This window comes from Scyliorhinus canicula, chromosome 9, assembly GCF_902713615.1.
Source record: "Scyliorhinus canicula chromosome 9, sScyCan1.1, whole genome shotgun sequence".
Lineage (NCBI taxonomy): Eukaryota > Metazoa > Chordata > Chondrichthyes > Carcharhiniformes > Scyliorhinidae > Scyliorhinus > Scyliorhinus canicula.
This window is the reverse complement of record NC_052154.1, coordinates 3,038,024-3,483,761: the sequence shown is the minus strand read 5'-3', so window position 1 is coordinate 3,483,761 and position 445,738 is coordinate 3,038,024. Positions and strand designations below refer to the sequence as shown.

The window sequence follows — 445,738 nt, the reverse complement described above, 5'->3', positions numbered from 1 at the left end:
TCCTCTTCCCCCTCCCTCTTCCCCCCTCCCTCTTCCCCCTCCCTCTTCCCCCCTCCCTCTTCCCCCTCCCTCTTCCCCCTCCCCTCTTCCCCCTCCCTCTTCCCCCTCCCTCTTCCCCCTCCATCTTCCCCAGTGGCATGCAGAGGGGGGGGCCGACGGTGCATTGGCCCCGGGCATCCATTGGATGGGGGCATCCAATCAGAAAACACTTTTAAATTTAAATTACCCAATTATTTTTTTTCAATTAAGGGGCAATTTAGCGTGGTCAATCCACCTACTCTGCACATTTTTTGGGTTGTGGGGGCGAAACCAACGTAGACACGGGGAGAATGTGCAAACTCCACACAGACAGTGACCCAGAGCCGGGATCGAACCTGGGACCTCAGTTCCGTGAGGCGGTTGTGCTAACCACTAGGCCACCGTGCTGCCCCAGAGAAGGAAATAAGATAGTAATTTTAAAATTTCAGCGGTGATAAATCAATTTTTGGAGGCTCAGCACACTGCAGAGGCAGTTGTTAGCCCTTTATTCCTTTAACATGGTGTACCCTTTCTGTCTAGAGAAAATGGTCCTTCTCCCCATCCCCCCACACGCATGCGGATGATGTACGTGGTGCAACCATCAAAAGCAACAAGCAGACGTGGCTGTTCGTTCCTGCGTTTCTTCGAGTCATAACTCGTCTTTTCTTCAGCTTTTTGTGCATCTAGATTAGTTCTTTTACCTACCCAGGTCAGTGAATAGCTCTAGAACAGGTGCAACTACGGTTTTTATAGGTTTTTTAGCGATATTTAATGAAATATTTACGTGGGATGTAGTAAGAGTGAAGCCTGGATGATCAGAGGACTGCTATGGCATTTAATCTCGGAATAGGAGACATTTATTCCTTAACATGCTAATATTCGAATACAGATACCACTAATTTGCAAGTCTATGATATAAATTGCACAAAATTATCAGTGGAGAATCAGTGTGAAATAATTTGATACGAAGGAACAAAGAAATGAAATATGGTTTATCCGTCTGCAACTGACCGATTGTTTACCATTTTCTTCCCATTTTCTCATGCGTCTTACGGTTTTTGAGATAGAAAATGAAATGTTACAAGTATTTCGTGTACAACCGAGTGGAGCACAGAACAGGAAAAAAAAGAGGGCCAGAGTCGAAGAAGAGTCCCATCAAAGAGGGGCATTAGATGCATGGATAAAAAGAAGTAAAGAAGAAGTAGGAGAACCTGGAGAAGTAAAAGATGATGTGGGTGCAGAGAAGGATTTTTCTGATACGCATTCAGCTCGGTCAGAACATAATACTCTCTCTCCTCAGTCTCGTTGTCAGGATGATGATCCATGTGAAGAAAATAAAGAAGATATTTGCATATTTTTGCAAAGAAGCGATTTTGGCTGTTTGAAGAAACCGATTCCAGATCATTTGAAGATGACAATATTACAACATGGCCCTGAAAGATATCAGAATAAAAGTGGTCCATTTGCTGAGAAGGATGGGAGATCATTTTCCAAACAGTGGTTTGATAAAGTTTCCACAAACGGAGAAATTGTGGAGAGAAAATGGTTGTTATACTCTCCATATCGGAAAGCATGCTACTGTTTTGTTTGCTTTTTGTTTTCAAAGGAGCATTTGTCGTCTGTGTCAAACTTTGGAAAGGAAGACGGTTTCTCCACTTGGAGAAAATTAAATCCAACAATACCTGACCGTGAGAAAAGCCCTTCTCATAGAGCTCACATGAGGGAATACCTGAACCTTGTAGTTCGACTCCATCATTCAACTACGATAGATGCTGAACTTCAACAGCAAATGTCTGCTGAAAAGAAAAGATGGAAAGCTATAACTGAACGGATTGTCGTGGTTATATCCTTTCTGGCAAAACAGAATCTGGCCTATCGTGGACATCGAGGAGAAGGAATATCTGGGTTATCAGAGCCAGGGGAGACAGTCAGTGAAAATACAGGAAACTTTCTAGCAACAATCAGACTTTTGGCCAAATATGATGACATCTTAGCAAAACACTTGCAGAGAGGGAAAGAGAAACCAAAAAGTGTCACCTACTTGTCCAACAGAATTTAAAACGAAATAATCAATCTTCTTGGTGAAACTGTCAAGAAAAATATAATTTCCGAAATTAAGGACGCAAAATATTTTAGCATAATGCTGGATTCAACTCCAGATATTGCCCATGAAGATCAGGTTTCTGAAATTCTGCGTTACGTTCATATTGATGAAAACAGAAAAGTAGAAATAAAGGAGACATTTCTGGGATTTTTTCAAGTCAACAAGAAAGATGCAGTCAGCCTGGTAAATAAAATTCAGGAAAAATTGGAAGAAGACAAAATTTCCATGAATGACTGTCATGGTCAAGCATATGATAACGCAGCAGTTATGGCTGGAGTGAGAGGAGGTGTTCAACAAAAAATTCTTGAAGTTAACCCAAAAGCTGTGTTTGTGAACTGCGAGAACCACAGCCTCAATTTGTCCTGTGTCCATGCAAGTGAGGTGCAACCTGTTGTTGTTACATTTTTTGGCATTCTAGAAAAACTCTTTACTTTTTTTTCTTCATCTACTTCTCGTTGGGAAGTGTTAAAATCATTTGTCACTCGGACTGTGAAAAGACAGTGTGACACAAGATGGAGTTCCAGCCATGATGCTGTGCAAGTAATCCACGAAGAGTGTGACAACGTTATTGCAAGCCTTCAACACCTGCTGGAAGGAGAATTTTCAAGGGAAACTAAATCTGATGCAGGATCGCTACTGAACTCTATTCAACAGTTCCCGTTTATAGCTTTATTAAATTTTTGGTACTCAGTTTTATCATCAGTGGATAAAGTCTCAAAACGTTTACAGGATCCGAAAATGGGGTTCCATGAAGCTTCTTGTGATCTGAGAGGACTTATTCATATCTTGAATTTGAAGAATGACGAAATTATCCACAATGCAATAGATTTAGCCAATGAATATTGTCAAAATTGGGGAATACCAATTGCATGAACAAGGAGAAGAAGAATAATGCCTGGAGAGTCAGCAAGAGATAGTGGACTGACGGCACAAGAAGAAATGAATAGAGTAATGGTAGAGATTGTGAACAGATTAAAAACTGAAATTGAAGACCGCAGTGTCCGTCTTCAAAGACTCAGTGACCGATTTTCTTTTCTTCTGAACTTGAATTCAGGAGTGATTGAAGATGAACAAGAAAGAGAGAAATTAAAAAAGGAATGTTCAGACTTTGCAAATTATTATGACAATGATGTGGTTGCAATTCAGTTATATGACAAAATTATTGATTTTGTGATGCTCCTTCGAGCTGGAGGGAATAGAGTTCCCCCTGATCCTAAAGATGCTCTGGAGTCTTTACTGCAGTATGGGAGGGATGTCTTTCCGACGCTGTGTGTTTCATACAGATTACTGCTTACAATCGCATTTTCAGTCGCAAGCTGTGAAAGGTCATTTTCAAAACTGAAATTAATAAAAACATATCTGAGGTCTTCTATGTCACAGGAGCGACTGACCAACCTGGCTTTAATAAGCATTGAAAAAGAATTTCTCACAGCTGATGTAAAAAGTGAAGTAGTTCAGGTGTTTTGTGACAGGAGGTATCATTTGGGGAAAAGAACTTAATAAATTTGATTGCTTTATATTAAAATCGAATAAAGCGTTTATTTCATGTTTCATCTGTGTTTATATATTCAAAATGTTTTCCTTTCTCATAATATTTCTCAGTATATTAGGCCTTATACTTGAGTCTTTGGGGCATACAATCAAGATTTTCCCCGGGCATCACCAGACCTCTGCACGCCACTGCTCTTCCCCCTCCCTCTTCCCCCTCCCTCTTCCCCCTCCCCCTTTGTGTCTGCACCAGCCCTTGGAAAGAGCACCCTACTCAAGCTCACACCTCCACCCTATCCCAGTAACCCCACCTCACCTTTTTTGGACGCTAAGGGCAATTTATCACGGCCAATCCACCTAACCCGCACATCTTTGGACTGTGGGAGGAAACCGGAGCACCCGGAGGAAACCCACGCAGACACGGGGAGAACGTGCAGACTCCACACAGACAGTGACCCAAGCCGGGAATCGAACCTGGGACTCTGGAGCTGTGAAGAAATAGTGCTAACCACAATGCTACCAGTCACTGGAAAACATGCAGTTGTTGCCCATCCATCATTGCCCTTGAACTGAGTGTCTCGCTCGGCCATTTCAGAGGGTAGTTAAAAGTCAACCACATCGCTGTGGGTCTGGAGTCATGTTGGTCGGATTAAGTAGGGATGATACACTTCCTTCAGGACATTAGTGAACAAGATAGGTTTTATGACCATCGTTGATAGTTTCATGGTTACCATTACTGAGACTGACTTTCCATTCCAGATGTTATTAATTGAATTTGAATTCCAGCAGCCGTGGTGGTGGGATTTGTACCGATGTACTCAGAGCATTCATCAGCCTGAGCCTCTGGATTACTTTCTGCTGTAGAGGGTGGCTGCTGTGTGGACAGATGACCGGGTCTGTAGGTGGATTGGCCAGAGGCAAGTGGCCATTATAGTATTCGGGCTGTGTTTTTCAAACTTCTTTTCCAGGGACCCATTTTTACCAACCGGCCGACCTTTGCGACCCACGCCGGCCGACCTTCGTGACCCACGCCGGCCGACCTTCGTGACCCACGCTGGCCGACCTGCGCGACCCACGCCGGCCAACCTGCGCGACCCACCATTTTCTCTTACCTTGTTTGTTGCTGACAAAAATGGAGGAAATGGTTGGTTTTGGGTCCTTTTGGCCCCAATGGTCCCTTTACCCCTTTGGCCCCCCCGAACTTGGAAAAAAAAAGGCTGCGACCATATAAAAACAAATGCGGCCGCACTGCGCATGCGCACCGATGATCGGGCACGCATGCGCAGTGCGGCCCAAATTGTTTTATCTGTCCCTGGCCATTTTGAAGGCCGCACGCAGCCGGCATTATTAAAAGCGCGATCGGGAGTGCCATGATGGACGGCTCCGTGACCCTCCCGACAACCGCCCGCGACCCACCCGCAGGTCGCGCCCCCGAGTTTGACAATGCCTGTATTAGGGTGTTTCTGATTGGCTGGGTTAATGTGGGATTTGGAAAACAGTACCATCCACATTATGATGTAGTTGAGGATAGCACCTCGTCAGCACTGTATCCTGTATATATGTATATGGTTATGTGCTATTAATGAACAATTATTGTTCAATATACAAGCCAGTACATTTCTTCAAGAGGCACCTTACATCATGGTGGCAGGAGGTGAAGCACCTCAAAATCCACAAGAATGAAGAAGTAAAGAAATTGCAGTCTGACCTGAGAGAAGTGTGGCGAACTTTAAAAACCTCAAATATTGGAGATTGTCTAAAAAGCCCCATTGCAGGTGCAGAGGCTGAAAGGCAGATGGAAATTCCACTGTGCAGCATAAAATAACTCCACACGAGCATGTGGAGATCCATTGTGAGACCCGATCAGAAGCAGAGTCAAAGGATCTAACCGGATTGCAAAACGGTGAGCAAACTCCAAACAAAAGGCTGAAATAAGCTTTTAAATTTGGTGCAACGTGAACAGACCAACAAGGAACAGGCCATTCAACCTTTAATCCTTACACGGGGAGCCCACACCAAGTAAGATGAAAGAACTTTGGTTTATTTTCAGTTACATTTATATAACACCTGGTACATCCCTCAGCGAGGGAACTTCTCGTCCATGGGAACCACGGGGAAGATGATCATTCCCACCCCGTAATTCCCGTACGGGATATGACACAGCCCCTCGAGCCTGAAACCCCATTCAATTAGATTGTGTCTGATCTGATCGCTTCTCAGCCTTTTGTCTAAGATCAAGCCCAAGATGAGGTGAAATGCCTTTTCTTGTCAGCTTGGGTCCTGTATGTCTCTCTTGTGGAGACCATGTACTGGCTTCAATTTGAATTTGAATTGGTTTTTAGAACAAGCAATGAGATGGTTTAAGGGTTTGCCCTGTCCACTCTGCGCATTGGCTTTGTAACTTTAAGGATGGGATAAAGGATTCTTACATCAGACTCCTTTATTGACGACAACTCCGCCTTCAACACCATAATCCCAGCCAAGCTCATATCAAAGCTCCAAAACCTAGGACTTGGCTCCTCCCTCTGCAACTGGATCCTCGATTTTCTGACCAACAGACCACAATCAGTAAGAATAAACAACAACACTGTGGAGAATGTGATTCACACTATATATAGTTGCCAATATCACTCCATGTATATATGTTCGTTATCTACCCATTGTAAGTGCAGTTGCACTCTCCGACCACCAGGGGGAGTCGCTCTGGGAGTACGCGATAGTTTGTACTGGGCTCCTCCCTTGGCTCCGCCCAGGACTCCTCCCCCTGGGACCAATGTATAAAGATCAGTGCCTTAGAGCCAGCCTGCCAGTTCACCTGAATTTCAACGACGAATAGGCTGGCTCTATTGTAAGTGTATTAAAGCCTCTGTTCAGATCCAACTATACGTGTTCGCTGAATTGATGGTTCCATCAATTTAATACACTTAAGAAGCTGCCGAAGTAAAGCATGGAATCCGCTCTAAAACCAGGACGTCTAGAACTCGATCCGCAGGATGCAGAGGCGAAAGAAACCTTCTGCCACTGGCTGAAATGGTTTAAGGCCTACCTGGCCGAGATCAGCACCGCTGAAACTACGGAGGAACAAAAGCTCAGCCTACTGCATGCGAGGGTAAGCCACAGAATTTCTACACAATTAAATCCAGCCGGTTCCTACACCGCTGCGCTAGCGATTTGGGACAAAATGTATATTCGGCCCATGAACGAGGTCTTTGCCCGCCATGTGTTCACGACTCGCTGACAACGGGCTACTGAAACTTTAGCTGAATTTGCACTCGAGTTGAACAATCTCTCAAATGACTGCAATTACCAGGCCGTAACCGCGGCCGAACATAGGGAGCTTGCTGTGCGGGATGTTTTTGTAGCGGGCCTTCGATCTAGCTATGTACGTCAGAGACTATTAGAAAATGGGGCCCAGGGCTTAGAGACTACCGTAGAGGCTGCTATCACGATGGAAGTTTCCTTCCGAAGCCTCAACTCGTTTCCCGCGGACCCCGCTAACCCCGCATGGGCCCCCGACCTGAGGACACCCCAAGCCTGTGCCGCAAGGCCCTCCAGCTATCGCGCTGCCACAGCCGGTCCTACTGTCCCAGTCAACTACTCAAACTATCCAGCTGCTCCAGCTAATTACTCAGCTCCCCCAGCCAGCTACTCAGCTCGCCAAGCCAGTTATTCAACTGCTCCAGCCTGCCACTTCTGTGGACAAAGCCAGCACCCGCGGCAGCACTGCTCAGCCCGATCTGCGACCTGCAGCAGCTGCGGGAAGAAAGGCCACTATGCTAGAGTGTGCCTCGGCAGAAGGGCCCCAGCCCTCAACAACCCAACAGTCCAAACACATCGCCCCCAGCACCAGCAGGCCCACGGGGCCCGAAACGCTGCGGCCTACGCTCAGGCTCCGCCCCCTCCCGCCTCGTGCGATCCATGGGGGCCGCCATCTTGGCAAACCTCCACCATGCGGCCGGCTACGTGCGATTCATGGGGGCCGCCATCTTGGATGCCATCTTCATCACCACCCTCCATGTGTGATCCACCAGCCCTAGCTGCATCCCCAGACTCAAACAGCTCATCGGAGGAGTACGACCTCCCCGGGCAGTCACCACATGGCCCGCAACTCAGCGCAATGTTCCTGCATCAAGCTCGCCAGAACGCAGCGGCATCTACTCGACAGGACGCCCAATCGGAAGAATTCGACTCCCCCGGGCACCCACCACGCGGCCCGCAACTCAACATGGTCACCCTCGACCAATCTCGCCCCAAGCATCTGAGAAATTCGATGACGGAGGTCCAGATCAACGGGTACAACACGTCGTGCCTCTTCGAGTCCGGGTGCACAGAGAGCTTCATACACCCAGAGCTGGTAAGATGCTGTTCCCTCCCTATTTATCCCGTCAACCAAACTATCGCCCTCGCTTCGGGCTCCCATTCCATCCAAATTCAAGGCCGCACTACAGCAACGCTAACGATTCGAGGCGCTAGCTATTCCAAATTTACACTGTATGTCTTGCCCGACCTCTGCGCGCCACTCCTCTTAGGCTTGGATTTCCAATGTAACCTCAAGAGTCTCACCCTCAGCTTCGGCGGGCCCCTGCCCCCACTCACTATCTGCAGCCTTGCCACGCTGCGCATCGCCCCCCTCTCCTCTCTTCACCAACCTCACCCCGGATTGCAAACCTGTAGCCACCCGCAGCAGGCGGTACAGCCTGCAGGTTAGGGTATTTATCAGAACGGAGGTCCGAAGGCTGTTCAGTGAGGGGATCATAGAGGCCAGTAACAGACCCTGGAGAACTCAGGTGGTGGTCGTCAAGACCAGGGAAAAATTCCACATGGTCGTCGATTATAGCCAGACCATCAATCGCTTTACGCTCCTAGACGCGTATCCCCTCCCCAGAATAGCAGACATGGTAAACCAGATCGCCCAATATCGGGTATTTTTCACGGTGGATCTCAAGTCTGCATACCAGCAGCTCCCAATCCGCCCGGAGGACCGCCACTACACGGCATTCGAGGCCGATGGCCGCCTCTTCCATTTCCTCCGGGTTCCCTTCAGCGTCACTAACGGGGTTTCGGTGTTCCAACGAGCAATGGACCGAATGGTAGACCAGTACGGGCTGCGGGCCACGTTTCCGTATCTGGATAATGTTACCATCTGCGGCTATGACCAGCAGGACCACGACGCCAACCTCCACCGTTTTCTCCAAACGGTACAGAAATTAAACCTTACATATAACAAGGAGAAATGCGTGTTCCGCACAAACAGACTAGCCATCCTCGGCTACGTCGTGGAGAACGGAGTCCTGGGCCCAGATCTGGACCCCCTCCCCCATGGCCCCAAGGCCCTCAAACGGTGCTTGGGGCTCTTTTCGTACTACGCCCAGTGGGTCCCCCAATATGCGGAGAAAGCCCGCCCACTCTTCAAGGCCACACAATTTCCCCTGTCAGCTGAAGCACGCCAGGCCTTCAACTGCATCAGGGACGACATCGCCAAAGCAGCCATGCGGGCGGTGGATGAATCCACCCCATTTCAGGTTGAGAGCGACGCCTCAGAGGTAGCTCTAGCAGCCACTTTAAATCAGGCAGGGATGCCCGTTGCATTTTTCTCCCGTACCCTCTCCGCTTCAGAACTCCGACACTCCTCAGTCGAGAAGGAAGCACAAGCCATCGTGGAGGCTGTCCGACACTGGAGGCACTACCTCGCAGGTAGGAGGTTCACCCTCATCACCGACCAACGGTCGGTTGCCTTCATGTTCAACAACTTGCAAAGGGGCAAAATTAAAAATGACAAAATTCTTCGGTGGAGGATTGAACTGTCCACCTACAATTACGATATCAAATATCGACCGGGGAAGCTCAACGAGCCCTCGGATGCCCTATCCCGCAGGACATGCGCCAGCGCGCAAATCAGCCGCCTGAAAGCCATCCACGATGACCTCTGCCACCCAGGGGTCACCCGGCTCGTCCACCACATCAGAGCCCGAAACCTGCCTTTCTCCAACGAGGAGGTAAAAGCGGTCACCAGGGACTGCCCGATCTGTGCAGAGTGCAAACCGCACTTCTATAGACCAGACAGGGCCCACCTGGTCAAGGCTTCTCGGCCCTTTGAACGCCTTGCGATCGATTTCAAAGGGCCACTCCCCTCCACTAACAAAAATATTTACTGCCTTAACATTATTGACGAGTTCTCTCGATTCCCTTCACCATCCCATGCCCCGATATGACCTCCCACACAGTCATTAGGGCCCTGCATAGTGTCTTCACCCTGTTCGGTTTCCCCAGCTACGTGCACAGCGACCGGGGTGCATCCTTTATGAGTGACGAGCTGCGTCAGTACCTGCTCGACAAGGGCATCACCTCGAGCAGGACTACCAGCTACAACCCCAGGGGGAACGGGCAGGTGGAGAGGGAGAACGCGACGGTCTGGAAGACCATCCTACTGACCCTCCGGTCTAGAAAACTCCAAGTCTCCCAATGGCAGGAAGTCCTCCATGACGCGCTCCACGCAATTAGATCCCTCCTGTGTACAGCTACCAACCAAACCCCCCACGAGCGGCTCTTCATTTTTTCCAGGGGCACTACCACGGGGGTCTCACTTCCGGCGTGGCTGAAGACGCCAGGCCCGGTTCTCCTAAGGAAGCACGTCAGAGCGCACAAGACCGACCCCATTGTTGAAAAGGTGCGCCTGCTTCATTCCAACCCACAGTACGCATTTGTTGAGTTCCCGGACGGTCGCCAGGACACAGTATCCCTCCCGGACCTGGCACCCGCTGGATCCAGCCCCCCATCTACCCCCACCGAGGAACTCCTTTCCCCGTTCCCTATGCGGCCGCCCCCTTGCGCCCCCGATTCTGCGAGCTCACCCCACCAGTCCCGAGCGCCAGCACCAGCCCGCTCCCCGTGCCCCCAGTCTCCATTCAACCAGGAGGTGTATGAGGCTCGGACAAGACTCGCCCCGGAGCCGGCAACCGTACCCCAGACCTCGACGCCCGCCCAGCCACCGCAAGAGGCTGCAACCCTGGTGCTCCACAGATCAAAACGGACAATTCGTCCACCGGACAGACCGACTCTTTGAGCCATCACCCCCGCCGGATTTGATTTTTTTAACAGGGGGTGAATGTGGTGAATGTGATTCACACTATATATAGTTGCCAATATCACTCCATGTATATATGTTCGTTATCTACCCATTGTACGTGCAGTTGCACTATCCGACCACCAGGGGGAGTCGCTCTAGGAGTACGCGAGAGTTTGTACTGGGCTCCTCCCTTGGCTTCGCCCAGGACTCCTCCCCCTGGGACCGATGTATAAAGATCAGTGCCTTAGAGCCAGCCTGCCAGTTCACCTGAAGTTCAACGACGAATAGGCTGGCTCTATTGTAAGTGTATTAAAGCCTCTGTTCAGATCCAACTACACGTGTTCGCTGAATTGATGGTTCCATCAAACACCTTCTCCACAATAGTCCTCAATACCGGTGCCCCGCAAGGCTGCGTACTTAGCCCCCTAATCTACTCCCTGTACACACACGACTGCGTGGCAAAACTTGGTTCCAACTCCATCTACAAGTTTGCTGACGATACGACCATAGTGGGCCGGATCTCGAATAACGACGAGTCAGAATACAGGAGGGAGATAGAGAACCTAGTGGAGTGGTGTAACGACAACAATCTCTCCCTCAATGCCAGCAAAACTAAAGAGCTGGTCATTGACTTCAGGAAACAAAGTACTGTACACACCCCTGTCAGCATCAACGGGGCCGAGGTGGAGATGGTTAGCAGTTTCAAATTCCTAAGGGTGCACATCACCAAAAATCTATCCTGGTCCTCCCATGTCGATGCTAACACCAAGAAAGCACAACAGCGCCTATACTTCCTCAGGAAAGTAAGAAAATTTGGAATGTCCACATTAACGCTTACCAACTTTTACAGATGCAACATAGAAAGCATCCTATCGGGCTGCATCACAGCCTGGTATGGCAACTGCTCGGCCCAGGACCGCAAGAAACCTCAGAGAGTCGTGAACAGAGAGCCCAGTCCATCACACAAACCTGTCTCCCATCCATTGATTCCATCTACACCTCCCGCTGCCGGGAGAAAGCGGGCAGCAGAATCAAAGGCCCCTCCCACCTGACTTACTCACTCTTCCAACTTCTTCCATCAGGCAGGAGATACAGAAGTCTGAGAACACACACGAACAGACTCAAAAACAGCTTCTTCCCCGCTGTTACTCGACCCCTGAACTGACCTCATTAACACGACACCCCTGTCTGCTTCACCTAATGCCAGTCTTTATGTAGTTACATTGTGTACCTTGTGTTGCCCTATTATGTATTTTCTTTTATTCCCTTTTCTTCCCATGTACTTAATGATCTGTTGAGCTGCTCGGAGAAAAATACTTTTCACTATACCTCGGTACACGTGACAATAAATCAATCCAATCCAATCTGATAGTAACCTCAAATCTGCATCCCATCTATCCCCAATAACCTGTCACCCCCTTGCTTACCAAGAATCTATCCACCTCTGCCGTAACAATATTTAAGGACTCTGCTTCCACCACCTTTTCGGAAAGAGAATTCCAAAGACTCACGCTCGTCTGAGTGAAAACATTTAGTCTCATCTCTGTTTTAAATGAGCGACAACTTATTTTTAAATAATGGCCCCTAGTTCTAGATTCTCCCACAATAGGGATCATCATTTCCACACCCACCCTGTCAATACCCCTCAGGATCTTAGACGTTTCAATTAAGTCACCTCTTATTCTTCTGAACTCCAGCAGATACAAGCCTAGCCTTTTACTCATAAGACAACCTTCCATTCCTGGTATTATTCTAGGAAACCTTCTCGGAACTGCTTCCAACACATTTTACATCCTTTGCTAAATCAGGATAATAATCAGACATCACTGGCAGACCAATTGCTTTAATGAGCATGGCTTGAAGAATGCCGCTGCTCGATCCAGAGTTGGCACCAGAACACATGACAACTGCACATAAACAAAACCCTTTTTTTTCAAGAGCAATCAGAGCAAAAGCCTGGCTTCAATTCAAATGTCCAAGCTCAGGAAAGCAATCGGCTGACTAAAGTGATCCGTTCAAAAGGTTTTCTGCAGAACTGATTGAGTTAAAATGGCTCCATAACTGCAACAGGTAACTTAGGTGAATTGGACATTCTGAATACTCCCTCTGTGTACCCGAACAGGCGGCGGAATGTGGGGACTAGGGGCTTTTCACAGTAACTTCATTGCAGTGTTAATGTAAGCCTACTTGTGACAATAAAAATTATTATTATTATAACAGAAACCTGCCAAGTCCCAACAAAAAGAAAACAAGAAATGATTACCTCAGCGTCATTTAAAAAAATAATAAAGTTACACTTCCCTATCCTGAAGACAGCCTTGGATATTAAAAACACTGCCAGACCACTTAGGGCAAATGGAAAGGTCAGACCAGGGGCAAAATTAGGCATTGTGGAGAAGCAAATTCTTAAAATACACGGTAGCATCAGACTTCAATAAGAAAACAGAGGCTGAACAAGTGAATGCACTGTTACATTCGGCAGGTCTAATAGCCAATGGCATAATAACCAGGCAAGGAATAAATGAATCTTCCGATAACTTTGAAGAGGCTTGGGCAGCACGGTGGCGCAGCGAGTAGCACTGCGGCCTCACGGCGCCAAGGTCCCAGGTTCGATCCCGGCTCTGGGTCACTGTCTGTGTGGAGTTTGCACATTCTCCCCGTGTCTGCGTGGGTTCCGCCCCCACAACCCAAAGATGTGCGGGATAGGTGGATTGGCCACGCTAAATTGTCCCTTAATTGGAAAAAATGAATTGGGTATTCTAAATTTATAAAAAAAAAACTTTGAAGAGGCTTGCTTCAAAATTTAACAAAAGCCCAGGGAAACTGTGGACTCTTTCATGAGTAATACAGATTGGCTGAAGGTGGTGATGATGGTGGTTTTAAGTCGGAGCTCAATAGAGAATGGAGAGCAGTGGGAGGGGCTGACGGTACTATCTTGGATTCCAATCTAAAGAAGACCGGACTTTGGATTGAGCCATCCAAATCGTCAATCAGATGTCCGCCAGCAAAACCGATCCATTTTGTGTGGTGATGTTGACCCGTGGTCCAGAGCAACCCCAATGTACCAGCTCATAAAGCAACAAATACCCAAGCAAAACACAAGATGGTGGCAGACCATGTCAGCAGTGTGACGCTGAAAGACCTCACAGGCAAGAGCAGTGTTCGGGAATCATGGTGCAGCGCTTTCATTGCAACCCCAGGACACTTTGGAAAGATATCCAAGTCCAAACCGTGCAAAGTGTTCCGAGCAAGTTGGGGGCAGCACGGTAGCATGGTGGTTAGCATAAATGCTTCACAGCTCCAGGGTCCCAGGTTCGATTCCCGGCTGGGTCACTGTCTGTGCGGAGTCTGCACGTCCTCCCCGTGTGTGCGTGGGTTTCCTCCGGGTGCTCCGGTTTCCTCCCACAGTCCAAAGATGTGCGGGTTAGGTGGATTGGCCAGGCTAAATTGCCCGTAGTGTCCTAAAAAGTAAGGTTAAGGGGGGGTTGTTGGGTTACGGGTATAGGGTCGATACGTGGGTTTGAGTAGGGTGATCATGGCTCGGCACAACATCGAGGGCCGAAGGGCCTGTTCTGTGCTGTACTGTTCTATGTTCTATGTTCTAAGTCCTTGAGATTGACGAGCCATATCAAGAAAAAGTCCAACAATACCTCTTGGGAGAAATTACGGATCCAAAATTCATTTTTGGAATGTTTACATTTCTGTAAATGGTCACCTCACGACTGTCAAGTTTGACACAGGAGCCAGTGCGAAGGCCCTGTTGGATCAGGGACCCTGGCTAAAGAACCACTAGCTATGGATGACAGACTTACCACTATATATTCCCAGAGGAATCCAACTACTGGAAATAGGCTTGATTTGAGACCTACAGTAAGGCAACAAGAAAATAATTAAAATTGTGTCCATCATCTGTAATCAACCCTTCCTCTCCTGAGCCGATACTGTGTTGCTAAAACCTCCTTAAAACAACAGAAGACAGGGCCGCACGATGGCACAGTAGTTAGCACTGCTGTCTCACGGTGCCAAGGTCCCAGGTTCGATCCCGGCTCTGGGTCACTGTCCGTGTGGAGTTTGCACATTCTCCCCGTGTTTGTGTGGGTTTCACCCCCACAACCCAAAGATGTGCAGGGCAGGTGGATTGGCCGCGCTAAATTGCCCGTAATTGGAAAAAATGAGTCGGAAATTCTAAATTTATTAAAAAACAAACGACAGAAGACATCAAAACAACCACTGTTATCAACTATACTGAATTTGCCACTCTCAGGAGGTCACCAGTGCTGATGATCATGTTTGGGAGTTTAGTTTGGAATTGTCCTCGCGTTTGACAGAGGGAATATGCCGCAGGTATTGAAGAACCTCTTTAGCAGCTTGCTGGTGACTTTATTGTACTGTTGACTGTTTAATCTCTGGAAGCTGTGTGTTTACTCGCTGCTGCCAATTTTGCTTCTGTGGCCTGGAGCAAGGAAAGGGAGGAAGTCAGATGAATCACAAGCAGTGGTGGGGAAGGGAAGGGAAGGGCTGCTCTTTTCCTCTTCTGACATGCTCTGCGTCAGTGTGACTTTCTGGTGTACTGTTATGCTGGCCCCAAGCAACTTTCCATTGATGCCAGTCTACTGCTGGGAGCTTCGAGATAGGGAGAGAGTTATTGAATTGATGATTGTTTAATGTTTCATGTCTGGAGCTCGTGTTGGAGCCTCTGCTGCCCCCCCCCCCCCCCCCCCCCCCCCCCCCCCTCCCCGTGCACCACGATTTGCTTCTGTGGCTTGGAACGAGGGAAAGTGAGGCCGTAGGATGAGCTACTACCAGCATTGGAGAGTGGGAAAGGGTGCTCCTTCTCTCTTCTGATGTGCTCTGCATTGGTGTAACTTTCTGGTGTATTGTTACACTATCCGCGATTAACTTTCCACTGATACAAGTCTACTGTTGGGAGCTGGAGGAGGGGGAGAGAGTTATTGTAATGTTGATTGTGTACTGTTTAATGCTTGGAGGCTGTGTGTTTCCCTGCTGCAACCCTTTTTATTTCTGTAGCCTGGAGCAAGGAACCTACTGCCAGTGTTGGAGAGGGGGAAGGGGTGCTCTCTCGCTCTTCTGCTGTGCATCTGTGTGGCTTTCCAGTGTATTGTTACGCTCCCACTGATGAGAGTTTCCACTGATGCGAGTCAGTTGGGAGCTGCGGAAGGGGGAGAGAGTGGAGGGTTGATTCGGATCCTGGTGACTTCATCGTACTGCTGACTGTTTAATGTTTAACGTGTATTGGTCTGCTTTGTGTCAATGCACTGTTGTAGCTTTGTGTTTGTACCGATATTCTGTAATGAAAAGGTGCCTGTGTGCGTACGGTGTGGTGCCTTTTTCTTGTCGGTTAATGTGACATATGGACTGTTAAGTGGTTTATTTTTATCTTTTTGCATAAAGGTATTGTTAACTGTTTAATACACAAAATATACTCAAGCGGGGCTGCAGGGTGTGTCTGCTTGTGGCCGAAAATGCCTGAAGGCCATGTGCTTGTTTGCTGCTGCTTCTTCTGCTTCTGTGGCCTGGAGTAAGGGTAGGGAGAATATAAGCAGGCCTGCCAACAGTGTTTGGGAGGGGAAGGGGTGCCGTGCTCTATGTTAGTGTGACTGCCCGGTGTGATTATTCCCACCTTTGAGGGTCTACAGCTGGGAGCTCCAGGAGGGGGAGAAAGACAGATGCAAGGAAAGGGCGGAAGTATGATGACCAACTGCATCATGACCAACTGTGAGATAGGGGCAGAGAGGCAGAGTGGCCCGAATGCTGCTATAGCTGCCTGCTGTACTGTTCACTATTTACAGCACGGTTGGTTTTCTCTGTATAAATGCACTGTTGTAATTTTGTGTCTGTACCGACAGTCTGTCGTGTAGGCGGCACGGAACCTTTTCCTTCTTGTTTGATGGTTAATGTGATATGTGGACTGGAACGTGGTTTGTTTTTATCTTTTGTATAAAGGTATTGGCTGTTCAATAAACAAAATATTCTCAAGTGGCTTCTCGTGGTTACAAGTGGCATGTCTCAGTCAATGATTATTGCATCACACGATTCAAACTTGGAAGTCTGAACAGTTTGCCTGACCTCTAGAGGTGTCAGAACCACAGAGGAAGCAGCCAACAATCACTCAGAGATGGGCTTCAGCACTGAGGATATCCTCATCAACCAAAGGGTGAGTGTGTGGCCCAAGGGAGAGCAGAGTGAGCACCGTCTCCCTCATGTTCCCAGTAGGGGTGTGGGGTTTAGGGTCTCCTGCCATGGCCGGGGGTAAGTATGCAGAGCGAGGTTTTCCAGCACAGCTGGCTTGCTGGATGGCACACAGAGAGGGTAGGACACATCAGGATGGGGAAGTCCTGGGGGATTTGAGGGTTCCGGGGTGGATCTAACTCAATGTCGGTCTCTCTCCTTCTCCAATCCCTTTCAGATATAACAATATGGCTGGTGCTGTAGGTCCCATAGAGGTTGCCCTCGCAGTGTTGGTGGCAGCCCAGACACCGGAGAAGGCACCTGTGCCACCTCCTTGTGGATGCAGCTCTCTGTGGAGGAGGAGGAGGACACCCACTCCTGGTGGGGGGCATCAGGAAATGCCGTTCATTACAGGAAGGAGTTCCACTCGCTTGCGACCACTGCCTCTGGATCATGAACGTGTTTGCAGTCTATCATGCATGATAGCTACATCCCGGAAACTCGGAGAACTCCGGCACCTTCGAGAACCACCACAGAATGACAGGTTGGCTCTTGGGGGAGGGGGGGAGGGAGGGAGAGGAGGGAGGGAGGGGAGGGGGAGAGGAGGGAGGGAGGGAGGGGGGGGAAGAGGTTCCTGCTGATGGCCTTGCTGATGATGCCAGTGCGTTGCGGTGGCCGGTGACCGAGGCGGAGACCCGATATAACAAGGTCCATGTTGCCACTGGTGCATTGGAATTGCTCAAAATGCGGTTCCGATGCCTGGTCCGCTCTGCTGGCGCACTGCCATACTCTCCCCAGAAGGTCTCCCACTTTGTGGTGGCCCTCCACACCCTTGCACAGCAACAGGGCAACATGTTGGAGGAGGAGGAGAAGGGACATGCGGCCTTGTCTGAGGGTAAGAAGGAGGTGGACCAGGAGCGGAGGAGGACCCACAGGAGGAGCCGGAGGATGAAGGACAGGGGCAGGCAAGGGTCCAGCACGCCCGGAGGATTACAGAGTTCCTCATCCTTGCCCGATTTCCATAGGACGAGGCTTTGGCTGCCAGCTCACTCCTGCCCCATCCCTCCTCCTCTCTCCTTTCCCAGTAGCCCCCATTCCTCTACTTCCCCACTGCCCTTAATTCTCCTCCTTCCCCCTCCTCCAGCCACGCCATTCTCCTCCTTCCCCCTCCTCCAGCCACGCCATTCCCCTCCTTCCCCCTCCTCCAGACACGCCATTCTCCTCCTTCCCCCTCCTCCAGCCACACCATTCTCCTCCTTCCCCCTCCTCCAGCCACGCCATTCCCCTCCTCCAGCCACACCATTCCCCTCCTTCCCCCTCCTCCAGCCACACCATTCCCCTCCTTCCCCCTCCTCCAGCCACGCCGTTCCCCTCCTCCAGCCACACCATTCCCCTCCTTCCCCCTCCTCCAGCCACACCATTCCCCTCCTTCCCCCTCCTCCAGCCACACCATTCCCCTCCTTCCCCCTCCTCCAGCCACGCCATTCCCCTCCTTCCCCTCCTCCAGCCACGCCATTCCCCTCTGTGGTGAATGAGATTCATACGGTATTATAAGTTACCAATGTCACTCTGTTCCCATTGTATAAATGTACCGATATTGTAAGTGCAGTTGCACTACCTGACCACCAGGGGGAGTAGCTCTGGGAGTACTCGAGAGTTTGTACTGGGCTCCCCCTTGGCTCTGCCCAGAACTCCTCCCCCTGGAGCTGCTGTATAAAGATCCGTGCCACAGAGCCAGCCGACCAGTTCATCGAAAGTTCAAAGGCGAACATGCTGGCTCTGTTGTAAGTACATTAAAACCGCTATTCTAATCCGACAAGCACGTGTCCATAGAATTGATGGATCCATCAATTTAATATACTTACGAAACAGTTGAAGTAAATCATGGAAGTAGCCCTCAAGCCCGGACGCCTAGAACTCGACCCGCAGGATGCAGAGGCTAAAGAAATTTTCTCCCACTGGCTGAGATGTTTTAAGGCCTACCTGGCAGAAGCCAGCTCCACCGGAACAACGGAGGAACAAAAGCTCAGCCTAATGCACGCAAGGGTAAGCCACAGAATCTCCACACAGCTAAATCCGGCCGGTTCTTACACCGCAGCGCTGGCAATATTGGACAAAATGTACGTTAGGCCCATTAACGAGGTTTATGCACGCCACGTGTTTACGACTCGCCGTCACCGGCCTACAGAAACGCTAGCCGAGTTTGTACGGGAACTGAACAATCTCTCTAATGACTGTAATTATCAATCCGTTACCGCGGCGGAACATTAGGAGCTTGCTGTGCGGGACGTTTTCGTGGCGGGCCTTAGGTCTAACTATGTGCGCCAAAGACTGCTAGAAAAGGGGGCCCAGGACTTAGATACTACTGTGGAGGCTGCTACCACTATGGACGTCTCCTTCCGCAGCCTCACCTCGTTTCCCGCAGACCCCGCGACCTCATCGTGGGCCCCCAACCAACAACTCCCCCCAAGCCTGTGCCGCACGGCCCCCCAGCTACCGCGCTGCCAAAGCCAGTTACTCTGCTGCCCCAGCCAGTTACTCAGCTGCTCCAACCAGCTACTCGGCTGCCCCAGCCAGTTACTCTGCTGCCCCAGCCAGTCACTCTGCTGCCCCAGCCAGCTACTTGGCTGCCCCAGCCTGCCATTTCTGTGGCCAAAGCCAGCACCCGCGGCAGCACTGCCCAGCCCGATTCGCGACCTGCAGCAGCTGCGGGAAGAAAGGCCACTATGCCAGAGTGTGCCTCGCGAAAAGGGCCCTAGTTTCTAACTCCCCAATAGAGAGAACAAATCGCTCCCAGCACCAGCGCGCCCGCGGGGCCTGAAACGGTGCGGCCTACACCCCGACTCTGCCCCCTCCCGCCACGTGCGATCCATGGGGGCTGCCATCTTGGCAAACCCCCACCATGCCTCACCCTCAGCTTCGGCGGGCCCCTGCCCCCACTCACTATCTGCAGCCTCGCTACGCTGCGCATCTCCCCCCCTCCTCTCTTCGCAAATCTCACTCCAGATTGCAAGCCAGTAGCTACTCGCAGCAGGCGATACAGCCTACAGGATAGGGTCTTTATCCGATCGGAGGTCCGACGGCTGCTCAGTGAGGGGATCATAGAGGCCAGTAATAGTCCCTGGAGAGCTCAGGTGGTGGTCGTCAAGACCGGGGAAAAATTTTGCATGGTCGTCGACTATAGTCAGACCATAAATCACTTTACGCTCCTAGACGTGTATCCCCTCCCCAGAATTGTAGACATGGTTAATCAGATCGCCCAGTATCGGCTATTTTCCACGGTGGATCTGAAGTCTGCATCCCACCAGCTCCCAATCCGCCCGGAGGACCGCCACTACATGGCATTCGAGGCCGATGGCCGCCTCTTCCATTTCCTCCGGGTTCCCTTCAGCGTCACTAACGGGGTGTCGGTGTTCCAACGAGCAATGGACCGAATGGTAGACCAGTACGGGCTGCGGGCCACGTTTCCGTATCTGGACAATGTCTTTTTTTTTTAAATTTAGATTACCCAATTATTTTTTCCAATTAAGGGGCAATTTAGTGTGGCCAATCCACCTAACCTGCACATCTTTGGGTTGTGGGGGCGAAACCCACGCAGACACGGGGAGAATGTGCAAACTCCGCACGGACAGTGACCCAGGGCCGGGATTCGAACCCGGGTCCTCAGCGCCGTAGGCAGCAATGCTAACCACTGTGCCACCGTGCTGCCCTATCTGGACAATGTCACCATCTGCGGCTATGACCAGCAGGGCCACGACGTCAACCTCCACCTTTTCTCCAAACGGCACAGAAATTAAACCTCACTTATAACAAGGAGAAATGCGTTTTCCGCACAAACAGACTGGCCATCCTCGGCTTCGTCGTGGAGAACGGAGTCCTGGGCCCAGACCCGGACCGTAGAACTCCCCCTCCCCCATGGCCCCAAGGCCCTCATACGGTGCTTGGGGTTCTTCTCCTACTACGCCCAGTAGGTCCCTCAATATGTGGACAAAGCCCGGCCACTCTTTAAGGCCACACGATTTCCCCTGACAGCTGAGGCCGCCAGGCCTTCAGCCGCATCAAGGAGGACATCGCCAAAGCGGCCATGCGGGCGGTGGATGAATCCACTCCCTTTCAGGTTGAGAGCGACGCCTCAGAGGTAGCTCTAGCAGCCACTTTAAATCAGGCAGGGAGGCCCGTTGCATTTTTCTCCCGTACCCTATCCGCTTCAGAACTCCGACACTCCTCAGTCGAGAAGGAAGCATAAGCCATCGTGGAGGCTGTTCGTCACTGGAGGCACTACCTCGCAGGTAGGAGGTTCACCCTCATCACCGACCAAAAATCGGTTGCCTTTATGTTTGACAACTCGCAAAGGGGCAAAATAAAAAACAATAAAATCCTTCGGTGGAGGATCGAACTCTCCACCTGTAGTTACGATATTAAATATCGACCGGGGAAGCTCAACGAGCCCTCGGATGCCCTATCCCGCGGGACATGCGCCAGCGCGCAGATCAGCCGTCTGAAATCCATCCACGATGACCTCTGCCATCCAGGGGTCACCCGGCTCGCCCACTACATCAGAGCCCGAAACCTGCCTTTCTCCAACGAGGAGGTAAAAGCGGTCACCAGGGACTGCCCGATCTGTGCAGAGTGCAAACCGCACTTCTATAGACCAGACAGGGCCCACCTGGTCAAGGCTTCTAGGCCCTTTGAACGCTTTGCGATCGATTTCAAAGGGCCGCTCCCCTCCACTAACAAGAACATTTATTTCCTCAACACCATAGATGAGTTCTCTCGATTCCCGTTTGCCATTCCGTGCCCCGACATGACCTCCCACACAGTCATTAGGGCCCTGCATAGCATCTTCACCCTGTTCGGTTTCCCCAGCTACGTGCACAGCGACCGGGGTTCGTCCTTTATGAGCGACGAGCTGCGTCAGTACCTGCTTGACAAGGGCATCGCCTCGAGCAGGACTACCAGCTACAACCCCAGGGGGAACGGGCAGCTGGAGAGGGAGAACACGACGGTCTGGAAGACCGTCCTACTGACCCTCCGGTCCAGGAAGCTCCAGGTCTCCCAATGGCAAGAAGTCCTCCCAGACGCGCTCCACGCAATTAGATCCCTCCTCTGTACAGCGACCAATCAAACCCCGCACGAGAGGCTCTTCATTTTTTCCAGGGGCACTACCACCGGGGTCTCACTTCCGGCGTGGCTGAGGGCACCAGGCCCGGTTCTCCTGAGGAAGCACGTCAGGGGGCACAAAACCAACCCCCTTGTTGAAATGGTGCGCCTCCTCCATTCCAACCCCCAGTACGCATTCATGGAGTTCCCGGACGGTCGCCAGGACACAGTATCCCTTTGGGACCTGGCACCCGCTGGATCCAGCCCCCCCCCATCTACCCCCACTGAGGAACCCCTTACCCTGTTCCCTATGCTGCCGCCCCCTCGCGCCCCTGATTCCGCAAGCTCGCCCCACCTGTTCCACGCGGCAGCACCAGCCCGCCCCCAGCGCCCCCAGTCCCTGGTCGAGCCAGAGGTGTATGAAGTTTGGACGAGACCCGCCCCGGAGTCTGCCATCGTACCCCAGCTCTCAACACCCACCGCAAGAGGCTGCAACCCCGGTGCTCCGCAGATCGAAACAAACAATTAGTCCACCGGACAGACTAACTCTGTGAGCCACCACCCCCGCTGGACTCGTTTTTTTCACAGGGGGTGAATGTGGTGAATGAGATTCATACGGTATTATAAGTTACCAATGTCACTCTGTTCCCATTGTATATATGTACCGATATTGTAAGTGAAGTTGCACTACCTGACCACCAGGGGGAGTAGCTCTGGGAGTACTCGAGAGTTTGTACTGGGCTCCCGCCTTGGCTCCGCCCAGAACTCCTCCCCCTGGAGCTGCTGTATAAAGATCCGTGCCACAGAGCCAGCCGACCATTTCATCGAAAGTTCAACGGCGAACAGGCTGACTCTGTTGTAAGTATATTAAAACCGCTATTCTAATCCTACAAGCAAGTGTCCGTAGAATTGATGGTTCCATCACCCTCCTTCCCCTCCTCCAGCCACGCCATTCCCCTCCTCCAGCCACTCCATTCCCCTCCTCCAGCCACACCATTGGGCCTCACGGTAGCATGGTGGTTAGCATCAATGCTTCACAGCTCCAGGGTCCCAGGTTTGATTCCCGGCTGGGTCACTGTCTGTGTGGAGTCTGCACGTCCTCCCCGTGTGTGCGTGGGTTTCCTCCGGGTGCTCCGGTTTCCTCCCACAGTCCAAAGATGTGCGGGTTAGGTGGATTGGCCGTGATAAATTGCCCGTAGTGTAAGCTTAATGGGGGGGATTGTTGGGTTACGGGTATATGGGTTACGTGGGTTTGAGTAGGGTGATCATTGCTCGGCACAACATCGAGGGCCGAAGGGCCTGTTCTGTGCTGTACTGTTCTATTCTATTCTATTCCCCTCCTTCCCCTCCTTCAGCCATACCATTCCCCTCCTCCAGCCACACCATTCCCCTCCTTCCCCCTCCTCCAGCCACACCATTCCCCTCCTTCCCCCTCCTCCAGCCACACCATTCCCCTCCTCCAGCCACACCATTCCCCTCCTTCCCCCTCCTCCAGCCACACCATTCCCCTCCTTCCCCCTCCTCCAGCCATACCATTCCCCTCCTCCAGCCACACCATTCCCCTCCTTCCCCCTCCTCCAGCCTCGCCGTTCTCCTCCTTCCCCCTAATCCCCTTTGCCTCCTTTCCAGATATTTCCCTTCTTAGCCTCCCCCGACCACCCCACAGCCCGACTACCCTGTTGCAGCCTCCCAGGGTCTGTGTAACATCGCCCCAGGGTGATGGGCCTGTGTGGGCACTGTCAGCGGGTCACTGTGCAGGAGAGTGATCACAGTAAGAGGTCTTACAACACCAGGTTAAAGTCCAACAGGTTTGTTTCAAACACGAGCTTTCGGAGCGCAGCTCCTTCCTCAGGTGAATGGCGAGGTATGTTCCAGAAACATTTACATAGACAAAGTCAGAGATGCTGGACAATGCTTGGGGAGGGGCTTGGCGCTGGTCTGCGCGCTGTCGAGCCGGGGGAGGGGCTTGGCGCTGTCGAGCCGGGGGAGGGGCTTGGCGCTGCGCGCTGTCGAGCCGGGGGAGGGGCTTGGCGCTGCTCTGCGCGCTGTCGAGCCGGGGGGGGGGCTTGGCGCTGTCGAGCCGGGGGAGGGGCTTGGCGCTGCGCGCTGTCGAGCCGGGGGAGGGGCTTGGCGCTGCTCTGCGCGCTGTCGAGCCGGGGGAGGGGCTTGGCGCTGTCGAGCCGGGGGAGGGGCTTGGCGCTGCTCTGCGCTGTCCAGCCGGGGGAGGGGCTTGGCGCTGCTCTGCGCTGTCGAGCCGGGGGAGGGGCTTGGCGCCGCTCTGCGCTGTCGAGCCGGGGGAGGGGCTTGGCGCTGTCGAGCCGGGGGAGGGGCTTGGCGCTGTCGAGCCGGGGGAGGGGCTTGGCGCTGCTCTGCGCTGTCGAGCCGGGGGAGGGGCTTGGCGCTGTCGAACGGGGGAGGGGCTTGGCGCTGCTCTGCGCGGTCGAGCCGGGGGAGGGGCTTGGCGCTGCTCTGCCCTGTCAAGCCGGGGGAGGGGCTCGGCTTTGCGCTGTCGAGCCGGGGGAGGGGCTTGGCGCTGCTCTGCACTGTCGAGCCGGGGGAGGGGCTTGGCGCTGCTCTGCGCGCTGTCGAGCCGGGGACGGGCTTGGCGCTGCTCTGCCCTGTCGAGCCGGGGGAGGGGCTCGGCTTTGCGCTGTCGAGCCGGGGGAGGGGCTCGGCTTTGCGCTGTCGAGCCGGGGGAGGGGCTTGGCGCTGCTCTGCGCGGTTGAGCCGGGGGAGGGGCTTGGCGCTGCTCTGCGCGGTTGAGCCGGGGGAGGGGCTTGGCGCTGCTCTGCGCGGTTGAGCCGGGGGAGGGGCTTGGCGCTGCTCTGCGCTGTCGAGCCGGGGGAGGGGCTTGGCGCTGTCGAACGGGGGGGGGGCTTGGCGCTGCGCGCTGTCGAGCCGGGGGAGGGGCTTGGGGCTGCTCTGCGCTGTCGAGCCGGGGGAGGGGCTTGGCGCTGTCGAGCCGGGGGAGGGGCTTGGCGCTGCTCTGTCGAGCCGGGGGAGGGGCTTGGCGCTGTCGAGCCGGGGGAGGGGCTTGGCGCTGTCGAACGGGGGAGGGGCTTGGCGCTGTCGAGCCGGGGGAGGGGCTTGGTGCTGCTCTGTCGAGCCGGGGGAGGGGCTTGGCGCTGCGCGCTGTCGAGCTGGGGGAGGGGCTTGGTGCTGCTCTGCGCTGTCGAGCCGGGGGAGGGGCTTGGCGCTGTCGAACGGGGGAGGGGCTTGGCGCTGCGCGCTGTCGAGCCGGGGGAGGGGCTTGGCGCTGTCGAGCCAGGGGAGGGGCTTGGCGCTGCGCGCTGTCGAGCCGGGGGAGGGGCTTGGCGCTGCTCTGCGCGCTGTCGAGCCGGGGGAGGGGCTTGGCGCTGTCGAGCCGGGGGAGGGGCTTGGCGCTGCGCGCTGTCGAGCCGGGGGAGGGGCTTGGCGCTGCTCTGCGCGCTGTCGAGCCGGGGGAGGGGCTTGGCGTTGTCGAGCCGGGGGAGGGGCTTGGCGCTGCTCTGCGCTGTCCAGCCGGGGGAGGGGCTTGGCACTGCTCTGCGCTGTCGAGCCGGGGGAGGGGCTTGGCGCCGCTCTGCGCTGTCGAGCCGGGGGAGGGGCTTGGCGCTGTCGAGCCGGGGGAGGGGCTTGGCGCTGTCGAGCCGGGGGAGGGGCTTGGCGCTGCTCTGCGCTGTCGAGCCGGGGAGGGGCTTGGCGCTGTCGAACGGGGGAGGGGCTTGGCGCTGCTCTGCGCGGTCGAGCCGGGGGAGGGGCTTGGCGCTGTCGAACGGGGGGAGGGGCTTGGCGCTGCTCTGCGCGGTCGAGCCGGGGGAGGGGCGTGGCGCTGCTCTGCACTGTCGAGCCGGGGGAGGGGCTTGGCGCTGCTCTGCACTGTCGAGCCGGGGGAGGGGCTTGGCGCTGCTCTGCCCTGTCGAGCCGGGGGAGGGGCTCGGCTTTGCGCTGTCGAGCCGGGGGGGGGGCTCGGCTTTGCGCTGTCGAGCCGGGGGAGGGGCTTGGCGCTGCTCTGCGCGGTTGAGCCGGGGGAGGGGCTTGGCGCCGCTCTGCGCGGTTGAGCCGGGGGAGGGGCTTGGCGCTGCTCTGCGCGGTTGAGCCGGGGGAGGGGCTTGGCGCTGCTCTGCGCTGTCGAGCCGGGGGAGGGGCTTGGCGCTGTCGAACGGGGGAGGGGCTTGGCGCTGCGCGCTGTCGAGCCGGGGGAGGGGCTTGGTGCTGCTCTGCGCTGTCGAGCCGGGGGAGGGGCATGGCGCTGTCGAGCCGGGGGAGGGGCTTGGCGCTGCTCTGTCGAGCCGGGGGAGGGGCTTGGTGCTGCTCTGTCGAGCTTGGGAGGGGCTTGGCGCTGCGCGCTGTCGAGCCGGGGGAGGGGCTTGGTGCTGCTCTGCGCTGTCGAGCCGGGGGAGGGGCTTGGCGCTGTCGAACGGGGGAGGGGCTTGGCGCTGTCGAACGGGGGAGGGGCTTGGCGCTGCGCGCTGTCGAGCCGGGGGAGGGGCTTGGTGCTGCTCTGCGCTGTCGAGCCGGGGGAGGGGCTTGGCGCTGTCGAACGGGGGAGGGGCTTGGCACGGCACTGCGCGCTGGGGGAGGGGCTCGGTGCTGCTCACGCACGGATGGTTGGGTGGAGAAAAGCAAATTACTGAGGATGCTGGAATCTGAAACGAAAGGGAAAATGGTCTAAAATCTCAGCGGGGCCGGCAGCATCTGTAGGGAGAGAAAGGAGCTAAAGGTCCCAGTCCGCTGACTCTTTGTCAAAGCTGGGAGGCGCTTGGCGCTGCGCACGCGTGGACGTGCCGGTGGGAGGGGCTTGGGGATGCGCATGCGCAGGTGTGAGGGGCTTGGGGATGCGCACGTGCGGGTGGGCGGGGCTTGGTGATGCGCACGCGCGGACGTGCCGGTGGGAGGGGCTTGGGTTGCGCCCACGCGGACGTGCCGGTGGGAGGGGCTGGGGGATGCGCACGCGCGGTAGGGCTCCGGAGGAAGATGGCGGCGGGCCCGGATCCGCTGGAGGAGCTGCTCCTGTCAGAGGTGGACGAGAAGGCGGTCAGCGACCTGGTGGGCTCGCTGGAGTCGCAGCTGGCGGGCCGGGCAGCCCCGCAGGGAGAGGGGGGCCCGGCGGACGGAGAGCCGCGAGCCGGCGGCATGGCACCATCGCCGCCCGGGGACCAAGCCGCTGCTGCCGCTCCTGCCGCTCCGACCCCCGGCTCCGGGCAGGAGGCAGTTGCCGGGCCCGGCCTCAGGCAGCCAGCAGCCTCCGCCGGCGAGTCACCGCCATCTCCCGCCAACAGCTTCCTCTCCTCGGCCGGAGCCCGGCCTCCAGCTCCCGCCACCCCCGGGACCCGCCGCCTCTCTCAGTCCGAGTGGCCGCCGCCTCCTTCCCCCTCGCCCGGCCTCAGCTCTGTACCGCTGGCTGCCCCCAACCCAGGGGGGAGTGTGCCCCCCCTGGGCCTGGTGACCACAAACCAGACCCCGGCATCAAACCACCTGCCCACAGCTGGCAAGGCACCCCGACCCCCGCCTCCTGTTGCCAATGGGGTGGTGACCAGCTCTCACTCCCCTGGGGTAACTACTGCTCTGCATCTCTCCACTGGAACCCCCTCTGGGACCTGTAAACACCTCCCCACCTCTGGGGCTGCCGGCACCATTGGCCTCAGTTCCCTGACTGTGCCCCCCACCACCAGCATCAACTCACCATGTAACCCATCTCAGAACGGCACCCTTAACCCTCACTCTGTGTGTCAAGCTAGCATCCTGATGGATAATGTCAGCACCCCTACCACCACCCTGCAAAGACCGCCAATGCACACTGTAATAGCCAGTAATACTGTGGGCACCACACTGCCACTGAATGGACATTCCAAAGTGAATGCACCTGGACCGTTGCAAGTTGGGGAAAGGACAGGCATCCGTCAAAGTGCAACAGTGACACAATTGGTCAATCAGATTGCTGCTGTCAGTAATCCAATTTCCACCCCCATATCCACCAATACAAATTCCACGTCACAGACAAAGCTTGTTCTGCACACTCAGTCTCAGCCTGTTCCACTCAGTCTATTGAACAACCCAGCTGCTTCTGTCACTATGGCCAACACCTCAAGCAATCAGCTACAATGTACAGTTACCAGCTCTCTGCCTTTAGCCAGCCTGCCGGTCAGCATCAATGCTGTGGCAAAGTCTGCAGTCAACATGATCGCACGCCCCCATGTTGGAATCACAAAAGTCGTCACATCTGCCCCTGGTATCATCCATGCATCAGCCACTCAAGCACAGCCTCCTCGTCCTGGGATAGGTCCATCCCACCGTATTGTCGCCCCACAGTTTATCATCCACCCACCACAACAACCGACAGTGCAACTTGCTTCTGGGTTCACCATCCCACCAGGTGAGTGCTGTTGAAAGCACAGGACCAATGAGTATTAATCCTGAGTACCCCATGAGTGAAGATTTCATCAAATACCCATGCAAAAAAAGTTATTTTTAGCATTGCTCTAGTCTCTCTGTATCTAAGCTACTAGCCACATATGTTACTGGTTAAGTAAATATAAAATATATATATATATTGCAGGGGCTGGTTTAGCACACTGGGATAAATGGCTGGCTTTTAAAGCAGACCAAGGCAGGCCAGCAGCACGGTTCAATTCCCATACCAGCCTCCCCGAACAGGCGCCGGAATGTGGCGACTAGGGGCTTTTCGCAGTATTGAAGCCGACTTGTGACAATAAGTGATTATATTTATATTATATGCTTTTGCTGGGCAACTGACTTCAATATTCATGTTTACACATCAATAACTTGAGTTTATATCGTGCGTTTAACTTGGTAAAACCATTAGTTGTTTACTTGAACCTTTTTGTTAAAATGCCTTTTGATGGCGCAGTAATTTACTTGGTTACTGAATAGTTGTTGATGTTTAATAAATATACACAGAAGGAATACTGCCAGGAATTTACTGTTAACCTTCATGCATGTGGCAAAGTGATGTTGCTTCAGCTACTTTTGTGACCAGCAATTAAAAATATTTTTAGAATACCCAGTTCTTTTTTTCCATTTAAAGGGCAATTTAGCATGGCCAATCAATCTACTCTGCACATCTTTTTGGGTTGTGGGGGTGAGACCCACACACACACGTGGAGAATGTGCAAACTCCACACGAGCAGTGACCCGGGGCCGGGATTGAACCCGGGTCCTCAGCACCGTGAGGCAGCAGTGCTAACCTCCGCATGACTTGCAATTTCTGTTGGAGAACATGTTTTGTCTGATCTGTTCACATGCAGTTTCTGCAAAATGTTCCAGCAATAAGATTTGAGTGTGCAATATTACAATGTTTAGTGCCCCATTTAATCCTGGCTGTTTGTGATATTGGACATGAAGACAAAATACAAGTGAAGCCCCACAACACCACCCAACTCTCACCCCTGGCCTCAAAGGAGAAAACCATGCAGGCCCTGCCTGTCTTTTAGCAAGATCTTCGGGCTTGGAACTTGGCTTCCTCCAGGAGAAGCTCTCCTCTGTCAGGCAGCGACTCTGCTGGCAAAGCCATTACTGAGTAATCAACACGTCAAGTGGTTGACTGGTGGAGCACAGAGCCCAGGTTACAATGTGAACTTTTGTAAGGGACGTGCTGGATGTTACCAGCAGCAATGACACACCCACTCAGTTCACTCAGTTAAATCGCTGGCTTTTAAAGCAGACCCAAGCAGGCCAGCAACACGGTTCGACTCCCGTACCAGCCTCCCCGGACAGGCGCCGGAATGTGGCGACTAGGGGCTTTTCACAGTAACTTCATTTGAAGCCTACTCGTGACAATAAGCGATTTTCATTTTTAATTTCATTTTTCACCCTGACATTTTTTTTTGTGGCCAAAGTGATTTGAGCATTAAATTTGAGCATTACTTGGTCCTGACTCCTGGTGTATAAAGTGTGGACTAATCCTATTTGATCTTAGCCTTTTTCCAGCTGATTTCCTCATCAGTGTGGGGCTCCAAATTCCTCCCTCAGGAATCCGTATATCACAACTTGAACTGTCTCTTGGATACTCCCTCTGTGCCTTCCATTTTGTAGAGAGAGTTCATCAATTGGCTGTTACTACAGTCTCTCCTCTCCTTTTCCCTTCTGCCTTGTCAAGCCCCTGGTGTTCTGTCTCCTTCCACTGAGCCAACTTCCATCCATGGGTCTACTCACTCATTTGTTTTGTCATATGGACCCGCCCAACCCAGATGCTGCGTTTCTGTCCAATGGAGGTCTCTATGCAGGAGTTCTTCCCAGCACCAATTCGGATCTGGGATGGGGAGATTTCCACAGAGCAGTTGTACTCTGCAGATTTTGGGGCACTTTTCCCGTCTCCAAGGCTGCATTTCTGTGGTTGAGGTATAAATTGCGGGAGGTTACTCCCCTTCTTGACCCCTGAAAGGGTTTCTCCTGTACCGTTGCCTGTAGCTTTTAATCCTTGCTGCTGATGTCCTACTGCTTTGGGGGTGGGGTTGTGTGGGAGTGTGTGTGTTGGGGGGAGGGGGGTGGTCATGTAAGTTGGAGGACCATCTCACGTACTTACTGCCGGACTTGTCCGAATGGTGGGCAGTGCTCATGGGGCTGTTGCTCTGGCAGCTTATCTTTCTTCTGCAACACTGCCCTTACCCAGGTGCATTGGGGAGGGAGTATCTTGTGTCGACCAATATCCTTGAGACTTCCTGCCATCAGTGGGCACTACATGGTAGCTGCTGGTCACTAAATTAATTGGTGTGATGTTTTCTGTTGCTTATTGAGCATTGTTTTGTTTATTATTACCGTTGAACGAAGACATTTGCCATATTGTTTTCATGTTTTATTTGGTGACACGTGGGTGTCACTAGGTGTCACTATGAAAATCAAACAAACCGTGCAGATTAAGAGAACCACTAATAAATAAGGAGTACCCCAGTCAAACTGAAAATGCTTGTGTGTTATGTGCAGTAATACTTTGGGTTGGATAGTCTATAAGATGGGTAATGTCTGTGAAGTTCACTGGTTGTAGAGTGTGCATGGTTTGGAACAGCAGTAAGCAGTTGAAGAAAACTCTTGGTGAACCTACTTGTCCTGGACTTCTGCTGACAGCACAATGCAGCAATTCCTCCCATCTGCTGGCCCCTTTGCATGCCAAGGGTGATCGCTGACAGAGTACTCACTGTTGTCATGTAGGCCGCACGGTAGCACAGTGGTTAACACTGCTGCTTCACAGTGCCAGGGACCCGTGTTTGATTCCCAGTTTGGGTCACTGTCTGTGCGGAGTCTGCATGTTTCCCCCGTGTCTGCGTGGGTTCCCTCCGGGCGCTCCGGTTTCCTCCCACAAGTCCCGAAAGACGTGCTGTTAGGTGAATTGGACATTCTGAATTCTCCCTCTGTGTACCCGAACAGGCGCTGGAGTGTGGCGACTAGGGATTTTCACAGTAACTTCATTGCAGTGTTAATGTAAGCCGACTTGTGACAATAAAGATTATTATTATTATGAATATGGCACCCAGTTTGCACGCAGCAAGATTTGACAAACAGCGATTTGAGAATGATGAGATGTCAGTTGAAGAATAACTATTGGCCGGTGATGCAGAGAATGCTTCTGCTCAGCTTCAAAATAGTGCTGTGGAATACTTGATATCCATCGAGAGGTCAGACATCTCAACTGAAAGGTGACATCTCTTAAAGTACTCTATTGGGAGTGTCAGCCGAGATTTTCTGCTCAAATTTATGGATTGGGATTGATCCCAATACTACTGAGCCATGCATCAGGCTGTTACACCCTTGTGTACTTTTGAACGTTGGGATCAAAGGCTATGGGGAGAAAGCAGGATTAGGCTATTGAGTTGGATGATCAGGCATGATCGTGATAAATGGTGGAGCAGGCTCGAAGGGCCAAAAGGCCTCCTCCTGCTCCTCTCTTCTATGTTCCACACTTGGTCATAAATCAGTAAACAATGGTTATGATAACTAATCCTTTAATCCCTGGGCAGCACGGTAGCACAGTGGTTAGCACTGTTGCTTCACAGCACCAGAGATCCAGGTTCGATTCCCAGCTTGGGTCACTGTAGTCTGTGTGGAGTCTGCACATTCTCCCCGTGTCTGCGTGGGTTTCCTCCGGGTGCTTCAGTTTCCTCCCACAAGCCCTGAAATGCATGCTTTTAGGTGAATTGGATATTCTGAATTTTCCCTCTGTGTACCCGAACAGGTGCCGGAATGTGGCAACTAGGGGCTTTTCACAGTAACTTCATTGCAGTGTTAATGTAAGCCTACTTGTGACATTAATAAAGATTATTATTATAGCGAGCCAGGTAAAAGCACCATCCAGTGATCCAGGCCAGAAAGGTTAGTTTCCATTCCTGGTTTAGGTGGTGGGGAAACATTTTATGCAGCTTGCTGTTCACAGGGAGATTATCCTGTTTTTAGAATGTATTTAATATTTTGGCATAAATGGATCCAAATTGGCAATGTATAGTTTAGTTGGCACTGGGCCTATTCCTACTGTAGCAGACAAGAAAAGGAGGTTTCAGTAGAGTTGTGAAAGTGTGAGTAGTGTTATGGGCCAGGCATTAGAGAACCCCAAAGTGTATCATGGAGTTCACCTGACCCACAACTTTTAATAGGTTGTGGTATGGGGAGCACACGGCCCACTCTACAGGTGTGGTACAGCAGAAATGGAAAAGTATTTTTTAAAGCAAAACAATTTTTATTCTATGAACTCAAGTTAACTTTTTTAAAACACAGTAAACATCCTAGCAACCATTAATTCAAATACAACCCCCAAAGAATACAACATTTAAAATAATACTTAAAATTTCCTTTTAACATCCATAAGACTTAAAAAAATCTTTGAACAGAAGCACATCTGGTTTAAATTCACTACTGAGAACAGTTATCACTCTGAGTTCACCAAATGATCAAGAGATAGTCTTTACATGGCAGAGAGAACAACATTACACCTTCTGTGGCTGACTGCAGCTCCAACACTGAAACAAAACCAAAGAAACATAGACACACCCAAGCGTTTCTCAAAGTGAAACTGAAAGCTGACAGACAGCCCAGCTCCACCCACACACTGACATCACTGCAGTAATAAACACCCATTTCTTAAAGGTACACCCACTACAGTTATTCTATAAAAAACACCCATTTCTTAAAGGTACTCTCACATGACAGTCGGGGAAGACTATTTCTTTGTTGGGGTATCAATGATGGTTGTTAATTTACAAATTGTCACTCAAAGGTTATGTTGCAATTGTATAAGGTGTTAGTGAGGCCACACCTGGAGTATTGTGTTCAGTTTTGGTCTCCTTACTTGAGAAAGGACATACTGGCACTGGAGGGTGTGCAGAGGAGATTCATTAGGTTAATCCCAGAGCTGAAGGGGTTGGATCATGAGGAGAGGTTGAGTAGACTGGGACTGTACTCGTTGGAATTTAGAAGGATGAGGGGGGATCTTATAGAAACATTTAAAATTATGAAGGGAATAGATAGGATAGATGCGGGCAGGTTGTTTCCACTGGCGAGTGAAAGCAGAACTAGGGGGCATAGCCGCAAAATAAGGGGAAGTAGATTTAGGACTGAGTTTAGGAGGAACTTCTTCACCCAAAGGGTTGTGAATCTATGGAATTCCTTACCCAGTGAAGCAGTTGAGGCTCCTTCATTACATGTTTTTAAGATAAATATAGATAGTTTTTTGAAGAATAAAGGGATTAAGGGTTATGGTGTTCGGGCGGGAAAGTGGAGCTGAGTCCACAAAAGATCAGCCATGATCTCGTTGAGTGGCGGAGCAGGCTCGAGGGGCCAGATGGCCTACTCCTGCTCCTAGTTCTTATGTTCTTAAAGGAACATGGTAAAGAGAAATTTACCTGTGCAAGATTGTTGGGGCATGAAATACTTTGTCATCTGGAGTAGTTAAGCAGACTTCATTGCATTTTATAATGGAAAAACCTGTAATGAATTAAAGGAAGATACGGGGCTGTTGCGGGGGGCTGTGGGTGGGGGTTGGTCGTTGGACAGATTGGTTTTGGGTTGCACGAGCAAACAGGTGGTGCAGTGATGATGGGCAAAATGGCCACTGAACTGCGACCTTCCATAGTTTTTTTAGGAAACTTTCTCAGTCTTCCTGACCTGGGAAAGGATCAGCCTCTCATCCTTATCCATTGTGAATGCCAAGAAGTGTTCTTGGCTCTAATCCCCCTGTGAGTGGAGAGCCTGCTGATCTGTTGCAGTGAAAACTGGCACAGGAGAAGGACTACCACTTGTTGAGGTGTTGGAAGGCTCCTGCTATTGTGAGTGGAGGAATGACCTGTCATGAGGCAGTCTGTATCTCACTTTAATGATATCTGGGAGATGGTGCTGGCGTAACTCCTGTTGGTGCCGAACGCAGAATGAGAAAAAAGGTCCACCCCCCACGTTTAATATAACTGAAAATCAGTGATCACATCCTGCAATCAATTTCACAATAAACCGCATGAAGTACTTTGAGATAATTTACACTTGTTGGTTAAATTGTTTCTTCGTACACTCCTGGCCCTCTGTGATATGTACAAAACATAGTGGAAATGTAGGGTCTGCACAAAGCAAACACCTTTGTGTATCTGTGCTTTCAGGGTTGTAACAGTTGTGTTCCTTTCTGCCAAGTTCAGTTTGCCATTCGGCTCAGTAAAGCTGTCTGTTAGAAAAAAATCAGTACAAAGACTGTGTGGAATTAATGGTTGCAAGTTACAATCTGAAATGTAATCTCTCTTGTTTTTAAAACTTTAAGAGCAGTTTCTGAGCCACTTGAGGAACTCTGTGAACTGGATTGTATGTTTATTTTCAAAAATGGTTTCTGTGATTCATGTTTATAAATGAAGGCAAATTGCAGCTGTACCCAGAACAAACACAATGTCAGCTTGACTCAGTGGCAGCTACCTTATCTCTGAGACAGAAGGTTTTGGATTTGAACCCCACTCCATGGGAGCATGTAATCCAGGCTGACGTGCCAGGCAATGCTGATGTGGACCATCATGTTTGCCGACAAAACAACTAATTGGCTGTGAAGCGCTGTGGGATTGTGAATAAGCGACTAGATGTTTTATTACTTCAGTTTCACTAAGAGATGTATTGCAGTACAACATCGTATTTCAAAAGTTTAAAAAAAATTTTTTTTTAAATAAATTTAGAGTACCCAATTCATTTTTTCCAATTAAGGGGCAATTCAGCGTGTTCAATCCACCTACCCTGCACATCTTTGTGTTGTGGGGCGAAACCCACGCAAACACGGGGAGAATGTGCAAACTCCACACGGACAGTGACCCAGAGCCAGGATCGAACCTGGGACCTCAGCGCCGTGAGACTGCAGTGCTACCACTGTGCCACCGTGTTGCCCCGTATTTCAAAAGTTGAGGGTCACAGACCTGAGTTGTGAGAATTCAAGCCATCGGTAAATGTTGCCTGAAAGTGTATTCTGGTCAGTTGATCTTGATGGATAAGCAGCAGCAACAACACAGCTTTAATATGGGGACTGTATCCAGAAAATTTGAATAGTTTTGGAATAATCATTGTCCAATTCATGAATCTCATATGGTGTAATTTGAAACAGCAGGGCGCTGAAGGCTGGTGGGTGAGGCTCTTGTGAACTGATGGGGCTTGGTGGTTTGATGAGTACTGAGATGGTGTGGAGTCTGGGGTGGGATGTGGTCAAAATTGCTCTGCTATAGGGCAGCGCAGTGGTTAGCACTGCTGCATCACGCGCTGAGGACCTGGGTTTGATCCCGGCCCCATGTCACTGTCCCTGTGGAGTTTGCCCATTCTCTCTGTGGGTCTCACCCCCACATCCTAAAAGATGTGCAGGGTAGATGAATAGGCCACGCTAAATTGCCCCTTCATACAAAATAAAACATTTGCACCCACTCAAACCATGGGAGGAAGGTGGCAATGTTGCCTCCTTTCCATGAAAGAGGGACAGCTGAAAGAAAGATCGAGAGTGCAGAGACCACAGAGAAAATTAATATTGTTTGTGTTGGTCCAGAATCAAAGTCCAATGAGGTGTATCTTAATGGAGGTTAAAAGAATTATACAAGACAAGGTCGCCGCCTCCTCATGTGTGACTATTCCCAATAAGTTAACTTGTGCCCAAGTTGTTAGTATTTTCATGTTGGAAATGGAGAATGGGACATTTATTTATAATAAATTAACAAAAGCATCTGATTTATGAAATGAGTTATTGGAAACTGAATGCCAGGATTTGGCTCACATATTGCAAGCTGAAAGGTTTGATACATACGCAGCCTTTGGGATTTGTGCTCTCCTGTCTATCGAAACAAGGAAATACTTGAAAGAAAATCAGCACCAATTCAGAAGTTAATGTAATGTTATTACCCGATTTCGTCACCTGATGAAGGAGAGAGTTGAGAATGAAAAAGGAGCTCCTAAAAACCAAAAGGTAGCCCCCAAAATTAAAATGAAGCCGTTGTGAAAATCTCAAAAAGTGGGGAGTAAATTGATCCCTGAAGAGTGGTGCATAAAGGAAATTATTGTTGATTTATGCATGTAACAGATTGCTGTCAGGCAGAGCAGGGAAACTTTATAAAAATAATTTCCAAACTCTGGCCTACTCTCTGCGCTCACACAAACACAGACCCAATGTCCAGACGAACTTGAACACTTTCTGATATTTTATTCAAGCGGCCACTCTGCAGTGCTATTCCTCTACGGGTGTGTTGGGAGTACTGGGTAGTGAATCAGAACAGTGACCACTGGTAATTTTTCCCTCTCTAATCATGGGGCACTAACGCCAATTGTGCCAACTGTTTCCCTGGTTGAGAGCATTGACGTGTGTGAATTTCCGATGTTGTATTATCTGTATTGGGTGCAGTCAGGGTTAAAAGTCTGGGTTAGTGTGTGACTGCTGCTGTCATGCTTTAAAAAATCCTGGTTTGCAAGACAGCTTGGCTTTTTGGGAGTCAGAGGTGCAATTAAAGTTTGGACCCATGGATTTGTGTTTACATTCAGGGGATTCCCTGTGGAGCAGCCAATTCGAGACATTGTGTTTAGTTTCATGAGATGGTGTAGTTAATGGCAGGAGCCAGGGATTGAAGCAGTCAGGCATTGAGGTTCAGTTGTTTAGTGTGAGTTTGGAAGGGGTGCTGAGAAGGTTTCTGAGGAAATATAACCAGAGATTCTGCATTATTCTGACGGGGTGGCAGGTCTCTTTCTTTAAAGCAGTCTCAAAATATCTCTCTTTCTCAAAGTGGAGTATTCAAGACATTGCTGTACAGCAAGTATTGCTGAGTGCTAACTGTATTTAAAAGGGGATTGGGATCGGAGGTGGTTTTGTTGTTTGAGTGGGAATAAAGACAGCAGTTAAGGGTTATTGTGTCACTGTATTGATTATCATTGTTTAAGGGTAATTGTAAACTACTTTCTTGTGTGATGTTAAATGTTTTAATTCTGTGTTAGTAATAAAGTTTGTTTTAATAAACCAGGGCTGGTTTCGCTCAATGAGCTAGACAGCTGGTTTGTGATGCAGAACAAGGTCAGCAGTGTGGTTTCAATTCCCGTACCAGTTTATGCGAACGGGCACCGGAATGTGGCAATTTGGGGCTTTTCGCAGTAGCTTCACACTTGTGACAATAAAAGGTTGTTATTGTATCCCTATTTTGGGTGTAATCATTCCTGGAGCAAGCAATCCTTTCCTCACAGTCTTCCAAACTTAAAATACAATATTGGGCTTTCTGTCCAGTATCTTAGACATTGTTGGCATCTTGTATGGGATTGTAATACATGGGATTAAATCTGGGATTGTGCTGAATTGAGTTAGACCTGCCTTATTCAATGGACCTATTGTAGGGTATCGCCATTCAGATATTGCATGCATTTATTACAATTTGTCTTATGTGTGACAGCATTGGAGGGATTACTTGCCTGAGGTTAACAAATAGAACACCTTGTAAAAATGTCATATTGCTATTGAGGACCTGCAGCGTGGTGCAGCAGCTGTGAGCTTCTGTGTGAAGCGAGCAGAAAGGGTGACATTAACTCTGTGCAAACAAGCTTTCCCGGTGACCTGTTGTGCAATTGCTGCACAGAGCACAAGGTCCCAAATTCACTTCCTGGCCCTTGTTGCTTATTTGATTGCCCCTGGACTCCAATGGGTTCAGCACCTTTGGGGGAGAAAAGGGCAGAGCTGCTTAGGTTCCTGGCCCAGATCGTGATCTGAAAACTGCTGTGGCAGGTTGTGTGTGTTTGAGTCAGCCCAAGAGGAAAAGGATTTCATTTTCTTCTGTGGGTCCTCTCATGACTGAAGAGTCCAACGCAGGATTGTATGGACATCCATGGATTGGCAGATCATATTGCTGTTGGTGCTTGAGCAAACTTTAGCTGTGCCACCTCTGGCCTTCTCTGGGCACCTTGTGAGTTTGGCAAGCTGAACCAAATTTCAGTGCTCACCCCCATGTTTTTCTGCAATGATGACGTTTGGAAGTCTCTTATTTAAGGTGTCCTTATATCGTTTGCACTGAAATTGCATATGATTATTCTGTGTCTCATACTCTGTTTCACTGCATATTGGGCTGGTTTAGCACACTGGGCTAATTAGCTGGCTTTTGAAGCAGACCAAGGGAGGCCAGGAGCACGGTTCAATTCCCGCACCAGCCTCTCCGAACAGGCGCCGGAATGTGGCGACTAGGGGCTTTTCACAGTAACTTCATTGAAGCCTACTTATGACAATAAGCGATTTTCATTTCATTTCATATTTCTATCCACCTTCCTTCTACTATGAGATGGTCTGTAAATGACCACTGTGATTGATTATTTATTATCCTGAATCTCTGTCAGTATCGATTCTATTTTTGTTTTGCTGAAAACTGCATCTCTTTTTCCTGCTGCCATTGTTATCCCGAATATTCACCTCTCCACCTCTCCTTTCCTCACCTTTCCTAAATATGTTACATACTGTAATGTTTAATTTCCAGCCCCGATGTTTCTGTCGCTATGTCTCAGTAATCCCTGTTATGTCTGGTTCGTCCCAATGCACGATTGTCTTCAGCTTCCCCCTTTTCTGTTGCAGGCACTGTGTGCATTGTTGCAGGAAATTTTAACAACCAAATAGCATTTCCTCTCACTATAGAATCTTCAAATCTACAGTGCAGAAAGAGGCCTTTTGGTCCATTGAATCTGCACCGGCCCTTGGAAAGAGCACCCTACTTAAGCCCACGCCTCCACCCTATCCCCGTAACCCAGTACCTCCATCTAATCTTTTGGACAATTAGGGGCAATTTAGCATGGCCAATCCACCTAACCTGTGGATGGAAACGGGAGCACCTGGAGGAAATCCATGCTGACATGGGGAGAATGTGCAAACTCCACACAGACAGTCACCCAAGACCGGAATTGAACCCAGGCCGCTTGTAGGTTGAGTTCTCTTTTTAGCGTCCCATTTTAAAACAAAAACAATTTAAGCACTATACGCGCAGATGGCACCAGTCACTTTCTCTGTTTTGGTGGTGTTGGATGAGGGATGAACCTTGGGTGTTACACCATCTTTTATGTTCATCTGAATGGACAGCCACAGACTCCGCTTTAAGGTAATAGCTGAAAGGATTGCAGCTCCTGACAGTGCCACAGTCCCTCTGTCATGCACTGAACTGGTAGCTCAAGCTAAACCCGGGCATTTATGACTCAGACAAGGTTTCCTCATCCACGTGGCAATTTATTTAACCCTCTGTGTGTGCAAACATGTGAAATGAAATGAAAATCGCTTATTGTCACAAGTAGGCTTCAATGAAGTTACTGTGAAAAGCCCCCTAGTCGCCACATTCCGGTGCCTGTTCGGGGAGGCTGGTACGGGAATTGAACAGTGCTGCTGGCCTGCCTTGGTCTGCTTTAAAAGCCACCTATTTAGCACAGTGTGCTAAACCAGCCCCTAAATGTGCATGAAGGAGGTCTCCTGAACTGTTCTCTTCACTCTCCTGTTAATATTCTGCACTGGCATCCTCTGCTGAAGTTTTTTTAAAATTTAGAGTACCCGTTTCTTTTTTTCCCAATTAAGGGGCAATTTAGCATGGCCAATCCACCTACCCTGCACATGCGACACCCACGCAGACACGGGGAGAATGTGCTGAAGTTCTTTAGCTTATCTTTCTACCCAAGAACACTGATCACAAATTGAAGTTTTATGCATCAGCTAACATAGCAAGTTGTACTGACCTGGAAATGAAACTGTTCAAACTTGTGCAGAACACAGGATGCAGCCTGTGCTCGAAGACGGTAAATTCAAAATGAATCTGTATTTGTGTTACTTCAGTGAGAGTATGGTAACTCGGTGGGAGCTGGTGAAATTAGATAGTATGACTTATTCAAATGTAAATGAGTTAGAACTCTGGTAAAAATTATTGTTGGATGCAGCATACAGATATTTTGAGAAAAGCCATGCTAAGTGTGACATACGTGGAGGAAATTAGTGACTTTGGACCATGGTTCCCAAAGCTTCCTTGCTGAGGATTTTCCTCGCTGCTTGTCTGTTCGGGACAAAATTATGGAATTTTTTTACTCCTCACGGTTAATTATGTAATTGTTGGGAAGTGGAACTCTTTTTCTAATTTTCCCACCCAGTATTGGTATCAAATTCCCTCATCGCCTGCTGGTGAATCCTGCTCGGCTGCTGATCAGCAGCACCACCCACAGCTACAGACTGGCTGGCAGACCTGTCGGAATTTCCCCACCTGGATAAGATCAAATACACCATCCGAGGGTCAGAGGAGGCTTCCACAAAACGTGGAGGCCATTCACTAACTTGTTCCAAGACTTGTTCGAAGCCAGCAACCAATAGAGTGGAGAGGGCATGGGAGCCAACAGGATCACCGGGAACATACAGAAATTGGAGTGCGGTGAGAGGGGGGGGGGAGAGAGACCAGGCGAAACAACAAGGGGGAAATCCAGAAAACAGCTGATACAGACAGAATCACAGAATACTACAGTGCAGAAGAGGCCCTTTGGCCCATCGAGCCTTCACCGGCGCATGATAGGCCCTGACCTGCCCAGCTAATCCCATTTACCAGCACTTGAGCCATAGTCTTGAATGTTAAGATGTGCCAAGTAAAAGGATGTGAGGCAAACCACCTCTATCACCCTCCCTGGCAGTGCATTCCAGACCATAACCACTCTCTGGGGGGGGGGGGGGGGGGGGGGGGGGAAAGGCTTTTCCTCAAATCCTCCCTAAACCTCTCACCCCTCACTTTGAACTTTTGTCCCCTTGTTGCTCCCTATCCACCCTGTCCATGCCCCTCATAATCTTGTACACCTCGAACAGGTCACCTCTCAGTCTACTCTGCTCCAGAGAAAACAACCCAGAGGGCCCAACATAAGGCCACAAGAAAGAAACACCAGACAACTACCCACGGTAAAGTAAAGGGCCAAGGAAAGGGCCCTGAAACAGCAAAAGAAGGGTGTCGGGGTGGGGGGCGGGATACCAAAAAATAACAACTTGTAAATTGTATTTGTTGCATCTATCTTCAACGAGTGTATAGTGTGTAAAGTGTAAACATTTTAATAAAAATATTTAGCAAAAAAAGTATTGGTATCAAATGCTGCAAGATTGGGAGCAGCATGAATTGATGGAGAGTGTGAACCCCCCAGCCTCAGAACAGAGTTGCTGTTGAACCATTGTGACATTGACATTTATATATCTGTTCTCCTTCAGAATCAGTTGAGAGTCAGTGGGTGACATTTTCACCTCTGAGTTAGAAGATGATGGGTTCAAGTCTCACTGCAGAGATTTGAGACCATAATCTATACTCTCACTGGTGCATTATTTTTTTAATATAAATTTAGAATACCCACTTAATTTTTTCCAATTAAGGGGCAATTTAGCGTGGCCAATCCACTTACCCTGCACATCTTTGGGTTGTGGGAGCAAAACCCACGCAGACACGGGGAGAATGTGCAAACTCCACACTGACAGTGACCCAGGGCCGAGATCGAACCTGGGACCTCGGCGCCGTGAGGCAGCAGGGCTATCACTGGTGCATTATTGAGAGAGGGCCACTGTTAGAGGTGTACTGTCTTTTGCATAAGATGTTATAGTGAGGTATTGTTTGTCATCTCAGGTGGCTGTAAAAGATCCCACTATTTGGGAAGCAGCAAGCGAGTTCTACCTAGCCAGTATTTGCTCCTGAACCAACATTGATAAAAAAGGCGATCCTCTCATTGCCACATTGCTGACAATGAGAGGATGCAAATTGGCTGCAGCATTTCCTACAGTACAGCAGTGGCTTCACTTCGAAAAGTACGGTGTTGTTAAGTGCTTTGGGATCGCCATGAAAGCTGCAATTTCAGTGCGAGCCTTGCACCATCCCATCTTTCTCTTTCCTTTTCTTCCTCAGTTATTTGGTCAGTCATCAAAGCAGATGGCCAGCAAACCGCTGACTGCTTTCCTAGATATGCCTGGCAGTGAATATCGTTAGGGTATTCTAAATTTCTGAAGGTCTCATTGTCTGGCTTGTACTTTGTTTTCCAATTTCTCTTTTCTTAATTCAGAGTACCCAATTATTTTTTTTCCCCAATTACGGGGCAATTTAGAGTGGTCAATTTATCCCTGCCCTGCACATTTTTGGGTTGTGGGGGTGAGACCCACACAAACATGGGGAGAATGTGCAAACTCCATACGCACAGTAACCTGGGGGCCGGGATCAATAATAATAATAATCTTTATGGTCACAAGTAGGCTTACATTAGCACTGCAATGCGGTTACTGTGAAAAGCCCTAGTCGCCACATTCCGGCACCTGTTCGGGTAAAACCCGCTCCTCGGCACCGTGAGGCAGCAGTGCTAACCACTGTGCCACCTGTTTTCAAATTTCTGTAGCAGCATTAAGAACATTGGGCTGGCTGCTTTGTTATTGATTGCGTTTTTAAATTTATCCTTTTTCCTTTTGCATAATTACTTGATCACATTGTTGGCCTGCACTCTAACTCTGGGTAACTCTTGTCTCAACTCAGTTGAAATCCTGTGCCGCACCCAAACTAGCAGTGCTGTGGGGCTGAGGAGCTTGGGCACATTGGGGAATCGACTGTCTTGAGCAGGTGCTCTGTTGCTTCCTTCTGCCTGCGTGTGAGATTGTCAACATGCTGGGTTTCTATTGTACGGCAATAATAAGAGGGTTATCCGTTCTTGGTATGGTTTCTTTCTTCAGCTGCAACACCTGTTGAGAGTATCACAGCAATGAGGGAAGCGTGCACCATTTCCAGTTTGTTGCTTTGCAATTGGCAGGCTGTTGTCAAGATCACAGCCAACTTTCAATCAGTAAATCTTTAGAGTTGGCAGGGTTCCTGGTGCAAGCATTGAGGGATAAATTTGTCTGTCTCTTTCGGCTGTCTGCCGCGGTCTGTTTACCTGTATATTTCCTCCTCCTCCTCGATTGCTGATGTTATTAATGATATTTGGGCCCAGGCCAGCTTTTGTCATGGATTTCGCTCTGCGTGTTTGCTTTCAGAGTGATGGTTGTGATTGAGGACAGTTCTCAATAATTCTGAAATACTCTTCAAACTTTACAACAGAAGTTTGAAGTTTTGTTCCCCATCTCACCTGAGCAGGTGTGCAGATGTTTAAACTAAGAACAGTCTCCGTGCCCCAGCTCACTGGCTACTTCTGAAATTGGAAACTCACCAATGAATAATGGTGATGAACATGATAATTAGTATGAACTGGTTTAGCTCAGTGGGCTAGACAGCTGGCTTGTAATGCCGAACAAGGCCAGCAGTGCGGGTTCAATTCCCGTACCAGCTTACATGAACAGGCGCTGGGTGATTGTGTATCAGTGTAGATTCAATACAACTGAGCAAGCACTAGAGGGAGCACGGGAGAGCTATAAATACACAGGGACAGGAAGTGAGGACACACTTCACGGAAGGCAGAACTGGTAGCAGGACACAGACACACAGGCAGGCAGCATTTGAGGTAGCCGTAAGTTAAGCTCTGAAGACAGAACAAATTCACAATAAAGCATCTTCTCCAACTTTGAGACTACGAGCTTTATTAAGACACAAGGAACAACACATCGTACCAGGAGTGGCTTCAGACGCTTACTGTGGCGACTAGGGGCTTTTCACAGTAACTTCATGCTTGTGACAATAAAATATTATTATTATTAGTTTACCTGCAGTTTGTCCTTGTCTAACAATTACTCATTTGTTACTTTCCAACCGCTGCAGATAATCATTGAATAGCCATCATTTTAAAAATAAATTTAGTGTACCCAATTCATTTTTTCCAATTAAGGGGCAATTTAGCATGGCCAATCCACCTAGCCTGCACATCTTTGGGTTGTGGAGGCGAAACCCACGCAACACACGGATAATGTGCAAACTCATCACAGACAGTGACCCAGAGCTGGAATTGAACCGTGGACCTTGGCGTCGTGAGGCCGGAGTGCTAACCACTACGCCGCTGTGCTGTACCCTGAATAGCCATTTTAGGAAGTAGCTCTGGCTGTCTTCCCATCCCCACCCAGGACTCTGTCCGTATTCCTAGTCCACACTTTATACCAGTGAACAATTTCAGTTCCATTCTATCATCATTGGCTTCCTCCATATTGCTCCCTGAAATTCCCAATGATCAGAATCCCAACAGTGCAGAAGGTGGCCATTTGGCCCATCTAGTCTGCTCAAACCCTCTGAAAGAACGCTCCTCCTAGGCCTACTCCCCCGTCCTATCCCCAAAGCCTCATAACCCCAGTTAACTTGCACATCTTTGGACACTAAGTTCCGCACACATGAGTACGGCCTCAACCGGGACCTTGGATTCATGTTGCATTACATTCACCCCCACCATCTGGCCTGGGCTTGCAAAATCCTACCAACTGCCCTGGTTTGAGACAATTCACACCTCTTTAACCTGGGATTACCTCTCTCTCTGGATCTGTAAAGACTTGATTACCTACAAATGCTCGCATTCAAAGCATTGTCTTGCATCTTTGACTTTGTCTATATATATGTTTCTGGAACCTACCTCTTCACCTGAGGAAGGAGCAGTGCTCCGAAAGCTCGTGTTTGAATCAAACCTGTTGGACTTTAACCTGGTGTTGTCAGACTTCTTACTGTGCTCACCCCAGTCCAACGCCGGCATCTCCTCATCATTTGTAAGATTGGGTTGCAGGTCTGTCATTGTTTAAATATTGGGCTACAGGTGGGCGGCACGGTGGCGCAGTGGTTAGCACTGCTGCATCACGGCTTTGAGGACCCGGGTTTGAGTTTGCACGTTCTCCCGTGTCTGCATGAGTCTCACCTCCACAAACCCAAAGATGTGCAGTGTAGGTGGATTGGCCACTCTAAATTGTCCCTTAATTTAAAAAAATGAGTTGGGCATTCTAAATTTATATTTAAAGAATCTTAACAATTTCTCGGTTATATGGCTTATCTTCCAGCCAAGCTGACAGCTGCTCACCCTCAAGTTTCCTGTCACTAACTGCTATGAATTCAGCTAACGCAATCACGAAAAGCCTTGTTACCTTAAAGGTGCCTTGATTGGTCAGCAACCACTCATTATTTTTCCAACCTCTTCACGCCGTAAACTCTCTATGCACAATGGAAATGCAGTTTGTGTTGTAACCAAAAATTCCCATACATTCAAACTCCTTTATCGAACATGACTCTAACTGTAGGTTTATCCTTCCTTAAACAGAAACACTAATTTAAATCCAATTAAACCTGTGCCGTATTACGGTAGCACAGTGGTTAGCACTGTTGCTTCACAGCTCCAGGGTCCCAGGTTCTAATCCCGGCTTGGGCCACTGTCTGTGCGGAGTCTGCACGTTCTCCCCGTGTCTGCGTGGGTTTCCTCTGGGTGCTCCGGTTTCCTCCCACAAGTCCCGAAAGATGTGCTGTTGGGCAAATTGGACATTCTGAATTCTCCCTCCGTGTACCCGAACAGGCACCCGAGTGTGGCGACTAGGGGGCTTTTCATAGTAACTTCATTGCAGTGTTAATGTAAACCTACTTGTGACAATAATAAAGATTATTATTAATAACTAACAATACAAATATGGTTTACTTTTTTTTGGAAACCGTTGAGTACTGAGATGATGAGGATTTGTTTCACTGAGAGGGTGGTGGGTCTTTGGAATTTTCTGCCTCCAAGGCCAATTGAGACTCATTCACTGAGTATGTTCAAGAAAGAGATTGTTGGACTTTCAGATATTAAAGACATAAAGGTGTATGGGGATAGTGCATGAAAATGGTATTGAGGTAGAAGACCAGCATGATCTAGTTGAATGGTGAAGCAGGCTGGAGGGGCCAAATGGCCTCCTTCTATTTCCTATCTTTTTATTTGTCAGGAATTTTGGGTAAATCCCATTGACACTCCTGCTTTGCCTGACGTGTTTGCCAGAGACACTTTGTCTCTCATGTAAGGGCTTGAAAAGCTTGGTGCCCCTGGGGCATCTTGAAAGACTGCATCAAGTCTTTTTTTTACCACAAGCTGATCTTCCCTGCTGGCTAGAATCCTTTGAGTTAATTTGGAGCTGTGAAGCGACGACATTGGTGTTGATTCGGGGCTGCTGATGTGGTTGTTGCGCAGTTGCTCCCAGGCAGCGGAGGAGGTTCCGCACCTTTCAGCTCGAGTGCCTGAGCCTCCTCCATTGGAGGAGGGTCTCTTCATCAGGAATGCGGAGTGCTGGAACAACGTCAATTCATTCACTTTTTTCCTGTGTTCTTCCAGGAGTTTCTGCGATCCAGCTGGGGATGAAGCTCCGGGGAATAAGTCCGGTGGCTGCCAGTTTTGAGAAATTGAGGGGTGCTGTCATAATATACATCCATGTATATGATGGAGTGCAGACAGGCAGTGATTGACGCACAGGATGACCAGTGAGCACACAGAACACAGCAGCCAATCACCAGACAGGACACGACCACTATAAAGCCAGAGGGCACCAGTTTTCCCGCTCTCTCGGGATCCAGTCTCTGAGACAGTCAGAGCTCGTGAGCAGCAGCCAGTGCAAACACCATGTGGTAGTCAGTTAGTCTGGTCAGGCTAGCCTCAGGTCTCCAGTCAAGTCAGCATAGAATCAACCCACAGTTAAGCATGTAATATAGTTAGATGTTCAATAAAATCGTGTTGCATTTCATCAAGTGTTGGAAGCCTGTCTCTCTCCACACTGCATCAAACACAGTCCACATAGACCCAGCCTGCCCAACACATCATGGTTCCAGTGAGTAATGCTGAAGTTTGACGGACCTACCTTGAGATAATCTGCCTTTGACCAGCGATCAGCCATCCGGTAACATGGACAGCGTCCCCCCTCCCCCGCAGCTCCGCATCGCCGGCAACCTCGGTGCCAACTGGAAGATTTTCAAACAGAAGTTCCAGCTTTATCTTGAAGCCACCGACCTCGAGGCCGCGTCAGATGCCAGGAAGGTCACACTCTTCCTTTCTATAGCCGGGGACCACGCTATCCACATCTACAACTCCCTCACATTCGCTGAAGGCGAAGACAAGACGAAGTTTAAAACAGTCCTGCTGAAGTTCGACAGCCACTGCGACATTGAGGTCAATGAGAGCTTTGAACAGTACGTTTTCCAGCAGAGGCTTCAGGGTAAGGATGAACCTTTTCTGTCCTTTTTAACCCATCTCCGCATCCTCGCGCCGTCATGCAACTATGACAACTGATTCCATGATCCGGGATCAGATCGTTTTTGGGGTCCACTCCGATCCCCTTCGCCAGCAGCTCCTGAAAGTTAAGCAGCTCACCCTTACCATCGCTATCGAAACCTGCGTTCTCCACGGGCACGTCAACAACCGGTACTCCCACATCAGGGCGGCAGAAACGGCAAGGCTAAACCCCCACGAGGCAGAACGGGTGCAGGCCATCAAACAAATGCAGGGCCTGAGTCTTAATGAGAGTGGCCATTCCGCGCGCTTTTCCCAGGCTCCAGCGCATGAGGGGATGGCGAGACCGACGACCAGCACTGCGCAGGTGCACACGTTGTTCAAACCGCACTGCGCATGCGTGTTGGCGCATGAAACGCTCAGACGTCGGCGTCATGACGTGTCCGAATTGTGGCTCCGCCCATTTAAAGCGGCAATGTGCGGCAAAATCACGACGCTGTCTCCAGTATGGCAAGACCTCCAGGACCAGGGCGTCATTTCAAAGGTCACGGAACCCACGGACTGGGTTAGCGCCATGGTTTGCGTCAAGAAGCCGTCTGGGGAACCGTCTGTATCGACCCCAAAGATTTGAACCGCAACATCATGAGGGAACACTACCCAATAGCTAAACGAGAAGAGCTAACCAGCGAGATGGCTCATGCCAAATTCTTCACGAAGCTGGACGCCTCCAAGGGGTTCTGGCAAATACAGCTGGGCGCGTCCAGTTGCAAGCTGTGCACATTCAATACCCCGTTTGGTCGCTACTGCTACAACCAAATGTCTTTTGGCATCATCTCTGCCTCAGAGGTGTTCCACCGCATAATGGACCAAATGATGAAGGGCATCGAGGGGGTGCGAGTGTACGTCGACGACGTCATAATCTGGTCCACAACTCCTCAAGAACACATCGATCGCTTCAAATGGGTGTTCCACAGGATCCACGAGCATGGCCTCTAACTCAATAGAGCCAAATGCTCATTCAGAAATCAAATTCCTTGGCGACCACATTTCGCAGCAAGGCGTGCAGCCGGATGCTGACAAGGTTTCGGCGATAAACACCATGAAGACCCCGGAGGTCAAGAAGGCGGTCCTCCGCTTTCTGGGGATGGTCAACTTCCTTGGGAAATTCATTCCCAACTTGGCGTCACACACCACAGCCCTCCGCCATCTTGTTGGAAAAACAACGGATTTCCAGTGGCTACCCACTCATGAGCAAGAATGGCATGAGCTGGGGGCAAAACTCACCAAGGCCCCGGAGCTGCCGTTTTTCAACCCCGCCAAGGAAGCAAAAATATCCACCGACGCGAGCCAGGCTGGCAGTTGGGCAGTGCTCGTCCAACTGGATGACTCCTCCTCCTGGGCCCCAGTTGCATATGCCTATCGAGCCATGACGCCCACTGAGCAACGATACGCTCAGATTGAGAAAGAATGCTTGGGCCTCCTTACAGGGATCGACAAGTTCCATGATTGTGTGTATGGCCTCCCCAAATTCATGATTGAGACGGACAACAGTCCACATCGACCCAGCCTGCCCAACACATCAGGCGCGTTTGTAGTTTTTGGGGTGGGGTAGCACCCATTTGAAATGGTGGTTTCTAAGAATGTTCAGTCGGTCTCCCACAGAATCCGGCTTGGGTTCTTGCATTGCGTTTATTGGACAGCAGTTTGAGAGTGATGCAAGTGAGTTTTGGACGATATTGGGAGTGGGAGAAGATGAAGAGGACATACTGAGAGCACATCAGGGAGCGGTAGTGAAACCAAGGTCTGGTGATTAGCTCTTTTTTTCACTTGATGCATCTGAATGTGCCAGGAGACGGGTCTGCACCAGCCTGCTCAGTCTGACCATTCTCCCGTGTTGTCGAGGTGCCTTTTGAAGTCACCGATGTAGATGATTAATTTGGTGGCCTGCAGGCTGCACAGCAATGCCAGTCCACAGGTCATTTGTTAGGTTATAGATATTTGTGATGGTCAGCTTAACTACTTTAATGGAGATGGAGTTCAGGGGGTGTGGGTATCTGACTTTAAGGTCCACTATGGCCTTTGTTGAGTCTTTCCTTGATGTGATGGTGGCCAAGTCATACTGTTTATTATGCCTGCTTGCAGTGACTTGGTACCTTGGTTCACTGGTGTTGTCATCGAGGTGTCTTCCTTGCAGGGTGCCTGTCCACATTCCAGTCAGTTTTTTGTTGCAAGCAGCTGATGGGGACAGCAGTCTGAGAACCCGGATGAATCAAAGGTCCTCCTGTTAAAGTAAGTTTTCCAACTTGGAAGCCCAGTCAACTAATGGTATCAAGAAGGTGGTTGAACCCCGGCTTGGAAAATTGGGGATCCTCCTTTGAACTCTGATGCCAAACACTATTACAGAGTTACACTGTCAAATGGCAGGCAGAAAATGACTACAATTGGTGACCTCAAAAGGCACCTCAACAACCCGGGAGAACACTCTGATCTGACTTGGATGAACTGACCACTTTTACTGAGCAGATTCTCTGGAGAAACCTGACCTGCTGGTCCGAGGAGACAGAAGAGCTCTTACGTGACTGCTTAGAGACAGTGGACTGGTCCATGTTTAAGAACTCAGCGACTAACTTAAATGAGTGTGCCACCACCGTCACAGACTTCATCAGCAAATGTGTGGCCGACTGCGTGCCAAAGAAAGCAGTACGTACGTTCCCCAACCGGAAACCATGGCTCAACCGCGAGATTGACTCCCGACTGAAGGGCAGATCTGAGCCGTTCAAGGCAGATGACCCTGACCTATACAAGAAATCCAGGTACGACCTCCGCAAAGCCATCCGAGATGCCAAGAGAGAATATCAGACCAAGCTAGAGTCACAGACTCTCAGCGGTTGTGGCAAGGACTAAACAACATAACGGGCTACAAAGCGAAGCCGAGCAGTATCTCTGGCAGCAGTGCACCCCTCCCCGATGAACTCGATGCATTCTATGCTCGGTTCGAGCAGGTAACCAACAATCCGCTGTCGAATGCCCCAGCAGCCCATAATTCACCCATACCCACCATCACAGCTTCCGAAGTCAGATCGGCCTTCCTGAAAGTGAACCCTCAGAAGGCGACGGGTCCGGACGGGATCACTGGTCGTGCACTCAGAGTCTGCGCGGACCAGGTGGCAGAGGTGTTCACAGACATCTTTAACCTGTCCCTACTCCACTCCGAGGTCCCCACCTGCTTCAAGAAGACCACCATCATACCGGTACCAATGAAGAACCAGGCAACGTGCCTCAATGACTACCGCCCGGTGGCCCTGACTTCAGTCGTAATGAAGTGCTTTGAGAGGTTGATCATGAAGCGCATCACCTCCATACTCCCAGAACGCCTTGATCCACTTCAATTCGCATACCGTCACAACCGGTCCACATCAGACGCCATTTCCCTGGCCCTACACTCATCCCTACAGCATCTCGAAAATAGGGACTCCTACATCAGACTCCTATTTATTGACTACAGCTCCACCTTCAACACCATAATCCCAGCCAAGCTCATATCAAAGCATGATGGCATCCTCCAGCAAGATCTGGACAGGTTGGGCGAGTGGGCAAACCAATGGCAGATACAGTATAATTTGGATAAGTGTGAGGTTATTCATTTTGGAAGCAAAAACAGGAAGACAGATTACTACCCGAATGGTTTTAAATTGGGAGAGGGGAGTGTGCAGCGGGACCTGGGTGTCCTTGTGCACCATTCGCTGAAGGTAAGCGTGCAGGTGCAGCAGGCGGTAAAGAAGGCTAATGGTATGTTGGCCTTTATTGCGAGAGGTTTTGAGTATAGAAGCAGGGATGTGTTGCTGCAATTAAACAGGGCCTTGGTGAGGCCACACCTGGAGTATTGTGTGCAGTTTTGGTCTCCTTCTCTGAGGAAGGATGTTCTTGCTCTCGAGGGAGTGCAGCGAAGGTTTACCAGACTGATTCCAGGGATGGCGGGACTGTCATATGAGGAGAGATTGACTAGGTTGGGATTGTTCTCACTGGAGTTCAGAAGCATGAGGGGGGGGGGATCTCATAGGGACATAAAATTCTAACAGCACGAGACTGGGTAGATGCAGGGAAGATGTTACCAATGGTAGATGTGTCCAGAACCAGGGGTCACAGTCTGAGGATTCAGGGTAAACCATTTTGGACAGAGATAAGGAGACATTTCTATACAAAGAGTGGTGAGCCTATGGAATTCATTACCACAGGAAGTAGTTGATGCTAAAACTTTGAATATATTCAAGAGACGGCTGGATGTAGCACTTGGGGAGAATGGGATAAAGGCTATGGGGAGAAAGCAGATTAGGCTATTGAGTTAGATGATCAGCCATGATCGTGATGAATGGCGGAGCAGGCTCGAAGGGCCAAAAGGCCTCCTGCTCCTATCTTCTATATATATATATGTATTACCCCTGAGCTGGAGTGGGATTTACCGAGATGTTTGTCATCTACACATTTCTTGCAGTTTAAAACAAATTCTCTGTCTGTGGTGGAGAGCATGAATTTGAACAAATGCCTTTGTGATCAGATGCCCACCATAGATCACAGAACATACAGTGCAGAAGGAGGCCATTCGGCCCATTGAGTCTGCACCGGCCCTTACAACCAGCACCCTACTCAAGCCCACGTATCTACCCTATCCCCGTAACCCCTATAATAAAGGATATATGGACAGCAATGAGAAGATCATGAAATAGAATTTGTATGGGCAGAAATTAGAAACAGCAAGAGTCAGAAAACACTGCTGGGAGTAGTTTATAGGCCCCTGACTAATAGTTACACTGGGAAGGCACCTCATGGCACAGCTCCTTTGTGGAGATTCCACCCTCGTCAGATTATCTGCTTGTATTCTTCTGCAAATTGAAGACGAGGTTGAGAATGTCAAATGGAAAAATCTCTCCAAATAAATTGTGGTCTGACATGAGGAGTTAAGTTTGTTCTTTGCCCTCGAGTTTCTATTGTGACTGGTTCGTAACACGTTGTGTGCAGCTCCCTCTCGTGGTGTCTGGGATTATTGTTTGTGAATTTCATTCTTCGTTATACACTTGTCTGGGAGTAATTATGTTACTCCAAAATTGTTTCCTGTATGTCGTGTTTATATGCAGCGGTTAGATTTTATACTCAAATGCAATATTGCTGAAATCATCTGAATACTTATTTATTTATTTATTTTTATTTTTTAAATTTAGAGTACCCAATTCATTTTTTCCAATTAAGAGGCAATTTAGCATGGCCAATCCACCTACCCTGCACATCTTTGGGTTGTGGGGGTGAAACCCACGCAGACACGGGGAGAATGTGCAAACTCCACACGGACAGTGACCCAGAGCCGGGATCGAACCTGGGACTCGGCGCCACCGTGCTGTCCAGAATTTTATTTAATGATCGAAAAAGAGTTTTGAGTTATTTTGATGGTTGTGCCAGCTCACATTCTCGCTGATGAGTCGGATGGTTGTGGATGAATGTTCCACTCCAGAGCGTTGAGCACCAAGATGAGTGTAGGGGTCCTTTCTGTTGATAAACTTATTTCCCATTTCTTTTACTTTGTGATTATTATTTTATCGATGGATATTTCATGAATATATGCCTTCAAGTAGAGTAGAGGAAATGAGGAACTCTAAAGTTGAAAGATGGTACACTGTGCTATGTAAGCTTAGCTTCGGGACAGAAAAACCCAGACTTTTTGGCACCCAGAGGGGATCGGAGGCATCGGTTCGATTGGTTGGCTTGGCAAAAGGCTTTTCTCTGCCTGGCGTCAGCTGGTGATTAGGCCCTAGTCTAGTGGGATGGTTTTCAGAGGATACAGAGCAGACAGTGAGAGTGGATTGGACACTGCTCTCTCTCACCTCGATCCTCCTGCCACCCACCGGTCCCCTGGCGCGCGCGCCCCGCCCCCGGTCCCCTGCAATCGCACCACGGCTCCTCCCTCCCGCCGCACCACGGCCCCGCCCTCCTGCCGGTCCCCCCCCCCGGGTCCCCTGGTACCGGCCCCCCCGGTCCCCTGCCGCCGCACCCCACCCCTCCCTCCTGCTGCACCCCAGTCACATCCTGCCGCACCCCGGCCCCTCCCTCCTGCTGCACCCCAGTCACCTCCTGCCGCACCCCGGCCCCTCCCTCCCGCCGCACCCCGGCCCCTCCCTCCTGCCGCACCCCGGCCCCTCCCTCCTGCCGCACCCCGGCCCCTCCCTCCCGCCGCACCCCGGCCCCTCCCTCCCGCCGCACCCCGGCCCCTCCCTCCCGCCGCACCCCGGCCCCTCCCTCCCGCAGCACCCCGGCCCCTCCCTCCCGCCGCATCCCGGCCCCTCCCTCCCGCCGCACCCCGGCCCCTCCCTCCCGCCGCATCCCGGCCCCTCCCTCTGCCCACCGGAATCCCGGCCCCTCCCTCCCGCCGCACCCCGGCCCCTCCCTCCCGCCGCACCCCGGCCCCTCCCTCCCGCCGCACCCCGGCCCCTCCCTCCCGCAGCACCCCGGCCCCTCCCTCCCGCCGCACCCCGGCCCCTCCCTCCCGCCGCACCCCGGCCCCTCCCTCCCGCCGCATCCCGGCCCCTCCCACCCGCCGCACCCCGGCCCCTCCCTCCCGCAGCACCCCGGCCCCTCCCTCCCGCAGCACCCTGGCCCCTCCCTCCTGCCGCACCCTGGCCCCTCCCTCCTGCCGCACCCCGGCCCCTCCCTCCCGCCGCACCCCGGCCCCTCCCTCCCGCCGCACCCCGGCCCCTCCCTCCTGCCGCACCCCGGCCCCTCCCTCCTGCCGCACCCCGGTCCCTCCCTCCTGCCGCACCCCGGTCCCTCCCTCCTGCCGCACCCCGGCCCCTCCCTCCTTCCGCACCCCGGCCCCTCCCTCCCGCCGCACCCCGGCCCCTCCCTCCCGCCGCACCCCGGCCCCTCCCTCCCGCCGCACCCCGGCCCCTCCCTCCCGCCGCACCCCGGCCCCTCCCTCCCGCCGCACCCCGGCCCCTCCCTCCCGCCGCACCCCGACCCCTCCCTCCCGCCGCACCCCGACCCCTCCCTCCCGCCGCACCCCGACCCCTCCCTCCCGCCGCACCCGGCCCCTCCCTCCCCCCCCGGCCCCTCCCTCCCCCCGGCCCCTCCCTCCCCCCCCGGCCCCTCCCTCCCCCCCCGCCCCTCCCTCCCGCCGCACCCTGGTCCCCTCCCTCCTGCCGCACCCTGGCCCCTCCCTCCTGCCGCACCCCTGGCCCCTCCCTCCTGCGGCACTCTGGCCCCTCCCTCCCGCCGCACCCTGGCCCCTCCCTCCTGCCGCACCCTGGCCCCTCCCTCCTGCCGCACCCTGGCCCCTCCCTCCTGCTGCACCCTGGCCCCTCCCTCCTGCCGCACCCTGGCCCCTCCCTCCTGCCGCACCCCCTTCCCCTCCCGCTGCCCCCTTCCCCTCCCACTGCCCCCCCTTCCCCTCCCGCCGCCCCCTGGTCCCCTCCCGCCGCACCCCGGGCCCTCCCTCCTGCCGCACCCTGGCCCCTCCCTCCTGCCGCACCCTGGCCCCTCCCTCCTGCCGCACCCTGGCCCCTCCCTCCTGCCGCACCCTGGCCCCTCCCTCCTGCCGCACCCTGGCCCCTCCCTCTTGCCGCACCCCGGCCCCTCCCTCCCGCCGCACCCCGGTCCCCTCCTGCGGCCCCCCCCTTCCCCTCCCGCTGCCCCTTCCCCTCCCGCTGCCCCCTTCCCCTCCCGCTGCCCCCTTCCCCTCCTTCTGCCCCCCTTCCCCTCCCGCTGCCCCCAGGTCCCCTCCCTCCTGCCGCACCCTGGCCCCTCCAACCCGCCGCACCCCGGCCCCTCTCTCCTGCCGCACCCCGGCCCCTCCCTCCTGCCGCACCCCGGCCCCTCCCTCCCGCCGCACCCCGGCCCCTCCCTCCCGCCGCACCCCCGGCCCTCCCTCCCGCCGCACCCCGGCCCCTCCCTCCCGCCGCACCCCGGCCCCTCCCTCCCGCCGCACCCCGGCCCCTCCCTCCCGCCGCACCCCGGCCCCTACCTCCCGCCGCACCCCGGCCCCTACCTCCCGCCGCACCCCGGCCCCTCCCTCCCGCCGCACCCCGGCCCCTCCCTCCCGCCGCACCCCGGCCCCTCCCTCCCGCCGCACCCCGGCCCCCCCCTCCCGCCGCCCCCGGCCCCTCCCTCCCGCCGCACCCCGGCCCCTCCCTCCCGCCGCACCCCGGCCCCTCCCTCCCGCCGCACCCTGGCCCCTCCCTCCTGCCGCACCCTGGCCCCTCCCTCTTGCCGCACCCCGGCCCCTCCCTCTCGCAGCACCCCGGCCCCTCCCTCCCGCCGCACCCCGGTCCCCTCCTGCGGCCCCCCCTTCCCCTCCCGCTGCCCCCTTCCCCTCCCGCTGCCCCCTTCCCCTCCCGCTGCCCCCCTTCCCCTCCCGCTGCCCCCTGGTCCCCTCGCGCCGCACCCCGGCCCCCACCCCTCCCCGCCGCACCCCCGGCCCCTCCCTCCCGCCGCAACCCCGGCCTCTCCCCTCCCGCCGCACCCCGGCCCCTACCTCCCGCCGCACCCCGGCCCCTCCCTCCCGCCCGCAACCCCGGCCCCTCCCTCCCGCCGCACCCCGGCCCCTCCCTCCCGCCGCACCCGGCCCCCCCGCACCCGCCGCCCCGCCCCTCCCCGCCCCCGCACCCCGGCCCCTCCTTCCCGCCGCACCCCGGCCCCTCCTCCCTGCCGCACCCCGGCCCCTCCCTCCCGCCGCACCCCGGCCCCTCCTCCCGCCGCACCCCGCCCCTCCCTCCCCGCCGCACCCCGGCCCCTCCCTCCCGCCGCACCCCGGCCCCTCCCCTCCGCCGCACCCCCCCTCCCTCCGCCGCACCCCGGCCCCTCCTCCCGCCGCAACCCCGGCCCCTCCCTCTCCCGCCGCACCCCGGCCCTCCCTCCCGCCGCACCCCGCCCCCACCCACCAGCCGCACGCCCGCCCCTCCCTCCTGCCGCACCCCGCCCCTCCCTCCTCTGCACCCTGGCCCTCCCTCCTGCCGCACCCTGGCCCCTCCCTCCCGCCGCACCCCGGCCCCTCCCTCCTGCCGCACCCCGGCCCCTCCCTCCCGCCCCCCCCGGCCCCTCCCTCCCCCCCCCGGCCCCTCCCTCCCCCCCCCGCCCCTCCCTCCCCCCAGGCCCCTCCCTCCCGCCGCACCCTGGTCCCCTCCCTCCCGCCGCACCCTGGTCCCCTCGCGCCGCACCCCGGCCCCTCCCTCCCCGCCGCACCCCGGCCCCTCCCTCCCGCCGCACCCTGGCCCCTCCCTCCCGCCGCACCCTGGCCCCTCCCTCCCGCCGCACCCTGGCCCCTCCCTCCTGCCCCCTTCCCCTCCCACTGCCCCCCTTCCCCTCCCGCCGCCCCCTGGTCCCCTTCTGCCGCACCCTGGCCCCTCCCTCTTGCCGCACCCCGGCCCCTCCCTCTCGCAGCACCCCGGCCCCTCCCTCCCGCCGCACCCCGGTCCCCTCCTGCGGCCCCCCCTTCCCCTCCCGCTGCCCCCTTCCCCTCCCGCTGCCCCCTTCCCCTCCCGCTTCCCCCTTCCCCTCCCGCTGCCCCCCTTCCCCTCCCGCTGCCCCCTGGTCCCCTCGCGCCGCACCCCGGCCCCACCCTCCCGCCGCACCCCGGCCCCTCCCTCCCGCCGCACCCCGGCCTCTCCCTCCCGCCGCACCCCGGCCCCTACCTCCCGCCGCACCCCGGCCCTCCCTCCCGCCGCACCCCGGCCCCTCCCTCCCGCCCACACCGGCCCCTCCCTCCCGCCGCACCCCGGCCCCTCCCTCCCGCCGCACCCCGGCCCCTCCCTCCCGCCGCACCCCGGCCCCTCCCTCCGCCGCACCCCGGCCCCTCCCTCCCCCGCACCCCGGCCCCCTCCTCCCCGCACCCCGCCCCTCCCTCCCGCCGCACCCCGGCCCCTCCCTCCCGCCGCACCCCGGCCCCTCCCTCCCGCCGCCCCCGGCCCCTCCCTCCCGCCGCCCCCCCCTCCCTCCCGCCGCACCCCGGCCCCTCCCCCCCGCCGCACCCCGCCCCTCCCTCCCGCCGCACCCCGGCCCCTCCCTCCCGCCGCACCCCGGCCCCCCCTCCCGCCGCACCCCGGCCCCTCCCTCCCCCCCCGCACCCGCCCCTCCCCCGCCGCACCCTGGCCCCTCCCTCCTGCTGCACCCCGGCCCCTCCCTCCCGCCGCACCCTGGCCCCTCCCTCCCCCGGCCCCTCCCTCCAGCCGCACCCCGGCCCATCCCTCCCGTCGCACCCCGGCCCATCCCTCCTGCCGCACCCTGGCCCCTCCCTCCTGCCGCACCCTGTCCCCTCCCTCCTGCCGCACCCTGGCCCCTCCCTCCTGCCGCACCCTGGCCCCTCCCTCCTGCCGCACCCTGGCCCCTCCCTCCTGTCGTACCCCGGCCCCTCCCTCTCGCAGCACCCCGGCCCCTCCCTCCCGCCGCACCCCGGCCCCTCCCTCCCGCCGCACCCCGGCCCCTCCCTCCTGCCGCACCCCGGCCCCTCCCTCCTGCCGCACCCCGGCCCCTCCCTCCTGCCGCACCCCGGCCCCTCCCTCCTGCCGCACCCCGGCCCCTCCCTCCTGCCGCACCCCGGCCCCTCCCTCCTGCCGCACCCCGGCCCCCCCCTCCTGCCGCACCCCGGCCCCTCCCTCCTGCCGCACCCCGGCCCCTGCCTCCTGCCGCACCCCGGCCCCTCCCTCCTGCCGCACCCTGGCCCCTCCCTCCTGCCGCACACTGGCCCCTCCCTCCTGCCGCACCCCGGCCCCTCCCTCTCGCAGCACCCCGGCCCCTCCCTCCTGCCGCACCCCGGCCCCTCCCTCCTGCTGCATCCCGGTCCCTCCCTCCCGCCGCACCCCGGCCCCTCCCTCCTGCCGCACCCCGGTCCCGTCCCGCTGCCCCCCCTTCCCCTCCTGCCGCACCCCTGTCCCCTCCCCCCTCCACACCCCGGTTCTCTCCCCCCCCCACCCTAGCGCCGCCCCACGCCCTCCCCTCCCCCCCCCCTCCCGCTGCATCCATGTAGTCTCCTTTGATTGGATAGAGAAAAATGTTGCCAAGGTCGTTGACTTTGAACCGATTCTTTCTGTGCCACCATGGTTTTCTTCACTACGTCTGGATCCGTTGTGACTTAATTGATGGAGATTAATCGCGATGTTTAGTCAACAATCCTTTGTTGTGTTATTTCACCAGTGTGGTAGATAACAAACTCAACCTTTTTGTCTCGAAATTTCTGTGGTCCTATTTGCTTTTAATGTGTGTTTTATATATGAAATTAAAATACCTGTCTGCAAACTTCACTGACTTCCTCCCTCCCTCCTTTTCTAGGAATGATTTTGGTCCGGACGGAGGGCGGGCAGTTCGTCCTGGTTCCTCAGCAAGCCTTGGCCCAAGCTCATGCACAGATTCAAGCCCAGGGCCAAAGGCCAGGAAGCATCTCTCCCAAGCCGCCTGCTCCGACAAGTGGTGCCACATTCTGCCTCACATCAGCTCAGGTATGAAGTGACGGAATTCTCTTGCTTGGTCAGATGGTTAATCAGTTAGTTCGGGAGAATGGGTCATGTTGGCAGACACATTCTGGGCACTCCTTTGCAGTGCAAAGTTTCACAATTTCTATTCTATCCATACCATTGTGTTTGTACGCTCTTAATTGCTCAGAAATGTTATGCAAAATCCTGTCGTGTTGAAGGTTATCAAGATGCTTTATTTTAAATTTGTTGACGGGATGTGGGCATCGCTGGCTGGGCCAGCATTTTTTCCCATCCCTAATTGCCCTTGAGAAGGTGGTGGTGAGCTGCCTTCTTGAACCGCTTCAGTCTCTGAGGTGTAGGTACACCCACCGTGCTGTTAGGGACGGAGTTCCAGGATTTTGACTGTGCGACAGTGAAGGAACGGCCGATATATTTCCAAGTCAGAGTGGTGAGTGACTTGGAGGGGAACCTCCAGGTGGTGGGGTTCCCAGGTATCTGCTACACCTTCTAGATGGTGGTGGTCATGGGTTTGGAAGGTGCGGCCTAAGGAACCTTGGTGAGTTACTGCAGTGCATCTTGTAGATGGTACACATGGCTGCCACTGTTCGTCGGTGCGGAGGGAGTGAATATTTGTGGAAGGGGGGAGCAATCGAATGGCACTTTGCCCTGGATGGTGTTGAGCTTCTTGAATGTTGTTGGAGCTGCACTCATCCAGGCTGCCTTGATATAAAGTAATATAAAGATGGTGGCACACTCTCATTGTTCAGTTACTTAGGAGTACAGCAACAGGGTGTGGGCATCGCAGTTCACTTCATTGAATTTCTGATCTTGGCATGTTAGTGCAGGGAGCTGAGTGAGCTAATCTTCAAGACATCTGCCAAAACCTCACCTTGAAAAGGGCGTCAAAATGAAAACTATTCACCTCTGACTGCTAACTGGTTTAAGTGGAGCATGGCAGAGGCTTATAATTGTGCTTCGTAATAACAGTGTGAAGTGTCCGGGTCAGAAACGCACCAATGCGCTGGAAGGAAAATATAAGCTGGTTATACTTGGGCAGCGATTGAGTGATGGCTCCCTTACATCACTCTGCTAAATCTAACCCCCTTAATTTGACAGCAATTTTATTGACTCAAGTGAAAAAAAAGTCTGTGTGTTTTCCACTTCTGCCAACCCTCACTCTCCACCTTTGCCTCTCCCCGCCCTCAGGCCATTCTACTTCTCCTGACCCCTTTTCGTTGGGAGGAATCATGCCCCTGTCATATATCACCCCCCTCCCAGCTGAGGAAGGAATTTATCATTAGAAACTTCTCCTTGTTCCATTTTCTGGCTGAATGTCTGCTTCAGAGAAGTTTTTAAGGGTGAAAGACGAGCTTCAGCTTCAATACTTTCTCAATCTGCTTCCCTATAGAAAGTGATGGTGTTCGAGTCCTTGGAGCATGTTGGTTATTTATGAATGGAATCCAGGAGTCAGCCTTGGCTCAAGGGTGAGACTCTCGCCTTTGGGTCAGAAATTAATGGATTCAATCTCCACGCTGGGGATTTGAGCAGCAAAGGAAGGCTGCCACTCCCAACATGATGCAGTCAGGGGTGTTGTCTGATGTTGAGATATTTAAACAGAGTCTCAGTGATGCCCGAGTTGGATGTAAAACATCCCATGGCACTATTTCAAAGTTGAGTTCTCGTTTGTGTCCTGTCCAACATTTGTTCCTCAACCAATGTGACTGAGGCTGAATAGTTGGTGACTGTCATTGGTAGTTGTGGGAGCTTGCAGTGCACAAACCGCTTCTCATGTTTCCAACATGAAAACAGTGATTTTACTTCAAAAGTATTTCAATGGCTGCATCGCGCTTTTGGGGCCACTGAAGGTCACAATCTTTCTTTCTAAGGTGAACATTGGATCTTTGAGTGGGGAAGGGGGGGGGGGGGGGGGGGGGGGGAGAAATCAAAACTCAGTTGTCTTTATCCTCTGGTCTTGCCTCTTCCCCAATCCCACCCCAGCCCCAAATAAGGAGAAAAGAACATTGGAATCAACCCAAGTCTGTCATTTCACTTGGGACATGGTTAGAAGCTTGGGAACAGAGGAGGGACTGATACACGAAGGGCTGGAGGGTAGTGGAGGAATATCTATAAGGGGAGGGGAGGAAAGGAAACCCTTTAGAGTTACTGCAAGGAAAGCTGGATGGAGCGGATAACTCCTGTTTAGCACAGAGCAGATTGTTTTCTGGTTTGTATTGAAGAGTTCTCTGAAGAACGGCCTGTCTGCTTCTGAGCATCTCTCTTGCATTCTAACTAGTGGGGAAAGCTGATTTACAGAAGTTACTGAAAAGATATCTGAAAAACAATTCAGTTCTTTATTTTCAACAGATGCATCCATTGGGCCAATCAGAAATATCATCCATCAGGTAGGAAAACTTACAATTTGCCCGCAAACAAAATACACATTTCACCAACACAAACTCCTCTCCCACTTCATCTCCCTCCAGCTTTATGGATTGTTCAACAAGAGATAGACGAAAGCCATAGGGATCAGAATGCCCCAGGTTTGATTGAGGTCCATGTTAAGGTAGTTGACCTCAGCTTAATACAGATGGGGCAGATAGAAAAGCCATCGAAAGTTTTTTCAAATGTAGATCCACACATTAATACTCATTCTACTGTGTATGCCCAACAGGCACCTGTGGCAGAACAATTGGTCTGAGATGATAAAAGATAAATTGGTGTCTCTCTGGATGGTTTTCCCCTGTTGGGAATTGCACAGGATTGGGAAGTGGAGACACAGCTGTGATACTCTTCATGGTGAAAGAAAACAACTTGCCACTCCTAATTGGGGCTGTCAGTTGCAGCATGTTCAATTGGATGGCAGAGGAGAGGGCATCAGATGCCTGTAGCTTGGGTAGCATGAGTCCTTGAGAAAGGATTGTGATGGCACGGAAATCTGACCGAGAGTCTGACAAAGGGTTGCAGTGGGTGGAGTAGGCGAGAACTGTTCGGGGAACTTTCCTGGAGCCTTCACTCTCTGTGATAACTGAGGGATTGGGAGAATGTGTGATTGCACAGAAGGAACTTGGAAGGTGAACTGCAGGAAACCAGGCATTCACTTCAGATTTTACCAAGGCAAATGTAGTCAAATGTGAGGCACACTCTTTGTGCCACAGAGTACCGATTGGATGATTGTTTTTGTTTTATTTTTTTTTGTGTCTCTTTTTTATTTTAAGAGTGACAATTTGGTTGATGAAGTGATATTTTCTTCGCGGGGACTAAATTCTTCCAAAAAGTTGGCATCAGTATTTATATATTTCTCATTTCATGTATATTGCTGCCTGTAAATTTTAATAAATAACGTTGTTAACCTTTGTGTTTGTTTGAGTGATGTTTTATTCCTGTATGTTTGAGAGGAGACAAGTTCTCCAGACTGTGTCAGATACCATCTCCCTTTTCAGCTGTAAGGGCTCACCAAGCCAAATCTCATCACTCAGTAGTGTAGCTTCCTTGACATCTTAGTGTCTGCTACCTCACTTGATGTGGTACTGAGTCATAGAATCCAGCAAGGACCCAGATTTGATCCTTGGCCTGTGGTGAGCTGGCCGGGGAAATGGTAAGCAAGGTTTGTTTGGCCTCAGTTTGGGGAGGGGAAGAAATCCCCCCCACACCCACCCACCCACCCACCCACCATTGATGTTCAGCAAACTCTGTTCGAAAGTAATAGTTGAATGTAGAACACTGCACCATACACCCCCCTGTCCCACTGTATAATCTCAGCAACCCCAATCTTTCTCAAGCAGCTACCTACAACAGCAACTAGCATGTTAACAGTGCCTTTAATGCACTAGCACGTATTAAAGCTTGGGAGAAGCGATTGTCAAACAAAATTAGACACAAAGCCACAAGGGTTGTAAATAGGACAGACGACTAAAGGCTCATTCACAGAGCTAAGTTTTAAAGACATCTAAAAGATGGTGAGAGATGTAACTTGGCTGGTAATTCCTAATTCAACTAAATTTTAACTCTACTTTTAACTGCATGCGTGTGGTAAAAATTCCACTTTCTAACCATCTTCTGAGAAGGGATATTTCATCTAATCACCTCTTGGAATGTTGTTGTTGATGTCCTGAAATATGTACTCCCTTGTTATCACTGAAATCCTTGTAACTCCTCATAACCACGAAGATCAGCCTCCCGTACCAGCCTCCCCGAACAGGCGCCGGAATGTGGCGACTAGGGACTTTTCACAGTAACTTTATTTGAAGCCTACTTGTGACAATAAGCAATTTTCATTTCATTTCATTTCAAGATCACTTCCTGGTCACCTCTTAAATTTTCCCAACTTTGTTGAAAAAAAATTCTTCCCTCATAACTGACCCCTTATCCCCAATAACATTCTTTTTTTCTTTTATTTTTCCCCCCAGTTAAGGAGCAATTTAGCGTGACCACTCCACCTGACCTGCACATCTTTGGGTTGTGGGAGTGAGACCCACGCAGACACGGGGAGAATGTGCAAACTCCACACGGACAGTGACCCGAGGCTGGGATTGCTCCCAGATCCTCGGTACCGCGAGGCAGCAGTGCTAACCACTGCCCCCCCCCCCAAATAGCGGTCTTGTGAATTGTTAGTGGATCGTCTCCTGTTGTTTATGTATCCTTCCTGTGAAGGATCACAGAATGTACAGTGCAGAAGGAGGCCATTCGGCCCATCGAGTCTGCAGTATCTCTTGGAAAGAGCACCCGACCTAAGCCCACACCTCCACCCTATCCCCGTCATCCAGTAACCCCACCTAACCTTTTGGACATTAACAGGCAATTTGGCATGGCCAATCCACCTAACCTGCATATCTTTGGACTGTGGGAGGAAACCGGAGCACCCGGAGGAAACCCACGCAGATACGGGGAGAACGTGCAGACTCCGCACAGACAGTCACCCAAAACAGTGCACAAAATCCACTGCAGACCCAATATGTCTCTGTACAATAAATCTTGCTTCTATGCTTTACATTCTTGCTTTACATTTACAAGAAACTGGTTTAGCACACTGGGCTAAATCGCTGGTTTTGAAAGCAGACCAAGGCAGGCCAGCAGCACGGTTTGATTCCTGTAACAGCCTCCCCGAACAGGTGCCGGAATGTGGCGACTAGGGGCTTTTAACAGTAACTTCATTGAAGCTTACTCGTGACAATAAGCGATTTTCATTTTTAAAATTTCATTACATTCTATGCTTCTTGGGACAAAACCAAGGATTCTCTTCACCTTTTATGGTGACTGTAAAGTGACATTGAATATAGAGCATAAAAATAGGTCTTTTGGCCTTGCTCCCGATTAAATGCCTCTACATGATTTGTCCCAACCACTCCCTGTGGTCGCAAATTCCACATTCTCCCATTATTTAGTTGAAGAGGTTTTTCTGAATTTGTTTTCACAAAGCAGTTCGATACAGAACTTGGGGCGAAGGGGATCAAAGAATATGGGGCGGGATTAGGCTATTGAGTTGGATGATGAGCCATGATCATAATAAATGGCAGAGCAGGCTTGAAGGGCAGAATGGCCTCCTGCTCCTATTTTCTATGTACCTTTCATGTTTTGTTACTTGACCGGTAGTTATATGGATAGTCTCTTGTTTTGCTCTTCCCAAACATTGGAAGCATGCTGTGTCCACTCCATCAAAATCTTTGATAATTTAGAAGACGTCGATGAGCTCAGTCCCAAACCTAACCATTTCAAGCAAAGTTATGCCTATCACGATGGCAGGGGTGCCATTTAAGTTGGCGAGGGAGTGGTTTTGGTAATGCATGTGTGGACCACATTGCATCAGAGGAACCTGACGGGCAACTTAAAAGGTGGGATGCACTGTACCTGGCATTGGCATGGAGGGTGCAAGTGGTGAAGATGAATGTGCTGCCAAGATTTCGGTTTGTGTTTCAGCACCTCCCGATTCTCTCTCTCTCTCTCTCTCTCTCTCTCTCTTCTCTCTCTCTCTCTCTCTCTCTCTCTCTCTCTGTCTCCCGCCCCCCCCCCCCCCCCCCCCCCCCCCCCCCCCCCCCGGCGGGTAGACGTGTTAATTCCGGAATTTGTCTGGGCAGAGAATTGTCGAGGGTGAAGAGGGCTTTATTGCAAAGGCAGAGGCGTAAAGGGGGATTGGCACTCCCAAACGTGTTGCAATATTATTGGACAGCGAATGTGGAGAAGGTGCAATGGTCGGAGTGGGGTGGGGGGGGAATCTAGGAGTTCTGTACGGGTAGGAGCCTAGGGCTCTGGTGACGGCCCCCTGGCCGCCCACTTCAAGGAAGTATACGGGGAGACTGGTGGCGGAGTTGTCTATAAAAATCTAGAACCAGCTGATGTGGCACTTTAAACTGGGTTACATTTCAGTGTAAGACCATAAGACATAGGAGCAGAATTAGGCCACTCGGCCCATTGAGGTGGGGGGGGGGGGGGATGGGATGGATGGATGGATGGGATGTTTCGGCGGTGGAAGGAGAAGGTGCTGGGGCGGGTCAGGGACATGTTTCCGGAGAGGAAGTTTGCCAGGCTAGAGCAGCTGTGAGAGAAGTTTGAGTTACCAAGTGGGAATGAATTTAGGTACCGGCAGGTGTGGGACTTGGCACTCAAGGAGCTGCCCTCATTCCCTCAGGCACCAGAGAATGTGCTTCTGGAGAAATTGCTGCTCGCAGATGAGGGGATGGCAGAATTGGTGATATATTGGTGGTTGGGAGAGCAGGGCAAGACAGTAGTGAAAAGGATCAAGAAGAGATGGGCGGAGGAGTTAATAACAAAGAAAAAAGAATAATACAGCACAGGAAGCCCTCCAAGCCTATACTGGTCATGATACCAACCTTGGCCAAAACCCTCAGCGCTTCCTTGTGCCGTATCCCTCTATACCCATCCTATCCATGTGTTTGTCAAGATGCCTTTTGAATGTCATTAATGTATTTGCTTCCACAACCTCCCCTAGCAACACGTTCCAGGCACCCACCATCCTCTGTGTAAAAAAAACCTGCCTCACCCATCTCCCTTTATACTTGCCCCCAGGTGACTGACCCCGCCACCCTGGGAAAGAGTGCCTGCCCTTCCAGTCGATCCCTCATAATGTTGTAGACCTCTATCAGGTCACCCCTCAAACTCCATTGTTCTAATGAAAACAGTCCGAGTCTATTCAGCCTCTCCGCATAGCAAACACTCTCCAGTCCAGGCAACATCCTGGTAAACCTCCTCTGCACCCTCTCCAAAGCCTCCACATCCTTCTGGTAGTGTGGCGACCGGAATTGTGCGCAATATTCCAAGTGTGGCCATACCAAGATTATATACAACTGCAGCATGGCTTGTCAGTTTTTGTACTCGGTGCCCCGGTCAATGAAGACAAGCATTCCGTATGCTTTCTTGACTATCTTGTCCACTTGTGTTGCCACTTTCAAATCTGTGGACCTGCACGCCCAGATCTCTCTGACTGTCTATATTCCTCAGAGTTTTGCCATTTACGGTATATTTCCCCTCTCTGTAGACCTACCAAAATGCATTATCTCACATTTGTTTGGATTAAACTCCATTTGCCATTTCTCTGCCCAAGTCTCCAACCTATCTATGTCCTGCTGTATCCTCTGACAATCCTCAACACTATCTGCCACTCCACCAACCTTGGTGTCATCCACAAATTTACTAATCAGACCAGCTACATTTTGCTCCAAATCGTTTATGTATACTACAAACAACAGAGGCCCCAACACCGATCCCTGTGGAACACATTAGTCACAACCTTCCATTCAGATAAATACCCTTCTTTTCCTACCTTTCCTTCTGTGACTGAGTCAGTTCTGTATCCATCTTAACACCTCACCTCTGATCCCGTGTGACTTCACTTTTTGTACCAGTCTGTCATGAGGCACCTTGTCAAAAGCTTTACTGAAGTCCATGTAAACAACATCCACCGTCCACAGGGAGATAGGATGGGGATGTTGGTGTGAGGTAATGCGGTGAATGAACTTTAAAAAAAATAAATTTAGAGTACTCAATTATTTGTTTTCCAATTAAGGGGCAATTTAGCGTGGCCAATTCACCTACCCTGCACATCTTTGGGTTGTGGGCGTGAGAGCCATGCAGACACGGGGCGAATGTGCAAACTCCACACAGACAGTGATCCAGGGCCGGGATTCGGTCCCAGTGCTAACCACTATGCCACTGTGCTGCCCTTGGTGAGTGAGCTTAACCTCCTCCTGTGCAAGAATGAGTTTGATACAATTTAAGGTCGTGCACATGGTCCACATGACTCAACTCAGATGAGTGTTTTTTTCCCGGGGGTAGTGTGTTTGAATCCCGCCACAACAGATGGTGGAATCGAAATTCATTAAAACATCTGGAATTATAAGTCCAATGAACATGAAACCATTGTCGACTGTCGTAAAAACCCACCTGGTTCACTGCTGCCATTTAGGAAAGAGAACATGCCGTTCTTACCTGGTCTGGCCTATTTGTTACTCAAAAAATGCCCTCTGAAATGGCCGAGCAATCCAACTGTTTACAAGAAAATTTTCAGTGGTTTAAGAAGACAGCTCAAGGACAACTGGAGATGGCACTAAAGCTGACCAAACCACAGCATTCACATCCGTAAGTGAAATAATAAAAAAGAAAATCACACTCAGTTGAACCCCACCAAACAGCATTGAGAAAGGTGACCAGTTCTATTTTTGGTACTGTCGGTTGAGGGGTGAATGTCGGCAAGAACACGAACACGGGGACGACATGCCTCATGTCCTTGAACATTGCCTTGGAATCTTCAAAATTAATTGCACAGGCAGCTCGTGCCCGTGGCTCCCCGGGCCCTCGGCTCCCCGGGCCCTCGGCTCCCCGGGCCCTCGGCTCCCCCGGGCCCTCGGCTCCCCCGGGCCCTCGGCTCCCCGGGCCCTCGGCTCCGCGGGCCCTCGGCTCCCCGGGCCCTCGGCTCATGGGCCCTCGGCTCATTGGGCCCTCGGCTCCCCGGGCCCTCGGCTCCCGGGCCCTCGGCTCCCCGGGCCCTCGGCTCCCCGGGCCCTCGGCTCCCCGGGCCCTCGGCTCCCCGGGCCCTCGGCTCCCCGGGCCCTCGGCTCCCCGGGCCCTCGGCTCCCCGGGCCCTCGGCTCATTGGGCCCTCGGCTCATTGGGCCCTCGGCTCATTGGGCCCTCGGCTCATTGGGCCCTCGGCTCCCCGGGCCCTCGGCTCCCCGGGCCCTCGGCTCCCCGGGCCCTCGGCTCCCCGGGCCCTCGGCTCCCCGGGCCCCCGGCTCCCCGGGCCCTCGGCTCCCCGGGCCCTCGGCTCCCCGGGCCCTCGGCCCCCCGGGCCCTCGGCTCCCCGGGCCCTCGGCTCCCCGGGCCCTCGGCTCCCCGGGCCCTCGGCTCCCCGGGCCCTCGGCTCCCCGGGCCCTCGGCTCCCCGGGCCCTCGGCTCCCCGGGCCCTCGGCTCATTGGGTCCCCGGGCCCTCGGCTCATTGGGTCCCCGGGCCCTCGGCTCCCCGGGCCCTCGGCTCCCCGGGCCCTCGGCTCCCCGGGCCCTCGGCTCCCCGGGCCCTCGGCTCCCCGGCCCTCGGCTCCCCGGGCCCTCGGCTCATTGGGTCCCCGGGCCCTCGGCTCATTGGGTCCCCGGGCCCTCGGCTCCCCGGGCCCTCGGCTCATTGGGTCCCCGGGCCCTCGGCTCCCCGGTCCCTCGGCTCATTGGGCCCTCGGCTCCCCGGGCCCTCGGCTCCCCGGGCCCTCGGCTCCCCGGGCCCTCGGCTCCCCGGGCCCTCGGCTCCCCGGGCCCTCGGCTCATTGGGCCCTCGGCTCATTGGGCCCTCGGCTCCCTGGGCCCTCGGCCCCCCGGCCCCTCGGCTCCCCGGCCCCTCGGCTCTGGAATTCCCTTCCAAAACACTGCCGCTTCCACTTTCCTACTTTCAGATGCTCCACCAAACTATCACTTTGACCAAGCTTTTGATCATAATCTATTTTCTCACAAGTAGGCTGACATTAGCACTGCAACGAAGTTACTGTGAAAATCCCCTAGTCGCCACACTCCGCGCCTGTTCGGGTACACTGGCATAATGTCACCTTGTATGGTTTGTCAATTTAAAAACAATGCATATTTTTACAATTAATGCAACGAACACTCAAAACTGGTCCAGTGCAGCATAAAAAACTAGGGGGAGGCCATTCAGCCCCTCGAGCCTACTCTGTCATTCAATACGATCATGGCTGATTATCTCTCGGCCTCCACTCCACTTTCCTCCCCATTCTCCATAACCGTTAAAAATCTGTCGGGCAGCACGGTGGAGCAGTGATTAGCGCTGCTGCCTCACGGCGCCGAGGTCCCAGGTTCGATCCTGGCCCTGGGTCACTGTCCGGATGGAGTTTGCACAATCTCCTCGTGTTTGCGAGGGTTTGGCCCTCCACAACCCAAAGATGGGCAGGGTAGGAGAATTGGCTACGCTAAATTGCCCCTGAATTGGAGAAAATTAATTGGGTACTCTAAATTTATAAAAAGAAAATATATCAATTTTCTCCTTAAATTTACTCAATGTCTCGCCATCCACCGCACTCTGGGGGAGTAAATTCCACAGGTTCACAGCCCATTGAGAGAAGTAATTTCTCCTCATCTCTGTTTTCAATCTGCCACCCATTATCCTCAGACCTCTTGTTTTGGAATGCCCCACAAGGGGAAGCATCTGCTCCACGTCTACTTTGTCAATATCTTTTATACCTCAATCAGCCTCCTCTCATTATTTCTAAACTCCAGAGAGTATCGGCCTTAACTGCTCAATCTGTTTTAAGACAAACCCCTAATCTCTGGAATCAATCTGGTGAACCTCCTCTGAACTGCCTCTAATGCAACTACATCCCTTCTCAAATACGGGCACCAAAACTGTACCCAGTTCCCCAGTGCGGCCTCACCAATGTCTTGTACAGTTGCAGCAACACTTCTCTATCTCTATCCCTCCAAAATTCCATTTGCCTTCCTTTTTACCTGTGTACTAGTTTCCTGCGATTCATGCACTAGGACACCCAGATCCCTCTGCAGCAGAGCACTCTGACGTTTCTCCCCATTTAGATAATAACTTGCCTTTCCTTTTTTTGACCAAAATGTATCACCGTGCACTTATCCACGTTAAACTCCAACTGCCAAATTTGGGCCACTCACCTAACCTACCTATATCTATTTGTTAATTCCTTATTTCCTCATTGCAACTGACTATCCCACCTATTTTTTTTTTTATAAATTTAGATTAGCCAATTATTTTTTTCCAATTAAGGGGCAATTTAGCGTGGCCAATCCACCTACTTTGCACATTTTTGGGTTGTGGGGGCGAAACCCACGCAGACACGGGGAGAACGTGCAAACTCCACACGGACAGTGACCCAGAGCCGGGATCGAACCTGGGACCTCAGCGCCGTGAGGCGGTTGTGCTAACCACTGCCCCACCGTGCTGCCCTTTATCCCACCTATTTTGATGTCAACTGCAAATTTGGCTATAGAACCTTCTATCCCTCTTGTCATAATGTAAGGCTCGCATCCAGTTCAAACTGGACACCGGCGCATTGGCGAACCTCATCTCGAAATCCGATCTCGACACCATCTGCGTCAGACGGCAGCACGGTAGCATGGTGGTTAGCATAAATGCTTCACAGCTCCAGGGTCCCAGGTTCGGTTCCCGGCTGGGTCACTGTCTGTGCGGAGTCTGCACGTCCTCCCAGTGTGTGCGTGGGTTTCCTCCGGGTGCTCCGGTTTCCTCCCACAGTCCAAAGATGTGCGGGTTAGGTGGTTTGGCCATGATAAATTGCCCGTAGTGTCCTAAAAAATAAGGTTAAGGGAGGGGTTGTTGGGTTGCGGGTATAGGGTGGATACGTGGGTTTGAGTAGGGTGATCATTGCTCGGCACAACATCGAGGGCCGAAGGGCCTGTTCTGTGCTGTACTGTTCTATGTAGACCAAGCATTCTTCTACCGGCCTGCCAGCTCCTTGACTACAATGGCAATGTCATAGCTGCCAGTGGCTCATGGCAACTCGGAGTGTCCAATAAATCATTTAAAGCGACACTGCGATTTGCGATCGTAGGACCTGACAGCATCCCTGTTCGGTGATCGGGCCTGCAAACTCCTGAACCTGGTTCAGCGAGTCCACACCATGTCATCCTCACAGGCGACGGCCTCACCTGATGAAAACTTCCAGGCACACTCCCATACCGATACAAAATCCTGCTCAAACCAAACGCCACCCCTGTGGTTCACGCACCAAGTCGGGTGCCAGCACCCCTCAAGGACCGCCTCAAGCAGCAATTACAGGACCTCCAGGACCAGGGCATCATATCAAAGGTCACAGAACCTACGGACTGGGTCAGCTCCATGGTCTGCATAAAGAAGCCGTCAGGGGAGCTTCGAATCTGCATCGACCCCAAGGATCTAAACCGCAACATCATGAGGGAACATTACCCGATACCAAAACGTGAAGAGTTGACCAGCGAGATGGGTCCTGCCAAATTCTTTACGAAGCTGGACACCTCCAAGGGGTTCTGGAAAATACAGCTGGACGCATCCAGTCGCAAGCTGTGCACATTCAATACCCCGTTCAGTCGCTACTGCTACAACCGGATGCCTTTTGGCATCATCTCTGCCTCAGAGTTATTTCACCGCATCATGGAACAGATGATGGAGGGCATCGAGGGGGTGCACGTGTACGTTGACGATGTCATAATCTGGTCCACAACTCCTCAAGAACACATCGATCGCCTCAAGCAGGTATTCCACAGAATCTACGAGCATGGCCTCCAACTCAACAGGGCCAAGTGCTCGTTCGGTCAACCAGAATTCGTCGCCCGCCACAGAGACTAAACTTATAGACTGAACTCTTGCACAATTTGTTACCTCATCGTTTTGACCTCTGTAAATATTGTTTTTACCATTTCATCTGCCCTATATCTGCACTAGCGACACCTTCCTATGTATATAAGTTCATTTTAGCTCATTCTGTATATGGTTACGCACATATACACATCCACACGCACATGCACCTTAATATTTATTATCTGAACACAAACAATATAGAAAAAAAAAAGGGGGGGAAGATGTCATAATACACATCTATGTATATGATGGAGTGCAGACAGGCAGTGATTGACACACAGGATGACCAGTAAGCACACAGAACACAGCAGCCAATCACCAGACAGGACACGACCACTATAAAGCCAGAGGGCACCAGTTTTCCCGCTCTCTCGGGACCCAGCCTCAGACAGTCAAGAGTTCGTGAGCAGCAGCCAGTGCAAACACCATGTGGTAGCTAGTAAGTCTGGCCAGGCTAGTATCAAGTCTCCAGTCAAGTCAGCATAGTGTCAACCCACAGTTAAACATGTATAATAGTTTGGATGTTAAATAAAATCGCGTTGCATCTCATCAAGTGTTGGAAGTCTGTCTCTTGCTACACCGCATTAAGTGCAGTCCACGTAGACCCAGCCTTCCCTCAGCTAAACCTCAGTAGTATAACATGAGGGCTGGGCAGTATTTACCTGTTTACCTGTGCACCTGTACATATTTCCCCCCAACTCCAACAACACCAGACGTGACAACTGGAGGGAAAAAGGAATCAATTTTTTTTCCAGGATACACAATCTGTGTACCATCATAGGAGACAAGGCTTCCATAATCCCAAAATAACAAAAAATGCTAACGAAAAGCACAACACCAATAGTTCTAATGGGGGGTTTCCTCACCCACAATGAGCACTTATAAGGTCATCCCAACACCACAATGCCAAACCATCTACCTGTCACCCTGCTGTGTCGCTCCTCATCTTCTCTAAAAAGGGAAGGGTGCCTGAGAAAAATGTGTTCCCTCATTGTAAAAGCAAGGGTCACAGAGTTTAAAAGAACAGGTAAATACTGCCCAGCCCTCATGTTATACTACTGAGGTTTAGCTCAGTCGGCTGGACAGCTGGTTCGTCATGCAGAGCAAAGCTAACAGTGCAGGTCAATTCCCGTACCGGCTGAGGCTATTCGTGAATACCCCGTTGTCTCAATCATGCCCTTCACCTGAGGTGTGGTGGTCCATCGGTTAAACGACCACCAGTCAGCTCTCCCTCAAAGGAGAAAGCAGCCTATGGTTATTTGGGACTGTGGCGACTTAACTTTGCTTACTTTACTCCCAATTCAGCATGATTTTCGATGTATAAGAGGTGACAAACGCCCATGTGCTCAGAAATCATACACCCGTGTCAGGATGAAGGCCATAACACAGAATCTGGGGTCTAATCACAGGGAACAAAGTTCAGGATTAATGATGAACTGTAGGATAATGTAACCTCCCACAGAGCTTTGAAAGGCCAAAGCCATGACAGGACTGTCGAGCAACACCCAGGATCCATCCAGAATTTCACTGAACCCGTTGCACCTCTGCCATGTTGTCGTCCAGAAGCCCTGGTAAAGAGAAACCCAGTGGGTGGCAAATACCCGTTGAGTTTTTTTGTAGTGGCACTGTCCCTAACCCCCAGGTCACTGGCATCTGTGGCTATTTTAATGAGCTGGAAAAGTCCCTGCCAGCACTGGTTCAGTTATTAAGATGGCCCTAAACTTCTCAAACGCCGCTTGGCAGTCTGCAGACTGCACCATTTTCATTCGCTTCCCCAGCACATTGAATAACGGTACCCGGTATCGCGATAGTACGGAGGTTCGGTACGAATTTCCTACACAATCCGCACATACCCGGTACGGGAATTGAACCCGCGCATTTCCTGTTTTTGTTTTTGGAATGAGAAAGTACATCAATGGCTCTACTTTGGCCGTTCTGGGCACCACTTATCCTGTCTCATGGCATAGCCTAAATAGGTGACTTTTGCCTTGGCAAACACACTGTTAGCCAAATTGATTGCTAGCCTGGCCAACTCCAGTTCTCTGAGTAGCTCCTCCAATTGCTCCATATGTTCTTTCCAAGTTTCACAATACACGACCACACAGTAAAGCCATGACTTGGGACGTAAACCGTTGGAATGTCGCTGGTGAAAACGGCATCACGCTGCATTGAAAAAAACCTTGGGGGCATTTCAAAAGCGGGTATCACCCCCGGTGTTACTGGACCTGCCAATATCCTTTCAACAGATCAATCTTTGACAGGAAGGAGGCACTACCTAATAGTTTCTTTTTTTACTGCATTCCATTTCGTACTCCATTCTCTTTATAAACTAAAGACAAGTCATCTGCCTGAAGAGAAATCTTCGCTTCAGGGCCATATTGCTACAAACCTGGGGCGCAATTCTCCGCAAATGCGGCGAGTCGTAAAGGCTGCCGTGAAACTGGCCGTGTTTCACGGCAGCCTCCGCGCCCCCTCCCGGGACCCGATTCTCCCCCCCGGGCGGGGCTAGCAGCGGGGCCCCGTGAAGCACGGCATCGCGGGCTTAGCGACCGTCGCTAAGTCCGCGCGCCAAGCGTCACGGTGGCTGACGTGCACGATGACGTCAGCCGCGCATGCGCGGATTGGACGGCTCCAACCCGCGCATGCGCGGATGATGTCATCACGCAGATGCGTCAAACCCGCGCATGCGTGGGCCGTCATGCCCCTCAGCCGCCCCGCGGACTGATCCTGCGGGGCGGCGGAGGAATAAATAGTGCGCAGGTATCGGACCCGCTATCGGTGGGTATCGGTGCCCACCGATCGCAGGCCCATGCCACCCTGCCATGCCATGGTTGTCCGGGACGGCACTTTGCGGCCGTTTTCACGAACGGTGAGAGCAGGTGTGATTGCATTCGTGAAAACGGCCGTAAAGGCCTGGGAACTCGGCCCATCGGCCTGGGGAGAATCGCTGTTCGCCGTAAAAAACAGCGAGCAGCGATTCGTGTCGTGGGGCTGCCGTTGAGGGGGGGGAGAGAATAGCGGGAGGGAGGGAAAAATGTCGGGAAGGCCCTCCCGCTATTCCCCGACCCGTCGTGGGCAGCGGAGAATCGCGTCCCTGGTGTCTCTTTTTAATTCATACAGTAACCCAAATGTTGCCGTCTACTGTTCCAAAGATCCCGGACGAGCCCCCAAATGATGTTATGATCCCCTGGGCTAGTGCACGGTTAATTCCAGTCCCACTTGACCCTGAGTAACAACACAATTGAAATTCATAAATAATTCTTAGTTTTATGGGCCAGGGTTCAGGAAACTCCAAAGTATATCATGGAGTTCACCTGACCCACAACTGTTTATTGATTTACGATGAGCATAAAGGCCTGCCTTTCAGGTGTTATTGAACAGAGGCTTTAAGCATTTTAATCAAAAACAAAGTTAATTCTACGAATTTAGTTAACATTTTAACAAACATACACATCAGCATTTTTATCAACTACCAACATAAAAAACCCACACTGCTACAGTACTCTATGTATAACCCTGAATATCTTTCCCCCTTTAGCTGTTCTAATTTAATATCATCCCATAAACAAGAAAACCCTTTCCAAAGGTGTGGCCCAGCACACAGCACTCAAGACCTGGTATTTTTAAGACTGTGGTATGGATAGACTTGTGTCCTTTCCAAAACAGCAGGTTTAAATTCCTTCCTGAAAACTCTTATTTCTTTTCAAGTTATCAAGCAGCCTGGAAACAGCTTTGAAAATGCAGATAGAGAAAAAAAACCGTCTTTCAGCCTTTGCAGAACAAAACCAGTTCAAACTCAAAGCGAAAGTAAAACTCAGAGACACAGCCCAGCTCCAATTCAAAAATGAAAGTAAAAACCCAGCCCAACCCCACCCACACAATGACATCACTTAAGCCATGTGATAAGACATTAAATGAAAATTGCTTATTGTCACAAGTAGGTTTCAAATGAAGTTACTGTGAAAGCCCCTTGTCGCCACATTCCGGTGCCTGTTCGGGGAGGCTGAAACATTCTTGAAGGGACACTCCCATGACATTAGAAAACGGCCACAGACTTTGGCCCTCGGCTGCCCAATAACTACAGTCACCAGGTTTGGAAATTTAAACACAATTAATTTTATAATAACAATAACTATAGTTAAATATGCAGCAAATACAACAGGGTAACTTATCTAATTCCCCCACTTAAACACGTCCCACACTCTATGTGCGCACACGCGCACACATACACATGACAGACAAACACAGGGGAGAAGAGGAGGGTAAAATAAATTAAAGGGATAAAAGTCTTTGATTCAGATGGTTGTCTTACAGCACACCTTCCTCAAATTTAGGCTTTCAGTTTGAGATTTTGGTTTCCGGTCTGTAATGGCTGTCACTGTAGATTTATTCAGGTCTCTGTGCAGCTATGCAGCTTTGCTGGAGAAATCACGGGGGAGGGAAAGAGAAGCTTCTTTCCTCTGAGCACCCGGGACTCCCAACTATTTCCCCACACCCTCTGAAAATCATCCCACTCAGGCGGAATCCCATCACTGCCTGGTACCGAGCAGAATGTGATCTTTTGGCCGATTCACTGGCCACCAGACAACCGATTGAACCGAGTCCCACCGATCTCTCGGGTGCCATAAAGTCTTGACGTTTGCTGTCCGAAGTCTGTAAGAATGTTCTGTTGTAACTTTTAAATTCCTCACTCCATATGTCCATTAAGCATCCATGGATCAAAATGAGAACAGCAAAAGTAAAGAAAGGGGAACTAGGAAATCCACAGGGATACTCTTACAGCCACTGCCAGCTGGTCCCCACCCCAGTCACCTCTGACTGCCTCAATCAAACAAGGATTTCCGTGATCCTACTCGGTTCCCCACCGCCAAATTTGAACCAGGGCATTCCAGAAATATAGCACAGGTTATACACACCAGGATCAAATAATTAAGGTAACAGCACATTACTGCGGATGCTGAATCTGAAACAAAAGTAAAAAAATGCTGGACAATCTCAGTAGGACTAACGGCATCTGTGGAGCGAGAACGGGGCGAACGCTTCGAGTCTGGATGACTTTGTCAAAGAGTTCTCCATTCTCTCAAATAATTATGGGTTGTGCACCAGGATTAAAAAAAGGATTAAAGGTTTATTAGTGCCAAAGCTCGTGAAAACACAGCTGCTCCCATGTGACCCCTCTCGTCAGATGTTGTTTGATAAGGCTCCTGTCAAACACTGAGGAATGTTTTATTAGGTTAAAGGTTCTACATAAATTGAAGTTGTTGATTTAGCATTCAACTAATGCTAAATCAGACAAGGACAATACTGTAGAATGTTGTTTCTTTTTTGAAGAGTACCCAATTCTTTTTTTTTCCAGTTAAGGGGCAATTTAGCGTGGCCAATCCACCTACCCTGCACATCTTTGGCTTGTGGGCGTGAAACCCACGCAGACAGGGGGAGAATGTGCAAACTCCACACGGACAGTGAACCGAGGTTGGGATTGAACCTGGGTCCTTGGCGCCGTGAGACAGCAATGCTAACCACTGAACCACTGCGCCACACTGCCACCCCAGTGCAATACACTCTTTATTGCATCTGTTTAAAACAAAAGTTCATTATTCTGTCCTCCAGCAGGTTATTTTTAAACTCTGCTTCTCTCCCTTTGCGGAGGTTGCAGTTTCAAATGTCAGATCCAAAGCTCACTCTAGCATTAATAAATAAGTAAAATTGCCAGTCCCAGCTGACCATTGGCTACTTTCCCCTTTGAGGTCAGGGAGCTGACTGGTGGTGATTTAACCTGAGGATCACTGTTCCTTAGGCGAGGGACAAAGGTGAGAATGAATAACCTCAGCCGGTACGGGAATTGAACCCGCGCTGTTAGCCTCGCTCTGCATTACAAACCAGCTGCCCAGCCAACTGAGCTAACATGCATCACACAGAGGCCTGCAGTTCTTCTCGGTTCCTGTTGGTGGTGCTCCAGGGATGTCCAGGAATTCCTCTGGTGAACTGTGGGGCCGACCTGAAGCTTGTGTTACCGCAGCTCTTTTTCCAAAGCACGTTTAACGGTGAATTGGGTCACCTTTCTGTGAGTTGTGAAGGGTGGTTTATTTGGTGAAAATGTTGGGCATCTGAGTTGCACAACCCAGAAGTTGCAGATTCAGTTCCTGATGTGCTTGCTTTAATATCGAACCATCCACCGCCTTTTATGTGCAGCTTCAATAGCATTCAACAAGTTTAACATTATCCAGGACAAAGCTGTTTCGCACCCAGTACTCCACCTGAGACACTCACTCACTACACCACAGACACTCAGTGGCAGCCGTGTGTACAATCTACAAGATGCACTGCAGGAGCTCACCAAAACCCCTTCGAAATTTAGGCTTGGGCTGACGAGTAGCAAATAACATTTTTGCCACTCGAATGTCTAGCAATGATCATCTCCAACAAACGATAACCAAATAATCTTCAGCGGTAGCATTGCCATGGCTCAATCCCCCACCAACCGCAACCTGAGGTTATCATTGATCAGGAACTGAACTGAACTCGCCACATAAATACCGTGGCTGTAATACAGGTCAAAAGGCGGGTTGGCAGCGCAGTGGTTAGCATTGCTACCTCACGCCGCTGAGGAGCCGGGTTCAATCCCGGGTCACTGCGTGAGACACGTTCTCCCCGTGTCTGCGTGGGCTTCCTCCGGGTGCTCCGGTTTCCTCCCACAGTCCAAAGATGTGCAGGTTAGGTGGATTGGCCATGATAAATTACCCCTTAGTGCCCAAAATGGTTAGGTCGGGTTGCATTTAGGGTGGCCAATCCACCTACCCTACACATCTTTGGGTTGTGGGGGGTGAGACTCACGCAGGCGGGGAGAATGTGTAAACTCATCAAGGACAGTGACCCGAGGCTGGGATTGAACTCAGGTCCTCAGCGCTGTGAGGCAGCAGTGCTAACCACCGCATCACAAAAAGGTACTGATTTGATGAAGAGATTTAATAATTGAAAAATTAACTATATGTGCTTCTATACAAGACGCCAGAGATTGGGAGGAAGAAAAGGCTAGGTGTAAAGTATGTTTCAAGTTGGGAAAAGGTATGACAAGGTTAAAGGCCTTCTGGAACATGATTTGAATACACAAGGACAGCAACAGTGTCAGGCAGGAGAAGATCTTCAATCCATTGTGCCCACCCATCTGCAGGCCTTCTGTGTCAGCCATGGGTCAGTGAGGGGTACACTTGGCCCTGAGTCAGTTTGTGGATTCATTCTCGTCACTTATTCAGTCGCATATAGGCCAGACCAGGTAAGAATGAACAAACCCAGGTGTTTTGAAATAATCTGGAAGTTAAATAATCACTAACAGCTTTTTTATTCTAGATTCATTAAATGAACTGAAAATAAATTTCCAGCTACTGTGGTGGGGTTGATTTAAAGCCTTGCTTCTGGATTGGGCATCCAGGCCTCTGGATTACTAGCCCAGTATGACAATGCCACCAATCCTGAGATTTGAACCGGTCATCTAACCTGAGATTCCAGTTCTGAACTGAAGGAGCCCTGTACTGTCAGAGGTGTCGTCCTTTACGAGCCCTGTACTGTCAGAGGTGCCATCCTTTAGGTGAAACGCTAGACTTTTTGCCCTCGCCGTTGATGCAGAAGCTCCTATTCCCTCAAATCTCAGGAAGGATGTATTGACCTCTGAATAGCTGCAACAAGAGATTCAGGAGAATGATACTGGGGCGTAACAGGTTAAATAATGAGGACAGGTTGCATTGCATTGTCTTGAATTTAGAAGGCTGGGGAACAATATAATCAAGGCCTTGAACATGTTAGCACAGTTTGATAAATACAGGTTGGTAACTGAAAGGTGAGTCATGGTCTGTTCCTCCAGGGGTTTGGCAGCAGCCCTCAGGGTAACCTCGCTGGATTTGCGTTGAGGTACAACACTGGCAAAACACACGGACAAACTAGTCCAGCAGGTTTGCTCTGTGTTGAGACCCAGCACAACAGCAGTTGTGGCTGGGATTCTGTTTGTTAATTTACAAGCTGGTCAATACTGAAGGCTTTGAGCCCTTGTTGTTTGTGTCTGTCCGTCACAAGCCTTTTCCTTCTCATTTTCTCTGATTCATTCGGACTTGCATCAAACCTCAGGCTTCGCACTTTGAACCCAGGTGGTGAAAAACCCCTTGACGCAAGGTTTTGAAAAATCTTAAGCTTTCTGAGCACATCAGCTTTGTTTAGTTGTCAGTTGTTGTTCCTGCAAAGCTGATTGACATTTGGTTAAGGAGCTCCCTCTTCAGTTGCCTTTTCTATTTGTATCTAGTGCCCAAGGTGCAAAATCGCCTCCAGACAAATGGATTGTTCTGGAGATGGTTACCGGAGCAACACTGTTCAGACCCATTTTTCGAATGACTGTATAATCCCTGTTGGAGGCAACTCATCCCCACCTTACTAAAATGTGTCAGTTGGGGAAAAAAGGGAAAAACAGTTTGAATTTAAACCGTGTCTGAGAAAAATGTGTGTTTTACAGGCATTGCAGACAACTGGGCCTGCCTACATTGCGCCTGCCAACTGGAGCGAGTGTATGTTGCACTGAGGAGGATGTGTCTGCTGCAAAACACAAATGGGCAATAGATCAAAAGGCTGTGGGATGGAGTAATTTGGGATGGAGTACAGTATGCAAGTTGGAGAGGGTGTGTCTGTGTGTGTCTGCGTGTCCTGCAGCACGTGGGAAGGATGGAGTGAGTGAAAATTCAACGTGTGGATAGTTTTTCACTTTGGTGCAGCAATTTTGGTTAGAGGAGGCTTGCGTTGTGGACGAGAATGGAAAGGTGTATGATTGACCAGACCTTCTATTTGCCGGAGGGTTGTAGCCCCGAGGTAGCCCCCAAGAGGCACTGAAAATCCCCATGCAAGGACATATGGGAATTGCCTGGGAAACCTCAACATCTGGACCCTATGAAAATCTGATTTTAACTTTGGCTGGTTATGACTCACTTAGCAGAATACTTACATCGGATAAATTAAAACCAGTTCTGACTCCAAGATCACTAAACTACCAACCATCCGCTGCCAACTCCCCACTGGACCATCTGACGATACACTGCCCCCCCCCCATCTCTTTCACCCCCTGATCAGACCCCTCCACCCCTGACTAACACAGTGGTTAGCACTGATGCTTCATAGCGGCAGGCCCCGGGTTCAATTCCTGGCTTGGGTCGCTGTCTGTTCGGAGTCTGCACGTTCGCCTCGTGTCTGCATGGGTTTCATCCGGGTGCTCCGGTTTCCTCCCACAAGTCCCGAAGGATGTGCTTGTTTGGTGAATTGGACATTCTGAATTCTCCCTCTGTGTCCCCGAACAGGCGCCGGAATGTGGCGACTAGGGGCTTTTCACAGTAACTTACTTGCAGTGTTAATGTACCTCTAATTGTGACAACAATAAAGATTATTGTTATTATTAACCCCAACCGCCTGATTACCCACTGAAGGCCTCCAGGAGCAACTACACTGCAGATTGCTCAGCTGGCCTGGCTTGGAAGTTTCCCAATAAATGTGGAGCTCTCGACTAACGTAGGAAAACAGGAGAGGAGCGACAATCACAATTGCCATTCCGTGGAAGATAATATCATGATAATCTTTATTGTCACAAGTAAGCTTACATTAACACTGCAATGAAGTTACTGTGAAAATCCCCTAGTCGCCACATTCCGGCGTCTGTTCGGGTACACAGAGGGAGAATTCAGAATATCAAATTCACCTAACAAGGACGTCTTTCGGGGCTTGTGGGAGGAAACCGGAGCACCCGGAGGAAACCCATGCAGACACGGGGAGAATGTGCAGACTCCACACAGACAGTGGCCCAAACCGGGAATCGAACCTGGGACCCTGGAGCTGTGAAGCAACAGTGATACCCACTGTGCTACCGTGTTGCCTTTACATTCGGTGTTGGTGCAATGTGCTTGTTTGGGGTCTGTTGTGCAGAGTGGAACAGCAGAGTTCGAAACACTTGGCGTAATGAGAGAGAGTGGATTTTCCTGTTGCCACCGTGTTTGGGTAATTGTGAAGTTTATAAGTTGGGCGCTTGATCGTGTGAGGTGAAAGTACTGCAAGTCTGAATCCATTATTCATGAAGCAGTAGCAGGACATCTCGAAAATCAGAATACAATCGAGCAGAATCAACCTGGTTGTACCAAAGGAAAGGCAAATTTACCCTAATTCTTTGAGGATGTAACAAGTAGAAGTATTGAATTTAAATTTTCAAAAGCCATTCGACGATGCTACTTGAAGGTTACTGCGCAGGATGAGAATTGGTGTATTATATCGACACGGGATTGGCTAACCTGTAGTCAGACCTATTGCACCATTTTCCGTGTCAGCAAACTGTAACTATGGGAGGGCTGGGCAAGGAAAGCTGCTCTGGAATTTGAGGGTAGAATCTTAACCTGTTGGACACAATCATAAACGCAAGTTATTAAACGGAGAGTGATGGTAAATTGTTCATACTTTACTAATTTCCCCTGATAGCTCAGACAGAAGAATCATGGTGATGCCAAGAGGAATCTGAATACTTTTTAAGGTGACAGTGTAATTGTTCCAATTGGACAGTCAGGGTCGGAGCAAAACCCTGGCTTGATAGATTATAACTTCTATGTTTCATTTAGAGATGTGGATGAACAGAGTTACAGGACTGCCGATTAACTTTAAATTTAAAAAAACATCAATTAAACATAAAGAGATTAACTATAATAAACTGCTCCTTCACCACACCCATCTCTTCACAGATGTACACAGACCTATAAGGGTAACACAGCATTACAAAAAAATATCTTGTACTCTAATGTTCAGGAAGTACTCAGTCCCTGTAAACCAATAGGCCAATTGTGGTCAGACACACCAAACCCTGAAACCAAGTCACAGATTCCATCCAAAACAACTTCTGTGGCTTTCTCATCAGATCTCGCCAGACGCTTGTCACTGACCCAACTGGCCTCTCACTTCCACAAAAGTATTTCCAAACTCCTCTCTTGAAAAACACACTTTCCGGAGTCTTCTCTCGGACTACGCTTTCTCTCAAATGCTTTCACCAAGGATTCACTTCCAGGGTTTCAATCTCTCCTTTCAGTATTCCTCTACCTTGGATTGCCACATGCAATCAAGCTTCTACATAATCGCTCGTGTACGCAGCCCTGTCAACAGAACGTTACTGCTCCACAGTCAGGGTTAATGTGTCACCAAACTTTTGATTCCCCTCAGATGTTTGGTTTATCACTTTAAAATCTGGTTACTGCAGTTCTCCAATTGACAGCACTTTCTCTGCTTTTCACTTTAACTTTACCCAACAAGTCCTTGTTCAACCTGTTTAAAAAAAAAATACATTTAGAGTACCCAATTTTTTTTTTCCAATTAAGGGGCAATTTCGCGTGGCCAATCCACCTACCCTGCACATCTTTTTGGGTTGTGGGGGTGTAACCCACGCAGACAGGGAGAACATGCAAACTCCACATAGACAGTGACCCGGGGCCAGGATCGAACCTGGGTTCTCAGCGCCGTAAGGCAGCAGTGCGAACCACTGTGCCGCCGTGCCGCCTTAACTTGTTGTTATTTGTTCCTTTAATTTAACTGTCTCCCTGAGACATACTTTTTCCCAATTCCCTGGTTTCAGGACTTTGCTTTGTTCTTTTGGGAAGTCAGCCGTGGTCCTTGGTCCTGTCCAGGTTCTCCTGGGTCCAACTTAAAACTAAACTCAAAAGTTCTTCCTAACCGTGGCCCATTGTTGCTTAGCAACAACCTAGTTTTCCTTTCTACTCTGTTTGCTTTCAGGTCGTAAACCCTGAATGTCATACAGGCATCTGAAACCAAACTGAAGTCATTAACCTTCTCAAATTCAAAATCACAAAATTAAACTTATTTACAGCTGTGCCTTATTTCTAAAACCCACAAATGCAATGATAGATTATTTGGAACTACCTTTGTTCCCTGACGTTCAAGCAAGCAATTTTAATTCCGGTGTTTTCTTGGTATTCTGGAAATTTCATGCCCTTCCCGTTATCCTGGTTTGGAAGTGGCATCCCATCCTTTTGCAGCCCCTCTGGCAGCTCATTGTGCTGCTTTGTGGCAGGGCTACCACTTAAAACCAGGGATGTTGACGGACACAGAACCAAATAGCCTGTAGTAAGACAAAAGGTAGTGACCGTGGGCGGATGTAACAAAAGGTTTCATTCGGAGACCAGGGTAAAGAGTCTGGGAATTCAAAATTGTGAAGAGTAAAAGAGATGAGATTTACAAGGAAGTTGTGGTTCAATGCACCAGAGAAATGTATTCATGGGTTCTGGTGCCTGTGTTTCCCAATGGTTTGGGGTCTTGTGCTTCATTCTATTAACTGGCATCTGTGGTTTCAGCCGGCCGTGACCATCTCTTCAAGCAGACCAGGATACTCAGTACAAGCCAAAGTAGTTCAACCTGCAGCCACTCCGGTAACCACAGCATCAGTCACTGCCTCACAGCCTGCTTACACGGCAGCTCCCACCCTGGTAAGCTCAATGCCAGCATGCATGATGGATATTATTAAGGGTGATTTCCCCCCCCCCCCCCCCCCCCCCCGACAGCTCTCATTTCCTTCACATTAGTCACACAACATAGCTGCAGGAAGAAGCCATTTAGTTCAACCAGGGCTGATCTGTATCTCAACCCCATCTATTTACCGTGATTCTCTCTCCTATGAAGCGCTTCCCCACCAAAAATCTATTGATCAGTGTGACAGTTTTATTGCAAGTTTCCATTAAAATTGTAATGAAAATATAAGAATAAGGGCAGTAAGTGTGATTTCAAACTGGAGGATGAATCATAACACGTGCTTTGTCCCAATGACCCTTCGCCTTCTAACTCTTCTTCCTCTGAAGATGAGACTTGATTCTGATCTCTTGTGTGCAACTCCAAGGGAGATGGCAAGGACTTAAAGTGCCTAAACAATCTAGCAAGGACAAAGCTCCATTTTTGTCAACTTTTCAGGGATTTTACTTGAATACTGTTTGGTACGGCAAAGTTTAATCTTTGGTTCCTGATTTGTGTGTAGTTGTTTTATTACAGGGCTATTAATCCAGAGAGCAAGGTTTCAAATCCCACTCGGACAGTTCGAGAATTTTATTTTGGGTTTAAAAAATCAGCAAATGAGAAAAACTAGTCTCATTAAAAGTGACGAGGAAGGGCAACACGGTGGCGCAGTGGTTATGCACAGCTGCCTCATGGCACCAAGGTCCCAGGTTCGATCCTGGCCTTGGGTCACTGTCCGTGTGGAGTTTGCACATTCTCCCCATGTTTGGGTGGGTTTCGTCCCCACAACCCAAAGATGTGCAGGGTAGGTGGATTGGCCACGCTAAATTGCCCCTTAATTAGAAAAAATGAATTGGGTACTCTAAATTTATTTTTAAAAAAGTGACGAGGAAGATGTTAGATTGCTGTGAAAAATCCAACTGATTCACGAAGGTCCTTTGGGAAGTAAATCTGCTGAATTTAACTTGTCTTATTATATGTGGATCGGTCCCACAACAATACGGTTGACTCTTAACAGCACCTTAAAGTGGCCTCGCAAGACATTAACCTGCCACACAAAGATTAGCTACCACATGTTCTCAACTTAATGTATAATTGCCAATGATGCCTACATCCTGAAAACGAAGATGAGCCAGAAGTAGAGCACAGGAACAGAAGAAATCAGAGCAGGAGTAGACCTTTCTGTCCTTCAAACCTGCTTGGTTATTCAATAAAATTATGGCTGATGTAACACGACTCCAGTCTCCTGCTCCATCTTCACATCCCTTAATTCCCTTCAAACCCCCCAAATCTATCAGTTTCTCTCTTGAATATGATCAACAATCAAGCATGCATAGATCTATGGGGTAGACAATTCCAAAGATTTGTAACCTCCTGACTATCTCAGCCCTAACTGGTCGCCATCTTATTCTGGAACTGTGATACTGTGTTCAAAACTTCCCAGCCAGGGAACATAAGAACTAGGAGCAGGAGTAGGCCATTCGGCCCCCAGGTCCACTCCGCCATTCAATACAATCACCTGATTTTCTCTCTGCCTTTCCTGCCCGTTCTCCAGAACCCTTCAACCCGTAAAAATCTGTCTATCTCTTCCTGAAGTTTACTCGCCATCCATCGCTCTCTGGGGGAGTAAATTCCACAGATTCACAGCCCTTTGAGAGAAGTAATTTCTCTACCGTTTTGTTTTAAATCTGCTCCCCCTTATCCTAAACTATGATCTCTTGAGTGCCCCATAAGCAGCAACATCCGCTCGTGTCTACTTGTCAATACTTTTTTAATCATCTTAAATACATATAATAATAATCGTTATTGTCACAAGTAGGCTGACATTAACACTGTAATGAAGTTACCGTGAAAATCCCCTAGTCGCCACACTCCGGTGCCTGTTCGGGTACACAGAGGGAGAATTCAGAATGCCCAAATTACCCAACAGCACGTCTTTCGGGACTTGTGGGAGGAAACCGGAGCGCCCGGAGGAAACCCACGCAGACACGGGGAGAACGTGCAGACTCCGCACAGACAGTGACCCAGCGGGGAATCGAACCTGGGTCCCTGGCGTGTGAAGCAACAGTGCTAACCACTGTTACCATGCCGCCCCTTACTTCGATTAGATCTCCTCTCATTCTTCAAAACTCGAGGGAGTATTGGTCTAGACTGCTCAATCTCTCGTCATAAGATCAGCCCCTCACCTCTGGAATCAGTCTAGTGAGCCTCCTCTGAACTGCCTCGAATGCAACTATATTCCTCCTCAAATAAGGGGATCAAAACTTTACACAATACTCCAGGTGCGGTCTCACCAATGCCTTGTATTGATGCAGCAACACTTTCCTACTTTTATACTCTATTCCTTTAGCTATAAAGGCCAAAATTCCATTTGCCTTCCTTACTACCTGCTGTACCCGTTGACTAGTTTCTTGTGATTCACCCAGATCCCTCTGCACCTTAGCACCCTGAGGTTTATCTCCATTTAGATAAGTTGCCTTTCCATTTCTCTCACCAAAGTGGATAACCTCACACTTATCCACGTTAAACTTCAGCTGCCAAATTTTGACCCACTCACCGAACATATCTATATAATTTTGTAAATTTCTTACTTCCTCATTGCAACTTACTGTCCACCTATTTTAGTGTCATCTGCAAATTTGGCGATAGAACCTTCCATATCATAGCAGCAAACAAGACCCTGTTCGCTCCCTTAAACTGGTGAGTTGGCAGCTTGAATGATACAATTCTGCTCTGATCAGTTCTGACAAAGAGATTATCAATCTGAAATCTGTTTCTCCCTCCATCGATGTTGCTAGACTTAGAACATAGAACAGTACAGCACAGTACAGGCCCTTCAGCCCACGATGTTGCTAGGTTTAATGAGTGCTTATAGTATTTTCCGTTTTTATTTTGGCTGAGAATACTTTTGTTGTTTCTTGCAGGTATCTGGCCGTACCAGTGCTCCCCAGACTGTGTACACAACGACTGTATCTGGTGCAGGCAGCCATCCCACTGTCCTGTCTCGAGCCCCAACGCAGATCCCCGCTTCACCTCAGCCCCAGTCTGCAACCAAGACACAAGTGCAAGTCCACCCTCCGGTTATATCCAGTTCCCCCCTGTCAGGAACACCCACAGTTGCTCAGGTCATTGGGGTCACAGTGTTTTCTTTGAGAAACACGCTTTTTAAAAATTGACATTAGCAATTTTCTTCAAGAGATTCAAGATGAGGTGATGAATGTGATAAATGGTATTTGTGTTTTTCTTGTCTCCTCCCCGACTCTAGGTCTCCATGGCGCCACGTTCTACACCCCTGGCAAGAGCTGGACAGGTAATCTCACCTCAGTTGCCACTCTTCAGGCTGCTGCCATGCATGTGGCAGAGATCTCAACTAGCAGTGACTTTTAAAAATGTTTGTTCACGGGATGTGGGCATCGCTGGCAAGGTCAGCATTTATTACCCATTCCTAATTGTCCTTGAGAAGGTGGTGATGAGCTGCCGCCTTGAACTGAGGCAGTTCATGTGGTGTAGGTACACCCACAGTGCTGTTAGGGAGAGTGTTCCAAGATTTTCACCCAGCGACAATGGGACATTCGAGCCTGCTCCGCCATTCAGCCCATTCTTCTCAAACGTCAACCCTTTCATCCCCGGAATCAATCTGGTGAACCTCCTCTGAACTGCCTCCAATGCCCCCCCATCCTTCCTCAAATAAGGAGACCAAAACTGGACACAATATTCCAGATGTGGTCTCACCAACACCCTATACAATTCCAACAACACTTCTCTACTTTTATACTCCAGTTCTTTTGCAATTAACGCTAAAATTCCATTTGCCTTTTTAATTACATGTTGCGATTACCTGCATACTGACTTGCTTCGTTTCATGAACAAAGAAACCCAGATCCCTCTGCCCTGACGCATTTTGAACCTGCTTTCCTTTTAGATAATTTGCCGTTCTATTTTTTTTGAAGGACAACAAAATGAAAAATGAAATGAAATGAAAATGAAATGAAAATCGCTTATTGTCACGAGTAGGCTTCAATGAAGTTACTGTGAAAAGCCCCTAGTCGCCACATTCCGGCGCCTGTCCGGGGAGGCTGGTACGGGAATAGTACGATATAGTTCTACGTCAGGATGATGTGTAGCTTGGAGGGTAACTTGCTGGTGGTGGTGTTCTCAGGTGACTGCTGCCCTTGTCCTTCGAAAGGGTAGCAGTCATGGGTTTGGAAGGTGCTGCCTGAGGACTCTTGGTGAGTTCCTGCAGTGCATACGTCCGAACATACATACAGGAGGAGGCCACTCGGCCCCTCGAGCCTGTTCCGCCATTCAATAAGATCATGGCTGATCTGATTGTCACCCCAACCCCACATTCCTGCTTAGCCCCGATAACCTTTCACCCCCTTGTTAACCTATCTAGCTCAGCCTTAAAAATATTCAAAGTCTTTTGAGGAGAAGAGTTCCAGGAACTCTCAACATTTTGAGAGAAAAGATTTCTCCTCATTTCTGTCTTAAACGAGCAACCCCTGATTTTTAATAAGTGACCCCCAGTTCTAGATTCTCCCAAAAGAGGAAACATCCTCCCCACACCCACCTGTCAACACCCCTCAAGATCTTGTATGTTTCAATCAAGTCGCCTCTCACTCTTCTGAACTCCAGTGGATAAAAACGGAACCTCTCCAGTCTTTCCTCAGAAGTCAATACGCCCAATCTTGGTTTCCGGTTACTCAACCGTCTCAGAATTGCTAACGCATCAACACCCCGTCTCTGAATTGCTAACGCATCAACACCTTTCCTTCAATAAGGAGATGATACTTCCCTACTTTTGTAATCAATTCCCCTCAGGATCATAATCGCTTATTGTCACAAGTAGGCTTCAATTAAGTTATTGTGAAAAGGATAAACAATAACATTCTATTAGCTTCCTAATTACTAGCTGTAGCCTTTTGTTTTAGCACAGGACTAAATCGCTGGCTTTTAAAGCAGACCAAGGCAGGCCAGCAGCACGGTTCAATTCCCGTACCAGCCTCCCCGAACAGGTGCCGGAATGTGGCGACTAGGGGGCTTTTCACAGTAACTTCACTGAAGCCTACTTGTGACAATAAGCAATTTTTATTTCATTTCATTTTCATATGGTGACTAGGGGCTTTTCACAGTAACTTAATTTGAAGCCTACTTGTGACAATAAGCGATTTTCATTTCATTTTTCATTTCATGCACTGGGACACCCAGATCCCTCTGCACCTCAGAACTCTGCAATAGCTCACTGTTTAGATATTAATTTGTTGTTTATTCTTCCTGCCAAAATGGAAAATTTCCTACATTATACTCGATTTGCCAGATTTTTGTCCACTCACTTAAACCTAATTTTTTATTTTTATTTGTTCATGAGACGTGGGAGTCGCAGGCTGTGCCAGCATTTATTCCTCATGTCTAACAGCCTTGAAGAGGCAGTTAAGAGTCCATCATATTGAAATAAAATGAAAATCGCTTATTGTCACAAGTAGGCTTCAAATGAAGTTACTGTGAAAAGCCCCTAGTCGCCACATTCCGGCGCCTGTCCGGGGAGGCTGGTACGGGAATTGAACCGTGCTGCTGGCCTGCCTTGGTCTGCTTTCAAAGCCAGCTATTTAGCCCTGTGCTAAACTAGCCCCATTGTGCTCAACCAGCCCCATAAATCTGGAGTCATATGTAGGCCAGACCGGGTAAGGACGGCAGATTTCCTCCCCGAAAGGACATTAGTGAACCAGATGAGTTTTTATGACAATCGACAATGGTCATCATTAGACTTTTATTCCAGATTTTTATTGAATTCAAATTTCACCATCTGCAGTGGTGGGATTTGAACCCGGGTCCCCAAAGCATTACTCTGGGTCTCTGGTTAACTAGCCTAGTGACAATATCACTACGCCACTGCCTTGTGTCCCTCTGTAATCTCCTTACCGATCCCTCCTCCGACTGCACTTTGGAAAATTGTCCATAAGACGGTGCTCCTTCTCCCAGCGTGCAAGCAGAAACTTAAACGGGAGAATCTGGTTAAGAAGGCCATGCAAGAGGCGGCATTTGGCGCAGTGGTTAGCACTGGGACTGCGGCGCTGAGGACTCGGGTTCGAATGCTGACCCTGGGTAACTGTCCGTGTGGAGTTTGCACATTCTCCCCATATCTGCGCGGGTTTCACCCCCACAACCCAAAGATGTGCTGGTGAGGTGGATTGGCCACATTAAATTGCCCCTAGAGTGGAAAAGAAAAATAATTGGCTACTATAAATTTATTTAAAAAAAGGTTGTGCAGAGGGCAGCATCGTGGCCCAGTGGTTAGCACTACTGCCTCACGGCGCCACGGTCCCAGGTTCGATCCGGCTCTGGGTCACTGTCCGTGTGGAATTTGCAATCTCCCTGTGTTTGTGTGGGTTTCGCCCCCTCAATCCAAAGATATGCTGGGACGGTGGATTGACCATGCTAAATTGCCCCTAAATTGAAAAAAATTAATTTAATTAAATTTAAAAAAAAGAAGGTCGTGCAGTGCTTGTCTGAGACAACAGAAGAGCTCCCATGTGACTGCTTAGAGTCAGTGGACTGGTCCATGTTTAAGAACTCAGCAACCAACCTAAGCGAATATGCCACCACTGTCACTGACTTATTAGCAAGTGTGTAAAAAACTGTGTGCCAAAGAAAGAAGTACGTGTGTTCACCAACTGGAAACCATGGTTTAATGAGGAGATTGACTCCCTACTGAAGGCCAAGACTGAAGCGTTCAAGTCAGGTGACCCCGACCTACAGAAGAAATTCAGATACGACCTTCGCAAAGCCATAAGGCGTGCCAAGAGACAATATCAGACCAAACTAGAGTCACAGACTAACGTCACGGACTCTCGTCACTTGTAGCAAGGTCTAAACAACATAGCAGGCTGCAAAGCGAAGCCGAGCAGAATCTTCGGCAGCAGCGCACCCTTCCCCAATGAACTCAATGCATTCTATGCTCGATTCGAGCAGGAAACTTTCAAACCGTTGTCAACTGCCCCAGCAGCCTCGGACACACCGATACCCACCGTCACAGCTTCCAAATTCTGATTGGCCTTCTTGAAAGTGAATCCTCGGAAGGTGACAGGTTCTGATGGGCTCCCTGGTCGTGCACGCAGATCCTACGCAGATAAGCTGGCAGATGTGTTCTCAGACATCTTCAACCTCTCCCTACTCCGTTCCAAGGTCCCCACCTGCTTCAAGAAGACCACCATCATACTGGTGACAAAGAAGAACCAGGCAATATGCCTCAATAACTATCGTCCGGTGGCCCTGACTTCAGTCGTATGAAGTGCTTCGAGAGGTTGGTCATGAGGCACATCAGCTCCATATTCCCAGAATGCCTTGATCCACTGGAATTTGCATACCGCCACAACCGGTCAACAGCAGACGGCATCTCCCTGGCCCTACACGGCTTTGACCAGTAGGATTGTGCAAAGTTTTGCTTTCCTGACCGATAAAAGGAGGAAACTGAATTTGGGTTTCTGATTGATTTGGGCGGCAAGATTGCGCAGTGGTTAGCACGGTTGCTTCACAGCTCCAGGGTCCCAGGTTCGATTCTCGGCTTGGGTCACTGTCTGTGTGGAGTCTGCACGTTCTCCCCGTGTCTGCGTGGGTTTCCTCTGGGTGCTCCGGTTTCCTCCCACAGCCCAAAGATGTACAGGTTAGGTGGATTGGTCATGCTAAATTGCCCTTAGGGTCCAAAAGGGTTAGGTGGGGTTACTGGATTACGGGGATGGGGTGGAGGTGTGGGGTTAAGTAGGGTGATCTTTCCAAGGGCCGGTGCAGACTTGATGGGTCGAATGGCTTCCTTTTGGATTGTAAATTCTATGATATCTGGAAATCCTTGATTTAGGCACTTCCTTCAGATATTTCTTCATGTGAAAGGTGCTATTTAAATGCAAGTTGTCATTGTGCATATGTGTGGGCCTCATGCAAGATTGGCATTGGACTTGCTGTAATCCCTGATTAGCTAAACGTTGCTTGTAAAGCTGCAGCCACTCAACTCAGATGGGGCTATTCTGGCTGTCATGTTTCTGCGCTCCCTCCTTACCCCGCATCCTTCGCTGAGATGGATATTTATTTGATTTTCCTGCAAAGATTGCCACGATTCCAGCCTCAGTTGCTCCCTTTAGCAAAACGATTGATGCTCCAATTATCCTCTATCTAGAGATTTTTGTCCCTCTCTCTCTACTTCCTTAGTGGTGGTGCTAAATTGCCAAAACCTTGTCACTGACACTCCAATCAGAGAAAATTGTTTTTGCCTATTTACCATATTAAGACCCACGGTAATTTTATATACTGCTGTTACAGCTTTGGCTTGCAAGCCTGTCGCAATTTGGGAGCTACCTAGAACTGAGTAGAAAGTGTCTCAACCCTTAGTTTCTGAGCGACACCATCGGGTTTTATTAGTGAGCATGCCTGATTGCTCAATGATTGACATCAAAGATACCAAGTTGCCAAATCTACCACAGGTTATCTTGGTTCCAAACTCATGCCATGAAGTATGTCACCTCATTGCTATCTGAACGTTAGAGAGCTGCCTCCATGACCCTCACCCCTTTTTACTTTTCACCTGGCTGAGGAGATCATCTTTGTTAAGCTTTTTTGTTTTTATAAATTTAGAGTACCCAATTCTTTTTTTCCAGTTAAGGGGCAATTTAGCGTGGCCAATCCACCTACCCTGCACATCTTTTGGGTTTATAAGTTCATAAGTTATAGGAGCAGAATTAGGCCATTCGGCCCATTGAGTCTGCTCTGCCATTCTTTCATGACCGATATGTTCCTCATCAGCTACGTACAATGTTACAGACCAAGAGCTGGATTGTGAAATCAGCCAGAGGGGGTGAGACCCAGGCTGACACGGGGAGAATGTGCAAACTCCACACGGACAGTGACCTGGGGCCAGGATCGAACCCGGGTCCTCAACACAATGAGGCAGCAGTGCTAACCACATGCTCCACCATGCCACCCTCTTTGTTTAGTTTCTGATTGGTCATTGGACAATGTTGCAGGGGAAATATTAGAAATGAGGAGTACCTCGCAAGCAGCATAGTGAGAGATACAACTCACCATAACCTATGTGGAGGCTATGTTTCCATCCTTCTGAGCAGAGAATATTGACACATCAGATCTTCAGGAGGTCATGGAAGAAAGCTAGGGAAAGAAGGAGAAGAGGGCAATAAATACTTGTGGTTAATGCTCATTCTTCTTTTACATCTAGGAAATACAGGAAAATGTGAAGAAATGCAAGAACTTTCTCACAACCTTGATTAAACTTGCATCGCACAGTGGACAGTCTGCGGACACTTCCCGCAATGTGAAGAGCCTTGTTCAAGATCTGTTGGCAAGTGACAGAGTTTGCCTCTAACTGGTTTTACCGTAACAATTGTAGTTCCATGAAATATAAGACTCTGCCAGTGTGGGGGAGGGTGATGGGAACCTATGCAAAGAGTCAGAGGAGAGGGAAACACGGACATCAACAAAAGACAGAAAGGGAATAATAACCTTCATCTTTTAACTTTTCATCTTAAAATGTAAGTAGGTTTACATTAACACTGCAATGAAAGTTACTGTGAAAATCCCCTAGTCTCCACACTCTGGCGCCTGTGCGGGTGCACAGAGGGAGAATTCAGAATGTCGAACTCGCCTAATAGCGTGTCTTTCGGGACTGGAGTGTAGAAGGCTTAGGGGTGATCTTATAGAGGTCTATAAAATAATGAGGAGCATAGATAAGGTAGATAGTCAACATCTTTTCCCAAAGGTAGAGGAGTCTAGAACTAGAGGGCATAGGTTTAAGGTGAGAGGGGAGAGATACAAAAGAGACCAGAGGGGAAATTTCTTCACACAGAGGGTGGTGAGCATCTGGACTGAGCTGGCAGAGGCAGTGGGAGAGGTGGGTACAATTTTGCCTTTAAAAAGCAGTTAGACAGTTACATGGGCAGGGTGGGTATAGAGGGATATGGGCCAAATGCGGGCACGTGGGACTAGCTCAGTGATAGAAACTGGGCGGCATGGACAAGCTGGGCTGAAGGGCCTGTTTCGATGCTGTAAACATCTATGTCTCTATGATTTGTGGGAGGAAACCGGAGCACCCGGAAGAAACCCACGCAGACACTGGGGGAACGTGCAGACTCTGCACAGATAGTGGCCCAAGCTGGGAATTGAATTTGGGACCCTGGCGTTGTAAAGCAACAGTGCTAACCACTGTGTTACCATGCTGCCCCCATAAGAAAAGTGATAGGTGGAGAAATCAAGCGCCAGAATCAAACAAGGCCACGGTGAAAAATAGATAATGGGAACAGGACAAGGAAAGTTAAAAAGACAGACGGCACGGTGTCACGGTGATTAGCACTGCTGTCTACAGCGCTGAGGACCTGGGTTCAATCCCGGCTCTGGGTCACTGTCCGTGTGGAGTTTGCACATTCTCCCCGTGTCTGCGTAGGTTTCACCCCCACAACCCAAAGATGGGGCTAGTTTAGCACAGCGGGCTAATCAGCTGGCTTGTAATGCAGAACAAGGCCAGCAGCGCGGGTTCAATTCCCAGACAAGCCTGCCCGAACAGGTGCCGGAATGTGGCTACTAGGGGCTTTTCACAGTAAATTAATTGAAACCTACTTGTGACAATAAGTTATTATTATTATATTATTATAAAATGTGCAGATTAGGTGGATTGGCCACATTAAATTGCCCATTAATTAAAAAAAAAAATAATTGGATTCTCTAAATTTATGAAAGAAAAGGAATGTTAAAAAACAACCCTTAAGACGCAGAGAATTCCCAATAAAGGGATTAATTTAATCCTGCAAATAGATGTAAACGGGTATGATATAGTCAGGATTGCAGAAACATGGCTGCAGGGTGACCAGGAATGGGAACTGAACATCCAGGGTTTGCAGTATTTAGAAGGGGGAACAAAAAGGAAAAGGCATTGGAATGGCATAGCTGGTTGAAGAGAAAATTAACGCAAAAGTGAGCAAGGATATTAGCTCTGCCAATGTGGAATCTGTGTGGGTCGAGCTGAGAAACACCAAGGGGCAAAAAACATTGGTGGGGGTTGTATATAGACCCCAAAATGTAATGGTGATGTTGGGAATGGCATTAAACAGGAAATTAGTGATGGATGCAATAAAGCAACATCTGTAATTATGGGTGACTTTAATCTGCATATGGATTGGGTAAATCAAATTAGTAACAGTACTGTAGAGGAGGAATTCCTGGAATGTATAAGGAATGGTTTTCTGGACCAACACATTGAGAAATCAGCTGGAGAGCCGACTATCCCAGACTGGGTAGTGTATAATGAGAAAGAAATAATTGGCAATCTAGCTGTGTGACACCCCTAGGGGATGAGCGGCCATTATATAATAGAATTCTTCATCAAGGTGGAGAGTGACGTAGTTGATTCTGAGACTAGGGTCCTGAATCTAAGTAAAGGAAACCACGATGACATGAAGCATGAATTGGCTATGATGGATTGGGGAACATTATTTAAAGGGATGCTGGATAGGAAATGGCAAATATTCATGGAATGCCTGGGCGAATTACAATTGTTTATTCCTGTCTAGCACAACAGTAAAATGGGAAATGTGGCCAATCCATGGCTTACAAGGGAAATTAGAGATAGTATTTGATCCAATTAAGGAGCATACAAATTGGCCAAGAAAAACAACAGGTCCGAGGATTGGGAGCACTTTAGAATTCAGCAAAGAAGGACCAAGGGATTGATTAAAGGGGAAATAGAGTTTGAGAGTAAGCTTGCAGGGAACATAAAAACAGACTGTAAAGGTTTCTGCAGGTGTGTGAAGAGAAAAAGATTGGTGAAGACAAATGTAGGTCCCTTGCAGACAGAAAGAGGGGGATTTATAATGGGGAACGAAGAAATGGCTGAGCAACTAAATCGATACTTTGGTTCTGTCTTCACAAAGGAGGACACAAATAACATACCAGAAATGTTGGTGAACACAAGATTTAATGAGAGGGAGGAACTGAAGGAAATCAGTATTAGCAGGAAAATGGTGTCAGGGAAACTGATGGGGTTGAAGGCCAATAAATCCCCAGGGCCTTATAATCTGCATCCCAGAGTATTTGAAGAAGTGGCCCTGGAAATAGTGAATGGTGGAGATCTTTCAAGGTTTTCTAGACTTTCGAGACTCTGGAACAGTTCCTTTAGCTCAGAGCATAGCTGATGTAATTTAAAAAGGGTGGTAGAGTGAAAACAGAGAATTATAGACCAGTCAGCCTGCTGTCGATAGTGGGGAAAATCATAGAATCATAGAATTTACAGTGCAGAAAATGCCAGTGTTCATTATAAAAGATTTAATAGCAGAGTACCTGGCAGGATTGGACAGTCAGCATGGATTTCTGAAAGAGAAATCATGCTTGACAAATCTTCTGGAATTCTTCGAGGATGTAGCTGGTAGAGTTGACGAGAAAGAGACAGTGGATGTGTTTATTTGAACTTTAAGAAGGCTTTTGACAAAGTCCCACATAAGAGATTAACATGTAAAATTAAAACGCATGGGATTGGGGGAAGTGTATTGAGATAGATAGAAAATTGGTTGGCAGACAGAAAAGAGTAGGAATAATTGGGTCTTTTTCCAAATGGAAGGCAGTGACTAGTGGGGTACCGCAGGGGTTTGTGCTCAGACCCCAGCTATTCACAATATATATTAATGATCTAGATTCAGGAACTAAATGTAATATCTCCAAATTTTCAGATGACACAAAGCTGGGTGGGAGGGCGAGCTGTGAGGAGGATGCAGAGATCCTTCAGTGGGATTTGGGCAAGTTTAGCGAGTGGGAAGAATGCATGGCAGATGCAGTTCAATGCGGATAAATGTGAGGTTATCCACTTTGATCGCAAAAACAGGAAGGCAGATTATTATCTCAATGGCTACAGATTGAGAGAGGGGAATGCACAACGAGACCTGGGTGTCCTTGTACATCATTCACTGAAGGTAAGCATGCAGGTACAGCAGGCGATAAAGAAATCAAATGGTATGTTGGCCTTCATAGCAAGAGGATTTGAGTATAGGAGCAGGGATGTGTTGCTGCAATTGTACAGGGCCTTGGTGAGGCCACACATGGAGTATTGGGTGCAGTTGGGGGTCTCCTTATCTGAGGAAGGATGTTCTTGCTCTAGAGGTTAGCCTGAATGTGGATTGAATTTTCCGGATTTGCTGATGGCTGCTGCCTATTTTAAATGGACTATAAAGGTTATTATGTCTGTGTTTCTGAAAAGGCAAATAATGTACTTGCACTATGTAAGGGACAAAGTCTGTGTCTGAGCAAATCATTCCAGCATTAAATATGAATATAATCAGATTGTTGCATTATAATCCTCCAATGCATGCATGCACGAGTGGTAGTTAGTAAGAGGTCCCAGTACTGTGCTGCCTGTCACTGTGTAATCTACTGAAGTATTTGAGTTTCAAAAAGCACCTGATAGCGTGCTTGTTTACGAAACTATTGAGTGCAAAGCACAGAGTGGGAATTATTACAATCCCAGGCCAGACCCCAACAGTGGCTAGGATACTGGACCAAAACCCCAATATTTTCGTTTATTTTAAGACAGTGCGGAAAGAATGACTCGCTGCAGGAGTGATTGCATGAAAAGAAAGGGCTTTGGTATTTCTAAAACAAAACTTTATCACGAATACACTTTAAACTTTTAACTTCACAACTGAAAAGAACAGCTTACATTTACCCCTTGACAAAATGATACAATTTCCCATTAAAGAAAAATAAAATAAATTTAATCCATCTTAAAATTAGGAGGGCATGGAGTAATACTTGCTTTATAGAACAGATTTGGCTCTGGTTGGAACCCCTTCAGACTCTGGCTGAATATCTTCAAATAGCTGCTTCAACTGGATTGTTTCAGCCTCTTCCTTGTCTTCAGACACGACTACTCTGTTTTAGAATATTATTACTCTTTTTGAAACTATCCTGCTAGGAAAGACTTGTGAGTCAGAGTCAGGCAGATCAGAATTCAGCTACCTCTCTCAAAGCTTCTCCAAATTCACTGCTTCTCTGCTTTCTTAGGCTTCATCCAGCAATGACCTCATCTCCTCAAGCTGGAAAACAATTTCAGTGGAATGCTCTGTATTGACCACCTCAAAGAGGTGTAGGTTGCACTAAGTGCATTCCAATTACATGTGATGTGATTTCACTGCACTTGCCTCTCTTTACTTTGAGGTCCCTCTATTACAGGGGTCCCTGTGTGGAGGGGGTTTACCCCAAGTACAGGAGTCCGTGGGGGGGGGGGGGGGGAGTTGGGCCACGCCTATAAGTGTGGCTAGGGTGCACCCAGACAATCCGAGGGTGGGAGGGGATTTTTGGGGGTCGGGACCGATTTGCGCGCGGGGGTGCTGGCCACGAAACTCCACTATTGAGCTGATGGCCCGATATTGGAATTCCTGTAGGAATACCATTGTATTCTATGCCATGCATTGATTTTACATGGAACGAAACACACTTGCATCCTGCTTTATGACCACAAGTGGATTGTAAAATGAGTGCAATTCAGTTCTGATGGGAGAACATAGCCTTCCAATCGGAGAATCCTGGGCATTATCTCAGCAGGCTGCAAAAGCACATTAACTCCCCAGGGACTCCCCAGTCAATTCACATTCTTCTGGTCAATTTCACCTGCTGTTTCCTCGAAGCAAAACAAAATTCTTTTAAAACCGTGATCACTGCAGTCAAACACACTATACCCCCAGGCTTTTAAATCTTGCGTTGCCCCCACATTTAAAAACCAAATTCCTAAAACCCTCCATTTGTCACAGAACGAATAATTTTTCTCACAAGAGGGAGCTGGTGATGAGACCCAGAGACATGCACTTGGCTTTGTACTCCTCTGCTCAGAAAACATCTGGACGTGGGGGGGTGGAATGAATTACATTTGTCGCTGCTGTTGAATTCTTGAACAGTTAAACATGAATAAAGGTAAAGTGATAGGTTTGTTTGAAAATAAAAATAGAAATATAATCAAGTTGGCAATAAAAGAACTGAGTGCAGGTATGCTCCAAGCAATATTGGAGCCATGGAGGAGATACAGCATGGATTCCTGAAGATTAAATGGACTGTTAATGCAGACTCCACACTTGAAGCTGAAATGGTTGAGGGGATCTATATGATTAGCACAAGAGACATTGGAACACAAGATGACCATTCAGCCTGTCAAGCCTGTTCTGTCATTCTGTTGGATCATTACTGATCTGTACCATAACACCATTCTCCCCACTGAGCTAGCCCCATGTTCCTTGGTAGGCTTGTCCAGTAAGATTTGCTTGAACTCTGTCTTGGAAGCTCGAATTGATTCCCAATCTTCACAGTCTTTGTGGCTAAGTGGGGACACTGGGTGGTACTCAGTGTGGGAGGGGGAATGTTTCCAGTTTATGCTACCCTTTGAGTGAGAATTAAATACTTGAACCGCATGGCAATCCAATCCGAAGAGAAATGGATAAAATAGCCTGTAATTAGACATGTTGCTGACGATGAAAAATCCTAACTGTTTTTCTCTTTTGAAGGACTCTAAGATTGAACCAGAAGAGTTCACAAACCGACTTCAGTCAGAGCTTAAATCGTCCCCACAGCCATACCTGGTGCCTTTTCTCAAGGTGTGGTACGAGTAGAAACAGGATGTATATTTTTAACGGCGATCGGTGTGCGCTTTATGTACATCTACAGGTCCGATAAGAATTGGACACTCTGCAGCTTCTTTCATAGTAAGAAAACCCTGCTGGATGCAGAGTAAATCTCCCATTGCACTCTCCCAGGGCAGATTAGCGAAGGCGTGAAGCTGAGTTCAGCCATATAGTTTAAGCCAATTCTCAGAAGAGTGACATTTTGATTTCTCACCGTAGTCACGGGCGGAAGGTTACTGAATTAGTGTGGGTAAAGGCTGAGGATGGGCTCCACATTGTGGGTGAAGTATGAGAGCCTGTCTGCACAGGGATCTGAGAGTCTGTCTGCACAGGGATCTGAGAGTCTGTCTGCACAGGGATCTGAGAGTCTGTCTGCACAGGGATCTGAGAGTCTGTCTGCACAGGGATCTGAGAGTCTGTCTGCACAGGGATCTGAGAGCCTGTCTGCAGAGGGATCTGAGAGTCTGTTCTGCACAGGGATCTGAGAGTCTGTCTGCACAGGGATCTGAGAGTCTGTCTGCACAGGGGATCTGAGAGTCTGTCTGCACAGGGATCTGAGAGTCTGTCTGCACAGGGATCTGAGAGCCTGTCTGCAGAGGGATCTGAGAGTCTGTCTGCACAGGGATCTGAGAGTCTGTCTGCACAGGGATCTGAGAGTCTGTCTGCACAGGGATCTGAGATGCTCTGCACAGGGATCTGAGAGTCTGTCTGCACAGGGATCTGAGAGTCTGTCTGCACAGGGATTCTGAGAGTCTGTCGCACAGGGATCGAGAGTCTGTCTGCACAGGGATCTGAGAGTCTGTCTGCACAGGATCTGAGAGTCTGTCTGCACAGGGGATCTGAGAGTCTCTGCAAGGGATCTGAGAGCCTGTCTGCACAGGGATCTGAGAGTCTGTCTGCACAGGGATCTGAGAGTCTGTCTGCACAGGGATCTGAGAGTCTGTCTGCACAGGGATCTGAGAGTCTGTCTGCACAGGGATCTGAGAGTCTGTCTGCACAGGGATCTGAGAGCCTGTCTGCACAGGGATCTGAGAGTCTGTCTGCACAGGGATCTGAGAGTCTGTCTGCACAGGGATCTGAGAGTCTGTCTGCACAGGGATCTGAGAGTCTGTCTGCACAGGGATCTGAGGTCTGTCTGCACAGGGATCTGTGAGTCTGTCTGCACAGGGATCTGAGAGTCTGTCTGCACGGGATCTGAGAGTCTGTCTGCACAGGGATCTGAGAGTCTGTCTGCACAGGGATCTGAGAGTCTGTCTGCACAGGGATCTGAGAGTCTGTCTGCACAGGGATCTGAGAGTCTGTCTGCACAGGGATCTGAGAGCCTGTCTGCACAGGGATCTGAGAGCCTGTCTGCACAGGGATCTGAGAGTCTGTCTGCACAGGGATCTGAGAGCCTGTCTGCACAGGGATCTGAGAGTCTGCACAGGGATCTGAGAGTCTGTCTGCACAGGGATCTGAGAGCCTGTCTGCACAGGGATCTGAGAGTCTGTCTGCACAGGGATCTGAGAGTCTGTCTGCACAGGGATCTGAGAGTCTGTCTGCACAGGGATCTGAGAGTCTGTCTGCACAGGGATCTGAGAGTCTGCACAGGGATCTGAGAGTCTGTCTGCACAGGGATCTGAGAGTCTGCACAGGGATCTGAGAGTCTGTCTGCACAGGGATCTGAGAGTCTGTCTGCACAGGGATCTGAGAGTCTGTCTGCACAGGGATCTGAGAGTCTGTCTGCACAGGGATCTGAGAGTCTGTCTGCACAGGGATCTGAGAGTCTGTCTGCACAGGGATCTGAGAGTCTGTCTGCACAGGGATCTGAGAGTCTGTCTGCACAGGGATCTGAGAGGTCTGTCTGCACAGGGATCTGAGAGTCCTGTCTGCACAGGGATCTGAGAGCCTGTCTGCACAGGGATCTGAGAGCCTGTCTGCACAGGGATCTGAGAGTCCTGTCTGCACAGGGATCTGAGAGTCTGCACAGGGATCTGAGAGTCTGCACAGGGCACAGGGATCTGAGAGTCTTGCACAGGGATCTGAGAGTCTGTCTGCACAGGGATCTGAGAGTCTGTCTGCACAGGGATCTGAGAGTCTGTCTGCACAGGGATCTGAGAGTCTGTCTGCACAGGGATCTGAGAGTCTGCACAGGGATCTGAGAGCCTGTCTGCACAAGGATCTGGGAGCCTGTCTGCACAGGGATCTGAGAGTCTGTCTGCACAGGGATCTGGGAGCCTGTCTGCACAGGGATCTGAGAGTCTGCACAGGGATCTGAGAGTCTGTCTGCACAGGGATCTGAGAGTCTGTCTGCACAGGGATCTGAGAGTCTGCACAGGGATCTGAGAGTCTGTCTGCACAGGGATCTGAGAGTCTGTCTGCACAGGGATCTGAGAGTCTGTCTGCACAGGGATCTGAGAGTCTGCACAGGGATCTGAGAGTCTGTCTGCACACAGGGATCTGAGAGTCTGTCTGCACACAGGGATCTGAGAGTCTGTCTGCACAGGGATCTGAGAGTCTGTCTGCACAGGGATCTGAGAGTCTGTCTGCACAGGGATCTGAGAGTCTGTCTGCACAGGGATCTGAGAGTCTGTCTGCACAGGGATCTGAGAGTCTGTCTGCACAGGGATCTGGGAGCCTGTCTGCACAGGGATCTGAGAGTCTGTCTGCACAGGGATCTGGGAGTCTGTCTGTACAGGGATCTGAGAGTCTGTCTGCACAGGGATCTGGGAGTCTGTCTGCACAGGGATCTGAGGAGGGAGTGACTTTCCAATCTGAAATCCAGCTGGCATCACATCGACTAAAATTATGGGTGACATACCTACACTTGGGATGGTGTTGAGGTTGTGAACTTGCGCTTTTTTATTTTGAGCAGCTGTCATATCTTGGGGGGTGGTAGGGAGCTGAAGAGGGTGGAAGAGATTGATGCTTCTGAAACTTGTAGCTGAGCTTGAACGGCAAATTCCCAGTTTCAGTCCTGGTTCTGTCCTCAATTTATTATTGGTAATTGGGTGGCACAGTAGCACAGTGGTTAGCACTGTTGCATCACAGCTTCAGGGTCCCAGGTTCGATTCCCGGCTTGGGTCACTGTCTGTGCGGTGTCTGCATGTTCTCCCCGTGTCTGCGTGGGTTTCCTCCGGGTGCTCCGGCTTCCTCCCACAGTCCAAAGATGTGCAGGTTCGGTGGATTGGCCATGATAAATTGCCCTTAGTGTCCAAAAAGGTTAGGTGGGGTTAATGGGGATAGGATGGAGATGTGGGCTTAAGTAGGGTGCTCTGGGCCGCTCAGTGTTGCAGTGGTTAGCACTGCTGCCTCATGACGCTGAGGTCCCAGGTTCGATCCCAGCTCTGGGTCACTGTCCATGTGGAGTCTGTACATCCTCCCCGTGTCTGCGTGGGTTTCACCCCCACGACCCAAAAGATTTGCAGGGTCAGTGGATTGGACGCACTAAATTGCCCCTTAATTGTAAAAAAATAATTGGGCACTCTAAATTTTTTTTAAATAAGAAAAGAGTAGGGTGCTCTTTCCAAGGGCCGATGCACACTCGATGGGCCGAATGGCCTCCTTCACTGTAAGTTCTATGATTTTATGAGAGCAGTGGGGGATGCCGCCGAAGAAGATGAAGGAGAGTTCCAGTTGCTGACGACTGCCTGCTGGAAAGTGGATGTGTTAACATTCGGAGAAGAGAGGATCAAGTGGGGTGTATTTCTCTCAGCTCTGAGATTTGCAAACTGCAGGCATTCCCCTGGATTCACATGAATAATAGGGAGGAGACTGGGTCTCCACTTACCCTTTGCAAGGATTAAAGCAGTTCTGGACGCCTTTTCCTCGCTGGTCAGAAATCTTTGTCTGCCGCTGTGACTGAGATTGGGAATTTATACATTTGTTGGAGATTTGGTCTGGGACAGAGATTCCAGACAGCCCCCTAAATCTTCAGGAAGAGTTTAGAATGTTCAATGTTTATTGAGCCTTTGTCCTTTTCCCTGTGTCAAATGTTCTTGTGTATGGTTCAAGTAGTTTTAACAACAGCTTGTTTAAAAATAAAAATTTGCCAGTTGAATTATCATTTAAGCAGGGCCTGCTTGTTGTCTTCCCACAGAAGAGTTTGCCAGCCTTGAGGCAGTCCCTGGTCCACAATCAGCAGTGCATCCTGCAGGTAAATCAGCAACCTCAGCAGCCACAGGTAGCGGCCCCTGCACAGACCACATCTGCAGCACAGTTGACAGCGACTGTCAACGCGGTTGTGACCGGACCATCTGTACGAATACGACAACCAATCAGCAATAACGCAGTCTCAGGGACAAATGCAGTGTCAGAGGCACAGATCAACGCAGCACAGCAAGGGCGGAGCACACATCTGGTACGTGGTGACCTGGGGGTAGCACAGACAGGGCAGCAAACAAAGGGAAGAGCCTGGGACAGTGTGGGGGGGTTAAAAGGTTAAACGTACTCCTGGAAATCTGAAATAAAAACAGAACACTGGAAATCCAAACAAGATGCATTGGCATAGAGAAGAGAGAAGGCAACTTAAAAACTCCATGGTTAGATTTTGGCTGGCATGACCTGCTAAAACACACGGGGAGTAGGGAAAAGCAATAGGTGTGGGGGGAAAACGGTACCGCAGTTGGAAAGGAGAAGCCAATTGTTTTAACAGCCTGTGAATAGAGGTTAAAAAGCTGGAAAAAGTGGTGGCACGGTGGCGCAGTGGCTAGCACTACTGCCTCACGAAGCTGAGGACCTGTGTTCGATCCCGGCCCCGGGTCACTGTCCGTGTGGAGTTTGCACATTCTCCCCGTGTCTGCGTGGGTTTCACCCCCACAACCCAAAGATGTGCAGGGTAGGTGGGTTGGCCACGCTAAATTGCCCCTTAATTGGAAAGATTGAAAAAAAAGCAGAAGAAAAAGCTGAAAAAGGGGTAAAAGTTCACTTCTGAATGCAAAAGTCATCATGATTTGGCCTTGAAAGGCCTCAGACTGAAAGGCAGTCAAAAACTAAAATGAAAAGGAGCAGGCATTGGAGTTTTATCTTTAATTGGGGAGTTTGGATTGGATTGGATTGGATTGGATTTGTTTATTGTCACGTGTACCGAGGTACAGTGAAAAGTATTTTCCTGCAAGCAGCTCAACAGATCATTCAGTACATGGGAAGAAAAGGGAATTAAACAGAATTCAAGAAAATACATGAGAATACATAATAGGGCAACACAAGATATACAATGTAACTACATAAGCATTGGCATCGGGTGAAGCATACAGGGTGTAGTGTTAATGAGGTCAGTCCATAAGAGGGTCATTTAGGAGTCTGGTGACAGTGGGGAAGAAGCTGTTTTTGAGTCTGTTCGTGCGTGTTCTCAGACTTATGAGCAAGGGAATGAGTGTGTGGGCTTTTGATGTACATTTTATCCAAAGAGTAATTGACATCCTTCGTTGGACAAGATTTTACCCCTGTGGAATTTCCTCTTGCATCCGTTATGTACAGAGTAACTCTCACAACAGAGTATTACCTGTCCACCGCACGCAGTGCTTACTCTCGACAGGGAAAGGATATTTCTGAAATGTGATTCTGACGTGACCTTTCAGAGGCATTGTAATAACAGTGTATTAATGAGGAAACCATAGCTGATGTATGGAACTAGGTGTATCACAGACTGCTTTTGGATCCAAGTGGAATTGACCACCCTCTGCTAAATAGTATTTTAGTCACTGCTGAATATTATGGGATGCTCCTCACTTCAAGTGCGAGAGGGGCGCGCTATGAGAGATACACAAGTGTGTTAGAGCACAGGGTGCTTTCGCAGGGGTTCTGGGGCATTGCTCCAACCCTGTTGCTCGATCGATTGAGAATCCCGTCGCCTTAAAAAAGCAAAATGGAAGTGAGAAATGGAGCAGGTTGCACTCGGGCATGTGCTCCAGTCTTCTGCAGCAAACTTCCAATTCTATCTGAAACCAGAAAGCTTTAAGAAGGTGTCGGCTGCATTTAAATTTGAAACCAAGTCAGAACGAATTTACGATTAACTCGAACATCTTTTATTGTCCAGCTGAGTGACATCCTTTCCTTCAGGATTATTTCAATGATCTTATAATTTTCAGCATTGTTTGTTTCTTAATCAACATTTTTATTGAAGAAGTTTTTCATTCTAATGAAATAAGCAAACTAAACAACAAATACATAAAGGTGCAACGCATGAATAACATAATCAATAATTAACAACCTTACTGAACCCAATCATTCAACATATAACTAAAACCTAAGCCCCACCCCAACAGCTGACAGTGACTAACTCTCTGAAAAAGGAACCGAATAGCTGCCATCCAGATTTGAACCCTTCTACCGACCCTTGGTGTCCTTGACCTTTTCTAGATATAGAAACCCCATTTGGTTGCTCAACCAGGCTGAGAAACTGGGTGAAGTAGAAGATCTCCAACCCAGCAGAAGTTACCTTCGTGCTATCAACGAGGCAAAGACGCGGACATCCACCTTCCCCACCCCACCCCCCGGTCTGCGGCACCGGCAAGCCAAAACACCGAAAATGGCCACCAGTGGGACAAGCCTCCAGCTTCTAATATCAAGAATCCCTGACATCGTGCCAAAGAAGGAGACTCCGAGGTTTTCAAGTTTAGGACACAACGCGAATGCAAGGCTATGATTCAAAAGCAGAAACTACTGGACCTTCAGCATCTGTGGAGAGAAAAGGGAGCTAACGTTTCGAGGCTGGATGATTCTTTCTCAAAGGTAAGTATGATTCGCCCCAAGAACAACGTTCACAATTCTCACCCACCCCCGAGAGGAAAAACACTCATCCTTGTCTTGGCCAGGCGCGTCCTGTGCACCACCATGACCTGAATCAAACTGAGCCTCACACAGGAGGAGGTTGAATTGACGCTGTGAACAGCCTCAATCCAACCCCCCCCCCCCCGACCCAGCTCAACCTCCCCCTTCTCACGTCATTCAACGGAAAGCCTGTTCCACCGACAGGATCGGGACGTAAACGTCCAAAATCTTCAGTATCCCAACTCGACCAGAGATAAGATCCTATTCAAGAGGGAGGGCGAAGGTGCCAAGGGAAATGAAGAGATCTCCTTCAGCAAGAAACGCAAACCTGGGATTACCTGAATAAATTAGACCTCGGGAGTTGGAATTTGCCCAGCAGCTCATCAAAACCAACACACCTACCCTCCACGAACAGGTTGCCAAACCCCTCCAGCCCCTCCCCTCCCCTCCCCATGGCCTGAACTCCGACTGGCACAAAGAGATTATTCCTATAAATAGGGGCCAACAACGACATGGAGCCGAGCTTAAAATGTTGCCTAACTGTCTCCAACCCATCCTCAGCGTGGACACCACTACTGGACCCGAGGTAGATTTTGCTGGGGAATGTTTAACGGCGAGGCAGTTACCAAGTCCCAAAAGCTTAGACCACGACAACAGCGAGCCTCCATCTTTTCCCTTATGGAATTTGGATCCTTGAGCCATCCCAGTACTTCAGCAATATTAGCTGCCCGGTAATAACACAAATTAGGTGAAGCTAAGCCACCTGCCTGTCTCTCTCTCTCTCTCTCTCTCCTCTCTGAAGAAACACCCTACGAGACCTTGGTGCCTTGTCTGCCAAAAGGAAGGAAGCTACCACCTTGTTGACTTAAGGAAAGAATGATTTGGTGAGAAAAATAGGGAGACACTCTAAAAGAAATAAAAACCTGAGGAGGACATTCATTTTAATAATCTGAACCTTGCCCGCCAGGGACGGGGGAGGTTATTCCACTTCTACAAGTCAGATTTAACCCCATTCACCAGACTAACATATTTTAATTTATGAAGCGAGGCCCAATCGTGGGCCACCCGGATTCCCAGACGATGAAAGCTGGTGTAAAGTATTTGCTCTTATTGAAATTCAACTTGTACCCAGAGATGAAGCCGAAACTCCTAATTAGTTTCATTGTCTCATTCGTGGTGGAGATTGAGCCCTTGATGTAAAGAAGCAGATCAACTGCGTAAGGCATACCTTATGCTCCCTCCCTTCCTGCTTTATCCTGTTCCAGTCAGTGGAAGATCTTAACGCTATGGCCGGTGGTTCGATTGCCAAAACTAGCAGAAGCAGAGACACTGGACAACCCTGCCTCGTAACCCCATTCAACTGAAAGTAACCCAAGCTCGAGACTTTTGTGAGAACACTTGCGGTGGGAGCCCTATAAAACAGACAATCCAAGATATAAACTTTAGCCCAAAACCAAATCTCCCAAGAATCTCAAATAGGTACCTCTACACCACCCTTTCGAGTGCGTTTTCGGTGTCCAATGAGACAGTCACCTCTGGTTCGGGTGCTGGAGAGGGGGAAAGGACGCTATTTAAAAATTGGCATATATTGCCCGACAGCAGCCGACCCCTGATGAAACCTGTCTGTTCTTCCGAGATCACCCCTGGAAGGCAGGGCTCCAACCGCAGTGCCAGAACTTTAGCCAGCAAATTAACATCTGCATTCAGCAACGAGATAGGCCTATACCACCCACATTCTGGAGGGTCGTTGTCCTTCTTCAAAATCAGGGAAATGGAGGCCTGCTCCAATGTAGTCGGCAATACCCCAGGAACAGGGAATCATTAAACATGTCCAATATCAGTGGGATCAACTACCCCGTACATTTTTTATAGAACTCAATGGGAAATCCATCTGGGCCCGGAGCTTTAATCGACTGGATAAACCAACGCATTTCATAATCTCCTCGGGGGCCCAACATGGATTCAACTCCTCCCTTCTCTCCATCTCCACCACCAGGAAGGACGACACCTCCAAAAACTGCATCATGGGCAACCTTTCCCTGGGGCTCCGATCTGTACAGACTTCGATAAAACTGCCAAACGCTGCATTAACCTTCATTGGGACAGAAACTAATCTGGCACCTGAGTCCCTTACCTGGACTATCTCCCAGGTGGGAACCTGCCGCCTCAGCTGGTGTGCTAACAGGCGTCTGGCCTTCACCCCGTTTGGAAAATGTCTTCCCTGAACATTGCAGCTAGCTCACTGCCTTACCCATTGAGAGCAGCTCAAATTGCAGCTCCAACTTTTTGCGACTCGCCAGTAACTCCAGTGTGGGGCAAGCGAGTACTGGCGGCCCACCTCAAGGATGGAATCCACCAGCCGCATCTACTCCACCTTCCCAATCCTTTCCTTGTGTGACTTGTGGGAAATTATCTCCCCCCTAATTACCGCCTTAAGGGCCTCCCACAACATAGAAGACTCAAATGGGGCATTAACTTTATCTGGGGTGGAAACCAAGCTATCACCCGAGTCCCTAACTGAAATAGTCTTCTAGGAGGCTGCCTCAGCGGATGAGTTCACAGACGGCTGGTCTTATCCCAATACTGTATGTGCAAATGACCTCCCTTGAACAGCGCGACTGTCTCACCGCCTTTACAGTATACAACTGATCAAACTGTGTCTGGAGACTTGCGAAGCTCAATTCATGAAGTTGAACCCAGTCATAGGCTATCTGGACAGCGTATGTACTGGGGAGAAGAACGAGACTAAACCTCCACGAATCTGCCCTCCGGCATCTGTTCCATAAGCGCTAACAGTGTCTTCGCCACCCACAAGAGCACCAACCGTTTCGGCCTACAACGGTCCAACTTCGGATCTCGCACGCAATCTAAATCACCTCCAAAAACCACCTCAGAAATGGGCAGCACGGTAGCACAGTGGCTAGCACGGTTGCTTCACAGCACCAGGGTTCCAGGATCGATTCCTTATCACTGCTTTACTATCACCGGCCAAACTCGGCACCTCAGCCTCCAAGGAGACAATCTGATCGTTTGACTTCAAGAGAGCCGCCTCCGCACCCGGTAACGCTGCGCCATGCGTCTTTACCGTCTCCTTGGTCTTCGCCAACTCGACCGAATGGGAGCTGGGGCCTCGTCTATTGATTTGTGGAGTTCCGCGGAGACAACCAGCCACTGTTTCTGAAATTCCGCCACCAAATTGCCTGGAAACACCTCGGCTGTCAGTGGAGTGGCCGGAGCCGGGGCTGCGGCTTTCTGCCATTTTCTCAGCTGACGAGCCTCGCGAGGCTTCCGAATCTGCTGACCACTCTTTACTTGCTGGCTTCCTTCCTCTGGACTTTCTAGGTGTTTTCCTTGTGTGGGAACCTTATCCCATTGAATTAGTGAAGTTTGAAGCCAAACACCCCCCCCCCAAAAACCGGGCGAAAGGGTGTGCGACTACTCCTTCCATATCACCACCGGAAGTCCCAGCTTTGTTCATCTAAATCCTTTGATCTTTCAGTTTTCAGCATGGTAGACAGTTCCCATGCTCGGGCTGTCATCCCATAAATGGGGAGCAAGAAAACTCCTATACTGTGCAGAAGATCCCACAGGAGAGTGGTGGTGGGTGGTGGGGGGGGAGGAGGGGGAGGGTGTGTGTGTGGTGGGTGGGGGGGGGGGGGCGTGGTGCTTCCCGCCCGTGGTGCTCCCCGTTTCACCAGGGCAGTGGGAGTGGGGTGATGGGGTGATGCTGTTTCACGGTGAGTTGGGAGCGAGGTGGTTGGAATTTTTTTTTGGGGGCGGGGGGGGGGTAGAGGCCAGAGGTGGGATTCTCTGACTTTATGGTGAGGTTGTGAGATGCAGGATGTCCAACTGAATGGGAGGCCCCTGTTTCATGGGTGGTTGGCTTTGTCTTTTTCTTGCCGCTACCTCAGGAGGTGTGGCACCTACTGTAGGTCTGCGGAACGTTTAGAAGCTCATAAATGTGCTTGGTGTTAACTGAACGATGAATGATGTTGAGAAACAACCTCTTGTTTAATTTTGCTGCCTTGGTGAAAAGTGAACCTTTGCCCTTGGCTGAGAGTTAACCTGCAGGCTTCTGAAGGAATTTTCATTTGGAGGAAGTGTAGAATTTTACTTCACTGAAAAGCTATGCATTTAAACTGCAGCATGTGGGGTTTTGTTGGTTTTATGTGGTGAAGAAGGGGCTTGTTTTTCAGGTGTGCATCATATTTGGCGAATTACTGTGCTTGTCTGAGATGTAGAAACATCCAATCCTCCAGTACACTGACCCTTGCTCAATAATCAGGACTCGGATGCAGGGCCAAGGTATGGATGTAGGAGGCTGCACAAAAAGTCACCCAAGATCTACTCTTGCATGGTGTGTACAGGGGGTCAAGTAGAAGACAGACACAAGTGGATGGCACAGTAGCACAGTGGCTAGCACTGTTGCTTCCCAGCTCCAGGGTCCCAGGTTCGATTCTCGGCTTGGGTCACTGTCTGTGCGGAGTCTGCACATCCTCCCCGTGTGTGCGTGGGTTTCCTCCGGGTGCTCCGGTTTCCTCCCACAGTCCAAAGATGTGCAGGTTAGGTGGATTGGCCATGCAAAATTCCCCTCAGTGCCCAAAAAGATTTGGGTGGGGTTTTTGGGTTGTGGGTGGAGGTGTGGCCTTAAGTGGGATGCTCTTTCCAAGGGCCGGTGCAGACTCGATGGGCTGAATGGCCTCCTTTGCTGTAAATTCTGTGTTCTATGAAGTGGACTGTGAGGCCCTCAGCCATTAAGGATAAAGAATAAAATGAGTAAAATTATTCTGTACAATCTCTCATGTCACCTGTTTTTTGACAGATCGTGGAGTCCCCAGTACAGACAGTGAAAAGACAACCTGGTCCAGCAGCTGAAGTGAGATTGCCAGTGGTTATTACCCCATCGATAAGAGCAGGTATGATCAGCGATGGCCTGCGTTTGGTGATTGATAACAGCCCATCAATGTCAGCCCTATTCGGTGACTAGTCCCCATCTCTCACCAGAGTGAAATACTCTGGATGTTGGAAATCGGAAATAAAAATAATGCTGAGAATACTCAGCAGATCTGGGAGCATCTAATTTTATACTTTGATGGGATGTAGGCATCGCTCGCCAAACCAGCGTTCAATGCCCATTCCTTTTTAAAATAAATTTAGTGTACCCAATTCATTTTTTCCAATTAGGGGGCAATTCAGCGTGGCCAATCTACCTAGCCTGCACATCGTTGGGTTGTGGGGGTGAAACCCACGCAAACACGGGGAGATTGTACAAACTCCACATAGACAGTGACCGAGAACCGGTATCACTGTGAGACAGCAGTGATAACCACTGCGCCACCATGCTGCCCTATTGCCCATTCCTAATTGCCCTTGAACGGAGTGACTTGTCAGGCTATTTCCGAGAATGGTTAGCCGTCAGTCACATTGCTGGAGTCACATGTAGGCCTGACCGGGTAAGGGATTTCTTTCCCTAAAGGGGAACCAGATGAAGTGTTACAAGAATCGAGGGTTTCATGGTCACCGTCACTGAGAGTAACTTTCAATTGTGGACTTTAATAATCTAATCTAAATTCCAACAGCTGGCATGGTGAAGTTTGAATCTGAGTCTGCAGAGCCTGGTTACTGGCCCAGTGATGTTACAACGATACCAGCATCTCCTCCGTCTCTGTGGGGAGAGAAACAGCGTCATTGTTTCAGGTCCATGGCCTATTATCTCTGTCGCATTCTCTGACCATCTCTTGCTCCTTTTTCGTTTTTTAATTTTCATATCTTTTCACCCCTTTTCTTTCTTAGTTGATATCTTGGAATCAAAACATGAAATCTTTGGCAACTGTAGGGTGAAATGGGGTGGAAGACTGGGTAGGGCAAGCACATGGTAATATAAGGTAAGAGCATTAGGAGTAGGTGTAGACCTTCAAGTCTGCGCACTATTCAGCAAGATCATGGCTGATCTATTGAGATTTGTTCACTGTCCTCCAGGGTAGAGAGTTGGAAAGCAACCATGGTACCTTGTTTCGGGATGTTATAGATATGCATCACATGACACAAATTTAAGGAGCGTCTTAATGAGGCAAGAAGGGTAGAGAAGAGGAGAGGTTCAGGGAGGGAAGTCTAAAGCTTCGGCCCGTTGCATATTAAGGCCAAAAGTGGTGACTTATTTAACTTGAAGTACAGTGAGCCTTTCTAGTATCACCTCTTGATCAATTTTTAGCCCATTCAGTAACTCATTACCACCTCCTTCAATATGATTTTGACAGCATATGCTTCCTCAGTAAAGACAGATTTTTTTTTGAACAGTACAGCACAGAACAGGCCCTTCAGCCCTCGATGTTGTGCCGAGCAATGATCACCCTACTCAAACCCACGTATCCACCCTATACCCGTAACCCAACAACCCCCCCTTAACCTTACTTTTTAGGACACTACGGGCAATTTAGCATGGCCAATCCACCTAACCTGCACATCTTTGGACTGTGGGAGGAAACCGGAGCACCCGGAGGAAACCCACGCACACACGGGGAGGACGTGCAGACTCCACACAGACAGTGACCCAGCCGGGAATCGAACCTAGGACCCTGGAGCTGTGAAGCATTTATGCTAACCACCATGCTACCGTGCTGCAGATTGAAAGGACTGATTTCATTCCTCGACCATGCTCTCTGACTCGATGCGTAAATGTCTTTTCTTTTGATCCGTAGTCGGCCCCACCCCTCCTCTAACTACCCTTATACTATTTACATCAAATACTCTTGAATTCCCCTTTACTAGTCTCTCTTTACTCTCCATTGTTTGTTTCACTGTTTCTCTGAACTTTCTATAATCAACCTGTTGGCTCAGTGGTTAGCACTGCTGCCTCACGGCGCCAAGGACCCGGGTTCGATCCCGGCCCTGGGTCAGTGTCCGTCTGGCGTTGCACATTCTCCCCGTGTCTGCGTGGGTCTCATTCCACAACCCAAAAAGATGTGCAGGGTACGTGGATTGGCCGTGCTAAATTTCCACTTAATTGGAAAAAAATAATTGGGGTACTCTAAATTTATATGAAAAAGAAATCAACCTTGTTCTCACTTAATATTAACTTGATAGCTTTCATATCCCACTTTTCCTCCATCTTACTCTCTATTTCTTGTGTCATCAAGGGATGCTTTGGCTTTGTTTGGCTTACTTGTTCCCCTTGTTTGAATGTACTTTGTACCTGAGCGCTTTTCTCTTTAAAGACGGTTCATTGTGCTGTTTACGTTTTGCCCCTGATCTTTGTTTCTAATGAACTAGATTAATTTTAACTTTTTAAATTTTAACCAGATTCATTTTAACCCCATTAGAATTGGCTGCCACCACTCTGGCTGTTGTGTGGCCTATAGTAAACCCCCAACTTTGTGACTACACCCTGCCTATTCCTGAGCTTGACCCATATTGCCTCGCTGTATGAGCCCTCCGAGGTGTCCTCCCGCAGTATTATTATTGTGGGGTTGTGCGGGTAAGACCCACGTGGACATGTGGAGAATGTGCAAACTCCACACAGACAGTGACCCGGGGCCGAATGAATCCCGGGGCCGGCATCAAACTCGGGTGCTTGGCTCCGTGAGGCATCAGTGCTAACCATTGTGCCGCCGTGCTATCACTGTAGTGTAATTTGTTTTTCAGTTTAGAGTGCTTTATTCATTTTTTGCAATTAAGGGGCAACTTAGCGTGTTCAATCCACCTACACTGCACATCTTTGGGTTGTGGGGGCGAAACCCACGCAGACACGGGGAGAATGTGCAAACTCCACACTGACAGTGACCCAGAGCCGGGATCGAACCTGGGACCTCGGCGCCGTGAGACTGCAGTGCTAACCACTGCGCCACCTTGCTGCCCTGTTATTCTTAATGTATGTGCTTGGGCAGTAAGTTTTGACACCAGCCTTTGTGGTGGAACTGATCCATAGGAAGAGTTCAGGGAAAATATGCTTCGAGTGGTTGTCCCAGTCATTCTTCCAGCACAGCTGTAGTGACCTGTAAATTCAATGTACGCAGCCTCTTTAGTTAGGAAATATGGTGAGCACGTTGGAGGGTTTGTGCCAGAACCATTAGATCCAGCTGTGCACTAGATATTCATCCTTACAGCTAGGTTCCACAGTGAGACTCCAAGTGGTGCCAATTAGACGGACTTGTCAATCAATGTCATAAAAACCTCTGGGCAGTTGGTGTTGTGCTTGTAATGTATTATATATATTATATATTATATATATATATATATGTACATAATATATGCTCGGGATAACTTGGGGGCATACGAAAATCACTGTACCAGGTTCTCCTCCCCCTTTTGGAATCTTTAAATCCAGCACTGGGCAGTCTTCTAAATCTCCGAAGTAACCTGTGAACTGCACACGGCAGGCCTGGGACAAGAAACTGCTGTCATTATTTCTGTAAGAATTTTGAATCAATTTTAAGGCCTGCAATTAACTGCCAAACTGCTGTCAGATATTCTCTACCACACTGCAATGGATTGTGGGCTCCTGATTTCAGAACACCAGCGTTATTTCTTGTGAACCCGTGTTTTATACACATCTCCCTCAACTCCGGCAGCGCCAGAGGCACTAATGACACACCGCTACCTCCTCTCCGACCAAACCCATCGGCACCTATGCAGGAACCAATCAGGAATTCTTTTGACCCACCCTTAAAAAAAAACATACAACATACAACGAAAATACGAAAAAACGAAAATGTAACATAAAGGGATGTTACATATATATCACACAATGCAACATAGACCCAGTCTCAGATTCAGTACAGGTCCAGCAGTAACATGTACAGATTATGACCAAAGCCATCAATCCTCAAGAAAAACAGAAAGAAACCAGAATTACCAGGAGTGGATCACAGGACCCCACCCTGCCAAGCCATCACCCATGAATGAAGAAAACAAGCTGCTCATTCAGACAAGAATGTTTCCCGACCATTATGGGGGGGGGGGGGGGGGGGGGGGCCTGGATATCAACCAATGTACATGACTCTGCTCAACCCCAGACCCCATGCACAGAAGAAACAAAACCCAGCCTCTCGGGAGGTTTCCGATAAGTGCCTTCAAGAAGTGGCCATCCCAAGCTCCAGGGGGCAACAGGATACTGACCAGAGCACCGGACTGGCCTAGTCCAGCACATTATGACCCAGAGGATTAAATACCCTCAGGACCTCCAGCACACCCCACAACCTACATCTCAGCCGATCCTGCACCTCACCAAGCCCACCCAACGCTGAGCACCACCCCATTCACATTTCACAAAATTATTAGGTCAGCCACTCCAGGGAGAACCCCTCACTGAAGAGAAGAAAAAGTTTCAAGGCACCTAATAACTGGGTGCTCTGGGAGGAGAATTCATCCCCCATGGGACCAGAAGGGTGACCTCCCATAGATGGCCGGGCCAGGATTTATAACAGCACACTGCACCCAGATGAAGAGAAATAGAAAAAAAAACATATGGGAAGAATGCCCGATCTGATTTAGGAATATGAGCCACCGCCACGCAATGCATGCTTTTGTAAGAAGGATATTAAGGGAAATAACAGCGCTGCCTCCTCAGAAACACAAGCACTGCATCCACGTGGAAAACCCAACCTACACTCACACGATGGAAGGGCTCCAACTATGCAGAGGGATGACAAACAGTCTCTCTTCAACAAATCAGTCAAGGATTGACCAAATCTGCTTCGCCGTGTACCGCAATTCAAATCCTCCTATTCCAATAGCTCTAAAAAAACACACTTCAACCTCAAGGAAAAGCCAGAAGGTATCCAGTCCTCTCCAGGAAAGAAGTACGAGCTTTTGTGCTCACACCCACACACCCTTGCAGGAGAAAAGACAACATGAGATAATTGACAACATCATCCCAAGGGCATAGCGTTCAGGATTATTGAAGGATTGTATGCTGAATGGAAGAAATTGGTCTATATATTGTATTTTATATCTGTTGCAGTAATATTGTTAAAGAATCTCAGTTAAGGTATCCAGACTCTGGATGCAAAAGATGCAATTAAGATGTCTTAAAAGTGATGTTTATTCATTCCAACCATGTACGTGTTTACAAAGAGAGGCCCAATGGAACATTGTTATGATTGCTGGAGAGTAGATAATTTGAGACATTGTGTTTGGCCTTGGGGAAGCAGGTCAGGGGTTGTGAGTGGGATAAATATTATGTAATTAATGGGAGGAGCCAGGTCTGTAGTAGGCAGTTTAGCTTTTAGTTCTTCAAGGAAGGCTAAGATGAGCAGCAGCGTTTGCCAAAGATTGCCAGGTTAATCCGGAGTCTGACACAGACAGAAGGTTCTGCAGGCTGTTTCCAGAAAGGATCTTGATGGGCTTTGCTTAATTGGAGATAGAGAAGGTGTAAGTTAGTAGTAAAAATGGTTTCCTTTTATTTTAAGAATTGTTTAACTTAATTAAAAAGCTATTTTCAGTGATAATGTGTTTAATCCTGTGTTAGGAATAAAGTTTGTTTTAGTATGAAAGACGCCTATTTGTCGGTGGAATCACTCTTGGTGCGCCCCTCACGGTTTAAACTTTTTCAATATGTGTTTGGGATTCTTGTTTGGTCCCCTCACCAATGTCATACTAGAATGAACTAGTTTGTTCTGCCAAGGGTTAAGCGACCGTGGACCTGCTGTCTTCTTGTTCGATAGGTAGCGTGGTTTCTTAGAATGCCCCCCTCCCCCCCATTACCCACCAAGGACGTAGAGGTGTGGTGCCTCCCCGACGAGAGATACATAATTTAATACACATTTTAAAAAAGAGAGTGAGTTCTTACTGCCGGTTAACATAACCCCAGGTGTTTCCCCCTCCATTTTATGGGAGATGTGTTAGGCTTATAGAACATAGAACATAGAACAGTACAGCACAGAACAGGCCCTTCGGCCCTCAATGTTGTGCCGAGCCATGATCACCCTACTCAAACCCACGTATCCACCCTATACCCGTAACCCAACAACCCCCCCCTTAACCTTACTTTAATTAGGACACTACGGGCAATTTAGCATGGCCAATCCACCTAACCCGCACATCTTTGGACTGTGGGAGGAAACCGGAGCACCCGGAGGAAACCCACGCACACAGGGGGAGGACGTGCAGACTCCACACAGACAGTGACCCAGCCGGGAATTGAACCTGGGACCCCTGGAGCTGTGAAGCATTTATGCTAACCACCATGCTACCCTGCTGCCCCATTATGCTGGGGGTCTGATTATTTCTTATCCAGCTAATAGAAGGTGCAAGTTGCTGGAGAGCCAGCTGAGGCTGGAGGTTTGTCTGGTCAATGTGGCGGAGAATTATAAGAAGACTCCCGATAGGCAATTATTGAAGGTAATTGGTGTGGCAAGGGTGGACCCGGGCTCCCTATTGTTTCAGCAAGCTGAGAAATGCTTAAAGTTTGCGAGGCAGCAGTTGTATGGATTTGAGAATAAACCAAATACTTCGCCTGCTTGACAAAGAGAAAGGCCAATTCTAGGGCGGTCTCCTCTGTGTGGAGACTGGGCCTGTGTTCACTAGAATTTAGAAGGATGAGAGGAGATCTGGTTGAAAGGTTTAAAATTCCAACAGGTTTGGACAGTTTAGATGCCGGGAGGATGATGTCCGTGGTTGGAGAATCTGGGACCAGGGGACGCAGTCTCAGAATACAGGGTAGACCATTTCGGACCGAGTTGAGATTAGTAAATCTGTGGAATTCTGTCCCACAGATGGCTGTGGAGGCCATTCCACGGAATATATTGAAGAAGGAGATAGATTATCTTTTGGATTTTAATGACACCAAGTGGTGTGGGGAGAAAATGGGAATATTGGCCGGGATCCTCCCCTACCTGGCGGGGCGGGGGGTCCCGGCGTAGCGGAGTGGCGCCAACCACTCCGGCATCGGGCCTTCCCAAAGGTGCGGAATTCTTTGCACCTTTAGGGGCTAGGCCCGCGCCGGAGTGGTTGGCGCCACGCCGCTGACGTCACCACCGGCGCATGCGCGGTAGGGGGGTCTCTTCTGCCTCCGCCATGGTGGAGGCCGTGGCGGCGGCGGAAGAAAAAGAGTGCCTCCATGGCACTGGCCCACCCGCCGATCGGTGGGCCCCGATCGCGGGCCAGGCCACTCCCCAGGACCCCGGGGGCTCGCTCGCGCCGCCAATCCCGTCGGCACCAGAGGTGCTCCAATTCCCGCCGACGGGAGAGGCCTGTCAGCGGCGGGACTTTGGCCCATCGCGGGCTGGAGAATCGCCGCGGGGGGCACGCCGATCGGCGCGGCATGATTCCCTCCCCCGCCGATTCCCGGGTGGCGGAGAATTCCGGCCACGGCGGGGGCGGGGGTTTACGCTGGCCCCGGGCGATTCCCCGACCCTGCGGGGGGTCGGAGAATTCGACCCATGGTGTTGAGATCGATGATCAATCTCTTCGTGGGTCTCACCCCCACGACCCAAACAGATGTGCAAGCTAGGTGGATTGGCCACGCTAAATTACCCCTTGATTGGAAAAAATAATTGGGTACTGGTTTATAAGAAAAAAGAGATCGAGGATAAGTCATGATCGGACTCGATGGCGGAGCAGGCTTGAAGTGTCGAATGGGCTACTCCTAATTTTTATGTTTGGCAACCCAACTTTGGAGGACGGCACGGTAGCACAGTAGGTAGCACTGTTCACTGCACCAGGGTCCCAGGTTTGAATCCTGGCTTGGGTCACTGTATGTGCGGAGTCTGCATGTTCTCCCTGTGTCTGCGTGGGTTTCCTCCGGGTGCTCTGGTTTCCTCCCACAAGTCCTGAAAGACGTGCTGTTAGGTGAATTGGACATTCTGAATTCTCCCTCAGTGTACCCGAACAGTTGCCGGATATGGCGACTAGGGGCTTTTCACAGTAACTTCATTGCAGTGTTAATGTAAGCCTACTTGTGATGCTAATGAAGATTATTATTGTTAGATTATTATTGAGTGCTCATGTAGAGCACTCAAAAAATTAAAATAATGTTGTATGGAGATAGGTCAAAGAAATTTTGTGAATTACAATACTGTAGACTGTGTTTGTGGTTGGATACAATTCATCAGTTGGTCGTGTTTTCATCTCAGAATCAGAGGACTCTAGGTTCAAACCCCAAAGTAGCAGTAAATCTAACCGGAGACTCGAGTGCAATTCCGCAAAGGTGCATTATTGAGGTTCCTGCCCTATCTATCTGATCCTGCTGTTTACCAGATCAGGTTGTGTGCAAACATATTCCCCCTTCATAATGGCCAACAACTGATGCAATTCTTCTTTTTTGTATAAACTTAGAATATCCAATTAACTTTTCCCAATTAAGGGGCAATTTACCATGGCCAATCCACCTACCCTGCACATCTTTTGGGTTGTGGGGGCGAAACCCACGCAAACATGGGGAGAATGTGCAAACTCCACACGGACAGTGACCCAGAGCCAGGATCAAACCTGGGACCTCGGCACCGTGAGGCAACCGTGCTAACCACTGAGCCACCGTGCTGCCCCAACTGATGCAATTCTCAACCCATTGCACTGGCTTGAAGAACTTTACTATGTTGGGGCGTGGGGGGGGGGGGGGGGGGGGGTTCGTGTGACGCGTTGCTTCATCAACGGAAATCTTGCTTTCTTTCCTTAGTGGGGAAGGCGTCATTGCTGCAGGTCTCCGTCAATTCAAAAAACAAGCTTAACGACTCCGGAGGTGGCTCTTTCAGGTAAGAGAGGCTGTGATTTTACATTTCACGTAAAGACCAAACTGGGAGGGAAGCCTTGTCATTGAACACAAGAGGGCAGCATCCAGTGTGGCGAACTTGCTCCACAACTGTTCAATTATAGCAAGTTCTCGCAAGGAATAGATTAACCTGAAGGAGCTTACTCTGGTATTAATGTCCTCAATTGGGGAAATGCGTTTCAAACCTTGACTGATAAATCAATAAATCTTTTAAGTTTGGTAATTAATCTGTCACAAATGTAACTTCTTGAGCTGGACTCTTTAGCTTCTGTTGTTTTTAATGGCTACGCTTAAGTTTTTGATATTTTATTGCATTGAAGATGAATGGAAGAGAAGTGCCACTATAAATGTTGAAGTAATTGCAAAGTTTTGATTTGGTGGGGAGGAGGAAACAAACATTAAACCTCCTGCAGTTGGAATGTTTCTGACAAAGAAACAGCCTGGACATAATTTGCATTTGAACCTTTAACCTCTCCTACAGCCAAAGCAGCGTCTGTGAGTTGGGCCTGGAGGCATTCAGCCAGCAACCTGTATTAATCCTCTGAACACTGACTGGTTCAGGCCCTTCGCAGCATGTGTGCAGAATTTGTTGGTGGCTTCGAGGCAAATTGCTGCTGCAGCAGTGGGGAAATTCAACAAAAAACCCAAAGCCATTAATGTTTTTGTTATTAAGTTGTCCTTAATGTTATATTGCTGCAAAGGTTTGGGTATTTTTTCCCACTCCCTGGTTGTTACAGATGGCTCTGTTCTGTTGCACCAGTGCAGGTTGTAATGTGTGAGGTTTTTACCCTGTGAGGACTGACAGGGGGAGGGGGCAGGGGAATTGCACAGAGCCCCATTTTTACTTACAGAAGGATTCCCAACTGGGAGATGCATTAACCTTGGATTGAAGTGGGGTTTGCTCAGGTGCCCATTTTCCTTCTCCTCCGCCCCAAAGGCCTGACTCTTTCAGCCCGATGCTTGAGACAGATTAACGTGTTATAATGGCAAAGAACTTGGTGACATTAGGACAAGCTCCCATTCTGCCCCTTCCTTCTGTCAATCACCTTGTGTTGCTGGAGGACCAGCGTGAGATCCCAAAAGCCAGGTCGCTGTCTCATTTTCAGCTGGTTCGTGAGACAACAGATCCAAGAAAGAGGAAATGTGTTTGAGGAGGCAGAGCAAAGCTCCTGCTACACTGGCCCATCAAATCTCCCACGTTTGGGACAGCACGATGTACCAGGTACCCAGCTTTTTGCTAAGATCCAGTGAGGTACCAGTAATGTTTTATTTAAAGTGGACAAAGTAGCAAGATTCCACAGGTCTTATTTTCCGCAATAACCTTTGAGGTGGCACCTTATCAAATGTCTTCTGAAAATCTAAACTCAGGACATACACTTGGTTCCCCTTTATCTACAGCACTTGTTCAGGCAGCACGGTGGCGTAATGGGTTAGCACTGCTGCCTCACGGCACCGAGGACCCGGGTTAGATCCCGGCCCTGGGCCACTGTCCGTGTGGAGTTTGCACATTCTCCCCCTGTCAGCGTGAGTCTCGCCCCCACAACCCAAAGGTGTGCAGAGTAGGTGGATTGGCCACGCTAAATTGCCCCTTAATTGGAAAAACATAATTGGATACTCTAAATTTAGAATTTATAAAAAATATTTTACAGCGCTTGTTGCTTCTTCAAATAACTCCCTTGAATTGGCGTCAAAATGCATAGTTTGTGGGCAGCACGGTGGCGCAGAGGGTTAGCACTGCTGCCTCACGGCACCGAGGTCCCAGGTTCAATTCCGGCTCTGGGTCACTGTCCCAGACACAAACACTGTGACTGCGTGGGTTTCGCCCCCACAACCCAAAAGATGTGCAGGATAGGTGGATTGGCCACGCTAAATTGCCCCTTAATTGGAAAAAATGAATTGGATACTCTAAATTTATGAAATAAAATGGCACCAAGTTTTTGACTTCCCTCTGAAGTCTGCCCTCCCACTTCAAATCTGGTTGCTTCCATTGACTCAGAACACATTGTTTACTCTTCCGTGAATTCTTCTGAAAAAAACTTTGGTTTCTGCTCTCGTAACATCAGCTGTCTTAAAACATTCTATCCCAGTTCCCTGGTTATCTGGACAGTAACTGGTTCTGTCGGACACCTGCTTCATTGTAGCTCCCTTGTCCTGTCCAGCTTCTCCTGGCAGAATTGAGAGATCTTCATTCCCGGTGTCCTGTCTGCAACTGCAATATATCCAGCTAAAATTGAAACTTTAAAGCTTTTCTACCTCACAAGGCGCCTAGTCAGTTTCCTCTTCATGCCGTAGCCCTCTCTAAGCACAGTAAAAACACAGTTGGAACTGAATGAACCCCTGCACAGCCAAACACCTTTGTCCAGTATTAATCCAGGCACAGAAACATTAAATTAAATACACTTAAGTCTATACTTTAGTTCTAATGTTTTACCCATACAAATATAAATCCCTTAAAACTACTTTTGTTTTGGTCGGCACAGTGGGGCGGTGGTTCGCACTGCTACCTCACGGCGCTGAGGACCCAGGTTCGATCCCGGCCCCAGGTCAATGTCTGTGTGGAGTTTGCGCATTCTCCCTGTGTCTGCGTGGGTCTCGCCCCCATAACCCAAAGATGTGCAGGGTAGGTGGAAATATTAAATTGTTGCTTAATTGGAAAAAAATAATTGGGTACTCTAAATTTATTTTCAAAATCTATCTTTGTTTTCCTCACAATCCTGACTTGGAAATGTATCTCCGTTGCTTCATGCCACTGGTCAAAATCCTGGAACTCCGTCGCTGACAGCACTGTGGGTGTATGTATACCATTTGGACTGCAGCAGTTCAAGAAGACAGCTCAGCACCACATTCATGAGAGCCATTAGGGATTGGCAATAAATGCTGGGCCAGCCAGCGACGCACACATCTTATTCTTGAATTAAAAAAAGACGTGCTCACCAGTTCATTCCATTCCACGTGAAAGTTATTATGACCTACATTACTCTGCTTTTGCTACTTGTTTGTCTAATTTCAACATTTATGCAACCGACCAATTTATAGCTACTACCAGGGGCCGAAACACAATTCCCACTGCACCTTAATTTCTTTTCTGCTCCTTAATTCCACTCACAAAGCCACCATTGCCTGCTCCCTTATCATTGAGGGGATTTCATCCTTAATCCCGAAGACTACTCCTCCCCATCAAACGTTTTCCTCATTTTTGCTGTTGACCTTACAAGCTGGTACTTTTAGTTCCCAATCCTGACGATCTTGTCTCTATTGTAGCTATCATGCCATGCCCTTCCACCTTATTCTCCGAGTTTGTAGAAAGAACATATTTATTTGGGTTGCATGCTTCTGCTAAATGCTGTTCTCACATTTCTTTCTCTCTCCTGGTTTAATTACATATTTTAGTTTTCCCTTTGCCTGTCTTGCCTAAAGCACAATTTCTTTCGTTTTCAAAATACTGTTTATATTATTATGTTAAACTCTCCTCTCCCCTTAATAGGTTAAGGCTCTTGTGACCGCCCTATTTTTTCAATATAAATTTAGAGTACCCTATTAAATTTTTTCCAATTAAGGGGCAATTTAGCATGGCCAATCCACCTAATCTGCACTTTCTTTTTTGGATTGTGGGGGTGAAACCCACGCAAACACGGGGAGAATGTGCAAACTCCACACAGACAGTGACCCAGAGCCAGGATCGAACCTGGGACCTCGGCGTCGTGAGGCAGCAGTGCTAGCCACTGCGCTGCCATGCTGCCCTCGTGACCGCCCTTTCCAATCAGAGTCTGGTCTCAGCCCAGTCCGGCTGGAGCCTGTACCAAAAGTACAGATCCATCCTGTCCAGTGTCCCAGGAAATGGAAATCCTTTTTCCCGACAGCATTCCTTCAGCAACGTGTTCCCATCCCTAACCTTGGGCGAAATTCTCCGACCCCAACCTATGCTGTTGCTGTTATTGCACAGCACACGCTAGCCACAAAGGCGCTTGAGCTGAAAAGACCCTTCATCGCTTGCCTACTTTTTACTTTGCCGGCCCCAACATGGGCCACAATGCCCAGAACGGCCCCAACATTCTCAAACATTCTTTCATGTCTCTTTAAAACGTCCCTCACCCAGATGGGCAACAAGCCATGTGGGGTTCTAGATGGAACAGGGAAAGTATGCTCTCTCTTCCCTAATTACTAAATTGTCTAGAACTGCATTAGGCTTTTTCTCCTCCGAGGTTAACAGGCACCCCATCCAACACCTTAAACATTCACTCCCACAATTTACAAAGCTAAAGTCAGGAGTCTTTTAAAAATTTATTTACATTAATTTTGCCACCCAGTTGATAGGGTTGTTAAGAAGGCGTATGGTGTGTTGGCTTTCATTAACAGGGGGATTGAGTTTAAGAGCCGTGAGGTTTTGCTGCAGCTTTATAAAACTCTAGTTAGACCACACTTGGAATATTGTGTCCAGTTCTGGTCGCCTCATTATAGGAAGGATGTGTATGCTTTGCAGAGGAGATTTACCAGGATGCTGCCTGGACTGGACGGCATGTCTTATGAAGAAAGGTTGAGGGAGCTAGGGCTTTTCTCACTGGAGCGAAGAAGGCAGAGAGGTGACTTGATAGAGGTGTACAAGGTGATTTGAGGCATGGATAGAGTGGATAGCCAGAGACTTTTCCCCAGGGTGGAAATGGCTGTCACGAGGGGGCATAATTTTAAGGTGATTGGAGGAAGATATAGGGGAGATGTCAGAGGTAGGTTCTTTACACAGAGAGTGGTGGGTGTGTGGAATGCACTGCCAGCAAAGGTGGTGGAGTCAAAGTCATTAGGGACATTTAAGCGACTCTTGGACAGGCACATGGACAGCAGTAAATTGAAGGGGTGTAGGTTAGGTTGATCTTAGATTAGGATAAATGGTCGGCACAACATCGTGGGCCGAAGGGCCTGTCCTACATAGAACTTAGAGAAATACAGCACAGAACAGGCCCTTCGGCCCACGATGTTGTGCCGAACTTTTGTCCTCGGTTAATCATAGATTATCATAGAATTTTGGACACTAAGGGCAATTTATCATGGCCAATCCACTCAACCTGCACATCTTTGGACTGTGGGAGGAAACCAGAGCACCCGGAGGAAACCCACGCACACACGGGGAGGATGTGCAGACTCCACACAGACAGTGACCCAAGCTGGAATCGAACCTGGGACCTTGCAGCTGTGAAGCAATTGTGCTATCCACAATGCTACTGTGCTACCCTTAAGAACAAATTAATCTACACTCCATTATTCTACCATAATCCATGTACCTATCCAATAGCCGCTTGAAGGTCCCTAATGTTTCTGACTCAACTACTTCCACAGGCAGTGCATTCCATGCCCCCACTACTCTCTGGGTAAAGAACCTACCTCTGACATCCCCCCTATATCTTCCACCATTCACCTTAAATTTATGTCCCCTTGTAATGGTTTGTTCCACCCGGGGAAAAAGTCTCTGACTGTCTACTCTATCTATTCCCCTGATCATCTTATAAACCTCGATCAAGTCGCCCCTCATCCTTCTCCGTTCTAATGAGAAAAGGCCTAGCACCCTCAACCTCTCCTCGTATGACCTACTCTCCATTCCAGGCAACATCCTGGTAAATCTCCTTTGCACCTTTTCCAAAGCTTCCACATCCTTCCTAAAATGAGGCATTCATATTTGTCCTTCCAAAATGGACAACCTCACACTTGTCAGGGTTAAACAACATCTGCCACTTCTCAGCCCAGCTCTGCATCCTATCTATGTCTCTTTGCAGCCGACAACATCCCTCCTCACTATCCACAACTCCACCAATCTTCGTATCATCTGCAAATTTACTGACCCACCCTTCAACTCCCTCATCCAAATCATGAATGAAAATCACAAACAGCAGAGGACCCAGAACTGATCCCTGCGGTACTTCACTGGTAACTGGGCTCCAGGCTGAATATTTGCCATCCACCACCACTCTCTGACTTCTATCGGTTAGCTAGTTTGTTATCCAACTGGCCAAATTTCCCACTATCCCATGCCTCCTTACTTTCTGCATAAGCCTACCATGCGGAACCTTATCAAATGCCTTACTAAAATCCATGTACACTACATCCACTGCTTTACCTTCATCCAGATGCTTGATCACCTCCTCAAAGAAGTCAATAAGACTTGTAAGGCAAGACCTACCCCTCATAAATTCGTGCTGACTATCCCTAATCAAACAGTGTCTTTCCAGATGCTCAGAAATCCTATCCCTCAGTACCCTTTCCATTACTTTGCCTACCACCGAAGTAAGACTAACTGACCTGTAATTCCCAGGGTTATCCCTACTCCCTTTTTTGAACAGGGGCACGACATTCGCTACTCTCCAATCCCCTGGTACCACCCCTGTTGACAGTGAGGACGAAAAGATCATTGCCAACGGCTCTGCAATTTCATTTCTTGCTTCCCATAGAATCCTTGGATATATCCCGTCAGGCCGGGGGGACTTGTCTATCCTCAAGTTTTTCAAAACGGCCAACACATCTTCCTTCCTATCAAGTATCTCCTCGAGCTTACCAGTCTGTTTCACACTGTCCTCTCCAACAATATGGCCCCTCTCGTTTGTAAATACTGAAGGAAAGTACTCGTTCAAGACCTCTCCTATCTCTTCAGACTCAATACACAATCTCCCGCTACTGCCCTTGATCGGACCTACCCTCGCTCTAGTCATTCTCATATTTCTCACAGTCCTGTGCTGTACTGTCCTATGTTCTATGACGTGGGTATCACTGGCTTGGCCACCATTTATTTCGCAACAGTAATTGCCCTCGCGAAGGTGGTAGTGAGCTGCCTTCTTGAACAGCTGCAGCCCATGTGGTGTAGGTACACCCACTGTGCTGTTGGAGGAAGTTCCAGGATTTTAGTCTCATAGAATACCCTCCACTTGCCTGGGTGAGTGCAACTCCAACAACACGCGAGAAACCTGGCACCATCCAGGATAAAACAGCCTGCTTGATTGGCACCCCGTCCATCACCTTAAACATTCACTCCCTGCACACCGATGTACTACCTTAAGATGCAGTGCAGCAAGTCACCGAGGCTCCTTCGACAGCAACCTGCGACCATTGCCACACAGGAGATCAAGAGCAGAAGGTACCTGGAAACACCACCACCTGGAAATTCCTCTCTAACTCACTCACCATCCTGACTTGAAAATTCATCACCATTCCTTCACTACCACACAGCAAGACCCTGGCACTCCCTCACTAACAACACTGTGGGTGTACCTAACCACATGGACTGCAGCGGTTGAAGAGGCCGCTCACCACCACCTTCTCAAGGGCAACTAGGGATGGACAATAAACGCTGATCTAGCCAGCGGTACCCACACCCGGTGAAAATAAAAACAAATTCCTCCTCACCCTTTTGGACCGATGGCATCATCCAGTGACTAGAAAATACTACTCGTGTAGCCCCTGCACAGGAGCAGTATGAAAGGATTTGCTCAACCTGTTGTTCAAATTTTTGAGATATCACTTTCCACAGTAATTTACTGTTTAGTCAGATTAGTAAGTGGCAGCTTTTGGCCCATTTGTGAATCTGTCTGTAGCTCTCTCCATGGTAACACTTCAGCTAATCCTGATCACCTTGACATCCAATCAGCAACCTTTTTGCCTGTATTCTAAGTTGTGATTGTTTGAAATTTGCCATTTTTCTGTTTGGTCTGATCAGTGCAAAATTAAAAGCTTTGGAACATGTCTCTCTTTTTAGCATTATTCCTGTTTTGTAGCAGTTCTCCATAAAATCTTCCTGGCGTTTATATTCTATGCCTCGGTTTATAAAACCAAGCATCTTGGGTGTCTTTTTAATCACGTTCTCAACCTGCCTTGCCACGTTTTGTTTCAAGATTTCTATACATGCAGCGCTTTTAGAATTGTGTCCATTTCTCACTTCTCTGCTTTAAATTTGATCCCCTCGTTGTCTGCCTATTCCTGGGTCTGTGACCTCTTGACGCCTATCACTATCCTTCTCACAGTTCACAGTATTTTGAAGTTTTGTGTCATCTACAAATTTTGAAATTGGGCCCTGCACATTTAAGCCTTGGTCATTGACACAGACGAATCGAATCAGCACTGAGCCTGGGAGAGACTCGCTACATACTTCCTTTAATCCAAAATTGACCATTCACCAGTGCTCTCTGTTTCCTGTCACTCAGCCAACTCCATATTGGACAATCTGAATTCTCCCTCTGTGTACCCGAACAGCCGCCGGAATGTGGCGACTAGGGGATTTTCACAGTAACTTCACTGCACTGTTAATGTAAGCCTACTTGTGACAATAAAAATAATAATAATTATATCCATACTGCAACTGTACCGTTTCATTTATTGTACAGTTTAACACTTTGCTGAGCAGCCTATCATGTGGCACTTTATCAAACGCCATTTGACAGCCCACGTACCCCACCTCAATCTCATTGCCCCCGTCGACCATCTCTGTTTCTCCATCAAAAAGCTCAACCAGTGAAGTTAAGCACAAATTTGCCTTTCACAGATTTATGCTGGCTTTCCCTAATTAATCTGCATTTGGCTCAGTGGCTTGTGTATTGTGATCTGGAGCATTGGCTCAAAAAGCTTTCCTGTCACTGAGGTAAAACTGACTGGAACGTGATACTGTATTTATCCTTGCACCTTTTTTGAATAAGGGTTAGAATAAGGAATTTGGTACTTAAGCCATATCCCGAATAGGTCCCACCCTTTGATTTATTACCCTTGAATATTTCTAATCCTCAGCAGGTTTTTAGGTTCCCTTTCATGTTGGCTGCCACTCTCCTCTCAGTTTCTCTCTGCCTGTCTGGTTTTCTTTTTCACTTCCCCTCTGAACTTTCCGTATTCAGCTTGGTTCTCAGTTGTATTATCAACCTGATGCCTGTTGTAAACACACTTGTTCTGCTTCATCTCACTCTCAATCTCTTTCATCATTCCGGAACCTCTGACTTTACTTTCCCCTTCGCAGGAATACACCCAAACTATTTCCTCTTTGAAGGCAGCCCGTTGCCCTGTTACAGTTTCACCTGCCAATCTTTTGTTCCCCTGTACCAGGAATAGATCTGATTTCACACTACTAAAATTGGCCCCGTTCCAATCTAGTATTCAAGTATCAAATCGCTCCTGGTCCTTTTCAATGGCTAACCAAAACATTGCAATATTATGATTAATATTCCCTAAAGGTTCTATGACTGACGATCAATCCACTTGGCACATCTCATTCCCCAGAACCGTATTCCCTCTTTTCCTTGTTGTATGGCTTGGTGCCAAACGTTGTTCATTAGCACTCTGGTGAACATCATAACCTGGGAAATAAAACAGGTCGGTGAGCTCCTTAAGCCTGACCTGTCCTGAATGAGATCTTGACTGATCTGTGTCCATATCTTAGGCTCCATATTCTTTTATGCCCTTGCCGAAGGAAAGTCTGTTCACCTAAGACTTCAAATTATTAACTAAGCTAGCATCTCTTGCTTTTTTCGGAGCAAGTTCGAGACCTGGCTCTGATTTTAAGGTGACGTTCCCTTGTCATCAGCAGAGAAAGGTTCCCTTCATGTACCTGAATAATTCCTTTCATAATTCTAACCGTGCCTCAGCGTCCATGTGCCAGGAAATACAGGGCGAGTTTAGATAATCTCTTCACATTATCTTGCCATGGGAGCCCTAAAAACATTGTGGTGAAGCTGCGCTACACTCTTTCCTTCTCGAGGGCTATTCGGGCTGGGTAATAAATGCTGGCTTTGCCAACAATCCCCACACCCTATCAACAGATAAAAACAAAACTCTTCTCCATGGTGCATTGCCCAGAACTGTCTGCAGTATCCAGATGCGACCTTGCCAGAGCTTTTCTAACTGTATCGAAACTTCCTCTTCTTTCTATTCTAACTGTCTACTGTAAAATCTGACATTCCAACAGCCGGTTTGATTATACTGGATGCCTCATTTAGTCCTCTGAATACATGGTCCCCGAAAACTTTCTGGGCCTCTGTTGCGAAGTGTCGTGGAATGTTTTACTTTGTTAAAAATACCATTTAAGTCAGAATTATTTGTATTGACACGGGATCCTGAACAACTACATGAACCTCTTGGAGCATGGAAAGGGCACCTTGCTTTGACTTCCTTCCAAAGGATGGCATCTCTGACACTGCAGCACACTGTCTCAGTGTCATCTCAGATTATCCGAGAGTGGTGCTTGAACTCTCAACTTTCTGAGACAAGTGAAAAAGAGAAGTGCAGCCGGATAGAAAATCTCTTCACTAATACCGAGGTGAATGAGCTGAGACTGGGGGCACGAGTCCATGAATGGAAGACTTCGAGCGCCTGTGTAAAACATCACTGAAACAAAGTCTTGTGATTTGCATGCTTTTCATCTGCCGTCTATCTGGCACCTTCCAGTCCACTTAGTGTCAGATACATATCAAAGTCTGATTTGGGTAAGCCTCAGACAGTTCCCTGTGCATTGATTCAAGTGAGCGCTTGTAAAAAAATTCATGGGAGGTCGAGCGTATCAAATCAATGTTGTTAACCCTTGGCAACCTCCAAGAGAAATGCAGCCTGTCTGGAAAAAATGAGGAGCTGTTGGTAATGAACGAACATTTTATCTTTCATTCCTTCCCCGGCTTTGAGCAAAATGGTAGTTCAGGAAAAAGCTGAGATTTAATGGGCTCCATCTTCACACAAACCTTTCTTGTCAGAATCAACGCTCCGGGAACTGTACTTATAAATGCTCGTCATGGCCCCCCTATTGGAATGCGCAGCCCTTTAAATGAAACCCTTAATTCATTATCCTGGAAATGAAAGAGGCTGGGTGGATACAATCAACTCCACTGGTGCTGGAAGCTTCCCTGTGTGAACAGTAGATTCTGTGTATCAAGTTGGCTTCGTACAGGGGCTGACTGGTCCTCTGGCACTGGGTTTCAAATCTAACTTGGACTGATTGGAGGGATATGTTGCTGTTCTGCTGGCTGCATGACTTTTGGGTGAGAGGACCCGGTAATAATAATGCAAAATGGACCCAAAGCACCAAAGGGCCCTTCATATTCGGGATATTCAACAGAGTATATGTTGTGGAAAAATGTCACACTGTTGCAGAAAGTGAGACTACTCTGAGACTGACAATCTATCTAACCCCATGCTGTACCTGTCCTGGAAGTGTTTGATAGGGACAGTTTAGAGGGAGCTTTACTCTGTATCTAACCCCGTGCTGTATCTGTCCTGGGAGTGTTTGATGGGGACAGTTTAGAGGGAGCTTCACTCTGTATCTAACCCCGTGCTGTATCTGTCCTGGGAGTGTTTGATGGGGACAGTTTAGAGGGAGCTTCACTCTGTATCTAACCCCGTGCTGTATCTGTCCTGGGAGTGTTTGATGGGGACAGTTTAGAGGGAGCTTTACTCTGTATCTAACCCTGTGCTGTTCCTGTCCTGGGAGTGTTTGATGGGGACAGTGTAGAGGGAGCTTTACTCTGTATCTAACCCCGTGCTGTACCTGTCCCGGGAGTGTTTGATGGGGACAGTGTAGAGGGAGCTTTACTCTGTATCTAACCCCGTGCTGTATCTGTCCTGGGAGTGTTTGATGGGGACAGTGCAGAGGGAGCTTTACTCTGTATCTAACCCCATGCTGTACCTGTCCTGGAAGTGTTTGATAGGGACAGTTTAGAGGGAGCGTTACTCTGTATCTAACCCCGTGGTGTACCTGTCCTGGGAGTGTTTGATGGGGACAGTGCAGAGGGAGCTTTACTCTGTATCTAACCCCGTGCTGTATCTGTCCTGGGAGTGTTTGATGGGGACAGTGCAGAGGGAGCTTTACTCTGTATCTAACCCCGTGCTGTATCTGTCCTGGGAGTGTTTGATGGGGACAGTGCAGAGGGAGCTTTACTCTGTATCTAACCCCGTGCTGTATCTGTCCTGGGAGTGTTTGATGGAGACAGTGTAGAGGAGCTTTACTCTGTGTCTAATACCGTGCTGTATCTGTCCTGGGAGTGTTTATGAGGACAGTGTAGAGGGTGTTTTAATCTGTATCTAACCCCGTGCTGTATCTGTCCTGGGAGTGTTTGATGGAGACAGTGGAGAGGAGCTTTACTCTGTGTCTAATACCGTGCTGTATCTGTCCTGGGAGTGTTTATGAGGACAGTGTAGAGGGTGTTTTAATCTGTATCTAACCCTGTGCTATACTTCCTTTAGTCTGTGGCTAATACATGTTGGTATTTAAACTGTATGGGAGTGGTTGACTCTGGGTTCCTGAACAGCGAACGCTCTTTGCCATATTGCTCAAAATAAATTGAGAGAACATTTAAAATGACCATTCAGCCCATCTGCCAAGTCTTTGCATGGATCAAATAGAATCCATTCACTCAGATTTTTAAAATTATTTCACGAGATATGGCCGTTGCTGGCTAGTTTAACATTTATTGTCCGTCCCTCGTTGCCTTTGAGAAGGTGGTGGTGAGTTGCCGCCTTGATCCGCTGCAGTTCCTGTTGTGTAGGTAGATCCACAGTGCTGTTAGGGAGGGAGTTCCAGGATTTTGATCTAGCGACAATGAAAGAACAGCAAAATATTTCCAAGTCAGGAAGGTGAGTGGCTTGGAGTGAAATGTCCAGCTGGTGGTGTTCCCGGGTATCTGCTGCCCTTGTCCTTTCCAGGTGGCAGGAGTTGGTTAGGAGGCGTTGGTGTAGTGCCATTGTCACTGGATTTATAATCCAGAGACCCAGGTTCAAATCCCATCACAGATCTGGAATTCCATGAAACTATTATCGTAAAAAGCCACCATTTTGAGCACTCAGTGAAGCACTGAGGGCACAGCATGGACTCTGTGTGGGAGATTTCAGTGTCCCTTACCGAGAGTGGCTTGGTATCACCGCCACACACCGAGCTGGCCAAGTCCTGAAGGACATAGCTGCTAGGCTGGGTCTTCAGGTGGCGAGGGAACCAAAATACTTGACCTCATGCTCACTAACTTGTTCGGTGCAGATGCACCTGTCCATGACAGTATCAATCAGAGTGAACACTGCACAATCCTCTGGAGACCAAGTCCATTCTTCACATTGACAAAATCCTGCATCGTGTTGTGTGGCAGTTCCAGAACACTAAACAGGACAGACTTTGAACAGATCTGGCAACTCAAGGCTGGGCATCCATGAGGCGCTGTGGGCTATCAACCACATTCTGCAACCTCATGTCTCAGCATATCCCCACTGGCAAGTGGCAAGTAACATTCTCACCACACAAGTGCCAGGCAATGACCATCTCCAAAAAGAGAGAATTTAATCATTGCCCCTTGACATCGAATGGCATTACCATCGCTGAATCCCCACTATCCACTGTGGAGGGAGTGGATGTTGAAGTTGGTGGGTTGGGTTCCAATCAAGTGGAGCTGCTTTGTCCTGGATGGTGTTGAGCTTCTTGAGTGTTGTTGGAGCTGCGCTCACCCAGGCAAGTGGAGAGTATTTCATTCCACTCCTGACTTGTGCCTTGCAGATGATGGACAAGCTTTGAGGGGCCAGGAGGTGAGCTACTCACTGCAGGATTCCTGACCCCTGACCTGTCCTGGTAGCCACAGTATTGATATGTCTCGTCCAGTTCAGTTTATGGTCAATGGTAACCCCCATGATGTTGATAGTGGGGCATTCAGTGATGATAATGCCATTGGAGATAGTCATTCCTGGCACTTGTGTGGGGAGAATATCACTTGTTGCCACTGATCACCCCAAGCTTGAATATTGCCCAGATCGTGCTGCATTTAGACACTAACTGTCTGGTGCTGAACATTGTGCAGTCATCAACAAACATTCCCACTTCTGACCTTATGATGGAAGAAAGATCATTGATGAAGCAGCTGAAGATGGTTGGGCTGAAGACACTACCCGAGGAACTCCTGCAGTGATTCCATGAGCTGAGATGATTGACCTCCAACCACCACAACCATCTTCCTTTGTGCCAGGTATGGCTCCAACCAGTAGATATGAACTGATTTCCCTTCTTTAACAAAGCTTTGTACAAATAAGGCAGTATTCTAATCTGGGCCCCTGCTTCGTCTTCACTGTACATATACATTGCGCTAATGATAGTCTGAACTATCTATTGCCTGCACTTCCATTTTCAAAAAGGCTTTATCTGTTCTTATCCTCACTTGATATAAATCCGTCCTTGATGGTGTCTAATGCTGTGTAATCGTAGATATGATATAAATCAGATTCATGCCTGTGGTGTCTTCGTTAGTTCTTGGATTGTAGAAGGGCAGTTCACACAGAATGCCTGAATCCCGTCCGTCCGTCAAAAGATTTCAAGGCCCGAATCATAAAAAATAGGGGAGTTCACTCTGGGTCCAATATTTTTCCTTTAATCGAGTTTGTCAAAACAGATTATTTTGTCATGATGCCATTGCTGTGTGTGGGATTATTGAGCAAAGACACGTTGCCTTGTTTCCTTCGGAAGGAGTCACAAGTACTTTATCAGCTGTTATGCACTTTGGAATGATGTCCTGAGGTGCTGAATATACGATAAAAATGTAACTTCTTTCTTAAAAGTAAAATACTGTAGGTGCTTGAATCTGAAACAAAGACGGAAAATGTTGGTCCTGGCAGTACCCGTGGAGAGAGAAACAGGGTTCACGTTTTGAGTATATATAACATTTCATCACAACTTCTTTCTTTCTCCTTTCCCTTTTTGGTTTGTGTGTTGGTGAGGACAGAATTGAGATATCCACGGAAGCTTCCTAACGCCCCCTGCTTCTCTATTCTTCCCTGCCTTCTTCCTGCCCCTCTCCCTGCTCCCACTCCCCCTCCTCCTCCCCTGTTCTCCCTTCCTCTCCCCCTCCCCTACTCTCACTCCCCTACTCCTCCTTCCCCTACCCCCTCCCCAAATCCCCCTCCCCATCACCTCCCTCCTCATCTCATCTCCCACGCCGCCATCCCATCTCCCCTCCCCCATCCCATCTCCCCCTCCTCTCCCCTACTTCCCTCCCTCTCCCCTTCCCTATTCTCACTCCCCTACTCCTCCCTCCCCTACCCCCCTCCCATTACCTCCCCATCTCATCTCCCAAGCCGCCACCCAATCTCCCCATCCCCACCCCATTTCCCCCCATCTCCCCCCTTCCCCACCCCATCTACCCCTTCCCCACCCCATCTCCCCCTTCCCCACCCATCCGCCCCATCCCTCTTCCCCCCTTCCCTTCTGCTCATTCCCCTCCATGCCTCCCACCTTCCCTCAACTCCTCCTTCCTCCCCTCCATTCCTCATGTCTCCCCTCCCCATCTCCTGCCTTCCCTCCTCTCCTCCTGCCTCTCCTCTTCGCCTCCTGCCTCTCCTCCTCGCCTCCTGTCTCCCCTCCTCTTCTCCTGTCTCCCCTCCTCTTCTCCTGCCTCCCCTCCTCTCTTCCCGCCTCGCCTCCCCTCCCCCTGCCTCCCCTCCTCCCGCCTCCCCTCTGCCCACCTCCCTTCCTCTTGCCTCCCTTCCTCTCGCCTCCCCATCTCCCGTCTCCCCTCCTCCCACCTCCCCTCCTCCCACCTCCGTTTCTCCTGCCTCCCCTCCCCTCCCCTCCCCCTGCCTCCCCATTTCCCTCCTCCCCTCCTCCTGCCTCCTCTCCCACCTCCCCTCCTCCCACCTGTTTCTCCTGCATCCCCTCCCGTCTCCCCTGCCTCCCCCTGCTCCCCATTTCCCTCCTCCCCTCCTCCTGCCTCCTCTCCTACCTCCCCATCTCCCACCTCTTCCCTCCTCCCTCTTCCCTTTCCCCGGCCTCCCCTCCTCCCACCTCCCCTCTTCCCTCCTCCCGCCTCCCCTCTTCTCTCATCCCGCCTCCCCTCTTCCCTCCTCCCGCCTCCCCTCTTCTCTCATCCCGCCTCCCCTCTTCCCTCCTCCCGTCTCCCCTTCTCCCCTCCCCCTCTGTCGGGCAAACCAGCAATGAGACCAAGCAATGTGCTATGGTGCAACGTGCAGCAAATTGGACATATACGGGCCATGTGACCTCACATTGCTCCTATTTCATATGCTTTCCTGTCTCATTGCGCCTGCTGTTCTTTTATTTTTAACTGAACGCCAGAGCTTTTACAGCAATCTCATGATTTCCCCTCTCGTTGCAGAGACGATGATGATATTAACGATGTTACCTCAATGGCAGGAGTTAATCTGAGCGAGGAAAGTGCCAACATTTTGGCAACCAACTCCAGTTTGGTTGGAACGCACATTCGCTCATGTAAAGATGAAGCCTTTCTGTCCAGCAGCCCTCTGCACAAACGCGTCCTCGAAATAGGTAAGTGGGATCGCTATCTCAATTCAGCTAATTTAGACCAACTCTCATGTCCAATCACCCAAACGGTTACACATCAAAACATAAACAAAATTCCATTGCCCTTGGATCAGACAAGGATCAGCATCACAGAACTGTTGGGCAAAAATGTCAGCTTTATATTGACTGCCATCCACGAGATGAATTGTCTTCCTGTTGATTCTGTTTGATAAAGAGGAAGTAATGGAATGGTTCTTTGCACTTCAATTCACCAGGCGTGGGGGAGATGCATCCGAGGATACTGAAGAAAGTAAGAGTGGAAATTGTAGAGGCACTGACCATAATCTTCGAATCTTCCTTAGATAAAGGGGCAGGTTCGATCCCGGCTCTGGGTCACTGTCCGTGTGGAGTTTGCACATTCTTCCCGTGTCTGCGTGGGTTTCGCCCCCACAACCCAAAAAGATGTGCAGGTTGGGTGGATTGGCCACGCTAAATTGCCCCTTAATTGGAAAAAATGAATTGGGTGCACAAAATTTATTTAAAAAAATAAATGAAGGGTTTGGTGCCAGAGGCTGGAGAATAGCAAATGTTCAAAAAAGGTGTGAGGATCAATCCAGCAAGTTCAGGCCAGTCAGCTCAACCTTGCTGATGGGGCAGCTTTTCAAAGCGGAAACTTGTAACTAAATCAACCGTCACCGGCACAAATGTGGGTGAGGCAGATCGTGTTTGACGAATTTGCTTGAGACTTTAAATTAAGTAACAAAGAATGTTGATGAGGGTAATGTGGTTAATGTTGTGTACATTGGCATCTGCAAGATGTTTGATAAAAATGCTGCACAATTGAGTTATCAGGAAAGATGAAACACATGGGATAGAAGGGGTGGTGGAAACGTGGATGCAAAGGCTGGGTTCCTCCAGGAATAAGTACTAGGATTGCTTTTCTCGATCTGTCTTAAAGACAAACACACCACTGCTGCCTCACGGTGCTGAGGACCCGGGTTCGATCCCGGCCCCGGGTCACTGTCCGTGTGGAGTTTGAGCATTCTCCCCGTGTCTGCTTGGGTCTCACCCCCACAACCCAAAAAAAGATATGCCGGATAGATGGGATGGCCATGCTAAATTGACCCTTAATTGGAAAAAAAAATTAATTGGGTACTCTAAATTATAAAAAAAAATGATGTGGAGATGCTGGCGTTGGACTGGGGTGAGCACAGTAAGAAGTCTGACAACACCAGGTTAAAGTCCAACAGGTTTGTTTCCAATCACTAGCTTTCGGAGCGCAGCTCCTTCCTCAGGTGAATGAAGAGGTAGGTTCCAGAAACACACACATAGACAAAGTCAAAGATGCAAGACGATAGGGAACTTGGCTATAAGTTTCTGCTCCGCACACATGAGTACGGCCTCAACTCGGGCCTGGGATTCATGTTGCATTACGTTGACCCCCCACCATCTGACCTGGACTTGTATAATCCTACCAACTGTCCTGGCTTGAGACAATTCACACATCCTTAACCTGTGATTATCCCTCTCTCCAGTTGCTCCGTCAGGACATTTAAGACTTAATTACCTGCAAAGACTCGCATTCAAAGTATCGTCTGGCACCTTTGACTTTGTCTATATATGTGTTTCTGGAACCTACCTCTTATTTCACCTGAGGAAGGAGCAGTGCTCCGAAAACTAGTGATTCGAAACAAACCTGTTGGACTTTTAACCTGGTGTTGTAAGACTTCTTACAAAAAAGACCGACGCGCAGGGCCCAATTTCAAAATTTGCAGATGACACTGCACTTGGAAGTCTTGTGAATTGTGTGGAAAATAGTGACAGACTTCAAGTGGACAAAGGCTGGTGCATGGACTGATGGCAGATAGCATTTTGTGGCGAGACGTGTGAATTTGTACATTTTGGTGGAATGGGGAGAGACAATATAAAACCAGGGAGACAATTGTGAAGGGGGAACAGGAGCAGAGAGGCCTGAGGATATCTTTGCATAAATCATTGAAGGTGACAGGCCAAGTTGAGAAAGGCAGAGGGATTCTGGACTTTATAAATAGAGACATGGAATACAAAACACGGAAGTTACAGTGAACCTGAGTTGCCTTCAGTCCGAGTAATGTGTACAATGCTGGGCACCACACTTCAGGAAGAATGTGGAGATATTAAAGATGGCATAGAAAGGATTTAAAGAATGATTTCGGGGATGAAGAACGTCTGTGGATCGATTGGGGAAACCCTGGTTGATCTCCTTAGGGAGAAGTGAAGGTCGGACAGAAATTTGATTGAGGTGTTCAAAATCATGAGGGGTCTGAACAGAGGAGGCGAAGGGAAAGGATCCAGAACCAGAGGAGAGGATACCGATGTAAACCAAAGATGGGGCAGCACGGTAGCATGGTGGTTAGCATCAATGCTTCACAGCTCCAGGGTCCCAGGTTCGATTCCCGGCTGGGTCACGGTCTGTGCGGAGTCTGCACGTTCTCCCCGTGTGTGCGTGGGTTTCCTCCGGGTGCTCCGGTTTCCTCCCACAGTCCAAAGATGTGCGGGTTAGGTGGATTGGCCATGCTAAATTGCCCGTAGTGTTCTAAAAAGTAAGGTTAAGGGGGAGTTGTTGGGTTACGGGTATAGGGTGGATACGTGGGTTTGAGTAGGGTGATCATTGCTCGGCACAACATCGAGGGCCGAAGGGCCTGTTCTGTGCTGTACTGTTCTAAATCTAAATCATGACAAGGGGAGAAGCTTTTAACATGCAACGTGTCGCTAGGATCTGGAATACACTCACTGATAGTATGGCGGAGGTAGATTCAGTTGTGACTCCCAAAACAGAATTTGGTAAATATCTGAAGTAACAATTGCTGGGCTACGTGGAAAGAACAGGGGAGTGACAAGAGCTGAGTTGCTCTTGTAGTGAGCTGTCTGGGCTGAATGACTTCATTCTGTGTTGTAACCAATCGATGATTTTAACTAAAATATTGCCTTGATGGCTTTGCTCCCCCAGTGCTAAGATCATTCAATAACATTAGCCTTGTCAGTTTCAGTATTCAATCTTGCTGATCAGTTCCGACCTCCTAACCTTGTTATGTATCCGATTGGATTACCTCCACCCGTCCACTGGGAGCGAGGACAGAAATTGAGGGTCTGGGGGAAGAGACGGCACTTGGTCTGTTTAATGCACATTGCACCTGACCTGAGTGATGGGAAAGTGCAGAGACAGCTTTATAAAAGATAGCCTTTTGGAGGTATTTTGTAATGTATACAGAAACATAAAGACTCAAAGAGCCATAACATATGAACCATTATGTAGTAATATATGTAACAATATAATAATATAACATAGCAAACCCTACATATTTACAGTCTCACCTACCCCCCCCCATAAATTTTTGTTCAGTATAATCCTTGACCCCCTCCCCCCATCACCCCCAAAAAAGGACGAGACCCTCCTCCCTCCTCCTGCTGATGTTTTAGTGCATTTTGAAATTTTGAAGAAATGAATGAACAGTTTCCACCTCATGGAGAATCCCTCATTCATACCTCTAATGGCAAACTTAATCTTTTCTAAGTGGAGGAATTTGCATTGAAAGGTAAGCGAACATGGCATGTGTCGCGAAGGTCGGGTGGCGTGGGTCGTGAAGGTCGGGTGGCGTGGGTCGTGAAGGTCGGGTGGCGTGGGTCGTGAAGGTCGGGTGGCGTGGGTCGGGTGGCGTGGGTCGCGAAGGTCAGGTGGCATGTGTCGTGAAGGTCGGGTGGCGTGGGTCGGGTGGCGCGGGTCGTGAAGGTCGGGTGGCATGGGTCGGGTGGCGTGGGTCGCGAAGGTCAGGTGGCATGTGTCGTGAAGGTCGGGTTGCGTGGGTCGGGTGGCGCTGGTCGTGAAGGTCGGGTGGCATGGGTCGGGTGGCGTGGGTCGCGAAGGTCAGGTGACATGTGTCGTGAAGGTCGGGTGGCGTGGGTCGTGAAAGTTGGCCGGTTGCTAAAAGTGGGTCCCTGGAAAAAAAAGTTTGAAAAACACTGCCCTGGAGGAGCAGAAAGACATCGCTAATGGCTCGATCGCAAGGGTGAAGAGCAATGGAGAGAGCGGGCAACCCTGCCTCGTCTCACACTGCAAAGTAAAGTACTTAGAGCTGACTCCATTAGGCAGGACGCTCATCGTCAGGGCTTTAAATAATAATCTGACCAATCTATACACCTCTGTCCAAACCCAAACCATTCCAGTAAATCAAGTAAATACAGCCATTCCACCCGGTCAAACACCTTCTCTGCATCCATTGACACAACCACTTCCACCTCTCTCCCCACTGTAGGTGTCATGATCACACCCAATAGCCTCCACATTTGTCGATAGCTGCCTGCCCTTAACAAACCCCACCTGGTCTTCCCCAATCACATCCGGCACACAACCTTCTATTCATGCCTCCAGAAAGTTTGCCACAGGTTTCGCATCAACATTCAATAGAGAGACCGGTCGGTATGACCCACACTGTTCGGGGTCTTTGTGCTGCTTTAGGATGAGTGTGATAGACGCCTGTGACAACGTCAGGAGGGGCTCACCCATTTCCAGCGCTTTGTGAAACATCTGCAGCACCAAGGGACCCAACAGAAACCCAACTCGTTATAGAATTTGGCAGGAAATCCATTCTGGGCATGGGGCTTTCCCGGACTGCATCGACGCCACGCACTCTATCACCTCTCGCAACCCTTCTGGGGCCCCCAGCCCTGGCACTCTTGTCTGTTCTACCCTTGGAAACCCCAACCAAGCCAGAGAACATCATCTTCCCTCATCCCCTGGTGGAGGTTCTGACCGGTATAATTTCTGGTGAAAGACCTCAAAGATTCCATTAATCCCCTCCGGTTCTGTTACTACCTCCCTTGTCCCTCAGCCTGCCGATGTCCTTCGCTGCCACCTGTTTCCTCAGTTGGTGATCAAGCATCCTGCTGGCTTTCTCCATGTATTATTTGTCACCTCTCTAGCTTTACGTTGCCTGCCTGCCTTTTCAGTGCAGACCAGACTAAACTCCTTCCGCAGCCTCCATAGTTCCTTGAGCAGAGCCTCCTCGGGAACTCTGGGTATTTTCGGTCAACTGTCAAACTGTCAACTGTCAAAATTGCCTCCATCAGCCTTGACTACTCTGCCCGTTCCACCATCACACTCTGCGCATGGATTGCGATGAACTCTCCCCTAATCACCATTTTCAGTGCCTGCTACATCAGACCAGCAGAGACCTTACCCGTGTGGTTCTGGTCCACAGAATTTCTACCCTCTCACAAATCCCTTTATCTGGGGCCTCTGGGTGGGGTCCCTCTCTCTGCGCGTAGATTCCTCCATTTATTTTGTAGCGATGCTCCCTGGGATTTGAGCCTTTGCTCCATCCTCTCCACACCCACCCAAAGGGGATCCTTTACCCTGGCGAGCTCCTGCCAGGTTTCAATCCTTTGTTTTTTGAACTGAAGTGGAAGAAAGTTGACCAGTTGGTTGGTCAACCACAGGAGTCCGTCGTTATCGCGCCTTCAACCGCTCTCACAAAGACCTGGTCCGCTTGCTGCCGCTTTTCCTTTGAGCTCATCTTAGTGGGTGAGCAATGGACATACCACGATGAAAACCTCTCTGTTTTCACTGTTTTATCCTCCTTTGTTTGGCCACCTAATCGTGTGTATTGGGTCAAATAGAGCTAAGGTGCACTGGAGCCACCAAATACAACACTGTCTACAACATAGTCACCACCGGAAGTCAGGCAGCTTTACACTGTATCTAATCCATGCTGTATCTACCATGGGAATGTTGGATAGGGCCAGTATGGAGGCAACTTCACAGTGTGTCTGAAAGTGGAAAGTCATTGTAGTCCCAGAGGACCAGAGGCTACTCCCCTTTTGTGAGAGATCTGACTGGTGGTGATTTAACCTGAGGGTCACCACACCTCAGGCGAGGGGTAAAGTTAAGAAAATGGTACAAGAATTGAACCTGCGTTGTTGGTGTGGCTCCGCATCACAAACCAGCCGTCCAGCCAACTGAGCCAACCGACCCCCAACACTGTATCTAACCCCGTGCTGTCCCTGTCCTGGGAGTGTTTGATAGGGGACAGCGTAGAGGGAGCTTTACTCTGTATCTAACCCCGTGCTGTATCTGTCCTGGGAGTGTTTGATGGGGACGGTATAGAGGGAGCTTTACTCTGTATCTAACCCCGTGCTGTACCTGTCCTGGGAGTGTTTGATGGGGACAGCGTAGAGGGAGCTTTACTCTGTATCTAACCCCGTGCTGTATCTGTCCTGGGAGTGTTTGATAGGGGACAGCGTAGAGGGGGCTTTACTCTGTATCTAACCCCGTGCTGTATCTGTCCTGGGAGTGTTTGATAGGGGACAGCGTAGAGGGAGCTTTACTCTGTATCTAACCCCGTGCTGTACCTGTCCTGGGAGTGTTTGATGGGGACAGTGTAGAGGGAGCTTTACTCTGTATCTAACCCCGTGCTGTCCCTGTCCTGGGAGTGTTTGATGGGGACGGTATAGAGGGAGCTTTACTCTGTATCTAACCCCGTGCTGTACCTGTCCTGGGAGTGTTTGATGGGGACAGTGTAGAGGGAGCTTTACTCTGTATCTAACCCCGTGCTGTCCCTGTCCTGGGAGTGTTTGATGGGGACAGTGTAGAAGGGAGCTTTACTCTGTATCTAACCCCGTGCTGTACCTGTCCTGGGAGTGTTTGATGGGGACAGTGTAGAGGGAGCTTTACTCTGTATCTAACCCCGTGCTGTACCTTTCCTGGGAGTGTTTGATGGGGACAGTGTAGAGGGGGCTTTACTCTGTATCTAACCCCGTGCTGTACCTGCCCTGGGAGTGTTTGATGGGGACAGTGTAGAGGGAGCTTTACTCCGAATCTAACCCCATGCTGTACCTGTCCTGGGAGTGTTTGATCGGATAGTATCAATATCGGGAGGTGTTTTATGAGTGCATATCTGAAATAACTGGTATCCCATTTCTCAGCAATAGAATCCTTGAGTAAAAACATCACCTAAAAAAAGGTTTAATATAAAAGTTGAGCAAGAATAAGTGTACTCTTCAAGTAAATCATGTTTTCCTCAGGCTATGTATTTTAATCTTCAGATGACTTGCTACAAATACAGCTATAATTTGGCTGCTAAAATGTTCCTTTAATTTACCTCAGTCTATTTCTGCGGTACAAATGCATTTTAATTTTATTTTGATCTAATTGAGGTGTTTGAACCCTTTGGTGGGTGGAAACAGTGTTCACTAATAACCAGACACAAGACTGTTAGTTCTGTCATTGTTTTCTCCAGCGTAGGTCAGAATGTGGAACACGTCCCTGGGAACTCTGTTGGTGGTATTGCTCTGTCACATTTCACATGAATGATGAGGACAGCCCAGCACTGGCTCCCCTCCAGCTCACTGAACCTTCCACTGGAACATAGGACTTAGGAGCAGAAGTAGGTAATTTGGCCCTTAAGCCTGCTCCACCTTTCGTTCAGGTCATGATGTGATTGTGGTCTCAACTCCACTTTCCTGTTTGTCCTCAATAACCCGTGACTCCCTGGTCTGTCAAAAATCTCTCCACTCAACCTGAAAGAAATTCAATGTCTCTGCCTCCTCTACTTTCTGGGGAAGGTCATTCCACAGACTCTGAGAAACAAATGCTCCTCATCTTCAAAGGGAGACCTCGTATTTTTAAACTGTCTCCTAGTTCTAGTCTCCTCACAAGAGGCATCATCGTGCTGTTATCCACCCTGTTAAGTTCACTCAGGATTCTATCTGTTTCAATATGATCACCTCTCATTCTTCGCAACTTCAATAGGTATTGGCCCTTCCTATTCAATCTTTCTTCATAAGACAAGTCCTTCCTCCAGGAATCAGTCAAGTGAACCTTCCCTGAATTGCTTCTAATGCAATTATATCCTTTTTCAAATATGGAGGACAAAACGGTCCACGGTATTCCAGAAGTGGTCTCACCAAGGTCCTCTGTAGCTGCAGCAAAACACCTCTACTTTTTAAATTCCATTCCCCTTGCAATAAAAGTCAACATTCCATTTGCTAAACTAATCACTCGCTGTGTTTGCATCCTAACTTTTCATGTCCTAGGACACCCAGATCCCTCCACCACCAGGTTTTGCAATCTATCTTCCCATTTAAATATTTTTCTGCTTTTCTTTTCTATTCTTCCAAAGTGGATAAATTCACATTTTCCCACATTATACTCCAGCTGCCAATTTTTTGCCCACTCACTTAACCTGCCTATATCCCTTTGAAGACTCTTTACCTGTTCTTGAATGCATACTCTCCTTCCTGGTGCAATTGGCAAATTTCATGACCACGCATTCAGTCCCCTCATCCAAGTTATTGATGTAGATTGTAAATGGTTGTGGTCCCAGCCCTGATTCCTGTGGCACTTCACTGGCTACAGCTTGCCAGCCCAACAATGACCATTGGAAATCCACAAGTACACCACATCAGCAGGTTCCCCTTTATTCATGTTGCTAGTTACTTCCTCAAAAATCCCTTTGGAAAACACCGTTTCCGTTTCACAAAAGCATATTGGCTCTGCCTGACCCCATTATGATTTTTTAAGGATCCTGCTAAATCTGCTTCAGAAAGGATTGGTGGCAGCCACGTTGTGACTGGCCGCACACAGGGTGGCTCCTGCTTGGAGGCATCGTTTGTACCTTTTTACCTGGTATTCGGGATATTTTGGCTGAAAGGTTGTGAGGAGAGTGGAGGGTGATTAGTTCTACCCCGAACTGGCAAGTCTACGGGGTATCGAACCCGATTAAAGTCAGTATGAGCCTTGGCCCAAGAGTTGGAGGAGACTTGTGGACAGCACAAGCTGGAAAAATAGCAGCGGGGGGGAAGGATTGCCGTCGACAGTGAAACTGCCAATGGAGCAGTTGGTGAGCTTCATCAAAGAAGAAGCAGCAGCGGAAACAGATGCAGGTAGACTGGTCGAAGGTGATTGAGGCACAGTCGCACCACTTCACCGGACATTGGATCGGGCGGAGAAGAGCTTGGAGGCTCAAAGGGGCGACGATCCAAGAGATGGAGAGGGTAGTGTGAGACCAAAGTGACTGGATTGTGTCACTGGAAGGGGAGATGGCGATCCTGGGAGATGTGTGCAAGAGAACATAGAACATACAGTGCAGAAGGAGGCCATTCGGCCCATCGAGTCTGCACCGACCCACTTAAGCCCTCACTTCCACCCTATCCACGTAACCCAATAACCCCTCCTAACGTTTTTGGTCACTAAGGGCAATTTATCATGGCCAATCCACCTACTCCGCACGTCTTTGGGCTGTGTGAGGAAACCGGAGCACCCGGAGGAAACCCATGCAGAGGCTGCATGCGAGGATGGAAGAGTAGGAGGACATGTCTCGGCGGTCGAATCTCCGCATTGTGGGCCTGCCGGAAGGAGTGGAAGGAACAAGTGTATGTCACGAGGATGCTTTCGAAGTTGGTGGAGGAGAAGGTTCTCGACAAGACCCCGGAGGTGGATTGTGCTCACAGGTCCTCGAGGTAGAAGCCAAGAGCAGGGGAGCCACCACGGGCGGTGATTGTGCGTATGCACAAGTTCAAGGACAAGGAAAAGATCTTGAGGTGGGCCAGGGAAAGTCAGGATTGCAGCTGGGAAGAACCCAAATCCGGATGTACCAGGGCATTGGCGGGGTTCAACAAGGCCAAGGCAGCGTTGTACAGGTGCAGGGTTTGGTTTTACTTTGCGACGGAGGAGGAGATGAATGATTATTAAGAAGCGTGGGTTGGGGAGGGCTGAAAGAGGGATGCTGATGCAGCTCTGTAATTTTTCACTTTTTCACTTGTTCTGTTTTGCCTGTTGAAGAAATTGGTATTTGGTTTGTTGGTTGTACCTCTCTGTATTGGATTTAACTTACTGTTTTAGTTTTAATTGGGGTCTTTAGGTTTTTGAATATTTAATTGTATTGCACCCCTTTTACATTATTTGTACAATTCATGATGGGTCATGTGTGTGTGTATGCGGGGCAGTGGCGAGTTTGGGCATTGTACTGTGGGGGCTATTTTGGCATGTTGCTTTTTTGCTATTATGGGTAGGGGGCACTGTGACATGGTTGATATGGAGGACAAGCTTGGGCATGGACAGAGGGGGTGGTCATCTTGGTTGGGCCCGGTTTGGAAAGGGGAAGGGTGGATGGACAAAGTCTGAGTTAGGTGATGATAGGGGATCCTAGGGGAGTGGGGAAGGTGCCGATAGCACTTTGGCTTCTGTTGAGTGGTGGGGGAGAACAAGGAGCATCTGGTGTCCTTGTATGCCGATGGCCTATTGCTGTTCATGATGGACCCTCTGGAAAGCATGGGAATTATGGATTTGTTGGGGAAATTTGGGGCCTTCTCCAGGTACAAATTGAATGCCGGGAAAAGTGAGATTTTTCCAGATAGGGTGGGGGGTTGGAGAATGGATGAATGGGCTGTCTAGGCAATTGGCGGGAAGAAGGGTTAGTGCGGGTCAAGGACAAATTTGTTGAGGGCAAATTTGCGGATCTGGAGGAATTGCGGGAGAAATTTGAACAATCGAGGGGGTGTGAGTTTAGGTATTGGCAGGTGCGGACTTCCGGTTGCAGCTATGCCTGGGTAGGTTGCACGTTCGGCAGCTCCCGCCATGAACAGACTTTTGGGCCCTTCTAAGGAGCCCCAGTGGCACTTGGTCGATGATTCCCGGTGTGGGAAGGCAGCAATGAGGTTCCCCCAGCACTGTATGGAGTGGACCAGGAGCGGCGCGGTCAAAAAAGTGGCATTAGAGAAGAGAGGGGAACTGGCGCTGAAAAGCAAGATGGCGGCGGGCGGAGACCAGGCAGCGTGGGCTCAATGGTCGCGGGAGCAGCAGGAGTTTTTGAGAAGCTGCTTTGCGGAATTGAAGGTGGAGATATTGGCCCCTATGAAGGCGTCGATGGAAAGGCTGGTGGAGACCCAGAGGATGCAGGGGACAGCGATTAAAGAGGTGCAGCAGAAGGCCTCTGATAACGAGGATGAGATCCTGGGCCTGGCGGTGAAGGTGGAGACGCACGAGACGCTGCACAAAAAGTGGCAGGAGAAATTCGAGGATCTGGAGAACAGGTCGAGGAGGAAGAATCTGCGGATTCTGCGTCTCCCTGAAGGAGTGGAGAGGTTGGATGCTGGGGTATGTGTGGCTTCGATGCTGGGTACGCTGATGGGCACGGGAGCCTTCCCGAGGCCCCTGGAGCTGGATGGAGCACACAGTCCTGGCGAGGAGGCCGAGGGCGAATGAGCCGCCGAGAGCTGTGGTGGTGAGGTTTCACCGTTTCACCAACAGGGAGTGTGTCGTGAGATGGGCGAAGAAGGAGCGGAGCAGCAGGTGGGAGAATGCTGAAATCCGCATCTACCAGGCCTGGAGTGCAGAGCTGGCCAAGAAGAGGGCAAGATTCAACCGGGCCAAGGCGGTTCTCCACGGAAAGGGGATGAAGTTCAGGCTGTTGCAGCCCGCCTGACTGTGGGTCACATATCAGGACCGACACCACTACTTTGATACGCGGACGAGACGTGGACCTTTATCAAAAATGAGAAGCTGGACTCAAATTAGTGGTTTGTAGCATGCTTTGGGGGATGTTGGGGAGTGGGAGGGGGCGATATTTGTGTTTTTTCTGTATGTGTGCTGGTTTGGGAGGGGTTGCTCCCCGCGTTCGATGGGGGGAGAGTGGGCAGGAAACCCTGGGCCTCTGGGGATTGGGGTGAGGCTGCAGGAGAAAGGAGCTGCGCCATAGGGGCGGGGTCGGCCCAGACAGGGAGCGCGGGTTTTCTTTTCCCGCGGAAAGGGGGGGGGCAGGGCCTGGTGCGGGGGGCGGTACTGGACTGAAGTCCACATCGGGTTGTATGGGGAGTGGAGGGGGGGACTTGGATCACCCCACTTTGGTGGGGAGAGGGCCGGGGACTTTGAGGGGGTATCCAAGGGGGGGGGGGGGATCGGTGGCAGAGGCAGGAGCGACCGGGGTCAGCAGGAGTCAGCTGACTTACGGGAGTGCAATGGGGGCAGCAGGGGGGTTAAGCAATTGCTTGGTGGGGGGGGGGGGGGGGGGGGGACTGGGTTGCTGCTGTACTGACTGCGGGGAGCTTGAGATCAGAGGGAGAGTCGGGGCGGGGAGCCTCCATCTGGGGGGTTGGAGGGTGCGAGAGGCGTGTGCACGTGTCTGGCCTAAAAAAGGAGATGGCTAGTTGGCGGGTGGTGGGGGGGTAGTCCCCCGATCTGGCTGATCACGTGGAATACGAGAGGCCTGAATGGCCGTTCAAGAAGGCCCGGGTGTTTGCGCACTTGAAGGGACTAACGGCAGACGTAGCCATGTTACAGGAGACGCACCAGAAGGTTGTGGATCAGACCAGGCTGAGGAAGGGACAGGGAGGGACAAGGAAGTAATGCATTGTGTCAACGCGTTAACGTCCTCCTACACAAGGATGAACATTACACAATTTAAGGTTGTGCACAGGGTCCACATGACTTGGCCCCAGATGAGTGGATTTTCCCAGGGAGTGGCGGGCGAATGCGAGAGGTGTGGGAGGGGGCCGGCAAACCATGCTCAAATGTTCTGGGGTTGTGCAGAATTGGAGAGCTTTTGGGAGGCGGTGTTTGGAAGTCTGCCGAGGATTGTGAGTGTCAAGATGATGCCGGACCTGATGGTGGCGATCTTTGGGGTGCCGGGCTGCAGGAGCGGAAGGATATTGTGACCTTTGCTTCTCTGGTTGCCCGGCGATGGATACGTCTGAATTGGAGGTCGGCCGCTCTGTGGGGCAGCAGTGTGGTTGGGGGACATGTACAAGTTTCTCAGGTTGGCGAACAAGTTTGCCCTGAGGGGGTCGGAGGAGGGGCTCGTGGCACTCTGGAGGCTGTTGATGTCTATATTTGAGGAACTGTTTGTTGTGGGGGGGTGGAATAGAAGAGGAAAAAATGTACAAACGTGTGTGGTTGAAGCTATGTTGAAGTATGTTTGGAATAAAATATTATTTAATTAAAAAGAATGGATTCTAGCAATTTCACTGTGACAGTTGTTAGGCTAACTGGCCTATAGTGTTCTTGAACAAAGTAGCTCTATTTGTAATTTTCCAATCTTCTGGGGTCACTCGGTTCTTGGGTCTTGCCAGCCTTTAGATCTACTAGTTTCCCAGTACCCTTGGCCTAGTAATGGGGATTGTTTTAAGTTCCTCCTCCCTTACACTTCTCTATTTTCAGAGATCTTTCGGAAGTTTTTTGAAGCCTCCCACATTGAAAAGAGACACAAAATACCTGCTCAGTGCTTCTGCCATCCTATAGCAGAGCACTTGGAAAACAGTGGCAGGAATGGACAGAGCCAGCATGGATTTATGAAAGGGAAATCATGCTTGACAAATCAACTGGAATTCCTTGAGGATGTAACTAGTAGGGTTGACGAGGGGGAGCCAGTGGATGTGGTATATTTGGATTTACAGAAGGCCTTTGACAAAGTCTTGCGTAAGAGATTAACGTGTAAAATTAAAGCGCATGGGATTAGGGTTAGCATATTGAGATGGATAGAAAACTGGTTGGCAGACAAGAAACAAAGAGTAGGATATGAACATAGAACATACAGTGCAGAAGGAGGCCATTCGGCCCAATGAGTCTGCACCGAAACGTAAGCCTTCACTTCCACCCTATCCCTGTAACCCAATAACCCCATCTAACCTCTTTGGTCACTAAGGGCAATTTAACATGGCCAATCCACCTAACCTGCACATCTTTGGACTGTGGGAGGAAACCTGAGTACCCGGAGGAAACCCACGCAGACACAGGGAGAACCGGGCAGATTCCACACAGACAGTGACCCAGTGGGGAATCGAACCTGGGCCCCTGGCGCTGTGAAGCCACAGTGCTATCGACTTGTGCTACCTTGCTGCCCGTAAATATAACAGGTCTTTTTCAAATTGGCAGGCAGTGACTAGTGGGGTACCGTTGGGATCGGTGCTAGGACCCCAGCTATTCACAATATATATTAATGATTTAGACAAGGGAACCAAACGTAACATCTCCAAATTTGCAGATGTCACAAAGCTGGATGGGAGGGTGAGCTGTGAGGAGGATGCAGAGATGCTTCAGTGGGATTTGGACAAGTTGAGCGAGTGGGCAAATGAATGGCAGATGCAGTATAATGTGGATAAATGTGAGGTTATCCAATTTGGTAGCAAAAACAGATCATTTGAATGGCCATAAGTTAGGGGAAGCGAAAGTGCAGCGAGACCTGGGTGTCCTCATACACCGGTCACTGAAGGTAAGCATGCAGGTACAGCAGGTGGTAAAGAAGGCAAATGGTATATTGGCCCTCATAGTGAGAGGATTCGACTACAGGAGCAGGGATGCATTGCTGCAATTATACAGGGGCTTGGTGAGCCCACACCTAGAATATTGTGGGCAGTTTTGGTCTCCTTATCTAAGGAAAGATATTCTTGGTCTCGAGGGGGAGCAGCAAAGGTTTGCCAGGGATGGCGGGACTGAAATATGAGGAGAGATTGAATCGGTTAGGATTATATTCGCTGGAATTCAGAAGAGTGGCGGTGGTCGATCTCATAGAAACCTATAAAATTCTGCCTCACGGGGCTGAGGACCCGGGTTCGATCCCGGCCCCGGGTCACTGTCCGTGTGGAGTTTGCACATTCTCCCCGTGTCTGCGTGGGTCTTACCTCCACAACCCAAAAGGTGGAACAATTAAAAAAAGAATGAATGACGGAGCAGGCTTGAAGGGCCGAATGGCCTCTGCTGCTCCTATTTTCTATGTTTCCTTATTTTCCGTTATTAATTCCCCTGACAAACTCTCCAGAGGACTCACTCACTTTAGTTACTCTTTTCCTGTTTAAATATTGTAGACGCTCATAGTATCGGTATTTATACTTTTGCTACTTTTCTCCCTTATGACAATTGTTTCCTCTTTGTTATTTTTTCATCTTTCTTTGCTGGTTCTTTCAATCTGTCCAGTCATCTAACCGACCACTGACATTTGCAGAATTACACAGCGTTTTATTCAATTTGGTGCTATCTTTATTTCCGTATTTAGCCATTGATGATGCATCCTCCTTCGAGCTTTTTGTTCCTCACTGGCATAAATCCTTGCTTTAGAGTTATTAAATATCTGCTTAAAATTCTGCTACTGCATCTCTACTGTCCTACCTTTTTTTATTCTATTTTCCCATCTTATTTTAACTATCTCTGACTTCATATCCTTATAATGACTTTTATTTACATTTAAAACATTGCTCTGACCCACATTTGTGACATTCAAACTGAATGTGAAATTCTCTGATTGCTGTTGCCTGGGGGTCCTTTACTATGATTTGTTACATTACTTGTCCCACATTCAGTATTGGATGAACACAAATTTCTTCCAATTGAATATTGGGAAGACCAAAGTCAATGGGCGCAATTTTACAGCAGCTTCACGCTTGAGCAAGAGCGCGACGCGGCCGTCAGGTTGCGGGAGAAGCCAAAATCAGGAACTGGATCGGGCGCTGATCGGTTTGCCATCTACCAGCCTCCCCGAACAGGCGCCGGAATGTGGTGACTAGGGGCTTGTCACAGCAAATTCATTTGAAGCCTACTTGTAACAATAAGCGATTTTCATTTCATTTCAGAACCGGCCCGCTCCCGTTCTTGTGACGAGAAACCTTAATCACCACTTAAAGCCAATGTCCAAACAATTAACAGGAACGAGCCTCTAACAGCCGCCTGTGATCTAACCGCCTCCCGAGCAAGTGGTCACACGGCCACCAATTAGTTCACCTTTTTCAAAATGTGAAGCTGGTGGAATGGCTGTAGTGGGGATCCGAGGAGGTGAGTAGCCATCTTCGTGCTCGGGGGCACTGGGGTTGCTGCCTCAGTGCTTGTAGTTGGAGATAGCGCCTACGGGCCCGCCATTCCACCCCTCTGGATCATGTGTACCCACAACAGCAGCAACCCCAGCCCCTGTCTGTCTGTCCCACCGACCACACTTTAGTCCCACTGACCTTGGAGGCACCTGCTGCATGGCTCAAGGCTATTGCTAAAAGGAAACTGACAATCCGAATGAAGTGAGCACTTCACAACACCCAAGTAGATTCCCGTGGATAGGCGCCATGTAGCATGTGGGAGTTATTGCCTGTCATCCCAATCAGACTGTGAGGCCAGGACACTGCAGGAAGCAACACCACAGACGCAGCAGCCAACATCCGAACACCCAGGGCTTGGGCCCCAGCACCGGGGGGGGGGGGGGGGGGGGGGGTCTGCTGTGCCCTCCACAACCTGGCGCAGCATCAGGGTGACGTGCTGAAGGTGGAGGGGGAGGAAAATTCAGCCAGCTCCGAGGAGGAGGACGAGGAGGAACTGGGCCGAGAGGAGGTGGAGGGCGAGCCTGGGGAGGTCCTGCAGAGCCAGCCGGAGGATGGAGGACAGGTGGTAGCGGCAGGCCATGGAGGCCATCATCCTCGCCAACTTCACATAGGACGTGGCATTGTCCCAAACCCCCATCCCCACAACCCCCACCTTCTCTCTACCCTAACCCCCTGCACCCCCCACCACCACTTGTTTCACCCCTTCCAGGGTCAGGTGACCCCAAGGTGTCGGTGCTGTTAACGGGTCACTGTCCATGGCTGGGGGCGATGGAAATCCGCTGAGAGCTGGTGCTCTTCAATCTATGCCATAGTCTGACTCCTGCCTGTCGGCTGAATGTGTGTCCACACCCATCACTGCACATGGTATGCCTGGGAGGGGGGGGGACCTCTATGGGCAGCATGGTAGCATAGCGGTTAGCACAATTGCTTCACAGCTCCAGGGTCACAGGTTCGATTCCTGGCTTGGGTCACTGTGCGGAATCTGCACATCCTCCCTCTGTCTGCGTGGGTGTCCTCCGGGTGCTCCGGTTTCCTCCCACAGTCCAAAGATGTGCAGGTTAGGTGATTGGCCATGCTAAATTGCCCTTGGTGTTAAGTGGGTTTAATGGGTTACGGGGATAGGGTGGAGGTGTGGGCTTGGGTAGGGTGCTCTTTCCAAGGGCCGGTGCAGACTCGATGGGCCGAATGACCCCCCCCCCCCCCCCCCCCCCCCCCCCCCCCCCCCCCCCGGTGACATCTCACGACCCTCGACCTGCTGAGCCTTCTGTGCTTTACTGTCCCCAGGATCCTCATCAGAGGTGGAGGCTGCCTGTTGCTAACCGCGCCCCATGGCCTCCGATGCCCCTGACAGGTGTCCTCTCGGGGTGCTCAGGCCGGAGGGCACCGACACACTTGCCGATGGCACATGCCGTGCTGTGCCACCCTGTTCTGGAGGCTGACTCCGAGACATGCTATTGTCAGGCGGGTGGAACCTGGAGCTGGTGGCAGCCATCGTCATTCCGTAGGGTGGCTCTGGGTTGGCACCCAGCGCCCTCTTCACCCGGTTGGTGCCCATAGGGCCCTGGAGATCACCTCAAGACAGAGGGGCAGCTGGACTGAGCCCCGGCTACCCTGCGCGATCTGGCTCTGCCAGGCCTGGCAGCTCAGCAATGTCTGCAGCATGGTGTAGACACCCTCAGCAATGCTCATCAGTGACTGGGACATGCTCTGGAGCACCTTGACAATGCCCACCTGCGACTGGGTCATGCTCCACAGTGCCACATAACGATCCACGAGGGACATCCTGTTGCGGTGTTCAACCATGGCTGTCACTGACTGAGCCATGCCTTGGATACCCCCACTCGTGCTGAGGTCATGCACCAGGCTCTCCACTGAGGTTGCTACCCAAGCATTGTTGGCCTTGGTGCTAGAAGCCTCTGGGACTCCTCCAATCGGCTGTAGTCCTGCTGGAGTGCCGCTACATCCTCCTTTGAACCTCACGGCTCCTGGTAAACCTCAGCCCGATGCTCAGCACCTGACTGGGACCCAGCTGGGTCCTTGGATCCAGCAGACCTTCGACTGCCGTCTCGGTGCCAGGGGGCTGGTGCCAACCCACCGGTGCGGCCCGGTGGAGGCCATTGATCTTCTTATGGCACTGGGTGCCGGTCCTCATCATGCCACTCCCCGAGCTGACGGCCGCTGCCACCCCTGCCCAGGCGACATTGACTGCTCTGTGGCTGACCCTTCGAACCCCTCGGGGAACAGGGCATCCCGCCAGGACTTGACCGTGTCCAACAATCTGGCTCGGTCGGCATCCTTGAATCTTGGGTTGGTGGTCTCAGTGGCATGGGTGTGTGCTGTGTGGTGTTTGCTCTGTGGGATCAGTTTGAAGTGCTGCTTCCCCTTGTTGGCGCGATCACGGGGAATCAGCCGGCGGGACCACCATTTGCAGCATGATGCCTTCTTACGTGGACCAATTAATGTTTGATACTGGTGACAGAGTAACGGGGTCGGGCGTCGGGAAGCTCGTGGCAGTTCCCGCTCGCTACCACACTTTGAAACTTTTCCATTAAGTTGCGTCCATTGTCTTCAGCCCCTGCACAACCTCCTTTCCTCGGCCACCAATTCCTTCCCTCTCCCCATGGCAATTGTCTGAGGTTCAATCAAGGCATTTGCAATATTTATGTTATATCTGACTCCACATAATCACACCTCAGTTAAATGGGTCCATTCTTCCCTTGCCTCATCGTGCCGGCTGAAACCTTCATCCATGTCTTGGTTACATCTCAACGTGACTTTTCAAATGCTCCTCTTGCCTGTCTCCCGTATTCCATTCTGCATGAAATGAAGTTTATTCAAAACTCTGCTCTCCTTTTACTGACATGCATTAGTTCCATTCACCTATCACCCTATTCTCCCTGACCTGCAGCGGCTCCCAGTCCAGCAGCTTGGAAATTCTCATCCTTGTTTGTGAATCCCCCATTTTCTTGCCTTTCCCAATCTTTGTAATCCTCCTTCAGCCCTATTCTGGATTTTTGCATCCTCTATTTTAATCATTCCACCCTTGGTGGTGATGCCTTCAGTTGCCTTGGCTCAAAGCCAGGGTATTCCCTCGCTCAGTCTCTCTGCCTTTCCCTCCTTTTGGCTCATTTGTTCTGTTAGATCCTTTGGTGTTTTTGTGTCAATTATTGATAGCACTCTTTGTGAAGCTTGGGACATGCTACTCTGTTAAAGCCACTCCATAAATGATGTGGAGATGCCAGCATTGGACTGGGGTGAGCACAGTAAGAAGTCTTACAACACCAGGTTAAAGTCCAACAGGTTTGTTTCAAACACTAGCTTTCGGAGCACTGCTCCTTCCTCAGGTGAATGAAGAGGTATGTTCCAGAAACATAGATATAGACAAAGTCAAAGATGCCAGACAATGCTTAGAATGCGAGCATTTGCAGGTAATTAAGTCTTTACAGATCCAGAGAGAAGGGTAACCCCAGGTTAAAGAGATGTGAAGTGTCTCAAACCAGGACAGTTGGTAGGATTTTGCAAGCCCAGGCCAGATGGTGGGGGCTGAATGTAATGCGACATGAATCCAAGATCCCCGGTTGAGGCCGGACTCGTGTGCAGAACTTGGATATAAGTTTCTGCTTGGCGATTCTGCGTTGTCGCGTGACCCTCCATATACACAGGATCTGCTCAGACGAGGTGGAGCGTAACAGACATCTACAGACGCTGAAAGATGCCCTCGTACGAACGGGATATGACGCTCGACTCATCGATCGACAGTTCCAACGCGCCACAGCAAAGAAACGCACCAACCTCCTCAGAACACAAACACGGGACACAACCGACAGGGTACCCTTCGTCGTCCAGTTTTTCCCCGGAGCGGAGAAACTACATCTTCTTCGCAGCCTTCAACACGTCATTGATGAAGATGAACATCTTGCCAAGGTCATCCCCACACCCCCATTACTTGCCTTCAAACAACCGCGCAACCTCAAACAAACCATTGTTTGAAGCAAACTACCCAGCCTTCAGAACAGCGACCACGGCACCACACAACCCTGCCAGGGCAATCTCTGCAAGACATGCCAGATCATCGACATGGGTAACACCATTATACGTGAGAATACCACCCACCAGGTACGCGGCACATACTCGTGCGACTCAGCTAACGTTGTCTCCCTCATACGCTGCAGGAAAGGATGCCCCGAAGCGTGGTACGTTGAAGAGACCATGCAGACTCCGCGACAATGGATGAACGGGCATCGCGTGACAATCACCCGGCAGGAATGTTCCCTTCCAGTTGCGGAACACTTCAGCAGTCAAGGGCATTCAGCCTCTGATCTCCGGGTAAGCGTTCTCCAAGGCGGCCTTCAGGGCGCCCGACAACGCAAAATCGCCGAGCAGAAATGTATTGGCAAGTTCTACACACATGAGTACGGCCTCAACCGGGGCCTTGGATTCATGTCACATTTCATTCATCCCCCACCATCTGGCCTGGGCTTGCAAAACCCTACCAACTGTCCTAGCTTGAGCCAATTCACGCCTCTTTAACCTGAGGTTACCCCTCTCTCTGGATCTGTAAAGACTTAATTACCTGCAAATGCTCGCATTCTGAGCATTGACTGGCATCTTTGACTTTGTCTCTATCTATATGTTTCTGGAACCCACCTCTTCATTCACCTGAGGAAGGAGCAGTGCTCTGAAAGCTAGCGATTTGAAACAAACCTGTTGGACTTTAACCTGTGTTGTCAGACTTCTTACTATAAATATAAGACATTGATGTCTGTACCAGATGGATCTGCCAAGGAGGAGATTTTCCGCATTGATCAGGGTGTGTGGTGAGCAGAGACTGAACAACAAAGATGGGATTGCTGGGTAGACAATATTGTCGAATAGAAATTGCTGACTAGGTTATGGAAACACCTTTTTAGTGCCACAGGCTCAATTTGGCAGAAAACACCTTAAACACAATTCAGATGAATGTGCTTCACACTGGACACAATGTGCCGACTTGCTTTCTTCTGTGTTGTCATGACTATGTAATTAATGTCTATCATAGTTTAGTCACCAAGGAAGTAAAGCAGTAAGTGCTCGAAAAACACTCTTACTTTGCATTTCGTCCCAGCATGTTACCTGTTGTTTGAATCTGCTACAATTTCAGGAAGTGCATTCCTGTTTGCAACAAGCCACTGTGAAGGAGTGTTAGATAATAATAATCTTTATTGTCACAAGTAGGCTTACATTAACACTGCAATGAAGTTACTGTGAAAAGCCCCTAGTCGCCACATTCCGGCCACCTGTTCGGGTACACAGAGGGAGAATTCAGAATGTCCAATTCACCGAACAACACACAGCGAATACGTAAACGGTCAACCTGCTTTTGAAAACTCCCAGCTGATAGTTTGTACACCAATCTTGTGCTCGAAAAGCGAGCAATTCAGCTTCATTGCAGAAGTGCATTAATTAATGGATTATCTGTGACCCGAATTATGCAACCTTATCCCACACAATTCTGGATGTTTGATTATCTTGTAAAGCAGAATTGTTCTGCCTTTCTTCAGGACCATGGCTCAGCCCCACTGTTAACATACCGCTGACTGATCCCTGTGCTGCTCTTCTCATGTTTGAATTCCTTTCTGAGTCACATATCGAATGAGACAGAGCCACCCAATGCTGCTTCTGGTCTCTTTCCCCTCTGCTATTTTGAGTTCCAGGCTGCGTTCTGACACCCCAGAGTGCCAGATTCCTCCCTCCCTTTGCATGCATATTATTGTCACATCATTCGTTCTGCTGTAAAGAGCCTTGTTTTTGCTTACCTTGAACGAAGCAAAAGGGGAAACATGATGGGGCCTGAAATTCAATTTAATGCCCAGATTTAAATTGGGTTCACCTATTTTTTTCAGGTAAACCTGTAGATCACTCCTCGATTGGTGAGAATTTGAATTTGTTGCCACATGGAGTGGATGAGACAATTCGATATGTTTGAAGGAAGCTGGATATATGCAAGAGGAAGGAAAGAATTGTGCTGATAGGGTGCTGTGAAATAAGGTGGGAAGTAGGTTTGTGTGGAGCATAAGCACCAGCATAGACCACTTGTCCTGACACTGCTGCAGAGTTGAATGAGCTGGCCGCCATGCATTTCAATTCAGTTGGCAATCTCTCCAGTGTCTCCCTTCTGCCCAGGTGGAAGCGTCTTTCCTTATCAGTAGTGCATGTTGTGTTTACTGTGGAAAATTGTCTGGTCTCCGTGCTTGAGGCAATAGGATGAGGAGTGGCTGTCGGTTCCTTCCTTGCACCAGCGGTGCACCATGGCTCCGGTCCAGTGTCAAGCACATCCCCGGCAAGAGAGAAGGAAAGGGTGAGTTGTGAGGAAACCATGGTGGTGACGAGTAAATCTTTTTGACCGTTTCAATTTGGTTGAAAAAAAAGTCCAATGTTTAAAAAAAAAAATGTGAGAATATATGTCAAACAAAATGTTTTGCAGCTAAAAGATTTGGAATTACGGACGCTCCCATTGACATAGTAACCACGATTTCACTCGCAACGCAGGAGCGGTTAAAAATGGTCATCGGAAAACTGGCATCAATAGCACAACACAGAATGGAAACTCACAAGGTATGTGGAGCCAGGTGTCCTGTGCCCCAGGAGGGTGTTGCTCCCTGCTTGACTTAACTTAAACTGGTGCGCATGATGCTGAGCTGCTGCTGTGCCGTTTGTTCCGGGTTTGAAGTAATCCATTCAGAGTTTGAGAGTGCCAGCCGTGGCTCAGCCTGGCGCAATATCACTCTGAGTAATATGGCTTGAAAGAATTTTGCACATTACTTTGGCTGATGTTCCCAGTGTAGCACTGTTGGAGGTGACGTCTTTGCGACTAAGACTAAACCCAAAGATTAAATCCAATTTTCCCTCTCAGATTAAAGATGCGGTGGCGCGATGTCAAATAAAGCAAGGAAACTCTCCCTGGTGTGCTGGCCCATCTATACAGCATCACTTGTTCATTACTTAATTGCAGATGATATCATACGGGAGTTTGTGCAGGCCAGTGCGATCCCAGACAATCACATTTGCACTCTGTCTGCATCTCAAGGGACTTAAAACAGGTTGTTAAGCTTGATTCTGAGGTGCAGACGTGGCACCAGGGATGTGGAGACAGTGTTCCAGGAGGCACTGTCAGCGCTTGTGTTACAAAGTGGTTTAGGTCTGGTTGGAAGTCAAGGAAAGGAGAGGTGTGGCTATGTGAAAGGTGGGCAGGGAACAGAAGCCTTTTGGTAATGTTACTGGCTCGTAATCTTACAGGCCTGGACTCGTGCACTGGAGATATGAATTCAAATCCTATTGTGGCAGCTAAGAACATTCATATTTAATAAATTTGGAATATAATGCTCGTCTCATTGTCAGATTGTTGTAAAAACCATCTGCTTCATTGATGTCTGACAGGGAGGAAATCTCCTGTCCGAACCTGGTCTGGCCTACATGTGACTCCAGACCCACAGGAATGCACTTCACCCTTAACTGTCTTCTGAAATGGCCGACTGAGATACAGTACAGGAGTACATGCATGTGAAGCAGCCTGCGATAGGCCGAGCTGAGCAATCTCAAAGCCAATGGATCAGATCAAAGTTCTGCAGTCCTGCCACATTCAGTCCTGGAAAATCAAACAATGGGGAGAGGGAGCTCGACAAACATTCCCATCCTCCATGATGGTGGAGTCCAGCATGCCAGTACAAAAGGCAAGGTCGAAACAGGTGTAACTGTCTTCAGCCGTAAGTGCCAGGTGGGTGATCCATCCCGGTTTCTTTTGAGGACCCAGCATCATAGATGCTGCAGTCTTCAGCCAATTCGATTTATTCCATTTGATATCAAGAAATGGCCAAAGACACTGGATACAGCAAAGGCACCTGGCCCTCACAACATCCTGGCTGTATCACTGAAGACTTGTGCCAAGCTGTTTCAGCACAACTACAACACCGGCATTGAGGCAGCAATGTGAAACATTGCCCGGTTAGTCCTGTCCACAAAGATCAGCACAAATCCAATCCAACCAATTCCTTCCTCCTCAGCCTGCTCTCAATTACCAGCAAAGTGACGGAAAGTGTGGGTGACAGTGCTGCCAAGCGGTGCTTATTCACCAAAATCTGTTTGTTCATGCTCAGTTAGCGCCCAGTCCCTCAGCTCCAGACCTCCTGAACAAAAGGCGAGGTGAGAGTGACTGCCCTTGACATCAAGGCAGATACCAAACGTGGTATCAAGGAGCCCGAGACAAATGGTGTCATACTCAAAGGCAGGTAGCAGTGATTTTAGGAGGCCGATCATTTCAGGTCCAGGACATTTATTACAGGAGAACCCAGGGTAGTATTTCAGGTATGACTATTTCCAACAGTTTCATCAATTACCTTCATCTTAAAGTCAGAATATAGGATATTCACTGATTATTGCAGTGTTGGTTACCATTCGCAGATAAGCGACAAGTAACATTCGCGCGATGCAAGTGCCAGACACTGACCAACAAGAGAGAATCTAACCCATGGCTTCTTGACAATTAATGGCATTTCATCGCTGAATCCCCTGCCTTCAATGTTCTGGGGGAGAACATTGACCAGCTTAACTGGATCAGCCCTGAATATTTATGATGTATATCTAAAATACTGTGGCCATAAGAGCAATTCAAGAGCTAAGACTCCAGTGGTGAGGAACTCCTGATCTGACACCCCAAAGCTTACCCACCGTCCACAAGGAATGTGATGGAATGTTCTCCACTTGTCTGGATGGGTGCAACTCCAACAACACCGGGGAAGCATGTCACCTTCCAGAACTAAGCAGCCAGGTTAACAGGCACTCATCCAGCATCTTAAACATTCACTCCCGCAGCATGTAGCGACTACAACAACCCACTGTAGCACTGCAGCAACCCAAGAAGGCTCCTTCCACAGCACTGTACAAGCTCTGAACCTTTCCCTCCAAGAAGAACAAGGACAGTTGGTCCATGGTAATATCATCACCTGCATGTTTCCCTCCAAGCCACACACGTTACTAACTTGGGAATATATCGCTGTACCTTCACTGTTGCTGGGGCAAAATCCTGGAATTTCCTCCCTAACAGCGCTGTGGGTGTACCTACACCTCATGGACTGCAGTGGTTCAAGAAGGTGACTCGCCACAACTACCATGAAGACAATTAGGGATAGGCAGTAAATGCTGGTGTAGCCAGTGACACCCACATCTCAGAAAACAAAAGGAAAGGTAAGAGGACCCGAGGTACACGGCTGGAGGAGCCCCAGAAGGTCTGCAAGGTGCATTGACAAACCCAGCATGGTATAGGGGAACATTCAAGTGGGTGGAGTGGAAGTAATTTAGTCATGTTGGGGAACAGTATAGTCAGAGGAATAAGTACTATTCTCTGCAGACGTAGGAGCCGAAGTTGGCCATTCGGCCCATCGAATCTGCTCTGCCACTCAATGAGATAATGGTTGATCTGATAAAATCCTCAACTCCGCTTTCCCACCTTATTCCCATAAACCTTGATTCCTTACTGATTGAAAATTTGTCTATCTCAGCCTTGAGCGTACTTAACGACCCAGCCTTTACAGCTCTATGTGGGAAAGCATTCCACAGATTCACTCTCTTCCGAGAGAATAAATTCCCCTTAATCTCTCTCTTAAAAGGGTGACTTGTTATTCAGATTATGCCCTTTAGTCCTAGACTCTCCCACAAGATGACACATCCACTCAGCATCTACCCCTTCAAGCCCCTGAGAATCCTATATGTTACAATAAGGTCGCCCCTCATTTTTCTGAATCCCAATGAGTACAGGCCCAAATCTCCTCATAAGAAAATCCCTCCTTACCCGGGATCAACCTAGTGAACCTTCCCTGGACTGCCTCCAATGGGAGTATATCTTCTTTTAGAAAAGGGGACCAATCTGTAATCAGTATTCCAGGTGTGGCCTTGTATAGTTTGAACAGGACTTCTCCATTTTTTATACTCCACTCCCTTTGAAATAAAAGTCAACATTCCATTTTACTTCCTTATTACCTGCTGAACTTGCATGCTAGCTTTTTGTGATTCATGCATAAGGACACCCAAATCCCTCTATGGTGCAACTTTCTGCAGCCTTTTTCCATTTAAATAACAGGGGCTTTTCACAGTAACTTCATTAAAGCCTACTTGTGACAATAAGCGATTATTATTCTTAACATTCAGCTCCTTTATTCTTCCTACTAAAGTGCAACCATTCACATTTTCCTACATTATATTCCACCTGTCAAGTTTTTGCCCACTCACCTAAACTGCCTATATCCCTCTGTGTCATCATTACCAGTTGCCTTCACAATTGTTTTTGCGTCTTTCACAAACTCGGTAATAGTGCATTCACTTCCTGCGTCCAAGCCAATATATATTGTAAATAATTGTGTCCCCAGAGCTGATCCCTGTGGCACTCCACCATTACAGTTGCCGAATGAAAATGCTCCTCTTATCCGAACTCTCTTTCGTTAGCCAATCGTCTACCCATGCTAATATACTACCCCAAAGATCATGCGCACTTATCTACTGGTTCTTCTCCATTTACCCTGCTCGTTTCCACCTCAAAGAATTCTGTCTTTGGACAAATTGAGAGAAGTGGTAATAAAGTAGACCTTTGTGTTGCCAACATGCATTTGAACATTGACGCTGTGTTTTAGATGCTGTTGCCAAGGGACAGCCCTCAGGTGAGAAACTGAAGGGTCCCAAGGCGGCACAACGGTTAGCACTACTGTCTCACAGCTCCAGGGACCAGGGTTCAATTCTGGCTTTGGTCACTGTCTGTGTGGAGTTTGCACATTCTCTCCATGTCTGCATGGGTTTCCTCTGGGTGCTCCGTTTTCTCCCACAGTCCAAAGTGTGGGATGGGGGGATTGGCCATGCTAAAATTTCCTCTTCGTGTCCAAAGGTTAGGTGGGGTTAAGGGGTTATGGGGATAGGGCCTAGGTAGAGTGCTCTTTTGGAGGGCCGCTGCAGACACGATGGGCCAAATGGCCTCCTTCTGCACTGTAGGGATTCTATGATCCTTGGGAGATATCAGACGTAATAGTGCAGGGGTTTCATGAGAATCCATTGCCAGTGATATTCTGACTGTGATTAGGTAGATCAGAATGGAATCATGGGAGTGCAGTCCAACACAGATGTTCAACGACATTGCAAAAGAGAATAATAAATCTGCATGGTGGTGCAGTGGGTTAGCCCTGCTGCCTCACGGCACCGAGGTCCCAGATTCAATCCCGGCTCTGGGTCACTGTCTATGTGGAGTTTGCACATTCTCCCCATGTTTGGGTGGGTTTCACCCCCACAACCCAAAGATGTGCAGGGTAGGTGGATTGGCCAGGCTAAATTGCCTCTTCATTGGAAAAAAAATGAATTGGGTACTCAAAATTTATAAAAAAAAGAATAGTAAATCTGAGCATTGGGACAGTTTTCAACATCAGCAAAGTTACCCAAAATATTGATAAACAGAGAAAATAGAATAGGAGAATTAAAAAAAATTCTTTCTCTAATGCCTTCACTGAATAAATCGGGAGAAACGGTTCGCACTTGTGAAAACATGAGAGCGAGAGGGCACAGATTTAAACTAATTAGTAATATAAATGAGTAAAAGCAATACGCAGCAAGTGGTTAGGGCCTGGAATGTACTGTCTGTGAGTGTGGTGGAGGCAGATTCACACAGCGAGTGGTTAGGGTCTGGAATGTACTGTCTGTGAGTGTGGTGGAGACAGATTCACACAGTGAGTGGTTAGGATCTGGAATGTACTGTCTGTGAGTGTGGTGGAGACAGATTCACACAGCGAGTGGTTAGGGTCTGGAATGTACTGTCTGACAGTGTGGTGGAGGCAGATTCACACAGCGAGTGGTTAGGGTCTGGAATGTACTGTCTGACAGTGTGGTGGAGGCAGATTCACACAGCGAGTGGTTAGGGTCTGGAATGTACTGTCTGTGAATGTGGTGGAGACAGATTCACACAGCGAGTGGTTAGGATCCGGAATGTACTGTCTGTGAGTGTGGTGGAGGCAGATTCACACAGCGAGTGGTTAGGGTGTGGAATGTACTGTCTGTGAGTGTGGTGGAGGCAGATTCACACAGCGAGTGGTTAGGGTCTGGAATGTACTGTCTGTGAGTGTGGTGGAGACAGATTCACACAGAGAGTGGTTAGGGTCTGGAATGCACTGTATGTGAGTGTGGTGGAGACAGATTCACACAGCGAGTGGTTAGGGTCTGGAATGTACTGTCTGTGAGTGTGGTGGAGGCAGATTCACACAGTGAGTGGTTAGGGTCTGGAATGTACTGTCAGAGTGTGGTGGAGACAGATTCACACAGCGAGTGGTTAGGGTGTGGAATGTACTGTCTGTGAGTGTGGTGGAGGCAGATTCACACAGCGAGTGGTTAGGGTCTGGAATGTACTGTCTGTGAGTGTGGTGGAGACAGATTCACACAGAGAGTGGTTAGGGTCTGGAATGCACTGTATGTGAGTGTGGTGGAGACAGATTCACACAGCGAGTGGTTAGGGTCTGGAATGTACTGTCTGTGAGTGTGGTGGAGACAGATTCACACAGCGAGTGGTTAGGGTCTGGAATGTACTGTATGTGAGTGTGGTGGAGGCAGATTCACACAGCGAGTGGTTAGGATCCGGGATGTACTGTATGTGAGTGTGGTGGAGGCAGATTCACACAGCGAGTGGTTAGGATGTGGAATGTTCTGTCTGTGAGTGTGGTGGAGGCAGATTCACACAGCGAGTGGTTAGGGTGTGGACTGTACTGTCAGAGTGTGGTGGAGACAGATTCACACATAGAACATAGAACGATACAGCGCAGTACAGGCCCTTCGGCCCACGATGTTGCACCGACATGGGAAGTCAAAAACTAAAGGCCATCTAACCTACACTATGCCATTATCATCCATATGCTTATCCAATAAACTTTTAACTGCCCTCAATGTTGATGAGTTCACTACTGTTGCAGGTAGGGCATTCCACGGCCTCACCACTCTTTGTGTAAAAAACCTACCTCTGACGTCTGTCCTATATCTATTACCCCTCAATTTAAGGCTATGTCCCCTCGTGCTAGCCACCTCCATCCGCGGGAGAAGGCTCTCACTGTCCACCCTATCTAACCCTCTGATCATTTTGTATGCCTCTATTAAGTCACCTCTTAACCTTCTTCTCTCTAACGAAAACAACCTCAAGTCCATCAGCCTTTCCTCATAAGATTTTCCCTCCATACCAGGCAACATCCTGGTAAATCTCCTCTGCACCCGTTCCAAAGCTTCCACGTCCTTCCTATAATGAGGCGACCAGAACTGTACGCAATACTCCAAATGCGGCCGTACCAGAGTTTTGTACAGCTGCAACATGACCTCATGGCTCCGGAACTCAATCCCTCTACCAATAAAGGCCAACACACCATAGGCCTTCTTCACAACCCTATCAACCTGGGTGGCAACTTTCAGGGATCTATGTACATGGACACCGAGATCCCTCTGCTCATCCACACTGCTAAGAATTTTACCATTAGCCAAATATTCCGCATTCCTGTTATTCTTTCCAAAGTGAATCACCTCACACTTCTCTACATTAAACTCCATTTGCCACCCCTCAGCCCAGCTCTGCAGCTTATCTATGTCCCTCTGTAACCTGAACATCCTTCCACACTGTCTACAATTCCACCGATTTTAGTGTCGTCTGCAAATTTACTCACCCAACCTTCTGTGCCCTCCTCTAGGTCATTTATAAAAATGACAAACAGCAACGGCCCCAGAACAGATCCTTGTGGTACGCCACTCGTAACTGAACTCCATTCTGAACATTTGCCATCAACCACCACCCTCTGTCTTCTTTCAACTAGCCAATTTCTGATCCACATCTCTAAATCACCCTCAATCCCCAGCCTCTGTATTTTCTGCAATAGACGACCGTGGGGAACCTTATCAAACGCTTTACTGAAATCCATATACACCACATCAACTGCTCTACTCTTGTCTACCTGTTCAGTCACCTTCTCAAAGAACTCGATAAGGTTTGTGAGGCATGACCTACCCTTCACAAAACCAATCTGACTATCCCTAATCATATTATTCCTATCTAGATGATTATAAATCGTATCTCTTATAATCCTCTCCAAGACTTTACCCACAACAGACGTGAGGCTCAGCGGCCTATAGTTACCGGGCTTATCTCTACTCCCCTTCTTGAACAAAGGGACCACATTTGCTATCCTCCAGTCCTCTGGCACTATTCCTGTAGCCAATGATGACATAAAAATCAAAGCCAAAGGCTCAGCAATCTCTTCCCTGGCTTCCCAGACTCACCTTGTCCAGAATTGCCAACACTTCTTCCCTACGCACCTCAATGCCATCTATTCTAATAGCCTGGGTCTCAGCATTCTCCTCCACACAGTGAGTGGTTAGGATCTGGAATGTACTGTCTGTGAGTGTGGTGGAGGCAGATTCACACAGCGAGTGGTTAGGATCTGGAATGTACTGTCTGTGAGTGTGGTGGAGACAGAATCACACAGCGAGTGGTTGGGGTCTGGAATGTACTGTCTGTGAGTGTGGTGGAGACAGATTCACACAGCGAGTGGTTAGGGTCAGGAATGTACTGTCAGAGTGTGGTGGAGGCAGATTCACACAGCGAGTGGTTAGGATCTGGAATGTACTGTCTGTAAGTGTGGTGGAGACATATTCACACAGCGAGTGGTTAGGATCCGGAATGTACTGTCTGTGAGTGTGGTGGAGACAGATTCACACAGCAAGTGGTTAGGATCTGGAATGTACTGTCTGTAAGTGTGGTGGAGACAGATTCACACAGCAAGTGGTTAGGATCTGGAATGTACTGTCTGTAAGTGTGGTGGAGACATATTCACACAGCGAGTGGTTAGGATCCGGAATGTACTGTCTGTGAGTGTGGTGGAGACAGATTCACACAGCGAGTGGTTAGGATCTGGAATGTACTGTCAGTGTGGTGGAGACAGATTCACACAGCGAGTGGTTAGGATCTGGAATGTACTGTCTGTGAGTGTGGTGGAGACAGATTCACACAGCGAGTGGTTAGGATCCGGAATGTACTGTCTGTGAGTGTGGTGGAGGCAGATTCACAGGGAGTGGTTAGGATCTGGAATGTACTGTCTGTGAGTGTGGTGGAGGCAGATTCACACAGCGAGTGGTTAGGATCCGGAATGTACTGTCTGTGAGTGTGGTGGAGGCAGATTCACACAGCGAGTGGTTAGGATCTGGAATGTACTGTCTGTGAGTGTGGTGGAGACAGATTCACACAGCGAGTGGTTAGGATCCGGAATGTACTGTCTGTGAGTGTGGTGGAGGCAGATTCACAGAGAGTGGTTAGGATCTGGAATGTACTGTCTGTGAGTGTGGTGGAGGCAGATTCACACAGCGAGTGGTTAGGATCCGGAATGTACTGTCTGTGAGTGTGGTGGAGGCAGATTCACACAGCGAGTGGTTAGGGTCTGGAATGTACTGTCTGTGAGTGGAGACAGATTCAATCAACGCATTCCAGGGGCAGGTAGATGATTTGAGAAGAAATAATGTGTAGAGGGAGAAGGGTAGGAGGTTAGATGGTCATTTGGAGAGCTGGTGCAGACACGATGGGCTGAATGACCGATGTTCAAGCGAGGCACATAACTAGGGAAGTAGCAGGGATCAAATTTTGGGAGATGGTAAACCAAAGGGTAGAGACAAGGCAAGAGAGAACGGTATTATTATTGGAAACTATGAACAGAACATGACAGGAAGGAATAGACATTCCAAATCTAAAGGTAGATCACCAGGTTAAAGTCCAACATGTTTGTTTCAAACACTAATAAAATGAATGAAATGAAAATTGCTTATTGTCACGAGTAGGCTTCAATGAAGTTACTGTGAAAAGCCCCTAGTCGCCACATTCCAGCGCCTGTTCGGGGAGGCTGGTACGGGAATTGAACCGCGCTGCTGGCCTGCCTTGGTCTGCTTTCAAAGCCAGCGATTTAGCCCAGTGTGCTAAACCAGCCCCAGGTGAATGAGGAAGGAGCTGCGCTCCGAAAGCTAGTGTTTGAAACAAACCTGTTGGACTTTAACCTGGTGTTGTAAGACTTCTTAATGTGCCCACCCCAGTCCGACGCCGGCATCTCCACATTAAAGGTAGATCAGTAGTCAAAAGTTAGTGGTTACAAAAATAATAAAAGGACAAAACATAAGGTTCTGTATCTGAATGCACGTAACATTCAAAACAAAACATGAACTGTCTGTGCAAATAGAAATAAATAAGTACGTTCTGACAACTATTCCAGAGACAGGGTAGATGCAGGGAAGATGTTACCAATGATGGGTGTGTCCAGAACCAGGGGTCACAGTTTGAGGATTCAGGGTAAACCATGTCGGACAGAGATAAGGAGACATCCCTTCACACAGAGTGGTGAGCTTGTGGAATTCATTACCGCAGGAAGTAGTTGATGCTAAAACTTTGAATATATTCAAGAGACAGCACTTGGGGAGAATGGGATCAAAGGCTATGGGGAGAAAGCAGATTAGGCTATTGAGTTGGATGGTCAGCCATGATGGTGATGAATGGCGGAGCTGCCTCGAAGGGCCAAAAGGCTACCTGCTCCTATCTTCTCTGTATCTATGGTGGGAAGACACCGTTGTGCCCTGAATATTGACACAGGTTGGGCCCTGAATATTGACACAGGTTGGGCCCTGAATATTGACACAGGTTGGGCCCTGAATATTGACACAGGTTGGGCCCTGAATATTGACACAGGTTGGGCCCTGAATATTGACACAGGTTGGGCCCTGAATATTGACACAGGTTGGGCCCTGAATATTGACACAGGTTGGCCTTGAATATTGAAGAGCACATGGCTTTTTGGAAGGACAGGAAGATAGAAACATCGAAGGCATTCATCCCTTTGAGTCTGGAGCACCATTCACTATGATCGAAACTCATTCTCCAGCTCAGCAACCTACCCCCGTTTACCCCCATATCCCTGGATCCCTTTAGCCCCAAGAGCTATATCTAACTCCTTCATAAAAACATACAGGACGTGATCCTCCGGTCATGCTGTGTTGGAAAAGCATCTCGCTACGGCGCAGCGTGGCCGTTGAAAGCCGGGAGACCCCGCTCCTAGGATCTACCCGGCTCACAACGCCTCGTGAGATTCTACACGATCTCGCGAGATGTTTGCAAGGTTTTGCGCGGGGTCACTTTTTATCAAATCTGCATATTTGAGCAAAGTAGCTAGCCCCACTCTAATGTACAGATTCCCAAGGTACCTGAGTCTTTGGGATTCAATCCCTTTGCCTCAGGGACTCAGGCGAGCGCCGCATGGTACTGGTCCCCACAAAAGTGTACCAGACAGAATGGCATTCATGGGGGTCTTCAAGGGGACTGGAGACCCCCAGCTACATGCCCAGTAGGCAGGATGTGCCCTTACAGTCAGAAAAAGGGGGATTTATAATGGGGACAAAGAAATGGCTGAACAACTAAATACATACTTTGGTTCTATCTTCACAAAGGAAGACACAAATAGCATACCAGAAATGTTGGGGAATACAGGATATAGTGAGGTGGAGGAAATGAAGGAAATCAGTGTTAGTAGAGAAATTATAGTAGGGAAATTGATGGTCTTGAAGGCTGATAAATCCCCAGGACCAGATAATCTGCATCCCAGAGTTCTTAAGGAAGTGGCCCTAGAAAAAAGTGGATGAATTGATGGTCATCTTTCAACATTCTACAGATTGATGGTTAGCAAATGTAACTCCACTATTTATAAAGAAAGGTAAAGAGAGAACAGGGAATTATAGACCAGTCAACATAGCGTCAGTGGTGGGGAAGGTTCCAGAATGCATTATCAAAGATTTTATAGCATCGCACTTTGAAAACAGTCAGCACGGATTTGCAAAAAGGAAATCATGCTTGACAAATCGACTGTAATTCTTTGAGGATGTAACTAATAAGAGTTTATGAGGAGGAGACAGTGGATGTGGTTTATTTGGACTTTCAGAAGGCTTTCGACAAAGCTCCACACAAGAGGTTAGCATGTAAAATTATTTGAATGAGGTTTGGGGGTAGTCTATCTCAAAGGATAGAAAACGGTTTTCTGACACAACTGAATGTATAAGTTTCTATAGGTACGTTTGTCTTCACCAATCTTTTTCTCTTCACATACCTATAGAAACTTATACATTCAGTTGTTATGTTCCCTGCAAGCCTGCGCTCATACTCTCTTCCCCTTGATTCTTTTTTGCTGAATTCTAAACTACTCCGAATCCTTGGGTCTGTTGTTTTTTCTGGTCAATCTGTATGCCTCTTCCTTGGATCAAATACTATCTCTAATTTCCCTTGTGAGCCATGGTTTTGTCATCTTTCCCATTGTACTTTTGCGCCAGACAGGTTTAAACAATTGCTGCAGTTCACCCATGCACCCTTTAATAAATAATAATAATAAATAATCTTAATTATTGTCACGAATAGGCTTGCATTACACTGCAATGAAGTTACTGTGAAAAGCCCCTAGACGCCACATTCCGGCGCCTGTTCGGGTACGCTGAGGGAGAATTCAGAATGTCCAATTCACCTAACAGCACGTCTTTCGGGACTTGTGGGAGGAAACCGGAGCACCCGGAGGAAACCCACACAGACATGGGGAGAACGTGCAGACTCCGCACAGACAGTGACCCAAGCCGGGAATCGAACCTGGGACCCTGGTGCTGTGAAGCAACAATGCTAACCACTGTGCTACCGTGCCGCCCTATAAATGTTTGCCATTGCCTGTCCACCATCATCCCTTTAAGTAACGTTTCCCAGTCCATCATAGCCAACTATATTCAGGAACCTAGTCTCAGAATCAATAATATCACTCTCCATTTGATGAATAATTCTATCATGTTATGGTCACTCATCCCCAAGGGGCCTTGCACAACTATATTGCCAGTGATTCATTTCTCATTACACAATACCCAGTCTGGGATGGCCTGCTGTCTAGTTGGTTCCTCAATGTTTTGGTCCAGTAAACCACTGTATACACTCCAGGAATTCCTCCTTTACTGTATTGTGACTAATTTATTTTGTCTAATCTATATGCAGATTAGTCACCCATAATTAGAGATCTTCCTTTATTGCCTGTGTCTCTAATTTTCTGTTTAATGCCATTCCCAACATCACCACAGCTTGGGGTCTATATACAACCCCAATTAACCCTTCGTGTTTCTCAGGTCAACCCATACAAATTCCACATCGTCGGAGCTAATACCTTGCCTCACTATTGCGTTAATTTCCTATTTAACCACTGCCGTTTCCTTTTTGTCTGACCTTACTAGATGCTGAATACCCCTGGATGTTCCCATCCCTGATCACCCTGCAGCCACGTCTCCCTGATCACGATTGTATCATAGCCGTTTACATCTGTTTGCGCGACTAATTTGCATACTTTATTGTGAATGCTCCTTGCATTACAGCACAAAGCCTTAAGGCTTGTCTTTTCAACATTACTTGTCCCATTCCCACTATTTTCACTGTGGCCCTGATTGATTCTGAAAAGGTGGAGGGGTGGCTATGCTTATTAATGATAGCCTTAAAACAGTCGAGAGGGATGACCGAAGTTCAGGAAACCAGGAAGTAGAAACAGTTTGGATGAAGATGAGAAAAAATAAAGGCAAGGAGTCATTCTTGGGACTGGTGTACAGGCCCCCGAATTGGAACTACACAAGACAGAATGAATGTAAAGGAACAGATAATGGGATCTTTTCAGAAAGGTATGGGGCTAATCATGGGGGATTTTAATCTACATATAGCCTGGAAAAATCAGATGGACAAAGGTGGCCTAATATAATAATAATAATCTTTATTAGTGTCGCAAGTAGGCTTACATTAATACTGCAATGAAGTTACTATGAAAATCCCCCAGTCGCCACACTCCGGCGCCTGTTCGGGGGGGACACAGAATTCAGAATGTCCAATTCACCTAACAGCACGTCTCCGGGAGCACCCGGAGGAAACCCACGCAGACTCGGGGAGAACGTGCAGACTCCGCACAGACAGTGATCCAAGCTGGGAATCGAACCTGGGACACTGGAGCTGTAAAGCAAGAATGCTAACCACGGTGCAACCGAGCTGCTCACGGGATTGACATAAAAGCAAATTTACTGCAGCTGCTGGAAATCTGAAATACAAAGAGAAAGTGGTGAAAATATTCAGCAGGTCTGGCAGCATCTGTAGAGAAAGACAGAGATAACATTTAAGTTCTGTGACCTGTCGTTAGAACCTGAGTACCCTGATGTAATTTCTGTTTTTATTCAGCAGATTGCGAACTCGGATGAGAGGGCTCTCTTATGAAAAAGTTTAGGTGAAATGGGCCTCTCGTCTGGAGTTAAAAATAATGATAGGAGATTCCCTTGTAACAGCTTTGGCATGGTAGATGCTAAGAGATTGCTTCCTCTTGCTGGAGAATCTTGAACTCGAGTTTATTAAGTCAGGATGAGGGGGCTGCAATTAAAGAGAGCTGGGGAAAACTTTCTTCTGGGAGCATTACCAATCTTCAGAATTCATTCCCCCAAGAGAACTGTGGATTGACAGACTTTTGAAGGGGATTGAGTGGGAGAGTTAACACTGAAGATCAGCCAGCCATGTTCTTCTTCAATTGTAGAGCAGGCTGGAGGCCACATGGCCCAATCTTGCTCCTGCTGCTTATGTTCTTGTGGCGTTTTTGGGAGCTTGCTGTTTGCAAATTGGCCGTGTTTCCTCCATGAAACTGACTAGGCTTGAAAAGCACTCAATTGGCTGTGAAGTGTTTTGAGTGAAATGTAAGTTTGTCTTCAAATTTACCTCCTCTTCTGAAGGCTTGCTCATGCTACCAGTCTTCTGAAGGTACCGGTCAGGCGAAAGACAATTTACTGTCACCCTGGGTGATGTGTTTAAATCAATGTAATTTGTTTTATTTGTTCAAGGGAAGTGTGCTTTGTACAAATCTACTGCAAATAGCTTTCATTATGTTTGAAGGGCACAAACAGGCATAAAAAAGACAACGCTCAAACTCAATTTTGTAGCAACTCCTTAAAAAAATATGAATGTATCTCTGTGTCTTTGGGAGCCTGTGATTGGTGCAATTATTCACTCAGTGTGAGATTGAGGCCAGTTTTGTTGTGGTAATGTAATATTTTCTGTGCGGTTACCATTTGAGTAACCTCTCGCACTGAGTACTGAGTACCTTTAAGCAACATTTAAGTGCCAACAACTTAAAATAATATTTATCTTGCTGTACTGCTGTGTCTCGTGAACTCAGAATCACAGAATCAGAATCACAGAATAGTCTGCACCGACGCATCAAAGAACAAAGAAAAGTACAGCACAGGAACAGGCTCTTTGGCCCTCCAAGCCTGTGCCGACCATGTTGCCCGTCAAAACTAAAATCTTCGACACTTCCGGAGTCCGTATCCCTCTATTCCCATCCTATTCATGTATTTGTCAAGATGCCCCTTAAATGTCACTATCGTCCCTGCTTCCACCACCTCCTCCGGCAGCGAGTTCCAGACACCCACTATCCTCTGTGTAAAAAAACTTGCCTCATCCATCTCCTCTAAACCTATGCCCCCTAGTAATTGACCCCTCTACCGTGGGAAAAAGTAAGAAGTCTTACAACACCAGGTTAAAGTCCAACATGTTCGTTTCAAACACGAGCTTTCTGAGCACTGCTCCTTCCTCAGGTGAATGGAGAGGTAAGAGGAAGGAGCAGTGCTCTGAAAGCTAGTGTTTGAAACAAACATGTTGGACTTTAACCTGGTGTTGTAAGACCTCTTCCTGTGCTCACCCCAGTCCAACGCCGGCATCGCCACATCGTGGGAAAAAGCCTCTGACTATCCACTCTGTCTATGCCCCATATAATTTTGTAGACCTCTATCAGATCGCCCCTCAACCTCCGTCGTTCCAGTGAGAACAAACCAAGTTTATTCAACCTCTCCTCATAGCTAATGCCCTCCATACCAGGCAACATCTTGATAAATCTCTTCTGCACCCTCTCTAAATCCTCCACATCCTTCTGGTAGTGTGGACACAGAATTGAACACTATACTCCAAGTGTGGCCTAACTAAGGTTCTATAATGCTGCAAAATGACTTGGCAATTTCTATACTCAATGCCCCGGCCAATGAAGGCAAGCATGCCGTATGCCTTCTTGACCACTTTCTCCACCTATGTTGCCCCTTTCAGTGACCTGTGGACCTGTACACCTAGATCTCTTTACTGTCAATACTCTTGAGGGTTCTACCATTCACTGTATATTCCCTACCTGCATTAGACCTTCCAAAATGCATTACCTCACATTTGTCCGGATTAAACTCCATCTGCCATCTCTCCGCCCAAGTCTCCAAACAATCTAAATCCTGCTGTATCCTATGACAGTCCTCATCGCTATCCGCAATTCCATCAACCTTTGTGTCGTCTGCAAACTTACTAATCAGACCAGTTATATTTTCCTCCAACTCATTTATATATACTACGAACAGCAAAGGTCCAGCACTGATCCCTACGGAACACCACTAGTCACAGCCCTCCAATCAGAAAAGCACCCTTCCATTGTTACTCTCTTGCCTTCTATGACCTAGCCAGTTCTGTATCCATCTTGCCAGCTTACCTCTGATCCCATGTGACTTCACCTTTTGTACCAGTTTGCCATGAGGGACCTTGTCAAAGGCCTTACTGAAGTCCATATAGACAACATCCACTGCCCTGCCTGCATCAATCATCTTTGCGACCTCCTTGAAAAACTCTATCAAGTTAGTGAGACACAACCTCCCCTTCACAAAACCATGCTGCCTCTTGCTAATACGTCCGCTTGCTTCCAACTGGGAGTAGATCCTGTCTCGAAGAATTGTCTCCAGTAATTTCCCTACCACTGACGTAAGGCTCACCGGCCTGTAGCTCCCTGGATTATCCTTGCTACCCTTCGTAAACAAAGGAACAGCATTGGCTATTTTCCAGTCCTCCGGGACATCACCTGAAGACAGTGAGGATTCAAAGATTTCTGTCAAGGCATTAGTAATTTCCTCTCTTGCCTCCTTCAGTATTCTGGGGTAGATCCCATCAGGCCCTGGGGATTTTTCAAGACGCCCAACACCTCTTCTTTTTGGATCTCAATGTGACCCAGCTATCTACACACCCTTCTCCAGACTCAACATCCACCAATTCCTTCTCTTTGGTGAATACTGATGCAAAGTATTCATTTAGTACCTCGCCTATTTCCTCTGGCTCCACATATAGATTCCCTCCCCTGTCCTTCAGTGGGCTAACCCTTTCCCTGGCCACCCTCTTGCTTTTTATGTACGTGTAAAACGCCTTGGGATTTTCCTTAACCCTATTTGCCAATGACTTTTCCTGACCCCTTTAGCTCTCTTGATGCCTTACTTAAGTTCCTTCCTACTTTCCTTATATTCCACACTGGCTTTGTCTGTTCCCAGCCTTCTAGCCCTGACAAATACCTCCTTTTTCTTTTTGACGTGGCCTACAATATCTCTCGTTATCCAAGGTCCCTGAAATTTGCCATATTTATCCTTCTTCCTCACAGGAACATGCCAGTCCTGAATTCCTTTCAACTGACGTTTGAAAGCCTCCCACATGTCAGATGTTGCTTTATCCTCAAACATCCGCCCCCAATCTAGGTTCTTCAGTTCCCGTCTAATATTGTTATAATTAGCCTTCCCCCAATTTAGCACATTCACCCTAGGACCACTCTTATCCTTGTCCACCAGCACTTTGAAACTGACTGAATTGTGTTCACTGTTCCCGAAATGCTCCCCTACTGAAACTTCTACCACCTGGCCGGGCTCATTCCCCAATACCAGGTCCAGTACAACCCCTTCCCTAGTTGGTCTATCCACATATTGTTTTAGGAATCCCTCCTGGATGCTCCTTACAAACTCTGCCCCATCCAAGCCCTAAGTGAGTCCCAGTCAATATTGGGGAAGTTAAAGTTTCCCATCACAACAACCCTATTACTTTTACTCCTTTCTAAAATCTGTCTACCTATAAGAACATAAAAACATAAGAACTAGGAGCAGGAGTAGGCCATCTGGCCCCTCGAGCCTGCTCCGCCATTCAATGAGATCATGGCTGATCTTTTGTGGACTCAGCTCCACTTTCCGGCCTGAACACCATAACCCTTAATCCCTTTTTTCTTCAAAAAACTATCTGTTCCTCTATCTCCTGCTGGCTGTTGGGAGGCCTGTAGTAAACCCCCAACATTGTGACTGCACCCTTCTTATTCCTGATCTCTACCCATATAGCCTTGCTGCCCTCTGAGGTGTCCTCCCGCAGTACAGCTGTGATATTCTCCCTAAACAGCAGCGCAACTCCTCCGCCCCTTTTAATTCTCCCTCTATCTGACCTAATCCCATTTGCCAGCACTTGGCACATAGCTTTGATTGTTAAAACTTGCCAAGTGCTCATCCAGGTACTTTTTGAAGGATGTGAGGCAACCCGCCTCTACCCCCCTCCCAGGGAGTGCGCTCCAGACCACCACCACCCTCTGGTTAAAAGTGTTATTCCTCAAATCCCCCCTAAACCTCCTGCCCCACAACTTAAACTTGTGTCCCGTCGTAACTGACCCTTCAAATAAGGGAAACAGCTGCTCCCTATCCACCCTGTCCATGCTCCGTCATGATCTTGCACACCTCAATCAGGTCAGCCTTTGCTCCAGAGAAAACAACCCAAGCCTATCCAACCTCTCTTTATAACTGAAATGTTCCATCCCAGGCAACATCCTGGTGAATCTCCTCTGCATCCCCTCCAGTACAATCACATCCTTCCTATAATGTGGTGACCAGAATTACACCCAGTGCTCCAGCTGTGGCCTCACCAAAGGTCTATACAGCTCCATCATGACCTCCCTGCTTTTGTAATCTATGCCTCGGTTGATAAAAGCGAGTGTCCTATGTGCCTTTTTCACCACCCTATTAACCTGCCCTTCTGCCTTCAGAGATCTATTTACAAACACGCCAAGGTCCCTTTGTTCCCCGGAACTTCCCAGTCTCAGGCCATTCATTGAGCACTTCCTTGTTAAATTTCTTCTTCCAGTTTGTACCACATCACACTTTTCAGGGTTAAATTTCATCTGCCACGTTTCTGCCCATTTGACCATCCCGTTGATATCTTCCTGTAACTCAGGACACTCAACCTCACTGTTAATGAACCGGCCAACCTTTCTGTCATCGGCAAACTTACTGATCCTACCCCCCACATAGTCATCTAGAACATAGAACACTACAGCGCAGTACGGGCCCTTCGGCCCTCGATGTTGCGCCGACCTGTGAAACCATCTGAAGCCTATCTGACCTACACTATTCCATTTTCATCCATATGTCTATCCAGTGACCACTTAAATGCCCTTAAAGTTGGCGAGTCTACTACTGTTGCAGGCAGGGCGTTCCACACCCCTACTACTCTCTGAGTAAAGAAACTGCCTCTGACATCTGTCCTATATCTATCACCCCTCAATTTAAAGCTATGTCCCCTCGTGTTGGTCATTACCATCCGAGGAAAAAGACTCTCACTGTCCACCCTATCTAACCCTCTGACTATCTTATATGTCTCTATTAAGTCACCTCTCAGCCTTCTCTCTAACGAAAACAACCCCAAGTCCCTGAGCCTTTCCTCATAAGACCTTCCCTCCATACCAGACAACATCCTAGTAAATCTCCTCTGAACCCTTTCCAAAGCTTCCACATCCTTCCTATAATGTGGTGACCAGAACTGCACGCAGTACTCCAGGTGCGGCCGCACCAGAGTTTTGTACAGCTGCAGCATGACCTTGTGGTTCCGAAACTCAATCCCCCTACTGATGAAATGAAATGAAGATGAAAATGAAATGAAAATCGCTTATTGTCACAGTAGGCTTCAATTAAGTTACTGTGAAAAGCCCCTAGTCGCCACATTCCGGCGCCTGTCCGGGGAGGCTGGTACGGGAATCGAACCGTGCTGCTGGCCTGCTTGGTGTGCTTTATAAGCCAGCGATTTAGCCTTGTGAGCTAAACCAGCCCTGATAAAGGCTAGCACACCATATGCCTTCTTAACAGCCCTATTAACCTGGGTGGCAACCTTCAGGGATTTATGTACCTGGATGCCGAGATCTCTCTGTTCATCTACACTACGAAGAATCTTGCCATTAGCCCAGTACTCTGCATTCCTGTTATTCCTTCCAAAGTGAACCACCTCACACTTTTCCGCATTAAACTCCATCTGCCACCTCTCAGCCCAGCTCTGCAGCTTATCTATGTCCCTCTGTAACCTATAACATCCTTCAGCACTATCTACAACTCCACCGACCTTCGTGTCATCTGCAAATTTACTAACCCATCCTTCTACACCCTCTTCCAGGTCATTTATAAAAATGACAAACAGCAATGGCCCCAAAACAGTCCTTGCGGTACATCACTAGTAACTGAACTCCAGGATGAACATTTGCCACCAACCACCACCCTCTGTCTTCTTTCAGCTAGCCAATTACTCATCCAAACCGCTAAATCACCTTCAATCCCATACTTCCTTATTTTCTGCAATAGCCTACCGTGGGGAACCTTATCTATGTTGTTTATATAACTGACAAATAATAGGAGACCAATCACAGATCCCTGTGGTAGGCCACTGGACACTGGCTTCCAGTCACGAAAGCAGCCGTCTGTCATCACCCAATGTCTCCTACAGCTAAGCCAGCTTTGAATCCACCTTATCGAGTTCCCCTGTATCCCATATGCATTTGTCTTCTTTATAAGTCTCCCATGTGGGACTTTGTCAAAGACTTTGCTAAAATTCATGTGACCTACATCAACTGCACTACCCTCATCTACACATTGGGTCACATGCTCAAAAGATTCACTCAAATGTGTTAGGCATGACCTCCCTTTGACAAAGCCATGCCGATTATTCCTGATCAAACACTGCCTCTCCAAGTGGAGATTGATTCTCTCCTTCAGAATTTTCTCCAGTATTTTCCCTACCACTAACAGGAGACTCATTAGATCAGTGGACGTGGAAAAGATGTTTCCACTTGTAGGAAAAGCTAGAAGCAGAGGACACCATCTCAGACTAGAGGGATGATCCTTTAAAACAAAGATGAGGAGGAATTTGTTCAGCCAGAGGGTGGTGAATCTGTGGAACTCTTTGCCGCAGAAGGCTGTGGGGGCCAATTCACTGAGTGTCTTTAAGATATAGATAGATAGGTTCTTGATTAATAAGGGGATCAGGGGTTATGTGGGGAAGGCAGGAGAATGGGGATGAGAAACATATCAGCCATGATTAAATGGCGGAGCTGACTTGATGGGCCGAGTGGTCTAATTCTGCTCCTATGTCTTATGGTCTTATGTTGCTCCTTGCCTTATCACTACCGCCTTTCTTAAATAATGGGACCACATTAGCTTTTCCTCAGTCCTCTGGCACCTCCTCAGAGGCCAAAGAGGAATTACAAATTTGGATCAGAGCCCCTGTAATCTCCACCCTCCCCTCTCAAAGGAACCTGGAATGCAATTCATCTGGACCTGGAGATTTGTCCACTTTTAAGCCTACAAACACCTCCAATACCTTGTCACGCCCAATGAAAATGTGTTCAAGAACCTCACAGTCTCTTTCCCTGAGTGCTCAAGATGGGGCCGGAGCGAGGTGACTTCATGCAAGCTGTGCCCAGTGTACCCGCTAAATCTATCTTTTACTGTGCTTCTAAAACTTTATTCTAAGTCTTTTTTCATCTTCTAATTCCAGATATTTATTGGATTCAGTTTCCATCACCTGCCTGGATCCTGTGCCTCACTGAATTCTGTTCCCTTTGCACTCCAATCCTTGGCTCGTTGACTCATATTGGCCTGCCATCCCCTAATACATGACATTTTAAAACTCGCAGCTTTTCCTCAAATCTTTTCATGATCTTGCGCAACCATATTTCTGCAATCTTACAGAACTTTCTTCCTGCCTTGAACACTTCTCCGCTCTGACTCTGAACTTTGCCCGTTCCTTCAGCCCAGCAGCGGTGACAGAACCTTTGTTGGTTGGGTTCTGCTCTTTGGGACTACCTCCCAAAGAAACCTCACCCAAACCAAAACTCTGAGACCACAGCAATGAATCTTCCCTTTCGCACTCGGCCTTCATTTCCTTCCTGTAAATTAAAAAAAATGTTAATGTACGTTATTCTTGCTCGAAATGATTTGTTCTTGTAGTATCAATTGATAGTATGGTGCTTGATTTGTTGAACATGGGATAGCCACATTTGGACGCACTACATGATCACAGTGGTTAACGCCAGGGTCCCAGGTTCAATTCCCGGCTTGGGTCACAGCCTGTGTGGAGTCTGCACGTTCTCCCCGTGTCTGTGTGGGTTTCCTCCGGGTGCTCCGGTTTCCTCCCACAAGTCCCGAAAGATGTGCTTGTTAGGTGAATTGGACATTCTGAATTCTCCCTCAGTGTACCTGAACAGGCGCCGGAATGTGGCGACTTGGGGATTTTCACAGTAACTTCATTGCAGTGTTAGTGTAAGCCTACTTGTGACAATAATAAAGTTTATTATTGTTGCTTGTAATTAAGTTTGAGTGGGTTAATATTGGTGTAAAATACATTTATTGGCAGTACACAAGATATTTTTTTCAAGCTATTTTTCTCTTTAAATGATTTGTAGGACCATGAATGGTGCGAACAAGCAACAGATGTTCGGACGCAGCTAAAATTCTTTGAACATCTGGAGCGGCTTGAAAAACAAAGGAAGGACGATCAGGAGAGAGAAATTCTATTAAAAGCAGCAAAGGTATGTCCTAATTCCGTGTTGGAGCCAAATTGTCAGATGGCATCAGTTTGAACTACAGTGGATTTCTGTAGATCTGGAGAGGATGGGGCTGGAACTCAAACTGCCACCCCTCAAAAAATAGGCCAAGTATGTGAGAAAAGGCTTGCATGAGTAACCCATTCTGTTCTAGAATTTGGCTCAGAGAGGCAAGGTTACAAATTGTTTTATTGGACTAGTCTCAATTTTCATTTAACGAAAGCATACTGATTAGCCACTGGGGTGCAGTGCTACAATGAGCAGTGTATTGTTCATTGTAAAATATTCTTCATAAAATTTAGTTTGTTAGCCATACTCATTGAGTGTGTCTTTACCAACAAGTCCAAACTACTTGATGAAGTAAGTTAGGGGCCAGACCAGCGACACCAGCATTGGGACAGTTGGCACGTTTCCTTTTAATCCAGTTTCCCCCTGCCCATTTCGGAAACACCGCATTGATTCACACTTTCAACAGCTTTGTAACTGAAGCACGAATGTGCTATTCCTGTCGCTGCTGAATCTAACACTGTTCATCATCCTTTGCTCGTCTGTTGTTTGTCCTCTGTGGCCTCCCCATGTGGCTTGTTTGGTTCACATGCAGTCTTTAACTTCCTGGGGTGGCTTCCTCAGTGCCTGCTCGTGATTGTGCCTGATGTGCTTTGAGGTTCTGCCCTCCGTTCCTCGCCAATGCACTGCCCCTTATTGGCGAACATCTTGAAGCAACTTCCATTCTTCGGCTCATGCCCAGCTTCAACTTTCTGCCACGGCCGTTGACACAGTAGCCGCCACTGTGCTGTCCAGCTCCTTCACCAATATCACATTGCAGATCTGCAAGAGCTTATTCCAGTTTAATGTCTGGAATATTAAACTGAAACCATCCTTTTCTGGTTCCTACCAAGAATGCCACTCCTGTCCCTGCCTCCCCCAACTTTCCACCCAGTCCTTGTGGCACCCTTCATTCAGTCACCCCCCCCCCCCCCCCCCCCTCTCACCAGTCTCCCACCACTCCTTGATGTTTGGTTTTTTAAATTGAATCACAGGATGTGGACTTCACTGGCAAAACCAGTGTTTATCGCCCATCTCTCGTTACCCTTGAAGTGATGGCAGGCCTCCTTCTGAATTGCTGGAGTCTGTGTGGTGGAGGTACTCTCCACAATGATATCAGGGAAGAGTCTTGCCTCTGATACATTTTCAGGTCACTGGTGAAGCAGCTGAGAATGTTTGGGCCGAGGACACTACCCTGAGGAACTCCTGCAGTGATGTCCTGGAGTTGAGATGATTGATCTCTAACCACCACAACCATCTTTCCTTTGTCCCAGGTATGACTCCAACCACTTCGGAGATCTCAGGCAAGCACCGTTCAGTGCTGGTCTCCACAAACAGGGACCAGATGGAACCGCATTTGTGTGTGTGTGTGTGTGTGTGTGTGTGTGTGTGTGGGGGGGGGGGGGGGGGGGGGGGGGGCGCGGTCTCAGGGGATCGGAGGCCCCCAGGTGCTTTCCCTCTGGGGAGCGTGGCAGCCTGGCACTGCTGGTGCTACCTGGGTGCCCTGACACTCCCGGCCTGGCAGCTTGCCAGCTTGGCAAACTGTCGCTAAAGTGCCAGGCTGGCATTTTTCCTGCTCCAGGGATTGGGCTCGGAGGTGCCCTGCTTGGATGCTGGGGAGGGGGGGGCCGAGGCCCGAGGACCTCCTTATATGTGAATTGGGGCTTGGGGGGGAGGGCGTGATTGGGCTGCCATTTAAAAATGGCAGGAAACAGAACAGAGTGCAGCCTCGTTGGGGAGTCCCCACTTGCTGCTGCAGAGTACCAAACTGTAGTGAATTGGAATAAGCAGCAGAGAAACTGTGTCCGACGCATTTGTTGCCCGGACTTTCACGCGGGCTGACTGAGCTCTCTGCCCTGTCAGAGCTGCTATAGAGCTCGGAATCTGTGGCTTCAGGGACTTGGACAAGGCAGAGAGAAGCAACAAAATGTGCCCTGGAACAGAAGCTGTAAATCTGAAATAAGCACAGAAACTGCTCAGCAGGTCTGGCAGTGGCTATGGAGAAAGGAGCAGAGTGAACTGCTGAAAAATAAACTCTGCTTTTCTCCCCGCAGCTGCTGTCAGAACTGTTAAAACATTCTGACCATCTTATATTTATATTTGATATGTTTTGAAAGTTAAGTTTGTTTGCTCGATGTAGCTCCAGATGACCATTCTCATTTGACGATATGCCCAGCTTTCATATTTTATAGAATTATAAAATTTGAGGTAAATTAAGTAATCAAACCTTTTTTTCCCCCCCTAATATTTTAAAACAGCTGCAGCTGGAGAGACGAGCAGGCGTGAAGCAGCACCTGTGTGTCAGTGTGCTCAACACCTTGTATTTTGTTCTTTGTTAGTTCTTGCTCTCTCTGACAGACAAACCGTTTGTTTTCAGAACCAGCTTGAGCGTCTGATTTCTTTCTCTTCCTCTCTCTAACTGCCTAGAGTCGCTCCAGGCAAGAGGACCCCGAGCAGGCAAGGCTAAAGCAGAAAGCGAAGGAGGTAAGGAAAACTGGTGATGGCTACACTTGATTCTTCAAGGCTTCGCTGATTAATTTTTCATGTTCTTGCACTCGTGTCACGCTAATAACAATCCGACCTGTGAAAAATTGCCTTTGTTTTCCCTCCCTGCGGCACCCCCCTCACACCAAAAACGCAACCCACGAAAGTTCCAGTCGTGTTTGAAGCCGCTCTTGGGAAGAGAGCACAAACTGGTAACTTTATGGTGTAATCGGAGGCGATTATTTCCAGATTGTTCTATTCTGCAGTTTATAGTTTTGGAAGAAGAATTAATTCATTTTTATATAAATACATTAAGAATTTCTTTCAGGGGCAGCACGGTGGTGCAGTGGATAGCACTGCTGCCTCATGGTGCTGAGGACCCAGGTTCGATCCCGGCTCCGGGTCACACAGACGGTGACCCAAGCCGGGAATCAAACCTGGAACCCTTTTACGGCAAACAGCGATTCTCTCCAGGCCGATGGCCCGAGTTCCCAGGCCTCTACGGCCGTTTTCACGAATGCAAACACACCTGCTCTCACCGTTCGTGAAAACGGCCGCAAAGTGCCATTCCGGACAACCATGGCACCGATTGGCACGGCCGCACAACGGCCGTGCCAAGGGTGGCATGGGCCCGCGATTGGTGGGCACCGATCGCGGGCAGCGGGTCCGAAACCCGTGCACTCTTTGTTCCTCCGCCTCCCCGCAGGATCAGTCCGCGGGGCGGCTGAGGGGCATGACGGCCCGCGCATGCACGGGTTTGACGCATATGCGTGATGACGTCATCCACGCATGCGCGGGTTGGAGCCGTCCAATCCGCGCATGCGCGGCTGATGTCATCGTGCACGTCAGCCGCCGTGACCCTTGGCGCGCGGGTTTGGCGATGGTCGCTAAGGCCGCGATGCCATGCTTCACGGGGCCGCGCTGCTAGCCCCGCCGGGGAGGGGAGAATCGGGTCCCGGGAGGGGGCGCAGAGGCTGCCGTGAAACACGGCCAGTTTCACGGCAGCCTTTCCGACTCTCCGCATTTGTGGAGAATCGCGCCCTTTGGATCAGAAAGCAACCAGTTGACGGTTGGGCACCAGTGGGTGACTGTCTCCACATTGGAGCTTGCCGAATCTCTTCCTGAATTGTCTTCTTTCCTGTGTCCTTTAATCCTCGTGTTTCAGTTGATCGTTGGTTCTCTCTCACAAGTCACGGTTGATTCAGCTTCAATAGTCACTTGTGGTAAACGTGTTCCAGCTTTGAGTAACACTTAGCCTGAAAATAATCTTCATCGGCTTTTAAAAGATGAATTTATTGCAGGTGGTTGTAGCTCAGAAGAGTTTGTGTATTCCCAAAATCCACAAAGTGTTTCCAGAGTTTCCAGATTCTTTTAAACAACTTGATACGAAAAACATTTATCTGACAAAAGCCTGTCGAACTAATTGAAGGCAGGAAATGTGACGGAGTGGACTGCTGCAGTGACAGCTGCTGCTGGATACCGCCTGAATCTTTCACTTTGTTCAATTGGTTTGAAGACTAGAGTTCCACATCTGAAAGGGGATATCTCTTTCTTTAAAACAGAGACAGATATGTTCTTGGTTAATAAGGGGATCAAGGGTTATGGGGAGAAAGCAGGAGAATGGGGATGAGAAACATATCAGCCATGATTGAATGGCAGAGCAGACTCGATGGGCTGAGTGGCCTAATTCTGCTCCAATGTTTTATGGTCTTATGAGTTTTTTAATTCACTTTCTGCGTCACCTTTCAGGCCTGACTTTTGGCTTAGTTCCAGTTTGGCAGGCATCAGGCCGTGAGTGAGCACCGCCATTCAATTGATTATGGCTGATCTGTAGCTCTGTTCCATTTACCAACTTGTTACCATAACCCTTAATTTCATTGGCTAACAATCCAACAAATTAGGTTTTGAAATTTGACCCCTGACCTCAACCGTGGTTTTGGCAAAATGTAACTGCTCTCCACACCCTTTGTGAAGCACTGCTTCCTGCTGTCCCTACTGGGCAGCCGAGCTCTGAGTTTAAGATCAGGTCTTGATGTTCTGGGCTCTCCCACCACAGGAAATAGTTTCCATTTTGTAAATTCATTTCTGGGATGTGAGCATCACTGGCAAAGCCCCAGCATTTATTGACAACCCCTAAAAAATCCATATCGCACCCTGTAATCATCTGATACTACTCAATTCAGCCCCCCTGTAACCTTCTGTATTGTTGGGTGCAGGGGTCTCGACTAAGCAATCTGTGCGCATAACTTAACACTTTTAACACTTTTCATCAGCGCTATCAAGCAGCACTGGGTCAGCAATAACCAGCTCTTGGATGCTCTTAATTTTTTCCAATTAAGGGGCAATTTAGCATGGCCAATCCACCTACCCTGCACACCTTTGGGCTGTGGGGCCATAGTGGGTGTTCAGGATCCAATAGTAGGATGGCTGTGTTACTGGACTAGTAATCTGGAGTCCTGGATCAATGATCCAGAGATGTCAGTTCAAATCACACCACGGCAGCTTGGAAACTTCAATTTAATTAGTTTAATGAATCTGGGATGAAATGCTAGCCTCTGTAACAATGACCATGAAGCTACTGGGTTGTTGTAAAAGCCCATCTGGTTCATGAATGCCCTTGAGGGAAGGAAACCTGCTGGCCTGTCGGTCTGCCATCTGCTTGAGTCCAGAATCAAAGCAACATAATTGGTTCTTAACTGCCCTCTGAAATGGCTCGGCAAGCCACTACTTTGGATCAGAGTGCTGCAGAGAGCACAGCTCCAGGGTCCCAGGTTCGATTCCCGGCTGGGTCACTGTCTGTGCGGAGTCTGCACGTTCTCCCCGTGTGTGCGTGGGTTTCCTCCCGGGTGCTCCGGTTTCCTCCCACAGTCCAAAGATGTGCAGGTTAGGTGGATTGGCCGTGATAAATTGCCATTAGTGTCCAAAATTGCCCTTAGTGTTGGGTGGGGTTACTGGGTTATGGGGAGAGGGTGGAGGTGTTGACCTTGGGTTGGGTGCTCTTTCCAAGAGCCAGTGCAGACTCGATGGGCCGAATGGCCTCCTTCTGCACTGTAAATTCTATGAAAAAGGTCCAAAAAAATGACACTAGCCAGATAATCCTGCATTGATCTAGGTACAGGACAAACCAGAGTCTTCATCATCAGTGGGTCAAAATCCTGGAACTCCCTACCTGAGAGCAATGCTGGGATGATATTCACCACAGGGACAACAGCTTGAGATGCCTTACCGCAAAGTTCTCGGGGACAATTCAGGATAGGCGGCAAATGTTTTTTTAAAATTTAGAGTACCCAATTATTTTTTCCAATTAAGGGGCAATTTAGCGTGGCCAATCCACCTACCCTGCACATCTTTGAGTTGTGGGGGCGAAACCCACACAGACACGGAGAGAATGTGCAAACTCCACAAGGACAGAGACCCAGGGCCGGGATTCGAACCCGGGTCCTCAGCGCCGTAGGCAGCAGTGCTGACCACTGCGCCACCGTGCCGCCCTAGGCGGCAAATGTTGGCTTTGCCAATGATTCCCACATCCCCTGAATTAAAAAAAAAGTCTGATTGGGGAGTCTCTGGGAGTTTTGTTTCACTACAATTCAAAATGAACAATAATGCTGTGACGGGTCACTGTGACACTGCCATTAACACCTGTGGCCTTTCTGATGGACATAGAGATGCGTTGTGCAGAAATTTGCACTTGTTTGGATCAAAAGCACCAATGGGGGAAATATTACTTTGGGGAAAGCGGTTCTAATTTTCTTGCCCTTTATCCAGTTCGTAACCCACTTTTGAAGAGAACATGACGATATTGTGTGTAAATTACTCATCAATTCTCATGCAACTTGTATTTTCTTTTTTTTTTAAATTTAGAATACTCAATTTATTTTTTCCAATTAAGGGGCAATTTAGCATGGCCAATCCAACTAACCTGCACATCTTTGGGTTGTGGGGGCGAAAACCACGCAGACAGGGAGAGAATGTGCAAACTCCACACGGACAGTGACCCAGAGCCGGGATCGAACCTGGGACCTTGGCGCCAATAGGCAACAGGGCTAACCCACTGCGCCACCCTGCTGCTTCTGCAACTTGTCTTTTCAGTGTTGTCTCCTTCCTTTCCATGCGATTTAAAAAAAAAAGTCCTCTTCACTACCTTGTTGGATGCTTTCTGTTTCCCATGCAGCGTCAGGCCAGTAAATTCAAATGCTAGCAGGGGTCCTTGTAAGAGATTACCGTCAGCTCGTACAGACTGAAAACGTGTCCTACATTTGCATGCTGGTGCTAATAATGTTCTATGAGAACAATATGTTACTTTCGAACAATGCCACAATTAAATTCATCAGCTACAATCTCAGCAAAGTGCCCCCTCATTGTACAGGTATGACACTGGATGTCCTTGGGTCAGTTAATACTGTGCTGTGAGCTGAAGTCCAATTGGAACTTCAGTGAGGTTTTAAAATTGTTGTCAGGTTTGAAGACAATTGCTCCAGAGTTCAAATACAAGGCTGGCTACAAGCATTAAGCGTTGAACATTTGTTTGGTCACGAAGGTGCAGGGTTCCTATTAAAAGTGTCCGTTCATTGACTGCAAAGTTGAACCCTCATCTAAATATCCAGTTCCTGATGGAAGGGCTTTGGCCCCTATGTGGATTGGCCATGCTAAATTGCCCCTTTGTGTCCAAAAGGTTAGGTGGGGTTACAGGGATAGGGTGGAGGTGTGGACTTAAGTAAGGTGCTCTTTCCAAGGGCCAGTGCAGACACAATGGACCGAATGGCCTCCTGCACTGTAGAGATTCTATGATGACTCTTGTCTGCAGCATCTCGGTCTTTAGGAGCATTGCACTTCACCTCAGAGCACCTACGTAGTAAGACTAGAGCGCTGGATTCCCCATCCAGGAACAGTCGATCCTCTTTGGAAAGAGGCACATAATGAACACACAGGCAGCCTAGCCTGCTCACTCACCAGGAAGGTATTGTGTCTCAATGCTTGGATGAAAAGAACTGGAAGAAACTAACTTCCAAAATGTAATTAGACGCAAAGAGAACACTTGTCTGTGGACCCCATATGAATTTCATGTGTCAAACGTAGAAATTGGAATGCCACTCGAACCTGCTATTAAAATAAAGTGTGAAAAATTTCTCTTCCTTCACTACTGGAGTGAAGAACTATTAATGCCCAGTCCAACATGATCGAATGATATTGACCGTAGTACAATAAAGCATTTTAAAATGTAGTCTATAGATCATAATGGAGAATGTCCTGCTGGAATGAAGCCCCCTGTTGTTCAACCATATCGAGCACATTGATGATTTATTTAAATCACAGCCGATCGGAACGTCAGTGATTTGTCACATCTTAAAAAGAATGGTCTCATTGGAGTGGCCCAGCAGCAACTGTGTTTTTTTGAAGTTCTCTTTTTCTTTCTTTACTCTTTCTTTTGAAGCCTTGTTTGAGAGGATTAGGTGGAATAGCATATTGACGCCAAGGGGATTGTGTTGTGCAGTATATTGTGTTACTCATTGCTCACCAATGGCTTGCTGGTATCCAGATGTGGCTAATTGCATTTCTGATTAGCAAATAAATGTGTAATAGACACAGTTGTTGGACATGTGACGATGATACTTATAATTGCACATGGTATGCACAACAATTTAAAACTTTGTAAGTTTCTTCCTAAAATATTAAGGAAAGCACTACATATGAGTGTTTTTGATTGTTGACATTTTTACTTGGTGTTGCCACAGAATGGTCGCCGATGTTTGTTTAGTAAATATACACACCAAGGTTATGTGTAAGATGTGAAATGAGTGCATGGGTCTGAAATGGTGTTACCATAGTGTCACCCTGTATCTAGCCATGTCCATTGGTTGGCATTGCCAGAGGAAGATCACACACAAGCCAATTGCCATTCAATGTGTGATCCACTCTTATGCTCTTCATTTATGACCTGAAATTATTTCCACCTGTTCAGTACAGCAAGCCTATATTATATAGGGAAGGCAGTAGCATAGTGGTATTTTCGCTAGACGAGTAATCCAGAGACCCACAATAAGATCTAAGGACCCGCTTTCAAATCCCACCACAGTAGGTGATGGAATATAAACTCAATAAAATATCTAATTAAAAGTCTGATGATGACCATGAAACCACTGTGGATTGTCGTAAAAACCCATCTAGTTCAGTAGTTTGCAGTGTCAATGTAAGCCTACTTGTGACAATAAATATTATTATTATTAACGTCCTTTACGAAAGGAAATCCGCCATCCTTACCCGGTCTGGCCTATGTGTGACTCCAGACCCACAGCAATGTGGTTGACTCTTAACTGCCCCCTCCAGGGCAATTGAGGATGGGCAATAAATGGCACAGCCTGCGACACCCACATCCCATGAACGAATTAAAAACAAATATATAGCATTAATACAATAAAGGTGGAATGTTTCAGAAAATTCCACAGGGAGGTGGGTAGATACTTGGCAGTGGAAGTGTTAAAGTGGTTTAAGGAATCTGTGTACGATCGCACTTATTGAAGTTTGATATCAACCAGACGATCACAATGGTTCTTTCTAGTCTTGTCCATTTTTAATCCGGACAAAATCCAGGTTTGCAGGATTTCTGGTTGCTTCTTCGCAATCAACAGGACAAAGTATCAGAAATTCACACGCTAACTTTATAGTGCAACAAAATCCCAATCAAAAACTGTTATGATGTGTCCTCTTAAGAATTTGCCACCTGGTATTTGGCATCAATGAGTGTCGACAATCCCTGCCTTTACCCTTCATCTTTCCTTCAGCTTGGTGGATTTACTGGCGCTTCTGCCTCTGAGGCAAAAGAATGCATCTTCAAGCCCTAGTCGCGGATTTGAATAAATAACGTAGGCTCCCACTTCATTGAAGTAGTGAAAGAGTGCTGCAATTAGGGTGCAAATAGGCATATTCTCTCAACAACCCGATGTGTTTTCAGAAGTTGACCAGCTTTAAAGCTCTGTTATGAGCTCATTGGGTATGTGTCTCCGGGAAACCAGCCGCTGAATGTTCTTGAATTGGCTTTGTTGGCAAGTCAGTGATGGTGGAAGTAGAATCTAGTCACCTCATGTTGTCCAGTTTTGAGCTGTGGAAAATTACAGGACTTCAGATCAATAGCAGGAACTTTGGCCGAAATTCTCCGACTCCCTGCAGGGTCGGAGAATCGCCCGGGGCCGGCGAAAATCCCGCCCCCGCCGTGGCAGAATTTCTCCGCCACCTGGGAATTGGCGGGGGCGAGAATCACGCCCCGCCGATCGGCATGCCCCCTGCGGCGATTCTCCGGCCCGCGATGGGCCGAAGTCCCAGGCGGGATTGGTGGCGCGAGCGGGCCTCCGGGGCCCGGGGGGGGGGGGGGGCGCGCGGGGCGATCGCACCCCAGGGGGTGCCCCCACGGTGGCCAGGCCCACGATCGGGGCCCACCGATCGGCGGGCGGGCCAGTGCCGTGTGGGCACTCTTTTTCTTCCGCCGCCGCCACGGCCTCCACCAAGGCGGAGGCAGAAGAGAGCCCCTCCACCGCGCATATGCCGGTGGTGACGTCAGCGGCAGCTGACGCACCGGCGCATGCGCGAACCGGCGAAGGCCTTTCAGCCAGCCTGGGCGGCGGGCGTCAAAGGCCGCCGCCGCCGGTTTTGGGGAGGCCAGACACCGGAGTAGTTGGCGCCACTCCGCTACGCCGGGACCCCCCGCCCCGCCGAGTAGGGGAGAATCCCGGCCCTTGTTTCAGGAGTCTGTGTTATTAATGGAGAGATTTATTGGGCATCAGGAGTTGACCAGTTGAGAAGTTTCTGCAATCTTTCAGCACGGCAAGAATTATCTGTGTGACTCTCTACTTTGACGCATGCTTCTCTTGTGTCCTGACAACCAGAAATGGACACAGAAGTCATGATGTAGTCAGAACTGTGCCCTGTCTGGGCTTTTTGCTGATTTAACTTCCATAAAGAACCAGTATGAAAATTCTGTGAAGTAACAGTAGCACAGTGGTTACCCCTGTTGCTTCACAACTCCAGGGTCCCAGGTTCGATTCCCAGCTTGGGTCACTGTCTGTGCGGCGTCTGCACATTCTCCCCGTGTGTGCGTGGGTTTCCTCCGGGTGCTCCGGTTTCCTCACACAGTCCAAAGATGTGCAGGTTAGGTGGAGTGGCCATGCTAAATTGCCCTTAGTGTCCAAAAAGCTTCGGTGGGGTTACGGGGATAGGGTGGAGGTGTGGGTTTAAGTGGCGTGCTCTTTCCAAGGACCGGTGCAGCCTCGATGAGCCGAACGGTCTTCTTCTGCACTGTACATTCTATGATTCTATGATAAAGTTGAATTTGAGCACAGATGCTATGACAGGATTCCATGCAATTTTACCTGAAGTTTTAATCATTAATGTAAATGTGTTGTGGTCAAAATTTTGACTTGTAATTTCTCCTTCTGGGTGTATTTTCCCCCGGAATATTTGCAGTTAGTCTGGTTGAATGTTGACTGGATCAATTTGAAAGATGCAGTGTTATGGGAGCGGTGTTTTCAGAACCCCAAAATGTATCATGGAGTTCAACCAACCTCTCCCTTTAATGTATTGTTGCTTTTGAAGCACACGGCTTGGTCTCCAGGTGTCGTATTACAATTATGGACACGTGGGTTTTTAAACACAAAACACTGTTTATTCCATGAATTCAACTTAACCTTTTCAAATAAACATTGGATCTCTTAACACCCCGTACTTCAAAGATAACCCCGAAAATAATCCAACACTAAATAATCCCTCAAAATGTTCCTTCAAACCTCCAAAAGACTTAACACCTTTAACAACAGAAACACATCAGGTTAAAGACATTACTATTATGAGTTTAAATCACCCAAATGATTCAGAGATAGTCTTTCATGGCAGAGATCACAGCAGATCCAGCTCACTGCAAACACAGACACACCCAAGCTCTTTTTCTTCATGCAGCTCTCAGTAAACCAGCCAGGCACTTTTCAGCTGTTCTCTCTCTCAAACTGAAACTAAAAGCAGAAGTGAGCTCAACTCAGCTACCCCCACCCTCTGACATCACTTCAGTAATATGAGCTGCTGCATTTATTAAAGGTACATTTCTTAAACATCCATTTCTTAAAGATACTCTCACATGACAGCAGTCTGGAAACTGGCTAAAACTTCTGAACCTGGCTCAGTGTGATGTTCCAAACCTCAATAATTTGATTATGTTTCTCATTGGGTACTGCATTTATAATGAGCTCTTAAACAAGTTCAACAAAATGGTGTATGAAGGCTGTCCCATGCCAGCCTCCTTGGCTGATCTCTGTCTGCGTGTCTGTGAACTGGGAAATGAGTAGCAATGTTCCTGCTGCAGGAAACATGCCAAGGCTCAACAGTTAAAAGTGCACTTGAAGATCAATGTGGATAATTTAAAGAATGAGCTGAGAAGTAACAGCTGCAAGGCTATTGTAGGCGTCGGTAACTCTTCCTTAGAATTAATTTATCCGGTGTTTTGTTTCTGCCGTTGGAAAATAAAAACCACCATTTAGTCAGCGTTGGATGTACATTGGAAGGGAGGCCTGCATTTTTTTTTAGAAATCCCTACATATCAAACATCTCTCAAATGAATCACACGTAAAAGCAGAACAAACTCAGTCCAGCCACTTCCCAACCCATCAGTCCATTTTCAATATTTAAATGAATGGAAAGTATTGGAAGCCATGCGAACAGGCAGCGCTCCTTCATCCATAACCTGTGAACCCACGCTCAGTTTGGGCTCCAGCAGGTTCACTTAGTCCAAAGGTGGACAATGGAGCTGAATTGCAGAGATCATAGAATTATAGAATTTACAGTGCAGAAGGAGCAGTCGGGTAAATGTCCCCCATGTTTTGTGGAAGCCCTCTTCCGACCCAAGGATGGTGAATTTGATTTTCTCCATTTGGAGAAACTCTGATAGATCGGAAAGCCAGTCTGCAGCTTTAGGTGGTGTTGCTGATCGCCAAACGAGCAGGATTCAACAGCGGGCGATCAGGGAGGCAAAGGCAAGGGCGTCTGCCCTCCTCCCCATGAAGACATCTGGCTGGTCTGATACCCCTAAGACCGCCACTATCGGGCATGGCTCCACCCTCATCCCCACCACTTTGGACATTGCCTCGAAGAAGGCTGTCCAGAACCCCGCAAGTCTGGAGCAAGAGCAGAACATGTGGGCGTGGTTGGCCGGGCCTCCTTGGCACCGTTCACATCTATCCTCCACCTCCAGGAAGAAACTGCTCATTCGGGCTCTGGTCAAGTGGGTTCTGTGTACCTCTTTTAGCTGCGTTAGGTTGTGCCGTGCGCATGTGAAGGTAAAGTTGACCCTGTGCAGGGCTTTGCTCCAGAATCCCCACCAATTTCAAGCCTCTAGTCTTCCTCCTATTTCCTCCTTGTCGTGTCCTGTTCGGTGTCGGCCCTCTCTAGCAGTTGATCGTACATGTCACGGCAGTTGCCTATGCCTAGGATGTCTGCATCCAGTAGCTGTTCTAATAGTGTCTGTCGTGGTGGTCGCGGGTATGTCCTTGTCTCCTTCCGTAGGAAGTTTCTGAGCAACAGGTATGAGTTCATTGCCTTTAGCTAGTTGGAATCTCTGCGTCAGTTCTTCCAGTGTTGTGACCCTATCGTCAGTGTATAGGTCCCTAGCTGTCAATGTCCCCCTGTCGTGTCTCCACCTTTTGAAGGTGGCGTCGCTGAGTGCTGGTGTGAACCTGTGGTTATTGCAGATGGGGGCTTTGTCGAACATTTTGGTCAGTCTGAATTGCTGCCGTAGCTGGTTCCATGCCTGGATGGTGGCTATCACCACTGGACTGCTGGAGTGTTTCTTGGGTGGGGATGGGTTGCCGCTGTGGCGAGAGCCCGGAGGGAGGTCCCCATGCAGGAGGCCTCCTCCGCACGCACCCACTCGGCTTCTGGCTCCTTTGCCCATCCCATCATTCTGTCGCTGTCCAGTGGTAGAATTTTAGGTTTGGGAGGGCTAGCCCTCCCCTGGATTTTGTTTTCTGTAGGACCTTCTTTGTGATCCTAGCATTCTTTCCCCCCCCATACAAATGCCATGATTAATTTGTCCAGTAAGTTGAAAAAGGCCTTGGAATATAGATCGGGATGGATCTTAGTAGGAAGAGGTATCTGGCAGTATGTTCATTTTGATTGTCTGTACTCTCCCTGCCAGGGAGAGAGGGTGTGTGTTGCACCTCTGCAGGTCCTTTTTGACTTCCTCTGTCAGCCTGGTCAGGTTCCATTTGTGGATCCCCATCCAGTGATGAGCGATTTGGATCCCCAGGTAGTGGAATTTATGCTGGGCCTGTTTAAACGGCAGTCCCACCAGCGCTGCGCCTCCCCCTTGCAGGTTCACCATGAAAATCTCACTTTTGCTCATGTTGAGTTTGTAGCCCAAGAAGGCACCAAACTTTCAGGAGCGCGATGATTCCTTGCATGCTGCTTTGTGGGTCCGAGATGTAGAGGAGCAAGTCATCCTCGTAGAGTGCGACTGTATGCTCTTTGCCACCTCTTTGGATCCCCTTCCAGTTCTTTGCTGTTCTGAGAGCGATCGCTAATGGTTCGATCGCAAGGGCGAACAGCAGCGGCGTCAGTGGGCATCCCTGCCTGGTGCCCCTGTGCAGCTGGAAGTACTGGGAGCTGGTGTTGTTTGTCCGTACACTCGCCATGGGAACGCTGTACAGGGTTTTCACCCATGAGGTGAATCCTTTTCTGAGCTCGAACCGCTCCAGCACCTCTATAAGATACTTCCACTCAACTCTGTCGAAGGCCTTTTCTGCATCCAGGTGCACCTCAGCACCTCAGGTGCTCTGACCCCAGATGGGGTCATGATCACGTTCAGCAGGCGCCTGATGTTCAATGTTAGCTGTCTACCATTGACAAAGCCCATTTGCTCCTCTGCGACCACCGTTGGAATGCAGTTCTCCAACCTTTTGGCTAGGATCGTGGCCAGTATTTTATAACCCAGGTTCAAATCCCACCACAGCAGGTGGTGGAATTTAAATTTAATAAAATATCTGGAGTTAAAAGTCTAATGAAGACCATGAAACCATTATTGATTGTCGTAAAATCCCATCTGGTTCACTGATGTCCTTTAGGGAAGGAAATCTGCCGTCCTTACCCGGTCTGGCCTACACGTGACTCCAGACCCACAGCAATGTGGTTGACTCTTAAATGCCCCCTGAAATGGCCTAACAAGCCTCTCAGTTGGACTCAACCGCTACAAAAACACGAAAAGGAAATGACACAGGGTGAACCACCTCGCACTGGAAACATCAACGGCAAACCCAGCCGTGTCTACCCTGCAAAGTCCTCCTGATGAACACAGATGTCAGTCTTCAGCCAATACGATTCATTCAACGTGATATCAAGAAATGGCTGAAGGTACTGGATTTGATTTGATTTGATTTATTGTCACATGTACCGAAGTACAGTGAAAAGTATTTTTCTGCGACCAAGGGAACGTATTCACTACGTACATAGTAGACAAAAGAATAATCGACAGAGTACATTGACGAATGGTACATCGACAAACAGTGATTGGTTATAGTGCGGAACACAGGCCAAACAAATACATGAGCAAGAGCAGCACAGGGCATCATGAATGGTGTTCTTACAGGGAACAGATCAATCCGAGGGGGGAGTCGTTGAGGAGTCTTGTAGCTGTGGGGAAGAACCTGCTCCTATGTCTGGATTTGCGACTTCTGTACCTTCTGCCTGATTGAAGGGTCTGGAAGAAGGCAAAGCCTGGATGTGAGGGGTCTTTGATAATGCTGTTTGCCTTCTGAGGCAGCAGGAGGTGTAGACAGAATCAATGTGTGGGTGGCAAGCTTGTGTGATGCGAAGGGCTGAGTTAACCACACTCTGTAGTTTCTTGCGATCATAGGCCGAGCAGTTGCCATACCAAGCTGTGATGCAGCTGGATAGGAAATGAAATGAAAATCGCTTATTGTCACGAGTAGGCTTCAAATGAAGTTACTGTGAAAAGCCCCTAGTCGCCACATTCCAGCGCCTGTCCGGGGAGGCTGGTACGGGAATTTAACCGTGCTGCTGGCCTGCCTGGTCGCTTTAAAAGCCAGCGATTTAGTTCAGTGAGCTAAACCAGCCCCTGATGTTAATGTAAGCCTACTTGTGACAATAATAAAGATTGTTATTAATATTATTATTAGAGCTACACCACCTCCCTTACCATCCACTCTGTCCTTCCGAATAGTTTGATACCCTCGGATATTTAACTCCCAGTCGTGACCATCCTTTAACCATGTTTCAGTAATGGCCACTAAATCATAGTTATTCACGATGATTTGCACCATCAACTCATTTACTTTATTCCGAATACTACGAGCATTCAAGTAAAGTATACTTATGTTGGTTTTTTTACCTCTGTTTTGAATCTTAACATCTCCAGTTTTATTCCTTTTAGTATTACTGGGCCTATTCACTGAGCTCCCCTCAGTCACTGTACCTTGTACTGTCGCCCTTTTTGATTTTGACTATGTCTTCTCTGCCTTGCACTTTCCCCCTTACTTCCTATTGCTTCTGTCCCTGTTTTACTAACTTCCAACTTCCTGCATCAGTTCCCATCCCCCTGCCACATTAGTTTAAACCCTCCCCAACAGCTCTAGCAAACACCCCCCTAGGACATCGGTTCCAGTCCTGCCCAGGTGCAGACCGTCCGGTTTGTACTGGTCCCACCTCCCCCAGAACCGGTCCCAATGCCCCAGGAATTTGAATCCCTCCCTCCTATCTCCCACTCTGCACCGAATTACCTCCCTGCACCAAATTACCAAGTTGCAATTCCCACTCTGGATGTGCCTTACATCCGCAAACTAAGAGATTGAGTTGGAGTTAAATCTTGCCACACAGTCGTGTGTATAGGGAGTACAGTCGAGGACTGAGCACACATCCTTGCGTGGCCCCGGTGTTGAGGACTATTGCGGAGGAAGTGCTGTTGCCTATCCTGACAGATGCTGCAAAGGCTATGGGTCCTGACAATATTCGAGCAATAGTACTGAAGACTTGTGCTCCAGAACTTGCTGCACCCCTAGCCAAGCTGTTCCAGTACAGCTACAGCACTGGCATGTTTCTGAATATGGAAAGTTGCCCAGGTGTGTCTTGTACACAAGAAACAGGACAAATCCAACCCAGCCAATTACCTCCCGATCAGTCTACTCTCCATATCAGCAAAGTGATGGAAGGAGTCATCAACAGTGCGATCAAGCGGCACTTACTCAGCAATAACCTGCTCACGGATGCTCAGTTTGGGTTCCTCCAGGGTCATTAAACATGGACAATAAAGCTGAATGCCAGAGGTGAGGTGAGAGTGACTGCCCTTGACATCAAGATAGCATTGAACCGAGTGTGGCATCAAGGAGCCCGAGCTAAACTGGAGGCAATGGGAATCATACCTGGCACAAAGGAAATTGGTTGTGGTGGTTGGAGGTCAATCATTTCCACTCCAGGACATCACTGCAGGAGTTCTCAGGGTAGTATCCTAGGCCCAACAATCCTCAGCTGCTTCATCAATGACCTCCCAGGCGGCGAGTTACATTTGCAGCACACAAGTGCCAAGCAATGAATATCTCCAACAAGAGACAATCTAACCACCGCCCCTTGACATTCAATGGCTTTACCATCGCATAATCCCACACAATCAACATCCTGGGCTTCCCATTGATCAGAAACTGAACTGGGTTAGCCACATTAATACTGTGGTTACCAGAGCAGGTCGAAGGCTAGGAATCCGATGGAGCGTAACTCACTTCCTGACCCCCCCCCAAGTATGCCATCACCGACAAGACACAATTCAGGAGTGTAATGGAATACTCTCCATTTGCCTGGATGAGTGCAGCTCAACACCATCCAGGACAAAGCAGCCCGGCTTGATTGCTCCCCCTTCCACAAACATTTACTCCCTTCACCACCGACGAACAGTGGCAGCCGTGTGTACCATCTACAAGATGCACTGCAGTAACTCACCAAGGCTCCTTAGGCAGCACCTTCCAAATCCACGACCATAACCATCTAGAAGGACAAGAGCAGCAGATACCTGGAAACATCACCACCTAGAGGTTCCCCTCCAAGTCACTCAGTATTCCGACTTGGAAATATATCGGCCGTCCCTTCACTGTCACTGGGTCAAAATCCTGGAACTCCCTCCCGAACAGCACAGTGGGTGTACCTACACCTCACTACCACCTTCAGAAGGGCAACTGGGGTTGGGCAACAAATCTGGCCTAACCAGCGACGCCCACATCCCGTAAATGAACTTGTAAAAACTGAATTGTTACTGCTATTCTCCACCTTCCTTGAATGAAAACTAGACAGTAGTGTTGCGATAAGGAGTAATGTGAAATACTGCATATTGGCTCTCGAGGTAGGAAGCAAACGGCAGCACGGTAGCATGGTGGTTAGCACAAATGCTTCACAGCTCCAGGATCCCAAGTTTGATTCTGGCTTGGGTCACTGTCTGTGTGGAGTCTGCACATCCTCCCCGTGTGTGCGTGGGTTTCCTCCGGGTGCTCCGGTTTCCTCCCACAGTCCAAAGATGTGCAGGTTAGGTGGATTGGCCATGATCAATTGCCCTTAGCGTCCAAAATTGCCCTTAGTGTTGGGTGGGGTTACTGGGTTATGGGGATAGGGTGGAGGTGTTGACCTTGGGTAGGGTGCTCTTTCCAAGGGCCGGTGCAGACTCGATGGGCCGAATGGCCTCCTTCTCCACTGTAAATTCTATGATCTATGATCAAACATGTCAAATGGGTTTGAATTAACTCTTGCCAACATTTGAAGGAATCAAAGTAAAAGTAGGCTCAGAACTCTGCATCCCCGTGGGGACGCAATTAATAAATCCTACAAATTGTTGAATTGGTTAAAAGTTGTAGAGGTCCACAGCACAATTTGGTGCATTGTGTCTGTGCTTGTCAAAAACAACCACCTCAGTAATCCTACTTTCCAGCACTTGGCCCATAGCCTTGTATACCTTGGCATCAGCACTTTTACTCAACTCACCTTTTGTTTCCATAACATTAAAACAAATGAATTTAAATACTCAAACTTCCATGGATTTGAACTCTCATTCTTTGGATTATTAATCCAGAATCCTGAGCAAATAGTCCAGTAACACAGCTGGCTACACAGCTTTACCCAAGGTAACATTTTGGGTGGAGAGATTTTAGTGGGGAGGAAGTAGCAGTTCTCTGTATTGAGTGAAAATATTTCCACTTTGTCCTGTGCCTTTCAAATGCATTTTACACGCAGTCTTTTCCAATTGCAGTCATTGCTTTATCAGTAAAGTGCAGGTTGATCTATGACAGCACGGCCCCACAAATACCAATGAGATGAATGACTTCCAATATCACGCAGCCCGTTTCTAATGTTTAGGTTCACACGTGAAGAATAGCAACTTGTGTGAACTACCGAAGAGGGTCCATGGCCTGAAGAACTGGAGCCTGCAAGGGCCCGAGCTTCAGCAACAAACAGGTGTCCAAAAACTTGGTCAAATAAGTGGGTTTTAAGCCTCAACTTAAAAGGTCGAATGGTTTAAAGTTTTGGTATCCGGTCAAATGTCTAACATAGAGGGGAAATATACCCTAAATGGCAAAACTCTGAGGAATATAGAAAGTCAGCGAGATCTGGGCGTGCAGGTCCACAGATCTTTGAAAGTGCAAACACAAGTGGATAAGGTAGTCAAGAAAGCAGACGGAACGCTTGGCCTTCATTGAACGGGGCATCGAGTGTAAAAACTGGCAAGTCATGCTACAGTTGTATAGAAACTTGGTAAGGCCGCTTTTGGAATATTGCACTCAATTCTAGTCGCCACACTACCAGAAGGATGTGGAGGCTTTGGAGAGGGTTCCAAGGAGGTTTACCAGGATGTAGCCTGGTCTGGAGGGTGTTAGCCATGTGGAGAGGCTGAATAGACTCAGACTGTTTTAATTAGAACGATGGAGGTTGGGGGGTGACTTGATAGAGGTCTACAGAATTATGAGGGGCATGGATAGAGTAGATGGGCAGGCACTCTTTCCCAGGGTAGAAGGCTCAGTGACCAGGGGGCATAGGTTTAAGGTCCTTGGGGCAAAGTTTAGAGGAGATGTGTGAGGTAGAGTGGTGAGTGCCTGGAACGTGTTGCCAGGGGAGGCTGTGGAAGCAGATACATTAACGCCGTTCAAAAGGCATCTTGACAAACACATGGATAGGGTGGGTATAGAGGGCACAAGGAAGTACTGAGGGATTTGGCCAAGGGTGGTATCGTGGTACAGATTTGGAGGGCCGGAGGGCCTGTTCCTTTTTGAAGACCATTGAGGGAGTATAACAACGGTTCACGAAACTAATGCCAAGGATGGTGGGATTGTGGCCTGAGGAAAGATTGAGAGATTGGGTCTCTATTCTCTGGAGTTTGGTGATCACATTGTAACTGGACAGACTTTCTTGCAGGGCTCAACAGGAGTGATTCAGGAAGGATGTTTCCCCGGGCTGGTGAGTCTAGAACCAGAGGACAGTCTGAGACTAAGTGGTAGGCCAGTTGGGACCGGGATGAGGAGGAATTTCTTCAGTCAGAGGGTGGTGAATCTTTGGAATTCTCCACCCCAGAGAAGTGTCGAGTCTCAGTCACTGAGCATGTACAAAGCCGAGGTTGATTGAATTTTAGATACCAATGACATTTAGAGACACTGGGATAGAGCGGGACGATGGCGGTGAGGTAGATCAGCCACGATCTTGTTAAATGGCCCAATCCTGCTCCTATGTTCCTGTCATGGTGGAGGAGAGATGCAGAGGTTTCGGGAAAGAATTCCAGAGTTTTGAGCCTTGACAGCTGAAGGTGTAGGAAAACTGGGGAGTTGGAAAGAAGGGAAGAGATTCTACTCAATAAACCACTAACAAAAATCATGACACTATTTCTTGCATCTTCTGAGAGAAAAAGCTTGTAGCAGCTGTTGCAGTGCCCCCTCTCCCAACACCATCCATCCCACAGCTCAGTGGTACAGTCTAATCCATCCCACAGCTCAGTGGTACAGTCTAATCCATCCAACAGCTCAGTGGTACAGTCTAATCCATCCCACAGCTCAGTGGTACAGTCTAATCCATCCCACAGCTCAATGGTACAGTCTAATCTATCCCACAGCTCAATGGTATAGTCTAATCCATCCCACAGCTCAGTGGTACAGTCTAATCCATCCAACAGCTCAGTGGTACAGTCTAATCCATCCCACAGCTCAATGGTATAGTCTAATCCATCCAACAGCTCAGTGGTACAGTCTAATCCATCCCACAGCTCAGTGGTACAGTCTAATCCATCCCACAGCTCAGGGAACAGTCTAATAATCCATCCCACAGCTCAGTGGTACAGTCTAGTGTATGACTGCAAATGACAGACAGAATGTCTCAGGATCTGCCACTGCCTGTAAAAAGTCAGCCAAAAAAAAGTTGTGCGAGAAAGGTTTCCATCCAATCTAATTTGCACAAAATGTAACTTTAAGACCATGGGAAGGCAACTTGATGCTGTGAAATACCAGATTATCACTCACTGTACCTCAGCTGTTGCCTTGTTAAACGTGTCAACATCATTTCTAAAAAGTTCTCTGTGCAAATATATTCAAAGAGTAATTATGGATTGTGTGATAACAAGATGCATCACACTTGTCTGTCTTCAAAACCTTCTCCATACTATTACATGCTCCTTTTCTCCTCCCCATCCCCAACACTGTATCCCAGTTGATCCATAGGCAGTGCACAGAAACATTATCCCAGGCATTAAAATGGAAGTATTCAATCTCCAACAGCCATAGGTGTGAACCCCAGCCAATAATTCTGTGACTGTAATGGGTGATGAAGGAGCTGCGCTCCGAAAGCTAGTGATTCCAAATAAACCTGTCAGACTTTAACCTGGTGTTGTCAGACTTCTTCGTGCAGGAATGAAGTCTTTATGCTTGAAGAGTACTACAGCCAAGCATTCAACATACACCGGGGAAATTTTAAAGATCCTCAGAATAGCCAATCCCCCAAGGGGGCAGGTGGCCAATCTGCTTCTGGTTGTCGTGGAAGACATAAACCCAGCCTGTTGGAAAGAGACTGGGTACAGAAGATTAGGCTCAACTGTTTGGAAATCTTCCAATATCCAACGGTGTCCTCCAAGATATCTTAAGGAGGTGTGAAGATGTCTTCCACAAGGATCTAGGCCTGATTAGGGCTTTAAAGCCAAGATATATGTCAACCTGGATTCGACGTGCAAGTTCTTCAGAGCCAGACTATGGCATACACATTGCATCAGAAGGTTGAAGCTGAGCTAAAGCGATTGGCAGAGCTGGGTGTAATCAAGCTGGTTCAGTTTTCAGAGTGGGAGGCGCCGAATGTGTCTGTCCTAAAGCCTGATTGTTCGATAAGGATTTGTGATGATTGGAAGCTGATCATAAATCGTGCTGCCCAGCTCAATCAATGTCCGATTCTCTGAATCGAAGACCTCCAGGCCAAGCCTTAGCCATTAAAAATTGGACCTCAGTCAAGTCTACCTGCAAATAGAGTTGAATGAGGAATCTCAGACGTTTCAATCCCAGAGGAATCTCAGATGTGAACTAAGTTTTTAGAACAAAGCTATTTTGATTAAAGTGTCGAGGAAGACTGCTGAATCACACCTCAAGTGACGGCTCTTGTGCTCATCTTAGCCAAAGTCAACAAAAGGTTATGGGTCAGGTGAACTCCATAACACACTTTGGAGTTGCTAAACCCTGGCCCATTACACCAGCTATTAAGGAAGAATCAACTCTGGCAATGGAGAGATCTCCAAGAGGAAGCCTTCCGAGTCGTGAAGCAGGCACTGCAGTCGTCAATGCTCCTGGTGCATTTTGACCCGGGAAAACTAATCGTGTTGATATGTGATGTGCCCCCTTACAGTATAGGGGCTGTTTTATCCCACAAAATGGGAGATGGTTCAGAATGCCCTATCGTCTTTGCCTCAAGGACCCTTTCGGAAGCAGAACTACGCCCAGATTGAGAAGCCATGATGAGGAGATGCCGGCATTGGACTGGGGTGAGCACAGTAAGAAGTCTGACAACACCAGGTTAAAGTCCAACAGGTTTGTTTCAAACACGAGCTTTCGCTCCGAAAGCTCGTGTTTGAAACAAACCTGTTGGACTTTAACCTGGTGTTGTAAGACTTCTTACAGATTGAGAAGGAGAGCTTAGCGGTTATATTTAGTTTGAAGAAATTCCATCAGTATGTGTACAGTCCACAGTTCGACATAATAACTGACCACAAGCCATTACTGTTAAGGGTAGATAAGCCCACACTGCCCATAGCCTCAGCCCTGTTGTCGACGGCTTACAGCTACGTTTGTCAGCACCGGCCTGTTGCGTAAATTGCTAATGCGGATGCATTCCGTCGGCTGCCCCTCCCCAGGAGCATTCCGCCATCGCCGGTACTCCAGATTATTTTGGCTTTAAACCTCTTGGACACTCTGCCAATGACTGCTGGGTGCATCCACAGCTGGACCCAAAGAGACCCTACCCTTTCAAGGTTTGAGGTCCTCCTTCACTCATCAAGATGTGATGACATGTGAAGACGGTGCGATTCTGTGGGAATCGTGGGTGGCTGTCCTCCCTCAGGCCAGAGGGCTCTTCGAAGAGCTCCACGGCAGCCACCCAGGGCAGACAAAGATGAATATGCTGGTGTGCAGCTGCATCTGGTGGTCAGGCACGGATAAAGCCATTGAAGAACTAGTACAACAGTGCCGCCCTTGCCAAATGCAGCAATCTTTGCCATCTTCCACCGACCTTCACCCGTGGGACAGTCCAGGTCACCCATAGACCAGGATCCACGGTAAGTGTGCTGGCCCATTTATGGACAAGATATTTTTGGTTCTGGTGGCCCCACTCTAAGTTGCCATTGGTTCAAGAGATGGGGATCTAGGCGGCCATGGTCGATGACTTGCGCCGAGTGTTTGCCATTCATGTGCTTCCCGATTCAATTGCTTCGAACAACAGCACCCCCTTCACCCGCGATGATTTTCAGGTTGTTTTGCGAGCAAATGGTATACGAGCCACGAGGGCAGCCCCCTACCACCCAGGTTGAACAGCCTGGCTAAGTTAGCCATTCAAACTTTCAAAAATGCTATGAGAAAGCAATCTGATCAACCACTTTGCCAGTGGTTGGCAATTGTTTTGATTGGTGTCCAACTCAACCCCTTATTCCACCGTGGGGCGACACTAGCTGACCTGCTTATGGGCTGTCGGTTGAGAATCTGATCGGGTCTTGTGTCCAAAGAGTCAGCAGCCAGAACAGAGGGGTGACAGGTCGTTCCGAGGGTCGTTCCGGGTGAGTCAGCAGCCAGAACAGAGGGGTGAAGGGTCGTTCCGGGTGAGTCAGCAGCCAGAGCAGAGGGGTGACGGGTCGTTCCGGGTGAGTCAGCAGCCAGAGCAGAGGGGTGACAGGTCGTTCCGAGGGTCGTTCCGGGTGAGTCAGCAGCCAGAACAGAGGGGTGACAGGTCGTTCCGGGTGAGTCAGCAGCCAGAACAGAGGGGTGACAGGTCGTTCCGAGGGTCGTTCCGGGTGAGTCAGCAGCCAGAGCAGAGGGGTGACGGGTCGTTCCGGGTGAGTCAGCAGCCAGAGCAGAGGGGTGACAGGTCGTTCCGAGGGTCGTTCCGGGTGAGTCAGCAGCCAGAGCAGAGGGGTGACAGGTCGTTCCGAGGGTCGTTCCGGGTGAGTCAGCAGCCAGAGCAGAGGGGTGACGGGTCGTTCCGGGTGAGTCAGCAGCCAGAGCAGAGGGGTGACAGGTCGTACCGGGGTCGTTCCGGGTGAGTCAGCAGCCAGAGCAGAGGGGTGACAGGTCGTTCCGGGGGTCGTTCCGGGTGAGTCAGCAGCCAGAACAGAGGGGTGATGGGTCGTTCCGGGGGTCGTTCCGGGTGAGTCAGCAGCCAGAGCAGAGGGGTGACAGGTCGTACCGGGGGTCGTTCCGGGTGAGTCAGCAGCCAGAGCAGAGGGGTGAAGGGTCGTTCCGGGTGAGTCAGCAGCCAGAGCAGAGGGGTGACAGGTCATGCAGAGGGGTGAAGGGTCGTTCCGGGGGTCGGTCCGGGTGAGTCAGCAGTTAGAGACGAGGGGTGATGGGTCGTTCCAGGTGAGAGACCGGTTTTAGTCTGTACTTTTGCTCCACAACCCCCTTGGTTAGAAGGATGGGTTGTGGGCCAGTCAGGGTCCCCGTGTCTTATGTGGTCAGTGTTGTCGGGAAGCATGTCGACCATTTGAGGAGTCGAGGGGGTGGTGACTCCCAACTTGGAGTCAACAAGTCCGTCTAGCATTATCAATACACCTCTAAGTCTGTTCAGCCCAGGTGAACCAGGGGCTCCTGATTCTGCTGAACGGGCTGTACCTGTCCAGGCTGGTGAGGCCAGTTCCCGTGTCATTGAGGTGGTGCCTCCTGAGGTGGCACCGACTGTTCATCGCTTGATCTCCCAAAAGAGTGCTAAGCCTGTGGCAGGTAAACGTAGGTCTGGGAGGACCCGGAGGCCTCGGGACTGATTGACTTTTTTTTCCTCTTTTTTAAAAATATAAAATATTAAAAAAAATACATTTAGAGTACCCAATTTTTTTTTTCCAATTAAGGGGCAATTTAGCGTGGCCAATCCACCTACCCTGCACATTTTTTGGGTTGTGGGGTAAGGCACTAGGCGAATGTGCAAACTCCACTTGGACAGTGACCCAGGGCTGGTATCGAACCCAGGTTCTCGTGAGGCTGCAGTTCTAACCACTGCGCCACCGTGCTGCCCTAGGACCCATTGTCTTTTTGATGGACTCTTTCCCTTGCAGTCTCAGTTTGTAACTACTGTATATAATGGTAGTTGTAATAAGGAATGTAAGGGGGGAGGGATGTGGTATCCAGTGATGGGTAATCTCGGCTGGTGAGTGGGCCTCACGAGTGGTCTGCCTTCATCGCTGCGGACTGCAAAATTGAAATCGGGCTTGCTGACTAACCGTGACACTGTGAATGATATTGAATACATTTAACGCATGTCGACTATTTCATGAGTTGTAGAATACACTTAATCATTTATCGATGAATAGAACTGTCAACTTAAAATGGTAAAAACCAAATAAATATTACCACATTGGACGCAGAGGGAGAGCACGGCTCTCACAGTCATAATCAGCCAGAAATGATTTCCATCCAATCTATTTTGCATGAAATGTAACTTTAAGACCATGGGAAGGCAACTTGGTGCTGTGAAATACCAGATTATTACTCATTGTACCCCAGCTGTTGCCTTGTTAAACGTAATCAGCACACACAACACTTCACGTGCATATCACTTCAGTCATACAGGTAGGAAAAAAAACGACACCGATGGAAACCAGTGGAATGTGGCAACCCTGTACCTGGTGTCATGAGAATGCCACTTTAAGAAATGTTTGTCTGCTCATGTTACTGCAGTGGTGTCAGAGTGTGGGTGGAACTGGGCTGTCTGTCAGCTTTCAGTTTCACTTTGAGAAACGCTTGGGTGTGTCTATGTTTCTTTGGTTTTGTTTCAGTGTTGGAGCTGCAGTCAGCCACAGAAGGTGTAATGTTGTTCTCTCTGCCATGTAAAGACTATCTCTTGATCATTTGGTGAATTCAGAGTGGTAACTGTTCTCAGTAGTGAATTTAAACCTGATGTGCTTCTGTTAAAAGATTTTTTTTGAAGTCTTATGGATGTTAAAAGGAAAGTAGGGATTACATAGTGTTGTATTCTTTGGGAGTTGTATTTGAATTAATGGTTACTAAGATGTTCACTGTATGTTTTAAAAAGGTTAACTTGAGTTCATAGAATAAACATCGTTTTGCTTTAAAAAATACTTTTCCATTTCTGCTGTATCACACCTGTAGAGTGGGCCGTGTGCTCCCCATACCACAATCTATTAAAAGTTGTGGGTCAGGTGAACTCCATTATACACTAAACCCTGGCCCGTAACACTGGGCAACAGTCCACAAAATGTCCTGTGGGCCGCACTCGGAATCCTGTTGGGCCGCTCTTGGCTCCCGGGCCGCACGTTGCCCACCATCTGTTTCCAATGTGGGTGTTGCCTTGGACACTGCTGATGCATCTGGTGATGCAGTGGCCCCTCTACTGCCCCGGCGTTCCAACCTAGATAACACGCCCAGCTACAAGACAGGCAGTCCCATATTCTACTGACTTGAGCAGGAGAGTTAACTATAAGGAATTCTGCAGAGATATTGTGTGTGCTGTTGGCAGATTTCACTTCAAGTTCTGTGTACAGCTTTGACGACTGTGATAAAAGATCCACAAGCAATAAGAAAACATTAAGGTGATGAGTTGACAGGAAACTTCAGAGAATCGTTAACCCTACCGCCTGGAAAGTAGGTTGAAGGGAAAACTTCACAGTTTATAAAATATTGAATGATACAGGTAAGGTAAACTCGGGATTTTACTTCAAAGTCACTCAGTGAAGTAGGAGCTGGAACATGAATCAAAGCAATGAGACGTGGATTTGGAACCAGCGTGAGGAAAAGCAACAGTCTGAGTGATGAATGCCGGGGACATACCAGCATGTGAGATAAAAGAAGCTTGTTGTTGAAAATAGATCAGTTGTCAGAATGGGGGAGTTACTGTACCAGGGGATCATCCAACATTTCCTGTTCTTGAAAGTTGAAGGAATCCCAACTACCCAGACAAAAGTTTCTAGTCTTGAAATATTTAAAAGCAAACCCCAATTACTGAATCTTCTCCAAACATAATCTTCAGACCTGCCTGTGGCATTTATATTGCACATCCTGTCCATCGTGACATTTGATCCTTCACACCTATATTTGTTGGAGATTGTTTCCTTAATGTTTAATATTTCTGCTGTGTAGCCTGTTTCCGTGCACTGCCTATCGATCTACCGGGATACAGCGTTGGGAGTGAGGCGGAGAAAGGGAGGATGGAATAGTACGGAGAAGGGTTTGAAGACAGACAAGTGTGATGCATCTTGTTCTCACACAATTCATAATTACTCTTTGAATATATTTGCACAAAGAACTTTTTAGAAATGATGTTGACACGTTTAACAAGGCAACAGCTGGGGTACAATGAGTGATAATCTGGTATTTCACAGCACCAAGTTGCCTTCCCATGGTCTTAAAGTTACATTTCATACAAATTAGATTTCGCACACTGTTTTATTAATAAGTGTTTTTATTGCTTTTCATGTTTTATGGTATATGGCTATCATTGCCAAGTCAAAGCTGTATTTTTACAAATCCCCCCCCCCCCCCCCCCCCCCCCCCTTACAGTGTGCGGCACGTGTATATACAGCTGCGTTGTGTTCTAAAACCCTCTGGTCCTGATTTCAAGCCATCTTCTCCAGGACTCTGCTGCCTACCTTCTGCCTCGCCGGTTTCTGCCCCTCTCCCCTCCGCTCCTCTTCTTCCCCCCCCTTTCCTTTATGTTTTTGTGGCGCGTCTGTGCCAGGTTCTGGACAACCTTCTTTGAGGCAGTGTCCATGGTTGTGGGGGTGAGGGGGGAACCATGCCAAAAAGTGTCAGTCTTCCGACTCTCGGGTGGTGCATTTTATTTTCTCCAGTTGGAATATTTCCGACAGGTCAGAGAGCCAGTCTGCAGCCTTGGGTGGTGCTACCGATCGCCAGCCAAGCAGGATTCTTCGGATGACTGGGGAGGCAAAGTCTAGGGCGTCGGCCTTCCTCCCCATGAAGAGTTCTGGCTGGTCTGAGACCCACTTATGGGAATTATCATAGAATTTACAGTGCAGAAGGAGGCCATTCGGCCCATCGAGTCTGCACCGGCTCCTGGAAAGAGCACCCTACCCAAGGTCAACACCTCCACCCTATCCCCATAACCCAGCAACCCCACCCAACACAACGGCAATTTTGGACACTAAGGGCAATTTATCATGGCCAATCCACCTAACCTGCACATCTTTGGACTGTGGGAGGAAACCGGAGCACCCGGAGGAAACCCACGCAGACACGGGGAGGATGTGCAGACTCCGCACAGACAGTGACCCAGCCGGGAATCGAACCTGGGACCATGGAGCTGTGAAGCAATTGTGCTATCCACAATGCTACCGTGCTGCCCAAAGTCCGCATCCAGCAGCTCCTCTACGAGTGAGTGTCCCGGCATCTGTGGGTACGTCACTGTCTCCCTATGGAGGAAGTTTTTGTTCTGTATGTGTCGTAACTCATTTCCTTTGGGCAGTTGAAACCTCTCCGTCTTCGAGCATCGTGTTGTTCTTTTACCTGAACCACCAGACACTAGTGCGCTTCTCGTATTGGACAAATGACCACACACCAGTATGTTAGTTCAATTATAATTTATTATTAGACACAGGCTTGGTGCTATGTGTAATGATCTACTCGCGGCTACTTATTAAACTACATCTAACAACTAAAATGACCGGCTCTGTGCAGGGCAGACAAGGCCTTTATCTGGATCCTCACGTGTATCGGCTGGAAGTTGTCAGGTACGTCTCGGCTGCAGCACGTCCTTCAGGTAGCGACCGCGGGTCCTTGAACTTGGCTGCTTGATCTGCTGCAGTTGGTCGGAGCAGAGGCCGGTGCCAAAAGAGGCCGATTACTAGTTGTGCAGTTGTTCTTATCCCCCGATCTTCCGCGCCTTTTTGGGCAGTCCCAACCCAGGATCCAATGGATCGCTAGGGTTTTGATTACCCGAATCGATTCTGGCCAATTAGGGACGGGTACCTCGCTGGCTTGGGCGGGTCCTAGCTGCTATTATCTAAGGCACTTATGAACTCCCAAATAGGGTAAAAAGGCGCTCCTGAGTCTGCTACTTTTGCTACATTTCGATCGGTGTCCCATTGTCATGGGGAAATCGATGATTGACCTTTAGCATGTGTGAGTTTCTGTTAGGTTTCCCGTTGCACAATACACAGGGGTTGTGTACGTCTGTGTCTCAACCTGACCATAAGTTCCATTATCCTTTGCGAAGGCCATTTTAGGTGGCCACAATCGGTAGTCTATCGTCCATGTAAAAGTCACTAACTGTCAATGTCTCCTCCCCGTGACCTCTCTCCACCTTTTAAAGATGGCGTCCATTGTGGTAGGCGTGAACCTGTGGTTGTTGCAGATGGGGGCCATGGTGGATATTTTGGTCAGGGCGAAGTAATGCCTTAGTTGGTTCCATATCTGGAATGTGGCTACCACCACTGGGCTTTTTGAGTGTTTGTTTGGTGGGGATGGGAGTGCTGTCGTGACTAGGGCTCCGAGGGATGTCCCTATGTTGGAACTCTCCTCCATCCTCACCCTTTCTGCTTCTGGATCCTTCACCCATTCCCTCACTCTTTCCACTTCGGCCGTCCAGTGGTGGTATTGTAAGTTTGGGAGGGCCAGGCCTCCCATGTTTCTTTTCCTTTGTAGTGTCATGATTTCCAGACAGGCACAGACAGGCAGCTAATAAACACAGAGAACAGGACATGACCAATGAGCAGGCAGGACACTCAGGGGTGGTATCTCACTATAAAAGGCACAAGGCACTCACACTCCGCCTCTTTCCACTGATGAACATCTCCAGAGTGAGTCAGGGTGTATGTACAGTATCACACCTCCAGCAGGTGGCTAAGAGCTAGTCTGGTTCAGTCAGACAGAGTAACCACACTTAGGTTAGCAGAGAGTCAAACTCACAGAGAACTGTGCTAACTGTGCTACTGGTTCAATAAATCAGATTGAACTAACTTCAAGGTCTGGAGTATCTTGGTTAAAGCTGCATCCAGTTGCAGCCTGTGTTATTCCAGAGTACATAACACAACAGTAGAACCATTTAGGGATCCTTGGACTCTTTCCCCGCCCCCCTCTCCTCCACACGCACAAACATATTCAGTTTGTGTACCATGTTGAAAAAAGGCCTTGGGGATGCAGATCAGGGTGGATCTGAACAGGAGGAGGAGCCTGGGCAGTACGTTTATCTTGATCACCTGCACCCTCCCTGCCAGGGTTAGTGGGAGTGCGTTCCACCTCTACAGGTCCCTTTTCACTTCCTCCACTAGACTGGTCAGGTTCCATTTGTGGATCCCCGTCCAGCCATGAGCAGTTTGGATCCCCAAGTAGTGGAATTTGTTTTGGGCTTGTTTGAATGGCAGTCCCTCCAGCTCAGCCCTGCTCCCTCGCAGGTTCACCGTGAAAATTTCACTCTCGCCCAGGTTGAGTTTATAGCCTGAGAAGGCTCCAAACTGTTTCAGGAGCTTCATGATCCCTTCCATGCTGATTTGGGGGTCCGCGACGGAGAGGGTCACCCGCATAGAGTGAGACTCTGTGCTCTCTGTCCCCCCCCATCTGAATCCCCCTCCAGCTTTTCGCCGACCTGAGGGCAATCGCTAGTGGCTCAATTGGTTAGCACACTGGGCTAAATCGCTGGCTTTGAAAGCAGACCAAGGCAGGCCAGCAGCACGGTTCGATTCCGTATCAGCCTCCCTGAACAAGTGTCGGAATGTGGCGACTAGGGGCTTTTCACAGTAACTTCATTTGAAGCCTACTCGTGACAATAAGCGATTTTCATTTCATTTCATTTCAATTGCCAGGGGAAGCAGCAGCGGGGATAGCGGACATGCCTGTCTTGTGCCTCTGTGCAGCTGCAAGTATTTAGAGCTGGTAGTGTTTGTCCGAATGCTCGCCATGGGAACGTTGTACAAATGTTTCACCCAGGAGGTGAACCCTGATCCAAACTCAAACCTTTCCAGTACCTCTTTGAAGTTCTTCCAGTCGACTCTGTCGAAGGCCTTTTCTGCATACAGGGAGATAATCACATCTGGTGTTCTGTCCCCGAATGGGATCATTAACAGGAGGTACCTAATGTTCGATGTTAGCTGCCTACCCTTGACACAAACGGTGCTTTTTTGACCAACTCTGTACAGGCAGTGGCAGATCCTGAGACATTCTGTTCTGTGATTTGCAATAATGTACCAATGAACTGGGGTACGTTTGGTAAAAAGGATGGTGTTTGGAGAGGGGGCATTGCAACAGCTGCTACAAGTTTTTGTCTTTGAACATGCAAGAAATGTTGTCATGATTTTTGTTAGTTTATTGAGCAGAATCGGTTCCCTCTTTTCCCATTCCCCAGTTTTCCCTGGGTAACTTCAGCTGCCAAGGCCCAAAACCTTGGAATTCCTTCCTTAAACCTCTCGGTCTCTCCTCCACTATGACAGGAACATAGGAGCAAAAGCAGGCCATTTGGCCCCTTGGGCCTGCTCCGCCATTTAACACGATCATGGCTGATCATCTACCTCACCGCCATCGTCCCGCTCTATCCCAGTGTCCCTAATAGTCATTGGCATCTAAAATTCAATCAACCTCGGCTTTGTACATGCTCAATGACTGAGACTCGACACTTCTCTGGGGTGGAGAATTCCAAAGATTCACCACCCTCTGACTGAAGAAATTCCTCCTCATCCCGGTCCCAACTGGCCTGCCACTTAGTCTCAGACTGTCCTCTGGTTCTAGACTCACCAGCCCGGGGAAACATCCTTCCTGAATCACTCCTGTTGAGCCCTGCAAGAAAGTCTGTCCAGTTACAATGTGATCACCAAACTCCAGAGAATAGAGACCCAATCTCTCAATCTTTCCTCAGAGCACAATCCCGTCAACCTTGGGATTAGTTTTGTGAACCTTTGTTGCGCTCCCTCAATGGGCAGTATGCCCTTCCTTGGGTCAGGAGACCAAAACTGTAAATCTTTCCACCTTTTAAGTTGAGGCTTAAAACCCACTTATTTGACCAAGTTTCTGGACACCTGTTCTAATGCCACCTTTAACTCAGGATCAACCTTTGTCTGATGTTTCTCAACTTGGATATTTGGTCAGATTAAGGGCGTTGTATACAAATGAAAGTTATTTGTTGCTGAAGCTCGGGCCCTTGCAGGCCTCCAGTTCTTCAGGCCATGGACCCTCTTCAGTAATTCACACAAGTTGCTATTCTTCACGTGTGAACCTAAACATTAGAAACGGGCTGCGTGATAATGGAAGTCATTCATCTCATTGTTATTTGTGGGGCCGTGCTGTCATAGATCAACCTGCACTTTACTGATAAAGCAATGACTGCAATTGGAAAAGAGTGCGTGTAAAATGCATTTGAAAGGCACAGGACAAAGTGGAAATATTTTCACTCAATACAGAGAACTGCTATTCCTCCCCACAAAAATCTCTCCACCCAAAATGTTACCTTGGGTAAAGCTGTGTCGCCAGCTGTGTTACTGGACCCTGAGCTCAGGGTTCTAGATTAATAATCTAAAGAATAAGAGTTCAAATCCATGGCAGTTTGAGTATTTAAATTAATTTTGTTTTGATGTGCTGGACATTCAAGTTGAGTGCAAGTGACCATAAAGCTGTTGTATTGTTGATAAACCCAACCAGTTCAGGCATGCCCTTTAAGGAGGTTCACCTACCACCCTTACCCAAACTGTACCACATGTGACTCAGGTCCCTCACCGAAGCAGCTGATTGTCCCGTGTCCTTTGAAGGGATCGATCAGCTGTTCAGCCGAGGGATAGATGTGGAATGTGTCTCTACAGGTGGGAGTTGGTGAATTGAAATCTGTGATGGAGCTTTTTAAAAAAGATTGAGAGTTCTACACGTTGAACTATTCCTGCACACATATACATTCTTTGGAATAAACTTTGAAATTTTTGTTTAAAATAGAATTGCAGGGTCACATGTAAAGCAATAAAACGTCATACTCAGCCCGGCACGGAGGCGCAGTGGTTAGTGATGTGTTGAGTACTCCGGATCCGTGGAGACTGCGTTTACCTCAGCAGTAACACAGACAGGCTACCAACACTTGAAATTGTACAACACTATTTTATTAAGCTAGAAACTGTTGAACATACTTTCACTGTGGGTCGACACTATGTTAGATTAAACTAAAGACCTATGCCTATCCTAACCAGTCTATGCACTCAGCACATGGTGATGATCTGTGCTACAAGCTGTGAGCTCTGTCCTTCTGAGAGGCTGCATCCCGAATGAGCGGGAAAACTGATGCCCTCTGTCTTTATAGTGAGTGTGCTCTAACTGGTGATTGGCTGCAGTGTTGTGTGTGTTGGTCTTGCTGTGTGTCAATGTGTGTGTCTGCGCCATGATATACTGATGTATATTATGACAGTTAGCACTGCTGCCTCATGACGCCGAGGACCCAGGTTCGATCCCGGGTCACTGACAGTGAGGAGTTTGCATATTCTCCCTGTGTTTACATGGGCCTCACCCCCACACCCAAAGATGTGCAAGGTAGGCGGATTGACCATGATAGGTTGCCCCTTAATTGGAAATAAAAAGAATTGGGCACTTTACATTAAAAAGAAATAAAATTTCAATCTTTAAATGCTTTAATTACAGTTTTCAAATATTAGTTGATGCAGGTGAAAGTTTGCTGAGCATTGTGTGGACATCATGGTGAGCCTTTTACTGAATACAGACGAGTCCATGGCTGCCCTGTGTTGCATGGTTTGTCCCTCACTTTTGTTATATAATGATGAGGGACTGTGAGATGGGCATAACCTCATTCAGTGAAGTGTTCAGGAATTTTATTAAATGGTTGGGCTGTTCCAAACACGGTCCCAGTGTCATGGACAATTTATCATGGCTCCTATTGAACCAATTAGGGGGGTTCGATGGAGGCTGATTGACCAGGGTGAAACCTCAGCCGTCATTGATGAAACCTCAGCCGTCATTGATGAAACCTCAGCCGTCATTGATGAAACCTGAGCCGTCAATGATTGCTCTGATTCCATATTTTAACACGTTTAATTGTAACATTTTTGCATTTTGCACTGTATGGTCTCCCAGATTACACTAAATTTAGCTTCTGTCAAGCTAGAAAACCATTGAAGTCTTAATATTCCTAGCCATATTAGGCTATAGTTATACTTTAAAGAGCTGTGGTTGTGTTCTGACAATTATATTTGAAACAAATTAATTAATATTGTGCAGCAACATAAATACTGGCTATACATTTCCTCCACCACCACCCAAAACAAACAAAAGGATAAACTCACCTGGATCTGCAGCTGTTTTAGCAAATTCTGGGAGTACACCCATTCATTGAAGCTGCAAGTAACTCCTGTAACCCAATTCACCCGGGAGAGCCACATTTTTGTGAACGACTTTAATGGACAAATTTTTCTTTACCAATCCCCAAAGCTCCCTCCCTCTGTTCTCTCTCTCTCTCTATATATATATATATATATCCTTCGCATCCCTCTCTCTCTTTCTCTCTCCCCCATATCACTCTTTCTTTCTCTTCTCTCCCTCTTTATTTTTATTTTTCTCCCTATCTTCCTCCTTCTCTCCCTGTCTCTCTCTCTCTCCCCCCCCCCCCCCCCCCCCCCCCATGCACCCAACCATCTCAGAGCATTGTGCCAGGTCTGTCTACATGTTTCCATTAGGTTGTCATGTTCGCTAATTAGGGATCTGCTGCATGATTCACCTTGTTAATTAAAAGGACTGGCACACAGAGAGCCCCTGGGCAGTACAAAAATAAGAGTCTTGCATTAATGCCCTGAGAAAGACTTGGCCTGTGAAGTCTTTTCTTCTCATCTAACTTGCTTTTTTTTCTATTTGAAATGAATAAATCATTGAGATTTTCCTTTTCGAGTGTGAACATGTAGTTTTGCAGCCTGAAAGATGTAAATTGTGTGCGAACAATTTGAAGCTCAGGATTACCGTATTCCATTCAGACAAAGTCCTGTCAGATATTGTATTTTGATCCTCTCCCTCTTGACACTATTTACTAAACAAGACAGCGGGCAGATAATCTGTTTTGCCAATCGTTTTCTTTGTGTATGGCCATGCTGGCTCGGCCGGGATTTATTGCTCATCCACAGTTGCCTTTGAAAGTTGGTGGTGATCCACCCCCTGAATCTGCTGCACCCCGTCGGACACAGCTGCTTCACAGCGCTCCCAAGTAGATTTTCATCCAGAAACCTCTGTCACTGAAAAAAGTGAAAACATCAACTTTGTTTGCACAAAAGCAAAAAAAAATTCCAGTGACCGCTTCTATCCCAGGCCGCTCACTGAGGCTAAACCAGATTGTCCGCAGCCTTGTGGTCCTACTTGACCTTAGGTGAGCATCCCACCATGCTTTTGCTCTCTTTACACTCAACTATTCGAACTCTCTCCTCTGCCTATATCCTGACTCACCAAGTCTCATTCACCATTGTCTGGAAGCAACTGTTGCAGCCATGTAAGAGCAGGTGAGAGGCTGAGTTCCAGAGCGATTAACTCACCTCCTGACGTCCCAAATCTTGTCCACTATCTACAAGATACAAGTCATGAGTGTGATGAAATATTCGTCACTTGCCTGGATGAGTGCAGCTCCAATAGCACTCAAAGCTCTATACCATCCAGGACAAAGCAGTCCCGCTTGATTGGCACCTCATCTATCACCTTCAACATTCACTCCATGCACCACCGATGCAGTGTGTACTCTCTGTACGGTACACTGCAATAACTCACCAAGCCTCCTTTGGCAGCACCTTCCAGGCTCTCCTAGAAGGACAAGGGCAGCAGATATCTGGGAACACCACCACCTGCAAGTTCCCTTCCAAGCCACGCGTTATCCTGAATTTGAATTGTATTGCCATTCCTTCATCTTTGTGGGATCTCCCTTACACCACTCTGAGTGTGCCTACACCATGGTACGGGCAGGGTAGCACAGTGGTTAGCACAGTTGCTTCACAGCTCCAGGGCCCCAGGTTCGATTCCCAGCTTGGATCACTGTGTGGAGTCTGCACGTTCTCGCCGTGTCTGCGTGGGTTTCCTCCGGGTGCTCCGGTTTCCTCCCACCCTCCAGAGTTGTGCAGGTTAGGTGGATTGGCCATGCTAAATTGCCCTTAGGTTCGTAGAGGTTACTGGGATGGGATGGAGGTGTGGGCTTAAATAGGGTGCTTTTTCCAAAAGCTGGTGCAGACTAGATGGCCAAATGGCCTCCTCCTATGATATCATAGAATTTACAGTGCAGAAGGAGGCCATTCGGCCCATCGAGTCTGCACTGGCCCTTGGAAAGAGCACCCTACCCCGCAACCCAGTAACCCCACCCAACCTATCTGGACACTAAGGGACTGCTGTAGCTGAAGAAGATGGCTCACCACCATCTTCTCAAGGGCAATTAGTGACGGGCAATAAATGCTGGCCTAACCAATGACAAGTTTCCTTCCCTGAATGACATTCGTAAAGAAGTTGGGTTTTTATGACATTGGCAGCTTGCAAGATCTTTTTAATGGTTCCTTTCAGAAACAGCCAAATTTACTGAATTCAGTGTCACAGTTTGGGTGGGATTTTTACTCATTTAGGTTGCTAGTTCAGTCCAAGAATTATGAGACTGCAGTGTATCCGAAGGCTGAGGTTAATAAAAAGAGGGAGCCTCGGATTGTGTTACCTTGTGTGAGGGTTGCCTGCCATGTAGTTTACTGCAGGGCTACAGCATACCAAAAGCCAGCTCAGCTCTCAATATCTATCTTGCGACTCCTCTGGCAATTCTGTTGGGTGAGAATAGCATTTGTCTCAGCTGTGCATACTTGGGCAAGCTGCTGGGGCCATTGCCTGCCGATCGACAAGTCAACACCTTCAGCAAAGAAGGAGACAAAGTGCTGAAGACGTGCCTCTGTGCCCCAGCAGACATTAGGCGTGAGGCATCTGTTCAGTAGACTTCTCCTCTCGCTCTGTTGCTTGAAGGTTCATGTGCTGCAAATTCCTGGACCTGATAATTGGTCATCTGAGTGCTTGTTGAATGACAGAACCAACAGTGCATCCATTATCTAATGAGGTTTAAGGATTGGGACAGCAATGTAGTAATGATTAGGAAATAGGGTGAATTAGAGTCAAAGCAGGGCCGAAGGAAAATGGATTGAGAGAGAGGAAAATACCACCTGTAAAACATTTTTCAGATGTCTATTTGTTGGAATTTTCCATTTTTTTCCATAAAATTGCATAAAAGAAACAGAATACAGAAATATAGCTGTGAGTAAGTAAGTAAAGTCATCTTGGTCCCAGATGACCAGAGGCTGCTTTCCCCTTTGAGGGGGAGAGCTGACTGGTGGTGGTTTAACCTGAGGGTCACCCACACCTCAGGCAAGGCTGAGATGGCCATGGATAACCTCAGCCGGTACGGCACTGCACGCCTCGCTCTGCATCACAAACTGTCTGTCCAGCCGACTAAGCTAAACCGGCTCCTGCTATGGGTATCAATGTGCAGCAAGTGTAGCACAAAACAATGGTAATTACATAATCGGGAACAAAAAGACTGGCTGAATCAGGGACAAAGTCCCTAACATGTTCCTTCCACGAATAAAGAACCTATCTGCACCTAAAAAGGATACAGGCAACATTACAGACCTACATCTCACCAATACCTACAAAAGAAAATGACAGAAGGAAAAAAAAAACCATACGCCCAGAACCCCAGCATGATACCCCGCCCATCTGTGTCAATGGCTCCGAAGTGGAGATGGTCGATAGTTTTAAGTTCCTGGGGGGTCACCGTCATCAACAGACTGCCCTGGTCCACTCACATCGATGCAACTGTCAAGAAAGCGTCAAGTCAACGTCTCTACTAAAGAAATTTGTCATGTCTGCATCGACTCTCTCAAACTTATACAGATGTGCGATAGAGAGCATCCTATCCGGCTGCATCACAGCTCGGTATGGCAACTGCTCGGCCCAAGACCGTAAGAAACTGCAGAGTGTGGTGAACTCAGCCCAATGCATCACACAAGCTTGCCACTCTCCCATTGATTCTGTCTACACCTCCCGCTGCCTCAGGAAGGCAGACAGCATTATCAGAGACCCCTCCCACCCAGGCATTTCCTTCTTCCAGATCCTTCCATCAGGCAGAAGGTACAGAAGTCTGAAGACCCGAACATTCAGACACAGGAACAGATTCTTCCCCACAGCCACTAGACTCCTCAATGACTCCCCCTCGGACTGATCTGTTCCCTGTAAGAACACTATTCACGCTGCCCTATGCTGCTCTTGCTCATGTATTTGCTTTGTTTGGCCCCTTGTTCCGCACTGTAACCAATCACTGTTGATGTTCCATTTGTCAATGTACTCTGTCGATTATTCTTTTTTTGTCTGCTATGTACGTACTGTTTACATTCCCTCGGCTGCAGAAAAATACTTTTCACTGTACTTCGGTACATGTGACAATAAATCAAATCAAATCAGGTGTCGGACGTCGAGGAATTCATGATTAATCTCCTTTGGCAATGCTTGAATAAAATCCCAGGAGATAAATCATTAGGACGTTAAATTTGTTTGAGCATTTTTTTTCCTATTTTTTTGGAAAAAATGCACCTATCCTGCACATCTTTTTGGGTTGTGGGGGTGAGACCCATGCAGATACGGGGCGAATGTGCAAACTCCACACAAACAATGTGGTTGACAGTTTAGTGCCCCCTGCAAATGGCTTCACAAGCCTCAGTTATACAGAGACGGGCAATATATGCTGATCTCGCCAGTGAGGCCCACATTCTGTAAATTCTGAGCTCCCACTTATTTCCATGACTACAAGCACAATGGTTAGCACTGTTGCCTCACAGCATCAGGTACCCACTTTCGATTCTGGCCTTGGCTGACTGTGTGGAATTTGCACGTTCTCCCCATGTCTGCGTGGGTTTCCTCCGTGTGTTCCAGGTACCTCCCACATTCCAAGGATGTGCAGCTTGGGTGATTTGGCTGTTATCAGGGATAGGGCTGGTGCTTGGGCCTGAGCAGAGTGCTCTTTCTTAGGGTCGGTGCAGACCTAATGGCCCCAATGGGCTCCTTCTGCACTGTAGGGATCCTATGATTTGATGGTATGTTCATGGATCATAGTTCATTGAGTCATTAATCTTAATGCTGTTTGTGGGGCCGTGTTATTCTAAGAAAAGCTTTGTTGAGATGCAGGTGTCTTGTGAGTGGGCATCACTGGCAAGAATGGTGGTGGATATTTTACTTTAAAAATATACATTTAGAGTACCCAATTCTTTTTATTTTCTAATCAAGGGGAAATTTAGTGTGGCCAATCCACCTACCCTGCACATCTTTGGGTTGTGGGGGTGAGACCCACTCAGAGACGGGGAGAATGTGCAAACTCCGCACAGACAGTGACCCAGAGCCGGGATTCGAACCCCGGTCCTCGAGGCCGTGAGGCAGCAGTGCTAACCACTGTGTCACCGTACCGCCCTGGATATTTTACTTAAACCATTTGTAGCTGCTTTTTGATGCAGCTAAGTTGTTTGTTGGATCACTTCACTGTACAGTTAAACCAACCAAGTTAATATGTACCCAGACCGGTGAGGGTGGCAGTTTTACTTCCCTAAAGGGCATTAACCAACCAGTTCTTTTTTTTCAATGACAATCTGACACCTTCTTGGCCACTGCTGCTGGTACCAGATTTTCTTAAGCGGCTGAATTCAAATTGTCAAACTGCTAAAGTGGGCTTAGATTTAGATTTATTGTTACATGTACTGAAGTACAGTGAACAATATTGTTCTGCCTACAGACCAGGCAGATCGTTCCATACATGAAAAACATAGGACATCGATAAATACACAAAGTAAGTGCATAAACATAGACGTCGGGTGAAGTTTATGGAATATAATAACCTTTATTAGTGTCACAACTAGGCTTACATTAACACTGAAATGAAGTTACTGTGAAAATCCCCCAGTTGCCACATTCCGGGGCCTGTTTGGGTACACTGAGGGAGAATTCGGAATGTCCAATTCACCTAACAGCACGGGCGAGATTCTCTACAAATGCGGAGAATCGTAAAGGCTGCCGTGGGACAGGCCGTGACCGACGGCAGCCTTCACGCCCACTTCCGGGGCCGATTCTCCCCCCCCCGGGCGGGGCTAGGAGCGCGACCCTGTGTGTCACGGCGATGCGGCCTTGATGACGGTCGTCAAGGCCGCACGTCAAGCGTCACGCCGGCTGATGCGGCCGATGACGTCAGCCGCGCATGCGCAGGTTGGACAAAGCGAACCCGCGCATACGCAGTTGGCGTCTTTTCCCTCAGCCGCCCCGCAAGACGTGGCGGCTCGATCTTGCGGGGCGGCGGAGGGAAAAAAGTGCGTCCGTTACGGACGCCACCGATCGTGGGCCTATGCCCCCCTTGGCACAGCCGTGGTACTGCCATGCCAATCGTGCCCCCAGATGCCCCAAACGGGCATCTGGCGCCCGTTTCACGACGGCAGCAAGCAGATCTGTTTGCTGCCGTGTTGAAACGGGCGTGAAGGCCCGGCCGCTCGGCCCATCGGCCTCGGAGAATCGCCGCTCGCCGTAAAAAACGGCGAGCAGCGATTCGTGGCGTGGGTCTGGCGTGGGGGGGGGGGTAGATTCGCGCCCCACGTCCTTCGGGACTTGTGGGAGGAAACCGGAGCGCCTGGAGGAAACCCAAGCAGACACGGAGAGAATATGCAGACTCTACACAGACAGGAGGTAGCGTTTAGTCTGGTATTGTCTCTTGGCATCCCCTGAAGGCTTTGCAGAGGTCGTATGTAGATTCCTTGTATAGGTCAGGGTCACCCGTTTTGAACGCTTCAGACCTGAACTTCAGTGGGGAGTGGATCTCCTGGTTAAACCATGGTTTCAGGTTGGAGAATGCATGTACTACCTGCTTAGGCATGCACTGTTCGACAGACTTGCTGATGAAGTTTGTGGCGTACTTGTACAGGATGGCCTTCTGAGTTCTTGAGTATGAACTAGTCCACTGACTGCAAGCAGCCGCGTAGGAGCTTTTCCGTTGCCTCGGACCAGCACTGCACGACCTTCTTGACTGATTAAGTTTCTGCTTATATGCCGGGAGAAGGAACACCGTCTTGTGGTCTGATTTTCCGAGTCGGGGGATTTGAACACATTCTCTGGATTATTTGCCTCGGTCTCTTGAATACTGTGATGTAATCGGTAAAGTCGCTGCTGTGTTTACCTACAAAAGAAACAGTAGCAACACTGTAAAGTTAATTCCATGCTGAATAATGCTTTGGTATGTTCTGAGAATGTGTTGTGTGAATAGAAATTCTTTACCATGCATGTTTGGAGCACAGAAAGAGACCATTTGGTTTGCTGAGTCTGCGCCAGCGTTTAGATGCAAATTAAACTGTCTGTTGGATTCTACAAAGAATTTGATTAATCTTCGTGCCATGAATGAGAAACACCATTGCCTAAAAACAATTGAACTGTGAATTGCTTGGTGCTAGTTGCAACTGGATTTTAACAAAGTCCTGTGCAATTATTGCCCTTTGAAAAGATTTTCATTTATTTAGCACCACTTACGTATTTCAGAATCACTTCATAGCAAACTGCAATGAATAAAGAATTTTAAAATTCATTCACAATAGCGGAGACAAATATGGCAACCAGGATTTCACATAGCATGGCCCACACATTCCGTTTATTTTATTCATTCATGGTTTCAGGCATGTTGGCAAGGACAGCATTTATTGCCAATCCCAAATTGTCCCTGGGAAGGTGGTGGTGCGCCACTTTCTTGAGCTGCTGCACTCCGTGTGATGTTGGTGCTCCCATTTGGGAGGGAATTTTGGGATTTTGACCCAGTGACAATGAAGGGATAGTGATATATTTCCATGTCATGATGTCATGCACCCTGAAGGAAACGATTGAATTGATGATGGTCCATACATCTGCCTCTGTTCTTCTGGATGGCGAGCTTGACAGGGTGATGCTGAAGCACTGCCAGATTACTGCATCCCACCGTGTAAATAGTGCACACTGCAGCCACTCTGTGCCAATGGAAGAAGTGTGAATCGAGCAGCCTATTTTGACATGGACGGTGTGAGCTTCTTGAGTGATGCTGCCAGTTTCCCATGGCAGGTTGATGGAAAAAGTGAAGTCGTATGGGGTCCAGGGTGTACTAGCTAGACGGATAAAGACGTGGCTGGGCAACAGGAGACAGAGAGTAGTGGTGGAAGGGAGTGTCTCAAAATGGAGAAGGGTGACTAGTGGTGTTCCACAGGGATCCGTGCTCGGACCACTGTTGTTTGTGATCTACATAAATGACCTGGAGGAAGGTATAGGTGGTCTGATTAGCAAGTTTGCAGATGATACTAAGATTGGTGGAGTTGCAGATAGCGAGGAGGACTGTCAGAGAATACAGCAAAATATAGATAGATTGGAGAGTTGGGCAGAGAAATGGCAGATGGAGTTCAATCCAGGCAAATGCGAGGTGATGCATTTTGGAAGATCTAATTCAAGAGCGGACTATACAGTCAATGGAAGAGTCCTGGGGAAAATTGATGTACAGAGAGATCTGGGAGTTCAGGTCCATTGTACCCTGAAGGTGGCAACGCAGGTTGATAGAGTGGTCATGAAGGCATACGGCATGCATGCCTTCATTGGACGGGGTATTGAGTACAAGAGTTGGCAGGTCATGTTACAGTTGTATATGACTTTGGTTAGGCCACATTTGGAATACTGCGTGCAGTTCTGGTCGCCATATTACCAGAAGGATGTGGATGCTTTAGAGAGGGTACAGAGGAGGTTCACCAGGATGTTGCCTGGTATGGAGGGTGCTGGCTATGAAGAAAGGTTGAGTAGATTAGGATTGTTTTCGTTGGAAAGACGGAGGTTGAGGGGAGACCTGATTGAGGTCTACAAAATTATGAGATGTATGGACAGGGTGGATAGCAACAAGCTTTTTCCAAGAGTGGGGGTGTCAATTGCAAGGGGTCACGATTTCAAGGTGAGAGGGGGAAAGTTTAAGGGAGATGTGCGCGGGAAGGTTTTTACGCAGAGGGTGGTGGGTGCCTGGAACGCTTTGCCAGCGGAGGTGGTAGAGGTGGGCACGATAGCATCATTTAAGATGCATCTAGACAGGTATATGAACGGGCGGGGAACAGAGGGAAGTAGATCCTTGGAAAATAGGCGACAGGTTTAGATAAAGGATCTGGATCGGCGCAGGCTGGGAGGGCCGAAGGGCCTGTTCCTGTGCTGTAATTTTCTTTGTTCTTTGTGCTTTGTTCTTTGTAACAATTTCACCACCTCCTTAGGTCGAGCCATGTATGTGATGGACAGGTCCTGGGGAGTCAGGAGCTACCTAAAAGGATCTAGCCTCTGACCTGCTGCTGCAGTTACAGAGTGGGATTACCCACGCCTCTGGCAATGGCAGCGGTGGTGGATATGTGGGCCGAGCAGCAATGCCCACATCCCATGAATGAATATTTTAAAAAAAGCCTAAGCCTGAATGTTGTCCAGATTTTGCTGCTTTTTAAAATTGTGGCATTGTTAGGCCAGAAATTATTGCCCATCCCTTTTCCCCCTTGGGAAGGTGGTGATGAGCCACTGCTGCACTCCGTGTGGTGTAGGTCCACCCACAGTGCTGTTAGGGAGGGAGTTCCAGGGTTCCACTTGGACACAGATTGCTTAGTCATTTGAATATTTGCAAATTGCGATGAACAATAATGAGCGAACATCCTACTTCCGACTTCATTTTTTCTTGAAAATCATCTTATTGGCTTTTCTGTTATTTATAAACAGTTGTGTGTATACATTACATTTTTCTTGCCCGCGCTAATTTACTTCTGACTTCATGATGGGAAGGAAGGTCTTTGATGAAATAGGTGGAGATGGTTGGGCAAAGGACACTGTCCTGAGGAACTCCTACAGCAGTATCCTGGACCTGGAATGATGGGCCTCCAACAACCAGAGCTATCTTGCTTTGTGCTCGGCATGATTTCAGCCAGTGGAGGATATTCCCCTGATTTCCATTGATTTAAATGGTACTCGGACCCATTGATACCACACCTGATCATCTCATTGACCGGTCACTAAGCTAAATAATCCGTCTTTGGTGATGTTAGATGAGGGAGGAAATTGGCTGGAACACCAGGATTCTTTGGCCGGCAGATCTGGATTCCTTGTTCTGCTCCCGCCATGCCACCTACAGTGCTGAGGCAGGGTAATTGATGCCAAGGTTATTTGGTTGTTCAGCTTTGCTGAATGGGTTTCAGATCATGTCCTCTGCAAAGATTAAAAGGAAAAATTAACTTGTGTTTATGTAACATTTTGTCACATCCCTCGATATCCTAAAGCTCGTAATAATCTGTTATTGATGCATGATTGAAAGTGGAGTGTTACAGTTATGAGTAGGCACGTGTGCAGAGCGCTTTATCTTGTTAACCAGAGAGTTCCAGTGAAGAGCGGGAGTTCTGCTTGTACCTGGCACTCTCCATCGGGTGCCAATGCGGTTCAGTTGTCATCAAAGTGCTGGACCAAGCAGTAAATACGTTTTAAATGCAGTGGTAAATCTTCGAGTTCAGTATGCACAGGCCTTCACAACCCTTCAGGCCTTCAATTCCTGTCCTCACTTTATCCCTCACTCAGCAGGCTGCATGCTCAGAGAGTTCACTGCACTCTGGGCATGTTTTTCCGCTGCATATTTCAACATTATGTGCTCTGCTGTTCTCTTGCCACCTTAGACCACTGTAGCGATGGCAGCAGGCAGCCATTATACCTTGAAGCAGTGTATACTTTTGATTGCTTGAAGTACAGGTTCTGAATTGTGACCCCCGTGTCTGTGTTATGTCCACGAACTTTCTTGATTTTCTTGCACCTTGTTGTGCGTTTTTCTCTCTTTCCTCTTTAGATTCCTCTGCTTTCTTTTTTCTGTGTGGCATTTCCTGCTCCTTGACTCTTAGCCTGTGAATATGCGTTTGTGCGTCCTAATTCATTCGCCGTAACACCTGCACTTGCATCTCTGTGTGTCATCCTGCACAAGATAAGACCGAGTGGGAAAAGGTTTCAATGAATTTAAAAACATCGAACATCCCTCTGAATTTCTGCCTGGTTAGCTCATGCTGAGAAACTCTCAATAGCTCCCTTAATTTTATTTTACTCTTTTTAATGGGAAGTGGGTATCGTTGGCCTTGCAAGCATTTATTGCTCTTCCTTAATTGCCCTTAAGAAGGTAGTGGTGCGCCACCAGTCCGGGTGGTATGGGTACACCCACAGCACTGTGAAGGAGAGTGTGTCCAGGGTTTTAACACAACGACAATGAAAGGACAATGTTTTCAAGTCAAGATGATGTGTGATTTGAAGGGGAACTTGCAGCTGATGGTATTCCTATGTTTCTGCTGCCCTTGCCCGTTGGTAGAGGTGGTGGGTTTTAGAAGGTGCAGTCAAAAGTGCCTTGCTGAATTGATAGGGCACATCTTCTAGATTGTGTACATTGCTGCCACGGTGCATCAGTGATCAGTGGCGGGGGAAGGGGGGGGTGAATATCCAAGGTGCGGGTGGTTTGCCAATCAAGTGCCAACATTGTGACCGACAACTTTGCCAAACGTGAGACTGATCTTATTTAATATCGGTTCCTGAAACCTGGTCATTGAACCCTTTGAACGAACTGATAATCCCATCATGCAGTTTAATGCCCGTGCCGTGCCCATATTTGGTATCAAACTGACACAAACTTGCCCTTGATAATGTGTCTGAGTCTGTGAATTGTTCGAAGGAACTCTGCCCTTGGTGGTGAATGCAAGTACTTCAGTGCACCTGGGGTCACGGTGCATCACCCCGAGAAGCAGTGATTGTGCTGATAGTTCAAAGTCTTAATTAAATCAACTATTCATTTATAGAGCGTGTTGAGTATTGATCTGTATCAGACAACAACACCTGGGAAAGTTTGTTCAGTGCAGTTGATTGCTGTGTGTTGTCACCCCTTGAATTGGGGAAGACCTATAAAATCAGCAGAATAATGTCCTCAAAAGAACAGAAGGAAAGAGTTGGATGAATATTGATACCAAGGCAGTATCTAAGATGATGTCCTTTTTAGGAACATGAGAAGATGCAACTTTTTGATTAATCAACATCATCTACCATGTCTCAATGCTTTCTCCCTGTGGAAAAGCATTTCATTCTTTCTCAAAGCCTTTTATTCTGTGTCCACCTTCTTGGAGAGGTGGAGCTGAAGGAAAAAGCGAGGGGATATGCCTTCTGCAGGAAAGACTGACAGCAACCCTCATGGCTCTTGAGTTGGTGTTGCTGTCCCTAACAGGATCTTGGATGCAATGCCAGAACTCCCACTTTTAAGAAATGAAGGATTCATGGTACTTCACCAACAGCTCAGTTCCTATCACCAATATGCCACCATCATTGGTGCTAATAACATCTGATGAAGATGTTAAGGAAAGGTTTTACTCTGACCTTGATGGAGTCCTCACTGTTATTCCAAAAATAGAAATTATCATCCTTCTGGAGGGTTTTAATGGCAGGGTTCGCCTTTACTCCAATGTTACCATTGGGAAAACCATTGAAACCATTGGGAAAAATGGGGTGAGAAACCAATGCAAATGATCTTGTCCTGCTAACGAAGTGTGCTCAGCGCATCCTCATTATAACAAACACCGTTTTCCAGAACAATGAAAACACCGAAGGAAAACGGGATCAAAACATTGGCATCTCCTGCATTATGTTATTGTTCAGAATTCGTGTTTTATGCAAATTCAGCACATGGAGGAGAGAGACCGAGCGCAAGAAATCCACGAAATGTAAAGCTTTTTTGAATTCATCGGGGTCATCTATATTACAAAGACAAATGGACAAAACCCTCTTAGTTCACAGGATGGTGTTTCTGCTCAGGATGACAGTCCCATCTGTCAACATTTTCAACAATTCCTCAACCATGAATCCACAGTCACAGCTTATATTCTCCAGGCTATCACCCAGTGCCCTGTGGTAGAATCCATTGGTAAAACACCACCAATGGGAGAGCTGAAACAAGCATGGAATCATACATCGAAAGTGCAGAAGGAGGCCATTCAGCCCATTGGGTCTGCTCCACCAGTCAATGACATAATGACTGATCTGATGTGATAATCCTCGATTCCATTTTCCCGCCTTATCCCCATAACCCTTGATTCCCTGATTAAAAATCTGCCTATCTCAGCCTTGAACATACTTAACGACCCGGCCTGTGCAGCCGTCCGGAGTAAAGAATTCCATAGATTCGTTACCCTCTGAGAGAAGAAATTCCTCATCATCCCTTTCTGAAATTTGGGAGGAAAAAGACCTCTTCCCCACCCCTGACTTTGATAATTGTAACCGTCTTCAAGAAGGGAGATATATTATGGAAACTTAGAACATAGAAAAATACAGCACAGAACAGGCCCTTCGGCCCACGATGTTGTGCCGAACGTTTGTCCTAGATTAAGAACAAATTAATCTACACCCCATCATTCTACCGTAATCCATGTACCTATCCAATAGCCGCTTAAAGGTCCCTAATGTTTCCGACTCAACTACTTCCACAGGCAGTGCATTCCATGCCCCCACTACTCTTTGGGTAAAGAACCTACCTCTGACATCCCCCCTATATCTTCCACCATTCACCTTAAACTTATGTCCCCTTGTAATGGATTGTTCCACCCGGGGAAAAGTCTCTGACTGTCTACTCTATATAGTCCCCTGATCATCTTATGAACAACAGCCCTCCTCACTATCCACAACTCCACCAATCTTCGTATCGTCTGCAAATTTACTGACCCACCCTTCAACTCCCTCATCCAAGTCATTAATGAAAATCACAAACAGCAGAGGACCCAGAACTGATCCCTGCGGTACGCCACTGGTAACTGGGCTCCAGGCTGAATATTTGCCATCCACCACCACTCTCTGTCTTCTGTCGGTTAGCCAGTTCGTTATCCAACTGGCCAAATTTCCCACTATCCCATGCCTCCTTACTTTCTACATAAGCCCACCATGGGGAACCTTATAAAATGCCTTACTAAAATCCACGTACACTACATCCACTGCTTTACCTTCATCCACATGCTTGGTCACCTCATCTCAATTTTAAAGGATTTCCCCTTCAGTCTGAGGCTGTGCCCTCGGGTTCTACTTTCTCCTACTAGTGGAAACATCCTCTCCACGTCCACTCTCTCCAGGCCACTCAGTATTCTGTAAGTTTCAATGAGATCTCCCCTAATTTTTCTAAACACCAACGGGTACAGACCCGGAGTCCTCAACTTCTCATACAATAAGTCCTTTATTCTGGGGATCATTCTTGTGAACCTCCACTGGACCCTTTCCAAGGCCGGCACATCGTTCCTTAGATACGGGGCCCAAAACTGCATACAGTACTCCAAATGGGGTCTAACCAGAGCCTTATACTGCCTCAGAAGCACATCCCTGCTCTTGTATTCTAGCCCTCTTGACATGAATGCTAATATTGCATTTGCCTTCTTTTTAAAAAAAATTTAGAGTGCAATTTAGCATGGCCAATTCACCTACCCGACACATCTTTGGGTTGTGGGGGCGAAACCCACGCAAACACGGGGAGAATGTGCAAACTGCACACAGACAGTAACCCAGAGCCGGGATTGAACCTGGGACCTCGGCGCCGTGAGGCAGCAGCGCTAACCACTGCGCCACCGTGCTGCCCTGCACTTGCCTTCTTAACTGCCGACTGAACCTGCATTTTATCCCAAAGAAAATCCTGAACAAGGACTCCCAAGTCCCTTTGTGCTTCTGATTTCTTATGCATCTTCCCATTTAGAAAATAGTCTGTGCCTCCATTCTTCCTACCAAAGTGTCTAACCTCACACATTGTATTCCATCTGCTCTCCTAGCCTGTCCAATTCCTTCTGCAGCCTCTCTGCGTCCTCAACACAACCTGTCCCTTGACATATCTTTGTATCATCTGCAATATTAGCAACAATGCCCTCAGTTCTTTCTTCCAGATCATTAATATATGTTATGAGTAGTTGTGGTCCCAACACTGACCCCTAACTGCGGAATATCACTAGTCACCGACTGCCATCCTGAAAAGGACCCCTTTATCCCCACTCTCTGCCTTCTGCCAGTCAGCCAATCCTCGATACATGCCAATACCTTGCCCCTAACACCATGGGCTGTTATCTTATTTAGCAGCCTCATTTATGGCACCTTGTCAAAGGCCTTCTGGAAATCTAAATAAATCACATGTACAGGTTCTCCTTTGTCTAACTTCCTCATTACCTCAAAGAATTCTAACAGATTTGTTAGGCATGGCCTCCCTTTGACAAAGCTGTGCTGACTCAGTCCTATTTTACCATGCACTTCTAAGTACTCATCCTTAATAATAGACTCTAAAATCTTGCCAACAACTGAAATCAGGCTTATGAGCCTATAATTCTGCCTCACTCCCTTCTTAAAAAGGGGGTTTTACATCAGCCATTTTCTATCTTGGGACCCTCACTGCCTCCAGTGATTCCTGAAAGATCACCACCAATGCCTCCACAATCTCCTCAGCTATCTCCGTCAGAACCCTGGGATGTCGTCCAGCCGGTCCGGGTGATTTATCCACCTTCAGACCTTTCAGCTTCCCCAACATCTTCTCCTTAGCAATGGCCACGTCACTCGCCTCTGCCCCCTGACTCTCTTGAAGTTTTAGGCTAGGGGGTGGCAGATTTAAAACCAAAATGAGGAGGAATTACTTCACTCAAAGAGTCGTGAATGTGTGGAATACTCTACCCAGAGTGCATGGACGTTGGAACACTGAACAAATTTAAGGAGAAGATTAATACTTTTAATTAGTAGCGGGATGAAGGGTTATGGGCAGCGGGTAGGGAGATGGAGCTGAGGTCAGCCATGGTTGGATTGAATGGAGGGGCAGGATTGAGGGGCCGAACGGCCTCCTTCTGCTCATCGTTCCAATGCTTATATTCGTTCACAGAAAGTTCAAGGCAGATCAAGAGTGGCATTGAGGCAGCACAGTAGCAAAGTGGTTAGCACTGTGGCTTCACAGTGCCAGGGTCCCAGGTCTGATTCCCCGCTGGGTCACTGTCTGTGCGGAGTCCGCACGTTCTCCCCGTGTCTGCGTGGGTTTCCTCCGGGTGCTCCAGTTTCCTCCCTTAGTCCAAAGACGTGCAGGTTGGGTGAATTGGCCAGGCTAAATTGCCCTTAGTGCCCAAATAGGTTAGGAAGGGTTATTGGGTTACGGGGATAGGGTGGAAGTGAGGGCTTAAGTGGGTCGGTGCAGACTCCATGGGCGAATGGCCTCCTTCTGCACTGTATGTTCTATGTCCTATTGGCTTTGGGAGCCGCCTTCTGGCTGGAGTTGCCAAGAGAGGGCAGAGACTTATTCAAAAAAGAATAAACATTCCCCCTGCAGTTTAGATCAACTCTTGGGGCAAAATCCCAGTTTTGATGCAATGTGTGTTTGCCTTGGGGTCTGGTGTAGAATCTCATTGGGCAAAGGAGTAGGGGGTCATTGATAATTCTACGTCCCTTTCTTTCACAAGCGGTTTGTGAACCAACGCAAGCGGAGATAGAGGGAATGTTCCTCAAAAGGAATGAGGAAAATCCTCTTGCTGTTGCGAATCTCGCAGGCTGGCTGAAACAAATTGAACCTTCCATAGCCGTAGAAATAAATCCTTGTGTGAACATTAATGGTTCGTCTTGCAAGCTGGAGTCACACAGTTGCAGTCTATTTTCTCTGATTTGTGTGTCGAGTTAGGGGTTTGCAGTGTTTTAGTACGTTACCTGCTTAATTCCCATCTTTGGATTTGAATCTCATTGTGATCGATGGTGGAGGAGGGAAATCCTTTCCTTCCGAGAAGTAGTCCAAGGTTAGAAAGTTTTTTTTCCAAAAAGCTATTAGCTGAGTTTCCAACTCGCTGCCATCAGGCGCTGATCCGTCCAGTGTATTCAGGGTGACTGGCTACCCTAGTAACTAGCATGTATCCAAGCAATGTGATGTTATCATCCAAAAAAAACAGTCACAGTGCTGCAAGCAATAATAAGCATCTGTTAACTGGCATATGTAGTGCCTAAATGTTGCACCTATCCCTAAAGGTTGAGGGTGAGTTGAGTTGTAATCCCTGAGGGTTACATTTCACTGTAAACACTGTATGTGTTTTAGAAAGCCGAGACAGCATAAGACAGACAGAGAGGAGTAGTTTTAATTATAGAATCATGGAATCGCTACGGTGCAGAAGGAGGCCCTTTGGCCCATCGAGTCTGCGCCAACCCTCCGAAAGAGCATCCCACACAGCTCCACTCCCCTGCCCCATCCCCGTCACCCACCTAATCTTTGGAAACTAAGGGGCAATTCAGCATTGCCAATCCACCTAACCTGCACATCTTTGGACTGTTAGAGAAAATAATTCTCCTCCTCTCTACCTTAAAAGGGAGTCCTCTTATTTTTGAACAATGTCCTCTAATTGTCGTCTTCCCCCATTCTCTGGGTACCCTCCCTGGCAAGTTCCCTCAGGATCTTATCTGCTTCAATAAAATGATCTCAGTCTTCGAAACTCCAATAGGTGATAGGCCCAACTTGGTTAATCTTTCTTCATAAGATAACTCCTTCATCCCAGGAATTAGTTCAGTGAACCTTCTCTGAATTGCTTCCAAAGCAATTATTCTTTTTTTAAACAAGGAGACCAAAGCTGCACACAGTATTCCAGATGTGGTCTCATCAAGTCCTGTACAGCTGCAGTTAAAGTTCCCTACTTTTCTTTTCCATGTCACAAATGAGGCTACGTGAGGGAAAAGCTGCACATGGAACCCTTAGATGGGATTTGGAATGCACAGCTTGATTGGGTGGTGTAGATTCAAGGGCAGCCTTCAGAAGGGACTTGGACAAATGGAAGAGACAGTTGCAAGTGTGTGAGGAAAGGCTGCCGGCTGGGGAGACATTGTCACTGCGTGGATTGTTCTTTGAAAGAACCAGTGCAAAGGTCAGTGACCTGACTAGCTGCCGACTGTGCTGTGTTGAATTATTTGATTCTGTAAGGTCCTGACCCAAACTGTTCTCCACCTTGACATTGATTGTTCCCAAGAAGAGAAATAATTTATAAATTCCAACTTCAATTTCACTGCAATGCAACAAACAAAAGCAATGGGTAAGGTGCAGCATAGCTTCACTGGGACGTTGACAAGGTTTGGGGGGGGGGGGGGGGGGTGATAGCTGTAATATTAGACCTTTTTTCTCTCAAACTGAAAAGATTAAACGGTGGCTTACTGGAGGTTGTCAAGGTCATCATGCGTTCGGGCGGCACGGTGGCACAGTGGTTAGCACTGTTGCTTCACAGCGCCGAGGTCCTGGGTTCAATCCCGGCTCTGGGTCACTGTCCGTGTGGAGTTTGCACATTCTCTCCATGTTTACGTGGGTTTCGCCCCCACAACCCAAAAATGTGCGAGCTAGGTGGATTGGCCACACTAAATTGCCCCTTAATTGGAAAAAATGGAATTGGGCACTCTAAATTTATTTTTAAAAATGATCATCATGAGTTTACCAGTTTGCCCCTCATACTCAGTTTAAGGGAACATGGGGAGATGGGTGAGTTGGTGGCAATGCAGGCTGAAGCATGCCTCACTTTGTCACCCACACGTCTTGCATCACCTCATTCCTGGGGGAGGTTTGCCTGTTGATTCCTCTGATGTTGCTGATCCTCCCGTATTCCACTTCCTGCTTCCATGTCGGAGCGTTGTTGTAGTTTTAAGTCTTTCACTTCTTCTCTCACTTCATTCAGCGTAGCAGTAAGTGGGGTTTCTATTGGGAGAACAGATTACCTGGTCTTTGTCACATGGTTCTTTGTGGGATCTTGCTGTGCCCAAATTGTCTACTACCACATCCTACATTAGAACAGTCACCAAACATCAAAACTACTTCATTGGCGGTGAATTGTTCGCTCTTCTCTGAAGTTATGAAAGGCACATTATTACAGCGCTAATGATGATGTTACACTGCCTTCTAATCCAATATCAGCTATGATAGTGTGCTACAGCTGCTGAGTGTGCTTTTATACAATGTCCATCTTTCATAACCATACAGGAGCTTGATGAGGTGACACTTCAGATTTTTAAATCTCAACGGAATGTGGGTGAATTGAAAATTATGAAAAATAATTTGTTTGCCATTGCCTATTTACTGTCATGCTGTTTAGTCTCATTAATAATAATACTTACGTTTTGGACCATGTCACTCTTGAACTCAAATGTGAAATTTTTTCACGTATGATCACTCTTTCCCAGACAATCCCTTGTGAGATAATAATAATAATAATCTTTATTATTGTCACAAATAGGTTTACATTAACACAGCAATAAAGTTACTGTGAAAAGCCCCTAGTTGCCACATTCCGGCGTCTGTTCAGGTACACAGAGGGAGAATTCAGAATGTCCAATTCACCTAACAGCACGTTTTTAGGGGCTTATGGGAGGAAACCGGAGCCCCCGGAGGAAACCCACGCAGACACGGGGAGAACGTGCAGACTCCGCACAGACAGTGACCCAAGCCGGGAATCGAACCTGGGTCCCTGGCACTGTGAAGCAACAGTGCTAACCACTGTGTTACCGTGCTGCGGCAATTAATCATTAATTAATTAACTATCTTTTTACACAGGACAAGATCTAAAATAACCCTTTCCCTGTTTGGTTCCATGACATATTCAACAAAGCCATCTCAAATGCATTCTATGAACTCCTACATCCTACTTCTCCAAATTTGATCTGTCCACTCTGTGAAGTTCAAAGCCCCCATTTTATTTCAAGTTCCTCTTATTTCTTGATTAATAGTTCCTGATTAATACTCTGTTCAGTCGTAAATCTATTGTTGGGGCGGCCTTGCAATACTTCTGCTCATGTTTTTTTTAATCCACTTTTCTCTCTTATTTATTCTATTCATCCTCTAACTTAACTTTTCTTTTTATATTTCCTCAAACCCCCTTTTCGATCACTTCACCCCTCTTATGTACTGTGCATTCCAAATTCCTGACCCCAGCATTTCAGTACTCCTCAATCTTGCCGCCGTGCCAGGCTTGACTTCCTGTTGTATAAACCAGCAGCTTCACTCTGTGCCTCCCTTGGCATCCTTCAAAGGGCTTATTGTGGAACTGGGCGCTGACTTATTATGAGCAACAGCCCCAATTGTTTGATCCTAGTATCTCGCCAAACTTCCCATCCAGCATGTCTGCTGAGGGCTAATCTTGCCAATATCCTTCCTGCTGGTCCCACTGCTGCGGGATGGACACTGGCAGTGGGGCAGTTCTCAGCAGTCCCTCCCTGCATCTCCCTGAGAAAGTCTTCTGTTATTACAGAGGTGGGAGGAGTGCACCAATTATCTCGCCTCGCTATTCCACAGATCGTACCATTAATTTAAAAGTTCAATTTACTCATCACAATGGCCGATTGTTAACCTTCATTCCTGGTACCCAGGATAAAAGAGACCCTAACTGGGCTCTTACAATAAACTCAGAACATTTGATTTACTATAAAAAGTTCAAGAACTGATACACACACAATTGTAATCTGCAAGTATAACGATCTCCTATTAAAATTTCCCAGAATACGCACACACACACAGACAAAGGACACACAAGTAGAGTCTGCACAGATGGGTGGTTCAAAATAGTTGTAAGAAAAGGATAAAGTTTGCAGGGGTTGACGCCGTCAATCTGGAGCTTCTTCATGTGAAGACGGGACACTGGTCACAGTAAATTTCTGGAGGTTCTGACCAATGGAGGAGGAACATACAGAGCTGGATCAATTGTTCTTTTTCTCAGCTTCTCGGGTTTCCCAGTGACACTCGGGTGAAGATTCTCTAGCTATCAGTTGATAACCAGACATGGAATTCTAGGCAAGGCAGGGCGAGAAAGTCAGTTAGTGTCGCCTTCCCTTTCAGCTTATTCCCCAAAAAAGACTGTGCAAAAACAACAGGCTCAAAACTTGTCTCTGCCATGTGATTTCAAGAAAGTCACTAACGTTTGTCTTTCTTCTGTATTTCCCCATCAATTAAAGTGATTTCAGTACAAAACAAATAGCTCTTCGCCCTCAAGTACCATGCTGCTCAAGTGATTTTTTTTTGAAAAGATAGTGTTGCTCCCAGTCCAAAGATACAATTATGACCTTGTTGTAAAAAAATTCAAAGTATCCTCATAATGTACTGTCCTTACAAATCTTAATAAATATATCCTGCTTGTGAAGAAATGGTTCTCCCAACACTTTTCACTTGTGAACAAAATCTTGCCATGAACATATTGTGAATGATTGCATTAACATTGTGACCTTGATGAGAACCTGACAGAGGGTGTGATGTCACCTTTCCCTTAAATTAAACCTCTCCACCTTCTCCCACTTGCTTCCCAAAACTGTCAGAGTAGCAGTATGGCCCTTATCACCAGATCACCCCGTGCTCTGGAACTCTACTCCTTGGCACTTTCACCTCCTTTGAGCACCTCGCCTTGTTCCAATCCTCTTATTTAAAATGCTCGTTCTTTACCATTGAGACAACGTCAATGTCTTCTGTCCCCTGCACCAGGTGACTCCGATATTCACCTCCACCTCAACTCAAGCTGCTCTTTCATCTAGTTCACTGCCCTCTTGTATTACTTCATCTTTCCCTCTATGAGCCTTGCCATTTCATATAGGCTGCAATACTTATATTGCATCAACCACAGACAACACCTTCTCTGATTATTTCTTTGTATCACTCTCCAACCGCAGCTTCTGTCCATGTCCCAACCCTGCCTCATTCGTATGCAGAAAAAAATGAAATGAAATGAAAATCGCTTATTGTCACGAGTAGGCTTCAATGAAGTTACTGTGAAAAACCCCTAGTCGCCACATTCCGGCGCCTGTCCGGGGAGGCTGGTACGGGAATCAAACCGTGCTGCTGGCCTGCTTGGTCTGCTTTAAAAGCCAGCGATTTAGCCCAGTGAGCTAAACGAGCCCCATAATCATCCTCCAATTCACTCGCGTTTTTCAATTCTTAACTCTCTAACGTTTAGCCCTCTGTTAACCACAACATTTCTACAGATTACTGAATTATTCACACCGCACTTTTGATGCTGTGAAGCATCAGTGCTAACCAATGTGCTAATGTGCTGCACGCACTGTGCTAACACGCCGCTCCCTAACACTGAAAGCGTTGGATCAGTTTCCTTTGCCACTTCCCTACTTTCTTCCACTAGCCCACCAGGCCAGACTTCCTCTAAAGCTTTCTCCTGCACCGGCCTAAAATCATATCTTTCTCTAGTTTCTCGTCAGTCTCCTCTCATGCCCTCTCCGACCTTATCTCAACCATGAGACCTGCAACCACAGCTCTCTCGATGCCATTCCATTAAACTGCTGGCCAGCTGACTTCCATTCCTGGTCCCCATGTTTGTTGTAATGAGGAAATAAGAACCGTACAAATGGATAGAGATAGGTTAGGAGAGTGGGCCAAAATGTGGCAAATGGAATTTAACGTGGATAAATGTGAGGTCATGCATTTTGGTCAGAAAAATGGGAAGGCAACTCATTATCTAAATGGGGAGAGATTTCGGGGAGCTCCGAGACAGAGGGATCTGGGTGTCCTTGTGCATGAGTCACAGAAAACTAGCGTGCAGATACAGTAGATCAGGGGTGGGCAAACTTTTCCGTGCAAGGGCCGCATTCAGAAATTCACAATTCACAAAGGGCCGCATAGTATATTAAGTAAAATAATTACTTCACCCGGTTATGATTCTGGGCGCCTCATATAGAACATAGAACAGTACAGCACAGAACAGGCCCTTCGGCCCTCGATGTTGTGCCAAGCAATGATCACCCTACTCAAGTCAACGTATCCACCCTATACCAGTAAGTAACCCAACAGCCGCCCCACCCATTAACCTTTAAAAAAAAATTTAAAAAAAAAAAAAAAAAAATTTTTTTAAAAAAAAATTTTTTTTTTTTTTTTTAAATGACTTGGTGGGCCGCAGAAATACCTTTGGCGGGCCGCATGCGGCCCGCGGGCCGTAGTTTGCCCACCCCTGCAGTAGATAATAAGGGAGCAAATAGGAAGTTGGCATTTATAGCAAAAGGAATTGAGTATGAAGGTAAGGAAGTGTTGTTGCAACTATACACGGCATTGGTGAGACTACACCTGGAGTATTGGGCACAGTTTTGGTCCCCTTATTTGAGGAACGTTGTAGCGGCATTGGAGGCGGTTCAGAGGACGTTTCCTCGGTTGATTTCAGAGAGGAGGGGTTTGTCTGATGAAGAGAGGTTTGGGCAGCATGGTAGCACAAGTGGATAGCACTGTGGCTTCACAGCGCCAGGGTCCCAGGTTCGATTCCCCGCTGGGTCACTGTCTGTGTGGAGTCTGCACGTTTTCCCCGTGTCTGCGTGGGTTTCCTCCGGGTGCTCTGTCCGGTTTCCTCCCACAGTCCAAAGATGTGCGGGTTAGGTGGATTGGCCATGATAAATTAGTGTCCAAAACAAGGTTAGGAGGGTTACTGGGTTACGGGGATAGGGTGGAAGTGAGGGCTTAAGTGGGTCGGTGCAGACTCGATGGGCCGAAAGGTCTCCTTCTGCACTGTATGTTCTATGTAATGTAAAGCCTGAACAGTTTAGACCGATACTCTGCAGAGTTTAGAAGAATGAGGGAGATCAAATTGAGGTACACAAGATGATAAAAGATAGAAAGTAGACCTCGAGTGGGCGCTTCCTCTTGTGGGGCAATCTAAAATGAAAGGTCATCATCTGAGGATAAGAGATTTAAAACAGAGTTTTTTTGATACATGTTTTTTATTGGGTTTTTGAATAAAGTATATTTACCGTTATTTACACAAAATAGAATACATGTATGATACATATACATAGAAGAGAAGGGAATGGGCAGCACGGTGGCACAGTGGGTTAGCCCTGTTGCCTCACGGCGCTGAAGTTCCAGGTTCGATCTGTAGTAGGCATCTGTTTGTTGGGGGGTGGGGCTGGGGGGATACATATACATTTGGGCGCCGGGGAAACCCCCCCCCCCGCCTCACTGGTTCCCCTCTATTGTTCCCTGTTTCCTCCCTCTTCCACCCCCTCCCCTTCTCCTGTGGTTCGCCTTTCTTTTCTCTTAGGTTTAGCTGCTTCCCCCCGGCCCGGTCTATACCCCCCTCCCCCACCTTGGCTACTTTCCCCTGATTCTTGGCTACCTGGCTATTCTTCTGCTTGTTCAGTGGCCACAAACAGGTTGCGGAACAACTGGGTGAATGGCTCCCACGTTCTGTGGAAGCCGTCGTCTGACCCTCGGATGGCGAATTTGATTTTCTCCATTTGGAGAGATTCCGAGAGGTCGGCCAGCCAGTCTGCAGCTCTGGGTGGTGCTGCTGACCGCCAGCCGAATAGGATTCTACGGTGGGCGATCAGGGAGGTAAAGGCAAGGGCGTCCGCCCTCCTCCCCAGGAATAGATCTGACTGGTCTGAAACCCCGAAGACCGCCACTATCGGGCATGGCTCCACCCTCACCCCCACCACTTTGGACATTGCCTCAAAGAAGGCTGTCCAGTACTCCACAAGTCTGGGGCAAGACCAGAACATGTGGGCGTGGTTGGCCGGGCCTACTTGGCGCCGTTCACATCTGTCCTCCACCTCCGGGAAGAACCTACTCATACGAGTTCTTGTTAAGTGGGCTCTATGTACCACTTTTAGTTGCGTCAGGCTGAGCCTTGCGCACGTGGAGGTGGAGTTGACCCTATACAGTGCTTTGCTCCAGAGTCCCCACCCTATCTCAATCCCCAGGTCCTTCTCCCATTTCTCTCTTGTTGCGTCCAGTACGGTGTCGGCCCTTTCTACCAGTCGGCCATACATGTCGCTACAGTTCCCTTTCTCTAGGATGCTTGCGTCCAGTAACTCTTCCAGTAGTGTCTATCGTGGCGATTGTGAATACGTCCTTGTCTCCTTTTGCAGGAAGGTTTTTGAGTTGCAGGTACCTTAGCTCGTTTCCCCCTGGCTAGCTGGAATTTCTCTGTCAGTTCGCCCATTGTCGCTCGGCCGTCCCTGCCCAGTGGTAGAATTGTAGGTTTGGGAGGGCTAGCCCCCTCCTGGATTTTGTCTTTTGTAGGACCTTCTTTGGGATCCTAGCACGGACACCATGATTAGTTTGTCTAATGCTTTGAAAAAGGCCTTGGGGATGTCGATCAGGATGGATCTAAGTAGGAAGAGGAACCTGGGCAGCACGTTCATTTTGATTGTCTGGACTCTCCCCGCGAGGGAGAGCGGGAGTGTGTTCCATCTTTGCAGGTCATTTTTTACTTCCTCCGTCAGACTGGTGAGGTTCCATTTGTGGATCTCTTTCCAGTCATGGGCTATTTGGATCCCCAGGTAGCGGAATTTGTGTTGGGCTTGTTTAAACGGCAGTCCCGTTAGTGCTGCCCCCCCTCTTTGTGGGTTACCGCGAAGACCTCGCTTTTGCTCATGTTGAGTTTGTAGCCCGAGAAGGCACCAAACTCTTTCAGGAGCGCGATGATTCCGTCCATGCTGCTCTGTGGGTCCGAGATGTAGAGGAGCAGGTCATCTGCAGAGAGTGAGACTCTGTGCACTCAGCCTCCCCTTCGGATCCCCCTCCAGCTTTTTGCTGCTTTGAGAGCAATTGCTAATGGTTCAATCGCTAGAGCGAACAGCAGCGGGGACAGTGGGCATCCTTGCCTGGTGCCCCTGTGCAGCTGGAAGTATCGGAAGTTGCTGTTGTTGGTCCGTACGCTTGTCATGGGAGCGTTGTATAGGAGTTTTACCCAGGAGGTAAATCCTGTTCCAAGCCTGAACCGCTCCAGGACCTCTGAGGTATTTCCATTCGACCCTGTCGAAGGCCTTTTCCGCGTCTAGGGAGACGATCACCTCTGGTGTTCTCTTCCCGGAGGGGGTCATTATCACGTTTAGCAGGTGCCAGATGTTCGAGGTTAGCTGCCTACCTTTGACAAAGCCCGTCTGGTCCTTTGCGACCACTTCGGTACGCAGTCTTCTAGCCTTTTGGCTAGGATTTTGGCCAGTATTTTGGCATCTGCGTTCAGCAGTGAGATGGGTCTGTATGACGCACATTCCGTTGGATCTTTATCTTTCGTAAGTATCAGTGAGATTGAGGCCTGTGCTAGCGTGGGTGGCAGTGTGCCCTTGGCCAGCGAGTCTGTGAACATCTCCAGCAGGTGTGGGGTCGGTGCTGTTGCACATTTTTTGTAGAAGTCCGCCGGGAATCCGTCTGGTCCCGGCGCCTTCCCCGTCTGCATGGAGCTAATGCTGTCCATGATCTTTCCCAGTGCTAGCGGTGCTTCCAGGCCCCATTTTCTGCCCTTCCCCACGACTGGTATGTCCAGTCCATCAAGGAACCGATTCATTCCGGACTCCCCCATTGGGGGCTCTGAGGTGTACAGCCCTTGGAAAAAGGCCTTGAAGGTTTTGTTGATCTTTTCTGGTTCTGTTTCAAATGTGCCTCTTGTATCCCTGATTTGTGCACTTTCTCTGGTGGTTGCCTACTTTCTCAGCTGGTGTGCCAACTAGCGGCTGGCTTTGTCTCCGTGTTCGTACAGGGTCCCACGTGCCTGGCGGAGTTGGTGCATTACTTTACTGGTGGAGAGCAGATCAAAGGTCCTTTGTAGCTCTTTCCTCTCCGCCAGGAGCTCTACGGTCGGGGCCTCGGAGTATTTACGGTCTACCTCCAGAATGGAGTCGACCAGCTGCTGCCTAGCCGCCCTTTCCGCCCTATCTCTTCCCGCTTTGAAAGCAATCATTTCCCCTCTTACTACGGCCTTTAGCGCTTCCAAGAACGTGGAGGGTGAGACCTCACCGTTTTGGTTGTTCTCCGTGTACTCTGCTATGGCCCGCGCTATCTTTTCGTTGAAGGCCTTGTCAGCTAGTAAGGCAATGTCCAACCTCCATGTGGGGCTTTGGGCCCTGCCCGTCTCCAGCCTCATGTCCATGTAGTGTAGAGCGTGGTCAGATATCACAATTACTGAGTACTCCACTTTGTCTATCCCTGGAAGCACCGTTTTCCCCAAGTCAATTCTGGTGTATACGTTTTGCAGTGGGGAAAAGAAGGAGAATTGCTTCTCCCCTGGGTGGGTGGACCTCCAGGGGTCCACTGCTCCCAACTGTTCCATAAAGTGACCGAGTTCCCTTGCCGTGGTTGAGGTTTTCCCTGTTTTGGAGCTTGATCTGTCAGTCGTTGGGTCCTCTACACAGTTGAAGTCGCTCGCCTCGCGCCCCCCCCCCCCCAGTGATCTTTTCACTGGGCCGTTGAGTCCCCTTACGTTCCAGGTTGCTATCCTGGTGGGGGGCTTCTGCCCCCTTGCTCCTGTGGGATTAACCATACTTACCTGGTGGACGCGCCCCTGCCCTCCATGGTTTCCCTTTGTTAGGGGGCTGTCCAGGATGGCCGCTGTCGCTGCTCTCTCCATGCGGTCGGGTCCCTGCCCTCCGGGGTTTCCCTTTGTTAGGGGGCTGTCCAGGATGGCCGCTGTCGCTGCTCTCTCCATGCGGTCGGGTCCCTGCCCTCCGGGGTTTCCCTTTGTTAGGGGGCTGTCCAGGATGGCCGCTGTCGCTGCTCTCTCCATGCGGTCGGGTCTCTGCCCTCCGGGGTTTCCCTTTGTTAGGGGGCCGTCCAGGATGTCCGCTGTCACTGCTCTCTCCATGCGGTCGGGTCCCTACCCCCGGGGTTTCCCTTTGTTAGGGGGCCGTCCAGGATGTCCGCTGTCACTGCTCTCTCCATGCGGTCGGGTCCCTGCACTCCGGGGTTTCCCTTTGTTAGGGGGCCGTCCAGGATGGCCGCTGTCGCTGCTCTCCATGCGGTCGGGTCCCTGCCCTCCGGGGTTTCCCTTTGTCCTGGGGGCACCCGACATGGCCGCCCACTGTGCGTCCACCACGCGGGTAGTCCCCTGCATACTGGGGTCTCCCTTCGCCCAGAGACCGTACTGGGTGGGTGGTAGTAGCGATTCCTTGTTCCGAGTCATTGGTTGTGGCACTTTGTAGCCCTATTGCTATTCCCTTTCTAGCGTTGTTTGTCCCTCCTTCCCTGTCTGCCCAGTTCTTTTTGTTGCGGTGAACCTTCCATTCCGCCGCTTCGTTTGCCGGTTAGCTTGTCTGAGTGGGGTCGCCCATGGCCCCTTCTGCTTCTGGTGCCCTTTCTCCCACTGTTTTGGCCACTTTCTGGCATTTATTTCCCCCCTTTCCTTTTTCTTTTCTTCCCCTTTTCTTTTCCCCTTCCCTTCTCTCCTTTAACACTTTTTTTTTCCCCTCTTCAACCCCTTTTCCAAAAAATTAAAAAAGAATAATAATTTTCTTTTTTCCTTGCTCAAAAAAAGGGGGAAAGAAAAATGTTTTGTCTTTCTCTTTATAAGTTTCCTCTTCCAAAGGTTTTTGGGAAAATTCTTTTTTTTCCACCCCTCACTCACCCACACTACGGGTCAGGAGGGTCGAGAGAGAGAGGCTTCTGGCTGGGCCGGGTGTCCTCTTTTGTCGTGCCGCCTGCCTCGGGATCGGCGCCGATGGGGGGGGGGGCGGGGGGGTCGATCCCTGCCGTTGGCTCAGTCCTTGCCTTCTCCTGACAATCCTGCCGGGGGGGGGGGGGGGGGGGGGGGGGGGGTCGAACCCTGCCGGTTAACGCGTTTCTCCCCCGGGAACGGGATGCGACTGTCCCATTAAAAACGGAGTTGAAGAGGAACAAACGACTTCTCCCAAAGGGTTGTGAATCTGTGGAATTCACTACCCCAGCATGTGGTGCTGGGACAGTGAGTAAATTTAAGGAGGAAGTAGACAGATTTTTAATTGTTAATGGGTTGAAAGGTTATGGAGAACGGGCAGGACGGTAAAGTTAAGGCCAGGATGAGATCAGCTATGATTGAATGGCGGAGCAGACTCAATGGGCCAAATGGCCTAATTCTGCTCCTATATCTTATGAACTTATGATATTGTTAACCGTTCCTCTCTCCTTTAAAACTATCATCATCGTCCCTCTTAAATAAATAACCTTGACCCCATGTTGTTGAAAGCCTGCCACCATATCTCCAACCTTCCTTTCCTCTCTAGAGGCCTTGAACATACTGTTGTCTGTCAGAGGCTTTCCCATCTTTCCCAGAACTCTCTAATCACTCCCATCAGGTTTCTACCCCACTGCCCTGCCCGAACACCTCTTATTAAGGTCACAAAGCCTATATGACTTCGACAAAGATAAATTATCCCTCCTAATCTTGGTCTGTCTGCAAACTTTGACACGTTTGACCGCACCATCTTCCTTCAATGTTTCCGCCATTTTCCATGCGTAGAACTGCTCTCATCTGGATCACTGAATCGATAATCACAGTATCATTTGAATGGCTTCTCTTCCCACTCTCACACAGTTATGTCTGATGGCTCCCAAGAATCTATCCTTGACCTTCGTCTTTCTCACCCACAAGTTACCCTTCAGCGCCATCATCTGAAGACACAGCATCAGGGTGCTGATGAAACGCAGCTCTACGTCAATCACAATGATCTTTCTCAGTTCCTCCATTGTAAATTGAGACAATTTGTTTGATATGCAATCCTGGATCAGCAGAAATAGCCTCCAATTAAACATTGGGGAGATTTGAAGCCACGGTCTTCAGTCCCTTCAACAAACTCCGTCCCCAAATACCATCCTTTACCCGAACAACTATTTTATGTATTTAAAAAAAAAAAAATTTAGAGTACCCAATTATTTTTTCCAATTAAGGGGCAATTTAGAATGGCCAATCTACCTAACCTGCACATCTTTGGGTTGTGGGGGTGAAACCCACACAGACACGGGGAGAATGTGCAAACTCCACACGGACAGTGACCCAGGGCTGGGATTCGAACCCGGGTCCTTAGCGCCGTGAGGCAGCAATGCTAACCACTGTGCCACCGTGCTGCCCCTCCCTAACAACTATTTGAGGCTGAACGAGACAGTTAATAAACTTGGTGTTATGTTTGACCCCAACATGACCTTTCAGCCACATACTTGCACCGTTGCTATGATCGCCTACCTTCTCCTCCAGGAATTCACTCGAGCTTTGCCCATGTCTCAGCTGATCTACTGCAGAAACCGGGATGCAATGCCTTTGTAATCGCTGGACTTGACTATTCCAACACATTCCTGGATGGCTTCCCACATTCTATCTCTGTAAGCGTGAGGTCATCCAAAACTCTGCTGCTTCTGTCCTTGCTTGTGCCAATTCTGTTTGCCCATCGTTGATGAGCTTACCGACCAACACTGGCTCCCAGTCGAAGACTCTTTCCCTTCTTATCCCTCTCTGCTTAACTTTACCCAAACCGTTACACCTCCACAGCTTTCACTGTCTTTAGATTTCTTCTAATGCCCCTATTTGAGCCATTAATTCAACTGTGTAATCTGTTTGATCTATGTCAGTTCACACAGGGCTCATCCAGAGATTATTGTCATTAAGGTTCTGCTTTTTAATTTGGATCCTCGCTCAAGCGATCTCAGCTGGGTATCATTTCTCGTTCTACCCTTGTCATTAGTTCCTACTTGGACCATCTAATCTTAATCTTTAATTATTGTCACAAGTAGGTTCACATTAACACTGCAATGAAGTTACTGTGAAAATCCCCGAGTCGCCACATTCCGGCGTCTATTCGGGTACACAGAGGGAGAATTCAGAATGTCCAATTCACCTAACAAGTACATAAGAACATAAGAACTAGGAGCAGGAGTAGGCCATCTGGTCCCTCGAGCCTGCTCCGCCATTCAATTAGATCATGGCTGATCTTTTGTGGACTCAGCTCCACTTTCCGGCCCGAACACCAGAACCCTTAATCGCTCGGGACTTGTGGGAAAGTCGTTCGGGACATCTTTCGGGACTTGTGGGAAAGAGGAAACCGGAGCACCCGGAAGAAATCCAGGCAGACACAGGGAGCCACAGATGGTGACCCAAGCCGGGAATCGAACCTGAGATCCTGGCGCTGTGAAGCAACAGTGTAAACCACTGTGCTATCGTGCCGCCCAGCAACTGGATTCTCTGTCTCCTGTTCCAAGTTCATCTCCAGTCACAAGGAGATGTCTTCAATCCTAGCACCAGGCAGGCAACATGAGCCGTTATGTGCAGGAAGACCCTATAAACAGACAGGAAACTGGGGAGACGGAGCTTGATTCACCACCTCATCATCTTTGGTTGGGTCCATTGATGATGCCAATTTTAAGCTTAAGCAGGACAGACTGGCTAGTCACAATTTACACTTCAAGTCTCTGCTTTTGGCTATTAACTGGAACCACTGCAGATGAGAGGTGAGATAATCTCTTGTTTGTGATCCTAATTTATGCACTTTTTAATGTTTTAAATTTTTTTTATTTGTATAAATTTAGAATACCCAATTCACTTTTTCCAATTAAGGGCCAATTTAGCATGGCCAATCCGCCTACCCTGCACATCTTTGGGCTGTGGGGGCGAAACCCACGCAGACACGGGGAGAATGTGCAAACTCCACACGGACAGTGACCCAGAGCCGGGATCGAACCTGGGACCTCGGCGCCGTGAGGCAGCAGGGCTAACCCACTGTGACACCGTGCTGCCCTCTTATGCACTTTTATTGGGGGCATGTATATGGGCATCAAATGAATATAAATGTGTTCAGCCTGCATGTCTTCTGCGGTCAGGTAGCTCTCTTTACCATTCTTACCTTAAGGAGTTGCTGTTATGTCACCCAACAGCTGGAGAACCTTACTTCGGCAGAGAATAACCCACAGACGATGGGAGCATTCTGTCGCGGGATTATCCACTGGCTGTGGGAGCTTGCCCAAGCAGTGACCAACGCCCTCAGAAAAAACAGAGAATTTGTCAATAATGGGGAAAGAGGCAATTGTGTTTACATCACCACCCCCCCCCCCCCCACCCCCCCAACACTCCCAGCCCTCTGCATTTAAAAAAAATTCTGATGCTCCAAATCACAATCTTGCTCAAATGAGGAATATTTTTTTATTTTCATCAGTTAGCATCTGTTATCTGTCTCACCCCCCATCTGCTTGTGCAATGCTTTGCTGATTGTGGCCTGTCTTCACCAACAGAAGATTGACGGTACTGAAGATGCCTGGAATCTGAGTGCAAACATCTTGGATGTGTGCACTTATATTTACTGTTGCCTTGGAGCCTTTGCAATTACAATATAGCTGAAATGTCTTTTCTGATGTTTGGCCTGACTACAAATGGGGATCAATTGAATTTTAAATGACTGCTCACAGGCTAGCCGCTGCTCCTTGACCTTTGTAAATGAAGACAGCCTCAGTAACTATTGGTATCTGCTTCTGAAAGGACCCTCCAGACGGCCAATTCCAAACTCTGCTATTTACAGCTGTTTAAAAAAGAGGACGGATGGGGGGGGGGGGGGGGGGGGACACAAAGACAAATTCTCTAAGCTCCTTTCATCTGTTGTCGATGGCTGAGCACTGATTTGGAATATTTTGTTATTTTTATTGGGACGACAATCATCCTTTCTCTTACTCCTTTTAAACATTCCTGATCTTCACATCCCTTCTCGGTGCTGCCCTCAACCAAACTATGCTTGCTGTGTTCACATAACACTATGATGGACGTTTTCTTGCATTTCATCGATTAAAACAGCTCAGATGGAGATCATTCGGACCACCGTGCCTATGTTACCTCTTTGAAAGAGTTATCCAGTTAATTGCACTCATCCTCGCTCCATTTTCACAGTCCTATCATGTTTTCCTCTTCAAGCTTAATCCAGTTTCCTTTTGAAAGTTGCTATTTAATCGGCGTTCAATACTCGTTCAGCCAGTCCGGTCCATTTCACAATAACTTGCTGCAGAGTTTTGAATCAGCCTCCTCCTGTCCTTTTTGCAACTAATGGTAACTGAGACTTCCTTCATTTGTGTTTCATTTTCATTAAGTTGTCTTGTGCCAAATTGTGCATTAGTGATACACCTATCTCTGAGAGAGAAGGTTGTAGGTTGCAACTTCACTCCATGGGTTCAGTACATCGTCCAGGCCGTCACTCCCAGTGCAGTATTGGGGAAACACTGTGCTGTCACTCCCAGTGCTGTATTGGGGAAATACTGTGCTGTCACTCCCAGTGCAGTATTGGGAAAAACTGTGCTGTCACTCCCAGTGCTGTATTGGGGAAATACTGTGCTGTCACTCCCAGTGCGGTATTGGGGACATACTGTGCTGTCACTCCCAGTGCTGTATTGGGGACATACTGCGCTGTCACTCCCAGTGCGGTATTGGGGACATACTGTGCTGTCACTCCCAGTGCGGTATTGGGGACAGACTGTGCTGTCACTCCCAGTGCAGTATTGGGGACATACTGTGCTGTCACTCCCAGTGCGGTATTGGGAAATACTGTGCTGTCACTCCCAGTGCGGTATTGGGGACAGACTGTGCTGTCACTCCCAGTGCAGTATTGGGGACATACTGTGCTGTCACTCCCAGTGCGGTATTGGGGACATACTGTGCTGTCACTCCCAGTGCAGTATTGGGGACATACTGTGCTGTCACTCCCAGTGCGGTATTGGGAAATACTGTGCTGTCACTCCCAGTGCGGTATTGGGGACATACTGTGCTGTCACTCCCAGTGCAGTATTGGGGACATACTGTGCTGTCACTCCCAGTGCAGTATTGGGGACAGACTGTGCTGTCACTCCCAGTGCGGTATTGGGGACATACTGTGCTGTCACTCCCAGTTCGGTATTGGGAAATACTGTGCTGTCACTCCCAGTGCGGTATTGGGGACATACTGTGCTGTCACTCCCAGTGCTGTATTGGGGAAATACTGTGCTGTCACTCCCAGTGCGGTATTGGGGACATACTGTGCTGTCACTCCCAGTGCGGTATTGGGGACATACTGTGCTGTCACTCCCAGTGCTGTATTGGGGAAATACTGTGCTGTCACTCCCAGTGCGGTATTGGGAAATACTGTGCTGTCACTCCCAGTGCAGTATTGGGGACATACTGTGCTGTCACTCCCAGTGCAGTATTGGGGACATACTGTGCTGTCACTCCCAGTGCGGTATTGGGGACATACTGTGCTGTCACTCCCAGTGCGGTATTGGGAAACACTGTGCTGTCACTCCCAGTGCGGTATTGGGGACATACTGTGCTGTCACTCCCAGTGCGGTATTGGGGACATACTGTGCTGTCACTCCCAGTGCAGTATTGGGAAACACTGTGCTGTCACTCCCAGTGCGGTATTGGGGACATACTGTGCTGTCACTCCCAGTGCGGTATTGGGGACATACTGTGCTGTCACTCCCAGTGCGGTATTGGGGACATACTGTGCTGTCACTCCCAGTGCAGTATTGGGGACAGACTGTGCTGTCACTCCCAGTGCGGTATTGGGGACATACTGTGCTGTCACTCCCAGTGCGGTATTGGGGACATACTGTGCTGTCACTCCCAGTGCAGTATTGGGGACAGACTGTGCTGTCACTCCCAGTGCGGTATTGGGGACATACTGTGCTGTCACTCCCAGTTCGGTATTGGGAAATACTGTGCTGTCACTCCCAGTGCGGTATTGGGGACATACTGTGCTGTCACTCCCAGTGCGGTATTGGGGAAACACTGTGCTGTCACTCCCAGTGCGGTATTGGGGACATACTGTGCTGTCACTCCCAGTGCGGTATTGGGGAAACACTGTGCTGTCACTCCCAGTGCGGTATTGGGGACATACTGTCGGGAGCGCGGCACTGTCGGGAGAGCGGCACTGTCGGGAGCGCGGCACTGTCGGGAGCGCGGCACTGTCGGGAGCGCGGCACTGTCGGGAGAGCGGCACTGTCGGGAGCGCTGGACTGTCGGGAGCGCGGCACTGTCGGGAGCGCGGCACTGTCGGGAGAGCGGCACTGTCGGGAGCGCGGCACTGTCGGGAGCGCGGCACTGTCGGGAGCGCGGCACTGTCGGGAGAGCGGCACTGTCGGGAGCGCTGGACTGTCGGGAGCGCGGCACTGTCGGGAGCGCGGCACTGTCGGGAGCGCGGGACTGTCGGGAGCGCGGGACTGTCGGGAGCGCGGGACTGTCGGGAGCGCGGGACTGTCGGGAGCGCCGGACTGTCGGGAGCGCGGCACTGTCGGGAGAGCGGCACTGTCGGGAGAGCGGCACTGTCGGGAGCGCGGGACTGTCGGGAGAGCGGCACTGTCGGGAGCGCGGCACTGTCGGGAGCGCGGCACTGTCGGGAGCGCGGCACTGTCGGGAGCGCCGGACTGTCGGGAGCGCGGCACTGTCGGGAGAGCGGCACTGTCGGGAGAGCGGCACTGTCGGGAGCGCGGGACTGTCGGGAGCGCGGGACTGTCGAGAGAGCGGCACTGTCGGGAGCGCGGCACTGTCGGGAGCGCGGCACTGTCGGGAGCGCGGCACTGTCGGGAGCGCCGGACTGTCGGGAGCGCGGCACTGTCGGGAGAGCGGCACTGTCGGGAGAGCGGCACTGTCGGGAGCGCGGGACTGTCGAGAGAGCGGCACTGTCGGGAGCGCGGGACTGTCGGGAGCGCGGCACCGTCGGGAGCGCGGGACCGTCGGGAGCGCGGGACCGTCGGGAGCGCGGGACCGTCGGGAGCGCGGCAGTGTCGGGAGCGCGGCACTGTCGGGAGCGCGGCACTGTCGGGAGCGCGGGACTGTCGAGAGCGCGGCACTGTCGGGAGCGCGGCACTGTCGGGAGCGCGGCACTGTCGGGAGCGCGGCACTTTCGGGTGCGCGGCACTGTTGGGAGCGCGGCACTGTTGGGAGCGCGGCACTGTTGAGAGCGCGGCACTGTTGAGAGCGCGGGACTGTTGAGAGAGCGGGACTGTTGAGAGCGCGGCACTGTTGGGAACGCGGCACTGTTGGGAGCGCGGCACTGTTGAGAGCGCGGCACTGTTGAGAGCGCGGCACTGTTGGGAGCGCGGCACTGTTGGGAACGCGGCACTGTTGGGAACGCGGCACTGTTGGGAGCGCGGCACTGTTGGGAGCGCGGCACTGTTGGGAGCGCGGCACTGTTGAGAGCGCGGCACTGTTGAGAGCGCGGCACTGTTGGGATGCGGCACTGTTGGAGAGCGCGGGACTGTTGAGAGCGCGGCACTGTTCAGAGCGCGGCACTGTTGGGAGCGCGGCACTGTTGGGAGCGCGGCACTGTTGAGAGCGCGGCACTGTTGAGAGCGCGGCACTGTTGAGAGCGCGGCACTGTTGAGAGCGCGGCACTGTTGGGAGCGCGGCACTGTTGGGAGCGCGGCACTGTTGAGAGCGCGGCACTGTTCAGAGCGCGGCACTGTTGAGAGCGCGGCACTGTTGGGAGCGCGGCACTGTTGGGAGCGCGGCACTGTTGAGAGCGCGGCACTGTTGGGATGCAGCACTGTTGGGAGCGCGGCACTGTTGAGAGCGCGGCACTGTTGGGATGCGGCACTGTTGGGAGCGCTGTTGAGAGCGCGGCACTGTTGGGATGCGGCACTGTTGGGAGCGCAGCACTGTTGAGAGCGCGGCACTGTTGAGAGCGCGGCACTGTTGGGAGCGCGGCACTGTTGGGAGCGCGGCACTGTTGAGAGCGCGGCACTGTTGAGAGCGCGGCACTGTTGAGAGCGCGGCACTGTTGGGAGCGCGGCACTGTTGGGAGCGCGGCACTGTTGAGAGCGCGGCACTGTTGGGATGCAGCACTGTTGGGAGCGCGGCACTGTTGAGAGCGCGGCACTGTTGGGATGCGGCACTGTTGGGAGCGCTGTTGAGAGCGCGGCACTGTTGGGATGCGGCACTGTTGGGAGCGCAGCACTGTTGGGATGCGGCACTGTTGGGAGCGCAGCACTGTTGGGAGCGCGGCACTGTTGGGAGCGCGGCACTGTTGAGAGCGCGGCACTGTTGGGAGCGCGGCACTGTTGGGATGCGGCACTGTTGGGAGCGCGGCACTGTTGAGAGCGCGGCACTGTTCAGAGCGCGGTACTGTTGGGAGCGCGGCACTGTTGAGAGCGCGGCACTGTTGGGAGCGCGGCACTGTTGGGAGCGCGGCACTGTTGGGAGCGCAGCACTGTTGGGATGCGGCACTGTTGAGAGCGCGGCACTGTTGGGAGCGCGGCACTGTTGGGAGCGCGGCACTGTTGGGAGCGTGGCACTGTTGGGAGCGCGGCACTGTTGGGAGCGCGGCACTGTTAGAAGTGCTGTCTTTCAGATGAGACGTTAAGCAGAAGCCCAGCCTGCCCTCTTTGTGGACGTAAAGGATCCCACAGCACTATTCAAAGAGCCACTCCCCTTGGCTGACGTTTATTCCTCAAGCAGCGTGACGAATGCAGATGATCTGGTCAATGATCTCATTGCTGTTGTGGGAGTTTGCTGCGTGCAAATTGGCTGCTGTGTTTCCTGTATTGCAGCAATGGCTACATTTCAGAAAAGTGACACTTAATTGGCAGTGAAGCATTTTGGGACTTACGAAAGGTACGAAAGACACTATGAAAATGTACGTTTGTTGTTTTTATGGAGCTCTTGGGGTAAAAGGAAGGGCCGTTAACGGAAGGGACCCCTACTCCTGTTAACATAACAGGACAAATTATAACAGGGAAAGAAGGCCTGGGGCAGGTTGATTGGGAAGGCAGAGAGTTCGGAGGAGATGATTGTCTGTGTGATAATGAGTTTGTCCCTGATATAGTCAAATAGAATTGCTGTCTGAGATTTCTGCTTTCCAAGGGTTTGAAGTTTTGGAGCCTAAGGAGCTATTGTCTGAGGAGATGATCCTGTGGCATTAAACATTGATGGCAGCTTGACCTGCTGGGAATAGGAACAAAATGCTGAGAGACACAAGTTTCATTGCCAACAAACTTTGATTTGCATTGAAGAATAGAATGAGTCTGCACCAATGCTGAATTATTATTAAAATAAGAAGGGAGGGGTGGATATGTTGCGCATTTTCAAACAGGAGACACATGACTTGCTGGTTGGATGTACGATTGAGTGATTATTAGACGCTAAGGGAAAGAAATATCGTGTAAGCAAATTGTTTCAGAACCGGCGGTGGGCTATCTTCATGGGATGGCATTTATAGAGTGCAGTATATCCAGACTGAAGAGGGGTCAATGCTCCTGAGTTTATCTTGTTTACATTTCAAGATTGGGGAATATTGTGACAGGGGTGGGTTGTGAGAGGTTTGAATGGGAGGGATAGGGTCTGTGATAGGGCAGATTGAATGTTGGCTTACGGAGCATGTTGGCTTGGGCTTCACGTCCTTTTCACTATCTGTGCTTTCTGATTACAAAGTGAGGGCGGCAGGGTGGCGGCACAGCTGCCTCACTGTGCCGAGATCCCAGGTTCGATTCCGGCTCTGGGTCTCTGTCCGTGTGGAGTTTGCACATTCTCCCCGTGTCTCCCCACAACACAAAGATGTGCAGGGTAGGTGGATTGGCCCAAAGATGTGCAGGGTAGGTGGATTGGCCACACTAATTTCCCCTTGGTTGGAAAAAATTAATTGGGTACTCTAAATTTATTTTTAAAAATGATTGTAAAGTGTGCCTTGAATGCATCGTGTGGAACTGTCTTATGATCAAGCTTGTTCATTAGAGCAGAGGTTATTTTGGAAACTAACATTTTGAGATCCAGTATATAAACAGTATACATAGATACATAGAAGATAGGAGCAGGAGGAGGCCTTTTGGCCCTTCGAGCCTGCTCCGCCATTCATCACGATCATGGCTGATCATCCAACTCAATAGCCTAATCCTGTTTTGGCCCCATAACCTTTATCCCATTCTCCCCAAGTGCTATATCCAGCCGCCTCTTGAATATATTCAATGTTTTAGCGTCAACTACTTCCTGTGGTAATGAATTCCACAGGCTGATCACTCTTTGTGTGAAGAAATGTCTCCTCACCTCTGTCCGAAATGGTTTACCCTGAATCCTCAGGCTGTGACCCCTGGTTCTGGACACACCCATCATCGGGAACAGCTTCCCTGCATCTACCCTGTCCCGTCCTGTTAGAATTTTATAAGTCTCTATGAGGTCCCCCCTCATTCTTCTGAACTCCAACGAGAACAGTCTCCTCTGTCTGTTGGTATTAGAATCTGAAGGGAATGGGTTTTGAGACTCTTGTCAATCTTGTTGGGTGTGAGATAACAATTAGAAGATGAATTCAGTTTGTAATTGAGAGAACACAGGCAGGCAGAATGTCGGAATGTGTTGGGCAAACCTCTGGAGTTGTGCTGGATTAGGGAGGAGGTCAAGGGTTATGGCACATGCAGGAATGTGGAGTTAAGGTTACAATCAGATAAACCATGATTCTATTGAATGGCGGAGCAGGCACGTGGGGCTGAATTGTCTATTCCTGCTATTTATCATGTTCTTATGTAGAGGAAGCCTTACTCTGCTTGCTTGCAATTGAATTTATCATTCCCCAGTGTTAATATTGGGAAAAATACTGTAAAAGAAATTCAGATCCCCTTAATTCCAAATAACTTTTTGTCAACATGGATTTCAATGTATCCCATTTTAGAACATAGAACAGTACAGCACAGTACAGGCCCTTCGGCCCACGATGTTAAGATCAACCTAACCTACACCCCTTCAATTTACTGTTGTCCATGTGCCTGTCCAAGAGTCGCTTAAATGTCCCTAATGACTCTGTCTCCACCACCTCTGCTGGCAGTGCATTCCACACACCCACCACTCTCTGTGTAAAGAACCGACCTCTGACATCTCCCCTATATCTTCCTCCAATCACCTTAAAATTATGTCCCCTTGTGACAGCCATTTCCACCCTGGGGAAAAGTCTCTGGCTATCCACTCTATCCATGCCTCTCATCACCTTGTACACCTCTATCAAGTCACCTCTCTGCCTTCTTCACTCCAGTGAGAAAAGCCCTAGCTCCCTCAACCTTTCTTGATAGACATGACCTCCAGTCCAGGCAGCATCCTGGTAAATCTCCTCTGCAAAGCATACACATCCTTCCTATAATGAGGCAACCAGAACTGGACACAATATTCCAAGTGTGGTCTAACCAGGGTTTTATAAAGCTGTAGCTAAACCTCGCGACTCTTAAACTCAATCCCGCTGTTAATGAAAGCCAACACACCATACGCCTTCTTAACAACCCTATCAACCTGGGTGGAAACTTTGAGGGATCTATGTACATGGACCCCAAGATCCCTCTGTTCCTCCACACTTCCAAGAATCCAGCCTTTAACCCTGTATTCAGCATTCAAACTCGACCTTCCAAAATTAATCACTTCACATTTATCAAGGTTGAACTCCTAGGTTGAATCTAGGAACATAGGAGCATTGAGCCTGCTCTGGAATTCGATTAGATCATGACTGTTCATCTATCTCAATGCCACTTTTCCACACTATCCCCATATCCCTTGGTGTCGTTAGCGCCCAGAAATCTGCCGATCTCTGTCTTGAACATGCTCAGTGATTGAGTTTCCACAACCCACTGACGTAGAAAATGTCAAAGATTCAGCAGCCACTTGGTGAAGAGGTTCCTCCTTATCTCAGCATTAAATGGCTTGCCCCTTATTCTGAGATTATGTCCCCAGGTTTTAAACTCACCAGCCAGGGGAAGCATACTTGCATACATCCACCCTATCGCTCCCTGTAAGAAGTTTGTAAGTTTCAATGAGATCACATCATCCTTCGAAATGCTAGTGAACGCTGCTCGGTATTCTCAATCTCTCCTCTCAAAGCAATCCCACCCGCCCAGGGATTAGTCAAGTGAATTTTCAAACCTCTGCTGAATCTCACTGGGAAGTACTGAGAAAGGGTAGATTGGGGTTGGTGATTGGCATATACCAATCTTTTTCATGGCTGTATCTTGAGTGTCTGTATTTGAGCACGGATAATAAACTGGAAGAAATGAATTTGGCTGGGAGTTTCCCATGCTGGCAGAGTGCAGGGTTATGTGATTTCCTTCGGGGAAATGGAGGAAGATTTGTTTGTGCTTAACCCAGGGGCAGTATTGGTGGAGGGTTATTGACAGAAGACGGAGACCTAGAGAGAGAGGGGCAATAGAGGAGGTGGCAAGTTGTTGGATGGTGAAGAATGGAAAAGGGCAACAGGAAAAGCAAGATTAAGGGTCATTGACATATTTTTAGAAATGCTAGTTGATCTGTGATGCGGATCAAGTGTTGTTCTCATGGCTGAAAACTACACCACATTTTGGAAGCTCAGATATGAATAAGTCCCAATTATTTATTTATTTTTTATTCTCCTCCTTTTTCACATTTTCTCCCAAATTTACACCCACCAACAGTAAACAATAAGCAGTAACGAATGTACTGTCAATCCCCATATCAACAGAACAATCCCACCTTCCCACCAAACCCCAAACATTAGCCCGCATGTTAACCTAAACAAATGACAAAAAGGAATCAGAAATCATCCATAGTAAGTCCCAATTATAAAACCATACATTTCTTCTTTATTTTTATATTACTGTTATAAATTCCTGGAGTCCTGAAAGATGTGCTGTTAGGCAATTTGGACATTCTGAATTCTCCATCAGTGTACCTGAACAGGTACCGGAATGTGGCGACTAGGGGCTTTTCACAGTAACTTCATTGCAGTGTTAATGTAAACCTACTTGTGACAATGATAAAGATTATTATTATTGTATATAATTACTGTAACTAGTGTAAATGGGTGGGAGGGGTTGGGACCCTGGGAGTCCGGGAGTGTAGGGACTGGCCGAGGTGTTTAAAATAGTTACGCTGAAGTTAGAAGTGCTTTTATTTCTTTTAACTCTTTCAGAGTAACTATTAGCGTAACACAGGCAGAACCACCTGAACCGCTTCGTCGGGCGGCTCCCAGCCCAGTGCAATTGTCCAGGAGAAGTGAGTGCTTCTGGACAATAACCTTGTAAAGCTTTATCTGGGAGCTTCCCAGAGTCCCAGAGGGATTCTACCCCCCCCCCCCCCCCCCTCCCCCCTCCTCAAAGCTAATGCTGGAGAGACAGGAAATTATAGGCCATGATTTTTCTTTCACAAATCGGTTAGAGTGATGTTGATTAGCTGTATGATTAATGCAGATTCCTAGTTCCCAAAATGGAATATTCCAGAACACAGTCGGACCATTGGACCAAACAGGTCAATTTCAGTGGGACCAGACCAGGCCCTTCAGAATCTGGGCAAGGGTTGCAGAACCACGCATGTATAAATGTTTTAGTTTATTAATATATTACTGGACTGTGACATTATTATCTGTGTTTGCTCAAGAGGGAGTAGAATGGAATCATAGAATGGTTCACAGGAGGAGGCCATTGGCCCATCATGTCTGTGCCTGTCTGCAAGAGCAACTCAATAGCCATGGACTTCTTCTTGCCTTTTTCTCTTCATTTGGATTTGCAAGCGAGGGGATGTGAGGAAATATCCTACAGTTACGATTAATTCAGTGTTTTATTTTTACATTTCAGTGTGGGCAAGGTGTCATTCACAGGGTAAGCAGCTGGATGAATGCATCTAAATGGGCCTTAGCTCCGACTGACATTCCGGCTCAGTTACTCTAGTGGATTGGAGCTGGGACACTGCTTGGTGTCTGCCCAGTGGTTCTGGATGCAGTCCCTTGACAATGCCAGTGTGCCTTGTCCCATTGGCAAAAGCGAGGAGTGTAAGAAATCAGCAGGTGGAAAGCTCCTGATCCACATGTTGTACTGAAAGTGGTGTGGTTAATACTGCAGGCAGGCTGGGTTTGACTTATTGCCAGTGGACAATACATTAGCCAAATGTCCATGTTCCTTGTGTGGATTGAGGCAGTGAGTGAACAAGCTACGTATTGAACATCGTATGCCTACACTCTCCAGCTGGAGTCACTGGATAATTTTTCCTCCCCCTAGCCTCACATTTAGGATCATTTTAGCCTCCCTCCAGTTCCCTCTTTGGCCGACCTGTTACTGTCCATAGGCCTTCCCTCCACAGACTTCATTGCGATGCAGGTGGGAAGGTGAAGAGATTCCCTCCCACCTGATTCAATAACCCACCCCCCGGCCCCCGTGCCGCCAAACTCGCCACGGGGGAGGGCACTCAATTCCCCCGTCAGTTTCTGCAGGATACCTCATTTAGAGTGTGGCACAGCATTCATCATTTGGAGAAGATGGGTCGCCCTTCATCACGCCTTAGCCAGCTGTTTAGCAGGGCACTAAAAAAGTTATTTACACGGGTAATCTAAACCTCAACAAAAAAAAAAACTTAAACATTTGCATTAGAAGCAGCCAGAGGCTAGAAGACTTGAAGTTGTAAAAGCTGAGGTTCTATTAAATGCAGAAGCATGGCCCCTTTCAGCTATCTACTTGCAAGACCCAGCCAGGAAGATGATTGTGATTTTATAGACAGTGGCTGAAGGGCTTATTCTGATATAATGGAAACCTCAGTGATTGTGCAAGTGGGGAGTGCGGCATGAATCGTGCTGGAACAGTCAATGTGGTGAAGTTGCCTTTGCTGACCCCAGCTTTCAAACAGGTGGAGTAACGGTGGTGTGAAGAATCACTATTCAGGGGATAGTCCCAGAGTGCGTAATAAGGGTGCCTCAATTAAATATTGCCCCATATGCAGCATTTACGTCCTCTACATCCCCTATGCAGAGCAGGGGATTTGACACGTTGTGCCTATTCTTTCCAGTTAGTCCCACTGCCCTCTACGTTTTCTTCGCAGCCCTCCAAATTTCTCCTTTTCAACTTTTTACCTGATTTCTTTTTGAAAGTTACTGCTGAATTTGCTTCCATCGCTCTTTCAGGCGCTGCAGTCCAATCACTGCAACTTGCTGCATAAAAACTATCTCCTCCTTCTCCTCCTGGAACGTTTGGCAATTAATCTCAGCCTGTGTTCTCCTGCCAGTGCAACAATTTCTTCCTATTTCCCCTATCGAAACACCTCTTGATTTTGAATGTTATCTGTGACCAGAATCTCCTGTCTCCACCTTTGCCTTTATTTCACCCTTATTCCTGTTGAAACACTCAGCGTGCTGCTCACTCCCAGACAGAACCTCCTCGTAGATTTCCCTCGATGCATAAACCCCAGCTCCGGGTGGCTGCATTCTAACCCTTTCCTTCTTGCACTTCTTTTCACTGAGTATTTCTGGCTCCCTGACAACCGTGTAGAGTTCAGTGTGTTCAGATCCCGGATGAGAACCAACTATTTTCAATTTATAAAACTATGGAAATATTACTGTGCCATAGGAGTGATAACACTGACCAATCAGTATATTTTACGGTAAAACAAGCTTTAATCAATTTATTTAAAAAATAAATTTGGAGTGCCCAATTACTTTTTTCCAAATTAAGGGGCAATTTAGCATGGCCAATGCACCTACCCTGCACATCTTTGGGTTGTGGGGGTGAGGCCCCTTCCATTTGGTGATGGCTGGCTGGAATGAACACTGTGGAACTATCTCTTTAATTCCTTTTTTAAAAATAATTTTTATTCAGACTTTCACAAAATATTAACAACAAACAAAAATGTTAACAATTAAGAAAAACAAAAAAGAACAACCCCCCCGGTTAAATACAAGAAGAGGAAAGAGATTAACACCCCCCCCCCCCCCCCCCCCCCAGGTTGCTGCTGCTGTCGGCCTATTTCCCTACCTTTCTGCCAGGAAATCCAGGAAAGGCTGCCACCGCCTGAAAAACCCCTGTACTGATCCCCTCAGGGCAAATTTCACCCTCTCCAATTTGATGAACCCCGCCATATCATTGATCCAGGCCTCCACGCTTGGGGGGCCTCGCATCCTTCCATTGGAGCAAGATCCTCCGCCGGGCTACTAGGGACGCAAAGGCCAGAACACCGGCCTCTTTTGCCTCCTGCACTCCCGGCTCCACTGCAACCCCAAATATTGCGATCCCCCAGCCTGGCTTGACCCTGGATCCCACCACCCTCGACCCCGTCCTTGCTACCCCCTTCCAAAACTCCCCCAGCGCTGACCATGCCCAGAACATATGGGCGTGGATCGCTGGGCTCCCCGAGCACCTAGTACACCTATCCTCGCCCCCAAAGAACCTGCTCATCCTCGTCCCAGTCATATGGGCCCTATGCAGCACCTTGAACTGTATGAGGCTAAACCTCGCAGAAGAGGAGGAGGAGTTCACTCTTTCCAAAGCATCCGCCCACGTCCCCTTCTCAATCTCCTCACCCAGGTCCTCTTCCCATTTACCCTTCAGCTCCTCCACCGAGGCCTCGTCTACCTCCTGCATCACTTGGTATTTGTCCAAAATCCTCCTCCCTCCAACCCCCACCCTCAAGAGCACCCTGTCCTGGCCCCCACGTGGGGGAAACAGAGGGAACCCCACCACCTGCTGCCTGGCAAACGCCCTAACCTGCATATACCTAAAAATGTTCCCCGGGGGGGGGGAGCCCGAAATTCTCCTCTAACTCACCCAGGCTCGCAAACCTCCCATCCACAAACAGGTCCCTCAACCTCCTAACACCTGCCCTCTGCCAACTCAGGAACCCGCCATCAATTCTCCCCGGAACAAACCAGTGGTTCCCCCGTATCGGGGACCCCATTGAGACCCCCACCTCCCCCCTGTGCCGTCTCCATTGCCCCCAAATTTTGAGGGTAGCCGCCACCACCGGGCTCGTGGTATACCTCGTTGGAGGGAGCGGCAACGGCGCCGTTACAAGCGCCTCCAGGCTCGTGCCCACACAGGACGCCATCACCATCCTCTTCCATGCTGCCCCCTCCCCGTCCATTACCCACTTACGCACCATCGCTGCATTGGCAGCCCAATAGTACCCACAGAGGTTGGGCAGCGCCAGCCCCCCCCCCCATCCCTGCCCCGTTCCAAAAACACCCTTCTCACCCTCGGGATCCCGTGCGCCCATACAAATCCCGTAATACTCCTGTTGACCCTCCTAAAAAAGGCCTTCGGGATAAGGATGAGGAGGCACTGGAACAGGAACAAAAACCTCGGGAGCACCGTCATCTTGACTGACTGCACCCTCCCCGCCAGCGACAGTGGCAACATGCCCATCTTTTAAACTCCTCCTCCATTTGCTCCACAAACCTTGTAAGGTTAAGTTTGTGTAGGGCCCCCCAGCTCCTGGCCACCTGGACTCCCAGGTACCTAAAGCTCCTCCCTGCCCTTTTTAGTGGGAGCCTACCAATCCCCTCCTCCTGGTCCCCCGGGTGCACGACAGACAGCTCGCTCTTACCCAGGTTGAGTTTATACCCTGAGACGTCCCCAAAGTCCCTGAGAATCTTCATCACCTCCGGCATTCCCCCCACTGGGTCCGCCACATACAGCAATAAGTCATCCGCATAAAGTGACACTCGGTGCTCCTCCCCACCCCGCACCAGTCCCCTCCAGTTCCTCGACTCCCTCAACGCCATGGCCAGGGGTTCGATCGCCAACGCAAAGAGCAAGGGGGACCGGGGACACCCCTGTCTCGTCCCTCGGTATAACCGAAAGTACTCCGATCTCCTCCTATTCGTGGCCACGCTCGCCATCGGGGCCTCATACAACAACCTCACCCAACTGACAAACCCCTCCCCAAACCCAAACCTCTCCAACACCTCCCACAGATACCCCTACTCAACCCTATCAAAGGCCTTCTCCGCATCCAATGCCACCACTATCTCCGCCACCCCTTCTACCGCCGGCATCATTATACCGTACAAGAGCCTCCGTATGTTGGTGTTCAGCTGCCTTCCCTTCACGAACCCCGTCTGATCCTCGTGGATGACCCACGGCACACAGTCCTCTATCCTTGTGGCCAAGATCTTCGCCAACAGCTTGGTGTCTACATTTAACAGCGAGATCGGCCTGTATGACCCACACTGTAGGGGGTCCTTGTCCCGCTTAAGGATCAAGGAAATCAGCTCCTGGGACATAGTCGGGGGCAAAGCCCCCCCCCCCCCCCCCCCCCCCCCCCCTCTCCCTTGCCTCGTTAAAGGTCCTAACCAACAGGGGGCCCAGCAGGTCTGCGTACATTTTGTAGAATTCGACCGGGAACCCATCCGGCCCCGGCGCCTTCCCCGACTGCATGCTGCCTATCCCAGTGACCAGCTCCTCCAACTCAATCGGCGCCCCCAGTCCCTCCACCTGCCCCTCCTCCACCTTCGGGAACCTCAGCCAGTCCTAGAAGTGCCCCATTCCCCCCCCCCCCCCCCCCCCCCCCCCCCTCCCTTCCGCTGGGGGTTCAGACCGATACAATTCCCCGTAAAAGTCCCTGAAGACCCCATTGATGTCTGCCCCCTTTCGCACCACATTCCCTCCCCTATCCTTAACTCCATCAATCTCCCTGCCCGCATCCCGCTTACGGAGCTGATGCGCCAGCATCCTACTCGCCTTCTCCCCATATTCATACACCGCTCCCTGTGCCTTCCTCCACTGAGCTTCCGCCTTTCTGGTGGTCAGTAAGTCGAACTTGGCCTGAAGACTACGCCGGCCCCCCCAGCAATCCCTCCTCCGGAGCCTCCGCGTCTCTCCTATCCACCCTCACCAACTCTCCCACCAGCCTCTCCCTCTATCTCTGCTCTCTCCTCTCCCTATGGGCTCGGATGGAGATCAACTCCCCTCTAATCACCGCCTTCAATGCCTCCCAGACCGTCCCCACTCGAACCTCCCCATTATCATTGGCCTCCAGGTATCTCTCGATACACCCCCGAACCGTCCCGGCCACCTCCTCATCCGCCAGCAGCCCCACCTCCAAGCGCCAGAGCGGGCGCTGGTCCCTCTCCTCCCCCAGCCCGAGATCCACCCAGTGCGGGGCATGATCCGAAATGACTATAGCCGAATATTTGGCATCCTCCACCCTCAAAACCAGCCCCATGCTCATAATAAAAAAATCGATCCTGGAATAGGCCTTATGCACATGGGAGAAGAATCAAAACTCCCTGGCCCTCGGCCTCGCAAACCTCCAAGGATCCACCCCTCCCATCTGGTCCATAAACCCCCTCAACACCTTAGCCGCCGCTGGCCTCCTACCCGTCCTGGACCTGGATCGATGCAATGGCCGCATAAAATCCGCATCGTCCCAGTTCGGGCCATAGACATTCACCAGCACCACCCGCTCCCCCTGCAGCTTGCCACTCACCATCACATACCTCCCGCCACTGTCAGCCACCACCTTTGACGCCTCAAACGACACCCTCTTCCCCACCAGGATCGCCACCCCCCGATTTTTTGCATCCAGCCCTGAATGAAACACTTGGCCTACCCAGCCCTTCCTCAGTCTAACCTGGTCCGCCACCTTCAGGTGCATCTCCTGGAGCATAGCCACATCCGCCTTCAGCCCCTTCAGGTGCGTAAACACCTGGGCCCGTTTGACCGGCCCATTCAGCCCCCTCACATTCCAAGGTATCAGCCGGATCAGGGGGCTCCCTGCCCCCCTCCCCCGACGACTAGCCATAACCCTTCCCCTGCCCGCCCCAGGCCAGCGCCCCTCGCCCGGCCCGTTCCCCACGGCGGCAAACCCTCACCCCGGCCCCCCCTGCATCCTACAGCTCCTTCCTGGCCATTCCAGCAGCAACCCGGTACCCCCCCCCCCCCCCCCCCCCAAAGCTAGGACCCCTCCTAGCCGCGTTACTCCCTCCATAATACTCCCGTAAGTCAGCTGACTCCTGTTGACCCCGGCAACTCCCGCCACTCCTCCAACCCCTCCCAGCGTGGGGCTACCCCTCCTCCCCAGTGCCCACCAGCAGGCTCTCCTCCTCCCCCTCACGCGGGAAAAAAAGAAAAAAAAGCCCGCGCTTCTCAGCTCCAACCCCGCCCCCATCCACCCTCAGCGTGGGAAAAAGCCCGCGCTTTCCACCTGCCCAACCCCGCCTCCTCTAAGGCAGCTCCCATTGTCGCCCAAGCCCCTCGCGGGGCCCCAGCCCCCTTCCCACCATCAGCTCCCCACACTACAAATCTACCCCCCACCTCGAGCCCATCCACCGAACCCACGCAAAAAGACAGTGCCCCTCCCGCCCTGAAAACAACACAGAGCCAGCATTTAACAGAAAGCCCACCCTCAGAAAATAACACAGTTACATACAGACCCCCGCACCCAACCCTCAGTTTGAGTCCAACTTCTCGGCCTGCACAAAGGCCCACGCCTCCTCCGGGGACTCGAAGTAAAAGTGTCGGTCCTTGTAGGTGACCCACAAACGCGCCGGCTGCAACATGCCAAACTTCACTCCTTTGCTGTGTAGCACCGCCTTCGTCCGGTTGTACCCGGCTCTCCGCTTAGCCACCTCCGCACTCCAGTCCTGGGCTGTCTGAGTCTCCAGCAGCTTGTCAATGGCAGCTCCGCTTTGAGCTCCCGAAAGCAGCGCTGGAGAGTCTCCTGCGCCCACTGACTCCATTCCTCTAGGTCTCCGCCGGCCGCCATCTTGTGCTTCTTGCTTGCCCCACTCCTGGTCCAGGCCATACACCGATGGGGAACTGCTGCTGACTCCTTCCCACGTCGCGAATCGTCGAAAAAGTGCCGCTGGGGGCCCTAAAAAGAGCCCAAAGGTCCGTTCCTGGCGGGAGCTGCCGAACGTGCGGCTTAGCTCCGCATAGCCACAACCGGAACTCCTATCTCTTTAATTCCTGTGTCGCCAAAATCTTCCTGCTTGCTACATATCCAGCCACTTTCGAAAGCTTCTTCAAGACCTGCTAATTTCTATTCAGACACTTCTGCTAACCCTTCCATATCCTCAGTTAACAAGAATTATAGAATTTGGAGTGCAGAATGAGGCCATTCGGCCCATTGAGCCTGCACCGGCTCTAGGAAAGAGCACCCTACCCAAGCCCACACCTCCACCCTATCCCCATAACCCAGTAACCCCACCCAACACTAAGGGCAATTTTGGTCACTAAGGGCAATTTAGGATGGCCAATCCACCTAACTTGCACATCTTTGGACTGTGGGAGGAAACCGGAGCACCCGGAGGAAACCCACGCGGACACGGGGAGAACCTGCAGACTCCGCACAGACAGTGACCCAAGCCGGGAATCGAACCTGGGACCCTGGAGCTGTGAAGCCACAGTGCTAACCACTATGCTACCATGCTGCCCATCCCGTAAAATGCCTTATCACATTCACAACAAATATTTGCATTTATATAGCACTTTTAACATAGAACATCCCGAAGGTGCTTCTCGGGAGCAATTGTCAAACGGAATATGGCACAGAGAAAGATAAAAGCTTTGTCAAAGAGGGAAGTTTTAGGAAAGGGGCAGAGAGGTGTAGGGAGTGAATGTCAGAGCTGAGGGCTTAGGCAGCTGAATGCATGCTGCCAGGGTGAGTGTTTAAGAATGCTCAGAGGCCCGGATTGGAGGTGGCCAGAGTTCGCGGAGATTTGAGGGGCTAGACAAGGTTACCGAGGTAGGGAGGAGTGAGGCAATAGAGGAATTGGAAAACATGATGAGAATTTTTAAAATGTGGAGTTGTTTAACTGGGAGCAAATATAGATCAGCAAGCATTGGGTGAGAAGTGAACTGCCTTGGTGCAAATTATGCTGTCATGCTGATGCAGACAGCATGTTAAAGGCACGAGGTAAATGTGAACTACTGTGAAGGATTGATATTTATTTTAAGTATCAATAATCATGCATACTATCACTGCTCCCTCTCATTCTATCTTCATTTACTCTCTCTCTCAGTATAAGAATATAAAAAGTGAGGGCAGTAGAAAACCAGAAAGCATGTCGAGCCTGCTCCACCATATAATAAAGTAGAATCTGTTTGAAAAGGCATGAAGCTGTAAATGTTGATGTTCAGAATGACTTGGGTTCACTCTCTCATAAGGAACACAATGGGCTTCAAATCCACTTCTCTGGCGATTCCCCACATCCCGTGAGAAACTGAAAACCTATCTGACTCAGCCGTGTGCGTATTCGACAATGGATCATCCACAATCTTCCGGGGTAGAGAATTCCAACCATTGGCCAGTTTCTCTTCACCTCAGTCCTAAATGCCTGTCTCCTCATCTTGAAACTGTGCTGCCAGGGGAAACAACATATCAGTATATATCTAGTATATACCTCTTCATAACCTTGAATGTTTCAGTGAGATCACCTCTCATTCTTCTCAATTCCAGGGAATATAGACTCACTTTACTTTCCCTCTCGTTATATGACGATCCTCTTATTCTCGGACCGGTCCAGGGAACCTTCGCTGTACTGCCTCCAACACAAGTATATCCTTCCTTAAATATGGTGATGAAAATTGTGCTCAGGATTCCAGGTGTGGTGGGGACAATTGTAGTAAAGCTTCTTAATTCTTGTACTCCAATACTCTTGCAATAAACGTCGATGTTCTATTTGATTTCCTGATTGCTTGCTGTTCCCTCATGCTAACTTTTGCTGTTCCTTATGCAAGTACACCCAAGTCTTCCAGAACATCAACATTTACAGGTTTTGTGTCTTTGCAAAACCATTCTACTTTGTTGTATTTCAGTGTGTATTTTTTCTTGATCAGAGTCATTATAGTTCATAATGCTGGACTAAGACAGAAGTCGTCATGTGTACTAACCTGAGCTGTTTAACTCCACCACAGATGCAGCAACAGGAGCTGGCAGAGATAAGGCAACGCGATGCAAACCTGACGGCTCTTGCTGCCATCGGCCCGCGCAAGAAACGTAAACTGGACTCCCCGGGACCGCAGGCGACCGAGGTGGGAAAGGCAGCTGGCGAGGTAACCAGACTCACATGAAAGTACTGCACTCCATCCTGACACCTTACAGGTGTGATTGCAGCAGTATCTGTTTTTTGTTGGTGCATTTGGCTCTGTCTTTTTAATTGGCATCACTCGAGTTATTGCAACCATTTGTGGATCTCGATACATGCTTTAAAAGATGATTGCAGCTTGTTGAATGAGCTCCTTATTGATATCGATGTCAATGTTGACGCCTTTTTTTGAGGGTTGTGCTGCACTAAAAATCTGTGGAATTTGTTTCTGATGTTGCTGAAGAATTGGCTATTGTTTGCGTCTTAACTTGAATTTTTATGATTTTCTGAAACCTTCAGGTTAGCTGCAGGGTGACAAGTTTGATTCAGTTTTTGAGGTAGACCAAAGTTCAGTGTGAGTGGAATCAACATTCCTTATTGCATCCCTCCCCACAACAAAGCTCTTTCGATGTCTCAAACCTCAAACCTGAACAAAGCAGATCTCTTGCCTCAAATTCTCTGCTTTGTCTTCTTTCACCCGTTGGCTTGAATGTCATGTTGTTTGCAGTACTTGCTTCCAGAATTCGCTGGATTCCAGAATGGTCACAGCAGGTTCGAGGCAAGAGATCTGCCAGGTTCAGGCGTGCGGTTTTCAGAAAGTATCGGTGATAGGGCCGCAGGACCTTCACAGCCGCCTGAGGTGCTGCAGCCATTTAGGATCTTGCACAGATAGGAAAAGAGCATTTGACACGGGGAGGGATGCACAAGAAATTATTTCTTATGCACTTAACTGTAACTCGGCTATTGATGAAAGGCGGGGAAAAGAAAACAGGGAACGGCAGGCCCCACATCAGTCGTCAAGAACATTCTGGAATCTATTATTAAGAAAGCCTCAACTTTAAAAAAAAAATCATAGTGAAATCGGAAAAAGTCAACATAGTTTTGCAAATGGAAAATTCTGTTTGAGAAATATATTCTTAATTTTTCAAGGATATAACTAGTAAGGGTAGATGAAGGAGAACCGGTAGATGTACAATATTTGGATTTCCAAAAGGTGCCATACAAAAGGTTAACATGCAAGATAAGGGCTCAGAGACTTGTGGGTAATATATTAGAATTTATGGAGAATTGGTTAATCATAGTCTACAGACCATAGAATTTACAGTGCAAAAGGAGGCCATTCGGCCCATCGAGTCTGCACCGGCTCTTGCAAAGAGCACCCTACCCAATCCCACATCTCCACCCTATCCCCATAACCCAGTAACCCCTCCCAACACTAAGGGCATTTTTTGGACACTAAGGGCAATTTTAGCATGGCCAATCCACCTAACCTGCACATCTTTGGACTGTGGGAGGAAACCGGAGCACCCGGAAGAAACCCACGCAGACACAGGGAGAACGTGCAGACTCCGCACAGACAGTGACCCAAGCCGGAAATCGAACCTGGGACCCCGGAGCTGTGAAGCAATTGTGCTAACCGCTGTGCTACCGTGCTGCCCTAACTGACAGAAAGCTGAGAATTGGATAAATGGGACATTTTCAAGTTGGCAGCTCGGGGGAAGTGCCGCAAGGATCAGTGTTGGGGTCTCACCTATTTTACAACCTATATTAATGACTTGGGCAAAGAACCTGAGAGTAATGTACTCAGGTTGGCTGATTGTATAAAGCTAGATGGGAATGTAAGCTGTGAGAAGGGTACAAAGGTTCTGCACAGATATATTGGCAGATTAAGTGAGGTGGTAGCCAGGTGGTAGATGGAATATACTGCGGGGAAGAGGTAGGTTATTCACTTTAACAGTAAGATTAGAAAGCAGATTATTTTTTAAAAGGTGTAAAACTTTTGATGTTGAGAGAGACTTTGCTGTACTCAGGTAAAGCTACAGCAAGCAATGAGGAAGGCAAATGGCATGTTAGTTTAATTGCCAGGGGATTAGAGTATAGGAATAAGGAAGTCTTTTCACATTTGTGCAGAGCTTTGGTGAGATTCACGTCTGGAAAACTGGTGCACCGTTTTGGTTACCATTTCTCAGAAAGAATGGACATGCTTTGACAGTGACACAGTGAAGATTCAGTTGATTGGTATGAGAGGGTCGTCTCATGTTCAAAGACGGGTAAATTGAGCCCAAGCTTCCAGAAGTTTCAAAGGATAAGAGGTGATCTCATTGAAACATGTAATACTGTGAAGAGGCTTGACAGGGAAGACACGGAGAAATTATTTACTCTGGCTGGGTAATCTGGAACACTGGGGTACAGCTTCAGAATAAGGGGTCAATTATTTAGGATTGAGTTGAGGGATTTCTTCACTGAGGGTTGTGAATCGTTGTAATTTTCCACCCCAGTGGATTATGGCTAGTTTACCGTCGAGTCATATTCAAAACTAGGATCGATAGATTTTCCATCTCTCAGGGAAGCGGCAGGAAAGTTGAGTTTAGGCCGAAGACCGACCATGATTGGATTGAGTGACGGAGCAGGCTTGAGGGGCTGTTTGCTGAAATCTTTCTCCTGTTCCTGATGTTCTTGTGTCAGTTCACAGTGCTGGTTTGGGACTGCTTGGCAGTTTTGGTGAGGAGCCTGAAGTGTATGTTCATGGCATTCAATTAGAACAGGACTGGGAGGGCAGCACGGAGGCGCAGTGGTTAGCACTGCTGCCTCACGGCGCTGAGGTCCCAGGTTCGATCCCGGCTCTGGGTTACTGTCCGTGTGGAGTTTGCACATTCTCCCCGTGCCTGCGTGGGTTCCATCCCCGCAACCCAAAGATGTGCAGGGTAGGTGGATTGGCCACGCTAAATTGCCCCTTAATTGGAAAAAATTAATTGGGTATTCTTGGTCCAACCACCTTTGCGTGCTCACTCATGAATGGCACAGGTCGAAGCACGGAAAGCTCCTGGGATGTGTAGAAATGTACCGTGGGCAATATTGTTCAAATCAACATTGTTCTCAGTCGCCTCTGCCAGCCACAGGTCCGGATGCAAAGGATCTGCTGGGAGGGTGAGCCACCTGGTTAGCTCGCTTCTTATCTTTGTGCATACCTGGCTCTCCTTGGATAGGAATGGTGTTTTTACTGACAGGTTTTAAGCTGTCTATATGACCAGTGGACATGCAGGTCACCAACTGTATCGTTAATGAAAGGTTCCAGAGTTTGGTTTGATTTTATTCTGTAGTCTGCACTCACTTTAGCTTGAACAGACCGTTTGTGTTGACCATACCTTCCTCATGAGGGATACATTTGGAGTGACGTTTAGTCCCGGTGACATCGGTGGTGAGTCTCCCCCAGCATCACTGTGCTTGTCCAAATCCACCTCGTTGTGAGTCGCCTGGGTTACAAAGAGCAAATGACACCAACTGCCGCCCAAACCGGCCCATCGCAACAGGAACATTGTCTGATGAGCGCGCAGTCCTGTCGTACACCTGCAGGCCGTTTTACTGAACGTGAGCAGCTATTCTGGAGAAATTGCCCTTTTAGTGCCTGCTTCTAGTTGTTTTCATGGGGCGTATTGTAATTTACGGCAGGTTTTCCTGAGCTTGAGCAGTTTGAATATATTGTTCATGCAAGTTTATTTTATACAAACTAATATTTGACAACTTGAAGCCAAAATTGCTGATACCATGGCTAGTCGATGAACAAAATCTGCTTTACATATTTCATAGAATTTACAGTGCAGAAGGAGGCCATTCGGCCCATCGAGTCTGCACCGGCTCCTGGAAAGAGCACCCTACCCAAGGTCCACACCTCCACCCTATCCCCATAACCCGGTAACCCCACCCAACACTAAGGGCAATTTTGACGCTAAGGGCAATTTATCACGGCCAATCCACCCTAACCTGCACATCTTTGGACTGTGGGAGGAAACCGGAGCACCCGGAGGAAACCCACGCACACACGGGGAGGATGTGCAGACTCCGCACAGACAGTGACCCAGCCGGAATCGAACCTGGGACCCTGGAGCTGTGAAGCGATTGTGCTATCCACAATGCTACCGTGCTGCCCCCAGTACCTCCTGGATTATGATATTGTTTTCTGTGTCAAAATGGAGAACTCTTACTTGGAGGCGATTGAGAGGACATGAGTGTAAATTTAACCTTTTTTTTTTGCTTCATTTTCACCCGCGTTTCATCATTTCACATCTTTCGTGTGCCTCGGGCTGCCAGCATTGTTTCTTATCGTGAAGTGAATGTGACTTTTTTTCCATAGAGGAGTCACAGAGTACCTCGGAGGCCTGTGGCTGTTACTGGACTCTCTCTCTCTCCTCCCCCCCCCCCCCCCCCCCCCCCCCCCCCCCCCCCCCCCGGACTCCCTCACGTCTGCTCTCAGCCAAACTGAAGGGCTTGTCACAGTTTTCATCTCCTCAGAAATGAGCCCCAGGCACCAGCCAGGAGGAGAAGATGATGGCAGCTTGATTAGGTCCCAGCACTGATTCATTCCTACTGACAGCAAATCTCTGGCTCTCCAAATTAGTCTGAAACAAAGGCGGCTCTCAGATCCGTTCCAAGCTTAATTTAAAGGGGTAATGACCTTTTTGTGGCATGGAGCTGCTGGCGTGACCTCTGCTGCGATTTGAAGTCACTAATTACTCCCTCTAGTTGATGAGATATATCCTCCATTCGGGAGGTGAACCAGAAAGGTGATTGAATGTCGCAGCAAGTCCTGTGACCCGCACTGCTGCAGGGGCTGAAAGTGATAGCTGTGCAGGGCCGGCATGGCTCTCGATGCAGCTTGATCCTAAATCCAGAGGCGCACAAAGGCCCATAGAGCTGCTGAAGGAGGATAAGTTACACAGCAGGCTATGGGAGGCATTCAGAAGAGGGACCTAGGGGGGGGGGGGGGGGGGGGGGGGGGTTGGAAGGAGGGGTGTTGGGGGTAGGGAGGGAGTGCGGTAGGATGAGAGAGAGTAATTTGCTCTCAGTACAGGACTCCATTCACATTGTTCTGGGTGTGTGCAGACCTGGTTCTAATAAACATTGTCATTTAAGTCAAAATTGGGAGGGGAGGCACGGTCGAATTATGTTTTCCTTTCCCAGCTGTCGTGATTATTTACATGTGCTTGTGAGGACAAGCCACTGGTTGCCGTAGTGACAGACAGGAAAGGTATTTTGTTCCTTAAAGTTTTTTGTGTCACGACAGAAATTTGCTTCATTTTGTTTTTACAACGAAATGCTGTTTTCTCCCCCATTGCAGCTCCTCCGCCCTCTGAATGTAATCTTCGTCTTGGCATTTATAAATTCAAGGTAACAAAGGGAAAGGTTATCAATAACCAACTCACCACTGCTCATTTTGGGTTCAGCCAGGACCACTCCATTCCAAACTGTATTACCGACTACCTTGGTCTAAACGTGAACTCAAGAGTTGAGATGCCAACTCTTGACATCACTTGCCGGTGTTACGTAGTTACATTGTGTACCTTGAGTTGCCCTATTATGTATTTTCTTTTATTTTCTTCTTTCCATGTACTTAATGATCTGTTGAGCTGCTTGCAGAAAAATACTTTTCACTGTACCTCGGCACACGTGACAATAAACAAATCCAATCCAAATTCAATCAGGCACATTTACCCAAATAGAGCGTCAAGGTGTCCTTGAGAATTGAACTCAATGAGAATCGGGGGAAACCCACATGCCTAAAAGCAAGGTGGTTGTGGTGGTTGGAGGTTAATCATCTCATTCCCAGGACATCACTGCTCGAGTTCCTCCGGGTATTGTCCTCCGCTAATAACCTTCCCTCCATCATCAGGCCAGAAGTGAAGATGTTTGCTAATGTTCGAGAGTTCCATTCGCAACGGGTCAGGTATTGAAGCAATCCAAGTTAGCATGCACGAAGACCTATACAAAATTAAGGCTTTACCAATAAGTGGCAACATTGTGTCACCCAAGTGCCAATCAGTGAATGTTTCTAATTTCCAATGGTCAGTGTGTTACCTCATATTCTAAATGCAAGCAGTTCCTGTAACTGTAACACTTTCTGGTCATGCCATGCTTTTATTTTGCCAAGGCTATCTGTAATGCTTAAACTTCAGATTGCTATAATTACTGCTATCTTATTCTTCCCTTAGTCTGAAACAACCCCCTCTCACCTTGAAACAACCAGCTTCTGTTTGTGTCTCCACTGTAGTCTGCACCGCCTTCCTCTGCTATCACATTCACTCCCATTTCTCCACTTTACCAGTGCTCCCAAATTGCAACCCAACCACCTGCCAGTGCCACAATCCCAGTACTCGTCAGCTAACCCACCTGTTCTTCTGGCTTAAATATCCTTTCCACGATGCTCCTCCCACATCGTCCCCCTTGACCGCTGATAGACCCATGGACCATCTTCCCAACAGGATCAAATTTGGACATCCTCTCCATCAAATACATTTGCAGACACAGCTGTCAACAGCCTGGAATGTAGAACAAAGAGAACAAAGAAAATTACAGCACAGGAACAGGCCCTTCGGCCCTCCCAGCCTGCGCCGATCCAGATCCTTTATCTAAACCTGTTGCCTATTTTCCAAGGATCTACTTCCCTCTGTTCCCCGCCCATTCATATACCTGTCTAGATGCCTCTTAAATGATGCTATTGTACCCGTCCGCTGGCAAAGCGTTCCAGGCACCCACCACCCTCTGCTTAAAAAACTTTCCACGCACATCTCCCTTAAACTTTCCCCCTCTCACCTTGAAATCGTGGCCCCTTGTAATTGACACCCCCACTCTTGGAAAAAGCTTGTTGCTATCCACCCTGTCCATACCTCTCATAATTTTGTAGACCTCAATCAGGTCCCACCTGAACCTCCATCTTTCCAACGAAAACAATCCTAATCTACTCAACCTTTCTTCATAGCTAGCGCCCTCCATACCAGGCAACATCCTGGTGAACCTCCTCTGCACCCTCTCCAAGGCATCCACATCCTTCTGGTAAAGTGGCGACCAGAACTGCATGCAGTATTCCAAATGTGGCCGAACCAAAGTCCTATACAACTGTAACATGCCAACTCTTGTACTCAATACCCCGTCCGATGAAGGCAAGCATGCTGTATGCCTTCTTGACCACTCTATCGACCTTCGTTGCCACCTTCAGGGTACAATGGACCTGAACTCCCAGATCTCTCTGTACATTAATTTTCCCCAGGACTCTTCCATTGACCATATAGTCCGCTCTTGAATTAGATCTTCCAAAATGCATCACACTATTGCCTGGATTGAACTCCATCTGCCATTTCTCTGCCAAATTCTCCAATCTATCTATATTTTGCTATATTCTCTGACAGTCCCCCTCGCTGTCTGCAACTCCACCAATCTTAGTATCATCTGCAAACTTGCTAATCAGACCACCTATACCTTCGTCCAGATCATTTATGTATATCATAAACAACAGTGGTCCGAGCACGAATCCCTGTGGAACACCAGTAGTCACCTTTCTCCATTTTGAGATACTCCCTTCCACCACTACTCTCTGTCTCCTGTTGCCCAGCCAGTTCTTTATCCATCTAGCTAGTACACCCTGAACCCCATACGACTTCACTTTTCCATCAACCTGCCATGGGAAACTTCATCAAATACCTTACTGAAATCCATGTATATGACATCTACAGCCCTTCCCTCATCAATTAACTTTGTCATTTCCTCAAAGAATTCTATTAGGTTTGTAAGACATGACCTTCCCTGCACAAAACCATGCTGCCTATCACTGATAAATCTATTTTCTTCCAAATGTGAATAGATCCTATCCCTCAGTATCTTCTCCAACAGTTTGCCTACCACTGACATCAAGCTCACAGGTCTATAATTCCCTGGATTATCCCTGCTACCCTTCTTAAACAAAGAGACAACATTAGCAATTCTCCAGTCCTCCATGACCTCACCCGTGCTCAAGGATGCTGCAAAGATATCTGTTAAGGCCCCAGCTATTTCGACCCTCGCTTCCCTCAGTAACCTGGGATAGATCCCATCCGGACCTGGGGACTTGTCCACCTTAATGCCTTTTTGAATACCCAAAACTTCCCCCTTCCTTATGCCGATTTGACCTGTATTTAGGTGTTTAAACATCCATCCCTAACCTCAACATCCGTCATGTCCCTCTCCTTGGTGAATACCAATGCAAAGTACTCATTAAGAATCTCACCCATTTCCTCTGACTCCACACATAAATTCCCTCTTTTGTCTTTGAGTGGGCCAATCCTTTCTCTAGTTACCCTCTTGCTCCTTATATACAAATAAAAGGTTTTGAGATTGTCCTTAACCCTGTTAGCCAAAGATATTTCATGACCTCTTTTAGCCCTCTTTATTGCGTGTTTGAGATTTGTCCTACTTTCCCAATATTCCTCTAAAGTTTCATCAGTTTTAAGTCGCCTAGATCTAATGTATGCTTCCTTTTTCATCTTAGCTAGTCTCACAATTCCACCCGTCATCCATGGTTCCCTAATCTTGCCATTTCTATCTTTCATTTTCACAGGGACATGTCTGTCCTGCACTCCAATCAACCTTTCCTTTAAAGACTCCCACATTTCAAATGTGGATTTACCCTTAAACAGCTGCTCCCAATCCACATTTCCTAGCTCCTGCTGAATTTTGTTATACTTGGCCTTTCCCCAATTTAGCACTCTTCCTTTAGGACCATTCTCGTCTTTGTCCATGAGTCTTCTCAAACTTACGGAATTGTGATCCCTATTCCCAAAGTAAGCACCGACTGAAACTTCAACCACCTGGCCGGGATCATTCCCCAATACCAGGTCCAGTATGGCCCCTTCCCAAGTTGGACTATTTACATACTGCTCTAAAAAACTCTCCTGGATGCTCCTTACAAATTCTGCTCCATCTACGCCCCCAACACTACATGAGTCCCATTCAATGTTGGGGAAGTTAAAATCTCCCATCACGACCACCCTATTGCTCCGACAGTTTTCTATAATCTGTCTACATATTTGTACCTTACTTCACACTTGCTTTTGAGAGGCCTGTAGTAAAGTCCCAACAATGTTACTGCACCCTCCCTATTTCTTAGCTCTATCCATATTGCCTCAGTGCTCGAATCCTCCATCGTGCCCTCCTTAATCACAGCTGTGATATAATCTCTGACGAGTAATGCAACTCCTCCACCCCTTCTACCTCCCTCTCTATCCCTCCTGAAGCATCTATACCTTGGGATATTTAGTTGCCAATCTTGCCCCTCCCTCAACCAAGTCTCAGTAATATAAATAACATCATATTCCCAGGTACTAATCCAAGCCCTAAATTCATCTGCCTTACCTGCTACACTTCTCGCATTAAAACAAATGCACCTCAGATCACCTGTCCCTTGTGTTCACCATCTCTTCCCTGTCTACTCTTCCCCTTAGTCACAATGAGTTTATTATCTAGTACCTTACTGGCTTTAGTTGCTGCCTCTTTACTGAACTCTAACTTCCTAATCTGGTTCCCAACCCCTGCCACATTAGTTTAAAACCTCCCCAACAGTGTTAGCAAAAGCACCCCCGAGGACATTGGTTCCAGTCCTGCCCAGGTGTAGACCATCCGATTTGTAATGCTCCCACCGCCCCCCAGAACCGGTTCCAATGTCCCAAAAATCTGAACCCCTCACTCCTGCACCATCTCTCAAGCCACGTATTCATTTTGACTACTCTTGAATTTCTACTCTGACTGTCTCGTGGCACTGGTAGCAATCCTGCGATTACTAACTTTGAGGTCTTACTTTTAACTTATCTCCTAACTCCCTAAATTCTGATTGTAGGACCTCATCCCTTTTTTTTACCTATATTATTGGTGCCTATATGCACCACGACAACTGGCTGTTCACCCTCCCCCTTCAGTATGTCCTGCAGCCGATCTGAGATATCCCTGACCCGTGCACCTGGGAGGCAACATACCATTCGGAGTCTCGTTTTCAACCACAGAAACGCCTGTCTATTCCCCTTACAATTGAATCCCCTATGACTATCGCCCTGCCAGTCTTTTTCCCACCCTTCTGTACAGCAGAGCCAGCCACGGTGCCATGAACCTGGCTACTACTGCCTTCCCCTGGTGAGTCATCTCCCCCAACAGAATCCAAAACGGGATACCCGTTTTGGAGGGAGATGGCCGCAGGGGACACCTGCACTGCCTTCCTGCTCTTTCTCTACCTTTTGGTCACCCATTCCCTGTCTCCCTCACCAATCCTAATCTGCGGTGTGACCAACTCATTGAACGTGCTATCCACGACCTCCTCAGCATCACGGATGCTCCAAAGTGAGTCCATCCGCAGCTCCAGAGCCGTCATGCAGTCTAACAGGAACTACAGCTGGACACACTTCCCGCACATGAAGGAGTCAGGGACATCAGCCGCGTCCCTGAACTCCCACATTGAGCATGAGGAGCATAACACGGGTCTGGGATCTCCTGCCATTTTTACATTTCACCTCAACTGATTACAAATATAATATCAAATATTGAATATTTGAAAGGAATAAAGATTTTACTGACCAATCACAATACTTACCAACACACGAAGAGTTAAATTTCTCCCAGCTGCTGCTAATTGGAGCACATTCCTTACCAGCCAATCAGGTCACTGCTTTGCTGTGATGTCACTCTTCAAATTTATCCCCAAAGACCCTGTGGCGGCTGTTTAATCCGCGAAGCAGCTCCGCCCACTCCAACAGCTGGATTCCCGCAGCTCCGCCTACTCCAACAGCTGGATTCCCGCAGCTCCGCCTACTCCAACAGCTGGATTCCCGCAGCTCCGCCCACTCCAACAGCTGGATTCCCGCTGAAAAGACACGAATCCGCGAAGCAGCTCCGCCCACTCCAACAGCTGAATTCCCGCCGAATAGACTCGAATCCGCGAAGCAGCTAGTTTAAATACTCACAGCTCGACTCTGTAGCTCCGCCCACTCCAACAGCTGAATTCCCGCCGAATTCCTCCCCAAGAAACTTCCTGTATTTCCAGGATGCTTATTTGTTTTTTTAATGTTGGTGTAGAAGCCAGGTACTTCAAATACACTTAATATAGGTAAAATAAAACAATTCTTATTTGCACCTGACAAGTTTTTAACTTGATTTTCTACTGAGTTTCAGCAATGCTCAAGAACAACCGGTAACCTTAAATTGAAGCTCTACTTCACAATCATAAGTTCCTTCAGTTGGTGTATTAAATGTATCTTGATAAACATATACTAAAATTATTGATTTATAGTTCCTCCAGGAGTGTGGACACAGTTATTGAATTTAAACCTGAAAATAGGGGTCACACTCTGGTAATATTTTAAAATAAAAATAAGATTTGACTTAGTTACAATACATCAATGACCTTCATGATAATTTGTATATTCCATGGAATAAGATGATTCATTGTGGGTAGCACCTTGCCAAATATGCACCATACAGAAATTATGTTTGTTCGTTAAATTTGTTAAATGTTTTTTAACAATTAACTGAAATACTTTTTCAATCTGTCAAGAAATGTAAAAATGTTGTATTGAAAATAAAGGGCAGCACGGTAGCACAGTGGTTAGCACAGTTGCTTCACAGCTCCAGGGTCCCAGGTTTGATTCCCGGCTTGGGTCACTGTCTGTGCGGAGTCTGCACGTTCTCCCCGTGTCTGCGTGGGTTTCCTCCGGGTGCTCCGGTTTCCTCCCACAGTCCAAAGACGTGCGGGTTAGGTGGATTGGCCATGATAAATTGTCCATAGTGCCCAAAAAGGTTAGGTGGGGTTATGAGGATAGGATGGAGCTGTGGGCTTGGGTGCTCTTTCTGTGAGGCGGTACAGACTTGATGGGCCGAATTACCTCCTCCTGCGCTGTAAATTCTATGTTTCTATGAAAGAGCAGACCCAAACTATCTCAAAAATTTGTTTGCACTACATCTTCCTGAATATTTATGTGTTTCCTGCTCTTTCGACTTTACTCAGATTTCTCCCTGTTTTTCCTACATCTACCTAGACCTTCAGATCTGGGGAAAGGTCCACATTGTTGGCCACCTTCAGTGCTGCACAGCCTGCCGTAAAGTACAACTCTCGATTCATCTTCAGCAATAAGTTGGAACTGAGGCTTCTTGCTGTTAGCCCACAATGCACCGGAATTACATTTTCATAATTCCTTCTGCTTGTTGCCTTTCTGAGCGAGATTGCGACTTTGTGCCAAACAAGGGCGGTTTTATGCTATTGGACATGTCCACAGGGACTGCATGAAACTGCCAAAGTTCAAATTGTCAGCAGAGATCAGGAACTTTAATCCCATCAATAGGGGCATGATCAACCCAATTGAAAGAGCCCTGTGCCAACTAGCAACAAATCTTTTGACAATAAGAACAGAACTGGACACTTGCCTTAAATATGGGGTAGCCTTCCACTACTAACAATAAAACATCAGTTACTCTTTCAAGATGGCGCTTCTCTGCGAGCTCTCTCACCACAGATCCTCCTTTTACATCTCCTATAACCGTACTAATCTCTTAACATGTAATTGAAACACTAACACTATCGCTAACCGTTCTCTTATATTTATGTATTTTCTTTTCATGTACTGTTTGAGCTGCTCACAGAAAAATACTTTCCACGATACCTCGGTATACGTGACAATAAACAAATCCAATCCAATTCTTGATTATTGATTGTTAATGTGATAAATTGAGATTTATGGGCTGCTGTTTTCTGCAGTCAAGGAAAGTATTAATGGCTACTTGGTTTAGTCATTTGTTACCTTGACCCTTGAGGTTTAAAAAAGAGCTATGGCTAGGGGGAGAGATTGAGGCAGGTCTGTGGGCGGATGCCTTAAGCAGGGTGAACACATCCTCATCATGGGCCAGGCTTAGCCTGATACAATTCAAGGTAGTCCACCGGGCTTACATGACGGTGGCCCGGATGAGCAGGTTCTTTGGGGTCGAGGACAGGTGTGCGAGGTGCCCGGGAGGCTCAGCAAATCATGGCCACATGTTTTGGGCATTCCCGAGCTTAGAGGATTTTGGCAGGGTTTTGCTCAGGCAATGTCCACGGTACTTAAAACATGGGTGGTGCCGAGTCCGGAGGTGGCCATCTTTGGAGTGTCGGAAGAGCCGGGAGTTCAGGGGGTGAGAGGCTGACGTTTTGCCCTTTGCCTCCCTGGTAGCCCGGAGATGGATACTGTTAATGTGGAGGGACTCAAAGCCCCTGAAATTAGAGACCTGGGTTAGTGACATGGCTGGGTTTCTCAGCCTCGAGAAAATAAAGTTCGCCCTAAGAGGGTCAATGTTAGAGTTCGTCCGGAGGTGGCAGCCGTTCGTCGACTTTCTCGGAGAATATTAAAAATGTCAGCAGAGGGAGAAATCTAGAAGGGGGATGTTTAGGCTATTGTTTCATTATTGAGGGTGCAAAGCACGGGAAGGGATGAAAATGTTTTATGTGCCATGTTTATGTTGCTGTTATTGTTATTATAAAACTACAAATACCTGAATAAAATGTTTTTTTTAAAAAAGCGATGAGTTTTGAGAGCAGCTGTCGTCAATTTGAACAGTTCTATCATATCGCCCTAAAAACAGCATTGTTCTGACAGAAAGATAAGCCAAGTCTTTATTCATAGTTGTACTTGCTCATACCACTCACCATCCTGCTGAATATATGTTGTACTTTTTGTAAAGCCTCAATACCAGTAGCAGCATAGATGCAGAATTGGCTGAGCGAAAGAGTTGGATGATTTTGGGGCTGGAGGAGGGTTTGTAATGGGGTTCCCCAGGTGTCGGTGTTGTTTTTTCCGGTCACAATTTTCAAATGTATGGATGATACAGAACGTGTGAGCTAAGAGATGAACAGTGTAGAACTTCAAAAGGACATAAACAAGTTGGTGCAATGTGTTGTACTTTGTTAATCCTAGTAACATAAGCTGCCACGTGATGTAGGCTCTGCTGAAAGATGCTCCAGACTCGGAGATAAGTTTAACGTATTTATTGAACGGTTAACAATGCTCTTCAATGAGTTCGACACTCTGCTAATCTGCCTCTAGTAACTCAGTCTATTCTGCTAACTATACAAGCTTGCTCTCGACCATGTGCTAGGGTGTGATGTTGCTGATAATCAGCCCTGTCCTGCTCTCTTGGTTTCTGCCAGTGGAAGAGGCGGAGCCTGTGTGCCTTGTCCTTTTTACATGGGGCGTGTAATGCCCCCTTGTGGTAATGCCACCTCTGGGTGTCCTGATTACCCATTGGTTGTGTCCTGTTCTAATGACCCATTGGTTGCGTGTCTGCATGTCATGACATCTCTGCTGCTCCCTCTAGTGGTTACTTAGTTGTAGTGTATTTACATTAACCCCTTGTATATATACAGTGATGCATATGACTATAGAATGGATAGCTGGTTGGCTGATGAGGTTCAGTAAGGAGAAATGTGAGGTGATGCATTTTTGCATTGTTTCTTTTCAAATGATCATCCATGTGTAGGGTTATGGGGAGTAGGCAGGAGAATGGCACTCGACAAAATTCTCATTCCACAGAGCCGGTGCAGAAACAATGGACCGAATGGCCTCCTTTTGCACTGTAACCTTCTGAGATTCTGTGAATATTCTGCCTTTAGTATCGAGCAAAATACTGTGCACAGTACTCTTAACTCTAGATTTTTAAAGATTTTATAAACTGTCGTTGTATTGGTAAAAAGTCCTGGGCACGATTTCATGGAGACATTTCTGAGTGTGATTTTGGGCGCGCTTGGTGGGCTGTTTCCTGACAGCCAGGTTGGCGAGGTCACAGCCCGTATTTAACAGCACTAAGTGCCGGAAATGAGCCCCAAGAACATCTCGCCATTACTGGCTGTCTGATTCACCAGACTCTGCGCCTCAGCGACTCGTCGCTAATGAGGGGCAGCTGTTTTTAAACACATCTCACCACTCATTCCAAGTCGAGACAGAAGCACGGCAGCGCGCAGACCTGCTCCTCGCTTTGGCGACGCCGACTTGGCCAGGTTTTGTGCGCCATCAATGCGAGACGGGTTATCCTGTTCCCTCGAGGGGGTCGGACAGTCAGCAGCAGGGTCACCAATACCGCCTGGGAGGCAGTGGGAGTGGTTGGCAGTGCCGGCAGCATGACCAGGTGGGCCGCTGTACAATGTCGGAAGAAGATCATAACCTCCACCGAGCTGCAAGGTTAAGTTGCATCTCTCTTGTGGCATCAGTTCCACCTGCCACCGCTCAAATTCCTAAACCCCCCCCCCAAATACACTGACTGGCACCTCATACCTTCCCCACATTGATCTCCGTGCTTGTCCCTCAGAACCTCCTGGCATCCACCAGCACAACCTCTTCATGTCTGGGTGAGGTGCCCACACACACCACCTGCTATCGACCCTCCCTGACCCATCAAGTGGCAGCTCACAATGCCCTCTTGTTCCCACAGATGAAGATGGCTCATAATCAGCAGGAAAGAGCCAAGACAAGGGGTGGAGTCCCAGATTCGAGTCCTCATCCCCTATGAGGAATGGGTCCAGGAAACCACTGGGTTTTCTGAGGAGAGAGCAGTCACTGACAACGAGGTTGGCCTGCGCTGCAAAATGACCCTTCCCTTTCACGGACCACATGTCCATTGTCTCGCAGGATCTCCGTCTGATGGGGCCGGGCCACCCGGGGGTAGTTCTCCCGGATGCACCTGTGGGCTGCAGCTTGGGAAATACCAGCCAAGTCCCCACTCAAGCCCTGGAATGAACCGGCCGCATAGAGTTTCAGGGCAGCGGTGACCCTCACAGCCACCAGAAGCGGGTGTCCTCCTCCTCCTCCTCCACGAGAAGCAAAGTTTTTGTTGAGACGGAGTCTCCTGCGGCACATACTATCCTTCATCTCCTCGAAAGACCAACAATGCCTCTACACCTTAGGCCATCGCTGGCACCCCCCTTGGGTTCCTCCTCAGCCTGATGGGTGGCCGGGTCTTCAGGGTGTGCACCTGGGGTGCCACTTACAGTCTGCGTCAATGCTGCTGTCACCTTCTCCGGCGTCTGCCTGCCTCAGCTGACACCAGCACTGCGAGGGTAGCCTCTGCGGACTGACAGCTCCAGACATACTGTTATATCTGTGAGGAATTAGAGAAGGAGAGAGACAGACAATCAGTTGGGGCTTCCACCCCGGAACCTTCAAATCCCCCAACCCTTACGTGCCCCGGCTTCTCTGAGTGCCACCCACCGAGCTGGAAAACCTCGCTCTGCATCCACATCCACAGCAGGAGCCTCGACACCCCAGATTCCTGCTGGGAACATCAATGAGCCCGTGGTCAGGTGGACTCTCCTGATCCACACATTTAGTCTTTGGTCGCGAGGTCGCTGAAGCCCAGCTCTTGGGTGTTTGATTGTTCCCTGCTGCCTCTATGATGCTGATGCTTCGAGTGCTCAGGCACACTATTCAGGCTTCCAAGTTTGATTGAAATGCGATGCAATAATCATCATTGGTGACATGGCACGTGTACCCATGGGAAACCACGAGTAATACTGTATTTTGTTTATTGAAACGGTCAACATGAGCAAAGGTTTGTAAATCTTCATTAGGTTGCTCATTTGGATCAATGTCATGCGCCATGTCTCCGTGCTTCAGACATGATTGCCGTCTGGACCCAACGTCCCCCTGAGCCCAGTATTCCGGGTTACAGATATCTTAGAAAAAATTGTCCTTCTTTCATAGAATTTACAGTGCAGAAGGAGGCCATTCGGCCCATCGAGTCTGCACCGGCTCTTGGAAAGAGCACCCTACCCCAACAACTCCACCCTATCCCCATAACCCAGTAACCCCACCCAACACTAAGGGCAATTTTGGACACTAAGGGCAATTTAGCATGGCCAATCCACCTAACCTGCACATCTTTGGACTGTGGGAGGAAACCGGAGCACCCGGAGGAAACCCACGCAGACACGGGGAGGATGTGCAGACTCCGCACAGACAGTGACCCAAGCCGGGAATCGAACCTGGGACCCTGGAGCTGTGAAGCAATAGTGCTAACCACTATGCAACCGTGCTGCCCATGTACGAGGCAAGTTTTTAACACAGAGGGTAGTTGGTGCCTGGAACTCGCTGCCGGAGGTGGTGGAAGCAGGGACGATAGTGACATTTAAGGGGCATCTTGTCAAATACATGAATAGGATGGGAATAGAGGGATACGGACCCCGGAAGTGTAGAGGATTTTAGTTTAGACGGGCAGCATGGTCAGCACGGGCTTGGAGGGCCGAAGGGCCTGTTCCCGTACTATACGTTTCTTTGTTCTTTGTTCACCCTGACCCACCCTTACCCCTGCACTACCCCCACATAACCCTCAACCCCATACCCCTTCCACCCCGGCCCGCGGCCTAATCATGCTTCCTGTCTTGTGATGGTGGGTTCTTCTGCTGACCCCAGCCAGAGCCCCGGGTGCCAAGCAGCGACGAGGATGATACCAACACGGACGTGAGCCATCAATCTGAGACCCAGGCCACCCCTGTGCTCGAGTCCGTGATGACGGTGACTTTCTGTCACACCCTCCACCATCCCAGAGACACTCACCTCAGTTGGGCATTTTAGTGAAGAGACTCCTGGGACACTATCCGGTGCGCACCACACAGCTGATCAGGTGCAGCAGGTGGAGGTGGGAACTCCCGAGGGGGCAGACGATCAGAGGGCAGACCGACCCCAGGATAAGCTGCCGTCCAGATGGGTTCTGGGCTTCTGGAACGGACGGTCCCATTGATTGTGGAGATGCAGTAACAGAGCCAGGGACTACATGAGGGGTTGTCGGCGAGCATCCAGCACCTGCAGGTGCAATTGGAGGAATCCAACCGCATACAGGAGCAGGAGGTGCTGCCAGCCATGCATGCCACCCAGGCCAACACCGCACGAGTGGCGTCCACAGTGGAGGCATTGGGGGTGAGGGTTTGGCTTTGGATCAGCACGTCCAAGGCCTGGGGTATTCTGTGCAGGCGCTGGCTGAGGCCCAGGACAGGGCTGCCCTCTCACAGGCAATCAGTGCCAGAACCACCTGGACATCGCGGTGGGACCCCTGAGCGTGGCCCAGTCACAGCAGTCCATGGCTGGGAACGTCGGCGGCATTGCCCAGGCGCCGGCCGACATGGCCCAGTCGCAGGGTGATGTGGCTCAGTCGCAGGGTGATGTGGGGCAGTCGCAGGGTGATGTGGGGCAGTCGCAGGGTGATGTGGGGCAGTCGCAGGGTGATGTGGCTCAGTCGCAGGGTGATGTGGGGCAGTCGCAGGGTGATGTGGCTCAGTCGCAGGGTGATGTGGCTCAGTCGCAGGGTGATGTGGGGCAGTCGCAGGGTGATGTGGGGCAGTCGCAGGGTGATGTGGGGCAGTCGCAGGGTGATGTGGGGCAGTCGCAGGGTGATGTGGGGCAGTCGCAGGGTGATGTGGCTCAGTCGCAGGGTGATGTGGGGCAGTCGCAGGGTGATGTGGCTCAGTCGCAGAGGGAGGTGGCTCAGTCCCAGGGTGATGTGGCTCAGTCGCAGGGTGATGTGGGGCAGTCGCAGGGTGATGTGGGGCAGTCGCAGGGTGATGTGGGGCAGTCGCAGGGTGATGTGGGGCAGTCGCAGGGTGATGTGGGGCAGTCGCAGGGTGATGTGGCTCAGTCGCAGGGTGATGTGGGGCAGTCGCAGGGTGATGTGGCTCAGTCGCAGGGTGATGTGGGGCAGTCGCAGGGTGATGTGGGGCAGTCGCAGGGTGATGTGGGGCAGTCGCAGGGTGATGTGGGGCAGTCGCAGGGTGATGTGGCTCAGTCGCAGGGTGATGTGGGGCAGTCGCAGGGTGATGTGGCTCAGTCGCAGGGTGATGTGGGGCAGTCGCAGGGTGATGTGGCTCAGTCGCAGGGTGATGTGGCTCAGTCGCAGGGTGATGTGGGGCAGTCGCAGGGTGATGTGGGGCAGTCGCAGGGTGATGTGGCTCAGTCGCAGGGTGATGTGGGGCAGTCGCAGGGTGATGTGGCTCAGTCGCAGGGTGATGTGGCTCAGTCGCAGGGTGATGTGGCTCAGTCGCAGGGTGATGTGGGGCAGTCGCAGGGTGATGTGGGGCAGTCGCAGGGTGATGTGGGGCAGTCGCAGGGTGATGTGGGGCAGTCGCAGGGTGATGTGGCTCAGTCGCAGGGTGATGCGGCTCAGTCGCAGCGTGATGTGGGGCAGTCGCAGGGTGATGTGGCTCAGTCGCAGGGTGATGTGGGGCAGTCGCAGGGTGATGTGGGGCAGTCGCAGGGTGATGTGGCTCAGTCGCAGGGTGATGTGGGGCAGTCGCAGGGTGATGTGGGGCAGTCGCAGGGTGATGTGGCTCAGTCGCAGGGTGATGTGGCTCAGTCGCAGGGTGATGTGGGGCAGTCGCAGGGTGATGTGGGGCAGTCGCAGGGTGATGTGGGGCAGTCGCAGGGTGATGTGGCTCAGTCGCAGGGTGATGTGGCTCAGTCGCAGGGTGATGTGGGGCAGTCGCAGGGTGATGTGGGGCAGTCGCAGGGTGATGTGGGGCAGTCGCAGGGTGATGTGGGGCAGTCGCAGGGTGATGTGGCTCAGTCGCAGGGTGATGTGGCTCAGTCGCAGGGTGATGTGGCTCAGTCGCAGGGTGATGTGGCTCAGTCGCAGGGTGATGTGGCTCAGTCGCAGGGTGATGTGGCTCAGTCGCAGGGTGATGTGGCTCAGTCGCAGGGTGATGTGGCTCAGTCGCAGGGTGATGTGGCTCAGTCGCAGGGTGATGTGGCTCAGTCGCAGGGTGATGTGGCTCAGTCCCAGAGGGAGGTGGCTCAGTCGCAGGGTGATGTGGCTCAGTCGCAGGGTGATGTGGCTCAGTCGCAGGGTGATGTGGCTCAGTCGCAGGGTGATGTGGCTCAGTCGCAGGGTGATGTGGCTCAGTCGCAGGGTGATGTGGCTCAGTCCCAGAGGGAGGTGGCTCAGTCGCAGGGTGATGTGGCTCAGTCGCAGGGTGATGTGGGGCAGTCGCAGGGTGATGTGGCTCAGTCGCAGGGTGATGTGGCTCAGTCGCAGGGTGATGTGGCTCAGTCGCAGGGTGATGTGGCTCAGTCGCAGGGTGATGTGGGGCAGTCGCAGGGTGATGTGGGGCAGTCGCAGGGTGATGTGGCTCAGTCCCAGGGTGATGTGGGGCAGTCGCAGGGTGATGTGGGGCAGTCGCAGGGTGATGTGGCTCAGTCGCAGGGTGATGTGGGGCAGTCGCAGGGTGATGTGGGGCAGTCGCAGGGTGATGTGGCTCAGTCGCAGGGTGATGTGGCTCAGTCGCAGGGTGATGTGGCGCAGTCGCAGGGTGATGTGGCTCAGTCGCAGGGTGATGTGGGGCAGTCGCAGAGGGAGGTGGCTCAGTCGCAGGGTGATGTGGCTCAGTCGCAGGGTGATGTGGCTCAGTCGCAGGGTGATGTGGGGCAGTCGCAGGGTGATGTGGCTCAGTCGCAGGGTGATGTGGGGCAGTCGCAGGGTGATGCGGCTCAGTCGCAGGGTGATGTGGCTCAGTCGCAGGGTGATGTGGCTCAGTCGCAGGGTGATGTGGGGCAGTCGCAGGGTGATGTGGCGCAGTCGCAGGGTGATGTGGCTCAGTCGCAGGGTGATGTGGGGCAGTCGCAGGGTGATGTGGCTCAGTCGCAGGGTGATGTGGGGCAGTCGCAGGGTGATGTGGCTCAGTCGCAGGGTGATGTGGGGCAGTCGCAGGGTGATGTGGGGCAGTCGCAGGGTGATGTGGCTCAGTCGCAGGGTGATGTGGCTCAGTCGCAGGGTGATGTGGGGCAGTCGCAGGGTGATGTGGCTCAGTCGCAGGGTGATGTGGCTCAGTCGCAGGGTGATGTGGCTCAGTCGCAGGGTGATGTGGCTCAGTCGCAGGGTGATGTGGCTCAGTCGCAGGGTGATGTGGCTCAGTCGCAGGGTGATGTGGCTCAGTCGCAGGGTGATGTGGGGCAGTCGCAGGGTGATGTGGGGCAGTCGCAGGGTGATGTGGGGCAGTCGCAGGGTGATGTGGGGCAGTCGCAGGGTGATGTGGCTCAGTCGCAGGGTGATGTGGGGCAGTCGCAGGGTGATGTGGGGCAGTCGCAGGGTGATGTGGGGCAGTCGCAGGGTGATGTGGCTCAGTCGCAGGGTGATGCGGCTCAGTCGCAGGGTGATGTGGCTCAGTCGCAGGGTGATGTGGCTCAGTCGCAGGGTGATGTGGGGCAGTCGCAGGGTGATGCGGCTCAGTCGCAGGGTGATGTGGCTCAGTCGCAGGGTGATGTGGGGCAGTCGCAGGGTGATGTGGCTCAGTCGCAGGGTGATGTGGCTCAGTCGCAGGGTGATGTGGGGCAGTCGCAGGGTGATGTGGCTCAGTCGCAGGGTGATGTGGCTCAGTCGCAGGGTGATGTGGCTCAGTCGCAGGGTGATGTGGGGCAGTCGCAGCGTGATGTGGGGCAGTCGCAGGGTGATGTGGGGCAGTCGCAGGGTGATGTGGCTCAGTCGCAGGGTGATGCGGCTCAGTCGCAGGGTGATGTGGCTCAGTCGCAGGGTGATGTGGCTCAGTCGCAGGGTGATGTGGCTCAGTCGCAGGGTGATGTGGGGCAGTCGCAGGGTGATGTGGGGCAGTCGCAGGGTGATGTGGCTCAGTCGCAGGGTGATGTGGCTCAGTCGCAGGGTGATGTGGGGCAGTCGCAGGGTGATGTGGGGCAGTCGCAGGGTGATGTGGCTCAGTCGCAGGGTGATGTGGGGCAGTCGCAGGGTGATGTGGCTCAGTCGCAGGGTGATGTGGGGCAGTCGCAGGGTGATGTGGCTCAGTCGCAGGGTGATGTGGCTCAGTCGCAGGGTGATGTGGGGCAGTCGCAGGGTGATGTGGCTCAGTCGCAGGGTGATGTGGCTCAGTCGCAGGGTGATGTGGGGCAGTCGCAGGGTGATGTGGCTCAGTCGCAGGGTGATGTGGGGCAGTCGCAGGGTGATGTGGCTCAGTCGCAGGGTGATGTGGCTCAGTCGCAGGGTGATGTGGCTCAGTCGCAGGGTGATGTGGGGCAGTCGCAGGGTGATGTGGCTCAGTCGCAGGGTGATGCGGCTCAGTCGCAGGGTGATGTGGCTCAGTCGCAGGGTGATGTGGGGCAGTCGCAGGGTGATGTGGCTCAGTCGCAGGGTGATGTGGGGCAGTCGCAGGGTGATGTGGCTCAGTCGCAGGGTGATGTGGCTCAGTCGCAGGGTGATGTGGGGCAGTCGCAGGGTGATGTGGCTCAGTCGCAGGGTGATGTGGCTCAGTCGCAGGGTGATGTGGCTCAGTCGCAGGGTGATGTGGGGCAGTCGCAGGGTGATGTGGCTCAGTCGCAGGGTGATGTGGGGCAGTCGCAGGGTGATGTGGCTCAGTCGCAGGGTGATGTGGGGCAGTCGCAGGGTGATGTGGGGCAGTCGCAGGGTGATGTGGCTCAGTCGCAGGGTGATGTGGCTCAGTCGCAGGGTGATGTGGGGCAGTCGCAGGGTGATGTGGCTCAGTCGCAGGGTGATGTGGCTCAGTCGCAGGGTGATGTGGCTCAGTCGCAGGGTGATGTGGCTCAGTCGCAGGGTGATGTGGGGCAGTCGCAGGGTGATGTGGCTCAGTCGCAGGGTGATGTGGCTCAGTCGCAGGGTGATGTGGCTCAGTCGCAGGGTGATGTGGGGCAGTCGCAGGGTGATGTGGGGCAGTCGCAGGGTGATGTGGCTCAGTCGCAGGGTGATGTGGCTCAGTCGCAGGGTGATGTGGCTCAGTCGCAGGGTGATGTGGCTCAGTCGCAGGGTGATGTGGGGCAGTCGCAGGGTGATGTGGGGCAGTCGCAGGGTGATGTGGCTCAGTCGCAGGGTGATGTGGCTCAGTCGCAGGGTGATGTGGCTCAGTCGCAGGGTGATGTGGGGCAGTCGCAGGGTGATGTGGCTCAGTCGCAGGGTGATGTGGCTCAGTCGCAGGGTGATGTGGGGCAGTCGCAGGGTGATGTGGCTCAGTCGCAGGGTGATGTGGCTCAGTCGCAGGGTGATGTGGCTCAGTCGCAGGGTGATGTGGCTCAGTCGCAGGGTGATGTGGCTCAGTCGCAGGGTGATGTGGGGCAGTCGCAGGGTGATGTGGGGCAGTCGCAGGGTGATGTGGCTCAGTCGCAGGGTGATGTGGGGCAGTCGCAGGGTGATGTGGCTCAGTCGCAGGGTGATGTGGGGCAGTCGCAGGGTGATGTGGCTCAGTCGCAGGGTGATGTGGGGCAGTCGCAGGGTGATGTGGGGCAGTCGCAGGGTGATGTGGCTCAGTCGCAGGGTGATGTGGGGCAGTCGCAGGGTGATGTGGCTCAGTCGCAGGGTGATGTGGGGCAGTCGCAGGGTGATGTGGCTCAGTCGCAGGGTGATGTGGGGCAGTCGCAGGGTGATGTGGGGCAGTCGCAGGGTGATGTGGGGCAGTCGCAGGGTGATGTGGCTCAGTCGCAGGGTGATGTGGGGCAGTCGCAGGGTGATGTGGGGCAGTCGCAGGGTGATGTGGCTCAGTCGCAGGGTGATGTGGGGCAGTCGCAGGGTGATGTGGGGCAGTCGCAGGGTGATGTGGCTCAGTCGCAGGGTGATGTGGGGCAGTCGCAGGGTGATGTGGCTCAGTCGCAGGGTGATGTGGGGCAGTCGCAGGGTGATGTGGCTCAGTCGCAGGGTGATGTGGCTCAGTCGCAGGGTGATGTGGCTCAGTCGCAGGGTGATGTGGCTCAGTCGCAGCGTGATGTGGGGCAGTCGCAGGGTGATGTGGCTCAGTCGCAGGGTGATGTGGGGCAGTCGCAGCGTGATGTGGGGCAGTCGCAGGGTGATGTGGCTCAGTCGCAGCGTGATGTGGGGCAGTCGCAGGGTGATGTGGCTCAGTCGCAGGGTGATGTGGCTCAGTCGCAGGGTGATGTGGGGCAGTCGCAGGGTGATGTGGGGCAGTCGCAGGGTGATGTGGCTCAGTCGCAGGGTGATGTGGCTCAGTCGCAGGGTGATGTGGCTCAGTCGCAGGGTGATGTGGCTCAGTCGCAGGGTGATGTGGCTCAGTCGCAGGGTGATGTGGGGCAGTCGCAGGGTGATGTGGGGCAGTCGCAGGGTGATGTGGCTCAGTCGCAGCGTGATGTGGCTCAGTCGCAGGGTGATGTGGCTCAGTCGCAGCGTGATGTGGGGCAGTCGCAGGGTGATGTGGCTCAGTCGCAGGGTGATGTGGCTCAGTCGCAGGGTGATGTGGCTCAGTCGCAGGGTGATGTGGCGCAGTCGCAGGGTGATGTGGCTCAGTCGCAGGGTGATGTGGCTCAGTCGCAGGGTGATGTGGCTCAGTCGCAGGGTGATGTGGGGCAGTCGCAGGGTGATGTGGCTCAGTCGCAGGGTGATGTGGGGCAGTCGCAGGGTGATGTGGCTCAGTCGCAGGGTGATGTGGCTCAGTCGCAGGGTGATGTGGGGCAGTCGCAGGGTGATGTGGCTCAGTCGCAGGGTGATGTGGCTCAGTCGCAGGGTGATGTGGGGCAGTCGCAGGGTGATGTGGGGCAGTCGCAGGGTGATGTGGCTCAGTCGCAGGGTGATGTGGCTCAGTCGCAGGGTGATGTGGCTCAGTCGCAGGGTGATGTGGCTCAGTCGCAGGGTGATGTGGCTCAGTCGCAGGGTGATGTGGGGCAGTCGCAGGGTGATGTGGGGCAGTCGCAGGGTGATGTGGCTCAGTCGCAGCGTGATGTGGCTCAGTCGCAGGGTGATGTGGCTCAGTCGCAGGGTGATGTGGCTCAGTCGCAGGGTGATGTGGCTCAGTCGCAGGGTGATGTGGGGCAGTCGCAGGGTGATGTGGCTCAGTCGCAGGGTGATGTGGCTCAGTCGCAGGGTGATGTGGCTCAGTCGCAGGGTGATGTGGGGCAGTCGCAGGGTGATGTGGGGCAGTCGCAGGGTGATGTGGCTCAGTCGCAGCGTGATGTGGCTCAGTCGCAGGGTGATGTGGCTCAGTCGCAGGGTGATGTGGGGCAGTCGCAGGGTGATGTGGCTCAGTCGCAGGGTGATGTGGGGCAGTCGCAGGGTGATGTGGCTCAGTCGCAGGGTGATGTGGCTCAGTCGCAGGGTGATGTGGCTCAGTCGCAGGGTGATGTGGCTCAGTCGCAGGGTGATGTGGCTCAGTCGCAGGGTGATGTGGCTCAGTCGCAGGGTGATGTGGGGCAGTCGCAGGGTGATGTGGCTCAGTCGCAGGGTGATGTGGCTCAGTCGCAGGGTGATGCGGCTCAGTCGCAGCGTGATGTGGCTCAGTCGCAGGGTGATGTGGCTCAGTCGCAGGGTGATGCGGCTCAGTCGCAGCGTGATGTGGCTCAGTCGCAGGGTGATGTGGCTCAGTCGCAGGGTGATGTGGCTCAGTCGCAGCGTGATGTGGGGCAGTCGCAGCGTGATGTGGCTCAGTCGCAGGGTGATGTGGCTCAGTCGCAGCGTGATGTGGGGCAGTCGCAGGGTGATGTGGGGCAGTCGCAGGGTGATGTGGGGCAGTCGCAGGGTGATGTGGCTCAGTCGCAGGGTGATGTGGCTCAGTCGCAGGGTGATGTGGGGCAGTCGCAGGGTGATGTGGGGCAGTCGCAGGGTGATGTGGCTCAGTCGCAGGGTGATGTGGGGCAGTCGCAGGGTGATGTGGCTCAGTCGCAGGGTGATGTGGCTCAGTCGCAGGGTGATGTGGGGCAGTCGCAGGGTGATGTGGCTCAGTCGCAGGGTGATGTGGGGCAGTCGCAGGGTGATGTGGGGCAGTCGCAGGGTGATGTGGCTCAGTCGCAGGGTGATGTGGGGCAGTCGCAGGGTGATGTGGCTCAGTCGCAGGGTGATGTGGGGCAGTCGCAGGGTGATGTGGCTCAGTCGCAGGGTGATGTGGCTCAGTCGCAGGGTGATGTGGGGCAGTCGCAGGGTGATGTGGCTCAGTCGCAGGGTGATGTGGCGCAGTCGCAGGGTGATGTGGCTCAGTCGCAGGGTGATGTGGGGCAGTCGCAGGGTGATGTGGGGCAGTCGCAGGGTGATGTGGCGCAGTCGCAGGGTGATGTGGGGCAGTCGCAGGGTGATGTGGCTCAGTCGCAGGGTGATGTGGGGCAGTCGCAGGGTGATGTGGGGCAGTCCCAGGGTGATGTGGGGCAGTCGCAGGGTGATGTGGCTCAGTCGCAGGGTGATGTGGGGCAGTCGCAGGGTGATGTGGCTCAGTCGCAGGGTGATGTGGCTCAGTCGCAGGGTGATGTGGGGCAGTCGCAGGGTGATGTGGCTCAGTCGCAGGGTGATGTGGCTCAGTCGCAGGGTGATGTGGGGCAGTCCCAGGGTGATGTGGGGCAGTCGCAGGGTGATGTGGCTCAGTCGCAGGGTGATGTGGCTCAGTCGCAGGGTGATGTGGGGCAGTCGCAGGGTGATGTGGGGCAGTCGCAGGGTGATGTGGGGCAGTCGCAGGGTGATGCGGCTCAGTCGCAGGGTGATGTGGGGCAGTCGCAGGGTGATGTGGCTCAGTCGCAGGGTGATGTGGCTCAGTCGCAGCGTGATGTGGGGCAGTCGCAGGGTGATGTGGGGCAGTCGCAGGGTGATGTGGCTCAGTCGCAGGGTGATGTGGGGCAGTCGCAGGGTGATGTGGGGCAGTCGCAGGGTGATGTGGCTCAGTCGCAGGGTGATGTGGGGCAGTCGCAGGGTGATGTGGCTCAGTCGCAGGGTGATGTGGGGCAGTCGCAGGGTGATGTGGCTCAGTCGCAAGGTGATGTGGGGCAGTCGCAGGGTGATGTGGCTCAGTCGCAGGGTGATGTGGGGCAGTCGCAGGGTGATGTGGGGCAGTCGCAGGGTGATGTGGCTCAGTCGCAGGGTGATGTGGGGCAGTCGCAGGGTGATGTGGCTCAGTCGCAGGGTGATGTGGGGCAGTCGCAGGGTGATGTGGCTCAGTCGCAGGGTGATGTGGCTCAGTCGCAAGGTGATGTGGGGCAGTCGCAGGGTGATGAGGCTCAGTCGCAGCGTGATGTGGGGCAGTCGCAGGGTGATGTGGCTCAGTCGCAGGGTGATGTGGCTCAGTCGCAGGGTGATGTGGGGCAGTCGCAGGGTGATGTGGGGCAGTCGCAGGGTGATGTGGCTCAGTCGCAGGGTGATGTGGGGCAGTCGCAGGGTGATGTGGGGCAGTCGCAGGGTGATGTGGCTCAGTCGCAGGGTGATGTGGGGCAGTCGCAGGGTGATGTGGGGCAGTCGCAGGGTGATGTGGCTCAGTCGCAGGGTGATGTGGGGCAGTCGCAGGGTGATGTGGCTCAGTCGCAGGGTGATGTGGGGCAGTCGCAGGGTGATGCGGCTCAGTCGCAGGGTGATGTGGCTCAGTCGCAGGGTGATGTGGGGCAGTCGCAGGGTGATGTGGCTCAGTCGCAGGGTGATGTGGCTCAGTCGCAGGGTGATGTGGGGCAGTCACAGGGTGATGTGGGGCAGTCGCAGGGTGATGTGGCTCAGTCGCAGGGTGATGTGGCTCAGTCGCAGGGTGATGTGGGGCAGTCGCAGGGTGATGTGGCTCAGTCGCAGGGTGATGTGGGGCAGTCGCAGGGTGATGTGGCTCAGTCGCAGGGTGATGTGGCTCAGTCGCAGGGTGATGTGGGGCAGTCGCAGGGTGATGTGGCTCAGTCGCAGGGTGATGTGGCTCAGTCGCAGGGTGATGTGGCTCAGTCGCAGGGTGATGTGGCTCAGTCGCAGGGTGATGTGGCTCAGTCGCAGGGTGATGTGGCTCAGTCGCAGGGTGATGTGGGGCAGTCGCAGGGTGATGTGGGGCAGTCGCAGGGTGATGTGGCTCAGTCGCAGGGTGATGTGGCTCAGTCGCAGGGTGATGTGGCTCAGTCGCAGGGTGATGTGGGGCAGTCGCAGGGTGATGTGGGGCAGTCGCAGGGTGATGTGGGGCAGTCGCAGGGTGATGTGGGGCAGTCGCAGGGTGATGTGGCTCAGTCGCAGGGTGATGTGGGGCAGTCGCAGGGTGATGTGGCTCAGTCGCAGGGTGATGTGGCTCAGTCGCAGGGTGATGTGGGGCAGTCGCAGGGTGATGTGGCTCAGTCGCAGGGTGATGTGGGGCAGTCGCAGGGTGATGTGGCTCAGTCGCAGGGTGATGTGGGGCAGTCGCAGGGTGATGTGGCTCAGTCGCAGGGTGATGTGGGGCAGTCGCAGGGTGATGTGGCTCAGTCGCAGCGTGATGTGGGGCAGTCGCAGGGTGATGTGGGGCAGTCGCAGGGTGATGTGGCTCAGTCGCAGGGTGATGTGGCTCAGTCGCAGGGTGATGTGGGGCAGTCGCAGGGTGATGTGGCTCAGTCGCAGGGTGATGTGGCGCAGTCGCAGGGTGATGTGGCTCAGTCGCAGGGTGATGTGGGGCAGTCGCAGGGTGATGTGGGGCAGTCGCAGGGTGATGTGGCGCAGTCGCAGGGTGATGTGGCGCAGTCGCAGGGTGATGTGGCTCAGTCGCAGGGTGATGTGGGGCAGTCGCAGGGTGATGTGGCGCAGTCGCAGGGTGATGTGGGGCAGTCGCAGGGTGATGTGGGGCAGTCGCAGGGTGATGTGGGGCAGTCGCAGGGTGATGTGGGGCAGTCGCAGGGTGATGTGGGGCAGTCGCAGGGTGATGTGGCTCAGTCGCAGGGTGATGTGGGGCAGTCGCAGGGTGATGTGGGGCAGTCGCAGGGTGATGTGGCTCAGTCGCAGGGTGATGTGGGGCAGTCGCAGGGTGATGTGGCTCAGTCGCAGGGTGATGTGGGGCAGTCGCAGGGTGATGTGGCTCAGTCGCAGGGTGATGTGGGGCAGTCGCAGGGTGATGTGGCTCAGTCGCAGGGTGATGTGGCTCAGTCGCAGGGTGATGTGGCTCAGTCGCAGCGTGATGTGGGGCAGTCGCAGGGTGATGTGGCTCAGTCGCAGGGTGATGTGGGGCAGTCGCAGGGTGATGTGGCTCAGTCGCAGGGTGATGTGGCTCAGTCGCAGGGTGATGTGGCTCAGTCGCAGGGTGATGTGGCTCAGTCGCAGGGTGATGCGGCTCAGTCGCAGGGTGATGTGGGGCAGTCGCAGGGTGATGTGGCTCAGTCGCAGGGTGATGTGGGGCAGTCGCAGGGTGATGTGGCTCAGTCGCAGGGTGATGTGGCTCAGTCGCAGGGTGATGCGGCTCAGTCGCAGGGTGATGTGGCTCAGTCGCAGGGTGATGTGGGGCAGTCGCAGGGTGATGTGGGGCAGTCGCAGGGTGATGTGGCTCAGTCGCAGGGTGATGTGGCTCAGTCGCAGGGTGATGTGGGGCAGTCGCAGGGTGATGTGGCTCAGTCGCAGGGTGATGTGGCTCAGTCGCAGGGTGATGTGGCTCAGTCGCAGGGTGATGTGGGGCAGTCGCAGGGTGATGTGGCTCAGTCGCAGGGTGATGTGGCTCAGTCGCAGGGTGATGTGGCTCAGTCGCAGGGTGATGTGGCTCAGTCGCAGGGTGATGTGGGGCAGTCGCAGGGTGATGTGGGGCAGTCGCAGGGTGATGTGGCTCAGTCGCAGGGTGATGTGGGGCAGTCGCAGGGTGATGTGGCTCAGTCGCAGGGTGATGTGGCTCAGTCGCAGGGTGATGTGGGGCAGTCGCAGGGTGATGCGGCTCAGTCGCAGGGTGATGTGGCTCAGTCGCAGGGTGATGTGGGGCAGTCGCAGCGTGATGTGGGGCAGTCGCAGGGTGATGTGGGGCAGTCGCAGGGTGATGTGGCTCAATCGCAGGGTGATGCGGCTCAGTCGCAGGGTGATGTGGGGCAGTCGCAGGGTGATGCGGCTCAGTCGCAGGGTGATGTGGCTCAGTCGCAGGGTGATGTGGCGCAGTCGCAGGGTGATGTGGCTCAGTCGCAGGGTGATGTGGCTCAGTCGCAGGGTGATGTGGCGCAGTCGCAGGGTGATGTGGGGCAGTCGCAGGGTGATGTGGGGCAGTCGCAGGGTGATGTGGGGCAGTCGCAGGGTGATGTGGGGCAGTCGCAGGGTGATGTGGGGCAGTCGCAGGGTGATGTGGCTCAGTCGCAGGGTGATGTGGGGCAGTCGCAGGGTGATGTGGCTCAGTCGCAGGGTGATGTGGCTCAGTCGCAGGGTGATGTGGGGCAGTCGCAGGGTGATGTGGCTCAGTCGCAGCGTGATGTGGCTCAGTCGCAGGGTGATGTGGCTCAGTCGCAGGGTGATGTGGGGCAGTCGCAGGGTGATGTGGCTCAGTCGCAGGGTGATGTGGCTCAGTCGCAGGGTGATGTGGGGCAGTCGCAGGGTGATGTGGGGCAGTCGCAGGGTGATGTGGGGCAGTCGCAGGGTGATGTGGGGCAGTCGCAGGGTGATGTGGGGCAGTCGCAGGGTGATGTGGCACAGACCCAGAAGGTGGTGGCGCAGTCGCAGCGTGTTGTGGCGCAGTCGCAGCGTGATGTGGCTCAGTCGCAGGGTGATGTGGCTCAGTCGCAGGGTGATGTGGGGCAGTCCCAGAGGGAGGTGGCTCAGTCGCAGCGTGTTGTGGCGCAGTCGCAGCGTGATGCGGCGCAGTCCCAGGTGGAGGTGCTCCACTCCCTGTGCTCCATGGCATGAGCATACAGACCCTGGCCGAGACCAGAATGGGACTCCGGGACTGGCAGCGCCAGGTGGTGGGGGAGCATCAGGGATTAGTTCCGCTCGCACTTCCATTCCATGGAGTAGCCTAGGGGACATCAGGCACCCGAAGGGAGGAGGAGGTGATGGGGCCCGTGCCGGTGACTCCTGCAGGGGAGGTAACCTAGCGGAATCCCTATCAGTTTGTGTAGAATGACCTGTCACCTGCAGGTGCTCATAGGGCGACATGCATCACATCGATCTGGGCGATGGCTGTGAACACCGCTGCCCTGAGATCCTGGTGGGCTCGGTCCACATTGAAATGGATGTATTGTGCCCCCTGGGCATATAGGGCCTCTGTGATGACGCGGAGCTCTGTGAGATCCCAGACATGTTCCCAGTCGGCGCCTGGAAGGACCCCGTAGCGTAGACATTGAGGGTGACCGTCACCTTGACGGCCACCAGGAGCGGGTGTCCTCCCCCATACCCCCACGATGCCAGGTGCACAATGATCTGGCAGATGTCATGGAATCAGAGAATTTACAGTGCAGAAGGAGGCCATTCGGCCCATCGAGTCTGCACTGGCCCTTGGAAGGAGCACCCTACCCAAGCCCACACCTCCCCCTCTATCCCTGTAACCCAATAACCCCACCTAACCTTTTTGGACACTAAGGACAATTTATCATGGCCAATCCACCTAACCTGCACGTCTTTGGACTGTGGGAGGAAACCGGAGCATCCGGAGGAAACCCACGCAGACACGGGGAGAACGTGCAGACTCCACACAGACAGTGACCCAAGCCGGGAATTGAACCTGGGACCCTGGAGCTGTGTAGCAATTGTGCTAACCACCATTCTACCATGCTGCCCGTAAAAAACTATGTTTTTTTCTTTGAATTAGATACCATTCTTTCTTAATTAGCCTTGAATGGTTCATCCTTCTCTTGGTGTCTTTCTCAATGGAATATATCTGTTGAGAGTTCTGAAATATCTACTTCAATGTCTGCCATTTTTTACCTACTGTCTTACCTTTTAATTTATTTTCCCAGATTACTTTAACCAACTCTGTCTTCATACCTTTGCCATTGTCTTTATTTAAGTTTAAGACACTAGTTTCTGACCCACGTTTCTCACCCTCAAGCTGAATGTGAAACCTACCATGTTATGATCTCTCTTCCCGAGAGGGCCATTTGCTCTGGGATTATTAGTTCATCATTACACATTACCAGATCAAAATAGCCTATTCCTTGGTTGGTTCCTGAACATACTGTTGTAAGAATCTGCCCTGAATACATCCAAGAAACTGATAATCCGTCTGTGGGAATTTGATGATTGGCAGACAAACATCCAGCTATCCGGACTCCTCCCACTTCTTCTTTCGCTTTCTCTCTCCCTTGGCCCCTCCTCCTTTCAGGCATTTTTAAAAAGCACTAATTTGACCACGGCCTTAATCACAAATTTCCTGAATCTCCTGCTTGAGATCAGCATTCACATTTGCCTGACTACGCTTACGTGAAAATAGGGATATTTATCTATATGTTAAAGTGGCTAGATAAATGCAAATGATTGATATTACCCATGAAGCCCTTAGAAATATATGATCAGTAAGATGATTAGCGCTATAAATGCAATGTTTTGCATGTTTTTGGATAATTATCTTGATTTTTCTGAATTAAAGCAGAGGGTTTCGTTTACTGTGAAAAATTATTTCTGAAACAATGACAGCACTCATTCCCCGTCTTGCAGCTTATCTTGCTGAAAAGTCTGGCTCAGGGGCTCAGAGCGAGAAATAATGTCCTTTCCTGCAGCTAAACTGAAGAGGGAGTCACGTGGTGTGCAATCTGAGGCTCGAATGGAAAGGGGAGCCATTAAAATCTGCCTGGGGCTGTGGACTGCACCCAATATCACTGGAGCCTTTCACACTGCAGATGTGGAGGCTGCCTTTCAGGCAGGAGTCTGGTACGGCGTGTAGCTACAATTAAAATCAACTTCTTTGCCAAAAGAAAAGGAAGGGTGGAGGGGCTTGTGGGAAGAAGATCAAAGCCAGATTTGAAATGTATCGTTAGCCGTAAGATTGGCTCTGCTCTTGCTCCAACCCCTGCAGCTGTACACAACCCCCTTGTTAATGAGAATTCTTGACCCCTGGTTTTGTAAGTTAAACTTGTAATCTCAGCTAATGAACTGAACAAAACCAATTCCCCTTTTTTAAAAAACTTCTTTGCACTGTTTTGGTGCTTTCCCTATTTCCATTGTTGTCTGGGAATTCACGAGCACTGTCCCTGACCAGACATACAGGAAGCACCTTGATTGTTAAGAGCAAAAACGCAATTATTTTTGTAGAGTGATTTTTTTTCTCCCCCCCCCTTTTAGTTGCACACAGCTTTGTTCTTCAGCGTTTGTCTTCGCAGTGATTTAGGGACAGACAGACAAATTGAGTTTTTAATAAACCTTGAACTGCAGCTGCAGCTTCCTGAGAGTCACGATTAGGAAGGGAGTTCTCGCTGTCCTTAGGTTATGTCGGAGCAAATTGCATTTGGTGCTAATTTATGAAATCAAATTTCTCTTGTTTTGTGCGTTGAGTGAAATTTTCCATTAGTATTGGGAATGTTTTGCAATTTGTGTGGTTTTTAAACTGTGCACAATGTAAAATTCACCTGTGGCTCATCGAGTGAGGAGATTGTGTGGGTTTGACCCCGCCAAACGCTATTTCAGGCACTGAGCACACTTTGTTGCAGAATTGAGGGAGTGCTGAGCTGTCAGAGGAGCCATCTTTCAGACAGGACAGTGATTTGATTTGATTTATTATTGTCACATGTATTAGTATGCAGTGAAAAGTATTGTTTCTTGCATGCTGTATAAACAATTTATACGGTACATAGGGAATGAAGGAGAGACTGCAGAATATAATGTTACAGTTATAGCAAGGTGTAGAGAAAAGATCAACTAAATACGAGGTAGGTCCATTCAAAAGTCTGATGGCAGTAGGGAAGAAACTGTTCTTTAGTCGGTTGGTACGTGACCTCAAACTTTGGTCTCTTTTTCCTGACGGAAGAAGGTGGAAGAGAGTATGTCCGGGGTGCATGGGGTCCTTAATTATGCTGGCTGCCTTTCTGAGGCAGTGGGAATTATAGACAGAGTCAATGGATGGGAGGCTGGTTTGCGTGATGGACTGGGCTACATTCACAACCTTTTGTAGTTTCCTGCAGTCTTGGGCAGAGCAGGCTCCATACCAAGCTGTGATACAACCAGAATGCTTTCTGTGGGGCATCTGTAGACGTTGGTGAGAGTTGTAGCTGACATGCCAAATTTCCTCAGTCTTCTGAGAAAGTACAGTCTTTGGTGGGCTTTCTTAACTATAGTGTCGGCATGGGGGGGACCAGGACAGGTTGTTGGTGATCTGGACACCTAAAAACGTGAAGCTCTCGACCCTTTCTACTTCGTTCCCATTGATGTAGACAGGGGCATGTTCTCCACTACGCTTCCTGAAGTCGATGACAATCTCCTTCGTTTTGTTGACATTGAGGGAGAGATTATTGTCGTCGCACCAGTTCACCAGATTCACAATCTCATTCGTGTACTCTGTCTCGTCATTGTTTGAAATCCGACCCACTACAGTGGTGTCATCAGCAAATTTGAAAATTGAGTTGGAGGGGAATTTAGCCACAGTCATAGGTGTATAGTAGGGGGGCTGAGGACACAGCCTTGTGGGGCACCGGTGTTGAGGATGATCGTGGAGGAGGTGTTGTTGCCTATCCTTACTGATTGTGGCCTGTGGGTTAGAAAGTTCAGGATCCAGTCGCAGAGGGAGGAACCGAGGCCAAGGCCACGGAGTTTGGAGATTAGTTTCAGAGGAATGATGGTGTTGAAGGCTGAGCTGTAGTCGATAAATAGGAGTCTGACATAGGTGTCTTTGTTATCTAGGTGTTCCAGGGTAGAGTGCAGGACCAGGGAGATGGTGTCTGCTGTGGACCTGTTGCAGCGGTAGGTGAACTGTAGTGGATCAAGGCAATCCGTGAGGCTGGAGTTGATTCGTGCCATGACTAACCTTTCGAAGCACTTCATGATGATGGATGTCAGAGCCACTGGACAATAGTCATTAAGGCACGCTGCTTGGCTTTTTTTGGTACAGGGATGATGGTTGTCTTCTTGAAGCAGATAGGGACCTCAGATTGTTGTAAAGAGAGGTTGAAGCTGTCTGCGAATACCCCCGCCAGCTGATCCAAGGATCCGTCTGCCAACAAGTAAACTGACTCTAACCCCCGTGCTGTATGCGGGATCTTTTTGTCCATAATTTCTCTGCAGTTACAGTTACTGCGCTTCAATAAAGTGTTCATTGACTGCAGAGGCTCTGGGCACATTCTGAGTATGTTTTAACGGGAAGTTAGACTTTTCTAATCTCTGGAGGACTCTTGATTCCTTGATGGATCCAGAACCATAAAGACCTCAAGGTTCCAGGTTTGATCCCTGCTCTCTGCTGGGGTAACTAATCTAGTGTTTGGACTATAGTATGGGGAGCATTGTTCTTCCATTCCTCGCTCCTTCCAGTTTGGGAGGGGAAATGTAGCCAGAATTGCTGCTGCTGATCACCACCTGTGGACCCTGCCCGTTGACCCATTAAAGTGCGTTCTGTTGCTATAGGTCCGTACCTACATGTTCTAGGTGCATATGCACTCTGCCTCAGATAGAGCAAGTGCTTTCCGATAGCGGAAGAAAATAATGCAAAAAGTAGTCCTATTTTATCTTAAACCTCTTCCAAGCAGCCATTTTTAATTTGCAAAAGCAGACCCACTGGGTCTGTGTGGATACCATCTGTACAATTTGTAACAAGAAAGGACCAAACAGTAGAATACAGATCGGCCATTTGGCCTGTCATGGCTGTGCTAGACCTTTGGCAGAGCTATCCAATTACTTCCTGATGGTAGGGTTTGGATCCCAGGTGGATTGGCCATGGTAAATTGCCCTTTAGTATCGAAAAGGTTTGGTGGGGTTACTGCGTTTCGGGGATTGGGTGGCCGTGTGGGCTTAAGTAGGGTGTTCTTTCCAAGGGCCGGAGCAGACTCGATGGGCCGAATGGCCTCCTTCTGCACTATAGGGATTCTATGATAGGATTCTATGAATTAGTTTCTCCCCGTTCTGTTAATTTAGTGTTTTTGTTTCTTCTTTTTTTTAAATAAATTTAGAGTACCCAATTATTTTTCCCAATTAAGGGGCAATTTAGCGTGGCCAATCTACCTACCCTGCACATCTTTGGGTTGTGGGGGTGAAACCCACGCAGACACAGGGAGAATGTGCAAACTCCACACGGACAGTGACCCAGGGCCAGGATTCGAACCCAGGTCCTCAGCGCCGTGAGGCAGCAATGCTAACCACTGTGCCACCGTGCTGCCCTAATTTAGTGTTTAGATGTAAATTTCTATCTAATACTTTTTGGTACGGTTATATTGCAAAGCTACACACCCTAACAACAGTGTTATATTCTGTAATGTTCCTCATGCAGCTGCTGTGGGGTTGTATGGATTTTCAAAAGATAAAGTCAATAAATCCATCTGCACCTGGAATTTCGTTAAACTCTGAAGCATGGAAAGAGTGATAAAAGTAACAAAAGTGACGGGGCAAGCAGAGAAGAACTTGCTTCCAGATATAGGGCCTAGAAAGCTTCCAGCACACCCTCAGTACTGCGCTGGGGTGTTAGCCTAGATTTTGTGTATGCGTGTTCAGTGGAGTAAGACTTGAATCCATCATATTGTGACTCGGTGCTGAAAGTGTTATCACTGAGCCACAGCAGAAGACGGACTTCCATTTATCCAGGAGTCCTGTGTTGTGCAGGCACACTCTTTAACCATGGTCCCCAGGCATTTAGGTACATAGTCAAGGCTGCTGCACTCTGCTGTGAAGGTGCAGTTTCCGCCACTTAATTTTGAACAAATGATTTGGCTGGGGATGCTCGAGACTGGTGTAGGAGGTTAGCAAGATGCCGTCTATTCCTACTGTTCACTGCAATGCTCTGAATCAGTATTCGATGAGCCAGAGGGTCAGGTTGTCTGCCTGCCCACCTGTTTCCCCAGTCAGAGAGTAACGTAGAGGACTCGATCAATAGCAAGAGACAATGCAGGAAACAGATTTCAACCCAGTGACAAATTGGCATAGGGCAAGGAACATTTCCAACCAGGTCAATAATATTGATTAAGCATCTTGATTTTAAGCTTAAATCCAATAATTAACCCTTTGAAAAATTAATGATCATTTTGAATTAACACAATAGAACCTGAAAATGCCACATCACCACCCTGATGTGGAGTGTGACTTCTGCAGCCACTTAGTGTGTCAGAGGGTGTTCACCTTGAAATGGACAGCAATAACACACCATTTTCCTTCTGCCACCTTCTATCTGCCAGTCAGACCTGGCTAATGGGTGGTGGTGGCAAGGATTTTCTGAGAAAACATCTGAAGGATCCTTTCAGCGCCAAACGTTGTGAGCACTTCACTGAGCTTTGAGATACTGCCAGCTTTTTTGTTTGAATTTTTTTGTGAATACGAAATTCTGACCCTTGGCCCCTGGCTAATTTCATCAGAGGTTGTTTGAGTAGAATCGAAGTAAGAAAGTAAGTTCCACAAAAATCTGAAATCAATGGATGAAGCTCCCAGTTTCTGGACAGGTTCTGGAGAAATATATAATTTGAACAAACACTGTCCTTGTACCTTGGAAGGAAGAGGGCCCAGGGCACACTTCATTCCAGGGATATGGTGTTGCAGAAGAACAACCGCCAGTGTTCGGCATTGACCTCATCCCGCTCCCCGATCATTTAAATTTATTCTCGGAATGGGGTTATCGCTGTCGGGATTGGTGTTTATTGTCCATTTCTAGCTAATCTGTCACATGTAGATCAGTGTGTGTAGGGTCAGCAGGTTGGTTTATATGACACTCCGCCAGCTTACGGTTACTACTTTCAAAGAATAAATACCGACACCAGGTTTTTATTTCCCTATTTTAAACTGAATTCGGTTCTCAAATTCTCCTTGTGGGATTTGAACTTGTGCTGTCTGGATTGCTGGTCCTGATACCTAGGGCCAACCAACATCAGTTGTATCATCAATGACCTTCCCTCTATCATATGGCCAGAAGTGGGGATATTCACTGATAATTGCACAGTATTCAGTTCCATTCGCAATTCCTCAATGAAGCAGTTTGTCCCCAGCAGCAAGATCTGCATGGTGCTGACGCTTGGGTTGATGAGTAACATTGATACCATAAAAGTGTCAGGCAGTGACCATCTGCAACTATGAAGAGCCTAAATAATCCCCTTTGCATTCAACCGTTCTCAAATCCCCCACAATCAGTGTCTGGGGCAGTGCCATTGACCAGAAATGTAACTGGACCAGCTATAGACATACTGTGGCTGCAAGAACAGGTCAGAGGGTGGGAATTTGCACACCTCTCAAAGACTGTCCATCAAACACAAGGCACAAACCAGGAGTATGATGGAATACTGCCCACCTGCCAAGTTGAGTGTTGCTCTAACAACACTCAAAAACACTCCACATCATCCAGGGCACATAAACCAATTAATTCACGCCCCCTCCACCACCACCTTAAAGATTAACTCCTTCCACCATTGGGACACAGAAGCTGCAGTGTACACCCCATCTCCAAGGTACACTCCACCACCGCCTAAGGCTTATTCCATAGCACCTCTCAAACTCATGGGGCACGATCAAACCAAATTGCAACAGACTCCCGTGTCGAGCGCGTTTAGCCGGGTGTTTCCTGGCTAGCACCGGGATACACCACACTATCTAATGGGAATTTGTTGCAATCTGGGACATCAGCAGGGAATGCCCCACCGAGGCAGCACTTAGTCCCGTTTCCCGCACGGAGGAGCTCTGCATGCCAATGGCGTCCCGATCTCGCGACCCCTCCTCCTCCCAACAAAACCCCCAAATCCCCCCAACTCACCTATTAGGGGGTTCTCAGGCCCCCCCCCACCCATGTCACATTTGCAGGGCACCCCCAGAGCGGGAAAAATGCTAGCCTGGCACCCTGGCAGTGCTGCTGCCAGCTGGCAGTGCCACCTGGGAAGTGCCTAATTGGCACCCCAGTGGCAGTGCCAGGCTGGCAGTACTAAGGTGCCCAGGTGGCTCCAGCAGTGCAGGGTGCCACCCTGCCCAGAGGGCAGCCACCTGGAGCCTCCGATCCCCTGGTAGACCCCCTCATGTGCCGTTGTGTCTGGCCCCCGTGTGTGGAGAACGACTCTGAACATCGCTCGCCTGAGGTGTCTGAGGCAAAGGGGCTCGATCCCAGCACCTCACCTCGGCAGATCAGGCGAACTGCCTTTTAGAGTGAGACGAGCTGCCTCACACTAATATGCAGATTTGCAAAATACTGATCCTGCCCACAATGGGCGGAATTCAAATCATGACTTCTCGCGAGATCTCGTTAGGTCTCCCGGCATCTGCGGGCTGCGTCATGCCCCCGTTCGGCCATAACGTGGCCGGAAGATCACGCCCATGATCTCTCCTGCCTAGAACGACAAAGGTAACCGGCTCGTGGGAAAACCACCAGCCACAGCCTGGGAGGGGGGTAGAGGCGGGTTGCCTCACATCCTTTAAAAAGTACCTGGATGAGAACTTGGCAGGTCTTAACATTCTGAGACTATGGGCTAACAAAGTGTTGGCAAATGGGATTAGGATTGGCAGGTCAGGTGCCTTTCATATGGCGGTGCAGACTAGATGGGCCGAAGGGCCATCACAATCCCCTGTGAGAGACAAAAAAAATCAAGGCAAACAAAACAGACCAATTTTGGGTAATAAAAACAATGTGCTGGGAGTACTGAAGTCTACAGCATCTAGTTCAGAGAGAAACATAGTGAATGTTTTGAGTCGAATGTGACTTTTTTTCAACTAGGGTAAACTGCTAAAAATCCCTCTCTCCTAATCCCTCAAGCAATTGGACACCAGTAACCAACAAATCCTTCTGATAACCCCCTGCCCACAAACAGGACTGCCTCTGATATCGACAAATGTCCTCTCAATAACACTTTTCAAATTTCTTTTTAAATTTAGAGTACCAAATTCTTTTCTTTTCCAATTAAGGGGCAATTTAGCGTGGCCAATCCACTTACCCAGCACATCTTTGGGTTGTGGGGGCGAGACCCACGCAGACACGGCCTCTCACAAACTTAATGCAGAGATTAACTGGGAGCAATTGCAAAGTGCGATAAAATAACACTTGAATTTACAATGCACTCATCACAAAGTGCTTTCTATAATTAAATGCCTCTTTCAGGATCTGAACGACTCCCATTCAAAGATTGCAAGATCTATATGCCCTGTGTATATCAATAATTTATTTCACGAGGCGATGATTCTAAAAACCAAAATACTTCCTAACATTTACCCTGTGTGCCTATCCCCCATTTCCATCTTAACGAACCTTTCTATGTGGACATACTTCTTCATTTTATAATCCTCAATCTATACCCCTCTAAATCCAAGTTTCACTAAAAAAAAATCCAACTCTTGAAATCTATTCTGATAAGTACATACCCCAAGGCTGGATTTAATTTTTCTCACTCTTTAACTTTCTCCAGGGGCTTGCTTTCAATCAGGTGTAGGGTAACCAATAATGGGGACTGCTCCAAGTGTGGCAATACAAATGGCTACATGAATGAAAAAATAGTATTCTTAGTTTTAGATGCTGGAGTCCAGTGTTTTTCCAAACTTTTTTGCCTGGGACCCAATTTTACCAACTGGCCGACCTTTGCGACCCACACCGGCCGAACGTCATGACCCAATATCTTTTCTTACCTTTAATGTGACAGGTGAGCCTGCTTGGTCCTCACGATCCCACTTGCATTGTTATTCAATGTTACATTTCTGTAAATGACTTCAGCTAACGATTTAAGATCTCACTGCATTTGTTGAAAATAATAATAATAATGAAGAGGTTTGTCCTCAAACTCGCCATGCTTAGTTGTAAAATGTAATTGAAGTTTTGAGGGTTTTAAACTTTCATTTGCCAGTGCTTCCCTGCGTATAACACACATGGGCTTCACATCCTGATTTACATTGGCACAATTAACAAAGCCATACCTCAAGTAATCATCTTTATGCTGCTTTGTTCCTGTTTTCAGCTTCTTCTTCATGGGTTGCTGGCAGCTACAAAATGGAGGAATCTCTCTCGCTTAGAGTATGCCACCTCTCTGCCGCCACCCCAGGCAGCAATATTCCAACGATTTAAAAACCAAATTTTCTCCCGGGTCAGCGCGCTGATGTCAGGAGGAGGCTTTCTGCTGTACGGGCTCAGGGCCTGTGCACTGCTGGGGGTACACGCATGCACGGAACGGCTGGCATCCTGAAAGCCAGTCGCGGCTGGCATTTTAAAAGCCGATCATGCCGTTGGGCACTTCTTTGCACGATGGAGATCGCTGTGATGTATGGCTCCGCGGGTGGGTAGCAACCCTGGATTTGAAAATGACTGCTGTAGTTTTAGCAAAACACCTTTATGGTAGCCAAATGGCCTCATCACACTGTTGGTGGACACATTTTCATTTGTCGATTATGACACTCCAACCATTCCCTTGCTATTTAACCCTCAGCATGGTGAGCTTGCATGGTGGAAATATGTCTGGAGTTTCCCACATCCAAATGCAACTATAACAACAACTTGCATCATGGGAGCAATTATTATCAGCACTTAAAGGGATGTGCGGCGCGGTGGTTAGCACTGCTGCCTCGCGGCGCTGAGGAATAGGTTTGATCCCAACCCCCAGGTCACTGTCCAGGTGACTGTCGGTCAAATGCTGCCTTGATGTCAAGGGACGTCACTCTGACCTCACCTCCGGAGTTCAGCTCTTTCGCCAAGTTTGAACCACGGCTGTAATGAGGTCAGGAGCTGAGTAACTCTGGCAGAACCCTGTTCAGTCCAAACACTGAAAGCCAGCCGGCCTCTACATGGATAGGGTTAAACTTCATCTACAAGTAGCTGAGGGGAAAATCAAAGGCAGCGTGAGAGACCCAGCCGAGGACTCGCTCCCAGGCATCCCAGAAGAGAAAAAGGAGGAAGAAAAAGTCCCTACCAAACCGAACCTTCCACACCCAACCTTCCCCCCCCACCAACCCCAACCTTCCCCCCCACCAACCCCAACCTTCCCCCCCACCAACCCCAACCTTCCCCCCCACCAACCCCAACCTTCCCCCCACCAACTCCAACCTTCCACCCCAACCTTCCCCCCCACCAACCCCAACCTTCCACCCCCAACCTTCCCCCCCCACCAACCCCAACCTTCCCCCCCACCAACTCCAAGCTTCCCCCCCACCAACCCCAACTTTCCCCCCCCCACCAACCCCAACCTTCCCCCCACCAACCCCAACCTTACCCCCACCAACCCCAACCTTACCCCCACCAACCCCAACCTTCCCCCCCACCAACCCCAACCTTCCCCCCACCAACCCCAACCTGCCCCCTACCAACCCCAACCTTCCACCCCCACCAACCCCAACCTTCCCCGCCACCAACCCCAACATTCCCCCCACCAACCCCAACCTTTCCCCCCACCAACCCCAACCTTCCCCCCACCAACCCCAACATTCCCCCCCCACCAACCCCAACATTCCCCCCCACCAACCCCAACCTTTCCCCCCACCAACCCCAACCTTCCCCCCCACCAACCCCAACCTTTCCCCCCACCAACCCCAACCTTCCCCCCACCAACCCCAACCTTCCACCCCCAACCTTCCCCCCCCACCAACCCCAACCTTCCACCCCCAACCTTCCCCCCCCCACCAACCCCAACCTTCCACCCCCAACCTTCCCCCCCACCAACCCCAACCTTCCACCCCCAACCTTCCCCCCCACCAACCCCAACCTTCCCCCCCCACCAACCCCAACCTTCCCCCCACCAACCCCAACCTTCCCCCCCACCAACCCCAACCTTCCCCCCCACCAACCCCAACCTTCCCCCCACCAACCCCACCTTCCCCCCCACCAACCCCAACCTTCCCCCCCCACCAACCCCAACCTTCCCCCCATCAACCCCAGCCTTCCACCCCCAACCTTCCCCCCCCACCAACCCCAACCTTCCCCCCACCAACCCCAACCTTCCCCCCACCAACCCCAACCTTCCCCCCCACCAACCCCAACCTTCCCCCCCACCAACCCCAACCTTCCCCCCAACCTTCCCCCCCCACCAATCCCAACCTTCCCCCCCACCAACCCCAAACATCCCCCCCCACCAACCCCAACCTTCCCCCCACCAACCCCAACCTTCCCCCCACTAACCCCAACCTTCCCCCCCACCAACCCCAACCTGCCCCCTACCAACCCCAACCATCCCCCCCACCAACCCCAACCTTCCCCCCCACCAACCCCAACCTTCCCCCCACCAACCCCAACCTTCCCCCCACCAACCCCAACCTTCCACCCCACCAACCCCAACCTTCCCCCCCACCAACCTCAACCTTCCCCCCCACCAACCCCAACCTTCCCCCCCACCAACCCCAACCTTCCCCCCCACCAACCCCAACCTTCCCCCCACCAACCCCAACCTTCCCCCCCACCAACTCCAACCTTCCCCCCACAAACTCCAACCTTCCCCCCCACCAACCCCAACCTTCCACCCCCACCAACCCCAACCTACCCCCCCACCAACTCCAACCTGCCCCCCACCAACCCCACCCTTCCCCCCCACCAACCCCAACCTTCCCCCCCCACCAACCCCAACCTTCCCCCCCCACCAACCCCAACCTTCCCCCCCCCACAACCCCAACCTTCCCCCCCACCAACCCCAACCTTCCCCCCCCCCCATCTCCCTGCTCCAGCTCCACTCATCCTCCCGCTAAGTGAGACCGAGGTGATGACAAAGAATACTCCCTCCCCCTCCCTCAACCACATGGATTATAAGACACCATGAAGCATGATTACCTGAAGGATTAAAACGATGCGCAAATCTCATTTTCCATATTTGACTAAACTTAAACTTGCTAAATCACGATAGCCAATGGATTTAGATCACCCCACCCATACTGCACGCTCCCCTACAGGAAAAAAGGCAGCATTAGGCAAACAACAACATCATTAATGGGGAGCAGGATGCAGGGTAACAGCTGAATTACAGGGTAGTCCTCAGGGTCAAGATTTCTTCCCGGAAGCACAAAGAAACAAAAGCCAAGGAAAAAATAGGATGAACAAGCACTCGTCGGAACCTTTTCAGGATTCGAACAACCGAAGCACGAGACACCATTACTTCAACCATGCCACCTCAACAACACCGAGGTGGTCCACAGCCTGGGCCCTGGCCAGAGGGGGGTAATTCGACCAGAACGACCAACTCCAACCCCCTCACTAGGAGCATCAGAAATAAGAAAATACAGAACCAAACTGAGCCCCCGGCCTTGTAGACAGGATACAATGTGCTGCCTCCCTTGTAGACAGGATACAATGTGCTGCCTCCCTTGTAGACAGGATACAATGTGCCCCCGGCCTTGTAGACAGGATACAATGTGCCCCCGGCCTTGTAGACAGGATACAATGTGCTGCCTCCCTTGTAGACAGGATACAATGTGCCCCCGGCCTTGTAGACAGGATACAATGTGCCCCCGGTCTTGTAGACAGGATACAATGTGCCCCCGGCCTTGTAGACAGGATACAATGTGCCCCCAGCCTTGTAGACAGGATACAATGTGCTGCCTCCCTTGTAGACAGGATACAATGTGCTGCCTCCCTTGTAGACTGGATACAATGTGCTGCCTCCCTTGTAGACAGGATACAATGTGCCCCCAGCCTTGTAGACAGGATACAATGTGTCCCCGGCCTTGTAGACAGGATACAATGTGCTGCCTCCCTTGTAGACTGGATACAATGTGCTGCCTCCCTTGTAGACAGGATACAATGTGCTGCCTCCCTTGTAGACGGGATACAATGTGCTGCCTCCCTTGTAGACTGGATACAATGTGCTGCCTCCCTTGTAGACAGGATACAATGTGCCCCCGGCCTTGTAGACAGGATACAATGTGCTGCCTCCCTTGTAGACTGGATACAATGTGCTGCCTCCCTTGTAGACAGGATACAATGTGCCCCCGGCCTTGTAGACAGGATACAATGTGTCCCCGGCCTTGTAGACAGGATACAATGTGCTGCCTCCCTTGTAGACTGGATACAATGTGCTGCCTCCCTTGTAGACAGGATACAATGTGCTGCCTCCCTTGTAGACGGGATACAATGTGCTGCCTCCCTTGTAGACTGGATACAATGTGCTGCCTCCCTTGTAGACAGGATACAATGTGCCCCCGGCCTTGTAGACAGGATACAATGTGTCCCCGGCCTTGTAGACAGGATACAATGTGCCCCCGGCCTTGTAGACAGGATACAATGTGCTGCCTCCCTTGTAGACAGGATACAATGTGCTGCCTCCCTTGTAGACAGGATACAATGTGCCCCCAGCCTTGTAGACAGGATACAATGTGCCCCCGGCCTTGTAGACAGGATACAATGTGCTGCCTCCCTTGTAGACTGGATACAATGTGCCCCATTGAACCTGAAACACACAGCCTCCAATTCGAGAATACCGAAATATGGCCCCCGACAGTTGCCAGGGACCGAGCTCAGTGGTGTGCCCCTCCAGGCCCCCAATCTGTCTCCCGAATCTGTGAGGATAGACGACAAGCCATGTACGAATGTGTACCTCCACCAGGGAAAATGCTCCCTCAAGAACCTCCTCTTGCGCTACCAGAAAAATACAACTCTAGGAAGTGAGCCCTGATGACCTATACCTCTGAGCCGAGACTTTCAGTCAGGATAACATCTGCATTGGCAGCAGTTTCCCGACGTACACAGCATCCCCACAGCAGGAGGTCGCTCAATTGCAACTGCGCCACCGAAAGCTGGGCCCAGCCCTGGTCGCCACAGACAAACAAGGATTTTTAAAACATATATTTTTATTCTCCTTCTTTTTCACATTTCCCCCCAAATTACACCCCCAACAATAACAATAATCAGTAACGAATACAATGTCAATCCCCATATCAATAACAACAATCCCATCCTCCCACCAAACCCCCAAACATTAGTCCGCATGTTAACATAAACAAATAACAAAAAGGAATCAGGTATCACCCATAGTCACCATTATCACATACAGTCCCCCCGAACACTCCCAACTCTCCCCCCCCCCCCCCCCCCATAACTAATGTTCGATGTAATCCAATTCTCGAAAGTGCATAATGAATAATGCCCATGAATGGTAGAACCCCTCCATCCTTCCCCTCAGTTCAAATTTGGCCTTCTCAAGAGTCAAGAATTCCAGCAAGTCCCCCCCGCCCCACGCCAGGGCACAGGGTGGAGAGGTTGGTCTCCACCCTAACAGGACCCGCCTTCGGGCGATCGACGAAGGCTACAACGTCTGCCTCCGCGCCTGTTTCCAACCCCGGCTGGTCCGACACCCCGAATATGGACAAACGAGGATTTTAACATTTTACCTCAGTTCTTTCTTGCAAGAGCACTGACCAAACAATTCTCGGGACATACACCAGCCGCACACCCCAAGAAAAGACAAACACGAAATGTGGAACAGAATGAAAAGATGGATTAAAATATTAGCAGAGCTGGAGCTCCAGCCGCCGCGTCCCCCCCCCCCCCCCCCCCCCCCCCCCCCCCCCGTTCTGTCTTTTGTCCTTGTCTGTGTCCCCCCCCCCCCCCCCCCCCCCCCCCCGACCGTTTTAGTTTAATTCTGTGAAGCAAAAAGTTTGCAATCAATTCAACAGAAGGAACCCTGATTCCAGGTTGAATCCCTCTGCGCCCACAGGTAAAGATTGGCACAGACATGTGCCTCATTCGAGACAAGAATTCCTTCATTATGGATTACTTAACTAAAATTTCTGAGCAGCAACTTAGTACATTAAGTGCAGTGGTTGCAGAGACGACCACACAGAACATGCAGTGCAGAAGGAGGCCATTCGGCCCATCGAGTCTGCACCGACCCACTTAAGTCCTCACTTCCACCCTATCCCAGTAACCCCTCCTAACCTATTTGGACACTGAGGGAAATTTATCATGGCCAATCCACCTAACTTGCACATCTTTGGACTGTGGGAGGAAACCGGAGGAAACCCACGCAGACACGGGGAGAACGTGCAGACTCCGCACAGACAGTGACCCAGGGGGGAATCGAACCTGGGACCCTGGCGCTGTGAAGCCACAGTGCTAGCCACTGTGCTACCGTGCTGCCAGATTCTTGTTTTCTTGTTTATTTGGTTGGCATGCCAGAAGAAATCTGATGATGGGCTAGAATACGCTAACAGAGCATTTCAAGACATGCGGCAAGTGGGGAATCTGTCAAGTGACATCGTCGCCACATTATCCAAAGTCAAGTGGCACGGTTGAGCACATGGTTCATACCATCAAATTGGTAATTAAGTGTAGGAAGACAGGACATGATATCAAGGTTCCAGTGCTACATCTTTGAATTGCTGCTTCGTACATGGCTCTCCCATCGTACAAGACCAAACCACACACTGGTGTAATTCTCAAATGTTACCACACCTGATACTCCAGTTGCATCATTGACAAGTTCAAAAGCACGGTTTGATATGGAAAGGTTAGTAAATTTGCAGATGACACGAAGGTCGGTGGAGTTGTGGATAGTGCTGAAGGATGTTATAGGTTACAGAGGGTCATAGATAAGCTGCAGAGCTGGGCTGAGAGGTGGCAGATGGAGTTTAATGCGGAAAAGTGTGAGGTGTTTCACTTTGGAAGGAGTAACAGGAACGCAGAGTACTGGGCTAATGGCAAGATTCTTGGTAGTGTAGGTTAACAGAGAGATCTCGGCATCCAGGTACATAAATCCCTGAAAGTTGCCACCCAGGTTAATAGGGCTGTTAAGAAGGCATATGGTGTGCTAGCCTTTATCAGTAGGGGGATTGAGTTTCGGAGCCACAAGGTCATGCTGCAGCTGTACAAAACTCTGGTGCGGCCGCACCTGGAGTACTGCGTGCAGTTCTGGTCACCACATTATAGGAAGGATGTGGAAGCTTTGGAAAGGGTTCAGAGGAGATTTACTAGGATGTTGCCTGGTATGGAGGGAAGGTCTTACGTGGAAAGGCTCAGGGACTTGAGGTTGTTTTCGTTAGAGAGGAGAAGGCTGAGAGGTGACTTAATAGAAACATATAAGATAGTCAGAGGGTTAGATAGGGTGGACAGTGAGAGTCTTTTTCCTCGGATGGTGATGACCAACATAGCTTTAAATTGAGGGGTGGTAGATATAGGACAGATGTCAGAGGCATTTTCTTTACTCAGAGAGTAGTAGGGGTGTGGAACGCCCTGCCTGCAACAGTAGTAGACTCGCCAAATTTAAAGGCATTTAAGTGGTCACTGGATAGACATATGGATGAAAATGGAATAGTGTAGGTCAGATAGGCTTCAGATGGTTTCACAGGTCGGCGCAACATCGAGGGCCGAAGGGCCCGTACTGCGCTGTAATGTTCTATGTTCTATGAAAGCAAATACATCAAAGTCATGTGTACAGGTGCAGAACATGTTGACAAAAGTTCTGAATTGTCAGTGAATAAAGAGGTATTCACAGCGCTGCATAAGGTTCTGATCACAAGATTGTTTTGTTATGCTCTTGACGTAGCATAAGCTGCTTCCTTGCTGTGCACTCTGACAAAGGAAGGTTCAGACTTGGAGATAGCTTTATCACATTTATTAAACTGTTAACAATTCTCCTACTTGGATTTGACTCTCCTGTTAATCCTGCTATAGCTACTCAGACTGACGAACCAGTCTGCTACAATCCACGTGGTGGGTGTGATGTGTTTCAATCAACCCTGTGTACTCACTGAGTGTCTCCACTGGAAAGAGGAAGATCTTGTGTGCTGTGTCCTTTATATATGGGTTGGTGTAATGCCCCCCTGTGGTAGTGTCACCTCTGTGTGTTTCGTGACTGCCCATTGGTCGTGTTTCAACAAGATTAGGGAGGATGGTAAAAGAGGTGGGGGGGTGGCATTGTTAATTAGAGATAGTATAACAGCTGCAGAAAGGCAGTTCGAGGGGGATCTGCCTACTGAGGTAATATGGGTTGAAGTTAGAAATAGGAAAGGAGCAGTCACCTTGTTGGGAGTGTTCTATAGGCCCCCCAATAGCAGCAGAGATGTGGAGGAACAGATTGGGAAACAGATTCTGGAAAGGTGCAGAAGACACAGGGTAGTAGTCATGGGCGACTTCAACTTCCCAAACATTGAGTGGAAACTCTTTAGATCAAATAGTTTGGATGGGGTAGTGTTTGTGCAGTGTGTCCAGGAAGCTTTTCTAACACAGTATGTAGATTGTCCGACCAGAGGGGAGGCCATATTGGATTTAGTACTTGGTAATGAACCAGGGCAGGTGATAGATTTGTTAGTGGGGGAGCATTTTGGAGGTAGTGACCACAATTCTGTGACTTTCACTTTAGTAATGGAGAGGGATAGGTGCGAGCAACAGGGCAAGGTTTATAATTGGGGGAAGGGTAAATACAATGCTGTCAGACAAGAATTGAAGTGCAGAAGTTGGGAACATAGGCTGTCAGGGAAGGACACAAGTGAAATGTGGAACTTGTTCAAGGATCAGGTACTGCGTGTCTTTGATATGTATGTCCCTGTCAGGCAGGGAAGAGATGGTCGAGTGAGGGAACCATGGTTGACAAGAGAGGTTGAATGTCTTGTTAAGAGGAAGAAGGAGACTTATGTAAGGCTGAAGAAACAAGGTTCAGACAGGGCGCTGGAGGGATACAAGATAGCCAGGAGGGAACTGAAGAAAGGGATTAGGAGAGCTAAGAGAGGGCATGAAAAATCTTTGGCGGGTAGGATCAAGGGAAACCCCAAGGCCTTTTACACATACGTGAGAAATATGAGAATGACTAGAGTGAGAGTAGGTCCGATTAAGGACAGTAGCGGGAGATTGTGTATTGAGTCTGAAGAGATAGGAGAGGTCTTGAACAAGTATTTTTCTTCAGTATTTACAAATGAGAGGGGCCATATTGTTGGAGAGGACAGCGTGAAGCAGACTGATAAGCTTGAGGAGATACTTGTCAGGAAGGAAGATGTGTTGCGCGTTTTGAAAAACTTGAGGATAGACAAGTCCCCCGGGCCTGACGGGATATATCCAAGGATTCTATGGGAAGCAAGAAATGAAATTGCAGAGCCGTTGGCAATGATCTTTTCGTCCTCGCTGTCAACAGGGGTGGTACCAGAGGATTGGAGAGTGGCGAATGTCGTGCCCCTGTTCAAAAAAGGGAATAGGGATAACCCTGGGAATTACAGGCCAGTTAGTCTTACTTCGGTGGTAGGCAAAGTAATGGAAAGGGTACTGAGGGATAGGATTTCTGAGCATCTGGAAAGGCATTGCTTGATTAGGGATAGTCAGCACGGATTTGTGAGGGGTAGGTCTTGCCTTACAAGTCTTATTGAATTCTTTGAGGAGGTGACCAAGCATGTGGATGAAGGTAAAGCAGTGGATGTAGTGTACATGGATTTTAGTAAGGCATTTGATAAGGTTCCCCATGGTAGGCTTATGCAGAAAGTAAGGAGGCATGGGATAGTGGGAAATTTGGCCAGTTGGATAACAAACTGGCTAACCGATAGAAGACAGAGAGTTGTGGTGGATGGCAAATATTCAGCCTGGAGCCCAGTTATCAGTGGCGTACCGCAGGGATCAGTTCTGGGTCCTCTGCTGTTTGTGATTTTCATTAACGACTTGGATGAGGGAGTTGAAGGGTGGGTCAGTAAATTTGCAGATGATACGAAGATTGGTGGAGTTGTGGATAGTGAGGAGGGCTGTTGTCGGCTTCAAAGAGACATAGATAGAATGCAGAGCTGGGCTGAGAAGTGGCAGATGGAGTTTAACCCTGACAAGTGTGAGGTTGTCCATTTTGGAAGGACAAATCTGAATGCGGAATACAGGGTTAATGGTAGGGTTCTTGGCAATGTGGTGGAGCAGAGAGATCTTGGGGTCTATGTTCATAGATCTTTGAAAGTTGCCACTCAAGTGGATAGAGCTGTGAAGAAGGCCTATGGTGTGCTAGCGTTCATTAGCAGAGGGATTGAATTTAAGAGCCGTGAGGTGATGATGCAGCTGTACAAAACCTTGGTCAGGCCACATTTGGAGTACTGTGTGCAGTTCTGGTCACCTCATTTTAGGAAGGATGTGGAAGCTTTGGAAAAGGTGCAGAGGAGATTTACCAGGATGTTGCCTGGAATGGAGAGTAGGTCATACGAGGAAAGATTGAGGGTGCTGGGCCTTTTCTCATTGGAACGGAGAAGGATGAGGGGCGACTTGATAGAGGTTTATAAGATGATCAGGGGAATAGATAGAGTAGATAGTCAGAGTCTTTTTCCCCGGGTGGAACACACCATTACAAGGGGACATAAATTTAAGATAAATGGTGGAAGATATAGAGGGGATGTCAGAGGTAGGTTCTTTACCCAGAGAGTAGTGGGGGCATGGAATGCACTGCCTGTGGTAGTAGTTGAGTCGGAAAATTTATGGACCTTCAAACGGCTATTGGATAGGTACTTGGATTAGGGTAGAATAAGGGAGTGTAGGTTAACTTCTTAAGGGCAGCACGGTAGCATTGTGGATAGCACAATTGCTTCACAGCTCCAGGGTCCCAAGTTCGATTTCGACTTGGGTCACTGTCTGTGTGGAGTCTGCACATCCTCCCCGTGACTGCGTGGGTTTCCTCCGGGTGCTCCGGTTTCCTCCCACAGTCCAAAGATGTGCAGGTTGGGTGGATTGGCCATGACAAATTGTCCAAAATTCTATGATTAACCTAGGACAAAAGTTCGGCGCAACATCGTGGGCCGAAGGGCCTGTTCTGTGCTGTATTTCTCTATCTCCTATCTTACTGACCTATTGGTTGACTGTCTATGTGTCATGTCTCTGGTGCTCCCTCCAGTGTCTAGATCAGGGGTGGGCAAACTTTTCCGTGCAAGGGCCACATTCAGAAATTCACAATTTTAAAGGGCCGCATAGTATATTAAGTAAAATAATTACTTCACCCGGTTATGATTCATATAGAACATAGAACAGCACAGAACAGGCCCTTCGGCCCTCGATGTTGTGCCGAGCAATGATCACCCTACTCAAGTCAACGTATCCACCCTATACCAGTAAGTAACCCAACAGCCCCCCCCCCCCATTAACCTTAAAAAAAAATTTAAAATTAAAAAAAAAGTTTTAAAATGTTTTTATTTTTTTTTAATGACTTGGTGGGCCGCATAAAGACCTTTGGGGCCGTAGTTTGCCCACCCCTGGTCTAGATAGTCTACGTGTATTTACATGAACCCCTTGTGTATTTACAGTGATGCACATCACCACAAAGATATGGTCGAATGAGTAAACCTCGACATTTTTGAGATTCTTAGTTTTGTGTAATGGTGAATTATATTTAGTTTTATTGCTGGCCTTGAACCACAATATCATTGTACTGCATTAGTTTTTTATTCGTGGGAAGCGTTATCATCACTGGGAGGAGGATATTGTGTGATCTCTTTGAGAGATTGTAAGAGGAGGATCGCTGAAAGAAGCGGTGTCACGTCTCACAAGACCCAGGAGATGTAGTTGTAGATGGACAGAGTAGACATGTGTAAAACATGCTCTTGTACTCGTGGTGTGTGTGTGTGTATTTGTTCCAGTTCAAGTTACAATAAAGAACCCACATATTCCTTGTATGTTGCTTGTGCTCCTATGACTCCTGTATATATCAGACAAAGAAACAGATAATATAACAGCATTAACAAACAGAAATTGGCATTGAGCCCCATATGGGGATTTTAAAACAGTTGAACAAAAGCTTAATCAAAAAGGCAGGTTTTAACGAGCACCTTAAATGAAAAGAGAGGGGCAGAAGGGTTTGGGGTGGAATTTACAGAAATTGGAGCCCAAACAGCTGAAGGCACAGCCATCAATGGTGAAAGAAATTGAGGATACACAAGTGGTCAGGATTGGAGGAATGCCGAGTTCTCAGAAGGTTGTAGGACAGGAGAAGGTTACAGTTTATAACAATGCATTTAACCACATTCAAGACAAAGTCTCCTAATTTATCTAATCAGACAGTGTCTTATTGTAATACTGTCGTGGGTCTGCTGTGCAAAATTGTCTTTACTATGCAGTGATTCAATTTAATAGAGGCCACAACCTGCCAGCTGGGTTCATTTGGTTGTATTATCATCTCTGGATCAGAAGAATCGAGCCTTGCTCAACAGATCTGAACACACAACCTGGCCTGGCACTCAATAACAGCACTGAGGGAGTGCTGTACAGAGGCCCCATCAGATAAAATTACAACCAAGGGCCTATTCCCATGGTTCAAGTTTTGAGTGCTTACCTGGTGTCCTAGCCAGTAATTTCTCCTTCAATCAGTGTCACAAGAAACAGATTAACTAACCACGATATTCCTGTGGGATTGTACTGTGTGCAGCATGGCTGTGACATTTATCTACACACGGTGCCAGTGAATTCACTCTGAAGAATTTTGGGATGTTTCTGAGATGTGATAGGTCTCTGTATGAAATTGCACTTGAGTGTTTATCAAAGAAAGATCTGTCCAAGATGTCTTGATTAAAAGTGTCCCCATTTTAAAATCACAAATGTTGTGAAAATGGCACTAAATGATGGTGGTGTCTTTTTAAAAAAAGATACTTTCCAGTGCATATGCTAACTTATTAAAATTGATCAATGGAAAATGCAATGAATATATAAAAGAATTAAACTGCATTTTTAAAAAAGAGCATGGCTTGGATTTAATATTTCATAATTGCCAAGGGACATTCTTTGAGATCAATAGATTTTTACTTGAGACATGCGTCAAAAAATAGCAAGCTGTGTCTCACTCTTTCAGGGAATGCTAGTCTATTTAATTGTTGTGTCTGATGAATGTGAAATATGCCTAACCTGCCGTCCTGTCTTTCCTAAAGGCCTGACTTTGGGCAGATGCTGCCACTTATAATTGGTCACTGTTTGAGAAATGACCAACTCACCAGTAAAGCATCAACTCTGATGGATCTATCTCCTCGTTCCCTATCACTTTTATTTCTGTCTCTCCTTTTGTGAAATTTCTTTAATGGCCCACATGTCTGTATCTAAATTATTTCTCTCTCTCTCCCCCCCACCCACAGAAACCATCCCTGACACCCCTCCCCCACTACAAGAGCAAAGAAAAGAATTCTATCGCTCTCTTGACAAATCTGCATATGTTTGTGAAAATGCAGTGTTAGCTATTTCACAATATAGAAAAGAATATTCCAGGCTGCAGACTTGCCCTATCTCAACTACACTTACGGGGAAGAAGCGCAGGGGTTGAATAGAAACCGGTTTTCCCTCATGAATTGGAAGGGGGTAACTGCCCATTTTGCACTGAGGGAGAATTGCTGTCCTACTCAACTGCAGGTGCTGGGTGAATTGGGCGAATTGTGGAGGAAAAGACACAAATTCCAGGTTTTACAAAACAATTCAAATGATCTCGGGAGAAGGCATCAAGGTATCCTCAAAGTGGTTTTTGTGTGAATGTTTCCCTCATTGTTTTGGTTGCTATCTTTTGGGGTTTTATTGTTTTTTCTCTCAATAAACATTTTTGGGACTTAAAAAAAAATTCCAATTAAGGGGCACTTTTTGTGTGGTCAATCCACCACGCCTGCACATCTTTAGGTTGTGTGGGTGAGGCCCACACAAACACGGGGAGAATGTGCAAACTCCACACAGGCAGTGACCCGAGGCTGGGATGGAACCCGGGTCCTCAGCGCCGTGAGGCAGCAGTGCTAACCACTACGCCCCCTCGATTTTTTTTTCTAACTTCAGCATGTTACAAAATCAGTGTGATTTATTTGAAGATTACACTGAGAGGAATCCAAGAATGTGCTGAAATGACATTTGCATTTATTTGTGCTAATTGCATTATATCAAACCACCTTGCAGAGCGGCACGATGACACAGCGGTTAGCACTGCTGCCTCCCAGTACCAGGGACCCGGGTTCAATTCCGACCTCGGGTGACTGTCTGTGTGGAGTTTGCACCTTCTCCCTGTGGGATTCCTCCGGATGCTCCGGCTTCCTTCCACAGTCCAAAAATGTGCAGCTTAGGTGGATTGGCCATGCTAAAAAATTGCCCTTAGTGTCCAAAGATGTGGAGGTTAGGTGTGTTTGCGGGGGAGTGGGCCTAGGTAGGGTGCTCTTTCAGAATGGCGGTGCAGATTGGTTGGGCCGAATGGCCACCTGCACTGTAGGGAATCTGTCGATTCATTTGTCAGAACAGTGACTTGGACATGGAAAATTATGACAACTATTTTGCACATGGCAAGATCCCACAAATGGGATCTGTGTTGGTATTGATTAAAGACAGCATGTTGGATAGCTGAAAAATCCCCTCATTCTCTTCAAATAATACTGTGAGGTTTTTAATGTTATATGTAAAATGGGGTCACAGTATAATATCCTAGTGGACAATATCTCTGCGAGTGCAACATTCCTTTAGTGTTGCATCCAAGGATCTGTTTGTGTGATACCATTTAGTGCTGGAGTGGAGCTTGATCCTCTAACTGCTTGACTCTGACAACCGAACCAAACTGTCACAATTTGTACCCACCCCTGGGAGTTAGTTCTGTCGGGGTGTGTTGCCGTCTTGTATAACTGTTACATATTCTTTTTCATGTTTTTTCAAAGGTCTCCATGGACGCAGATCATTAGTAATCATTATTATTGTCACGAGTAGGCTGACATTAACACTGCAATGAAGTTACTGTGAAAAACCCCTAGTCGCCACATTCCAGCGCCTGTTCAGGTACTGTTGGAACCAACAATTCTACGGACACGTGCTTGTAGGATTAGAATAGCGGTTTTAATATACTCACAACAGAGCCAGCCTGTTAGCCGTTGAACTTCCAGTGAACTGGCCGGCTGACCCTGTGGCACTGATCTTTCTACAGCAGCTCCCGGGGGAGGAGTCCTGGGCGGAGCCAAGGGAGAAGCCCAGTACAACTCTCGAGCATTCCCAGAGCTACTCCCCCATGTGGTCAGGTAGTGCAACTGCACTTACAATATAGACACATATATAGATAGATTATAATCCCGTGTGAATCACATTCACCACAGGTACGCTGAGGGAGAATTCAGAATGTCCAAATGACCTAACAGCGCGTCTTTCGGGACTTGTGGGAGGAAACCGGAGCACCCGGAGGAAACCCACGCAGACACGGGGAGAACGTGCAGACTCCACATAGACAGTGACCCCAGCCGGGAATCGAACCTGGGACCCTGGAGCTGTGAAGCAACCGTGCTAACCACTGTGCTACTGTGCTGCCACATTATGAGCAGATACAAAAGTAATCAAAAAGGCTGATGAAGTGTTGGTTTTATTTCAAGGAGGTGAAATGCGCTCTAGCTCAATTTGGTCAAATTCTTTCTGGAGTACAGTGTTCAGTTCTGGGCACTGCACCTCAGGAAGACTATTGTGGGCAGCACGGTAGTATAGTGGTTAGCACAATGGCTTCACACCGCCAGGGTCCCAGGTTCGATTCCCAGCTTGGGTCACTGTCTGTGCGGAGTCTGCACGTTCTCCCCGTGTGTGCGTGGGTTTCCTCCGGATGCTCCGGTTTCCTCCCACAGTCCAAAGATGTGCAGGGGTATCATAGAATGTACAGTGCGGAAGGAGGCCATTCAGCCCATCGAGTCTGCACTGACTCCTGGAAAGAGCACCTGACTTAAGTCCACACCTCCACCCTATCCCCGTAACCCAGCAACCGCATCTAACCTAAGGGCAATTTATTATGGCCAGTCCACCTAACCTGCACTTCTTTGGACTGTGGGAGGAAACCGGAGCACCCGGAGGAAACCCACGCAGACACGGGGAGAACATGCAGACACCGCACAGGCAGTGACCCAAGCGGGAATCGAACCTGGGACCCTGGCGCTGGATTGGCTATGCTAAATTGCCCTTAGTGTCCAAAAAAGGTACGGTAAGATAGGGTTACGGGGATAGGGTAGAGGTGTGGGCTTGGGTAGGGTGCTCCTTCCAAGGACTAAGGGCCAGTGCAGACTCAATGGGCCGAATGGCCTCCTTCTGCACTGTAAAGTTTGTGATTCTGTGATATTGAATTTAGAGAGGCTGCAACGCAGATTCACGAGAATGATACTTGAAGATAAAAGGGTTAACTTATTGCATAAAGCTGCCTGTATTCTCCCTGGGTTTAGGTAGTTGAGGAGTGATCTAATTAAGGTGCTTAAAATGATGGCGTCTCAGCGGAGCAGATAGAAGCTATTTCTGTGGTGGGGGAATCCAGAACGGAATCTGAACACAAGGCATCAGGGCACGTCCGTTCAGGAGTCAAATCAGGAAGGTGTTTTTCACGACTGAAAGCAAAATGGAAATAAAAACAAAGTGCTGGAAATACTCAGCAGGTCTGGCAGCTCCTGTGGAGAGAGAAACTGAGTTAATGTTTCAATTCAAATATAGCTTCAGAACTGAACAACAGTAGAAATGTGATGTGTTTTATGCCATGGGGGGGGGGGGGGGGGGGGGGAATGGAAGGAAGAGCTGAAGCGAAGGCTTGGGATACGGCAGAGGACCAGAGACGTTCAATGACGTAAGATGTCACAAAACAATACGTAGTGGGAGTGCTAATGGTTGTAGTGAGGAAACTTGATTTAAACCTTTAAGATGCTGAAGGGCCTTGACGGGGTAGATGTGGAAAGGATTTCGGGGGAACCATAGATTTGAGCCAGGGAAGTGGGATTGAAATTTTCGGAGATGAGAGGAGAAAGGAATTAGGACACTAAAAGATTTGTTTCTTGGGGGTCGTTTTGCGGGGATTGAAGGAGCTGGGAGCGAAGTATGGGCTGGAGCAGCAGGGGGAAATGTTTAGATACATGCAGGTTCAAGACTTTGCCAGAAAGGAGATACAGAACTTCCCGGAGGAGCCGGCTTCCACATTGCTGGAGGAGGTGCTGACGACAGAGGGACTGGAGAAGGGGGTAGTGTCAGCGGTTTACGGAGCTATTTTGGAAGAGGAGAAGGCACCGCTGGAGGGACCAAGGCAAAGTGGGAGGAAGAGTTGGGAGAGGGTATGGAGGAGGGGTCCTGGTGTGAGGTGCTCTGGAGGGTGAACGCCTCCACCTCGTGCGCGAGGTTGGGGCTGATACAGCTGAAGGTGGTGTACAGAGTGCACCTTACAAGGGCTCTTTGAGGGGGTAGAAGATGTGTGTGAACGTTGCGGGGGGTGGGGCTCTGCAAACCACGTTCATATGTTTTGGTCCTGCCCAAAGCTGGAGGATTATTGGAAGGAGGTGTTTCGGGTAATCTCTAAAGTGGTGCACGTGAAATTGGACCCTCGGGAGGCCATATTCGGGGTGTCAGACCAGCTGGGGTTGGAAACAGGCGCGGAGGCAGATGTTGTAGCCTTCGCCTCGTTGATCGCCCATGGGGCTGGTTTAGCACACTGGGCTAAATCGCTGGCTTTGAAAGCAGACCAAGGCAGGCCAGCAGCACGGTTCAATTCCCGTACCAGCCTCCCCGAACAGGCACCGGAATGTGGCGACTAGGGGCTTTTCACGGTAACTTCATTTGAAGCCTACTTGTGACAATAAGTGATTTGCATTTGCAAAAGCGGATCTTGTTAGGGTGGAGAGCAAAGTTGGGTTCATAGAATCACTACAGTGCACAAGGAGGACATTCAACCCATCGGGTCTGCACCCTCCAAAAGAGCAACCTTCCTCAGCGCGTGCCCCACCCATTCCCAGTAATCCTACCTATACTTTTGGACACTAAGGGAAATTTAGCACAGCCAATCCACCAAACCTGCGCATCTTTGGACTGTGGGAGGAAACCGGAGTACCCGGAGGAAACACACGCAGACACGGGGAGAACGTGCAGACTCCACACAGTCAGTCACCCGGGTTCCTGCCGCTGTGAGGCAGCAGTGCTAACCACGGAGATGTTAGGGGTGATTGAGGAATAGACCAGGGAGTGGCAGAGGGAGCACTCCCTCTGGGGGTGGGGGGGAGAGATCAGTTTGATGGTGGCACGGCACTGCAGGTGGTGGAAATGACAGAAAATGAGCGTTTGAATGTGAAGGGTGGTGTAGTGGAAAATGAGGGCAAGGGGTTCTGATTGCAGCTCTGGCAGGGAGAATAAGGGGTGAGAGGAAAACTGTGACAAATGGGTCAGACATTGATGAGGATTCTGCCAACCAGAGTTGGGAGGGTGGATTTTCGGTTGAGGACAATGGATAGATCCATGTATTTATTGGAGAAGCATTCCTTGTAGGAGAGAAGGTTGTGAGGAAATATGGTAGAAATATTCAGAACCATGAGGGGTCTGGACATGTTCACATTGGTGGACTTCATTGTCCATCACCAAGAGGGGGTTGGTATCACCACTCCTGACGAGCTGGCCGGGTCCTAAAGGACATAGCTGCTCGACTGGGACTGCGGCAGGTGGTGAGGGAGCTAACAAGAGGGAAAAGCATACTTGACATAAGATCACACAAACTAGGAGCAGGAGTAGGCCATCTGGCCCCTTGAGCCTGCTCCGCCATTCAATTAGATCATGGCTGATCTTTTGTGGACTCAGCTCCACTTTCCGGCCCGAACACCATAACCCTTAATCCCTTTATTCTTCAAAAAACTATCTATCTTTACCTTAAAAACATGTAATGAAGGAGCCTCAACTGCTTCACTGGGCAAGGAATTCCATATATTCACAACCCTTTGAGTGAAGAAGTTCCTCCTAAACTCAGTCCGCAATCTACTTCCCCTTATTTTGAGGCTATGTCCCCTAGTTCTGCTTTCACCCACCAGTGGAAACAACCTGCCCACATCTATCTTATCTATTCCCTTCATAATTTTATATGTTTCTATAAGATCCCCCCTTATCCTTCTAAATTCCTACGAATACAGTCCCAGTCTACTCAACCTCTCCTCGTAATCCAACCCCTTCAGCTCTGGGATTAACCTAGTGAATCTTCTCTGTACACCCTCCAGCGCCAGTATGTCCTTTCTCAGGTAAGATCAAAACTGAACACAATACTCCAGATGTGCCCTCACTAACACCTTATACAATTGCAACATAACCTCCCTCGTCTTAAACTCCATCCCTCTAGCAATGAAGGACAAAATTCCATTTGCCTTCTTAATCACCTGTTTCACCTGTAAACCAACTTTTTGTGACTCATGCACTAGCACACCCAGGTCTCTCTGCACAGCAGCATGTTTTAATATTTTGCCATTTAAATAATAATCACGTTTGCTGTTATTCCTACCAAAATGGAGAACCTCACATTTGTCAACATTGTATTCCATCTGCCAGACCCTAGCCGATTCACTTAACCTATCCAAATCCCTCTGCAGACTTCCGGTATCCTCTGCACTTTTTGCTTTACCGCTCATCTTAGTGTCGTCTGCAAACTTGGACACATTGCCCTTGGTCCCCAACTCCAAATCATCAATGTAAATTGTGAACAATTGTGGGCCCAACACTGATCCCTGAGGGACACCACTAGCTACTGATTGCCAACCAGAGAAACACCCATTAATCCCCACTCTTTGCTTTCTATGAACTAACCAATCCTCTATCCATGCTACTACTTTACCTTTAATGCCATGCATCTTTATCTTATGCAGCAACCTTTTGTGTGGCACCTTGTCAAAGGCTTTCTGGAAATCCAGATATACCACATCCATTGGCTCCCCTTTATCTACCGCACTGGTAATGTCCTCAAAAAATTCCACTAAATTAGTTAGGCACGACTTGCCCTTTATGAACCCATGCTGCGTCTGCCCAATGGGACAATTTCCATCCAGATGCCTCGCTATTTCTTCCTTGATGATAGATTCCAGCATCTTCCCTACTACCGAAGTTAAGCTCACTGGCCTATAATTACCCGCTCTCTGCCTACCTCCTTTTTTAAACAGTGGTGTCGCGTTTGCTAATTTCCAATCCACCGGGACCACCCCAGAGTCTAGTGAATTTTGGTAAATTATCACTAGTGCATTTGCAATTTCCCTAGTCATCTCTTTTAGCACTCTGGGATGCATTCCATCAGGGCCAGGAGACTTGTCTACCTTTAGCCCCATTAGCTTGCCCATCACTACCTCCTTAGTGATAACAATCCTCTCAAGGTCCTCACCTGTCATAGCCTCATTTCTATCAGTCGCTGCCATGTTATTTGTGTCTTCCACTGTGAAGACCGATCGAAAAAACCTGTTCAGTTCCTCAGCCATTTCCTCATCTCCCATTATTAAATCTCCCTTCTCATCCTCTAAAGGACCAATATTTACCTTAGCCACTCTTTTTTGTTTTATATATATTATATATTTGACCTCATCCTCACCAACCTGCCTGCTCTATCTGTCCATGACAGTATTGATAGAAGTGACCACCGCACAGTCCTTGTGGAGACAAAGTCCCGTCTTCACATTGAGGATACCCTCCATCGTGTTGTGTGACCCTACTGTTGGGATAAATGGGATGGACTTCAAACAGATCTTGCATCTCAAGACTGGCCATCCATGAGGTGCTGTGGGCCATCTGCAGCAGCAGAACTGTATTCAACCACAATCTGCACCCTCATGGCCCAGCATATCCCCCACTCTACCATTACCACCAAGCCAGGGGATCAACCCTGGTTCAATGAAGAGTGCAGGAGAGCATGCCAGGAGCAACATCAGGCAGACCGAAAAATGAGGTGTCAGCCTGGTGAAGCTACAATACAGGACTACTTGTGTGCCAAACAGCATGAGCAGCAAGTGATAGACAGAGCTAATCAGTTCCACAACCAACGGATCAGATCTAAGCTCTGACGTCCTGTCACATCCAGCCGTGAATGGTGCTGGACAACTAAACAACTCACTGGAGGAGGAGGCTCCACAAATATCGCCATCCTCAATGATGGAGGAGCCCAGCACATCTGTGCAAAAGACACGGCTGAAGCATTCGCAACAATCTTCAGCCAGAAGTGCCGAGTGGATGATCCATCTCAGTCTCCTCCGGAGGTCCCCAGCATTACAGATGCCTTTCTTCAGCCAGTTCGGTTCACTTCATGTGATGTCAAGAAACTGCTAAAGACACTGGATACTGCAAGGGCTATGGGCCCTGACAATATCCCGGCAATATTACTGAACACTTGTGCTCCAGAACTTGCCGCACCCCTAGCCAAGCTGTTCCAGTACAGCTGCAATGCAATTTGGAAAATTGCCCAGGTATATCCTGTACAAAATGGATAAATCCAACCAAACCACTTACCACACCATCCGTCTACTCTTGATTATCAGTAATGTGATAGCATCAATAATACTATAAAGCAGCATTTGTTTAGCAATAACCTGGTCACTCATACTCAGTTTGGGTTCTGCCAGGGCCACTTAGCCCCGAGCCTCTGTGCTGCATTCCCCACGGATAAAAGAGCTGAATCCAGAGTGGAGGTGAGAGTGACTGCCCTCGACATCAAGGCAGCATTGAACCAAGTGTGACACCAAGGAGCTGTAACAAAACTTGAATCAATGGAAATCAGGGAGGGAACTCTCTGCTGGTTGGAGTCATAAAGGAAGTCGGTGGTGGTAGTTGAACTGCAGGAGTTCCTGAGGGGAGTGTCCGAGACCCAACCGCCTTCATTTAACTGTTTCATCAATGACCTGCCTTCCATCATAAGGTTAGAAGTGGGTATGTTCGCTGATGATTGCACAATGTTCAGCACCATTCGTGATGACTCGGATACTGAAGCAGTCCATGTCTAAATGCAGAACAATCTGGAAAATATCCAGGCTTGGGCTGACAAATGGCAAGTTACATGCGAGTCACACAAGTGCCAGGTAATTACCATCTCCTACAAGAGAGGATCTAACCATCGCCCCTTGACATTCAATGGCATTACCATCGCTGAATCCCCCACTATCAGCATCCTGACAGTTGCCCTTGACCAGAAACTGAACTGAACTAGTCATATTAATACTGTGGCTACCAGGGTAGGTCAGAGGCTAGGAATCCTGCGGTGAGTAACTCACCTCCTGATTCCCCAAAGTCTGTCCATCATCTACAAGGCACAAAACAGGAGTGTAATGGAATACCCCCCACTTGCCTGGATCAGGGCGGCTTCAATACTCCAGACGCTCGACACCATCCAGGACAAAGCAGCTCACTTGATTGATACTCCTTGCACAAACATTCACTCCCTCCACCACCATTGACGCACAGTAGCAGCCGTGTGTACCATCTACAAGATGCACTGCAGGAACTCATCAAGGCTCCTTAGGCAGCACCCACAACTACCACCATCTAGAAGGACAAGGGCAGTAGCTTCCTGGGAACCCCACCACCTGAAAGTTCCTTCCCTGTCACTGGGCCAAAATCCTGGAAAGGCCTCCCTAACAGCACTGTGGCTGTACCTACACCATACGGTGTTCAAGTGTTCACCACTTCAAAGGTAATTAGAGATGGACAATAAATATTGGCCTAGCTCGTGGATCCCACATCCCTTGAAAATAATTTTTTTAAAAAATAAATTTAGATTACCCAATTATTTTTTCCAATTAAGGGGCAATTTAGCGTGGCCAATCCACCTACTCTGCACATTTTTGGGTTGTGGGGGCGAAACCCACGCAGACACGGGGAGAATGTGCAAACTCCACACGGACAGTGACCCAGAGCCGGGATCGAACCTGGGACCTCAGCGCCGTGAGGCGGTTGTGCTAACCACTAGGCCACCGTGCTGCCCTCCTTGAAAATAAATTTAACAATATAAAATTTTCAGATAGGTAGACAGACTCTGAGGAATTGGCATAGAATAATATTTGGGAAGAGGAAGAGGTGACTTTGCATCTGGATTTCAATCTGTACCATCATGGGAAGCAAAACTTCCCAGAACTCCCTCTTTCCTGCTCCTTCAGAGCTGAATTTTGAGATTTCTGTCTATTAGTCTGAGACCTTGTGTGGTTAGATACCAGCATAAACCACATTCTCCATTGGTGTCTCCGTAACCCTCCCAGGCCCACAGAGAAGAAGGCTCCCGACCTGCCACACTCCATTCTAACTGGGTGACCTGTCACTGTCATCGGATCAATGTCCTGGAATTTCCACCACATAAACTGCACGCGGTTCAAGAAGGCCATCCCACGACCTCCTCGAGCAAGGCTAGACAAGGGCAATAATACAGCTACGTCAGCAATTCCAAATCCCAATACCTGGAAAACAAACTAAAATTATTCAGCCCCTTTGCCCCCAAAACCCTTTTGTAAATTGTTGTTGGTTGTTTATACAGGATCGACAGAAAGTAAAGATTGTAAAGGGTGGAGATAAAGGCTGCGATTTAACTCAATGGGAACAAAGTCCCACTGCGACTGCTTTTAGCCTTGTGTTTCTTGGCCCTTGCAAAGCCGAGAAACACAATGCTATAAAAGGACACTCGCGTTAGATAGGGGCTTCAGCAGGAGCGCGTGACCAAGGCCATACATAGCCCCGCATTGTGCAATGAGGGGTTCTGCTTGCCGGAACTCCTCAGTGTAGCGAGAGAGAGCGTCCCGATCTCTGGAGCCCCAAAGGTGATCCCCAACCATCCCCCCCCCCCTCCCCCCAATGCAGTATGGGAGGCTCCACCACCCCAAAAACACTCACAGTGCACCTGTGGTCTGATCGTCACCCACTTGGGCAACTTGGCACTGGCACTGTGCCTGGATGGCACCAGGTGTGCCTAGGGTACCACCCTGCCCAAAGAGCATGCACCTGGGGGCCTCCAATTCCCTGGGATACCCCCAGTCAGTACCTATCTGACTGCTCACCGTTTCTGGAGACCAGTCGTCAACGGCGCTTGCCTGAGGTCTCTGAGGCAAAGGGAATAGATCCCAACACCTCGGCTACCTCGGGAATTTGCACATTAAAGTGAGACCAGCTGTCTCACTCTAATATGCAGATTTGCTAAAAAGTGATCGTGTTACATCTTGCGAGGCTTTGCGAGCCAGGGTAGGTCCTGGGAGCCGGGTCTCCCGGCTTCTATGAAACGAAATGAAATGAAAATTGTTTATTGTCACAAGTAGGCTTCAAATGAAGTTACTGTGAAAATCCCCTAGTCGCCACATTCCGGCGCCTGTTCGGGTACACAGAGGGAGAGTTCAGAATGTCCAATTCACCTAACAGCACGTCTTACGGCACTGTGGGAGGAAACCGGAGCACCCGGAGGAAACCCACGCAGACACGGGGAGAACGTGCAGACTCCGCACAGACAGTGACCCAAGCCGGGAATTGAATCTGGGACCCTGGCTCTGTGAAGCAACAGTGCTACCCACTGTGCTACAGTGCCGACCATTGGACAGAACTAGGTTCCGATGTTCTCCAGAGTTGAATAGCTAGCCTTACTGTGTTGACTCAGTCATGGTCTTTTGAGAAAAGCACCGCGGGCTACCCACTGAGCTGCACCTCAGCAAGAAGTGGGCGAGTTTAGTGCAGAAGCATGAATAAAACGACTGTCACAGTTCTTTGAACTTTGCAGCTGTGATTCTGAAGGTCATGAAGACTAGGGAAACACAAAAAGGCCAAGCTTCCCGCAGCTTATTTTGAGTATTTGGCTGAAGGTCTAATCCGCACACCCAGAGGCTTGTTGTTTCCTTCTTGTTTTTCAGTGGTGCTGCATCACTCTCTCAGATCGCTTCTTCATGCAAAGATAAGTTATTAATATTCAAGGTGCCATCACAACCATTCACCTGGTTTTGCTCCTATCCGATATTGACAGCCCTGCATTTCTCATTTTTATTTCAGATTTTCAGTATCATAGTTACCCATTTTAATACAAATATTAAAAAGAGGAGAAAGAAGTTGCCGAATTGGGTTGAACCCATGCAGCCAGATTGCAACACCGGTCTGCTCCCGGGAGTGTCAGTGTTCACCAGTATGATGTTCCAGGCTTCCCTCAGGAATGTGGCAGAATATCCCCCATAGTCAAATGCCCATACTGCGTTCCTACATACCGTGTGTCCCATACTGCGTTCCTACATACCGTGTGTCCCATACTGCGTTCCTACATACCGTGTATCCCATACTGCGTTCCAACATGCGTGTCCCATACTGCGTTCCCAACATATCGTGCGTCCCATACTGCGTTCCTACATACCGTGTATCCCATACTGCGTCCCAACATACCGTGTGTCCCATACTGCGTTCCAACATACCGTGCCGCCCATACTGCGTTCCAACATACTGTGTGTCCCATACTGCGTTCCAACATACCATGCCTTCCAAACTGCGTTCCAACATACCGTGTGTCCCATACTGCGTTCCAACATACCGTGTGTCCCATACTGCGTTCCAACATACCGTGTGTCCCATACTGCGTTCCAACATACCGTGCCTTCCATACTGCGTTCCAACATACCGTGCGTCCCATACTGCGTTCCAACATACCGTGTGTCCCATACTGCGTTCCAACATACCGTGCCTTCCATACTGCATTCCAACATACCGTGCGTCCCATACTGCGTTCCAGCATACCGTGTGTCCCATACTGCGTTCCAACATACGTGTCCCATACTGCGTTCCAACATACCGTGCCTTCCAAACTACGTTCCAACATACCGTGTGTCCCATACTGCGTTCCAACATAATGTGTGTCCCATACTGCGTTCCAACATACCGTGTGTCCCATACTGCGTTCCAACATACCGTGTGTCCCATACTGCGTTCCAACATACCGTGTCCCATACTGCGTTCCAACATACCGTGCGTCCCATACTGCGTTCCAACATACCGTGCCTTCCATACTGCGTTCCAACATACCGTGCGTCCCATACTGCGTTCCAACATACCGTGTGTCCCATACTGCGTCCCAACATACGGTGTGTCCCATACTGCGTTCCAACATACCATGCATTCCATACTGCGTTCCAACATACCGTGCGTCCCATACTGCGTTCCAACATCCCGTGCGTCCCATACTGCGTTCCAACATACCGTGCGTCACATACTGCGTTCCAACATACCGTGTGTCCCATACTGCGTTCCAACATACCGTGCGTCCCATACTGCGTTCCAACATACCGTGCGTCCCATACTTCGTTCCAACATACCGTGTGTCCCATACTGCGTTCCAACATACCGTGTGTCCCATACTGCGTTCCAACATACCGTGTGTCCCATACTGCGTTCCAACATACCGTGTGTCCCATACTGCGTTCCAACATACCGTGCGCCCATACTGCGTTCCAACATACCGTGCGTCCCATACTGCGTTCCAACATACCGTGTGTCCCATACTGCGTTCCAACATACCGTGCCTTCCATACTGCGTTCCAACATACCGTGTGTCCCATACTGCGTTCCAACATACCGTGCCTTCCATACTGCGTTCCAACATACCGTGCCTTCCATACTGCGTTCCAACATACCGTGCGTCCATACTGCGTTCCAACATACCGTGCCTTCCATACTGCGTTCCAACATACCGTGTGTCCCATACTGCGTCCAACATACCGTGTGTCCCATACTGCGTCCCAACATACCGTGTGTCCCATACTGCGTTCCAACATACCGTGCGTCCCATACTGCGTTCCAACATACCGTGCCTTCCATACTGCGTTCCAACATACCGTGTGTCCCATACTGCGTCCCAACATACCGTGTGTCCCATACTGCGTCCCAACATACCGTGCGTCCCATACTGCGTTCCAACATACCGTGCTTTCCATACTGCGTTCCAACATACCGTGCGTCCCATACTGCGTTCCAACATACCGTGCTTTCCATACTGCGTTCCAACATACCGTGTATCCCATACTGCGTTCCAACATACCGTGTGTCCCATACTGCGTTCCAACATAGCGTGCCTTCCATACTGCGTTCCAACATACCGTGTATCCCATACTGCGTTCCAACATACCGTGACTTCCATACTGCGTTCCAACATACCGTGTATCCCATACTGCGTTCCAACATACCGTGTGTCCCATACTGCGTTCCAACATAGCGTGCCTTCCATACTGCGTTCCAACATACCGTGCGTCCCATACTGCATTCCAACATACCGTGCGTCCCATACTGCGTTCCAACATACCGTGCCTTCCATACTGCGTTCCAACATACCGTGACTTCCATACTGCGTTCCAACATACCGTGACTTCCATACTGCGTTCCAACATACCGTGACTTCCATACTGCGTTCCAACATACCGTGTATCCCATACTGCGTTCCAACATACCGTGACTTCCATACTGCGTTCCAACATACCGTGTGTCCCATACTGCGTTCCAACGTACCGTGCGTCCCATACTGCGTTCCAACATACCGTGCCTTCCATACTGCGTTCCAACATACAGTGTGTCCCATACTGTGTTCCAACATACCGTGTATCCCATACTGCGTTCCAACATACCGTGTGTCCCATACTGCGTTCCAACATACCGTGTATCCCATACTGCGTTCCAACATAGCGTGCCTTCCATACTGCGTTCCAACATACCGTGCATCCCATACTGCGTTCCAACATAGCGTGCCTTCCATACTGCGTTCCAACATACCGTGACTTCCATACTGCGTTCCAACATACCGTGCGTCCCATACTGCGTTCCAACATACCGTGCCTTCCATACTGCGTTCCAACATACCGTGTGTCCCATACTGTGTTCCAACATACCGTGCCTTCCATACTGCGTTCCAACATACCGTGCGTCCCATACTGCGTCCCAACATACCGTGTGTCCCATACTGCGTTCCAACATACCGTGCCTTCCATACTGCGTTCCAACATACCGTGCGTCCCATACTGCGTCCCAACATACCGTGTGTCCCATACTGTGTTCCAACATACCGTGCCTTCCATACTGTGTTCCAACATACCGTGTGTCCCATACTGTGTTCCAACATACCGTGCCTTCCATACTGCGTTCCAACATACCGTGTGTCCCATACTGCGTTCCAACATACCGTGCCTTCCATACTGCGTTCCAACATACCGTGCCTTCCATACTGCGTTCCAACATACCGTGTGTCCCATACTGCGTTCCAACATACCGTGCCTTCCATACTGCGTTCCAACATACCGTGCGTCCCATACTGCGTTCCAACATACCGTGTGTCCCATACTGCGTTCCAACATACCGTGTGTCCCATACTGCGTTCCAACATACCGTGTGTCCCATTCTGCGTTCCAACATACCGTGCGTCCCATACTGCGTTCCAACATACCGTGTGTCCCATACTGCGTTCCAACATACCGTGCCTTCCATACTGCGTTCCAACATACCGTGCCTTCCATACTGTGTTCCAACATACCGTGTGTCCCATACTGCGTTCCAACATACCGTGTGTCCCATTCTGCGTTCCAACATACCGTGCGTCCCATACTGCGTTCCAACATACCTTGTGTCCCATACTGCGTTCCAACATACCGTGTTTCCCATACTGCGTTCCAACATACCGTGCCTTCCATACTGCGTTCCAACATACCGTGTGTCCCATACTGCGTTCCAACATACCGTGCGTCCCATACTGCGTTCCAACATACCGTGTTTCCCATACTGCGTTCCAACATACCGTGCCTTCCATACTGCGTTCCAACATACCGTGTGTCCCATACTGCGTTCCAACATACCGTGCGACCCATACTGCGTTCCAACATACCGTGTGTCCCATACTGCGTTCCAACATACCGTGTGTCCCATACTGCGTTCCAACATACCGTGCGTCCCATACTGCGTTCCAACATACCGTGCCTTCCATACTGTGTTCCAACATACCGTGTGTCCCATACTGCGTTCCAACATACCGTGTGTCCCATACTGCGTTCCAACATACCGTGTCCCATACTGCGTTCCAACATACCGTGCCTTCCATACTGCGTTCCAACATACCGTGAGTCCCATACTGCGTTCCAACATACCGTGCCTTCCATACTGCGTTCCAACATACCGTGCCTTCCATACTGCGTTCCAACATACCGTGCGTCCCATACTGCGTTCCAACATACCGTGTGTCCCATACTGCGTTCCAACATACCGTGCCTTCCATACTGCGTTCCAACATACCGTGTGTCCCATACTGCGTTCCAACATACCGTGTGTCCCATACTGCGTTCCAACATACCGTGCCTTCCATACTGCGTTCCAACATACCGTGTGTCCCATACTGCGTTCCAACATACCGTGCGTCCCATACTGCGTTCGAACATACCGTGTGTCCCATACTGCGTTCCAACATACCGTGTGTCCCATACCGCGTTCCAACATACCGTGTGTCCCATACTGCGTTCCAACATACCGTGTGTCCCATACTGCGTTCCAACATACCGTGCGTCCCATACTGCGTTCCAACATACCGTGTGTCCCATACTGCGTTCCAACATACCGTGCCTTCCATACTGTGTTCCAACATACCGTGTGTCCCATACTGCGTTCCAACATACCGTGTGTCCCATACTGCGTTCCAACATACCGTGCCTTCCATACTGCGTTCCAACATACCGTGTGTCCCATACTGCGTTCCAACATACCGTGTGTCCCATACTGCGTTCCAACATACCGTGCGTCCCATACTGCGTTCCAACATACCGTGTGTCCCATACTGTGTTCCAACATACCGTGTGTCCCATACTGCGTTCCAACATACCGTGTGTCCCATACTGCGTTCCAACATACCGTGCCTTCAATACTGCGTTCCAACATACCGTGCCTTCCATACTGCGTTCCAACATACCGTGCGTCCCATACTGCGTTCCAACATACCGTGTGTCCCATCCTGCGTCCCAACATACCGTGCCTTCCATACTGCGTTCCAACACACCGTGTGTCCCATACTGCGTTCCAACATACCGTGCGACCCATACTGCGTTCCAACATACCGTGTTTCCCATACTGCGTTCCAATATACCGTGCGTCCCATACCGCGTTCCAACATACCGTGCGTCCCATACCGCGTTCCAACATACCGTGCGTCCCATACTGCGTTCCAACATACCGTGTGTCCCATCCTGCGTCCCAACATACCGTGCCTTCCATACTGCGTTCCAACACACCGTGTGTCCCAGACTGCGTTCCAACATACCGTGTGTCCCATACTGCGTTCCAACATACCGTGTGTCCCATACTGCGTTCCAACATACCGTGTGTCCCGTACTGCGTTCCAACATACCGTGCGTCCCATACTGCGTTCCAACATACCGTGCCTTCCATACTGCGTTCCAACATACCGTGTGTCCCATACTGCGTTCCAACATACCGTGCGTCCCATACTGCGTTCCAACATACCGTACATCCCATACTGCATTCCAACATACCGTGCCTTCCATACTGCGTTCCAACATACCGTGAGTCCCATACTGCGTTCCAACATACCGTGTGTCCCATACTGCGTTCCAACATACCGTGCGTCCCATACTGCGTTCCAACATACCGTGTGTCCCATACTGCGTTCCAACATACCGTGCCTTCCATACTGCGTTCCAACATACCGTGTGTCCCATACTGCGTTCCAACATACCGTGCGACCCATACTGCGTTTGAACATACCGTGTGTCCCATACTGCGTTCCAACATACCGTGCGTCCCATACTGCGTTCCAACATACCGTGTGTCCCATACTGCGTTCCAACATACCGTGCCTTCCATACTGCGTTCCAACATACCATGCGTCCCATACTGCGTTCCAACATACCGTGCCTTCCATACTGTGTTCCAACATACCGTGTGTCCCATACTGCGTTCCAACATACCGTGTGTCCCATACTGCGTTCCAACATACCGTGCCTTCCATACTGTGTTCCAACATACCGTGCGTCCCATACTGCGTTCCAACATACCGTGTGTCCCATACTGCGTTCCAACATACCGTGCCTTCCATACTGCGTTCCAACATACCGTGTGTCCCATACTGCGTTCCAACATACCGTGCCTTCCATACTGCGTTCCAACATACCGTGTGTCCCATACTGCGTTCCAACATACCGTGCGTCCCATACTGCGTTCCAACATACCGTGTGTCCCATACTGCGTTCCAACATACCGTGCCTTCCATACTGCGTTCCAACATACCGTGTGTCCCATACTGCGTTCCAACATACCGTGCGTCCCATACTGCGTCCCAACATACCGTGTGTCCCATACTGCGTCCCAACATACCGTGTGTCCCATACTGCGTCCCAACATACCGTGCGTCCCATACTGCGTTCCAACATACCGTGCTTTCCATACTGCGTTCCAACATACCGTGCGTCCCATACTGCGTTCCAACATACCGTGCTTTCCATACTGCGTTCCAACATACCGTGTTCCCATACTGCGTTCCAACATACCGTGCCTTCCATACTGCGTTCCAACATACCGTGTATCCCATACTGCGTTCCAACATACCGTGACTTCCATACTGCGTTCCAACATACGGTGTGTCCCATACTGCGTTCCAACATACCATGCATTCCATACTGCGTTCCAACATACCGTGCGTCCCATACTGCGTTCCAACATACCGTGCGTCCCATACTGCGTTCCAACATACCGTGCGTCACATACTGCGTTCCAACATACCGTGTGTCCCATACTGCGTTCCAACATACCGTGCGTCCCATACTGCGTTCCAACATACCGTGCGTCCCATACTTCGTTCCAACATACCGTGTGTCCCATACTGCGTTCCAACATACCGTGTGTCCCATACTGCGTTCCAACATACCGTGTGTCCCATACTGCGTTCCAACATACCGTGTGTCCCATACTGCGTTCCAACATACCGTGTCCCATACTGCGTTCCAACATACCGTGTGCCCCATACTGCGTTCCAACATACCGTGACTTCCATACTGCGTTCCAACATACCGTGTGTCCCATACTGCGTTCCAACATACCGTGCCTTCCATACTGCGTTCCAACATACCGTGCGTCCCATACTGCGTTCCAACATACCGTGCCTTCCATACTGCGTTCCAACATACCGTGACTTCCATACTGCGTTCCAACATACCGTGTGTCCCATACTGCGTTCCAACATACCGTGACTTCCATACTGCGTTCCAACATACCGTGCGTCCCATACTGCGTTCCAACATACCGTGTGTCCCATACTGCGTTCCAACATACCGTGCCTTCCATACTGCGTTCCAACATACCGTGTGTCCCATACTGCGTTCCAACATACCGTGCCTTCCATACTGCGTTCCAACATACCGTGTGTCCCATACTGCGTTCCAACATACCGTGCCTTCCATACTGCGTTCCAACATACCGTGTGTCCCATACTGCGTCCCAACATACCGTGTGTCCCATACTGCGTCCCAACATACCGTGTGTCCCATACTGCGTCCCAACATACCGTGCGTCCCATACTGCGTTCCAACATACCGTGCTTTCCATACTGCGTTCCAACATACCGTGTATCCCATACTGCGTTCCAACGTACCGTGCGTCCCATACTGCGTTCCAACATACCGTGCCTTCCATACTGCGTTCCAACGTACCGTGTGTCCCATACTGCGTTCCAACATACAGTGTGTCCCATACTGTGTTCCAACATACCGTGTATCCCATACTGCGTTCCAACATACCGTGCCTTCCATACTGCGTTCCAACATACCGTGTGTCCCATACTGCGTCCCAACATACCGTGTGTCCCATACTGCGTTCCAACATACCGTGTATCCCATACTGCGTTCCAACATAGCGTGCCTTCCATACTGCGTTCCAACATACCGTGCATCCCATATTGCGTTCCAACATACCGTGCGTCCCATACTGAGTTCCAACATACCGTGACTTTCATACTGCGTTCCAACATACCGTGCGTCCCATACTGTGTTCCAACATACCGTGCCTTCCATACTGCGTTCCAACATACCGTGTGTCCCATACTGTGTTCCAACATACCGTGCCTTCCATACTGCGTTCCAACATACCGTGCGTCCCATACTGTGTTCCAACATACCGTGCCTTCCATACTGTGTTCCAACATACCGTGTGTCCCATACTGTGTTCCAACATACCGTGCCTTCCATACTGCGTTCCAACATACCGTGCGTCCCATACTGCGTTCCAACATACCGTGTGTCCCATACTGCGTTCCAACATACCGTGTGTCCCATACTGCGTTCCAACATACCGTGTGTCCCATTCTGCGTTCCAACATACCGTGTGTCCCATACTGCGTTCCAACATACCGTGTGTCCCATTCTGCATTCCAACATACCGTGCCTTCCATACTGCGTTCCAACATACCGTGCGTCCCATACTGCGTTCCAACATACCGTGCCTTCCATACTGCGTTCCAACATACCATGCGTCCCATACTGCGTTCCAACATACCGTGCGTCCCATACTGCGTTCCAACATACCGTGCCTTCCATACTGCGTTCCAACATACCGTGCCTTCCATACTGCGTTCCAACATACCGTGTGTCCCATACTGCGTTCCAACATACCGTGCCTTCCATACTGCGTTCCAACATACCGTGTGTCCCATACTGCGTTCCAACATACCGTGCGACCCATACTGCGTTCGAACATACCGTGTGTCCCATACTGCGTTCCAACATACCGTGTGTCCCATACTGCGTTCCAACATACCGTGTGTCCCATACTGCGTTCCAACATACCGTGCGTCCCATACTGCGTTCCAACATACCGTGCCTTCCATACTGTGTTCCAACATACCGTGTGTCCCATACTGCGTTCCAACATACCGTGTGTCCCATACTGCGTTCCAACATACCGTGTGTCCCATACTGCGTTCCAACATAGCGTGCCTTCCATACTGCGTTCCAACATACCGTGCCTTCCATACTGCGTTCCAACATACCGTGCGTCCCATACTGCGTTCGAACATACCGTGTGTCCCATACTGCGTTCCAACATACCGTGTGTCCCATACCGCGTTCCAACATACCGTGTGTCCCATACTGCGTTCCAACATACCGTGCGTCCCATACTGCGTTCGAACATACCGTGTGTCCCATACTGCGTTCCAACATACCGTGTGTCCCATACTGCGTTCCAACATACCGTGCGTCCCATACTGCGTTCCAACATACCGTGTGTCCCATACTGCGTTCCAACATACCGTGCCTTCCATACTGTGTACCAACATACCGTGTGTCCCATACTGCGTTCCAACATACCGTGTGTCCCATACTGTGTTCCAACATACCGTGTGTCCCATACTGCGTTCCAACATACCGTGTGTCCCATACTGCGTTCCAACATACCGTGCGTCCCATACTGCGTTCCAACATACCGTGTGTCCCATACTGTGTTCCAACATACCGTGTGTCCCATACTGCGTTCCAACATACCGTGTGTCCCATACTGCGTTCCAACATACCGTGCCTTCAATACTGCGTTCCAACATACCGTGCCTTCCATACTGCGTTCCAACATACCGTGCCTTCCATACTGCGTTCCAACATACCGTGTGTCCCATACTGCCTTCCAACATACCGTGTGTCCCATACTGCGTTCCAACATACCGTGCCTTCCATACTGCCTTCCAACATACCGTGTGTCCCATACTGCGTTCCAACATACCGTGCCTTCCATACTGCGTTCCAACATACCGTGTGTCCCATACCGCGTTCCAACATACCGTGCATCCCATACCGCGTTCCAACATACCGTGGGTCCCACACTGCGTTCCAATATACCGTGCGTCCCATACCGCGTTCCAACATACCGTGCGTCCCATACCGCGTTCCAACATACCGTGTGTCCCATACTGCGTTCCAACATACCATGCGTCCCATACTGCGTTCCAACATACCGTGTGTCCCATACTGCGTTCCAACATACCGTGTGTCCCATACTGCGTTCCAACATACCGTGTGTCCCATACTGCGTTCCAACATACCGTGTGTCCCATACTGCGTTCCAACATACCGTGCCTTCCATACTGCGTTCCAACATACCGTGTGTCCCATACTGCGTTCCAACATACCGTGCGTCCCATGCTGCGTTCCAACATACCGTGCGTCCCATACTGCGTTCCAACATACCGTGTGTCCCATACTGTGTTCCAACATACCGTGTGTCCCATGCTGCGTTCCAACATACCGTGCGTCCCATACTGCGTTCCAACATACCGTGTGTCCCATACTGCGTTCCAACATACCGTGTGTCCCATACTGCGTTCCAACATACCGTGTGTCCCATACTGCGTTCCAACATACAGTGTGTCCCATACTGCGTTCCAACATACCGTGTGTCCCATACTGCGTTCCAACATACCGTGTGTCCCATACTGCGTTCCAACATACCGTGTGTCCCATACTGCGTTCCAACATACCGTGCCTTCAATACTGCGTTCCAACATACCGTGCCTTCCATACTGCGTTCCAACATACCGTGCGTCCCATACTGCGTTCCAACATACCGTGTGTCCCATACTGCGTTCCAACATACCGTGTGTCCCATACTGCGTTCCAACATACCGTGCCTTCCATACTGCGTTCCAACATACCGTGTGTCCCATACCGCGTTCCAACATACCGTGCATCCCATACCGCGTTCCAACATACCGTGCGTCCCATACCGCGTTCCAACATACCGTGCGTCCCATACCGCGTTCCAACATACCGTGCGTCCCATACTGCGTTCCAACATACCGTGTGTCCCATACTGCGTTCCAACATACCTTGTGTTCCATACTGCGTTCCAACATACCGTGCGTCCCATACTGCGTTCCAACATACCGTGTGTCCCATACTGCGTTCCAACATACCGTGTATCCCATACTGCGTTCCAACATACCGTGTGTCCCATCCTGCGTCCCAACATACCGTGCGTCCCATACTGCATTCCAACATACCGTGCGTCCCATCCTGCGTTCCAACATACCGTGTGTCCCATCCTGCGTCCCAACATACCGTGCCTTCCATACTGCGTTCCAACACACCGTGTGTCCCAGACTGCGTTCCAACATACCGTGTGTCCCATGCTGCGTTCCAACATACCGTGTGTCCCATACTGCGTTCCAACATACCGTGTGTCCCGTACTGCGTTCCAACATACCGTGCGTCCCATACTGCGTTCCAACATACCGTGCCTTCCATACTGCGTTCCAACATACCGTGTGTCCCATACTGCGTTCCAACATACCGTACATCCCATACGGCAATCCAACATACCGTGCCTTCCATACTGCGTTCCAACATACCGTGTGTCCCATACTGCGTCCCATGCTGTGCTATGCACTGGACACCTGCCACCCAGGTCTTGCGCAGTAATACCAAGGCTGGTTGCCGGCCGGAATGATCCTCCTGGCTTTCTGCAGCCGAGGTACATCTCCGACGTTGCATTGACCAGTTGTTTCTGTGCAAATATTGTGATAAGTAAAATGGGAATATGTCACTTCCATACAGCGTTGTGTTGGAGAGAAAATGATTGTGTGTTTGCGCCTCTGGCAGAAAGGCAATGGTTGTACCATCTTGCCTGTGTTGGAGAGATATTGGTTAAGTGTTCTTACCTTCGACTTGTGAGTTCTCATTTTTCATCTGCATTAATTCTTGGGGTGTGGGCGCTGCAGGTGGGGCGACATTATTGCCGATCCTGAATTGACATTCATTATTGATGGTGAACCGCTGCCTTGAATCACTAAGTTTCACTCAGTCACTTCAGGGAGTAATCAACTGCGTCGCGTGTGGGCCCAGTCTGAGCAATCCAACTGCTTTATGGTCACTTTAACTGGTAGCGGTTTTTAACATGTTGATTTAAAAATATATATTCTCCAGTGACGGGATTGGAACTCATATTCCCTGGATTTCTGGTACTTTAAAAAAATGTGTTCATTGGATGTGGGCATCGCTGGCCGGGTAAGCATTTGCCCATCCCTGAGGGTATTTAACGGTCAACCACATTGCTGTGGGTCTGGAGTCACATGTAGGCCAGACCGGGTAAGGACGGCAGATTTCCTTCCTAAAGGACATTGTGAACCAGATGGGTTTTTAGAACAATTGACAATGGTTTCATGGTCACCTTTAGACTTTTAATTCCAGATTTTTATTGAATTCACATTCCACCATCTGCCCTTGTGGGATTCGAACCCAGGTGCCCAGAGCGTTACCCTGGGTCTCTGAATTGTTAGTCCAGTGACAATACCTCATAGCCACTGCGTCACCTACATTAGCAGAACCAGTGCTCGACTGAAAGCTTTTGATCATAGAATCATAGAATTTACACTGCACAAGGAGGCCATTCGGCCCATTGAGTTTGCACCGGCTCTTGGAAAGAGCACCCCACTTAAGCCCACACCTCCACCCTACTTAACCTTTTTGGACACTAAGGGCAATTTAGCATGGCCAATCCACATAGCCTGCACATCTTTGGACTGTGGGAGGAAACCGGAGCACCCGGAGGAAACCCATGTACACACGGGGAGAACGTGCAGACTCCGCACAGACAGTGACCCAGCCGGGAATCGAACCTGGGACCCTGGAGCTATGAAGCAACTGTGCTAACCACTGTGCTACTGTGCCGCTGTGTCAGCTGTGCCTCAGTGGGGAGCATTCTTGCCTCTGAGTCAGAAGGTTGTGGGCTTGAGTCATGACTGACTGGGGTGTGCAATGCTGTGGGAGTGTTTGGTGCACATTCTTTCGGAGCTGATGTTAAAGCTGAGATGCTGTGTGCCCTCCCGGGTTAATGTAAACTATCCCACAGCACAGGCTTGGAGTGGTCAAAGACAGTCCTGGCCAAGCCTTTATTCCTCAATCAACATAAAAATCTGGCCATGATCAAGTTGTTGTTTGTGGGGCATGTGCAAATTGGCTGCATTGGCAATAAAGGATGTCCTTGGTCATGAAAGGCACTATATAAATGCAGGTTTTTCATTCTTAAACAATAGTGCCATTAACCAGTGCTGAGTAGGGGTCTGTTACTTCTACAAGAGATTGAGACAGACAGAGCTGAGCTTGCTGAGGAGTCACATTATTCACTTTTTTCTTGTTGTTTTTTTTTAAATTTAGAATACCCAATTCATTTTTTTTTCTAATTAAGGGGCAATTTAGCGTGGCCAATTCACCTATCCTGCACATCTTTAGGTTGTGGGGGCGAAACCCACAAACAAGGGGAGAATGTGCAAACTCCACACGGATAGTGACCCAGAGCCGGGATCGAACCTGGGACCTTAGCACCATGAGGCAGCAGTGCTAACCCACAGCGCCACCGTGCTGCCCCACATTATTCACTTTGATCGAACTTGAAATGGCAACTTGTCTGAACTGAGGACACAGAGAGTTCAAAACTTTTGTTGAAGTATATCATGAAGTATATAAAAGTTCAAACAGTTTCTGTTCTCTTGGGATTGTCACATCAGCCGAACAGCACAATTTGTACCTCCCTTCCGCCCTCTGTTTTCAGTAAGGTATGTTTTCTTTGGAATTAAATGTTGAGATTATCAAAGTGGCATATGTTATTACTGGAGAATAAAGTAATTTACATTCCACACATCAAGCTCTCATCATGTATTCTCCTGTACAGCATAGTCAGATACCGAGCAAAACTCCTTCCACATTGGCTTGTCAGGAAGCCTGGGGCAAGGACAGTATGGGTTGGATGTAAAGTAAAGCTCCCTCTACACTGTCCCCATCAAACACTCCCAGGACAGGTACAGCACGGGGTTAGATACAGAGTAAAGCTCCCTCTACACTGTCCCCATCAAACACTCCCAGAACAGGTATAGCACGGGGTTAGATACAGAGTAAAGCTCCCTCTACACTGTCCCCATCAAACACTCCCAGGACAGGTACAGCACGGGGTTAGATACAGAGTAAAGCTCCCTCTACACTGACCCCCATCAAACACTCCCAGGACAGGTACAGCACGGGGTTAGATACAGAGTAAAACAACAATGTGCATTGATGCAGCGCCTTTAACACTGTAAAACATTTTTAAACATAATTTTTCACCTAACCCCTGACCCTTGGCAGTACCACCCTTGCACTGGCACCCAGGCAGTGGTCCTGGCTTTGCAGTGCCAACCAAACACTTTACACTGCTAGGGTGGCAGTGCCACGGTGTCCATATCAAGGAGGAGGGCCAGGGGGCCACCCTGCACATACCCTGACCACCCAGGTTTCTCCGATGGCCTGGGAGACCCCCAGGGTGCCGGTCCTCCTGGTTCAGGTTTGTGTGGGCCAGCACTGATTAGCACCCAGCTGCAGCCTCTCTGGGGAGGCCAGAGAATCGAGGGAGACCTATGGATCCCGCGAGAGTCGGTCGTAAGTAGGTTTATGACCTGCCTCCGGGAGCGGCGTTTGGTCACTCCCGTTTGGGGCGGAATTCCGACTGTGAGTTCGGAGAATCCCACGAGGCGCGGAGCCTGTTGGGACACTCGCTGGAAGCTTCTCCCGCTGTTCATCGCCCGCTTTGCGGTCTCCCTTGTCCACAACGCGGCTGGAGAATTCCGCCCTAAGTCTCTCACATTTGATAACCTTCTTCCCAGGAACTAATTTAATGAAACTTCACTGTACCACCTCCAAAGATATAGAGAGCAGCCAAAACTGTGCACAGCAGTCCTGGTGTGGTCTCATCTGTCCTGTTGTAGGAAAGCTCCTTCAATTCTTTTACAATAAGGGCTAACACGCCATCCACCTTCCCAATTGCATGCTGGACATGCGTGCTACCTTTCTGTGTTTCTTGTACAAGTATACGCAAGATTCCAGTTGAAAATGAAAATGAAATGAAATGAAAATCGCTTATTGTCACGAGTGGGCTTCAAATGAAGTTACTGTGAAAAGCCCCTAGTCGCCACATTCCGGTGCCTGTTTGGGGAGGCTGGTACGGGAATTGAACCGTGCTGCTGGCCTGCTTGGTCTGCTTTAAAAGCCAGTGATTTAGCTCAGTGTGCTAAACCAGCCCCTTGGTTGAAACCAATTTAAGATTATTAGTCGGACTGGCAATGTGGCTCATTTCTGTGTGATAGAAGCTACTCATATCCACACACAGGGCCCTGTCCTTTTCATATCCACACACAGGGCCCTGTCCTTTTCATATCCACACACAGGGCCCTGTCCTTTTCATATCCACACACAGGGCCCTGTCCTTTTCATATCCACACACAGGGCACTGTCCTTTTCCAACAAAAGGAGCATCTTCACATATTGAGCCCTTTTCATTTTGGAGGACGACCATTACCTGATTTGAATTTTAACAAAAACTTGGTAGTTAACTGTTCCCTGGTGAATTCTCCATGGCAACACCTCTGCCAATCAGAGTCTACTTGCCTCACCTTCTCATGCAGTACAAATTGTTGTTCCTTTACTATTGGTCTTCTTGTGAACTGTCCTGATACGTGCAAGCGAAGAGCTTCAACAACCTGCCTCTTTTTACATCAATATACTAAATCTACTAACTAGCTCCCTTTTATTTGTTCAATTAGATACATCCTCAAAAACTCTAATAAATTTGTCCAACAGAATTACTCTTTTACGGAATCATGTTGACCTTGTCTGATTGTGCTATGATTTTTTTTAAGTACATGATTAAGATGTCCTTAATAATAAATTCCACCCTTTTCCCAATGACTGAGTCAGGCTAACTGACCCTTTATTCCCAACGGTGTTGGCATATCATCGGCCGGCCTTCCCGCGATGCTTCGTCCCCGTTTTCTCATCTCCTTCCTTTCTTGAATAACGGTGCACAAAAGCGGTGTTACAGCTGTTTATTTCTAATCTGCTCAATTTTGGACAATCAGATCCACTATCTCTACTGCTACCTTCTTCAGAGTCACGCATGTAGGCTTTCAGTTCCTGCAGATCTGTCGGCTTTTAGTCCCTTTTAGATTTATCCAGTACTTTTCCTCTGCCATTGTGAATTATTTTAAGTTCCTCACTCTTAGTAGCTATTTCTGGTCTGTAATTTGTGTGTTCTGCTGTGAAGCCAGACACTAATACTTGTCCAATGTCTGCCATTTCTCCATTCCCCGTTATAATATCTTTTGTCTTTATCTCTAAGGGGTAAGTTTTATTTTAGCTACTCTCCATCTTTTTGTACACTTGGGAAAGCTCTTGTGCGGGATTCTCCTTTGCCCGCGCCGATATCGTAATCGGCGATCTGGCGGAGAATCGACTTTGACGCCCAAATCGGGGCCGGCGCTGGTTTGGCGCCGGTCAGCCATGCTCCGCACCATCGGATCATCGTGTTGCAACGGTGTTGGCATATCATCGGCCGGCCCTCCCGCGATGCTTCGCCCCCTGATGTGTCGAGTTCCCGATGGCGCGGGACACGTGTAGTCGCAGTGGTCAGGAACCCGACACATTCAACAGGGATCCGTGCCGCTGGCTGGGGGGGGGGGGGGGGGGGGGGGCACTTCCGCGAGGGCTGATGGGGGGATGGCCAGCGGGTGGGCTGTGGGGTTGCGGATGGCGGGTCAGGTCCGCGCACGGCACTTAGCCCCTTAAGTTAAGTAATGGGTTAAGAGACATTGCAATTAGTTGTCTCATTCATTTATGTTAAGTGTTCAATGATTGTCTCATTTATGTTAAGTGTTCAATGATTGACACTGATATGTAAAGGGGCTTTAGGTGGACTCTGGAGCTGGTGATGATCTGTAGAGTTCTGTGCAGAGTGAGTTTGAACCATTAAAGGTGTTGGTGAAAAAGGAGCTGAACTCTTGCCTCTTCATACCACAGCATCTAGTACATGTTAACACCTGAAACGGATAATCCTGCCCCTTCTCTGTTTTTATATTATTGACTAGTTTACTCTCATCTTATATTTTTTGCCATTTTATCAACTTTTTGGTGGCCCTTTGTTAACACCTAAATTTCTCCCAATCCTCAGGCTTACTACTGTTCACTACAACATCATCATTCTAATCGAATACTGTCCATAACTCTGTTTGTGAACCAATGGGATCTTTCTTATTGAGTTGTTTATTTAACATTCCTCATTCGTGTTTCTTCTTAAAATCTCAAGATTTGGGCCACCTGTCTTAATATCTCTCTATGTTGTCAAATTTTCTCAGTAACACTCCTGTGAGGTGCTTTGGAATATTTTACTGTTTTCAAGGAAAGTTATTATTGTTTAAACAAAATCAGATTATTTCAAGCTGTCAGTCGGAGTGAGGCCCCAGAGGTGGATGGCTTGTATTGGACCCCTTGTGGCCCCCCAGTCACTTTTATCCATAAGACCATAATGAAATGAAATGAAAATGAAAATCGCTTATTGTCACGAGTAGGCTTCAATGAAGTTACTGTGAAAAGCCCCTAGTCGCCACATTCCGGCGCCTGTCCGGGGAGGCTGGTACGGGAATCGAACCGTGCTGCTGACCTGCTTGGTAAGCCAGCGATTTTAGCTGAGTGAGCTAAACCAGCCCCTAAAACCAGCCCATAAGACATAGGAGCAGAATTAGGCCACTCGGCCCATCGAGTCAATCATGGCTGATATTTTTCTCATCCCCATTCTCCTGCCTTCTCCCCATAACCCCTGATCCCCTTATTAATCAAGGCCCCTCAGAACAATGCTGCTAAATGTTGAAGGGGGCTGGACAGCTTTTTTCTTCGGGTGTTAATTGAGCAGACGAGGACTGAAGAAAGAACATCAAAGCCATTCAGCTCCTCCAGCTGGTCCCAACGTGGAGTTAGATCATGGCTGACCTGTACCTCAACTCCATTGGCTCCCTTGGTTCAGTAATCCCTTCATCCCAGTTGACCCCCAGCCTCAGCAGCTATTTTGTGGATAGAAAGCCAGAACTTTACCACCCTTTGTATGAAGCAGTGCTCCGTGATACTGTCACTCAATAGCCGACCACTAATCTAAAGGTGATGTTTCTTCACCTTGTTTTTGGAACTCCTCCTCCACCATCAAAGGAAATCGTTTCTCTACCCTGTCGATTTATTTAATGATCTTAGACACCTCGTTTAGATCATCTCCTGATTTTCTGTACTTAAGGTAGAATAACAGGCAATATGGTGGAAATATGATCTGTTTTCATGAGCGTTCCTTATCGCTGTAGCCCTGTGTGTGACATTTTCATGTTCTACCCACTCCAACCTGGCCTCAGTGCATGTTCTGGTGCGGTTTGAGCTTTTGGACCTGTATCCAGTGGGAGTTAGATTGAAATAGCCTAACCTCCTTTGTTTCCTGACCCTCAGCAGCCTTCAGTGATGGAGCAATGGTGAGCAGACCATAGTCCCATCTGTCCTGGTTGGAGAGGAGCCCAAAACCTACACAGATCTGCCAGAAGAGTGTTCTAGCACACAACACTACTCGGTCCCCAGGAGACTAAGATTCCCTTTAACCCTTCTGTCTCAGTATGGTTCACAGCCAGCTTTTCAAGACATCACTGGATGTTCTATTGTCTGCACTCTATATTTACAGTGAAGTCACTTAATAATGTCATTGAGAGATTTCAGTAATCAAGACATCTCATGTTTCAAAAACACACACTATAATTTGTGTTGAAGGAACGCTTGCTTGTTATTGAAGCTCAGCAATCAGCAAACATTGGTGTGTCAGCGTGCCAAATCCTGTACATTCATCCTGAAATTCACCAAATTCTGTACCCACATCCTCATGCTTGCCAAATCCTGCACCCTCTTCCTCTGCCCTGCCAAATCCTGCACCCTCTTCCTCTGCCCTGCCAAATCCTGCACCCTCTTCCTCTGCCCTGTCAAATCCTGCACCCTCTTCCTCTGCCCTGCCAAATCCTGCACCCTCTTCCTCTGCCCTGTCAAATCCTGCACCATCTTCCTCTGCCCTGCCAAATCCTGTACCCTCTTCCTCTGCCCTGCCAAATCCTGCACCCTCTTCCTCTGCCCTGCCAAGTCCTGCACCCTCTTACTCTGCCCTGCCAAATCCTGCACCCTCTTCCTCTGCCCTGCCAAATCCTGCACCCTCTTCCTCTGCCCTGCCAAATAGGGGCTGGTTTAGCACAGTGGGCTAAAGAGCTGGCTTGTAATGCAGAACAAGGCCAGCAGTGTGGGTTCAATTCCCATACCGGCCTCCCTGAACAGGCGCCGGAATGTGGCAACTAGGGGCATTTCACAGTAACTTCATTGAAGCCTACTTGTGACAATAAGCGGTTATTATTATTATTATCCTCACATTCTTCGTCAGCCCTACCAAATCCTGCACCCTCTTCCTCTGCCCTGCCAAATCCTGCACCTTCTTCCTCTGCCCTGCCAAATCCTGCACCTTCTTCCTCTGCCCTGCCAAATCCTGCACCTTCTTCCTCTGCCCTGCCAAATCCTGCACCCTCTTCCTCTGCCCTGCCAAATCCTGCACCTTCTTCCTCTGCCCTGCCAAATCCTGCACCATCTTCCTCTGTCCTGCCAAATCCTGTACCGTCTTCCTCTGTCCTGCCAAATCCTGCACCCTCTTCCTCAGCCCGGCCAAATCCTGCACCTTCTTCCTCAGCCCTGCCAAATCGTGCACCATCTTTCTCTGCCCTGCCAAATCCTGCACCCTCTTCCTCTGCCCTGCCAAATCCTGTACCCTCTGTCCTGCAATCTCAGTAACATAGATTTATGACACAAAAGGAGACAATTCCCTCCATCCTGTCTGTGCCAACCATAAATGAGCTATCCCAACGTAATCCCATCATCCAGCTCCTGGTCCATAGCTCTGTAACATGCAGCACCTCAACTGCATATCCCAGTATTATTTTAAATGCAGTGACAGTTTCTGCTTCTCCTACCCTCGCACAACTTCTTCTCAACTCTCTACTGCTTCCACCAATTATTTCAAATCTTTGTCCCCTAGTTTTTGATCTCTTTGCTCCACTCTGTCTAGGCTTCTCATCATTTTATAGACCTGAGTTAAATCTCCTTTTAGCCTCCACAGTTCCAAAGAATAGAACCCCAGCCTAGTCTATCTGTCCCCATAGCTAAAATTCTCAATTCCTTGATTCCACAAATGCTGCCTTGATGTCAAGGTCATTCACTCTCGCCTCACCTCACAAGCTCTTTTGTCCATGTTTGAACCAAGGCTTTAATGAGGTCAGGAGCTGAGTGACCCTGGTGGACTTCAAACGGAGCATCAGTGAGCAGGTTTGTGGATCAGAAATTGGCTAGTTGAAAGAAGATAGAGAGTGGTAGTTGATGGGAAATGTTCAGAATGGAGTTCAGTTACGAGTGGCGTACCACAAGGATCTGTTCTGGGGCCGTTGCTGTTTGTCATTTTTATAAATGACCTAGAGGAGGGCACAGAAGGATGGGTGAGTAAATTTGCAGACGACACTAAAGTCGGTGGAGTTGTAGACAGTGCGGAAGGATGTTGCAGGTTACAGAGGGACATAGATAAGTTGCAGAGCTGGGCTGAGAGGTGGCAAATGGAGTTTAATGTGGAGAAGTGTGAGGTGATTCACTTTGGAAAGAATAACAGGAATGCGGAATATTTGGCTAATGGTAAAATTCTTGGTAGTGTGGATGAGCAGAGGGATCTCGGTGTCCATGTACATAGATCCCTGAAAGTTGCCACCCAGGTTGATAGGGTTGTGAAGAAGGCCTATGGTGTGTTGGCCTTTATTGGTAGAGGGATTGAGTTCCGGAGCCATGAGGTCATGTTGCAGTTGTACAAAACTCTAGTACGGCCGCATTTGGAATATTGCGTACAGTTCTGGTCGCCTCATTATAGGGAATGACCTAGAGGAGGGCGCAGAAGCTTTGGAACGGGTGCGGAGGAGATTTACCAGGATGTTGCCTGGTATGGAGGGAAAATCTTATGAGGAAAGGCTGATGGACTTGAGGTTGTTTTCGTTAGAGAGAAGAAGGTTAAGAGGTGACTTAATGGAGGCATACAAAATGATCAGAGGGTTAGATAGGGTGGACAGCGAGAGCCTTCTCCCGCAGATGGAGGTGGCTAGCACGAGGGGACATAGCCTTAAATTGAGGGGTAATAGATATAGGACAGAGGTCAGAGGTGGGTTTTTTACGCAAAGAGTGGTGAGGCCGTGGAATGCCCTACCTGCAACAGTAGTGAACTCGCCAACATTGAGGGCATTTAAAAGTTTATTGGATAAGCATATGGACGATAAGGGCATAGTGTAGGTTAGATGGCCTTTAGTTTTTTTCCATGTCGGTGCAACATCGAGGGCCGAAGGGCCTGTACTGCGCTGTATCGTTCTACGTTCTATGTTCTAGGTTATAGCTGAGTAAGTGGTGTTTGATGGCACGGTTGATGCCTCCTTCCATCACTTTAGTGATGATGAACAGGAGACTGTTGGGGAAGTCGATGGCCTGGTTGGATTTTCCTGCTTTTGTAGAAGGAACGGGCCTGGACAATGGCCCACATTGTTGGTCGATGCCGGTGTTGAAGATGGACTGTCATGCGGCTAGTTCTGGAGCAGCAAATCTTCAGCATTACAGCCATGATGACATCAGGGCTCAGAGCCTTTGTTGTGTCCAGTGCCGTCAACCATTTCCTGATGCCACGTGGAATAAATAACATTGGCTGAGGACAGGCATCTGTGATGCTGTAGCCCTCCAGAGGAGGCCAAAATGGATCATCCGCTTGGTATTTCTGGCTGGAGATGATTACAAATGCTTCAGCCTTTTAGTTTGCACTGGCCTGCTGGGCTCTGCACCGTTTTCCAAGCTTGTCAACTTTACACAATCTCTCGTGAAAAGTTCCTCGATGAGATCTAAAGTTCTTCCTTTGAGTTAGCCAGTCATTCGGAATATTGCCTGTGCTGATAGATACTGCCATCGGGATTCAGATCGCTTCTTCCAGTTTTCTTTGAATATGTCTTCACTTTGTGAATTGTGCAATGTGGAGATAGATGGTGTTTCTCTGCCAGGAGATTCCTGTCTGACTCTCGGGGTTGTAGCCTGACCATCTCCACTTCCTGCCACATGATCTTAGCTGCGAATGGAACACTTGGCTTATTTTTTTAATTCAGTGAGATGTTACATACATAGAATTTACAGTGCAGAGGGAGGCCATTCGGCCCATCGAGTCTGCACCAGCTCTTGGAAAGAGCACCCTACTTAAGCCCACTCTCCACCCTATCCCCGTAACCCAGCCTAACCTTTTTGGACACTAAGGGCAATTTATCACGGCCAGTCCATCTAACCTGCACATCTTTGGACTGTGGGAGGAAACCGGAGCACCCGGAGGAAACCCACGCAGGCACGTGGAGAACTTGCAGACTCCGTACAGTGACCCAAGCCGGGAATCAAACCTGGGACCCTGGAGCTGTGAAGCAACTGTGCTAACCATTGTGCTATGTGTGTTGAACTCAGATGGGTGTCTGTCAAAGGAAGACTACATCAAGGCTGGTTATTATGCCTACATAACAGTGGTCACATAGGTTCAATAGGTTCTTCACTTTGTGTTTTGATGGGCAATAAGATACTGTGTAAATACAACTCATTTCCCCTCCCCTCAATTCCTGTCTCTACCCCCCCCCCCCCCCCCCCCCCCCCCCCCCAACCATTCCAAAAGTGCCACGGAGTTGGAGCACTGGAGCACGGTCAAACAAAATTTGGCTACAATAGCTACTGAGCTACAATATCATAAATATTACGTCAATAACTTGGTCAAAGAGGTACGTTTTAAGAGTTGAGAGATCTAAAGAGGTTTACAGAAGGGATTTCGGAGCCAGGTTGCTGAAGGCCCATCCACCAAAGGTGGAATGCTTAAAGACAGAGATGCCGACTGGTCCCGAATTGCAGGAGTGCAGATATCTTGGAAGGTTGTGGGACTGGGAGAAGATATGGAGATAGGGAAGGACACAGCAATGGAGGGATTTGGTGAGAATTGTCGAATTGAGCTTTTGCTAACCGAGAGCCATGCAGGTCAGCGGGGATAAGGGTGATCGGCACAGATAGGAACTGTGCACGTTGTGACATGGATTGAAGTCTTCAATAAACTCAAGCTTGCTGGAGGTAGATTTTGGGAGACCAGCTGGGAACAGTAAAGTCTGGAAGGAGTAACGGCATGGTGGAGGGTTTCAGCTGAAGATGAGCTGAGGCAGGGAGAGAGTGGAAATGGGCTGTATTAGTAATGGTGAAGGTCGGTGGGGGAGTAAGATAGTGGGCAAATATTTGACAGATTATCCTGTGAGAAAATGTGAACTTGTCCACTTTGGAAGGTAGAATAGAACAGTAACTTGCTATTTAAATGGAGAGATTACAGAACTCTTGAGTTACAGAGGGACCTGGGTGTCCTGGTACATAAACCCGCAAAAGGTTAGTTTGCAGGTACAGCACGTGATTAGAAAGGCAAATGGAATGTTGTTATTTATTGCAAAGGAAATGAATCTAAGAGTGGGAATGATTTTGCTGCGGTTGTACAGGGTGTTGGTGAGACCACGACTCGAGTTCTGAGCACATTTTAGATCTCATAGGAGCAGGAGAAGGCCATTCAGCCCATTGAGCCCCTTTCGCCATTCAAACAGATCATAGCCGACCATCTACCACTTATGCCATTTTTCCCACTAGCCCCATATCCCTTGATGTTATTAGTATCCAGAAATCTATGAATTTCGGTCTTGAACCTGCTCAATGGCTGAGCTTCCACAGCCTCTGGGATAGAGAATTCCAAAGATTCCTCACCCTCTGGGTGAAGACATTCCTCCTCATCCTGGTCCGAAATGGTCTGCCCCATAGTCTGAGGCTGTGTCCCCTGGTTCTAGACTGGCCAGCCCGGGGAAACATTAGCCACATCTACCTTGTCACTCCCTGTAAGAATTTTGTACGTTTCAATTGTACAACCTCATTCTTCAAAACTCTTGCCCATACAGGCCAAGTTTCCTTAATCTCTACTCATAAGACAATACCAGCATAATTAATGCGTTAGAAGCAGTTCAGAAAAAGTTCACTCGGCTGGTACCTGGGATGGGGTGGGGTGGGGTTTAATCTTACAAGGTAGGTTGGACAGGCTGAGCCTGTATCTATTGGACTTTGAAAGATTGAGAAGTGCTCTTATTGAAACATATATGGCGGGATTCCCTGACCCCCCCGATGGGTCGGAGAATCCGGGGGGGGGGGATGGGCGTGAATCCCTCCCCGACACTGGCTGCCATATTCTCCAGCGAAGTTTTGCGGGCGGGGGTGGGACTCACGCCACGCCAGTCAGGTGCCGTTGGCAGCGGCCACCCCGGCAATTCTCCGGGCCCCGATAGGCCAAGCGGCCGGTCGTGTTTAGCCAGTCCCGCCGACGTGGGTTACACATGGTCCTACAGGGCTGGACCCGGCAGGTAAGTCGGCGTGGGCGGTCCTTGGGAGGGGCAGGGGGATCCAACCCCGGGCGGGGGGGGCCCCACGTTGGCCTGGCCTGCGATCCACGCCGGCCCCTGTAGGGCTCCAGGGCTCCGCCATGGCCGACGTGGAGAAGAGAACCCCCTGCGCATGTGGCAAAATACGACGGCCGGTCTGTGCATGACAGAAGCACGCTGGCGGTTCCACGTATGCGCGAACTAGCGCAGTTCCTTCGGCGCTGGCTGGAGCAGCGCCAATCCCTCCAGCGTCCACCTAGCCCCCGAGACAGGTGAGAATTCCTCACCTTGGGGGCCCGTTGATGCCGGAGTCATTGGCGCCGGTTTTCCCACCAGCACAGGGACTTGGTGCCCGGAAAGGAGAATCCAGACCATAAGACCCTGTGACAGGGTGGATGTAGAGAGGATGTTTCCTCTTGTGGGAGACACTAGAACTAGGAGGAGCCGTTTAAAAATAAGGGATCCCCTAGCACGGTACCGTAGTGGTTAGCACTATGGCTTCACAGCGCCAGGGACCCGTGTTCGATTCCCGGCTTGGGTCACTGTCTGTGTGGAGTCTGCACGTTCTCCCCGTGTCTGCGTGGGTTCCTTCCGGGTGCTCCGGTTTCCTCCCACAAGCCCTGAAAGACGTGCTGTTAGGTGAATTGGACATTCTGAATTCTCCCTCTGTGTACCCGAGCAGGCGCCGGAATGTGGTGACTAGGGGCTTTTCACAGTAACTTCATTGCAGTGTTAATGTAAGCCGACTTCTGCAATAATAATGATTATTATTATAAGATGGAAATGAGGAGAATTTTCTTTCCCTTGGGGAGTGGTGAGCTTTTGGAACAGTAAAGATAGCACCACTGAATATTTTTAAGGCAGGGGTAGATAGATTCTTGACTATCACGGGGGGGGGGGTCAAAGGTTGTTAGGGTTGGGCGGAATATGGAGTTGAGGCCACAATTAAATCAGCCATGATCTTATTGAATGACAGAGCTGACTGCTGCTCCCAATTTGTATGTTCTCATGTTTGTATGGAAGCACATCTCAGGGCCCGACATGGCATCCAGATTGCAAAAAACCGAGCGTAACCTCCATTGCCAGGGAAAGGGATGGAGGCAGCGCCTGAGGCATGTATACCGAAGGCTCAGTCTTCAACCCACACCCTTCTAACTGAGAGAGAATGCTCCTTACCGAGTCCGCCTGGCAGAACCCAGATGTGGAATCGTCATATTTATCAAAAATCTACTTAGCTTGAGTTAGTTATGTAGCCTGTGACACAGCCCACCACACAGCACATCAACTAACTTACAGAACATTGTAGACTGCTATCACATCTGATCAAAGACACCCAAAATATCAAATCTGTTTCCATGTAAATTGCATGGCATAGACCAGCAGATAGCTGGGGGGGGGGGGGGGGGGGGGGGCGCAGTTTGAGGCTGCAGGGGAAGAAGGATAGTTTGCAAAGTATTAATCAGCAACTGGATAACTCGACGGTGTTCATAACACCAGCCTTCCCTCCTAGGTACCTATTATTCTGAACGTTTTGTGGAAGCAGATGAGAATTTCCACAATGTTTCTGTTTGGCAACACTCCTCATTAGAGGCAGAGGGTTAATCTTGCGAAACAAGTTAATTTCCACTAAAACTGGTGCCAGAACAACGATGGTATTTTGACTATTACAGAATGTCACTTAATATAGCCACAAAGCTCCATTTTTAAAAAAAAAGCCTCTCTCATATGCAGATTAAAAAATAATGAACCATGCCGGTATATTTGGGGCTTCTTGCTGCAAAGCTACAAACCTATTTCTTCCCAGACCAGGAGAAAAAGGAAGAAAAAAAAACACCTTATTACTTCGAACTCCTGCAAGCCATTTTAGTCTCTAAAGGTTTTGGATTGCCTGGGGCGGTATGTCTGCAGTGTTTCGGGAAATGAGTTGCCTTCGCACGAACACTGCTGTGTTCTGCAGCATAGCGGCCCCCCAGCATCCCCGCTTGATTTCTGTTAACCCTTTGCTATCTCCAAGTTTCATCTCAAACTGTATAACAAGGGGCATTGGAAACAGTAATAGGTGGGAGGGCGAAAAAGGGGAACTGAAGAGAAAAATTGCTGTAAAATCTCCCAGCGGGGTCTTGATACTTTTCAGTCGATTAAAAACACACACTTAAAATAAGAAAAACTAACTGTTTCTTGAGAATTCGATTTAAATTGAAACTGGGATTTACCATGTGTCTGAGGTGGGGTGGAGGGAGTTCACTTTGGGAACGCAAAATAAAACTTCTTTGAAAAGGCTGAATTTCCTCTACCCCCTCCCCAGCTTATTCCCCCTCCCCAGCTTATTCCCCCCATCCCCAATTTATCCCCCTTCCCCAATTTATTCCCCCATCCCCAATTTATTCCCCCCATCCCCAATTTATCCCCCTTCCCCAATTTATTCCCCCATCCCCAATTTATTCCCCCATCCCCAATTTATCCCCCTTCCCCAATTTATTCCCCCTTCCCCAGTTTATCCCCCTTCCCCAGTTTATCCCCCCCTCCCCAGTTTATCCCCCATCCCCAATTTATTCCCCTTTCCCCAGTTTATCCCCCCTCCCCAGTTTATCCCCCCCTCCCCAGTTTATCCCCCCCTCCCCAGCTCCCCCCCACCCCCCCCCCCCCCCCCCCTGGCCATCGACAGTTGCTAAAGATCATTCTGAAGCGCTGAGTATTCGAAGAGGAAAAGAGGCCACAGTTCCAGTGGACTGGTCTTTGCAAACCACTTGCCTGTTAAATCTGGCTCCTTACTCTGGCCTCGCCCTCCTCAGCCCAGGGCTGATCCTGGCCAGTTTATCTGACCTGTCAGGCGCAGAGCCCCTGAAGCCCCTTAACTCTGCTTGTTGCTAAATTACATTTTCCTACCAACCTTATCAACCAATTTCTTAAAATCAACTCTCATTACTATGTCATAAAATTGACTCTGTTATGCATACCCCACATTTATTATCAAACTCTCTGTTATATGTAGCACTGTTTCTGCATTACATCCTTCCCCATTTACTTCAGCACTTTTAGCACTTTCCCTGTTATACTCACTAAGTCTCACTGTTATAACATTGTCTCTCTCACACCCATTATCCTCAGTGCCAGGCTCAGTGTTAGAATACTGCCTTATCTGTATAACCTCCTCTACTCTAGCACTCTGCACTTAGACTCCTTATTTTACTCATGTTATGTTTGATGCTCTGTTCTAGGAGGCTGCCTGTGGCACCCACCTCCTTCTAACTTGTTCCCCGTGGTCTGTGCTGTGAGGGTGGAATTTGTTAAAAGCGGTCTTGTTTCACAGAAGCTGGAGTTGTAAAGGTTGATTTTGGGTCACTGTCCTGGTCTCTTCCCACTTCATTGTGTTTCAATAGGAATACATGTACTAAACCAGGGGTGGCACGGCAGCGCAGTGGTTAACTCTGCTGCCTCTCAGCTCCAGGGACCCAGGTTTGATTCCGGCCTCGGGTGTCTGTACGGAGTCTGCACGTTCTCCCCGTGTCTGTGTGGGTTTCCTCCGGGTGCTCTGGTTTCCTCCCACAGCCCAAAGATGTGCAGGTTAGGTGGATTGGCCATGCTAAATTGCCCAAAGGTTTGGTGGGGTTATGGTAATTTGTGGGGGGAGGGGCAATGGGCTCACGTTGGGTGTTTTTTCAGAGGGTTGGTGCTGTCTCCTTCTGCACTGTCGAGAGTCTATAAAGCAATATTCTTCTTGCTAGGAATCAGCCCTGAGACTTGTGTACACTGATGCTGAGCTTCCAGGTCTCGTGCTGAAATGCCAGAATTCAACTTGAAACCTTAATGTACATTACAAACAGCAAGGAACCATAATCTTCGGCAATCGCCCTCCTGCTACTAAGCCAATTTTGGATCCAATTTTCTAAATTGCTCCGAACCGCAATCGCTCTTACCTTCTAGACCAGTCTCCCATGCGGGACCTTGTCAAAAGACATTCTGAAGTCCATGTACACTACATCAACTACACTACCTTCATCTACACACCTAGTCACCTCCTTGAAAAATTCAGTCAAATTTGTAAGACAGGATCTGCACCAATTCTTCAAACAAGTGTCATGACTTAATGCCATTCCCCTGCCTTGTCCCCGCAACCCTGCACATTGTTTCTGTTCAAGTAATCAAGGAATGTCCTCTCGAATGCCTCGATTGAGCCTGCCTCCACCACACCTCCAGGCCGCACATTCCAGACTCGCATCGCTCGCTGTGTGAAAAGGTATATTGTCACATCACATTTTCTCTTGCAAATCACTTTAAATCTGTGCTCTCACAGGAACAATCTCTCCCTCTCTGTTCTGTCCAGCCCCCTCATGATTTTGAACATCTCTATCAAATCTCCCCTTAACCTTCTTCTCTCCAAGGAGAACAGTCCCAACCTCTCCAATCTATCCTCATCACTGAAGTTTCTCATCCCTGGATCCATTCTTGTGAACCTCTCCTGCGCTCTCTCCAATGTGTTCCCTTCCTATAGTGTGGAGCCCAGAACTGTGCACAATATCCCAGCTGAGGTCTAACTAGCGTCTGGTATAAGTTTAGCATAACCTCCTCGCTCTTGTACTCTTTGCCCCTATTAATAAAGCCCAGGATACTATCTGCTTTATTAACCGCTCTTTGACTGCTTTTGGTCACGAATCCTTTATGTGGCTTGGCGTCAAATTCTGTTTGATAATCACACCTGTGAAGTACCTTTGGAGAGTTTTTCTCTGTTAAAAGTGATAGAAATACAAGCTGTTGTAGCCCCAGCCCTCAGCGAGAGAACAGTGCAGTCGGCACTGGTCAACGTTTTTGGAACAAGTAGTGCAGGAGCAATTATTAAACTCTGAGAACACTTGGAGGCTTTCAGTTGGAAGTTGGTTCCCAGGAAAAACCTTTTCAGAAGCAATAAGGCCTCAGAGTCATGTTGGATCTTGGAGAAAGCTTGAGGCATGAGATGGAGCTCCCACTGCAATGATGCAAAATGTATTTGTATACCCGTTTGTCTTGTCTCTCAAAAATGTCTCCAAACACTCCAGATACAGTGAATCACAGTCAATCTCTGTATCCAAATGTGGTTGTCACCTTTATCCATGTCTAAATTCAGCGGTTTGCTACGCCACTTTAGAGGGCAGTTCAGAATTGACCATGTTAATTCATTAATGATCCCCCGGGTCTGGTGGAGTTGGTGCATTGCTTTCCTGGAGGACAGTAGGTCAAATGCCATTTGTAGTGTTTCCTCTCCGCCAGTAGTTCCACGGTCGGGGCCGTTGAGTTATGGACAAACATTGAAATAAAAGTGAAATATTAAATAATTAAAATATTGCACAGGGAGAGAAATAACTACAATATGCAGGTCTTCTTGATATTGTATGAGGCAGGGGCCCGGAACAACATGAAAGTGAATCACAAACTCTTCTTATTCCCCTTTGTTGTGCCTTCTAAACCACAGTGTGTCTTTAACCCGTATACGATGGACAAATGACCATAAGTTGCAATAATACTTTATTTCGCACACACAAAGTTAATGTTAGTCAATCACATACACAGACAAGTTGAACTCTTAAGGTAACACACTAAGACCGTAACTTAACTTCCAGGTGACTGGCAAGTTAAGAGCATTTCCGGCCTTATCTGGAATCCTGTTGTCTGGCAGTGCTGGATGTCTGTTGCTGGTCGTCTGTGTCCTCGGCTCTGGTCCCTCTGTGGATCATCCCCTCCCCAGCTGGTGAAGGGACCACCGTTGTTGTCGCCAGTCGAGAGAGCGAGTGGTGGGCTGCGCAGCACCTTTTATCCTTTGAATGTTTTGCTCGCTGTTAGGCGGTCCCTGGTAGATGTCCAATCAATCGATCAGGTGCTTGATCACCCTGATCGATCCAAGCCAATTGAGGGTTGCTACCTTGATGGCTGAGCGGGTCCCAGTTGGCCATGGCTGCTAGTGTCTGAGGCATGTCGGCCTTCCCAAAAAAGGAATCCGACGCCACCAAGTCTGCCACTTATTGTTAGTTTCTACCTGGAGCCCATTGTCCTGGGATGGCCTTTTAAAGGCCTTTTTCCTGTGTCAGTTTCTGCAAAGGTCTGGCTGCAGCTTTTGTATATTTGCAAGCTGCAGCCTGTCTGTGTTGTGTCCTTGGCCAATTTTCCCATCGATCTTTGCGGGTGGCCATTTTAGATGGCCACACCTTCCTTTCTCCCTTTACACTTCCTATCCCCTTATAGGGAAGCAAAGGTGATTTATCAGAGCATGACTGAGAGTTCATTATTAGTATCAGGCGATGACCTTGAGCCCCAGTGAGACCCTCTGTCTGCATCAACGGGGCCGAGGTGGAGATGGTTAGCAGTTTCAAATTCCTAGATGTGCACATCACCAACAATCTGTTGACGCTACGACCAAGAAAGCACAACAGCACCTATATTTCCTCAGGAAACTAAGGATATTTGGCATGTCAACATTGACTCTTACCACCTTTTACAGGTGCACCGTAGAAAGCATCCTATCTGGCTGTATCACAGCCTGGTATGGCAACTGCTCGGCCCAAGACAGCATGAAACTACAGAAAGCCATGAACACAGCCCAGTCAATCACACAAACCTGCCTCCCATCCATTGACAGCATCTACACCTCCTGCTGCCTGGGGAAAGCGGGCAGCATAATCAAAGATCCCTCCCACCCGGCTTACTAACTCTTCCAACTTCTTCCATCGGGCAGGAGATACAGAAGTCTGAGAACACGCACGAACAGACTCAAAAACAGCTTCTTCCCCACTGTTACCAGACTTCGAAACAACCGTCTTATGGACTGACCTGATCTCTTCACACATCTTCTCTACCGAGTAGTACTACACTCCGTATGCCTGTGTCTATGTATTTTTATTGTGTATTTTTTTGTTTACCCTATTATGTATTTTCTATGATCTATCGGAACTGCATGCGAAACAATACTTTTCACTGTATCTCAGGACACATGACAATAAACCATAAGACCATAAGACATAGGAGCAGAATTAGACCACTCGGCCCATCGAGTCTGCTCTGTCATTCAATCTTGGCTGATATTTTCTCATCCCCATTCCCCTGCCTTCTCCCCATAACCCCGATCCCCTTATTAATCAAGAACCTATCTATCTCTGCCTTAAAGACACTCAGTGATTTGGCCTCCCCAGCCTTCTGCGGCAAAGAGTTCCACAGATTCACCACCCTCTGGCTGAAGAAATTCCTCCTCATCTCTGTTTTAAAGGGGCAGCACGGTGGCCTAGTGGTTAGCACAACCGCCTCACGGCGTTGAGGTCCCAGGTTCGATCCCGGCTCTGGGTCACTGTCCGTGTGGAGTTTGCACATTCTCCGTGTGTCTGCGTGGGTTTCGCCCCCACAACCCAAAGATGTGCAGAGTAGGTGGATTGGACACGCTAAATTGCCCCTTAATTGGAAAAAATAATTGGGTAATCTAAATTTTAAAAATAAAAAAAAATCTCTGTTTTAAAGGATTGTCCCTTCAGTCTGAGATGGTGTCCTCTGGTTCTAGTTTTTCCTACAAGTGGAAACATCCTTTCCACAGCCACTCTATCCAGGCCTCGCAGTATCTTGTAAGTTTCAATAAGATCCCCCTCATCCTTCTAAACTCCAATGAGTACAGACCCAGAGTCCTCAAATATTCCTCATATGACAAGTTCTTCATTCCAGGGAAGATTTCCAAGGCCAGCACGTCCTTCCTTAGATACAGGGCCCAAAACAAACCCAATCCAATCCAGTGTTCTGCGATGAGACAACTTTGATCATCTGAGCATAGTTGGCTTGAAAAGTGATGGTAGTTGGTGGTCCTGGACATTGGGGGAAACAGATGAGGCATGTGTTTCTCCTGTTGTATATCATGGAGACCTGCACTGCCAGAGTGCCGTTATCTTTTTGTGTCTGGAGTTGCCTCTCTAAACCACTCCACCTCACCTCCGCCCATCTTGTTCACAAAAGTTACTGAAAAACCCTTTGATTTGTGTCCTGCTGGCTTGTTGCCTATTTAATTATTTCCTCTGCTAATACTACATATATATGAGGAAGGATCAGGAATTGATCTTGTGGAGGAGAGATCTAGCAACACATCGGGAAATCCCAACATTGTGAGCGTTATGTAAGACAGTCAAAGGAAAGCGACCAGAAATTGGGGGGGAGATGGCAGGGAAATGAATCGATGGCGGCCTCCCCATCATCTGATAGCAGGGTTAGGAGTTCAGTGCAATAGGAAATAGTTAGAGGTTGAGTTTGTATTAGAGTTTGGGAATTTTGCCAACTGGGCTGTGCCAAGATCAAAACCACAACACATATGGGCTGGAGAATATCAGCATTGATGCTGCTGGCTTGAGGAAGGTGGGGAGGAGGGGCAGCATGGTGGAGCAGAGGTTAGCACTGGGACTACGACGCTGAGGACTCGAATTCGAATCCCGGCCCTGGGTCACTGTCCGTGTGGAGTTTGCACGTTCTCCCCGTGTCTGCGTGGGTTTCACCCCCACAACCCAAAGCTGTGCAGGGCAGGTGGCTTGGCCACTAAATTGGAAAAAATGAATTGGGTCCTCTATTCATTGGGCGATCCATTAATTAACGAATCAGTTCAAACTTTGACAGTCTTTCACATCCAGTCATGAATAGTGTTGAACAATTCAACAGCTAACAGGAAGAGGCGGTTACAGCAGCAACAACACGTTTACATAGTGCCTTTAGTGTAATCAAGCATCTCAAGATATTTCCTCAGGAATATTATGAAACCAAGTCCGACACTGAGCCAGATAAGGAGATCTTATGTCAAATTTGCCAAAAGGCTGATCAAAGGGGCAGGTGTAAGATTGTCTTAAAGGAGGAAAGAGAGGTGAAGTATTCCAGAGCTTGGAATATGGGCTATGGGTATATGAGCTATGGGTATTCCAGAGCTTGAGGCCAAGGCCCCCATCGTTTGAAGAATTAAAATTGGGTATGTCCATGAGCTGCAATTAGAGCACAGATATCTTGGAGAGTTGTTGGGCTGGAGGGTATTAGAAAGATGGGGAGGGACAAGACCACAGAGAAATTCAGAACAAGGATGAACATTTTCAAAACATGACATTACCTAATTGGGAGCACAGGGATGATAAGGGAACAGGACTTGGAGTTAAGGCACTGGCAGCAGAGTGCTGGATGATCTCTGGTTTACAGAGGGTAAAATGTGGGAGGCTATCCAGCAGTGGAAGAGTTTCAGTGGCACATGAACAGACAGAGGCAATGTTGGACGATGTTAGGAAGGTGAAATTAGGCAGTCTTAATTAACACAGTGGTTAGCACTATGGATTCACAGCGCCAGGGTCTGAGGTTCGATTCCCGGCTTGGGTCACTGTCTGTGCAGAGTCTGCACGTTCTCCCCGTGTCTGCGTGGGTTTCCTCCAGGTGCTCTGGTTTCCTCCCACAAGTCCCAGAAAACATGCTATTAGAGAATTTGGACATTCTGAATTCTCCCTCTGTGTACCCGAACAGGCGCCGGAATGTGGCGACTAGGGGATTTCCACAGTAACTTCATTGCAGTGTTAATGTAAGCCTACTTGTGACAATAATGATTATTATTACAATGATGGCACAAATATGAAGTTAGAAACCTGGGATCAAATGTGACACGGTTGTGAACAGATTGTCTTAATCTCAGACTGTTGACAGGGAGAGGGATGGACTTGATAGTTTGGAGCAGTGATTGAAATGTTACCAATATTTAATTGGAGGACATTTCTGGCCATCTGGCACTGCGTGTCAGATAAGCAGCCTGAAAATTTAGCAACAGTGGGGAGTTGAAGAGGAGGTGGTGATCGAGCTGGTGTTGTCAACATACATGTGAAAAATTGCATGTGGATGGTAGGGCAGCATGTAGATGAGAAATAGGAGAGGTCAAGGAAAGACGTTTGGGGACATCGAGGTAACGGGACAGAAAGAGAAGCCATTGCTATTGATTCTCTGGCTATGATTCGATTGACAAGAATGGAACCAGATGGGAGCAGTGCCGCCAAACATTTTTAAAAATTAATTTGCAGGATGTGGGCATCACTGGTTAGACCAGCAATTATTGCCCATCCCTAGTTGCCCTTCAGAACGTGGTGGTGAGTTCCCTTCTTGAACCGATGCAGTCCTTGAGGTGTAGGTACACCCACTGTGCAAACTAGGCGAGAAGGACGAAGGGGATAGTTTACCTTTGTAACAGTCACATAAGATGTCATTTGTGATGTTGATAACAGCGACTTTGGTACTGTGGGAGAGGAACAAACCTGCAGGGGTTCAGAAAGGAAGGTGAGAAGGGTCTTGTCACAACAAGCAGGACAAATCCAGTCTGACTCATTTCTGGCCCCTTACTTTATTCTCAGACTTCAACCAAGAGGCACTTACTCCAAAATAACCTGCTCACCAATGCTCAGTTTGAGTTTCACCAGGACAACTGGGCTCCAAATGTCATTCCAACCTTGATCCAAACTCAAGATCTGAATTCTGGAATGAGTTTGGGGAGACAGCTGTCACATCAAGGCAGCATTTGACTGAGTGTCTGTCAAGGGCCATGAGTGACGTTTAAGTCAGTGGCAACCATGGGGGGGGGGGGGGGGTGGGGGGGGACCTCTCTCCACTGGTTGGAGTCAGGCCTGGCACAAAGGAAGGTGGTGGTTGTTATTGGAAGCCAATCACCTCAGCTTCTGAATATCACTGCAGGATTTCCATTTGCAACTCCTCAGATAATGAAGCAGTCTGTGATAAACATGCAGCAGGACTGGGAACAGATGTAGGCTTTAACAATAAGTGGCAGGCAATAACTATCGCCAACAAGAGAGAATCAAACCATCTGTCCTTGACTTTCAATGACATTACCATCATCAAATCCCCCACCATCAACATACATCCTAGGAGTTACCAATAACAGGAAACTTAACTGGGCAAGCCACAAATTCTGTGGTTACGGGATAGGCCTGAAGCTGTGCATTCTGTGGTGAATAACGCACTCCTGTCTCATGGACACATCGCCGGCAGGTTAAAGTCACTCACCATCCTGAATTGAGACGATCATGCCGTTCCTTCACTGTCGTTGGGTCAAAATCCTGGAACTCCCTCCCTAAGAGCACTGTGGGTGTACCTGCACCTCACAGAGTGTAGTGGCAGCTCACCACCACCTTCTCAAGGGCAACTGGGGATGGGCAATAAATGCTGGCTTTGCCAGTGAGCCCACATTCCATGAGAGATAAAAACACACACATAGATGCGCTTATCTATTCATTATATACTCAGGCCTATTCCATACAGATGCACACACACATAAATAACCTACTCACACTATGAAAGTTACACCAAATATCTACACACACAAATTCTGTTGGAGCAGGAACTCTCCCCATCAGTCATGGCCATCCAGATTCAGAGCTCTAACAAGCTCAGCCCATTTTGCCAGACCTCAGGTAGTGATTAGTCTGTCAGGCTAGAATGTACTTGGTTTGATTCTTGCTGTCCGTCAAGATCACATTCATCCAGGCCTTAAAACTTGAGGAAGGGTAAATGATGATTTGTAATGATCGCTGCTAGTCTGCGCGTATACCGAGAGAAGACAGGATTATTGGGTTGCAAATACCCTCATCTCAACTTGTGCTTTATTATAATGGAACCTGTGGTTGTCAATTTTTACAGCAAATCTGATCAATCAACTGCTCCAACTTTGTGGAGATCTTTACACTGACCACCATGGAGAAGCTCCTCACAAATTCAACATTTTCTCAATGCACTGATATTTCAAAAGAGGTCAGAACTTTTATTTTTCAGTTTTCCATCACACCTCTCAAATTGTCTGAGTATTTAACAGACAATGACTCACTTTGAAGTGCAGGTCTGTAAAGGCAAATGCGGCTGCTGTTTGTTACGAGCTCAAAGACTACAGCGTCTCCAGTGCTGTGTGTTTATTGAACTGAATATAACTTGGCATCTCCCAGACATTCACTCATGGTAGAAGTCACATGACTATGACAAGCCAGGTAGGACACTTAATAATGATTGCATTTCGAAACCCAAACACTCTCTTCCATCATGAACAACAGACATTTGTATGAACTACCATGTGCAACTTACCCAAGTTACCCACTATACCACCATTGCTCGCCTTTTTTAAATTTAGAGTACCCAATTATTGTTTTTCCAATTAAGGGGCAATTTAGTGTGGCCAATCCACCTAACCTGCACATCTTTGGGTTGTGGGGGTGAAACCCACGCAGACACGGGGAGAATGTGCAAACTCCACACAGACAGTGTCCCAGAGTCAGGATAGAACCTGGGTCCTCAGCGCTGTGAGGCTGCAGTGCTAACCACTGCGCCACCGTGCTGCCCTGCCACAAGTGCTCTCACACATGAACAAACTATTTGTTGTTCTCATCTGTCTCTGCACCTACATTACATGCAGTTATTAAATCATGCAGCTCTCTGAATAGCAAGCATGCACGCAGTCGCTGGCTGGTTGGATGATGTTCCATCTCTGGGGAGAGTCGTTCCCGTGGCACTTCTTACCATTGTAACTGTTGTTGTTCCATTTCTGTTGTTCGGGATCTCTGGACTGATGGTTGTTTTGTTTTGAGATTCTGTTTTCCTGATTGGCTGCCTGCAGTGAAGGACAGCTTCTCCAGTTGTTCATCTATATACCTGCAGTTGAGCCAGTATATTTGGTTGTTTATGTCCACTACGTACGATTGAGGTGACAACTGCTGTACTGTGGTAGCATGGCCTTTCAGGGACGGGCTCCACAGACCACATGACCGGTTTGGGTCCAATCACATGGGACCACATGAACCCCAGTCAATGGGGCGTTTGCATGGGACCCTGGGAGCAGGACCCGGGGCAGTGTAGACCAGGGAACTGAAGTCCTGTGCCTTTAACTTAGCCGCCTCTGCCTTTCATCAATAAACCCCATTGGTTTTTTTTTGGTTTTTTTAATAAATTTAGAGTACCCAATTCATTTTTTCCAATTAAGGGGTAATTTAGCGTGGCCAACCCACCTAGCCTGCACATCGTTGTGTTGTGGGGGGTGAAACCCACGCAGACACGGGGAGAATATGCAAACTCCACACAGACGGTGACCCAGAGCTGGGATTGAACCTGGGACCTCGGCGCCGTGAAGCAGCAATGCTAACCACTGTGCCACCATGCTGCCCTATAAACCCCTTTGTTTTTTTAAAAATAATTTTTATTGGAATTTTTTACAGAAAATATAAAAATATAACAACAAGTAATAATATGCAACTAACTGCCCCATAACACCCACAAATCCCCCCAAACCGTAACATCACATAAATTAAAATTAAATAAATCAAATTTAACTACTAGAAGCCTCCAGTGTGTGTCTCGAGCCACCACATCTACGCATGTCCCAAGTTCCCGCCACATATGTTGGTTCCTATTGAGAGTATTGAAGGTTTGTACCCTGACAGGCTCTCAATACCCAACTATGGCAGTGGTTTGGCAATCTTGTCAAAATAAAATTTGGTTTTCTGCTGTTTCACCTTGATTTTCTCACTCATGTTTCTACTTCCAGCTTCAGCAGCTTCTTTGTAATTGAAAGAGTAGTTTGGATGCAGTGTGACATTCACCTTTGGATGAGTGTGTGTTTCTCCACTCATGGATTGACTTGTGTTGGAATTGTTCGATTTCTTGCTGATTCCTTTGGTGATATTCACTGCAGTCTCAGCCTTTCCATGCGTCATGGGATAATGAGGAGATAATGCATAGTGTTGAAATTCCCAATACTTTGTGAAGCAGCTGAACTCCTCACTTCTGAACAGAGGGCCATTGCCCCTCATCACAATGTCAGGAATGCTGCAATGATTGAAGTGTCCTTTCAGGCTCTCTACTATCTCTCTTGTCACTGTTGAAGTCAGCTGGTCAACTCCCAGTAATCAGAATAGCAGTCTACAATCACAAGATAATCTGTTCCTGCTATAGTGGCGAGGTCTGCTCTCACCTTCATCCAGAGTCAGTCTGGGATGTCATTCGTCATCAACAGTTCTCTAGCTTGGTGCTCGTTAATAGCAAGAACTACTCTTGCCCTCCTCAGACTCGACTCGATTCCTTAATGGCTTGCATCAGCACCTTTCCACTCATCTCCTTAGGGATGATGACTATTATCTTTGTTCAAGATGCCAGCTTGGGCTATCACTTTATCTCAGTCTGCCCAATATGCTGACCACAGATGTGTCTTTGATACTCTCAGGTCATCCCTTCATCAATAATTCCTGCAGAACATGGAGAGTTGCATCTTGTTGGGTAATGCACTTAGAGAAAGGTGATTGTTTGTCAGAGTCAATGTGTTGATAACTTTCTGATGTTTTCTGTATTTTCCTGATCATGTTGAGCTGCTGCTTCAGGATGAACCTGGAATATTTCATATTCTGTTGCAGCATCCTCAACTTTCTTCATGGGGAGTGCTGCTCTCGACAACATGTCTGCAATGTCCAACTGTTTCCCTTGCATGTACGTCAGGTCATAGAATCATAGAATTTACACTGCAGAAGGAGGCCATTCAGCCCATCGAGTCAGCATCGGCTCTTGGAAAGAGCACCCTACCCAAGCCCATACCTCCACCGTATCCCCGTAAGCCAGTAACCCCACCTAACCTAAGGGCAATTTAGCATGGCCAATCCACCTAACCTGCACAGCTTTGGACTGTGGGAGGAAACCGGAGCACCCGGAGGAAACCCACGCAGACACGGGGGGAACGTGCAGACTCCGCACAGACAGTGACCCAAGCCGGGAATCGAACCTGGGATCCTGGACTGTGAGGCAACTGTGCTAACCAATGTGCTACCGTGCTGCCCGGTCAAGATGATGTGTGTAAACAGAGTAATATTCTTTGTAGACCTTTGGAGCAGATAGTAGCGCTTTGAGAGAAATGTTTTGAATGGGTTTGTGGCCAGAATCCACCCTGATTCTCCCAAGCAGATACTGATGAAAATGCTCATTGGCAGAAACAGTAACCAGACACTCTCTCAATCTGAGCGTAGTATCGTTTAGTTTGTGTTAATGCTCTGGTTTCAAATGCGACAGGTTGTCCTCGCTGCATCAGAGTTGCTCCAAGAGCTGTCTCGCTGGTGTCACACTGCAAGGTGACTTCACCATTGACATCACAGCACTGCAGCACAGGCGTTGTCATCACTAGTCGTTTGATTTCAGTGAAAGTTGCTTCTTTTCCTGTCCCCCAATGCCGCAGAACCTCCTTGACGGTGAGCTTGCAGAATGCTCCACACTCTGACGCCAAGTTCGGTAAACATTTAGCGAAATAGTTCACGGGTCCAACAAATGGTTACAGTGCTGTCAGGTCTGCCCTTTGCTGCACCATTGCTGCAGATCTCACCTTGTTCGGATCTGGGAGAGTATCTTTTACTGTCAGCACATAGAACCAGAGAATTGCTCCAGCGCAGAAGGAGGCCATTCGGCCCATCGGGTCTGCACAGACCCTCTGAAAGAGCACTCCACCCAAGCCCACTTCCCCACCCCATCCCAATTACCCCTTAACCTAACCAACACATCCCTGGACACTAAGGGGCGATTTTAGCATGGTCAATCCACCTAACCTGCACATCTTTGGACTGTGGGAGGAAACCGGAGCATCTGTGGGCCACAGTTAACCACTGTGGCCCACATGACCTGTGTATTTGACTTTAAGCATCGTAATTTGCAATTTTTTCTTGTTTAGCTTCAGATTCATCTGGTGAGCTCTCTAGCAGTCATATTAATTCTGATCATGGTCAGCTATGGGTTTTTTTCCCATTATCTGCCCACATCCAAAGACCAGCAGACCATCCACTATGGCTTCCACTCCAGGATGATCACTGACTACCTCGTGCTGTCTGTGTTGATACTCTTCTGGAACATGAAAATTCCAAACAGCATATACAACATCTGTATCTCCAGAATGGCGGCCGCAATGCCATTAGAGAGCTGCTTTATTCATCCAACTTCACTTGCCAATAACCATTCTTCCCATCTAGGGTAGTGAATATCTTTGCCTTGGATAGTTGTGGCAAAATTACTTTGCTGGTTGGGGTGTGATAGTGAGATCTCTTCAGCGCTTTATTTAGATCCTTTGGCTCCAAACACATTGACAGCTTTCAAGGCCTCTTCACTGCCACCATGCTGCTAATCCTGTGTGTAAATGCTGCCACTTTCTGGATTACTATCAGTCTTGCGTTTCAGCTTGACTTGAGGGGAGCTCAAACTTTTCTTGGTTGAAGCTGCTGAACTGGTCTTACACTCTCATGTACTTTAAGTTAATATTCTCCAGGTAGATATCCAAATCTTGTAAACATACCCTTGTATTCCTCGAAGATGTTTTCAGCGGGCACTAGTTTCTTGTGCTGTGACACCTTGTAAATCTCTGCGGGCACATTTAGGGTGACCAGTTCAAACTTGAAGCCTGCTGCAGCCGAGATATCGAATAGATTAATGGACTGGTCAGTCTCTTCTCACTTAAGATTAAGATTCTAGGGGCAGCACGGTGGTGCAGTGGTTAGCACTGCTGCCTCACGGCGCCGAGGTCCCAGGTTCGATCCCGGCTCTGGGTCACTGTCCGTGTGGAGTTTGCACATTCTCCCCGTGTCTGCGTGGGTTTCACCCCCACAACCCAAAGATGTGCAGGATAGGTGGATTGGCCACGCTAAATTGTCCCTTAATTGGAAAAATGAATTGGGTACTCTAAGTTTAATTTAAAAATGATGGTTCTGTATGTTGCATGCCGGCTATGATTTAGAACTCCAGATCTTCATTCTTGCCACAGAGTTGGGCTCTCAGTCTAATGTTTCCTGTCAGTATGAGTATTGACCATCATGTGGCCACCTTAGTATTGAGGGCTTCATTTTTGGAACCTCGTTTGGAGCCACATCCCCAGGTCTGCGAAGGTCATGATGCTGCGTGACCCACCAGTGTCGATCTGATACTTCTTGTTCACTTGATGCTCTCCATCTGCGGCCACCATTCTAATAGTCACAAACCTTTCAGCCTGTTGTATGGTGTATCGTGCTTCATCAAACTCATTGGCTGATATCTCTCCAGTGGCTATGTGCCTAGGCTTGTTTATAACCAAACATTTGTATGTGCAATGATTGCATTTTTAAAAGCGAACACTGTTTAAACATATAAAATCTTAAGTAAGAAAAGACCGACGAATCCATTCCACCCCCTCCCCCACACCCCACATACAATTTGTCAATGCACCACCTCTCCTGGGAAGAACACACAATGCTACTGATATCTTGAATGCTTGATCCCACTTCTTAATAAATAGAGATCCGGCTCCTTTTAATGGTTCCAATTGATTCCAAATCACCTTCCTCCGTGGGAATCTATTTGAGGTTATCTGTCCATCAAGCCTTTTCTGACACAATTACATCTTGGCCGACCTGTACCTTAACTCCATTTACCCGCCTTTGCTCCGTATCCTTTGATGTATTTTACCCAATAAAAATCAATCAGTCTCAGTCTTTGAAGCTGCCTCCCCCCCGTCCCCTCGTATCCCTATCTTTCTGAGGAGAGAATCCCAGATTTTTTGTGTGGTCAAATCTTTTCTGCCATCACCCTGAATGTCCAGCTCTAATTTTAAACATTATTGTTACCTTTTTCTTAATTTGCCCATCAGAGGAAATACCTTCTACATATCTACCCGACTGAACCCCCTTTTACATTTGACTACCTTGATTGGATTAATCTTCAGCCAATCTTCAAATCCACCTTTTAGTCAGCAAACCAATAGCCTACGAACAGCAACCAGATGAATGCTGAGTTGGTCTGTATTTGATAGTATTGTTTGAGGAAGGAGGGTTTGCTGGGATATCAGCAAAATCCCTGCTTCCCCGTCCTGTGTCCTGTGGTCCTCAGTCTCTACCTGGATGACTGGCAAGAGCAGGTGGGGCCTCCATCTGAACGATGTCACCTTCACCAACGCAGCACTTCCTCGGCCATGCAAGTCATGATAGATGGAAAATTGGAGTTCAACTTGACCTGACCTGTCTAGACTATCTTCAACTGTCTTAAATGTATGTATAAACCTGGCTTGGAGCAGGTGACTAAGAGAGGCCACACTTTGGACGTGATCCCTTCCTGTGTAGCTTGTAGGCAGGAACTTGTGCTTGTTACATTGCTAATTAGCTCCTTCACTCAGGCTGTGAGTACAGTTGAGACGTGTACCTGAGTTTGATATTTTGGATTTCAACCAAAACCACAGAGCTATCAGATATCTTGTTTCAGAATTCTGAATGCTAGCAGAAGGCTTTCAGCTAGCTCCTGTTGTTTTTGTCTCAGTTTTTCTACTCCTGTTTGCCCCCAAAGTGTTTGTGCCTTTCAGTCATACTACAAACTTTCTCCTCCTGGATCCCAGTCAGTACAACAATACTGGAATGGATAAAACTGCAGTCCGGTAATGCACAGAGAAACTGCTAAAGTCAATAATGTACAAGGGAACCGTGACTCTCGCCCATTTTCCGGGGGGTGTGGGGGGACTTAGTCCCCAGAAGGGAGACTCCCGCCCCTTTTTCTAGTTGGGATCTAATAGAGTTTTCTAAAGGTCCAGCAGAACTTTCCTGCTTTTGTTCCCAATGCCTCTATTCATCAAGATCCCATACATTTTGTCAACCCTCTCTCAATGTGTCCTGAAGTTCCTCTGCTCCTGCACACTCTTTACAACCATTCCATTAAAGTCTATATTGCCTCTTCCTACCTCCTTTTGCCAAAATGCATCATCTCACAGTTTGCTGCATTAAATTCCATCTACCGCTAGTCTACCCTTTCTGCTCGCTGTCTATGTATTGTTGCAGTCTATTGGTATCATCATCAGTGTCTGCCATAGCTACAACTTTGGCATCATCAGCGAATGTTGACATTTTACTCTGTGTCCCAATATCTAAATCATTTATATCTGCCCAAAAAACAGCGGTCCTAGCACTGATCATTGGGGAGCACCACCATCTACCATCGTTACTCACAGTATGGCGCCGGAGTGTGCCAACTCTCTGCGAGCTCTCCCTCTCAAAATATCAGGGGCAGCACGGTAGCATAGTGGTTAGGGGCAGCACGGTAGCATAGTGGTTAGCAGCAATGCTTCACAGCTCCAGGGTCCCAGGTTCGGTTCCCGGCTGGGTCACTGTCTGTGCGGAGTCTGCACGTCCTCCCCGTGTGTGCGTGGGTTTCCTCCGGGTGCTCCGGTTTCCTCCCACAGTCCAAAGATGTGCGGGGTTAGGTGGATTGGCCATGCTAAATTGCCCATAGTGTCCTAAAAAGTAAGGTTAAGGGGGGAGTTGTTGGGTTACGGGTATAGGGTAGATACGTGAGTTTGAGTAGGGTGATCATTGCTCGGCACAACATCGAGGGCTGAAGGGCCTGTTCTGTGCTGTACTGTTCTAAATTCTAAATTCTATCAGATCCCCATTTTACTGAATGATCTGTTGAGCTGCTCGCAGAAAAATACTTTTCATTGTACCTCGGTACACGTGACAATAAACAAAATCCAATCCAGTTGCCTCCACTCGCTGTTTTATTTTTGTCCTTCAGCCAATTTTTTATTCAAGCTGATACTGACCCTCCTATTTCATGAGCCTCAATTTTAAAAAAATGCATTTTGTATTGTATTAGTCAAATGCTTTCTTAAAATCCATATGAATAACATCCACCACATTACCTTTGTCAACCTTTTCTGTTGCTTCATCAAGTCAAGCATTATCTGCCTTTTACAAATCTTTATTGGTTCATTTATCATAGAATTTACAGCGCAGAAGGAGGCCATTCGGCCCATCGAGTTAATTGTCCTTAATTAACTCCAGTTAATCTTTTCACTAATTATATTTCTAAAATCTTACCCTCTACTGATGTTAAACTGACTGCTTGGAGTTAATAGGACTGTTCTGACATCCTTTCTTGGATAAGAGTGTCACGTATGCCACTTTCTAATCTTTGGGTACCTTCCCACCGAGGGAAGATTGGAAGTTTACAGCAAACCCTTCCACAATCTCTACCTTCCTGAGTAACCTGGGATGCGGACGAGGCAACCAATACACTCTTAAGTATATCCAGCCTTTCCAATACATCCCACCTATCATTTTTACCCCATCCATTGCCCCTAGCATCTTCACTTTGAGCGATATTTTGTCAGATTCCTCTTCCTTAGTGCAATACAAATAATTAATGAAGTATTCTAGCCTTGCATTGTGCCTTTAAGCATATATCATTTTCTTGTTCGTAATAGTAGAAGATTTTTGGTTTCACTTTTATGTTGACTATCATTTTTTAAAATGTATTGGTTCATGGGATGTGAATATCGCTGGCTAGTCCAGCATTTATTGCCCATCTTTAATTGCCCTTCAGAAGTTGGTGGTGAGCCACTTTCTTAAACTGCTGTCATTGTCCGGGTGCTAAGGAATCCCTACAGTGCTGTTGGGGAAGATGCTACCGGATTTTGACTCAGATGTATTCGTGTGTTCTCTTTTTGCCAGCCCAATTTTCTTAAGATCGTGCTTAAAGAATTCACCTAACATACATAATATGCCCTCTTTTTTGTTTAATCAGATTTTCCCTGGTCATCCAAGAAGTTCTGGCATTGGTTCCTCTAACTTTCCCCCTTGTTAAAATCTACCTATCCTGTAGTTGAAACATCTTCTCCTTAAAGACCACCCGATTGAGGGCAGCACAGTGCCGCAGTGGTTAGCACTGCAGCTTCACGGCGCCGAGGTCCCAGGTTCGATCCTGGCTCTGGGTCACTGTCCGTGTGGAGTTTGCACATTCTCCCCGTGTCTGCGTGGGTCTCACCCCCACAACCCAAAATGATGTGCAGGGTAGGTGGATTGGCCATGCTAAATTGCCCCTTAATTGGAAAAAAAAAGTTGTTCTTGTTCTTTCTTCTCCATGACTAATCTAAACCGTATAATACAATGATCGCTCTGACCTAAATGTTCCCCCACAGACACTTGGTCCTCTTGGCCCACCACATTCTCCAGTGACAGATCGTAACAATATAAGAACGAGGAGCAGGAGTAGGCCATTCCCGCTCTGACTCTCCCGCTCTGACTCTCGGCTCCCGCTCTGACTCTCCGCTCCCGCTCTGACTCTCCGCTCCCGCTCTGACTCTCCGCTCCCGCTCTGACTCTCCGCTCCCGCTCTGACTCTCCGCTCCCGCTCTGACTCTCAGCTCCCGCTCTGACTCTCAGCTCCCGCTCTGACACTCAGCTCCGGCTCTGACTCTCAGCTCCCGCTCTGACTCTCGGCTCCCGCTCTGACTCTCGGCTCCCGCTATGACTCCCAGCTCCCGCTCTGACTCTCAGCTCCCGCTCTGACTCTCAGCTCCCGCTCTGACTCTCAGCTCCCGTTCTGACTCTCAGCTCCCGTTCTGACTCTCAGCTCCCGCTCTGACTCTCAGCTCCCGCTCTGACTCTCAGCTCCCGCTCTGACTCTCCGCTCCCGCTCTGACTCTCCGCTCCCGCTCTGACTCTCCGCTCCCGCTCTGACTCTCAGCTCCCGCTCTGACTCTCAGCTCCCGCTCTGACTCTCAGCTCCCGCTCTGACTCCCAGCTCCCGCTCTGACTCTCAGCTCCCACTCTGACTCTGGGCTCCCGCTCTGACTCTCGGCTCCCGCTCTGACTCTCGGCTCCCGCTCTGAGTCTCGGCTCCGGCTCTGACTCTCCGCTCCCGCTCTGACTCTCAGCTCCCGCTCTGACTCTCGACTCCCGCTCTGACTCTCAGCTCCCGCTCTGACTCTTGGCTCCCGCTCTGACTCTCGGCTCCCGCTCTGACTCTCAGCTCTGACTCTCCGCTCTGACTCTCAGCTCCCGCTCTGACTCCCACCTCCCGCTCTGACTCCCACCTCCCGCTCTGACTCTCAGCTCCCGCTCTGACTCTCAGCTCTGACTCTCAGCTCCCGCTCTGACTCTCAGCTCCCGCTCTGACACTCCGCTCCCGCTCTGACTCTCAGCTCCCGCTCTGACTCTCAGCTCCCGCTCTGACTCTCGGCTCCCGCTCTGACTCTCGGCTCCCGCTCTGACTCCCGGCTCCCGCTCTGACTCTCGGCTCCCGCTCTGACTCCCAGCTCCCGCTCTGACTCCCAGCTCCCGCTCTGACTCTCAGCTCCCGCTCTGACTCTCAGCTCCCGCTCTGACTCCCAGCTCCCGCTCTGACTCTCAGCTCCCGCTCTGACTCTCAGCTCCCGCTCTGACTCTCGGCTCCCGCTCTGACTCTCGGCTCCCGCTCTGACTCCCGGCTCCCGCTCTGACTCTCGGCTCCCGCTCTGACTCTCGGCTCCCGCTCTGACTCTCCGCTCCCGCTCTGACTCTCCGCTCCCGCTCTGACTCTCCGCTCCCGCTCTGACTCTCAGCTCCCGCCCTGACTCTCAGCTCCCGCTCTGACTCTCAGCTCCCGCTCTGACTCCCAGCTCCCGCTCTGACTCTCAGCTCTCACTCTGACTCTGGGCTCCCGCTCTGACTCTGGGCTCCCGCTCTGACTCTCGGCTCCCGCTCTGAGTCTCGGCTCCGGCTCTGACTCTCCGCTCCCGCTCTGACTCTCAGCTCCCGCTCTGACTCTCGGCTCCCGCTCTGACTCTCAGCTCCCGCTCTGACTCTCCGCTCCCGCTCTGACTCTCGGCTCCCGCTCTGAGTCTCGGCTCCGGCTCTGACTCTCCGCTCCCGCTCTGACTCTCAGCTCCCGCTCTGACTCTCGGCTCCCGCTCTGACTCTCGGCTCCCGCTCTGACTCTCAGCTCCCGCTCTGACTCTCGGCTCCCGCTCTGACTCTCAGCTCCCGCTCTGACTCTTGGCTCCCGCTCTGACTCTCGGCTCCCGCTCTGACTCTCAGCTCTGACTCTCCGCTCTGACTCTCAGCTCCCGCTCTGACTCGCCGCTCCCGCTCTGACTCCCACCTCCCGCTCTGACTCCCACCTCCCGCTCTGACTCTCAGCACCCGCTCTGACTCTCAGCTCTGACTCTCAGCTCCCGCTCTGACTCTCAGCTCCCGCTCTGACACTCCGCTCCCGCTCTGACTCTCAGCTCCCGCTCTGACTCTCAGCTCCCGCTCTGACTCTCGGCTCCCGCTCTGACTCCCGGCTCCCGCTCTGACTCCCAGCTCCCGCTCTGACTCCCAGCTCCCGCTCTGACTCTCAGCTCCCGCTCTGACTCTCAGCTCCCGCTCTGACTCCCAGCTCCCGCTCTGACTCTCAGCTCCCGCTCTGACTCTCAGCTCCCGCTCTGACTCTCGGCTCCCGCTCTGACTCCCAGCTCCCGCTCTGACTCTCAGCTCCCGCTCTGACACTCCGCTCCCGCTCTGACTCTCAGCTCCCGCTCTGACTCTCAGCTCCCGCTCTGACTCTCAGCTCCCGCTCTGACTCACGGCTCCCGCTCTGACTCCCGGCTCCCGCTCTGACTCTCAGCTCCCGCTCTGACTCTCAGCTCCCGCTCTGACTCCCGGCTCCCGCTCTGACTCTCCACTCCCGCTCTGACTCCCAGCTCCCGCTCTGACTCTCAGCTCCCGCTCTGACTCCCAGCTCCCGCTCTGACTCCCAGCTCCCGCTCTGACTCTCAGCTCCCGCTCTGACTCTCAGCTCCCGCTCTGACTCCCAGCTCCCGCTCTGACTCTCAGCTCCCGCTCTGACTCTCAGCTCCCGCTCTGACTCTCAGCTCCCGCTCTGACTCTCGGCTCCCGCTCTGACTCCCAGCTCCCGCTCTGACTCTCAGCTCCCGCTCTGACTCTCGGCTCCCGCTCTGACTCTCAGCTCCCGCTCTGACTCTCAGCTCCCGCTCTGACTCTCAGCTCCCGCTCTGACTCTCGGCTCCCGCTCTGACTCTCCGCTCCCGCTCTGACTCTCCGCTCCCGCTCTGACTCTCCGCTCACGCTCTGACTCTCAGCTCCCGCTCTGACTCTCAGCTCCCGCTCTGACTCTCAGCTCCCGCTCTGACTCCCAGCTCCCGCTCTGACTCTCAGCTCTCACTCTGACTCTGGGCTCCCGCTCTGACTCTGGGCTCCCGCTCTGACTCTCGGCTCCCGCTCTGAGTCTCGGCTCCGGCTCTGACTCTCCGCTCCCGCTCTGACTCTCAGCTCCCGCTCTGACTCTCGGCTCCCGCTCTGACTCTCAGCTCCCGCTCTGACTCTCGGCTCCCGCTCTGACTCTCAGCTCCCGCTCTGACTCTTGGCTCCCGCTCTGACTCTCGGCTCCCGCTCTGACTCTCAGCTCTGACTCTCCGCTCTGACTCTCAGCTCCCGCTCTGACTCTCGGCTCCCGCTCTGACTCTCAGCTCCCGCTCTGACTCTCGGCTCCCGCTCTGACTCTCAGCTCCCGCTCTGACTCTCGGCTCCCGCTCTGACTCTCAGCTCCCGCTCTGACTCTCGGCTCCCGCTCTGACTCTCAGCTCCCGCTCTGACTCCCACCTCCCGCTCTGACTCCCACCTCCCGCTCTGACTCTCAGCTCCCGCTCTGACTCTCAGCTCTGACTCAGCTCCCGCTGACTCTCAGCTCCCGCTCTGACTCTCGCTCCCGCTCTGACCTCTCAGCTCCCGCTCTGACTCTCAGCTCCCGCTCGACTCTCAGCTCCCGCTCTGACTCCAGCTCCCGCTCTGACTCCGGCTCCGCTCTGACTCTCAGCTCCCCGCTCTGACTCTCAGCTCCGCTCTGCTCAGCTCCCGCTCTGACTCTCAGCTCCCCGCTCTGACTCTCAGCTCCCGCTCTGACTCTCAGCTCCCGCCCGGATCTCAGCTCCCGCTCGGACTCTCAGCTCCCGCTCTGACTCTCAGCTCCCGCTCTGACTCTCAGCTCCCGCTCTGACTCTCAGCTCCCGCTCTGACTCTCGGCTCCCGCTCTGACTCTCCGCTCCCGCTCTGACTCTCAGCTCCCGCTCTGACTCTCGCTCCCGCTCTGACTCTCCGCTCCGCTCTGGACTCTCAGCTCCCGCTCTGACTCTCAGCTCCCGCTCTGACTCTCAGGCTCCCGCTCTGACTCCCAGCTCCCGCTCTGACTCTCAGCTCCCGCTCTGACTCTCGGCTCCCGCTCTGACTCTCCGCTCCCGCTCTGACTCTCAGCTCCCGCTCTGACTCTCGGCTCCCGCTCTGACTCTCCGCTCCCGCTCTGACTCTCGGCTCCCGCTCTGACTCTCGGCTCCCGCTCTGACTCTCAGCTCCCGCTCTGACTCTCAGCTCCCGCTCTGACTCTCAGCTCCCGCTCTGACTCTTGGCTCCCGCTCTGACTCTCAGCTCCCGCTCTGACTCTCAGCTCCCGCTCTGACTCTTGGCTCCCGCTCTGACTCTCAGCTCCCGCTCTGACTCTCAGCTCTGACTCTCCGCTCCCACTCTTTATAAATCTCTGCTCTGACTCTTGGCTTCCGCTCTTGTTAAATTCGCACCTTAATCAACAATCCTAGTTAGACTGAGAGTATACCGGTGAGGGAAATTCTCCTGAATACATTTCAAAAATTTTTCCCATTCCTTACACTTTATGCTAACTTTTCCCCAATTGATATTTGGGTAACTGTGGTCCTACAATATTACTACTTTCTCGCTCCTTGGCAACATTATTGAAAAGCACAGCTTTAGTTTTCATATGTTCACTCAAACTCTACCTCACCAGCATTTCTCTTGATTCTTTCCCCATTGCTAAATTATCAGGCTGCTCATGCAAAATCCAGTACTGGATGACCAGACATTTCTTCTGATTGAATATTGGGAAGACTGAAGCCATTATTTTTGGTCCTGCTCCACACTGGACTCCCTAACTACCAACTCCACCTGTCTCCCTGGTAACAGTCTGATATTAAGCTAAAGTGTTCACAACCTGAGCGTCACATTTGATCCCGAGATTCCAACCTCATATTTGTGCCATCATTAAGGCCATCACAGCTCCACCCTACCAGACATTCATCTGAATTTTCTCATCAACTCATCTGCTGTTCAAACCCTCATGCATGGCTTTGTTACCTCTGGACCTGGCCACTCCAATGCACCCCTGGCTGGGGTCTCCCACATTGTAACCTCATTAAAATTGAGGCTATCTAAAACTCTGTTGTCCATGTCCTAACCCACACCAAGTCCCATTCCCCTATCACCCGGACTCGCTGACGTATATTGGTTCCTGGTAAAACAATGGGCACGATTGAATGGTAGCACAGTGGTTAGCACTGTTGCTTCACAGCACCAGGTTCGATTCCCGGCCTGGGTCACTGTCTGTGCGGAGTCTGCACGTTCTCCCCGTGTCTGCGTGGGTTTCCTCCGGGTGCTCCGGTTTCCTCTCACAAGTCCCAAAGACGTGCTGTTCAGTGAATTGGACATTCTGAATTCTCCCTCAGTGTTCCCGAACAGGCGCCAGAATGTGGCAACTAGGAGCTTTTCACAGTAACTTCATTGCAGTGTTAATGTAAGCCTACTTGTGACAATAAAAACTATTATTATAAAATGGGAACTATGTCCCACAGCGAGCGCGTTTAGCCATGTCTTTCCCAGCACACTCAGCACTGAGAAACACTACGCTATCTTACACAACTCCCATTAGATACGGGGCCTGAGTGAGGAACGCGGCACCGAGGCTGCACCTAGCCTCGTTCCCAGGATTCAGGAACCCCGCTCGCTGAAACTCCTCAGCGCACGGAGAGTTCAATGGCGTCCCAATCTCTTGAGCCCTCACGTGACCTCTGAACCCCCCCCCAATCCCCAACTCTCTATGAGGGGGTCTCCGAGGCCACCCACACAGGGCACTCTGGCCTGATAACCGCCATGCAAAAAATGCCAGCCTGGCAGTGCCAGCCAGGCAGTGCTAGGGTGGCACCGGGATCTGGGGGCCTCCAATCCCTTGGGAGACCCCCACAAGTGCCGTTCCATCTGCTCCTTGTTTCTGGGGACCAACGCTGAACAGCGCTCACCCGAGGTCTCCGAGGAGAGATCCCAATGCCTTGGTTACCCCAGGGAACTCCACATTAAAGTGAGACTAGCTGTCTCGCTCTAATATGCAGATTTGCCAAAACGTGATCCCGCCCACAATGCATCGTCTCGCAAGATTGGGTTAGACCTCTCGAAGCATGGTGAGACGGGTTGATCTCGGGAGCGGGGTCTGCCGTCATTTACCGGCCGCGACACGTTGCTTTTTGGGTGCTGATTGGCTGGTAGATCGCGCCCATTATCTTGATTTTAATGTTTTCATCCTTCTTTGCAAATTCTTTCCATGGCCATGCCCTCCCTATCGCTGTAATTGCCTCCAGCCCATAAGCTTCCACAAGATCTGAGCTCCTCTAATCCCGGCCTCTTTGGCATTCCTGGTTTTAATTGCTGCATTCCTGGTGGCCTTGCCTTCAGTTTCCTCAGCCTCAAACTCCGGAATTCCCTCCCTGTGGCTCTTTAAAGTGGGGCTGGTTTAGCACACTGGGCTAAATCGCTGGCTTTGAAAGCAGACCAAGGCAGGCCAGCAGCACGGTTCAATTCCCGTACCAGCCTCCCCGAACAGGCACCGGAATGTGGCGACTAGGGGCTTTTCACAGTAACTTCATTTGAAGCCTACTCGTGACAATAAGCGATTTCCATTTCATTTCTTTACTGTGCTTTCTCCTTCAACACATTCCTCAGAAAAACTTTTTTTTAATATAAAATTTACAATACCCAATAATTTATTTTCCATTTAAGGGGCAATTCAGCGTGGCCAATTCACCTAAACTGCACATCTTTGGGTTGTGCCCTTTGCAGACACGGGGAGAATGTGCAAACTCCAAACAGACAGTGACCCAGGGCCGGGATTGAACCCGGGGCCTCAGGGGCGTGATGCAGCAGTGCTAACCACTGCGCCACTGTGCCACCACTACTCGTAAACTCTACCTCAACCCATCTGACCCGACACCTATATGTCTGGTTCAGTGTCAAGCTTGGCTTCACAATTTAATAATCTAAAGTAAGCTTACATTAACACAGTAAGAAGTCTTACAACACCAGGTTAAAGTCCAACAGGTTTGTTTCCGGTTGTTTGTTTCAGGTTCGACTTTAACCTGGTGTTGTAAGACTTCTTACTGTGCTCACCCCAATCCAACGCCGGCATCTCCACATCATGGCTACATTAACACTGCAATGAAGTTTCTGTGAAAATCCCCTAGTCGCCACATTCCGGCGCCTGTTCGGGTACACAGAGGGAGAATTCAGAATGTCCAATTGACCTAACAGCACGTCTTTCGGGGTTGGCGGGAGGAAACCGGAGCACCTGGAGGAAACCCACACAGACACGGGGAGAACGTGCAGACTCCGCACAGACAGTGACCCAAGCCGGGAATCGAACCTGGGACCCTGGTGCTGTAAAGCAATAGTGCTAACCACTGTGCTACAGTGCCACCCACAATGCTCCTCTAAAGCACCTTGGAAGCTGTTACTTGCTGTTCTCCATAACATACACAGGCCTGCTGTTACCTATAGTAATACAGAACTCTTCCCTATAGTGTATGGAATCTTGCTATTCCCCAAAGTAATCCACAGGCTGTTTTTTCCTATACGGCACAGCATTGCCCTTGTTCTAATATCATGGATAATTGATTGTTTCTGTTACAGTTCCTTGGGGTTTTTTTGCCTCTCCTTCCCAACCCTTGTTTCTTTTGCAGTGCGGGGTCTGCGTTGGAGCCCCCTCCCTCCTCAGCTGGTGTAACACAGTCAGACACATAGTTGGTAGCTGAGAGCATAAGGAAGAAGTGAGATGGTTCCACCCTGGGCAAAACAAATTGTTTTGCAAAAACCACCGTCATTTGACACACCCTTGCTTGATCGCTTCCTGGCATCTGATCATAGGATAAGGCAACAGCAGCTGCAGCCAAGGCCAGCACCAAGCTGTTCCGCCCTCTTGGCTGGAGGAGACTGCCTGCAGGCAAGCAACCCACAAACAAGGCTGGCTTTGTTTAACATAAGCAGCCCTGACGGCAGAATATGATGCACGTCGCTGAATGGAATTGAAATATCTCTCTATATATATATGTATATAATATATATTATATCCGCACATATACCCATGCAAGCTCGCACCTGGGGACAAAAGGAAATGCAGGCTGGGGGAGGGATGGAAATTGAGTGGAGCTGAGAGAGCCTGCGGTGTGGGTAACTGTGTGGTACATTACCGCAGCGCTATTTCCTTGTGTTTTTCCCTTGGTGTGTGCTGCTCACTAATTTGTTACTATGGCTACCGACAACGTTGGCCTCTGTTTGAGTTCCTTAAGGTGCAGTTACTTTATTAAAGGTGTCCTTCTCCATATGTGAGGCAGACCGTCGGAAAAAAAAAATGTTCACTGATAACTTGGGATTTATTTTAAAGTAGACAACGTTCTTCGATTATTTCCTCCCTCAGTTGTTGAGGCTGTTGAAGGGCCGATTATCTTCTGGCTTCCAGGTGTTGCGTCAAGAGAATGGATCTTTCTTCGTGCTGAGTATTCCGAGCTGAAAACACTTCCTCCCACACCCACCGACTCCCCTCCCACAGACTCCTCACTTGCCCTCCTATTGCTCAAACACTCCTTTGTCACTGCCAAGACACCATTTCTTCCTGTTAACAGGTTTCAGTTTTTTTGACCTTGGGTACATAGAACAGTACAGCACAGAACAGGCCCTTTGGCCCTCGATGTTGTGCCGAGCCTTGTTCAAAACCAAGATCAAGCTATCCCACTCCCTGTCATTCTGGTGTGCTCCATGTGCCTATCCAATAACCGCTTGAAAGTTCCTCAAGTGTCCGACTCCACTATCACAGCAGGCAGTACATTCCACACCCTAACCACTCTCTGAGTAAAGAACCTACCTCGGACATCCCTCCTATATCTCCCACCCCGAATCTTATAGTTATGCCCCATTGTAACAGCTACATCCACCCGAGAAAATAGTCTCTGAACGTCCACTCTATCTATCCCCCTCATCATCTTATAAACCTCTATTAAGTCGCCTCTCATCCTCCTCCGCTCCAAAGAGAAAAGCCCTAGCTCCCTCAACCTTTCCTCACAAGGCCTATCCTGCAAATCAGGCAGCATTCTGGTAAATCTCCTTTGCACCCTTTCCAATGCTTCCACATCCTTCCTAGAATGAGGTGACCAGAACTGCACACAATACTCCAAATGTGGTCTCACCAGGGTCCTGTACAGTTGCAGCATAACCTCACAGCTCTTAAACTCAACGATTCAGGTACAGAAGTTCTGATCCTTCCACCTACATAATGTCTAACCACACGGCAGTATAACGCAGGGTAAGAGTGGGCGGAGGGTCATGTAACATCGCGTCAGAGAATCATACAGAACAGAAGAGGCTCTTCAGCCCATCTAGCCTGCACTGACAAAAAAACTACTCTAAATCTTCACTAATCCCACTTCCCAGCACTTGGCCCATACACTAGAATGTGATGGCATTTCAAGTTCTCATCCAAGTATTTTTTAAAGATTGTGAGGCTTCCTTCCTCAACTACCCCCCAGGCAGTGCATCCCAGATTCCCACCACCCTCTGGATGAAAAGATATTTCTTCAAATCCCCCCTAAACCTCCTGCCTTTCACCTTAAAATGATGCCCCCTTGTTATTGACACTTCAACTCAGGGAAACAGCTGCTCTCTATCCACCCTGTCCATACCCCTCATCATCGTATCCACCTCAATCCAGCCCCCTCTCCGCCTTCTCTGCTCCAAACAAAACACCCTGAGCTTATCCAGCCTCTCTTCACAGATATAATCTTCCATCCCAGGCAACATCCTGGTGAATCTCCTCTGCACCCCCTCCAGTACAATCACATCCTTCCTATAGTGCGGTGACCAGAATTGCACACAGTACTCCAGCTGTGGCCTAGCCAACGTTCTGTACAGCTCCAGCATAACCCCCCTGCTCTTATAATCTGTGCCATGACTGATAAAGGCAAGTGTCCCGTATGGCTTCTTAACGACCCAGTTGACCTGCCCTGCCACCTTCAGGGATCTGCGGACAAGCACCCCAAGGTCCCTCTGTACCTCTGAGTTTCCTAGTGTGCTGCCATTCATTGAATCCTCCCTTATCGTGCTACTCCTTCCAGAGTGAATCACCTCACACTTTTCAGAGTTAAATTCCATCTGCCAATGATCTGTCCATCTCAACAGTCTGTCTATCTGCTCCTGTAGCCTAAGAACTTCTTCGTCACTGTCAACCACCCAGACAATCTCCGTGTCATCTGCAAACTTGCTTATCATCACCCCCACATTTTACTCTATGTCGTTTATAGATATCACAAAGAATAAGGGCCCAGCACTGATCCCTGTGGTACGCCACGGAACGCTGGCCTACAGTCACACAAACAGCCTTCTACCACCACCCTCTCCGTCCTATCACAAGCCAGTTTTGTGTCCAACTTGCCACGTTACCTTGGATCCCATGTGCATTTCCCTTCTTTATCAGTCTCCGAGGTGGGACCTTGCCAAAGCCTTTTGCTGAAATCCATATAAATTACATCAACTATGTCCCTCTTGACCTGTGAACTCAAAGTTGTGTCTTTCATACATGCGCTCATGTGACTTCTACAATCCTGTTGAGGGCAATGCTGGAAAACCCTTGATGTAATGTGGCCGATATGAAATTGTTAAGTTTTTTCATTTCACAAAGGAACAAACACATTAATGGTTCAAAGACCCTGCATTCAATCATTTGTCTTTGTATAATATAAAATTATTGCGTTTTTAAACTTCCCCACTTCACTTCAGCAAAATAACATCTAATTATTATTATGTTTCTCAATCTTGAGTCTGTTGAGACCTGTAGTTTACTCTTTAAGAAAACTGAGTTCCCTGTATTGTCAAAACTCCCTTCGGTCACAAACCCCACAAATGAAATGAAATGAGATGAAAATTGCTTATTGTCACGAGTAGGCTTCAATTAAGTTTCTGTGAAAAGCCCCTAGTCGCCACATTCCGGCGCCTGTTCGGGGAGGCTGGTACGGAATGCATGGGAGCGCCCCTCCCCAGCCCAGCCCAGCCCTCCCAACCCACCACCCAACCCACCACCCCTTCACCTCACCCCACTCCCCCATCCCTATACCCCATCATCTCACCCCCCCCCCCCCCCCCACACACAACATAATGGGTGTGATATTTACCTAGCTAGGCTAAGGCTAACAAAAGAGGAAGCATTAGTATTTGGGTAAATTACTTCAATAACTTTTACTTTTTTAAAAAACATTTTTAATGTTTTCAATAAAGGGGGCACTTTAGCGTGACCAATCCACCTCCCCTGCACACCTTTGGGTTGTGGGGGTGGGGCTCCTCGCAGACACAGGGAGAATGTGCAAACTGCACACAGACAGTGACCCCGGGCCGGGATCGAACCCGGGTCCCCAGTGCCCTGAGGCAGCAGTGCTAATCAGTGTGTCACCATACCACCCTTTTCAATGTCTCTTTCATTAGCATTTTAACCGCCTTTTATATTGCTGCTCCTTTGACGTACTTTGCTTTAGAACAAACCTTTAAATAAAAACATTAAATCACAAATTGTGATCCCGTGGTCTTTAATTGTCCTAAGGTGATATAGGTTGAAGTTTTTGTGGTTCTTTGAGGAAGAAAAAAGAATTAGCATTTTTATACAATCTTTGATTATCTCAGGACATCGCAAAGCACTTTAAGCTAATAAAATATTTTTTAAGTGTAGTCAAGCTCCTATAAACAGTAATAGGAAAGGGTTAAGAACATCAGTGAGATAAATGACCCAATAATCTATTTTAGTGTTGGTTGTGCGATAAATATTGATCAGAACACTCAAACTCTCCTGTTCTTCAAATCGTACTATTGGAAAGATTTATACCCATCCAGTGCAGATTGGGCCCAATTTTAATGCCTCATTGAGCAGGAGGCACCTCCATCAGTGCAGCCCTCCTTCAGGTACTTGCTGGGGCACCAAGCTGGATTATGAACTCAAGTGTCTCGTAGGCGTTTTCAAGAGACGTCCTTCTAACCCAAAGCTCATGTAGCTCAGTCACAAAGCAGTCGATGCCACCTTAGCAATTTACGATTAAGATTTTTGTGAGGTGATTCAGAATCAACCACAATCTCTGAGGCTGTAGCCCAGTGCAGGCCGAATCAAACAGGGATCCAAGTTCCTTTCTCAGTTCAGCTGCTAGCCTGTGCCTTTTTCATGATGCCAGCCGGCAAATTGTCGTACCCAGTTCCACAACTAGCTTTGGTGGGAATCCACTCGAATTATTGATGAGTACAGCCACAGAGAAATGATCTTGGAGCTGTTGTCATTGTGTCAGGAATTAAAGGAATCGATTGGAATGATACGTAGACAACACAGGTGATGGAGCAAAGACTGAGGGGGAACTCACACTACAATTGCCCAGCTCAACCATAGGGTAATTCACCCCATAATTTCAGTGACGATGGTCTCAATTTTATCCTTGGCTAAAAGACCTTCTAATAATAATCTTTATTGTCACTTGTCACAGGGGCTGTTTAGCTCACTGGGCTAAATCGCTGGCATTGAAAGCAGACCAAGCAGGCCAGCAGCACAGTTCGATTCCCGTACCAGCCTCCCCGAACAGGCGCCGGAATGTGGCGACTAGGGGCTTCACGCAGTAACTTCATTCGAAGCCTACTCGTGACAAAAAGTGATTTTCATTTTCTTTTTTAAAAAAATAATTTTTATTGGAACTTTTTACAGAAAATATAAAATATAACAACAAACAATGAAATGCAACAAAATAACCCATAACAACTGTAACACCCCCCAGACGGTATCAACGCATGTATCATATCTCCCCCACCCCCCAACCCCAACAAGAGAACTTAAAAATAAATTAAAATTAAATAAACAAACATAGTCATCGGTTCCCCCCCCCCCCCTTCCCTCCCCTTCCCCCCCCTCCCCCCCCCCCCCCCGGGTTGCTGCTGCTACTGTCCCAGTACCCTATCGTTGAGCCAGAAAGTCGAGGAAAGGTTGCCACCGCCTAAAGAACCCTTGTACCGATCCTCTCAGGGCGAATTTTACCTTCTCTAGCTTAATGAAACCCGCCATGTCATTGATCCAGGTCTCCACACTTGGGGGCCTCGCATCCTTCCATTGTAGCAAAATCCTTCGCCGGGCTACTAGGGACGCAAAGGCCAGCACACCGGCCTCTATCGCCTCCTGTACTCCCGGCTCCACCCCAACCCCAAAAATTGCGAGTCCCCATCCTGGCTTGACCCTGGATCCCACCACCCTCGACACCGTCCTCGCCACCCCCTTCCAGAACTCCTCCAGTGCCGGGCATGTCCAGAACATATGGGCATGGTTCGCTGGACTCCCCGAGCACCTGACACACCTATCTTCACCCCCAAAGAACCTACTCATCCTCGTCCCAGTCATGTGGGCCCTATGCCACACCTTGAATTGGATGAGGCTAAGCCGCGCACACGAGGAGGAAGAATTAACCCTCTCCAGGGCATCAACCCATGTCCCGTCCTCGATCTGTTCCCCTAGTTCCCCCTCCCACTTAGTTTTCAGTTCCTCTACTGACGCCTCCTCCACCTCCTGCATAACCTTGTAGATATCAGATATCTTCCCCTCTCCGACCCAGACCCCCGAAAGCACCCTGTCACTCACCCCCCTCGCGGGAAGCGAAGGGAATCCCTCCACCTGCCGTCTAGCAAATGCCTTTACCTGCAGATACCTGAACATGTTTCCCGGGGGGAGCCCAAATTGCTCCTCCAACTCCCCCAGGCTCGCAAACCTCCCATCAATAAACAGGTCCCTCAGCTGTCTGATGCCCGCTCTGTGCCAACCCTGAAATCCCCCATCAATGTTCCCCGGGACGAACCTATGGTTCCCCCTTAACGGAGCCTCCATCGAGCCCCCCCCACTTCTCCCTTATGTCGCCTCCACTGCCCCCAAATCTTGAGGGTAGCCGCCACCACCGGATCATTTTCATTTTCATTGTCGGCTTACATTAACACTGTAATGAAGTTACTGTGAAAAGCCCCTAGTCACCACACTCCGGCGCCTGTTCGGGTACACAGGGAGAATTCAAAATGTCCAATTCACCTAACAAGCACATCTTTCGGACTTGTGGGAGGAAACCGGAGCGCCCGGAGGAAACCCACGCAGACACGGGGAGAACGTGCAGACTCCCCACAGACAGTGACCCAGCGGGGAATCGAACCTGGTACCCTGGTGCTGTGAAGCATTTCCTCCATGGCAATCACTTTTGGCTTACAATAACCCATCATCCCAGAGATCGGGCCCCATAACTAAAGCTGTCCTTGCACATACAGGAATAGTAAACATATTGTCATTTAATAAATTTCTGATTGAAGTTCAGAACTACATCTTGTGCCACTCTACAGATATTGTCTGTAAAATACACACTCTATTAACCTCAAAATTAAGTCCGGAACTTTAAAGGGATTCCATAAAATGTTGCATATTTGCATTCCTAGGAATGGAGGTGGGGAGAAATCAAGTATGATTCATGCTCAATGTCCAGTAATCCAGGCTGGATTATGCTGGGTGTGTCCGGAGTTGACTCAGCTGTGATATTTTTATGGTTGACCAGCCAATGGCCAGTCTTGACTCTCGCATCATGATCATTGCTTGAGCAGCAGAAGCTGAGGTTTACCAAACCCGGTGCGGTAGATAGAATGTTTATTAAGTGATGAATAACCGTGGAAGTTGCCTTTAATTCTCACTTTGACTTTTGTCTCGACCCCTCACAGGGCAAGGGTCCCACATCAGGCGCCCAAGCAGGATCCGCACCAGCCTCAGCTCGCCAATTCACCCGACAGAGGGTAACTCGAGTCAACCTCAGGGACTTCATCTTCTACATGGAACAGGAGCAAGGCACCAGGAACTCACTCGGACTTTACCGAGCATTACTGAAGTAGCAGGTGGGGCCAAGGACTCTCTGCCTCTGACCTACATCCACGAGGGCCATCAGCATTCAGCGACTGCCGCCTGTGCCTTTTCCTGAAATAAATCATTTCGTATCTAAATTTGTTTACTGTTGCCTCAGACCTCATCCTCTGATAACCTTTAGATACCTCGAGCTGAATGTTTGCACCAAGTGCTTAAATTCTCTGCAATTCCCCACCCAGGTCTTGTCCATTTGTCAGTAGAGATTTTTAAAAAAGAACAGTGATTGTGGGTAAATGTATATTGAAGACAGAAAATACTGTAGCAAATGCACAACAAATGCCTGAGCCAGGAATACACTTCTGAGTTTGTGTCAGAGGGGGAAAGGATCTCTGACCAAATCGATAATTGACTTCTTCCTCTCCGGCTGAGTGTAGACTTGGACCTGTTGCGTTAACAGTTTTACATTTTAATTTTGCTCTTTACAACCCCACCTTGATGTTGGTGGGGAAAGGGGAGGATGCAATTTCACAGCTGTCTTTGCAGCTTTGATCTTGTTCTGATACTTTTGGTTTTTCTTATCATAATGTATTATTATGTTGTAAGCCATTCCAGGATTTGGTCAGAATTGCTGCTCCTGGATACAAGAGCCTTTAGCAGTATTGAAAACTTTTATGTTTAAGGGAAATATATATATATTTTTTCATTTTATAACTTTATTTAAAGTTTCTTTACAAAACTAAAAATGAATGGTCCCACTGCAGGGACCTGGTGAAATTGCCTGAGATATTTTAGCTGTGAGGAGAGAATGTTGCTCAGCAAAGACCCCCTCATGGGTAGATTCAAGTGGGCGTCGCTAGACTCACCAGTGCGTGTTCGTTCGTACCAACCAGTGTGGGCAATCATGTAGTTTAAACTCACTTTTACATTTTTTCTCTAAATTCCGTTTGAGGATGGGTAGAGGAATGAGCACAATTGTGGAATACGTCAGCCAGCCCAGTCACAGAACAGCCTCTCTCTTTCTCTCTCAAATGTGTTGTCACCTTGAAGCCTGATACAATTGAGTGATGTGGCAGTGCTGATGCCGCAGTTGGTTAAAGAAGGTGTCAAACTCAGTTATTCTCAAACCCTTCTGGTTAAAGGACCACTTATCAGATGGATCAATAATCATGATTGAACTCCCCCTGCCCCCACTTCCATTACACCATATAATACTCTGAATATTAAAGTATTGCATGTAAAGATATTTTAATAATATTGTATCTTTTACAATCTGTTGAATATGTTTCTAATACCAACAGCAGTAAGTTTGAATATTACCTAAATAGAAGTTTTATTCCCAATAAAAGGTCTAGAATTCTCCAATTTCTATTTCATCCCTTAACTGGAGTCCAGGAGAAGGTGGAAACTCACATCATCATCATTAACATTCTTGATGTCCATCTCCACGTCAATTTCAGCACTCCCCCATTCTCATTCCCCTCCGAGGTGAGACAGCCAGCCCACTCTGTGCTGCCCACTCAGTGCTGCCCACTCAGTGCTGCCCACTCAGTGCTGCCCACTCAGTGCTGCCCACTCAGTGCTGCCCACTCAGTGCTGCCCACTCAGTGCTGCCCACTCAGTGCTGCCCACTCAGTGCTGCCCACTCAGTGCTGCCCACTCAGTGCTATCGACTCAGTGCTGCCCACTCAGTGCTGCCCACTCAGTGCTGCCCACTCAGTGCTGCCCACTCAGTGCTGCCCACTCAGTGCTGCCCACTCAGTGCTGCCCACTCAGTGCTGCCCACTCAGTGGGACCCACTCAGTGCTGCCCACTCAGTGCTGCCCACTCAGTGCTGCCCACTCAGTGCTGCCCACTCTGTGTCACTCACTCTGTGTTGCCCACTCAGTGCTGCCCACTCAGTGCTGCCCACTCAGTGCTGCCCACTCAGTGCTGCCCACTCAGTGCTGCCCACTCAGTGGGACCCACTCAGTGCTGCCCAGTCTATGTTACCCACTCTGTGTTGCCCACTCTGTGCTGCCCACTCTGTGCTGCCCACTCTGTGTCACTCACTCTGTGCTGCCCACTCAGTGCTGCCCACTCTGTGTCACTCACTCTGTGTTTTCCCACTCAGTGCTGCCCACTCAGTGCTGCCCACTCTGTGCTGCCCACTCTGTGCTGCCCACTCTGTGTCACTCACTCTGTGTCACTCACTCTGTGTTTTCCCACTCAGTGCTGCCCACTCAGTGCTGCCCACTCTGTGCTGCCCACTCAGTGCTGCCCACTCAGTGCTGCCCACTCAGTGCTGCCCACTCTGTGCTGCCCACTCAGTGCTGCCCACTCAGTGCTGCCCACTCTGTGCTGCCCACTCAGTGCTGCCCACTCTGTGTCACTCACTCTGTGTTGCCCACTCAGTGTTGCCCACTCAGTGCTGCCCAGTCTATGCTACCCACTCAGTGCTGCCCACTCAGTGCTGCCCACTCAGTGCTGCCCACTCAGTGCTATCGACTCAGTGCTGCCCACTCAGTGCTGCCCACTCAGTGCTGCCCACTCAGTGCTGCCCACTCAGTGCTGCCCACTCAGTGCTGCCCACTCAGTGCTGCCCACTCAGTGCTGCCCACTCTGTGCTGCCCACTCAGTGTTGCCCACTCAGTGCTGCCCACTCAGTGCTGCCCACTCTGTGCTGCCCACTCAGTGTTGCCCACTCAGTGCTGCCCACTCAGTGCTGCCCACTCAGTGCTGCCCACTCAGTGCTGCCCACTCAGTGCTGCCCACTCAGTGCTGCCCACTCTGTGCTGCCCACTCAGTGTTGCCCACTCAGTGCTGCCCACTCAGTGCTGCCCACTCTGTGCTGCCCACTCAGTGTTGCCCACTCAGTGCTGCCCACTCAGTGCTGCCCACTCAGTGCTGCCCACTCAGTGCTGCCCACTCAGTGCTGCCCACTCAGTGCTGCCCACTCAGAGGGACCCACTCAGTGCTGCCCAGTCTATGCTACCCACTCTGTGTTGCCCACTCTGTGCTGCCCACTCTGTGTCACTCACTCTGTGCTGCCCACTCAGTGCTGCCCACTCTGTGTCACTCACTCTGTGTTTTCCCACTCAGTGCTGCCCACTCTGTGCTGCCCACTCTGTGTCACTCACTCTGTGTTTTCCCACTCAGTGCTGCCCACTCAGTGCTGCCCACTCTGTGCTGCCCACTCAGTGCTGCCCACTCAGTGCTGCCCACTCTGTGCTGCCCACTCAGTGCTGCCCACTCAGTGTTGCCCACTCAGTGCTATCGACTCAGTGCTGCCCACTCAGTGCTGCCCACTCAGTGCTGCCCACTCAGTGCTGCCCACTCAGTGCTGCCCACTCAGTGCTGCCCACTCAGTGTTGCCCACTCAGTGCTGCCCACTCAGTGCTATCGACTCAGTGCTGCCCACTCAGAGGGACCCACTCAGTGCTGCCCAGTCTATGCTACCCACTCTGTGTTGCCCACTCAGTGCTGCCCACTCAGTGCTGCCCACTCAGTGCTGCCCACTCAGTGCTGCCCACTCAGTGCTGCCCACTCAGTGCTGCCCACTCAGTGCTGCCCACTCAGTGCTGCCCACTCAGTGCTGCCCACTCAGTGCTGCCCACTCAGTGCTGCCCACTCAGTGCTGCCCACTCAGTGCTGCCCACTCAGTGCTGCCCACTCAGTGCTGCCCACTCAGTGCTATCGACTCAGTGCTATCCACTCAGTGCTGCCCATTTAGTGTTGCCCACTCTGTGCTGCCCACTGTGTTGCAAACTCTGTGCTGCCCACTCTGTGTTACCCACTCAGTGCTATCGACTCAGTGCTACCCACTCAGTGCTGCCCACTCAGTGTTGCCCACTCTGTGCTGCCCACTGTGTTGCAAACTCTGTGCTGCCCACTCTGTGTTTCCCATTCTGTGCTGCTCACGCTGTATTGCCCACTCAGTGCTGCCCACTCTGTGTTGCCCACTCTGTGTTACCCACTCAGTGCTGCCCACTCTGTGTTGCCCACTCTGTGCTGCCGACTCAGCCCACTTTGTGTTGCCCACTCTGTGCTGCTCACTGTGTTGCAAACTCTGTGCTGCCCACTCTGTGTTACCCACTCTGTGTTGCCCCTCTGTGCTGTCCACTCTCTGTTGCCCACTGTGTTGCGCACTCTGTCTTGCCCACTCTGTGCTGCCCAGTCTATGTTACCCACTCTGAATTGCTCACTCAGTGCTGCCCACTCTCACCCACTGTGTTGCCCACTCTGTGCTGCCCACTCTATGTTGCCCACTCTGTGCTGCGCACTCTGTGCTGCCCACTGTGTGTTGCCCATTCTGTGCTGCCCTCTCTGTCCCACTCTGCTTTGCCCACTCAGTGCTGCCCACTCTATGTTACCCACTCTGAATTGCTCACTCAGTGCTGCCCACTCTCACCCACTGTGTTGACCACTCTGTGCTGCCCACTCTGCCACACTCTGTGTTGCCCACTCTGTGCTGCCCACTCTGTGCTGCCCACTCTGTGTTGCCCACTCTGTGCTGCCCACTCTATGTTGCCCACTCTGTGCTGCCCACTCTGTGTTGCCCTTTCTGTGCTGCCCACTCTGTGTTGCCCACTCTGTGCTGCCCACTCTGTCACACTCTGTGTTGCCCACTCTATGTTGCCCACTCTGTGCTGCCCACTCTGTATTGCCCTTTCTGTGCTGCCCACTCTGTGTTGCCCATTCTGTGCTGCCCTCTCTGTCCCACTCTGTTTTGCCCACTCAGTGCTGCCCACTCTATGTTGGCCACTCTGTGCTGCCCACTCTGTGTTGCCCATTCTGTGCTGCCCTCTCTGTCCCACTCTGTTTTGCCCACTCAGTACTGTCCACTCAGTGTTGCTCAGTTTGTGCTGCCCTCATCCTGACTCGCCACAGGCAAAGTTCCACTTTTGTTTACTCTTGCGTTGACCAACTGTACAGTTCTCGAGATGAAAAGGCAGCTGAGACGTCTGGTGTGCTAACCATTATAAATGAGTCAGTCCTATTGAAACTAATAGTGGTGCGACACGTTATTGTAAGATTTCCCTGTCATGGCTATAAAATATGTTCAGCAAGAGCCCAGGCAAATTATTGATTAATTTGTGGGTCCCCTGGAAAGTTTCTGCACAGACATGAGGAACCGCAGACCCCAATTTGAAAGCCATTGCCATGTAGAACCAGAAGGTTCGAATCCTGGTGAGCACAGTCACTAATTCTCCCCTGGTTGCCGTTCAAGTTGTCAGAGTTAAATTAACTGTCCCTACTGTAAATTTAAAAAAAATGTTTTTAAATAAAAAATAATCCCCCTGCCCTTCCTCAGTATTAGTTCATCTTTTCTCCCCAGTATTATTTTCCCCAGAATTACTTCATTATCATTGCTGGTGTTCTCTTATTCTGGCCCCTATCACCAGTATCAATAACCCTTTTTCCTCTATCATTTTCCCTTTTCGCCAATAATCATACCTTTTGATCAGTATTGATTCCCCCCTTCCTCAGTATTAGTTTATATTTTTTCCAAGTACTAATTCTCCTTTTCCTCAGTATTGACCCCCCCCCCCCCCCCCCCCCCAGTATTGATTCATTTTCCCTTTCATAGAATTTACAGTGCAGAAGGAGGCCATTCGGCCCATCGAGTCTGCACCGGCTCTTGGAAAGAGCACCCTACCCAAGGTCAACACCTCCACCCTATCCCCATAACCCAGTAATCCTACCCAACACTAAGGCCAATTATCGACACTAAGGGCAATTTAGCATGGCCAATCCACCTAACCTGCACATCTTTGGACTGCGAGAGGAAACCGGAGCACCCGGAGGAAACCCACGCACACATGGGGAGGATGTGCAGACTCCGCACAGACAGTGACCCAAACCTGGGACCCTGGAGCTGTGAAGCAATTGTGCTATCCACAATGCTACCCATGCTGCCCTTTCCCAGGAATAACCCCCCTTTCCCCAGTATCAATTTCCCCTTTTCCTCAGTATTAGTTCCCCTTCCCCTGCATATCCGTGTCTCTGTTCCCCAGTATTACTGCAGCTAGCGCACAGAGTGGGGGTGAATATTCAGACCAATGCTGTTGCGTAAAGAACATTTTGAGGTATTGTCTCATTTACAGATGTACAGCTAGTACCATAAACAGTATGCAATCATTGCGCTGCTCCACGCACTTAAACCAGAGAGTGAGAGAGGGGGCATTGGTCTTCCAATCAACAATGTGACCGTGTGCTTCACCACCTTGAATTCTGCTTGGAGCACACAGGAAGCTCTGTGAGGCCGGTCGAATTTATCTCAACCATCCCCGGCCCTGTTTGTACAAGTGCGCCCCGACCCTCTGATGTATCATGTGTTTAACAATGTGAAGTATTGGCGGGGGGGGGGGGGATAAATAGCACACAGAAAGTCAGTTTAAAATAGTTTTAATAATCTTTTAACGGTTCTTAAAGAACAAACAGGTATATTTGCACTTCATCTGCAATCCAGCCAAAATATTATTTAAGGTGTTAACTCAAATGAGCCAACACAACAATCATGTATGCAACAGAAGAGCTGGTTTTCGACAGACAATAATTTGTACATACTGTTTAAAAAGACTTTGTGTGAATTAGAATTCCATTATTTTTGGTATCGTATCCTGTACATAAATACGATTATGCTCTGCAGCCTGTGTGCAAAGACATACTTGCAAACTTTGTACTTATTTTGTAAAGAAATAAAACAACTGTTTACTAAGCACTGCACGTGTTCTCCTTTCTCTCGTTCACACTGAAAGAAAGTTTAAATGAGTCCATTCCATCTTCCTCAGTTATTAGGGAAAGAGCAGGGCAGTAGAGCACATTGATAGCTCTTTCAGAGGTGCGATGGGCTGAATGGCCACGACTGGTGCTGTGTGATTCTTTGATTTCCTTCCTCTGAGAAAAAAGAAAACGAGTGGCTTTGCTAATCTTTCAGCTTCAATTTATCCCCCCCACCCTTTCCAACATGTTTCAATCGAACTTGCCTTGAGCAACTCCCTCCTTCCAACACAATCCTTCCTGTGGGAGAGAAACATTGGGCTGTATTCTCCAGCTAAGAAGGTTGTGCAGTGCTGGTCCGAGGAGACAGAAGAGCTCTTACGTGACTGCTTGGAGACAGTGGACTGGTCCATATTTAAGAACTCAGCGACTAACTTAAATGAGTATGTCACCACCGTCACAGACTTCATCAGCAAATGTGTGGACGACTGCATGCCAAAGAAAGCAGTACGTACGTTCCCCAACCGGAAACCATGGCTCAACCGCGAGATTGACTCCCTACTGAAGGACAGATCTGAGGTGTTCAAGGCAGACGACCCTGTCCTATACAAGAAATCCAGGTACGACCTCCGCAAAGCCATCCGAGATGCCAAGAGAGAATATCAAACTAAGCTAGAGTCACAGACAGACTCTCGGCGGTTGTGGCAAGGACTAAACAACATAACGGGCTACAAAGCGAAGCCGAGCAGTATCTCTGGCAGCAGCGCACCCCTCCCCGATGAACTTAATGCATTCTATGCTCGGTTTGAGCAGGTAACCAACAATCCGCTATCGAGTGCCCCAGCAACCCATAATTCACCCATACCCACCATCACAGTTTCCGAAGTCAGATCGGCCTTCCTGAAAGTGAACCCACGGAAGGCGATGGGCCCGGACGGGATCCCTGGTCGTGCACTCAGAGCCTGCGCATGCCAGCTGGCAGAGGTATTCACAGACATCTTTAACCTGTCCCTACTCCACTCCAAAGTCCCCACCTGCTTCAAGAAGACCACCATCATACCGGTACCAAAGAAGAACCAGGCAACATGCCTCAATGACTACCGCCCGGTGGCCCTGATGTCAGTTGTAATGAAGTGCTTCGAGAGGCTGATCATGAAGTGCATCACCTCCATACTCCCGGAACGCCTTGACCCACTTCAATTCGCATACCGTCGCAACCGGTCCACATCAGACGCCATCTCTCTGGCCCTACACTCATCCCTACAGCATCTCGAAAACAAGGACTCCTACATCAGACTCCTATTTATTGACTACAGCTCCGCCTTCAACACCATAATCCCAGCCAAGCTCATATCAAAGCTCCAAAACCTAGGACTTGGCTCTCCACTCTGCAACTGGATCCTTGACTTTCTGACCAACAGACCACAGTCAGTAAGAATGAACACCAACACCTCCTCCACAATAGTCCTCAATACCGGTGCCCCGCAAGGCTGCGTACTTAGCCCCCTACTCTACTCCCTGTACACACACGACTGTGTGGCAAAACTTGGTTCCAACTCCATCTACAAGTTTGCTGACGATACGACCATAGTGGGCCGGACCTCGAATAATGACGAGTCCGAATACAGGAGGGAGATAGAGAACCTAGTGGAGTGGTGTAACAACAACAATCTCTCCCTCAATGCCAGCAAAACTAAAGAGCTGGTCATCGACTTCAGGAAACAAAGTACTGTACACACCCCTGTCAGCATCAACGGAGCCGAGGTGGAGATGGTGAGCAGTTTCAAATTCCTTGGGGTGCACATCACCAAAAATCTATCCTGGTCCACTCACGTCGACGCTATCACGAAGAAAGCACAACAGCGCCTATACTTCCTCAGGAAACTAAGGAAATTCGGCATGTCCACATTAACCCTTACCAACTTTTACAGATGCACCATAGAAAGCATCCTATCGGGCTGCATCACAGCCTGGTATGGCAACTGCTCGGCCCAGGACCGCAAGGAACTTCAGAGAGTCGTGAATACCGCCCAGCCCATCACACTAACCTGCCTTCCATCCATGGATTCCATCTACACCTCCCGCTGCCGGGGGAAAGCGGGCAGCATAATCAAGGATCCCTCCCACCCGGCTTACTCACTCTTCCAACTTCTTCCATCGGGCAGGAGATTCAGAAGTCTGAGAACACGCACGAACAGACTCAAAAACAGCTTCTTCCCCGCTGTCACCAGATTCCTAAATGACCCTCTTATGGACTGACCTCATTAACACTACACCCTGTATGCTTCATCCGATGCCAATGCTTATGTAGTTACATTGTATATCTTGTGTTGCCCTATTATGTATTCTCATGTATTTTCTTGAATTCTGTTTAATTCCCTTTTCTTCCATGTACTGAATGATCTGTTGAGCTGCTTGCAGAAAAATACTTTTCACTGTACCTCGGTACACGTGACAATAAACAAATCCAATCCAATCCAATTTTGGAGACTAAGTCCCTACGCTGACGGGAAAATGGTGGTGTTTTACGCCAGGAACACTGGCGTCAAAAGGCCACCGATTGCCCGTCTTGCTGGGGGCTAGCAGGGAGGCAACGTAGAGCTTGCAGCTCCAGCTGCCGATACGGGCCCCAGCACTTCCGGTTCAGAGGCCGCGCATGCGCACGGCGGTGGCCTGCAGAGGCCGCACATGCGCACGGCGGCGGACTCAGCCCGCGGACCTAGACTGCCAAAGTAGTTCCCCTGATCGGCCGCTCGCGCGCCCCAGACCGCCCGCAGACATTGTCCCCAGCCCCGAATTAAGCCCCCCCACCTGCCGATTGGCCCTCCCTCAACTGTGGTGGCCCCGGACTGAGTCCGCAGCCGCCATGCGAGCCTCCCGGACGGTGTGAGCACATAACCCACGTCATCAGGAATTCAGCCGGTTGGGGGCGAAGCATCACGGGGTGGGCTTCAGGAAATGGCCTGAGTCGGTGGATACTCGGAGAGGTGTACTCCGCGTCAAGTACGCCGCTTTTCAGGGGTCAGAGAATTAAGAAACCGGCGGTACTCACGATTTCGGTGCCAAGACGGATTCTCCGTCCCGTCGCCGAACGCGATTTCGCCGTAGGGGAGCATAGAATCCAGCTCATTAATTTTCTAATCTCCACCTGTTAAAGTGTTTTGTGTGTCTAAAAGTTCTCTGCTAATTTTTTTTTAATAAACATTTTATTGAGGTTTTTTTGGTAGTATAACAGCAACACAATAAACAATGTACATGAAACTATAAACATTGTGCAAAAGCCGTCTGCCTCCCTTACAGGTTCCACCTTTATTCACCCCCTACTCTAAGCTAAACCAACCCCCCCCCCCCCCCCCCCCCCCACCCACTGCTAAAGCTCTAAAGGGCAAGGTTGACGATCTGGAGAATTGCTCCAGGCGGCAAAGCTGAAGAATCGTTGGGCTCCCAGTCAGCCTGGAGGGATCAAACTCCTGTTATGGGCCTGTGTTTAGAAAACTCCAAAAATTTATTATGGAGTTCACCTGCCCTACAGCTGTTTATGTGAATTTGGCTGGGATGAGCACAAGAGCCTGCCTGTCAGGTGTGATTCAACAGAGTTCTTCAGCGCTTTTAATCAAAAAACAAGCTTTATTCTAAGAATTTAGTTAACATTTGTATAAACACACATAGTGAGAATTTTTATCAACTACAAACATAAAGACCCCACACAGCTACAGTAATCTGTGTATAACCCTTAATGAATTCCCCTTAACTGTTCCAATTCAATAAGATACCAAAAAACCCTTTTTACCATAACAGTAGGTAATTATTGGGTTTTTTCCTTGGAATGACTCTTTTAAATTGAAAATCATGGGGCAGGCCAAATACTTCTCTGTCTGAGTCTGCAGCAGCCGAATGTGAAAAACGAAAGTAAAAACTCACAGCGCCACAAACCAGCTGCAAACCCAAAGCGAAAGTAAAAGCTCACAGAGCCACAGCCCAGCTCCACCCACACAATGACATCACTGAAGCCATGTGATAAGACAACGACCTTTCTTAAAGGGACATCACGACGCTTCCCCCAAGAAAAAGAAACAAACCATCAACTTCAAAGATGGTTTCATTTTTCACCTTTTTGTGCCCATTAATAACAATTGAGACTAAACATGTATTTTTTTTAAACAAAAACAAAACAGGCAAACATTTTCAATAAGTTAGTCCATTTCACTTCTTTGTATTCCTACAACTGGGATCCCTCTTGATTGACAGTCTCTTTGGACAAGAAGGTCTCTGCACGATCCATCCATTTCAATAAGCCTCGGTATCTTTCTTTAAGGTAAGGTGCTTTCGTTCAATCCGGTCTGAAAGCCTCTTGTAATTCTCCAACACAGGAGCAGTGGTTAACACAGCCTTCAGACTTTCAAATGCCTGTTGACACTCTGCTGTCCACTGAAAATTGCTACGCTTCATCAGCAAGTCCGTCAGTGGAGCAACCACACTGCTAAAATTCGACACAAATGTACGGTAAAAGCCACCCACGCCAAGAAATCTCATTATTTTCCTTTGTGTCAAGGATATTGGAAACTCCCCAACAACCTTTGTTTTCACATCCCGTGGGAACATTTGTCCATGTCCAATTGTATGGCCAAAGAACGTAACTTTCCAAATTCGCTTTTGGCTAGGTTTATCACCGAACCTGCTTCCTGAAGTCGATCAAATAACTCCATCAGATGCTTCACATGTTCTTTCCATGTCTGACTAGAAATCACCAGATCATCGAGGTATACCGCACAATTGGGTAATCCTGAAATTACTTTTTAGTTAACCGTTGAAATGTGGCTGGGGTGTTTATCATACCAAATGGCATAACTTTGAATTGGTATACACCATTTGGTGTCACAAATGCTAAAATCTCCTTTGCCCTTTCGGATAAAGGTACCTGCCAGTAACCTTTAAATAAATCCAGTTTGGAGATAAAAGCTGATTGTCCCACTATCTCAATGTAATCCTCCAAACGTGGGATAGGGTAAGAGTCCATTCCTGTAACTGCAGTAACCTTTCGCTAGTCCACACACAACCGTTGGGTACCGTCTGGTTTAGGTACCATCACTATGGGTGAACTCCATTGGCTGCAACTCACTTCAATTATGCCATTTTTAAGCATACTTTCAATTTATTTTTGAACCTGTGCCAATTTTAGAGGGTTAAGTCTATATGGGTGTTGTTTAATTGGAACAGAATTTCCCACATCTACATCATGTATAGCCATTTTAGTACTTCCCAACTTATCTCCACAAACTTGCCCATGTGATATTAATAACTCTTTCAGGCCAGTTCGTTTTTCCTCTGGAAGGCAACTCCATAATTTATCCTAATTTTTAAGAACATCCTCTTTATCCAATTTAATTTGAGGAATGTCAAATTGAGAGTCATCTGGATTTGGTTTTTCACTTTGAGTTAGAATGACTAAAATCTCCTCCTTTTGCTCTCCTTCCTTTTCAAAATACCTTTTAAGCATATTCACGTGACACACTCGGTGAGTTTTCCTTCTATCTGGCGTACTTATCAAATAATTCACTTCACTCAATTTCCTTTCAATCTGATAAGGTCCACAAAACTTTGCTTTTACAGATTCACCTACCACTGGTAAAAATACTAAAACTTTATCTTCACTGGCAAAACTACGCACGTTTGCTTTCCTGTCTGTTACCTGTTTCATCACATGCTGTGCAACTTTTAAATGTTGTCAAGCCAATTAACCTGTAACTTTTCTATGATTCTAAGCAGTTGAAAGGCAGAGTGGATGTTGAAACTGCTGTAAAGAGAGCCTGCAGGTTCTGGTTGAAGACGCCAGTAGAAGATCGCAGACTATAAAGACCGCCACCTCGGCAGCAAATAACCATCTCATACCTCTTAATCCCTGATATTTTTGAACCTTTCCCCCTCTCTACTGTGTGTCTGGGTGGAAAGTGGGACGAGGTTTGAGGAATAGTTAGATCGGCAGACCCATTGTTCCATTATATATTCGTCTTGTTCCTTGTTATAAATTAACAGTTTAAAAAAAGTTTTACTTATAAATCTGGTGCCTGTAACCCATTGGAGCAGTCAAGGGTTAAGGATCGCTGGAAAATACACAAATTATTGGTTAATTCACTTGTGTTGCGACTCTGGGTCAAAGGGGGGGGGGGGGGGGGGGGCTAGAATTGACCGTGCACTTGTCCAGGGGGTTGTAACAACTTGGATTCCCATGAACAGGACCTTGTTCAAATTCCAGTTCTTTGCCTTTTGACTTCTCAGTCTATTTGGAACTCTCTATTGTCCACTTGCTTTTTTTCTGGGACCTTTTTTGGGGAAAGCCGCTCTCTGCCGTTCCCTGCCTTCTGCCCAGTTCCTGCTGGCACCAGCTTACACCTATCTCAAAGGTTCCAGCTGTCCCAATGTGACCCCTGGTTACCAAACAACATCCTAATTTTCCCAACCCTTTGAACGTAAATTCACCAATGCAGGCATTGGAACCAAACTGAAGTATTGACCATTGACATTCAAAGGCATTGCCATTGCTGAATCCTCCCAATATCAACGTCCTTGGGATTATCATTGACCAGAAACTGAACTGGACTGGCCATATGATACTGTGGATACCAGGGCAGGTCAGCGGCTGGGAATCCTGCGGTGAGTAACTCACCTCCTGACTCCCCCCCCCCCCCACCCCCCGGGCTTGTCCACCACTAACAATAGCAGCAGCCGTGTGTACAAGATGCACTGCACAAACTCACCAAGGTTCCTTAGGCAGCACCTTCCAAACCCACGACCACTACCATCTAGAAGGTGTAGCAGATACCTGGGAACCCCACCACCTGGAGGTTCCCCTCCAAGTCACTCACCAGCCCGGCTTGGAAATATATCCCCGTTCCTTCACTGTCGCTGGGGCAACATCCTCGAACTCCCTCCCTAACAGCACAGTGGGTGTACCTACACCTCAGGTCTAGCCAGTGACAACCACATCCCGTAAATGAACAAAATAAAAATCTCAATCTTCTAAACTCCTATGGATACAGGCCCAACCTATCCAATCTTTCCTTAAAAGAATTCCCCCTTCGTCCCGATAATCCCAAGTGATCCTCCTCGGAACTGCTTCTCATGCAAGTATATCCTTTGTTATGTAAGGAAACCAAAGCTGTACACAGTGTTGTCTAGATGTGGTTTCACCAACACCCTGGACAACTGTAGAACAACATCTCACTTCTACATTCCATTCCCATTGCAATAAACACCAATGTTCAATTTGCCTTCCAATCACTTGCTGAGCCTGCAGACTAACATTCTCTGATTCATGTACCAGGACACCCAGATCTCTCTGTAACTCGGAGTTCTGTAATCTCTCTCTATTTAAGTACCGTACTTCTCTATCCTTCCTGCCAAAGTGGACAAGTTCACATTTCCCACATTTTACTCCACCTGTTAAATCTTTGCCCACTCTCACTGAGCCTATCGACCGCCTTTTGCTGACCTTTTACGTCCTCTACATAATTTATTTTCCTCCCTGTCATTCAGCCATGAGCAAATTTAGCAACAATACCTTCAGTCCCTTCAGCCGAGTCATTGGTGTAGATTGTAAATAGGTGATGATCCAGAACCGACTCCTGGAACATTCAACTGGCTGCACCTTGACAGCTAGAAAAGTAACTATTTATATCTCCAACTAATTTCTCGGGGGGGGGGGGGGCATGGAGGCTGGGCCGTGAATATTCTTGATTTTGAATAACAAGATAATCAAAGGGCAAAGAGGAGGGGGGGGGGGGGGAGAAAGTTGAGTTGAATCAGGAATCATATCGGCCAACATCTTATCAAATGGAGCAGCCTCGATGGGCCGGTTGGGCGACAGCTACTAATTCAAATAGTCTCTGACAGTGCAGCCCTCCCTCAGTACTGACCCTCTGACAGTGCGGCACTCCCTCAGTACTGACCCTCTGACAGTGCAGCACTCCCTCAGTACTGACCCTCTGACAGTGCGGCACTCCCTCAGTACTGACCCTCTGACAGTGCAGCACTCCCTCAGTACTGACCCTCTGACAGTGCAGCACTCCCTCAGTACTGACCCTCTGACAGTGCGGCACACCCTCAGTACTGACCCCCTGACAGTGCAGCACTCCCTCAGTACTGACCCTCTGACAGTGCGGCACTCCCTCAGTACTGACCCTCTGACAGTGCGGCGCTCCCTCAGTACTGACCCTCTGACAGTGCAGCACTCCCTCAGTACTGACCCTCTGACAGTGCGGCACTCCCTCAGTACTGACCCTCTGACAGTGCGGCACTCCCTCAGTACTGACCCTCTGACAGTGCGGCACTCCCTCAGTACTGACCCTCTGACAGTGCGGCACTCCCTCAGTACTGACCCTCTGACAGTGCAGCACTCCCTCAGTACTGACCCTCTGACAGTGCTGCACTCCCTCAGTACTGACCCTCTGACAGTGCAGCACTCCCTCAGTACTGACCCTCTGACAGTGCGGCACTCCCTCAGTACTGACCCTCTGACAGTGCGGCACTCCCTCAGTACTGACCCTCTGACAGTGCGGCACTCCCTCAGTACTGACCCTCTGACAGTGCAGCACTCCCTCAGTACTGACCCTCTGACAGTGCGGCACTCCCTCAGTACTGACCCTCTGACAGTGCGGCACTCCCTCAGTACTGACCCTCTGACAGTGCAGCACTCCCTCAGTACTGACCCTCTGACAGTGCGGCATTCCCTCAGTACTGACCCTCCCTCAGGACTACACTGAAACTGTAGTTGGTTTAATCACGCGTGTTCCAGACCCCTGATTATCTGACTCAGGGGAGTGTGTGCAAACTGATCCATAGATGCTTTATCAGAATGAACACCCTATTTAAAACATTGTGGGGTGCTCCTGGTAAGCGTGGCGCATTTATAAGGAGAAAGAACATTGACAAGGTGCAGGTAAACATCTTATTTTATTTATAATAAAAAAGAATTCAATTCCGTGCTCCTGAATTTTTAATGAAGTGTACTTCTATCTGAGCTGCTGTCTCCTGGATTGGAATGTTCTGCCCTGTGTGTGTTGGCTGAGCCGTGGACCGTGGCAATCACTGAGCTTCTTTCCACAGGAGATGGAGGAAGGAGACGAGATTATTCAATGTGTAAGAGGGGAGGACGGAAGCTTCAGGTCCTTTATCATCAATTATAATCATCACTGTCCCTGGTCTGTAATGAACTCCTGCGCACAAGTCATTGTGTCGTGTCCCATGAACTCAGCATTGGAAGAATCTGTATCCCGGCACTGATTAAGTTTGGGGCATTGGGCACAGGTGGAGGCGGAACAACGTGGATGAACGTAAAGGTGTAGAAGTCAATTTGTGGCGTTGGTTTTGGATGATCAAAGCGCTTTCCTCTCTGTCGCCTCATTGCATTGAGACACCGTTCCCTTGTATATGTCCAAACTCCACCTGTGACCCCGTTAAGATCAGCTCATCTCATCCACTGGAATGAGTTGTCAGCCTCGAGCGATTCTGAACCAGTAGTTGGAGCTGTTAGGGTTCCACACACACAACGTTAGACAGGATTGCAGATAATCCAATCCATGGATAAATATCCTCGTCAGGACCATCCGTCTCTTTGACAGATGCTCATCCTCAAGTCCAGCAACTAAATTCAGACGGGGAATCGAGGGGGCTGGGGAGAAAAAAAATAACACAAAAGAAAAGCTGGAGAGGGAGTGGTTGAGGAGTCTGCTCAGACTAATCCAGAGGTTCCTGTTTTATTCTGATTGTTGCTGGTGTGAGCTGTAAGCGGTTATCCTGACGATACAGCACGTATTCACTGAACTGTGAGGAATCTACACCTCCCCCACAGGACGCCACCACGCTGAATCCTTTGTGTAGCAATCGTTCGAGGACCTGCCGGAGAACAAACAGTAAATCAGTCATCACACAACAGACTTGGAGCATAGGAGGAGGCTCTTTGGCCCATCTGCCCCTGCCAGCCCTTGGAAGGAGCTGAGAAATTAGAAATAAACAATGAGCCTCACGTCTCTGCTCCCCCTGGAGCCTGAGCTTCCCCCTCAGAAGTGTTGATGCAATTCCTTTTTGAAAGTCCCTATTGAATCTGCTTCCTCCAAATCACAACAACCTGCTGAGTGAGAAGATTCCCATCTCCCCATGGCCCTTCTGTCACTTTTCTTAAATCCATCTCCTCTCGTTACTCACTTTCTGCTCAAGAAACTGCAGACTGTGGTGAACTCAGTCCAACGCATCACACAAGCTTGCCACCCACACATTGATTCTGTCTACACCTCCCGCTGCCTCAGGAAGGCAGACAGCATTGTCAGAGATGCCTCCCACCCAGGCATTGCCTTCTTCCAGACCCTTCCATCAGGCAGAAGGTACAGAAGTCTGAAGACCCGCACATCCAGACATAGGGACAGCTTCTTCCCCACAGCTACAAGACTCCTCAACGACTCCCCCTCGGACTGATCTGTTCCCTGTAAGAACACTATTCACGACGACCCTATGCTGCTTTTGCTCATGTATTTGCTTTGTTTGGCCCCTTGTTCCGCACTGTAACCAATCACTATTTGTTGATGTACTTTGTCGATTATTCTTTTTGTCTACTATGTATGTACTGTGTACTCATGGTAGCATGGTGGTTAGCATCAATGCTTCACAGCGCCAGGGTCCCAGGTTCGATTCCCGGCTGGGTCACTGTCTGTGTGGAGTCTGCACGTCCTCCCTGTGTGTGCGTGGGTTTCCTCCGGGTGCTCCGGTTTCCTCCCACAGTCCAAAGATGTGCGGGTTAGGTGGATTGGCCATGCTAAATTGCCCGTAGTGTAAGGTTAATGGGGGGATTGTTGGGTTACGGGTATACAGGTTACGTGGGTTTAAGTAGGGTGATCATTGCTCGGCACAACATCGAGGGCCGAAGGGCCTGTTCTGTGCTGTAATGTTCTATGTTCTATGTTCTACTGCTAACCACTGTGCTACCGTGCTGCCCATATCAAACATGGTCACACATGTCCTTTTCCACCTGATCCAGTCTCTGGGCTCCAGCCAAAACGAGACCAGGGGCAGAATTCTCCCCCCCCCCCCCGGCAGGGTCAGGGAATCGCCCGGGGCCGGCGTAAATCCCGCCCCGCCGTGGCCGGAATTCTCTGCCACCCGGGAATCGGTGGGAGCGGGAATCACGCCCCGCCGATCGGCGTGCCCCCTGTGCCGATTGGCGTGCCCCCTGCGCCGATCGGCGTGCCCCCTGCGCCGGTCGGCGGGCCCCCCGCAGCGATTCTCCGGCCCGCGATGGGCCGAAGTCCCGCCGCTGACAGGCCTCTCCCGCCGACATGTTTAAACCACCACTGTGCCGGCGGGAGCAAGCGGCGGGAGCAGGCCCCTGGGGTCCTGGGGGGGGCGCGGGGCGATTGGACCCCGGGGGGGTGCCCCCATGGTGGCCTGGCCCGCGATTGGGGCCCACCGATCAGCGAGCGGGCCTGTGCCGTGGGGGCACACTTTTTCTTCCGCCGCCGCCACGGCCTCCAGCATGGCGGAGGTGGAAGAGACCCCCTCCACCGTGCATGCGCCGGGGTGATGTCAGCGGCCGCTGACGCACCGGCGCATGCGCAGACCGGCGAAGACCTTTCGGCCAGCCCCAACGCCGGCCAGCGGGCGTCAAAGGGTTGGCGTCGGTTTTGGCGCCAGTCAGCGTGGCGCCAACCACACCGGCGGGGCCTAGCCCCCAAAGGTGCGGAGAATTCCAGACCGTTGGGGAGGCCCCACGCCGGAGTGCTTGGTGCCACTCCGCTACACCGGGACCCCCCGCCCCACCGGGTAGGGGAGAAACCCGGCCCTGGAATTAATTACTTTTAATCAGCTGGAGAGACTGGAGTAGGTTAAAGGAAAATTCAATAATCATTGAGGGGTTTTGACACAGTAAATAATGAGAAACTGCCTCCAGTGTTGGGAGGATCTGTGACCAGAGGGACCCAGACTGAAGCGAATCAGTAAAGTAATAATCCAGGGGGAGGCGTGGGGGTGTTGGGACGGGAGGAACGGCGAGTTGTGAATCTGGAAGGCCCTGTCTGAAAGTGCCGGTGGGAAGCACGGTCGGAGGAACGTTGAAAAGGGAATTGGGTAAATACCGTCGGGGAAAGTCGGAAGGACTGGTGGGGGAAGGAGCAGGGTTGTGGGGCTCATTGGAAAGCTCTCTGAGTACAGACCCGATCAGTCTAATGGTTGTGGTAACGCTCTATAATCCACAGAGAGGCCAAGGAACATAATGTAAATGGAGGTCTCAGATCTCAAACTGCAAACCTTGACCAAAGTAAGATTGGAATAAAAATGTGTCCAATGTGAAGCCATAACGGTCAATTAAAGTCAAAAACAGCAAATCACTGGCTCGGGATTTGTTTGTTGTCAGGGGGGCAATGATGGAGAGCGAGGTGTTACTGGGAACACACTTTCTCTGATTCACAAACCAAATCTGTCTGAAGAGACTTGTTAAGAAGCTGTGTGACCCCAAGTAACCTCCGTCCCGTTTCTAAAGCTTCATTTTCCTAACGCCGTGAGATCCCAATTATACACCAAACATAGTGAAATAACACAGAGAGGCGGGGAGGGATAATGGGAATAGATACACAACACAACCAGAACTCTCACACAACAAACTTCCAAATTATTATCCATGGATGGAATGTCACCCGTCACTGACTGTTGATTGAAAAGGTTCAGCATTTTGGTGACAATTGAACATTAACAGGGTCACACTGTGTGTAGTCCTGGTGCTGATTTACACAGAGAACTAGGAACAGGTTCGGGAAGAATCCCTGGATTGAGACTCATTTTAACTAAATCACAACACCATTCCTGATGGGAATTTTTACTCCAGGGAAGTGTGGACTTCAGGGAGATTTTAAAGCGATGACACAATGTGATATTTTTCCATGTGGAGCGGCGATTCCAATGCGATAGGTTACAGAAGACAAGAAGGATGAGTGCAAGTTATTTGGTATAGAATCAGGATAATTGTCAGCATCAAGCTGGCGAATACGTAGCCTGCAGCATAGAATCATAGAATTTACAGTGCAGAAGGAGGCCATTCGGCCCATCGAGTCTGCACTGGCTCTTGGAAAGAGCACCCTACCCAAGCCCACACCTCCACCCTATCCCCATAACCCAGTCACCCCACCCAACACTAAGGGGCAATTTAGCATGGCCTATCCACCTAACCTGCACATCTTTGGACTGGGCAAGGCTTGTCCCTGATTGTGGCTGAGGAGGAGAGATGCCACGAGAGGTCCCTGATTTCCCGCACTTTTGTATGATCACGTTGGAGATGAAACTCGCAGCACCGTCCAAAATCAGCTGATTTATTAATTTTGCTTTTTGCCTCTGACAGGGAGTTGGGTAATGGGGTGAACAATGGTGTCTGGGAGGGAGGGTGAACAGGGCATTACTACATCATAGTTACAGCACAGGCTGACAGGACCAGCTGTTCCTTTCCTGAACTATACCGTTTATGTACACTGCATGGTAGACAATAGGATTCCATCCAGAGTTATATTACCAACACACTGCCCCCCATCAAACAGGGTCTGAGTGAAGCCAAAATCAGACCAACCCCAGGGACACTGCGATTCATGGAAATCTTGACCACTGACCATTGAGCTGATGGTCTCCTGATTCTTCCAGTTTGGGAATTCCAGGCTGGTAGTTGCACATTACATACATTCTCATCAAGGGGTCTGTGTGCTTGAGCTGGAGGGCGTTATTAACTGGTATTTAGTTTGGCAAACTCTCGCTTCCTCTCAGTGCCGTCTGACATCTGCTTAACATTTGGTGCATGGTTCAAAGATGGAACAGACGGAATCAACACAAACCCACCAATGAAATGACTCCAAGCGCTGCCTGAACCACAAACGCAGCGGCTCTCTCGCAGCCACACCTGGTCGAATTGCCAGTTTTATCTGTCATGTGGCAGAGGGCCGAGGGGCGGGAAATATCAGGAGATTCTTCCAGTTCCCGATGGACATCGGTGTCCAAGGGAAGGGGTGAGTGCTTTGATTGGAAATTAGGACTAATGAGTTGTGTCTGCTTCAATATTTGGGACTGCAGCAATGCTGAATTTCCCTTTCAAATAAAAGAGCGATTTTACAAAAGGTAGTTTACTGAGATCACAAGCCAACATTGCAAACTGAGAAACCCAACTCAAGTACAGCGAATTCAGATTCAATTCCAAAGTAATTACAGCCAAAGGCCCTTTACAGAATCATAGAATGGGACCATTCAGCCCATCAAGCCAGTGCCAGATCTCTTCAAGAGCAGTTTGACTAGTGCCAGTCCCTGTCTTTCACCCAGAGCGCTGCACGTTTTCTCACTTCAGCTGTTTATCCAATTTCATTCTGAAAGTCACGATTGAATCTGTCTCCACCACACTCACAGACAGTACATTCCAGATCCTAACCACTCGCTGTGTGAATCTGTCTCCACCACACTCACAGACAGAACATTCCAGATCCTAACCACTCGCTGTGTGAATCTGCCTCCACCACACTCACAGACAGTACATTCCAGACCCTAACCACTCGCTGTGTGAATCTGCCTCCACCACACTCACAGACAGTACATTCCAGATCCTAACCACTCGCTGTGTGAATCTGCCTCCACCACACTCACAGACAGTACATTCCAGACCCTAACCACTCGCTGTGTGAATCTGCCTCCACCACACTCACAGACAGTACATTCCGGATCCTAACCACTCGCTGTGTGAATCTGTCTCCACCACACTCACAGACAGTACATTCCAGATCCTAACCACTCGCTGTGTGAATCTGCCTCCACCACACTCACAGACAGTACATTCCAGATCCTAACCACTCGCTGTGTGAATCTGTCTCCACCACACTCACAGACAGTACATTCCAGACCCTAACCACTCGCTGTGTGAATCTGCCTCCACCACACTCACAGACAGTACATTCCAGATCCTAACCACTCGCTGTGTGAATCTGCCTCCACCACACTCACAGACAGTACATTCCAGATCCTAACCACTCGCTGTGTGAATCTGTCTCCACCACACTCACAGACAGTACATTCCAGACCCTAACCACTCGCTGTGTGAATCTGCCTCCACCACACTCACAGACAGTACATTCCAGATCCTAACTAAAATTGGGAGAGCTGATTCACAGACAGTCATACTCACAGAATCATACCTTACAGACAACGGGTGTGATTCTCCGGTATCGTTACACTCTCGCTCAAGTGAAACGAGGCCGGTGAATAGCAGAGAGGCTGAAAACGAGATCCATGCCGGACGCCAAACAGTTTTCCAGCCGTGCCCAATTATCACCACTTAAGCCCCATTTCGAAACAATTAACGAGAGCCACCCCGTATCCAGCGGCCTCCGAGTGGTCACGCTGGCGCCAATTTGGACTCCTTTTGAAAAATGGGAACCTGGCGGAAGGGCTTCTGTGGAGAGCCGGGGAGGGGAGTTGACCCGTGTGCTGACCCCGAGACATGGCTTCATCAGAGGGTGGAACTCGGGGGAGCTGGTGCCCACTGTTGCCCACTCAATGGGACGGGTCCGGGTTGGCACTGAGGGCCCCCTCCTCCCATCCAGTGCCGGTAAGGCCCTGGGGTTTACCTTGGGATGGAGGGACAGCTTGTTCAAGTCCCGGCTGCCCCTGCATCATCTGCCTCTGCCGGCCCTGGCGGCTCCCCGTGGTCCACATCATAATGTCGATGGCCTCAGCAATGCCCACCCGTGACTGGGACAAGCTCCGCAGCACCTCGGCCATTCCCATCTGGGAGCCGGACATGTCCCACAGCATCTCGGCCATTCCCATCTGGGAGCCGGACACGTCCCACAGCATCTCGGCCATTCCCATCTGAGAGCCGGACACGTCCCACAGCATCTCGGCCATTCCCATCTGGGAGCCGGACACATCCCACTGAACCTCGGCCATTCCCATCAGAGCCGGACACATCCCACAGCACCTCGGCCATTCCCATCAGAGCCGGACACATCCCACAGCACCTCGGCCATTCCCATCTGGGAGCCGGACACGTCCCACAGCATCTCGGCCATTCCCATCTGGGAGCAGGACACGTCCCACTGAGCCTCGGCCATTCCCATCTGAGAGCCGGACATGTCCCACAGCACCTCGGCCATTCCCATCAGAGCCGGACACATCCCACAGCACCTCGGCCATTCCCATCAGAGCCGGACACATCCCACAGCACCTCGGCCATTCCCATCTGGGAGCCGGACACGTCCCACAGCATCTCGGCCATTCCCATCTGGGAGCAGGACACGTCCCACTGAGCCTCGGCCATTCCCATCTGAGAGCCGGACATGTCCCACAGCACCTCGGCCATTCCCATCAGAGCCGGACACATCCCACAGCACCTCGGCCATTCCCATCTGGGAGCAGGACACGTCCCACTGAGCCTCGGCCATTCCCATCTGAGAGCCGGACATGTCCCACAGAACCTCATCAATGTCAGCCTGGTACCAGGTGCCATCCCCCAGTGAGACGGACATTCTGCCGAGACCCTCAGCCGTGGCCGTCACTGATTGCGCGACATCTTGGACATCTTCACTCATGGTGCCGACGTTGTGTACCAGGCTCTCCACTGCGGTCGCCACCCTGGCTGTGTCGGCCTTGGTGCTACTCCTGTGCCCGTAACCTCTGAGACTCCACCAATCGGTTATGGATCTGCTGGAGTGACGCTGACAGCCCCCCCTTTCCACTCAATAGGATAAGGCGACCCCCCCAACCTCCACCTCCTCTCGTCCCACTACCCAAACAGGCGCCGGAGTGTGGCGACTAGGGGCTTGTCACAGTAATTTCATTACAGTGTTAATGTCAGCCTACTTGTGACAATAATAAAGATTATTATTATTAATACTGAATTTCAAGTAGCACGGTGGGGCAGTGGGTTAGCCCTGTAGCCTCACGGCGCTGAGGTCCCAGGTTCGATCCCGGCTCTGGTTCACTGTCTGTGTGGAGTTGGCACGTTCTCCCCGTGTCTGCGTGGGTTTCGCCTCCACAACCCAAAAATGTGCAGGGTAGGTGGATTGGCCACGCTAAATTGCCCCTTAATTGGAAAAGATGAATTAGGCACTCTAAATTTAAAAAATATATATATTTCTGAATTTTCCCTATCGTCTCCATCAGCTCCGGGTAACCCTGAGGCTGAGTATCAGGCTGGGGCCCAGCTGGGCCCTGGGACCCTGCAGCCCTCCTGTCTCGCCCGGGGGTTCCTGCCTCCATATGATGTCCATCAGCAGCAATGTGGTGCTCACCAGATTGTGCCCCAGAAGCCTGACCACTAACATTTCCCACAGAGGTGCTTGTATCTGCGCTGGGGCACTTGGGGGAGGGGGGTTGAAGGAAGGGGAGGATTGGGAGGGAGGTAGACACTCCTGTGGGGGTAGATGGGTCTCGGGGGGGGGGGGGGGGTGTTGCGTACTCACTCGTGCTGCCCGGTGTAGGTCATTGACTTTCGTCCTGCGCTGGAGGTCAGTCCTCCTGGTCGCACCCCCAGAGCTCACAGCCGCCGCCCCCAATCCCAGACGGCACTGGCTGCCCTGGGGGGGGGGGGGCAGGACATCCGTCCTGGCCTCCACTGGGTCTCGCAGCCTCCCCAGGTCAGCGGGGCTGAATCTTAAGGCCGGTCCCTTCGTCGCCATTGTCGTGAGCTGGCTGGGGTTGGCGGAACAAGCGCTGCTCGACCTTGTTAGCGGGGGGCGGGGGGGGGGGCTGGCGAATCAGCTGGCGAGCCTTCATTTGCAGAGGGAAGCCCGTGAGGCCTCGCTAAGCGGACCAATTATGGTTGAATGGCGTTGCTGGGCGGAGCACCGGGAATCTCGCGGCAGTTGCTGCTCACTACCACACTTTATAATGATGTGGAGATGCCGGCGTTGGACTGGGGTGAGCACAGTAAGAAGTCTGACAACACCAGGTTAAAGTCCAACAGGTTTGTTTCAAACACGAGCTTTCGGAGCACGGCTCACATTCACCTGAAGAAGGAGCCGTGCTCCGAAAGCTCGTGTTTGAATCAAACCTGTTGGACTTTAACCTGGTGTTGTAAGACTTCTTACTACACTTTATAATAATCTTTATTGTCACAAGTAGTCTTACATTTACACTGCAATGAAGTTACTGTGAAAAGCCCCTAGTCGCCACATTCCGGCGCCTATTTGAGAAATCGCGCCCAGTGTCCCAGACACCACTATCAGCATTCCTGGGTATGTCCTGTCTCACCGACAGCACAGATCCTGCAGTGATGGCGGGGGGGGGGGGGGGGGGGGCACAGTGGGATACAGTCGGGAGGGAGGTACCCTGGGAATCCTCAACACCGACTCTGGACCCCATGAAGTCCCCATGGCTTCAGGTTAAACATGGGCCAGGAAACCTCCTGCTGGTGACACTGTAACCCGCCCCCCCCCCTCCGGGTTGGTTAGATCAGCCGGCTGGATGGCTGGTTCGTGATGCGGAGACACCAGCAGCGAGGGTTCAATTCCCGTACCAGCTGAGCTTATTCATCAAGGCCCCGCCATCTCAACCTTCGCCCCCTCGCCTGAGGTGTGGGTGACCCTCAGCTTAAATCACCACCAGTCAGCTCTCCCCCCTCAAACGGGGAAAGCAGCCCCTGGTCATCCGAGACTGGCGTCTTTCGCTGTCCCCCCTCTCAGCTGATGAATTAGTTACTCCTCCACGTTGAACACCACTTGGAGGAAGCACTTGGAGGGTGGCAAGGGCTCCGAGTCTGCTCTGGGTCGGGGACTTCAATGTCCATCACCAAGAGAGGCTCAGTAATACCACCACAGACCGAGCTGGCCGGATCCTAAAGGACAATAGCTGCTAGATTGGGACTGCAGCAGGTGGTGAGGGAACCAACAAGAGGGAAAAACATACTTGACCTCACCCTCACCAACCTGCCTGCTACAGAGGCATCTGTCCCTGACAGTATCGATGGGAGTGACCACCGCACAGTCCTTGTGGAGACAGTGAGGATACCCTCCATCGTGTTGTGTGGCACCTGCAGGAACTTGCTGAGGTTCCCTAGACAGTACCTTCCAGGGCAGCATGATAGCACAGTGGTTAGCACAAATGCTTCACAGCGCCAGGGTCCCAGGTTCGATTCCCGGCTTGGGTCACTGTCTGTGCGAAGTCTGCACGTTCTCCCCATGTCTGCGTGGGTTTCCTCCGGGTGCTCCGGTTTCCTCCCGCAGCCCAAAGATGTGCAGGTTAGGTGGATTGGCCATGATAAATTGCACTTAGTGTCCAAATTGCCCTCAGTGTTGGGTGGGGTATTGGGTTATGGGGATAGGGTGGAGGTATGGGCTTGGGTAGGGTGCTCTTTCCAAGAGCCGGTGCAGAGACGATGGGCCGAATGGCCTCCTTCTGCACTGTAAATTCTATGAAACCCACAACCACTACCGTCTAGAAAGACACGAGCAGCAGATACCTGGGAACCCCACCACCTGGAGGTTCCCCTCCCAGTCACTCACTACCCTGGCTGGGAAATATATCCCCGCTCCTTCACTGTCACTGGGTCAAAATCCTGGAATTCCCTCCCTAACAGCACTGTGGGTGTACCTACAACACATAGACTCCAGCGGTTAAACTCACCTTCTGAAGAAACTACAGAACGTTGTGAACACAGCCCAGTCCATCTCGTGAACCTGTCTCCCAACGATTGACTCTGTCTACACCTCCCGCGAGCAGCATAGTCAAAGACCCCTCCTACCCGGGTTATTCTCTCTTCTATCGGCAGGAGATACAGGAGTCTGAGAACGCGCACAAACAGATTCAAAAACAGCTTCTTCCCCACTATTAACAGACTCCTAAATGACCCTCTTATGGACTGAACTGATCTCTCCCCACATCTTCTCCATTGTGTAGCATTACACTCGGTACATGTGACAATGAATCTAAATCTAAATCAAGGGCAATTAGGAATGGGGAACAAAGGCTGGCCTCGTTAGCGAAACCCACATCCCGTGTCGGATTGGAAAATGCTGGACATGTTTAGCATGTTGGAGAGAAACACATTATCGGTTCAGACCTGAAACCTTGACAGCACTTTTTGTTTTTATTTTGTTTCCACTGTTTTCTCTGTTCCTGTCACGCGACTAACTTCGTCTCCAATCTACACCTCTCCCTTTTACCCATGAGGTTTTGCAGGAAAACCTATTCTTTGTGTTGAGGCACCTGTAGCTCTGATATGTAAGCGCTGTTATCCCGATGGGGTGTGTGTCTGATATGTAAGCGCTGTTATCCCGATGGGGTGTGTGTCTGATATGTAAGCGCTGTTATCCCGATGGGGTGTGTGTCTGATATGTAAGCGCTGTTATCCCGATGGGGTGTGTGTCTGATATGTAAGCGCTGTTATCCCGATGGGGTGTGTGTCCACGTAGCTCTGACACACTGGATTGACAGTGCCCTGCTGTCATATCTCTGACTGATCTACAGGTCAGAGCACTTGTGAAATCCAGCATCGTTATCCCCCACTTAAATCACTGTTGTGGTTCAGTGTGTCAGCCTTCCAGTACCCCTCTCAAAGACACCTTTGCCACACACGCACACAATCGGACACACACACACATACACACACACACACTCAAACAGACAGACACACACACACAATCAGACAGACGCACACAATCCGACACACACACTCACACACAGACACACACACATACACAATCAGACAGACACACACAGACAGTCAGACACACACACAGACACACATAATCAGACACACACACACAATCAGACACACACATACAATCAGACACACACACACATACACACACACAATCAGACACGCACACACATTAACACTCATTCAATCACACATACACACAATCACACACACACACACAATCAGACACACACACACACATAATCAGACACACACACATAATCAGACACACACACATAATCAGACACACACACACATAATCAGACACACACACAATCAGACACACACACACACAATCAGACACACACACTCAGATCGTGTTTTCGGGATCCTTAAGGGAGAGGGGTTGCAGCCCCAAGTCGTGGTCCACACAGGCACCAACGACATAGGTAGGCAAAGGGATAGGGATGTAAGGCAGGAATTCAGGGAGCTAGGGTGGAAACTTAGATCTAGGACAAGCAGAGTTATTATCTCTGGGTTGTTACCCGTGCCACGTGCTAGTGAGACGAGGAATAGGGAGAGAGAGCAGTTTCACGTGGCTGCAGGGATGGTGCAGGAGGGAGGGTTTCAGATTCCTGGACAATTGGGGCTCATTCTGGGGTAGGTGGGACCTCTACAAACGAGATGGTCTACACCTGGACCAGAGGGGTACCAATATCCTGGGGGGGAAATTTGCTAATGCTCTTCGGGAGGGTTTAAACTAGATCAGCAGGGGATTGGGAACCTGAATTGTAGCTCCAGTACACAAGAAGCTGAGAGTAGTGAGGTCATGAGTAGGGTTTCAAAATTGCAGGAGTGTACCGGCAGGCAGGAAGGTGGTTTAAAGTGGGTCTACTTCAATGCCAGGAGCATCCGGAATAAGGTGGGTGAACTTGCGGCATGGGTTGGTACCTGGGACTTCGATGTTGTGGCCATTTCGGAGACATGGATAGAGCAGGGAGAGGAATGGTTGTTGCAGGTGCCGGGGTTTAGATATTTCAGTAAGCTCAGGGAAGGTGGTAAGAGAGGGGGAGGGGTGGCATTGTTAGTCAAGGACAGTATTACGGTGGCAGAAAGGAAGTTTGATGGGGACTCGTCTGCTGAGGTAGTATGGGCTGAGTTAAGAAACAGGAAAGGAGAGGGCACCCTGTTAGGGGTTTTCTATAGGCCTCCGAAAAGTTCCAGAGATGTAGAGGAAAGGATTGCAAAGATGATTCTGGATAGGAGCGAAAGTAACAGGGTAGTTGTTATGGGGGACTTTAACTTTCCAAATATTGACTGGAAACGCTATAGATCGAGTACTATAGATGGATCCGTTTTTGTCCAATGTGTGCAGGAGGGTTTCCTGATGCAGTATGTAGATAGACCAACAAGAGGCGAGGCTGTATTGGATTTGGTACTGGGTAATGAACCAGGAAAGGTGTTAGATTTGGAGGTACATAAAACATAGAACAGTACAGCACAGAACAGGCCCTTGATGTTGTGCCGAGCAATGATCACCCTATACCCGTAACCCCCCCTCTCCCTAACCTTACTTTTTAGGACACTACGGGCAATTTAGCATGGCCAATCCACCTAACCCGCACATCTTTGGACTGTGGGAGGAAACTGGAGCACCCGGAGGAAACCCACGCACACATGGGGAGGACGTGCAGACTCCGCACAGACAGTGACCCAACCGGGAATCGAACCTGGGACCCTGGAGCTGTTAAGCATTTATGCTAACCACCATGCTACCGTGCATTTTGGTGATAGTGACCACAATTCGATTATGTTTACTTTAGCGATGGAAAGGGATAGGTATAAACCGCAGGGCAAGAGTTATTGCTGGGGGAAAGGCAATTATGATGCGATGAGGCAAGACTTAGGATGCATCGCCTGGAGAGGAAAACTGCAGGGGATGGACACAATGGAAATGTGGAGCATGTTCAAGGAACAGCTACTGCGTGTCCTTGATAAGTATGTACCTGCTAGGCAGGGAGGAAGTGGTCGAATTAGGGAACCATGGGTTACTAAAGCAGTTGAATCACTTGTCAAGAGGAAGAAGAGGCTTATGTGAAGATGAGACGTGATGGTTCAGTTGGGTCGCTTGAGAGTTACAAGTTAGCTAGGAAGGCTCTAAAGAGAGAGCTAAGAAGAGCCAAGCGAGGACATGATAAGTCTTTGGCAGGTAGGATCAAGGAAAACCCAAAAGCTTTCTATAGGTATGTCAGGAATAAAAGAATGACTAAGGTAAGAGTAGGGCCAGTCAAGGACAGTAGTGGGAAGTTGTGCGTAGAGTCCGAGGAGATAGGAGAGGTGCTAAATTAGTATTTTTCGTCAGTATTCTCACAGGAAAAAGAAAAAGTTGTCGAGGAGAATACTGAGATACAGGCTACTAGACTAGAAGGGCTTGAGGTTCATAAGGAGGAGGTGTTAGAGATTCTGGAAAGTGTTAAAATAGATAAGTCCCCTGGGCCGGATGGGATTTATCCTAGGATTCTCTGGGAAGCTAGGGAGGAGATTGCTGAGCCTTTGGCTTTGATCTTTAAGACATCTTTGTCTACAGGAATAGTGCCAGAGGACTGGAGGATAGCAAATGTTGTCCCCTTGCACAAGAAGGGGAGTAGAGATAACCCCAGTAACTATAGGCCAGTGAGCCTTACTTCTGTTGTGGGAAAAGTCTTGGAAAGGTTTATAAGAGATAGGATGTATAATCATCTGGAAAGGAATAATTTGATTAGAGATAGTCAACATGGTTTTGTGAAGGGTAGGTCGTGCCTCACAAACCTCATTGAGTTCTTCGAGAAGGTGACCAAACAGGTGGATGAGGGTAAAGCAGTTGATGTGGTGTATATGGATTTCAGTAAAGCGTTTGATAAGGTTCCCCATGGTAGGCTATTGCAGAAAATCCAGAGGCATGGGATTCAGGGTGATTTAGCAGTTTGGATCAGAAATTGGCTAGCTGATAGAAGACAAAGAGTGGTGGTTGATGGGAAATGCTCTGACTGGTGTCCAGTTACTAGTGGTGTGCCACAAGGATCTGTTTTGGGGCCGTTGCTGTTTGTCATTTTTATAAATGACCTGGAGGAGGGCGTAGAAGGATGGGTGAGTAAATTTGCAGATGAAACTAAAGTTGGTGGAGTTGTGGACAGTGCAGAAGGATGTTACAAGTTACAGAGGGACATAGATAAGCTGCAGAGATGGGCTGACAGGTGGCAAATGGAGTTTAATGCAGAAAAGTGTGAGGTGATTCATTTTGGAAGGAATAACAGAAAGGCAGAGTACTGGGCTAATGGTAAGATTCTTGGTAGTGTGGACGAGCAGAGATATCTCGGTGTCCATGTCCATAGATCCCTGAAAGTTGTCACCCAGGTTGAGAGGGTTGTTAAGAAGGCGTACGGTGTGTTAGCTTTTATTGGTAGAGGAATTGAGTTTCGGAGCCATGAGGTCATGTTGCAGTTGTACAAAACTCTGGTGCGGCCGCATTTGGAGTATTGTGTGCAGTTCTGGTCGCCACATTATAGGAAGGATGTGGAAGCATTGGAAAGGGTACAGAGATTTACAAGAATGTTGCCTGGTATGGAGGGAAGATCATATGAGGAAAGGCTGAAGGACTTGAGGCTGTTTGCGTTAGAGAGAAGGTTAAGAGGTGACTTAATTGAGGCATACAAGATGATCAGAGTATTAGATAGGGTAGACATTGAGAGCCTTTTTCCTCGGATGGTGATGTCCAGCACGAGGGGACATAGCTTTAAATTGAGGGGAGATAGATATAGGACAGATGTCAGAGGTAGGTTCTTTACTCAGAGAGTAGTAAGGGCGTGGAATGCCCTGCCTGCAACAGTAGTGGAAACGCCAACACTAAACGCATTCAAATGGTCATTGGATAGGCATATGGACGATAAGGGAATAGTGTAGATGGGCTTTAGAGGGGTTTCACAGGACGGCGCAACATCGAGGGCCGAAGGGCCTGTACTGCGCTGTACTGCGCTGTAATGTTCTATGTTCACACACACACACACAATCAGACACACACAATCAGACATACACAATCAGACACACACACACAGACACACACATACAATCAGACACACACACACAATCAGACACACAGACACAATCAGACACACACACACACAATCAGACACATACACACAATCAGACACACACACACAGACACAATCAGGCACACACACACAATCAGACACACGCACACAGACACAATCAGACACACACACACACAGACACAATCAGACACACACACACAGACACACACATACAATCAGACACACACACACAATCAGACACACACACACACAGACACACGCACACAATCAGACACACACACAATCAGACACACAGACACAATCAGACACACACACACACAATCAGACACATACACACAATCAGACACACACACACAGACACAATCAGGCACACACACACAATCAGACACACACACAGACACAATCAGACACACATACACACAGACACAATGAGACACACACACACAGCACACACATACAATCAGACACACACACACACAATCAGACACACACAATCACACACACAGACACACGCATACAATCAGACACACAGACACAATCAGACACACACACACACAATCAGACACATACACACAATCAGACACACACACACAGACACAATCAGGCACACACACACAATCAGACACACACAATCAGACACACACACACACAATCAGACACACACACAGACACACACATACAATCAGACACACACACACAGACACACGCACACAATCAGACACACACACACAATCAGACACACAGACACAATCAGACACACACACACACAATCAGACACACACAATCAGACACACACACACAGACACACGCACACAATCAGACACACACACACAATCAGACACACACACACAATCAGACACACAGACACAATCAGACACACACTCACAATCAGACACACACACACACAAAAGCAGACACACCTTCACACAGTCAGGCACATACACATATGCATAACTAGAAACACACACAGCACACAATCAGACAGACACGCATACACACAGAGACACACACAGAGACACACACAGAGACACACATAGACACACACAGACAGAGGTTTGGTAAGTAACAGTAACGGTCAAACCCCACTGCTGGCACAGTTTAGCATATTTAGCAAATTGAAATTGGACCCCCCCAAGCTGAGAGCCAGAGAAGAGCTGGCCTTACCTGGACTGAGTTGAGTCGGCAGTATCCATTGATTGGAAAGCGTATGACATGTGTGGGATCCTGGTTCCATCCGGCGTTTACAGAGTTGCACATGATGTCCCCTGTCTCGGGGAAAATATCCTCAATGAGGGACTTCTCTCCACTCAGACTGATGCGCTCTCCCAGGTCAGGGGTTACCCTCAGCACCAGACACTCACACGGCTGCGAGGACTTTCGATGTTCCTTTTCCTGCTTCCACCTCTCCAGTTCCCGCACCATGGGCTGTAACTGGTAATACCTGGCTTCTTCATACAGCAGACTGAAATCCTGCAACAAGAGGCATTTAATTTCACATCCTTCTTTTTATTCCTTTGTTTTTTTACTCAGATAGGATCAGGAGAGGACCATTCAGCTCCTGGAGACAGTTCCACGATTCCACAGATCACGTACGGCACAGGAGAGACAAGCCAATCGGCCCCGAGACCCACAGCAACATTTCGAACCCACGCCAGTCTCTATTCACCTCACTTAGATCAGCGGGCGGTGGGCCTCAAACTCATTTCCCCACTTTTTCCTCCATATCCCTTGACACCCCCCCCCCCCCCAAAAAACTAACTATTCCTATTTCAGATATGAACTTAAATTATAAAACATTAAATTATACGGACAGATTTCACAGAATAGTGTTGGATTCCTTTGAGTTTGGAAGATTATGGGGTAATCAAATTGAGTTTAAGACGATTGAAGGATTTGGAATGTTAGATAAACAGACGGAGAAACTATTTCCTCTCACGTTTGGGGCGTATATAAACAAGGGGGTATCATCTTAGAGTTCGAGCCAGGCATTTCAGGGGCGAGACAGTGAAGCACGACTTCACGCACAGGGCAGTGAATATCTGAAATTCTCTCCTCCAAGAACCTGTTGGGGCTGAGGGCAAAATCTGAGATTCATAGATTTTTGTTAGGCAGGAATGTTCAAGGGTAATGTTGACAAACAGAAGGTAAGATACGGGTCAGTCAGGATTTGATTGAAGGCAGACCAAGTTGGGGAGGCCAAACAGCTTCTTCTTGGGAAGGTCAATGGAGGTAAACTTGCGAAAACCTCCCTCTGTGGCCAGGCATGGTAGACGCAACACGAACATCATTTATTTTCCATTCTGGTTCTGTGGGACCCGCAGCTTAATGCCAGGCGGACATTCTGGAGAAAATCACCAGCTGCCAACAATGAACAAAAATGAACAAGAAAGAAAATTAATTCAAACATCCTTTCACATTCACCTTGAAATCCTCCGGCAGCAGGAGCTTCGATGTCCTGAGGAAACTTAGGATGTAACGGAAGATCTCTCCGTCCCGATCGATGAAGTAGTGCTGCTTTAGACTGTCCAGCACAATGGGCTCCGTCCCATTGAAAAGGCGCCCTATCCTGGGGACAGAAAATAAACACAGATTCACCAGCTAGAACAGGCAGAATTCAAATCTGTAATCATCTCCTGGTCACAAAATACTTCAAATGTTACAGAAACTTATTCAGAACTCTTGTTTGCAAAGACCAGAGTTCAACAAACAACATTCTCTTGTAGTCAAGGTATTAATGGGGCTAATCCAGTTCAATTTCCGATCAATGGTAACCCCCAGGATGTTGATAATAATAATATTCTTTATTATTGTCACAAGTAGGCTTACATTAACACAGTAATGAAGTTGTGGGGGATTCAGCGATGGTAATGCCATTGAATGTCATGGGGCGATGGTTAGATCGTCTCTAGTTAGAGATGGTCACTGCCTGGCACTGTGTGGCGTGAATGTAACTTGCCCCTTGCCAGCCCCAAGCCTGGATATTGTCCAGGTCTTGCTGCATTTGGACAGGGAATGCTTCTGTATCTGAGGAGTCGGGAATGATGCTGAACATTGTGCAGTCAACTGCAAAAAGCCCACTTCTGACCTTCTGATGGAAGGGAGGTCATTGATGAAGCAGCTGCAGATGGCTGGGCCGAGGACTGGACCCTGAGGAACTCCTGCAGTGATGTCCCAGGATTGAGATGATCGACACCCGACAACCACAACCGTTTGATGCAGGAGATAAAACTTTGGGCTTTAGGGGAAGGCAGCACCTGTTCAAACGGGACAGATGGCTCCTCAGCAGGGATGGGACCAAAGTCTTTGTGGGAAGATTCAGTGGTCCCATTGTGTGAGGATTCAAACTAAAGTAGCGGTTGGATAGACTTTGACCAACAGAGGTGGAAAAGGTGAATAAAGCAGTGAGGGTGCCGAAGGAAGCTGTGCCAAAGCATTTTAGATCGGTGTGCAGGAAGAATGATTACAAGGAACGCAAAGAGAGGTTTAGAATGCATGTCAGCAAATGCAGAGAGTGTATTGATGGTGAGTCACAAGCTCGAGTAACTGTGAACAGTGAAGCCATCTGGAATGGCCACTTTCAGTATATAACATGGACACTCGCAGAGCCTATTGGGAAATGTGGACAATACAAAGCAACAAACAGGCACAGAGCCTGAATGTATATTTGGAAGACAGTCAGCAGACGGAACCGAAACTCTGGGTCGATTTACATATTGATGGCCCATCTCCGGGAAACAGACAGTCTGACGCCACTACCCCAACCAGAAGACACAAAGCAAGGCCAACGGCCACCTGGGACACGCCCAGCCATCAAGGCACCCGCCCCTTTATTGGCTTAGATCGATGGCGGCGATCAAGAAGCTGCCCAATTAATTGGGACCAAGTTTAAAGCCGGCTTAAAAGCGGGCGAAGCCCCTCCAAGTATAAGAAGGAACCCCCGCCAAAGATTCAGCCTCTTGGATTCGGCTCTCAAGCGGAGAGACCCTTCCACCAGCATCACCAGAAGCAGTAAGTTCAAGGTCAATGCTCGCTATCAGACAGACAACCTTAGCTGTTCTCCTGTTACCTCTTCGAATCCAACAACCTCAGATCCGAACAACGGCCATTGTTCCTCTGATTTAAGTGGGCGCCCGAAGTTAAGTATAGGCGTTAGTGATAGATATAGTTTAGCCTGTAGTGTTATTGTGCATGAGTAAATCATACTGTGTGTAAATAAAGTATCATTGACTTTAATCTAACTAACTGGTGTATTGGCTCTTTGATCGGTATTCGGGTTGAACATTGTGGCGGTATCGAGAGATACCTGGTGACTCTGAAAGTATACTCATAATTAGGATTAAGAAAGGCGACCATATTAACCGCTATATTTATAGCAAGTAAACAGAGCAACAACAGAAATCAGGTTAAAAATGGCAAGGACTGGGTGCTTAATATTCAAGGATATAAAATGTTCAGAAAAGATAGGGATGGAAAAAAGGCGGCTGCACCAATTAGGGAAGGCGTTGTGGTGTTGGAAAGAGAGAGTGTACTTTAGGGGATTAAGATGGAGCTCATTTGGTTTGGGTTCAAAATCAGAAAGGCTATGATCACACTGCTGGAGGTATTCGATTGGCTTCCACATTGTGACACAGAGATAGAGGAACAAACTCTCTGGGGAAATCACAGAGACAAACCAGAACTATAGAGTGGTGATAATGGAGAACCTGAATCATCCAAATATCAACTGGGGAAATGTTAGCATGAAGTGTAAGGAGGGGGAAGAATTTCTGAAATGTGTTCAGGAGAACTTCCCTGACCAGTATTCTCAGTCCAAATAGGATTGCTGGATCTGCCGCTGGGGAATGTGGTGGGCCAAGAGGACTAAATGTCTGTGGGGGAACATTTGGGTAAGAGCGATCATAGTATCATAAAGTTTAGATTAGTCATGGAGAAGAAGGAGCAAGAAGAACTTTTAATGGTGAAGGGCTGACATGAATGGGCTGAGAAGGGAACCAGCCGGGGGAAATGGAATCAGAGACTGACAGAGAAAACTGTAAGAGAATAATCGGGTGGTCTTTAAGGAGATGTTTCAACCACAGGATAGGCGATTTTAACAAGGGAGAAATATAAGGGAGCCAAAACCAGGTTCAATCGGACGATGAAAAAGATGGAGAATATAATTAAACATAATGAAAGTCTGGTGAATTCTTCAAGTGAGAGCCAGGTCCACCACAATATGCTGAGAGAGGATGTGAAGAGGAAAACAAGACTTGGGAATAAAATGCCACCAATTTAAGACTGAACCAATTAATTTTCTACCAAATTCTAAATAGTTCAAGGGTAGCAAGTGCTGAAGTGGGGCCTATTCAAGAGGGAGGGGAATGTTTAGCGGTAACACAGTTATACTCACAAACAATAATCATTTTGCAACAGGTTACTAACAGTTTGAAAAAACATTCCCCTCATTTTTTCACCCCTGCCCCAAATAACCCCTTATTCACCCTCCCCTACCCCTAAACCCACCTCCCTCCCCTTATCCTTTGGTGAGGAAAATGTCTTTAAGCAGGGATGGAAAGATCTTCCATCCCATGAAAAACCTTTCTTCCAACTTCCTGAGTGTGTATTTAATTTTCTCCAATTTGAAGAATTTGACCAGATCTCCCACCATTGTCGAGCCCCCGGTGGCACCGCCAATCTCCAACTCAATAGGATCTGCTGCCTTGTAATCAGTGAGGTGAAGGCCACTACATCAACCCCCCTCCCCGCCAACACCCCCGCCAACTCTGAAACCTCAAAGGTTACCACCAACGGACACGCTGTCAGCTTGACCCCCGCCATCTCCGATATCGTGACACCGCAGCCCAGAAACCCCTCAGCTTCGACTATTCCCAGAACATCTGCGAATGATTTGCCAATCCTCTCCCGCACCTTCCACACTCCTCTTCTACCTCCGGGAAAAACCTGCTCATCCGGGCCCTCCGCATGTGCGTCCTGCTCACAACCTTGAGCTGGATGAGGTTCGTCCTGGCACAGAATGAAGTTGAGTTAATTTGGTGCATGATCTCAATCCAGCACACTCTCCAAGCTCGATTCCCAACTCTTCCTGCCGCTTCTTCCTTATTTCTTCCATTGGCGTCATATCAGGTTCCAGATCCGCCCATAAAACTCTCCAATCTGCCCCTCCCCCAGCTTGTCCTGTCAACAACTTCTCCAGCAGCATCTGTTCAATAAACAGGTCCTTCAACCTTTCTACCCCTCCCTGTACCACCTGCCATACATCACAATCATCTTTCCCAGCATAAACCACTGCTTCTAAGCACAAAATACCGCCTCAGCTGTTACCATATTCTAAGCGAAGATGTGACCACGGGATTCCTGGTATATCTGCCCAGAGGGAATAACAGTGGGGCCGTCAAACTTGATCTCACACAAACTAAAGTGGTTTGTATCGGCCTTGCTAAAATAAGTGGGGGTGGAGATAGTGGAAGGTCTTCCAATCTTCCCTCGATATGAGGGAAGTGCCAGACAATTAGAGACTGCCAAACACAACACCCTTACTCAAGAAAGGATGGATGGACTTTCCTAGTACCTCCGCACGGCCCAGTTCAACATTGGCGGTGGGCAAGGTTTTAGGAAAAAATAATCAAGGGAAAATAATCAACAGACATTTGGAGAGGTTTAAGTGAATTAAGGAGAGCCAGCATGGAATTGTAAAAGGGAAGTGGTGTTTGATAATTGAATTGAATTTTTTGATGACGTCACAGGGAAGATTGATGAAGGGAATGTGGTGGATGTTGTCTATATGGATTTTAAGAAAGCGCTTGGAAAAGTCCCGTATAAAAGGCTGGTTGGAGAAGATGGAGCAAAGGAGATTGAGGAGAGATTTGATAGATGTGTACAAGGTTATGGCAGGTTTAAATAAAGTAGATAAAGAAAAGCTGTTCCCATTGACTGATGGTGTAAGGACTATGGACAATCAAGCAGCAGCCCTGTGGATGCTTTGTCGGTCTATCACACCCAATACCAAAAAACATGGCCACAGGACTGCAGATCACAGACGACATTTTGTGGACGCACAATCCACAGAAACATGAGAGGAACATTCTGGTGAGTGGAGTTTGTGAAGTGATCCCAGTGAGGCATAGAAAGAGGCAAGCCATATGCCACATCACTATCAACACTGTCCCCATCAAACACTCCCAGGACAGGTACAGCACGGGGTTAGATACAGAGTAAAGCTCCCTCTACACTGTCCCCATCAAACACTCCCAGGACAGGTACAGCACGGGGTTAGATACAGAGTAAAGCTCCCTCTACACTGTCCCTATCAAACACTCCCAGGACAGGTACAGCATGGGGTTAGATACAGAGTAAAGCTCCCTCTACACTGTCCCCATCAAACACTCCCAGGACAGGTACAGCACGGGGTTAGATACAGAGTAAAGCCCCCTCTACACTGTCCCCATCAAATACTCCCAGGACAGGTACAGCACAGGGTTAGATACAGAGTAAAGCTCCCTCTACACTGTCCCCATCAAACACTCCCAGGACAGGTACAGCACGGGGTTAGATACAGAGTAAAGCTCCCTCTGCACTGTCCCCATCAAACACTCCCAGGACAGGTACAGCATGGGGTTAGATACAGAGTAAAGCTCCCTCTACACTGTCCCCATCAAACACCCCCAGGACAGGTACAGCACGGGGTTAGATACAGAGTAAAGCTCCCTCTACACTGTCCCCATCAAACACTCCCAGGACAGGTACAGCATGGGGTTAGATACAGAGTAAAGCTCCCTCTACACTGTCCCCATCAAACACCCCCAGGACAGGTACAGCATGGGGTTAGATACAGAGTAAAGCTCCTTCTACACTGTCCCCATCAAACACTCCCAGGACAGGTACAGCACGGGGTTAGATACAGAGTAAAGCTCCCTCTACACTGTCCCCATCAAACACTCCCAGGACAGGTACAGCACGGGGTTAGATACAGAGTAAAGCTCCTTCTACACTGTCCCCATCAAACACTCCCAGGACAGGTACAGCACGGGGTTAGATACAGAGTAAAGCTCCCTCTACACTGTCCCCATCAAACACTCCCAGGACAGGTATAGCACGGGGTTAGATACAGAGTAAAGCTCCCTCTACACTGTCCCCATCAAACACTGCCAGGACAGGTACAGCACGGGGTTAGATACAGAGTAAAGCTCCCTTTACACTGTCCCCATCAAACACTCCCAAGACAGGTACAGCACGGGGTTAGATACAGAGTAAAGCTCCCTTTACACTGTCCCCATCAAACACTCCCAGGGCAGGTACAGCACAGGGTTAGATACAGAGTAAAGCTCCCTCTACACTGTCCCCATCAAACACTCCCAGGACAGGTACAGCACGGGGTTAGATACAGAGTAAAGCTCCCTTTACACTGTCCCCATCAAACACTCCCAGGACAGGTACTGCACGGGGTTAGATACAGAGTAAAGCTCCCTCTACACTGTCCCCATCAAACACTCCCAGGACAGGTACAGCACGGGGTTAGATACAGAGTAAAGCTCCCTCTACACTGTCCCCATCAAACACTCCCAGGACAGGTACAGCACGGGGTTAGATACAGAGTAAAGCTCCCTCTACACTGTCCCCATCAAACACTCCCAGGACAGGTACAGCACGGGGTTAGATACAGAGTAAAGCTCCCTCTCCACTGTCCCCATCAAACACTCCCAGGACAGGTACAGCACGGGGTTAGATACAGAGTAAAGCTCCCTCTACACTGTCCCCATCAAACACTCCCAGGACAGGTACAGCACGGGGTTAGATACAGAGTAAAGCTCCCTCTACACTGTCCCCATCAAACACCCCCAGGACAGGTACAACACGGGGTTAGATATAGAGTAAAGCTCCCTCTACACTGTCCCCATCAAACACTCCCAGGACAGGTACAGCACGGGGTTAGATACAGAGTAAAGCTCCCTCACACTGTCCCCATCAAACACTCCCAGGACAGGTACAGCACGGGGTTAGATACAGAGTAAAGCTCCCTCTACACTGTCCCCATCAAACACTCCCAGGACAGGTACAGCACGGGGTTAGATACAGAGTAAAGCTCCCTCTACACTGTCCCCATCAAACACTCCCAGGACAGGTACAGCACGGGGTTAGATACAGAGTAAAGCTCCCTCTACACTGTCCCCATCAAACACTCCCAGGACAGGTACAGCACGGGGTTAGATACAGAGTAAAGCTCCCTCCACACTGTCCCCAACAAACACTCCCAGGGCAGGTACAGCACGGGGTTAGATACAGAGTAAAGCTCCCTCTACACTGTCCCCATCAAACACTCCCAGGACACTGAGTGCAAGCTAGATAATCCTCCCAAATGGAAAACGCCATTCTCAGAATTGTACCCTCTATTATTCCAAGATACCATCTTCAGTTCCCAACCTGACCGAGTAAAATTTGCAAAGAGACAAAGGTACGAGTATCATCCCATCGGCGAGATTGGTTTGAAACCAAGGGTGTGGAGATGTCTGCCTGGATTCGGAGCTTTTTCTGTCCGATATTTGTGAGTGTTTGTGTGAACAGGGTAATGCTCTTACCTGGAGTCTGTGTATTTGGTTAAGGTGGCTAGGCTGCTGGTGTACATGTGTCCTCCCACATCAATGTGAACAGGGGCATTGGACTTGGTGAGCTGGGCTGGCAGCGGTATGCCTTGTGATGCCACAGGAGACACCGGGGAGCGGGTCAGCGAGAGGCGGGACATTGTTCTACCTTCCTGAAACAAAAGACAGGCACAATAAAATTAGCAAATATGAGTTGACCATTCGGCCCATTGAACCTGCTTCACCAGTCAATGTAATCATGGATGATCTTGCCTTTCTACCCCATTTTCCTGCTCACGCCCCATATCCCTTCATTCCCTGAGAGATCAAAGCTCTGTCTATCCCAGCCTTAAATATATTGAACGACGGAGCACCCACAAGCTTCTGCGGTGGAGAATTCCGAAGATTCACAACCCTTTGGGTGAACTCATTTCTCCTCATCTCAGTCCTAAATGATCGGTCTCCTTACCCGGAGACTGTGCCCCCTGAGACCGTGTTCTAGATTCCCGACCAGCGGAAACAATCTCCGTGACCACCCTCGTCAAACCCCTTCAGAATTTTGTAGGTTTCAATGCGATTCTTCTAAACTCCAGAGTACTTAGCCTCTCACCCCACCCCTCACCCCAGGGACCAGTCAAGTGAACCTTCGCTGTGCTGCCTACACTGCCAGTCTCCACCAACGTGGGGACCAAAACTGTGTTCCAGATGTGGTCTCACAAAACAATGTACACCCGTCCCAACCTTCGTATTGCTGCACTCCATTCCTCTTGCAATCCAGGCCAAACAATGATGAGTCACAATACAGGAGGGAGATAGAGAACCTGGTGAAGTGGGGCAGCGATAACATTCTCTCCCTCAATGCAAGCAAAACTAAACAGCTGGTCATTGACTTCAGGAAGCAAAGTACTGTACACACCCCTGTCAGCATCAACGGGGCCGAGGTGGAGATGGTTAGCAGCTTCTAATTCCTAGGGGTGCACATCTCCAAAACTCTGTCCTGGTCCGAACACGTCGATGCTAACACCAAGAAAGCACAACAGCGCCTATACTTCCTCAGGAAACTAGGGAAATTCGGCATGTCCACATTAACCCTTACCAACTTTTACAGATGCACTATAGAAAGCATCCTATCGGGCTGCATCACAGCCTGGTATGGCAACTGCTCGGCCCAGGACCGCAAGGAACTTCAGAGAGTCGTGAATACCGCCCAGTCCATCACACAAACCTGCCTCCCATCCATTGATTCCATCTACACCTCCCGCTGCCGGGGGAAAGCGGGCAGCATAATCAAGGATCCCTCCCACCCGGCTTACTCACTTTTCCAACTTCTTCCATCAGGCAGGAGATACAGAAGTCTGTGAACACGCACGAACAGACTCAAAAACAGCTTCTTCCCCGCTGTTACCAGATTTCTTTTCTTTTCACATACTTAATGATCTGTTGAGCTGCTCGCAGAAAAATACTTTCCACTGTCCCTCGGTACACGTGACAATAAACACAATCTAAATCCAATCCAGTCCAATGTGCTGCTCGCCTTCCGCACTGCTTCCTGCACCTGACATTTGTTACCGTCCGGGTAATTGTCCTGACTGCGTGTCAGAGATGCCATTCAGTCAGACCACAGAGCGTGGAAAACCGTACCATACGTGTGCAAGCCCTGAGGGGGGTCCCTGAGGATGTGCGGCAACGATCCAGGGCAGCTGAAGGGGCCACAGCTCACATTAATGTACCACTGAAACCTGGAGAGCACAAGCGTTTCATTGCAATCTGCTGCAGCCTCCTAGCCTTGACTCCGTCCACACTGCAGGATGGATTACAGGCCTGGTAGGAGAGGCTGGAGAGGCAGAGTTAAGCCTGTGGTCCAGATGCAGCCACTCTTAGACCAGGTCATCCTTCACTCTTTCTGTCTCTCCTTGTGTTAGGCAGTAGATATGGTTTGAAGTATTAATTCATGTTTGTATTTGTGTGCGTGTATTAGGAATAAGAATAACTTTTGTTATTTTTTAATGTTGCCTGTATGCCTGTGGGCTTGTTTAGATGCCTGTATTTAATGAGGTTTTTACAATTCTGAAACAGAAATGTTGGGCGGGATTCTCTGACCCTGGGGGCGGCGCGAATCCCACCCCGCTGCCCCGACGCCGGCTGCCGTATTCTCCGGCACCATTTTTCGGGCGAGGGTGGGTCTCCCGCCATGCCGGTCAGGAGCTGTTGGCAGCGGTCCCCTGGCAATTCTCCGGGCCTCGAGGGGTTGAGCGGCCGTCCATTTTGGCCAGCCCCACCGGTATGAATCACTCAACTCCCGCACCAGTGGGACCTGGCAGGTGGGTATGCGTGGGTGGTCCTCGGGGGGTGGGGAGGGCGCGGGGGATCCGACCCCGGTGGGGCGGCCCACGGTGATCTGGCCCGCGATCGGGGCCCACCGATCTGCGGCGGGCTCGTTCCATGGGGGCATTTCTTTCTTCCGTGCCAGCCCCTGTCAGGCTCCGCCATGGCCGGCGCGGAGAAGAGAACCCCCAGCGCATGTGCCAAAATACACCGGCTGGTCTGCGCATGCGCGGAATCACGCCACCGTTCCACGCATGCGCGAGAACACGCCGTCCCTTCGGCGCAAGCGCGAACTTGCGCCATCCCTTCGCCGCCAGCTGGAGCGGCGCCAACCCCTCCGGTGTCTACCTACCCCCCGAAAGTGTGGAGAATTCCGCCCTTTCAGGGGCTGTTGACGTCGGAGTGGTTGGCGCCAGTTTTCCCGCTGGCGTGGGGACTTAGTCCCGAGGAGGGAGAATCCCGGCCAAGGTGTAAAAAAAACTGGGATGTTGTCTAGCAACCAGGGGCCCACATAGAAATGCAAGCGCGGACTGAGTTCAGTTGGAACAAGGTGACCCAGAGGGAAGCTGAATTCTACAGTAACTGCCAGAACAGGCAGGACAATACCCAGGGACGGAGGGATGGGGAAGGGGGGATATGATGGGGAGAGCGGGAGGGGGGATACGATGGGGGGAGGGGAGAGCGGGAGGGGGAATACGATGGGGAAATTGGCGAGAGGACGTGGGAGGACTGGGGATCTGTGTGCGTAAGCCATGTTGCCTGGTATGGTTGTTGGTTGGGGGGGGGGGTTATTCACTGTGTTATGTGTGCATTCAAAATTGTTGTTAAAAATCACAAATGCCTTAATAAAACGTAAAAAATAAAATACAAGCAGCTTGATGAAGCATCGTGCTAGGTGTTCATTTTGATTTGTAGCTTTCCTTAACACCAGAGTGACTGAAAATTAATTTTAGAATCTCTGAGATTTCACATTGGTAAATCCCAACCAAACAGAATGGTCGACCTCTTTCCCAGGAGGAAGGTTCAGGGCAGTTCTGGGGGGTCACAGCCCTGTCAGCGCTGTAACATTTCAGTTAGAATGTTAAACCAAAGCCCTTCACCTACTAGATTCCACACTTATTTCAAAGAAGTTTAAGGGAGGTTTTATTTGATGATGTTTATCACTATAGTAGTTAAGTGGCCATATTGCTGTCTGTGGGAGTCCCACATTTCCTGCCATATTTCCGACATTATGATAACTACACTTACTTTCATTCTTCATTACAATGACCAAATTCCAATCAAGATCAGCGGCTATGGTTTAGATTTAGATTTATTGTCATGTGTACCGAGGTACAGTGAAAAGTATTGTTCTGCGTACAGTCCAGACAGATCGTTCCATACATGAAAAAACATAGGACATACATAAATACACAATGTCAATACTTAGATACAGGCATTGGGTGAAGCACACAGGAGTGTAGAACTAAACAGTGCAGATGATGCGTGGAGATCAGTTCAGTCCTTAAGCAGGTCTTTCAGGAGTCTGGTAACAGTGGGGAAGAAGCTATGGTAGAAGATGCTATGGTAGAGGATGCTATGGTAGAAGATGCTATGGTAGAAGATGCTGTGGTAGAAGATGCTATGGTAGAAGATGCAGTGGTAGAAGATGCTAGGGTAGAAGATGCTAGGGTAGAAGATGCTATGGTAGAAGATGCTAGGGTAGAAGATAGTATGGTAGAAGATGCTATGGTAGAAGATGCTATGGTAGAAGATGCTAGGGTAGAAGATGCTATGGTAGAAGATGCTATGGTAGAAGATGCTATGGTAGAAGATGCTAGGGTAGAAGATGCTATGGTAGAAGATGCTATGGTAGAAGAAGCTATGGTAGAAGATACTATGGTAGAAGATGCTATGGTAGAAGAAGTTATGCTAAAAGAAGCTATGGTAGAAAATGCTATGGTAGAAGATGCTATGGTAGAAGATGCTATGGTAGAAGATGCTATGGTAGAAGATGCTATGGTAGAAGATGCTATGGTAGAAGATGATATGGTAGAAGATGCTATGGTAGAAGAAGCTATGCTAGAAGAAACTATGGTAGAAAATGCTCTGGTAGAAGATGCTGCGGTAGAAGATGCTATGGTAGAAGATGCTATGGTAGAAGATGCTATGGTAGAAGATGCTATGGTAGAAGATGCTATGGTAGAAGATGCTGCGGTAGAAGATGCTATGGTAGAAGATGCTATGGTAGAAGATGCTATGGTAGAAGATGCTATGGTAGAAGATGCTATGGTAGAAGATGCTATGGTAGAAGATGCTAGGGTAGAAGATGCTAGGGTAGAAAATGCTATGGTAGAAGATGCTATGGTAGAAGATGCTATGGTAGAAGATGCTGTGATAGAAGATGCTATGGTAGAAGATGCTATGGTAGAAGATGCTATGGTAGAAGAAGTTATGCTAGAAGAAGCTATGGTAGAAAATGCTATGGTAGAAGATGCTATGGTAGAAGATGCTATGGTAGAAGAAGCTATGGTAGAAAATGCTATGGTAGAAGATGCTGCGGTAGAAGATGCTATGGTAGAAGATGCTATGGTAGAAGATGCTGCGGTAGAAGATGCTATGGTAGAAGATGCTATGGTAGAAGATGCTATGGTAGAAGATGCTATGGTAGAAGATGCTGCGGTAGAAGATGCTATGGTAGAAGATGCTATGGTAGAAGATGCTATGGTAGAAGATGCTATGGTAGAAGATGCTATGGTAGAAGATGCTATGGTAGAAGATGCTATGGTAGAAGATGCTAGGGTAGAAGATGCTAGGGTAGAAAATGCTATGGTAGAAGATGCTGCGGTAGAAGATGCTATGGTAGAAGATGCTATGGTAGAAGATGCTATGGTAGAAGATGCTATGGTAGAAGATGCTATGGTAGAAGATGCTATGGTAGAAGATGCTATGGTAGAAGATGCTAGGGTAGAAGATGCTGCGGTAGAAGATGCTATGGTAGAAGATGCTATGGTAGAAGATGCTATGGTAGAAGATGCTATGGTAGAGGATGCTATGGTAGAAGATGCTATGGTAGAAGATGCTATGGTAGAAGATACTATGGTAGAAGATGCTAGGGTAGAAGATGCTATGGTAGAAGATGCTATGGTAGAAGATGCTATGGTAGAGGATGCTATGGTAGAAGATGCTATGGTAGAAGATGCTGCGGTAGAAGATGCTATGGTAGAAGATGCTATGGTAGAGGATGCTATGGTAGAAGATGCTATGGTAGAAGATGCTATGGTAGAAGATACTATGGTAGAAGATGCTAGGGTAGAAGATGCTATGGTAGAAGATGCTATGGTAGAAGATGCTATGGTAGAAGATGATATGGTAGAAGATGCTATGGTAGAAGAAGCTATGCTAGAAGAAACTATGGTAGAAAATGCTCTGGTAGAAGATGCTGCGGTAGAAGATGCTATGGTAGAAGATGCTATGGTAGAAGATGCTATGGTAGAAGATGCTATGGTAGAAGATGCTATGGTAGAAGATGCTATGGTAGAAGATGCTATGGTAGAAGATGCTAGGGTAGAAGATGCTGCGGTAGAAGATGCTATGGTAGAAGATGCTATGGTAGAAGATGCTATGGTAGAAGATGCTATGGTAGAAGATGCTATGGTAGAAGATGCTATGGTAGAAGAAGTTATGCTAGAAGAAGCTATGGTAGAAAATGCTATGGTAGAAGATGCTATGGTAGAAGATGCTATGGTAGAAGATGCTGTGGTAGAAGATGCTATGGTAGAAGATGCTATGGTAGAAGATGCTATGGTAGAAGAAGTTATGCTAGAAGAAGCTATGGTAGAAAATGCTATGGTAGAAGATGCTATGGTAGAAGATGCTATGGTAGAAGAAGCTATGGTAGAAAATGCTATGGTAGAAGATGCTGCGGTAGAAGATGCTATGGTAGAAGATGCTATGGTAGAAGATGCTGCGGTAGAAGATGCTATGGTAGAAGATGCTATGGTAGAAGATGCTATGGTAGAAGATGCTATGGTAGAAGATGCTGCAGTAGAAGATGCTATGGTAGAAGATGCTATGGTAGAAGATGCTATGGTAGAAGATGCTATGGTAGAAGATGCTATGGTAGAAGATGCTATGGTAGAAGATGCTATGGTAGAAGATGCTAGGGTAGAAAATGCTATGGTAGAAGATGCTGCGGTAGAAGATGCTATGGTAGAAGATGCTATGGTAGAAGATGCTATGGTAGAAGATGCTATGGTAGAAGATGCTATGGTAGAAGATGCTATGGTAGAAGATGCTGCGGTAGAAGATGCTATGGTAGAAGATGCTATGGTAGAAGATGCTAGGGTAGAAGATGCTGCGGTAGAAGATGCTATGGTAGAAGATGCTATGGTAGAAGATGCTATGGTAGAAGATGCTATGGTAGAAGGTGCTATGGTAGAAGAAGCTATGGTAGAAGATGCTAGGGTAGAAGATGCTATGGTAGAAGATGCTGCGGTAGAAGATGCTATGGTAGAAGATGCTATGGTAGAAGATGCTATGGTAGAAGATGCTATGGTAGAAGATGCTATGGTAGAAGATGCTATGGTAGAAGATGCTAGGGTAGAAGATGCTATGGTAGAAGATGCTGCGGTAGAAGATGCTGCGGTAGAAGATGCTATGGTAGAAGATGCTGTGGTAGAAGATGCTATGGTAGAAGATGCTATGGTAGAAGATGCTATGGTAGAAGATGCTATGGTAGAAGATGCTATGGTAGAAGATGCTGCGGTAGAAGATGCTATGGTAGAAGATGCTATGGTAGAAGATGCTGTGGTAGAAGATGCTGCCAAGGGAATTAAATCATCTGCACTCAGTCCTGAGCAAAGCTGCATGATCTGTATCCCGCCATGTGACCAGAACCCGCTTGACATTGTTCATACCGTGCTTCTATATCTTTCCAATCCGATACGGATTTCTCCTGAACGCAAAACGCAGGTTCGGGAAAAGAGGGTGAGGTTCAGGAAAGGGGGGAGTGGGGTTCGGGAAAGGGGGGGAGTGGGGTTCGGGAAAGGGGGGAGTGGGGTTCGGGAAAGGGAGGAGTGGGGTTCGGGAAAGGAGGGAGTGGGGTTCGGGAAAGGAGTGGGGTTCGGGAAAGGAGGGAGTGGGGTTCGGGAAAGGGGGGAGTGGGGTTCGGGAAAGGAGTGGGGTTCGGGAAAGGGGGGAGTGGGGTTCGGGAAAGTGGGGAGTGGGGTTCGGGATAGGGGGGAGTGGGGTTCGGGAAAGGGGGGAGTGGAGTTCGGGAAAGGAGTGGGGTTTGGGAAAGGGGGAGTGGGGTTTGGGAAAGGGGGAGTGGGGTTTGGGAAAGGGGGAGTGGGGTTCGGGAAAGGAGTGGGGTTCGGGAAAGGGGGGAGTGGGGTTCGGGGAAGGGGGGGAGTGCGGTTCGGGAAAGGGGGGAGTGGGGTTCAGGAAAGGAGGGAGTGGAGTTCGGGAAAGGGGGAAGTGGGGTTCGGGAAAGGGGGGAGTGGGGTTCGGGAAAGGAGTGGGGGTTCGGGAAAGGGGGGAGTGGGGTTCGGGAAAGGGGGGAGTGGGGTTCGGGCAAGGAGGGAGTGGGGTTCGGGAAAGGGGGGAGTAGGGTTCGGGAAAGGCGGGAGGGGGGGTTCGGGAAAGGGGGGAGTGGGGTTTGGGAAAGGGGGGAGTGGGGTTCGGGAAAGGGGGGAGTGGGGTTCGGGAAAGGGGGAGTGAGGTTCGGGAAAGGGGGGAGTGGGGTTCGGGGAAGGAGTGGGGTTCGGAAAGGAGGGAGTGGGGTTCGGGAAAGGAGTGGGTTCGGGAAAGGGGGAAGTGGGGTTTGGGAGAGGAGTGGGGTTTGGGAAAGGGGGGAGTGGGGTTCAGGAAAGGGGGGAGTGGGGTTCGGGAAAGGGGGAGTGGGGTCCGGGAAAGGAGTGGGGTTTTGGGAAAGGTGGGAGTGGGGATTTGGGAAAGGTGGAGTGGGTTTTGGGAAAGGGGGGAGTGGGGTTCGGGAAAGGGGGGAGTGGGGTTGGTGAAAGGAGAGTGGGGGTTCGGGAAAGGAGTAGTGGGGTTCGCGAAAGGGGGGGAGTGGGGTTCGGGAAAGGGTGAGTGGTGTTCGGGAATGGGGGTTCGTGAAAGGGGAGTGGGGTTCGGGAAAGAAGGGAGTGGGGTTCGGGAAGGGGGAGTGGGTCGGGGAAAGGGGGGATTGGGTTTCGGGAACAGGAGGGTAAAAGTTCAGGAAAGGGGGGAGTGGGGTTCGGGAAAGAAGGGAGTGGGGTTCGGGAAAGAGGGTGGGGTTCGGGAAAGGGGGGAGTGGGGTTCGGGAAAAGAGGGTGAGGTTAGGAAAGGGGGGAGTGGGGTTCGGGAAAGAAGGGAGTGGGGTTTCGGGAACGGAAGGGTGGGGTTCGGGAAAGAGGGGGGTGGGGGTCGGGAAAAGAGGGTGAGGTTCAGGAAAGGGGGGAGTGGGGTTCGGGAATGGAGGGTGAGGTTCGGGGAAAGGGTGGGGAGTGGGGTTCGGGAAAGGAGGGACGTGGGGTTCAGGAAAGGGGGAGTGGGTTCAGGAAAGGAGTTGGGGTTCGGGGAAAGGGGGGAGTGGGGTTCGGGAAAGGGGGGAGTGGGGTTCGGGAAAGGAGGGAGTGGGGTTCGGGAAGGAGTTGGGGTTCGGAAGAAAGGAGGGAGTGGGGTTCGGGAAAGGGGGGAGTGGGGTTCGGGAAAGGAGTGGGGTTCGGGAAAGGGGGGAGTGGGTTCGGGAAAGTGGGCAGTGGGTTCGGGACTATGGGGGGAGTGGGGTTCGGGAAAGGGGGGAGTGGAGTTCGGGAAAGGAGTGGGGTTTGGGAAAGGGGGAGTGGGGTTTGGGAAAGGGGGAGTGGGGTTTGGGAAAGGGGGGGTGGGGTTCGGGAAGGAGTGGGGTTCGGGAAAGGGGGGAGGCGGTTCGGGAAAGGGGGGAGTGGGGTTCAGGAAAGGAGGGAGTGGAGTTCGGGAAAGGGGGAGTGGGTTCGGGAAAGGGGGGAGTGGGGTCGGGCAAGGAGGGAGTGGGGTTTGGGAAAGGAGGGAGTGGGGTTCGGAAAAGGGGGAGTAGGGTTTGGAAAGGCGGGCAGTGGGGGTTCGGGAAAGGGGGGGAGTGGGTTTGGGAAAGGGGGGAGTGGGGTTTCGGAAAGGGGGGAGTAGGGTTCGGGGAAAGGGGGGAGTGGGGTTCGGGAAAGGGGGAGTGGGGTTCGGGAAAGGAGTGGGGTTCGGGAATGTGGGAAGTGGGGTTTGGGAGAGGAGTGGGGTTGGGAAAAGGAGGGTGAGGTTCAGGAAAGGGGGAGTGGGGTTCGGGGAAAGAAGGGAGTGGGGTTCGGGAAAGGAGGGTGGGGATCGGGAAAGGGGGGAGTGGGGTTCGGAAAGGAGGGTGAGGTTCAGGAAAGGGGGGGAGTGGGTTCGGGAAAGGAGGGCTGGGGTTCGGGAAAGGGGGGAAGGTGGGGTTCGGGAAAGGAGGGTGAGGTTCAGGAAAGGGGGAGTGGGGTTCGGGGAAAGAAGGGAGTGGGGTTCGGGAAAGGAGGGAGTGGGGTTCGGGAAAGAAGGGAGTGGGGTTTGGGAAAGGAGTGGGGTTCGGGAAAGGAGCAGGCAGGATTTGGGCCTTAGGAAAGGGGAGGAGAGTCTGGGCAGGAGGGGGGGTTTTGGGGCTAAGGAATGGAGGGAGATTCTGACCTCAGGTAACGAAGGCGAGGATGGGAATTGGGCCTTGGGAAAGGAAGAGGATTCTGGATTCAGGAAACAAAGACAGGTGTGGCAAACTGCCTCGGGAAGGGTGGGATTCGGGATTGCCTCGGGAAGGGAGGTGGGGGTCTGGCCTTGGGAGGGCTGTTCGGAGGCCTCGGAGAGAGGTGACTGTGGTTGTGTGTTGGTGAGATATAGGGTGAGTGGGTGTGAATGATAGATAGAGAGACGTGAATGTGAGAGAGATGTGTGTGTGAGAGAGAGATGTGTGTGTGTGTGTGTGTGTGAGAGAGAGATGTGTGTGGTTGTTGTGTGTGTGAGAGAGAGATGTGTGTGTTTGTGTTGTGCGAGAGAGATGTGTTGTGTGTTTGTGTGTGCGCGAGAGATGTGTGTGTTTGTGTGTGCGAGAGAGAGAGATGTGTGTGTGGTGGCGGAGAGAGATTGTGTGTGTGTGTGTGTGTGTGTGCGAGAGCGATTGTGTGTGTGGTTTGGTGTGTGAGATGAGAGATGTGTGTTTGTTGTGTGTGAGAGAGAGAGTGTTTGTGTGTGCGAGAGAGAGATGTGTGTGTGTTTGTGTGTGTGTGAGAGAGAGATGTGTGTTTGTGTGTGCGAGAGAGATGTGTGTGTTTGTGTGTGCGAGGAGAGATGTGTTTGTGTTTGTGTATGTGAGAGAGGTGTGTGTGTTTGTGTGTGTGAGAGGAGATGTGTGTGTGTTTGTGGTGCGAGAGAGATGTGTGTGTGTTTGTGTGTGAGAGAGATGTGTGTTTGTGTGTGCGAGAGAGAGATGTGGTGTGTTTGTGTGTGTGAGAGAGAGATGTGTGTGTTGTGTGTGTGAGAGAGATTGTGTGTTTGTGGTGTGTGAGAGAGATGTTTGTGTGTTTGTGTGTGTGAGAGAGATGTTGTGTGGTTTGTGTGTGTGAGAGAGATGTGTGTGTGTTTGTGTGTGTGAGAGAGATGTGTGTGTGAGAGATGTGTGTGTGAGAGAGAGATGTGTGTGTGTTGTGTGTGTGAAGAGATGTGTGTGTGTTTGTGTGTGTGAGAGAGAGATGTGTGTGTGGTTGTTTGTGTGTGTGAGAGAGAGATGTGTGTGTGTTTGTGTGTGTGAGAGAGAGATGTGTGTGTGTTTGTGTGGTGTGTGAGACGAGGAGGTGTGGTGTGTTGTGGGTGTGAGAGAGAGATGTTGTGTGTTTTGTGTGTGTCAGAGCGATGTGTGGTGTTTGTGTGTGTGAGACGAGAGAGATGTGTGTGTTTGTGTGTGTCAGAGAGATGTGTGTGGTTGTGGGGTGTGTGAGAGATGTGTGTGTGAGGAGATGTGTGGGTGAGAGAGAGATGTGTGTGTGTTTGTGTGTGTGAGAGAGAGATGTGCGTGTGTCTGTGTGTGCGAGAGAGAGATTGAGATGTGTTTGTGTGTGCGTGTTTGTGTGTATGAGAGAGAGATGTGTTTGTGTGTGTGAGAGAGAGATGTGTGTTGTTTGTGTGTGAGAGAGAGATGTGTGTGTGTTTGTTGTGTGGAGAGAGAGATGTGTGTGTGTTTGTGTGTGTGAGAGAGAGATGGTGGTTGTTTGTGTGTGTGAGAGAGATGTGTGTGTGTTTGTGTGTGTGGGGAGGGTGTGGGTGTGTGTGTGTGCGAGAGAGAGATGTGTGTGTGTTTTGTGTGTGAGAGGAGATGTGTGTGTTTGTGTGTGTGAGAGAGAGATGTGTGCGTGTTTTGTGTGAGAGAGCTGTTGTGAGAGAGATGTGTGTGTGTTTGTGTGTGTGTGAGAGAGAGATGTGTGTGTGTTTGTGTGTGTGAGAGAGATGTGTGTGTGTGTGAGAGAGAGATGTGTGTGTGTGTGTGTGAGAGAGAGTGTGTGTGTTTGTGTGTGTGTGAGAGAGATTGAGATGTGATGTGTGTGTGGAGCGAGATGTGTGTGTGTTTGTGTGTGTGGAGAGAGATTGAGATGTGTTTGTGTGTGCGAGAGAGAGATTGAGATGTGTTTGTGTGTGCGCGAGAGAGATTGAGATGTGTTTGTGTGTGTGAGAGGAGTGTGTGTGTTTGTGTGTGTGTGAGAGGAGGTGTGTGTGTGTGTGTGCGAGAGAGATTGAGTGTGATTGTGTGTGCGAGAGAGAGATTGAGATGTGTTTGTGTGTGCGAGAGAGAGAGATGGTGTGTTTGTGTGTGTGAGAGAGATGTTGTGTTTGTGTGGTTCGAAAGGTTTTGGAAATCCCCTGTTTTAAGCCTCTCTAATTTAAGAATCAGCCCAGCTGTCTCGTGCTGCAGGTGAACATTTACGATAAGAACACAAACATTTCTTTTATGATTTGGGGTTATAAGCTGCACAATTTACTCCTTCAGTAAATCACTCAACTCCCACATTTAAAAGCACAGATGCATCACAAGGAAAGCTGTTACTGCCTCTCTCTGTCACATGTTGCAGTCAGCAATCAGTCGACGCTGTAACAGTATTATTGCCTCCATACTGCCATGCCATCCCTCACGAGACAGTGAAAGAAATTGCATTGCAGTAGCATTACTCACAACCTCAGCACTCCCCAATGTGTTTGACACCCAGTGAAGCATCTTTGAAGTGTAGACCCCGGTT

The 445,738-nt window shown here is 49.5% G+C and overlaps 2 protein-coding genes across 6 annotated transcripts in view; one reads left to right on the top strand and one right to left on the bottom strand.

Moving 5' to 3' along the window:
* The first annotated feature begins 26,915 nt into the window (after positions 1-26,915).
* Positions 26,916-392,303, top strand: LOC119971062 (transcription initiation factor TFIID subunit 4-like). Of its 2 annotated transcripts, XM_038806198.1 has the most exons (16): positions 26,916-28,320; positions 58,815-58,981; positions 84,149-84,280; positions 87,224-87,424; positions 87,565-87,609; positions 93,520-93,642; positions 99,833-99,922; positions 104,028-104,288; positions 111,522-111,615; positions 120,312-120,387; positions 136,484-136,653; positions 158,921-159,051; positions 181,098-181,223; positions 183,711-183,767; positions 266,793-266,930; positions 392,028-392,303. In XM_038806198.1, exons 1-16 carry the CDS (start codon positions 26,922-26,924, stop codon positions 392,193-392,195), a joined length of 3,378 nt encoding a protein of 1,125 aa, XP_038662126.1. In that variant the 5' UTR covers positions 26,916-26,921; the 3' UTR covers positions 392,196-392,303. The 2 variants fall into 2 exon arrangements, with proteins under 2 accessions (XP_038662126.1, XP_038662127.1); XM_038806199.1 differs by lacking the exons at positions 158,921-159,051; positions 183,711-183,767; positions 266,793-266,930; positions 392,028-392,303 and having other exon boundaries at positions 26,922-28,320; positions 181,098-181,169.
* A 15,492-nt stretch (positions 392,304-407,795) lies between these two features.
* The window catches only part of LOC119971061 (BTB/POZ domain-containing protein kctd15-like), a 71,343-nt gene continuing 33,400 nt past the window's right edge, over positions 407,796-445,738 (bottom strand). For all 4 annotated transcript variants that reach the window (XM_038806196.1, XM_038806197.1, XM_038806194.1 and 1 more), the window contains exons 2-5: positions 433,167-433,342; positions 426,016-426,160; positions 424,759-425,064; positions 407,796-408,756 (exon numbers count right to left, since the gene is read on the bottom strand). In XM_038806196.1, coding sequence (XP_038662124.1) covers positions 408,598-408,756; positions 424,759-425,064; positions 426,016-426,160; positions 433,167-433,342 — 786 coding nt within the window. In that variant the 3' untranslated portion in view covers positions 407,796-408,597. The remainder of the gene's footprint in view (positions 408,757-424,758; positions 425,065-426,015; positions 426,161-433,166; positions 433,343-445,738) is intronic.

Coding starts and splice junctions, on each gene's coding strand:
- LOC119971062 (XM_038806198.1), top strand. CDS start 26,922: ATGGCGGCGGGCCCGGATCCGCTGGAGGAGCTGCTCCTGTCAGAGGTG. Junction 58,982..84,148: donor TCTGCCTCACATCAGCTCAG/GTATGAAGTGAC, acceptor CTGTGGTTTCAG/CCGGCCGTGACCATCTCTTC. Junction 181,224..183,710: donor TTCTATTAAAAGCAGCAAAG/GTATGTCCTAAT, acceptor CTAACTGCCTAG/AGTCGCTCCAGGCAAGAGGA.